This window comes from Lipophrys pholis, assembly GCF_963383615.2.
Source record: "Lipophrys pholis genome assembly, chromosome: 6".
NCBI lineage: Eukaryota > Metazoa > Chordata > Actinopteri > Blenniiformes > Blenniidae > Lipophrys > Lipophrys pholis.
In genome coordinates this window covers 27933976-28501691 of record NC_137629.1, presented here as the reverse complement: position 1 = coordinate 28501691, position 567716 = coordinate 27933976, and the positions used below count along the sequence as shown (strand labels likewise).

The 567716-nt window shown below is 42.6% G+C and overlaps 39 protein-coding genes across 63 annotated transcripts in view; 17 read left to right on the top strand and 22 right to left on the bottom strand.

Moving 5' to 3' along the window:
* Positions 1-23101, bottom strand: part of mbnl3 (muscleblind-like splicing regulator 3) — a 23229-nt gene extending 128 nt beyond the window's left edge. The window contains exons 1-8 of one of the 2 annotated variants that reach the window (XM_080465418.1): positions 22722-23101; positions 15287-16322; positions 8768-8932; positions 7831-8034; positions 7504-7737; positions 5962-6106; positions 2503-2597; positions 1-301 (exon numbers count right to left, since the gene is read on the bottom strand). The exon at positions 1-301 is cut by the window's left edge and continues 128 nt beyond it. In XM_080465418.1, the coding sequence (XP_080321544.1) occupies positions 299-301; positions 2503-2597; positions 5962-6106; positions 7504-7737; positions 7831-8034; positions 8768-8932; positions 15287-15460 (1020 nt within the window). In that variant the 5' untranslated portion in view covers positions 15461-16322; positions 22722-23101 and the 3' untranslated portion in view covers positions 1-298. The remainder of the gene's footprint in view (positions 302-2502; positions 2598-5961; positions 6107-7503; positions 7738-7830; positions 8035-8767; positions 8933-15286; positions 16323-22721) is intronic. The other variant, XM_080465417.1, reaches the window with a different exon arrangement.
* Positions 23102-24224: 1123 nt separating this feature from the next.
* Positions 24225-28013, bottom strand: LOC308110690 (heparan-sulfate 6-O-sulfotransferase 2-like). Its single transcript, XM_080465154.1, has 2 exons — positions 27266-28013; positions 24225-25513 (listed from the first exon to the last, which is right to left on the bottom strand). Exons 1-2 carry the CDS (start codon positions 28003-28005, stop codon positions 24706-24708), a joined length of 1548 nt encoding a protein of 515 aa, XP_080321280.1. The 5' UTR covers positions 28006-28013; the 3' UTR covers positions 24225-24705.
* Positions 28014-32096: 4083 nt separating this feature from the next.
* On the bottom strand, positions 32097-36018 carry LOC308111348 (heparan-sulfate 6-O-sulfotransferase 2-like; the record flags this gene model as incomplete). The annotated part of the gene is made up of 2 exons (XM_080466210.1): positions 32097-32757; positions 35438-36018. 2 exons carry the CDS (start codon positions 36016-36018, stop codon positions 32097-32099), a joined length of 1242 nt encoding a protein of 413 aa, XP_080322336.1.
* A 3895-nt stretch (positions 36019-39913) lies between these two features.
* On the top strand, positions 39914-44512 carry LOC308111199 (transmembrane protein 179). The gene is made up of 4 exons (XM_080466011.1): positions 39914-40456; positions 41072-41209; positions 41828-41906; positions 42348-44512. The coding sequence occupies exons 1-4, from the start codon at positions 40134-40136 to the stop codon at positions 42543-42545; spliced, it is 738 nt and encodes a 245-aa protein (XP_080322137.1). The 5' UTR covers positions 39914-40133; the 3' UTR covers positions 42546-44512.
* A 1142-nt stretch (positions 44513-45654) lies between these two features.
* On the top strand, positions 45655-50321 carry LOC308111459 (heterogeneous nuclear ribonucleoprotein U-like protein 2). The gene is made up of 11 exons (XM_080466361.1): positions 45655-46207; positions 46651-46727; positions 46805-47047; positions 47140-47252; positions 47326-47592; positions 47947-48069; positions 48376-48477; positions 48868-49036; positions 49251-49475; positions 49553-49590; positions 49805-50321. Exons 1-11 carry the CDS (start codon positions 45780-45782, stop codon positions 49871-49873), a joined length of 1854 nt encoding a protein of 617 aa, XP_080322487.1. The 5' UTR covers positions 45655-45779; the 3' UTR covers positions 49874-50321.
* nudt22 (nudix (nucleoside diphosphate linked moiety X)-type motif 22) lies at positions 50017-53669 on the bottom strand (the record flags this gene model as incomplete). Of its 3 annotated transcripts, none has more annotated exons than XM_080466362.1 (7): positions 53636-53669; positions 52714-52851; positions 51340-51919; positions 51142-51267; positions 50849-50946; positions 50385-50478; positions 50017-50297 (listed from the first exon to the last, which is right to left on the bottom strand). In XM_080466362.1, exons 2-7 carry the CDS (start codon positions 52797-52799, stop codon positions 50202-50204), a joined length of 1080 nt encoding a protein of 359 aa, XP_080322488.1. In that variant the 5' UTR covers positions 52800-52851; positions 53636-53669. The 3 variants fall into 3 exon arrangements, with proteins under 3 accessions (XP_080322488.1, XP_080322490.1, XP_080322489.1); XM_080466364.1 differs by having other exon boundaries at positions 51166-51267; XM_080466363.1 differs by having other exon boundaries at positions 50202-50294.
* Positions 53670-54496: 827 nt separating this feature from the next.
* dnajc4 (DnaJ (Hsp40) homolog, subfamily C, member 4) lies at positions 54497-60357 on the top strand. Its single transcript, XM_080466308.1, has 8 exons — positions 54497-54551; positions 55053-55117; positions 56260-56375; positions 56587-56677; positions 57062-57243; positions 58392-58559; positions 59045-59131; positions 59236-60357. The coding sequence occupies exons 3-8, from the start codon at positions 56284-56286 to the stop codon at positions 59330-59332; spliced, it is 717 nt and encodes a 238-aa protein (XP_080322434.1). The 5' UTR covers positions 54497-54551; positions 55053-55117; positions 56260-56283; the 3' UTR covers positions 59333-60357.
* A 3454-nt stretch (positions 60358-63811) lies between these two features.
* On the top strand, positions 63812-75154 carry vegfba (vascular endothelial growth factor Ba; the record flags this gene model as incomplete). The annotated part of the gene is made up of 8 exons (XM_080465246.1): positions 63812-63889; positions 68438-68489; positions 68581-68777; positions 68885-68958; positions 69052-69087; positions 71401-71484; positions 73515-73724; positions 74581-75154. The coding sequence occupies 8 exons, from the start codon at positions 63812-63814 to the stop codon at positions 74600-74602; spliced, it is 753 nt and encodes a 250-aa protein (XP_080321372.1). The 3' UTR covers positions 74603-75154.
* Positions 75155-83312: 8158 nt separating this feature from the next.
* On the top strand, positions 83313-91839 carry stx5a (syntaxin 5A). Of its 7 annotated transcripts, none has more exons than XM_080465031.1 (13): positions 83354-83462; positions 83907-83987; positions 85654-85763; positions 86545-86615; positions 86956-87011; positions 87105-87175; positions 87270-87386; positions 87617-87673; positions 87802-87883; positions 89077-89163; positions 89302-89405; positions 89536-89657; positions 90622-91839. In XM_080465031.1, the coding sequence occupies exons 3-13, from the start codon at positions 85701-85703 to the stop codon at positions 90779-90781; spliced, it is 990 nt and encodes a 329-aa protein (XP_080321157.1). In that variant the 5' UTR covers positions 83354-83462; positions 83907-83987; positions 85654-85700; the 3' UTR covers positions 90782-91839. The 7 variants fall into 7 exon arrangements, with proteins under 7 accessions (XP_080321158.1, XP_080321160.1, XP_080321157.1 ...); XM_080465030.1 differs by having other exon boundaries at positions 85627-85763; XM_080465029.1 differs by having other exon boundaries at positions 85618-85763.
* On the bottom strand, positions 91376-95055 carry LOC308110625 (protein RD3). Its single transcript, XM_080465039.1, has 3 exons — positions 94809-95055; positions 94251-94558; positions 91376-93489 (listed from the first exon to the last, which is right to left on the bottom strand). The coding sequence occupies exons 1-3, from the start codon at positions 94812-94814 to the stop codon at positions 93117-93119; spliced, it is 687 nt and encodes a 228-aa protein (XP_080321165.1). The 5' UTR covers positions 94815-95055; the 3' UTR covers positions 91376-93116.
* Positions 95056-98286: 3231 nt separating this feature from the next.
* On the top strand, positions 98287-120582 carry LOC308110863 (uncharacterized protein). Of its 2 annotated transcripts, none has more exons than XM_080465483.1 (18): positions 98287-98502; positions 101461-101638; positions 101792-101988; positions 102340-102443; positions 102755-102807; positions 103871-104126; positions 106307-106405; positions 107184-107309; positions 107405-107533; positions 109622-109744; positions 110978-111113; positions 111623-112998; positions 113723-114559; positions 115062-115387; positions 115507-115606; positions 116380-116947; positions 118039-118170; positions 118503-120582. In XM_080465483.1, exons 7-17 carry the CDS (start codon positions 106391-106393, stop codon positions 118155-118157), a joined length of 3855 nt encoding a protein of 1284 aa, XP_080321609.1. In that variant the 5' UTR covers positions 98287-98502; positions 101461-101638; positions 101792-101988; positions 102340-102443; positions 102755-102807; positions 103871-104126; positions 106307-106390; the 3' UTR covers positions 118158-118170; positions 118503-120582. The 2 variants fall into 2 exon arrangements, with proteins under 2 accessions (XP_080321609.1, XP_080321608.1); XM_080465482.1 differs by having other exon boundaries at positions 106307-106500.
* On the bottom strand, positions 117737-146763 carry tgfb5 (transforming growth factor, beta 5). The gene is made up of 8 exons (XM_080465484.1): positions 145326-146763; positions 144316-144479; positions 143176-143308; positions 142967-143077; positions 141789-141969; positions 141305-141458; positions 139758-139925; positions 117737-118131 (listed from the first exon to the last, which is right to left on the bottom strand). The coding sequence occupies exons 1-7, from the start codon at positions 145681-145683 to the stop codon at positions 139767-139769; spliced, it is 1260 nt and encodes a 419-aa protein (XP_080321610.1). The 5' UTR covers positions 145684-146763; the 3' UTR covers positions 117737-118131; positions 139758-139766.
* On the top strand, positions 121298-132574 carry kcnk4a (potassium channel, subfamily K, member 4a). Its single transcript, XM_080465838.1, has 8 exons — positions 121298-121377; positions 124233-124365; positions 125876-126258; positions 128065-128182; positions 128457-128617; positions 129360-129546; positions 130942-131078; positions 131181-132574. Exons 3-8 carry the CDS (start codon positions 126070-126072, stop codon positions 132195-132197), a joined length of 1809 nt encoding a protein of 602 aa, XP_080321964.1. The 5' UTR covers positions 121298-121377; positions 124233-124365; positions 125876-126069; the 3' UTR covers positions 132198-132574.
* Positions 146764-147213: 450 nt separating the features above from the next.
* On the bottom strand, positions 147214-151737 carry trmt112 (tRNA methyltransferase activator subunit 11-2). Its single transcript, XM_080466350.1, has 4 exons — positions 151554-151737; positions 150812-150913; positions 150603-150695; positions 147214-149419 (listed from the first exon to the last, which is right to left on the bottom strand). The coding sequence occupies exons 1-4, from the start codon at positions 151626-151628 to the stop codon at positions 149318-149320; spliced, it is 372 nt and encodes a 123-aa protein (XP_080322476.1). The 5' UTR covers positions 151629-151737; the 3' UTR covers positions 147214-149317.
* Positions 151738-153137: 1400 nt separating this feature from the next.
* atg2a (autophagy related 2A) lies at positions 153138-176213 on the bottom strand. The gene is made up of 42 exons (XM_080465502.1): positions 175660-176213; positions 174743-174905; positions 173958-174107; positions 173580-173682; positions 172116-172260; positions 171368-171604; positions 171174-171273; positions 170270-170434; positions 169858-170000; positions 169271-169349; positions 168836-169085; positions 168432-168573; positions 167895-167993; positions 167318-167473; positions 166020-166299; positions 165670-165742; positions 164983-165157; positions 164763-164905; positions 164046-164167; positions 163728-163885; positions 163212-163344; positions 162901-163085; positions 162628-162708; positions 161611-161717; positions 161412-161504; positions 161161-161231; positions 160707-160783; positions 160129-160299; positions 159794-159920; positions 159319-159542; positions 159006-159235; positions 158765-158900; positions 158063-158287; positions 157520-157621; positions 157236-157320; positions 156966-157116; positions 156686-156755; positions 156493-156575; positions 156255-156376; positions 156013-156167; positions 155764-155922; positions 153138-154880 (listed from the first exon to the last, which is right to left on the bottom strand). Exons 1-42 carry the CDS (start codon positions 175828-175830, stop codon positions 154644-154646), a joined length of 6078 nt encoding a protein of 2025 aa, XP_080321628.1. The 5' UTR covers positions 175831-176213; the 3' UTR covers positions 153138-154643.
* Positions 176214-178851: 2638 nt separating this feature from the next.
* On the bottom strand, positions 178852-190428 carry nxf1a (nuclear RNA export factor 1a). Of its 2 annotated transcripts, none has more exons than XM_080465744.1 (21): positions 190137-190428; positions 188960-189155; positions 187533-187707; positions 187362-187445; positions 187091-187195; positions 186804-186884; positions 186110-186179; positions 185821-185909; positions 185589-185696; positions 185395-185504; positions 182121-182157; positions 181851-181919; positions 181540-181595; positions 181276-181383; positions 181072-181130; positions 180861-180976; positions 180725-180767; positions 180554-180632; positions 179458-179640; positions 179317-179377; positions 178852-179220 (listed from the first exon to the last, which is right to left on the bottom strand). In XM_080465744.1, exons 1-21 carry the CDS (start codon positions 190162-190164, stop codon positions 179182-179184), a joined length of 1896 nt encoding a protein of 631 aa, XP_080321870.1. In that variant the 5' UTR covers positions 190165-190428; the 3' UTR covers positions 178852-179181. The 2 variants fall into 2 exon arrangements, with proteins under 2 accessions (XP_080321870.1, XP_080321871.1); XM_080465745.1 differs by having other exon boundaries at positions 190025-190418.
* A 3505-nt stretch (positions 190429-193933) lies between these two features.
* Positions 193934-196134, bottom strand: LOC308110658 (inositol-trisphosphate 3-kinase A-like). Its single transcript, XM_080465088.1, has 4 exons — positions 195817-196134; positions 195632-195733; positions 195201-195272; positions 193934-195083 (listed from the first exon to the last, which is right to left on the bottom strand). The coding sequence occupies exons 1-4, from the start codon at positions 195949-195951 to the stop codon at positions 194835-194837; spliced, it is 558 nt and encodes a 185-aa protein (XP_080321214.1). The 5' UTR covers positions 195952-196134; the 3' UTR covers positions 193934-194834.
* A 3663-nt stretch (positions 196135-199797) lies between these two features.
* LOC308110854 (seipin-like) lies at positions 199798-203756 on the bottom strand. Its single transcript, XM_080465466.1, has 9 exons — positions 203643-203756; positions 202879-203134; positions 202703-202781; positions 202459-202602; positions 202316-202351; positions 201340-201474; positions 201153-201250; positions 200830-200959; positions 199798-200727 (listed from the first exon to the last, which is right to left on the bottom strand). Exons 2-8 carry the CDS (start codon positions 203127-203129, stop codon positions 200851-200853), a joined length of 852 nt encoding a protein of 283 aa, XP_080321592.1. The 5' UTR covers positions 203130-203134; positions 203643-203756; the 3' UTR covers positions 199798-200727; positions 200830-200850.
* Positions 203757-204322: 566 nt separating this feature from the next.
* rnaseh2c (ribonuclease H2, subunit C) lies at positions 204323-206104 on the top strand. Its single transcript, XM_080464962.1, has 5 exons — positions 204323-204384; positions 204545-204699; positions 204947-205059; positions 205180-205299; positions 205655-206104. Exons 2-5 carry the CDS (start codon positions 204546-204548, stop codon positions 205676-205678), a joined length of 411 nt encoding a protein of 136 aa, XP_080321088.1. The 5' UTR covers positions 204323-204384; position 204545; the 3' UTR covers positions 205679-206104.
* A 210-nt stretch (positions 206105-206314) lies between these two features.
* Positions 206315-210667, bottom strand: zbtb3 (zinc finger and BTB domain containing 3). The gene is made up of 3 exons (XM_080464961.1): positions 210199-210667; positions 209209-210023; positions 206315-209019 (listed from the first exon to the last, which is right to left on the bottom strand). The coding sequence occupies exons 2-3, from the start codon at positions 210018-210020 to the stop codon at positions 207924-207926; spliced, it is 1908 nt and encodes a 635-aa protein (XP_080321087.1). The 5' UTR covers positions 210021-210023; positions 210199-210667; the 3' UTR covers positions 206315-207923.
* Positions 210668-210722: 55 nt separating this feature from the next.
* On the top strand, positions 210723-214848 carry trpt1 (tRNA phosphotransferase 1). Of its 3 annotated transcripts, none has more exons than XM_080465772.1 (7): positions 210723-210782; positions 211429-211510; positions 212676-212845; positions 213279-213456; positions 213544-213600; positions 213705-213815; positions 213924-214656. In XM_080465772.1, exons 2-7 carry the CDS (start codon positions 211456-211458, stop codon positions 213944-213946), a joined length of 594 nt encoding a protein of 197 aa, XP_080321898.1. In that variant the 5' UTR covers positions 210723-210782; positions 211429-211455; the 3' UTR covers positions 213947-214656. The 3 variants fall into 3 exon arrangements, with proteins under 3 accessions (XP_080321898.1, XP_080321896.1, XP_080321897.1); XM_080465770.1 differs by having other exon boundaries at positions 210735-210954; positions 213924-214848; XM_080465771.1 differs by having other exon boundaries at positions 210735-210954; positions 212733-212845.
* A 583-nt stretch (positions 214849-215431) lies between these two features.
* Positions 215432-227011, bottom strand: fermt3b (FERM domain containing kindlin 3b). The gene is given in 16 exon segments (XM_080465002.1): positions 215432-216284; positions 216497-216638; positions 217092-217216; positions 217425-217594; positions 217597-217642; positions 217807-217913; positions 218269-218393; positions 218561-218607; positions 218833-218967; positions 219151-219258; positions 219338-219440; positions 220646-220814; positions 221146-221262; positions 224659-224892; positions 225724-225898; positions 226826-227011. Coding segments are annotated over 15 exon segments (1932 nt in total). The 5' UTR covers positions 225848-225898; positions 226826-227011; the 3' UTR covers positions 215432-216104.
* Positions 227012-229539: 2528 nt separating this feature from the next.
* Positions 229540-356710, top strand: macrod1 (mono-ADP ribosylhydrolase 1). Of its 2 annotated transcripts, XM_080465000.1 has the most exons (10): positions 229540-230060; positions 231426-231518; positions 232460-232567; positions 299690-299719; positions 314432-314548; positions 338433-338557; positions 341251-341281; positions 345061-345134; positions 348290-348371; positions 356257-356710. In XM_080465000.1, exons 1-10 carry the CDS (start codon positions 229670-229672, stop codon positions 356289-356291), a joined length of 1086 nt encoding a protein of 361 aa, XP_080321126.1. In that variant the 5' UTR covers positions 229540-229669; the 3' UTR covers positions 356292-356710. The 2 variants fall into 2 exon arrangements, with proteins under 2 accessions (XP_080321126.1, XP_080321127.1); XM_080465001.1 differs by lacking the exon at positions 299690-299719 and having other exon boundaries at positions 229563-230060.
* On the bottom strand, positions 255189-262014 carry flrt1b (fibronectin leucine rich transmembrane protein 1b). The gene is made up of 2 exons (XM_080464999.1): positions 261911-262014; positions 255189-258980 (listed from the first exon to the last, which is right to left on the bottom strand). Exon 2 carries the CDS (start codon positions 258963-258965, stop codon positions 256764-256766), a length of 2202 nt encoding a protein of 733 aa, XP_080321125.1. The 5' UTR covers positions 258966-258980; positions 261911-262014; the 3' UTR covers positions 255189-256763.
* A 1414-nt stretch (positions 356711-358124) lies between the features above and the next one.
* On the bottom strand, positions 358125-423644 carry ccdc88b (coiled-coil domain containing 88B). 2 transcript variants are annotated; one of them, XM_080464998.1, is made up of 29 exons: positions 423385-423644; positions 422014-422162; positions 420073-420181; positions 412693-412762; positions 412421-412479; positions 410636-410719; positions 409670-409810; positions 407072-407217; positions 406489-406570; positions 405005-405163; positions 402552-402698; positions 401391-401559; positions 401027-401142; positions 400488-400556; positions 398518-399168; positions 397464-397643; positions 394683-395023; positions 394295-394454; positions 393213-393563; positions 391874-392035; positions 390983-391260; positions 390603-390746; positions 387430-387616; positions 381088-381233; positions 377030-377137; positions 374806-374957; positions 372260-372604; positions 371804-371867; positions 358125-358721 (listed from the first exon to the last, which is right to left on the bottom strand). In XM_080464998.1, exons 1-28 carry the CDS (start codon positions 423442-423444, stop codon positions 371809-371811), a joined length of 4824 nt encoding a protein of 1607 aa, XP_080321124.1. In that variant the 5' UTR covers positions 423445-423644; the 3' UTR covers positions 358125-358721; positions 371804-371808. The 2 variants fall into 2 exon arrangements, with proteins under 2 accessions (XP_080321124.1, XP_080321123.1); XM_080464997.1 differs by lacking the exon at positions 358125-358721 and having other exon boundaries at positions 371687-371867.
* Positions 423645-424537: 893 nt separating this feature from the next.
* On the bottom strand, positions 424538-431072 carry rom1b (retinal outer segment membrane protein 1b). Of its 4 annotated transcripts, none has more exons than XM_080466250.1 (6): positions 430460-431072; positions 430151-430306; positions 428734-428976; positions 427990-428177; positions 427292-427538; positions 424538-425832 (listed from the first exon to the last, which is right to left on the bottom strand). In XM_080466250.1, exons 2-6 carry the CDS (start codon positions 430298-430300, stop codon positions 425569-425571), a joined length of 1092 nt encoding a protein of 363 aa, XP_080322376.1. In that variant the 5' UTR covers positions 430301-430306; positions 430460-431072; the 3' UTR covers positions 424538-425568. The 4 variants fall into 4 exon arrangements, with proteins under 4 accessions (XP_080322376.1, XP_080322375.1, XP_080322378.1 ...); XM_080466252.1 differs by having other exon boundaries at positions 424545-425832; positions 427990-428090; positions 430460-430956; XM_080466249.1 differs by having other exon boundaries at positions 430151-431040.
* Positions 431073-453480: 22408 nt separating this feature from the next.
* scyl1 (SCY1-like, kinase-like 1) lies at positions 453481-460995 on the top strand. Its single transcript, XM_080465675.1, has 18 exons — positions 453481-453701; positions 454825-454965; positions 455562-455684; positions 455778-456004; positions 456082-456172; positions 456458-456613; positions 457277-457435; positions 457544-457651; positions 457781-457894; positions 458067-458222; positions 458338-458526; positions 458752-458827; positions 458957-459181; positions 459307-459455; positions 459533-459607; positions 459746-460057; positions 460169-460247; positions 460441-460995. Exons 1-18 carry the CDS (start codon positions 453594-453596, stop codon positions 460563-460565), a joined length of 2613 nt encoding a protein of 870 aa, XP_080321801.1. The 5' UTR covers positions 453481-453593; the 3' UTR covers positions 460566-460995.
* A 1664-nt stretch (positions 460996-462659) lies between these two features.
* On the bottom strand, positions 462660-465125 carry LOC308111003 (phospholipase A and acyltransferase 3-like). Its single transcript, XM_080465676.1, has 5 exons — positions 465033-465125; positions 464024-464092; positions 463735-463843; positions 463277-463545; positions 462660-463141 (listed from the first exon to the last, which is right to left on the bottom strand). The coding sequence occupies exons 2-5, from the start codon at positions 464036-464038 to the stop codon at positions 463019-463021; spliced, it is 516 nt and encodes a 171-aa protein (XP_080321802.1). The 5' UTR covers positions 464039-464092; positions 465033-465125; the 3' UTR covers positions 462660-463018.
* Positions 465126-466324: 1199 nt separating this feature from the next.
* Positions 466325-471769, top strand: ints5 (integrator complex subunit 5). Its single transcript, XM_080466070.1, has 4 exons — positions 466325-466548; positions 467737-467989; positions 468107-470074; positions 470643-471769. The coding sequence occupies exons 1-4, from the start codon at positions 466454-466456 to the stop codon at positions 471360-471362; spliced, it is 3036 nt and encodes a 1011-aa protein (XP_080322196.1). The 5' UTR covers positions 466325-466453; the 3' UTR covers positions 471363-471769.
* Positions 471770-473492: 1723 nt separating this feature from the next.
* ganabb (glucosidase II alpha subunit b) lies at positions 473493-485687 on the top strand. 5 transcript variants are annotated; one of them, XM_080465295.1, is made up of 25 exons: positions 473509-473531; positions 474501-474602; positions 474687-474795; positions 475114-475241; positions 476525-476704; positions 476869-476934; positions 478466-478523; positions 478611-478689; positions 478817-478913; positions 479016-479196; positions 479362-479515; positions 479642-479877; positions 480044-480170; positions 480279-480358; positions 480547-480687; positions 480975-481071; positions 481176-481277; positions 481962-482205; positions 482415-482479; positions 483217-483293; positions 483390-483464; positions 483571-483684; positions 483762-483871; positions 484095-484195; positions 484308-485676. In XM_080465295.1, the coding sequence occupies exons 1-25, from the start codon at positions 473512-473514 to the stop codon at positions 484415-484417; spliced, it is 2853 nt and encodes a 950-aa protein (XP_080321421.1). In that variant the 5' UTR covers positions 473509-473511; the 3' UTR covers positions 484418-485676. The 5 variants fall into 5 exon arrangements, with proteins under 5 accessions (XP_080321424.1, XP_080321421.1, XP_080321423.1 ...); XM_080465297.1 differs by having other exon boundaries at positions 473521-473531; positions 479019-479196; positions 484308-485674; XM_080465296.1 differs by lacking the exon at positions 473509-473531 and adding an exon at positions 473535-473645.
* An 864-nt stretch (positions 485688-486551) lies between these two features.
* LOC308111461 (pre-mRNA-processing factor 39) lies at positions 486552-493453 on the top strand. Its single transcript, XM_080466365.1, has 15 exons — positions 486552-486644; positions 487906-488150; positions 488260-488385; positions 488482-488600; positions 489483-489650; positions 489782-489962; positions 490071-490175; positions 490584-490701; positions 490804-490958; positions 491043-491169; positions 491604-491875; positions 492115-492299; positions 492417-492491; positions 492572-492746; positions 492832-493453. The coding sequence occupies exons 1-15, from the start codon at positions 486581-486583 to the stop codon at positions 492901-492903; spliced, it is 2187 nt and encodes a 728-aa protein (XP_080322491.1). The 5' UTR covers positions 486552-486580; the 3' UTR covers positions 492904-493453.
* A 402-nt stretch (positions 493454-493855) lies between these two features.
* ubxn1 (UBX domain protein 1) lies at positions 493856-497986 on the bottom strand. 3 transcript variants are annotated; one of them, XR_013935400.1, is made up of 11 exons: positions 497942-497980; positions 497389-497453; positions 497256-497309; positions 496601-496725; positions 495633-495714; positions 495324-495515; positions 495114-495165; positions 494888-495010; positions 494596-494779; positions 494291-494424; positions 493856-494230 (listed from the first exon to the last, which is right to left on the bottom strand). XR_013935400.1 is itself a non-coding variant. In XM_080465052.1 (10 exons), the coding sequence occupies exons 2-10, from the start codon at positions 497445-497447 to the stop codon at positions 494384-494386; spliced, it is 912 nt and encodes a 303-aa protein (XP_080321178.1). In that variant the 5' UTR covers positions 497448-497453; positions 497942-497986; the 3' UTR covers positions 493856-494383. The 3 variants fall into 3 exon arrangements, 2 of the variants coding, with proteins under 2 accessions (XP_080321178.1, XP_080321179.1); XM_080465052.1 differs by having other exon boundaries at positions 493856-494424; positions 497942-497986; XM_080465053.1 differs by having other exon boundaries at positions 493856-494424; positions 497389-497480; positions 497942-497972.
* A 5703-nt stretch (positions 497987-503689) lies between these two features.
* ehd1a (EH-domain containing 1a) lies at positions 503690-517627 on the top strand. The gene is made up of 6 exons (XM_080465734.1): positions 503690-504439; positions 509792-509889; positions 514210-514451; positions 515072-515242; positions 516041-516205; positions 516537-517627. The coding sequence occupies exons 1-6, from the start codon at positions 504051-504053 to the stop codon at positions 517068-517070; spliced, it is 1599 nt and encodes a 532-aa protein (XP_080321860.1). The 5' UTR covers positions 503690-504050; the 3' UTR covers positions 517071-517627.
* A 2036-nt stretch (positions 517628-519663) lies between these two features.
* Positions 519664-521186, bottom strand: map1lc3cl (microtubule-associated protein 1 light chain 3 gamma, like). Its single transcript, XM_080466111.1, has 4 exons — positions 521008-521186; positions 520882-520937; positions 520683-520789; positions 519664-520548 (listed from the first exon to the last, which is right to left on the bottom strand). Exons 1-4 carry the CDS (start codon positions 521063-521065, stop codon positions 520359-520361), a joined length of 411 nt encoding a protein of 136 aa, XP_080322237.1. The 5' UTR covers positions 521066-521186; the 3' UTR covers positions 519664-520358.
* Positions 521187-524927: 3741 nt separating this feature from the next.
* LOC308110576 (uncharacterized protein) lies at positions 524928-537220 on the top strand. The gene is made up of 4 exons (XM_080464959.1): positions 524928-525595; positions 532196-532415; positions 533455-533679; positions 533864-537220. Exons 1-4 carry the CDS (start codon positions 525311-525313, stop codon positions 536368-536370), a joined length of 3237 nt encoding a protein of 1078 aa, XP_080321085.1. The 5' UTR covers positions 524928-525310; the 3' UTR covers positions 536371-537220.
* Positions 537084-541135, bottom strand: ttc9c (tetratricopeptide repeat domain 9C). The gene is made up of 4 exons (XM_080464960.1): positions 541013-541135; positions 538828-539152; positions 538448-538630; positions 537084-537771 (listed from the first exon to the last, which is right to left on the bottom strand). Exons 2-4 carry the CDS (start codon positions 539129-539131, stop codon positions 537614-537616), a joined length of 645 nt encoding a protein of 214 aa, XP_080321086.1. The 5' UTR covers positions 539132-539152; positions 541013-541135; the 3' UTR covers positions 537084-537613.
* Positions 541136-542479: 1344 nt separating this feature from the next.
* On the bottom strand, positions 542480-546981 carry LOC308111290 (high-affinity choline transporter 1-like; the record flags this gene model as incomplete). Its single annotated transcript, XM_080466152.1, has 8 exons — positions 542480-543330; positions 543798-544015; positions 544085-544238; positions 544812-544955; positions 545147-545295; positions 545823-545978; positions 546349-546462; positions 546798-546981. The coding sequence occupies 8 exons, from the start codon at positions 546979-546981 to the stop codon at positions 542773-542775; spliced, it is 1677 nt and encodes a 558-aa protein (XP_080322278.1). The 3' UTR covers positions 542480-542772.
* A 1198-nt stretch (positions 546982-548179) lies between these two features.
* On the top strand, positions 548180-554369 carry LOC308110709 (zinc finger protein ubi-d4-like). Its single transcript, XM_080465194.1, has 11 exons — positions 548180-548237; positions 549755-549915; positions 550033-550140; positions 550338-550537; positions 550994-551086; positions 551408-551492; positions 552007-552141; positions 552720-552851; positions 553567-553679; positions 553789-553870; positions 554153-554369. Exons 1-11 carry the CDS (start codon positions 548206-548208, stop codon positions 554236-554238), a joined length of 1227 nt encoding a protein of 408 aa, XP_080321320.1. The 5' UTR covers positions 548180-548205; the 3' UTR covers positions 554239-554369.
* A 2509-nt stretch (positions 554370-556878) lies between these two features.
* On the bottom strand, positions 556879-566344 carry LOC308111347 (sodium/potassium/calcium exchanger 3-like; the record flags this gene model as incomplete). Its single annotated transcript, XM_080466209.1, is given in 18 exon segments — positions 556879-558480; positions 558564-558629; positions 559913-560025; positions 560193-560307; positions 560385-560551; positions 560886-561171; positions 561948-561995; positions 561997-562118; positions 562396-562532; positions 562739-562792; positions 562880-562905; positions 563049-563123; positions 563216-563319; positions 563825-563909; positions 564268-564342; positions 564428-564504; positions 565947-566039; positions 566236-566344. Coding segments are annotated over 18 exon segments (1863 nt in total). The 3' UTR covers positions 556879-558369.
* Positions 566345-567716: the final 1372 nt, after the last annotated feature.

The window sequence follows — 567716 nt, the reverse complement described above, 5'->3', positions numbered from 1 at the left end:
CTTTGAAGCAACAATAATACGTTCAGGTTTGTATTGCATGAACCGTCGCAACTTCCCAGCTGTCCTAAAAAACGCGTGGGAAGCTTCACATCGTCACTCAGTCGGCGTGCACTGTAGGTGAGGCACATGTTTGCTGGAGGGGGCGAGTTTCAGCGACTTTAACTGGGGTTTCGGGAAAGGCTTACTGAGTTTAGTGCCACTGGAGCCGCCATCAGCAGTTTGGGGATGGGACAGAAATGAGTTTCCATGGGAACGCACTGGAGCTCCACTGGATCAGAAGTCAGAAGCTCCGAGGGGTCTACTGAGAGAGGGAGAGAGAGGGAGGGAGGGATAGAGAGAGCATTGGAAGAGAGAGAAAGGAGAGAGGAGTCATGAATCATCTGCTCATAACGCATGAAGATTATTCTACAAGCTAAAAATACAGTTACATTTCCTACTGTTGTCAGACGGCATCATACGAGCATCACGGAGACACTATTTTACTAAACTTAGGACTGACGGACTGAAGATGCTTTAATGGGTATAGATACTGAATGTAAGTGATTGCCTGAAGCGCCCAGTCACCAAAACCTCCTGCTTTCTGCACCTTACCTCATAAAAAGGTTTCATGAACATTTCCTCTTAATTAGGTTTTTCATTCAGATGTAAGGCAAAAATGATTAACAACGTCTCTGTAAATACATTTAAAAAGTCGTCTAAATGAGAAACCAGAACTGAAAGGAAAAGGGAAGCACTTATTAACACACACTATTGTACTAGTGCAGGGTGTTGAACAAAAATGTAATTCCCTGGACCGACATCGGTCCAGTGGTTCTGAAAGCTTCTCCTATAGAGGACAGCAGCAGGAGAAATATGGGGGACAAACAAGACGCCATTTCCCCACAGGAGCTTTCCTTTTGCAAGGAAGTGGAGGGTAAAAGTAGCAACTTATGTATATATATATATATATATATATATATATATATATATATATATATATATATATTTTTTTTTTTTATTTTTTTATCGGCTACTGTTTCCTGTTTCCCTTTAATATTTCCTTTATATGTGTTGCATCTTATTGTTTGGGGCCTTGTCAAAGAAAAACTTCTGTCACTGCTTGGGGCAGACAATAAAGTTTATCCATCCATCTATCTATCTATCTATTTTATCAGAACACATGGTTTTATAACTGAAATCGTGAAAGCGCAATGGAGATTAATTATAAACTTGAGATAAGCTGGAGTAGAAAATCACAAGTATAATAATAAATGCAGACCGTATATAAAGTACTACAAGACAACTAATTAGCATGAGTTGAATTCCCTTTTATTGCATACGGATCTCAAAAACTGTTCAAAATTGGACTATAATAGGAAAAATATTAGGAAAACTGGCTTAAAATCATTATCACTTTGTGTGAAATTAAATGTACAGAATGAAAGTTGAATGAGGCACATTGTGGGGGTTTTTTTGAGGGGGGGGTAATCCTTCCATGGTTTGAGCGGGTGGACGAGTATTCATGACACATAAGCTCCTAATACATTCAGTACAAGTCAGTTATTATGATTGTTTATACTCAAACTATGCTCCATATTAAAACAACAAAAATATCTAAAAATATTTGATGTAAAATAAAGTGTTTTGGTTACTCATTTTTGTTCCCATCCTAAAATATAAAGCTTAGAGGAATAATGTCAGTAAAACAGCTTTTCTAAATTCTTGCAAATTTAAAAAAAAAACAACAAAAAAAACGCGGCAAAAAAAATAAATAAAAAAGCATCAAATGAAGCTCCAGAGGCTGTCGGGGGGCGTTACATAACACGGCAAACAGCCCTGCTGCCTTCACACACACAGCTGCAAACTGTTTCAACACTTTAAAAGTTGCACGTGATTTGGTTTAATTTATGTTAATTGTCACGCTAAGATGTTTGTAGTTGTGTTCTTGTCGTCCAGTCATGCTGAGATCTCAAAACAATACATATTGTTTACCTTAACGTGGATATTTGGGTGGTATTTAGGATTGTGTGCAGATTGATTATAAAATTATCCCGTTGACTTTTTGTTGTGTCAATCCATGCTCTAATCAAATATAAAAAAAAAAATTTTAATAAAAAAAAAAAAAGACTATTTAAATTATAGAGGTTTCCATCCCATATATATATATATTATTTATTTTAAATTGGAACAAAGTGCTCAAGAAATTAAAATGGACATAGTGTATATATATATATATATATATATATATATATATATATATACACACATGACAAAGCGACACAAACGAAACAGATGTGATAATTAAAAGCAGACCGTGACATGGGGAATTGAAAAAAGGTTTTCTCTTAAGATTCCTCTTAAGATAAACCGTTTTTATTTGCCGACCACACAGCCAACGGGTGAAACATCCACGAAACACACACTCATGACACAACAAGCAGGTGAAAAAGTGACGGCACACGACTCAAGACGCCACAGAACTGAAATTGAAAAAATAACCAGAGCCGAAATGAAGGAGCAAACCTGATTCGAGGCGGCAGATTCAGCGAAAGGAACATTGGTGACTGGGGTCGAGGCCGACGAAACAGTGGAGGTGGTGGCACCGTGCATCATGGGAACTTTTATTCAGGCGAGTCAGACGAGAGACAAGGGGACGAGGATGTCGGGGGAAGGGAGGGGAGGAGGGGGAGGGGGAACAGGTATGTTATGATTACCATGGCAAAATGTGGTCGGATCAAAAGTCATGGCACAACTCAAGTGACATTGGCAGGATGAACCTGAACAAGTATCAGGACACATGCAAAAGAAAGTAAGAGATAAAGAAAAATCACATATTTAATCAGCCAACCAGTAAAAACAAAACAAAACAAAGTCAAATGTAGTCCTCAACAACAAAATGTCAAACAAACAAGGCAGTCATACAATCTGATCAGACAGGAATATCTGATAATTGTATTCAATGAACGAGCATATGCATGAAGGGAGCAAATGACCCAGAACACACGGCATGTTACTCAGTGATGCAGCTGCTGGAAAACAACTGTGGTCTCTGTTCACAAACTGTCCCATTTAGGAGCAATTCTGTCTACTATGCATTGAAATACTGAAATGCCTCAAATCAGGAGGATTCTGTTTATTCTTTTACACTAATAATCTGAGGATGTAGTCATGTCACATACACACTGAGCTGAACACATGGCCAGCACACGGATTAAAATACAAAATATATCTCTTATTACACATGTATGTGATTGGAGCCCAAAGATGACAAGAGCTAAGCCATTTTATTGGTTTACAGCTGAGAGCAGCCGTTTGTGTGTGTGTGTGTGTGTGTGTGTGTGTGTGTGTGTGGGTGTGTGTGTGTGTGTGTCATGTTTTAAGATGACTAATTCACAGTCTGCGTCAGAGCTCAGTGCGCAAACAACAAACATTCCACAATGAAGCTCATATTATTTGTTGTGATGGAATAACTGGATAATTAGAAGGTATCACAGACGCCAAAAGTAACGTCATTAAACTAATTAAGGTTTAAATATCAAGCGTGAAGCACTTTACGGTGATAACTTTCCTAAAGGCTTGTATGTTAACTTGAACTGTGACTACTCCGCAGTAGTAACCTGTAATTCTTCTTCTTTGTCCTTTTCTTTTCTCTCTGTCACCTTCATTTCTTTTGACCTTCAGTCCTGCTGCACGAACTGATTGAAATCCACTCAGGTAGGGCAAACTTGAAAAAAGGAAAAGGCCCAAGAGTGTAGAGACAAACAAGAGCAGGTATATGCAGATATACTAACAATCTGGACCAGAGATGTTTTTTTGTTTTGTTTTTTAAAGTCCAGTTAGATTTTGAGAGAAGTGCCCACTGTGTGGTCAGCTCTCCCTTTGTCCATTTTAATTTCTTTCATACAAGTCTTGAGCACTTTGTTCCAATTTAAAATAAATAAGGCTTGGCTTAAACGTACAAAATGTTACATTTGGAATGTAAATCAATAAAAAATCAGCCGGATGAGACAAAACTACAGTATACTGCCTTCATACAAAGTCTTGCAATGCACATTCACACCACACGATGGTGTATTGAGTCATTCAGAGAGGCTCGCCACACAGTGGCGTTTTCAATGTAATGAGCATTATTGCCCTATTCAGCCCCTAAAATCAATGTGGATCACAGCGACGACCAACCAAGAAGAAGAGCCAAAACTCTGACATCCCAGCCAAAGACAGACTCTCATTAAAAGTACGAGGCTTGCTGTTTGTAACTATAAAGCTTTATAACTACAGATATTACAACTGTAAGAGATGTCAATTTGCACAAATCACATTGGTACGGTTCACAATCTTCACAGTGGATCCTAATTAGCATTAAAATGTCACTATAAACCTGGTTTCCAGACTGGTTTCGGTGTGAGGCAGCAGATTGTGGTGTCTGCTGACGGTTTACTGAGTCTACCTGCTGTCACTTGAACACACATTTTACTTTTTTAACAGCCTCCCTTAAACTCTATTTGCTCCACTTCCTATTTCCATTTTGAGTTCATTTCAGTTTTACCGAACTGGATCTTTTCAGGGTGGCGCGCACACAAGCGCTGTGATTAATTATTACATAACTCCCCCCTCGGACTGGTTGGGGTGGAATTGCAATCCGTTTAATGAGCACGTAGAATTTGCTTCACTTGTCAAACAAAGCTCCGCCCAACAGCATGTGGCATGACGCTCCTTGGAATTGTGGCAGCTGCTATTTTTAGACTCAGAAGGAAACAAGGTACAAAATAAAACGAGGCAATTGTTGTTGGGTTTGGCTCGTCTGAAACAAAGTCTGACTATGGCCGCTCAGTTCGTTGAGGTTATTTAAGGAAGTCCGCATAAGGTGATTTAAAACCTGTTTTGAAACAACTCAAATACTTATAAAGGATCATGTCTACTTTCAGAACCGTTCAGCATGTGTGTCTTCACATATCAGACGTTTCCAGGCTGTAACACAATAATAATGTGCATGGCCCAGAGATGTGGCAATTCAGCATTATATATAATTCCTTTTCTAGAATAGCCACATATCTCAATTTCCACATCTGAAAGAAAATAGATTTATGAAAATTGTAAATTATTGAACAACAAAAGAAAAAGGAAGGGAAAAGAGAGATGCGCTCTCTCTCTCTCTCTCGCTTGCTCTCATTCACACACACACACACACACACACACACACACACACACACACACACACACACACACACACACACACACACACACACACACACACACACACACACACACACACACACACACACACACACACACACACACACACACACACACACACACACACACAGCATATATCTGTAACTACATGCACAGACACAGGTACGTAAAAAGAGAACTGAAAGAGCAGACGGGAAGTTGGAGGCTGAGCTAAAGAACAAGTTGGTGTAGGAACATCAGGTTTGCAGGTTTACGTTAGTGAAAGCAACACTGTTTTTGATGTGGGGGTAACAGATGCCCTGGTGTTTCAAAGATGAAGTGAACAACAGCATCCTAACTGTGTGTGGACGACACACTGAACACATACAAAGAGTAAGCGAATGTTTTGGTCGCAGAGCTTTTTAAAAAGTTAACGTCTGAAATGCTTTAGGTCCTTTCAGTTACTGTTTCTTCACAGATTTGTTGACCAGAGAAAGGAACCGCGCATGCAGCCACGACTCCCAGCAGCAAACTGTGTCACACGTGTCTTCTAATGCTCTTTAAGGCGCCATCCACGTTCCACTCTCATTTCTCATTGAATCTGAGTGACTGCGAGCAGCACAGCAGATAGTGAGTAGAGGTCAAGGGGCAAAGTCAAGCAGCTTCAATGAGGTTATCTGTAACTCGCTGTGTCACACAGTCTTACCCGGGCGTCTGACGCCTGCATTTCTTGGCCAATATTGAAATTGGACCGTGAAATGCGGGGTCCCGTCTAAACGTGTGGCCGGTAAACATCGTCCAGTGACTCACCGGTGGGGATAAAGGCTGGTTGCTGGATCTGCATGTTAGCCAGGGCTTGCTGGTAGTGGAACATGTTGGGGTTGAAGACAGCAGCGCCGTTGCTCTTCTCCAAGACCTGCCTCTTTGGTAGCTGCACGGCACCTGGTGGCAAAGTCTGGCCAGGAAGCGGCCCAGAGGAAGGAAACCAGAGATTAACATACAATACAACGATTAGAAAGCAACACCAGCTGTACTACTAATGTGGACTCTTCAGACTGCGTTCCTACACAATGTGTCATCATTCAGCTTTTGAACGACAAACACGTATGTTACGTTTACCGCAGCCGAAATAGCTCAGTTGGGAGAGCGTTAGACTGAAGATCTAAAGGTCCCTGGTTCGATCCCGGGTTTCGGCAATGGTGGAACAGTGACTTTTGAAACTGGGTTGATAAATTACAGACGCAGGCTTCAGCGCAGGGCTATTTAACTCTAAAACATGCAGGATTGCGGCCCACAAAGCCTGGAGGTGAATACCCTGCTTTAGAGGTTCTCAGGCTCTAATCCCAGTGGTGACAGATTCATCCTGACAGTCCCTCAGCAAGACCGTTGACCCCTGCTTGCTCGCCGAATGCCACACCATGACAACAAGCTGCTCATAGAGTGCGTACCTATGGTTATCTATTAATAGCATGGTTGAAGTGTAGATAAATAATTAAACACTATAATAAACAATTCCCCTAAGGGGAACAATCAAAAAAAAAACATACTTTTGTTTCTCTTGTTCTCCAGAACCACATTGGTTATCAGTGGTGTAGTTGTTATTTCCCACCACAAGAGGGCACTGCATGTTAAAGTAGAGCTGAAGAGGTGTGGGACAACCTGGAGGTCAGGCCAAGAGCACTATGCTATTGCTTTGATTCTGCAATGGGGCTCATACAGGAATATTTACCTGCAGTGGAGGGTTCTGGAGACACATTTTTCATGTCATCAGTTTGCAGAGGTTTAAATAGTCAACTCAAAGTCACTGGTGACCAACAGTAGCAACAAAACCAATGAGGTGTTTGTGCAGAATGAAACATCAGAGATACAGCGACAACATACAATTGCCTGTATATATTATCACAGCAGACACACATCGTATTCTAAATTGTTTATAATTTGCATTCAATTAGCATTGGAAAGGGACCTGATTGTGTAACAGGCTTTTTTCCCCCATGTATTGTGCTTCACCGAGTGTTTTGGCTCGAACACGTCCATGTGGCAGGCATTCATGAAAAACATAATCCCCACATTATGATTTCACATTTGAAGCATGCTTGGGGTCACTGTGACACTCTGATCCTTTATTGTTTCAGCAGATCAGAAGAAAATCTTTTTATTTAGCAGCAGTGTTTTTGTCCAGTAGATGTATTGAAAGGCAATTTGGTTTACAGTTAAGGTGTTCGTGTGTTTGAGTGAAGTTTCGCAATCACGTCAACATGTTCAATGCCTTGAATATTATTTATTTGAGGGGGGAAAACACATAAAGTCCTCACACATATTGTTCCAATCACAATGTGAAGAAATACTCACCAAGGCTGCTGTGTTTTGACTGGCTTGGTGCTGGGCAGCCTTGATCCTGGCCTGCAGGTGAGCTGGCGGGTGGAAGTATTTGCACTTGTCTCTGCTGCAGCGACCTTTAATGTAGTCCATGCAGACGATGACCGAGTTCTCGCTGCAGTCCACCATGCCCGCCTCCAGAGGGTGAGCGTAGCGACAGTCGCTCTCACCCCGCGTACAGTTGCCGCGCTGAAATTCTCGACAGACCTGTCGGGGCCGTCGGGAGCAGCGATCAACATTTACCTTCCATCATACTTTGGCCAAACATAGAAACACACCAACCGCACGCAGGCCGCATACCTCCAGCTTGTCTGTGCGCAAATGTTTCTGCGTGGAGGTGCCATTACCCATGGCTGCAAGGCCGGTGGGACTCCCAGGAACCAGCAGGGGAGTGCTGGGCAGCAGCTCAGGCATCAAGCTCATTGCTGGGCCCATGTGGCTCAGATAGGGACTGAATGCCATCGTGGGACTCGTTGCCAGGGAGGGCGTCACTGGGAATGTTGTCTGGGAGAAGAAGAGCGCCACAGAAACAAGGGAGAGATAATTTATGGCTGGGCTTTCGTCAGCTTTAGGAGATTTGGCGGTAACATAACAAGAACTTTGGGATTTTTACAACAACAAGCACAATGCCAATCCACCAAGAGCCATGCGATGCTACTCTTTGAACTTGAGCCTGGATATTACAGCCCCTTTTTATAGGTTGGTGGTTTACAGTGGTGTTGAGCTTAACCGTATTATACTGAGCTGTGACTGCAACATTTTGGCCTTCGCAACTCTTAAATGAGAGCCTCTCAGTGAAAGACTGCTTCGCTGGACCACAGCATTTTGCACAAGTGTACCTAATAAAGTGGCTATTGTGTATATGAAATAATTTGGGCTTTTATATTAAAAAATGTTGCATTACAAAATGTGCTGAATATAGCGGCAGGCCATCTTCTTTAACTGCATTTCACATATTTAAAATCATCTGATGTGAAAGCAAAAGCAAGTAGCTTCATGTTCCAAATGCAAACTATAACATTTACCCAATTTCTTCCTGATAGAGAAATGGAGTTGTGGAAAAGATAACAACAGGCATATAGAGCAGCAATAAAATACTCAGATATTTATCATTATCAAAGGAAATGGCTTTTGGATGTTTAAATCTCTCATAACGGAGCATTAAAATGTAAATATCTACATGTCTTCACCCATACTGCAACACTGAAGAGTGGTAGCATTAGTGTGGACTGCTCACTATGGGCTGCAGTTGCGCTCCAGGCAGCATGAACTGCATTTGTTGAGCCAACATGGCTGCCGCGGCCTTCTGCTGGATCAGGTTGTTCCTCCCGTTAATCTCCAGCTGGGTTTTCAGGTGCGGAGGTGGGTGCAGGTATTTACAGTTCTCTCGTGTGCAGCGGCCCTGAGGAGGACGCGGCAGAGAGGAGAGATGGAGGTGAGAGGGAGGCAGACGGTGTGACGCTGAGACTTTAGTCTGCACGGCTGTCTAACACCAAACAGAAAATTATAAAATAATAAGCTCCCGTTCTTACTGCAGAAGCTGATCCGAGCTGCACGGAAAGTCACGTTCACACAACACTGCAATTTGTTAAACTAAACATAAAGAACCAAGAGCATATTCACAAACCCCTAACAACCATGTCTTGTAAATTGTGTTGAAATAAAGTACTAATGAAGCCCCCAAAGAGCTTGTGCTGAATAATTCATTGGGTTTGTGCTCTGATCTGATCTGAGCAGATATGAAGTAATTCCACTGGCTGTCTTTCAAAAGTTGCTTCTTGTTTTCACAGAACTACATGATTAAAACTAATTGTAACACCCCACCCCCCCACCCCCTTTTTTTAATTTACAGTTATTTGGTTTGACTTAATAGAGTCATTTGATGCTCCTTTAGACTTTCCACAGAGGAACGGACGGAAAATAAACCACAGTGACAGGAGATAAAGCTGCAGGTAAAACATATGTTCAGCTCCCACCGCCCTGTGGGACAGAATCCGTGTCTGTCTCAGCGAGACATCAGGCCAAGCAACAATTCATTTTCCATAAAGAAAAAAAAACAAAAACATTTTGCAGCATGGGACAAAAATACAACACATGTACTTGCAATGTGTCATTTAAGGAAGAAATAGAAAATAATTAGATGGAAAAGAGACTCACTTATTTTCTATTTCCTTGTTGTAATGATACCTATTATTGAAAAATAGTGATTGATGGTTGACGTTCTTTCTAGCACTTTAATAGCAGGGTTGAATAGCAACCCAGTAAACTGAGATCCAATATAAAACACCTTGCAGCTACCTAACATAACACGTGAATCTCCAGGTTCGTATTACATTTTATTCACACCACATCCTGAAGGTGAACTGAATTTTACGGACAGTGTTTTAAGGACACGGTCTCTGTACAGCCAGTCAACTGCTGATGGGATGTTGTGGGAAGTCGAGGCCTATCGCTTCGTATCTGAATGCTTAAATAAACACTCGCACACTTCACACAATGAGAGCAGACAGTTTGGATGGCCGTGACCTTGTGAATCCGTACACACAGATGGCCTTTATAGTGAAAACAAATAACACACTAAGGCATGGTTCTAAACATTATTTCCAGAGTCCACATCCCAGTAACAACTTGGGTGATGAATTGAGCACATTAACAATGTACATCACATGACCAGATCACTGAAGCTATAATCCAAATTTATATTTCTGTAGACACCAAATGGGAAAACCTCAGGCTAACAAAGTTAGATTAATTATTTAATAATTGAATAATTGACCGAGCACGTTTTCAAAACTAAAATAAAAGATCTAAGGCTCCAACAAACTGTGTGATTTTAGCAGTCCTGTGAGTTTAATAGGTGCTCCTCTGTGAAGTAGACGCACGTCATAAACTACAGTAAGTTTGATAGCACAATGATCTCCACTGAATCAAAGGTCACGACCATTGCAACATACTTCAGTATGCAAGAATAACTGCACGTCATCTGCGTAAGACACTAGTGTCTTTAGGTAATACATTTTAAAAAGCCATTCTTGCATAATTTACATGAAGGGTAAAAGTTCAGCGTTGAAGGAGAATGCAGCCATGATCCAGCATCACTACCACTATCAAATTATTGTTTTGGAGTTTTGATCATAGACTAATTTGGGCTGCCGTGGCCACACACTAAAGTAATTCTTCACACTCCACTTTACTTGTCATTTTTGGCTCCTTGACAAACTAAATCGCATTTTGAGGCCATTTGTCTTCAAAGCAATTCATTTTGCCACAGAGTGTCGTTGAAGCAGTGTCCTTCCTCGCAGCCAGACTGTGGGGAAGGTGAAGATGGTGCTGCAGGAACACTGCAGGTCAACACGCGCTCAGAGGAGAAACTGCGGTCTTCATTAAACCCCCGGGCCGACGGCAGCTGTCTGCTCCTGCAGATGAGACGTTCGCTCGCTAAACTACCTCCAGTGAGCGTCAGCCACACGCTCTGTCATCACACCACGCCCACACAGCAGCTCGCTTTGGGTGATCATGCAGAGCACTGGAGCAAAGCAAAATAAAAAATAAAAAAAGTGTGGAGACAAACTGACGTCATGGTGCGGAGACTCTGACGATGATGGATGATGGATGATGTCGCACCGAGATGAGGGCAAATAATAAAGGCTTTAGCAGCAGGTGAACCGTATCAGACAAGAGAAAACCGCCGCAGTGCCTCCTATAGTAATATCTATCCACACAAGCTCGCACAGCAGACACAAAGCATACACGCACGCATGCAGCCGCACAACAAACCATCAGGATGGTACACAGGCTTACACAAACACTCGCCTACACTGGAGATGCGAGCAAGCGCTGCGTCAGCGGGCTGTGTGTTTAGGGATGAATTGAAGAGCGAGTCCCATGAGTCCGGCACTCATGCTACAACATGGAGGGAAAGAAAAGTACGTACTAATGACTCTCATGGTGTATTTTATTCACAGTGTACTTCAGAAAACAAAAACTTGTGACTAAATTACTGTCTGATTTCGTGCTCCAGCAAAATGAACACGAGTGCAGATCCACAACCTTTACAAAAAGCCATCAAATGCAGGGTAGAGGGGGAGGCCGCTGAAAAGTGGTACTGAAGAGAGTATTTGGTTAGGGATCTCCTGGTCGCCATGGCAACACACTACGCAAAACAGAAAAAGTCCCTGCTTGTACAGTAGCACACTGTTGATGCTTTCATTGACAAGAGACTGCATCTGCACTGTGGCACACATCATTTTTTTTTAGATTAAGGGGACAAACAAATTGGTATCCTTAACCTAAATGGTCCAGGTATGTGACAATTATTACATAAAACAACCCTACCACCCTGAGGTTAATAAAGCAGTTAAGAAGATAGATGGATATCTCTATGGATGTCTGAGGTCTTGCTCATTAAGCTCAATGTAAATGATTTAAGGGACTCATTAAGAGTATACAATCAGATCCAGGCATTATGAAAAAAAGGCACATCACTGAAGGAAGAGTCTGCTGAATTCTCAATTCAGCAGCTATACTTGGCTGTTCATTGTCGAGCCATAACATATATTTCGATAATGTGGTCTAAGCTGCTGATCACGGGGACCCAGCTTCAAATCACCAGTGAAGCCACTCTGGATGAAATGGACATAAAAGATGGATGGATTTTGCTTTTCCAGAGGAAAATTAAAGGATAATTTAGCAGTAATTCAGTGCAGTTTCTGTGGACTGAATTGTAAGTGGATATCGAGCAGCAGATCCAACACGCTCAGGACAGCAGAGCAGCGTCATACTCACTTATACGCTCACATATCCACGGCAAAAGAAATCATTTGAATAATTAAATACATTTTAAAGTTTAACTTAAAGATTCCATCTTAATATTCTGTTCTGTTTTATCCAATTCAGGGTTGTGGGATTGCCAATCTCAGCTGACTATTAGAGAAGGCAAACTCTAAATAGGTCGCCTGTCCATCGCAGAGCAAACACCACAAGAGCGACAATCAGACAAGACCCAGACAGAAAGTCCCCCAAGCCTAACCTAAACTCAAACCAAGGACATTCTCACCATGAATCCAGACTGCTAAACTCTACACACACTATGTGCAAAACAAATGGCAATAACCTCAAGTGTCTAACGTGTTCAGTTCTTAATACAAATGCTAGAATACTAATGACTCCGGTGGGAGACGCTAATAGCTTTTGACGCTATAGACCCCAAAAAGATTTGAATAATCCAGAAAGCATTTAGAGGACTAACGTATAATTTAAATCTGGTTAGTGGCAGGCCTACACTGATGTCATTGAAAGGTGACATTGCTGATGAATCTCGCCGTTGCTGAAAAGTAGGATGGTGGGCAGATGTGACGTCCTCACCAATCATCTGAGATGGCAGCAGCAATCCAGTTAACAAGGTAAAAAGAACCAAGCGGCGAGCTCCCCTCCTCCCTCTCCTGCAGCAGGTTCAGACCGAACAGACAGCTAATGGAGGGACGACAGCGGTCGGCTTGGACCGGCCAGGAGATACCACATGTGGGAGGGATGGTGAGGAGGGAAGCCATTAGCAGATAAATCCATAAAATTAACAAAGGAGGGAGGGGTGAGCGGGGAGCAGGAGGAAGGAGTGATGCTGTGGAGCAGCTCCGCTGGGAACAGTGCATGTTGCTTCTTTGTTTTTTCAAGTAAGTCGTTCAAAAGCAGCGACTGAAACGCCGCCGTCAGGAGGTGTTTGGTGACATATTGACCAGACTGCAACCCTCTCGCAACCCCTGGAAACAAACTGTTGTGACTTTCAACTGTCACCAGCTTCAGCTCTGTGTCAAACTAACAACGTGACCCCCCCCCCCCCCCGGCTTCATACAGCCAAACGTGGCCTTTAATACTTCTGTGTTGCCTTTGGTACAAAGCAACTCACCTCGTTTTCCTGTCAATGCAGCCAGTAAAGAGCCAGGCTGTTTCTCTGTGCTAAAAACAGCCGTGCCACTCACCAAGATCAAACTATCCAATGGGTACGCACTCCTGTGCTGTTGCTAGCCCCCCCCCCCTCCCTCTCTTTCTGTCTCTCTCTCTCTTACTCTCTCTCTCTCTGTCTGTCTGTCTGAGAGCAGAGTCTCCATTTCCCCCCTGCTCTGGAGGACATAACACAGAAAAATGGCTGAATAATAAATTCTAACTCAATAAACGAGGAGACAGCAGCTGCACTCAGACAGAAAGCCCCTTGTCTGGATCTCACATTTTCTCTGCAGGAAAGCCGTGAAGTTAAAATCTCCCGCAATCAACACACGAAAACAAGACGTGCACACATCACAGCAACGGTCTATTCTTGATTTTGAGGATAATTGGTCATTGATAGTAGTGAAGCTTCTCTAAACGGGAGTGAGACCTCATGAGTTGGCAGACAGTGTGGGAGCGGCGGTGTTGTAGTGTTGTGGTTGCGTGGTGGAGGAGAGAGGATGAGGACAGCAGCTGCAGGGATGTTGACGCGGCACGACCGACAAGCCCACATCAACACTCGAGGAACCAACGGAGCAGCTTTACCTGGAACTACACCTGAGACCAGCGGTTAAACAGCAACTATCTTGTGATATCCGAAAGCCCCTCCAAGTGTGTATTTTGCAAAAGACACTCGTGTCTTTGTCCCACCAATCCTTGATTCTGACTGGCTGACAGGTTTGCTTTGACGTTTAAGAAATGTGCAGCCTTGGGAGTTTGGACATTAATTTGCTTTGACTGTGAAAGTTACGAGCCACACCTCTGTTTCCATTTAAAGATTGACCAAATGATGACAAAGAAATGGAGGAGGAATGACTCAAGATCCATCATCAACGTCAACCCGCTGCATCTCAAACCTCAACTGACAGAACTGTTTGGTGTTAAAGAAAGTATTTGTTTCAGTCATTTGATATTCAATTTTGTGACAAGTACATAACATGATGTAATATCTGAGGACATAATCATGGACTTGATTCATAAGCTCTCTGTACTGACATCACACATCAAACTAAAGAGTGAATGGTAAAAGGACCTTTCTTAGACAGCACATTTCACTGATCTGCAGACACAAAGCATTTTATATGTCCTCTCACCATTGTTCAGGGTTTTGCCCAAACACCTTTAAACACACGGACATGGCGAGATGGGGGTCAAAACATCAGCTGTTGAATTGGAGGACGACCTGCTTTACCGGCTGATCCACAGCCAGCCAGAACAAGTTTGATTTGTGTTTAATATCTCGACATATCGTACATATCGCTGTTCTGAAACAGGACAGGGGCTAATGTTCCGCACATAATTGTATTTATTTATTTATTGAGCAACCCTTCCTACACACAGTGTGGCCCAAAATGATTCACCTAAAATGAGAAAACAAATTGAGGCATTAAATCCAGAAGTAAATGATAAAAATAATATTTTCTAAATGAAAATTTTAAAAAGTATTTTAATTGAAAGTCATTACCTAAACTGTGCGGCAGCAGGTCAACAGATTCCTTCAACTGGTATAATCAACAAATCCAAACAGATTTTTAGATTTTGATGATAAGAATATGTTACTTTCTGAGTCCCACAATCACAAATCTCAGAGACGTAAAATAAATTAAAAAAAAATAAATAAATAAAAAAACAGCTTGTGTAAATACTGTATGAAACTGTCTGTAAGCAGGCACTTCGTAAAACCACACATGTCTCCTGAGCTGACACGGAGCACAACGAACAACTGGAGCTGCGATACGTCAGGGACGGATGTGTGTGTGATGTCTGTTGCAGTTACCTTGAGTGAGTCAAAGCAGGCGATGACTCGGCCATTCTCCACATGGCAGCTCCGCGAGGGATGTGCAAACTTGCACTCGGCGTCGGAGCGCGAGCAGGTGCCTCTCTGGAACTCTCGACACACTTCCAAGGTCAGCCATTTGGTGTCTCGTCCCATGCTCATGCTGACCGCCATCAGAGCCGCTCACAAACGCCGAGCAAATGGACGGAGAAGTTTGTCAAGAGGGCGAGCGTGACTCACGGTGATTCAAAGAAAAATTCCAGACAAAAATTTAGGGGAAGGAGAAGCCAAACTATTTTCGTTTTTTTTTTTTTTTTTTTTTTTCTTCCTCAGTGCAAATCAGCAGCAGGTCCTTTTGGTTTGTGTATTTTGGGGGGATGTTTATTAGCTCTTCCTGGGAAAAGTGGCAGCTGAAGTTTCACTGGGGTGAGATAGAGAGGACTGACTTTGGGCAGAGGCCAGCTCTGTCTCCAACGAAGAACGTTTAAAAAAAAGAAAAAAAAAAAGAAGAAAGAAAATGCTTTCAGGACATCACTCGGGCATGCTAGGATATGCTGCTGAGTGTCCTTGCATTCACCTGTATCAACCTGCGCCCACTATAAGTCACTGTTACATTCACGTCAACATGGCCGAGGCCGAGGCAGTCACTGTGGTTCCACTGCTGCTGATCTAAGGGGATTTCCGGTGAGCAAAAAAGAATAAATAAATAAAAAAAAGGCAGAACCACACGATGATATCCTTGGAAAGATGAGACAAGGTGGCGGCTCAGCCCAGGGTATGTTGGGACTGCAACTCGGCAACGTGGGATGGGCGATTGTGGCTGTCAGGATGAAATATAGCGTCCATTCAAGGCTGAACACTGAGCCCCGTCCTGCTGTAATCCAGCAAACTCGGCGGACGAACCCTGGCAGTAGGCACTTTGGAGATCCACTTGGTTCACTTACTCAGGTCCTTTCTTCATTCCTCCTTTACTGCTGTTTACTCCTCTGCTGTCATCCTCCTCACTGACCTCTCCACTGCACGTCCTTGCTTGTTGCTGTCGATTATAGAAACAGAGAATAAAACATTTAGAAAACAAATAAAATACAGCAGTCAGTGGAAGAGATAATGAAAACGTAAAACCCCAATCGGATTTAAACAGAGCGGTTTGAGGTCCAAGAGGCAGGGAGGTGGAAGGAGCTAAAGAGAAGAAAGCAAAGGCAAACAAACAGGGGAGCAGAGCATATAGGAGGGAGGGAGGCAACAATGAACAGGAAAGGGCAAGCTAAGTCTTGATTAAGTGATACGAGAGAGAGAGAGAGAGAGAGAGAGAGAGAGGGGAGATGGAGGGAGATTGCAGGAGAGGACAGACACACGTCACTTCAATTCCAGTGAGCTCCAAAGAGTAGAAAGTAATTGAATAAGTTGACATAAATAATGCTGCAGTTTACAGAGAGGAGTGGCGTACTTGAGGTGCCACAGGCAGGCACGTGTGTGAGCGACACTGATGATTCCCAGTTATTAATGTGAAGGGAAGAGGTGGGAAGAGGAGAGGCCGGGCAGAAAGAGAAAGAGTAGTTTTATACAACTGCAGCTGCTGTCCTCAGTGCAAAGCCGCAGCCAATCGGACTGACTTTTGCAGGCAGGCAGAGCACGTCGCTGACCAATGACGGGGCACTTTGAAACAGGGCTCCTCCCTTCACAGAGCCCATCCTTGCTCCTCTCGCTTTTTCACTGGTACAAGCAGAGTCATGACAGGCCACATGCTCATATTCGAGCTGCATAAAAGCTCCGAGCTGACGGCACACAGCGGCGTTCTGCTCGCAGACACAAAGGAGAAAAGCCTGGACTGCAGTGCAGCATGATGCAAGGATGATGCACACAGCCTGCTGTGCAGCTCACACTCAGGGAGCAGAGTGACGTGTCCACGCACTAAGTGAATACAGATAATGACCAGTGAGGTCACACACACACACACACACACACACACACACACACACACACACACACACACACACACACACACACACACACACACACACACACACACACACACACACACACACACACACACACACACACACACACACACACACACACACACACACACACACACACACACACACACACACACACACACACACACACACACACACGTCTTACCGGAAAAGAGCAAAGTCCAAACTGCAATTTTGGACTTTGAGAATTGAAGAGGAGACAAGGAAGGACTGTCCTGTGTACAACTTGACACTACAGTATCTCATTAATGCAGAAACTGAATAAACAATAGGCGAGATGAGGAGAGGAGGAGGAGTGCAAATAATAATAGAAGGAGGAGGAGGAGGAGAAGGAGGAGGAGAAGAGGGCGTTGGAGCAGTGATCATCAGTCGCAGCGTCTGATGGCGGCAGACAGACGGAGGAAGCGATGGTGCGTGTGTGTGTGTGTGTGTGTGTGTGTGTGTGTGTGTGGGCATGCCAATACACAGCCCAGAAGGAGAACACTGCAGAGGAGAGAGGAAAAGGAAGTAAAAGCGGGGAGGTGGGAGCCGAATTGATACACCCACCTTTAAACACAAGAACAAAGACACATCCCAGCTGAAAACAAAGAGGCAGGAATGAGAGATGAGCAGGTACAACAATTGCTTTGCCCGCCTAACCATTATCCGGGCCGCCTCCTCCTCCTCCTCTTTTCCCCTATCTACAGATCGATTGAAACTTTCCCCGGGGTGGGGGACGAGGCAAGCGCTGCTCCTGCAGCTCTGCCTGTCCTGCATTCAGGTACACGTCAGTGTCAAGCCCCTGTGCTTACGCACATCCCGACGACGCAGCTCAGCAATATGCGAGACTGCATCATCAGAATGCTCCCCAGCAACGCTCCACCACCACCTCTCCCCACTCTCGCCATGCCAGATGCCGAATGGTGCAGAGTTGCCATTGCAAAGAATTCTTGGAAAGCTGCAGTGTCCTTACTCCATACTGCACAGGCTACCTCCAAAAATGACTCTTGACATGCTGACGTATGCGACTGCAATTTATTAGCGATCCACCAACATTTTAACCCAGCCTTGTTTCCCTCTGTCAGAGCGTTTGCAGAAAGACAATGTGAAGCTAGAAATAAGGAAATGAAGCAGTAGAATAATGTGTAAATGTGTTAAATGTGACAGACATGTGCTGTCAGGACGTATTTGTTACAAAACGATATGGGATGTGTGAGCTGATAAACACGACGTTCCACAAAACTGTCGTGACTAAAAAGAAGGATAATCAACTCCCACTACGTAATGCTAATGTTCTTATGCTATAAAACAATCATCACATACAAACTGAGTCCAGGTAAAGCTTTGTGGCTCAAAGGCACAGCCGTGCTGTAAAATGAATGCAGTTTTAGCATAGAAAGTCTTATAACAACAACCTCATATTGAGGAAGTTTGTCATGTTTGCCATGTCCAATATTGTGGTTTAGTGTGTTTGCATTACATATGCAGAACTGATAACTTTTTTTTTAACAGGTTTATAATCTTTTGCTTTGTATTTCAGTTAAATATGGGTTTCAAATTTTTTTTATTTAAGATCTGATGGAATAGAATAGAAATGTTTCAGTAATCTCGGAGGAATTAATTCATCTTTATGTGAAAAAATGTGTATCACAGACTGTATTTCAAAAACAAAAAAAAAAAACTATGGATATTTTGTGTCAAGAAAGCTAAAATGATGATAATTTAACTGCTGCAATAATAATCGATTAAACCTCAGAAGCTAAATCAGTGATAAATTCACCAAAATTTAAATGGTGATTACTTCTACATTTGTTAATCAGATCAATTTTTCCCCTGAGGAAACATCAGGAAAAGACCAAAGTCAATTCAGACTGTTCTCTGTGTGGGTGTCAGTACAAGAGTAGAGATGAAAATGAAATAATGAACAACCCAAGACCTAAAACGAGACCATCATTTTCTGCCAGAAATTCACAAAATAGGCCACGTAAGCTGTCTGAAATAAGAAAAGCATGACTCTCATTTAATGGATGTTTAACGCTCGAATCTGCAGTGGTTCTGTTGGCGATGGCATTCTTCAAAAAATCAAGCTTGTAATGAAGCGTCTACTGCCAAAATCCAATATTGCACAACACAACCATGGCAGAGATACATGAGTGGAACAAACTGAAGCAAACAATTAGGAGGTAAATCATGTGGAAAGATTGAGACTAATTTTACATCTTAACGGGACACTTGTTGGAAGTACTCAGAGACTGACAAAATATACAGTGTGTTAGGAAAACAACACAGATGTAAGGATAGGTGAAACACATGTAAACACAACCGTTTGCTCCATATAAGAAAATCTTCTGAAAAGTGCAGAACTGACAAAAATCATACTTTTTTTTTTTCCCCATTTATAGATTTAAAATGTTTTTAAATTGGTAAGATCTCTAGCAGCCTTATTTAAAAAAGCCCTTTAGAGCGCTCAAGGTGACCTAAGTGCTTTCCGGTAAAAACAGACAGTAAAATGAGAAAGAAAAGAATTAAAAGAGAACAAGAGTAGAAACACTAGATACACTAGATCAACAAGATTGAAATCAAATCGAATCAAAATAAAATAAGATCAAAAGTCACCATATTACTGTGTGTTAAAAGCCAGGCTGAATAAATATGTTTTGAGACTGGATTTGAAGAGGCCAAAGTCGGTTAAGGTGCGAATGTCAGGGGGGCAGTTTGTTCCAGAGTCTTGGGGCAGAAACTGATCCGCCCGATCTCCCCAGTGTTTCTCCCTCGCTCTAGGAACTTCCAGGAGCTGCAGATTTGTGCACCTTAGCACCCTTTCAGTGAGACGGACAGTCACGAGTTCCGCTAAATAAGTACGGGCAAGGCTGTTGAGTGCTTTAAAAACAAAGAGTAAAATCTTAAACTCAATCCTATAAAAAAACTGAAGCGAGAAGAAGACTAAGGTGATGTGCTGGCATCTGGATGTGTTTGTTAAAAAATGGGCTGCAGCATTTTGCACCAATTGGAGGCGACTGAGGGCCGACTGGGAGACACCGACATAAAGTCAATTCATGAGCTGATAAAAGCAGAAATTGGCCTTTCAAGGTGTGTGCGATTTAAAAAAAAGCTTTACTTTAGTTAAAATAAAATGGTTAAAAACCTGCTCTGACCACGCTGCCGATCGGTTTGTCAAATTTAAAACTGCTATTTTTGAGGCCAAAGAATCAGAATACATAGGAACATCGTTCATGTCACGTCCTTCTCACTGCTGAGTTCTACACCACTAAACTACAATCTCACTTAACCAGCTGAATGCACAAGTGTGTACATTTTGTACAGTAATAATCAGGGACTACTGGACTTGAGCGACCTTTCCAATGCAGCATAAACAGTCGTATGCAGGGATGCGGCACAGCGGAATAAATATAGCGTGTCCTAGTTATAGCAGTCATTACACCGCCGCCTGTCCTCCAGGTGTCTGCAGGGAGGGGAAGGCTCCAGCAGGCACCGGGCGGTGGTCAACACGTAGGTGGGACGGCGCTGGGGGGGGGAGCGTCAGGAGGACAGATGAGGGCGGCTGCTGTTGACACCGGCGCACTGCGTCCCTCATCAAACACGGTGCACCAAAAGGCCACCAGCAGCGTAACCTTCAGCGGAGCTCTGGCGTCTGCATTATGGCTGGTTGTGTAGCCTGGGTGGCACCTCCACAAACCGCTGACTCGGCACCTCCGCTCTGCGCCACACGCTAATAGGTCATGAATCTACGTTTAAGGTTCAACATCCTGGAGATGTTTTACGTCTTCATGCATAAATTTATCTGCGCACTCATGGTGAGGCAATGTCTCAGAGTTATATGTAAATACCCTGAAGTAGAGAGGGACATTGCTCATCCTCACTACCAGAGAGACAAACCACAACGGTTTGAAAGAAATGTGGCAGCTGATTTGACCACGTCTAAAATATTACAAGCAAAGTTGCCAATGTGCCTCAAAGCTACTGAGTTCTCCTAACAGGCTGAAGTCGATGTGAGATTTTGCCTTTAATGCTTAATAAGAAATAAAAAAAAAACCCACTTGGGTCCAGATCTATGCATAGCTTCAGTTTGAAATGAAAATCTGTGATTTTTCTTGTGAGAGTTTTTGTGTTTCTCCACTCCCACATTGATCTCCATGTTAAAAGACACATGTAGTGAAAACACAATGGTGATGGCGACCTAAATAATCTCTGTGTTACAGCTCATTAGATAGACAACTTTTTGTAGAGGAGTGACGTGGTCTGGTGCAAACCAACCAAACATGAATGACCAGGTGACTGATTAAAAAGCACAAGGTGAACGAACCATGAATCACAGTGGGAGTGAAAGCCAGAAACCTGGACGGATGGAGCAAAGTAATTAGGTTAAGTATCAGTAATCCTTTCAGCCCATTAAAACACCACAGCTCCAGCTTAAATAACCAAACAACAGGACTATTTCATCAAAATACACAATGCAGCCTGAGCAGACGATCACACTGACGAGCCTGAAACTTATGAATCAGAGAAAGTGTGTGAAGCATCCACACCCTGGAGGTTTCATCATAATACAGCTTTGAAACAGAGAGAGGTGGAAGGACTCCAGATGTCACAGCAGAGCACACAACATAAAGTTACTGCTTGATTTCTGATTTCTTACTTCCACTAAAATGTTGGTAAATGTTTTATTGGTATAATAAAAAATAAAAAAAAGGTGCAAGGCAATTTATGTGTGCTTGTGTGGGAACTGTGTGTGTGTGTGTCAGTTTTTCTGTGTTTATATTAGGTAAAGAAAAACTAGCTCGACTGGTACAGAGTCCACACCTGGAGGGAGTGTAGACTTGTCCCAACAGGCTCTGCTTCAAATTAGCCAAGATGATGGCAATACATTCACCAGAATGGAACACAGTATAATTATGCACGCAGCTCCAGCACAATAGGCCATGGTGGCGTCTCTCTCTCTCTCTCTTTCTCTCTGTGTGTGTATGTGACCTCTTATAGGACAAACAAGGACAAGACCCAACCTTCACGCGCTGACAACCTGCAAAATCCCGCAGACGCACAGACACATAACCTGACACAACCTGCAGGTGTAATGGGTTAAAACGCAATAGTAGTTTATAAATTTGCACTTCACTTCCCGGAAAGACCGATTAAGACCAAACCTGTACTCGAGAAGCCAAATCATTGATGAAATTTGTCATGAGCTCACGGCATCATTTGTACCTTCATGTAGCAAGAGCCGTCGCATCATAAAGGTGAACGTGATTACTGCGTAAAAGCGCATTTGCGCGCATACTGAACGGCAGCAGCCCGCGTCCACGCAACAGGCAAGTGGGAAGGAGACAGAATATAATGCGAGGCGTGGGTTGAATATCGACTCACAGAAAAGCCCAGTCACTTAAATGACATCAGACTGCTTTTAATGCTGCTCCGAACCGGACTGGGCCACAGTCTCTTACCTGTCCCAACGGGCTCCGGTGTCTTCTCCTTAAATCACCGTGTTGTTGTTGTTGTTGTTGCTTTGACCGTTAATTTCCGTAAACAACGTCCTTTCAAGCCGCATTGCTTTTTAAAGTGCGTAAAAAGAAAAAGGCGTCAGCGATATATAACAGTGTCGTAGCGAGTCAAAAGATACATTTTTTTTTCTTTAAAAAAAAAAAAAACATTTAAAAGAAAAAACAAAGAAAAGAAGAGAGAAAATGAAGCGTGCTGCAGCCGCAGTGTGAAGAAAGAAGAAGCGAGGATCAGGCTGGACGGACGGCGACTGAAACGTCTGCAGGAACTACATTAGTGCGCACACACATACATACACACACATATTTAGAGGAAAAAAAAAATCAGAGGGCGGGCTGTGTGGAGAGGGAGGAGTTGGAGGTTGGAGGAGACGCTTGTCTTGTTGTTTGGAGATAACATCATTAAGAGGAGGCAGAGTCACGACCAAAGCGCAGTAGGTATAAAGGTACACCACCACTATAATAAAAACAACGCAGCAGATCTGCGCGTGGAAGCGAATAGACACGTTCAAGTTGGATGAAGACATGACAGGTGAAGACAGACACGCATGATTAGTGCCAGTGGTTTGCAAATTGTGGGGCAAAGCTCCTCTGGGGGGCGCCATAGACGGGGGGGGGGGGGGGGGGGGGGGCAGGAATTTTAAATATAGAGATTTTGGAATATTTTTGAAGCCTGATTTTATTTAATTTACCTGGATCGCCATGAGCTGAAGCCTAAACAACAACTACTCTTCCTTGAGTCCACCAAAGCACAGACAACACAATAATATTATCCACAAGACTAAAAGCTGAAGACCTTATGAAGATGCTGGCTGAGGCTGGTCAGTGTCATTATAGTGAAACGAGTCCCATGGGCTGAAAGGCTCCTCGGCAAGGAAGAAGCATTACTCCAAAAGGAAAAGGCGGAGACACGCGTGTCAGCCTGAGAATACCATCCCCACTATGAAGCATGGGGGTGGCAGCATCATGTTGTGGGTCTGTTTTACTGTAGGAAGACCAGGTGGAATTCATGAAATGAGGAAAGAACACTGTGATGGAATAGCCATACAGTTTAAAGGCAATGCTACCAAATACTAAGGAAATGTGAACCTTAGAGTTCAACGAAAGTAATGAAAAATTCTTCAGCAAATAAACAAAAATATTTTCCGAATAGTCTGACTCAAAACAAGAGTCTAGTCTTATTCAACTTCAGACAGCGAAAAAAATGTGTCTTTTTATACCGTACATGTAAACGTATGGTTTCAACTGTATGTCAAACTAGAAATGGTCTTAAAGCCATGAAGTCAACACTCACCTCAGTAGCTGCACGAGTTGTTTTAAAGCTTGCGCGCCCCCTGCTGGTGTGTAAGACGTTTGCAAGTGCAACGCAAAAGCATGCAATCTTTTGTGCTCTGGATAAGACAAAAATAGACTCGCCTCATATTGAACGAACTACAGAGTGACTCGAGTCATGTAAAAGCATCTTTTATATAAAAACAGACAGAATAAGTAGTTCCCACAATATTAGTAATTAACGCTATACATTTGAGGTATCTATGAAAGCTTCATTCCTTTGTTACTGAAAAACATCTTCACATTTTAAAATGTACACATTTCAGACAAGACAATTTGGCAAACATTAAAGGTTGATACTAAACAGCAGAGTTGTTTTCAATACAAAAATTATTACAACTGTTCTTTTGAGAGCTGGAAACAAAAAACCAGGACCGCTTTTGTTCCAGGCGACATCACAAGTGTTCAAATGTGTTTAGAGTGTAGAAGAGCAGTGCTGAGGGGCAGTGTCGTCACTGCAGAGGTGAATGTCAGTTGTTTCGATGAAATACAATCAATAAAAAATATCTGTGAAAGGCATATTCTAATAAAATGAGGATTTAAGATCGCAGAAAGGGTGAAAGTTCATATTAAGACACCCCAATCGCCATGTACGTCACTACCACTGCTCCACATTGTCCATGTAGTCCTCCCTGGGGTCGTCCTCACCCAGCCACCAGTCCGCCAGGTCTGTGTCCTCAGCACCGTTCTCCCCCTGCTGAACATCAGACGCAGCAGAGCGGCTGCTGGTTGTATGTGGCACCTCTACGGATTTCTGCTGCCCTCCCTGCTTCACGGCGAGTTTACCACGGAGCCGCCGCCTCTCCTGTTGTCGCCTCTCCCTGGCCTGCCTGTGCTTCAGCTGCCTCGCCACCTGGTAGCGCTGCAGGAAAAGGTCGCGGGCGTACTCGTAAAACTCCATGTCATACTGGTTCAGTTGGCGTATTTTGTGTTGTATGTCAAGGAGCACGTCGACGCTGGAGGCGTGGGTGCCATTGAGCTGCGTGAAAGGATCGATGAACTCCAGGTTGAAGGTTCGCTCAAACAGGTACTGAGTCTTACGCTGGTACTCCGTCAGTCCAAAGAACGCCATGCTCCTCAGGTTGCGCTTGGCGCTCTCCAGAATGACCGCCCAGCGGTCCTCCTCGCTCATGGTGGAGACGTTGTAGCATCCCACCAGGCTGAGGTCGGCCAGCATGCGAGTCTGCCGGTTGTTTGCCAAGTTGTACGGGCAGTCCATGAACTCCTTCAAGGAGCAGCCTGACCAGTCGTCGCCAGAATAACAGCTTGGCAATTCCGACAGTGTCGGTGAGCGTCCATCGCACACGTGTAACGAGGCCCTCCAGGTGGCGCCACGCTGCACATGTCTCCACTCACTTAAGTAGCGTAAAACTGGATCTCTTAAAATGGTGATGTAAAAATAGTTCCTATGGAGAGGGGAAGGGGGAGGGGAGTGAACGATTAGGTTTTACATCATAACTATAAAAGAAAATCAGCAACAATTTCAAAAACACAACCACATTAACTACCGGAAGAGGTAGGTACCGGTGGACAACATGAGGCGTCGCTGACTGGACGACGGCGCATTTTGGCGTTAGAATGGGAAGGTCAGGCTGCCCGTCGCTCGGTTTTCCAAGCATGAACTTTGAGTCAGAGACGAAATCTGCTTTCAGCAGGTCGACGTCTCATGCGGACTCACAGCGCCGCAAAAACACGTGGGAAGTCGCCTCAGTCATCCGTAGAGCGAAAACTGTACAGTTTGTACAAATGTATCTAAAAGTTTGTGTGCATGAAACATGACCAAGAAACATGACCAACATCACACAGAACATTCAGGTCACTCATGTTTGTTTATTGCACAATAACCATGTAATCCACTCACATACATACATATATATATATATATATATATATATATGTATGTATGTATGTGGATTCACCAAAATCCGTGACCACATTACAGTGTACTAATGCTCGTGCATGTCCTTATAAAGATCCATCCACAACACAGTACGACAGTTTTGTGTAGTTCAAATTAAATATTATTGCCATTATTTACTAACGTGTTTGTTTACAAGCTTTTGCTCCGTCTTGAAAAGTCTGGCTTTTTTTTTTTTTTTTTTTTCTTTTTGCCAATGAGGGTATTTTTACAGCAGCTTTCACCCAAAACAGCAGAGGCTGCAACAAAACGACACACCAGCAGTGGAAATCTCTCTGCTGGTCACAAACCAGAGAAAGTGGCGGCCCTGGGAGTGGCACACCTGGAATGGAAAAGGAGATTTGTATTGTCTTGATATTGTCACAAGTATGTGAAATATTCAATTAAATAGTTAACAGTGTGTTTTTAATCGTTTGATTTATCAACTTCATTCGGTGTAATTCATTAGACAAGAGGTCATACATGGAGAGTCGGAGGACAGGAAACAAACATTGTCACAATGGGGTTGGAAGACTGAACAACAACAACAACAACAAACTTACCCAGGGTGAAAGCAACACCTTCTCATTCACCTGCTGGTGACCATCGTCCCTCTTCCAGCCAAACACAAACTGATTGAGGCTTCCGGCCATCTGTGACTCTTCAGGTTTTATGCTGTGCAGGTACTTGTAGCGTAGAACAGGAAATTAACTATTTAAAAATTAACTCCCACTTCTTCCTTTCGTGTCGAAAGCATTGATGTAAACTGAGCCTTTGTTTGCTTGTTTGTTTGTTTGTTTACGCTCAAACCTGCCCGGTTCTGCTCAGTATAGCAACTTAAACTTAAAGACGCTGCCAGCAGTGTGACGTCACATGACGCCCTTTCCTCAGCTACAAACAAAAGCCACGTGACAGGTACGTAGGGTAACTGTTTGAAAACCTAAAGGGTGCTGATGTCCAATCAGCGATGCTTCGTGTTGCCCACTGGTACCTACCTCTTCCGGTAGTTAATATGGTTGCGTTTTTCATTATGTTCTCATGTTTTTTTCCAATTTGTAGTTCAGTGATTTGGTTTGCGCGTCATTGCCACCATATTTTTGTGATAAAACTTCCACAAAAGGTTCTGTGTTTCACCCGAACCCATCAATGCATATAATATATACAGGAGTAGACAATCCGCTGTGTATTAAACGTGTTTCATCCAACAACAACAACAACAACAAAAAGATAAATAATAAAAAGTATGAAGAGAAGAGTATACCTGGGGAGGTTACTTGGGGCTTCTTGGGAGTCCATGCGTGACGGGACACAGCTGATCAGCTCCGTCCAGTCTGCATGAAGCCCGCAGCTCCAGCCGGTGGAGAGTCGAGAGAACAGCCAGGTCTCAGTCTTACCTGGTCGGAAGCAGGTACACCTTTTCTGACCCGCGTGACACTCGCAGGGTCTCTCCAGGTGCATGTTTCGCACCAGGTGTCGACCGAACGTGGTGCCGCCGGTCTTCTGGATGTGCAGGAAAACGATCACGTCGTCCCCATTGATGTTGAAATCGACGACTCGACTCAGGTCTTCCTGGGAGAAGTTGTAGCGGGGGACAAAGCGGGCCAGAGCGCCGTCTTCTGCGACGTACGGGTCTTTGGGAGACCGGCCGCTGCCCTCGCCTCCTCCGGAACCAGACGCGAAGCCGCCCAGGGGAAACCACGAACCCACCTGGAGACGCGCGTGACACTTGGAGTCGGTCGGACACGCGTACTGAATCATAACAACACCGAAGAGCAGCACCAGCAGCAGGACGACCGGGAGTCGGTGGCGACTGCTTCTGCAGCGTTTCCCAACCATCTTCCCCCGGACGGACACAAACTCATCACTCAGGCCGGGCGGAGCGGACCTCCTCGAGCCGGAGAGGAACGTGGGAGAGGCCGGGAGGTGGTGATGGGTCGGACCGGGCCGCTGCTCCGGAGCTGTAGGTCGAGAAATCCCGGGGCCGTTTAGCGATGCGCACATCGACGCTTGTGTCTTTTAGTGGGAGGGGGGGAGTGGTGACGTCACCGATGACGTTCGAAGCCTCGCTGCTTCTGGAAGTGGTTCCAGTTTTACGTTTTGTTTTTTTAATCATTAACAAACGATAATGTACATATACATTTACCAAATCATACATATACCAAAAGTCAATTTTCAATAATTGAACAGGCGCCAGGGGGAATATCAAATCAAATCAAAATGTTGTATAAAGTACAGGCTGTTATAGTTTTAACAGTGTTGAATTGTTTGAATTACCTGCAAAAAAATATATAAATTACTAAAAAAAATTTTTTTAGGAATTTTACATTTATGAACATAGAATCTTGCCATTAGAAGATTTCTAATTTAAGAATAAGAGGGGTTTTTTTTCTCTGTATATTACTCACAAAGAACCCAAACAATACATTTTCCCACTGCAAAACAAAATCCTTTACATTTTTTTCAGAAATAAAATCACATAGTTGTTAGTGGTTTGGGTTTGTTTCTTTGCTGTGATTTAAGAACATACTGTAAATATGTTCAGTGGTTTTTGGTGATGGACTCGATTTACTGATTGACCTGCACAAACAATTGATCTTTAGTTCGTGCACATATTGGCCAGTCACACAAGGATTTGTTTATGGGTCAGCGCTGAGGGTTAAGGTTAATGGTTAAGAGTTTGGGCAGAGGTCTGCAACTTTGTCACTTTGCACCAAATCAAATTTAACTGGAGCTTCACAACACATTTAACTTTTCAGGTGTTTTTGTGCCTTATTTTAGAGGTTTTAAAATCCTTTTTCAGGTTTTGTTTAGACAATTTTGACATTTCAGCTGTTTTAACCATTAAGGCTCTTTTTAAATGCATGTTTGTGTGTTTTCCCCTTATTTGTGATCTAGTATTTTCTCCTATAGATATCCCAGTCATTTTATGCTTTTTTAAAAGCAGTTTTTATCATTTCTTGTGGTTTATTTGTATGCCTTAAGTCCCCTTATTAGCCAAGAGTTTAAAGTTCTTTTGAAAATGACTATGTGCATAAATAAAATGAAAACGAGATAAAATGTTTAGGTATAATTTTGTGAAAGGCTCACTGAGCCACTAGGGGCCAGAGACGATCTATCCATTCATTTGGAAGAACCACTTGCATCCAACACATGGTCGCCTGGATCCAAGCTGTTATGGGCTCACCTTTTCTGTTCATGACAGATTACACCAACACAGTCACAAACACACCCACAGGCTGGAGTCGAAAGTTGGGTGAGTAAAACGTGTGCAGTTTATACACATCACGTATATATTGAAGGACAAAAATATGTTGGGATTTCAGATGTCTGTTAAAAAAAACAATTTTTGCATTACTTTTGACCAAAACAATTATAGATTTTTCCATTACAATGACGATTCAACCATTTATGGACCACTCGGTGGAAACAATTTCAACTGACTGCACGATATAAATACCAAGCGATTTCAACATGTTGCATAGTGTAAAACTGACAGAAACATCGATTTTCCCATCCTTTACAACATGAAAATGTTTACTACTGAGTGCTCCTGCCCTACAAGCTTCTGTTATTGCTCACGCTACCTGTATATAACTAGCTATCATAAATAACCAGCTATTCAGCATCATGACTAACTGGTATCAACTCAATGACATATTGTCAATGCATCTGAAACTTGAAAATCGTCTTAATTCAGGCGCAAGCCATGAAGTCTGCTCTCACCTCGGCAGCTGCACGAGTTGTTTTAAAGCTTGAGCGCCCCCTGGTGGTTTGTAAGATTTGGTTTGGTTTAAAATGTTTATTTCGAATATCAAGGTACGAAACAAAAAAAAAAGAAGGAAAAAAAATAGAAAAACAACAACAAAGTTTTCCTCTCAAATAAGTAAACGAATAACAGTAATAATAACATAAAAATAAATCAAGAAAAACATTGTCAGATGAGTATTCGAAAAGGAGTGAGAAGAAGTAAAACTTATTTACTTTGTCCCTTGTCCTAAAGTAAACAGCATAATTAACTTCCTTCCATCACACACACACACACACACACACACACACACACACACACACACACACACACACACACACACACACACACACACACACACACACACACACACACACACACACACACACACACACGTGCTGTGCAGTACATAGAATATATATACATACACGTCCATTCATACATATCTACAGACAGACATAAATACCTATACCCACACACAAGCACACATTGTACACACATCCTACATAACGCATATGCTGTGAGTAAACACTCGTGCTTAATGCATTATTACATATAAACATACACACATCGCCTAATACCTTCATCCATTTGCACATGTACAGTCCCACATATAAATTTACATGTACCATACAAGCACAATACACACAAACACTACAAGCGAGACGAGCAAAACCAATCAATGCAAGGAAAGAAACGTACAATAGAAATACCCAAAATAAATGACTAGACATTTGCCCCTAAAATAGCCTAGTGATTGGCCACACCTTCTTCATCCTCATACCTCTTGAAAATCATATTTTTATACAGCATTTTAAACTGTCTCATATTTGGACATTGCTTCAGTTCCACACTAAACCCGTCTCACCCCGCATACTGATAGACAAAACCCTTTTCTGGTCGTACGAAATCTTGGTTCTTTGAAGTTACATTTCCTCCTTACATTGTAAGACTCTTCATAATTTTTGAGAAATTGTTGAATATTCCCTGGTAATAGATTATTTTTTGCTTTGAACATTGTTTGTGCTGTTTGGTATTGCACAATGTCAGTAAGCTTGAGTAATTGTACCCCGAGTGAAAAATATTAGTGTCATCAGCAAACAGTACAAAATGCAGTAGCTTAGAAACCTTATACATATCATTAATATATAAAATAAAAAGATGTTTGCAAGTGCAATACAAAAATATGCTTTCTTTTGTGCTCTTGATAAAAAATAGACACACCTCATATGGAACAAACAACAGAGATTTTAGTAATGTAAATATATATATATATATATATATAAATTGCCTGAATTTTAGTAGTTAATGCTATGCACTTATAATGTCTATGAAAACTTCATTCCTCCTAGTCCCAAACAATGGATGGATGTGGTTAAAGGACTACGCACAGTGGAAAAATTACTTTCTCTATAAGAAATAGAAGAGACTTTTTCGAAGAATGGGAAAAGTTGATTACGTTTTCTTCAAATGAAGAAGATCCTGCCTCCCTGAGACTGCACGATTGTGGACTCACTACTTAAATTTAATTTAATATGAATACACGTGTATCGCTACTATCATCTGTTTGTTCTGTTCTTTTTGTATTGTTTTGTTTGTTCCATGTTGTTGTTGTTTTTTTTATATATACTGTAATGTAAAAATGTCCAACATAAAATAAAGACTTAAAAAAAAAGAAACATAATTATTTCTTTGTAACTGAAAACTCTCTTGACTGGCAAGGATGACACGAGCTTTCTTTCTTTCTTTCTTTCTTAGCGATGGGCACTAACATAGAACGTCAGAACCAGCAGATGGCGGTATTGCCACATTTATGGATCCAAGCTTCCATTAAACCCAAAAGAAAAAGAAGAAACCCTGGACATTTTAAAAATGTACACATTTCAGACAAGACAACCAACAATAAAGGTTGATACTCACAAATAGCCGGGCTTTTTTCAATACAAAACCTATTATATTGTTCCTTTGAGAGCTAGAAAAATCCAAGACTGCTTTTGCTCCCTGCCACAACACAATTGTTCAAATGTGCTATAGAGTGTAGAAGAACAGTGCTGAGGGGCAGTGTCATCACTGCAGAGGTGAAGGACTTCAAGGTAGGAAAACACACCCATTTTGAATGTCAGTTGTTTTGACGAAACACATTCAGTAAAATATATATATGTGAAAGGCTTATTCAAATACAATTTCGATTTAAGATAGCAGATAAGGCCAACATTTGCACACTTTGCATTAAGACACCCCGATCTCCATGCATGTCACTACCTCTGCTCCTTGCTTTTCTCACCCAGAGACCCGTCTGCCTGGTGGGACTCCAGAGTGTCATCAGATGCAGCAGAGCGGCTGCTGGTTATGGTGGCACCTCTATGGATTTCTGCTGCCCTCCCTGCTTCATGCCGAGTTTACCACGGAGCCGCAGCCTCTCCCTGGGCTGCCTGTGCTTCCGCTGCCTCGCCACCTGGTAGCGCTGCAGGAAAAGGTCACGGGCGTACTCGTAAAACTCCATGTCATACTGGTTCAGTTGGCGTATTTTGTGTTGTATGTCAAGGGGCACGTCGACGCTGGAGGCAATGCTCTCATTGAGCTGGGTGAAAGGATTGATGGCTTCAAAGTTGTACGTTTTTTCAAACAGGTACTGAGTCGCACTCTGGTACTCCGTCACTCCAAAGAACGCCATGCTCCTCAGGTTGCGCTTGGCGCTCTCCAGAATGACCGCCCAGCGGTCCTCCTCGCTCATGGCGGAGACGTTGTAGCATCCCACCAGGCTGAGGTCGGCCAGCATGCGAGTCTGCCGGTTGTTTGCCAAGTTGTACGGGCAGTCCATGAACTCCTTCAAGGAGCAGCCTGACCAGTCGTCGCCAGAATAACAGCTTGGCAATTCCGACAGTGTCGGTGAGCGTCCATCGCACATGTTTAAGGAGTTCCTCCAGGTGGCGCCACGCTGCACATGTCTCCACTCACTTAAGTAGCGTAAAACTGGATCTCTTAAAATGGTGATGTAAAAATAGTTCCTATGGAGAGGGGAGTAAAAAAAAAAAAGACATTTAAAGCAAGAGCATCTCTCTGCTTTTCTTCATATTTGTTTGAACTATTGGGTTATACATCACTGCAGTAAATGTTTTGCAAAACATTTAATGAGCAACAGCAGGGCGGCTGTTCATTGCGGGCAGGCGGGGGTGAGCCCCACCTGGTGTCACCAGAAAGGACTGCATGCAAAGTATGTAAATGATTATTTTAGGAATAGCTATGATATTTTCTTGTCTGTGCAAAAAACTTACTCCGAAATTGCATATAATTAGTGTGTGGAGATTTCCTTGTTATTGGTCTCCTCTTGCTGCTTCCGGCTGTGTTTTCTCCTGATCCACACTGATGGTGCATGAGAGAGGCTGGCCCCCCCCATAGTCATTATAAGAGATAGACGCCTCACTCGTCACCATATTGGATGGGGCATCTCCATCTCGGATAGCAACCAAATAAACGGGACTGAACGCAGAACGAGCAACTTTGCTCGTGTTTTGTTTTCAAAAACTTGAAAGCTGAAGTCAGCCAACCATTGGACCCGTCTCAACATTTACCTGAAAGTGACCCCCAATCTGATCATGTGAGAGATTGATATGTGTCATAGAGCTGTGAACATCATGAATCGGCTCAGATTAAAATCTCTCCCTTGCTTTCGACAGCTCTTTTTAGACATACTCACACATACACTTTGTACATGTTATAGATGGATGGCTGGAAGCCCTGCTAACAATGTCACTAATTAGAAGCTCTGAGCTGATTGGCTGGAGCCACTTTCGGCACTGCTTTACTGAAATGGAGCGAGTCATTACAAATGCCGGCTTATGCACAGCGAGAGCTAACGGTTAAGAATAAAAATTGAATGAAGTCGGATATTCTTTTCTTTTCTTTTCTTTTTTGATCGTCAATCTCCAACGCTCAACCTTTTCACAGGATCGGCGCCTGTATGGTTGTTATATAATGTTGCGGCTAAAAAGTTGTGCAACCACTTTACTTTGGGATTCAGTGGTGTCTTTAATCTGAAATTAAATCTTGCGCCACCAAATATTTACATATAGAAACGCCTGGGCAACAGAAATAGCTGAAATACAAACTCTGAAATCTAATGGCTCTATCAAAGTTTTCATAGTTTATTTTAGTGGATTTGGTGACGTTGGAGGATTTAAGAAGAACCCAAAAGAACAGGTCTGTCCTGCTTGACTTCAGTGGCAAAACTTCCACACAATGTTCTGTGTTCCATCACTTCTGCATACAATCTGTCAAACTGCTCATCATACTGAACAAAAGAAAGGTTTTTGCGAAGATCACAAAACAAAAGGGGAAAGCCTTGTCAATTGCAACACCTTTTAATGCTTTCATACATATACATTCCATTCTGTACATTTTAAAGCTACTTGTTTGGTTCGATTATAATTGTGAACCTTGATATCATAGGCGGTGCCGGGTTTGGGGGTGGGAATGGGTGTGCTGCAGCTCCCCCCTAGGATAACCATAGCACCCCCAACAATTTTTTTTAAAAGTGGTTTATTTCGATATTTCTTTAATGTGTGGAGATTATAATTTGTTGCCTTTCTCATTCACCAACAAAACATGAATTCATGTTGTTGTTTTTTTTTTTAAACTAAAAGCAGTGAAAATCTGATTCCGCCAATTGCTGCAGCCCACACATTACCGTAACCTTTGAACTTACGACTTCCTCTTATTCCCAACACATTTTTCCTGGTGACTGCGTAACTGAATAATAGTAATGAAACATGGAGCGCCTTTCGCAAAAAAAAAAAAAAATGTGACAAAATCACTGATGCCTTTGCTCTAAACCACGACAACCGACGTATGATTATTGCTTACTTGGTGTTTGAATCCAAAATCTGACTACTGGTTATCTCTACGCAGTGTTTATGAATATGTCAGTAAATCCATGGAACTAAATATTTTTCTTTCAGTGGAGGTTTTGGTGACTGGCAGCATTAGTGGTCTTTGTGTGTGAGGTGGTGTTTTGCTTCCTGCTGCTGTTGTGGTTCAATCAGTGACATTCTGGTGTTAACGCTTGTGTTTAGGTGGCAGGCTTGTAAACCTTTCATCTTTATCACTTTGGCTAAATATCTTGTATATTATGGCACATAATATTGTTTTAAATATACTACTATAATATAGTATAATGATTTACTGTATGTGCACGACTGTTACGTGCACACTCCAAAAAATAAACTGTGCATTTTTTCAGTTTACATATCAGAAGTGTGTTTGAGTAACATGAGCATATTGACTTTCTTGTTATTAAATGGTTCATTGTAATACATGTTGTTCAGATAATATGAATAAATGGGATTCAATCGACTTAATATGAATAGATGGAAATGTGTGACATGATTAAATTACATTAACTCAACAAATTATTTTTGTGTTTGTGGAAATGACTGCAAATTATTTTTTTTCAGCGCACGGTGCGGTGCGCGCATATTGTCAGCGTGGAAAATAAACTAGATTCCTAAATTCTCTGTTGCTGAAAGATCAAGCTCCCCCATAGCACCAGCAAAAAAACATATATACAGTATCTGGCACCGCCACTGCTTGATGTCAATCCAAATGAGTAAAAAAATAAATAAAAGGGATGGGGAAAATAACAGAGAAGTGTTGTGTATCAAACAAAAAAGTATGAATAGACGACTATACCTGGGGAGGTTACTGGGGCCTTCTTCGGAGTCCATGCGTGACGGGACACAGCTGGTCAGCTCCGTCCAGTCTGCATGAAGTCCACAGAGCCAGCCAGTGGAGAGTCGAGAGAACAGCCAGGTCTCAGTCTTACCTGGTCGGAAGCAGGCACACCTTTTCTGACCCGCGTGACACTCGCAGGGTCTCTCCAGGTGCAAATTTCGCACCAGGTGTCGACCGAACGTGGTGCCGCCGGTCTTCTGGATGTGCAGGAAAACGATCACGTCGTCCCCATTGATGTTGAAATCAACGACTTGACTCAGGTCTTCCTGGGAGAAGTTGTAGCGGGGGACAAAGCGGGCCAGAGCGCCGTCTTCTGCGACGTACGGGTCTTTGGGAGACCGGCCGCTGCCCTCGCCTCCTCCGGAACCAGATGCGAAGCCGCCCAGGGGAAACCACGAACCCACCTGGAGACGCGCGTGACACTTGGAGTCGGTCGGACACGCGTACTGAATCATAACAACACCGAAGAGCAGCACCAGCAGCAGGACGACCAGGAGTCGGTGGCGACTGCTTCTGCAGCGTTTCCCAACCAGCTTCATCTTAGATCTATCTATCTATCTATCCATCCATCCATCCATCCATCCATCCATCCATCCATCCATCTATCTATCTATCTATCTGTACATTCTTCTGCCTTGTATGAGTGTAGCTATCTGTGCACACTGCTGCAACAACACAGAGTTTCTCCACTGCACTGCATGTCTTATGAGTCACATCGCCCTGTTAGGGGAACATGGATCCAGTTTTGCCACATATTTGCCTCTTAATCTTTATGCTGACAATTACTGACAGAAGAGGCTGTATGAGGCATGCAATCCCACACAGTTGCCTTGCGCAGCATTTGATCGGCTTTGAGCTATTGCCATCCGGGCCTGATGCTTTCCGGACTTTCAGCCTCGACAATTCTCTCTCTCTCCCCGTGCTGTAGGGAGACCCACACTGGATTCATCGAGATTGAGCGGGCTGAGGGGTCGTGGAGGAGTGACAGGGAGGGGGTTTGGGGTGTAAGTCCTTTGGGCAGCTGGAGTTCTGGGGAGAAATGACTGTTCAGACCCATTGAACACCCAACGTGGAAAAGAAAAAAAGAAAACCCAACGATGGGTGAAGTAGAAGAGTACTCTTGAATTGAATTGATTAGTGTCATATACTGAATTCAATTCAACTTTCAATTAAACATTATGTATATAGCGCCACCAAAAAGTCCTTTCAGCTCACTTTTCTGGAGAAAACCCAACAAATCCACACGAGCAAGCGTAAGTGTTAGAGAAATCTTGTTTTGTCTCATAAAGAATGATGTGTGATTTGCAGTCTGTGTTCAATGATGACCTGTGTCAGCACTCTCGGAACCCCTGTGCGACTTTTGGTGTCCTTCGGTGCAGTCTCAAAACAATGCAGTGCAGTCTCAAAACAATGCAGTGCAGTCTCAAAACAATGCAGTGCAGTCTCAAAACAATGCAGTGCAGTCTCAAAACAATGCAGTGCAGTCTCAAAACAATTTTGGCCTTTAAGAAGGCGCTGTCTGACTTCATAGTTAGACAACCTCCTGGACAATCATGCGGAGGTTGTACTGTGACTTTGTCTCTTCTTGCAAAAGGAATAAAATTGTTTTAAACTTTTTTAAATCGCTCTCAGTGTGATTCCTGTGTATTCTGTCTCTCATGGGTTTTTTTACGAGGAAATTCCAGCATAGCAATGTCACCGCAGGTATTTTGACACCAATCAAAATCAAACAAACATCAATGTATGTAACCTGTTTTAAAAGAACTGTCTGTCCTGGGTGCTGTGAAATTCCATTGGGTACATATGTAAAATAACAGCTAAATAGTCTGATGGAAACCAATATTTAAAATTTTGGTGACGCTGCAAATGCCTCATAATTAATTTTTTCATTTCTTTTTACTGTATGTGCATGTGAACACTGAATATGGATATATGGATTTGTTCTGATTTTATGCTGTATCAGCACCTGTCTCAGCTTTAGAAGGACACGGCCCCTTTTTGGATTTTTGTTCTTTCCGTTGTATATTAGTGTTGAGTCTTTGATTGTGATTTTGTAAACCATGTTAGTTGCATTTCACTGATATTATAAGCACAAAATATGTGAGTTGGTTCCTCTACAAGTCAATGTCTAAAAACAGAAACCCAAATGTTTCCGGCTGCAGCAGGAGCACCTAGTCAGAATACACAACCACACACACACACACATACACACACACACACACACACACACACACACACACACACACACACACACACACACACACACACACACACACACACACACACACACACACACACACAAGACAGACACATACATTAAGATGGGTTTGAGACAACGTGTACTCCGACATACTGGTTTGGAGCGGTTCTGACATATCTCACATACCGTCACATCGATTCACCCTAAGATTGACAGCTATGGTTCAAGACAAGCAAACAGGCAACTCCTGTCTTCAAAGAACTCCTGCCTCGAGAATTTTAACGGCCTCCGGTGACGGAGCCAAGAGCGTCCCCAGAACCACATCTGGACTAACAAACCCAGTCTCACTCTAAATTGTGTAACACCTACATTTGTTCACACCTCAATAACACAGTCACACTAAATTGCAACATGATGACTCTGGAATTGTAACAATGGTACGTTTCACACGCCTATTCCTCTTCTACTGATCTGCAGTATAGTTACAGTCTGACTGAAATTGTTCTTGACAACATCCACCTGCCACATGATGCTTTATTGTGTGAAAATCAGAAGATGAATGTTTGTAAAATGCCTCTACTATCATGACTTATTGTTTGGTAAAGATTTTAGAATTAACAGTGTGACCCATGATAACGTTGTTATTGGGGTGGAGGATGTAACTGTCCAGTATTGAAAACTGTAGGCCTATTGCCCCAGCAAATGTATAATCAAAATTGCTAGATATGATTCTACTAGACAGAATTCAGCAATATGTTGGCACCACTGATGAGCAGTTTGGCTTTACAAAATAATCATGGAACAGATATGTGTGTGTATATGCTCTGAAAGAGGCTGTAAACAAGTACAGAAGGCAGAACTCCACCATGGTTCTGTACTTTCTCGACGCATCCAAAGCATTTGACCGAATCAACCATGGGAAGCTATTTGAGAAATTACAGCAACATGGTGTTTCTCCCTATATAACACAGACATTGCATTTTTTGGCGTACAAACCAAACAGTTTGTGAGTTCGATGCAGGCAAACACCTTCTGGACCCTTTCAAGTGACAAATGGAGTTGGACAGGGTGGAATTCTGTCCCCATGCTGTTTAATCTCTGTATGGACAGTCTCCAAAGGAGTGTGGTTATGAGGTCTAAAGAGGACTGTAACACTGCATTTCCCACTTCCCACCTATCTGTATGTGTGCTCAATATTGTGGACAAAGTCAAATAGCGATAAGGAAAAAAATGCCTTATTTAAAGTGCACTGCCTGCCACTGTATACTGCGCACTTGTGGTGTAATGACAGCAGAGCCAAGTTTTACACGCTTCAGGTTGCATAGAATTATGCTCTGCCTTTGGTAATGAAGGTCCCATGGTGGCTCAGTGTCAGTCACTGAGCCACTCTTAATGCTGCTATCAGAAAATCTGTATTCAAATTTATGAGCAGACTGGAGTTGTCCAATAATAAAATTATAAAGGTTCTAATCACACCAAAGGAAAGTAGTGTCACATACACATCTGCACTTTGGCGGCACTGGAGATAGTGTTTATATGAATTTTAATGTTCTATTTTATTTTGTCGTATGTTTGCTGTTACCTAAAATTATGCAATAAGGATTGATTGATATACATAAGTAAATCTTAAAAAAACAAAACAATGAAACTGACAAAAGTGTTAATACAAGCGATAGAAAAATCTTTGTATTATCAGTATATACTATATCTATGATCTTGATGGCTGCAGCCAATGGCTCTTGAAGAACTCTGGCGGCTTTCCATCTACTTCTTCAGAGGTACTTTCTGGAACAACATTAACTCTGTAGCAAGTAATCTACTGAGGTTATAGTGCCACCTGAGGTAATACCATTGTTAGCACTTTTTATTGCACCTCCCTCCCAAACAGGTGAATATAGCATAAAACAAAACTCTTGGAGTATTGTCACTCAGTAAATCTTAACAGTCTTAACTAATACAATTGGTGCAACAAAATCTTTGCATCTTTTAACCTTTTTGCTTTTTCTCTGTAACCAAAGTGTCTAAGTGCAGTGTACATAAGTATATTATTTTACATGTTATGTCTGATGTTTGTTTGCACTGTTTGGATGTTCCTCCATTTGAGCAATAAAGTAAAAAAAAAAAAAAGAAAAATAATTGAGGCTGCTGTTACTTCTTCGTCCACTGGGGGTCGCACTATTTTAGTGGGAGCAGATGTTATAAGGCTGAGATTTAAAAACAAACCAGCAGGTGGCAGCAGAGACAAGGCGAGCTCAGTGCGGACTGACTCCTGCCCCTCCTCCCTGTCGTGCGTGCGGCTCGTGCGTGACCGACCGACCCTCCGTCGTCATCCTGCAGACCGTCCCCACCCTGCTCGTGCACCGGGGGCGTTGTTCGGGTTAAACCCACGGGGATGTGTTGAGGCGTTCTCCTTTGCTGCTGCTCGGTGTGGGACTCTCACAGTTCGGTTGCGTCATGGAGCTGGACCGGCGGCTGCTGCTGGCTCACTGTGCGGTCCACGCCCTCTCAATGGCGGCGGGCTTGCTGGTGGTCGTGCCCATGGCTCTGAACGGCTCCGCGTTCAAAGGCCGCTGCGCGCTGTTCTCCAGCGGCTACTGGAGCACCGAGGAGCGGGCCGAGCTGGGCGGGCCGACCGGGGAGGGCTCGCGGCTGGTGCTGCAGCATTGGGGCCCGCTGGCGGCGTGCCAGTTAATCACGTTTGTGGGCATTTTCACGGTGCTGTACGGAGCTGCTCAGGGCTGGAGGTGCCTCTTCTATCTGCACGGACGGCACGATGAGTGAGGAGCAATCAATATTATTATCATTATCGTTATTACCTTGTTATTATGGTGACTTATTATGGTGAAGATGAAGTCTGTCATCGCTGACCTACATTTCCTCCTGTCACTGCAGCAGGCTGAGCTTTCTCTCTCTCTCTCTCTCTCTCTCTCTCTCTCTCTCTCTCTCTCTCAAAATGACATAAAAAACATTGTGATGTCATAGAAACGTACTGACCTATTTTTTATGTCTTGTACAAAATAGATTTAGTTATCACTTTATTTGTAAAGTTACAGTCGTACCATCCTTAAACTCCTTTGATATTTAGTCAATTGTTTTTGTGGTTATTTCTTATTCGTTTTTATGATCTGAGGTACATCTTCACTGTTTCATGCACAACGTCAAGGACCTCATCTGTTGTCTGATCCTGCAGTTTCCTTTGACTTCAGGGATCCATTACCACTGAGTGTGTTTAAAGTGTGATAAAGTTATTGCTGCAATGTTTGGGAGCAGCTACTGAGGGACGTCTGGCAAGTTTCTGCTCTTTAGGGATGTTAGATGTGAACGTAACCACTTCCAGTGGTGTGAAGCTTTGCATGTTCCTGAGCGGGTGTCCTTATCATCTTTCTCCACAGCACCCTGTTTTCGTCCTTCCTCACCGTGCTGCTCAGTGTGTGTGTGCTCTTCCTGTCCGGAGGCGCCATTGTCATCTTGTCTCTGGGACTCGACTCGTGGTGCGACATGGTGACCGACAGCAACACACGGCCGTACAGGTACTGCATCTGAGGATGAACTGCGTGACGAGAAGAAAAATATTTGTACCATCACCCTAGTTACCGTCACTTACAGGAAAAAACAAACTTCAAAAACACTTGTATTGTCTAATTATCTCTTATTTGCTCTAAAATATATTTAATACAACTCATGAATGTTTGATGTTATAAACATTTATAGTAAAAAAAAAAGTAATAAAATGTAAGTTACACAATGAATTGTTAGTTTTAATACTTCGCAAAAGTCAAACACAAAATGCATCACAAACATTTTCAGTTTCAGAGTTTTATTTTGAAATGAGTGTGATTTGAGTCAATACCGCATTGTGAAACTATAATTAATGGCCTCAAATAACATTTTTATTTCCTTTAAAAAGCCTCAAAAGTGGAAAAAAAAACAAAAACAATTATCCTTCCAGAAAATCAGGAGTTCAAATTGTAGTTTGAGATGTTTGAATACTCTTTAAACAAATCATGATCTAAGTTGTTCATTTTTGTACCTGTAAAGAAATACCACAGCAGACTTGTGTGACAGTTTTGTTGTTTTATTATTGTTTTCACTGGTCGTGTCGGTGAGTCGTCATGTTTTCTAACCCTGTCATTTCTGTTTGTGTTCAGCTGCATAGAGTCTCAGTCGGTCCCGCTTAACCTGCACGTGGACACTTCATCTTTCTACACAGACCTCAGTCTGGCACAGGTAGGAGTGCTCCACACACACACACACACACACACACACACACACACACACACACACACACACACACACACACACACACACACACACACACACACACACACACACACACACACACACACACACACACACACACACACACACTTTGGAGGAATGTTATAAGTAGAAACTAATAAGTAAAATCATAGCAGTTATTCAGTTTTGACAAGCTATAGTATTACACACACAATGCAGAGCAAGTAACACACTTATTGTAGTTTAACACATTCGGTACATTAGAATATGTTTTTTAGACTTGTATCAACACTGATTAGTGATTTTTTTACCAGCTTATGAATGGGCCTCATCAGTACTGAATGAATGTTGAGGCTTTGACTGGGCTGCATCTTAAAACTTCTTCCTGCTTGTGACGTTGACCTTCCTCGCTTGGCCCTGCGCTCTCAGGCGTCTCTGTGGTGCGTGACGGCTCTGTGGCTGGTTCAGTCCGTCCTGGCCTTCCTGCGGCTCTACCACTCGCACAGCCAGCACATCAGCGGCCGCTGTCTGCTCCGCGAGAAGGAGATGCTGCTGGGATACAGTCCGTCCGACAGCGGCTCGCCCTCGCCGCCGCACCCACTGGCGACGCTCACCTTCCTGATCTGACCCGGCGCTCCTGTCTGCAAGTTGTCACGCCGTTCTGAAACCCACACCTCCGTTTGTTCAGTGGAGCAGCTGATACTGTCCAACCCCGCAGCTCTTGCTTATTACTTTGATATAACTCTCGTCTGACAAAGCGCGGAGAAGACCTCGCATTTGAACCAAGAAGTAACCACAGACTGTAGCACAGAAATCCCAAAGGGCGAGCGGAGTTCGGTCTTCGTGCAAGAAAATTGTGACTCGGCCTCATTCGACACGTTGAATTATTTATGCTTTTATTGACTAAGATTGTTAAGATCAATATAAGAATTTCAGATACGCGTGACTGCCCAGAAGAAGTTATGTAATGACGGAAGGTAGAAAATGAGCCACCATCAGCTTCTTGTGACGTTAGACTGTTTATGGGAGGATGAGCCGTGGGAAATCAGTTTATGACGGAGTGTCAATTACATAAATTCTTAGCTTTAAAAAAAAGAAAGAAAAGTATATATGGTGATACCGTTTATTTTCCTCAACTAAAACTAAAGTACAGTCTCTGATGAAAGGAGCCCTCATTTCTTTTTCTTTGATGCAACAACCATAAACATTTTTCTTCAATAAGATCAAGGATGCTGCATTTAATCTGCTTTAGTTTCAATATTGTTTCTCGTCTTCCCTTTCATGGCCAACAGATGCCGTGTTTGTTTCCCCCTCCGTTACATTTTGTTAGCCGTGCGCGCTACGCACGCTTCGATAAGTAAAGGGATTGTCTTTTCTACGCATCGATGCTGAAAACTTAAAATTTTCTCTAAAATCCAAACTTAAAACTAGAGTAACAAAATCTATTTTAAAGAGTAAGACGTGAAATGTGCAGATATTTTTTATTAAAGTGTTGGGAGTCCAAGTGAAAAAGAATAAACAGTGCAGTGCATATTGCAGTAATATTGCATTTTGTTACTTCCTACCGCTGGTTTGTAAAGCTGTGAAGAAAGTTTGCCCACTGAGACGCATTTAAAAAAACAAAACAAAGCTGAGATTGTTTTGCTACATTGAAGGAGGCAACAACCACCCAAAAACTGAGACAGCGGGATTAAACTCAGTATTGTCCCAAAGGGATTTTACAAAAGAAAAAGAAAAGAAGTGTTATAGGTACACTGTCATTTTAAGTTTGCTTATGTTTTCTCACCACAAAGCGACCAGATGGTGTTTCTCTTTCTCCCTCATCATCAGCCTGTTGTGAAGGTCTATTTAGGATGCATGGTTGTTTACATTCGTGCTGAGGTGTGACCTGATGTACAGTGGATTCCTCATCACGCAGAAGAGCACGTTTCAGGACGCCGGCGGCGCGCTGGGACTCTTCAACAGTGAAGCGATGTGTTGAGAGTGTGACTGAACCACCGTGTTTGTGAAACGGACTCACTGTGTGAGCATGACCTCAATGTTCTGTTGTGTAACGGGGGGAAGAAAAAAAAAAACCCCTGCTGCCGACCTCTCCTCTTGTGGCGGCGTTTTTTATTATTTATTGTTTTCATGATGCGGTTGGTGTGGATGCAGCTGCGCTCCGGCGTCTGTGAAGCAGTCAAATCTTCTCAAAATAATCAGGAGGTCAGCTGTCTGGTGATCTGTGGGAGTTTGTGTTGAGAGAGATTTCTGTGGATCTTTGTGGGGGTCAGTGACGAGGAAGAAGCGACCATCTTTGCTGACGTCGTAAGACAAATGATTCAGAGTGGTATAGAAGCTTTTTTTGTTTGTTTGTTTGTTTGTTTCCCTTCTCACTGCCCCAAGCAGCCGTAATGACGCACCAACCGCTGAGCGGGAAATCTGACATAAAGGGAGGAGAGACGGCATCGTCACTTGAATGTGATGACTGTGATGTAAGAGACGTTTTTGTACAGTAACTGTGCTTGTTTTTACCTGTTATATCTATTTGTGTTTATTCATATTTATGTTTTGGGATTTGTCTTGTTTTAAATAAATAACTTGCTTCCCATTACAAAAGGAAGACTGTCGTAATTCCCACATTTTTAAAAATCCGCTGATGTTTCAGTTTTCATCGATAGATTTGCCTCGACTTTAGAAATTCATTACAAACTAGCTTCTGAAACACTAACTTTTAATATGTATACTATTATAATTACTTATTATACAGGCTAAAAATACCCAATTTGTCCAAGTTATTTCTTGAAACAAGAAAAGATTAAATTCTGGTAGTTTTATTTTTAATACTTTGTTAAGGAGTAACTATAACTGACGTTTAGAAACAACTGCACACCTACATACACACATTGTTGCATAACAGATAAAACAGAAAACAGCCTTTGCACGACTCACAGTAAACCTTGCTTAGTTACATTTAAGTCTTTTGTGGTGACCAAGTCAGAAATACATTCCCCATTGAGCCATCAGCACATAACTCTTCTTATTTGCAGCCATTATGCAGAAATACCCTGTTTTATTGCATAATCGTGATAGAAATTCACATTACATTGAGATTTAGTTCAGATGAAACCAAGAGACAAATAACAGACCTATCCAAACCAAGATCAATTACTGTTTTCTTTACATAAAGGACTGTGGACAGACAACAATGTTATCCATTCACACATTTGACTCACATTAATTTCTGTGCGCAGCTGTCTTTAAACAGAAAATAGAATAAACTAAATCACCCATATAATGGAGTCTCTTTGTTGGGTTTGGTTCAATGTTTTAGTCCTATTTCAATTATTCTTATTATTATTTTGAAACTCGGATTCCTTTAAGTGGCAGTAATTGTAATTCTTAAATATTTTTGACTTTTTGACTTTTTCTCAGTTTAGACAATTTAGAAGTCTACAATTATTTACAGTGTAACTCAAAAGTTTTAAACATTTTGGGGATTTTATTTGTAGAGATCATATCAACCAATTAAAAATAGAAAGAAATAAATCTGAACTCTGAATGAAGATAATGTACAGATTTTTTTTGTGCGAGATTTTCGATGTTTGTAATAATAATGAGAGAAAATATATTTTCTGTTGCACTCTCACTTTTGTCTCCGTGTGCGTCCAGATGTAGCGACATATCTCACCGCTGGGTCGCAGTAGAACTCACGCATGCCTCCGACCTGCCTTAATTTATAGAGAAGAAGAAGTGAGGAGCCAATCAGGATCCAGGGCTCCATATTGAACTGTTGTTGTAATCCAGTTGGTCTTTTCCACTTTTTAAGTTGCAGTTTTTCTTTCGCGATAAGACAACTGAGTTCACACTCACGCGGCAACCATGAAGCTCGAGGACGTTAAAAAGATGAAAGTGGCCGAGTTACGGTGTAAACTGAAAGCGCTGGGGCTGGACAGCAGAGGACTGAAGGCTGACCTGGTGGAGCGGCTGTGGTCCTCGTCCGAGGCGGTCCTGAGCTCACAGACTCCCCCGGCGGAGCCGACAGACACCACCGGGCTCCTGTCACCGCCGCCGGCAGAGCCCGCAGCGGCCCCGCTGTCTGAAGCACGCCGCGTTAAGGAGCTCAGAGACTCGGCCACACAGACCGACGCTGGCCCCGGCTCTCCAGCAGCGCCGGGGCGGACTCCTGTGGCGGTGTTAGCCGCTGATGGTGGAGCAGAGCCGGGGAAGGAGCCCGGGAAGGAGCCGGGACCCGCAGAGACCAGGGGAAGAGCTTTCTACGAGTTTAAGGAGGAGATCCGATACAAGAGGTGAAGTATCGTCACTGTCAAGAAGCACACAAAAGAGATTTATAACGTCGTTTTTCATCAAACTAATTATTGGGTTTATATTACAGGTTTTCATTATATACAAATTCGATTGCTAAATATTCATTTGGAATCGAAATTTGAAACGGCAGAAATTACCATATAGATTCTTCACAACTCTGTTAAAATGAAAAAAATCACTCACTCCCTGAGCCTTATCTCCTCACAATGTTCCAACCTGGACTCAATAACAACCACCTGAGGATCAAAATCTGCGACGTGATTCACAAGGTCTGATTGTTATTTAGTGTTGTACATCCATAGTGGAGAAAAGCTTTACACAGTGATCTAATTATGCAATCGCTGGATTTCCTATCATATTTAAATGAGTCATTAAAGCATAAAGCAAAGGGTGTTTGACATTTCTTCTTTTCGTCCTCAACCAGAGCCAAATCACCACTACCACCGGTTGAGAGCGAGGAGGAAGAGGAGCACCGAGAAGATAAAGTCAGATTAGATCCATGTGAGTCCTTTTCAGCTCTTAAGACCTCTAAATTAACCAACGCAGCTGAAGTTTGTTCTCGTTTGTCATTGACTCAGATTGCTCTCACCTCCACTTTGAGGCGGACGCTGACGGGTGGTCTGGACAGCCGCGGTTCTGGGCTCGATTCCCCCTGCTGTGGTCGGGCTGCAGGCTCACTCACGGGGTGCAGCAGGGCAGCGTGAGCTTTGAGGTCAGGCTGGAGAAGAAGCTGTTGACCTCACGGCAGGAAGAGGAAGAAGTGAGGGAGCGCTGTGGTCTGAGGGTGGGCTGGTCAGCGGCCGACGCCCCTCTGCGGCTGGGTAACTTCTAACTCATCTAAAATACTCGTTCTCAGGAGGTTTTTGTTCTTTGTTTAGATATTTTAATCGGCATGCTTCTATTTCCATACCAGGTGAGGATGAACTTTCTTTTTCTTACGATGGACGCGGTAAAAAAGTATCGGCAGGAAAAGAAGAGCAGTTTGGAGAATCTTTCTCAGAGGGCGACATCATCGGTTGCTTTGCCGTAAGTTATGCTTTTGTGTTGAGATTGTGCGTCACTTTCCTTCTCCCTTCTCTCACACGCACGTGTACGACAGTCTTTTTCAATAGACGGCGCCGTGGAGCTCTCTTTCCATAAGAATGGTAATTTCATGGGAGTTGCCTTTTACCTGGACCCGGCGGTGCTTCAGGGTCGCCCCCTGTTCCCTCACATCCTCTGTATGAGCTACTCTGTCAGGTTCCACCTGGACCCCTCCGCTCCACCCTGGTACCCCGCCCCCCCGGGGTTCACGCCACTGGTCGCTCTCCCTGCTGGGCAGACGGTGAGGTCCAGGCCACCTCCGACTTCCAGATCAAACTGTGAGGTGAGAGACAGAAGCTGAAATTGGGAAAAATGTATTCTGATTTAGACATTGATTCTTATTTAGGCGTGAATCTGTGTTGTTTGAAATAGGCAACTATGTTTTCGCCGATGGCGTTTACAGAGTTGATGTCTGGGCAGCGTTGTTTTGGTTGGTAGCATGCCAAAGTTTCAATTATTGAACTTTTTGCATATTTCAGTGATTCTCAAATCTTAGTGTCACTTGAGGGAAATTAAGGTTTTATCAGCATCTGTACAAATACCGGAGATATTTCTGGTCCGAAGCGTGTGACTGGTGGACATTCTCACAGCCTGGTGGTTTAATTATAACAGTTAATCTCTCTCTCTGGATCATCAGGTAGTTCTGATGGTGGGTCTGCCTGGTTCTGGGAAGAGCTTCTGGGCCAAAACACACATGAGAAGACATCCAGAGAAACAGTTCCGGCTGCTGGGGACGGAGGAGCTGCTCGCATGTATGATGGTCAGTCAAAGCACCAGCTCGTCTCTCAGGTCTAATGCTCGAAGATGGCGTTTCTCTTCTGACCAGCGGATCCTCTCTGTGTGTGTGTGTGTGTGTGTGTGTGTGTGTGTGTGTGTGTGTGTGTGTGTGTGTGTGTGTGTGTGTGTGTGTGTGTGTGTGTGTGTGTGTGTGTGTGTGTGTGTGTGTGTGTGTGTGTGTGTGTGTGTGTGTGTGTGTGTGTGTGTGTGTGTGTGTGTGTGTGTGTGTGTGTGTGTGTGTGTGTGTGTGTGTGTGTGTGTGTGTGTGTGTGTGTGTGTGTGTGTTTAGAGAGGTGGACGGAGGGAGGACATGTTGCAGCAAGCCTCTCAGTGTTTGACCGATCTGATCAAAGTCGCTGCTGAGACGCCTGGTAACTACATCCTCGACCAGGTAACTCGTCACTTCTGAAAGCACTCGTCTAATGTGCAGGACTTAGAGTTCAATTTCATTCAAACACTTACTTTTACTCACAAGCCCATTAGAGAACATATGGTGGCCTTGAAACTGAGAAAACTGGTTGTCACACAAAACTTTGTAAAATAAAGGATTAGTCTGTTTGTAGTGATTACAGTTTACATTGTTCCCCACTGACAGCAAAGTCAATGAAATGCTTATTCAAATAACCATGAACTTTATGGAAGGATTTGGTTCCTAAAAAGATGCAGTATGAACCTAAATACATAGATTTAATACAAAAAAAAACATGCATATTGGTTATTTAGCCTCCTGAACATCAGAATGGAGTCAAACAAGACGGTAACTCTCCTGCTCTCTTTCTAGTGCAACATCCACTTTTCTGCACGTCGTCACAAGCTGCAGCAGTTTGCAGGATTCAGGCGGCGGGTGGTGGTGGTCTTCCCCTCCGCACCCGAGTGGAAAAGACGCCTGTCACAGCGTCAGCTGAGTGACGGAGAGCTCATCCCCGAGACGTCCCTCCTCAAACTCCAAGGTCTCACCTGTTTTTATTTTAATTTATTTTATTTTATAGAATTGGTTTGGTCATTACTGAAGAATGCCTTTGTGCAAATTCTAAGATATTTATGCTAAACCATCATTAATGATCTTTGCAAGGAGGGAACCCCCCCCGACTATGAATTATCTCTGTTACTGGCTAATCAAGTCTTGGTGTTGTATGGTATTTTGTTTGTTTTTCCCTCCTGCAGTGAGCTGCAGCCTCCCGGAGCATCAGGCCGACCTGCTGGAGGAGCTGCAGTACGCCGAGCAGCAGCAGGATCAAGCGCAGAAGCTCCTGCAGGAGTTGAAAGAGGAGGCGCGCAGACTGCTGCCGCACGTCAACAAAGAAGAGAAGAAGCCTCGACTTTATAAGAAAAGACCCCACCCTCACGGCCCCCGAGTCCTTCGGAGGAACCAGTGGGCGGCGCTCCCTGGTCAGCACGAGGGATGATGGGGGGTTAATGCAGAGGCTCGTCAAGACGCTTTCTGATTAAAATGTTTTGTTTTGTAGGGTGGAACTGCTCGGGGATGAACATACAGCCGAGACATGTGAGTGTGCTCGTATTAACTCACCTTAAAACCTTCACTTTTATGGAGGGTGATTTATTTTTTATCAACGGATTTAGAAGCAACTTGCAGGCACATTTCTTCTTCTGTTAGTAGCCTGGCTTTGCTTGTTTTGATCCACAGTGCAGCTGCTCAGATTCTTTACTCAAAACTATTAAAAACCTTTTAATTTGATTTTCTTCTCTCTAATGTTTAGGTTCAACGGGGTCGGAGCTGCTACAACAGCGAAGGCCTCAGTTACAGTGGAAATGAGAATCACTGGTGATGAAACCTCCAGCGAGAAGAGAAAAGTGAACTATTGAGTTTTGTTAGTTTTTTTCCCTACAAGGAGACGGCATGTTTTTGACTCTTTTCTAAACAATCAAAAAAAAAAAAAAAAAAAAGTAACTTGGACAAAAATGTTGTTTTAACAGATTTTATCCCAAAAATATTTTAATAAAATGTATCTTGAGTGTACAAATAGTGAGAAATGCACATTTTAACTTCCGATTTGGTATTTTAGGAATCTATGTTGATGACGGTTTGACTCTAATCCATCAGATTGTCATCTGGAGTGTGTGTGGATCTCCTCCAAGATGCTTCCAGCTTTTCCCTCAGGTTTCACACTTTTGGTAAAGCAGCATGGCTCCTTTCGCTGAAGGACACATCTCCGACCACAGCGGGCTGCGTCCGTCCAGCTGCAGCACCTCCTTCATTAAAACGTATTTCAAAGCACGGACATCGATTAATGGTGTTGCTGTACAAATGATAACGTACCTGAAGTACACGCGACTGACCTTTCTGCTGAAGAAAACGATGTCCGTGGACTCATGAGCCTCTGCACCTCCTTTCCAGTACAAATCTCTTACTTCATCAGAAGTCAGTGAGCAGCTGAGGGGACACAGATGAAAACATTATATCTCATAACATCGTCTGTGATGAGTCTCTGCATCTGATCAGATTATTTAGCTTTCTGTGAGAAGTTTCCATTTCTGTGGTTTCCTCTTACAGTCCTGAATATGTCTTCAGGTGAATTTTCTGTTTCTAACTTGACATAGATATAAATTAGTGGGCACTCCTGAACTGAAAAACGTCTTAGGCAGTGGTGATGTTGACAAATTTAATGAGACGGGACAGCTTGTAGTCTTATACATGATGAACATTAGTCAAGTTTATAACTATCATTTGTCGTTTTTCCATTTAATCTTTTGGGAGAACACATTGATGAATTTTGTTCACAGAAAGCAGCATGAGTGAGTACCTGACAAAGAACTCAGCACTTGGTCTTCCAGCGCTGGTGTGATTCAGCGCGATGCCGAGGAGGACGGGCGCTCTGAGGGAGGCAAGGGGAATATTCACCTGCAGACACAACAGTTTTTCAAAGAATTTACAGTAGTGACAGAAACGTCGCTTATTTTTCTCCTGTGTCGCCCATCATTCCAGAAGTTACTGACACAGAGTCCATCCTCAGTCTATATGACATCAATCATTTCAACATCCTCCTTTGAATCCTAATCCATCCTAATGAATTTTCGATGTTTACCGAGCTCGCACCTCATCTCTGATCTCTGCACACACCGAGGAGAAAAGCTCAGAGACGACGAGCTCTGGCCTCGGCTGCATCATCGTCACACCGATCTGATCCTCGCTCACCTCCAGCCCCAGGAGCTCACTCACCACCTGAGCAGATCCGTGTCAGAAACATCACAGTGATCACATTGTGACCCTTATTCAGGGATTCTTTCGTGTTACCTTGGGTTCTGGGTGTCCTCCGGGGATATCCAGAAGCCCTCCGGCCTCCGCCACCCGCTGACTCCTCCTGATAAACACCACCTGGCCGTCGTTGGTGCACAGCACGGCGCCCACCCCCAGAGGCTGAGCCAGCAGCGCCAGAGGATCGTCAAACTCTGCCTGTCCTCGCTGACAGAGCTCAGCCACTTGATTTGACCAGTTTGTTCCCAGGTAGTCTTTGTAGCATGTAAGGCCAAGTCTCAGAGTGAGGAGTGGTCCAGAGGGTGGGGCAAGTTCAGAGGTAATGTTCTTCAGCTCTGGCCGCAGGTTAGATACACCATCCATCTGCTCTTCGCCGTTCTGTGCACCCTCCGTTTCTTTCATACATCCGTTCCTTTTACACACATCCTCCAGTCTCTGAGTGTCCTGGTCCCCGGCACCCTGCAAGACGGGGGCACTGAGGAAAGGTTTCGGAGACGTCAAGCAGAAGGAATGCAGCCTGAATTTGGCCCCGTTGAAAAGCCATGACTCCTTGGAAACCCGCTTGGTCCAAAGCTCCGATATGTGACGCTCCAAAGCCGTATCAGTTTGTCTGTTAAATCTGAAGGAAGAAACAAAACATATCAGTTCCAATGTGGTTATTTTCAGTTTCAGAGTACTTGTTACAAACTTCTTGAATAAGTAAAGCATCACATTCACCAGCAATGGCAATAAATGCTCATGAAGACGATCAGAATGTTAACAATCATAGGAAACACGTCAACATCTTCATATGTTTGTTTCTGCATTCGAAAGTCATGAAACACAAATGTGAATGTTTTGTATTTTTCTCCATAGTTCTGAGTGAATGAGCACTTTACAGAATTATATTCAAAACAAGTTGTCTGTTACATTTTTGTCGAATGATCACATTGGTGGCCTTTTCAGGAAATCAGTAATTCTTTAAAGCATGCTCTGATCTCTGATGCTCTCAGGTACTTATGAGCAGCGTGTCAACTACCCCTGCCACACCCACCTGCTCCCTGATGCATGAATCACAATTGCAACCACACGTCATCAGTAGGGTAAAACTAACCCGTCTCACGACGGTCTAAACCCAGCTAACATTCCCTATTAGTGGGTGAACAATCCAACGCTTGGTGAATTCTGCTTCACAATGATAGGAAGAGCCGACATCGAAGGATCAAAAAGCGACGTCGCTATGAACGCTTGGCCGCCACAAGCCAGTTATCCCTGTGGTAACTTTTCTGACACCTGCTTATAATCCAAAATGTCATCAGGATTCACGGTCTGTATTTACAATGAAAATCAAGATCAAGCGAGCTTTTGTAAACCATCCCAAGTCAAACTGCCACTGTCCTCAGAGTGGGTAAAGACACTGCTTCATGTTTTTACCTCTCAGAAATCTCCACTTGAACTTGAGCCTCCAGCAGGCCCCTCCAGTGTGCACAGTGGAACAGCACCGAAACCTCAGGGTCCATCACTTCTCACTGTGGATAACCATTGGAGTATCTTCTGGTTTCCCTTGATGTCCTTCCAAGACGAAGATGTCAAGTCAAAGTACAATTATTGAATACTAAAGCTAAAAGTGCATTAAAAACTACAGCTGAGTGAAAACAGAATGACAGAGACAAAGTGTTTCCTAATCTGTTACTGCTCGTCATATGTTGGTATTCTGTCTATAATTGTATCAACATTCCCTTGTCATCTGAGCATACACACATTAATAGACAATACTTGTTTTTTCAAAATCGGAGGGTTTTGTTTTCTCATCCTGAGGCTTCTTCCATTGTAAACAAAGACTTTACGTTGTGTGAAGACTGGTATGCGGTGGAGCCTGTAAAACCACTCAAGGTCAATGGTTTGGAGTGTATGTAAATAGTTGCAGCTTTCAGTGTAATACTGATGTAATGCTGAATGAGACACACTTGTAACTTCACCACCTAAACCAGCAGCACCGCCAGGTTCACATTTTAATGACACGATGGGCGCTGCAAATAGCCTTAAAAGCCATTATAAAAGAAGTAGAAATCAAATGAGATGTCACCATTGAAGACGGTTTAGTTCCAGACTGAGAGATATATATCTGTTTGCCTGATTTGTTTTAATGCAAAACCTGTTTAACGGGAACGAGTCAAATATAGAAAAGTTTAGAGTCAATGAACCTGAACTGAGTCGTATCCAGTGCCGAATGTTGATTCGTTTTGAGTCTGTCAAGTGTAATTCTGATTCTCCCAAAGCTCTGACTTAATTTACGCTAATATAGGCAGAAAGAAACACCTTTATGTCATAAAACTCTCCTAGACATTCCTCTTACCTTTGAGAGGCAACGGAGCAGCTTCTTCCTCTGTTCTGACGGAAGGTAAAACCTGCTCATCATCACCGCAGAGCGGCGAAAGTGTGAACTGCAACCACTGTGATGGAAAAGACCGATATGTTTTTATGGTAAAACTGCAGCCATACTTCACTGGGAGGGAGTGTAGGAAAAGATGAAATGATACATAAAATAAGATAACACTTTCTTCATTCCCCTGGGAAGAATTCAGTTATAACAAAACCCAGAATAACTCTGTGATCACAGCGGGGCTCGAACCCGCGACATACCGGGAAGCATTGTTTGGCTCTGTTGCGCCACATTGGTCATAGTCAAGCTGCACATAGTTAAAAACAACATCCGCTCATCATCGAAATAAGCTTTAGGAACGGAGAGTGAACCACAAAAGGCACGAAACAAAAGACTCCTTCAGGTACAGTAATAGACAGTAATAGAATACTACCAGCAATAGAGATCAAATATGAATATCAATACGTATCCATATAAATTAAATGTAATAGCTTTGTTTGAACATACGTATGTTGGGCTGTTGGTGATACTGTAAAAGGCTGAAGAAATTTCGACATTAAACTATATTAATTTATGAGGGAAAAAACGGGAAATTAGTCATTTAAAAAAATAATTCTATTTAGTTTTTTGATCAAAGGAGAAGTTTAGAATATTGAGCTAGTACTATACTACTTAGTATAGGGTAGTATAGATAGCAGTATATGATCGAAACGGCCAGTTAAACCTTTAAAGGGTGACGGTGTTGATTATGAAGATATGATTTGAAAATGATCGTAATCACCCAGATGGAGGATGTAGTTTTATTACGAAGAGCCGTTGGTGCGTTTGCGGACTGTGGGGAAATTGACGCTCCTCTCCTGCAGCAGTGTTATAACACACAGTTCCTCTGGTATGTCACCTCTCTTGACTCTACCTATTGTTTTAAAAAACGCTCCCACGTTGCAGCACGCTCTCTAATGTATATCTTGTTGCTCTCTGGCCTCGGCGGGTGTTGTCAGGTGTTTTATTTGTGGAGCTATCGGCAGCAGAAGTGTTTGTTGTTGCACTCGGTTAGCATTAGCTGCTCAGGTAGCAGAACAATGTGTCCCTGCAGGACAGTTTGTCCGCTTTCCCCTCCCAGCTGGAGCCGTTTCATCTTTATAACAACTCAAATATAATACCCACAAGGATCTCTGCCGCTGTCTGTTTGCTCATGAAGGTAGTAATCGGTAAATCAGAGTATATTTAATACTACCTTTGATTAATTAAAGAGTGGCCCCGCCCCCTTTGTTGTGTTGTAGTGCGTTTTTACGCACAAGGTTGTCAGCATTTAAAAAAGTTCTCTAACGTTTGCTGTGGCCCTCATTCATGTGGAGTTTAAAAACATTTTTTTCTCTGTTGTGCTCCCCAGTCACATGTGGACAGAGGAGGGAAGGACTGCTGACTCCTGCGTTTTCAATGGAAACACACTGAAAGGTAAAAACAGTTTGCAAGTTCTCTCAATCCTGTAATCAGGTAGTATCTTTGGATACTTGCGTTTACATTAGTATTTGTAAAAGTATGTAGTTTTACTCACTTCTATATTCAATTAACACCGTTAAATCTACTGTGCAACTTCATGACTAATAATAAACACTATTTGTTAACAATAGTGTAATTATTGTACTTTGCATGAGGAATATTCTTCAAATGTTCATGTTGTATACAGGTAAACTTGAAAGCAGCAGTAGTTTTATTTGTAATTGAGTATAAGTCAATGGAGGATTACTTGAGTACAAATTTCTTTTTACACATGCACAATGAACAGCCTCTGTGCAATCTGACTTCCACTGTATCTGTCTGATGTATAGTACAACTGCAGGACACCCTTTTCAGATTCCATGTTCCTGTTGGGCTAACTCGAAGTGTTTGAAATATTTGACCATTTTTTGTCTGTTGATACCTCACAATAACTGTATTAGAATACATATAAACTGTTAATATGCAATAAGCATAGTCTGATATCTCTGTGACATCTTATGAGGTACATATTTTTTTAACATTTTATGTGTGATGGGATATTTTATTGACATTTTAGACAGATGAACTGGATAGCAAATCAGTTATTACTTTGCGCCGATTCAGAAACTTTAGATAACATGTACAACCTGTTATACAGTATCATGGAAGATTAAATTCAGGGTGCAGCAGACAATTAGAGATGACCCATTTTTCAATATTTATTACACGGACACAGCTGCAGTCCAGTTAGCAATTTCTAACTGCCGGTCGATATTTGTATTTTTACTATGCAGGGATAAGTCAAAGAAACATTTAAACTGAGTGGGGATTATATTTAAAGTTTTAATGTAAAATTTGAAAAGCAAATCTTTTGGATATTAGGCGCAGCACAGTTAAGCAGTGGTTAGTGCTCCTGCGTCACAGTGAGAATATCTCTGGTTTGAGTTCGAGCTTTTGAAGCTTTCTCTGCATCTGCAGACTTTCTCAGGATATTCAGATTTGGAAGATTTGTGGGGACATTTGTACATGTTTTAAGAAGTTTCTGTGTGTTTTTAGTGGCTTTCTTGTGCTGCGCTCTTTCTATCATGTACTAATATTAACGTGTCGCCCCTGCTCAGATCGCTCAAGTGAGGCTTGTCACCATGCAGTTGGAGGCTCAGCTGCGTCTGTGTCAGAGCTGTTTGTGGTGCTGTAAGAGTGGACTGCGGTTGTTCTCCCAGAGCTACACACACAGGTAACCAGTCTCGGACAAACAAAAATCAAAACTGTCTCCTCTGTCTGCCATAAAGTTTTATCACGGCATTTAGTTTGAAATGCATGACATTTACAAACACGCCAAAACACTTCGATTCAAGTGTCATCGCGTCATTGATCTGCATTGTGTGAGTTGTCTGTGTACTTCCTCTGCTCTGATTGGTCTTAAGCTTTTTCTTTCTCTACCACAGAAAAGCTGTGAACTACTACGACCTTCTGGGAGTCAAGTCTGACGCCTCATTGGATGAAATAAAAAATGCTTTTTTTGACAAATCGAAGAAGGTAAGGGCCTCATTTCTTTCTGTGTCTAAAGAGACTGTGCAGCCACTGGGGGGCAGCCTTTCACAGCCACGTCCAAACACTTGCTGACTTCTTCCCACAGTGGCTTCCTCACAGTTTGTTTTCAGTGCTGTGGCTCTCAGTGTAAATACGGATGGACATGTGTATTTAACTTGTGGTTCTGGCATAACTGAGAAGTGACCCCAGTCACCCCTCACAGAGGGGGGGGGTCCAAACCCTGGCTGCAAGTGCGAACCCTCCCACTGCTCGCATTTGTTTTACATTGACAAAGCGTCTTTGTGTATTAATTGATGTGACAGATCCACTGCTTCATTGCTTGCTTTGGTCTGTGGACCTCATCGCTGTCTGTTGACGCTCGTTTTACAGTTGCACCCGGACAGCGACCCTTCAAACCCGGCGCTGCACAGCCAGTTTGTGGAGCTGAACGAGGCCTACCGAGTCCTGAGCAAAGAGCCGAGCAGGAAGGAGTACGACTTTAAGATCCAGCAGCCATACAGGGGGAGCCAGGCCTTCCGATCTGCCTCCAGTTCCTCCAGCTACAGACCAAGGTGAGGAATCACTGTGAATTTGACCCAAATAGACAAAAGTCTGATCTGCAACGACAATGGCAGAACAGTTGGAGGGCTGCCAGTCATGTTGACTGATTCCATTACAGAGGGGAACATATTTCACTGTCACTGTTGTCAGTCAAAACAACTGCTGTGCCGAATATGTTTGTACTTAGAGGAGAATTGTTTTGACAAAAGACAAGCATGTTGGAGAAAATATCGCACTGTGCAAATCTGTTTTTCTATGAAGCTGTGTGGCAATGTGAGATCTCAGGCCTTGATTATCACTACAAAATGTTTATAATGAAAATCCTCATCAACTTATAATTAGATTGTCATGGTAATGCTCAATAAGGAATGGATCTGTTTTTTTTTTGTTTCGTAGTTTTACAATCTATTTATTCATCGATTTTACTTTCTATACCTGCTTCATTCAACTCACGGTCATGGGAGGCTAGAGCTCCCAACTGACACTGAGCATGGGTCACCGCTTCATCACACACACACACACACACACACACACACACACACACACACACACACACACACGCCCTGGCCTTTTGGATTAACACCAGGGTCATCGGAGATGACTCATCAGAAATGTAAATTTGCAATAGAAGGTGATTTCTGATGGAGATGCTGGACGTGTGTGACAGGTTATGATCAGTTTAAATCCAGATTTGGTGTCTCCGGGGTATTTTCAGACTGTCGTCACAGTCCAGAAAACACTGTAGGCGTTAACGATGACACAGTTTCATTAAATGTCCCAATTAGTCATAATGGTGAACCAGCATGCACAAAGGACCTCCACAAAGAGGAATGCGGCCCTTGTTACTACTGATGCATTTCATGCCGTGAACAAGGTCTTTTCAGCAAATTATGTCTTGGCTTTGTTTTTCTTCTTCTTCTAATTAACACGCATTCGCCAAAACACAAAAACAAAAATATATGTGCGCGTTTCCCCTCGGTTACCCGGCTTTCTTCCGCCATCCGAAGACCTGCATGTTGGATCGATCGGTCGGCTGCATTCCAGGAGCCGGAATCACAAACCAGTTTTCGACCTCATCACAGCTTGATGGAGGTTTTTCCTCCCGAACGAACCGTCTCTTCCTCACGCCTCCCTCAGTCTCTGTCGTTTCTTCCACCAGCGCCGACGCACAGGATAGCGTGCGCTACTGGGAGCAATTCCGTCACTCTCAGGCTCAGGAGACGACAGCAGAGGAGCAGCAGAAGAGGAGGAGGAGGAACTTCCGCCTGGTGGCGTACTGCATCATCACCATGGTGCTGAGCATCGGAGCGCACGGCGTCTTCTTCAGGTAGGAAAACACCACGACTGTGATATGTGAGGGTTTAGCCAGTTTGCATTCAGCGTAATTTCTGTTTTAGATGAAGTCATGGTGCTGATGTTTCAAAGATCAATTTGCTCAATAAAATCCCTTTGCATGTCCTCTGGAAGAATCAGGAAATAAGTGGAGCAATCCATTTATTCCACGGCGTTTAGGTTCTGTAATATTATGGATGGAGTTTATGATGGCGAGTTTTTCTTTCCTCGCCATCACTTCATCGCTGAAGTGTGTCTTGGCGAAACCTTCTGACCTGCGGCCGTGTGTTTGTTTTCGCTGGCTGACTTGGTGCCACTGGTGTTTGTTGGGATTGACTTGGTTGTGCTGCGGGGATCTGTTGTCATAGCTGTACAAACCCATAAATACGACCAAAAGCACACAGAGCCTCCAGAGTTTGGGTTAAGCAGAGCTATTCACCGAATGGCGTCTTGACACGAGTGTTTCTCCGACTCTTTCAGGAAACTGGAGGAAGTTCATAATAACTTCATGGATGAGAAGGACAGAGTCATCACAGAGATTTACAACGAAGCCAAAGAGAGGGCGAGGTGAGTTCAGGCGTCGCCTCGCATTCGTTTGTGATTTTCTTTTTTCTTTTTTTTTTAAGTTTTGTTGAATCGCCACGCCGAGTGTGACTGCGTCTTCTTAACAGGGTCAACGGTTTTAAGAAACAGACGGAAATCCTGCGGCAGAAACACGCCGAGTTTCAGGAAAAATACAAAATCCGCAACGGAGGAGAGGACAAGTAGGACAAGTCTGCAGCTGTGACGACGACGACGATGGTGCTTGAGCTGCCAGCGGGAGGAAGAGGAAGGCTGTGGGTTTAGCTTTAGGATCCGAAGGTTATTTCTCTGACCTTGTTAAACATGTTTCTGCAGTAGTGTGTGTCTGCAGATCCTGAGTGTAATTTGAGAGGGTTTCAAATGAATATTTTGCACAAGCACGCCGAGTCAAATATCACTGGACTCGCCCGTCGAAGCTTTTATCGGAAGTGGCGGTCAGACAGATTCGTCCTCTTATTCGTTTGGAGGAGCTGCAATCAGAAAGCACCAAACCGCCTCTAACGGGCTGACGACAAAACTGTGTTCTCGCATTAATGTTGACGCTCAAATCTGCAGGTATTTGAAGCAGACTGCGTCGTGATGGACAGACTGTGGTTAAGACCAATGTGTTCCTCGGCGCTAAAGGAAGTCCGTAAAAACTATGTTGACGGGACGCTCCCTTCTCTTCCGTGTTGAGCCTCAGGCTGATGAAGGGCGACTGAGGAGGCTGCAATGTCACATGTTTCAGGAGAAGTGGTTTCAAAGAACCACGATTTTGTAGTCATAGGAAAGTGCTCACAATATAGCTTCTCTTTAATCATTATTTACAGTTCAGACACGTGGACTTCCTCACTCCCTGCAGCTACCTCCAGCTTCCTCCAGCTCGTCCTGCGTTCCTCCAGCTACTCTAGAGTCCGGGAGATAAAATCTCTCAAGTCCAGGCTGGGTACGACCTCAGGATGTCGTATTTTAAACAGAAGCTATAAATGAAAATTAATGTTATATTTGAACTGGTTGCCACTGAATGATTTATTTATAACAGTGAGGCTTGAAAAATGTATACATTTAAAACAAAAATATGCATTATTGAACTTTGTTTAAACCTCCAGAGCCAACATTCACAGTTTTACCTCTCAGTTTTCAGATATTAGAAATGTTTTCTGGCTGCCTTATTTGTTCCCCGGAGGGACCTCAGAGAAAGAAACGATTAAAATATTGAATGTTTCTCATCACTTCCCAGTTTGTTCGTCTGTCATTTTTTTGATTGCCTTGAAATTTCTAACTTTAAAAATGGTTGCATCTCTCTCTTTAACATTTCAGTGACTGGTTGACGCGGTTGAAGCCATTTTGTTCCTCAGGCAACGTTAACATGAGATCGAGCTGTTATCTTTTGCCCAGAAATGCCAGTGAAGTAATTGTATAATCATTTATCTGTCCAAGTTCTGAATGCACAACCCCCCCCCCCCCATTTGGTCAGCAGTCAGATTTGAGGAATGTAACCTTCAATTCATAAATTGAGACGTTGGAAACCCCAAACACCGTATATCTTGATTAACTCCACATTGAATGATTTGGGTTTTGAAACCTGTTAACTTGTGATCTGATGTAACAACTTTGATAAAAGAATAATTCAAGCACTTCAGTTGTGACTTGATGTTTAAAGATTGACAAGGTCTTACTCCTCTCCCTCCCTGGCCAGCGGCCCCGGCTCCGGGTCGTCAGCAGCAGATAACATACCGAGTCCCCGCCTCACCCTCATGTGGCGTGTGAGTGCCCCGTCATAACCCAAACACGCCATGATGACTGAGACGCTGGTGTCAGCGGGCTTATACACACACACGCACACGCACGCACACACACACACACACACACACACACACACACACACACACACACACACACACACACACACACACACACACACACACACACACACACACACACACACACACGGAGAGAGGACAGAAGATAAAGACAATTATGGATATAGTTTCAATTCACCTTTATCTTTATTGATAATGTGATGATCTGCAGACAGTAAAGCAGTAAAGTCCTGCAGTCGAAAAAACACTGACATGCAGTTTCTCTCAATTATTATTTATAAAAAGAGAGTGATGTGAAATACCTGAATAAATCATTGACTTGTTAAGTAACAAACTGACCCTCAAACCTTTTAAAAAAAACAAAATTCCTTATTTGTCTTCATTCTGTTCCAAAACTCATTAGATATTCAAGCAGAAAAGTTGGTTTTAGGCGGTGAAACAATTCTTTCTATACAATCAGTTACATTGCCCCTTTTAGAATAAATGTAAACCTTTGACTTAATGTAAGGGCTCCGTACATGATCTGCAGAAAGTATCCTCAAGTCCAAAGAATAGTTAACAGCCCACCTTTTGACAACATACAGAAACAAATATGAGAGAATATTTTCATTTATTTTGGCTGCATCATCCCAGAACAGTATGTGATTAGTTTGAGTGTCACAATATTGTTGAGCTGTTGATTTTCACAGGAAACTTCAAACAATGTGCTTTACTTAAGGCTAGATATATATATTTTAGTATCAACTCATCATGGGAAAAGGTAAGTTAAATTGTGTGTCAACGGGAGTATATTTGTTTGCACTTGGAACTCAGTGAGAATTTGGATTGAGCTCTGGGGACTTTTGGCACTGAGTTTGAATGTTCCTCCTGTGAATGTGTGTGCGGTTAATTGGTGACTCTAGAGTCCCTGTTGGTGTGAATGTGTGTGGGATTATCTGTCTCACAGTAAGCTGCGTTTGGCTCCAGCACCCTGAATGCAGCAGTTTAGAAGATGGACGGATGTTTCGCAGAAAATAATCTGATATTTGTGTGTCACTATAGAATCATCATCTGGGTAGTCTCTTGCTGGTATTTAAAGTTCAAACTGTCCATTTGATGAGAAACAAAAAGTTAATTCAATTAGTCATTTAAGATATCTGGACTATGAATTTCAGGTTTTCCAGACAAAAATGACACTAAAATGTTCATTGAATGATATCTGATCAAACATTTTATCTTATTATTTCATTTACACACTCGAGTCATTTTCAAAAGGACTCTTATCTATTGGCTGAAAGGGGTTTTAAAAATGTAAAATGGGGATAAATAGCTAAAGCCACAAGAAATTGAAAAAAAAAACACTAAACTTACTGGAAAGAGAAGCTTAAAATGGCTTAAAAATACCTAAAAAAAATAAAAAATAAAAAAAACGCGTAAAACTGTTTTAAAAACAGCCCAAAGGGTTAAAACTGAAAAAGTGTCAACATTGTCTAAATACTGGGGAAAAAATGTGAAACCACTAAAATCAAGTACAAAAACATCTGACAATGCAATGAGACGTTCACCATCCTGAATTGTAATTGAAACTTCAGAAATGCAACATAAGGTCTGAAACTATACATGAAACTTTATGAGCTGCGTTCATCTCATTTTAAAAGGTTATGGACACGTTTTGCGGCTCAGTTGAATTAGATTTTGGTGGAAAGTCACACCCAAAAAAAACAACCAAGGTCTCTTTTGGTCATAAAGGTTGTAGAGAAAACCTGCTGATATGACCTCAGTGTCCTCGGTGGACCGAGCAGCTCTCACCCCCGCCCCCACTGCCACCCCCACCGAGGGACCCGCAGGCACGCCGCACCTGTAATCCAGTGCGCCTGTCCCGTTTGGAAAAAGTTGGCAGCGCAATGGTTCCGCTGCGCGCGTCTCAAGGGCAAAGGAGATGAGGAAGCCGACCACAACAACACATGAAGCCCGCCGCGTCTCCAGACGTCTCCCGGTGTCTGTGATCGGTCTGCCCAACGGTTCCCCCTCCCACCACCCCACCACCACCTCCCGCACCGCCGCGGACGCTATTCTCGGTTTATTTCAGCGAGGATCGAGGCGCGCGGAGAGACGCGTCTGGACGCGTAACGTCACATTTTCAGAGAGAGCGAGCGCGCGCGACAGCGTGAGAGACTGACCGAGAGACCGGGGAGAGAAATATGCCGCACCGTCGCTCCTCAGGGCCAAGAGCGACCGATCTCTACCGGATAATACAACCTTTTACTGGATCATATGATTAGGAATTTAATAATTTTTTCTTCCCACGCAGGATTATCTGCTCTTTCCTCGTTTCAACCGGAATCTGTCTGATCGTCCCCTCAAGCCACCGCGGCCCCCCTCCTCTTACCGGCTTCCCGGGACCGGGACCCGCAGACTGACGCTGCCTGAAATAGATCAATAGGCATTACTTTAAAGTTCAAACAACTTTCAGGGAGAAAAAGGGTCAGGATTTCCTAACGAACATCAATATAGATGCACATTCTGTCCCCTTTATGTGCGCGCGCGCGCGCGCGCGCGTGTGTGTGATCACTATGGAGAGGGCTCTGGCAGATTTCAGTGTCTAATTAGAGAATACAAGTTTATAGAGACACTGACTCCAGGGAGAGTTCAGACCTTCATCAAAGATCAAATGTGACTCAACAAAGTTGTCCTCCTGACACCGAGGATGCCACCGTGGGAGTCTTTTCACGGAAGGGAGGCTGGGGAATGAGAGCGGGATATCTGCGTCTCTAATCGGTCACGGAGGCAGAGGGAGGGAGGACGACCAGCCCCCTTCTTTATTTCTCTTCTTCAGTGGCCCAAAAAAAAATATTGTTTTGCGTGCCCCATGGACTCCTGCACAATGAGGATTATGCTTCAAGTTATTCTAGGAATGTTTCAATTCCTGCTGCTCACCAGAATCCCCACGTCCCACGCCAAGGTACGTATAGATCAGACCTCAACGGTCTGCCCCTCTTTAGTCACTCTTTACAATTTTATAGTGAAAGCCCCCCATTTTTTTTTTCCATTTCCACTAATCGGACTAACGTCGTGTGGGAGAAGTTGTCTCTTTGTCTCAGTTAACCTCCAGGTCAATGACACCTGTCACTTCAGGTCCTAGTAGGACTGGGAAACCGTCACAACACGCCTACAGGAGGTTAAACTGCAGATCAGCCTCAGAGCTGTAATGATTTTACGGGGCCATTATGGTTTATTGCATCATTGCTGTTATATTGTACAGAGATTATATAAGGACTGACTTTATCAAGAGTTTATAGGTTTTTCCGACATCCCAGTTTTCCTTGATTTCTGATAAGTCAGGAAATCTAAATCTGCTAAATCTCTATTGCATCTAACAAAACATCTCATCTATTTTAGTTTGTATTCATAGAAAAAGTTTTGGGCTGAATAAAACATTTCATTTTCGAATTTGAGTTTCCGCTGGTTGCCCAGCAACAATGACAATCTTGCTCATCAACTAAAGGATTTTAGTGATTGAATCAATTAACAAAGTGGATTTTGTAATTTGTAGAGATTCTGTTGAGGTCAGAGGTCAACTCATCAGTCTTTTTCAGTCTGTGTGTCGAAAACAGAATTCATAGTTAAACTATCGTTGGTCACCTTCTTTGACCAGCTCATTTCAGATATATTCCAAAGGTTCTCTTCTACTGGACTTTTTAAATGTCTTATTAATGATCTCTTAGGTATTAGATATGGATGAAGCTGTTTAGTAATGCAATGCTCCTTTAATATTTGTATTTATCAACTAGTCTATGTATTTTACCACAGACAGACTAGTTAGGCTGTGTTTACGAAAACAGTACAAAAAGAAACATACTAAGTCAACTTAGAAAACCAGACAAAAGCCGGCGTTTTGCGTTATGAATGACAAGCAACAAATATTTTAGCTGTGTCATTGCTAATTCTTTTGTCTCTGGTGACCATGAACTGAATACTGAATGGGTATAAGGCCAGAGGCCCATAGTCCCAGGGGCACAGGGGGGGCCCCAGTCTTATCACAGAAATAAAACCCAGGAAGAGATGCAAAACAACCAAATGCAACACCAAAGAGACACAAAAACACAAGGAGACACGAAAAGTGATATAAAATAACCAGACTGGGATACAAAATAACCCAAGTGAGACTTTAAACGGTCTAAAATTGGGACAGAAGGAGTGAAATGTGATGCAAAAACCTGCCAAAGTTACACTGAACATTCATGAATCCTATTTTCAGGGTACATGGTTGTTCGAGTACAGCTTTCTGTCCCGGAGGCGTAGTACAAGTGGAGGCGTTTCGCATGTGCGCCGGCTGAGAGACGTCTTGCTCCACAGACATTTGTTATGTGTCATTATCAAAAAAAAAAGTGGCAGCGGAGTAGGATGTTTGCTTTGTACAATTTAAACACGACGGTCCTATCGTTCATGAGAAAAGGCCACTGATTGCAGCGGCACGGTCCTGAGTGTGACACACGGGCTCCTTCCCCCTACATCGCATGGTGAAACCTACTAGTGCTGTTTTTTTATTTATGTCTGGAGACTTGTGTCAGGGACAGGCAGTGTTCCGGAGTGGTGTGGGACCCAGCCCTGACTCTCTACTGCTCCACGCTCTGTGTCTTGGTGATTCGTCATTCTAGACGCTACATGACACGCAGCGGCAGAAAACCTCATCACCTCCTGAAGACTCTGGGCTCCCATGCTGTCTGCTTGAAAGGGGGTCATCCTCCTCCTCCTCCTGTGGGGATGAAGCTCAGTGGAGCTAGAACACACACGTGTGTGTGTGTGTGTGTGTGTGTGTGTGTGTGTGTGTGTGTGTGTGTGTGTGTGTGTGTGTGTGTGTGTGTGTGTGTGTGTGTGTGTGGCTCATTTGTACGGCGTGTCCTGGGAGTTACATAGACGGGTTACAGGAAGACAGTACAGATGGCTTTGGGGCTGGCACTCAGGTGCTTGTGTACGCAAGTTTGTATCTCAGTGTGTGTGTGTGTGTGTGTGTGTGTGTGTGTGTGTGTGTGTGTGTGTGTGTGTGTGTGTGTGTGGGTGTGTGTGGGTGTGTGTGTGTGTGTGTAGATGGGGGTGGAGCTGTTAAAAGAAGGCCAATGAACAAAGTCTACATTCTCGTACAAAACGACCTTGGTCTTCATGCGCACATTGGCTCAAACAGAGAATTCAAATCCAGTCGCTCTTTCTGTGTGTGAAGCAACACATTTTGAAAAAAAACAACAACAACAAAACAAACCCCTCATTTTGCATTAGTTGCAATATTGATAAATGGCGCTTCATCTTGATCTGACTCTGTCTCATCCATTGTATAATTAGAATAGAATAAAATGTGTTTATTTAGTTAGTATAAGACTGAGTATGATAGAATGGAATAAGAGAGAATAGAACAGTACACTTGTCAAATATCACAATGACATTTTAACGTGTGTGTGTGTGTGTGTGTGTGAAACAGTGTGACTTGTTGGAAAAGTGGCTGCAGTGGTTAGCACCGTCACCTCTCTGTGAGAATGCCCCAGGTTTGAGTCTGGGCTTGATCTGATCATTATTTTATGGCATTTTCTGGGCGATTACATGTTCTCCATGGGTATACTCAGGTTTTCTATGGGTATTCTAGTTACCCCTCAATGTCCAAAAAACATGTCTTTGAAGTAACTGGCAAAATATCTGAAGTGTCTCCTTGGAGATCTCCCATGAATACGGTACATCTGAATGATAAATTCGGAGATTTAATGCAGGAAGAAGAAACTCACATTGCTGCGGTTAACATGAAGTCGCCTCAACTGATTATGTAATTATTTACGGGACGAATAAAATACCGACACAAGATCATCTAGTTTTTGGGTTGAATTTTTGAAGGTTGAATTCTTTTTTTCTTTCCAAATTTGGAAAATTGACGTTTTTAGAGCGTCCGCAGATTTCCAATCTCGCGGCTTGGCCTCTGGGATGGGGTCATAAGATGACTTTAAGGAGTAATGGCATGATCTATTTGCTGATTTATATATTTTTCCATCCGAGAACAATATTTATTTCAACTGTGTGGGGATTCTGAAGTCAGGACTGCCCTCAGGTGATGGAAAACTTGAAGTGCCACTCGTTCCTGTTTACTCGATTTAATAGTCACAAGCTCAACCAGTGGGGTTAACTCAGGTAAATGTCAAGTTAGACTTGGTTTCATAAAGTTATCACATGTTTCAGAGTGTTAAATCTAGTTGTTGTAAAGTCAAAACCACAAAATTTCCCTTTGGAATATTATATGATGGACAGTTGATAGATAGTTCTGTCGAGGCAAAACATTTTTTTTCAATCATTTTTTCTTAAAAATGGATATTTATTTGCTTGTTGCTGCAAAGTAAAGGGCCAGACAGACTCACTATCCAAACCAGCACACTACTGAAAGTGGGTTTTTTTTCAGTATCATAACCGCTCGATGGGCTTCAGGGCAAAGGTAGCAGGTGCAGCTCTCGCGATAACCCAGCAGCTCCTGCATGGAGGCAAATATGTGGCTGAAATTTGAACGTGCACTCAGACACTGAACCAACAGACCTCATCAGAGCTGGAAGTTATTTATGTGTCTTGAAATGAGGGCATTTTTATTTAGCTGTCTTAATGCCGAGCTGCTCTCTCTCCTTCGATTGTATCTGAACGCTAAAGTCCAGTGTTTTCTCTCTCCCCCCTTTATGGAGCTTCTCATGTCCCGGTGGCGGGTGTGAAATATCGCGGTATTCATTAACAGAAAACACTTTGATCCGCCGCTCGGCTCCAGCAACTTTTTGCTTTTTGTCGACCAGAAGTTTGCAGACAAAACTTCACTGCCAGACCGCACCCGAGTGTAACGCTTCAATTCATATATGGATGCAAATCGTCAGAATATGAACTTTCATGTCATTTTAAACTTGCTGGAGAGATAAATATTGCAAGTCTAAGTTACAGAATGATTTCAATCAGAATATTTGGTGCAGCTGAATGAGCTTCCACTCGAGTAAATTTCTTTCACACTAAAATCTTTATTCATATTGGATCTTTTCGCAGTTCCTCAGTTCATCCTGTGTATGAAACAACAAGACTGTCTTGTTCTCCTGACATGCCTTTCTTAATGCACGACTTTTATAGTTGAGCTTGTTTGCATTGCGCATGTAATTTGACACCAGCCTCATCCTCTTCTTGGCTTCTATGTTTGAAGCTGAATCTGAAAAAAAAATGTGTGATGTATTCTCTGAAACTCCAGTCTTTTCCTTTAGATTCATTTGAAGACTCATTTTAAACCTCATTATTTCACTGCTCGGACTTTGTTTAAACATTAAATATTGTAAGAGTATTCTTTTTATTCTGACACAAAGTATCAGCAATCCCAGTAAAATGAGGAGAATTTGGTTAAATTCAGAACATCTGTGATTTACTTTGGCTTTTACATTCATTCTTTTGAATAACAGATTTTTGTTTTGTTTTGTTTTACCTTTAAAACATGAATGTATTTCTTTCCTCCCTCCAGCTTGCTCACTGGCGACCGTCAGACTCCCCCAAATCCCGGGAAGGTCGTGAGGGTGAGCTGCATACCTCTTCAAAGATAAACTTTGAACAGCTAAAAAATTAAAAGTCTAATTGAAGATTTTTTTGTCTGCGCCTCTGGGACAGTGCGAAAGTGGCTGGAAGTGTACACCCGGAGCGGCTGCGAGCCTCGGGACACTCTGGTGGAGGTTTGGCGGGAGCTGCCGGGGGAGACTCATCATCTGTTCGTCCCATCCTGCGTGTCCGTGAGGCGGTGTGGCGGCTGCTGTGCCGACGAGGCCTTGGAGTGTGTCCCCTCGCTCACACACACACTCACCATGGAGGTACACACTCAGACAGACAGACACACACACACACACACACACACACACACACTCTGTCTGCTTGGATTGAGGATGATTGTAGAGTGATGTTTCCGATCTGTGTGCAGCTGATGAGAACGTCCTTCATGAAGCACGAGGTGATCGAGCTGCCCTTCGTCGAGCACAGCCAGTGTGAGTGCAGGTAATGAACACACACACTGTGAGAAACGCCTGGTGAACCTGTTCGTCATCGGTCTCACTGCCTTTTTTCTTTTTTCTTTCTTCCTGTGTGCAGATTAAAAGAGCAATCCCAACCAACACCTACGACAAGGTAAAATTGTGTGTCTGTTTAAAGTCTCTGTGCTTCGCAGGGAGAATAAATTCAAATTCGTGTTGCTTCATCTCAGTTTTATCTCGAGCGGCCTGGTATCACAGGCAGATGGAATCCACTCAGGAGACACTTGGACGAGGGGCCAGTCCTTTACAGCACAGAGACACAGACAATCACACTCTTATGGTCAATTCAGAATCACCAATTAATCCAGCAAGCATGCATATGGATTGTGGGAGTAAGAAAAGCTGGCGAAAACTCATGCTGGCTAATGGGAACGTGCAAACTCCAAACAGAAAGGCCTCTTTGGCCAGAGTGTCCGAACCAGGAAAGAATGATTAATGAATGGAATAAAACTCAAGCAGTCAGCAGTGGTTGAACATTGTTTAAAGATAATCGCTCTTCATTCCCACATTCATTATTTGGGACCTGCATAGTTCAACTGAGCATTACATTTGAAAGTTGCACTATCAGGGGTGATATTGCATTATACACAGAAGCCCACCAGGGATTTAAACACTGTTGCAAATTCAGGCAATGAAATACAACAAAAAGGTGCAATTAAATAGTAAAAATGACCATGTCAGCAAAAAAAAAGAAAAAAAAGCATATAGGAGCCTGGTTACAATGGTGATGGTCAAATAAAACTTATCAGAAAGAAAATGTTTTGTTTACATTCAGTGGCATTCATCAAATTGCACATTCTGTGCGTTCCCCTTCATGTTTTTCAGGTAGTTTCAATTTTGAGATTCATACCGTCACTGTGTTGAAGAGTGGCAGCATGATGTGTACTGTGGTAGGAACCTGTGGATACTTTAAATACTGAGACACCCTTCATGGGAATACCTAGTCTGATGATCACTGTGGAGATATTTATATATATATTACTATATAACTATGTATTATATAAAATAATTCTTATAGAAATACGTCAACATCCCCAAATAAAAAAAACATTGATTAAATGTTTAAGTAGTTCTTTCGTATATCTGTTTCATTGAAGTTCCTAGCTACAGATTTTTCTCACAAACGAAACATGTTAAATGTAAAGAAAGGTTTGGGTGCAGCCTGAAAAAGCGTTGTGCTGTGCAGGTTCTGCCGAGTGTCGGCTGGGACCGATGGCTGTGCACTGAGGGGAGCGTTTCTGCTGGATGCCTGTTGTTTGTTTGTGTGCCTCATGCTGGCAGGTCCAAGCAGACAATCATTTGATTGCATCTCTAAAGTTTATGTCCCCCGGCTTCCTGTTAGGATGTGGACATAAATAAAGGATTCCAATGTATGTGTGTGTGTGTGTGTGTGTGTGTGTGTGTGTGTGTGTGTGTGTGGGTGTGTGTGTGTGTGTGTGTGTGTGGGGGGGGGGGGGGGGGGGGGGGGGGGGGTGTGACCTGCAGATAATGATGTGTCTTCATATCACAGGCCCTAACATACATACGTATTTTGTGTGTGTGTGTGTGTGTGTGTGTGTGTGTGTGTGTGTGTGTGTGTCTTTCTCCCAGCATCCCCTGGGACGACCCGCATCCTGTTGTCACCATAGTGATGATTTTATCTCCCCTGCCATGTGCTGCTCTCTCTCACAGACTGACGGAGCAGAGTCACGAATCCCAATCCCCATCAGAGCTCCAAAAACAACAGTAGCGGCGGCACAACCTGTTCATATTGTCAGGGCTAAGCTGATAAACATCTTACCCGTAATCGGATACAGTTTAATGCAGCAAATGAGACGAGTTAGAGCCGGAGAAACTAAAAGCAGCACTTTGCCGAGGTCTCGCTAAAAAGTGAAACAGATTGCGATCAGAAAAAACACTCTAAAGTCTAAACACTCTCTCTGGTGTGTGGCGTCCCGATGCTTTCAATATTTTTCAGTTATTCATCAACACAGAACAGAATGCTACTTTAATACGATGGAGGTTACGCGCGCAGCCGTCACCGTCGGTGTGTGAGTCTGCTTATGAATGGATGAACGTGACTAACAGTGAAGAGCATTTTCAGACTGCAGAAGCAGTGGAAAGAGAACAAGGAGGTGAAATCCATGTACCATTTACAAAAAAGGAGCAGGCCACTGGGGAAGGTACAAGAGCTTCTGAAGGCCATTTTGCTCCTTTAAAATGCTAGAAAGTCAAAAGACACACACGGACTAACTTAAAAAAAATCACGTGTGTAAATCATGTAATAATTAAAAAAAGCATAATTAAAGTAAATGATTGTATGACAGTTGATCAGAACCATATTGAACTCAGAATGAAATGAGATTTTAGTTGTTTCAATTGTTTCCCTGACAAAGAGTGGGAAATTTTGTCTGCTTGACATTCACAGACCGGATCCGCTTCCTGCAAGGAAAGACAAGAAAAAGGGGCGGGGGAAGTCAAGACAGAAGACACCTGAAGACGTCAGAACTTCGTAAGCACAATCACCTGAGTTCCTGATTCAGCTAAGAGGCGGTTGGTGGTTGTTTCAGATACTTTCAGTTTCTGTGCGTAAGTTTAGATTGGAAAAGGAACTGGGTTATCTGGTCTGCGTTTTTTTAACTGAAGGACAATTTGTTTTACAGCCTCAACAATCAAGGGCACAAACACACACACACACACACACACACACACACACACACACACACACACACACACACACACACACACACACACACACACACACACACACACACACACTCACACACACACACACACACACACTAAACTCCAAAGTTATCAGTGTTTTGTCGGTAGATAATTAGTGTGGTAACGTACGATCCGTACGATACAACTTCAGCCTCTGCAATCAAAGCATGGAGCCACATGTTTCAGGCTCCCTTTGAGTTTGGAACAGTGATGGATAAACCAGTCTGCGCTCTTTTCCTCCCCATTTTTATTTGTCTGCTTCCCCTTCGCGTTGCTGTCAGTCATTTCCGGCCCCTGCGGGCCAGAGGTGACTCGGTTTGGGTGTGATGTCCCTCAGCACCCATCCATCACTCAGAACAGGCTTTATTCAGACTCTGGCAGGGGTGAAATCTGCGTAATTTGCTCCTAAATGCCCCGTCCTCTGTCCATGCCAGTGGCAGGCGTGGTCACCGGGATGTGAACAAAGATGGCCCTCTCTGCCTCATTAAGTAACTTCATTAAGGCCGCCAAACTCTCGGGGAGACTGAGGCAGAACCAGCTCTACTTAATGGACCAACTGATGCTGGCAACTTCTCTCAGAGCGGGACAGAGTGCAGGGTGTCTCGAGGAGAAACCCGAGGCGTCATATTCAGCAAAGCGAAAATAGTCACGGTAAGGGACGGAGAGACAGGCGACAGTAAAGAGGAGAACGTTTGTCAGCAGCGACGGAAACACTATTCCATTTTAGTCACACATCTCCCACACACACTGCATTGTGTGGGCTGGTTTTCTGGCCGACGCTCTGCGCGTTCAGACAAGCCTCGTTTTAGTTCAGTCAGTCGGCCCTCCGCATTTGGACTGAAACGTCACAAGATCTGGAAATCTTCAGACATTTGTGGTCTTCAGCAGATGAATCCTTCAAACTTTTTGTGATGTTCTGTGCCGTTTCATCATGGTTGTGATAAGTGTACAGGAGTGTACAGGAGTTAAAAACTATTATTTCGTTATGTGTTGTTATAGATACCTTATAGATACCTTTTAGATGATAGATATCTTATTTATATATATATATATATATATATATGTTACTTTATGTAAGGTGAACATTTGGAAATTGTATTTATTACAGCACTTTTTAAAAATAGAGCTCTTGAAGAAAAACACAAGCATCAGTGAGAGCCGCCCATTCGTCCTTCAAACATCCAAATTCAGCATCAAACACATTTTAGGGAAATCAAACAAAACAAAATAAGCTGCCAACGGAATTTATTTGTAACCCAAATTAATCCTTTATCAAGATAAAGTTAAAGTATTTTCCTCCTCCAACCACTAGGTGGTAGTGTTATAGTCAACCAATTTACAATTTCAGAAGAAATCAGTAGAGACAGGAAGTCAAACTAAGCTGCACCATCAGCACACAACAAGCAATCAGTTGCTGAATAAGGATAAATCCAGATTTGCAGATGAAATGTTATAAATATAAATATTCCTGGTATAAATGTTTCCTGGTATCGATAGATAATAATGCAATAATTAAGAGCATTCATATGAGGTGGAGCAAGACGTCAAATTCACTGGTTAACAAACGTCCATGAGAATTCTTTCCATCTATCTTGATTTGATTTATGATGGTTCGTCCTCAAAACTATTTTTAAATAATGGATTGTGAAAATTCTACTATAAACTGTATATATAATGTAAAGCATCAGTTGTACTGTAGCAAATGGAGATCCTAACAGTCGAATGCAGTATTAAAGCAACAAAACACTCTGCTAGGCTTGGTATACAGTGCTAATTTTTTTTTTTGTATTTATTTTTTACCTTTCTTTTATTCAGAGTCCAAGATTTGGCAACTCCTCCAGCCACATCCTCTCCTCGTCCTCCATCACCTCCTCCCACCAGTTCCTCCCCCTCTCCGACTCCTCGCTGTCGCCCCTGCAGAGGGAGGAAGTGGACGCTGGATGCGACATCATGCCAGTGCCGCTGCGCCGTCAGAGCGGAGAGCTGCAGGCGGAGAGGCCGGAGACTCAATCCGCGTCGCTGCAAGTCAGTCCACACTCAGCAAAGTCGCGTTTTGGTATTTGGGCGTGCAGATAAAGTATGATTCACAGTCACGGAGATGGAGGGACGAGTACTGAAGAGATAGAGTGTGTTTACCTCGATCGCACATGTGTGCTGACTTGACTGCTTCTGACTATCCCCATTGAATCGGCAGGTTGTTGTTTTAGATGAGGCTCCAATTTCCCATTAGCGGTACTCAACACGATACTAATAGTTGCACCTTCGGGATGTGTTGACAGAGCAGATTCACATCGTGGAAACACAACAGATCAGTCTGCTGCAACTCTGTGTGAAGCTTGCCTCTCAGTACGCAGCAAAACCTCTGAGAAATATCTTCAGACTCTTGTTTTGAATTTTTGTCCCCGAAAAAAGGAAGCGACCAAAAGGAGTGGTGCTATCTCGGTGTACCTGATATTTTAACGACATGATAAGAGACTGATTGATGAATGGAAAAACCCTATAAGCTTTCATTTTCCAGTTTTTCCTTCAGTAAGTTCCTCAACTGTAGCTGTAGCAGACGTGTCCCCAAACCAAATCCTTCATCACAGCGCTAAAACAGTCGCACAAATTGACGTCACACACACCTAAGGGCCCATCCAAATACAAGAGTGCCCGGAGAAAGCCAATGCATGCACAGGTTAATAAAGTTTCCTTTCCTGCCGTCCATCCATCCATCTATCTGACAAAAAGCTAAAAACTACACGTCAGTGCTCATTTATCTCCAGACTAGCAGTCTTTGAACATTAGAACCATGTCAACATTAATGTGAGGAGGACTCCCTCTTTATGCCAAAGAGATTTCCTGTTCAAATCTCCCTCTGTCTACTGTTCATTGTTTCCAGGTGCGATGCCATGAGGACCTGATGTGTTCACCCACTCGTTCTTCACCTCCTCCTCTCCACAAATGCTCTGTCAGTTCATCGCCCACTCTCAGCAGCAGAGCCATGGACCACACGGACACTTCCAAATCCATTACCTTGAACCGAAGGAAATATCACACACACGGGAGACGGCGGGGAGGCGTGGAAATGAGAGCAACAAGTGCATTGCTTCAGCTCAGATTGACTCCAGATCTAAACGAGTGCCGACGTCTTCTTGCCTCCTTGCTTCTGTCAGTCGACATGTTCAGACGTGCAGCAATCACTACAACACATCCAGCCGAGGGGAGACTGGAAGTGACAAATGAGAATCTGAGGCTGCGGGCTTTTGGATGACTCTTCTCTCCACTGCAGTCGGACTTTTATACAATGAAACACTATCATCATATAAAAACGACGCGGTTGAAGACGAGTGGTTTCAGACAGACGTCCACGTGTTGAAGCTTCAGTGGAAGTCGTGATTGTTTGCTCATGGGAAATTCGCGCACGCAGACGGATTCCAGGGTCAAGTCAAGGTCAATGTTTGTGCAGAGGATTTAAAAAAACAAAAACAAAAAAACCAGCTCCTACAAGATTACTGGTGAACTCCAAGAAAATGCACATGAGGACATGAGACGTGCGCATGAACTGGCACCCCAGTGTGCGTGGACCTATAGTTGAGCTGCCGGCTGGGGTGGGGCGTATCTGTGTGGTCTCCCCAGTGAAAGACGCAGATGGGTTATCCCTGCAGCCATTCCCTCTCATTCAAAGCGTCTGACCACGGGCTGGCCCTCCAAGCCGCTTTCCGGCATTTGTCTAATTTTGGCCTTTTGTCTCCATCTTTTCCCCGGCTCCTCGGTTGAAAGGAGCCGCTTTGCCTCTCTTTGCCTCGCTTTTAGGCAGTGAGGAGAATGACAATAATGAGGCCTGGCGGCTGTCCACCGCTTCACACACACAAACATTCACACTTTTAATACCAGGAACACAGACGTCATTACAAACTGCAGACGCACACACCGCTGCTGCGGCACCCATACAGCCACGCTCACTCACACGTCGCGAAATGAATGCAGGTAGTCATAAGCTTTTGTTTGTGCCACGCTGAGTGTGCAAATACAAGTCTGTTTTTTTTGTCTTTTTTTTAAATATGCAATTCACTTTGCATCGTCTTCACAAAGTATTTTATTTCTTACCTCCGCTTATATTATATTATAATTCTTTCGAGTTAATTGAAAAGATATTCTATATTGCAGAAAGTTTCTTTGTTTTGTTTCTTGTTCATCTTTAATCCGTCTGCATAAAGAGTCACGCTGGGTGGCCGGTTAAACCGATACCCAAATGTATTGAGTTTAAACAGAGGCAGCTCACAAATGGGAGACTCTATACGGTAGAAAGTGTAATTCAAACAATCAGTAGGGCAGTGTTTTTTCGGCCGAACACAGAAACCAAGCAAATAGCCGTCCCCAGCGCAGTGAAAGGAAAACACGTCTGCTGTTGTTGCATGCTGGAGCCGTGATGGAAAGAGTATTATTCATCGGGAGCATAACTTGTTTATATTCTGACTGAATCTCACGGTTTAAGTCCATGTTGGTTGACGAGTGCTTGGCTGCCGGGTGGGAACGGGGACGTGACCTGTGACTGTTTCAGAAAAGGACGAGGTCTGGGCCGGCTTGTCAGTCAGTGTGACGAGCTAAAGCTGCAGCTTGGAGGAGCCACGGTGGCAGGTCCAGGAGTTCAAGCCCATTTTTCTTGACACCCGTTCAAAGCCTTTGTGCTGAGCTAAATTTTACCGAGAACATTTTTGGCAGCGATGTGGCGGCTTCACTAGAAGCAGTAGCTTTGGAACTTCACGATTCACGTCCATACATTCCCCCCGGGGTTCAAATGATCCTGCAGACCGATGAAAACCCAGAGACAGCGAGCAGTCCAGAGTCTGAATTATTTATGTGTCAGCCTTGAAGCAACAGAACTTTATTCCTGCTATGATAAGCTCTGTATTTATACTCTTCTGAGATGAGATTTATTTTTTTCTGTGCTTCGGTTCACTGTTCAGTGTTTATCATTGTCAATCAATGCTTCAATCACTACCTCTATATCATAACATATTAATGACCAAGTATTAGAGCGTTGTTGTTACTTTCTGTGTGTTATTTCTTATGATTATGTGTTCAGCAATAAGCACAGTCTCGGGCTTCGAGGTTAGAAGCTGCAGCACATCTGTAGTGATTATCACTGGTTAGATGAACCTATAGGAGATTTTCAAAGAACTTTTTAGCAGTTTTAAAGGAAGAACTTTTCATGGGAGGAGAACTGAACTGGTCCTCCAAGTACAGACCAGACACTGTGTGATAATGTGGAACAGGACATGGTTTCCCAAAGCATTTGTAACCCCAGACCATTGGTGATGTTCTCTGGCTTTTGAGAAAGAATTTGACATTTTGTGGCAGGATGAGATCGAAAGCACTGATATCTGTACAGTAAATATGAAACAAAAGCAGCACTTTGCTTATTTCAGGATGACAACTGGAAACAGAGGGATTAGCCACCGTCGCTCTTTAAGCTGTGGTGTTTTAAAGACAGTTATCAAGTTAAGTTTACAGTCCACGTGATTAACACTTCCGAGCACAATACTGTTGTTTGAAAATAATGTAGATGAGGTTAGAAATCTTTAGATTTAGATTTAGAAATCTTAGAAAAGTTTATAGTCTACATTAAAGCCAAACCACCAAGCAGATGGTCTAACTGACTATTAATGAGACAGACATGAAATTTGGACTTCACTTTTCCTATTTTAAACAATATTCCAAAATTCTTTATTTTTTTTGTTTTGGCATCAATTTTAACAGAACCTTTCAAATTTTGTATTTAAAGATGCTGTACTCCAGTAAATCCCGTAAACCTGCTTGTTCCCCTGTGTAGCAGTGATGTGCCTCAGCCATTGTTGTGCAAACGTTTTCCTCCTGCTCCTTCTTTGAGGGACTCAATACATCACCTTGTGGCAAACATTGGTATTGCAAACCTCAACAAATTAGGAGTTGAAAAAAGTTGGATTCCTTACGGAATCTGGCTGGCATACCATCAAATTTACACAATTGCCTTAGAGATTACACCAGAACAAGTGTTTTGTTTTATTCTGCTGTTTCTTTAGTGTCATATTGATCTATGTTGGACAAAAAATATCTTTTTAATCAACATGTGTTTTAAAAAATGTAGTTATTACATTTTTCTTAATTTTCTGATGTTTTCTGACAGTCATAGCGATTATAAGTGCAACCCGAGAGAAGTCAATCAGTATAGATTTAACTATAAAAATATAGATACGAAGTGCATTTTGTGAATAGGCGAGCAAATGTTTTGGGAAACCTCTGAATCCTTGAACTACAGATTGCAAAGTACATACTGTAGATTTTTCCACTGGATTTAAAAAAAAAAAGAAGCATATGTTGATTGCAGAGCTGAAGGAGATGGACTCCACTCATGCCGACATGTGTAACAAATCAGTGACATTCCTCCTTAAAAGAGTTGTGGTGTTAAGATAATGTCTTGTTTGCCTCTCTGGCACAAGCTGTTTCTTCCTGTGACCAAATTTTTTTTATATTTATTTTGAAGTGCTAAATCTCAACAATATAAGCAACAATGAGTTATTTCAACATCACAGCTCTTTAAGCATTGGACATAATATCTTGCTCGATTGTCCTGAACCTATGTGCGCATCAAACATCTGTGTGCTTTGTATCTACACAGTCTACATTGTACTGTAAAGGTAGCCCCGTTCTAGCCTCCAGTGTCTTAGTAGACTGTAGATACCCCTTAATATAGTGTATAACGTTTTATAATCTCTCATAACCTGCCATGAATTTGTGTATGACGTAGCGCATACTTTAGAAATGTATTTGTAATGTCCTTTTAGCTGTACCTTTGCTATGAATCCCTTCTCTGCGAATACAATGTACAACTGTAGCCTATGTATAGAGAACAAAACTACACTCTTTTTTTGCTGCTACACCATTTGTGCCCTTTGATGATGTCTTTGTAGAAAAACCAATGCAGTTTAATGTTGTATTAGTATATAAATGCCAGATATTCGACTCAATGTCCACATTAAAGTGTATACTGCATCGTCAAATATATTCAAAATGATACCAGGATACAACCGTGATGTTACAGATGTTATTAAAGGAAATGTCTTATTTTTCGTATAAACGTCTGGTTTTCTTTCTGACGTGACTCAGCTCTGACCTCAGCTGTCCTCCCTCCCGCCCCCCTTCCTCAGTCCCCCGTGTCGCCTCTGTTTCCATTTCTCATTCGACGGTAATGAAAGGTAAACAGGGATTTCTGATTACAGTGCCATCCCGGGAGTTGGGCACAGCGGAGAAATGCGTACGTGATGTGACGCGCTGTTATGAGACATAATATTGTTCCCGCTCCTCCTCTCATCCGTGCTGCTGAGTCAGGAGCACAAAAGGTTTACAGCCCCATGCAATGCAGCGTGAGTGGAAAATTACAGTTAATTTACTCGACATGGAGACTGTTTCCCATTTTATAGCCAATTATTTTTGAGTGCTGTTAGCTGTGACGACTGATTTAAGGGGGAAAAAAAATTGTCCAAACATGGTTTCTGTTCAGTTTTATAAGGACGTGCCGTGCCTTGGATGATGCTCCATCCATAGTCTATGCCACTTTATTCAACATAACATCAATTCCTGATGAGTATGAGCAGACAGTTCATGATAGGGCAACCACACACACTCACATTCACACTTATATGAGCCGGTGAGAGTCACGAACCCCAAATTCAGGTTTTATGACCATAGAAGATGATGATCTGTATCTTTTTAAAGAATTTTATTTATATCGTGTCAGTATTTCACTTTAACGATGTGATGTGTCATTCTGTCAGGGTTCCCGTGTCAAATCATCATGTGCTAAATTCTTCCAGCTTTGAAAACAGCAACAACGTTATTTCAAAAATATGTGGAAAAAGTAGAAGAATGCACCATCTGTGTTTTTGTGGTATTTCATTGATTTATTTGAAATACCGTGTTTTTTACACCTCCCCTCTCAAGGCATTTTGTGCAAAGTATATCATTCATATTTGTTTTGGTGATATCATCTATGGTATCAGGTCTGATAGAAAAGTGTGCTGCTTACGTCAATCATGTGTCGACTTACAATCAACAAATTCAGGCGTTATGCCTGAAAATTTGGCCCAGGATTGTTTTAAAAAGTGGAATACTGAATATTTAAGAAATGTCTGTTTTGTATGTTTGATGGAACAAAGTCAATATAGCATCCTTAGTGATGATTTCCTGAAACGCAGCGACTGAGTTTGTTGAAAAGTGATGTATTAGTGTAACACCACCAGTCCAGGAAACTAATCGTGGTAACTGATTATGATCAAGGCAAATTACAGTGGGGTGATGTTGTAGAGCTTCTGTCTCTCGCTGTCCTGCAATAGTGCCAAACTTAGCCTGCTTCCAAAGTAGCTGAGACGTGTTTGCAGCTAAAAAAAACAAAAATACAATAGCTCTTCTTTACGGGAGCCGTTCACTGCTGTCTACATGTTTTCTACTGAAAACATCCGACCATGTCCATGTTCTCCATCACTCAATCACGAATCTCCTCCGGCCATACAGTATTGATAGAAGTTAATAGAGATATGACATTCAATCCTTCATTTCATTTCACTTCATCATTGGCATTTTGTATTCAAAAGCAGACTTGAGGAGAGGAGAGGAGAGGAGAGGAGAGGAGAGGAGAGGAGAGGAGAGGAGAGGAGAGGAGCTAAGTGCTGTTGCTGCCAACCTATCTGTCGAAGGGCATAATGCCCGTACTAAATATAGCAGCAAGATTAGGGAGACAGAGGAAGAGAGGGGAAGAGGAAAGGATGCAGTCAGTAACATCTCAAAGCCAAAATGCTGTCTATACTCTCAAAAGTGCTTTTGGAGGCTATAGCTCCTTGAAAACCCCAAAAATGTTCAGAAACTGTACAAGTGAAGGCAGAAAAATGCTCAGAGTTATGAGTCGCATGTTATTCCATGTCTCTGACTTGGCCATCCTCCTCTTGGCCCACTGCACAGCTCACTCAGCCTGTCTTTGTCTTTGCACTTGTATCAGGACTTCCTGTATTTTTCCACCTTGCTGTTGGCTGTGTTCAGAGTCATTGTTTTGCTAATACTCCAGCCACATTTCCTCCCTTCTTTTGTAGCAGCAGCTGTGTTGAAGTGGGCACTGAGCACTATCTGCCCTGCGAGTGTGTGTTGTTAGATGGTATCTGTGCTCGTGTGTTACGGAGTGCAACATAAATATTAAAAAAAAAGAAAAGACTGTGAGAGCTTCAGTTAAACTTGGCAGTATGGAGAAGCTATAAGATGTTTTCCGGTTTCTGTGAAAGTGACTTGAAAGTTAACTTCTTTTTTTTAAGTCTCTCATGAATACAAATGGCTTTTTTTTTCATGTCACCAAATAAAGTGTTATCTTCGACAGAAACATGGATCCACAGACCTTGTCCGTCTCACTCCACTGAAGGACATCAGCCCCGATAAAAGATTTACGGTCCCGCTGCTACATGGGAAACAGCGTGTGCAAAGTCAACAGGGTGAGAAATCAGAGGGCAGATGGCGGCAAGTACAAAGAAATGTATTTCTTCTCAATCAAAATAATCAAAGAATGACGGTGTTTTGCCACTGTGACAACCGTAACATTTTCACCCTTTCCAAAGTCGGCTCCTTGACTGTTACAGTCAGCTGCATAACTTCCCCTGCTATAACTCAGAATCATCATTATTAAGTTTGGAACTAGTTAAGAGCCAGTTTAAAACATGCTGAAAGTACAAACATTTGTGTACAAATGTCAAATGTACAGATTAAAAGCTGCCAAAATAAAAAAAAACGACATTTACGGGGATAAACGGACTGAAATTGAAGGGCATGACACACATTATTCAGTGTTACACTTTCATATGTGTATGAACACTTGTAGTCAGCGACGTGTGTTATTGTTCCCATATGTTGCTTTGCCATGTTACTACAATCTTGCAAATCAACTCGGTCTGCAAAGAAAACATGTGGACATTTCACTCTGGAAACCAAACATGCCTGTAGTGGGCACAGTAGGTATAACATGAGAAAATAAGAATTTCAATGATGGAGGACAAAGAGTGTTAAAATAGACAATGAGAGGCTGTTTAAGTTTAAATATGGGTTCTTAAGTCTGACTGAGTAATTCTAATGTCTGACTTAATCAAAGGATCAAAGATTTGTTTATTGTTGTTTCTATTTGACACAAAAGTGCAAAATGCCTCTGGCTGGAAACCACAAACTTCAATATAGAATAATCTTGTTATTTTCCCCCAGACTGTCAATATATATATATCATATTTGATATGGATGGAATTAATTGGATTTTTCTGCAGCTGATGTAATAAATCACTGGGTCAATACATGGTGGTTATAATTGTCGATGAGGTTTGTTCAGTCCATAGGAAGTGGTGAGGAAATTGATATTTAACTGGTTAAATCCTCATTCAAGTGAATTCAACAAACTGCTCCTTTCAGTAATTACTTTCAGTATTTTATATATACAGGTGAAAACATCAAGGGGTACTTAAAGGCAGGCATGAAGAAATAAGTTTCAGAGGAGGAGATACACCTGGTGGATTAAAGTGAGGTGCAGAAGATGATGGGGGAGTGTGGTTTGATGGTCGAGCAGGAAAATGGCTGAGGACATAGTTGTGGTCTGGACGTGCTTCATCCTGTCAGGATGGGGATGTGGGTACCAGCAGGAGAGAGAGGAGATCAGAGAACCTGCTGGATGTTATCAGGCTCTCCATACTGTACCTGCAGGTTGACTCACCTGAGGCAGCAGCAAATCACAGCCGCCCATCTCTTATTAACTCTCTTTTTACGGGTGAATTGTCAGAAATGGTGCTAAAGTTTTTGCTTTGAGCAGATAATGTTCAATCAATTCATGTTGTTCAGAATATAAAATCAAGATCATGATGTCACATTTATTACACAGCAAAATGCTAATTTAATTAAACACGTTTCACAATACCAACTGGGATATAATACACTGTAAAGAAAACCATGCAATTAAGATATCCTAAAAACATTCTTAATGTGTGTGTAGTGTTATGAAACTATAATTTACACAACGTTTAAATTTGTTTCTTTCAAGATCAGATTTCATGGCTTAGCACACAAAGCCAAAAATCTGTCCTTTTACTTACATAGTTTGTTCATTAAACTAATTTCTTTGGTGCAATATTTATGTGCTTTATTGTTTGCGTCTGAATGTGCTTTGTACACACAAAGATACCATGTCATCATTAGGAACTGTATAATCTTAATGTGAAATATTCACGACTAAGCTCAACTAATGGGAATGAAATGATGATTAGAATAGATAAACTCACAATTATCAAACAGAATTTGTGATTTCAATTCATAGATATGGTATGAAGTAAATGAATTAAAATAAATGTAGCGAGCATATAAAGTCATATTAGTGAAAATGCAGGGGAAAAAATATGTTGTAATATCTACTCATTACCTCATTGAATTGAATGATTACTGGGTAACATGAAATTAATAAGAAAAAGAAGATATTTGACAGATATAAAGGACAGGTAATGGTGATGAGACGCTTTTCTACAAGACGCCTCCCGGGGCGCCGTCAGCAGGAGAAATGACGCCCCCTGGTGGCTTTTGCTCCGCGCTGCAGGGATTTTCTGCTTTGGTAAAGTAGACGTGGCAGTGACGTCAGTGGCGGAAACGACCCGGATCGGAACTTTAACTCCTGCTCTTAGGAGTTTTTCCTCCAGAAACATCGACGGCCCGCAAAGATATGCTGTGATATCGACTCAAGTGAGTTGGAACCGATCGATTATTGCCTTTAAAACCACGACGGAGCTCTCGTGGTTATCTGATGTCGAGTCTGAGCGGGGTAATTCCAGGAGAAACGGCTCGGTAAACCCGGTTAGCTGTGTGGAGCTAGCGTTAGCAGCTGGTTAGCCGGTGAGGCCGGGATCAGCTGTGTCGTGATGGTTCGGCCTTCACTCACTCTGACCCGGTCCAGATCCGAGATAATCGCAGTTACCTTTTCACGATTATATCTACCCATTTTGCTTGTATGTGGGAGCGGTAAACGCCGTTAATAGTCCAGCGCTGATAGCTGAATCGGTGTGTTTGCAGTGTTGTTTGTGCTAACGCCTCCGAGCCTCCCACATCAGAATCATTTTTTTTTTTTTTTTTTATTATTTGGATTATAACATTTTGCTTAAAACATCGCCTCTTTCTCCTTTGCCACAGATATGTGTATGAAGGCGATCCCACCTTGGATGTGAGCTCGTCCGCCCACCGGGGATCTTCTGCTTCACTCATCATATACAGGTACTTCTCAAGAAATTTGCGTATTGTGATAAAGTTCATTATTTTCCATAATGTAATGATAAAAATTAGACTTTCATATATTTTAGATTCATTACACACAACTGAAGTAGTTCAAGCCTTTTATTGATTTAATATAGATGATTTTGGCAAAAAAGTAAAGAAAAACCAAAAATCCCCATCTCAAAATATTTGCATATCATGAAAAGGTACTCTAAATGAGATATTAACCTAATCATCTGGAGCACCACACCCACCCTTGAATCAACGAATTAACTCTAAACACCTGCAAAAGATTCCTGAGGCTTTTAAAACCTCCCAGCTGTTTCATTACTCAAAACCGCAATCATGGGTAAGACTGCCGACCTGACTGCTGTCCAGAAGGCCATCATTGACACCCTCAAGCAAGAGGGTAAGACACAAAAAGAAATTTCTGAGCGAATAGGCTGTTCCCAGAGTGCTGTATCAAGGCACCTCAGTGGGAAGTCTGTGGGAAGAGAAAAGTGTGGCAGAAAACGCTGCACAACCAGTAGAGGTGACCGGACCCTGAGGAAGATTGTGGAGAAGGACCGATACCAGACCTTGGGGGACCTGCGGAAGCGGTGGACTGAGTCTGGAGTGGAAACATCCAGAGCCACCGTGCACAGGCGTGTGCAGGAAATGGGCTACAGGTGCCGCATTCCCCAGGTCAAGCCACTTTTGAACAAGAAACAGCGGCAGAAGCGCCTGACCTGGGCTACAGAGAAGCAGCACTGGACTGTTGCTCAGTGGTCCAAAGTACTTTTTTCGGATGAAAGCAAATTTTGCATGTCATTCGGAAATAAAGGTTCCAGAGTCTGGAGGAAGACTGGGGAGAAGGACATGCCAAAATGCCTCAAGTCCAGTGTCAAGTACCCACAGTCAGTGATGGTCTGGGGTGCCATGTCAGCTGCTGGTGTTGGTCCACTTTGTTTTATCAAGGGCAGGGTCAATGCAGCTAGCTATCAGGAGATTTTGGAGCACTTCATGCTTCCATTTGCTGTAAAGCTTTATGGAGATGAAGATTTCCTTTTTCAGCATGACCTGGCACCTGCTCACAGTGCCAAAACCACTGGCAAATGGTTTACTGACCATGGTATTACTGTGCTCGATTGGCCCGCCAACTCTCCTGACCTGAACCCCATTGAGAATACAGGTATGTGGGATATTGTGAAGAGGAAGTTGAGAGACACCAGACCCAACACTGTGGATGAGCTTAAGGCCGCTATCAAAGCATCCTGGGCCTCCATAACACCTGAGCAGTGCCACCGGCTGATTGACTCCATGCCACGTCGCATTGAAGCAGTCATTTCTGCAAAAGGATTCCCGACCAAGTATTGAATGCATAACTGAACATAATTATTTGAAGGTTGACTTTTTTTTGTATTAAAAACACTTTTCTTTCATTGGTCAGATGAAATATGCTAATTTTTTGAGATGGGGATTTTTGGTTTTTCTTTACTTTTTTTGCCAAAATCATCTATATTAAATCAATAAAAGGCTTGAACTACTTCAGTTGTGTGTAATGAATCTAAAATATATGAAAGTAAAATTTTTATCATTACATTATGGAAAATAATTAACTTTATTCACAATATGCTAATTTTTTGAGAAGTACCTGTAGATATTAAGAGGAGCCGGTACTCCCCAGGCAGTTTCTGCGCTCCGGCGGCCAGGTGACACTTTCCCGGCGGCAGGATGACGTGCCGGGACCGGACTCTCGAGTTCCAATCGGCCTGTAAATCCCTCCAGGGCAGACAGGTATGATCGGGTGAAACACCACCCATACCGGACCACAACAACACGGTCACCCTGTTAACGTTTTAGATGATTTGAGACAGACACATTAACTACTTATTTACAGAAGTTACACAGTGAATTATGTTTCTGGTGTATATGTATGTAGATCCCATTCAGGCGTATAAACAATGATTCAGAAAACTAGGATTATTAGTGACAGCAGTTTTCTAGGAGAAATTAAATCCCCTACAACTGCTGCAACGTGAGCAATTTCCCTCCTTTGGGACTAATAAAGGATTATCTAATCCCACACTTCACCTTTAAGAAATTTACATTTTCCAAACAAGTTGCTTACATTTGCTTTAACGTTGTGGTTTATAATAACTTTTTGTCACATATTGTCCCCACATGGAGATCGAATAAATGTATAATATAAAAAAAATCAGAAGAATGTTTAAAATGTCTTATTGATAAATAGGACTCTGAAAAGTTTATCTACAAGAAAAAGACTCAACTATGTGGAAAACAAGAAGTGACCACATAACTGAAAGTAAACCAGATGACAAAGCAGATTAAGAGCGGTGACGCACTCTTATCAAATGTTTTACTTCTGCTTGTAAGAAGACGTTTAACTCTTGTTTTTTATTTATGCTTGAGATCTTAATTTGGATAATTTTACCATTTTAGCCACAGAAAAACATCTATAGTGTAATAGACAATGGCATTTGTATAGACCTAAAATTGTTATGTGAACTAATTCTTCAGGTTTTTAATTTTACACTCATTATTTTACTTACTGCAGAATGGAATCCAGCCCAGTAAACCATCTCTCAGCGCCCTCCGGCAGCGCAGTGATTTCACAGTCATGGCTAAGTAAGTACCACAAGGATGGTTTCTCTTTATTGTTTGAACAGCTCACAAATATTTCGAGCTGTTGTTGATAATGGGCGGCATTTGTATTGACAGAATAGATATTTTTTTTATGTACCTTTGCATATAACATACTACTACTTTTAAACAGCACTCGTGAGAATTCAGTGATGGAATTTTTGCGAGGAGATGTGGCTTGCTTTCAGTGGAGAGGTTGACGTTTTCATATTTTGTTTTTGTATGACAAAGCTTATGGAGTGTTGTTGTTAAACTTACAAGTGTAGTAAAATGCAAACGAGAACAAAAATATTCAATGAAATCGACGTTCATCTTGTCTTTGCAGGAGAATTGGAAAAGACTTGAGTAACACATTTGCCAAACTGGAAAAACTCACAATTTGTAAGTGCTATTAGACTTCAGCATATTTTGCTATGTTTTCTTATGATATTGGCAGCAGGTCTCATCCTATATTCTCTTGTTTTGACGTTTTAGTGGCAAAAAGAAAATCTCTATTCGACGATAAGGCAGTGGAGATTGAGGAGCTAACGTACATCATCAAACAAGTGAGTGGAAGAGAAAGAAAAATCCAGTAAACTGTGGTGATCATGTCAACGTGTATATGCTGAGTCATTTCCTGTATTTATTTTTTATTTTTAGGACATCAACAGTCTAAACAAACAGATAGCACAGCTGCAGGACTTGGTGCGGTCCCGTGGCGCTCCGGGCGGCCGACACATCCAAAGTCATTCCAACACCATCGTGGTGTCATTACAGGTATATTAACGCTTAATCAGACTGTGCATGTACATGGTGTTCTTATAGGTGAAGCTCTTTACGTCTACTGATGTTTTCAAAATGGAATTTTAGTTATCCTTCCCTAACATAGTTAAATACATTTAGATGTATAGAATTCTCATTATGAATCTAATGTATTTTGAAGGTTTAAAAAAAATAAAATAAATTGTGTGATATATTTGTAACTAATATGTTTCACTTTCCGTCAGTCTAAACTGGCTTCGATGTCAAATGACTTCAAATCAGTCCTGGAGGTCAGAACAGAGGTGAGAAGTTTTTTTTTATTATGCTTCATTATATGGAAACACATTCCACAGTTTTGATTGGAGTGCTGGTACTTTCGTTATGTGGACCCCCACACCCCCCTCTCAATCACTTGACTTTGGTCCTGCAGAACCTGAAGCAGCAGCGCAGCAGGAGAGAACAATTCTCACAACCTCCCGTCTCGTCTTCTCCTCTCATGGCAAACAACTTCAGTAAGTCTGTGCGCGTCTGAGCTTCATGCTTGTAGTTGCTCGCTGTGTTTCCCAGGGTCTCATCTTGAATTGAAAACCGGTGAACGCAGCATGCCGTCACAGCCGTACAGTGGCATGTTCACTCTATGGAAACACTCCACCACTAAAATACCTGAAAGCTTTATGTGGCTGTAACCCTAAGCGGGTTTGTTTATTCCTGGTCCTGTAGAGCGATTGTCTGAATGTTTCACGTGTCTCCTGACTCCAACTCACCTGACTCTATTGAATGGGTCGCCAATAAACTTTACAGAAAGTCTGATAAGGAGACACTCGCTACAATCTGGTGTGTCGGATTTGGGAGATCCTTAAAACGTGTAGTGCAGTGGTCCTCCATGACCAGGATTTGACAATTGTGCTTTTGAGAAAAGGAAGAAGAAAAAAAAGCATGCTTCATTCTAAAACACATGTAAAACATTATCTGCTCCTCATCTCAAACAGGCAACGTTAAAGCCTGTCATAGAGTGAACACACCTCTGGTAGTTTTGGCTTGGGTGCTATATAGTCCTCCTTCGGGCTCCTGCTCAGTCCATCATTATGGGCTTCTCATTTACGAGAGACCCCCTGATGAGTGCAGGAAGCTCAATTGCTTCCTCTGCGTGTATTTATACTGCCAGTAAGATGCTCACAATCAGGCCGAGTGTCACGCAAAGTGTCCACTGTCAATACCTTGAAACTTGTGTCACAGACTTCAGCTTTTTCTAACATTTGAATTAAATGAGAACAGTCTCTGCCTAAATGATTTATATTAGTCGATCATTACAAAATATCAGGATAGATATATCTCAGCCACGTGACTTTTGTTGTTCTATTATCGTCTTTAGTTGTTCTAATTGTCTCAGACAACAAGTGACTAAGTAAAACTTCACATTCACACGTTCAACATTTGCACACAAATACATTCAGACCTATAGTAATAATATGTTTATTATTAATGCACTTTTACTAACTCTAATTTCCAGGTATTCCATTGGGCGTTTAAGCTTGGTTTAGTTTAGTTTCTTTCCCCCTCTATAAATGGAGCGGGTTGTGTAGACATCTTGACTGGCAGTGTATTTTTCAATACCGCACATGTCGTAGGGAACTGCTCAAAGTCCTTGTGAATGAATATTACTGTATTTGGTCCTCTATAATGCAAAAATTAAAAAATATTTTAGGGAGCCGCAAAAAAGGGGCCCAGGAGCCGCATGCAGCTCGCGAGCCGCGCAATGACTACCAGGGCTATACAACCGCAAATTTAAAAGGTATTTCCCTGGACCGCTTGACTCTCCCAGCGGGTATAAAAAGATGCTGTATCTGCCCGCTGTTCTCCTTTTCCGCTCTGCCTCTGGGGATCTCCATTGCTGAACTGGTGCCATGTTGTGTTTGGTGTCTCCCCGCAGAAAGCTCGGTCCTGATGCAGGATGAGTCCCGGAGTCTCGGTGACGTGGCTATTGATATGGATTCTCAGAGCAACCCATTGCAACTCCAGCTTATTGATGAGCAGGTACACCAAGAGTGTCCAAATCAGATTTTAAACGTTGGCTCTGTGGACAAGGAATGAAAGATGTCCACTGGTAATTATATAAAATGAGTGCACTAAAATGCTTTTGTTGCATCCCTTGTTTTTCCCACAGGACTCGTACATTCAGAGCCGTGCAGACACCATGCAGAACATCGAGAGCACCATCGTAGAACTGGGATCTATATTCCAACAGCTGGCACACATGGTCAAAGAGCAGGAGGAGACCGTCCAGAGGTGAGACATGGATGGAAATGGGTCTAGGTCAGGAAGTCAATCTTTTAGAAGATGGAACTCCGTCAGCCTGATCGACCATCACTGGAGGGGCAGGAGCCACAGCTGAGCCCAGCAGAGTGTGGGTGAAGGCAGAGTACAGCCTGGACAGGTCACCAGTGTGCATTTTGACATCAAATTCTGATTAAGTCTTTTGAATAATATGCTATTTAGTTTTAGTTATTTGAAACCTTATTATCTAAAGCCCCGTTTCCACTGCACAGAATGTCATGCTGGTACAGTGTCCAGACCTAAATCATTTCCAACATTTAGATGAAACACTGTGATTCATGTGATTAAAATATCCTTGACATATTTGCTTACCTCCACATGTATTTCAGAATGAGTCGTCTGTCAATTCACAAGTGAATAAAATGTACACAAACTGTTGAGAAAACATCCTGCAAAGTTTAGAATGCCTCCGCTGCTTCCGTATGATTCAAACTATTATCCTTTAAGATTCACTCTGATTGGCTGTCTTCCCAACTTGTGCCACAACAAGAGCAGCTCTGATTGGATCTTATTTTCGTTCATTCGTTCGGCCCCAACATGTTAGTCTCGTTTTAATTAGTTGACTTAAGTGTCAGTTATAGTTCATCACAGTCTTTGTCTTCATGTCTGACTTTTTATTAATTTATTGCCCATTAAAAAGGTTTTGTTGACTGAAACTATGACAAAGTATTAGTCAACGAAATAAACGCTGCAGGTCACCAGTTCATCACCGGGCAAACGCCGAGAGAAACACACACATGCAGTCATACCTACCCCGAATTAAAATCTGTGTACACGGTGTTTTGTCTTCATCAATTAACATTTGAGCTGGTGTTTAAAGCCGTGTGTTGTTCTGACGAGAACTGTAGTGATCGTTTCTGTTTATAAAGTGACAGAAGTCCTCTGCTCAAAGTTGTTTTGCTGTTTTGTCTTTCAGGATCGACGCTAATGTGGAAGACACTCAGCTCAACGTGGAGGCCGCTCACACGGAGATCCTGAAATACTTCCAGTCCGTCTCCTCCAACCGCTGGCTCATGATCAAGATCTTTCTCGTCCTCATTGTCTTCTTCATCATCTTTGTCGTCTTCTTTGCTTGAAGAACTCAGAGGCGGCCGATTGGAAGGGATAAAGCACACGGATTTCTGGAAAAAGTCTGATGGAAGATGAATATGGACTTGTCTGTTATTCCCAAGCCATGGACTATAGATCTCAATTCAACAGTTGAATGAAGAATAAAGATATTGAACTGTGACCAGATAAAACAATAAATTGTGTAAAATCCCCACTTTGTATAGAGAAAGAGCAGAAAGTTGCTCTCTATTGTACTTTGACCAACTATTCCTAAACATTTAATCAAAATGGCTATAATTTAATGGTTTGATTCTGCAAACTGTCTTATGATTTAAATTATGTCCCCGTTTATCTCACGTCATCCCTTTTTATTTTAAAGCCAAACTATAAAATGGTATTATTTCACTTTAGTTCACCCACTTTTTATTGGAGGAGCATGATTGTCTCGTTCATCAGAAACTGTTAAACCACCTCCTTCCTGTCATGATGTGATTTTTTTATTTTATTTTTTTTCCGACTTCTGTTGCTTTTTGCTTTCAAAGGTTTTTTTTATTTTGCCAAAAAGGAGACTCTTATCGAACTGTGACACAGTAGATCGCTGCTGGCTGTGCAGCTGGCTGCAGGGATGTGAACGGTACATTTACCATGTCACGTGTCAGAGATAACAATGTTGGTGACAAGAGCTGCTTTAATTGAATATGTCTGGTTATCAGCAGCATTAATGTTCCAAAAGGTTAAAATGTCACTTCTTCACTGCTGCAGACAGTATCAGTGCTTATGAAGGGGTTACGCCGGCTGTCGGAGCTCACTGATGGAGTGACTCCGATCAGCCAGATTTCTCTGGAAGTGTCTGGTTGGATGTGTGGGACCCCCCCTCCCTCTGACCCCCCCCCCCCCCCCCCCCTTGATGTACAGGATGTTATTTAAAAGATAAGATTTTTAAGAAGAAACAAAGCATTTTTCCTATTTTTGTTTTGTTTTTTAGCCAAATGCCTTGACTTCCGTGTATAAATTGCAAATAGTTATAAAGATGTATTGATTAAAAAAAAAGTGCATATTAATAAAATAATGATGGGGTTCTTGCATTCACGTCTCAGATTTTCTTGGGATTAGGGGATTAGTCGGCAGTGATTATAATTAGCTGCACCGAGTTTATACTCAGCGTATTTACGCCACAGAACTATGGGCTGTCCTTTTTGTTGTGACACTGGAGGTGACAAACATCCAAGTAGAAATAACTTCCCTCGTTATATTTGAACTAAATTCAGTCAGATCAGATCTGTTAGTTTTTTTTATTAGTTCGTTATTTGATAAATGTGCAAGGAAAGCCCCTCTGACTGTGCCGAGTGTAAAGCAGAGTGACCTGAGCTGAACTCTCCTCCCTTCTCTCCTGTCCGTTGCATAACACGCCTTCACATCAATGTGTTTGTTTCACTCGGGAGATTTTCGGACTTCCTGCAGCCTGTGTTTTAAGACAAACGTGAATAATGCAACTCTGGAAAATCCCACATATTAGAGACTGACTTGAGGGTCACTGAGAGCACCAATAGCTAATTAAAATGTCTACTTTATTTGGCACAGATATTCATGTCACCGTTATATCAATCTTATTTAGCAGTTATTGTTTTTATCGACTATATGGAGGGTCAATCTGTTAAGATTAGAGGCAGTTTGTGGTGGCTAGAATTTACAACTCTACTTGAGTCCCGTTGAGCGTCTTTCTGTGTGGAGTTTGCATTTTCTCCCCGTGCCGGTTTTTATCCCACAGTGAGCTGGAGCTGGGCAACATCTTAGTGTATGTATTCCTGGAGTAGAACAAAATAATTGACGTGTTACGATCAAAATGTAAGCATAAATGTAAGTTTATTTACAAGAGTTCCAATGCAATTCTCAGATTTTTGTATAAAATATCAAGACTCTGCAGCAGCAACATGCAGACCTGCAACCGAACACAAAGAAGAAGCTCCTTCCACTTTGAAACGTGGCCCACTCGGGCACAAGATCCAAACATTTCGCTTCAGCAAAACTTATTGGTTTTGAGATTTTATACCGCTGTGGATGGATGCATCTTTGTCGTCGTATTATCAGATGTGCTTGTTGATGCCGTTAGAGTGCGATCACGTGTCATGCGTGGACTTTGATATACATCATGTCAGCAACTGACATTGTCATCAATATTATTTTTCATTAGTGATATATTTGTAACTATAATATTGAAAACAAACAGTAGCTACTGTTTTGTATTCAGCCGTCAGCACAACAAAGGCTTTCGATATCTTTTAAGAGGCAACAGAATGTGAAGTGAACATTAAAATATCCCCTCTTCATCCTCTTTTATTCCGCGGGACTCCCTCACTGCTCTCACCCCTGGGCACTCTGTTCGATTGGAGTAATCTCTGGCATGCTTCTGCTCCTTCCCTTCCTCGCCCTGGCCTTGATGGCTTCCTCCTCATCCTCTCCATCCTCCTCCTCATCTGACCAATCCACCTGCTGCTGCAGGTTTCCCCGGGAGCCCCTCATCCCGCTGCCTTTGCTGAAAAAGTGCCCCGTGCGAAACTTTGTGCGGAAAGTAACAAAGGAGAGGCTCTTGCTGCGCTGCTGCTTTTCACACACTGTTGGCAGCTGAATGTCTTCGTCTGTGTTCATCTCCTCCACGCAGTCGCGCAGCACCGAGCGAAAGAGGCGGGGAACCTCGTGAACCTCAGGCTCCATCTGTGACACCAACCTCCTGAACCTGCAGGCGTTTTCAGAGGCAGTCACAGTCAAGACAGAACAAGAGGGAGACAAGGACAGACAGGCGACAACAAATGAAATTGAAGAGGGCAGAGGGAGACACAAGCAGTACCGGCTCTTTATGGCCAGAAACTTTCACTGTGCCCCTGATAGTACTCTGCGTACTGGTACTTATTCAGAGTATAACTTTGGTGTAATACAAGGAAAATAAGGTACTTTAGAGTTTTTGGATTGACACCAGGATGTATGTGGAGTGTTTCTGGGTGCATGCAAGGTATTTTGATGCACTGCAGGTTAAATGTGGGGAGAAAGCAGTATGTGACACATGCATAGTACATACACTTCATTCTTTTTAAGACAGTTGCAATGGCATGGTGACAAAGTTTAAATTCATGACAGACTTTAAACACAAATGGCCCAATACACTTGATCTATGCTGGTCCTTGGTGTTTGGCTGGAAATCTATAGAGTTCGGCTATTTTTGGAAGTGACAGGACAGGAGATTTGTTTTGCTGACCGATACGTTTAGCTTCAGCTGAATAGATTGCATTTGCATTGCCTAAGTCAGTCGTTTAGGTTTGTTGACAGGGAATCTGAGAGTCTCAGCAAGTTGTTACTTAGAGTGTTACAGGGATTAAACCGAAACCTTGCAGCTCTCGCTTTAGCAGTCCAACATTGTCTCTGGGTCTTCAGTCATTCAGTCTCAGTTTTCGTTCCAGTTGAGGCTCTTTTCTCCAAGACCATATCTGCAGCGTGTCCTACCTGACGATGACGGGGCCACACTGTGCAGGAGGGATCTTGGCACAGAGGTCCTGCAGCTCCAGCAGGTCATTGGGGGTCAGCTGGTAGGGCTGTGGGGTCGGTGCGGTGGCCAGCCAGCTGTAATCGGCCGTGGATGAGGAGCTGCGACGCCGGCGCCGACCCTCCGTCGCCCTCTCCAACCTGATGCGCTCTGTGCGTTTCACCATGGCCCCCAGCTCCAGCATCAAAGTGTTGGTCACCAGCTCCTCAGTGGTGCGATGGCCGGGCACTTTGGGCTCGAGGGAGAAAACAGCAGACCAGGGAAACATCTGGATTGAAGGAGAAAGTTTGTGAAGAGTTGAGCAAATGTACATATATATATATATATACTCATGTAACAACAATAAAAAAAAATTGTGTATTTCAAATGACCTCTGCACATAAATAATCTCTCTCAGGTAACTGACTCTAAAATACAATAAAATCTTGACTGAATACTATATGAGAGTGGACCAGACAATGCTGACCATTACAACTTATCGCCCCGTTCCTGCCACAGATAGTAATCAGTAGCCTTACCGCCATTATCTGGGATTACAGAGATGTGGCGTATTCTTCTCTGATTGCAGTCCACCAGTAGTTGCGATAAAGCCCCCGAGGAACCAGCCCGATGAACCCGAGGCCTCCACGGGCTGGTGACATTCAAAGTGGATGAAAGTGCTGTGACACGGCTCCCAGACGGCTCCCTGTACGTGAGGACGGCGCGGGACGGGCGTGTGAGTTCGGGATTGAGCAGAACTGTAATCCTGTATTAATAAAGCTTACCTTCATGACACTTGGGCGAGCTGTGTATGTATTTGTCGTCTGTTTGCATAACAGCAGAGGACGGAGGGTAAATAAGATATCTTATTTTAACCTTCCTACTATAGTCCAGACAACCTCAGGGTCTAGGCCATAATTTACCTGGTTTTTCCACATCGTTGTGCAATTTGTTTATAAATCATATGATATATATTCTACAGAGATTTAAAACGGTCTTCAAACACAAAATCACAATTCTAGCTTTTGTTTTTTTTTACATAGCAAATTTACACTTTCTGTTTGGGAACAGTTATGAAGGTGAATCACAAAGAACCAACACACACACATTTACACACACAATTACATTTGAGGTTGTTTTGCAGCTTCACTATAAGTTTTAATGCAATCTCTGCCCATGTGCATCAAGCTTTTAGAGAACCACAAAGAAAGCAGTGAAAAAAGAATGACGATGGTTTCCTGTCCTGGAATGACCTGTCCCACTTCTGTCTATTTGATCATTTAATCGTTTTATTTTTCAGTTGTGTATCACTTAGCAGTTTTATAGTGCCCTGGTAATTGTTTGGGTTGGGGCTACTCTGACCAGGTCTCACTTGTAAATGATCACTTTAATATCAAGGCAATTGGAAGGTGCATTGGATTAGATTATAACAATAGTTGCTTAGGCCAACTTATTAAAAATTAAATTACCACAAAGTTAACATGTCAGACATTCATGAAAAAGAATAATCTCACCTTGTATTTAAACAAACATTTTGAATTATTTGTAGTATATCAGAAATCTGTGGAGCACACAGTGATGGATTATTATTAAATCTGTCCCAGACATGGGTGTTATAGTGGTTATTATTACTTTTGCCTCATAACAAGAAGATCCATGTTCAACTCTGAGTTTCTTTTCATATACATTTGTCGTAAGTGTAAATGTGAGTGGGTTGTTTATTTCTCTTGTTTCCTCTGTGACGGAGAGGCGAGCTGTCTAAGGCAGTAACCCTGCCCGTAGACTTTAATAACTGTGTATAAAAAATTCATGTTTGTCTCGTGTTTTAAATATTGGAAAGCATAAAACCACTGAATTAAAATCACAGAGGTGATAGTGAACTGATCAATAAATCTCCATGCAAAACACATTGCATGGAACAATCTGCCCCACAAACAGTCAGTTAAATCCATCCATAGCCAACGTTTTTGAATTTCATCTCTCAAGTTGCTGCTGGTGCACACCAGTAGACCTTCTCAATGATTCATCAAATCACGTTCTCAGTGTCTCGGTTATTTCTGTACTGTCAATAAAATTTTAACGAGCATACATTCTGGTTTCAAACCCTTAACACACACTGCACACTCCCTGTTATATACTCCGAGAAACAGTCTCCCACTGGGCAGACAGTATAATCTCACAAGCACACCTGTGATTACTGGGATCCCATTGGACGGTATTGCACCAAAATTACACAACAGCCTTGGTGAACCCTCGGGCTGTGTCCACAGCCGGCACATTGTGTGTGAGGGAACTCTGTAGACGAGTTACTGGTTTCCACACCGCTCAGCACTCAGCCACCAAATCCCAGATTACATTCAAATCCAGAGCCTACCTGGAAGAATGAGTGGTTGTAATGATTACTACAGTGTAATCTAATTATAATCATCTCCAGACCAAGTGGCTGCTGCTGTAACTAAAGGAGAGACATTTCTTACGGCTTGTAAATAATTTTAAACCCTATGTAGGGTACAAACATCACATGCAGTTAAATACTCACTCATAGACTCACGGTGTGGAGGGAAGTACATTTTTAAATTATTCTCATGAGTAAGAAATATAATCCAATGACAGTATCATGAGTTCATGAAGACCAGAGACTGGAGCACCTCTTGAAGGAACAGACTGCTACTCAGCCTGGGATTTGATGTATTTTATCCATCACTCATTTGTTTCATATGTTCACCACTTTGAGGAGTGCAGGTATTGTTTTTATTTTCCTTCATCCATCCATCCATCTTCTATACCTGTCATCCTGTGCAGGGCTGCAGAGCGCAGGAGCCAATCCAAGCTTACCATGGGCGGGGGTAGGATTCACGTTGGACAGGTAGCCATTCCTTCACAGGACAAATACAGAGACAGAAAATCACACACACTCACATTCACACCTAAGGGCCAAGGGGGAGAGAGAGAGTGAGAGAGAGAGAGCGAGAGAGAGAGAGAGAGAGAGAGAGAGAGAGAGAGAGAGAGAGAGAGAGAGAGAGAGCGAGAGGAGCAGGAGGAGCCCTGTTTCACTTTGACTGAGAACCTCTTTGCTAATATTTTCAGTCTGAACATGTTACCAAAAGTTAGCATATAAATCTATATCTTTACGAAATATAAGATCTAATTTCTTCAGCAAAAAGAAGTGATTGTTACAATAGTATACAATTAAATAACAGACAGATAGATCTAAACTACCTTGAAAAAAATAAGTTTTCTAATGCTCACGTTTTATGAACATGTATGTACACTAGAACATCTTGAAGTTAATCATTGTGATTTGCATATTCAATTATGTAACTTTATATCATAAAAAACAAAAATAACACATATAACTCAATAAAATTCAGTAGTTTAGTAGTTTTAAGAGTAGTTTTTGCAAAGATTTGGTAAAATACATACATACATACATACATACATACATACCACTAAATGAACAAATTAATCAATCAATCAATAAATAAATACAAACCCAACTATTATTATTATTACCTTCGCCAATTTTCATTGGCGAAGGTAATAATACTACTACTACTACTACTACTACTACTACTACTACTACTACTACTAATAATAATAATAATAATAATAATAATAATAATAATAATAATTTCACCCTAAATATACAAGTGCAGCTCAAAGTGCTTCACATACATTAAAACAAACTGTGATTGAATTTTGTTTCACTATGTGACGACACTCAAATGGATTTATTTACAGTATTTGACTAAATTCTCTTTGGTTTAGTTTCATTATTTAGCAACATCCATTTATGATTATTCAAACCCATTCAATATGATGTAACTAGATTATTTCCATATATTGAGTGTGATTCAGCTACGTTATTTAACTCCATCCATCTGATTGAACGTCGCTAGAGGTCATGAGAGGTTCACGCTGCCTCGAGGATTTTTCCCAAACATCCGTCCGTGACGTCACCAGCCCCAGTCCGCCCCGCCTCGTGTCACAGAGGGTTTTTTTTTTTTTTTTTTTGGTAGGCTTGTCAGCTGCACGAGACACGGCAACAGATATGAGCGGAGTCAGTTAATGTCCGTGGCGTTTGTTCGGCTGAGTGAACGGTGAGCGGGGCTGAGGCTGGTGGCAGACGGCGGGGTCAGAGCTCCGGTACAGCTGTGATAGAGAGAGAGAGAGAGAGTGGCTGTCCCGCGCCTGCCCGGCGGCTCGCGCCCTTTGTAACTCCTGAAGCGGATGGTAAGTAGCTTTAGTGGAGGGTTAGCTTGTAGCATCACTGCCCGGTCAGTGGTCAGTCACTGACCGCTGATGGACACAGACTCACGGCTGCTGTCGGTGCTGCTCTCGCTCTCATGCCGACCGCGTGGGTGTGTGAGACAAAAAGCGACATTCAGCCTTTTGTTGTTAAACGTGTTTCGTTTTGTTTGGACCTCGTGACGTCGGTTCACCGCAGGCCAGAGCAGCCACCTCTGGATCTGCATCACATTGAACCTGCTCCCGGTGAACATCCACTGAGAGGACGAGGCATTTTAAGCTGTTAAAAAGGCTTCTCACTGAGAGTTTGGCGACATTACCTGTTTGGATGTTGCGGCTTTGCTTCCTTATATAGCAGAGATGGAAAACTTTAGTAATTGTCAAGACCACATTGCTCTCTCTGTGATTCAACACCACCAGCAGCAGAATATATGGCAAATAAGGCATCTGATGATAAAAAAAAAAAAAAACTGTCTCTACATGACAGCCACAATTTAACTTTTCAGAAATATATCAAAAAATATGATGTTTATGAGGACCACCAGTTGAATACATAAATATTTATTTCTTCTTAAGGATATCAAATGAGCTTGGATTAAAAGCGTCATATTATGCAGCTTTTCAACACTTTCAAATGGGTCTAGTCGGTCCAATAACGTTGTATTCAAAGTTTATTGCCCCAATCCAGCTTTTCCATGATTTTTTTTCATCTATTTAAATGTTGGATCTTATGAGCTGCATTCAGAATCTGCTGTGTCTGTGAGCTGGACTGACTCCGCCCACAGGTGGCCCATTTTGTGGGGCGGGTTAAAGAAAGGACCTACCTTGATTGGGATTGGCTAAACCCTGATGACACTATATAGGGTTTGATTTCTGATTCGCTTAAAACATCTAAAAGAGATTTAACATACTTAACAGTATACAATAGTTAAAATGTAGATTACTATAGGCAAGTTTAAAAGATAAATTGCAGATTGGTCTAAAGTGCAGCAGCTAATACATGTTAAAGTGCATTGGTTCACTGTACAAAAAAAACTTTCAAAACACAATCCAACCTCACTCTTTAATGCGTAATAAAGAACCTAAATGATGTAAAGAAACTGATGTATAGAAATTTCAGGGTTTTTTGTAGCTGCTACTGTTGTTGACCCAGATATTAAGTGTGTTTGATTCAGATCATTGTTGCTATAATGAAGTTTCAGAGATAATCAAGGGACCCATTAATGAAGCTTTACATGACACTCCACTACCACCTCTGCCGTAGCTGATCTTACTTCACACACTAAGGCCTAACAGTAATGTCAATGTCGAAATAATAAAGTTTATTTAAAAAAAAGTAACTCATGCTGTATGACATACGTAAACAAAATATGCTAAAGGCAAATAATGAATTGGGTGAACTCAACTATCCAATATTCCCTGTGTTAAGAAAAGATCCTTTTTAAACTAAGAAGAAAACTAACAGAAACCACATGTGAGAATCCATCAGCCAGTAATAAATGAATAAGAAAGCAGGACACAAGAAATCAGACATGAATTATCCACAAGAGTGAATAAATGTATTCCTAATATACTTTGAATGTTACGTGTCAAAACCCAGATTACAAAAACTACTCAGCAGAGAGAATCTGTGGAGAGGGCGTTGATTGACTTGCAACAAAAGCAACGACAAGACTTTTGTGGCGTGTGTCACAGATCAACAGTCTGCAGTGTATAAGCAAAAAGACTTCGAAACAGCTGTTCCTGTGTGATCAGGGTCGAAGATTGTTGTCTTTTTATCTGTGTCATAAACTGCTATTACTAAACCAGTTTAAAGGCGGGTGACTAAATCTTTTTTCTCTGGTTTGTCATTGGGACTGAGTATTCTGTCTTAGTCAGCAAGTAGAAATAGAAAATTCAGCAGGAGCAAAGTTATTTGAAATGTATAAAAGGAGGTAAATTGGTGAGAGTAAAGTTGACATGTGAAACAAAAAAAGGGAAACTTTAATATAAAACGGACACAGTTGGGAGTATAACCACAACATTGTCAGAAATAGAAGTAAACATGTATTCAAACTTCCTTGACATCCGACTTGAATTTTCTTTAAAAGCTTCCTGTAGTTTGTTGACACAACCAATGTCATCTCGACCAAAGTGCAAATACTCTTAAGGTCTGAAACAAAAACGGCATTGTACATTGTTGCAAGCACCGTGGTCGTTATGCGACTGGCTATTTTCACTAATAGCTTTATTGCTTGTGCCAGGCCTTTGCGCTGCCTTCCAGGTAAACACAGTGACACAACTTATGCGGTATGACTTGAGTTACGTGGCCGACGGCCTTAGGCCAGCTTTGCATATCGAAACTGAGTTTAGAACAAAACTTCCACGGGCTTGGTCAGCTCACCATTTTCAGTCAGGCTTTTCTTCATTCCAACACCGTGTCTCATAATGCTGTCAAAATGTTCGTGCGTGTGCGTTTACTCGCGCAGTGTGCTCTACTTTTGACTTTGTTGTGCTTGTGCCGGTACATCAAGCACAATCTTTATATGGACTTATAAGTGCATATAACATTTGGGTTAGGCGGGGGATTTGTTTTCAGTTTGAAGCACTGCTGGAACATAGCAGGCAGTTTGTGTTGGAAAACACAGAATCACAGCTGCTCAGCAGGAACAACAAGCATACCCTGAGGAATCAACCCCTCGGCAACGTAATATATTGAAGACAGCCAGGGGCACAGGCAATTAGAGCATGTTTGAATATGTTTGGGATAGATTAGGTCCTTTTTGAAAGCTGCATTCAAGTGCCAAAAGCCTATTTAAGAGGATTCCTTTTTCTTTGTTTGAGATTGTGGTAGTTAACTATTTTCCAGTCCAGCTGTTGATTCGCTGAGTTCAGAATATGGTACAGTTCAAGCCGAACCAAGCAGCTGTTTTTGCTGATGTTGTTTCCCCTCCACACTGACAGGCCCAGGCAGTGTGAGATGAGCTGGGCCGAGGAGGACTGGACGGTGGGGCTCACAGGACGGGTCCTGCAAAAGGTGAAGGAGCTGCAGGTTCATCAAGAGCGGCTGTCCAGAGAGAACAAGCAGAAGCAGCTACAGCTGGACAATATCCACATCAGCCTCGAAAAGCAAACTGTGAAGGTAAAAACACAAATGTTTATAGCGGCCGTGTAGTTGCTGATGTTTATAAATCAGTGGGACACAAGCAGAGACTTGTTAGTAAATTGATAAATGGTCCTGGTGCCTTTGAGAGATGCTAAGACGTATACCTGTATCTTCCCCTGCCATGGTCAGTATGAGGAGGTTCGAGTGGAGCTGCAGTCTGTGCAGCGGGAGCTTCAGAGTGTTCAGGAGGAGGCCAAAGCAGCCGTGACCAGCAAGGGGCGCATCACTCAGGAGGTTCAGACCAAGCAGGCCCAAGTGTGCTCATTGGAGGGGCAACTAGATGCTGCTCGTACCCTCAACAACAAGCTCACCCAAGAGATCAAAAGGTCAGGGCGAAAACTGAAAATCACAAGCGACAATCCTCTGCTGATGCTAATCCTCAGGACCGGTGGATTTTAGATATAACTACTAAATAATGATGTAACATTAGATATTTACAACACAAATAACTGAAAACTGCTTCTATTGTATCATCTATTGTTGATTATGTGATACCTGAATTCACAAAAAGTTTAGTAGATCTTTGATAGGCCTGTTTTTTTATGTTTAGTTGCTTGAAACAGGGATCACTTGCATAGTTCACGAGGAAGATTAATCCTGCCATGTAACCGGTAAATCCACCCACTAGCTCTGTTTCCTACTCTGAACTCTTTCCCTCTTCCTCCGCTGTCTCGCAGACTTGAGGCTGAGCTGGAGAAGCTGCAGAACAGCAGCAAGTTGGCAGATACCACTTTGTTTTCTACACCCACCTGGATCAAAACCTCGCCCTGGGAACACAATGGTACAGACCTCTAAATCATGGTCTCTGTGTTTATTCTATCCAGCGGTTTCTTCCTGTCGTTTTCTTTGATGCGCTGTATTGTTGAGGGGATAAATGGTCGTTGACATTAAATGGAAAAAAATCACACGATTCCCAGATCAGGATAGAGCTTATAAATAAACCCCCCTCAGCCCCTCAGCTTGCTCTGGGGACTGCTGTGTTTATCTTTCCTCTCATATAACTAAACCACTTGGTGATTCACTGCTGCAGTTTTGTTCAGCTTTGGTGATTCTTTCAGGTTTTGGTCCTTATGTTGTGTTTTTGCCCTGTAGGGAGCAGACAGGAGGCACAAGGAGATGAAGCACCTGCCCGGGCACACAGCCGAGTAAGTACCTGACCGTTCTCATACTGAGCTACTTGTAGGCTATCTATAGAGGACTTCAGCAAACAGCTGTTATTCTCCTTGGTATGATTTGGGCTTCTGGTTTTCACTTTTGTTTAGTGTTTGTTTCATATCATTTTGATCTATTAAATCACCATAGTCTGGGTTGGTATTTGTTGTATAAGATTACCTAGTGTTCCCATTGTGCTTTTTTAAAAGCTGCCTGAAAGGCTTCATTGTAAAAAATCTCAAGGTGTTATAATATCCGTGGTATTGTGAAATCTGCCTTTTAGAATTGTTTTATTTATTAAAATAATCTTCAACAATCTAAAGTTGAAGCTCTCATCTCTCGATAACTTTCTTCTTTTTAAGCAACTTACGTTTGCTAAGTCATCGAGATGAGGTTATAAAGGTCATTTCAATGGCAGAAATGCTTACTCTAATTCAAACTTAATCTTCAGTTTATCCAATAAATGCATGCTTTTCCATTTACAATAAGACCAGTAATTTAGTGAAGCCGTCGTGCTCTGTAGTTTTCACTCTGTGTTCCTCAAGCAGGAGTTAATTGTGTATTTGTTCGAGACTATTTTCAGCTGCTGAATTGCTGAGTCAAGTGTTTAGGAAGGAGAACTACTGCACATGTGGGTGTGTCTCAAAGTTAGCCACATTACTCATTCATTTTAATGACGAAGCTGGGTACTGATGTGATGTTGGGTAAAAGAAGTTTGTAACAGAGGACTGTGATATGTTCGACTTTGGCTACACATACATACTTTGATGCTATCGCTAAAAACAATGAAAATTTACTTTTTTTTGTTGAATCTGTTTACTATTTTTGTGGAATTGGGAGGCTTTGTGTAGTTTTGTTATAAACAAGGTTTTCACCACTGAAGTCAATCATAACACACTGGTTTAACTGCCTTGATATGTAAAGTATTCACTGTTTTTGTTGTTTTATTCAAAGCTGAAAAAGCTTTAACCTTCAGAGATTTAACGTCTGAAAATTTCACTTTAATGTTCATGAATTTACATTTTTTTCATCTAAACTTTATGATCCCATCAATAGCGGCTTCAGTTCTCGGACGTCGCCTCACCTTCGACGCCACTCCAGCAACACCAGAGCCCCCCCTCACGGCACCCATCTGACCAATCGGAAATCTTTTCAACGCCTATGGCTGCGTTTCCATGGGAACGAGATGACTCCAAACCAGCAGCCAAGAGGCGAATAACACCCTCGCCCCAGTCGCCCCCCCATGTTGGCACAAGGCAGGAGCTGTCAGAACAAGAGGATCATGGGAAGGTCTCCAGGACGCCGATGGACAGTGAGTGGGCTTGTTTGGTGGTGTTTTGAAACAAGTCAGCGTTGCTTATTTGTAGATAGTAGATATAAACTTCAGTCCAGTAACATCTATTCTAAATCAAAATCGATGATCATAAGAATGAGAATGTTGTTGCCTTGCGTTGGAAGGCACTTATTGTTTCTTTTGACCAGAGGAGTCAAACTCATTTGTCCAGGGGCCACTTACAGACTGATTTGACTTGGAGTGGGCCAGACTGGTAAAATGATAGCATAATAACCTTTTTATTACAAATGTTTTGGATAAGTAAAAGTCTATTTTTTGTTTGTTTGAAAACAAAAAGATGCAAAAAAATTTATCTTTAAAGAACAAGTTGAATTTCAAAATGTCATTTTTGAAGATTTGCCCTTGTTCAAAATACAGTGAAATGTCTAAAAACCATCTTCTTTAGTTGGTAGCCTTTAGTATATATATATCACCTGCACGGTGTTGCTTTGATGCTCTGTTACTTTAACAAGTTTTCACTGCTTCACTGATGCGTCACCTCAGATTTCAGTTCTGTGTCGTAAAAATTAGTGTTACTAAAACACAGCAATCCAGGATCCTGGGTTGGATCCTCCGGTGGGTCGATTTCATATGTTGGACGTCCCAGCCGTAGACTTGTTTTGTTTCATCACTGGTCTGCTACCGGGATTCACACATCTGCATCATAAGTGTCAGTTCAGGTGCTGTTTACAATAGAGTCAGTGTTGTTAATGAGCCAAATGTCAAAAGAGGGGCTGTTCAATTCACTGCTGGACTATTGAAAGAAGAAGTATTAAGGCTGAACTAATTTTGTTTGTCATCAGTAAGGAAAAGCAATAATACTATTCTGATCTGTCCTTAAATTCTTAACCCTCCACTTAGAATCCAAACCCAACACGAATGTACTTTTAAAGGTCAGTTGGTAAACAGATGAAAATGTGTACACTCACACTTTTGACTTAACCTGAAACAGATGCAGAAAGGAACCCTGTCCAATGTTTAATGTTGGTAGGAACACAGGTAGTGTGTTTTATTTAGATTGAGTTCGAATGAAGGGGTAGCTGTGCTTTTTCTAGCGATCGATTGTTGCTATTTTGATCTTTTTCAGCTTAGGAGGAGTCGGTCTTCTTGGATCTCGTGTACTCTGTACAGCAGCTCACGTTACATAAGAGCTTGTGTAGAAATCACTGGCTCAGCCAGAGATTTCCCACCCACCTCCCAGGCAAGCCTCACGACGCATCATATTGGCCCTTAAAACACTTTATAATAGTGACGTAACAGTGCTCGCCCTCTGAGCCGCTTCGCTGTGCGAGTCTGTTTGTTCAGAGCAGGAAGGGGACAGGTCGGTGTGAAACAATAAATACTGCTTTTAACTGCTGGGACATGAGCAGGGGAGGGAAGACACGGTGTGTACTCAAGGCTTTGCTTGTTTTTGGTGCTACGTGTTTTTTTAAGCTCCATGTTACCTGTTTTATCAGACACACCTTTCAGGATTTCCAAGGATTAGTGGTGCAAATAAAGTAATAGATATGCGATCAGAGATTTTGCATTTGCAACAGAAGACATATTCTTTTTGGGTCAATTACAGATGGATTTTTATTCCTGACCTTTGAAATCTTCAGCCTCATAACCGAAGGCAATTTCAGTGTTTCATGCACAGTCACAGTTGCTGTGGCGTCATTGAGCCAGTCTGTATGGATTGACCTCCCCTCTGTGCTGTGGCTCGGTCATTATCTATGGGTGGTCAGTTTTTACAAAACAAAGTGTTCTTGTTGATAATGAAAATGGCCACTCCTATGTTTCATTTTTCCCCCTCCCATCTTCCTAACACACATTTCTCCTTGTATGGTGTATAAAGTACACTTTTGACACGAGTGCAATTCTTTATAGACTTAAAATGTGCGGCTTGTTTGTAATTAAGGTCTTTTGCAGGTTTACATTTGTATTTGTAAAGCAAATCATCTCTATGCAAATCTGTAATGCAGAACTCTCCGTAGGTACAATGTTATTTGGACACTATGTTCATATTCTTAAAGCACTCAATACCTCTTTTTGTTTGTTTAGTCAGTCTTATAAAGGTTAACTATTGCAGTGAAAACAATTCAATATCTTTTATTGTAAAGGTTAGAATTTTGTATTCCAGTCATTTATGTTTCTACTGTGTCTGTTTCTTCCACCAGCGTCTTCCTCGGACATGCAGAGTCGTCTCTCTGCTCTGGAGGAGGAGCTTTCTGGGAAGGCCCGGACACTGAAGTCCATTCAAAATGAACAGATGCAGAGTAAGAAGGAGCTCGCTGCCAAGGAGCTCAGCCTGCAGAGAGCTCGTGATGAGCTTAGTGTGGCACAGACACGCATAGCCCAGGACAGTGACCGGGTAAAAATACACACCATACTACCACTACTGATACTGCAGGTGGTGTTTCCACTAATATGTAGTAGTGAAAACGTGATTTTTGACACGGTGGGTGTTCACCTCAATTATCTCAAGTCTCTCTCCCTTAAAATACAGGAAATCGGATAAAGTTCAGCTTAAAAACATCTGGGATGCATAAGAAAGAAAATGCTAGTTACTCCCATTATTAATTCTTTTCTGATGTGAGAATGCCCACCATCATTAACAGTAGAATAAAACATGAACAGAACATCAGAATTGTGTGTTTTTGATAAATACACTTTTACATCTTTGTGAAAATACAGATTTTTAATTTTTTTTTATCAAATTCAGATGCAAAATAAAACTGACGCAAAAGGAGAAGTCCTGTTGTCACAAAATTGTGTTTTCAAAATTAAGATTCCAGTTCATATTATCTCATGTCTTATATTAAACAATGATGTATAAGTACTTCATGAAAAAGATGCCTGGACTTAATTTTGATGCAAAACAACAGAATCTGGTGCAAAGTATACTAAGCTAACCAATGATACATGGTTTCTCATAAATTCCGATGACTGTATCATATAGTTCTTTCTAGGAGTCCTGTTCTGTGATCTATAGCATTGAGGATTTGTTTAGAGAAACTCTTTTCAAGGGATTTGTTTCTTGTCTGTGCATGGCAGGCATCGGCAGCTGAGCACAGGCTGAAGCAGCTTCAAGAGGAACTCAAGTGTCAACGACAAAACGCAGAGAGCAGCCGACTGCAGCACCAGCAGCGCACCAAGGAGCTGGAGAAACAACATCAAAGAGTAAGACATGCACACAGAACAGAAAACCACAAGATTTATCTCAAATCTGTTGTTGTGCTCTCTTTTCTAACAGCATTTTTGTTTTGCATGTTCAGGATTTGACCGAGCTTCAGAGGGAGAGGCAGTCTCTTGAGCGGCAGCATCAGCAGGAGGTGAACAAGCTCAACCAGGAGCTTCAGCATGCTAGGACACAGCACAATGCCTTGCAGGCTCAGGCCGACAAGGTAAGTTCACATGCTTGTGCGCATTGTTATGCACAAAATGAGACCCATTAAGCCGGCAAGTCTTCCAGGACTCATGCAAGTGAAATAGTGACGTTCAGCTCTGCAACTACACCAGAAAAATAGAAAATTATCTTGGTAGTTTTTCATTCTACTCTTGTTTGTGTCTGTTTTTGCAGCAAGTTCCTGTTTCTCTTTCCTGCTTCCTTTGACTCTGTCTCCTTTTCCCCACTCCCTCTCTTCTCAGCACTGTTTTTAATCATTTGTACTAAAGTTCAATAATCGTATCTCACCTATTTTCCCACATTGGTTTCCTGCCCTAGTAGTTTACTCCCGTGCTCAGTTTCACTCTCTCGCTGTCTGTGTTTCTGTTCTCTTCCTCCCTCCACCTCCACCTGCTCCCCTCTCCGCTCCGTCCTCCTCTCCTCTCCGTTTCTCCCCAGTGGAAAGGTTGAGCAGCCAAGGTAATGAAGGCGTGACTTGTGCTTCACGATGCTGAGTGATTTGGTTGTAGAGGCCTGAAACAAACTTAACTGGTGTGAGATCTTGTCAGTAGTCGATAACGGAGGCATGAAGGAATGTCTGTGACGTGAGGGCAAGCAACAATGGGAGAGTTTTATGAAGGTTGTTTGAGGCACGTTTCATGAGTGACGGAAAGTCCAATTGTGTGTTGTTGTTTTAACATTTAATGATATAGTACTGTTTTTTTATTTTAAATCAATCTGTTAAATCCAAAAAATACCCTGTTTACCTTAATTTCTGTGTTTTCAGACATGGCGTTCGTAGTTCTGAACAATAGGCATTCATTTCACCCTCACTGTGCTTAAATACCTCTTGAAAACCAGAGATCTTATCTAGTTATATCTGATAAAACTACAGAGCATAAATAAACAATCGAGGCACAGCTTCACACACAAACTCAATCATATTCTCAATTTATTCAGTTCATGTTGGCTTTTGTGGGCATTTGCACTTTACCATTTGTTTGCATATGCAGGCAGTTTCAGTCAGCTGACATCGTCCCTGCTTTCTGAAAAGAGACTGATTTTCTTAGATTAAAATAATTCCCTTAAAATATTATGGCCAGTCATTTGCCATTCTTTATTTCATCATGTAAATAGAAATGGTAAAGTCACATGTTGCTACAAATGAAGTAAAAATTTAGAATAAAAAATTCTGTCTTTATGACAATTACCGCTGAAAAGTGAGGTCTTGTTTTGACAAAACAAAGGAGAAGCTCTCTTTCCCATGACAAATGCTCTCACAGCATTTGAATAGTTTGCTGATACGATTTTGCATAAAAGTTCAACCGTGTTTATGAAATAGGAAATCTTAGCTTTTAGTCCTGCTTCTCTTTGTTACAATAAGATACTTGAAAATTAAAAAAAATTAAAAAGTTCAATAAGTGTGTTTCTTTATTGTATTACCAGCTCATTGATATTTGCATCAAACATGGTCTTTTTCCAGCCAGTTAACATCCACAAACTCCTCAGTTTATTGAGGCTATTAAGCTCAGGTGACCTTTAAATGAGACGATGATAACATTGATTGTTTTCCAATAAATGATCTCCACAAAGTCTATCCAATAAGATCATCACCGAATGACCTCTTTTCGATATATTTACATTCTTAGTTGTTCATTTTTTATACTAAATATGACCATTTACTACCAACAGCCAACAAGTAACGCTTGTTTTTTGGCTGAATGAAAGTAATGTGAGCCCTGAAACTGGATCAGGGGCACCACACTCACAGATGTCTCTCGAAAGGTTGCGCACATTAGTGTGCACAGTAACAAAAGAAAAGGTGCTGAAGATTACATGAGAACTGGTGGAAAGCCGATCTGAAGCGCTCAGTTTTTGTCCAGCAAGGTCGACATTACACTAGACATAGCTTATGTTTCTTATTGGTCGCCAACTGCTTTCCTGCTTCCTCGTCCTGATTCCTGCACCTAAATCACCACCTATCCTTATCCTGAACGTTGTTTTGGTTTCTTCTCCTCGTCCCTTTCTTAAATGTTTTCACTTAAATCTCACTTTATTTAGTTGTCTCCGTTTTCCGGATGCTAAACTTGTCATTTCCCTCCATCAGCTCGCTCTGCAAAAGCAGGTATTGGAAAAAGACTTGAACTCTGCAAAGGAAAAGCTGAAGTGGACAGAGGGACAGCTAACCGAGAGCCAGAAAAAAGAGACTCAGACACAAGCTAAACTCACGGTAAGGCACGTTCACACGCACAGATGGCCATGAGTGCTCTGATTCGGGGTTTTACTAGTATCAATTATTCATTCACTGAGTCGTGTGGCTGTAATCAAGTTATTACATTTTTAAACAGAATCTTTATGTGCCATATGCCACCATGATAATAAAACGATGTGTGTATTATAAATAAATCATAAGTGTGTTTAAACTAAATCAACCAACCGGCTGCATTATTAAATTTAGAAAAAGACACAAAACTATGGAGTTTTGTCCAAAAACTGGAACGGTAAGTTTACAAAATTATAATTCCAACCGTTTTTCCATCCATCCATTCTTCCACTTCGTCCACTTGCTGCTTGCAGACCAAACGAAACATATAATCTCACCAGTGGGTCCTGGGCCGACCTGGACCTCCCATCTCATGGGAGACGACCAGGGAAATTACTAATCAGATGTTTGAACCACCTCAACTTGCTCCTCTCAATACGTAGCAGCTCAATTTTGAGTCTTTCTCAGATGGATGAACTCCTCACCCTTTCATGAAGCTCGCCGATCCGCAAAGAAAACACTTTTTACCTGCGAGTATTCACGCCATTATTCTTTTGGTCATGACCCAAAGTTCTTTGACCGTCGGTGGGGTAGAGACTAGTAAACTCACCAGTAAACGGAGAGCTTTGCATTACAGTTGAGCTCCTTCTTCACAGTCCACATGTCCAAAGCTGTGGTCGATCACATCCTGTCTCCCATGAATAATACATAAATCCCAAGATACTTGAGGTGCCATTCTGTAATAGTGTCTCCTCAAATAGTGACTCTGCTCTGCATCCACATTAAGTGCATTAGTGCCATTGCACGAAATACAGAGGAAATATGACACAGTTCTTTGTGCTGGTTTATTGCATGTTACAACAACTTAGTGCACAGCCTCTAATACTGTTTAACTGCAATTTGTTTGTCTTTGTTGTTGCACTGTGTTGATGTGTTGCTTTGCCAGATATTTATCCTCTTGCACAAATGCAAACAATCTTGGTGCAATTATCAAAACGTCAAACCTTCTATAGAGATACTAATTATAGCTCTCTTGTTTTTGAAGTTCACATGTCTCTTTAACAAGCACACATTTAAAAATATGCCTTTAAACAGGCTATCGTTTATGGTAAAGACTCAAGCAGATAATAATTTTTTTTTTTAAATATGCTGGCAAATTGTGTAACCCCTTCTAATGAGATTTTTGTACTCTGGCATTAGGAAGCTGTACGCGAGGCGGAGGGTGTGGCAGTGAGTCTGGAGCAGAGCAGGAAGCGCGAGCGAGCTCTGGAAGAGGACGGGAGGAGACTAGCAGAGGAGCGAGCCGACGCCCTGAGACTCGTCAAAGACCTGCAGGGTGAGGATTGAGCGGCTGCAGAGGATGAAAACCAGAAGTTGAATTAGTCATAGGGCAGGTGCTGATGATGCCTCGCTTAATTTTTGCATTATCGACCTTGACGTTCTAAATTTTCTCTCTAATGTAAACATAATATTCAGAGGTTATATGCTGGTAGAAATGCATTTTTTAAGCACACATTGATTCAGCATAAGCTGTACCTGGGGGAAAAAAAAAGCTTCTTGCTCCTTCCTGAGTAGGACTTCTCACATTAATCGCTCTGAGGACACAAACAATTTAGTTCTAATACAATTAGAAGGATATTTTGCAGGTGGTTAATTCCCTTGTCATGCTCAGCCTTTCCCTCTCTGCTGCCCTCTGCTGGACAATAAAATGTTAACTTGCCATCTCAAAACACCTTTCACTTTTCCAGTGATTATTAGAATGTATTATAATTTGTTTCTTCATTGCCTGTGTGGAGATAATGAATTGTTATTCATTATATTTTGCCTCTTTTCTCTTAACTCCAGAGCAAAAACTTGTGTCGACACCCCCTCTTCAACCGGCTCAGTTTTGCCCCGTCAGCCAGAGTTTTCCGCCTCAGTCTTCCTTTTCTCATCCTGCTCGAACCCAAACCAAGAGGCCCATTGTCACTCGGGCTGAGCACAAGAGGGTCGAAGAAGAAGCGTTCACTGATGGGAGAAGGACAGAGGTTGCTGCATCTTATCCCTCTGACAGAGAGCCCGGAGAAGGAATTGACTCTGAACACATCACAGCCCTCAGCCTCTTAAACCCGGAGTGTGTAGAACAAGCAGGACGACAAGGAAAAATTAATGAAGAAGAGAGCGAGAGTATAGGGGATATATTGGAGCCAAACACAAATTTCCCCTTATACTCTGCTGCTGGCACATTGAGCAGCAGCTCTGCAGACAGAGACAGACCGATGAAGACTCAACCTGTGCAGCAAAGTTTGATACCACCGGTGTCTGAGACCTCGATCCCCTCTAAAGATCTGATGAAGGAGAATGCCATGCTGCGTTCAGAGCTCCAGGATCTACGTGAAGAACTCCAGAAACGACTGGAGGACCTGGAAACGCAACGACGGGCCGAGACGGAAGCCAGGACTCGACTGAAGCAGCTGAGTCGCAAACAGGCCAGCCAGGTTGTGGAGAAGGAGGAAAAAAACAAAGAGTGGAAGGAACAACTGGAGAGTGAAAGAGCTGAGACGGAGAGGCTGAAGAAGACCATCGCTGCGTTGGAAGCAGAAATGAAGAGAGAAAGGGATGAAAGGGACAGAATTGCAAGCGAAGACCAGGAGGAGGAGAGGAGCAAAAAGCAAGAAGACAGAGAGTGTGAAATGATGGAGCTTAATATTCAGTTAAAGAAACAGCTGGCAGATGTGAAAACTCAGCTGGCCGTAGAACGAGAGGAAAAAAAACAAGAAGAGGAGACGGCGCAAATAAAAATTAAGGACATGAACTTGAAAGTGGCAGAGCTCACTGCCGAACTGGAGAAATTTAAGTGCCGATTAAAAGAAGTCTCCCGCGAAGATGAGAAACTTTGTGCTACCAACCAGCCCTTAACGTACCTGAGTCTTCATGATGACGAGCTCAACTCCAACATTCTCTGCCCTGACAACAAAATCCTCCCTTCACCTGAGCAGCACCTCCTCCTCTGCCAGACCACCAACCAGCGCAACATGCTTGTGTCTCAGTCGACAGCGGAAACCATCCAGAAAGAGCGAAACGTAATCGACTCGGAGAACTCGCCTCTGTCAGATGTCGTTCAGGGTGAGCGTGACACTTCTGATTTAGTAGACGAGGTGGAGCAACTCAAGAGGGAGCGTACAAAGGAGACGGAACGCGCAAACCACTGCCAGGTCAAACTGGAGGCTCTGCAGAGTCAGGTAAATATCAGGGCATACACAGATTAAAGCATTTTGTTTGCTTCAATTCAGAAAATAACATGACACGATAAACACATATCTAATTTATAACTATAATTTCAACTCTTGAACTTACTAAAAGTTAGTTGTGACTATATTTGAAAGGATTTTATGTTCATGTTTGAACTTTTGCTGTGTGAAAAGGACATTTTAATCACACGTCTGCTTGTAGAGATTGCCGTTTGTTGATTGTCATTTGCTCTGGTTGTTTTCTGGCTGCTGTGACAACAAAAAAATAAAAATCACTTCTTATAAACTTGATTTTAAGAGAAGCGTTTGAAGCACACTTGCATTTCAATTGACATGAAAAATATTGAAGGACAGTTTAAGGCCAGTATTGCTTAAAAAAAATTAATTGTCACCATCAGAGGGGCCACTTATAAAAATTGTTCACCTCGTAAAATAAAACAATCTTGGCCTCAGTCCTGATAAAAGCATTTACGTACATGTTTCATTTGGACATATATCAAGATTCATTCTTAATTCTCAATTACCCATATTTACAACTCGTAATGGTCATATAAATGTTCTCGCTTCAGTGCTTTTTTTTTTTCTTGGCAAAATAAGAACATTCATTAGACGACTTAAAGAGCATCTATAAAAAGAGCAGTCCGTGGTGTGCTGTGTGCTATCGACTTCTATCAAAGCACTGAAAACTGCAACTTTTTTCTATTTTCCCTCTCAGGTGACGCGGCAGACCCTGCAGCTAACCACGGCCTTTGAGAAGCAGAGTCAGCACATCGCAGGCCTTCTAGCTGAGCTCCAAGAGAAGGAGAGCTTCCAACTCAGCCAGGGAGAGGAGCTGCTGCAATGCAAGAAAGAGCTGGAGGCACTCAGGGCGGAAAAGAAAAAATCGGAGGAGGTTGTGGTTGAAGTTGTGGAAGACGAGGGAAACAAAGTGGGTTTTGATGAGAAGATGGATCAGATCTCAGACCTTAAGGCAAAACAAGAAATTGAAGGTCTTCTCAGCCCTCATGGTACAAAGTTGGTGCCAGATGTTACCTTGACCAGACAGAGAGATGAAAGTCAGCCAAAGAGTTCGACTTTTGACTCTAAAACACCAGCAGCTGGTGGCAGTAGTGAGGACGCTGCAGCTCAGCGGTCAGGAGAACGTCCAGACTCGATCAAGATTGTGGCGGCAGAGAATCAGAGCAGTAAATTCGGAGGGACAGCAGACACCATCACTGAGCTGCTTGCTCTCCAGCAGGAAAATCGGATGCTCAAACAAAGAATAGAAGATTTTCTCCTCTCAGACACCAGGAGCTCGTCATCACAGAGTGCAAACCAAGAAGATCGAGCAGAGCAAAGCCAAAGCGCAGGGAACGCTGCTGTGTCCTCCGTAGTGGAGGATACAACACACAATAGACTGAATGACGTCCAGGTTGATGGACAGAAGATGCAACTGCAGAATGTGAATAGAAGCGACAGAGGGCAAGAGTTAGAAATGAACGGAAAACCAAACGGAGCCGAAGAAGATCAGGAGGAAGCGTCTCAGGCTCAGGTCAACCACCTACAGGAACAGGTAACAAGAAAAATAACTCGCAGTCAAATCTAGTATTGACGGACAACACAAGCTTTTTTAGGTTAATGTCAATTTAATGATATTCACTTGTTTTTTTTTTTTTTTTTAAATAATACATTTTAAAACACTAAAGTTACTTCCTATTATTTTGTCATGTCACTTTTTGGCTTGAGCCAAATTTTTGCAGGTTTATTTTTTTTTTTTAATGTTTTGCTGAAAATCATTTATTTTTGCTGAGACCAGCTCTTGAGGATGCTGCCGGCTCTGTTGAAGTAGCTTACATCCTTAGCTGAACAGATCATGTTCCGTTTGCCCCAAAGTTTAAAAGGATATGTTCAGACAGTTTTTGTAGTGTAAATAACAAGACAATGTTCTGTCTGAATATCAGATATTCAGTACTGGTTTAGATTTTTTTTGGGGGGGACCATTAGTTTGAAAGGGTGACTGAGTTGGTTTACATTTTGTCTAATTATATCTGCTCCATCCTTTCCTCCCTGATCAGGTGGAGACGCTGCAGTTGAAGATAAGGGCTGTCTCAGAGGAGATGCAGCAGCAGGCCGAGGAGCTGGCTCTCTGGAGACTCGCCTCCCAACCAGCACCAGCGTTCGACGTAGACGAGCAGCATGAAAGCGAGGAGCAGGTCTGTGCTTTCAGACAGACAGATGAAATCACCCAGAGCAAAGCACAGACTCTAACGATCCCGGGCCAAGTTCAGACACCCACACTGGCCACTCAGAGGAGGCAGGAAAGCATCACGGTCATCAGGGAAGACGACTTACTCCTCAGCTGCACTTCAAACAAAATGCAGGGTCGCATGTTGTTCTCCAGGTAACGTCTATAAAACTAGGAAAAGCCTGTTTCTCTCTTAATTTACAAAATCAATTTTATGTTCAAATTGTTTCCTGCAGATCTCAATTACCTCTTTTTTTGTCATTTTACTCATGAAGTCTTCAGAATGGCAACTTTCCTGAACCAAAGACCTTCCAGCCCTCTAAGAAGCCTGCAGCTCTTCAGGAGTACAAGGAGGATTCTACCAACATGGACCAGGTTGTTTTACTCATCACATACCCTCACGCTCTTCCATACCAGACCACCAGGTGTTCCTTAACCTCTGTACAGCAACAGCACTATAGAAATCCTTCTCAGGGTAAATACCTGCGAAGTAATGAGAAACCAGTTTGTTTTTGTAGTGATTCCTACCAGCGTGCAATTTCCCAAGAATTCTCCTGAGAAGGAACTGTATCATTTTGTGGAAAATTATAGAGGAGCTTTAAATTGGTCACTTCAAATTAAATCATTATTACATGTGCGATCTTGAGTCTCTCGGTGCACAGCACAAAATCTCAACATGGTATAAAAAGCTACAGGCATTCAAATGACACTTAAGAATTTCAAACGCGTGCCAGCATATCCGGAAACGATGAAATGTAAGTGAGACCACCGGTCAGAACCTCTACATGAGATTATTCTCTGATACCTTTAATCTGCTTTTGACAGAACGCTTTCAGAAACTATCCTGCTCAGTATATTCCTGTCTCAGTTGAAAGACCGCAGCAGCATCTAAAAACCTTTTTTGTGTGTTCAGGCTGTATGAAAAGCTACTCCAGTTTCCACTATAATTAAAAATTAATTACACAGTTCAAATTATCTCAAGGATCTGCTCCACCAGAAAAAAACCCCCACATCTGTACTATGTCATCAAGATGCTTCTCTGTCTTCAGTGCTCGTCACTGTTTCACTTTTCTTTTAGTTTTGTGAACATATTTATCATATTAAATGTACCAAGTTGTAACGGTTGCATTTTGACTTTTATGACTCAGGAATCGGAGAAAGAAAACCAGGATTTTAACGTCTTGCAGCCATCGGGTGTCTCTCCAGCACAGCACAAAGTGAAGAGAGACACTGAAGTCGTCCAAATGTCTGAGAAAACGCTTCAACAACTTGTGACCAAAGATACCCCCAACGTCTCAGGAGCAAGTGTGACCAAACCGGATTCCCACGCTGGGAAACATGACGTCAAACCAAACCCTTCCGGGGAAACCGATGAAAAAAACAAAGGCAGTAAATCCTCAGCGACGGACTTGAGAAGTGTCGGCGTTCAGACAGACGGGGGTTTGTCCTCTCGCGGCGCTCAGACACTGTGTGTGACCACACAGACTGAAGAGGACGAGGAAGATGGAGAGGAGTTGGTGGATTCCCCCCCTGTGTCGCCCGTCATGTTTCCTGACAAGGAGTCGGGCAACAAAATGTTGTTTGCAGGCTCCTTCCCGATTCCCGCCGACCCGGCACGCCTGGCCGAAAGAATCCGCCGCAACAGGACGCAGCTCTCGGCTGCTTTCGACGACACAGAATACGAACCGTACGGACTCCCGGAAGTCGTCATGAAAGGTAACTTTGGTCATCCGCAGGTTTAATTAGAAAACTTTACATCCTTATCCAGGATGTCAGACGGCCAAAATCTGAAGAATTATGATTCTTGCCAAAAAGCTCATTACTTTGATTGCTTTGTTCTCCGACCCTGACAGAGATTTGACTCACAAAATATTTTTATTTGAACAGTTTTCAATCTTAAACTACTTGTATCCTTAATGAGTGATATCGTATTGGCTTTTCAGATTAACAGAAATGAAATGAAACAAAAACTTGAGGTAAATGTTTTATAAATGGTCAGTTTGTTCTATCAGACTGTATCTGTGGCCAAGTTTAACCCTTTACAGAGCACCACTAAAGTATGTGTAAATGGAATATTTTAGCCCCAATTTGCTCCTGAAGCATAGATCCATACTTCTAAACGTTGAAATCAGTGTGTTATACCATTACATTCCAATTATACACTAATGTGGTTTAAAACTGGTTTAAGTCACTCGTATTGCATAACTTCTACAAGTAGGAAATCTCTACTTTGACTTTAGTCTCCCTTGGAAATCACTGATTATTGTTGCTTTGCAATACAATGTGTTATTTATTTATTTTTAAAGTACACTAAATGTGACTTAGCAGATTTATTGGGTGTATATTTAAGACTATATATTGTCACTTTCAATAGTTCTGTTTACCATGCAGATGTTTTTCTTACTGTGGATAAGAGACGCTGCACTTTGTAAACTCTTTCTATATTGTTTTCCTTCAGTTTACCATTTCAAGTTTAGAAAAAAAGCAAAATAGATGCACAAGTTTCCATGTTTGCCCAATAAGGCGTTAATCCAGCAGTTCCTTTTATTGGTGTTTTCACAGGTGTAATGTCTGAATTTCTGAAAGTTTTCCAGTTTTTCGCTGCTGCTCTTTTCCACTAGTATTAGTTTATTTAAAAGGGGACAGTGCAATTTCATAAAACACATGATTACACATGGTTAAAAAAAAGCCAGAATTCATCTGTAGTCCCCTGGCCATGATGTAAACAAGGCAATGAAATTACTATTATTATTCATTAACGATCCTTCTCCCGTCTTATTTTCTTTTATTCTCCCTCCATCCCTCAGGTTTTGCCGACATACCCAGCGGTCCCTCGTGTCCCTACATCGTGAGGAGGGGCTTGTTGGGAACAACTGTGGTGCCCGCCTCCCAGAAAGACCCTGAAAAAGAAGAGGAGACGGATTAAAGCGCAGCTGCGGGTAAACTCCAGAGACGATCAGTGGAGACGCAGTAACCTAAAACTGTAAAAACAGGTTTCGAACACAAACCCTAATGCTTTGTCATTCCCTCAGACAGCTGTGTGCTGTGGCATTCAAACAATGTTATCCAAGCTGTTGGTTTTAGACTATCATTAGCTTCGGTTCTGTGACATTTAAGTATTTACCTTAGATGGTAAATATGAAAATGTAAATGAAACTATTTGAAGTTTGAACTTAAAAATCAGAAACCATTTATCTTTCATAAAGTAATATCTTTAAGGTTATTACGAGGTCCTTATTGGTCTGAGGCTAACAGAATCATTTACTTGCAGGTTTTTGCCTCCTGGCTGCGCGCATGTGGTGGAAAGAACTGATTTCTACGGCTTCAACAACAAACCAGAGTGATGGATGACAGCAGCTGCACAGACACTCTCCAGTCACCAGCAACTCTCGAGACAAACACTGGGCGGACTTTCATAAGGCAGGATGGACTCATCTTTGTGTGTGTGTGTGTGTGTTGTGCAGGTAATCCTTCCTGCACACACACGAGAAGCGGCTCCAGGGTGGAGCCAAATCCTTTCAATGGTCACCGCTTTATCCTCAAATTGCAGCACGGAGACTTTTCTGTCCATCACAGTGTGTTCACTTTGCCTCCACCTGTGTATTTAGTTCCAGAAGTGGTGATTTGGTGATGCCTGCTGATGTTTCTTGAACCAATTTTCCAAAGGGGCTGTTGTTGTTTTTTTGTTTTTTTTAACTTTGAATTAACATAGGAGGCCCGTCTGCTGACTTTGAGTGAAACTGTGCCTACGCTGTTTTTTTCTAAACAAGCGAGTGTCAAGATAACTTGGACTTGTTTTCCTAAAGACTGAAGCCGACAGAGGCCTGCTGCGAAAAGCCCTTGATACATTTTCACCTTCTATCTTCCTGACGTGGCTTATTATGGACGGGACAATGTGTTGGAGTAGACGGCAGGAGTTTACAAATACATGCGTGAACACAAACGGTGTGTTTTCCTATTGGCTGTGAACATGAACATGCGTGTCCTCATCTTAATATTACTGTTTGTATATATATATGTGTGTGTGTGTGTGTGAGAGAGAGAGAGAGCAGGGTGAGCACATGTCCATGACTCAGTCCAGCCTGCTGTGGTTTCCGCTCCATGTATGGTGACGGACACTGAGCTCCGTCTCTCCTCCCTCTCCTGCTTCTCCAAATCAACACTATCAACCTCTCAATACTTGGTTTAACAACAAATTCCTACACAACTACGCACACACACACACACACACACAGTTTTATTTTTCCAACACAGATAAACTGAGATGGTCTCTTACTTAGGATAAATTATTATTTATTTAATTGTTTTGAGGTGTTTTGTTTCCTATTGCTCAGTTGTTCTGCCGTTCCAGCGACGGCAGCAGTTGATTTGTATGCAGAGACGACTGAGTTTATGGCCACAGGTTGGAGTGGACGGTTAGATTCTTGTGTGCCTTGTAGCAGTGGACCTCACCACTTCAGCCAGTTGAAGGACAGATTCACGTTTTCTCTGCTTAATCAAAAACGTTTTGCTTGTGTCGCACAGATGAACTCATGCATGAGATTTGTAATAAAACTGTATTCACTTTTTTGTGTATTTCAATATGGGACCATCCGGGCACCATGTAGCGCCTCTTATCTGGTCGAAAAGCTTTGGCAGTGCAAAGAACTTGAAATAAGTATTTGCACCAATAATAGCTGGGAAGCTGTAATCCAAGGTTTTGCTGCTCAGACCAATGTCTTTCCTGGCCACCTTTACATTTCTGACCAATCACACAGTAGTTGTGGAAAAAGTTCTGCCCTTTTCTCTCGGCACCGGGAGCGAAAACACTGTTCTCTGTTCTGGTGACGTATGTGGAGACGAGTAACACGACAAAGAAAAATATCCACCGTCCTCGTCCACACCTACAAACACAGCGAGAAAACACCTCTGCCTTCATCGGGAAAAGTTCAATGGTTTTACTCCTCCGTCTCAGTGGCATCTTGAAAATGTGAATCTGTCCTTTAAAATGTTTATTTTGAGGGTTTTTCTATGCCACACTTGTGTGAAGAGTGAACTTAAGTTTTTATATTTAGGTTTTATTTAGCTGGCGAGTTGATGACACAGCTCACCGTCACCTTTTATCACACACACACACACACACACACACACACACACACACACACACACACACACACACACACACACACACACACACACACACACACACACACACACACCTCTGGGATCTGTAGTTTCCTGGCAGTGAGGGTGGGGACTCGCTGCGCACTAGTTGCCTTATTTTGGACACTTTAGTGAATGTATCTGTGTTTTGTTTGCAACTAGAATAAAAGGCTTGCTCTTGTTCTAACCTCAGCTTGTCTTTCATTGTGAAGTTCAGAAGTGTCATTTTTATACGTTGTGATGCCGAATGTTTTTTTTTTTTTTGTGTCTGCTGTGTTTTTACTGCCGGCACACCATTAAACCTAAACGAGCTCCTCGGTCCGATGATGGGAGCCTCAAAGTGTTTTTAAGTGGAGTATCTTGGTTAAATCACATAAGTATTTCCGCTATTACCCAAGTGCTCTCCTTTTGCCTCTTTGGTCACAAACACATTGTGGAGAAGGTGCTGAGAGCTTTGGAGGAGCAGATGCTCGGATCAAAGGATCTAAAGAGTGAATGCGGGAGTTGTCTGTTTTATTTCATGAGGCAATTCTTCCTCAAGTCTTGAGGAAAATAGTGGGAATCATAACTCTGCCTTTGGAGAAACAAGTGTCTCTTTTTACTTCCCAAAAAGACAGAAGTTGGAAAGGAGAAGGATTTAAAGACCCCCCCCCCCACCACCACCACCACACCACCTCCATGTCCCACTCAGGAAACTCCAGGCCTCCTGCTCTTCCTCTGCAGCAGCCGCACTCAATCACACTCGCAACCATGGAACGGACTGGACATTCACTAAGCCCCATGCCTCATCCCTATCTTCATCTCCTCCTCCTCCTCATATGATCTGCAGTCCTCTTGTTAGATTGATGTAGCTCCTCAAGGATGGGGGAACACCTCCCAAGAAAAAAAAAAAAAAGAAAAAACAACCCATGCATTTTCACACACACAGCTCCAGGCTGCAGGGTGAGAGAAAGGCACATGTTGCACGAATCCAACTTGGACTACAACATTTCTTCAAGCTGAAGGTAAGACATGCAGGGTATTTTCAGTTTTTTAAATGAAATCTGACCTTACGTTATCAGTTTATTTCTATCACGCATGCCGCTTGGTTTTTTTTAGAGCTTGTTTACATTGTGAGGCTCTGGTGAACTTTTCTCCCAAAATGTTTTTATTCTAATTGGATGTTACCAAATTTAGTAACAAACTTGCACATTGATTCAAAAACTTGATTAATCTGATCCAACATTCCTGCTCCAACATTCCTGTCCAGATGAGCCTTGATACTAAGACCATGCAGCCGTTTTAGAGTAAACCTCTTACTCTAAAGTTGTTGAGAAACTTTCTCTTGAGTGCAGCAGCATTTGATGAGCATTTCAATACAACTGGGCTTTTCTTCTTCTACTTGCCTTGCGGCAAACTGGCAGTGAGTTTATCTTCCGCTATGCTGCTTCTGAGGCTTCACAACAATCCTATCATTATTTTTTGAGGGTAACTCTTTCCCTAAGCAAGAAATCAGAGAGGTCAAGCCACAACCTGTGATCTCCTGACGTCAGCGTCGGCTCACCAAAAAAAAGAGAAGATGCAAATACTTTTGAGGGAAATTCCTACTAAAAGAAGCTTTATTTTGTCTACTCACTGTAAATTCTTTAGTGGCTACTGTCCTCAGCCACAGGCAGATGAAAAAGGGATGAACCAAATTCTTTGTTTCTCTTTGCTGTGTTAAAAATTGGTTCTGGGTTGTGGACACATCTCACCATGCAGAAACATGAAGCAGTGGCTCAGACAGCAGTCGTTCACTGTCTGACTGCACTTAAACAGCATAAAAGTAGAATTTTAATCTCACAGCTCAGTGCTTCTCTGTTTGATGAGGACGAGTCACCAGAAATGATGGTGGTTTATCTTTTCTCCTGATAATTCGTCCCAAGTCCACTGTGGACGGTCACGATACACAAGGATATTGATGCGTGAGCGTCTCGTTCCTGAAATCAATTTGTTTTTGTTGGCAACACACATTATACTTATGTTAATATAATGGATTGAAAGCAAGATAATTTCTCTGGAGTTTCAAATTCATTCCAACAAAGACATTTCAATTCTAATGAAAGCATTTTTAGATGAGCATTATCATGGCTCCATGAAGGACGTCGAGCTCACCATCATCCACTGCTGGGCATCATAAAAGACTTTGTTTATGTCTATAAGCAACTTTTTAACAACTTCATGAAAACTTTATTTTAAAGATATCTGGAAAATATCTAATTTCATCATCTTTCAAAAGTGTATATGAATTATTAATGATAATGGCTTTTTCTAAGGATTATTATGAGGTGTATTACATTAATCAAGTAATATTTCAAAATGTAGATTGGAGGATTATATGAGAACACGACACAAAGTTAGGTAGTATTACGACTGAATGATGTAATTAATTATTCAATGAAAAGTTGTAATGTTTTGTTTTTTTGTCTGCATAGTAACAATAACATTAACAGTAACATTGCGTCACAGTTGTTGCTCTTGTGAGTTTCATAGTACCGTTATGCATTTTCATTGTTTAACGTGCCTGTACTAAAATACTGCTTGTAAACACGCGTGAGCTCATGGAGAGGAAAAAAGAAATATGGTGTGAACCTCTGCACGCACGTCATCCTTCACCGAGGAGTCTAAACAGCCCAAGTGAGGTAATGACAACCCGGAGGAGGGCACCGGTGGGGAGTTTCAGCCGTTAAAAGGGACACAAACACTGACACGAGTTTCAGCTTTGAGTCATTTCAGTCCTGCCGTCTGTCTCAGGTTGGCTGGATATTTCTTGTACACCTGCCCTGAATGGAGACTTAAGAATAGCCTGTGTACATCATGTTCCTGCTTCTTTCCAAACAGCTCGCCTCATGATTTATCGCCCCACCTGCCCCACTGTTTACCTTAAGATTAGACCCTTTGCCCGTCAGGCCACTTCCCTCTCTCGCTTTAAGCCGCCCCTGGCTCAATATCTTAGCAAAGTACCAAAATATGCCAGCGTTAGGTTTAGACAGCGATAACTTATTGGATGTGTCAGTGTTGGGTCTGGTGGGCAGAGAGCGAGGCCGTCCGCAAAACCACGCGGTCTCTTGGAGCTGCACGCTCACTGAGGGTCAGACTCTGGGAAATCTCAGGACGCCGTCAAAGTCCAAGTGGAGGCGACCGGGCCGGCCGGCCGACCCGCAGCCACAGGCCCATAAATCCCCACTGCTGTTGGTGCGGCTGTCTGCCTCAAAACTAAACACAGTTCAAAGGGAATCACGAAACTGCAGAATGAAGATAAGCGATAAACGTGTTTTCGATTAATGTCAAGATGTATGTTTGGAGTGTGACGCTTTCTGAGGCTGATGGCAGGGTGGTCTGCCGTGTGTCAGCATCCTCCTGGATGATATAACCCCGTCCCTACAGTGCGAACTCTCACTTAATGCCACTTCGACTCTTCGAAAAGAGAGTAAAGAGTAAACGTGCAGCTCAGATGTGGTGAAGGGAGATTAGACGAGCTCATTCAACCCTCATTCAGCTCATGCTCTCCTCACTGAGCTCAGATTCTTCTGGTGAAAGATTCAGGTGCAAAAGTTCCTTTTAAAACACGTAAACAAAGCGTAAGCTATTTCTACAATTCTATGAATAAAATAATAGAAGTAGAATGACGACATCCGGCCTAAATGGTAAATTAAAAAGTCCATTGGGTTTCTGGTACATGTGGATGATTCAGATAAATGTGTTCAATACAACGGAGGAGTTGCAGCCTAAAGCTTCAGAATGATTAAAAAAATGTAAGAATTCACAGGCTTTTTTTTGTTTTGTTTTCCTCGTGATTATCTGTGATCTGAATCTGATCGGCGTGTTTTATCCCTGAAAGCGTCCGAACAGCCTGAACCTGGACCGGAATGGGAGCGAGCTGAGCAGCAGTCACAGTGAAGAGCAGTTTTCTCTCCATCACCTGCTTTGTAGCGCTTTAACATGGGATGAACTCCTGGCACCAGTGAGTGAAGGTACTGTCTTTATCATCCTCCCGGTAATAAAACAATCTAATCTGCAGTGAAAGCACCCATAAAAGCATTTGGGAGTGAAGAACGGCTCATTTTAACCGTACAGAATTGCCACATTTGGCAGTGATCACGTTGCACACGGCGCCTTTCTCTCACCCGTCCTCTCGCTCTCCCTGTTGGGTTTGATGGCGTTTATTCTCGGCGAGTTTCCTGGCACGCTCCAAGTTTAAACAGGTCCTAACGTCACGCACTGCGTCAGTGTTATACAGAGGAAATCGTCTTTATCTGGACAGACACGTTTGTTTACCTGCCAGCTCTAAAGGCCCCCGGACAGAAGATTTCACAGATTCAACGTGAACTTCCAATAATTGTTACTCTGCGTATTTCTATACAGAGAAATGTGTCTTCAACTCTGATTTAAGATACAAGTGCTGAGACAATGTGAATATTACAATGTTTTGATGTTACTATTGTTCCGTCTTGATTGAAATCACACAGAAAACTGTAAAGATCTACAATCAATTACCTTCAACATTAAGTAATGTTTCTCACTGGAGGTTTAGTCAGCCAGTTCACACATAATCTCATATTTGCACAACTTCACAATTCTATTTTTGAGTCGGCTTAGAAAAAAAACTGGCTTAGTTAAACATTTTGTTGTTTAAAACTAATTATGATGTTTGTCACAGTACAATTAAGAAAATGTGACCGTGTTCTGACATCTGTCTTTTAGGGAATGTATAAAAATTGGATCCACAAATCAGACGTTTACAGCATCTCAGCTTGATGATATGTAGAGAAAAAGAACCTACTATAGATTAGACAATAGGAAACGAGGGAGTGGTTCCAGCAGAACATGCAAACTCCACACAGTAAGTCTCAAGCTGTCAATAGAACCAGGGAATGTCCAGCCATGAGTTGAGAGTGATTACCAAGACAAATTGATCTTTCATTTTCTGACATTGAACACAATAACTTTTCCTAACATGGAGCATTGATCCTCACACAAGATATCTGGTTTATGGTCTCTAATAAATTCATATTTCACTTAAAAGATAACAGGAAAACTGCTGAAAACAAGCCTGGAGACCACTTTAACAGAGATCAGTGATTCATCTGCCAGCATGTTGACCTAAAGATGTGAATGTATATCTGCCGTCTGTCCCTCTGTGTTTGTCCTGTGATGTCTCGGCAAATTGTCCAGGATGAGCCCTGCCTTCCCTCATAGTTTACCTGAGCTGGATAAAAGTCTGGAATCGTCGTTTCAGCCACTTAGTTATGGTGATTCATGCACAACGTTATTTCCTTTTGCCTCTGTAAAGGCCTCACTATCAAGTATCTGTGTACTGATGAGAACAACACAATGCTTAATAAAACAGAAGAAAGAAAGTAAGAAAACCTCTGATACCATCTGAACCCTGCACTTTGTTCTGAACTGACGGTAGACCCAGTAAGTGTTGTTGTATCCCAGCTGTCCTCTGACTCTCAGTCTCTGGTTTTCTTTGACGCACAGATGTATAAATGTCTTCCAAGAACACTCGTGACTCTCAGTTGGACGTTTCCGTGCTCACACACACGTTGAAGGGACATCCTGTTTACGGCCAGCTGCCTCCCGGTGCATCCTGACTGAGAGGCCGACCGGACCCTGGACCCCCCGAGCTCAGACCCCTGACCCTGGAGGGGCCGGTGGGGGTCGCCTGGGAGAAGATGCGGTGCGCCACCCTCACCACTCTGCTACTGGGGGTAATGTTGTACCTGGTGATGGGAGCGCTTGTTTTCCGAACCTTGGAGACGCCCCAGGAGACGTTGGCACACGAATATCTGCTCAAAACGAAGGACACCTTCCTCATCAACAACACCTGCGTCACCGAGATGGATTTCCACAAGCTCGTCGAGGTAACAGAGCACACTCTCGTATTAAAATAGATTCTAATGCAGAGTTTGAAGTCTTACTTTTAATTTAAACATTTTTAAATAAACTCTTGACCTTTATTTCCCTCAAATACGTCTTGTCATCACTTTGTTATAGACTTGTTGCTTTGTACTTTTCTTTTTAATTTGTATTTAAAACATTTTCTTTAACCTAAATAAAAGGCACAAAATGGATCAAAAAGGCAAGACAGAAGACAAAGGGTTTTCAACCACCAAAGAAAATTAATCCACTTACACAGGATGCAAAAGCAACATGTTCAAAACCCAGATCCTGTTTAGTTAAAAAAAAAAAAAAAAGTAAATTTGTTCACTTTTTAAATATTAAGTAGGTTTCAAAGCCAGTAGTTTATATTTTTATTCAAGAAGCTGAGTCAAACCTCTATATGGTTTCTATTTTTCTCAGAGAGGAGGTTTGAATAAGTCTGACTGTTTGCGATGGCGACGCGTCCCTCCTCTCTGGCTTCGGCTCCGGGTAGTTTGTGAGTTTTAAACATCACCTCGGGCTGAACCAGTCGAGTCAATGTTTTCATCCCCACCAAATTTATCGCCTCTCCCCACAGTCTGCACTCTTTAACTGTGTCTGCCCTCGCCGCCGTCGACATGTGAAAGCTTAGAGGCACTTCAGTGTCTGTGCTGCTCTGTGTTTGCTATTCCTGCTGGGTTTTTTTCTCCTCTGGCCTCTGAAACAGCCGCTGTCACTGTTTCTCTCATTTAAAATTAAGTGTTTCCTCTCCTTTGGTGATAATGTGGGAAATGTTGATTTTTTTTCCTTTTTTTTCACTGTGCAAAGCGCTGTGAATTTAATAAGTCTCCAAAGAGGAAATAAATAATTGCACTGAATGATAAGTTTAGAGTTAGATTTTTATGAAGGCACATCATGAACAACATGAAATCAGACTATAGGAAACACTATGAAATACTCTTTTATTACTATGACATTGAGTGCTTGTTTGTTTGTTTTTTAAATGGAGTTGTACTTTGTACGATCATACAACAAAATAAGAGTACTGCATGTCCAAATCGGCTAAACACAGTATACAATATGCATCATTTAGGATGGGAAGATGAAGGCCAATTCTTCAGATTGAAAAGTTTAATTCCAATAGGCTATATCATATGAAATAGGAGTCAATGTCCTTTTGCTTGAACAAAAATTTGTTTTCTGTTTATGTTCACAGTCAAACTTTAAAAACAGAGAGAAATGATTTGATTACATTATATTAGCTTTAGATTCAAAGGAATTAAAAAAAGATTCCCTTATTTAAATAAAAAAGAAGACACTCAATAATAATAATAATAATAATAATAATAATAATAATAATAATAATAAACTAAAGGATTTCAACATGTTAAGTGTATGAAACAAATCAAATTTAAATAAATAAAATGCTGAACTTTTCCTTGTTAAGAGTTGTTTATGACATTGCCTTTTTATAGTAGCCAAAGTTGATTATGACATGTTTCATTCATTGATTTTAACTCCTAAAACGTTTGGGGGGGGGGGGGGGGGGGGGGGGGGGGGCAGTAGAAATACATGAATGCAGGATTTTCATAAAAAAAATTTAAATTGGAAATATACCATAATTCTTAATTGATGTCAACATTCGTAGTCCATATAAAGCCTCATTCTTATAATGCTATTAAAGGCCTTTGAATGTGAAATCTTGAAGGCTGTATGGAATCGGCATCGTATTTGGAGGCAAAAAGTCTGACTTGAAGGGGCTGAACCGACGTCGCGAGCTAATTCACAGTTAAATCTCTGGTCTGCAGCGAGTGGTTTCCGCTGTGGAGGCCGGCCTGGATGTGGGCAGCTTTTCTGCCAACCTGACCTCCCGCTGGGACATGGCCTCCGCCATCTTCTTCTGTGGCACCATCATCACCACCATCGGTAAGAGGCAGGGGCTGAGCACCCGAGGAGGGAAACTTCATAATCCCACAAAAATGTTGCCCCACAAAATCTCTTAGTGATGCTGGTTATTGTCACCTTCACAATGAAACCTGAAGTCTGTGTCTACATATGATCACTCTTCAATATCAGGTCTTCTTCTTAATCTAGAATGAAACCGTGACGTCAGTCTCTCTTCAGCAGTAAACGATTACCTCTGATATTAAAGATCTCTTTGTCTGGAGCCTCTATACACCTGATATTTGTGTCCCAACAGGTTTTGGGAACCTGTCTCCTCGGACGTTGGAAGGCCAGCTGTTTTGCGTGTGCTATGCGCTGGTGGGCATCCCCATGTTTGGCATCCTGCTTGCAGGAGTGGGTGACCACATGGGGACGGTGCTGCGGCGAGCCGTGGCCAAGATCGAGACCCTCTTTCTGGTGAGAATGGTCTGTGCTACTCTGGAACCCAAACCTCAGGGGAGGAGTGTCCCCTCTGAGGTTTGGCTTTGACGCTTAACGCCCAGTGGATTAATCCCTACGAAGTCATCTTAGTATTTGCATGAAAGTAATGATTCTTCTGTTTTGTCACAATACAACATCAAATGTATTTTATGTGATGGACCAACACAACGTGTTGATGATGTGGAAGGAAAAGGACAGATTAATGAATTAATTAAAGGACAGATTAATAAACAAAGAAAAAAGAAAAAGTGTGGTATGTATTCATACCACTTTATTCTGGTCTCCCTAAATAAAATCTATTGTAAGCAAATGCCATCAGGTGTCACCTGATTAGTCAATGAAGTCCACCAGTGTCCAATCTAATCTCAGCATTAATCCAGCTGAAGGCCTCAGACGTTTGTTAGAGAACATTTGTGAACAAACGCACAGCAAACATGTGGATGAAGGTGCTCTGGTCAGATGAGACCAAAATTTAACTGAATGCAAAACGCTATGTGTGACAGGAAACTAGCACTGCCCGTCATCCTGAACACGCCGCCCCCACTGTGAAGCATGGCGGTGGCAGCATCATGCTGTGGGGATGCTTTTCTTAAGGAGTGACAGGGAGGCTGGCCAGAGTTGATGGGAACATGGAAAAGTTCGAGTTGGTTTAATACTTTTGCAAAGCCACTATTTTGACATTTTCTTCAGCATCTTCTGCCCTCCATCCTTCACACAGAAACGCAAAGTCAGACCCACGACAGTGCGCGTGATCTCAGCCGTCCTCTCCATCCTGATCGGCTGTCTGATCTTCCTCGCCGTGCCAACGGTTGTGTTCCACGAGGTGGAGGACTGGACGTTTCTGGAATCGCTCTATTTCGTGGTCATCACTCTGACCACGGTCGGCTTCGGAGACTTTGTGCCAGGTACCAACACACAACCAGGCACAGACGTCCTACTCACATTTTACACAGACTGTGAATTACACTTTGATTTAGTCTCTTCTGGTTTTTTACATTTTCTGCACAAAACCATTAATTTATTAAACTGCTCTTGACCTCACAGCCTCTGATGAGAGGTTTTATAGATATTCCCTTTTCTAAGCTTTACCCACACCATCAGCTTCACTGGTCAGGTTCATTTTAGGAAGATTTCTTTCAGAGCTAAAAATAGAACAAATGGGCTTGTTGTTAATACTCAGCCTGCCGCCGGCTGATATGACTCAGTTTTGATATTAAAAGATAAAAAATAAATGAATGTAGTAGATCTTTGAGGTCAGACTTCTCACTTTGACCACACTGTACTGCACAGCAGGTTTATTGACATTTTACGGCTGAACAGTCAACTGATGACTGAATTTAATGTGATACCGTTCTAAAAGGAAAATATAGAGCTTTGTTTCTTTTTCAGACACAGAGTTGTACGAACGATCGACAAATCAGTGTCATGTTTTTAAAGTTTTTACAGTTAATGAATATGTCTTAAAGTTTTATTGCACTTTCATCTAATTTGTCTTGAAATCTGCATTTTATCTTTTAAATTCTGTCTATGGAAACCTTGACTATCTAATTTTAACTGTTATACTCTGTTGATTGTGTCAATCCTGTTCTATATGTTTTAAATCTAATGATGTGATGTGTGCTGCGGACCTTTTGGCCAGGTCATCCTTGTAAAAGAGACCTTGAGCTCAATGGGTTTTATTTTCCTGGTTAAATAAAGGTTAAATATAAAGAAATAAAAAAAAGAAGTCATTTCATATCCTAAATAAACAAACTAGACACTTTCAGCATGTTGGGGTCACTTCAGGTTTAGTGCAATGTGATGATCATTTACTGAAACTTCAGCTGGGTAATTTTCTCTATGAAGTTTACATGTTGCACATGTGTAAGTACGTGTTTCCCCCCAGTTAGTCAAGTTGGAAAAAACACCTTCTCCCATAGTGATCTTAGATCCGCTCTCGTCCAATAACCCTGAATTTTATGAGAAACTAAATGAATATTTTAGAGGTTTTGTTGCTGGCAGTACTATAACACAGAATGTTAATATAATCAAGAAGTCATGAGCGAATATCTTCAAATTCTGGTCGATTTTTCTGATTTTATTGCACGCTACAAAAGGTCAGCATCAAGTATTGTTGTTCTTTACTAGACCTGTTTTAACTTGTCATCTCATTCATTCATTCATCTCCCGGATGTGTGACGTTCTTGATCAGGACTGGTCATTACCAGGTCTGTTTATAATGATATGAGCCTTAAGTGGTTTAGAAATTAGTTTCACTGTGACTCTAAGCATTAAAATCATTTGAAATTCTCTGCATCCAGGTGGGGGTAATAAAGATGGCAAGATCTTCAAGCCTCTTGTGTTGTTGTGGATCGTGTTTGGCCTCGCCTACTTCGCCTCCATCCTCACCATGATAGGTAACTGGCTGAGGGTCCTGTCCAAGAAGACCCGCGCTGAGGTGAGAGATTAACCGAGCTGTGCAGCAGGAATGTAAACCAGGAGAAGAAGAACCGCTCTAAATCTTCCCCCCGGTTGTTGAGTTTATGTCTGTGTCTGTCAGATGGAGGAGTTGAGGGCTCACGCCACAGACTGGACGCAGAACATGGATTTCCGTATCCCAAATCCGCTGGAATTCAACGACCCTTTCCTTCTGCAGCGCCGGCGCTGGAAGCGCAGTGAGCGCCGACGGATTCGTCGGGGCGCCCAGTGCACCCTGGGATACCTGGTACGAGGCGGCTCTGAGAACGGACACCTGCCGAACCACTGGGCTGGTTTATCCAACTCCCTGAGCCAACTGGACGCTCAGTCGTCCTTGGAGAAGGCGGGGATGATGAAGCCGAAGCCACCGGCTCCAGCAGGGGGCGCCGCCACTAGAGCAGCGCTGGGACTGAGGGTCGACGTCCCCGAGGGTCTGCAGTGCCATGGCAGGGCTTTTCCTCACCTGCTGGCCCGCTCCTTCTCCCTGCCCGTGACCCGCTCCACCGCAGAACTGAACTCATTAGGAGCAGCCATGCAGGGAGGATTCCTCTCTGGATCCGAGTCGCCGTTTGACTCGAGGTCGGAGGGTTCGTCTGCGAGCTCCTCCTTCTTGGGGCTCCACCAGTTTCCCATCAGCAGCACAAAGGTTCATGCCACGTTCATGAACACGACACAGGAGGCAGACGAAAACGTCCCAGCACAAAGCTGTGACTCTGCAGAAAATCATAAACACTCATCTGCTCTGAGTTTCCTCCCCGACTGCTCACCCCGCCCCTTCCCCTCCATCCTCCCTGTCATCCCCCCCTCCCCGGAGGCCATTAGCGCTCCGTCCCCGGGCTGCAAGCTGTTGGATTTCTTCGGGGAGAACCTTGCCTATATCGACGAGTCCTCGGACACGCTGAGCGAGCGTGGCCAGGTGGGCGAGGAGAGGCGGCGGCGTCCCCGGAAGCCCAAGAGGAGGAGCATGAAGAGGCAGCTGTCGCGCTCATGGAGCCCCCTGCAGGTGAGGAGGCCCAGCATGCAGCCGCCATCCAACCCCCCGACACCTCCCCCAGACGCCTCTCAGTCAGACCTGCAACACACAGACTCTGCACTCTGACGGCCGCCACACACGGTCGTCAATGCTGTGTGTTTATAAGATTAAAGACTGAAGTGAGAAAATCCACTGGACACGTCTCACTGCCATGAATGTGACTCAAGTTTCTGGATGTTTAATTTTTTCTCACCCGTTTTACTTCATTATTCTATGGTCAGAATCACGACTGGCTGACTCAGTGTGAGTATGAAAATGTTCTGGTTCACACTCGTGTGGATTCCCTGTTGTGTTCTGAGGTTGGAAACAAACTAAATTAATTAATTTGACTTGACTTTCAGATGTTCCACAAAATACAGGTGATACAATAACATGTACATGTGATTATCATGATGGTAAAACACCAATTCACCACAAGAGTAAAGAATGTATACGAGACTCGCTCCTCTCTCTCTCTCTCCCCTCATTCGGTGCACACGAAGGGGTTTTTTTGTTTTGTTTTTTAAACCACATTAAACCTGCTGGGTGTGCACAAATCTTTAAACCTAATTAAATTCACGCACCTACATTATTTCAAACCAGGATCTTTAAATCCATCTACAGGGAGATAAATTCACTTAAAACTGGAGAACACCTGTGTAAACCATCACAGCTTCATACAGACATTATTACACATAATTATCTACATTGTTGGGGCAGTTTTCAGCTGCTTTGCTCCGTCAGCTCCAAGCTGACATACTCCAGACCAGAGCTGGCTTTGTGAGGCCGACTCCTGGAGATGGAGCTTTAAATTCAGCGGCGGGCCGCCTTGCTCTAAGCAGTGCTTTACACAGTTAGTGATGTGTATTTAAAGTTCACTGGGGTCGTCGCAGAGTAGCTAAATTGATCACGTTACACATCAGGATCCGGGTGGTAAACCACTTAGGGAAAACCCTGCAACCACAACAATCAGATTTTAAGATTTCATCGTCATCATTCACCGTCAGACCAGACCTGTCACGCACAGGCAAAAACAAAGGTATACACATCTCCATATAGCTCCCTATATTAATCTGCTGGATTAGGAAACCGCTCTTGAACCTTGTCAAAGGTTAAATCGGGTAAAAAGAAACCAGTCATATAAACAAAAAAGTGTTCTCTCTCTAAAAAGAGCAGTAAAAGCAAAGCTTAGGTTATTTGTGAGTTTGTGGCGTGTAGCAAGCACACCGTTGTTGGCAAGGTTCAGCTTGTGACCGCTTCTCATCTCAGCTGATCGTCGGCGCGTGTCGTTTTATTTTGCTAAATAAATAACCGTGCAGGTTTTTCATCATGTGCGAAGGTTGTTTATGTGCCGGCTGTCCTCAGATTAACCTTCCTGGATGCGTCACGATATCTGAACGCGACCCATTAAAGTGATGATCATCAAATCTCTCTTAACACACACCGAGTTATTTAACAGGAACCAAACTCCTGTGCAGACGATTTGAGGAATATTTTGATGTTCTAATGATTTTGATTGAGTTTTGTTTTTGTTTACACCCATCTTAACAATAAAGGGTTACATTTTGAAGGCAATTCATCAAAATACTTGGAAAAATCTGTCCCAGTGTGCAATTAAAGGATATTTCAATGAATGTTAAAGAATAAATAAACACTCTTATTTGCAATTCATATAAAATAAAACCTACATATAAAGCATTCCACCGAAAAGACACACACTAACCCGAACTCTAAATATGACTCCCAACAAGTATTCTGCATATGTTTGAAAAGGGACATCTGTAATGGTTTTATGTGATAATTTTTTTTCTAAATTATAAAGTTAAATGCATCACTGACTGTAGTGACAATGTACTTTACCAAAGGCAGAGGGCCCAAATTCAACAGCAACATCGATCTCAGTGTTTTAGCTGAACTTTCATGTTTGTTACGGTTGTCAAGCATTCATAATTTTTTAATTTGGAAGAAATGCAGAACAGTCACTTGTCCAATAAAGGGACAAATGAGGTCGAGGGTAAAAAGGTTCACTGAGAAGACAAAAAAAAAAGAAGCGTTTCTGCAGAGCAACTTTTAGACAATCAATGCAGGCTGATCCATATAGCTGTGACGAAGCACTGTTTTGTGTAAAACTCCTATTATTCCTAAAGTTGGGCAAAGCATGATTTATTTTTGATTTGTGCCAATGACCTTTTTAGCCTTTTATTTCCCCTGTTCCAACAGTGTTGAGATATGTTGCGGCAATCACATTCAAAATCAGCAAATATTGTTCATGAAATGCTAAAATGTCGCAGCTTTGACATCTGAAATGTTTAATTTTAAATAAAAGTTGTGTGGAAGAGGTAAGCAAATTATTGCACTTTGTTTTTTTAATTGACTTTTAATACGACTATTTTAGTATTAGATATGAATTTTATTATCGATTCAACTTTAATTGACATTTGAGATCCTCAAAATGTATGTTGGGGGAGGCAGGGAGGAGGGATACAGACATAAAAATCTTAGGAAAAAGTTGCTTTTGTAAAGATGAAATATACAGCAGTTGTACTGACATTCAACGTGTCAATTATCTTCTTCATCAGTGGATTAAGAAATGTTGTTCAGACCCAAAACATCATATTTTGTCCCCAACAACAGCCCACAACTAAAATAAATGAAGCGGTGAAGTGACCTGAACCCTCAGAGTCCTGAATGAACCCGACTCCCGGTGGCTGAAGGGTAAACATTCGGTTCCTGCTTACTCAGAAGCAGCAGCGAATACACGAGGCCGCCGTGACTCCCTGCCCCTCTGCCGGCGCCAAAATAAGTAACCCGCTGAATCTACGCTCACATTCAGTTTCCCACATACTCTGTCACTTGTTGACAGGCGGCTGGACGGAGACGCAGATCAGCAAAACTCCTCGTGAGGCCCGACCAGTGAGCGAGGTGTTTACTGTCAGAGAGAGAAGCTGGAGTGTCAGAAAATTAACAAGAAATTCTCCTTCAGCGTTTAGATTTATGCTGCAAACCACACGGTGTGCGGCTGCGCAGTGGTGTCCTTTTCAGTAGCCTCAGCGTGAGTTCGCATGTTCTCCCTGAGCGTGTACTTGAGTACTTCAGTTCCCTCCCACAGTCCAAAAGCACGTGTAGAAGATGACCCTAACAGTCTTGTAGTTTATGACCTGTGATCTATTGTTCTGTTTCTGTGACACATTTCAGGTAAACTCATCTTAGTCTCATACTTTCACCATATGGTGGATTTTGGGGTTGGCCGGGCCCCACAAGGTGTTGCGCAATTTGGGAATGAATTTAGTAAAACGTCATTTTCTGGCTCAGTGTCAAGCAGGGATGTTTCAGAGCTCAGCAGAGAAGGTGAAAAGTTCTTCTTACAAAGGGAAGATAGAGAGATTTAAGATGTAGATGATAATCATAAAACCCAAACAGATTTCCAACCAGGATATCAGTAGTTTCCAGGTTTGTATCCCACTGATGACTCTCTGAACAAACACCCCCAACCCAAACTGCTCCGCTGCTATGATATGTACGACTATGAATGAGATAGATTAAATGCAGAGAAAAAAATTTCCTTTTTCATTTCTGCTTTGAATCTCTACAACTCGAGTCAAAGAAAGGCTGCAGCTCAAGGTTCTCCAGCCGCCCCTCTCAAGTGATGACATCCAGCAGTTGGAAAATGATGCTTATATGGGAAAGGAAACAGAAATAGCGCCCTCCTCTGTTGGAGGAGAGAACAGCTGGGCCTCAAAAAAAACACAACTCTGCCCTCCAGGATTGACTGCAGAAGAGCATGGCTTCAATAATGCTGGCGTGTGTGTGTGTGTGTGTGTGTGTGTGTGTGTGTGTGTGTGTACTTGTATAACTTTATATTTTGTGTTTGCCTGGGAGCTGTGTTTTAATCTAACCACCAGAAGTAAAAAGCAAAGTTCAGTCTGAAGTCTGGAACAGAAAAAAAATAAAAAATTTGAGAGCTGGAACTGGGAAGGTGCACGAGAGGAAGAGCGGGCGTTATCAAAGGCCCCCTCACATGTGGGTCTGCACAGACAGGGTGGCTCAGACGGTCCACAACCATGAAGCCATGAATCATAGCTTGTACAGCGGCTAAACATGTATGTTTGGGTGTGTTGTCCATCCCTTGAGGGTCTGCACACTTCCTCTGAAGGTCAAACACATGGTCAGACACGCTTTATAATTGAAGCATGTGTGTGTGTGTGTGTGTGTGTGTGTGTGTGTGTGTGTGTGTGTGTGTGTGTGTGTGTGTGTGTGTGTGTGTGAGCGGGGGTCGACGTCCAGAGCAGACGTCCCTCCCAAGGACAGAGGGACCCAGTGTGAGCTGGAGCGAGGCGCTGCACCGTGGGATAAGTACAGGTTGGATATAGCAAGGGGTAGTTAAGTGGAAAAGACTAACAGATGCTGGGGCTAGTTTACTCAGGGGGGAGGGAGCCTCGCCACCGCTCCAGCACTGACACCCCAACACACACACACACCCAACACACACACACACCCAACACACACACACACACATCATTCTCACTGCGGCTTTCAAAAACAATTTTACTGCGCCGGCTATAGAACAGTTTGTATCTCTTTAAGTTATTTTAACTCAGACTCACCAGACACGCAGATCTGACGCTAAAGGTGTTTGTTGGGAGCTTTGAAAATCCCAGATAGTTGTGATTCAGCGCTTCGAGTCATGCCAGCAGCTTGGTGAGGCCGTGAACAATAAATGGCCCTTCAGGTCGGAACAGGAAGTAAAATTAATCATCATTATTCACAGAGGGGAAACTTAAATCCTTAAACAAAAAAAATCTTATAGTAGTCTCATGTAATATTTGCTAGTGAACAATGCTTACATTGAGTAATTGCTAAGATACACATACGCTAATATTTCCGAACTTATTAATTAGTAAATCTTACCAATATTTGATAGAAAAACTTGCAAATTGATAAAGCTGCTCTCAAATGTCATTGATAGACTCTAATGCGATTACTGTATTGAGAAGGGATGCTGTTCAAAATGTTGCTATCCTATAATAAATCGCATTAAATTTACATTATAAGTAATAAACAATTAGGTCCCAAATATACAGAAGTGTTGCTTCCCTTTTAAGTCACAGCCATGGTTTTATTTTGTTCATAATTCATTTATTTATTGTTACAAATGTTACTATAAAATTTTCCCAAGTAAATATTAATAAATCTCACCAACATTTCTGACTAATAAGTGCGGCCTACAACAAATATCAAACTAACAACATTTTACGTTCATAACTAAAGAAGATCGTATTCTCTTGCCAATAAAGTAAAAAAATACGCTATAAATTGTATTCATCATCAAAAAGTCATTCACAAACTAACAATGATGATTCAGACCTTTAAAACTCCTTTGTGTTGTTACATATAGGTAAGCTAGAATAGAATTTAAGAAATACTCCTTTCGCTTTATTCTTACTATTTCTAATATATTCAGAAATTTAATTAATAAGTCAATGCAATTTACACCACACATTAGGTTTAATTAACATGTTGAATATCTTTACCGCCACAACTCATGATGATGACATATTTGTAGTGCACTTTGCATTTAAAATCTCAAAATTTCAAATAAGACGTCAATGACTCGTAATTAAAAGATCTGGGATTCAAACCCAGGTCTCCCCACACAAAAGATCAAGACTTAACCCCATATTCCACTACTTTCTAAATGTCTTAAAATCACAGTTAAATTCAGTTTTTTCCTACTCAAAACCTTTTAACAACTAAGTGAGAAATAAAGACATTGTTCATGACGTTATTATCTTTATATGTCCAGTCTAGTAAACACAGCAACTGATGAGTAAACAGACAACAGAGGCTGGAGCTCCTCGGTGTCACTAACCAACAAATTCAATCTTAAAAGGACTGACAACAAACTGAATTCCACAGAGACTCACTACTGCCACCTACTGAACAAAATAAGCATTAAATAGTTTTTTTTACCTTTGAATACCTTTGACACACTGAGACATGAAGTATTCGACTGCTTCGGGGGGATTTGGGTCTCTAAATCATTTAAATACATCCACGTCTCTGCTTTCAAACCACAGTTGCATAAAGTTTTGACCAGAATAATGTTTGAAGAATCCAGTTACGTAATTTTACAGCTTTCCAATTCAAGACAATATTTCCTGTGGCCACAGAACAACTCCAGTCAACGCTCAAAACCACCGGCTGGCTTAATACATCTATAACTGGATGTTGTTGTGGCAATCTTTTATTTGCTGGACTGGACTGCTTCCTATTCAACGAAAACTTTATTGTTACGCAAACACACACACACACACACACTGAGCAGGGTCACAGAGGTGACATCTGCTGCAGATAGTTTTTTTTTTCTCCCTACAATCAACATGAAAATGCCAATAAAACTCAAAGAATAAATTCTGTGCTATCATGGATGACCTCACTCGCCTCTCTCACTATCACACACATATGCACACAAACACACACACCCAGTCGCTCTCTTTCTCGCTCTCACATACAAACCACTGGCATACCAGAGAACCTATATTTAAAATGAACCCAAGGGATGTTTTTTATTCTCAGCCTTTAGACATTCTATCAAAAGTGGTCAGTGTGGATATTCGGGTGAGTCACTGAAGCTGATGGTAAACGCAGGTATGACAGATTATAATCACAGCAGTGAGTCAACAGCGTTTTACAATATGGTAATGAATGCGCGCCGAGAAAACGAGGAGCAGAGTGTGATTATATAATGTTTGAGCCAGACCCAAATAGTTACAAATTTGCTAAGGCTGCAAAATACCACCTTCTAAACTTGTTCCAAATGCAGCCCTATCATCCCACGTCTCATTTTCAAAGCCTCTTTTTTCTCCCTCTCTCCTCCCACCACAAATCCCAGAACCTCGAGCAACAGAGAGAGGGAGAGAGAGAGAGAGAGAGAGAGAGAGAGAGAGAGAGAGAGAGAGAGAGAGAGAGGAGATGAGGGGAGCATTTAAATCTGGCGTTCCGTGAGTGGTCGGGTCGGTGTCTGGAAATCTTTCACATCCTGTTTACGCCGGGCAGATTTCAGGCCGGGAACCGCAGAGAGCTGGCAGGGCCTCTGCTGCCTGGACATAGCTCCTCTCTCTCTCTCTCTCTCTCTCTCTCTCTCTCTCTCTCTCTCTCTCTCTCTCTCTCTCTCTCTCTCTCTCTCTCTCTCTCTCGGTTCCCTTCCACCTTTGCATGAAGATCTCAGTCTCCAGACCTTTCCACACGGCCTCCTTCCTATCAACACCTTCAAGCCTAAAACAAACATGCGCACGTCTGGCTCGCCCTGCCGCCCGCCACCGCAGGAATACGAGGCACCAGTGAATCAAACTTTTTCTGCAGCTCGAAGAGCAAAACGAGACCAGGTCACACATCTTCTTTTAATCTTAATATCCAGGTACAGGTTTAATAGAGCTATGTAATAGAGCTATTTACAGAGTCCTAAATCAAACAGAAGGTTCCGGATGGCGAGCGATGGGAGAAGCTTTCGTGTCGGAAAAAGAAATGGAGCAAAATCCTGATGTCTGAGTGGAGGCAGGGTAAAAAAATAACATCTGAGAAGTTTTCTAAAGGCGATCAAACAGCGAGAGAAGCAGTCTGTAGCTGGGAAATCTCTGCCTCTCTCACCTCTGTGTGTCAGCGGCACTTGCAGGATTTCACCACCATGTTGGAGAGCTGCTCAACGCGCGGCGTGCGGCCGATGAAGTACATGATGGTGAGGGGTTCCAGGTCCTGGGGCACGCAGCAGGGCGAGGCGGAGGCTTCGGGGTTCAGTTTATTGTAGAGGGGCAGGATCTGATCGGGGGAAGGGAAAAGAAAAAAGACTTTACTCGTAGGTCCCACCTTACCGCTTAAGCAGTGTCTTGCCCAAGGACACCGAGGTAGAGTCAGTCGGCCCTGAAGCGAGCATCCACTTGATCTGTGCCACTCCCTGGCAGCTCCGTACATCGTACCCCATCACTCGCACTCTCAAGCACATGATCAAGCAGGATGCTGCTCCTCTTATCGGTTCAAACACCTTGAAGCACTAAATCAACCAACGCTGTGACCGTCTTACTGGAAATTACAACCAAAACCTGAGGGACTTTGCACGGCCTCCCTGTTGGCTCCAAGCGTCTGCTGGATTAATTTGTAGAGAAGTAGAAATCGTAGATGTTCTGGATGAACACAACTGATGTCACATTTGGAGCAAACTTTGGGTCTTTGGTGGTGGGATTGTTTTTCTCGTGTTGTCAGGCAACTGTTGAAACAGTGGTTTTCAAGGGTTTTTGTTTTTTTCACAAATGTACACTGAAATGTGTTTGTTTTCTTCTTTTTTTTCAGCCAAGTGTCGACTGACTAGAAAGGGTTGGAGCAGCTTCATATATCTGGACCAGCTTGAGGGATCATATACAATATATATGATATATTCAGTGTCGAATAAATGTGAAAATCTTGCTCCTCTGTGCCAGGACAAAGCATAGTTGAGGCCCACTCCATAAGCTGAAGGACACAAACGCATAAAAGCTGTAGAAACCTTAAAGTTCTGTGAGGTGACAGCCCATTAATGACCCTGGGGTTAACCGATCAGAGCAAACCATGTTGTTCAGTCGCCACAAACAATCCACTTTGAGCTCGTTTAGGAGAAAATGTCCCCAGTATTTCAAACCTTCTGCGTATTAAAGTGGAGCTGGGTGTTGATGGGAATTTGGTTCAATCCGGAGAGTTTTACCAGAACGACTGAGCACTAACGTGGACTTTTCTAACAATCACAGATGTTTTCTGTTTATATAATCTGGCTGTGTCTCTGCAAGAAGTCAGTCACTGTTTCCATTGAAAATATCACACGAGGTCACGAATCTCCAGATTTGAGCAAAAATATAATTTGGAAAAAAGAGCTCATCTTGGCGAAGCCTCACTGGGGAGCGTAGTCGAAGTTATTAGTCTGAGCTGCGGTTCGATGGACTTTGAAGAGATGTAGGAAGTCACAAAATGAGCTGCTGAAATTAAAAAATCCATGTCGGGGATTGCTCACACATAACATGTCGGCACAAATCGCCTTTCTTTGGTTCAAGCAGAATTTACTCTGATGGGCAAACACAAGCAATGTCAATTTTAAACAAACTGTTTTGACTCCTTGGTGAGAGGGCGGAGGATATGTCACCTCACAGAAATAAATGACCCCTCAAGCTCACCATGTTGTAGTGGTTGTTGGCGCTCCAGAGGTACGGGCAGTTGCCGGCACAGAAGTTGGCCTTGTAGCCTTTTGGCTCGTGGATCCACTTCCAGTTGAGGTCACGCCTGAAGTCGATGTAGAGCGAGCGCAGGCAGCAGCCCTGGTCCGAACCGCTGAGACACACAAACACACACAAATGCATTTCAGCTCCGGGGCAGAGGCCCAAGGTTGGGTCATGGGAAAATGGCCACAGGTCAACGTCGAAGAAGGAACCATAGCGAGGTAATGAGTATGTGAGGCTGCCTGAGTTTCCTCCTGCAGCGTGAGCTAGTCTAAATAAAACGCTGGTGACCTGCAGTCTAAACACTGGCTCGGTAGTTCTGCCACACAATCGCCTACAACGCGGAACACATCGAGATATCAGAACCAGAAAACTACAAGGTTGTGGACGGAGTCGGTGAGTCACACCAAACCGCAACGCGAGCAGCTGGTGGGCGGCGTACCGGGAGCAGGTGGTGGTGTCTGTGGCGGCGGCCCTCTTCTTGCGGTTCTTCTTGGCGGGGTTGTCGACTCTGTCGCTGGGCAGCAGGGTGAGGATGAGGTGTGGCGTCTTGGTGCTGAAGTCCGCCTGACCTTTGACCTGGCCGGGTTTTCTCAGCTGACGAAGCCGCTCGTCGTCCACACCTGAAGGACACGACCAAACGGTAATCAACTTCAATATCTGGAACTAAAACCCTGAGCGTCCACTGACTGGTTATAGGGTCACCCACCAAATAAATGTTGATATCTATTGAACAAAAACATTGGAAATCCTTCAATCTGCCATTAAATCTGTGGTACTTCATATAGAATCAAGCACAAATCGTCTTCTCTGACTTATATACTCCATAAAACCCCTTCATGGTTTACAGGTTTGAAAAACGCTGCTGAACAAATACACCAGTTCACGGAAAGACATCAGATGTGATGCAGATGTTTCCTGAACCAGGAATAACCGTGTCTTAGTTCACGTATTTTTCTTCTGCAGAAAACTTAAAACAAGCCCCCGCTTGTCTCACATCAATATCAAGTCAAGGTTTTTTTTTATTTTTTTCTCTGAGAACAAACTTGGCTCAGCTGAATGAACATTTTGAGTAAAGTGCCATAATTTGTGCCCTAAAACGAAGCAGCACAGACAGTCTGGTATTCGATCGTATCCCTACATGTGTGGAGCATTTTTATTTTTATTTTTTTTCATTCCTGCTGCTGCGTCATGGTGTGATCCATGAATCATTACGGAGGCGCCGTGCAGAAGACTCCGCGCTTTATGTTCACATTTTGTAACCTGCAGGATCGTTTGCTGCGCCTATAAATCTCGCAGTCTGTAGAATGAACCTTTGTTCTTCTCTCTGAAGCCTGTTTTGTACTGCGTCGTCCTGCCGGCACGCTGGCTGTCATGTTTGTTTATTTATGTGTAATTAGCTTAACAGCTAATTTTCCCATGTTGCGCCCCCTGTGCAATTAATGTCGCATGGCGAACAAGCAATGTTGCCTTCCGGAATCACAACGATGCTTGATATCAAATTCAAGCCTTTCTCTGCAGAATGTTAAATGTGGAGTTCTGTCCTCTGTGAGATTAATGTAGTTACCACCAGATTCAGTGTCAAAGGTCGTGGCCGTGTGTCGTCCGCTCTGCACCGACCTGCAAACAGAGCCTCCAGCTCCTCACTCTTGTTGGGAACAATGTTGTTGGTGGACGGGACGAAGGTGCAACAGGGACAGTGGACGCCCAGCTTCAAACCGAGGTTGTTCTCTGCAGCAGGAAGCAGAAAAATAGACAGACGTCAAGACGGGCAGGAGAAACCCCGGCGCATTCGCCTGTACTGGGCTCCCCGGTGTGCTGGAGCTGACCTCGATCTGACACCCAGTCCTTCACCGTCTCCGTGACATCCACAGAGATCCAGGCTCCCTTGGCCCGCGGCTGGAGAGTGCGGGAGTCGATGTAACGTTGAGTGGAGGTGCTTTCGTCATCCGGCTTCAGCAGCTGGCACAACAAACGTAGAGAGGAGTCAGACAGAGAGAGACAGTAGAGGTACGTACAGAGGTCAGGTCACCCTCTGAGTCCGTCAAGGTGCTTTACCACTGACGGCTTGAAAAAATGTAATGGATTTCTGACAATTAGGAGACCTTTTATTTTAGTGAAAAGACAATATACAGAAAATAATTATGAGTTGAAACAATACGAAAATCGTACTCATACACCAACCAACAATGGATAATATCTCTCAGACAACTTCAGACATGTTAAAAGAATAGAGGACCATTTTCAAATTGTAGGGATGCACAGTAACTATTGGTACCCTTGATTACCGGACCGATAAAAGGAAAAAAATGATGTCTGTTGACAATTTTCTTTTTTGCATTAACTACATCCAATTACAAACCAACATGGCCTCGATTTGGCTCATTTTCAGACTGTTTGTTTGTCGTGTGAAGCTGCTGCCTGCTGTTGTCACATGCATTGTTTATATTGATGCGCCACCTCTAACATAACATCAAGGGTGCGGCCATTTTTTTACTGTTTCTGAGAAAGACAACGCGATTGCAGTGCACAATGAATGTTGAGCTGAAGTACCAAAAAGGGATCAGAAGTGACCAATTCCAACACATCCAGCCTTCCTTTGCATTTCTTTACCTCAGGTGAGTATCTAAACTATTACAAATGTTATTGGTCATCGGTATCGGCGGCAAGCAAAAGTTTCCACAAAAGTTTTTAACTTGTAAGTGGACAATTGTTGACTTTCTATAAGATAAAGAGTAAATTCATCTCCTGCAAGCCGCAATATAAATTGTTTAATTGGTGAAGATTTGATTCCATAAGTCTCTCTGGCCTGGAAACTACAAAGTCTGTTTCCTTGTGGGGAAAAAGTTGAAGATATAGAATTATATCAGCAGAAAAGCCGTTAATTTGGACAGAAAAGCTTCATTAGACAGAAAGCATGCTCCACCTCTCATTGAGTCAGTTTGGTTAGGTTGTGTGAGCTCTGCTACCTGGTAGATCTCCACCCTCTGCTCCGAGGCCCGGGCCTGCGGGTTGGGAGCTCTGAAGATCCTGAACTCGGCCTTGACCAGCGTGCTGTTGGTCAGGTCGACCCCGCTGACGTCGAAGTGGACCAGTCTGTGATGGGGGTTTGGTGCTGCCGGCTGCACTGCATCTGGACAAAACAGAGTGTGAGGAATGACGGGAGCTCTGCCAGCTCTCTGGGCCTTCAGACTGCGCTGCATTGATGCAGCTGGTAAAAGCAGTACTGTGTGACTGATGCATTGTCTCGGACATAATTACTGCTGATGAGTGTCTTCAAACTAATTACATGTTTGGCCACAGTCACTTAAAGTGTCAGTTCTGTGTTTAATATGAGCATGATTGTTGGCTTGGTTGGTTTTACTGTATGAAACATCATCTACCACCTAGACACCTATGTAATTACACAACACTGAGCACCCAGCACCATTAATCTACTAAATAAGGTCCATCAACAGGACTGCCAGCTGCCAACCACAGCTGCTCTGAAATCAGTTCCTGGCTTGAGGGAAAATCTAGTAGTTGGCAGCAAAGTGTCTGGCTTGAACCACAACCTAAAGGCAGCCTTATTCAGAATCAGAATCACAATCAGGTTTATTGCCAGGTGAAGTTCACTACATTTTTGCTGAGGGACTTTTTTCTTTTACTTTGTGTGCTGTACCAGGCTGTTCTGCACATCAAGGAGTATATATGCATAATATATAACTGTCTGGCATAATTCCTTAATTTCGTGAACATTAAACCTAATTGCAGCTTTATATGAAACCTATATGAAGTCTTGATTAAGAGAAAGCTTTTGATGATGCAATCTGATAAACACTTAGGATGTCGTTGTTGCCTTAAGCAACAACATAATGTGTTGGAAACAAATTCAATGTTTAAGAATACCTTCGTACAACCTGTAATGCATTTCAATAAATCTGAAGCAACTAGAGAGAGAGAGAGAGAGCGAGAGAGAGAGAGAGAGCCCCGGACTCACTGGTGTCGGTGCGGGGGGGCAGCATGTCGATCCTCTGCACCTCTTTGGCGTAATAGTCCTCCTCGCTGCTCTCGCGCTCGCACGTCGACTCGGCCAGGCGCGCGCGCTCCTTGAGAAGCTCCCGCGTGCTGTTGTAGAGCAGCATGACCTCGGGGGGCACGTGGCTCTGCGGGGGGTCCTCGTCGTCGTCCGGCGGGCTGCGGATGCGCAGCTTGCTGAGGATCTGGCCGCGCACCGCCTCGATGCGCCGCGACTTCTGCGCGTCCAGGTTGATGGACTGGCACGTGTTGAGTCCCTGCACCAGACACACACCGGAGAACCGGAGCAGCAGCAGCAGCGCGACGCGGGGGAGCCACATTGTCCGGTGAGGAGACCTTTGGAGGGACGGAGAGACTCCCGAACGACCGACAAGGAGAACCTAGCCGTGGTGGACTGGACGCAGAGGCGCGTGATTAAAGAGCCCCGAAATTTAGTCCAATCAAGAAAAAAAAATTATTCAATATCCAGTTATTTTATGTTATACTGCTCAAAATCAACTCGCGTGGATAAAACAAAACACATCTGTTGATTTCACGCCTGCTTTGCCTATGAATTAGTGATGTTTCCATCCGTGCGTCCAGTGGACGCGCAATGACGCATTGACACTTATTATTAAAATTTGACTTACAAAAATTCTGAACGCTTTTTTTAAGGAGTAGGGAGATAGAAATACTAGAAAACGTCACTACATCTCACTTCCAAGGCCCCGCTTAAAGAATTAAAGTGGCCTCAGCCTGGTGCGCTCTGTGCGCTCTCAGCTCTGGAAAGGTGAAAAGAAGTTAGGTTTACGCGTGAAAAGTTAAAGCTTTCATCCGTCCCCGTTTCCCGTCGTCCATCCTCAGAGAACCGAGCAGCTTTCAGGAGAGCAGGAGTCGTTCCAGGAGCTCAGCCCATGTCGCAGATCCTCCGAAGAAAAACCTGAGCGGCGCACTTCATCTGGAGCTGCGCGGCTCCCGTGTTTTCACCTCTGGAACAGCAATCCGGGGAGCGAAAATCGAGCCCATATCCGTTTCCAGAAAATCTAGTTACCACTGGAAGCAAAAAAAAAGAAAAAAAAAAAAAAACACCCAATGAGCTGCGCCCACTCCCCGTTATAGGTAAACAGAAAGCAGCCAGCACTGAAAACGAAGGGAAAAAGGTGATTTATGTCGGAAAACCCATGGTGGGCCTGTTAATCCCGCTCATATAAATATCAAAACACGGAAAAAGTCAGACGGCTTAAAAAGACATGAGGCAGAAAAAAAAAACGTATGAAAGAAGTCCTTGTGCAGTGAAATGTTCAAGAAGAGGAAGCTTCACTGCCAACTGAAGACCCCTGCCTTAAATAGTGAGGTCCAGAGAGATGTGAGCTGAGCTGCAGAAATCAAACCTGCTGCATGATGAGAGTCCATTATTCTGCAGCTCCTCTCTGAGAAAAGCTCTCCAGACAGGAGGAGGAGGAGGAGGAGGTGGTGAGGAGGGATGCCACCAAAGTCAAGGCTGTGTGATTATGCAGGCAAAAGCCATCTACCCCTCTCTCTCTCTCCCGCGCGCACACACACACACACACACACACACACACACACACACACACACACACACACACACACACACACACACACACACACACACACACACACACACACAACTCCGTTTTGCAATTATTTTCCTCCACAAGAATGCCGGCTCCGCCCTCAGGCAGTCCGCAGGTAAACATCTCTGGAGGCCTTATCGTGTGGAAAGCAGCAGCAGTGGGTTTGCTCAGCTCCACATAAACACTGGGAACCGGCCCTGTGAAAGCCATTAACGCTTTATATTTGGTTTGTTCGACATGTACAAAAAAACGAGCGTAAACAACACTTTGCTTTTACTTTAAAGGGAAGGTTTAATGTCTGCACCATATAGTTGCTTGAATGTGACCACATGGATGCAACCAACTGTTGAGTCACTCTTTAAAACAGGGAAGGAAATTACTACTGTATTTCAATATTGCATTGGTTTTGAGGCTGTTTCGGGGTTTTCTTTGTATTCACAAATGTAAATCCAGCCTTGCGTGCCTGCGTGTGTGGTTTGCATGTTCTCTCTGTGTTGGCATGGCCTTACTTACTTCGGACACTCCAGTTTCCTCCCAGTGTCCAAAAACATGCGTTTGAAGTTAATAGGTGGGCCTGAATAAGCTGAAGGTGTGAATGTGACAACGAGTCGTTTCTTTCTGTGTTCACCCTCTGATTGACCGGAGACCTGTGGAAATGAAAGGAGTAAAGGGGCTCCGTGTTTTTAATGATCACCTCAACATTCATTGATCTAAATGAACATAAATACACATAAATGATATATATGGGTTTTTTGCAAAAAACAAAAACTCAAATAAAAATCTTATCATTCATATCTCAGTCTGTATGTTTGCTTGTGACAAAAGTTTCACAAAAATCCTCTTACAAATGGGTTGATCTGTGTGCATGATGACCACTTGATATGTTTTTCCCATACCTGCAGGGTTTTTAGGAGCTGACTGGTGGGCCACTCCTTGATGTCATGCAAATTCTTTGACCTTGGAAGTGGGAATTTCCCATTTGAAGCTCCACAACAAAATGTCATTCCTCCTCTTTGTTGATCAGGGATCAGGGAGCACAGGACGAGTAAGTTTCAGGTGCTGGCAGGTAGAGTTTTGATCAACAGTGTAATTTTTTGACTTCTTTGATAAAGGAACAGTTTGCTCCCCATCATTGTAGGCACATGCATATAAATTTGATTTATTCTCTTCATGATATATATTGATTGGGTTCTGTTGTTTGGATAAAACACTGGAAACCACTCAATTTATGAGATTATAATAACAAACATAAGATCTGAATTTAAATCAATGGATCAATGCAGCAGCTCTACCTTTAATTCAGTTATGATCACCAAACTGAATCTTTACAGGTCTAGTACCTGCTGGGATTTCAAACTGGTTTTAGCTCAGTTGTGAGTTTTCTTCTTTGATACGCCCACACTAACGATCACAGGCTTATCCTCATTTCATTAAATCACCAGGAAGACATCCCACCCCGTTCCCTCATCTTCACCTCAAGCACCTTACTTTATTTTTCACTTGGTTATTCTTCGCTCTGTTAATTACAGCTCAGGGCTTGGAGAGGGCTGTTAATCTGTCAGGGGAGGCTTTTATTGCTGCTCTGCTGCCATCCCATTATACCATTATTATAGTTGCGGGCGCAGGCCTGTAATTGCAGTAAGTAGAAGGGAAAGGTAGACTCGGGCTGCCTCAGGCTTCTGGTCAGGGTAATCCCTCTCAGAGTGATAAGAAAAAAACGGCTCCGTGTTCCAACCCGACTGCTGCTGCGGCTCAAAAACACCCAGGAGGTCAATAAGGACCAAACTCTTAAAAAGATAAAACGCCCAGGAGCCCCCCCAGGTGGAGAGCTGAGTGAGAGAGAAGCTGTTATGTGTAGCTTTTAGAAGAAAAAAAAAAAGTCTTCCTCAAAAACAACTTCCAGTCAGGCTTTTCTTCTGCCTCTTTTTCCTAAAAGCCAAATATAGACGAGCCACTGCCACGTCATCTGGTCCTCGGCACTTAAACCCTGAGAGAGGGCGCGATGGGGTTCAGAGCTCCTGCCTGTCAGGGGCTTGATTTCTACCCGGTCTTTAATATAAGTGCCTCCATATTTCCCACAAAAACCGAACAGGTCTGGCTGTTACCGAAACCCGGACAGTTTTATTGAAAAATAAAAAGAAAGAGCTGACACAGTTACAAAAATAAATACAGATAAAACCACTGGGGGTCACACGCGGGGAGACGTTTTTCATCAGTTACTCTTCAAATCTGCGCCGTCGGCCACTGGGATGTGAGAACTACAATCAAACCAAACAGCGTGGCCTGTTTCCTCGTGACATTCAGTCAAATCAAGAGTCCAGCCTCTCGCTCAGTTCAGCCTCATCGGGGGTGACGGTCCGGTGGGGGAATGTGACGCTCTCTACGCCTCGTCCTCGTTCAGCAGCATGTTGGGGATTCCTTTGGAGATGGGGAACTCGCGTCCTGACTCGGGACACTGCAGGCAGCCCTCGATCACCTCCACCTGCGACACACAAAGGCAGTGAGACGTCCACTACACGTCCCCGCTGCACCACATGGCGACAAGTGTACAGAAAGACGGGCCCTGTACTTTTGGTATGAGGATGGTTTGTATGTGTTGCCCTGAGCGACGCAACAGCATAAGATGACATTTCCCTACTGACTTGGTTACTATGGAAACATGTCACAAGATCAATACAACAATTCCTATAATAAAGCTCCTTGATTCTCAAGTTTCTTATGATCTTATTAGAGTAGAATAGTTGGACAAAACTAATAAAAACTAAATGTAGAGGACCAAGGAGTGTAATACTGAGTGAGAGCGAATCAGAGTGGGATGTGAACAGAAAACAAACTTGGAATGCGAGAATAATAACTGGGTCCTGAATTACAACACAGCACTTTGGCCTTTCAAATGAAAGCTGCCGAGGGAAGCACACGCCAAAAACAAACACGTTATTGGATGTTCCACATTCTTTTGGAGTTTTGGGCTCACGAAAGTTTAAAAAAAAAGAAAAAAAAAAAGAATATTGGTTATGTAACGAAAGTATGGGAGCGCTTCTCTACCTCATTGTAAATAAAGCGCTTCGTAAAGTTTTATAAAACACTTAAACATGTTAAAACACAAGATCAAAACAAAATACAATAAACTTGAGAAAAAGTTTAGAGTTCGCCGAGTTTCATTTCAGTTGGTGGTGCTATTTTACTTTCTCTGTCATTTTCCTTCTGGTATCCAGACGAGTCCACAAAGACCGTCAATAAAAAAAGTGTTTTGACTTCCTTTGGACAGACGAGTCTTTTGACTTTGTTTACAACAGTTTGGGGGGGGGAAATAATGGAGCCAGACTTCAAGACAAAAAATGAGTTTCGGTTGAGGAGTGCAAGGCATTAGAGAAACACGTTAACACCCACCAGTTTGAAATCAGGACTTCTAAGATCACACGCAGGTCACGCTTAGTGAGCAACAGAAACTGTAGTAACCTCTCCGCCTCCTATTTAAAAGATTTATTCTCAGGTTTTATGTGTTAAAGTATTTTGTGCTTTAATATTTTAGAGAATAAAAGGTTTATTAAAAGGTGTTTTCAATGTGACTAAGAAAACACACTGGAGAGTATTCACGTTCTTTCTTAAAATATGCTGAGACAAGCACTGGTGTCGTCTCCAACACGACTCCATGAAGGTTTTACCTCCAACAGAACTCGGTGCACTTTCTTCAGAAAGTCTTCGTTATTCTCGTACTCGGACACCGGCTCTCCCGGCAGGTCCTGCCTCTGCCCGAGCTGATGAAGGGGGGAAAAAAACAAACAGATTAGAACATAAACTCATATCTTTATTTGGTCTTTTTGGGTTTCAGCCATGTAAAGAGTAACGACTATGATTTCTTTTATACACACACCTCGTCTGCAGCTTGGATCAGAGCGTTCCACTCCAGTTTGGGGATCATGCGACTGACAAACTGCGGATTGAAGTCGACCTCGTTCACTTTGACCTCAGTTGCCTGCAGAGAGATAAAAACATAAGAACTTTCTGGTTGCTTCTTCTTTCCTTTACATCACATATCAAATACTATCCGTCCACAGTTGATTCTAAGAATATCATTGTTGGTTATATGGACAGTTGAATAAACGGTTGTCACTGGTGTTAAAGTCACTTTTGAATCCTGATCCGAAGGGAACTCGACTTTGAATGTTTTTTAATCGGATTTTAGACTGAATCTCGTGCTGGATTTTGATAAATCTTAGTATTTAGACTGGATTTGATTGGATGAAGTTGGTTTTAGAGTGGTTCCTTCCGTCTGACTGAATACTGCCTAATGTCTGGAGTGGATTTATGTTTGCACGCCTCACTTTCTTACATTAAACAGTATCACAGAGTAAGCCTGGGTATTTTAGGATCCAATAATGATTGAGATCGTTAAAGTTTTATCACGTTGATTGCAAATGGTTCAACTTAATGTAGTTCAAAATTGCCAGCAAACACATTAATTAGTTTGGTAAATCAGGGTTAAACGAAAAATTGCTCGCGCAGAACTTTAAAGTTTTAATGTTTTCCGTCAAACAACAAAAAACATTCGAGTCACGAGTCGCTCGAACCGTGTTAGCTTTAGCCACCATGCTAACCAAGAATTGGCCGCTTACCTTGATGAGCAGCGGGTATCCTTTAGTGACACCCTTCACGTGAGACGTCAACATATTGTGCGTGAGGAGCTTCATGTCTGAAAACGAACACCGAACGAGACAGTCGGAAAAAAAACAATTCTAGTCGTGAAACGGTAAACACTTGTCAGCTCACAGTGACACACGCTGCAGCGGCGACAGCAGGGGCGGAAGTGACGAGAGGAGAGGAAGAGCTCTACCGCCGCCAAACGGTGTGGAGGCTGAACTGCAACAGCTACAACTCAAATAAGTCGGTACCTCTTGCAGCAGGACCTCGGCCACTTTCTGCAGGAGCGCCTGAGCCTGGAGCAGCTGGGTCAGTCTGGAGGGGGAGGTGGTGGGGCAGCAATCGTGTGTGTTTTTTTTTTGAGCGACAGTTCTCCAGATGCACACATTTCGTGGATTGTGACTGTTTTGATTAATCTTGTTTTCAAAACAAACTCTAAATTCGTTTTGTTTAGATTTTTAAATGAGAATTATCAGTTTAAAAACAGTCTATTCTTCACACTTTTCTTTTTCGCATTTGACCCATCCCCAAGTGCAAGGTCAGTTGATTAACTGATCCCACCCTCACTGCCCTGCAGCAGGAGATGCTCACGGCCTTCTCACTGAAGTCGGGCATGAATCTGGAGTGGTCCCAGAAGTAGGTCTCGTTTTTTGCCCACTTGGCCTCGATGAGGCAAGATAAGTATAAATCCTAGCCTGGTCCTTCCGACTCATGGCTGATGATGTGTATCTTTTATCATTAAATTGTACTTTATTCATCCCACAAATGGGAAATTCATGTCTTACAGCAGCAGAGAATTAAAAAAAAGCTAAATATGCAATAAACATTAAACAGGAAAAACCACTATATGAAACAGCAATCTACGTCATGTAATGTTATTTTTCTGTGATTAACTAGCCCCATACTGTTGGTAGCACCATCTCTCACATCCCTTGTTCAATATATCTATCACATTACCTCTCTTCAGCACATGTCCAAGCTATCTCAACCTTTTGTTATCATACAGTAATATGACCTCTTCTCAAGGGTGATGCAACTTTTGTTTTATCCTTGAAGATAAAATTGTTCATTTAAAGAAAGATTACATTTAGAGTGAAACATTGACCCCTGGTGGCTTGAAGTTACAAAGTCTACGGCAGCAGAAACTCATAAAGGGAGTTGATCTCTGTATTATAAAGTAGCAGTCTTTGTCCTGGTTGTCCACTGTCCTGCATGTTTCACATGAAATGATGAACTTGAATGTTGTAATAGTTAGTCGTGTTTCCGGCTCTACAAACAAGCAAACACATAGAACATAAATCAGTACCAACTTTGTTAGTAAGCCATCATATATATTTTTGTGATATGACGTGCCAAATGGTGTTTTGTGTATTTTTTATTTTTTTTAAGCAGCCATCACAACTAGTTGTGTGTGCTCCAAATGTCTCTCCCACAAAATAAGTGTTGACGATGAGTTAAACACCTTGAGGTAAACAATTGCTATGGGGGCATTACGTTTAAGAATGACGAAAACAGATTTGTATCTGGACTGAAAGCAAAAGTCAGACAACTCAGTTTTTGTATTCAAACTTTTTTAATTTTTTGTATTAATTTTGTATACTCGTCTTTTTATTGTACAGGTCATTCATACAGTTTATGATATAGTAACTAGTAATTACACACAATTGGTGTAACAAGCATTAACCTGTTACCTTCACAGACATGCATCATGCGCGCACACAAACACACTTCATTCACGTGTACACACACACACACACACGCACACACACACACGCACACACACACACACACTAAACAAAAAGAAAAAAATGTAAAACTTTTTTTAACCCTTAATTTTTTTTTCATCCTCTGTTTTCACAAGAATCACATCCTCCCAACTCTTAATCTGAAAACAAGTATGACAATACTTATGCTTTAACAAATAGAAATTAACGAAACATTAAAAAAAAAAAAAAAAAAAAAGCAGGAAGGCAACTAAACATGTAGGGAAGCGACTGAGGACAGGGGACGTCGGCTCTGATCCCAGGATCCGACTTCTCGAAAAAAGACTAGCTGTGATGCAGGAAACACCAACGGAAAAACATATAAAGCGAAGTGAAGCTTTAACAGAATCCACGATGCTACAGTTTTTATTGAATCTTCACGTGATCCGATATTTCTCTTCAGTCTTGTACGAGTTTGCTGTCGGGAGGGGGGGAGGGTGCAGGTTTGAGGAAGGCAACACAAAACTAGTCCGAAAGGGCACTCTGCAAGGTTTATGGCACAAACACCAGCACTGAGGGGAGCAGGTGCATGGCGGGGCCGAAGCTGAACCAATACCACAGCGTCACATCGACAAATCAGGATGATGAACATCTGCCATTGTCCGGAGGGCATGAGCAAAGGACACTTCATGAGAAGAGAAAAAAAAAAAATCCTCTCTCGTTTACATTATGAGCACACAGCCGTCACACAGGGCACCCAGAAAACTCATATTTCCTTCCACCTGCGACAGACTCTTTGGTAAAGATGTTCCCAGTTTGAAATGAGTAATCAGAGTATAATCAGTAATTCCCAGCATGATATTACCCAATTCCAAAGGTCTGGACAGCCTTACAGAAACGACGCCGTGCTGATATCACAGTTAAGTTACTTGCTACTTTTCCCTCTGTGCATGTTGAACATATGAGTAATGTGATGCCGAGAATCGCTGCGTACGACTGGAGGACAACCGGCCCAGTTCACAGACCACGAAGAACGTGTTGAGCGAGTGATTACTGAACCTGTTCCCGTTTGGACTGGAAATCAAACGAGTGACAGAGATATGTGTGGACAGAGAGGAAGGAGACCCTGCCATACGAGGGGAGCAAATTCTAAAATGTAAAAACTGAAGCAAAAAAAAAAATAATAATAAAAAGTAATGCGTGCCAGTCACTGCAGTAGTAGTTAGTCATCGCTTTGTTTTTGCATCAGAGAAACACGCCGACTGTCATTAGTCTGCAAACTCACATTCAAACTCACAGCCGAGACGTTCCCACGTCGTGACGCACTCGTCACACTCATCCTCGCTCACATACACGTCGTCCTCATTCCTGGGTTTCCTCTGTGCGCCACTTGAGGAAATCCTCTTTCCGGGCGTCCGGCTTGATCTGGTTGCGCATGCCGCCCAGCAGGTTGGAGGTGGCTTCGGAGGCGACTATCAGGGGTCGGACTACGGTGGGCGGGATCTGCCGCAAGACGCCGCCCACAGCGCCCGGGAGCCCCTTCTGCTCGTGGCCACGTGACGCTACGTCGCACAACGTCTGAGCCGTGTCGATCACGCCCTGCAGAGCCAAAGATTAAAATTAGTCGACGGGATGTGACGCCGCTTTTGGTTCAAAATCGTTCGTACAAACTCGATTATCACCCGCCAACATTCATACATATCAAAAATGTTTCTCTTGTCGAAAATCCTCTTGATTATTTACAGATTGTTTTTGGCGATATAAAATATGTTTAAAGATATTTCTGTAGCACATAATGAAATATTTAGCCATTTGTTGTTGAAACACACGCTGTTGCTGTAATTAAGAACCTGAAAGCAGCACGAGCACAACAATAGTTTACAGTTTGTACAAACTGAACCCGACTGATCAGTGCAGCAAATAATCACCTTTCATCCTTTGTACATCTTTTCACAGGAGAAACAGGAAATTCTTTTCTTATCTAATTTTGATGTAAAGTTCAAATTTCAAAGAGCCTTTATTTGTCTCTTTGGGGAAAAATATGGACAAGAGGGTCTGTTGCACAGATAAAAATATTCATTTCAAAAAGACTCCAACAGATTGATTGAAGAGCAGTTCATTTAAAAAACGAAGAGAGGAATCGCCTCTCTGATCGTCATGAATGAGCGTCGTTGACGGGCGGGTTTTACTTGCCGTCTTTAGCAGAGTTAATATCCGAGCGTTTGATTTCAGTGTGAAAGAACCAAACCAGCTGGTGTCGTAATATAACACAGACTCTACTGTGGCTCAGTAGAAAATTAACCTAAGAAATTTTTTAGGACTAAAACCAAAAAGAAAATGAAGGACTGGTGGACTAAAGTCCTGATTATCACCGATTGTGTAAACTGGGTTTGATTATTAGAAAAGATAAACGACACAGTGGTGTGAGCTGATAATTCAGCATTTTCAGTTTATACTTGGTGTTCAGAGTTTGAAGACGCACCTCTCTGACGGTGTCATATGCTTTGGCCACGCCCTCTCTGAGGTCTGCAGGCTGAGCGGCCCTGCGGGGTCGGCTGACGGGGGCCCGGCCCTCAGTGATGGCGTAGCGATTCAGGGGAGGCGTCGGAGACAAGATGTCATAAACGGTCTCAGCCGTGGCCTGTTGGGACAGTGGAGTTATACTCATTCGTCATAGACAACCAAAAAAACCCTCAGTGAAAGCTACTGCTCATCCCACCACACGTCGTACCTGGATGGCCTGAACCAGCCTGTTGCTCAACTCCAGAGCTGCCGACGCTGTGGAGGTGCCGAAGGACGCCGCCCCTCGCTGGAGACCTCGAATAATGCGTCCATCCTTCCTGTACTGCTCAATGGGCAACCAGAACAGATCCCTCACCCCGTGGACTGGAGGAACACATAAAGAGGGAAGAGTAATTAAAGCACGCCAGGGACAACGAAGGTCAGGCGATGAGCTGGAAGCAGCCGTCTTACACAGCTGCACAACAGAGTGCATGGGGCCGACGCCCCCCAGGATGCCCGGCAGCTGGTTCTTCCTGATGTCTGTCAGCCACTCGGTGACGGCGTACTGAATCACTTTGTCCACACCGAGGAGGCTGCAAAGTGTGAAACGTGAGTTATGTCCTGTATGTATCACACTCCAGAACCCTTCACTAGAAAGTTTGGACTATGTACCAGATGGCATGCAGTATTTGGGGTGTGGTGTGTTTACCCGTGTCTGCAGCAGAGTCTCTTCAGCTTCAGCTCAGAGCAGTTTAACTGAGCCAAACCGATGAGAATCCCAGCAAAGGTTCCCTGGGAGAAACAGAGCACTGAGCCTCAAAACGCCAAATCATGCCTTTAATCGTCATTCCAGTCTTCTGATGACGCCAGCAGACAGGAGAGCGACTTGAGCAGCTTCTCACCTGCTCAATGACGACGTGTTTGCCATGATAGTCCAGCCAGATAGGCACTTCAGAGGTGAAACGAAACTCCCTGCACAGGACCAGAGGGGTTAGAAAATTTTTTTTTTTTCAATATAGTGTATATATCTTGTGGACAGAATTATAAAATGACGAGTTTTGATAAAGAGACATGATGTTGGTCGACAAATAAGTTGGAAGTTAATTTGTTCTTCAAACAATCTTACATCACCAAGACATCAGAACCACAGTGTGGCTTTTCACTGGATTTGTTTGGACGTACCGGAAGTAGATTGGCTGTTCAGAGGAGGAGGTGGAGCCGGCAGACGAGGAGCTCTGCTCGCTGTACGTCGTTTCCACAGAAGCCGTGAGGTCAGGACCCAGACCAGCTGCCTCCGTCTCCTCAGACGCCTTCTGAGAAGAATCTGCCTTCACTATAAAAACACCGGAAATATACTTTAAGCAAAGATTATGATCAGCTCAGGTCGGATATTAAACTTTTGTTTTGTGGACAGTGAAAATTGATGACGTGGCTTCATTGAACGTGGTTTACCTTCAGCTGCAGGGTCCACAGGCAGGTACGGGTTAACAGAGGAAGCTAGATTACTAAAAAAGTCCTTCAGGAAAAACAGTGCATCCTGGACGGGAGACAAACAGCAGTGGGTTCAGATGTTGAGTTAAAGGAGCAGGACAAACCTCATTTCGAATGAAAAGTAACTGATGATCAAGGAGCCTGTGAGTGAAGTGGCCGGTTTTGTTTGAAACAGTTTAAAAACATTTGTGTCGTTGCTCAACACTGCCCAAGGAGTTTTGATTGGAATCGTTCGACTGAGTCACCTGGTCGATGTTCAGTCGTAGCGGCAGCAGGCTGACCCGTAGACAGCACTCTGGACCACCGAGGCCAGACTCCGGACATATCTGGAGGGCTTTCACCGTCAACTGCAGCAAAGATACACACACACAATCAGTATCAGAGAACAAAACCACCAGTTTGTGTTGAGGAACTTACAAACCTCCTCTCACATCTCCACCTGATACCGCTGGTTAAAAGCTCAATTATACAAAATTAAATATAATGTGAAGAAGGTTCATTGAAATCTTCTCCTTCACCCTTCATTTCTGTGACTGTTGATTCATTCATTTCATGTCATATCTAAATGATAAAAGCTACAACACCCACACACGCATTATATGAACTTTGCTTGAAATATGGAAACACCATGAAATTAAGAACGTGTGTCTGAACTTTTTTTCTGTTTCACTATTAGTATTTTTTTGAAAGCTGTGCCAGTCCGTAGGATCACGATAACAACCATCCTGACATCGCCAGCTCAGAAGTGAAACCCTCCCTCTGTCCCCCCGTCCCTTCCACAGTCTCACCATGTTGGAGTGGGCTCGGCGGGGCATGCTCTCACTCGTGTAGAGGTAGAGGAATTTGTTGATTTGTGAGGACGCCAGCCGATCTCGAACCTCCAGCTCCTGGACTATAAAGACCTGTCTGGAGAGGGGCTGCTCGCCGCCGGGGCCGACCCCAGTTGCCACCGACGACCCCTCGCCGTCCTGCCCAGCGACGGCCACGGGGTAGGACTCGTGCTGGAAGGACACCTGAGGGCAGAACAGGAGGGACATAGTGAGGAAGAAGAAGGACGACGGTGGTAAAATCAGTTTCATGAAATCTCAACTGAATATTGACCTCAATGAAAGTATACATTTAACGTTTAACTAAAGAAGTCCTGCAGTCACTATTTTATAAGACAAAAACTTTGATATATTGTCCCTAAAAATACATAATAACCAAACAAACGGGGACATGTATGCTTGAGAAATATTCTATCTTACTTTATGAAGTTCATTTATTCTTCTTGTCGAAAGTGAAAATATTTTAATTACTTTTATAGATAAATTTACTTTAATATCATAGCTTATTATATTACCTCACCTGCACCTATGTGTCATGGTAAACAAGGTGAATGTGAAATCAGTGACTAACTTCTCTCTGTGAGATGTGAGATGGGACAGCAGCCGTTTTTACTTGATCATATAAACTTCAGTACTCGTGTACGTTAGAATGTATTATTGTACCTTGGTGAGCTGGATCTCCATCAGAAGTGTGTGCTGACGCCCGCTGCCTCCAGCGCACCGCCACGTGTTTTGGGGACGGGAAGAAGAGATGTTGCGGGACGGAGATCCGCGGATGCCGGCAGGGATTGAGCGCCCCCTGCAGGACAGAAAAAGGGTTAAAATGTGAGAAAAACTGCTCCAATGTGGAAAATCTCAAGTACCCTCTAAGATTATTCATAAAAAAAACAACTCTCTGCGTTACCTGTTTGCATTCTGTGCATGTACAGACATGGGTTTGCCACCAAAGTCCCTGCCCCCATAAAGATGCCACACCACTGAGATTTCCCGCAGCACCACCCGGCTCTGTGGCACCGGGAAACGGCTTGGGGCCCGGAGCAGGTCGGAGCTGCCTCTGGGCCGCGAGAAGTGACTCTCCTTAATCCTGATGGGCTCCTTGGACAGAACCGTCACCACAGGCTCCCCGTCCCTGGGCTGCAGCAGAGACCTTTGTGTGATTATTTTGTGCCTCAAATACACAAGCTTTAGTTTTAGTGAAAAAACTACGAGAGACCCACAGGAATGCCCATGCCGGGAGCCTCCAGGATGCAGAAGTCGTCATTGTCCGTGGAGCCTTCGGAGCCTTCCTCTGACATCAGGTCCACCTGGACCTCTGTTGCCGTGGCAACCAGTCCGTCCAGCTCGGTGTCGTCCCCCTGGAGGACAGGCTGACTGCGCTTCGAGGCTTCACCAGGAAACAGGTAGACGGAGACGGGTGAACCTCTTGGCATCGATGGTGAACCTGAACAAATCCAGAGGAAAACATGAAGTTTCATCAGGCTCCTACTTCGATTACTTTGATTGATTAATCTGATTACTCTGCCGACGTGGGTACTTAAACTAACAAATCTCTTTAGAACGAAAAAAAGAAAAAACACTCAACACAAACATACATACAAAGACAATGAAGTTACAAAACAATTGAGGGAATAACTGGAAGAGTGAGGAATGCTCTGTTCAGCACATTAAGACTAAAATAAACTAAACTAGTACCTGGATCTAAACCGTCATCTTTGAGGCTCCTCTCTGTATCAATTAAGGCATCAGCCAGGTCGTACTGGTTGATCTCAGCGGTTTCAGCTGGAGGGCAGGGCTGCACCGAGGCGGGACTCTCAGACAGCTGGCAACACAAAACACCACAGAAACTCAACTTTCCACAAATTTCCAACATGCATGCGCCCAGTGTTCACTCATTAAGTATTCAGTAACATTATTCTTATATATCACAAAGCTGTAGACAGCTGGAAAAAATAAAGTTCATATTTTGAATCCGTTTTTCAGATAACGACTCCAAAGGCTTTACTTGACTGTGAACAAACGGGACTCACTGGTAATTTCTGGCCGGCAATCTCAGTGGGGGAGGTGTGTCGCGGTGGGGGGTGCAGGTCACCCTGAGCCACCAGGTACTGCAGCAGGTTGACGAGGGCAGCGCAGGAATCCGCGCAGGTATGAAGGTGGACGACATTGTTGGAGCAGCGCAGCTCGAAGAGAGGCTGGGTCTGCAGAACAAATAGACAGCAAAGGAACAAATCAGTTAGTTCAAGCTCATAAATGAAGGAGAAGTTTAAAAAAAACTCAGTAAAATGCTGGGAATCCTGCATCGATGCCACAATATTTTGAAACTTTTTGATAAAATGTTAACTTAAATGTGAATTGATTTCTAAATGACGTTTTATTTATGGTCTCATTGCTGTTAAGATTTTATTCTTTAACTTCAAGAAGCAACATCCTCTCCACAAAGCTCGTCAGGCACTTTAACAATAAAAACCTTCGATTGCTGTTATTGGCTGACTTGTTGGAGGTTTTTGCAGGAAACAGAATTATTCTTCTGAAGGCGTTTTAGTTATTTAACAGGCGGCGCCGGTTCACAGCTGCTGAATGAACCCAGACCAGGTGTCGGACTCACAAGTTTTCCCGTATTACTGCCTTTCCATGTGGTGATGGCGAGCTCCAGCAGGTCGATGTCCAGGACACAAACATAATCTGTACAACACAAACACATGTGGAGGCGGTCAGAGTTGTCATGAGTTCTATAGTAACAGCATTTAGAATGGAAAAGAAAAAAGTCTTTCTAATTTTACTTTAGTTTAAAGAGAAAGAAAAGGTGGATGGAGCTGTTGACTGCACACTGCAGTCAGAGATGACACAGGCTTTAAAGGGAAACTTTTCTCATAATTGACTCATTTTCACAACATAACTAAACAGCTGACATCACAATGATTTGATGGTTGAAGAATCTAAACAAGAACTAAGAAGAGCAACAGACGGAGGCTACAAAAACATTTCCCAACGGTACATTTTGTTATTATTAATAATCTTTAATGAATCTTCATTCAGCAGAGACGTGCAGCGTGTTTTACCTCTTCTCAAGTCCACGGTGTCGGTCTCACATTTGTCGGAGAGGTAGAGTGCAGAGTCGTCGAGGATGAATCTGACCACCAGAGCAAAGGAAACTTACACCGTAAATAACTTCATGTGAGGCGATACAAACTGGCAGCAGCATCTCAGATACTCTCTGCTATAATTATCAATCCAAACACTTAAATTATTGGGTTTACTTATCATTTGTTTTAAGAATAAATCTCACGGATGTGTCAGTAGTGGACTGTACCTAAGGTGGAAGGTGGCAGTGTCGACTATGATGTTACTGGACAGAGAAAAGGACTCGGCCGTGAACAACATTCGCAGGGGCAGATACAGAGGCCTGGAAAACAGAAAAACACAGAATAAAGATAATAAGGGAGAGAAAGAGGACAAACGGGCCTCTTTGCTTTGTTTTCTTCAAATCCTCGATATCGGAGGCATTTTACCTGTAGTCGACGGCACAGCTGGCGAGGTGTGTGTGGAGGACGGTGATGACGGCCGGTGCTGTGTATCCCAGGATGGGATCGTCAATGACATCCAGGAAGTCGACCAGCTGTAACAAACACAATCAGCCTCAGCTTGCAGGCAGAGAATCCGATCACTTGATTTTTATTTTCCCGTGTGGTTTCCGCACGACCCAAACAATTCAACAGGAAAAGAAATAAATGAAAACTGCAGCTGCAGCAATATTTACACAGGCTGACCAAGTATCTGATTATATAATTTGTCACACTGAGTCACAGTTTACTAGTTCCAGTGTAATATCATACATTGATTATTTCTGTGAGCCACAGAGTTGGTTTTGGCAAGACGGATTATTAAGTCCAGAGTGACCTTGTGAGGGGAAAGAGACTGTTGGTTCTGGATCAACCGAGTTCGGAGCTGTCTGGATTTTCAATTCCATTTAAATCTTTTCTGTTCGAAAAAATTCTCAGACACAATTTGTCTGTAAAATCAATCGGCGATGTCTGAACTTTAAGGTTTTATTTTTTTTTAATGAACTCACTAGCCCTAAACTTCCCACATCAGTGACTATAACACATTATCATTCATCTTCAAATTCTTACTTATGCAATACACTAGTGATATGATATAGGTGCTGTAGTGTAGAAAACGTAACCCACCCCCCTTAAATCAACATTTCACAAATCTTTTTAAATATTCTTTTCTGAATGATTTGCATTATTTTACTTTAAAGGCTGATGCCACAAATTTAAATGTACTTTTTTTTCTAAGATAGCAAAACATTTCTTTCATGCAGCAAATGTAAAATTATTAAGAAAAAAATAAAAACCATCCTGAGGGTTGAAGGTGGGATTGGGGAGGAAATTAAATGAAACACTTCTATTGCCAGTGCCAAAGTTCATTTTGCTTTGGAAGTGATTTGTTTATGAATCAGAAGCACAAAGATGCTGAGAACTTTCCAGGATGATAAGAGTGACTCGTTTGCTTCAGTTTCTCACCTGCTCGTGCCAGCTCTGGTTGGACTGCATCATGTAATGTCGCATGGTGGCACCTTGAAGTTGAAGAGCGACTAAAAACTCCTGTAATGGAACACGGAATGAACTTTAGATATGCAACAATTAGTCTATTAGGCAGCTGAGGGAAAATCATTTTCCCTAATGTTTAAATTTTTTTTTTAGTTTTTTAATGTTGAAAACTTTATGTTTTAGTTATCATGTGCTTTAAAATCAAACTTGCAGCCGTTCCCAAATCAGGAAATGAGGCAGACGCACCTTTACATTCCTCTGGAGGTCCAGTGTGATTTTGATGGCTGTAGATAACATCTGCGGGACGCCCTCTCTTCCACTCACGCTGCTCACTCCCACCTCAGTGGGGTATATGGTTGGGTCCAAATGCTTTGGCGGGGTGAAACTGGGCAACTCAAGTCGCTGTGGGATGGGGGTGTCTTTCACCACAGCTGTGGGGGGAGGACCGTTAAAAACGTTACACAGCCAAAATGAGAAAGAAGAAATATTACAGGTAATTTGTTGACTTGATAGCAGAATTACGTTGTGAGCGAAAGTTTCAAAATAACAAAATGCACCTCGATGGTAGAGCTCCACTCGTTTGCTCTCCAGACAAAGGAAATTGAGGTTAGGGTCATTCTGATGCTGCGCCACACTGAAGATTTTCCCCCCTTCCAGGTCAAGCACAATCTCCCCGTGACTCTGGTCCTCCTGAATCCATGGTGTGTGAGGGAAGCAGGCAGGGCGAAAAAAAAAGAAAAAAAAAGGTGGACAGCAATTTAGCAAATGACATTCATTTCTTCCCATTTACTATTTAGAATAAATATATACATACAAAAATGAATGGCTCATAGCACACTATTAACAACCAGAAACAAGAGCACTTTTGGTATTTATAAAGTCTTTGGTAATGATTTTTTATTTTTGCTGAATACACAAACACTCATATCTACTTTCGATGCTCAATACAAATTGAATTTTGAAATATAAAGTAAATGAGGTTAGAACATGTTTGTCTATCTACTCTTGGACTCAGTTAAACTCATCAAACTTATAAACCTCCACACTTTGTGGTCGGTAGCCGTCTGGCTCACCTTCTGGTCTGTCCTGGCTTGGAGACGACCCTTCCCTATGATCACAGTGAGTGACAGCAGGCTGAGGTTGTGGTTAGGCCGAGGAGCAGACTGCTGAGACCTTCCATCTGAGTCACTGGCCAGATAGAAGTGTGGGTCGTCCTCCTCTGAATCCGAGTCTGTGGCATAAAGACGACAGGAAAACATTTCATCTGTTTAATTTCAGTCGTCAGTGGAGGCGCAAACGTCCTCATCCAAACACAATACAGCAAGTCACTATTACGTGTATTGAATCTCCATCATGTTTAAGATTTTCCATCAGGGAGGACTCAAACGTACCCAGTCTGAACGCCGACTTGCAGAGCTGGAACTCGTCGTGGTGATGGCGGCTTCGGTCGGGGCTGTGGGCTGAGGGGGGAGGAGGGGGAGGCGGCTCCCACATCAACAGATCATTATTGATCCTTTTGGACGATGTGGTGGGTGAGGGAAAATTACTGTTACTGCCGAGTCCAGATTTAAGACCAATACAGAGCCAAGACAAAGGAACTAAACGAGAAAAAGAAGCTATTACTAACAGTACTACAGTCAGTTCTGCTTGAGCAGATCCTGATAAGAACACGTTAAAAACAAAGTTAACAGATATAGACTGTTTAAAAGCACCTAAATTAAACTGTGAGAAACATAATTTGGGAATTAACCCATTAAAACCTGTAGCAGCATCTATGTGTTTCCCTTAAAGCAACAATGGTAATAAAGTCAAATTTCTGTCCTTCATTCTTTATTTAAACTGATCAACATGTTTTTATCAACTTCTGCAGAAAGTCTGATAACAATCTGCTTATTACAACCAGGTGGAGTGAATCTTCTACTAAAACATGCTGAGGAATAAAATGTGATTCCACTGCCATAGAGAGGTTGCTTCAAGCATGAAGGGTTTTATTCGATGATAACTGATTGGTCACATTTGTGTTGAATCAGCCGTGAAGCATAAACATGCCGATACCGGTCCGAATGGGTAAATAAACCTCCACATTTTTCCACCTGTGGTTGCCGTACCTGTTGTAGATACTCTGGAAGGCCTGTTTACTGGGCAGGAGGATGTAGGCCAGCGGCAGGCTGATGTCGACGGCGCACTGGCACTGAGTGACGCACTGCTCCTGAAACTGACGCATCTCCTCTGGGTCAGCAGGAATAACCATCTAAAAACAAAGAAGAAAGAATTCTGTTAATCTCGACACCTGATAAACCGACATGTGCTTCCCGTGCGTCACTGCACCTCCTCCGTCTCAAACATGGTGCGGTTGGAAGAAAATGGCGAGCTGCTTTTGTCGTTGAATTCACAGTGACTTTCGAAGAAGGCGGCGCCGAGGTCCCTGATGAGGCCCATGTTCATCCCACTCAGACCTGCTGCCGGGCCCTGAGCCTCACCTCCACGCACTCGCACCGATATCCTGCTCACACACACCAGAACAGACCAACATAGGCAAACTTGGCACGTACACATCATGCTCGAGTCTGTTAAAATAAATGCATCTGTGGTTTTTTCCTCCATGAGTCAATGATTCAATCATTTATCAGCCAATTTTTCACATTGAACTTCACTTTTTACTGACTCGTGTTTTTATTTCTAAATGAAAACGAGAAATGTATACAGAACTTCTTAACTCAAATAGATTGTTCCATGTTGATAACATTTAGAACTGAAAGAACCCAGTGAGTAACAGAGACTTTATCAGGGTGTTTTTTCAGCTGATTGCCAAACGATTTTTACATTTAGATATTCATTAAAACTGCAAAGTCTTTTGAATTGCATTTGTTAATAACTGTCATGCAGAGGATGTCAGAGATATTTTATTTAATAGGATGAGTGAAAAAGTGCTGGAAAACCGGTGTGATCTCACAGTTACCATCAGCCTACATCCAAAACAATTCAATAATTACTATCCAGATTACAAATACCAACCTGGGGAGACCGTCTCGGTTCTTCTTCACTTTGATACAAGGGAAAGATCCTCCCTCCCAGCCCTCATACGACCCTGAAGAGAAACAGCATTTAAATCAATCCATGATCTTGGTGGGAACACATGTAATACAACGTCTAATAAAGCCACACTTATTCTAAAAAAATCTAGAATTTCGATTTATTTTTTTTAATGGCAACAACTGCCTGGAAAGATGAAAGAGACGATGTGAACTATCCAGACAAAAACATGTCACACAAAAACATTTCATATTTTTACTTGAATGATTGCTGTCTGTTTATCTGCCTTGGGTTTTAGTACCCATGAACATTCAGTCAGTACTGAGTCGCACCGTGCAGGTCGGTGAAGGACGCCTCCAGCAGCTGGGTGAGGCAGGGAGAGAATGGCTGTCCTGAGACGGCGTGCTCGCTCTGACTCTGGAGGTCCGGGGCCTCCTGGTGCTTCAGCTCCAGCTCCGTTAGCTCCAGCACTAAGGTCTCCTGCCGCACTGCCCTCTGGGTGGGCGGCCGACGCATTGGGAGGGGCCGCAGGTCTGGTATGGGAAAACGAAGCCTGAGGACGGCGTGCGGGGAGAGGAGGGTGAAGGAGGAATAGAGCTCACTGCTCTGCGTCTGAGAAGAAACAAAGCCAGAGACTTTCAGTATATGTTCAAATGAAAACCAGCTGATTCAGACATATACAGCTTCAGAAAATTGCCCATGCTGACCACTGAGCAGCATCATCAGAGAGCCTGCTTCAAGCCGAAGTGACGACACCCAAAAAAAAAGTGCTTATTTACAGGTGTGGCAGGTAATTTTCTTCATGTTTGTGTCAGCAGAAATAGCATCAGGAAGACTAGGTAGGATTATCCTCTATTCCCATAAATCTTCGGCTGGTTAGGGATTCCCATTGTGGCATTGATGCAAGAATTCATGACTGAGCAAGATCTTGACACTGGCTGGTTCTTTATCCAGTCATGGAAGGTCTAGTTCATTAAATATATTGTTTGGCACAAAATTATAAATATTAGCACAGTACTATTAACTCAATCGGTCATGATTTTATCTCGGGTGTATCGTTCAGAAAAAGTTGTCAAAATAAAAGAGGATGAATATACAGACAATTTGGCGACTCACAAAAAGACCAGGATGCTGTGATGTGCCTCAAACTAAGAGATTATTCTGTAAATATATTTCCATCTGCTTTACATGCTGCCTTCATTTTGTCATAATTAGACTAAAATATCAAGAAAAAAAACTGATTTTTATTTCCTGCATGTCAACCTCTCCTCTGTTTATCATACATTTGTAATTGATGGCAGTTGATTTGATATGATCTCAGGTCTGCAGAGTTAGAATTTATCTTGAAATACTCTCTTCTGTCTTAAGTGGCTTAAGGTTATCAACTGAGGTTTGACTGCTCTATTTGGTATCCTGGTCTACTACCACAGAGCAATTAAAGCTTGAAGAGAGCACAATACATTTCAACCAATAGATTGTTGAATGGAAAATGATGAAGTTTAGCTAATAACCGATATTTCAGTGAAGCAGTAAAATGACAGGATTTGAAAGATTTCCAAGTGTTTTTCATTCAGATTGACTATTTTATTAGTGTAAACGGATGGGATTCAATAATTCCTGCTGGGTTCACCTGAATGAGTCCAGATCCACCCGTTTGTGAAGGACAGTGGCTGAATGCTCTGCTGAGGCTCCCCAGGCGACTGAGGATGTCCAGGTCCAGTTCAGTGCTCAATTCTGCAAGCTCCACCCGGACTACACTGTCCCGCCGCAACACCCGCTGTTTTCCCTGCAACACACACAAAACCATCAGCGCACTGAAATATTGCTGGTCGTCTATCCGGCTGCTCCGTTTTACAGGAGTTAGTACAGCAAGTCATTGCAACTTGCACTGCAGACTTGGCCAGTCTGTTGAGAGGATTCTCTTTCTGGACACAACCGAGAGTCTTTTGCTAAACTAATTAACAAACTGAATCACATATAAAAAAACGCCTGTCCTCACAGCAAGAGTCCTGAATTTGTAGCTCCAATCATGTAGGGTAACAGTCCTGCTAACAAATTTACTTTGACTTGATCAAAAACAGCAAAACGTATCAAATATCAGAAGTTTGTTTTGAACTGTGGAGTTTAAATGTCAACTCAACATGAGTCCAGACACCTTCTGTTTAAGGAAAGATTAGCTCAGTGTGTGTGTGTGTGTGTGTATTTACCTTCCGTAGGCGTCTTTCAGTCAGGCTGTAGTGAAGTTGAGCGCAGGGTCTGGCTGCCGCTCCGACTGTGAACAAACCTGCTTTCTGGAACTGAAGCAACTGGAGAGAGACCGAATCAAAACTCACCACTTTGGTAAGCAGTCAACAAAATAAACTACTTTCAGTCAACCACTAAAAGTTGTCTTTCAATTCAAACTTGAACATTTTACTAAGTTTAAACTACTGCTGTCAAAATGTACGCGTTAATTGTGGCGATTCATTTCAAAACGTTTAACTCATTAAAAAAAATTAATGCAGTTTTGTTTACTTCCAGGTTTTTTCTCTCTTAACTCTCTAACCTTTTGTCACGTGAGCAGCCGATGTTGCTCACATGACACTCACTTGTTTCGGACTAACAGTCCTGGTAGGAGTTGATCTTTTGTTTTCGTGTCTATATATAGATGGCACTATCCCAGTGGAGGGATGTCTCTCCATGGCAGCTCTGTGTCCACTAGTGTGCGACTGTGTACAATGCAGACAGAAAGAAAAATATTGTACCTCACAGTACTGCGGCTTCCCATCCTCCCAGAGGCACTCCAACAGTTCCAGTCTGCTGAACGAGAGGTCCGAGGTCACAGCTCGACTGTGTCGTCTGCCACTCCGCATTTCACAGGCAACCTGCACCGCTGCTCCTGTCAGTCTGTGAGAGAAGCCAGTTAGTGAATCAGGAAGTCAGCCACAGCAAATAGACACTCGAAGAAGGACTAAGCCACACACATTTGTGTTTATAATGCTAAGAATTATGAATGAAGAAAGAAGAAACATATTTTCTGTTTCGCAGGCATCATGCAAAGTGGTGCAGATAATGTTTTTAAACAGGCATCTTTGATATCAATTACATGAGATCACGAGATCCGTTCACATTGATACAACCTCCAAGTGTTTTTTTTTTTTTTGTTTACCTCAGATTGGAGTGAGGACAGGCTTTAGTGAAGCCAGCTCTCAGATGGTGGAAGTCTCTCTCGCTGAACATGCTGTCTTTAAAGAAGGCCAGCTCCCTGAAAAACACCTGAGACACCTGAGCCAATGAGGAGGCTCTGTCAGCACTGGTGGGCGGGTCCTCTTGCAGCAAGGTCAGAGTGAGGCCGCCGATGGTCAGTTTCAACAAGGCGTCGGGCTTCAGCTGCTCTTGGTGGCCACTGTGCGAACGTCCTGCACAGAAAGAGACGAGCGTTTGGAGATAATGAGGCCTTTGTTGATGTATGTCAGCGGCCGCAGGACAAGCATCGTGGGCTTTCTTTTTGTAGAAGGCTCGTAGCAAAGAATGACTCAGATGAACTCTGCACTTTATGCGTCAGACTTCAAGCATCTTTTACAGGACTAATCTGCAGTCTTACCTCTGGTCCTGCTGTTGACCTGGGGTAGACTTGACAGGCAGCCAGCGACAGGGTACCTCCTGGGACAGTTCATCATGCCCTGACAAGAAAATTATAAATTAAATAACTTCTGATTTACTAATAACACTTACAAGCACTGTATCCGTTGTTACATTCTCTTTAAGTGATGACAGAAAATGGAAGTGTGATAAGGACATGTTTGGGCTTGTACAAGACAAGCTGGGAGAAATAACCTGAGAACCAGCCGATCAGCAAAACTCTTCTTTTCATGAACACCGTCCACATTTAGTGCCAATGTGGACAGGAACTCGATTTGCTGTTTCTTTTGAGTTCTTCTATGAGATTTATATGTTGAGATTGACATGTTGAGTATTTAAAATGCGAATCTAAAGGGCATCTTCAATAGTCTTGTTTCCATTCTTATTGCTGATCATGAGGTTTAGGACACCACAATAATACACGTGATTGTTAGAGATGACCTTATACTCACAGTGACAATGTTGAGCATTATATTTTAAGCCATGCAGGAAATAGTCTGCAGATGTTCACACACCCACACCCACACCCACACCCACGTTGTACCATACCTGTGCAGACAGCGCTCCTGGCTGAGTGATGCTGGCGAGACTGTGCGTGGACGACTCCATGTCGCTGTCTGAGAGCTCGCTGCCAGAGCGAGTAGACGTCACACTGCTGTTCATCCCAGCAGGACCCATGGAGTAAAACATTTCTGAAAGAATATACACATACGAAGAGACGGACAACGTCCATAGTAAACTGCAAGGAAAGACTTTGGTGTGTTTGTTTGAAGAAAGCAAAACTTTTTGTTTTTTATTTCTCCGTCAACTAATTTTGGTCGAGGCTTCTTCAAGAGTGCGTAACGTTCTATAGTCTGCATATTTGACAGACAGCAGTTACGCAATGTACGTCCCCAGGAACAGGTCTGTCGAGGTCCTGATGCATCTCAAACAAAGGAACTCTAAGAGCTGATCTGCATACCTCCGTTCTCCAGGCTGGTGACGTAAGGCTCCAGGTCAGCATCAGTATCCCACTCATGCTCTCTGGGACTGGAACCCAGCTGCTTGCTGAGGTCCTTCTCAATCATACGCAGGTCGTCTGAGTCTAAGGGGCGACTGTAAACTCCACCACACTTGGTCTCTGGCTCTGAGGGACAGAGGACATTACATTTATGTTGTGCAGTCTCACGTTCGTTGGGTTTTAACGAAAGTCTGAGATCTTACAATGCAGATGAACAACACAGACTTAATGTCTGTCAGGTCAGAAGCAGGACGCCTCAGAGGGATTGTATCTGATTTATAAGCAGTCGACATGGTCGTTGTAATTTTGTGATAATATTTAAGGAATTAGGGCTTTTTATTTCACTCGCAAAAAGCATAATAACAAGAGAAATGAGGCCGAAAGATGAATTAGTCGTGGTTCTGGGAACAGCGGCGATGGGCCAAAGTACTTTTAAAAGTAAAATTCACGTTGACAAATTATGATTACATTAAAACTTATAAATTACAATAAGTCTAACAGCAGTCATAATCAACAGACCAAACTTGAACTGCTGTAATTAATTACCATGTTTTAAATTAAAGTGGTGACTGATTTATTTCACGTCGTGGCAAAACAATAGGTACTTGACTACTCCCTCGTGGGAAATTTTGTTGTTACAGCAGCAAGCACTGTTTTTCTAAAGTGCCGAAACAGGCTTGAAACATTTGTTTCAGAGATTTGACTGAGGGGTTGCATAACAGGAAGATCTAAGATTAAAAAAAGAAGTTGATGTCTGAATCACGAGAAACATTAATAGAGTTGGTCTTTTAAAACATCGGTAATGGGGAGAAACAATCCAATATTGCTTTAATACGGATTTAAATCCTGTCGTGTTTTTCTGTACCAGTGTCGATGCAGAGGGCTGCCAGCAGGTCTGTCAGATGGGTGATTTGATCTGGAGACAGCAGCATGTGGACGCAGCCCAGCTTCCCATCCAACTCCAACTGATGAGCAGAGAGAGAGAAAGAGAGACCAGTCAGAACCGGGGAACGACGACAAGACGTAATCAGCTGATTGAATTCAGAGAAAACGGAACACCTTTGGTCCAGGAAGCAAATCGTTCTGTTTGATCTTGACAGTGGTCTCAATGAAACCGGAGCAGCTTCCTATGAGCAGCGGCTGAGATGGAGAACATGGAGGGGAGGCCAGGGGCTTTGCCTCTTCATCCACCTCTTCCTCTTCCTGATCCTCTTCCTCCTCCTCCTCCTCCTCCAGATCTTCATCTTCTCCTTCACTGGCTGTCGCTGAATCTGCATGCTCCTCCTCGGGGGGACCCTGGAAAATGAAGACAAATAATCAAACAACAGTTTTCTTTTAACGTGTATGAATGATCACTGAAGAGAAAGCGGCTCGAGACCAAACTGTTTCTATAAACTCATTTTCACTTGTGCTTTGCAAAGAATCATTTTGATTTTTGCTTGTGCAACCCTGAAGGATTGAGTCATGTATCAGTCAGACTTAGAGAAAGAGCTACAGTAAATAAATGAGTAAAGAGACATTGTTTCCTCACAAGATGAAGGACGTCTGTGGCAACTATCACGGCCAGGAAAAAAACAACATACATGATAACTCTATATTTAGAGGTGAGACAAGAACCTGGTGAACATGGATCATTTTTTATGCGTTGATAAATAGCAGAATATAAACAAAATTATTTACGAGTAGAAACTGAGATCAAATATGAGTGCTGAATGTACACTTTCTATGAAAGACGGGAAATCCATTTTCAAATATTCAAAACGTCAAGCAAATCAATTAAATAAAGTCGGAGTGTGTCGCTCCCCACCTGTACGATGCCAGTGTTGTCATAGAAAAGCTGAACTGCACTCAGCTGGAGGATCTTGTGCAGGAATGCCGGCGGCTGGTGGATGTCCACATGTACGGCCGTCTGGCTGGCTGGATCTCGAACAGCCTCATCAAAGTACTCCAACCTGGACAAAGACACAGATTAGTGCCTTCACACAGTTAGAATATGCAGATTTGAAGACTATCTGTGTAGTAATCTCCTCAGGAGAAATGATAAGAGCAACTTTTCTCCTGTACTGTACTTTGCATTCAGTCTGAAAGAGTTGAGTTAGTGCGACGCAAAAGAACGATGGAAAAGCCTTCTGGTCACTGACCACAGATTAACCTGAGCAGCTCGGTCAATAAACCTGGACAACACAGAAGGTTCAACAGTGTCGCAGCAAACTGCCGACAGAGTCGTGGCATTCAAAAGGCACAGGTTGAGTTTAAAAGTGTGGGGCTGACAAACATTGTTTTTAAACACAAATTTCTTCCAAATAGTTTCTCATATTGGTCTTATTGAAATCAAAAGATAAGTTTGGTTCCTATTCCAAAAAGTATAAATGATAATTCTTTGGACTACACGGTATGCACAATTATGAGGCAAGTATGTAGATCATATAATCACTTTTATGCATATTTTCAAGTGTCAAGCTGTATAGACATGAGTGCTTATTGGATTTCAGCATATCGGATTATGTGTATTTGTGTATTGAGGGAAGGTGCGTCCTAAGTAGATCAACACCGTTTATCAGGATGTACATAATATGGCAGATTCTTTTCTTCAGGCACATTTTTTCAGAAGCATGCAGCACACTTGATATAAAGATATTAGGTCGTGATCACAGGACTAATTAACAGGGTCCAAAGAAACGCATTGAGAAAACAGACACAAATTAACTGCCAAAGATGACAACAAACTACTGACTGCTTTGAATGAATAGTTGATATTAGAGCAGAGGCCTCCTGTGCTTATCAGCTGACAAACAGAGTGAAAACAAAAATACTAACTTAAGCAGGTTTTCCGCCATTAATGACAAATAGTGAAATACAGTTCTTAACATCTCGTTTGCATTTAGTTTTTATCCTCTAACTCGGTCTGCAAGGTGCATTTGTCAAAACAGCTCATAGATGTGTATATAAGTGTGTGACAGGATGTGTGTGTGTGAGGGACGAGTGATGTGTCCAAGATGTACTCTGACTCCACCCATATTTGACTGCGATTGTTTTCCAGCACCCTGCAACCTGCAGGGAGTTCACAGGGAGCTCTATTAAAACTGCTGCGCAATAAACTTCATCAATATAGTTTAAAGAAAAGGTTTCAGCCGTGTCACACACACACCCTCTAATGCACATACCATATAACTTAAATAGCCCTCCACAGGATAAAAACAGTCTTGATTGTCCTCTGCTGCACATTTTTTTTTTTCATTGAGTGAATCTTGTAAAAGAAGTTCCAACATACCTTTTGATGTGCACTTCTAAGGCGACGCCTGTTTCTAGGTCCAGGGGCTGGTGCTCAATGCGAACAATAGTGTCTATAAAGGTGACTTTAATGCGACGAAGGACTGCAAACACAGATGAGAAGAGAGGCACAAAAAAGCTCTTTAACACTGGACAGTCACATAAATCCTTCATGTTTTGAACACAATATTAAATAAAGACAAATGACTTTTTAATAATCACAGACTCCAACCATGAAATGAAAGTTCAGTTTGTTTTCCGGCAAGTAGGATGAATCTTTTAGAAGTACGGATTAACACTGAGGGACAATGCATTGTTTGTATGTTAACGCTTGCTGAGAAGTGTAAACGAAGAATGAACCCACGCAGCTTCGACTCACCCGTCTCAATGGTCTGTGCAAACATCTCGAGCCCCTCCAGAGGAGCAGGCGGCTCCTCGGATGCTTCTGGGGGGTCCTTCAGGCACTCCTGAGCCAGCTGCATGCTGGAGGTCATGCTGGACGACCAGCCCTGTGAGTCCCAACCCCCACCTGAAGGTAAACACAAACACGTAGCATTCATGAATCTTTAGAGTTGTCAGCCTTGTTTGTTTCCCCGAACAGGAATACTATTGAAGTAACACAAGTGGAGTATTGTAAAACATCAACTATCAGGACTGGTGAAAACCTCATTTTGAAACACAGAAGATCAATTTACAAACTGAAATCTTGGTTGTAACATCTGAGACTTCAGCAGAGTCGAGTCGAGCTGGGAGGTTTACCAATCATAATTAATTGTTTCATCATTTTACAGCCACATCCTAATTTCTTGTAGCTTCATAAATGAGCAACACGAGGTTGTACTGCTGCTTAACTTCATTGACATTTAACTGGCTGTATCAAGGTTTAACTTGTTGCAGAGGAAAGGGTTAAAAAAAACAACCCGGAATACCATGGTAAGTGGTAAATTCACTGATAAGTTGCAAGCTGGTGATTTAAATGGAAAATAAAACAGTAAAATCCTCAGTCATGGAGCGAAATGACTCAAACTGAATGTGAGGAAACCTTCCTGACCTTTATTTACTCCTGCGTTACATTATGAAAATTTCGAAACAAAGTGGTCAAACTGTGTTTCTCGATGGAGCACATTAAAAGTTACACAACAATCTATTCGTTTAAGCACTCACTGGTCCGGTACTTGGGTCGACATGTTATCTGGAGACCAGAAACTTCTAAGGTGCAGTGGTCAGTCAGAAGGTTTTGCCAGGGGATGGTCACAGCTATGGTGCTCACAAAGCCATCCACGATCTCCAGAGGAGCCCCGAGAGACTCCAGAAGCTCGTTGACCGCCTGGAGAAAAGAGGAAGTCGTCAGTAAGAAGCAGCGAAGGAACACAAAAGAAAAGAAACATAAATAACTTGTTTCTCAGTTGTCACCACTTTGCCCTTTGTTTGTGGAGAAGGGGCAAATATATCGACCCTGAATGTTTGAGCTGTTATTAGGAGGAACTACAGCTTTTTTTTTTGTTATTTTCAAGGGTGTTGACCATTTAAGTAGTCGTATTGCTGACTAATTGTGTATTTATAAGCATGTGGAAAAAATGTCATTTTAAAATTCCACCATACATTTTTCAGATCACCTCCAGAGAGACTTGGGAGCTATTAGGTTGTAAAACCATCTCATTTAATGTATAAGAGCGACTTCCTTGCTTCACATGTGGCAGGATCTTGATAAGTGAAACCTGTTTTATGGCTCAAGTGCTAAAAGGAAAAGTGTGAATAATAGACTGTGTTTTTTACTGATAATTCACATATAAAAAGCCGTGAATCCACAACAACATGAGCGCAGTCTCTCCTCTCCAGTCCTCTAGCCTCGTAATGTCTCACACTCAGCAGTGATGAAGTGGGGGTGCTGGTGTGTTTTTCCCCGAAGGACATTTCCTCGAAGAAACGCGAGCCAGGCTCGAAGCACGACGCTGCTGGAGATTGTTGTTGAACTCGAGAGCAGTTGCGAAACAGTCGTCGGTGCACGAGTCCGACCAAAAAAAAAACACACACACACACACACACGATGGCTGCCCCACTATGTCCCCCTCCGAACTCACCCACACATCGAGGTTGATGTCCTTGATGACACCGCTGCCGTTGTACAGGTCCAAGCCCAGCTGCTCCAGGCTCAGGCGCTCCTGCAGAAAGTGACCGAGGTAGTGCTGCAAGAGGTACCGACAGGCCCGCTTCTTGATTGAGCCCGACCAGGGGAAAAGCCAGCGAGACATAGGGCCAGAGAGAGCGGGGAGAGGGAGTGAAGAGGTGGTGGAGGAGAACGAGTGGCAGTACAGTCCTCTGGAAACTGCATAACAGACCAACAAAAAAACAAAGTGTGTAAAAAAAGGACTGAGCCGCGGCAGCTAGCTACATGGGGGCTAAGGAAGGGGCAGACTGGAACTGTGCTTCTCTCCTCGGTTCGACACAGAAACTACAAAATCCTTTGTGTCAGGACCGACGAGACTTTAGCGCGTCTTGACGAGAAGTTACTCCAAATGTCTGTGACTTTCTCGGCTCATGTTTTCGGTCCGTTTCTGTCGATTTGGAGCGACAGATCCTGTTGGTGCGTATCTCTTGTTTCAGGGTTGTTTATTGTTATCATACGCCGACTGATGGTATGGTTAACGTCCGTGCGTGTTACGTCACGGTGACGCTGGCAAAACCCGGAAAAGGACGTCAGGACCATCCAGGCGCCATGTGTCTAAGGTCATATGTTTTCTGTAAAATATTCATGTTTTGCGTTACTTATTTACGTGTATGAATCTGTATTTTGCATTTGTGTCTCTTTGTTTCGATATCTGAAAAAAGTCATTATAAAAAGTACTCTGAGGCGGAATGCAATCACTTTTAATCAAAACGCAGTCATTGCAATGAATACAAAAAATATATGTCGAAATTCCAAAATGAAAAAAGGCCTTTTCTATTTTATTATACACCAAACAAATTAATATGATTTATTTCAAATATCATTACCAAAAAAATTCGTCCTTTTAAATGTTTTGTTTTCTTCTCCTTATACACTATGCTTTCATTTTGTTCTAATCGGCCACAATCAATGTCACAAGTTAGAGAAGGTCACGGAAGTTTTAGGTACCATATCCAAGCATCATTTTAATCAAAGCAAGAATGTAAATACAAAAGGTCAGAATTGGAAGATCAGAGAAATTTAAACGCTGCTCAGCCCAACTGCAAACCCAGAGCCCCCAATTCTGCAAATGGTATGTGCCTGAGTTCTACTGTTGATTTGAAAGACAATGGGACAAGATTGACTCCATCCCCCACCACACCTCTGACCAGCTACAACCCACCTCCTGCACTTCCCCCATCACAGCAGGAACCTCACCTCAGCTGCCCACCTCAGAAACTCCCCCCTCCCCCACCTTTCCCAATCCAGAAGATGGACGTCACATGACTCTTGAGGGGGAACCCCCGCAAGGCAAGTTGGCTGGTTTCTCCATCCACCTTGAAGTGATTGTTGGACAACTCAGCCTAACCTCAGAGATATCTCATAAAATACAAAGTCCTCACCTCATCTGCCCACCTCAGAAGCCCCCCCCCCCCTCCCTCACCTTTCCCAATCCAGAAGATGGATGTCAACGGGGTGTTGAGGGGGAACCCCCGCAAGGCAAGTTGGCTGGTTTCTCCATCCACCTTGAAGTGATTGTTGGACAACTCAGCCTAACCTCAGAGATATCTCATTAAATACAAAGTAAACAAACAAATGCACTAAGGCTTGTCCCAGCTTATTGAGCTGACCACCCTCACTGATTTAGTTGCATCTTCAATCTCATACTTCATGAAACAACACAAAGGCAATTTTGTCATCAGTGTTTCTAAGTTGTCTGGAATTAGTCAGGTGTTCATTCACTGAAGATATCGTCTAATTCTACTTTCTCGTCTGGCAGTTCAATGACTTAACCGTTTAGAAATGTTCATCTCAAGTTGATTAACTCATCGTTAAAACTTATTTGTGGGATAGACATTTGAAGCACACAGAACTAGTTTGGAATGATGTTTTTTTTTCCCTTTAAATTGAAATAAAATTGCATAAATGTGATGGCTGTTTAAAAAAGGAAAGAAATACACATGTCATATCACAAAAATAGATATGACAGCTTACTAACAAAGTTGGTACTGATTTATGTTCAATATGTTTGCTTGTTTCTTGAGCTGGAAACACGACTAACTATTACAACATTCAAGTGCATCATTAGAATTACAACTGAGGCAGAGCTTTGTTGGGATTCATAAGAAGTCTCCATAACTATTTTTTATTATTTTGGTACTAGTATACTAGTAAACATGTTTTGTTGTGTGTTTAGGGTTTCGCCACGATGTCTTATTTGGCTCGGTTTCCAGTGTGAAAGAAATCTCTAACTTGTTGACACTTTCTGGTAAAATGACGGACATGCAGAACGGTGGACAACCAGGACAAAGACTGCTACTATATAATACAGAGATCAACTCCCTTTATGAGTTTCTGCTGCCGTAGACTTTGTAACTTCAAGCCACCAGGGGTCAATGTTTCACTCTAAATGTAATCTTTCTTTAAATGAACAATTCTATCTTCAAGGATAAAACAAAAGTTGCATCACCCTTGAGAAGAGGTCATATTACTGTATGATAACAAAAGGTTGAGATAGCTTGGACATGTGCTGAAGAGAGGTAATGTGATAGAAATATTGGACAAGGGATGTGAGAGATGGTGCTACCAACAGTATGGGGCTAGTTAATCACAGAAAAATAACATTACATGAAGCATATTGTTTCATAGTAGTGGTTTTTCCTGTTTAATGTTTGTTGCATATTTTGCTTTTCTTTAATTCTCTGCTGCTGTAAGAAGTGAATTTCCCCTTTGTGGCATGAATAAAGTACAATTTAATGATAAAAGAAAGACATCATCAGCCATGAGTGGGAGGGACCAGGCTAGGATTTATAAGTTCTGGGTAAACTGGACTTCATCTGGACTTAACACGGTCATCATTTGTAGGTTGTGGTTTACTCATGTAATCTACAGACCCATAAAAATATCAGAGACTTTAAACTTAATGCTTCTTTAGAAACATTGACTCATGTATAGATACAAGTTCTGTTAATCATTCCAAATGTTCACACAGCTCTAGATGTGACTTTATGTTAGTGGAACAGCTTTTCAATTTGAAAATGAAATGAATTTGGTTTTCTCTACTGCTCTAGAACAGTTTCCATCAACATACGTCACTGACAAGTAACTGTACAGGCAGACAAGTGGTCACAGAGTCAGCTATCTGATAAAAAATATTTTTATTGTAATACAAAGCAACAAATCCAGGTGGACATAAGTAAATCACTATCTGCGTGCCATTATTCCTATGAAAGCTGTAGTGATTTCTTTACAGATGAACAAAAACTGAGGCTACAGTGGAAACTAAAGCGCGTATCATCACGTACTCAGGTCGAACGGCTCACATATAGCTTATAAAACAGTTAATGTAACTTGTTGAAAACTCTTGAATTACGCAAAAAAAGGCCAAGAATGAATGAAAAAACTAAATTATAAATACAACTGCCAGTTTTATTTCACAGATGCGTCACTGAAGTCTTCACTTTATGAACGCTTCATCCGGGATCTTGCCCTCGGTCTGTAAAGAAACGACAATGTGTTTCAGAGTTTTGGCACTACAACAATGTTTTTACACAAAAATTAAAGAGGAAAACAATAGAGATATTAATGTCACCTGTAAATGAGTGAAGATCTGTGCTGCCCTGTTGTAGTCCCATTCGTTGTCCTGCAGACACCTGCGAGAGGAAACGAGTAGTGAGATATTCAGAACTTATCTTGCCTCATCGAGGCCAAGTGGGCAAAAAACGAGACCTACTTCTGGGACCACTCCAGATTCATGCCCGACTTCACTGAGAAGGCCGTGAGCATCTCCTGCTGCGGGGCAGTGAGGGTGGGGACGGGACTGGAAGAGGGAGTCGGGGCAGGAGCCACAAACGCTCGACGGATCTCCTCAGTCGTGGCCATTCGGATGAAAATCTGGTCATTGACGATGCACAAACTGTCAGGAGGAACACAGAAGAATAACAATGAGGTGGATTTGAAGGTTTTTTTTATCCGCTTGTCTGGTAGAAGTTTTCAAATCCCACAAACTGCCTCATTGTTGTGACACAATGTCCTGCTTTGTCACGGTTACTTGGATTAGGGCAAAATTAATATTTAGTAAAACAGTCAAAAGCAAAGTTCACGATGTGAGATTCATTCTTTTTTCTTTCATTCATTCATTTTCTTCCGCTTATCCGTTTCCGGGTCGTGACAGTCTGAGCACCGTCACCCAGATCACAATGCACCTATTAAGAACCTTCCTGCAGGTGGTGAGCCAAAACCTTTTAGTGAGCAAAGAAGTATGAAGCACCATCACACCTCATTTATCTGCTGGAGTTACTGAGCAGTGACTTATGGTAAAGTCAAGCAGATAAAATGTCTTTTCACTGCAGTTCAAAACATGAACAACACACTATAGCAAATATACAACTATGAATTATATTTTGAGTCACACAAGCTAAAATAATAACAAATATGTTTCTTTTTGGAATCAAATTAAAGAAATTTTGGCCCGAGTCTTTGAGTGAATAGTTGATCGTTGCCATCAGTGTAAGCTGATGTTAAATGTGTATTATGTGCATTTTACAGAGATGTTTTGCTTAAATTTACTTGAGTCAAATTTATTTCTCCATCCAACTGCAGACATTCTATGAAGCCCCAAAGCTTCTTTCTCTGTATTTCAGAGACTGAACCCCTCCTGCATTGGTTTGATGAAGAAAAACAAATAAATTAGAAGTCGCATCACTGTATTTTCACAGCAAAGAGCTTCCTGTTCAAAGCTGATACAGACAAAATGAGTTTGTCCTTGACCACAGTTAAATTGATGGACGACAACAGGAGGAAAATGCAGCTGGGAGCTCTGTACTTACCCAGAATTCCCTGCTGGGACTGTGACGAACACCCGAGAGAAGGCCATTGTGGATTCCCGAGATTTACCATCAACGGCAACTGAAATACAGACATGAGCAATAATTATCAAGAAACAGCCCCAGAGGGAGAGAATGAAAATGACACCTGATAAATAGGTTAAAATGACACACCTTCTTTGAAGATTCCACTCACAGTGAAAGACAGTAACGTGTTCTGTCGGTAGAAAAGATGGAAGCAGAGTAAGAACAAAGACATAAAAGAGTGACAGGGACATGTGCCGCTCTGCAGAATGAACTGTGGACTCACCGTGTAGGTGTTCACGTCCACGGTGAAAGAAGCGATGTCGTGTTGCGTTTTTGGCAGCTCGTTGAGGAAGGCCACCACGTTCAGCCGTGTGTGCTTCAACAGCCGGTGGCGCAACGCTAAAGGCAGGCGCGGTTCAGAGAGGGAAACGTCAGATATCTTCTCACACAAAATGACTGAACATGAACAAAAGACATGATGAAGGCAAACTCACTGGAGTCTTTCATCCTCTTCAGGTTTCGACTGTCTTTGTGATATTCTCCCAGACTGCTCCTAAACACCAGAGGAATAGAGACGGATACACTCACTATGAGACAAAGGCTGCCAGCGATGGAGGACACATAACAATCTATACTATATTGGAAAATCTAAAAAAAAATCTTTTCCCCAATTCCTTTTAATTGGTTTTTGTTCTCACCTGGACGGATTCTGGGTGGAGTACGGCGTAGTGAGGGACAACGATGCTCCATCGTGGTAGGCATCCAGGAGAGGCTGTCGGTCACCCGAATCATAAATACTGTAGTACCTGTGACACACACATCACAAAGTTGTGAGTAACTGGTGTTCACTCCTATCATTCCTATTTAGTGTGTAATGGTTTCCTAGACTTTAAAGTGCATTGAAATTGATGCAAACACACACAAAAAAAACTATTTTCTACATAAAAGAAGCAGAAACTTACTGTTGCAGGAACCGCAGGATGTGAACTTTGATTTCATCGGTGCCGAAGTAGCTGTCCTGGAAGTTCACAGTGGAAAGATTTGTCAGGTGTTAGAAATAAATAAATAAAATTGTCTTCCTCTAACCAGGAAGAAGTCAACACAGCCTAAAGCGTTGCATAAAAAGCTCAGGAGGAGTGGAAAGAACACACCGAGTAAAAACGCTCAAGGAAACAGCGCATCAGTTCTAAAGTACAAACACTACGACAACTACATTAAAAATGGCAGATGGATTTCACTTAGAAAGAGCTTTTCCAAACATTAATCAACTGACCTTGCACTTGGGGATGGTGGTGGGCGTTTCTACGTCAAAGCCGATGGGTGGAGGGAGGTCATTACCATCCTGAAAAACAAACAGAGATTTGTGTTTCACTGTGTACACTTTGTTTAACAGACATTTCTTCATATCGAGTTTCTTAATCACAGGTACATTTAAAAAAAAACAAGATATAGAAAAGTTTTATTGTTATGTCAGGTGTTTTATGTAATGAAAGCAGATGACTGAAAGACCATGTGGTGTCCTAAGAAGAAATCCTTGACTTACCAGTTTGAGAAGCCGGGGAAATCTCTGGCGCACGGCACTGAGACAGGAACATGAACAACAACAAAAAAACAAAAGCACCAATGTGATCATCAGAGATAAAGAACGGTCACTGAAAATGAATACTCATTACTGCGGATACTAATCACAATCAATCACTTTCTCCTCCACTTCAAGCCATTTTGTGTTTTGCTGTTGTAACTTTAAGCCGCGACATTTTCCACATTTGAGAAATTACAATCAGAAACGAAAAAGAAATGTCTGCTCTTTTCACAAGTGAATCCACGAGTGCATTACCATACATGCTCGTATCTTGCCTCCACTTTCGTGTTGAGTCATTTCAATCCTCCCACCCCCAGAGTGTACTTACCAGCAGGTATACTCACCCTCTCCCCCAAATATGGTCACATACACAGATCTGACATGGAGAAGCAACACACGCACACCTTTCTATGTGCACACACACACAAACATGCAGCATCCTGCAGGTTGTGTTGGAAACCAGCAAAAACATCCCTTTTGAATTTGTTAAAAAAAAAAAAAAAAAAAAAAAAAAAGGAGCTTTGACGCATCACTGGGAGAGAGGTGGTTACCGCCAGTCTGGTATTAACTCACACCCCAAAATGTAGCCAAGATGTAGGGGAAAGATGAGTCAACTTCAACCAAAAACAACTTACGGTCTGGGTAAAAAAAACAACAACCATATTGAGTGAAATTCAGAGAAAGACATGGAGAAGAGAGGTCAGTCAGTATTCATCGTTCCAAGTCTGTTGCTGTCTGTGCCCCTGATTTTCAGCAAAGAAGGACAACCTGAGGACAGAGCAGAACAAAAAGGCAGGCTGGCCTCGTTGTGAGCTGGACCCAGCAGTCCCGCTGCTTGTCCCAGGTCCCTTTGTTTGAATTACACCAATTGTTATCAGCACAGCATCTCATTGTGATTCGCCGCCCCAGCTTTTACTAGACTGGGGTTGCAGAAGGTTTGTCATTGTCTGCTAAAATTTTTGACAGCTATCCTCTGCTTACAGAGGGATGAGGAGATCATTAGACTAATGTTCTTCTTTTGTTTTGTTTTTTCCTCTTCACAGGATTTGAGCGTCTTTGTACTGATCACGGCCATCAGAAAATAGAAGAAGTGTTTTCTTATGTTTTTCGTTGGACATTCCTCAAGCAAAACAGAACCTTCAGGTTCCAGTTCTGGACATTAATCCATCAAAGGTTAGTTAAGGTATTTGCCAAACTCTCCACTTTTTCACTGAAAAGCAGAGGCCCGTTTTAGGCCAAAGAGGTGAGACGTAAGTGGAAGAGACCGACTGCTCTCTCTTTAGCTTGTCACTGGTCATCAATAATGACGCGTATCCCCCTTCGCCTGAGCCCAGCGGCTTCACATGCTTAGTCCCGTCCTCTCAGTTTCTTCTCGTGGCGCTCTTGGTGAGTCTGAGCTTACAGGGACTGACGGCGAGTAATTGTGACTGTGCCTGCCTTAGGTTGTCCCGGGGATTTGAGGTGGGATCTTACCCGTCATGGGCTAACCAGCCTTCCATACTCGCCTGGTACAGGTGGCCGAGTGGGCGATGGTGCTATGAGGCTAAGGGGGTTCATTGGCTGTTGTTTTCGGTGTAGTCATCCAAAGGTTTGTCAAGAGGCACTTGGACTGTCCTCTTCGAACAGAGCCTACACTGTTTTACAGTACTGCTCAAAAGATTGTTTCTGGATTCCTCATTTTCAAAGCTTTTCAAGGATTTTCGTTTTTTTCTTTTCTTTTCTCTTTAATCAGGTGTGATCTGCTAACCATTAGAGTTTCAGAAGGTACTCGTTGTTATAGTGTCCGCAGTGTGCTGATTTACTCTTAAGTAGGTTAGGGGATAACTACTCAGGATGTCAGCAGGGGAGTGCTTGGTACAGCTTCACTGAGAACCACGAAAAACAAGACCAAAGCTTGAGAAGGAAACCCACAGAGATGCTGAATGCCTGGCAGAGAGAAGGTTTAGCCTGTGAAGGGTTAAACCAAAGCTGAAAGCAAAACATGGAACTGCATGGTTAAAAGTCCTCCCAGCAGACTGCGTTGGAAAAAAATGTTTAGTTCTGTGCAAGAGAAGGAAGAGTTAATCATCAATTGGCAAGCATGAAAAACCAAAAGGGAAAGTCTTTTCCCTTGTCATTTATTGTCCAGACGCTCATCGATGCATGTGCACCATATAGCCTGTATGCAGGTACTTGTAAAAGTTAAAAGGTGCACTGGTACATGCACAGATGTACTGATATTTAAGATTTGTAGTAAATATTTGTTCATTATTGTTGTAGTTTATCATCTAAAACTGGTAGGGGCAGGCAAAAGCAATATTGTGAGATGCAGTCAAATGATGTTATGCTGCGTTTTGATGTATGTTGTTCATACAAGTCAAGAGTACTGCGTCATCCTGCTGAGAAAATCCTCAACACATAAACAAAAAAACATGTTGGAAAAAAATCAACTCCAAAAGCACACAAATGAAAGCTGAGTAAAATTCATATCCGTTTGGTCCAAAAGCTCATCAGCAACTGCGGAAGAAATGTATTTTGACACTGTAAAGTCAGCTTACAGACATAGAGGCTGCTTTAATGCTCTTCTGCAGCAAACTGCTGCCAACGTGTTCAAAGAGGTCAAACAAAAATGGTTTGTTATTTGGTAGTCCGTACCAGTGCAATTCTTGAAAACAAAATTAGTCAAATATATTATACAAATATCACCGTTCCATTTAAAACAAAAGCCTGATGCTCACAGATGTTTGAATAATGACATTTTCAGACCAAGCACTAAACATGTTTCCTGTCCACCACATTAAAGTACGAGCTTGTGAAAGTTGTGTGTAGAGCAGTGCTAAGACAAACCGCTCTCAAAACGCATTAACAGCACTTTGATATCGCTCCATTAAAACAATGTCAAACAAACATCTCTTGTTCACCTTGATATTCCTGTACTGATTTATAAATGTTCCCCGTTACATTATGTTGTCTATAAATTCAGAGACAAACATAAAATGTTGGTTTTTGGTTATCAACAACATCTCTCTGGCTGTAACTCAAAATTTAAACACCAACTTAATGGGTTTTTTCTTTGCTGCAGAATTGCAGCCGCAGCCAAACTTCAGCACGCCTTTACTTTGCATTGCTGACGGCCCTGCTCTTGAAACAAAGGGAGGACTTTTGGACACCCCCTGCAGTCACTCCAACAGTCACTCAGCTAGATCCTTCCAATGACACAAAGGTCTCCTCTCACCCCCCAGAGTCGCGGACTGACCTGATGTATGAGGGCTGGTCCTTGAAAAAGTCACAGAGAGGGTTCCTGTTGAGCCACAGCTCCACCAGCTTCAGGCCTTTGATTTTGTCCAGCTCCCGTTCCGACTTCAGCTGCAAACCGGACACAAGTAATTGAGTTGGCGTGAACGTTACACATCCAGTATTGATCAAAATCCAGCGAGCGACCAGTCTCACCTCATTGTGGGAAAGGTTAAGGGTCTTCAGATTAGGCACTTTGGTTACTAAATCAGTGAGGTCATCCAGTTTGTGAATGCGGTTGTTGCTCAAATTCAAGGACGTCAGCTGCAAATATGAAAGTAAACTAATGAGAATTCTCAATTTAATCCTTTACTTTATGAGCACCGCAAGTCAAATAGTGTTATCAGTACTTCTTCCAAAAAACAGCCAGTAATCAATGTATTGTTACCTCAGGAATGTTCTCTTCGATGATCTTGATAACGGCCTCCATGCTCGTCTTTCTGTTCAAGATCACCTCAATATTCTGCGACACGAGGTCTGTCACAACACACACAAGTTAAATTGAATAAATAGTCATTTTCAGAAGAGAAATTAGTACATCACAGATGAACTCTTTTGAGTATTAAATGAATACTCATTTAAAAATATCATACAAGTTTCTAAGTCAAACATCAGATATTTGTTTGCACCCAATAGTCAGAGACATTTTACAGGTGAAAATTTAAATGTTTGATTACCCGGGTCTGTTCGCACGTTGTTCAAATCCAGAGCCTGCTGGGAGCCATCGAAACGTTTCGCCATGCATTGCTGTGAAAGATCAAACAAAATGAATCCAACAAGTCCAAACTGCACTAATAACCCCCCCCCCCCCGAACTTCATTTTAAAATTCCCTTTTCTATTTTCATTTAATTCAACTTTATTTATATGGCGCCAAATACAACACAGTCATTTCAAAGCTTAACAGAAAAAAGCCAACAATTCCACATGAGCAGTGACTGTGGAAATGAAAAACTCCTTAACCAAACATGTTTCTCTCAGGCTGCAGATATATTGTTGCCACAAGAGGGAACAGACTCAAATACCGGTTACTATTGACCAGGTAAACAATGCAATTTGAGATGTTTTGTTTTTTTCTGCAAGTATTACTTCTTGTTACAGATTTAGAAACAAGCTGCATCTCAGAAAGAAAAGACCTGGACTGCAGAGGATTGTATTGAATGACTGACTGAACTTCTTAACCTCATGTATGTGTATGTTACTGTATTTACTTTGTCATCATTTATCGTTTTTAAATTTACTTTTCGTTATCTTCATCAACAGACACACCAAATGAAATCTGTTAGCTGAAAGTCGAAACGTCTTTGTGGGATCTGATAGTTTTTCCTGGTCACAGTCGAATATTTCCATACTTACAAACTATACAAACTCACCTTCAGATGCTCCATGTCTTCAGGCTTCAGGTCCGACCGCAGAAATGAGGGTGGAGCACTGGGGTTTACGTGCACTTCCACCTTGAAGAACCAAACAAGGCCAGATCAGGCATTCATGATACAGCTCAGTCATTTTAATAAAAAGGGATTCATAGCAGTGACTTAAATATAGAGAAACTAATGGCCAAACTACGGCTTCAGGATTTTGTGATGCATTAATGTACCAAAAAACCCATCATATAATCATATTGAAAAGAGAAATTTGTTGCACTTATATTCAAACTAACCTTATAACCGTCAGAGTCTGTGATTTTGTGCGAACATTTGTGCAAAGCACTGGCAGTCGAGGAATCATCGACGTAAAAATGGACCCTGTTGTGATCAACGTGATACTGGAAGAAAGAGTTAGCATTGTGTTAAACTTCTCAGGTAACAAATGTTTGGATAAAGGATTAGAAATGTCTACTTCACCAGCAGACTAACAAAGTTGTAAAAAGCAAAAATTTGGATCGATCAAAAGATGAACAATGTATTGATAGGATGGAGCTCAAAACTTACTTGTACAGGTGTGTAGGAAACTGAACAGATGTTCTGCAGAGCTGTCAGTAGCCACCTCTTATCATACTTCTTGCCGTGTGGGATCTGAAAAGAGAGATGAGAGCCAGATGAGATTTTGTTCAACGAGTTATAAGCCAAATTGATAGAGGTCAATCAAGTGGTAATACACACCGTGACTTTGTACCAGCCCGATCTGGGTTTTCCTCCTCCACCTCGGTGGTTGCCGCCTCCTCCGCCGCCTCCTCCTCCTCCTCCGCCTCTGCCACCTCCACCTCCTCCCCCCTTGCCTCGTCTGCCTCGGTCAAAGCGGCCATCACCTTTGCGTGCTGGTCTTACATATGGGTTGCTACAGAAGAAAATGATAATTCACCTTAAAACCTATAAGCGAAGACAACAAATGAAGTGTAGAACCGGTTTTCACAGTTTCAGCTGCTTTAGAGCGCTTGACATGCAAGGTGAGCAACTTATGGTTTTCCTCAAATAGACTTCAAGCTTCGGTAGAAAGGTTCCCCCTTTTAAAATCTTGAATCAAAAAGTGAAGCAAAAAATGTTTGCCATAACCTGCGACGAAACTTGTAAGAGATGGTGAGGTGTAAAGGAATTCTAGTGAGTCTTGTTATCATGGGGCAGAGCGATGACACAAACACAAATGTTAAAACAAGATGAAATTGTTGTTAGTCAAATCACAAACGACAGCAACTGTTTACATACAAGAAGGATAATCAATGTTTTTGGAAGTATAAAAATTATTTATGGACAACTAAAACAATAGCAGTTGTGTAGATGTTTAAACTGCAATAAAGTGAGGCCTTAAGGCTGAAGATACCTCAGGGCTTTAATCATTAGGTGACCTATTTAGAGACAAAAGACAGTTTTCTTTGAACAGTAACCATGGTGACATGGCTGGTTGTCAGTTATGAAGTACATCCTGGACTCAAAGAAACCAGAGGCAAAATACTAAATATCAGGATCTTTTTTAAAGTGAGGCTGTATTCAAAGACTTTGTCACAAAGTGAAAAGTTTCTCTGAACATGTCGTCAGACATCAGATGTCTATCTCCAGTTTCCTCGTCCTTTTCTTGAAACTGGGAACAGTTCCAATAACACACATTGCCCACGTCATGTCATTACACAACATTTAGCTGAAGAGTATGAACGACACTCAAAAAACCCCAAAAACTCTTTGTACAAAGTATCAAATGACAAATTCAATGGAGATTGTTTTTGATGAATACAGTTATTTCTAAGAAATAGTCTTAATTCCTTTAAAATCTAATACAATTAGAGTAATTCAAATGCACCATTTCTATAAGAAACCTAAAGAACAATAACTGCATTTTGACAAATGAGAAACCTAACCCAGTTCGTTTCACACTTTCATTAGAGATGAGGGACTTTATTTTACAAGAAGAATGACTGAACAGTCAGTGACATTCTCCTTTCTTCTGTTAAAACCAACAGCTGCACCTCTTGCACCACCAGCTGCCAAGACGTTAAACCAGATTCTCATTTAATACTTTCATACATATTTTAAAGAAGGCTTTTCATCTCTTACCAGGAAGTAGAGTATTGAATTGAAATCACAAGGGAATCACTTACTATCTCTGCTGGGAGTTGTCTTGAGAGCTGTCACTCATTGTCACATCTCCATCTGTATCATCAAGCCTCGAGCGTGGTCCGGGACCACCGAATCCCCCCGAGTGGCCCCCCCGCGGACGGTCTCTGCGGGCCCTGTCATACCTGGGGCCTCTGCCTTTACGGTTGCGAAAATGCGGAGCAGTTCTGTCATCATGCTCTGTGAAAGGGAGTAGCGTGTGAATTTAAATATATCACCATGACGAATATGAAAAATAAAAAAATACATTGCATTTATCCTCAACACAAAAAACAGATTTCTAATTAATTCAAGTTAGCTGCTTTGATTTGCAAAGGATAAGCTGAGGGATAATGAAGCCGTACACTTTCATATACATACTATTGGTTTGACCAATTATTTGGATTAATGTACTACGGTTTTGCATTTCTGTATCTTAATTAAAAATTTCAACTGAATCATATTCTTCATTGACAATTACCTTTCCTGTTTGCAAGGTTTCAGCAGTTATTTGGCAGCAATTTATAAACTTCCATTATTATTTAAAAAAAGAATCGTATAAGTTGGACTCTGACTTCTTAAAAGAGGGAATCAATAGATTTAGTGAATGGAAATTGAGGCACATAAAACAAGGATTTCACAAAGGATAAGCCTTTCTGTGGTTTAGTTAAACTTTCTCCACGTTCCCTGACGTGGAAGTATGGTTCTGAATTTCTAAGCTTGTAGTCACAATCATAAATTACAACATTGGGCTGTCCTAACATGAATATTGAGCACTCGTGGGATTTTAAATAAAATCTTAGCACTAAGGTAATCTACAAGTGGAGGAAAAAATTAGAAGGGTTGTTAAATACATAATTTCCCCCAACATAACGGAAATGGTGATACTTCCAATAAAGCCCAAGATTAAACACTAAAACAGATTTTCTCTCATTGGCCTCAGCCTTTTGTTTCTACTCGTTACTAAACTGAGCATCTGATCACCAAACAGCCATTTTCTATTGTGACTGTCAAGCGTGGAGCACATTAGGTGACATAATGAGATCGCGGAGTTCTGGACACAATGTTACCTCTTTGAGTCATGAGACCAGTGCTGCTGACCTCTCTTCTCACAGTTAAGTCGCCTTGCTCTAAGGAAAGGAAATGTGAGGTTACAGAGCTGAACTGAACGTGGTCTCTTACCATTGTAGTAATGCCCGCCGTCCGCCATGTTTCTGCAAAACGGGTAGATTTGAACGGAGAAAAACACAGCTCATCGACACCGACTGTGCGGGTGAGGGCCAACTTCTTTTCACGGAACGAAGTCACAGCACAGAGGGGTGAGAATAAACATCCCAGGGCGGTGAATAGTTGAAAAGAAACTAACAAAGCCGAGCCCGACGCGACCACACGGCTCTTTAACTAGCCGTTAGCTTAGCGCTTAGCCGCTAACTTAGCCCCTCCTGGAGTGCGCACGGAAAAGATGAAGGCAATTACCGAGTTCAACTTCCGGATCGGAAACAACACGGGGGCCGTTTCAAATGAAACACATCCGTGATCGATCGGGATAAACGACACATACCAAAAAATAAAAAATAAAATATAAATAAATAAACAAATACATTAGAAATTAAATAAAAAATAAAATAAAACAAATACAGACATACAAGTGACATGCTCTGAGCACCAGGGTTGGGTAGGCAGGGCATTGCTTAACCAGACCACCAATGTCAACACCAATGACAATTATATATTGTGGCAGGCAGTGCAGAGGATTCACAAATGAGAAGAACTTTACCCTTGATACAAACTCCAATCAGCACAGGCTTTTCTTTTGACACAGTAAACAGGAAGACCACGGCAGGACACACAAAAACCTCTTCATTCCTGTTTGCCAATTTCCAAATTTTAAACTAATCTAAGCTAGATGAACGAACTACACGAACTAAGCAACAAAAACACAACACAATAATTACCAACACTAACAAACCTAATATAACCCCGAATAAAACATTTGAAACACTGCCAACCCAATTCCCAATAATGCATTGCAGCGATCAGCTCCGTGATCACTACAATATGTTTTGGCTGGCAAAACAAAAATCAAGATCGTAAAACACCATTAAAGAAACTTGAACAATTATTCAATAGTAGTCTCCATACTCTCCCAACAAGATAGATCTCATGACATGGTAGCATATCCGTTGTTTGTGTTGGAAGCACAGCACGGTTACGTCCAAAGGCAGGGTAGCGATCTGCCTTTTTACATAAATGATTTTCATATTGGGGAACTGACTGCTCATGTAAACACACCCATACACTGGATATGACGAACAAAGGCTGAGCAGTAGTGTTCCTTCAGAAGGGGTTGTGGTCTTCACAGTAAGACAGTGCAGGGGTAAATGACTTGTGCAAGCCTCTCTGCAATACCAGAAAATAGTGTTGAGGCAAAAAAGTCAGAATAATAGAAAAAATAAAGATTTGGATCACTAAATGTATGACTGCATTCACACAATGATACTTTCTGCTGGAAAATACAGTAAAATATCTGTATCGTGTTATGTCTGCTGTTCTCAAAGTGCCCATGACACCCTATTGCATGTTAATTTAATAATTTTTTCCTTAAAAAAATAACAGTCAAAGGTGTATAACAGTCAAAGATGTTTTTGCTTCATTGGATTCCCCCTGGAATTTACACTTTTTCGAATTTCTTTACTCACGGATGTTGGCAGTATGACAAAAACGTTTTATGATAAAAAATACTTTTATTTCGTATTGCTTTTTTTCAAAAACGTTTTGGTGTCATAGGCACTGTAAGAAAACTGTTAAAAAGTCAATGTTTTCGTTGGCATTTTAAAAATTAGCTTGGTCCTTTCCTGGACCAGATTGGAGCCTCTTGAGGGTTTCGACCCACAAACCTTATGTTTGACACCCCCAAAGTTACAATGCACTTAATAGTGAAGCAGATATCAATGGACTCAATACGTTTTATACCTATTGAGTCTATTGTAGTGATGACAGAGCTAACTCAGCCAACAGTGGTGGAACAGGAAATGTGAAATTTTTAAAAGTTCAAACTCACCATCGTGGGCCACACGTGCCTTCACCGACAGGTTGGCGTAACCTCTCTGGGAGAAAGGCCTGCGGTCCATCCTGGGACACTGTCAAAAAACCCCAACAACAACATACAAGCACATATTAATATGTGACATATACGGGAAGAAGTGAAGTTAAACATTAAAAAAAAGAAATGCGTTTGGTGAAAGTTTAAATTAGCTTTAGCCTGCTAGTTCAGCTAGCGTTAGCTCGGCGGTGCACGCAGCAGAACTAAATCCCGGAGACAAACAGCCTAACAAATAAACAAACGTATATATATATTTTTCCACATTCATTAAATATTTAGATAAAAGTATGAGAAAAGACTCACTAGACGAGAAGTAATCTGAGCAGCGGGAGATCTGGGTCGTGCGGTTAACCAAACTCAATGGTGCCCACAGCGACGCCTGCTGGAGGATTAATTAATGACGTCACTAAAACGCTTTCTTTCTTTCTTTCTTTCTTTCTTTCTTTCTTTCTTTCTTTCTTTCTTTCTTTCTTTCTTTAGTGGGTTGTTTCTCATTTGGAAGGATGCAGGTTCGATTTTCTCTTGAAGTGTCCTTGAGCAAGACACTGAACCCCAGATTGCTCCCAGTGGCTGGACTGAGCCGCTCGTATGGCAGCTCAAGCAGTGTAAAAGTGCTATGCATGTGGAGTCCATTTGATAAAAACAAGAAACTGTAAACTACTGTGTGCATTTAAAAATAAATTATTACAAAAATGTAACATAATACATGTCATCACACACACACTTGCAGCACAGTTCATTTAGCAGCTTGACATATTGTATAAAAGTGACATTCAGGGAACCAATGGCTCGGAAAAAAAACCCCAGTTCTTGACTAAATCTGCATATACAGTAAGTATATTTTTTATATTTCAAATAAATCACAGCAATTGTCACATTTGCTTTAATCTAAATGGTGATTACTGTGCCACAAATGTGGGCCATGTGCCATGTGATGGTTTGCACTCACACATCACTGCAAAAATGTTCCTGCTTTAAAGTAAACTAGATTAGTGGACCAAAATATGAAGTAACTGTGGTTTAGTGATTTGCTCACTCTCCACAGAAGAAACGGTTACCCAGATAGATCCAAAAATTGAATTGCTTGTTTATTGAATGATGACAAATCATCCCTGAAAAGGGCATGCGATTTGGGTGAATAGTTTTTGTGAAAAGTTGGTAAAATACATCCATACGAACCAATAAATAAATAAATACACATGGCTAAAAACATAACGTTTGGGGGGGGGGAGTCCTTTCTGTGTGGAGTTTGCAGTTTTTTTTTTTAATATTTCTGTGTGTTTTGCAGATTCTCTCTCCTCCCACAGTCTAAAGACATGCATAAAAGTATAAAAGTAAAGTGTTGTCCCATAATTGTCCTCAGGTGTCAATGTGTTTGTGGTTGTCTCTCTGTGTTTACTCCTGGATGGACCGGTCACCTTGTCCAATGTATTTCCTGTTGTTCAGTTTCCTCACCACTTTTCTTTCTGGACCCCAAATTATACTTTCTTTCATCTGTGCCTTGTGTTTTTAAATATTCCAGCTCCCACCAGAGATTAACAAACAATTACAAAATCAATTTCCGGCAGTTTTCATGTTCACTCCTCATTACAGCAACGTCAACATTCACTTCCAGGCTGAGCCTTTGTACCCGGAGTTTGCGTGTTCTCTGTGGTAGCCATTCTCAATCTAAGGACATGCTTGTTAGTTTAAACTCTCGGTGTGAATGTATTCGTGTTTCTCTGCGTGTACCTAATGATGTCAAAATTAGAACAATATTCTGAGAGTGATTTAAATTTGAATTATTTTTCTGGACAATGATATTGATTGTCTCTGATATTAAAGAGATCATACAGTAATAATTCTAGTAAAAAGAATTTAAAATAAGCACAGCACTCATATCACAAGAGGTTTATTCAGGACAGACTGTTTGGATGCTTTAACGAGAGGACTCCGAAGAAAAGTGTTTCAAGTCCAGTTTCCTATCGCGAAATACTTACACAAGTTCAATTCAGATCAGAAACAGTGATGACAGCTGAATTTGTGAGGAAACAGCTTCACTGCAATGAGTGGCTCTTGTCCAGTACAGACTGCATGTCATGAAGCTCATCATCTTTCACACAGAGGGGAACGGTGTCAATCTCCTCTCATAACAGATTTGATTTGCCGCGTCTAATCGATCATTATATGACCAACAGGAGAAAAGAAGATCAAAAAGAATTAACTTTCTACGGAAGATGGGGCTGATTTAACTTCAAAAGTTACTCTTAAGTCATTGTTGAACTTTTTAGTTAAGATGTCAAAAGACTGAAGCACAACAAAAATAACTATATAACATACAATCAAACAACAAAAAGTTTCTTTTTTTTTTATCAAAAGTGAGCTTTTCCCATCTGTCTCGTTTTTTATATCTCAAATTACAGTATGAGTGGATATAATACACTGTCAGCTGACTTTATGCCTTGGTGTAGTTTCAGTGATCCATGCAGGCGCAGGCCTAACATGCAAACTCCACCCTGGAAGGCCTCCACTCAGATTCAAAGGTCGTCTTTTGAGGCGACAATGAACACTGCTGCATCATCACTTCAATCACACTATATCTTTGCATGTAACTCGTCTTTGCTTTAAATATTTGTTTTCTAAGGAAAAGTGAGAATGTTCACCTCAGACTGAGTTTAAGCGGATTCGTAAAGAGACCCTGTTTATTCTTTTCTTCCGTTGACAGAATGAAGTGAAACAACAGCAGCTTTGTCCTCCTCGTTCTGCATTTCACAAACACAAAGAATACTCAGAATACTTTAGGTGACCGGCTTCTCTGCTCTGCAGCCGTCCCGCTGCCGGCAGGACGCCGTGCCGAGGGCCTGGGTCAGAGAGCTGATGAGGGAGGTCAGGCCGATGAGGTAGCCATCCTCTTTACTGCCCTCAACCCAGGAGACATTGTGCTGAAGCTCCCTGGAGTCAGGCAGCGGCGTCGTCTTTCCAAAATCGATCATCCATACGTTGGCTTTGTCGCAGTCGTGGACAAAGAGAAGTGAGCTGCCAATCACCTGCTCATAAAAAAACAACAGCAGAGGAACGTGTGTAGGCGTTGCTGCATCTGAGCCAAAAGCGATGGTTAATATTCACGGCAGAATTGCAGGGTTGTCTAATGCGCCTCCACTCACCTCATGGGTTCTAAAGAATGGTGAACTTTTTAAAGCCTTATTCAGGGTTAGGAGTCTGGAGCGGTATGCTTTCTGCAAACATACAGGAACATACATCGTAAACATTGTTCCGTGTGAAAGATTCAGGCAGTAAACTGTCAAGAGATTAAGTGTAGTTTGGAGTTTGGACGAGAAAAGGACCAAACATGGTTGAAAACAATTCACTCTCCCATTCAGTTTCCAGTCGTTGTGTTATAAACAAGAACTTGTGCATCCAGGGGCAGTTTATTGTTATTAACAAATTAAAAATCCAAGACAATCCGCTGGAGTTGTGTCATGGTAGTTTTGTGTTAATTGTTAATAGTTGTTTGATTTCATTTAATTTCAGAACGTGATCTCTACAGAACGTGTCTTTATGTTCCCCGTAAGCGTTTGCCCGAGACAGAACTGACCAGTGTTTCGGGTTGACTCCCGGTGAAGTTGAGCAACGTTTCCGTGACCTGAGACAAAGACTGAACTCTCCTGAAGTCGCGCCGGATGCTGCCGTCCTCCATCTGACTCGCAGAGACACACAGCACATTCAGGGAGGTCGTCTGTGAGGATGTTTATGACTGATAAGTTCACAGGCTGCTCCCACCATAATGCCCTCTATTCTCAGGCCTAGTGTTGTCGTCGAAGTGGTCGTGTCCCTCCACTGAAGGTAGCGCCACTTAGTCAGCGCTCTCTTCGCATGTTCCTCTGCTGATGGAGCTGAGGGGTCGAGTTTCACCATTTTCTGGTACAAGTCGCTCCTCAGGGTGGCTTTACTGTGTGCTTTGACCACTTCCTCTTCCTGGTATGTCCTAAGAAGGACATTTTTAACTAATTAATATATACAAATGAACAATCAATCATGAATGCATGAAAGAAACACACCACCGTTTGAATCTGTGAAGTAAAATGTGAGAATCAAACCACAAATGAAAGTAAAATATAAGCAAACTGAATTTAGAATATAATCTCCTCCTCCACTGTAAAGCCTTGCATCATACGTTGAGACAAGAAGCAAGTTGACATAACTAAATCTTTCCAAAACAATGGAGACACACATGATCATGGAATTCTCTTTCTGCATCAGCAACTGAAACAATTTAAATTTGAAACAATTTTTTTTTGTATTTCAATTCCACTTTGCTGAAATGACTAAGCAGATTTTTTTTTAAACGCCAACAATCAGTTTATATTTGACAAACTATTGCTGAGGATCTTTTTTGTTTCTTGTTTCTGTACATCTGCAAGTAAAACTGACTGTTGTTTAAACTTTCAAATATGAGAAGAAGAAATAAATAATCACAGACCTCTATGAAGGGTGCTCATCTTCCCACACTTCGAACACCCTTGGTTTGGAAGAACTATCTATTTTCATATATTGTTTAATGCCATCAAATCCAGACAATTTCTTTAGGACCGATGTTGAATAATCATGGATTAAACTGGTGGCCTGTTAGAAGAAACCCTACCTGACTCCCATCTTACAGTCCATGATGAGGGGCCTCCTCAGGTCACTCAGCAGGTCCTCCAGGCGGATATAGCAGTGCTCCCCCCTGGTGGCCGTGCCGCGGTATTGCGGGACAAAGGGGCTCAGTGGGTCTTTCATCAGGCTCTCCAGGCACTTTGCCTCCACTTCACTGTACGGCTTCAACACCTCTCCTCCTTTGCTGAGCTGGAAGGAACCTGCTCACACCGGTAAACCAGCAAGAAGGAAGAAGCCAGGTTGGTTTAAAAGTGATCAGACAGTCGTAGGCCCCCAAAAGGACACGCAGCTCACAGGAAACAGAAATCAGTCTGATATTGGTTTTTTAAACTCGGATCAGATTGTACTGGTCTGGCTGGATGGTTCTGTTGTGGATGAACAGCAACACACATGCCTTGATGTCCCGCCAGCTGAACCCAGGATCGCTGCCGCCTTACAGACCAGTGCATCAGGGTCTGAAAAGTTTTCCAAGAGCGGCACTGCAGTAAAACAGGGAGAGTCCAGGTCATGTTCATGTTTTTTTTTTTTTTTCAAAGGGAGATCAAGCAATGGATTACTGTCATCTATGTCTTCTGGCTTGCTGTGCTCACAATGTTTGTTTTTTTTGCATTTTTTAATAAGAGGTGAGCTCCTTTTTGACAAACCAGCAACTGTAGGCAATCCATACAAATTCACCCCCAAAAATGTAGGTCAGCATAAATGAAAGGCCTGAAAGCAAAGGAGCAAGTGTAAAGACCTCTCTATCGATCAAATACAAATTCATAGTCTCTTTATTTGGTGTATTCTTAAAGCTGAGAACAAGTTTAGGGATTCCAGTGTGAATTTTGTGTTCCTATTTTCACTGCTGACTTTCTTTTGTCTTTTTCTCACAGGTGATTATTGAAGTTAATCATTATTGTCGCTTATAAATATGACAATGGCTCATTTTCTTAAATTATATAAGTGTAACAGGGAGGCGGCTTGGACAAGCTTGAGACTGGAGCACATGAGAATCTGTCATCCAGATCTTTTTATCTTATGGTTCAGAATTTTGTTCTTCTTCATTAAAATTCGCGCAAAACCATAAAACAAACAAAAAAACAATTAAATGTGAATATATTTAAAAGTTTGGAATTTCATTCTTTGCAGAACCTCATAAACAACATAATTAACTTCCATCATCCCCTCAGTATTAAACACTGGAAAGCTCTGAAACAGTATTCTGTGTGCATTAACAGCTCAGTATTTGCATAGTTGTGTACTCCCACAACCTCCTCAACAGTTACATACTTTGTTTACCAAAGAGCTGCAGCACAACACAGCCGTGACCAGTGGAAAACTTTCAAATAAGCTATAGCCCCTTTGAAAACACGACACATTATCAGTTTGAAGAAGTTTTTTCAAGTTTAAAACTCCCAAATCACAGAAGCTTGTATGTTTGTATCTGTACATGTTTATTTTGTGTAAATCGTTTTTTTTCTTTTCTATTCAAACTAAGCATGCATTGACACAAACAAACTCACAATGATCATTTCCTGGTTCCATTTTCCTGTTTGTTCACCTTTGTTCAGACGCATTAAGCAGCCGCAGCAGCGAGGAGACATGCAAACGACATTCAAATCCGACCTCATCCGAGTCCTCATGCAAACCAGCAGGCGCAGTGAACAGTTAGGAAGTATGAATTAACATCTCTTCTATGGAAAACTGATGATGTATGAGTGCTGCTGTGAATAAAATATAATATATTGTATAATATATTATATATTGAGTTTGGAGTATATTGAGTTTCTCTTGTCAAATTGTCTCTTAGAAAATGTATTTTTTAAGGTGCTGTACCTTCCTGAATGTTTTCCTCTTTGAAGCAGCTTCCTCTCCTTCACTGAAGACGTCGTCGCTCTCTGCTGAGGAGAGGTTGATGGAGGAGCAGGAGGAGGAGGAGGAGGCCTGCAGAAGCTTGGAGAAGATCGGATGTGGGGAGGACCAGCGATGAGTTGCGTTGCCCTCCATCATTCCTGGAAGCTCCTCTGCCTCCTCATCCTTCTCCTCGGAGGTGTCCACGCCCACCTCCTCCCTCCTTCTTGACCTCCATTTCGGCTTCACTTCATTCCCTGTACATCTTGCAATCAAACGTATGTCTTCTTTCCTTTCAGTACCTTTAATATCCTCAGGGTTCTCTTCTTTTGTGTGCCTTGCATAGGGCTGGAAAGCATCGCTTGGCTCTGAATCAAGCTGACAGTCCTGCTCTCCATCCTCTCCAAGTCCACCAATGCACTGATTGTAAGGAGGGTAACTTTTTGTAGTCATCAGTTTGGGTCTGGATCTCGCGCTGCAGCTGCTTATTAGTTCTTCATTGACGACCACATGCTGGCGTGTTGGCTCTGACTCCCTGGTGGATGAATCCTCCTCCTCAGTCTGTTTATTCTCGATTTCCATCTTGATTCCGTTGAGGTCTCCTGTTGTGTCGTGCAGCGTAAAGCCTTGTTTTTAAAATTTGTTTGCACAAATGCATTTAATCTGAGCAGGACTCTAACATCTACATTTAGGAAACAAATGAGGAAAAATGTTCTTAAATCAATCAAACCTTACCTCATGAATGGCATCCACCTGTTAGATTGCAGTGAAAAGAAGCTGTTTGCCCGTCAGTGAGACACTTTCTCTGTGTTGGTGACACGTTTTGCATGCAGTGACGTTTCCAAAGCCTCGTGCAGGGTTGTCACTGCCGGTACCACCAGGACAACAGGACATCCAGGAATACCACTATCATTAAAGAGTGACACGTCCTCCAACCTCTCCCTGAGGTGTTTATATTTTCTATTGGAACAGTTAAAAAGTCTGTACAGCAGCATGAATTTATGAGGTACTCAACTACATTAAAAAAAAGTTTCAATGTAAAATCATAAAAATAACATTATTCACCTAACAAGGAAACCCTGCTGTTCTGTTCGTTTGTTTAATTTCTATTAACCGACTGAGGCAGACTCAGTCCATATTCCCTGCATGTGCTCCTTACAGTTTCCATTGATGTAGATCAATGATTGTGTTGATAAACAACAACTTGACACGGACTTCCTCACACACGCACACAAGCACTCTCGCACCTTTTATGAAGTAAAGACAATGCGCAGGATATTTTACGAGCTTTAATTGAGAAGTGAAATGAAAACAAAACATTTTCAGCGAACAGTTCAGCCTGTGCGTTAGTTAAAGCTTGCGGGAAACACACATTGTTACACAATGTACTCTTGCACATGTATGTCAGCTTGTGAAGATCCAACGTGTTGTGATACTGCATTTAAAAATAATACCACATTTAAAAGTAATACCACATTTAAAAGTACTTCCGAGAAAAAAAAGAGATTGTAGAGATTATTTAGTGATTTGTATAATATATCAAGCTGTGATATTACTTTTCATTTTGCTGAATATTTCCAAACCAGAATGATTGCACCGGTTATAACACTGTTATAACATTACATATAATATATATATGTATATATACAAGTTAATATTTTTATTACTTTTATTATAATCAATATGTTGCATTTATTTTTTACTTAGTATTTATTTATTTTTTTTATCAATTATTTGTTATTGAGGCATGTTAGAGCTCTGTGACAGTGAACACAATGTTAAGCAGTGTAAAGTATAAATCAGCCTCTGGAAATTAAAGATTTGCATCAGTAGAGACAGCATCCATCCTATATAATGTTCCCTCTCTGAGTCACTTTCAAAAACAGTTTTTGTTTTAACTCTTCATCCTCATATCTACATACATTCTCCTCTCATCCTCCATTAATGGTCTCAGGCAGTTTGGTGTTTATTTATTTCACGTGCGATTCTGTTCAGGAGCTCTGCAATACAGACGCAGCTCCTCCTGGCTCAGATCAGAGGGATTATATTCTCATCAGGAATTTGTTCCTGCAGTCGGCAGTCATGTCTGTCCACCATCAGCGACATCACGTTCATCCTCCTGCTGGTTGTTTGTGATCCCCGTCGTCTCTGATCGGTGTCCATCCTTTCTGGGCTGTAGACACAGATCAGTCCGACCGACATCACCTGGCGAGAAACGGCCTTCATCATTCACACTCACTTGGACACAAACTCATGAATCGTGCAGCCGTGTTGCTGGAGAAGGAGACGACAGCTTTCCCCTCTCACCTCCTCTGGCTTCCACTCCACTCACAGCAGCAACTGCGTGTAGCTGAAGATGAAGAGGAGGCTGAGGAAGATGAAGTTACTGGCCACGCCCACAAAGGCAGATAGCAAAGGGAAGTAGAAAAGCAAATATCTGTGGATAAAAAACAACAAAAACACAAAGATCATCACAGCACCTTTGATGCAGCTGAATGAGAGTCAGAAAGATTGTGTATTTTTATCCCCGCTGATATTGATTCAGATCAATGTTCCTCTTAAGCAGAGCGTCAGGCCATTAAAGAGCTGGTGTTTCGGTGCAGGTAGTGTGTCCTGTGAGTTATTCTGACCTCAGACCGGTAAAATGGGCGTGAATATTCAGCTGAGACCCGTAGATCTGGACCTTGTTGGAGAGGATTTCGATGACAGCCATAGACGAGGGGGAATACTAAACGTGGAGAGAAATTACCCTTTGTTAAATGTCTTGTTTCCCGATCACGATCGGTAAGTGATGAGACACATCCAAACACGACCTACTGGGTCATCTGTGTAGTGTGAGAACAGTTCCACCTCCAGAACTTGTTTCTGCTCCGATGTTCCACTCAGAAAGGCCGGGAGGAAGAGCAGCGTTCCCAGAGTCTTCAGCAGGTCTGACTGGTACCTCAGTATGCCCTGAGTGCAACAGAGAAACTCATCTCCGACATACTTTATTTTACAGTCTGTTATGACATAGTTCATTTTGTCTTTATTCGTAAATGCATAATACTGATTAGATTTATTTTTTTTAATCATTAATATTAATGAGAACAAGTAATTGTTGCAGTCACACCTGACTGACCTGTTTACTCACTTCTAAAGAACATTAAGAAGAATTGACCTTAGCAGAGTTCATTCACAATTAATTAATTTATTCGATCAACATTTAAAACCTGCAGGACATTTTAGAGCCATCAGCTGAACTCAAACATGTTTTTGGACATTGCAGACGGTAAAGGCCCCACTTTGAGGTGAGAGCATTAATAATGACACAACTGTGTGGCCACATTTATTCTAAACCCTTTTATATTGTTATAGAATATAATGAAGAAATTATTAAAATGTGGCTGCACCTTTTAGGAACATTCCCTTTTACTTTCATTTTTAAATTGTATGAATTCACAATGACAGAAAGTCACATGATCACAAAAGTTTGATTTTAACAAATCCGACGAACGCCTCGAAAACAACTTTTTAACTAAAAGAGGAACAATTGTCAATGATGTGAATCTTATTGGTCACCGCAGCAATTTCGTCTTTTGATGGATTAACTTCTGGATCATAATCAGCTTGATATATTACAAAATACTCATGATGTGAGCATTAGCCATCACTTCACACGTTCATCCTGCCATGTTGGTCTGCTGAGCTCAACCTCTGAGGCCCCGGATCCCTGCACAACCGGGAGCAGCTCCGATCTGGCTCTGGACCAGGTTGTGTGACTAAAAGGCTGTTTTGTGTGACTGGCTGTACTCACAAAGCGAGAGCTGGAGGCAGACAGCAGTTGGCCTGTCTGGGAAACACAAAGAAACAACAACAACAATAAATAAACCACCGGTGTGAGCGGTGAGCCGGCATTGAAACGCGGCTGTTTGGATGAGCCCACACGGTGCAGCTTACGGAACGGGCGGAGGAGGCAAGCTGGCCTCCGTCTTGAGAGAAACAGGTCGTCTTGATCATGAACATCCCCAGCGCGTGATTGGTTGGAGAGTCCGGCATCTCCAGCTGCAAAGAGATCTGGTAAACCTGGCCAAAGGTCAGCACCTGAAAAGATAAATCAAATATATGACAGGGTTATTTGCAATCAGGGCAGTTTAATACCCAAAACGACACGGAACTGTAAGATGTTTGCACACACACGTACATGTCTTTTGTTTTTCATGAGGGAGATGTTGGCCACAGGATAAGAGCACAGAAATGAAGCGGAAGGTTCACAATTTGTCCTGTGGACAAAACAATAAATAAAACATGAGTGAGACTATGAACAATAAAGAAGCAGTCACAGAACAACATTTACAGAGTGAACTCAAACATACACACCTGTAGTAATAGTGCACAGGGGTAGAAAAGGATGCCTTGGGCATGTAAGTGTAGTAGAAACTTCCATATAAAAAGGCGGCGAGGAAGAGGAGCAGAAAGATGACAGAGAACACGACGAAGCTCTGAACTGCTCTGCGACGGGCTCGTAACATCGCCAGGGCTACGACATCCTGGACCTTCAGCAGCATCTGGCCGATGGCTTGAGATGGGTCTCCATCATCTCCTGAGAGCAACACACTTTGCTGATCCATGAAATCTAAAAGCCAGAGAAACAGAAAAGTAATAAGAATTTTTTTTTGGGAGGAATTGTTAAAAGAAACTAACTCGATCCAGTCTCCACAGACTGAAATGCACCGACTGTTGTTTCAAAATCTGGTCCACGATTTCTCTGAAATAAAGACACACGGGACACCGTGTGACGTAATGCACACTCACAGACCGGGGCTGATCATGTTAAGGCACAAGCCTTCACATTCACAGTACTGAGATCTGCAAAACCACTGAGTCCAATCACAGTCACAAGCAAAGGCCTTTCTCACATCAGATGACTCCAGACTGTGTCATCAGTGTGTGGTGGCAGTTTGTACTGATGGCTGCTGGAGTTCTGGTGTTGGTAAATTGTCCTCATCTATTATTCAAGCTTCACATTTAGTGTCACTTCTATTTAAGCATGGGACTGACAAGGAATTTGTTGTTGCTGGAAATTCAATTACATTCCCAACAAAGTGCCTCGTGCATGCGTTTGTCTTGCAATGAAAACTCACCTCTGGTGTCTGTTGCCCAATGATAAGCTGTTAGGAAACCGCTTCAGTTTGTCCTCTCAAGTCTCTTAGTCCAGTTTTAATACAGGGACCACTCCTCCCTGAACTCAGATCACTGATTCATCGGGAGGAGGAGGAGGAGGAGGAGGAGGAGGAGGAGGAGGAGGAGGAGGAGCAGTAAGTAAAAGATGTGAGAGGTAAAGGAAAACTCACAAAATCAAAAGCAACTTAAACACATACAGACTGCACAAAAAGAGACACAGAAAACAAGTTTAAAAAAAAAAATTAATGAACTAGTCTCAGTGCTTTTGCAGATCTCAGTACAGTAAAATGTATGAGCCCAGCATCAATTTCTTATTTTTAGCTTTCAGAAGTCGTTCATGACTTACTTCTTAGAAATACTTCACAAAAAATGAAAAAAATGAATTAGGCTGTAAAAAGCATTATTGGCATGAACATAAATTGGGCAGTCCTGTAGCGATAAGAGCTATTCTATTCTATTCTATTCTATTCTATTCTATTCTATTGTAAGAATTAAACGAAAGTTACAAAAGCACAATGTTGAGTGAGGAGCATTGTGTACAAACGTCACTAGAGGGCGCCATTTGTGGTGGAAGCCGACAACACCCACCCGCCAAAAACGACATCCCTCGAGGGAGAAGAAGATTTTTTGGACCAATCAGAAGTCTCCCGGAAGTAAACCCAGTATCACGTTTCAGTTTACCGTTGAAAACTGCAGCAAAACGTAAGTTTAAACTTCTTTTAGCACCATATGTGGTTATAACAGCAGAAGCAAACGGTTTAATCATATGGCGTTCATGCAATAATCCTATTAGAACGACCTTTTACAACCATTCTGCATGAATCTGGTTCTAAACTCCAAACTTGTTTTCTTCTGGCTGCAGGATGTCCTGCTACGCCAGCGTCACTCGTCTGTGTGTGTCATCTGTAAGCGAAGCACAGAGATGTCCTGTCCACCTCACACCCTGCGAAATTGAACATAATGGAGCAGCTCAGGTCTCGCAGTACTTCACTGCCACCGCAAAGGACCGCAAACAAGGTACCCAGACTGCAGGGACACATCTGCAGTGTTTCTCCTCCAGCAAAGCAAACAGTTGTTACCTGGCCATGGAGACTAACTAGGGCAGAGCAACCCCCCCCCCCCCCCCCCCCCCCCCAAAAAAAAATAGATGCAAATATATTGTATAAAAAAGTTTACCTGGACAAGGATGAATGGTACATAAAACCAGAGAACATTAATGACACTGTGTGTTAGGAACCCTGCTGATGGTTCAATGTCCTTGCAGAGCAGACAGTATCCTTCAGAGGACGTTGCCTGAGAGGGCAGGAGCTCAGCTGTCCTCAGGGCTACACCGGCCTGGTGCTGAAAGAGATTAACAAACCCGGCTCTGATCAAGAGGTAAAAATTAAGAAACCCATCTGCATCACCACACTTAACCCGGAGCTGCATTTCACTGCCTTTCATATATGACATGTGAACATTTTCCCCCCACAATGTGTGGAATTTGTCTGTGTTCAGGACAGGACTGTGAAGGTTTCCTCCGTATTTGACAAGCTGACCTACTGGAATCTGGAGACGCCCCCAAACTCTGATGATACAGTTGTGATGGCGATGGACTGGCCTGAGCTCGCTGAGGCGGTAAGACCTTTTCAGAAAGTTATTATGAAGCTGCAATCTGTTTGTTTATGGCTGTGCAGTAAATCAGAGGTGACGACCACAAGATACTTCAGTTTGAAAGAGTAATACTGCCATCTATATGCGCCACCAGTGCCTTCAGGAAATACTTAAATGAACAGACTTGAGCAGTTGTTCTTGTCGCATTTATGCAGAGGGAATCTTTTCAATATGGAAATGGATAGAGAATGCAGCTTGGCTTCTATTTATTATTTCTTTCCAGGTCAACAATTACCTTGAAAACCCACAAAAATGGACACTTTAGGTTTCATAAGCAGACGGAGTTGCACATGTATGCTGATGTTGTGTCTCTTTACAGATCCACGGGCCTGTTGAGGACTGACGTGATCTCAGAGGGGAAACTTGTCAAGACGCTGCAAGATGCATCATGTCCTCGCAGTATTTTCTTTTTTTTTCCCAACTCAAATGTCCATTCGACTTATTGACCAATACTTGTAAAATCCTAATTATCAACTCATTAAGTAACGCAGAGTAAAAAGCGACTGAATTAAATGTTTTATTTTGTATAGGTACTTTTGTAGTGAATTTTTTTTATATAAAAATGATTGAGAAAAGTGTGTGGTTTCTTTGTTTTTACTACGCAGCTTGTTAAACTAAAGAGATCAGATACATAGATGCACATGACTCGGTATAATATATATTTTTTTATCAGTTATTTAATAGTGACATGGAGAAAGAGCCGGCACTGTTTTTTTCGCAAGGCGAACGCAGCGTCGCTGTATAGTATCGTACAGGCCACTGCAGGGAAGCACCTCGTCATTCTGAAATGGTGACAAGAGGCAAAGACAGGAGAAGTCGGCAAAGCAGAGTTCACAAAATACAGAATACAATAAGTGTGCTTGTAGAGGAAGTACCACCACTCTGTTGGTTTGACAGAACAAAGTTGACATCGGTCAGTTTTTGATGGGAATGAGTCTCACCGAGACGTGTCGATTGAATTAATCAAATTACACAGATTCCAACTTTAGCACGCAGGTTTTATAAATTAACAAAGCAAACGTGGTAGAAAGTATCAGAAGACTTAAATTACAAACACAGTAAATGCACCGTAACAATACAAAATGTAGCACAGAGATCAGATCAGCTTTACAGTGGCTTGCAAACGTATTCATACCCCTTCTGCTTTTCTACATTTTGTCACATTACAACACATAAATGTATTTTAATGAGGTTTTATGTGATTGACCAACAAAACCTGCCGTATAACTAAAGTGGAAGGACAGTGATGCATGTTTTTCAAGCAAGTTTTTTTTCAAAATAAAAGGGGAAAGTCACAATTCACATGTATGCAGCACCTTGTATTAGTCTATCACATAAAATCCCAATGAAATACAATTACATTTGTAATGGAATATTTATAATACGTGACAAACTGGAAATGTTCAAGGGATATGAATACTTTTGCAGGCTCCTAAGTTTCTGACACAAGTAGTACATCAACATGAAGTGTTTGAGGAAAAACATTACTGCTACACTTTTGTCATTTATTGGGATCAATTGTCCTCGACAGAAAATGAAAATATTACGACATCAAACAGGATGTTTTTAGATAATGGTGGCAAAGCTTCCTTCCAGTCAGTTCAACTGATGGATTAAGTCAACTTCAGAAATAAACTACAGCATTCATTTCTAAACAAGAGAAAGTTTTCAAATCAACGTCCAATTTGGTTGTAGTGAGACATATTTCAGGTACAAATAGTAAAAACAGTACATTATGTTATAGGACAGTGGGACAGTCGCCAATATTTTACAAAAATCCAGTGAGACATGTTTCCAATTTAGGGGCGTAAACTAGAAATGGTCAAATATGTGTGATTTCGGTCAGTATAATAGTTTTTTAAAAAGGTAAATGGCACATGAGGGGGTTTTTACACAGATTTGAACACAAGAAAACATTCTTGGATAACCGTCTGTGTTGTGGTATTTCAATAAAGGCCTAAGAAAGGTGATGGAAGTTGTCTCGTGTTCGACACTGCAGCACCTTCAGCACTGTGACTTCCCATGGCCTGGTTTATAATTCTAATGTTATATATGATGCAGCCAAATTTGGAATGATTGAAAAGAGAAGACAAAAGTTTTCTGACTAGTATTGAAATGAATTTAGATTTGATTGAATTTGTCTCCTATTCAAGGTGAGCAGTTTCCACCAGATTAAAGATTTAGGTTTAGAACAAGTATTAACATTTCATGGCAGATTATACCGTGCATAATTGTTTGTGACAAATAAAGGACTTGACTAAAAGGCTGACAGAAGTGTTTGTTTTGAACTGTGATATTTTTCCAAAACATTTCATTTTCAGATTTTTTTCCCAAAAATTCATTTTGTATAAATTGGCTATTTCATGGCGTTTTTGTTGTTTGGAACATGCTCTGCAAACTACAAGGTCCTTGTGGCCTCCCAGTTAGGGACAGAACATTGGACACCCCTGGCCCAGAAAGAAGAATTAAAAGATTTATTAGAGTAAAATAAATTCTGACCAACTTAATTTAAATTTAAAGGGAGAACAAGGGTTTCTGTTTATGGCTAAAACTATTTTCTATGTGTATATGAATGGTTCATTTCCCTTTTAGCTAAGAGGTGGAGGTGGCGGCTGTTGCGATGGTTTTGGCTGTGGTGACGGTTGTTGAGCTGGTGCTGGTTGTGACGGTTGTGCTGGTGGCGTTTGCTGCAAGAGGGACAACTCGATGTCCGACTTGCTGCGTTTGGCGGGCAGACTGTGGTCGTGCGACTTGCGGATGTGTCTGTAGAGGTCGCCCGACTGCGTGTAGCTGCGGTAGCAGTATCGACACTCGTAGGGACGCTCGCGGGTGTGAACGATAGCGTGACGCCTCAGCGTGTATGAGCACGAGAATGTCTTTCCGCAGACCCCGCATGTGGGGACGTCTTCTACAAAGTTCCCCACAGAGTCTTGGAAGGTCTGGAAGTAGTTGGAATGGTCCGATTGCTGTTGAGATGTGGATGGAGACATGAGTGAGAGAGAGAAGGAGGAAGCATCCTGGGACGTCGCTCCAGCGCCAGGCGAAGAAGAGGAGGGAGAGAGGGGGAAAGTGTAGTCATTTGAATGGGACGCCAATTGTAAGAGGCGCTGTTGGTTAGAACTGAGAAAATCAGAGTTGTTGAGCTCTTTGTCCTGAAGGTCCTCTTCAAACTCATCATTGATATCCATCATGGGTGCGGCCTCTTCACTCTCGTCTTTCTCCTCTTGCTCCTCATCAGATATTATAATAGCTTCTACTTTGATGTTGACATTCTCTTTATTGCTGCCGGTCTCCACTCCACCAACGAGAGGATGAGCGCTTTCATTTCTCCTGATGAGTGCAGCTCCAGAGTCCGTCTCCGGCCTTTCAAGTACTCGGGTCTGAGGACCCCGCGCTAAGTTGAAGCTCTGGCCTTGCAGTGATACAGCATTCTGAATACGAATTTGAGGAGGCGCACGGTGGGCTTCAGAGTACGTTGAGTTTGTTTGTATATGCGAGGTTGAAGCTGGTGTTTGAATTAACATGAACATCCTTTGTCCTTCCCTAATAGAGTCATCAAGGGACATTTGGGCTTCATTCTGTTGTGCACTGGAAGAAAGGTTGGATTCTGACCGACTGCCAGCCTTACTCATTGGGATCAAGGACGAAGATGATGACGATGACGGCTGCTGATTACTAATGTGGCTGGAGAAAAACAAAAAAACAAATCAGTTATTACAGAGCACTAAATGATAAATGCTATTGATTCGTGGACTAGAGGCTGACAAAAAAGACCACTTGGATTACGGTGTAAATTAAATGAGAGGAATATAAAATTTGCGATAATGATGACTTCACATTTAAATTGTCCTCAAATTAAAAGAAGATTCCTACCTGTATGACTCTGTAGTGCTGACGGGACTGCAGAGTGCTGACCCCTCTCTCTGACCGACCGTCTCCAACCTCCGGTGACCTCCGGAGACAGAAGCAGACAGCCCTGTGATGACACCCTGCATCAGTTCACTCCCTGGAGGAAGTGAAGGGACATCCATGCCCGGTTGGGTGGTATCGGCAAGGTCAGGACTCAGAGGAATCTGAACACACTTTAATGACCCTCCACTGCTTTGTTCAGACTTCACAGACTCGGCGTGACTCCTCTCTCCCACTGTAGACACTGATAGGACGGGTACTGCTGTGGTTGCAGGATTAGCGTGACCTGCCTTGCCCACCATGTGCTCTGCTCCATCACTCCTTCCCTCCCTCTGCGTGTCTGTTGCCTTCTTCAAACCAGTGCTCTCTTCAGAGCGTGTGCTGTCGGCCTCAGCCAGAGGGCCTCGCTTGTGCAGTCGCCTCTTACATACTCTCACCACCTCATTCATGTGAAGAAAGCTTGCCGCCGCCAATATGTCCTCCACTGGAGGAGAGTCCTCGATCTGGAGCACGCCTTCGTAAACAAAGTCCAACAGCAAGCCAAACGCAGCAGACGTGACAATGTCGCTGTCAAGTGTGACAGAGCTGCTGGCTCCATTTCCCATCGGAGAGTCTGAGTAGAACATGTGGAAGAAAGGCGAGCAGGAAGCCAGGACAGCCCGATGAGCCAGGAAGCGAGCTGAGCCCACCAGGACAGTGCAGTCACAGAGGAAGCCCCGCTGGCGCTGGGACCGCAGTGCTGAGAGGAGCTGCTGGGAATGCTGGGGAAACTCCATCAGCTGAGGCAAAGAGAGCAAAAGAGTTTATTACTCCATATGTATAGTGTTCTGCAAACATCAAACCAATATGTGAATTTTTTTTTGCCGAGTTTCAGTTAACGTCATAACCATGAACAATAAATTTGGTATACAACCACACCGTCAATAAAAACACAATTACAATCAAAATACTTACAGAAACTGTTGCTTGTTTGTCTCTTGAGCCTCAAAGGTCAGTTACGATTCCGAGGTTACGTTTCCATATGGTAACCCACTGAATGGTTCGAAGTGTTGTCATCGCCCAGTAGCTACTTTTTAACATAACGTTGATTACAAACAGGACAAGACTTGCAGGTAACGATGCCCATTGTAAAGAATCGCAGACGTGTTAATTTGGAACACTATGTCTCTTAATATAAGCAGGTAACCACAAGTCATGTATGCTAACACGAGTTAGCCAGGTTAGCTGAGCCGCTGAGCACATTTGAGCATCGGGATCTTCAGCAGGCGTTTGTTTAGGGACTAGAGTCTGAGTTACCGTGCGGCAGAAATCTACGGTTCAGTTTCTGCCTTAATGTGATGGATATACATTGTCACCGGCAGCCAGTCTGCCTTTCACCAGCTGTCCGAGGGACGTTTCTTCCAGGACAAAAAAACAAAAACACAGCTCTACCTCGATGGTGGCAGCCTCCTGCAGCCTGGTCCATCACAGCGACACCTGCTGGTGGAGAGGGGGGAACACACAGGAAGAAGCAATAAGCGAGTTTGTTGACATTATGCGTGAGTGGGCCGATGTGACATTTGGTTGTATTTAAAACTACACGCTGTATCCCAGTATATACTGTATCTGTAAACCACGAGAAGGGAGAACCGAGCTGCTTATATTGTGATGGACAGTGGAGGAAGAGGAAGCAGGAGAGGACGAGGAAGGAGAGCAAATCGAGGTGGAGAGGTGAGAGATTAAACTAAATGTGGCTGTTCCACAGCTCTTTAACGATTTATTAGATTTCTGGCTCAATATAATCGTGTGCTGTCGGGCAGGCCGCATGGATGAATTTGAAGAAGTTGGAGCTCCATATTTAAACTGGAGCTATAATTAGAGAGAGAGAGAGAGAGAGAGAGAGAGAGAGAGAGAGAGAGAGAGAGAGAGAGAGAGAGAGAGAGAGAGAGAGAGAGAGAGAGAGAGAGAGACCTCCTACCTGCACAAATGACTCTATACATAGACATTTTAAGACCTGTTTTGGTTAGGTTAAGGTAAGTGTTTAGAGTTTGACAAGAAGTTGTTACAACTCTATAACGTTCCCATAAAGCATAGAAACATATAATGTGTGTGTGTGTGTGTGTGTGTGTGTGTGTGTGTTTTCATGGTACAGTACATGCCTGTACGTTTGTGAACAGGTGATTTACGTCTTGTTTCTTCTGCCAGGACGGAGACATCAGCCTGTCTAAATCAATGTCTTATGCACTTCGCCATGGCGCCGACCAGATGGGTCTTCAAATGGGTACAGGTGAGCCGCTCTTTGTCCCGATGGTATCCATCTAGCTCTCTGAAATGAAAGCCCTTCAACCTCCAACCAAGGTCATGTTTTCAATTCCATAATACTCAACAACTGGACCACGATATGCTTATATTTCTTTTTACTGATTCATTAAAATGCCCCTCCTGAGCTGATTAGTCATTTTGATTAGAGTGTTTAACCAAATCCCACACATTTACATGTGATATCAGTTTGACAACATTAACGTTGCTCCGATTTACTTAACTTTCCCTGACACTGTTTTTACTTTAACTCCTATTGTCACAGTTTGCCAAACAACTCTGAGAGGCATGAGATTTATTTTTGCCTTTTAATATACTTCAGAAGAACAGAGACGTGGTAAAAATTACTCTAAGTGCAAAAATACTGATTGAAATTGTCTCGACAAGCCTTTTTGTCCTTTTTAATTCACAACTTGAAACATTCCTCTTAAACACAAAGGTCATGGTTTAAAGACTTATTGTTCAACAGTGTGGAAGATGTACACAACTTATTCTTTTAAGTGGGATTATCGATAAAATCTCAAATAATACACCATTGAATGACTCCAATTGCAATGAATAACTGGAGGAATTTGGGTTGTTCTAAAACTTTTGACTGATGTGAATACAATCAGACAATATGTATGAAAGGAAATGAAGTTGTCTTGTCCCTCGGCCTCTGCTGTACTTTGTCGTATGTGACATGAATGCAACATTTATTTTGATGCATCAGTGTGTGAAAGCAGCATGTTACAGCCGTGAAGCCGAGTGAAAATACTTTACATGTTGCGAGACAAACAGAGGCCATGACACACCTCATAAGTTCAGGTGGGATATTAAAATAATGAATTGTACCTAAACATATACTGCAGTATATATTATCTGAAATTGTCATCTAAATAACGAATGCTGTCAAATAACAGAAAACCTTTTGGAAAATTGTGTAATGGAAGTAAATGGAACTCTGAATGAATGTTGGTACTCTATTTAAGCTGCAGTACTTTTGGACATGTACTTAGTTTATTCCCATAGCTCAGCAGATGTGTGTCATGATAATGTTGTCTCAAGTCTTTTCCATTGAAGCCAAATCAAGCTTGGTGCAATCGGGAATATCCACTGAGGAAAATGCACCATAACAGTTTTCACTCCCACAGATGGCTTCCTGTTTGTGGAGGAACTCCTGGCTCACCCTCAGTTCCGCTCATATTCAGCAGGAGATGTAGAGAGAGTCGTGGCCACGAATGACAAGCAGCGGTTTAAACTCCGTTCCCACCCGGAGGACGGACGCCTGCAGATACGAGCCAATCAGGGTCATTCAGTGCAGGTAGGAGAAAAACTGTTAGTGATTTAGAGAAAGACTTCTAAGCTTCAAAGGAGCAATAAAAAATAAAGTTAGCAGTTTTTTTTTTTGAGGATCAGCTCAGACAGTAAATTCCCATTCTGATCTGTGTTCATCCTGAACTATTGCTGCCCTGCATGTAACCAACCAGGATGGAAAACCATTCATATGGACCAAAATAGTGACATTACCGACAGTCTCTTGGAACCTTTAACTAAATGTGTATGACAATGATAATAAATGAAAAAACAAACAAAAAACAATTGAAATATGTGCATTTATAAATGTCTTGTAACGGAAAATAACCACCACGAGTTCCCACAATTAGTTAAAACACATTATATGCTGTTCCACAAGCATTTTGGGATTAATTGCTCTCCAGGTGCTGCGTTAATTCTGGTGCTGTTGCTGGTTCCAGGTTATGGATTTGGAGCTGAAAGCAGTCCTGGCTGGCTCTCCGGACTGCCCTGCTGAGGCCGTCCATGGCTCTTACCTCCGCAACTGGAGCTCCATCCAGCTGCAGGGCCTGAGCCGCATGAGGCGGACACACATCCACTTGGCGTCTGGCCTGCCGGGGGAAGACGGCGTCATAAGTGGTGTGCTGTGTGGGCTTAACGCTGACAAACGTGTTGAGAACACTGCGAGAAAAATGAGTTAAACAGAGTGTTTGCGTTTCCCACCAGGCATGAGAAGAGACTGTGATCTAGCTGTGTTTATTGACGTCCCCAGAGCTCTCGCTGGTGAGATTAGCCACTTATGGCGACAATCCAATTCTCTGCGTTCACTCTCTATGCGTACAAATCAATCTCTCACACGTGTTTTATCCCCGTGTTGGACTTTGCAGATGGTATTGAGTTCTTCCGGTCGGAAAATGGTGTGTTGTTGACCCCGGGCGACAGTGAAGGCAAACTTCTCCCCAAATACTTCAGCCGAGCCCTGAGGCTGAGGCCAACCCGTAAGAAGAAGAAGAAAAAAAATGTCTTCCTGCTTTCGCAACAGCAGTTGTGCATTCAGGAAACGTGGAGTGAGGTTGAGTGTTGAGTGCTGTTGTGCTTTGTTTCAGGGAGCATCCTGCCGCTGCAGTAGCAGCTGGGGAAACTGTTCACAGACGGTCCGAGCTGCACTCACCGGACGCGTGCGAGCATCCCATCGTTGGCTGATTCTTATCTTGGTTCCCGTGGCAACACGTGATTTGCAGCAGCGACCGCGAGGGGCAGCGCACATCAGGAGTGGAATAATCCATCCAGTGACTTTAATGACAATCCGCTTATGTTTACAAAGGACACTTTATCTTTTCCTTGTCGGGCTCCTGTGTTCCCAGTTACATTGTCGCCGACATGGAACTGAGGCACACACTAGTGATACTTGAAGGACTTGAAGCCCCACAGTGGATTTGTGTTTGACATTTTCACTTTATAACGAGACGACCCCTACGCCTAGATTTGAGTCCTTTCTGTGCCGAGTTTGCATGTTGACCCTGTGCACACATCCTTTCTCTTGGGACAGTTTTCTCCCACTGTAGAGGTTGACTAGTGACTCTAAACTTGCTGTAGGTGTGAATGTGAGGATGTGTCTGTCTGTCTGTCTTTGTGTGTTTGTCCTGTGATGGAATGGTGACCTGCCCAGAGTGTAAACTGCCTTCACCCAGTCAGCTGGCATCGACTCCAGACCCCCCCGCCACCTTCATTTAGACAGAGAGAGAAAAGGCACGGGAAGAATGGATTTGATGTCCTTATTCAAAAGTTACTTTTGGATTATTGGAAAAATAAAAAAAGAACCATTTAGGAGACACATGGCATTTCTTCTTTTCTTTCTCACATTTTTTTTCTCTTATCTATTCTGAACGTTGACTGATATGCAATGGTAAGAATAGACTAGAGCAAATTCTTGTCTTTTATTACTGGAATTGTAATTTCCGGTTGTATGTCATGAATTTCCCAAAAAGGAAACATTTTACTCAACAAAAAGGGCCCGATAAGGGAAATTGTCCAGAGTGTGACTTTATCATTTTATTTCTCCGACCAAATGTTACAGCTACACACTGTAGCTGTAACATTTGGTCGCTCCTTCCGACTGATGTTTTTCACAACAACCACTAGGCTGTAAGCTTTGCAGCTGTTTCTGTCCAGTTTATATGTGTATATATATATATGGTATAAAAACAACCATTTGAGGAAACAGTGTGGTTTAACACTTGGCTAAATAAGGGAAATCAGAGGATGCAGAAACTGTGGTCTAACTGACTGCCTTAACAGTTTCTGATAAGACACACACAGACACACAGACACACAGACACACAGACACACACACACACACACACACACACACACACACACACACACACACACACACACACACACACACACACACACACACACACACACACACACACACACACACACACACACACACACACACACACACACACACACACACACACACACACACACACACACACACACACACCATGTGAGAAGAGATAATTGGTTTGAAGCTTCCTGTGAAAGAAGCAAGACAATTTACCACCATATGTCAAAACCAGAAGGAGTGAAGACGAGATGAAATGAAAGGTGGAGTTCTGTGTTTATTTTTATAGACGTTTATTCATAACTGTGGTAAATGTTTCAAGTGGACAGCTTGTCCCCGCCCTCCTCTGTCTTAGCTAGAATTCTGTGGCTGCTGCAAAGAGACATTCACTGCTGATAAAAGTCTGCGTGACAATGCTTCTGCAGCTTTGGACAAAACATCCCGACCACAGCTGATTACATTTCTGGGTCGAGTGAGTTGGAAATGATGAGTTGCCGCTGACAGATTCGGTGTTTGATTTTACATTTTTTGTGAGACTGGTGATTGTCAGGCTTGGTGATTGTGGAGCAGATGCCCAGTAGTTTGGCCCAGCAGTAGTCCAGCCTGGAGGGAGGGGGGGCAGTCAGCGTGTGGACCGCTGGAGTCTTGAACTGTCTGAACACGTTAAGTCTGCCGTCCACTGATACAGCTTTACAAATAACTAAGAGTGTGAGCGTGTGCATAGAACCGGCTGGATCCAAACTTGGATGACCAGATAACCTGACACATCTGCAATGAACAGAATATCTTGTTTTGACCTGCCCTGTTCTTATCTATTTGTTTCTGCCCGGGTGGAGCATAAAACCCTAATCCATGTGTGTTTTCCACCAGGGAGATTCTCAGCAGACCTGACAGGTCGTGAAAGATCCATTTGTTGTTTTGTGTGCACGTTTCAGTTTCAGAGGGCTTCGTGGCCACCCGTCAGCTTGTGGAAGAGCTCCTCGTTGAGAGTGTCGCTCTTCTCACGACTGCGCGTCGACATGAAAATGTAGCCGCCGATAAACTCGTGCACAATTTTGCAGTCGGCGGTCACGCAGCCAAAGGCAATGTTCACGTTCCCTTCAAACTCGATGGCCACCTGGAGGAGGCAGAGACACGCAGAGGAGAGGCAAGGGGTGAACAAATACAACAGTATTTCTTTTTTTTTTGATATTTCTCCCTTTACAAAACACGGCCTGAATCAAGTTATGACCTTTACATTCTGCTTTTGTTTGAAGGTTCGCCCACACGTACAGTATATCTGAAGATGGTGCCTCCAACTCATTTAACAAACCCCGATGTGTGTCACACCTGTCTGATGTCCCAGTTCACGTTCCACTGCTTCATGTTGTTGTAGCGCCAAGTTTTGACCACATCACCCACCGCAAGGTCAATGCGGATCAGACGGTTGGGAGCGATGCCCAGCACCTCGTCTTTTCGACTGCCTTTGAACCTGTAAAGCAAAAATTCCTTTCAGCTTTCGAAAAGTTCAGCAGTTCATACAGTCCATCTACAGAAGCAGACTGCCTTTTTTCACAACACATAGAAAGTATTTCTGTTTTATTTATAACTGCAGAGTAATATACAGTCACACGGAGGATCTTGTGACCCAGCTGTACATGCTCAGAAATCCTTCTTGCTTCAAAAATACTGGATTTCTTGCTTTTTAAGGCATCAGTCACAGATCAGCATATCTTGAAATGTATATTTCCTCTCAGGGATAAAATCCCTCCCTTTGTTCTGCTGCTGAAAGATTCATAGCTTTGATATCGCATTCATGTCAGCGAAGAGGAGGGTGTGAGAATAAATGTAAGTGCTTTATATGAACTCTGTCACACTGAATTCTATCCCTTAAAATGCTCACTGGCACACGATCAATTCTCAAAAGCTTTAAATCAAACTTCACCTGACAACAACATATGAGAGTCCAAAGTCGGGCAGGGCCTGCCAGATCTGCATGAAGCGCATCACGGCGTCTGTTAGTGAGAGCTGAGCCACGTTTTGGTAGGCGTCCAGGATACGAGGGGTCAACTGGAGGAGCAGGCACCGGGCAAAAGGACAGATTATATTTTGGCTGTCATGAGCAGAAACTGAGGAGATGTTGAAGGTACAAAGCTGTTAAATGACCTTATTATCATTATCATAATATTATCATTATTATTGCTTTGGTGCATCAGGATACTGTGGAGCAGCTCATCCATGTTATTCATTCATTCTGTAAAAACATCTCTTTCATTACCTGTTTGGGTTTGTACTTCTTATGGTAGCGCGGTGATACCAGACTGTGAGTGTTGATGCTTTCATCGCCGGCGTTGGCGTTGCCATGGGAACCGGAGTTGGTTTTCTGCATAGCCAGGAAGGAGCGGATGCTCTCGATCTCACTCTGGAAACTGCTGTCCGCGAGGCTTTTTTGGAGGCCAGCCGACACCCGGCCATCCACTGGGCGTACTGCTGCTCCTGGAGAGAGAGAGAGAGAGAGAGAGAGAGAGAGAGAGAGAGAGAGAGAGAGAGAGAGAGAGAGAGAGAGAGAGAGAGAGATTCAGTCATGAGATAAAAAATAAAGACACGTAGCTGTAGTGGAAAAGATGGAGGTCACACAACAATTATGTGTGTAAACTGACGTTCTCACAGCGAAGATAAACCTCGTTCATGCCCTCGGGGGCGGGTATAAGGAGTCGGATGAGGAACTTCTGTGCCGCCATGTTGACGTCCGGAGCCACTTCACATCCTGCAGACACAAAAAGTGATCCAGCACTGAAAGTACCGACTGACATGATGCCACAGACAAGACCTCAACTGTCCCAGAGTAATATTCATTCAATAATATGACTATATCATGGTTGTTATAGTAATCCAGGACCATCAAGGCACTTGAAACTGATGAATTATAAATTTCTGCAAGTTGCCTCTTTCTCAAAATGCCCTTTTCACTGTTAGGAACTTTGACTTTTCTTCCTCAACGTTCACAGTTATTCTCAAGACGACGATTCATGTGGCTCTAATACACAGTTGTTTTCAAACACAATGTTCTGGAAATGCATTTTCACTTCTATAGCACAGAAATAAGTTGTTATATTTGGTACCTTTAAGGTTAATATGTTGGATGGGCTCCCCAATGCTCTCCTCTTTGCTCTTGAAATAGGAGATGGACGTATCCTGGAACTTGAACCAGTACTGCTTATATCCTTTCAAAGTTAGCCTCTTGGGTCTGAAATGTATAAAAACTTTGCTCAGCTTTACAAAAACAGTTTCGTTTTTTATTTATGAAAATTCACCAGAGCTATAAAATCCATCCATACACTGTAATTGCATATTTGTATTTTTTTTAGAAAATCGATTTTTTTGTTGCTCTGCTTGTTGTGAATTAAATCTCACCTGAATAGCTTCAGGTAGTCGTTGAGCTCCGGGGCGGTCATATTGTCCTGAAATAAAAACATGAATCAAAAAGTTATGATACAATAATTTTCTTGTCATATTGTGGTTTCTGTATGATGTCACTGAATCCTTATGCAACAAGAGCCAGAGCAAGAGTCTGAGTCCCAACAAAAATGTAACATATCACAGTTATCCAAAGTTATGTCAAAATGATTTCCTGAAATATGCATAAGCAATAAAGTTGCTTTCTGCTGCGATGCAGTGAGTCTGACCAGTAAGTCGGACGCAGAGCTGCTCTCTCCCTCCATCTTGACCTCCAGCGACTGCAGGGCGGACTCCAGGTCGTCCATGGCCGCACTGGTGCTCAGCGTCTGGGGCTCGGACTGAGACACCTTACTGATGTGGTACTGCAACGCGGAAACCAGAATGGTTGTCAAATGGATGGAACACAACAACATCGCTGAAACAAAAAGGCTCACCCCTGCTTCCCTACTCTTAGAATTGATTGTCTTTGAATTATAGATTGTATTCACTGACTTTGAAGGGGTTTCAATATACAGCGTTTCCACTTCAGCTGCAATAGTTCCTACCTGCAGAGCTCCAAACAGCATCATCTCCTCCTCTGTGCAGTCGATGTCCTCCAGCAGCACGGCCCAGCGGGCCTGTTCGTACAGCTGGGTCAGACGCACAACATCGTACTGCAGAACAAGACACAGAGGGTGAAAAGGCACACACATACACAGCGTGTATGTAAAGGCAGCCGGCACAAGCACACACCTTAGGTTCTATGTCGTATAAGGAGTAGTATTTGAAGCGCAGCCAGAGTTTGTCATTGTCTTGGATGCCCTGCTGCAGAAGACATCGAGAGGAGTCCAACCACCTGACGGAGAAACAAATTTCATGTTTATCCTTAATGTGTGAAGTGAATGAATCGTACCATGTAACATGGTCATGTATGATAAATGTGTTTCTACACATTAAAAATATAAAAACAACAATTCAATGTTATTTTTATGACTTACATGGACAGTGCTCATCAGTCAAAAGAAAAAAAAGAGTGTAATTTATCCACATTTAGTCCAAAACAGACTCAATTGTATCTTTTGCCCCCATTTTTTTCTTAAATTGGCAACTTGAAACTAGAAATGAATACCTATATTAACTACACATGGTTAATCTGGTTACCTGATTAGTAACTCTGTGCAAGAAAGTTTTCAAGGGAACAATGTCATGTCATATCAAACGAGGCAAAGATGGGCATATTTAATTTTTAAGAGATCAATAAAAAAGCCACGTGTATGAAACTTATCTTGTGTTTTCATGAAACGTACCATTTAGTTAGTTATAATTGAGTAAATTATCTCATTTTGTTTGGCCTCAATGGCCAAAGCTGTTAAAGTTTGAAGCAGCTTTGAACCTCGAAAGAAGTGGCAGAGGCCAAAAAAGAAAATATATAAAACCTAATTTTTCTTCAGAAGATTTGAGAGCGTTCACGTTATCTGAAGTGGCAGCCACAGTTCATTTCACAGAGACTAAGAGCCCTTCAAAAAGTTGTGCTATAATCCAGTCACAGGCACTGGAGGTATGTCTTTATCAGCACATTAGATAAAGAGAGTTTGAACTTCAGACCCCTCACTTTGGCAGCAGCTCATTTTAATAAATGAGCTGCTGCTGGAAGTTGATGAGCTTCTGCGAAAAAAAAAGAAAAAATTGCCTTGAATTGACTTTTATTATTAAGATTGGGTTTTGATAGGCGGTGGCATGAGGAGCGTATTTGTCAAACGGTTTGATGAGGTGTCAGTCGGCTCCTCGCTGTGAGACTCGTCGTGCCACACACACACACACACACACACACACACACACACACACACACACACACACACACACACACACACACACACACACACACACACACACACACACACACACACACACACACACACACACAACCACACAACCACACACACACACACACACACACACACACACACACACACACACACACACACACACACACACACACACACACACACACACACACACACACACACACACACACACACACACACACACGTTCAGGCGTACCTGCCATTGATGTGCGCCTTGTCTACTACGCTCGCTGGCCGGTACTGCTTGGCTATGACCTCGGGGGCGGGCGGAGGCTGAGTGACGGACAGCAGCTTGTAGATAGCCTCCATCTCAGCTGAGTCGGCAAAGTGGGCAGGCATGCCTTGATACAGACAGGGCCGAGACACTGCAGAGGATGTGGGAACATGTTACAGGGCTTCTGTAGCTACTAAATAAAACAGTTTACGCTCATCTTTAATGTGGTACAGGCTTGTGTGTGCATTTAATTTTTTTTTTTAAGGTGATTACTTCTGACCAATACACACGATAGAAAAAAACTATGGAAGTAATCCCAGGTCCCCGATTTGAATGAATGAAATAGCTAGAATCTGAACTACAGTTTTTAAATTGTGAACAAAATCAAAAGTTATAAAATAGAATTCACTCAACTATCTTATTTCAAAGCAAAAATTGTTCCATCATGCCAGCAGTGTAAATAAGACATGATGAGGGCATACCTGAAGAAAGTGGCACCCCAGTCAGGTCATACACCTCCCTTGTCAAATCTTTATCTTTCTTCTTCTTTTTTTCTTCCACAGGCCGAAGGAGGGAGAGCTCTTCTGGGTGCCGGATGTCTGTGGAGTTAACAGAATAAAAAAGTATTGGTATTGGTATTGGTATTGGTATTGGTATTGGTATTGGTATCGGTATCGGTATCGGTATCGGTATTGGTATTGGTATCGGTATCGGTATCGGTATTGGTATTGGTATTGGTATTGAGCTGGAATAACCAGAACTGTTGCCATAAGGGTGACACTATACTAGTTAGGTCATGTTTCCAGGACACAGGATCACCATCTGCTTATGGTGAAGTTATTTGGTGAAAGTGTTGGTAAAAGTGTGAATGTGGTTGTTTTGACACTCCTTGTTCACCCAGTGGTGGACCGGCAGGCTGTCCAGGGTGTGCAGCCTTCTATAACCAGGAGATCCAGCCTTTAGGATTCTATAGTGCTTTGGACATCGGTTAATGAAAAAAAAAAAAAAAAAAGTTACTATTCAGTTTCCGAAAGTAGCAGCTCGATGTTTGTGATTAGATTATTTTTACCTCCATTTTTATTTATTTTTTTCTAAAATCTGTGGCGATCACAACTTGTTTGCGTTGAACAAATACAATCTGGTTATTTATTTTCACACAGCTGTGTGAACAGAAACACAGTGAATCAGGCGGCTCTGCCAGTTATGTAGACAATACCAGCTGGTGACATTATTACTGTGTAATTACTGTGCAAACAGCGCTACTGTGAATACCTACAGCAAATATACGACATCAGCACTGAAATCCCAATCGGTTCCTAAAGGATCACAATCAAGATATTGCTGAAATAAGTATCACAGTTACAGTTATATACCTTTCAAAATACTTAACTTTAGCTAAAGCGGCTGTCTTAACCACTGTTCTGCTGTATCTGTTTACTAAACTCCTGTTTGTTGGTTTGCACTACCAAAGTCTCTCTGGTGCATTGTTTGTACGTGTGACTCCAGATCATAAGACTGTGTGATCAAAGAGTTCATTTTCTATTGAGATTCAAATGATCTCTATATGTGTGTTTCATTAGTGAGCATGCAGTCTCTTAGATCTAATTTCCCTCACAAGTCTTGCCAGCACTATTGCATCCAACATGTTTAGAGTTCTCACAGAGCTAAGCAATGAAAGATCGGTGAAGTCACAGCGAATTCACAACATCACCGCGGACATTTGGACCAGCTCCACATAGTCACTGAGATTGGTGACTTTTAGTTGGATAAAGCGATATGGAAGATGGATGTATGGACAGCTGACCGTACTTGTCCCTGGTGACGTTGTTTAACGCGAATGATAACATTAAATAATTGACAGTTCTCCTGACGGGTCATTATGAGCTGTTTATCATCTCGAAGTGGTGAAAGCGTGTCGAACGAATGTCATTTTTTGGTTTCAGAAGGCGATGTGGTCGAATCACATCAAGAAAAATGTGGATATTTTCTTCTTGACAGAGCTCAGGCTGCTGAGTCAGGAGAGATCTTTAAAAATAATCTTATATTTGATGGGACTCATCTGGTCAATCAAAGCATTTAGGATTCCTACGTTTGTCATTTATAGACCCTTTTTTTTTTTTTTAATAACATGTACATTAAATGATTTACATTGCTCTTCAATATACTCTGTGGTGCAAATATTGTGCGTGTGACTCCAGATCAGAAACGTGCATGTCCAAATCATATCACATTGAATGACTTGGAAAATTCATCAGTCTCAAAGAAGACATTTTGAAATGCACATCCATGCACACAGAAATATAACAAAACATATGCGAACCTAATAACTGCAGTCACGCCCGTTGTGTCTCGTCGTGACCGTTTCCAGGATTTCCCTGCATTATGTGTAAATGTAGGTGTTTGACTCAGACGGTGATCTCCAGATGGCAGAAACACACCAAACACTGCAAACGCTTTCCTGGTTGCTGCCGGGATTGTTACTATAGGGGGTCATTTTAATAATTCACTTGATCAACGCTTATAATTATTGGATCTCAGTGGGTCTTTGCATGAATCAGACTGGCACGTAATTACTGAAGGAAGTAAAGCTTCCAGTTAAAGCATTGTTAAAGACTCTCTTTCATTCTGTTCTCCCGCAGAAGCGTTTCCTTTGTTTTTATCCACAAAGGGATTCAGCGGAGGTTTTATTCCTGTGTGTGTGTTCCTATTCTTTGTTTGAACTACATGGTGCAATGCAACTTTCATCCAAATGGGAGCTTTCTGTGTCTTTAAACCCTCTGAGCTGTTTTTTTTTTTTTGTCTTTCTTTTTTTTCTGACAGATTTCATTATTTCCTCCCTGCCTGCTGCTTTTCAAAACCTTTCCAGTTGGCTGTCACCTCCTGGGGATTTCTGGTGAGGAATTGAGACCGAGAAGTGCCAGAATTAGACTAAATGAAAGCATGAAGCAGATGGCGAAGGTCTTGCTTTCTGGTAATAGTGTTTGGGTGTCGTTACAGCCAGTAACAGCGAGGCATATTAATGAGATACTTTTACAAATTTCAATAACGAGGTTATGAACAGCTGTCTTACACTGTCAGTACTTACAATCAGTGTGACGTCTGAGACGTCGAACCAGAGAAGAAATAAGGATTATACTGGTGACAAATGATTTGGTTGTTGAGAAAAGGAAACACTCCTAGTTTTAAAGGGCTGTTATGTAGAATTTGAGTCATGCCTCTGTTGCACAGTGGATGGCGGTGTTGAGTGACCTTAATGCCAGTCTGTTCTAATGCCGTCACTCTTTTGGCTCTTCTGTTTGTCTGCGGTCCAGATTGAGCCCAGGACTTAAATAATACATGCCTGCATATACGAGAAGCCGTTGTTTCCAAAACTATGAGTCGGGATCCAATGTGGGTCCAAGGACCAATTTTCTTTAGGTTGCCAGATTTGGAAAAAGTACAGTTTTTGAATTAAAGAATGTACTTTTTTCACAAAACAGTGTGTGAGTCAGGGTCACATGATTGTGCAATGGCTGACACTCTCCAGAAACGAGATGTTTTTGTGTAGAGTTTGTATATTTCCCCTGTGCATGGATGGGCCTTCTGCAAGTAGCCTGGTTTATTCACACAGTCGAAAATTATGAATTTGAGGACCGTTGAAGACCCTAAATTTATTGTGAAAGACTGGTGACCTCTCCAGTGGTCAAGAGAGTCTTTGCCATAGCTGGCCAGCTATGTTAATCTCTCTCTCTCTCTCTCTCTCTCTCTCTCTCTCTCTCTCTCTCTCTCCTCTCTCTCTCTCTCTCTCTCTCTCTCTCTCTCTCTCTCTCTCTCTCTCTCTCTCTCTCTCTCTCTCTCTCTCTCTCTCTCTCTCTCTCTCTCTCTCTCTCTCTCTCTCTCTCTCTCTCTCTCTCTCTCTCTCTCTCTCTCTCTCTCTCTCTCTCTCTCGTTTGTCATGGTCTTTTTTTTTTTTTTATACATAAGAAGAATACATGAATGAATAAAGACAAACTCACTGAGCATTCTGCAGATGGCCATCACGGTCTGGAAGACGGGGGTGGCGAAGCTGGCCCGGAGCCTTACTGTAATGCCGCTGGGGAGCCCCACTTTCAAGGCCTTATGCTGAGGTATGAAGACCAGCCGAGCGTCGGCATGGATGCCATATTTCTCCAGAGTCCAGGGCGTTCGCAGTAGCCACTGCTGCTTCTGCTCCCACCATAGAGCGTGGTCCGACCAGTCACGCTGGATCTCTTCGGAGGAAAATCACACAAGAATGAAGAGTGACAGGGAAGTCATTCTTTTTTCGTCGCAATCGATAAAAAGGCCGATTAGATCATTTTATCAGACAGAATGTCTTGTCAATACACTGTTTGTTCCTTTTATCCTGTCACCGAAGCTATGCAATGTATTTTCTGTCAGAGGCCAGACAGTGCTCACAAGTGAAACCAAAAAGAGGTCGTTTAAATCATCGGGCCAGTATGCATATATTATTCAACTGGCTATAAAGCAGACAACTGGAAATAAAAAATGTTGTGAATTTGCCCCGGCACCGCCAGTGTTGGACTTGTCCGCAAAGCGGTGGACAAGTTTACGAACTCTGTGAATCATGGCTGATAGTGCTGTGCCCAACTGTATAGCAGTGGATTCTAACAATAATTTAAGCCACTTGGATACAGAGAGAAATGTCTTCCAAGACACATGACCAAGTCCAGTTGACCTGATTCAATTTGCTTTAATATGCCGTTGACCTGGACGAATGAGAATATGCATATATACACACTTAAGCAGTGATGTAGTCGACATCATATGCAGATTTACTCACTAAAAAGGCTCCAGGTTCACTTTAGCACCAATAAATATACTTTGTATTTCCATACGATATGGGCCTAAAGGAAATGAAGAGTCGAAACTGGAACTAAATGTTATTCTTTATGAATAACGTGTAATAGGAATTCATGGCAAATTGTGTTCTGCCTTGGTTACTTGTGTTTTATGAAGTATTATCGATGCATTCCTGTGTGCACATGCTAATCATGAAACTTTTTTAAGTCTGACAGATGAAAAGGGACAGAGTGACCCACGTGTCTTTTCCACCAACTTGAGAATAACCCCTCCGACGTGAAGGTCAGAGGTCACGCTGAGGGTGACAGGTGGGGCGTCGGGCCCCAGGTCCTCCACTGTGACTGACAGGTCCCACGCCGCCATACTGGGAGAGGGAGAGGAAAGGAGAGTGAGAGGGAAACGCAGGAGACAGGTCTGACGGAGCGAGTTGACAGGTACAGGGGAAGGGGGGAAGAGAGCAAAAGAGACAAACACAGAGAAAGTTACAGAGGCAAGGAAAGGAAAGCTTCCTGTCCAGCTAATAGTGACTAATAATCAAATACAGTGGCTGCTCAGCAGAGGATGCATTATGTGCTATGAATGTGTTTTTGTTTAGTGCCAGTTAAAATGTGTCAATCAAGACTCGTAATTGATCCATTCAATGAAAGTGAATCTTTCACTTGTTGATTCATCCGTAGCTCTCACACAAAACATTGTCATAAATAATTTGCTGCTTTGTAAAAGTTACGAACACACTCGGAAAAGTCATTAAGTATAGAAACCGACAGGAGAAATATAAAGCACACATGCTGAGATACAAACAATGGCTCAGTTTTTCGAGACATTTGCTGCCACGATCATAGTCCAGTGTCACAATGACACAAACATGTTTGATGACTACAGTTTGATGACAACTTCCTATTTTGGCTATCACCAGAGACGCACACTTCCGCTTTCCGATCCGCTCAGAGACGAGTTCATCCAGCGCTCATACAGTCCCATCCTGCATGAAAGCCTGAGCTGAGCCTATATTATAAATCTTACATTGAAGAGTTAAATCGTGTTATATTCCATGTATACTTTTTCAAAGGCTACAAATACGCACATTGCATACCTTCATTAAGCCCAGCGCAGCTCTGTCGAATGTAAAAGCTTTGTTTGCCTACAGTTATCATCAACTTAATCTTTTTACATGACACTGTATAGAGGGCTGTGACTTTAACACCAACCCCTCATCTGTGGATTCAATACGACACTCCCAAACATTGACTACGTACATGCCTTTCCCCAACCCTCTCACGGTCCTCGTGCTTTCTACCACACCATCAAACCCCGACAGACACACACCGTAAAGGACCATACCGTCAAATCTCCTCAGTCCAGGATTTTTCAACAAATGGAAGGTGCTTCACCCTTCTTCTTCTTCTGGTCAGACCGCTGAAGGAGTTTCTCAGGTTCTTCTGTGAGATCGTGCAGTATTTTCTCTTCTCTTGGGCTGGGCCGGCTGTGGTCTGTGGAGCTGTCAGAGCTGCTTGTGTCACCTCCGTCAAGAGGTTCCTTTTTTCTTGTCAGTTTCCGCCAAGCGGAAATGTAAAAAAAGAGTTTGAACTTTTTGACTGACAAGACAGTCTGAATAATGTGTGTGTGTGTGTGTGTGCAAATACCAGGGCATATGCGCATGTAGGTAGGAGCACTATCTACTGCTGAAACAGTTGGAAGACACATTGCGGTACAAACAGGAACATAATTAGATAAACAGAACAAAAAATAAATAAATGTCACCGACATTTCTGTCTGAGGATCAATGTGTGTTTGCTGCTTTTTAAAAAGCCTCATCTGAGTCAATAAAACAAAGAGTCAATGGGAGCTCACTGTTTTACTGCCTGATCTGTACGTGCGTTAAAGCAAACACAATAGACTGCCAGCAACTTGCCAGATGAGGAGCTCTGTAAAAAATCAATCATGAAAAGCATTTATGTGGCATCACATGTGATAAAATTCTGGAAACCTAAAGACAAAAAACAGAAGGTGTCAGGGGGAAAATGACAAATTGTCAAGTTATATTAAAAAAATGGCTGATGATAAAATTAAGAAATTAAAAAAAGGACACAGAAAACATTTAAATTGATTAAAAGACATTCACTATAAATATATTAAAGGAAGATCACACATTGCTATGAACATTAAAAAAAAGAAGCTCTGCAACAAACAGCATGAAAGAATGCATTAATCGTGAGAAAGATACAGTGATGTCACACATCAAATTAAAAAGCCGAAATGTGGCGACACACATCCATAAGCAATTTCAACATGCTCCAAACACAACATCAGCAACCACCAAATGAATAACAAAACTACACGTCACATCATCAACCCACGAGCATGATAATACTCTGCCCTTTTACTTGGACACCAACATTATTGAAATAAACTTTTTCATTGCAGAGATACTGTATACTCTTTTTAATTTAGAGTAAACAATTTAGAGCTGAAGGTTTAAAAAAAAGCTGATTTGAAAACCAACGCAATGGCATGTGTTTTCTGCAGGTTGAGAGCCCCATAATATAAACGTTCTCACTGCAAACACTCTGTTACCTTTATTCACCTGGTAAGAACTCAAGCTGACCGACTGAGATCAATCCATTAATGTCAGGAGGATGCCTACTGCATTGGGAATCGAGGGATTGTTACCATGCTCAAAGAAATTCAAAGGCATTTCACAGGGAGCCGGCACAGGGGGAGTTATCGTTCTGTCTTTTGGTTCCTAAGATAACAGTGGCAGCAGTCCTTTGCTCAAATATAACAAGGAGATGAAGTGGCGATTTGAAAGACAAGCTTCACACTGATCACAGGCAAAATTCATAAAGAAAAAGTGGAAACTTTTGGGAGGTCTGCGGATGACATAATCACCCATTTTTCAGCATGAGTCACCGGATTATCAAAACACAGGTCAGCAACAAAAGCAAATTTTTAAAGAAGCCTAGATACCATTGCTTCTAAGATGGACAAGATTTTAAAGCTCGTGAACATTTAAGACACTAGAACATTAGTTTCCTTCATATTGTATTTAAGATTTTTTTTTTAATGTCATTCAAAGTTGCACGAATCTGAAGACTTTGAATGCATGTAAGATTTTCTTTCATCGGCAGAAAATGGATAGTGGTAGGATGCTGAGTAGTGGGGTCAATCACAAACATGTAAAGTGAAAAACAAATGCGGGAAAGAACTGCCCTGTTGTTAATGACATGTAAGCCAAGCAAGAAATGGAGAATTACTTGTAAATTTTCAGTGCAAGTGATGCAAAAGATCAATTTATCTGATATTGTCACTGATCAATCTGAATAGACTAAAACTGAGCTTTACCTCAGTCTGCTTTGTCTCTTGTTCATTCTAAACGGATAGACTATTTTTAATATTTCAGAAAACCAATGCAGGCTTAGGAAGAACATGCAAACTCCACACCACAATTATTATTATTATAAAAAAAAAAATTTTGGGGGGGGGGGGCAGTAAACTATGAGGAAAAATCTTAAAAATCGATTACATCAATTAGGGTCGAGTTCGGATGTATCGACAGGATTACACTATTGTGTATACTTCAGGGTCAAGCTATTTGTAGGAACGGTCACTGTGTAATTTGTTTGACGCCAGGCGTTTAGCTGTTTGAGGATGAGTTACAGAGTTTCTATGCTAAAATGAGGAGATTATGTGTTTCAAGACTGAAGACCAAATGCACACCGTCTAGATAACTGGAATTTTACGACTGAAGTTATAATTCACTTTCCGTGTTTTGCCGGGTGATTGCTACATTTCCGACGATCGCGAAGTAAGCACAAACTTGAACCTCGGTTCCGGTTCTTTCATTTAACAACAGAGCAGTGGAGGACAATGGATTTGACAATTAATATAGGAGGACTGCTGATTTCTTAAAACGCCCAATTGCCTTCTGTATCAATAATTGTTATTATTATTTACATATCTATATGTTCATGTATTTTATCGGTTGCTTTTATACGTAATCTTTTAAAAACAGTAGTCGGACACCCCTCTAAATGGTACATTCCACACCTTACTTCCTAAACAAAAATGGCACATGAGAAGTGAGGGAGGCGTGTAATCATATCGAAAACGAAACCTTACGGGTGCTCCACTTCACTCACACACTTAATTTGACCCGTTAATCTCCCCGCTCGCTGTCAGTCTGGCATGGCGCTGCAAATATCAGCTCGACTTTCAGTCACCAGAGCCCTGCCGAGCGTCCCCGGCCCGTTGTCCCGGGCCGGTGTCAGGTTCAAGCCCGCAGTCGCCTCCGGGAAGCCCCCAGCAACAAGTGCTTCGCGGAGCCATATTTCCTCTGCCCGTCAAGCAAACACGTTCTCCACCAGTACAGCAGCCGCGCTTTGGAAATCCGGCCAGTGGAACCACCCTCCCTCTACCAGCGGGGGAAGGACAGGCTGGCTGGGCAGGTTCGCCCTCGGTGCTGCCCTCGGATTGAGCGCAGCCGTTCTGGTTCAGTCCGTCCACACAGGAGCCATCACCGCCATGGCCCGAAAAGTTGACCTGGACTCCGCAGAGGGGGACTGGAGGGAGATCAAGGGTGAGAGTGCTCAACCCAGGCCCCAGAGAGTGTAATCTTCTCGAGTAACACTCAAGTATCACCTGTCCAGCTGTAAACAGATTCAACATGCCTGTCTGCAGTCTGGTTTTATTTTGAAAGTCACACATCTTAATCCACGGGTCACACAAAACATCATACAAACAGATCCGTTTGTCCATAAAGAGCAAGATTTCTCAGACGTAGAAATGTCAATATACAGAATTGTTATAGATTTTTTAACTCTGTGCTGTGTTCTGGAGACCTTCTGTTTATAAACCATAATATTGTGTAGAACGCACGACAAAACTGAAATCAGTACAGGACAAATACATGTGGGCTACATCTTTTTCTTTTTTTTTTTTATCTGATGATGTAAGGTGTCCTTGAGTGTCATAAAAGCCGCTATACAAATAAAAGGTTTATTATCAGGGACGTGCATAGACCTTTGAAGGGGCAGGTGCTCCAATTTAACAAAAGGACACACCAGGCCTGAAATATATAAGAAAAGTGGTTGGTATGATAACAATGGTTTATTATTATAAATCAGAAAACGTCACATTTAGCTTTCATATAGTCATGCTGTCATTGACACTGGCATGACACTGAAAAGCAAAGCACAATCCCAATTTTAAAAAGGTTTTTATCATGATAGTGTGCATAGAAATCTACAGGAAGTATTGCAATTGACAAGACAACGGGGCACATCTAAGGTGCACTGATAATAAAACAACCAAGTGGAGGAGGTTATTTATAAAAAAAAAAATTAAAAACCATAAAATGATGAGCATATTAGAAAGGCATTGTTAAAGGAAAATGGCCAGATGTTGATAAATTTTCAATTTCCACTTTTAACTTCCAATATTTACTGTGTTTCATGTCATCAAAGATTCAGGGAATATGAAGGAACCTCTGTGTCAGATAAGGCATCCTGTAAACATTTGTGGTCTTCAATATCGAAAGGCATTTGTCAAAAATAGTAACATTCGAAGAGTTTTATCTTTTGTATATTGTTCCAGGTTTTTGGGAATTTGGGCTGAACATTATAGGAATCATATTATATAGCTTTCTAACACTTAGACATGGTCTCACTAACCATTACAAAGTGAATTTTGCATAATATGACCCCTTTAAGGGTTGCTCAATGTAGCTTTATTAGCTTTACTCACTTTTTTCTTTAAGTTTGTAAGTGTTTGTTGTCATTTTACAGTTGTTGTTGGTTCTTTGAGGTGTGTACCTTTCCAGATACTGTTTTTTATTTTTAAAGCAATTCTTTAATTTGGTGCTGTGAAATGATAAAAATAAAAAAAAATGTTCAAGCTGCCAGATTATTTACTGCCTGATGTCTTTCTCTAACTTCTCTCTCAGACTACTTGATGTCTCTGGCGGACAGGCGACCACTCTACAGGACGTCTGCCTTTGTGGCGCTGGATGACATCCCGGTGTGGACTCCCGCAGCAGGTCAGACACCCACCATCAGTCACCGCTACCACCGGCTTTGTTCAGAGTCAGATAGAAGCCGCGGTGAGGCAGTCGGAGACAAATGAAAACTTGTGCTGCCATCAGATATCACAACAAGGAATCTACAGCGACTTCACATTTCCAAATCATGAGAACTATCCGCATCTTAGGTTTATATCATTTCTTGAATCAATACATACCAATATCAGTATTCATCAATCATGGAAGTAGAAAAATCATCTTTTTTAAAATTACTTGCTTGAAATAATGCAAAGAGATTTGTCTTATATGTGTGTACAGTATGTATATATGTATTTCTAGTGTGTGCAAATAGGTCTATATCTATCTATCTGAATGACTGTCTGTCTTTCTATCTATAAACCACAAGCTACCCTTCAAAAACCTCAGTTTATACACTTTGACTAAGTAATGACAATACGCCATCGGTGTTTAAGACGAATGTGTTTCCCCCCCCCCCCAAAAAAAATCTATCAAACATATGCATGAAAATTAAACCACAATTTTCTCTTAAAATGAAGACATAGAATAACTTAAACTGAGTGTATGGCTTCTTTTTTCCCCCCAAATAATAAAGGTTGCTACTTAAGTAGGAATGCATGCGAGTATTGTGCATCAACCTCTTTATGTATGCAACTCGTTTTTTACTATCCATCAGGAATGTTTGTGTTCCACTGTAGTCTCAAATGCCATTCAAAGAACAGCTTTGGAAGAAGCTTTAAAAACCCATAAAAACTTAAATATCTGAATCAATAATAATAGTAATGATAAAGAATATTGTGCAAAGTCCTTCTCTCGTCATTTATATTGAAAGCGTTACATTTCTCTCATTCTCATTTTTAAGATTAGAAACACGTTTCTAACACTTATTAACCAGGTTGATAGAAAATTAAATGCACTGTTCATATGTATCTCGTTATCAGGTGGTGCCAAGTTGAATCTCTACCCGAGAAATGAACAACTGGACAATAAGATTTCCGTATACAGCGGCGACATCACCAAGCTGGAGGTTGGCGCGATTGTCAATGCAGGTATGTGTGCTGCAAGCTGGAAGTGTTTGGATCGTCTCATGCATGGAAAAGTAAAAAAACAAAATACGCTTCATAATATTTACCTTATCTCGCTCAATTGCAATACAATGAAAAAGTTTCACTACAAGACAAATGGAATACACAAGAACACAAGAACATGAAGATTGAGAGCCATTGCTGAATAGTACCCTGAATAGTACCCTGAATAGTACCCTGAATAGTACCCTGAATAGTACCCTGAATAGTACCCTGAGTAGTACCCTGAGTAGTACCCTGGAAACTTTTAACAGAGCTGAAGTTTATGTTGCATCTCAATGCCGATGCAATTATGTACCGACTTCTTTGAGAAAAACTTTAAAAATCCCACAGACTCCTTCGATTTAATCAGCCGATACCAGGTATGGTTTCTACCAATTAAATGATCTGGAAATATTGTGGTTATATTTAGGATTAGATTCTTTGCAGTACCTCAAACGTATTGTGACCCTTCAATGTTTCTGAAACTTTATCCCTATCATCATAATATCCCCACTTCTTGTCTGTCTCATTTAAGGTTATGTCAGTTTTTTTTTTTTTTAATCCAACAGATACAGTATTTGTGTTTTGTCTATTGGATTATTTGTTCTAGTTCATAGATCACCGCTTTGCCTACTTGTGCAGTAGTAGTGTTTTTAACGAGATCACACCTGTCCGACACTATTAATGCATTAGTCTTCCTAAAACTGGACTTTAAAGTACATGTAGTTTCTGTTTTGCACTAACACAACCTGATAATGTGGATCTACTCCTGCCTGCATATCAGGGAATCGGACTTGAACACGATGAGATGTTTGCGCCGACGTTTAAAAAGGTCTGTGCCAAATCCTGACCTGCTGGATCTCAAACAGCATGTAAACAGAAGAATCTGGCTTCCTGCTAACTGTGAATATCGTCTTTGGACAGATACGGAGAGACGCAAGCAAAAGCAAAAAAACAAAACAAGAGAAACTCAATGCAATTATTAGGGCTCCAACTTATCTTGGAAAACAGCAGTGGTGGTCATTGTTCGATGACCGTATGAGATTATTCTCTGTAAAATAACTAAGCAGCATTTTGAAAAGTGGGCACTTTATGAAAAATGAAAGAAATGTTTCCCTCAGGAAATCTGTGTAAAACAGCCCCAGGCAGGGAAAATTATCTCGCTGAAAGCTCCAAAACACTTGTATTGACATAAAATGTCAGGGGGCTTTCAATTGACGAGCCAGCGGAATAGTTGGAAAAACACATCAGATAAATCTGTTTCAACTATGAATGCCATAAATGATAGGAACAAATCGTCTACTACCGCACATAATAGTGATTTCTCTGCACGATAAAAATGGAAAGAGGTCATCTGCGTTAGTGTAATCGTAACATGGTTTGTTTTGCGTATTTCAAATTATGAAGCTGAAAAACGTCTCAGAGTATTTCCAGTGACCATTAGATGGAGCCAGAAGCCAGTTCATTCATCCAGACTTCTTTTCCCACGGGGCTGTTTGGGCATTTGGGGTGAATTTAATCGTTGCCTTGGCACGAGGATGCATCAGGGGAGAGTGCAGCAGGCCAGCACGCCTAAATGATGCTTGATGATGAGGCTTCGGCGGAAAATGATGGATTTCCATTGGCAGCTGACTGTCACACGCCGTACGCCGTGCCAACTTCCAATGAATATCCACTGACTCATTTACGGCTTGTACCTGTGTGTGTGTGTGTGTTTGTGTGTGAGAGTGAGTGTGTCTAAGTTGGGATGTGTTCGTGTGCGGTGGCTGGCTGTCAGTGTGTCTGAAGAGGCGACTGTGTGTTACAGTGTGTGTGTGTGTGTTTTACAAGAGCTTTTTACAGAGTCGCGGGATGCAAAGTAGCGTGGAATTAACAAGAGGAAAACAGCTAGTAAAGTGTCATTTAGCGGAGAGGACGAGACAAGGTGAAAGGAGGAGGCTGCGAAACTCGACAGCGCCGGAGGAAACATGACTGAGAGACGGGGAGTCGGCACACTGACTGACAAAAAGCAAGAGGGGAGTCTGAAGGAGTGAAAAGAAGATAAAAAGCGAGGCAGAGAGAGAGGACACGGGCTAGTATTTAAATCTCAGGCTGCATCGCCATGGCAACAAGCAGGTACCGGGTACCCTCAAAGGAGCTTTGGGCCGCAGAGTCCGGTCTTCTCTTCCCGCCTGACTGATTGGCTCGCCCGCCGACTGTCTCCGCAGTCATTTTGTTGACTAAGCGGCTGACCTTTTCACTCACTGACTAACTGATTGACTCAGAGTCTTTGAGTGATGTCGGTGGCACTTAAAGAGACGTGACATTAAAATCAGGAGAACTTCAGCAAACGCGGCTCGTTCGCGGTCGACCAAGCTGCAAACTTATCCTCTTGTTGCAGATCAAATGGCAAAAAAAATATTTTTTTTTTTTTTTTTTTGTTAGAACGCAGCCAGACTCGCGCCTGTGGTTCCTGACATGTGGCGGGGAGTGTTGTGAATATTCTCTGGCTGCTCTGAAAGGCCTCGGAGCATCATTTAGCCCCTGAGGCAGCAAACATTCAATTGAAGCCAACTGTGGCCAATTATACGCTATACTGGCAGAGTGGTTGGTAGGTTGGAGGGGGGCTTCCAAGCTTGGCCGCTGGTGAGCAATTGATTACATACAGTCAAAAACACACACATGTGGATATGAAGAGAAACACTCACTCGTGCCCATGGGTGCGTTCAGATGCAGACAAAAGAGCACTGAACACCCACGAATTAACAGGTGGAAGCTTTGGCTTTGTTCACAGTTGTGGTGCTGTTTTTCGATTTCAAAACCATCCAGCCGTCCATTTTCTCCACCTGCCTTATCTGAGTTAAGGTGGCGGGGAGCTGGAGCCCATCCTGGCTGACACCGGGAGAGAAGGCGAGGCATATCCTGGACAGATCATCGGTTTATCACTGGGCTGGGATCCAAACCAAAGCAGGAGAAAAAAATAAATAAATTGCTGAATGCATTTTTAATCATGTTTGTGTAGCATTGACGACGAACATTTTCATACGGATGCAGAAAAATGTTGGCAACAGCATTGATGTAGTCCCCAAATTTTTTTATTTTTTTGTGGATAAAACAGGTCGATAAATCGGTTCTTAAAATCTTTTTATTTCAGCCCACAGGAAGCGGTAAAGAAGACGAAGGTTTCATGTTGAATAAATAAAATAGGCCAGTTAACTAAACATGGCCTGTTTTGCAACTCCAGTGGGAATAGTTTTCTTATTTTTCACAGCAAATGATCTTTATCTTATCCCCCTCTGCTGAAATAAAAACAATATGCTATACTTAGTGTCAGATTTTCTAAGAGAGACTTTTGTCCTCTTCCATCAGGTGTAGGGTCTGTATTAGCCTATGTTGATGAATGATTTTTTTTGAGAGCTCACAATTACTAATAAATGTCTAAAGAGTGAAAACAGCTGTCGCAGTGGCGCTCATCGGTGTAAAGGATGCAAACGGACCACAGCTCGGCACCTGTTACAACTTGTCTTTGATCGTTTTTGATCGAACTCAAACGAAACGGCGTCAAAGTCCGTTTGATTGCTGCTTCTGCGCTTCTGCGCACCCCAGGGTTCACAGAGCAACCACACTCACAGACAACTGAGCGTGAGTTTGTATAACTTAAACCATAACCTGCCATATTGTGAACGTGCCCTCAGCTACCGGCCGTTTCACGCCGTCTCCTCCTTCCTGCTCCGCCTCTCCTCACTCAGCAGCCATTGATCAGGTAAGCAGGGGCGTTGGAGGGAGGCTTGGCGGACGCTGTTTGTCGTTCGTGTCTCTCTCAATAAAGATTGGATTTACAGTAACTCTCCACTCCACCTCCTACTCCTCCTTCATCTCTCTCTCCACCCCCCGCCCCCCACCCCCCGCCCCCCCCACCCCCCAGCACTTTTACAGCCCCTGGCTTCTGCCCACTCCTATAAAACACTACAAACATAAAAACCCACAAGCACTTAAGAGCCGTCCTGGTGTGGAGGGTGGGGGCATACGTTGGGGGGGAGGGGACGGTGGGCAGAAACATCCTCCTCTTTACACCCCTCAATCACTCCGTCCGGAGAAGGAATGCGAGATGGAGGGGAGGATATATTGTCTCTGATGGGCAAGCTGATTAAGATGGATTGCACAATGAAATGTCGTCGGAGTGATGAGTTCTTGGTGTGTGTGTGTGTGTGTGTGTGTGTGTGTGTGTGTGTGTGTGTGTCTGTGTGTGTGTGTGTGTGTGTATGTGTGTGTGAGACACAACATCTCAGCAACTAAGTTTGCATTAAAACATTTTTTTCAAATTGATTAAATGCAAATTTTGCTGAGCTCTACTGAGCTGCTTTTTCACTCACAAAAGTTTTATTCCTCATTCCCATTTCACCTCTCACTCTCAGCCGCCGTGGCGTTTATCGCATTTTGACATTAAACAGCAATCATTCTGGGGCCCAGTTTCCTCCACACAAAAGTGAAATTTGAGTCAAAAGAAGTAAAGACTGAGCTTCTCCTGCTATTTCTAGAGCAATTCCTTTTTTTTTTTTTTTACCCCATTAGAGCTAACTCGGTGTGTTAGAGTAAATGCAGCAGCACAGTCGGCTGATAAATCTTTCAGGCAAGACTATAAAAAACTGTCCCTAAAATTAAGCCGCGCACCGTCAAGTGATAAAGCATATTCCGGTCCTATCTCCGTCCTGAGTGCACGTGTCATCCTCACAATTTCTGCTTTGCTGAGAGTCGGTGGGAGTGTGTCTGGTGCCTGTTTACCTGGTGTGTTTGTCTCACCCTCGCATTAGTGCTCAAGTGTATCAGGAGGACAGCATGCATGTATGTTCTCCATGTTCACACCTGCACACAACTGCACCTGCTGCTGTACGTGTGTGTGTGTGTGTGTGTGTGTGTGTGTGTATGCACAGTATGATGTCTGTGTGAGTTGGGTGTGTTTGCAAGTGTTTTCTCAGCAGATGTCCTGGTGTGTGCGTGTGTGTGTATGTGTGTGTGTGTTTCTCTGTCTCAGGTTTTCTTTTGCCGGTCAGAGATAAAGCTGTTGGACGGTGCAGGTAACCTACGCGCTGCGGCAGCAGCTGAGAGATACAAGATTAGAGGCCATAGTTTTCTTCTCTGGCAGCTGACAGGCAGGATGAGAGAGCGTCTGTAGACTCCACTGTAACCTCTCCTGAATAGACTGCTAAAGAAAGCGTTGGATGGACGGATGAGGCGACAGATAGCAGATGAGATACGTCGAAACATGGCGAAGCCTCAAGAGAGCAGCGTTTCATGTGTCGCCTACAAGTCTCAGTGGATCGTCAGTCCAACATCTGGTTTTTTTTTTTTTTTTTTTTTAGAAGTTCGAGAAGGACAAACACTTCTCAAGAAAAGTTTGTAAATTGCAAGCACAAGAAGTAGCCGGTTGTGATTAATGGTGCACTTAGAAAGCTTGAAGGCATTCAAAGAATTAACTTGAGATGCAGATCAAACCCTGAAACTCGACTCATGGAGAATAATAATAAAAGTTCAGGTGCGCCGTCAATACAGAGGTCAGAAGAAGACTCAGCTCAAAGTCGAAGGATAATATCCAGTCAAATAAATCACTCACGGCAAGAATGAAATGTTCTACATTTTTGTATCAGGGTAATACTATTCAATCTCATATTCAGAAAATGATGCTGACCTGAATGTATACATCTGGGTAAGAGCATGGAAGCAGCAGGGATCATCAACTATCAAAATATCAGGCATAATATTGGTTGACCAAATTAAAAAAGAAAAAAAATGCATATTACTCAAAACAGTACATCAGAGTACAAACTTCTTAATGCTTATTTAATCATTTTCCCTTTTGTCCTATCAGACGGTCCTGAAATTATTAATCAGCTTTTTGTGTTAACCTCTGAATAATTTCAGAAGATGAGCAAGACGGCGTATTTACTTGCAATTTTCAGAATTCATGGTATCGTATGTCAAAATGATGGATTGTATATCACATTAATCAAAAAAAAAAAAACAGCAAAAAATTTAAAATCTAAATAGCTATTTGAAGATAATTAGTCAGGCGCGGCCCTATTGTTTGTGAAAACGGTCCCAGTTGGGTCAAGACTTTACCTCTTGTGCTGTGTTGAAACCCAATTTTGCATTAAGGAGCTTTCAGCATGTGACACGGTAACGATGTACTGATGTGAAATTTATGGTTAAAGCCATTGGACAGATCGAGTAGCTATATATAAACAGCATATATTAAAATTCAAAGAATTCATTTGATATGTGTGTAGTATAAGTGTATATGCATGGGAGAAGGGTTAATAATTGAACATTGGTGTTTTTTGAGCTTGGGTGCTTCCATGGGGCGAAATATAAATTCAAGCCCGCGGTGAAGCATCTTTTATTGATTCCACAGTGGTCCCTGTTTGAAAATGGCCGATGGCTGCACTGGCGCTGGTTGCGGGGCTTATGGGTTATGGAGGATGAAGGGATTGGGGTGATGGGAAGTCATGGATGAGGGGACTCAGACAGGCAGCAGGACATCGGGTAGAACAGCTGGAGGAGAAAGGTGAGAGAGATGTGCTCCGTGATCCTGTTTGGTGATTTTAAGAGGATGAAACAGGGAAAGACCCGCGGCTCTGCAGGTGGAGCCCCTTACAACAGCAATATCCCACCGTGGCACAGCGTCACACTCCTTCTGCGAGGCTTCACTGATTCTTAGCTGGCTTTGTCAATGAGGCTTAGCGTTGTGTTTAGCGCCAAAATCACCCTGGCAGACGTCCATGCTTTCACCACGCTTCTCCAGCGTGTATGGAAGATTGTCAGGCCTGAGCGGCTAAAATTATTTCTCGCATTTCACCTGAGCGGCATTTTCTTGATTTGACTAGAAGCAATAGAGGACATACAGTGGGAATCTTTGCATGTCTAAACACTTTTCAAGGGATTTTCCAGCATCAGGCCAAGGATTAAGTGATTTTTTATTTTTTTTTTCTCACTCGCAGATCTTCTTTGAATGCCACTGTATCTAGTCCAGCTCAAGCTGCTTAAGCTGTTGATAGTTTGTTTTAAGTATGTACATCATGTTGCAGTTATTAGAGGATAATCAAGTTGTAGCCAGCTGTAGTTTTTTTTTTGTCCCCCCCCCCCGCCACTGGACTTAGTGTTTTCAAGGCTGTATTTCATCCTGAGATGACTGCCAGTTTATCACCGAGTCACTTATCTACAACTTTAATCAGGGGAGGCAGCTTGTTATGATCCACTCAGGCTCTCTGGTATTAACAGCAGTCTGAGGAGGTGATGGAAATCCCAGAACAGAGAGCGCTCATGCTACCGAGGTCTCTCGGGCCCCACAGTCTATGTTCTCTCGCTCTCTGTTTGCTGCAGTTACCATACATCTACCCTCGAGCACTTGTCAGCTCCTCTTAGGACAGGCTCATATTACAAGATGCAAAATGTCACGCCAAGTTTGCTGTGGCAGACAAACATTTTGCATGTGTGTGTGAGTGCCCTAAGAAATCCCCAAAACTGATACTATGAATTATTAATGCACCGGCGTGTGTTTTTGATGCATTAGTGTTGCTCGGATTTAGATAACTCAACAATAACGATGTGCAACTAGCTTTCTGCGGATTATGTGCATTTGCAAACACGATTAAACCAGGACTAATGTTTCCTTGTTGAGTTAAAACGGACTGATATGCTCCTCCTGAGGAGCTGGTTCCAGATCCCACATGAGCAGCTCCGCTCCTCCCCGCCGTAGTAACTGTACTTTCTCAGCTCGAGTTCCTATAGCAAGTATCCCCACCGCGCTGACTTAGTGTTTCGTGAGGCATCACTAATGGACACGTTCTTACAATATGCCCGTCAACTGTCTGTACACACAAGCACTTCCAGAGGCAAATTGGCATTGCTGATGCAGCTCCGGATTCAGAGTAAATATGATGTGCTGTCAAACGTGGCCATGCCATGACCACCAGCTACTAAACCAGCTCAGTGTTAGAGTACTCAGCATTGTGCGTGTGCCAAATGTAGAAATAACCTTTTAGTTTTTTTTTTTTTAAGTGTAAAGAGGATTTGCCGCGCAAAAGCCAATAGAAGAGTGTGTGCTTGGAAAATCCATCAGAGTAGTACTGAGCTGGATGGATTTTAATCATCAGTGTCAATGATAGGCAGAGTCGGCGGCAGAGTGCATACTAAGACAAGGTTTACTCGTATTCTGACAGACGACTTTTTAATGAGTAATACTACAAATTAACTGTGGTGTTTTTTTTTGTTTCCGTTGAATGAAAACACTTGTCTTAGAGTTGATTTCAATTATGGATCAAATCAACATCTGCAGCGATGAAATGCAAATACAAAGGTCTAATGATGAGTTATAAGATGACCACTTGAAGTGAAAGTATCTCAACTTTGTAGTTGAATGAGAATACTTTTACCACTGGCGCTCAGTTCAAACAAGCAAACAAAAAGCAACAGGACACCAGAAAAACTGCCAGTTGGTCCCAGCATGCAGGCGGTTGGAAAACAGGATGGCTGGACAATAAAGCCCAATAAATTCCCTGAGTGTGCTCATTAGGGGAATAGATAAAGATCAGGTGACTGGTAATGATCGCCAAAAACAATTAGCGAGGAAACGGCAGTCGGGGAGCAGACAAACAGGCAAAATGGGCGAAATAATGAAACAATTATTTTGAAGTGGTTGGGGGTTGAATGGCTCAGTCTAAAACTCCAAGGTTTTGACTCTGTTATGGGAAATATCTTCATTTCATCAAGAGAGCCTTCCGAGTCCTGGAAAATTTTTGGACAATATTCAACAAAGGATACTGTAGATTTTTACACTCATTAAAATATTTTTGACTGGCGTGTTTTTCGCTCTTTGGTGTTGTTGCTGGCCAGAAAGGCCCGGACAGTAACTGGAGCCACAACCTTTTCAGTGTGAGGCGAAACGCTGCTCCACCATGCCGGGCCAATCCAGTGTTTGAAACTCAAATAAAAAGTGACAGCATGGAGCTACTATCGGGCAAAAAAATATATTATCATCTGAAAAGTAGTATGTTAACTTATAATAGTTAATTTGAATGAAACAAGAGAAATACAGACACGACAAAAGCATCTTTTTTTTTTTTTTTTTAATGAATTTTACATAATGCAAGATCATCTCAGGACAGGATTAAGCCCTCTGGTCGGCTGAATTTTGCCCCATGTCTGACACTCCTGCAGCACAGGCACCAGCCCGGAGTGGAAGCCATGCCGTCCTTTCAGACCATTCTGAGGCTTGTAAATGCTTAAGGATGGATTTAAGCATTAGTGCAGAGCCGCTGGGTGTCATCTTGGATTCACAGCAACAGAGTGCAGTAAAAAAAAAAACACATCTGCAAAGACCTTGAAATTAGTGGATTTAATGTGCAAACATAACTACTGACTTAATCACAAATGCCCTTTAAGATATATACTCAGTGGCTACCTCGTTAGGTGCAACTTTTCAACTGCTCATTAGAGTAAATATCTAATCAGCCAATAATTAAATGGATGAAGCATTTTGACATGGCTCAGGCATCAAACTGTGGTGGGGAGAAAAAAAAAGGTCATTCAATCCATTAAGACTTGAGGTAACATTTACGTCTCCCTCTGTATAATTGTGGTGTTTGTCTCCACGAAGAGCTGGATCTGCCACTAGTTCACCTTTTCCCGCATGTATTTCTGCTGGTCGATGATCGTTTCTAAGTCATCATCACATTCCCGGTCATGTCAAGCTCAAGACCTAATGGATTAATTGACATTGTGTCATGGATTTCGGTGTGAGATGAGCTGGTTTTGAGTGGTGCGTCAAAATTGCTTCCAACAACATGAAAGCACGGCTGCATCTCTACCCTGCCTTGCATGTGCAACTCAGCCTGCAGCCGTTGGTGTAATGCTGTGGGGGTTATTATCTTGGTGTAGTTGGGTCCGTCTGTAAATCATTGTAAACACCAAAGCCTATTTGAGTATTGTTGCTGACCGTGCCGATCCCCTTAATGCCAAAGCTTGTCCATACTTCAGGAGGATAAAGCTTCAGAGCCGTCGTCGTCTCAGGCTGGCTTCAGATCACTGTGCTCAACATGACCTCCACAGTCACCAGATGCCAATCTGACGGCGAACCTCCAGGGATGCCATTTGTACCATGAAGGTTCTGCTCATAAGTCCGTAGCATCCGCACCATGCTGCCATGTTCATATGGATCTGAGTAATTTCAGTATTGATTTCGGCAGTTTATTCGGCTCAGGAAGCTCTGAAGGCAGGAAAATCTTCAACCCGGTGATTTTTGCTCCCTGCAACGAGCCGTCGAATTATTATCAAGGCAAAAATGGGAATATCCGTTAATGAATGCAAAGGTGTCATTAGGAGGGTGTTAAATCGGTGTAACAGTGCCCGACATGAGAGTTGGGTGTACTTTCTAGTTTGATTTTGTAATGGCCGCTGCCTTGGTTAGAGCTCGCTAATGAAAGAAATCTGGATTGCAGTGGGACTTCCTGGGAGAAAAAGGTAAATTCACATCAGCTTAGCCTTACTTAAGTGGCCAGTGAGTGTATTTGTCTTCCAAGTTGAGGGATGGACTTTGTGGAAGCTCTTTATATTAAAAAGTTTCTTTATCGACCTCCGCACTGTAATTTGAATTTAAATCTTTAATGTTCTTGTCGTAGTCTGTAACTAAGCAGACGTGAGCGCTGTAATTACTTTGGTCCCTCTACAGTAATATAGCTTCAGGAGAGAGCTTGTATTTAAGCTCGCTGTATTTGTTTTGAGGATTTCCACTAAATCCTCCATATGATTCAGAGACGTATCAAATGAATAGAAAATTACTCGCACGCCTTCATGAAGTGGCTTTTTCTCTTTCTGCTGGTGAAATAAATGAGAGGCCGTGGGCGAGCTTCATATCTTGAAGGCTTTAGAACATCTGAACCTCAGCCCCACTGCTGTGTGTAATCAGAGTATATATACTTTATACACATTCATTTATGAGGTCGCACGGGGAAAAGTGATTGTGACTTTTTTCTTTGTGTTACTACTTTTTTTTTTAATTGTCTCTTGTGCATTTCTTTTTCCATGTTTTATTTTTTTAAGGTTTGTTAACAAGCGCAGACCCAATTCTTGTGTTCTCCTAATTTGCATCTGCGCCTCCACGTCTCATCACAGCGCTGAAGTTGTTATGTCCACTCTGTCCTCCCGTATCTGTGTCTTTGCCACGGGTGAAGTTTGGAGGCTCTGCGCATTAGCTGCAGACAGTGCTGCTGCTGCTGCTCCAGTTTTTCCAGTCCAGATCTGTCCAAGTTAATTACGGTACAACTGTCAGAAACACCACTTTACTGGTCATTTGGGTCCGCGACATTAATGGTCTCTGTGTAGTGGAGATTTTGAGCTTTCAGGGTTCAGTGCCTCCAGTTTCCGCAGAATGCTTCAACGTCCAGTTTGTGTCTCAATTTGAGTGGGGAGATGGAAGGGGAGCTTATCTTGCTGGTTTGTTAGACATCCGTCCTCGTCCAGCGCTTCTTCTCGCGCTCCTTTCGCTCTTTCAATTTGAGCGTCCTCGCGGGCGCTGTGACCTGAGAGGAGCGAGGCATCGGCATCCAGCGAGCGGGCCGGCGTTTTACGGCTTTAGATTGATTTACACCCTGACATTGAGAAGTTAACATACCCTTGGAGAGTTAATCCCTAATGATGTCCTGGTCAGTAAATAAACAGCAAAAAAGAGAAGCTAAATTGAAGGAGTTTGCAAAAAAAAAAAGCGCATTCGTGCTAATTATTTCTCTCCCACCCCTCCCTTGTTAAAAGCTTCCCCACCCCTCCAATCAATCGCCACTTTAGCGAGCAGGAAAGGGTGGAGGAAGTGCGAGCCTCATTAGCCTGATTGGGCCGATGTGGGAGATGGAGAGAGCTGGAATGACTGAGGGAGTAAAAGAGAAAAGGAGTCAGCTTGATCATCAGCACTTGGCCCATCAAGGCGTCTGTCATCAAGGCAAGTGCTGCGCTCAGATGTGTTGCTGTCTTCTGCGGAGTTGTGGTTGATCTGCTGAATTAGTGGAGTCTTGTTCTGATTGTAGTGCAGATCAAGACTTTGGTGTCGCTCAAGAAAAGTCCGATCGACAAGCGGTCAACCCCCAACGCAGTAGTTTGGTTGCGTTTAAGTCCACTTTTGAGAATTCTAAGGCAAACCAATTTCACTTCTGTAGCGATGGAATACATAAACAAGTTTAAAAAACAAAACAAGAACTAATTAGACACGAGTAGAAAATTACCTTTTGAAAGTAGAAATTTGGGTGCCAAGCGCCTGGTACATGGTTCAAAAGGGTTTCACTCATTTTCTTATTGGTTTGTACACACAAGGGTTTTGGGTTTAGCCTCGAATAAACCGGTCAAAGTGTAATTTCATATTTACTTGAAACATGTGGACATGCTTGCATCTTGCTGCGTATAATGAGGACGGATTTGCCAACCAGTAGGGAAAGCAACAGTTGGAACTCACAACAACAACAACAACCACTGTGTAATAAAGACACTGGGACTCACCTGTTGGTAGAAAAAAGACAAAAGCGCAATATAATCTTTTATAAAGGGCTTGTCTGAAGGTGTCTGATGAACTCAGGAATTCATACATCTACAAACAGCTAAAAGCAACACGTAGAACTTCATATCCTGATAGCGGTTCGACAAAAGCATACATGTTGCGAGCACAATCCATAACGTGGTTTCTGTATAGGTGATAAATACTGTGTTTCCTCAAGGAAACATTGTTCCAATGGAAGTTGAACCAGGGCCGTGACAAATCTGATTTTTGTTGGTTAAATAGTGCAAACACGATCTAAAGACTCAAAGGTAAGAAAAAGCTCTGTTTTTGCTCAAAACTAAAATTTTAAACCGCCTAAGCACAGAATTTAATTAGTCAATCAAGGACTTTGTGAATTGATTATCAAAAGTGGCACAATCACATCACAAAAAAACCTTTTCAGTTCTTAACATTCTGAAGATAAACGAATGTGCGCAAAAACTCCTTAACTCAGTTTTGTTGTTTCTGGGTCACATCAAGTGGTTGTGACTGATTAAGCCACAAAATAATTTAAAGTTGGTGGTAAAAAATTTTTTTATAAAAAATCTAAAGCGCTTCTCATTAGATTTATTATGATTTGATTGACAATAATATTAAAAAATTAGCACAGAGGCCACAATCAGCCGCTAAATCATTGATTGGGTGCGATATAACACTCAAAGTCACATTTCTTTCCAGGCAAGAAACATACAAAACAGCTTGGTGATCTCTCGCGGGAAATAAACTGAAGAAGCTTTTCGGAGCTTTTAATGCGAGTGGTGATATTAAAGTAGGTAGACAGAGCGTTTGTTATTGAACTTATAAGCTGTGATAACTCGCTCTTCATGTTATTATTGGCTCGCAACAACTTTTTTTTTTTTTTGAAACAATCTCGGTTCAGTTCCGTTTGGTGACAAATCCAATAATGTTTATTGGAATATTTATTGAAAAAGAAATAATATGGAGCTTCAGTTGGATGAATATAGTCTTTTTATTTATTTATTTATTTATTTTTGCACATAAGCTGCAAGCCGAAAAACTACCCAGAACACGTGAATCACCTCTCCAGCAATACGTCTCATCACCACTCATCACTTATCTTCTGATTCCAGCCGTGGAGGCAAATTGAACCACGGAGCGGTTCAGACTGCAACGACAGCGGACCAAATCTGAGCCAGGAATCTGAGCAATCGTCTGACAGCCGGATCACTCATCGCTCAAGCAATTAATCAGCCACCGTGATCTCTCCAAAACAGTGCGTCAAACAGCGGCTGATCAATCAGCCTCGATCCATACAGTGGCCGCCCGTCAAGAGATTGAGTTTTAAAAAGTGGCGAGAGATGATGGTGAAACACCTCCACGAGCTCGAGAACGGGAATGGAAAAGGCTTGATCGGGACCTTTTAGACCTTCTGGAATTGTGAAATGGTAGCGATTGATCCCAAGGTGTGGAATAGAGACGATCAATAGGGAAGATTAAGGCACGTGAAGCCGCTGTCGGTCCTCGCGGCGTCTTTCAGGACGGTGCAACGTGGAAGCGTCAGTATGCGCCGAGCATTTTAGCTTTCTGGACTGCCTCTGCATGCGATCCCTCATTTAGCTTTAATTGTTTACATTCGCAGCTCTTTATAATAATAGTGCTTCCCTTTTGTAAATATTGGTTTTAGTGCCAGACCGGCAATCAAGCTGGCACTAAGACTTTGGCTGAGCGTCTAAAGTCCTCGTCTCCTTGGACACTCGGGTCGAATACATAAGTAGCTCCCTGCCCAAATAGACCCCCCCCCCCCCCCCCCCCCCCAAAAAAAAAAGCATATTTAAATTTCGGTGGCAATCACCTGATGACAACCTCTCTTATGTTTGTTAGCTTTTGATGATTGATGTTTTTCATTAATCTCCTGACATTAAAATTCAACCTTGTTTCATTGAACCAGCTGTGCAAATAATTTCCACCAAAACCGAGACACGCGATGGAACGGGAGGAAAAAAATAAAAATTAGATATGGAAATTAAAAACACATTGGGGGAAGATTATCCTCATTGTAGGCAGGGTTATTTGAATAATAAAGTATAATGCCGCCTCGCAATAGGCTTCCATTTCCTCTCATCATTGTAATCATAGCTTAGTGAGTAAAGCACAAAGGATGTATCACTGTAACCTCTAAAATGGGCTCTGAAGTAACCCCAAAGTCCTTTCGCCCTCTCTCTACCAGCAAATACAAGGGACCTTTATTGTGTACTCATACGTCCCCCTCCCAGATGAGGCTTTTGTCACGTAATTACACACATGCACGTTCAAAGGATACAGGGAGTACACACAATTACCATCTTGTAATTGCGATCTGTCCGTCGTTGTGAAGTGGTGCCCGATGCGCGTGCTGTTGGCCCCGAGGCGTTATCAGAGCTTAGGAAATGACAAGACTATTTATAGGAGCTATTTATCCACTTATCCTGTCGTTGCCATTGTCAACGGGTGGAACGGGTCGTCCCCGTCAGAGTCGGACTGACAGGCAGGTTGATCAATCAGAGCAGTTGTCGGATTAGGAAATGCAAAAGTTGGGTCAATTTTTATTTTTATTTATTTTTAATCAAGTGGTTTATTTAAACAGGTCAGAGGTCAAAGATCAAAGATCTCTGTTTCAAGGGGGGGCCGAGGCAGCAGCAACGGCACAACCTGTTAAAGACATTACAGGTCATCTGAAACACTCCCCAAAATAATAGAAAGGCTTTAAAGGGATGAGATGTTCTGGCTGTAAATTGTTGTATGAATTCTGTCCTGCAAGCTTAACAGCCCTTCTTTACCTGTTCAGTTGTGAGTTCTTGAGCCTCAAAATGCAAATTTGTCCAAGGATCAGAGTTTGTCCTTCTGAAAACCTGAAAATAGGCCAACCTGATCTCCTTTCACGAACTGTAATCACTGCAATTAAAGCTAAACCAACAAAGGAAACAAAGAAGCAGCGTGAAAACGGATGAGATTTTATTTAAAAAAAAATTTATGTTTTCATGTTGGTGTATTTTTCCCACAAAAAACTGTTTTGTTGCTGATCAGTTTATAAGTTGAGCTTTTAAACTTTTGATTGGTTTATTTTTGTTACATTAAAAAAAATAAAAATAAAATAAAATCTAATTAAAGCATAGTACTTAAGTTTTTAAAGCCCACGGCAAAAGTCTGTTTTTAGTTCATGAACACACATTTTCATGGGTAATTTACTTTTTTTTTTTTTTTTTCTTTACTCACCAGTGATTAAAAATGAAGCTTATTAGTCACTCAAATAAAATGTGGGTCTTTGTTGCCGATGTGATGTGGACTTCAAGAAAAACAAAAAGGAAAATGTCAAGGACACTGTGGTGTGTTGGGATGGAAGCGACACTGAGCAGTGGATAGATTTGTGTGTGTGTGTGTTTCTGTTTCTTGTGTGTGTGTGAGCAGAGTTGCCTCTCATTAGGTCATGTCAACGTAAAGAGATTCGATATTTCTGCACGATCTCATTTAAAGACTTGTTTTTTGTTCTTTATTGCTTATGATTCTAGTGAAAATGGTAAAAACCAAAAAACTGTGAGTTTGTTCGTCTTGTCGTTTCCAACCAGTGAATGACACCCAGCGCATATAAAATATCTTCAATATTCAAAACAAAAGTCAAGCGAGTCAGTAGGTTCAGTTGTAAATTGAAGGCTGGCGATACAGAGCAGGAGACTCGGCGACAGAGGTTGCAATTAGGGTTGGGTTTTTTTTCATAAAAATTTCTCTGCAGATAGTTTTTTTTTTTTCAAATAAATATTTTAATTAAATAAATACCACCTGCCCAGTGACTTTACTTCCTGCCTTTCCAAGAGTTCTTGTCGGCTGAGTAATCAGGCGCATTAATTTGCTGGCGAATTCTGTCTTGAGGAGATCGGCTGTTTAAACGACCAGCTTTGCCAACATCTTTCGAGGAGCCTGAGACGTGTTCGTCACCGCCTCCAGCTGATTGTGGGCGGATCGCCTCAGTTTGTCCGGCGCCTGCGGCGGTACCTCCGCATGTCAGCAGTAATATGAGGACGGGATTCACCAGCGTGCAAAACCAATGGATTGTGTGCTGACACACAGAAACCGTTCGCCTGTTGCATAACTGCTCCTCGTTTTACACTCATCCCCGCTGTGCCTGTTGAACGTCTTCGTAATTGCAATCCCATAACGTGCACGTGGACCAAAGTTTTTAAAGCAAATATATGGTGCTTTACTGAAGCTTTGCAGGACTTTATACACCAACTACCTACCTACTATTAACATTTGTAACCATGGAAACCGATGGATTACAAGGTTATTTGATCCGCCGCAACACTCCTTCAATCATTTGGTCGTTTGAATTGCTTCATGTTATCATTGTTTGACACAGATGTACACACATTTTACAATTTCGTGTCCCCCCCCCCCCAACCCCTCCCGTCCTTCGACTTCCAACCACTTACCAGGGTAATGACGTCACCGCATCATGTGACATATCAGTAGATAGGGAATTGTAAACGGAATATTTTGGCATTGGTTTAACATCAGTCGGATGAAATGTGACTGCGTTATGACAAAAATAAATTTATATTTATCTTTTCATGACCTAGACCTTAACCCTTGACTCAATCGCTCTAAAAATGGATTGGAAGCATCCTTGGAAAATGGAATGCAATTCGGGTCAATAGTTTTGGCGAAAAGTTTGTAACATACATACATACAAACCAATAAATAAATGAATACACACATACAGAAACATAACCTTCGCCCCAAAGAGTGACCTGGAGCAGCCTCAGATACTTCAGTTTCCTAGTGTTTATATATTTTAGGAAGCATGGTGGTTTCTTCTTTTCCTCAGCTATTTTGTTATTAATTTGTACTCGCATATGAAACTTCAAGTAAGCCACAATAGAATTGAATACAAAAAAAGACCTTACAAGCTGTGTTATATTACCCCTTGACTGTATGAACAAATGTTTGATGGTGGGGGTATCTGAACCTCAAATATTAAATTAAATATGAAATAAATTTTAAAAATGTAAGAATTTCAGATGTTGAGCTGCAGCGCTCCACTGGGTTTAATAGCTCCAGCTCATAAATTGTGCAAAACATTTTTTCCTCCTCAGTTTCCAGTTGGTTCTTGCTCCTGATTAACACGCGCTCGGTTACTATTTTGTAAAAATATTTGTCCACGTTTTTCATTTTCCTGCTCCGTCTCGTGTTGCCTTGAAAACAAGCAGAAACCATCGACTGAATTAAAGAAGAAAAAAAAAAAAAGAAAAGTTCCTGCAACACGTTGGGCCTGTGGTATGATCGCGGTCCACTCAGTGACATTTTCAACTCCGCCATGAATAATTTACCGTGCTCCTGGAATCCATTTATTTATTTATCTCTGGCCGCGTCTGCCTGTGCCGAAGAAGAGGCTCAAAAGTCAGCACTCCAGAGAAATCACACAAGTTCCCATAACTGCCCGCGCTGTGGTCTCGGCGCGGTTGTGAGTGTAGCCCCGGAGAGGTGGGCAGCGGGCGGACGGTGAGTGACGGGCGAGAACTCTGGAAGATCACATCCAGCAGGAGCCGGCCGCCCGGAGCGCCGTTCAGGCCGGAGTTGTTTCTCTTCGCAGTTTGCTCATGTAGGCCGGAGATGAAACCGAATGGCTGATGGTTCATCACAGACGGAAAAGAAATCCATCAATTATTCACTTAATGTCAGTCTGCGACGGATAATGAGGCAAACGGCACAAAGACTACTTCAGGGTGCCGACGCCTTAATTCCCTTCATTTTCTGATGCTCTTTTCCCAACAGCAAGGTTAGAAAATATCCTGCAATGCTGGAGCTCATAATTAAACCAAACTGGAAGATAAAACACACTAGGAAGGCAAATTGAATAGAGGACAATTGCAATACAAGGGCAATTTGGTTATCTTTTTTGTACATGCTTTCAACACTGTTGGAGCAAAACTTTTCTTGGACATTTTCTTGTCTTTTTCTCACTGGAGGGGGTTTGCAGTGGCACCAAAGTGTCACACTCTGATAGACAGCCTAATTCATACAGTTGGTGTAGTCATAATACCCCAGAGGCTGTCTTAGTTTGCACTCCGCCTTGTTTATTCCACTGATGTCGTCTCCATCCACCGCTACAAAAGAGGCCAGACCACCACAGCTTAATGTTTTGTTGTTGTTGTGATATCACTTTATTCCTCTGAGGGTTTTCATTGGCTTCTCGCAGTCTCCGTATAAGCAGAGACATGTCAGTCTCTGTTATTTGCTTTGGTTTTATTCCTTCGGGACCACCAGCATGTTGTCATTCACAAAGTGTGTGCGTCTCTGCGTGTGTCCACCACCACCAACAACAATTAAAATGTATTTGAAATTCATACGCGTGTCTGGAGTTGGATTCACTGCTGAGGTATGGCTCTGGGTTTGTAAAGCCGTGACTTTGGAAAATGGTCTCAAATTCAGCTGAAGTCTGGAAGGAAAAATATAATCTTCCCTTGAAAAAAAAAAAAAGATAAATCCTACAAAACAAAAGAACACAAATCTTCAGGTTTAAAAATGAGAAGGAAATATACTTCAAGATTCTGATCACTGAGCCTAAAAGAAAAAGGTCATTTTCAAACAGTATAACAGACCCGTGTGTTTCACATTCATATTGTTGTATTAAAATGCTCAATTTACTGGAGCATTTGTATCCAAAACTGCGCAGTGAGATTGTGTGGAGGAATAGATTCGGTTGACTGTGCATGCTTACATGCAGCTTTGCAAATGCATGCATTAAGACGAATACATTGACCTTTAGCTAAATAAGCCCATAATGCATGCAAACACTGGAAGATGCTTCGACGGGCGGTGCGGCTTTAAATCATTCTTAACGGCACTGTGGTGAAGAAAACACTGAGTATGGAGTTTAAAATGCAACCGACCATTTTATTTCACATCAGTGGTTTGAGCTCATTTGTTAAAGAAATAGAGGCCGCGCTTTCAGAGATGAATCGAATTAAAATGAAAGTCACTGCTTCTCGGGGCACTGCTGCTGCTGCTGCTGTTGTGCTTATGGACTCAAACCGTAACATGAGTTTGACTGTCGTCTTAAACACGATAAGTAATTCAATCACAGCTCCCTCCATCAGAGTGAGCAGCGTGGACAGTCAGGTATAGCTTCATGGAAGCCTCCACTTGGATCCCATTTGTTGCAGAGGAAGAGTAAATTTCAGCCTCAACAGATAAGTACTTCCATCTCTGGGTGTACATCTTTTCGTTGGGTATAATGCGAGTTAGGATAATTAAGCCGGAGGGCTTGACGCTCGATAATGGACTGCGACAGTGAAAGGCCTCCATAATGACTGATGAGAACTCAGGGCATTGTTGTTCAGAGCACTGACGTGTAGATGCAACGCATTCATTGTCTGCTTTGACGCAACATGCACAAACCTTTTAGAACGTCATATAAAATCTGTGTCCCGGCCAACCCTTAACGTATTTGACCCTCGTCAAATTTGCCTGTTCATATTGAAAGTCTGATATTGTCTTAACATGTCAGAAAATGTGATGGTAAATTTAGTGTGGAGGAGATAAGAACTATTTCAAACCCACCCCCCCCACCCCCCTCAAAATAAATCCTTCACAAAATCTGTCAGGGTACATTCTTTAAAACAAAGCTTCGCAAATAAATTCCTCATAATCCAGTTATAAATGAGTGAAAATCTAATTAAAATTCAAAAAATCAAAAAGCAAAGATGCCTGCCCAAGTCCATCCACGAACAATCTGATTCAAACATATTTAAACACAAATCCTCAGAAACAGATTATTTTTGTTGTTTTGCGTCATTTGATGTGATTTTATTCACTTAAATTTATTTTAAATTAAAGTCAATAACATTGTATAATGTGCAGCTTTGTTGGGTTTCTCTCTGTAAAAGTGTCCTGAAATGACAGTGTCGTATTTGGTGTTATAGGAACATAATTGAATTGATATAAAAACAAAAACAACTTTGAAGTTGCACAAACAGTGCAACTTCCAAATTTGCAAATTCAGTTCGCACTGTGTTCAACAAGCGTGTTTATCTGCATATACTATACGTGCTTCGACCTCCTTCGCAAACACCCGACGCAAGCCGTTACTCTGAGATGGACACTTATACACTCCCCGGTTCGTTATATTGATCCATGCTTACACAAGCATTAGCACTCACTTAGCATGAGAGGCATGTCTTCATCTAAACGCATCCGTATGCACGCACGCACACACACACACACACACACACACACACACACACACACACACACACACACACACACACACACACACACACACGGTTTGAGATTCCGCTCTGAGATGCACAAACTTCCCGGGATCAAGACGCATGTGTCTGCTGTGGGGCCAGCTGATCCTCCCAAATTGAATCAGAGCACACAGCCGCTGATGGATTCATTCAGTGTGTGTGATTTAACGAGGTCCACTCCGTCTCACCATAAATCATATTAATAATCTCAGCTTTCCATTGATTTTAATGTTTTTAAGCCACCCAACTGCATTATTTGACATTTCCTGCTGTAGTGTTTTCAAATTCATTACACACACACACACACACACACACACACACACACACACACACACACACACACACACACACACACACACACACACACACACACACACACACACACACACGTGCACACATATGCAGGGAAACTATTTTTCCTTTTAGAAGTCTTTATTCATCTGCGTAGAAAAAAAGACGACAGACCAATAAATGGAATAGCATTTTGCACCCATTTTTATGTTTATACATAAGAGTGTTTTCATTATCACATCTGAGGGTGACATTTTTAAAAGGAAAAGGATTTCTACACAGAATGAAAGGAAGCTTCAGTGCTCTTAAACAGAACACACAGAGAACAAATGCGGACATAAAAAACTAAAAATCCACACCGGAGCTCTTCCAACATTACTGTTACGCAGTAACACAGGTAGGAAAGGAGAAAGAGAGCTTCTCAAAGTATAACGAATGGGTTTCAACACTTACAGGCTCTAACTAAATCACCCTTCTACTCCCTCGCTCTTCGCTTCCCTCTCTACATTCTCCTCTTCCTCCTCTTCCTCCTCTAATCTCTGGCTGTTTGTTAGCACTCTGCTTTGATGTTCCTCCTTCTTTTAAAGTGTGTTTGTCGGGGTCAGTGGGAGGCAGTCAGAAAGCAGGTGCCGCTTCCCTGTGCCCGTGTCCGTGTTGAAATGCACAGTGTAGCGGTCCGGCTGCGATCCCTGTCAACAGAGCTGCGTCTATGCTGTGCTAAGGGCCTGGAAAAAACAAAAAAACAAAAAACTGGACAGCTGAGTCAGCTGATGTACTTCACTGCTCCGGACGCGACTAATCCACTTTGATATTTTAGGAAATAGAAGGTAAATTTGAACTTCTATTTGAATTTCAGTTAAATTGCAGGATTTAGGATGGGGAAGTTTGATGACTACTCTCTGGGACAATATAAATTTGTGAGGCTGAAACTCAATTACCAATTTCAATTAACTGGTTAATTGTAAGCACAGATTCTTAAAGCCAAAAATAACACTTTGAAACTGATTCGTTCAAAACATAGTTGGAAAAAACAAAGGCATTCGATTTATTATGACATAAGGTGTAGAGATGCAGCAAACGTTCACAAATAGGAAGCTGAAACAAGAAAATATTTAGTATTTTACCTCTAAATTGATTTCAGAGACGGGTATTGTTTACACCACAGACGCTGTTTGGCTGTACAACTGACTGTACGACTAGAGATTGCAATACAATCATCTGCTATACTGTATATTCCATTACAATTTGTCCGATATTCAATTCACTGGCTGCTCCAAATCAGTACATTGCAATAAATATTGAAATATAAAATCACATTTAAGATGACCGATCAATATATGTTGATATCTTCTTCTTTTCTCAATAAGAAAAACAGTAATGGACAACTTTAATCCAAACACATACATTGTCGTGAGTGAATGTAGAAAAAGATGAATAAGACCAAACTCGTTCCAACTTCCACCAGAAAATGATCAGCTGCTTAAACTTTTTTTTTTTTTTTTTTTTTTTTCTAATTAAGGTTTGGCGAGCCTCTAGAAGATAATGGGTTACTATTACGAGATGTATGATTAGGTTTCTTTCACTTCATTTGCAAAGATAATTTAAAGATGAGACCAGACCACAATAAGAATACCGGGTACTTGCAGTGCTCGCTCTAAAATCTGTGATGAAGTGTTGTATTAGACGTTCTTCCTCCAGCTCGTTATTTCTCCCGTGGTCTCGACAATTATTTTACTTTCTCTCTGATTGTCTTGGCGTGCCTCTCCTCCTATTGCTTCCGTGCTCGTGTTTACAAAATCTTTTGTGCCGTCCAAATGTGTCTGCTCTGTGTGTGGAAGGTAAGACCAATGAATGAATGAATGTTTGTTGATCTGAGGCACCTGAAAGCTTCAGTCCATGACGGAAGCTTGCAGTCTGTTCAAGTATCTGCAGACTGCAGCCGACACGCCGAGGGCAAAACCTCATCCCCATTTTGGATGATGATGTCACATTATTTAAGTTGTCAACCCTCTTCTTCACCCCACCCACACCCTTCTTCATTCCCCATCTTCTTTTTTCTTTTGTGTTCTTTTTCTTTTTTTTTTTTTACCTCCCGCTGCTGCATTTGTCACACGCCTTTTTTCCACTTAGCTCCTGATTCCCCCCCCCCCCCCCCCCCCCCCCCCCTTTTTCGTCTTCTCCCTGCCTTAAGCCAACACACCTCGGCATCTGCATTTCTCCAAAACAGCACCCCTCTCTTGTCCTCTTTTATGTTCTCTCCCTCCATCCTTCCGTCTATCCGTCACCCCCCCTTCACACGCACTTTCTTTCTCTCCCTCTCCCTCTCATTAGTCTCTCCATGCTGTGGTTTGTGTCTCCTGTCTCTGTCAGAACTGTTATCACTGCTGTCAGCTCCCTTGGCGAGAACAAAGTCGTCCTCTGCTCACAGCACCACAAAAGGCATGAGAGAAATAAAAGGAAAGAGCCTCAGCCAAAAAAAAAAAAGAGGTGGAAAGGAGGAAAAATTAAAAAGGAAGGGAGTAAACCAGAGGAAAGGAGGGGGCTAGGAACACATCTTTTCATGTCAACCATGATGCATTGTCATCTATGGGTTATAACAGCCATTGATTTCTCCCTCTCTCATCCTTTTTATCTATACAGCACAGAGCTTACAGTTGGTAGGAAGATATGAGAGCTATCTCTATACACATCAAGTGCCTTTTGCCTCATATTATAAATATATCTCCCGCTAAATCAGCTAAGCCTAGTATATCAACCTCAAATAAATTACTGTGTATTATTATGAGCTGAGAGGAACAGTAGGATTGAAAGACACTGAGATATTCAAAAGAGAAAACGTAACCATTTAGAACTATAAGTAGCGCTGAAAGAAGGGCCTACTGTATGATGTAGCATCCAGTAGTATAGTAGGACGGTTACTTCTGTCACTCAAGAGCAATGTCCAATCAATATCGCTGAAATCAGTCTTCTCTACTTTGCAAACCAATCACAATTGAACCAGCAGAGGCACAGAGGGTACTTTGGAAACCAAGGACAAAACGACCACGAGCCAAGAAGGCCATTGTGGCTCAGGGAGTTGTCCCCCGTATCATCACGTGTAGGCATAATCTATGTCAGGGATGCCACCCTCTCTGTAGCCACGGTTGGTGCCATAAGTGACATGATGGTGACTGGTTTGGCTGAGGATGGTGCCGTTGAGGCTGCCAGCTCCATGGGTGCTCCGGTAGGTCCCGTTCGCTTGGGAGGAAGAGGAGGAGGACGAGGGGAAAATGGTGTGAATGTAGGTGACATCCTCCAATTTAGGCTGCAGGGGCTGGTGGGCCATAGCCGTCATCTGAAACCCTGCAGGAGGGGCCCTGATTTCTAAGATGGTAGTGTCCTTCTTAGTACCTGACTCTACATAGTCATCGTAATGTTTGCCACCCCGGCCCCTGCTGTATGAGCCTGAGTCCCCAGACATGTAACCTGCTCTCTGTCCATACCAGCAGAAGATACCAAAGATTAACAGCAGGCTGACCAAAGCTGTGGCACCCCCTATGATCCCTGCCAATGGCAGCGCTGTCAGCTCTGAGTCCTGCCCCTCCTTATCTGAGCCCTCCCCTCCTGAGCTGATCAGAGCATCTCCAGTCTCTATCTGAGCACAGGCGGGTGCCGAGTCTTTACTGTCCGTGTCCATGCTGCCACTTCGAGATGAACCCATGCTGGAGCCCCCAAATGAGGGCTCCTGTCGTAGTGGTAGCAGGCAAATGAGGTAATGGGAGCGAGGGGTGAGCTGCGTGAGGAGATACTGCCTCCTTTCTCCGGGAACCAACGTCTCTGTTATTGAACCAAGAGCTGCACTGCTGCCCAACCTCAGCCATGACAGGCGGAAGGAGGGTGCTGGCTCTGGGCAAAGCCAGCTAACCAGTACACTGTCTGAAGAGAGAGGTTTTACTGTCAGCTCCAGGGCCTCTCCAGATACCTGTCCCCCCTCACCTGGAGGGAGAGGCATTACAAGGCCTGGTCGCTTGGCTCGCAGGGTGAAGAGGGAGCCTTGAGTGGGGACCAGCAGGGAGGTAGTGGTAGTGCTGCCATGAGGCACTGAAGCCACTGCCTGACCCCCGCCGAGACCATCCTCACTTCCTCCATCTCGTTCTGCGGGGTTGATCCCTACTCCTGTGCTGGGACCAGCAGGAGGGCCCTCACACTGCTCTATCAGGGAAGTGAGTTCCCTTAGGGCCTGGCCCCTGACAGACTCAGGTGCCTGACAGATCAGACCTTTGACTGTCACTGCTGCGCCACGTCCATGCAGCCAGACATGAAGCCAGCGAAGGTTACAGTTGCAGTTCCAGGGGTTTCCTTTAAGCAGGAGCTGATCTAGGTTCTCTGTGTCCCTCAATATCCCTCGAGGGAGTGTAGTCAAGTTGTTCCCCGACAGGTCCAACCTCTGTAGCCGTCGCATTCCTTCAAGGGCCGTCCTCGGGATATGGGTCATTCCATTGTCTTGCAGATGGAGCCGCACAAGGTGAGCTGAAGGCAGGTTGACCGGTGGAGAGATGAGAGCATTCCTCACCAGCGAGAGCTCGGTCAGGTTGGAGAGACGGGAAAAGGTGTCATCAGCAATGCGCGCGTTAGCCAGCAAGTTTCCATCCAGGACCAACCGTCGCAGGGACGAGAGTCCTCGGAACGCATGGGTGGGGATCGTGTTGATTCTGTTGTCATCCAGTCGTAACTCCTCCAAGGATGACGGCAGGCCTGCAGGGATGCTAGAGAGGTGGTTTCGAGACAGGAACAGTAGTCGAAGCCGTGGAGTCCCGGAAAAGGCTCGCTCCTGGATGCTAACTGTTGATATAGAGTTATCATCCAGGTGCAAACGTTCTAGTAATGGTAACTTAGCCAAAGCAGAACGCGGTAACGTTCGTATATTATTATCCTGTAAATGGAGCTCCCGTAACGAAGGCGGGAGGTGTATAGGAAATTCATCCAACTGGTTCGCATACAAGTAAATCACTCGTATGGAATTGCTCCGTTCCAGTGATTGAGGCAACCCTGCGTTGCTCAGCCGGTTGCTCTGCAAGTACAGGATGGCAGCCGCTAGTGGCAGTGGAGGAATTATGCTGAGGCCGCGATCATTGCAGTAGACGAAACCCTCATCACAGCGGCACACTAAGGGACAAACTATGCCGTCATCTCCTTCACCCGTCTCCATGGCGATTGCCGCTGCCGCCAGTTCCAGCACCTCAGCCAATAAGGTGAGGCACAGGAGGAGCAGAAAAAGCCAATCGCGGAGCTCAGCAAGACTCTCGGCTGCCATGTTGATGCACAGCTCCTGTTTAAAAGACAGAAAATGGGAAACTGCTTTACAACAAGCACAAATGAAGAGCGAGCAACTACTTTTATTCAAATGTAAAAGTCAAAACTTAAAATACCAAGATAAAGTGGAACAGACCCCATGTTAACCTTAACCTGGAAAATTGCTTGACTGAAATGAAGTATTTTTTACCAGCTGGCGAAAGTAAAGACTTTTTAATCTCTAAAGTAGAGAAGATTTGGGGATTGAATCATCAGAAGCACTTAAAAGAAGCTGCCCAGTATTATATGGGTCAGAGCAACCAAGCAGAAGATGAATGGACATTTGGAGACAGAGAGCGTGATGAGGGCTGGAGTGACCGGGCAAAGGAAGATTACAAGAATCGGAGAAAGCAAAGAGACGACAGAGATGGAGAAAATTGGACAGTGACAGTTGAGGGGAGAGAAAATAAGTGAAGAAGAATTTTTTTTCCACGGAGATTAACTGAAATCTAGTGAGTGACATGAAACCAAAATGGAGGGGATATCGGTCGGAAGGAAATCAGATTAATTGCCTGCAGTGCAGTTGATGGCTCCGAAGACAACAGAAGCACTAAACTTGTTGTGCCTGCACTATATCTTGCCTCAAACAAGAGCGTCAGTAAGAAATCAGACTCTCTCAGGTTTGTTACTGTGCCCTCAGAAACAAGGCATATGTTAGACGCTGTGACCAAAACAAACACAGAAATGCTCCCCCCAACATGCCAGGCACCAGGAATTCACGTGCTGAGCAGTCTCACTGCAAGCTGACATGTATAATGCATGTTTCCTCCCAGTTGTTATTGTTTGTGAAATTTCTATAAATTATTCAAGAAAATGGTCCTGAAATCCCCAGAAATATTTTAGTGAGATGTTCTACAGTGAAGCATTTTTCTGCAACATTAATACGTTCCTTGGTCGATGTTTTATCACTTGTCTCCCAGCAAATCCCTGACACCAACATCAATAACATGAATTTACAATTCAGATAAAATTATCTCTGCGCTCACATTCACAGCTCTATTTATAGAATATGAATAATATACAGTGGGGAAAGTTGTGGAAATTACATTGTGCCTTTCTCTTGTTCAAATCCTTTCTTTTGGGTTGCCTGGGGCTGGAAAATTTGCCCTGACATGAAAAGCCTGACATGATTTGACAGCACATTTGATAAACAAATCCTCTGGAGGCAAGTATATTTTTCCTCCACTTCTGTGCACGCGTGTGTGTGTTTGTATGTGAACTCGGTGCAACATGCAAAATTGCCCTTGGCTGCAGTCAAAATCCATGCAAAGCAAACAAGAGATGGCAACAATAGACGAGATGAAGGGAAGGGAGGGGGTGAAAGGAGAGAGGGGTGTAGGAGAAGAGACAGATGGAGAGTTGGACAGTCAGAGAGGGGGAAATGAATTCCTGGCAGTGAAGACTGAAGTCGGCATCAGCTGAGTCTCAGGCTAAAAGAAGAACGGTTGCAAACACTAGTTTTTGGTGAATTTTTTCATCGGTAAAGCAGGTATAAAAATAGCCACATTCATGTACCTGTGTGTGTGTGTGTGTGTGTGTGTGTGTGTGTGTGTGTGTTTGTTTCTTTCATTCTGCCTCAACAATAACCAGCCGCTGTCTCCGACTGACATAGGCAGTATTTGATATGTCAGGGTGACAAAGACTTCGTGGTACACACTTCAGCATTGGGCCCAGACCTGATTTTTCTCTTTTCCTAATGATATTTTTAGCTTCAATCTTACTCTTTCCTTACCATGCCGCCATTTGAGAGATAGAAAAGATAAGGAAGAGAAAGACATGCACACAGGAGGGAGACTCCAGTTCAGACCATACTGAGATGCTCTATGAATATCAACGAGCATATGTTTCAGTGCCACACTATCCCAGCTTCCATTTCACAAATATCCTCTTGGCACAGGTGTGTATGTGTGTTTATGCCAACATGCCCAGGTTTTTTTTTTGTTCATACACGGTCAGCTTTTAATGATCCTTTCATTTTCTGTCTTCTCTCACACGTACTTTCCAACTGTCACCGTCTCTTATGGCACTGTCCTCTCTCTGCATCTTTATCTTTCACGCCATCTACCTCTCTCCCATCCTCCCACTTTCCTTTCATAATCTCTCATTATTTCCACTTTCAGGTTTGTTTACAGAAGTGTCCCTGCAGCCATCGTCCTTCTCCCCTGTCCTGTCTCTATCTCTTTCTAATCCTCTTTTATCGTTTCCTCCCCAGTCGTCCGTTGACTCTTACACAGTGAGATTGGATCCTCCTCCCTTCTTCTCTCCTCTCCTTTAAAACTTTCGTTCATTTGAGACGCCCTTTCTCGTCTCACTTCCCTTTCTGCTCCCTCCCGGCCTCAGTTTTCTCGTCTTTTCTATCACCGTGAGGAGTCGCCGCCTGCCCCCCTCCCTAACGTTTTAATCATGTTCAAAAATAAAAGTCTTTGCTGGAACACACAGTCAGTGTGTGTGTGCGCGCGTGTGTGTGTGTGTGTGTGTGTGTGTGTGTGTGTGTGTGTGTGTGTGTGTGTGTGTGTGTGTGTGTGTGTGTGTGTGTGTGTGTGTGTGTGTGTGTGTGTGTGTGTGTGTGTGTGTGTGTGTGTGTGTGTGTGTGTGTGTGTGTGTGTGTGTGTGTGTGTGTGTGTGTGTGTGTGTGTGTGTGTGTGTGTGTTTTCCCTCTATAATCTCGCTGAAAGCAATCTGCAAGTGTGGGGTCCTCTACTTCAGAGTGTGTGTGTGTGTGTGTGTGTGTGTGTGTGTGTGTGTGTGTGTGTGTGTGTGTGTGTGTGTGTGTGTGTGTGTGTGTGTGTGTGTGTGTGTGTGTGTGTGTGTGTGTGTGTGTGTGTGTGTGTGTGTGTGTGTGTGTGTGTGTGTGTGTGTGTAAAAAGGTCTGATCGAGTAGGGTGTGCTTGCCGAGGGCTTGCTAACCTGCTCACTCTCGGTGCTTTTCACGTCCGCCGCAGCTTTGATTTTCCTTTATCGAGGATTTGCGGAGAGAGGAGTATTATAGTGCGTGTGTACGTGTGATGGAGGATGTTGCCGTGGATCTCTGTGTGCAGCACAGTTTCACAGTCTTCTTTGAGTCGCTCAGAAGCGTAGCCTCTTTCCTTGGGGCTGTTGAATCTTCCTCTGCTTGGGTGAATGATGATAGGGATGATGATAGCCTGTACTCCAGGGCTCCACGAGCAGCAACACCAGCATGGCTCAAAGCCGCCTCAGAACCCACATTTGTGTGGCGTGTGTATGTGTGTGTGTGTGTGTGTGTGTGTGTCCTACTGCCAAACCCGCTCTTTCTCTCTCTTTTCTCTCTGGGTGAGGGGTTTTTAGGCCTGCCAACTCAAGTCATCTTCACCAAGTGTCCAAAGGCCTAATTCTAAAAGCACTCCTCCACACCCAAACGCTACAGTTGGGCAGACAGTCAGAAGATGGTGGACGGCTCAAGGGTCCTTCTTCGAAGTCGAAAGCAATCCTGGACACTCATGCAAGTAGTGGGTCATGCAAAAATAGTACTGTAGCGTGCTACTCTCGCTTTTAACGGGCAGAGGATTGTTTTAATTGATGAGCAGCGATGAGAGAAGTAAGGAGAGAGAGAGACTTAGGCTCAGGAAAATCCAAGAGTCCTTGTGAAAAAAATTGTGATCTAGTTTTGGAATTGTATTACAACGTAAACATCACAGTTTAGTGACACTAATGAGCAGGTTTTTCTGTCTGTGGCGGACAGGTTGGCTTGTGTGAGCGGGACTTTCTTCTTTGCTCTCAGTTCCAGCCTCCCTCGCTGCTGTTAAATGTTTGATCGCCTCTTGTTCATCTCGTACAGTTCTCGTTCAGAAACGGCAAAAGCCCGATGACGGTGTGAAATGTGTGTCGTCCGCTCCGAGCAGCACCGCGACAGTCAGTCACGTAGATCGATGTGCGATAAGTCCCCCCACAGGTCGGAAGAAGCGGAGACGGCCTTGTAATATCCTGATGGTAGACTTTAGAGTTGTCCTTGCATCAGTAGGGCCACCAGCTGAGAGTCAGTGAGCGCCAATCTGGAAAAGACAGAACAACAAAAGACTTTTCATTCGGAGAAGCTGTAAAGTACTGGCATAAAACATGTGGGAATTTCAGACCAAAGTGAAAAATATGGAAAATCAAAAGGCACTAACAAAAACTAACAACACTAACAAACTAACTAACAAAACCCTGTCTATAATCAGTTTAACAGACCACAAGCAAATACTCGGTAAAGACACAATAAGCAAAAACAATATTCTGCATATCAGTGAGGCTTGAACAGTGACAGTTTAACGGGTCATAAATGTCACGTTTCACTTTTATACGTGGGACAAAAAGATTAAACCAGACTGCGCCGTGCATATAAAGCTTTCACCGTTTTTCTTTTATTTGAAATAACAAAAGATTTGGTTTGAACATGTTTTATTCAAAGTGAGGCCTATTTAAGTGGAAATTGATACTGTGAACATCTTTGAACGTGTACAAGACTGCTCATCATGTTTTGTAGTATTTTTAAATCCTTATAGTCATTTCATTTTTTTTTTACTCATTTTTGTATTTGCTGCTTGCACCAAGACTGTACTAAAATTTAGGGAATAATAACTTAGTAACTGCAGTGGAAAAATGGTAATTTACTCTGTACTTAACCTCCTTTATTTGGCAAATGACTGTAATTCGAATTTCTCAATAGTAATAATGACAGTCGAACAATGCATGAATAGGTGGGGGGGGGGGGGGGGGGGGGGGGGGGGGGCTTTTAGTTAAAGTGGCTTGATCATTTTCCAAGAGTATAGTTGTACAGCAGAGTGCATAAGAAGGTTGTTGAAATTTAGTTTTTAATAAAAATCCAAAGAGTAATTGTTCTTGATTTGGGTGTTTGTTTTTAGTTAAACTCATGAATTATATCTAATATTGTTAATTTTCACTTTCCATTGGACTTTAATGTATATGAACGGCTCAAATTGGAGTTTACAAAGACTAACTTTAAAATGTCACACAAGTAAGAAAGTAAATCTTGAAATATTCGGCAACAATCTGTGAAATTTTATTATACACCAGTATAATATGTGCAAACTTTGCGATTATTCTTCATTTTGTTCCAAACCGTGACAACCAACAGTAAATTTTAAACCACTCCTGTGACGTGAGTATTGGTGGATTTTGTCTCAGTGGGAAAGCTTTTGTTAAAATCTCTCGCCAGGCACTCGTGGTTTATAGATTTTTATTTACATGTTAGAAAAAGCCTGTTTGAAACAAACTGAGGATTCATATCAGTCAAGATCAATGATCTTACAAAACCTGCCCAAGTGATGATCTATCCATCCATTTTATCCCGTTTATCCGTTTCCGGGTCGCGGGTGTGGCAGTCTGAGCACCGTCACCCAGACTGCATTGGACCAATTAAGAACCTTTCCTGCGGGTGGTGAGCCCACGGGAAGGTGGCGCCTGGTGTGGGACATGAACCCACTACCTTGAGATTGCTAGTCTCATGCTCTACCAACTGAGCCAGCCGGGGCCCAAGTGATTATCTCACAGCTTATATACTTTACATTAAAAATATTCAAATATTGGCACAGCTTTTATAGCTCAAAGTAATAAAATGGTGCTTTAAGGGACTGTGTACTCTGCGGTATTTTCTTCTTTTTCTTTTTTTTTTTCTTCCCATTTTTAAACCAGTCTTGCTTAACTGGTGCCAAGATGTAACGTTGGGTTTCAAAGTTGGCACAATATGGAATACTAAAAGGTTTGAGCTAAATAATTATCCCCATCAGAACGGTTATACCTTTTTGAAATTAAGTACCTCGTGAAAATACTTCCTGAAGGTCATCGCTGCGTATGCGAAACACTAAGCTCCCAGTGGGCACAATCCTCCCATTAAGGTAACTCCTTGTTTTAGATCAGTTTTTTTTTTTTCCCCCCCCTTCTTCACACAAAGCTTTGGAGCTTTCATTAACCACTGCACGCTAAGTGCCTGTATCTCATGTGCCGAATCAAACCCCCCAGTGAACACTGGCTTTAGAAATATAAGGTTTTCATCAGGCATACTGAGTGTACAGAGACAGATTCATCAAAGCCATTAACTGCGCCGCTGCTCACACTCGCCTGCTCACTTCATCCCGGAGTAAGTAGACTACACAGCCAACAGGGAAATTATCACGCAGTTTGCTTAAACACAAATAGAGACAAATAAAGGCGTCCTCATTTTCATTTTTAAAGGACATGCTGGAGCTGAGAAAAACTTGGTCAACAGGCTGATGTCTGCATGTGTGCGTCAGTGAAGGGCAATAAGTGAAAGCCTGAGCTCTGCACCGGTCAGCGGTGTGTGTATTTTTGTTTCATGCTCGGCACCGTGACTGGTCCCACAGATGGAAAGGAAAGTGTTTAACTGCGTGTGCAGTTTAGTGTGGCAGTTAGGTGGCCGGTGAGGGACAAAGTTGGCCAGTATGTGGTAAGATAAATCGACCTTTTTTATAGAAACGGTTCCAGACTGACACAGTTTGTGGCCAGTTAACTGATTTATATGTGCAGAGTGCAGCTAACATGTGATGGAAACGGCTCGACGTGGGACGGAATCTTAAACAGACTCTGTTTGCGTTGACTTTGTGATTGGCACTGAAGGAGAAATGAGATAATGGCACACACAAGGGCAGTGTGGACCTAAACCGGATGTACACTTTTGCTTCTCATCAGCATTTCATTCATTTGTTCTTCTTGTTTCCGACTCTTCCCAATAAGAAAATCCTCTTACGTTTGTATTTCAGTCTTACAAGTGGCTTTGAAATTAAAGTCAAATGAGGACTTTTAATTGGATGGCTTCGGTCATGTACTAATAAGAAATGCCACCTTTAATAACAGCAACTGTCGCTGTAGAATAAGTCCCTGTAATTGGTTGCAGTGTCTGGGCCAACTACCCTTACTTGCACTAATCTTCGCCTACCGCAGGCAAAACGTCTGCCTGCACCGGACAAGAAGTGACTATTGAATATCAGCAGCGTTTCCACAGCTCACTGCCGTTCCCACTAGACATCAATATATGAATCTCTGTCTGTGTAATGTCAAGGCTGCCCTTAAAACTATTTGTGATGGATTTTCAAGTAGGCGGGGGGGGGGGGGGGGGGGGGGGGGTTGTTAGGTGGAAATGAAGAGCATTAGAAAGCATGTATCAGAGTGGAGGGTTTGGAGCCAAGAGCTGGAGGGGAGTTTATGAAAATGACGTTCGTCAGAGTTTGAGGAAGGCGAGAGAGAAGTACAATAAGCCTTCTTCCACTCGTAATTGTATGTGCTTAAGCATCTGGAGTCGGTAGCATGCTTCCAACAACTGAATATGCCGGTTAACCTTCAAGAAATCAGTGACGCAACCGATGCTAAAGGCCAATGGCTCTGCCTTGACAGAGAGTCAGCTGTTTTTCACTGGATCACAAACAGCTTAAAGAGTCCAATTCTTCTTTTGTCAGATGGAGATGTGTGGTTTATTGAAATGTTCTAATTGGAAGTAAATTAATGTTGACATCGTTGAATGACTTACCAGCATGGATAATGACTTCAGGTTAAGGCACAATTTACAGAAAAAACTAAACAAAAACAAACCCATTGAACTCTAAGGTGCATCCGCCACAGCTTTGATATTGTGCTGTTCGACTGAAAAAAACAAACTATTTTGTGTTTCTGTGCAGTCAGTGTTGCTACTCAAGGCAGTGACCCTGTGTTCTGTCTCGAAAGAAGAAAGAAGACGACCAGAACTGAAATTAGTTTCATCTGCCAATTAGTCAAGCCTCTTAAAAAAAATGAAGCTAATTAACTGATTTCATCTATAGAAATATGAATACTTGATCATTTTTGACTGTTGGTTTGGCAAAAGAGCCACTCTGATGTTTTAAAATGACGTTCTTTTTTTTAAATGAATGAATAAATGAATTGATTTGAATGAAAAACACACACATAAAAATATTAAATGTAATTATTGAATTAATAAATTTGTCCAATGACCAAATTTAAGCACAACAATAAAACCTCCCTGCTATCTCGTATGACTTTCAAACCTCTACTGTTTCTATGGCAATATAATTTGTTGATTAAACAATCCATCCCAAATTAGTCTTTTTTTTTAAATTTAACTTAGATTTATATATTTTCACATTTGATTAAGCCAAAGATGTGCATCTGCAACAAAGCATTGAATAGATATTTTTGCAATGGTCCAGAAATAATGATACAGATATTTGGTTTATTGGCTATTTCTGAGTTTTTCTCCCCGTTTTGTGTATTAATATACCACATGCACAGGTTGTTACAGGCTACAGACTCTTTACACTGTCTCCATTAGTGAGTACGTAACCAAAACAATCTCATACGTTCGTGTTTTCATTATATCACATGACTCCCACCGCCGGCGAGGAGACGAGGCAGTCATAAAGTGAGCAGCTTCCATACTTTGGACTGGTGACCCGTATTATGTTGAGGTCAGAAACATTTCTGACTTTTCCTTGCGCATCTTTTCTGTTGTCCCTTTTTTTTTTTTTTTTTTTTAATCTCCATAACAGAGATGAGAGCGAGCGCCTCATTCCTCAGGGGGACAGAAATCACTCCGCTCTGAGCCCGTCAATGACAACTGAGTAGCTCTCAGGCATGCCACTGTATGTGACTTTCAGTGAGGCTTCTTTGCCTTTCAGCTGCTCTCGCTGCTTTTGTTTTTGTACAGTAGCCACCAGTTATTCTAATTCTATTCTGTCTTTGCTTAATGACGGGACGGATGAAGACAGTTTATAGTCATACGCTAAACTGAAGGTGTTATGATGTAATCAACATGCGTACTTAAACAAGCCCGCTACTGTATGTAAAATGTGCAGGTGTTTAAAGATGTTTTGTTTAGTGATTCACGTTTTTACAGATTTACAGATGGTAGTAACATATGTAGAGAAATATGACCGGAGTGCTCATGCGTGCACCGTTGGCGGTCACCTTGTAGCATCTACAGATGGAAGATATAAAGAGTGGAAATACAGCTGGTTTTTAACGGGCTTTGTTCCGACATGAGCGTCCATGAAATGAATCAGTGAGAACGAGACGGGCTTCGGTACAACCGCGTTGAACTCCGGTGTGATAGCTCTGTTTGTGGGGCGTATTTGCAAGCGATGGTGCCTTCCAAACCCATGTGAGCGCCAAACCAGTGGACCGAGACCATTTGAAAACTGTCACAGTTTCGAGGCACGCGACAAACCCGTCCGAAAGATCCAGACATGTGATGTGACAGGCGTTGGCGTTTTTATAAGCTTCTCCGGGAGTTAAAAAAAAAAGAAAAAAAATAGAGTAACACTGCAAGTGCATTTAGCCCGGCATTGTGGTGAAAGTTCTGAGTTCTCTCACATAACGTTGACGTGCGTCGTAAAGTATGCCAAATGTTTACATCTTTGCGTTCGATGTTGAAAAACTTGACATTAATATAAAACAATACTAAATTGCAGTTTTTTCTTAAAAACAACAGCCAAGTAGGCTCTCGTTTAGGAATAAACAAACTGGCGGCATTTTTTCTTTTTTCTCTTTCCATTTTCATCAAAAAAGTTACCACTAACAAAATGAAATCCTTTCTCTTCTCAAACCCCCCTCCGGATGACCTCCAAGCTGTATTATCGCAAATTTGACACACTCGGAGTGAGGCGGGCGGGAAATTGACAGTATCAAATCTCCATTTCTGTCCACCCTTTTTGCTTCATCAAGCTGATCAGAATAATTCAGATAATGGAAAGCAAAGAAAAGTGACAGCTGTGATACTTGGCAGCTCGCTCGCAGGGAGCTCGGACCAAAGAAGCGAGAGAGTAGGAGTTAGGGATTAATAGTTGCGGGGCTGGGGACCAAAGTCTGAGTACTTTGTAATCATGTGGCTGCCTAACCCCGGCGTTAGCGAGGTTGATGAGCATGCGTCCCTGCTGACACACACTCTCTCTACATCCACTCTGCTGAATATTAATATGGAGGAGAGAATTCCTCCGAGTCCCATTGTCAGACGGCCTATTGTTCTCCACTGGCCTCTGCTTCAGCGTGTGTGTGTGTGTGTGTTTAGTATTAATGCGTAACTTGGTGTCTACGCAGTGTGCTTATGCATATTATGTCTGTGTATTCATTGCATGTGTGTGCGTCGGCTGAAGCAAAGCGGCCGTTAAAGCGGCAGTGAGGGAGGTGAGGGGTGTGTTCGCGGCCCGCCAAGGCCCATAAAGACAACTGGCCTGAGAACACTTGGACCAGCCATCGGGGCCCAACATGGGCAATTATTTCACCTCCAGGCACTATTTGTAAAATGAACACTCTCATTAAAATGGCCAAGCTGTGCACATGTGTATGCATTTGAACGTGTGTGCACGTGCACACGTGCGCGAGTCAATTTAGTGGCACGCCAAATATATAGCAACACAAACGCTCGTCTTTCAATCAAAGCGTAATGTGCTGTTTATGATGTTTGACTCTGGATGTGTGTATTTACACATTCTGCTGCCTACGCGGGCACATCTGTGAGCGTCCGTGTTTGTGTGCACATGCATCTGTATGGATTTATGTATGTGTGTGTGTGTGTGTGTGTGTGTGTGTGTGTGTGTGTGTGTGTGTGTGTGTGTGTGTGTGTGTGTGTGTGTGTGTGTGTGTGTGTGTGTGTGTGTGTGTGTGTGTGTGTGTGTGTGTGTGTGTGTGTGTGTGTGTGTGTGTGTGTGTGTGTGTGTGTGTGTGTGTGACTGTTTAACTACCCCACACACGTAACCTCCCCATCGCTGCCTCCCTGTTTCTCATTTACTGAGCCAGCACCAGAGAGGAGTGTGGGGAACGGAGAAAACAAGTGATAGGATGGGGGGAAGGAGAGATGGTGAAATAGAGGCAGAGAGAAGAGGGGGTGAGCAGGAGAGAGGAAAATACATGGGAAAAATGAAGTGAAGCTGGAGAAAACAGGAAAGAGAAAAGGGGGAGATAGAGAGGTAGAGGCATGAAGATGGGGGGGGCAGAGGAGGAGGCAGTAGATTTATGAAGCCATTGGAATGTAATTTGGAGGCAGAAATTACTGTCAGACCGAGCAAGGTTTAAAGTCAGTGAAGCCTGAATCCAGGGCCTGCCTTTGTGTGTGTGTGTGTGTGTGTGTGTGTGTGTGTGTGTGTGTGTGTGTGTGTGTGTGTGTGTGTGGCAAGTATCACAGACAAATGGATAGCAAATGTGATGCAGAATAATACCACAGAAGCTCTGCAGCTTCTTGTCATACGCACCAAGTGTGTGTGTGTGTGTGTGTGTGTGTGTGTGTGTGTGTGTGTGTGTGTGTGTGTGTGTGTGTGTGTGTGTGTGTGTGTGTGTGTGTGTGTGTGTGTGTGTGTGTGTGTGTGTGTGTGTGTGTGTGTGTGTGTGTGTGTGCGTGCAGGTTTTTCACCACTCCAGCATGCATGAGTGACGTGGCTACATGGCATGAGAACGTAACCCGACATTCATATTTTACAGCTCATATTTCATGTATGCTTGAACACACACACACACACACACACACACACACTCACACACACTGAAGTGTTGTCAGGCTCCGAAGGCCATGACTCCGGCAGGATCAGTGGAGGGTGTCGGCGTGGACAGAACGAAGGCTGGAGGGAGCAGAGCGGGAAAGAAAAAAGCAGAGAGAAGCATGTCGAGGATAGACAGAGAGAAAGGTAGAGGTGGGAAATGGAAAAGAGGGGGAGAGCGAGAGACTCCAAGAGGGGCTAAAAAGAAGAGTGAGAGGGATGTGACTAGTTTTCTAACACAGGCAACACACAGCTTCCATTTAGCATGACAGGGAGGGGCAGAGACAGAGAGAGATGAGGGAAGCGACAAAGCACGGATAATCAGCAAAGATCTGGAGGGAGGGAAAGGCTCAATACGCTGCTTCTTTTCTGATCCGCCATCACTTTGTAAGATGTGATGCACAAACCAAGTTTTTTTTTTTTGCTGCTAATTCCTACACGGACTCTTCATCAATTAGTTGCAGTAAGCAAATAGGAGAAAACAGTCAAGACTGTTTTTTTTTTCTTTCTATTGTTCTGAATGTCATTACGATGAATGGAATTAATAACCAAAGAACAAAACCAAGATTGCGTTTGTTTACTTCTCCCTGACCTTCATACCTTCAGCCAGTCTATTGCTCACCGCCCCGAGCATGTTTCTCCTGAAGAGGCAAATCTTTCAATTCCATGACAAATAAATTGTGAATATTTTCCTCAAGCACGAGTGAATAGCATATTTGCTGAGTATTTACAGCAGCAGGATGGTGTTCACATCAATAAACTGCAGCATGTTTACTCTCCATATCGAGTCTGAATGCACTCTGTGCTAATGTAAAGACAAAAATAAGGTCTTCTTATTGGTATTGTTAACACCAGCGATGCAATAATCACGAGTTAATTCACAAACACTCTTAACCTGCAACTGTCAATCATGGCAGCCTTGGAAAAGCTGACTTTCTATAATATCCAGTTTCAACCAAGGTTTGCAAGCAAGTTCCAGATGGAGGCGCCCTTTACAACGACAGGTGGTTTTGGGGCTTTGAAAATGTGACAGAAGGCGAATTGTTTAAAATCTGCGCTGACGTCTGAGCTGTGATTCTAATTGATTAAAGCTTCTCGAGAGAAACTTCATTTCAAGTTTTTGCATGGCTGCAGATGAGATGGTTGTATGAGTGCATGGATGAGATAAATAGTCCATTGCTGTGTGTGCAATGGTCAAGGTTTCGGCCAATAGAAAATAAAGCTTGTGTCCCTTATGGCATGTTCTGGTATATTTTAATATGTAACTCACTGCTTAATATATATTCAGTCATATGACAAGTGAACAACTATAAAAAGTGTGACTTATTGTCTAAACAATATGAGATATTTAACATTTAGGGATATAAGTTTGTACCTTAGTGAAACATATCAGAGTGTCTCTCTGCTTTTTCAACATCTAAACCATATTGTAATAATCCTGTATAATCCCAATAAGCACAATTTTGGGCAAAACAATCCTCATGTATTATTTCCATATTTTCACATTTCTAAGAAAAACAATTTTCTATTATATGAGGAACATATGTTCAACATATGTTGAACATATGTTCATCATATAATTTTCTATTATATGATGAACATAGCAAAGCCACAAGAGCAATGGAATGATGTTCATCATATAATAGAAAATTATATTATATTATATGATGAACATCATTCCATTGCTCTCGTGGCTTTGGTATGTTTTTAATCCACCACCAGAGGATGAACTCAAACTTCCCCACTTGTCCACATTGGACCTGAAGTTTTGGGAGTCTAAAAAAAAAAAAAGCAAGCAGCTGTCTGTTTGGTAATCTGATTTGATGAAACATGGAGTCACTTCACCTAAACTGGGGTTGCTCAGTGCATCGGCCGGATTTAGAGCAGGAAATAATAAAATTATCCAAAACAAGTCCTACAATAGGCCTCTGGTGAGTCAAACATTACTCTCCATGTGACCCCCCCCCCCCCCCCCCCCCCCCCCCCCCCCCCCCACACACACACACACACATACACACCCACCCACCACCACCACCACCACCACCACCAGTCACTCAGAAATGGACCAAATGCACTTAGAGAGATTCAAGTTCAATGGATTACTGCTGTGGTGCATTACCTTCACGCTTTATAGGGCATTCATATAAAACACCACGCTCCAAAATGTTATCCAAGGATCTTTCAATACTTTGAAGTCAGTGTAAAACACTCTAATGTCCCATTTACACATATTAAAAATGCTGAAGTACATTATACTGGCCAAAAATCACATATGTCAGGCATATAAAGTGGTAGAGTCAGTCGTCCAATAACCGGAGGGTTGGCGGTTTGAATCCCACTCTATCAAAACAGTCATTGTCGTTGTGTCCTTGGGCAAGGCACTTTACCTGGAGCAAAATGGCAGCCACGCCTCTGTAGCTGTGGCTACAACGTAGCTTACCATCAGTGGTGGGATTGGCGTGAATGAATAATGGCCTCTGTACGCGCTTTGAGTCAGAGCAAAAAAGGCGCTATATAAATCCACGCTATTATTATTATTATTATTAAATCAAAAGTACTACAAATATGACTTACTAACAAGCACTGGGCATGTCAAATAGTTTACTTACGGTATTATAATTTCAGGTTAATGCTTCAATTTGATGAACAGACTGATGAAAAGATACTTTTGCAGCACAGTCAAAATATAGGTGATGCAGTGTTTAACAGTTTAATCATGTAATATAATTGTCATCAATGCATGGGGGGTGAAGAACTTGATTATTTGGCCAAAACAGGCTTAAACATCCCAGTGACGTACAGGTTCTTATGTTGAGCTTTCAGTCAATCTTTGTTTAACAACAAAATCTTGTGTTTTTCTTTGGCTTTATTCTTGATGCAAAATGTTCCAAAGAGTAATTTAACAATGTTTCCTGGTACTTGGGTGGTTGTGTTTTTTAGTTTTTTTTCTCTCTCTCTTTGTTCTTTTCTTTTTGCCAATTAAAGCAAAACACACTGAATATCTTCATTTCTGACAGCAGCTAAATGAAGCAGCCTTTAAAACTTCACAGCAATTTGTTGTTTTAGAGAATTAAATGTCAAGATAAATGTGTTTCACAAAACACTTTTTGTCATTAGCCGTCCTCGGTCAGCAGCTGACACACACACACACACACACACACACACACACACACACACACACACACACACACACACACACACACACACACACCGCTTTTTACCTGTAAACTTTCGTTCGCCGTTACCGACACAAACACGCCGGCCTTCGCTTTCTTTGTTCCATATTGATGGCAGCACCATTATGCACTGTGACAACACCACCACCCACGTGTTCTCCATGTCAGTTCACACCACTGTGCCATCCCTTGCCTCTCGCTCCTTCCTCGTCCTCACACTCTGAGCAGTGTTGAGGTCAATTATCTCTGAATTTGCTTATAGCCGAGGCTGACTGCTTCAGGATGCTGGAAGGTGTTAAGAACCATCTGTAGATTATTTAAAACGGTTTTCAAATGGGTTTTTTTTCCCCCCCTTTCTGACATCCCTTCTCTTTCTAGCCATTAGTTCTTTGGATTGTTTTTTTTCTTCTTCCTCTATTGGTGTCTTTAAATCGCCCATCTTTTGTTGTTTTTCCTTTGTACCTGTTTCTGTGGACAACACTTTAATATTTTTTCTTTCTTCTTTTCTCTTCTTTTGCAGTATTGCTTTACCTTACAACAGATGGATAAAATTACAAGAATAAAGGCACCGTTTATTTTGTTATTTATTGATATTTTCTGTGTGTTGTTATTCACTCACACCAAACTCCAATCTGTGTTCAAATATTCAAATTGTACAATGTGCAATACAGTTTATGCACAGATGTTTAAAGGAGGCCATTGTTTAGTTAAGTGAGTGTCTGTTTATATTTGTGATACTTTGGGGAGTCCTTTTCTCTTATCTCAATGTTTTGTAGCAGCAAATGGGCTGCTGTACGAGCTGAAATGTTCCCCATGTGGGATCACTAACGTTTATTTGAACTTATCTTTGTGATATTTGTACAAAGATCAGGCTGTTATTCATCAAAAAATAAATAGGCCAGCATAAGGAATGCTTTATCGGCGAGCTATAATAACAATTATTTCCATGTTAAAAAGTTCTCTATATTATTTTGCAGATTTGTTTTTAGATTAGATGTTTATTCCTCAAAATAACAGTAAATTATGAAAATGAATTCAGAACCAGTCCAAAAATGTATGTTTTTTTCCTCCTCAATCAACTCTCAACAGCCAAATTATATTAAGTTTACTTATATGGAAAATTAGGGAGAATCTGTTAATTTAAAAAGACTTGAAAACAAATTAAAAATCAGTTATCGGTTACATGACCATCACCTCACAGAGCGAATATCGTTGGGTTGAGTCCGGGCTTGGCTGCTTTTTGGTGGGAGGTTTGCATGTTCTCCCTGTGCATGTGTGCACATGTTGTTGTTTTTTGTTCCTTTTATTCCCCAGTGGCCAAAAACATAAATTTTTGGTTAAAGTGGTATAGAATTCCAATGGAGGCACTAATCAAAGAGTCGACTAGCATTTGCAGCCTTATTTTATTATTCAAGTGGGATTTTCTCTTCTATACCCAATAACTGTAAAGAGCCAAGAATGGTTTGACCTGACGCACATAAAAAGCACAAAACTGATGATCATACTAAACTATTCAGGTTAAATAATGTGTTTACAGGAAGGTGACGTGGACATGAGGTCAGCTTCAAAATATGCAGCTGCTTCAGGTGATTTTTGTGCTAATAAATATAATGTAACCTATTAAGAGTCTGCATCTGACTCTACGTAATGTTACTCTCATCTACTTTAAACAAATGAAGAATGATTCAGCATTGTCCCGCCCACAGTGCTTTATTCCCTCGTTTATCCACAACACCTCTTTACATTTAATGCGGTTGTGACTGTTGCTTTTGTTAGAAGAGGCATTTGTCTCCTTTGTTTCAAATAGTGATGCATCCCAACCCTTTCAGCTTAATGGCTAGTGGGTTTTCAAAACAAGCACAGACTGTGTATTAATGCATCTAATTTTCATATAGAGGAAATTTCTTGTGTCCCAACTGTTTTACATCCAGGCTCTGCTTCCATTTGTTTAATCGTGCAGTATTGCGGGATGGATATTGATAAAGCGTGAAAATAAACCTAAAGTTTGTATATTAAATCCTGTCCTCGGCCCTCTGTGCGGTGGGGGTGTTTGTTGCCGTGTTTTCTTTCTTTTCGGCTCTGTCTCCTCCTCTGCTTCTTCTGAACGGCAAAGAACGGACACAACTCCCAGTGGTGATAAGCCTCCGTGAGGAGAGCAATGCAAATGGGACATTTCAATAGATAGGTCCTGAAACCTATTGTCAGAGTGAGGGAGGAGATGAAAAAAAGGAGTGAAAGAGTGAGGATAAAGAGGAAAGATGGAAGGAGGGGAGCATAGATGGAGGCGGACAGGGAGACAAAGTGAGCTATAGAGTTTTTGCCCCGGAGGAAGCCAGTTTCCAAAGAGGGAAAGAACAGCAGAGGAGGGAGTAAATGAGACTTAGAGAGAGAGAGAGAGAGAGAGAGAGAGAGAGAGAGAGCAGGACAGGAGGAGGAGGAAGTGAGGTTGGGATGGGTTAAAGAGTGGAGGTGAGGAGGGAGGACAGCAGCAGAGAAAGAGAGGAGGTAGTCATGAGGAAAGAAGAGGCAGCAGTGGAGGAGGCTGTGTTGAAGGTGTTTTGCATAAATATGGTGCGAATAATGAAAATGCTGGCGGCTTCATTTTAAACACAGCAGCTAATAATTAAAACAGTCAGAGCTCACACAGTGGGCTACAGAGACAGCACACAGATTTTTATGCATAAGCGGTAAATAAACTGTATTATCTCTCCAGGGGCCCTCTGAGGGCCGCAGCCTTGGGTGCTGACGATGTATCCGCTGCTGCTGCAAGCTGGAGTCCAGCTCCCTCTCTGACTCACTTCACCTTCAATTGGGGTTAAACAAATATGCCGGTTTAATGACGAGGATTCAGTTTCTTTCTCGTGGGCCTGCTGCCCAATGAATCTCAATCTTCCAATTGAAATTTTTGACCATTTCAGTGGCAGGGACCAAAAACGATTCTCTGTTTTCTCCCAGCGTGTTATTCTTGGCAGGACAGAAAAGCTTTCCTCAACGGCAATTAGACCACGGGACACAGAAAAGCCTCGAAGATGAAAGCATTTGGGTAGGTTGGCAGCTCCTTAAGGCAGGGTGAGGCAGGTTTCATTACAGGTTTTACAGACTGACACCTCTGAAGCTGTGAGTAAAATCCTCCCACACCATGCTGGAATGCTTTCTCTGCTCAGCCATCTGCAATAAAGCAATAATATTGATAAAAAGAACATATTCAGGAGCTGCGGTAAAAGAGGGGGGCCTCATATACATCAGTGGTGGACGGTGCGACCAGGCCACTGTCTGCGTGAAACATAAACAGGTTTTAATATTGGCCCTGTTTTATCAGCCTGAGACCCTTCTCTCTGAGTACAGGAGGAATACATTACATTTATCTACTGTGGGGGGGGGGAAAAAACAACCTACCTACCTATCTGCCTGCAGTATTATGTGCCCCGAGATGCTATGATATACCCCATGTCTCAGAAAAACACACATTTCTGCACGCCGCCCAGCGTGCATACCCATCGTCTCATGACAGTATGTGGATAAATAATCCCATTAAATATGATTGAGGGTTTTTCTATTCTTTCATCCCTCTTGCTCAGTCTGCTGCTCAGTATGAAGCATGCACAGCGAGGACCCACAGACAGGGAATTTACAGGCCAGACCAACACATATATATATATACATATATATATATATATAACACCATACATGCAGCACTCTGATGTAGGTCACTGTAACTGTCACTGGGTTGAACTCATCTCTTGGGCTTTCAGAGTTTACTCCCCAGAGTCATTTGGTCATTTATGTGCAAAACAAGTTTTTTTAAATCCAGTAAAAAGCGTGCATGCTCTCAACATGGAAGATCAAACGCTGATAAAATGAGCAGAGAAAAGATTTGATATGATACTATACAATCTGCTTTTTATCACCATGGCAAACTTTTAAGTACATTTATATTTTATTGTAGGGCCTCGACCTGTTTGTGGTTACCAGGGTGAAGTGACTGTATTGTAACTGGCACTTCATAAAGAATACAAATTTAATTATTTTGTTGTCTACAATGGCGTTTAAAACAATGAATAATAAACAAGTCCAGAGAGTAGACAAGAAAGAAAAATATGACAGAGAGAAACAGACAAATTATTTTAGGAAACAATAGACAGCCATCAAACCTCAAAGTGCACCGGATCAAGAAAGAGATTTAGTATATAGTTATTCATCACTGGATAGGTTTCTGTTGGTGAATTAATATATTCTCAAAACACACAATGCATTAATGATGCAGTGAAAGAAAAATGCATCATCGCAATGATGGACATACTGACACTGTGCTCGCATCTTTCCATGGTACTTTAACTGGTGTGTTAACTTGTGAAAATACTTTACTTTTAAATTGTAAGAGTGAGGTGAGCTCCGGTTTTGTGGAGGATCGATGCAACAGTCGCCTTTTTAAACTATCAAGTTAGTTTACTGACTTTGATTCACCGCAGAGAAAATCCGGATGTAAAATGTCACACCGAAATGGCTTTTTTTTTATTTTTTTATCTCGATGAAGAATTTAAAGAGACATTTTCTCCACGAATTCACACCAAACTGCTCTTTTCGTGTCGAATAAGATGTGAGGTATGCGCTGCCTCTTCCTGGTGAGCTCAGGCTCTTCAGCTTAAAGTCTTCCTGCCTGCCGCACGCCACATTTTCTATCCCTTATTATTGACTGTGACTCTCTTTCCATTAGTATCTCTGGAGGAGTAGCGCCGATTCTATTCGCGCAAAACTTTTTTTTTTTTTTTTTTTCAGAAGAGAGATGAAGACTCACATGTGATACGAGCTGCTGCTGAGTGAAGAGGTTCAGCTAAATGTGCTGCCAGTCTGCCGGTCGTCTCGTACAGCTTCCTCTGTGTTTACCTTTGTTCCTCATTATAAGGAGACAATGAGCGCACTGAAAGCTACGGGGTAATTATCAAAGCTTACTCAAGCTTGCAGTCAAGCACAATTCTCGCGGTTCCTCTGTTGGAATTCAATACAACAGGTCAGACACATATTCCCGCCCGTCACCCTCACCATCGTGCACCATCTTGTCAGACTTTGCAGAGAGTGCCGCACTTTCTGAACATAGCAGGGTAATTGGCTCAGGCACATATTTATTTGCTCCTTTGATCATTTCGGATGGTGTGGCGGTGTTCGCTTGTCACTGTTTTGTTGCCATGGCAGTTTGGTGGTAATTTGGCTTTCGCTTCTGATTGTTTTGGTCTTGCAGTTCTTTAATAGATGGAAAAATAAAAGTTGTTTTTTTTGTCTCTTAATCTCTGTACATTTGGTGTCAGTGTATGAAATGTATGTTGTTCCATTTTTTTTTTTTAGTTCTCTTGCCATTTCTAGTTAACTATATGTGAAAATATTTGAAGATGGAATAGCTGGGGAAACTACAAAGAGAGAGCTGTTCTTAGAAAATTCCCAGGGTGTCTCAATGAGAACAAAGAGCTCCCAATATATACCAACAAACCATAAAGTGTAGATATTACACCCTATCTCACATATTTGCTTTTCATGCATTATTTCCGAATGGACGGATTGTTATCAAGAGGGGGACATTAGTAAACAGTCAGTAAAGCACTGCCACTATAGCAGCATTTCAAATGTAGTTATGTATTAATTTATTAATTTATTTATTTAAAACACAACTTCCAAATTAATTGCATGCATTAATTACATGCACCACATGGAATCCTTGCTGCAGGCAGCACACTCACACTGCTGCAACAGATGTGGACGATGGTGCAACTGATCCCAAATTGGAAAATGTTGACAATCTGGAGGTTTTGGGTGCACTGATGACACTGCACAGGTTCCACATTTCGAGGGAAAATGCAGGAGGTAAAAAAAAAATTTAGGCTACACAATATAATCAAACTCCAGCAATGAGATGACAAATGAGTCTTTATTCCCAAAATAATCAGTAAGCTCTGTTCATTGGTTCTTGATTTATTCATTCATTCTTCCATACCTGCTCCTCTCCATTTGCTCTCCGAGCTTTTGATCCAAGAAGGATCAAAAAGAAATCCCCCTTCGCCTCATTTGAACCCCTCCAGATGATCACGTCTTTGGTCATTGCTTTCGTTTCGCTGCTGGCTTCATTTTCTCAACAAACATTTCCCTTTTTTTAAAAATTTCTTTCTTTCTTTCTTTCTTTCTGACGTAGTCACAAACGCTTTGTGTCAGAAATTCCTGCCGTCACTGAGGCTGTCTTATAATTTGTAATTATGCCTCAATTCCCTCCTGTGACAAAAGCTTAATGAGAGCGGTTCATTTGGGTTCGCCCTGAGTGTGAGGTGCTGCCACTGGCTGGGCCTTTCATGAGGTGACATGCTTATTTGGCTGATACATAGACTATTCTGTCTGCAAATAAATTATTGCAATTTATTATGGTCTTCTAATAATAGTTTGAGTCATATTTCAAGCTGGATGTTGCCATATTTCCTGGTTCCTTCTGTTATAAAACCATTATTTGCTATAGTTGTGTGGATTTTGTTATCCTTTTAATGGTATGTTATAAATTATAAATAAGTATGTTATATAAATCAAATGCTTTCTCGAAAGGGAGATATCTTTCCTCTTGTATCAAATGTTATTTTATCAGTTTAATCTGCGTTTTATCTATCAATCTATTAATTAAATTTTTTTAGAACACATTCTCAGTATCTTCTATATTTTTCATGAACAAATCAAATGAGTTTGACATATTTTTCTTAACAACCAAGAGGCTTTTCTTAGAATCATCCTCTCATTTTGGAATGGAGCAGACCATAGCTAATTTCTTCAGGTTTTTTTTTTTTTCTTTTTCTCCCAGCTGTTGAGTTCATTCCGCTCTTTAATCAGAGGTGCCAGTGTTTGTGGAGGCGCCTGTGGCTGGCTAAAAGGTGAGTTAAGGAACAGTGCTGCCGCTCTGAAGTCATCCCTGCTGCTCAAACAAAAGCTCATCTCTGAACTTCCCTCTGTGTGACTCCTACAGACTCTGACCCGCCTCCGTCTCTCACACTGTTCCCCTCCCCTCCACTCCGACACACACACACACACACACACACACACACACACACACACACACACACACACACACACACACACACACACACACACACACACACACACACACACACACACACACACACACACACACACACACACACACACACACGCGCACACAAACACACACAAAGCCATAATGCAATATAACACAGCCTGATGCAAGGCCACTGTGTTTGTTTTGTGTCTTTGTCCAAAAGAATCCCAAATTGTTCAAACCCTCCCTAATGCATCTCTCTAATGTTCTTATCTGGCATCTACTGGGGGAGGGATATTTATTTTCAGGCTTTCTGGTGATTCTATTCATTGTCTCTTTTCCGGACGGTCTCGGGCAAAGCATGGAATAACCTCAATTATATAAAAGCTAGTTTGTCTTAGCGCCATAATGCCGCCTACAATCGCTTGCATAAGAGATGAATAAGACAATATACATCATGAAATGTGGTTTGGAAATATCTGCTCACTTGTTTTCTCATTGTGAGAAGAAAAGTGTTTGCTTTTCCTTCAAATCTGGTCATTATGAGGACCTCCTGAGGGTCTGAACTGACTGCATTACACCAGTTACAATGGGCACTGACAGGAAACAAGCTGCATGTTACTGTGGCACCAGGTAAGCTTGAAGCCTCTTTCATGACAGGATGAGAGTCGTTTAGTCACATTTTGATTGAGTGACTGAATAGCCCGCCAACGGCGCTAAATTCTGAGTTACATCAGTGGGATGTATTATAAAGTGCACTGATGAAGCGACAAACATCCGAAACATGTGATTCAACATTTAATAGAAATAATGACGCTAACATTTGGTTGGCGGATGAAAGAATACCAATTACATTCACAACGGTCTTTCACAAAAGCATTTTTTCCTTTACACAGGCTTTATTTAATTCCCAACAGTGACCTGCAATTAATAACTCCTCTGCAAACTGAGATCCCATCTCAGTCCAGGCTGCATCGAGATAACGGAAGCCCTTATCTGCAGCAGGTGCCATGGATGTAAATGCAGCAATAAATGGCTCATTAGCTGTAACCGTTAGTGTATGTCAAGGCATTCAAATGTTGGATTATTATCCGTGGAGGAAAATTAGAACAAATAATACAAATGTCAATCAATCTGGTTTGTAAAAGCCTTCTTCCATGCAAAATTATGTAAATAGGAGGCAAAAATGTGCATAAAGTAAAGTGGAATGTTCGAATAACTGTGACCATAAAAGCTTGCAAGGTATCTTTAAGCTTTAGAACTGCACCAAGTTGCACTTTTTTCTTTGTTTTGTTCACCTCCGAGGAGCCATTTCTGTCTGATGGAGCTTTATTGGGATTGTCACCAGCTGGGATTTGTACTTACATTTATCCGGAAAGTAACATGAGACAAGATTTATATGAAGTGCTCACGGTCGAAGGCTGGGCCCTCTGGTATACTGCAGCTGATGGATAACTACCAGTTCACTGGCAAACTTTCACTATAGCATCTCTTCTCTGTTGTATTTGGATGAATGGATCAATTTTTCCTGAATATTTTGGTCGAGACGGATCACATGTGAATAGCAGGTGTGAATGAAACTCTGCATTTCATTGGTCCAGTTTTTTTTGTTTTTTTTTCCCATTTTCACAACTTGTTATTATGTGAGATACACTATCAACTGTATTGAAACTGATCATCTAGAAGAGAAGATTGAGCTTCAAATCCATAACAAATTAACCATACTCCTTTTGTCCATTCAGCCTACTGACCAAGCATTTATAGTTTGCTTTTCAATCTGTGGTGTGAAAGTGATAAAGCTGCATTTTGTAATCGGTGCTTGGAGCTAGAGGTTTCTATTGTTTGGTGAAGAAAGAAAAAGATGAGATTAGTTAAACCTGACATGTAGGAAATAAACGTAGATTCTGACCGACTCAAAAGCCAGTCATCTTCATTGTTATTGTTTACCCCTAAATTAGCTTCTTCTGTTCTCATCCTTGAGTTAACAAGGATAGAATGTGCTGTAATACTCCATATATTATCAGCTGCTGTCTCAGAGTCTCTGCAAAGCTGTTCAGGGCACTGTTATGAAATCATTGTTTTTGGGGGCGGGTTAAACGCTAAATCCGGCTACAAGTGCAGTATTTCCCACACACAGGCTTAATAGGGTGGTGTGCCTGGAAACAGAAATGTGCAGGTACACCAAGAGATCCATATTTAGCCGGCAGTCTCAGCATACACCTTCTTCTTTGGGCTTGTTCTACTTGTAAACACAGAGAGTTTATGTTATAGAGCCACATGCCACCATCACTTGAGCTTTTGCATACAAATCCATTAAGTGGAGTCCGCTTATTAATTGTTTCTATTTGAATTCCATGACAAGACAAATGAGTCTCTTTCTAATCAATACAGCACTATCTGATAAAGTTCCTCTCTTGTACGTCTACATTAAAAGTGGAAAAAAAAGAAAAGGACACAAGTCAATCCAGACCAGCATGGACACCATTTATATCTTCCAATTGAGTATTGATTTGGAGGGAATACTGGTATTGAATCATTAATAAAAGGAAATGCTTGGGGAGTGCCAAAGTGGAGAAGTGTGGTGCTCTGCAACGGTCCGGTCCTGGTTTCACACCGCTCAATTATTTACATTTCGCAGTGAAACATTAATGCTGAATATCATGACTGCAGGCATAAAAACAAAGCCGAGGACGGTCTTTGAAACTGATGTAAATCAATCCCTGTGTTTAATAAGACATAAGCCGCAGAATGAGGATATAAAGATGATGAAGGACAGATTTAGTAAAATAATATATTAGGAGATGACAGAGTGTGAAATCTGTGAGGTAGGCCTGCTTGATAACAAGGTAAAATAGCCTTAGGACAGCAGACATATTACTTAGATACACGAAGCACAGCTTTTGCCACGGGGAACTGACCCAGTGCCTTCGACATGAACATGCAATCACTCACTGGTAAACTGAACAAACCGCCACCAGGGAAAATGCCCCCACTGCTGGTGGAAGCTGGAGGGTGAGTATAACCCCGAAGGTCAGGCTCGTGGGGTTCTACTTTTAAGAAACTAAGTGCCTGCATGGCGCTTCACAAAGGAAGAGCGATGTCTTCAGCCACACGATGCATGAATGATCACTTTATAGCCACGAAGAAAAAAAACATGAAGTACACGTCTCTGTAGCCCCCTTATGAAACACCACCACTGCATGCAATGTGCTCAACAGCAGAAAAATGTAGTGACTCACTTGTGAAAAAACACCCAAAGTACTCAGTCCACACTAACACCAATATCTAAATATTTTGCTTCTGAGTCAGGTATGTCAACAATACATATACTCTGTTTATTGTGTCTTTTACTTGTTGCACTGCCCTCATGTGACCCCGAAATCTGGTGAAGGAGGCTTAAATGTGCTTCTACAATACCAAAGACATTTATTTTCCAGCTAATCGGTGTATATCCATGCTACACAGCACAGACCACACGGAGGAACTAGATTCATCTTTCTTTGAAAAACAAGTATAATCTGGTCAACTATATGTAATGCCTTATTTGTTGTTTTAAAATCGGCTTTTGGATAACGTTTCAGAATTGTATTCTTCTTGGCCATGTGAGGAATCAGCAACCTGATGACACAGCTGAGACAACAATACTACTGCAAGACTAAAAGCAGCTTAAAAGAGAAGATTAATCTGTCAGCAGGAATTCTTCGAGTCCACAGAAATCTTAACAACGGACACATACTGTGCAGAACACGTTGACATTATCTTTTCACACATGTGCTGTTAGAAACTTAGCAGAGGCTTGGATGAGCTTGAGTTTTTTTTTTTTTTTTCACCTGACAAGTTAACTTCAGAGGTAAGCAGGGCCTGTTAGGATGAATGGCGCCTCGAACAGACTGCAGAAAATAAAATATTGTGCCATTCAGGCTCGGAGGCAATATGAATGTAACGCATCTGTTCCCGGTTTCCTTTTTTTAAATTTTGTTTCGCAATTTCACAGTCGGTGAGATGCCGATTGAGTTGTTTTTTTCCCCTCATATCCTTCTTGGTTTATTGTGTTTCAAATGAAGAGTTATATAAGCCGCTCTCCTCTCTTGGTGTCGGATGGGTGAATGAGAGGAGATCAAAAGGGAGGAGAGAGGGAGAGAGAAAGAGAGAGAGTGTCTGCTGCCTTCTCGTCTTTATTCTCGCCACATTCTGCCAATGCAGTTCCCTCTAACTGCATGGCTTGCCCTGGTTTTCTCTTTCTCTCTGCCTCTCTAGGACATTACACTTTAATCTCATGTTCTGTTCTGCTCTCTCGCTTTCTCTCTTGCCCCTCTTTTGGCCTCTTTGCCTCTCACTCTCTCCTGTTGTTCCCTATCCATCCCTCCATCCATCCACCCATCTCTGCTGTCTTCTTTAATCCCATGTTTTGTACTGCTTTGCCCCGGAGAATCTCATTCTAATCTGCTGCCTCAATATGGCCCAGTATGACAGATAATCCTGCACTTGTGTGCTTGCTGACATGCATGTTTGACTGAGATCAGTTGCATGACGCAACATTTTCTGTTGGTGTGTTTTTAGTCTTTTCAGTGTCCTGCAACAACATGCAGCATCAAGGCACATTGGCCCCTGTGTGTGAGATGGGGGGTGGGTGGGGGGGGGGGGGGGGGGGGGGCATGTAAGAAGGGGATGCCTGTTGGGAGACTTGGTTCCTCTGATGCATGCAAACACACATGTAACGCAAAAGAGACCACACACACGCACACGCACACAATTTCTGTTCAGGAGAGGTGCAGAGAGGAAAAGCGCACTAGGAGACATGAGAGAAAAACACGCAAGTGGGAATTCTTTCTCTTTACAAAGTGTAATCTCTCACTTTAATCTCCCCCTGCCTGTAACTCTCTGAAGCCCTGCCGCTTAAATCTCGGACTTTTCTGTGTGTTTCATCCCTGCACGTTAGGACGAGTCCAGCAGGTTGCTGCACAAATGAACACACACATGCTCATCAACATGATCACAAACGTATGTTGGTTTGTTTTTGTTGTTGTTGGTTTTTTTCCCCCCCAACAAAACCCTGTAAAGCATCAACATGCAAACCATCACGAGCAATGAAACTGAGTGGACGAAAGCCCAGCCTCAGTGGACGCTTCACCTTCTTTTTTTCTTTTTTCTTTTTTTTTCCGCACAATGCACAGTCATCAACGCGAACCACACCGTACCTTTGTTTTCCTTTTCTTTTCTCCTCTTCGCCTTCCTTCTCCTGCTCGCTTCCCCTCAGGACATCCTTATCATACCATCCTCTCAAGTTCGGTCATTCGCGCGGCTCCGGATAAGTCCCGGGCTGCAGCCGCTACTCCCGGGCGGATGCGCCGCGCACGGACCGGGGACCGGGGACCGGGTGGGGGCAGGGGGAGGGGTAAGTGGGTGAGGAGGGGGAGGGTGATGGAGGAGGATGCTCGGGTCGGTCCGCACCAAAGCTCCGTGATGTGCACTTGTTATCTCCCGCCCTGCTGTTTCCACTGTGTGCCGGTGCGCTTGGAGTCTGTGCGCGTGAATAAGAGAGAGAGAGAGAGAGAGAGAGAGAGAGAGAGAGAGCGAGAGAGAGAGAGAGAGAGAGAGAGAGAGAGAGAGAGAGAGAGAGAGAGAGAGAGAGAGAGAGAGAGCGCCTCGGATAAGGTCCCGTCTCCTCCGTCGCCCCCCCCCCCCCCCCCCCCCCCCCCCCCCTTTTCAACCGACATCCATAACCTACATCAACTTAGCTACTTCAACTCTAAAGAGGCTCGTCCCAGCGTAAAGCTACTCACTCCTTCTCCTCCTCTTCCTCCTCTTCCTCCTCCTTCTTCTCCTCAAAGGTCTCCGTGTCTGTCCCCGAGCGCCAGGCAGCGGCAGTAGGTGCGACTAATCTCTACTTCCAGCGGTTTATCCCCCCCACAGTCTTCAGGGCGCCTCCATCTTTTCAAATAAACCCACTGTGTTTAGTAACGGCTTGACAGGTGTCGCCTCCAGCGCGCGCACGGTCCATCCACCTCCACTTCTTCCTCCTCCTCCTCCTCCTCGCGCGTCAAGCTCCCATGCAATGTTGGTTTCCGAGTGTGCGCGCGCGCGTCTTTCTGTATCTCCGCGTGCGCGTGATGGGGGGTTTACTCCTTTACTCCTTACAGCGGCTTTCTGAGCTCTGTTACAGGGGGTCAGCAGGTCGCCACGGCCCAGCAATTACCGACAACTCACCACGTATTAGAGTGACAGGTACACACACACACACACACACACACACACACACACACACACACACGCAGCTCAGGGGCCACCTACTACCAGTCAGCCTTGGGGCCCTTTAGATGGAAAATGAGGGGAGTTCAGTTCTTGAAGGGGTGAATGGGGTTTTTTCACATTTAGGAGTCATAAAGAATGCCATGCAAGGACACACACGCACACACACACACACACACACACACACACACACACACACACACACACACACACACACACACACACACACAAACGCACAAACGCACGCACGCACGCACGCACACACACCTTTGTAAGTCCTATCATGGAAGCAACAGCAGAAACCTGGTCACAATAGTGGTGTTGCTCAGTTTTTATTGGTTTTAATCTTACAAAATTCTTTTTTCCAAGGTTTAGTTTGATGTGTTATTGACTGTATGATATTTAGAGCAGCTTCTAATATTATTTCCTTTAACATACACGAGAGAGGCAACATATTAAAAAGGTCTTGCGCTGCTTCAAATAACTCATCATTGATCACATAGTTTAAATAAAAATACTGATTACTGTGCTTGGTTACTGGCTATTCCAGAAACAATCCAATTTAGATACAAGGAGGCGTAAAATAAAATTACCCTAAGAGGGAAGCCCGAAAATAGATGTGAAACAACCAAATTATGATGCAAAATGACCCGAATAAAATGCAAACAACCACTGAGAGAAGCACAAATTAACCAGCCGCCATGAGCTTTACAAAGACGACCATAATAGGCAAAATAGTGGCACAATATTTGCAACGGTTCCAAATAACCAACAATTGAAATTGAAAATGACCACTAAGTGGTGTAAAAATTCCCTAAATGAGACTTTGAATGACCGCAGATAAAATAAACAACAAGAAAAACAAAAAAAAAATGCAAAAAAAACCTGAGTGATGCAAAACTATGCAAAACAAATGCAAGGTAGAGGCGCAAAGCAGCCACCAATCAGCTCTGCAGGCTCCTGTTTTTCACCTCTGTCTGGGTATCTTGACCGAGTCCGGGGACATCTCACTCTCCTTGAGGTGTAATGACTGGGAGTCAAGGCTGGTTAAATTGATATTGATGTTCTTTAATTCGAACTTTGCGACCAGCAATTTTTATTTGCCTTTGTGGCACCGCTCGTACAATTAATTTATATTTATTACCTTTGAGCTGTTGTCACACTAGAGTCACCCCAGCCTGGCCCTTCAGATGCTGCTCACGCAGCAACATTAAATGCCGCTTTCACTGGCAGAACCCGACCATGCCAGGCCAAAGTGCGAACGCTGGCACGCGTCTCCCTCCTCCAATCACGTCCACAGTGGCAGCTCATCAGCACCGCAGAGCATCTGTAGGCCCATGTGGAGGGCCCATGTGGGCCCCGTGGGGCTCCGGGTGCTGGTGCAGCTGCACCACCAGCACCCTCTGGCGCTCTTCCAGAGATCGCCTGCCAGGAGTTAGTCTAATTCATTTAAGAGACTACCATACTCAGACTCGGAGTCCTATTCAGGGTAAGATATTATTACCAATATTTGAAAGTTTAAAAATTGGATAATGACCAGTTTTCTTTTTTTAAGTGCTTTCCAAAAGATGAATGTGACTCTGGAGTGACTCAAAACCCACAGTTTGTTTGGCGTTTCTGCACATTCTTCATGCTAATCTGCTTGCATACATTGCAATAAAAGGATATATGTGCTTTAAGGTAATATTGGGTGACTGATCGTTTGCACTTCACTGCCAAGAGTATATTGAGCTATTTAACATAATGTTATATGACACCCTACGGGTGAACAAATTGACCCGAGCCCCTCAACTACATTACAGTCAAAGGCAAATTAAATTTTTGCTTTTAACAATATCAGAGCCAGTTTTTGTGTGGACGACACATTGCTTATTTCCTGTTGGGAATTATTGTTAAACAGGGGATCCTGTCACAGTCAGTTTCACATTTTTTCAGCTTGTTACGGTGTTCCTAATGAAAAATAGCAGCCATATTCCAGCAGGGAACTATTAGTACGTCTGTGGTAAATTATTGTAATTTATGGTGTAGTTATCCCTCATGGTATCACTTTAATCGCTCAGTGCAGGCAATTATTGTTTTAACTAAAAGTAGGTTAAAGCTACGGCTGTGTACTCGCTTCATATTTCCTGCAATAAAAAAAACAACTCAGAAACCGCACAGCCACAAAACAGAAATTGGCCCCAAAAAATGGGAAGAGCTCATTACTCAGTTTAATTTGGACTCATTAAAATATTGACTTGAAGTGATGTTACTGAGATTTCTCATTTTCAGATTCTGCATTCATGTGAAACTCAGTTTCAGTAAAAAAAAAAAAAAAAAAAAAAATGAAATATGTCATATTCTCTTTGGTCGGATTAAAGGCTTGGTCATATGTGCATGAAGAAGTCCAGTTCACCTGATTCAGTTTCTTTACCAAAGTAAAAGCTTTCACTGTTCTTCCATTCAACACTTGAACTTTCACACACTTGGGTTACTTCACCTGACCAAACATTTTCACACCTCAAAAGGCTAAAAGTGTTTCCCCAAACTGACCTCAGACTCTGGTACACACTTCAAACCGCTTCCTCCGTGATATATTTGCATGTCGGGAATGATGTTGTTTTTTTGGTCATATTCAGAAAAGGGTTTCCTGTTGGTTCCCCGTGAGAGAAAGCGTGAATACATGTTCTTAGGAAAATAAGCCGTTAATGTCAGCGAACTGTTTGTGTTTTTGAAGGTGCATGTTTATGACATCGCTGCAGTATGTTGGTATGTTTGATTGATGCCACTTTAAAGCAACTTTGCAAGCTTCTTTTGGGGCTTGTGAGGTTTTTATACATAAAACGAGGCAAATAAAATCGTTCGGGTTTGAATCTGTCAATGTGTTACATCATAATCCTTTCATTGTGCCGCAGAATGTGGAAACATTTCAATCAAATAGTTTTTTTTTAATATATTTTCTTTAAACAAAGTACTTTGCTTACAGGTGTGGGGGCTGAAGCTTTGTGTTTGATAATTCTGCTGAAAATCTAACTGTGAAGATGGAACAGCTTAGAGCTGAATTCTACAGAGTGACTGAGGGACCGCTTCACATCTCCAGAGGCTTCTATAGACTGGAAGGCTTTAGGAATCTTGTACGCTTTATTAGTTGCACAAACACATTAGTGTTCATTAGTATCACAAAGAAGAGTACAACGATAAGTTTGAGGGCACAATGTCAACCACCACTGAACCTTGGACAGCAACCACTGCCACACACTTCAGTCTGGAAGAATATTATCCTGTTAGGAGCACCAACAACACCTTCAAGGTACAACTAAACCAATATGAGACATTATTCTAATTCCATTTCTGCACAGTGAGAAAGCTCAGTATGGACGTTGAAGGAGAATGTGGACACAGTTTACCTCATGAATCTGCGCTTTATCGTTTTATCTGGCGTTGCATTGGTTGTTGCAAAAGAATAAATTCCACACAGCTATTGGTTGTCAGTATCTGTCACAGGGAGAAACCCGTCAACACTGTGCAGTGAGACAGGGGTCGTGGAATCTCTCACGCTGTCAGTAGATAATCTCAGACTATCTTTGGTCACAAAAGGAAGGGATCGGCACGCCTCTCTGATTTTAAGGCAACACAAGGTTGTTTTAGTCCCGATGCAATTCGAAGTGCCTACAATAACATGTACAGTCGAGTTGTGTTGAGTAGCATACCGTCTTTAGGCCAAGGTGAACGATACTGTCATGATTGCTCATATTTTCTCTTTTTTTTTTTTTTTTTCAAATCCGGATTGCTTGGGCACAGTTGGGTCAGCTCATTGCTTTCCAGACACAAGGCTGTTGGTTTGATCCCCGATGTCCCCCTGTTCTTGAGACAAGAGTAACCAAGTTGCTGCCAAATGGTGTATGAGTGCCTCCTATGGCATCCATAGTCACCAGTGTGACGCTCATTGAGCATCCTTCCATTGCATTGTTGGTGTGCCCTGTCAGAATACCATGGACCTCCAGCTTTAGGGGGGTGGTGGTGGCCTCCAGGTTTGAGACGTAGACTTGGGATTTGAAGCGTGCAGATGACGGGTCGCACTCTAGCTCTCGGCACGGCAGTCATTACCAGTCTTCATTTTCAAGTTGAGTGAAATCCCTCACTCTCTTGTCTCTTTTTCTTTTTGCACTAATTTGCAACGAGTTGCACCCAGCGGCGTCATGTCATATTGTCGCTCACAGGTGTGAACGTGTAGTAAGAACATATTGTAATTAGCAACTTTAGGATCCTCGCATGATGTCACGTATAAATGTATTTTAACACCGCGTTAGGTTATACTTATACGCGCATATGTCACGGCAGCGGGACGTATGTCACACACAGGTGTAAATAAGACCGCAGGAAGCCTGAAAACACATTCAAAGTAAGTCAGTAAGTCATGGAGGTCTATGTGCCCGCTGGCCAAGAAAAAGCAATAAAGAGCTGTGAACACAGGTGCAAGAAAACGCAGAAGGTAATAAAATACATTTCCGCTTGGTGTTCTTTCAAATTCTACTCTTTAGCCTCATGCTAATTACTCCTATTGTCAGGCTGGATGGTTTTCTTTGATGCTTCCACTCTGTTAAATGCCTAATAAACACACCAATAAAAGGTTTGTCTTTGAAGAAAAAACCTTTCATTTGACGAATTTCATCTTTTTACGGGGTCAGTTCTTTTAATCTCCATTCCTTTCTCTGCTGCTGTATTTAGCCGTTTTGTAATCCTGGCTAATCTCATATAGAGGTGTATCACCATGTCCTTTCTTGACTTAAGGACGCCAGCAAATTGACTGGCACCCTCAAGAGGAGCAAATACATGGTGGCTAGAAATTAAATGACTGAGAGGGGAATAATGATGGTTAGGACAAGTGCATAGGGGAGAGAGGGCGGGAGGAGGAAGCGGGAGAGTGAGGAATACACAAACAGGTTGCACTGGGGCCTGGGGAATTGGGGGGTGGGGGTGGGGTGGGGTGGGGGTGGGGGGTGGGGGGGGGGGTCACGTAGAGCAGGCAGAAAGACAAATAAGATGGAGGGCCACAAAAAGACAGGCACCTAGTTCAGCATGGAGTGTCACGTAAAGCAGGTTGTACCCTGTTTTCATCATCATCATCATCATCATCATCATCATCATCATCATCATCATTACCCCTGACTTCTAACTGGATCCTGCAGACACGCACACACACACACACACACACACACACACACACACACGCACGCACGCACGCACGCACGCACGCACACGCGTGTGATTAAACCAAGCCGAAGAACAAATGAGGGCTCATATCTTTTATTTATGATCTTTTTCCTCCGTCACATCCAACTCCTTCCACCTTTCCGCCAGGCATTTAGCTACTGTCCTCTTCTGACACATCAATCTATCCAGGCCTCCCTTTCTCTCACTCTTGCTCTCTCACTGCCTCTACGTGTCTCTCACCCCTTTCTCCCCCCCCCCCCCCCCCCCCAGCCTTAGTGTGATCACTTACCTCTCCAGAAAGAAGAACAAGTACACTCCATTTTGTTTTATGTTCCCAGCAAATTTAGTCCTGCGTCTCCCTTCTCCACCCTCGAGTCTCTTTCACTTCGTCTCTGTCTTTCCCTCTCTCTCTCACTCACTCACTCTCTCTTCCTCCCTCCACTCTCTCACTCTCTCTCTCCCTCCCTCCCATCATCCCTGAGCCCTTCCTCCGTCCCCCTGACACCTCGCGCACTCCCTCCCCTCCTCCACTCCCCCTCCCTGTCAACCCACCCTCCCTCTTCCCGTCTCTTTTCACCCTGTGTGTAGTTGTATAACTTATCACCCTCATCCTTCCCCGCTCGATAATTGGTGCGTCTCAGCGGCAGATGCTAGCACGCTTTATTTAGCGGCTCAGTATTAGCTATTCCAATTAGTCGCCTAATACCAATAAGAAGAAGAAACTGTTGGCCTCCATGTATTCAGCACCAGGGGAGAGGGGAGTTGTGTGTTTGTCCGTGCAACAACTGTGGCCACCGTGCATCTGTAAACACACACACACACACACACACACACACACACACACACACACACACACACACACACACACACACACACACACACACACACACACACACACACACACACACACACACACACAGAGAGTCACACACCATCTATACAGGTTGAGCGTACATGTTGTGGGTTTTAGCAGATGGTGAAACACTTTCCCTGGAGTATCGACATTACCCTCCCTCCCTTCTCTCTCTCTCTCTCTCTCTCTCTCTCTCTCTCTCTCTCTCTCTCTCTCTAATTAACTAGGTTTCAGTAACAAACCTTTGGGCTTTGCTGTCGCCATGGTTACCCAAACACGACCGTTCGTGTAACTGCTGACAAGTACGGTGTATGTGCGCGCACGTTCTGAGTTTCACACACCCCTCGTGTGTGTGTGTGTGTGTGTGTGTGTGTGTGTGTGTGTGTGTGTGTGTGTGTGTGTGTGTGTGTGTGTGTGTGTGTGTGTGTGTGTGTGTGTGTGTGTGTGTGTGTGTGTGTGTGTGTGTGTGTGTGTGTGTGTGTGTGTGTGTGTGTGTGTGTCCACGTCCTTGCGACTGCGTGATTGTGCATGCACATGGGCATTTTGGTTGCTTTGATTCCTTTGTTTCCCCACAGGGGTCAGAGGCTGGTGGCTGGTTCTGTCTGTGGTGCTTACGTATCAACGCAGCAGTCAGTACACAGGAGCATTGAAATTTGATCAGAGTTAGAGGAGACAGTATCAATTCCTACTGTTTTCTAAAGACTTGAGGTGGGATTTATTTAAAATGGGAGAGCTTGCAGTTGTGACGGATAGGAAGCAACAGTTTAATTTGAACTTTACCGAGAGGTCTCTCTAAAGTTTAGATGTGATAAGTATAATATTCAGCTTTTTAAGTGTCATGAGAAGGCAGCACTGCACATGATTCAGAACTCAGTCCTGGTATACCGAAGTGGTGGTGTAACACCAAAGTCAGGGTAAGCAGTCATTTGCACATTAGCGTTTGATTCCTTTCTTCATACAGTGCAGTAGTGTAAAGAGGAACTGAGCGGTTTTGCTGTGGATTCAGTGTGCTTCAAACGAAGTAGGTCATGCAACGGGTTGTCCGTCCATGTCTGAAGGCAACAGTGTTTATACGAGTCCCAGCCTCCTCCTGGCTGCATCACTCTGCCTCCCTGATCCGCCTCCAAGAACTCCTAGTCTTCTTTTGCACGTCTTTGTTGTCTTGATTCATTAGATTGTACAAGTGGGGATAATGGTCCACACTTTTCAGTCTCTCCTCAAAGACATTCGCGGTGTTTCGCTCTCGGTTGTGCACATGAACGGGGATGGAGGGAGAGGGAGCCGGAGAGAGAAATTCAAATCCGGCCTACATTCAAACCCATGCGGACACAGGCGGTTTGTGTGAGAAGTGTTCATGATTGCCATTTTATTAGCGTTTGGAGGTGTATTTGTTTGATTTCCGAATGTGTTTGCCCAAACACGGACAGCATCACCTCTCACTGAGGCATTTCCAGCCGCCACAGCAGAGTGTGACAGCAGACAAAAATTTGCCAATCTTAAAACCTCAGCTGTCAGATTTTGGTTTCAGTGCGTCTCAGTCAAAGCAGAAATACTCTTTAGAAGTGAATGGCAGCCTTGGTAATCCAGAAGGCAGCGCAATCAGAGAGAAAAGTTTTATTTTTTTCTTGACTGGAGGATTTCACTATTACTCTGTGAGGGTTTTCATTGTGATAACATTATTGGAAATTCTGGACTCCGACTCACGATGTAGTCGAGGCACGTAGCAGGAAAGAAGATGGATAAAATACATTTCCACAATGTCTGGTATCACTTGACACCTGTGAAAGTCTGCCGTTATGAAGTTAATCTGAGGGTAATTTGCTGTAAATAACAAAGTAGAAAAAAATTGGTGATGAAAAGACAGTATTATTTACCATCAGTGAAGAATTTAGATGTTTTGACCTCAATGTGTTTCGCAAAAGTGAAGCCAGCCGCTCATAATATACTCGGAGGACACAGAGCGACCTGTTCAATTGAGCATAACATTGTACATTGTGCGGCTTACAGTCAAAAACTGGTTTAAAAAAATGTTTTTTTTTAAATTCACATGCATCATAGTATCCCATTCCTAACCACAGTATGTTATGAGGTTTATGTCACATTGGTTAGGAAACATTAATAACTGAGTACCATTTTTTTAGACAAATTATATACAAATTGGGTAGCAAATTGTATTCTGTCAGTCATTTATAAATGTTTTTGTTTAGTTTTTTTTCTTGGAAAAAAAATAAAAATCAAAGTTTTATTATGGAAATCGTTGGACCTGTGTGACCTAATTCTCAAAAAAATATCTGTCAAATTTAAATTACATGGCATTTACAGCCTTCAAATTATGAAGTGCTGAACATTAAATGTCCAAACAGAAGGTGTAATGACATGTTTTTTTGGACTCATTCAACGTTTGAATGATTACATTTCACTTTTAAACGATGTTATGTAACCGAGTCATGTTTAGAATGCTCGATAATTGAGAGTAATTTGATTTGGTCTCAAATTATGTCTGAAATAATGCAGTTTCTCGGCAACTCATTTACACAATACTAACATTCTTATATCCTCAGACATTTACACAAACGTGTCTATAATCACAGTTTTTGTATAAGAATATATGAAATGACAACGTAAAGATTGATTTGTCAGGGAGGTTTTTGGGTGGATTTTTTTCCTTCTTTTAGAGGAATAGTACATCGGGGGGGAAAGAGCATGCAAGAAAGATATACCCAACATCAGAGATCAACCTGGACTCGACTGCTGAGGACATTTCCGTCCCTGTGCTGTGTATTTAAACCGAATGGCCATCACCCTGCAGTGTTAGTGTTTTGGTTCACACGCACACATTTTTTATTGCACTGCTGTTGGCTGCAGCCGCTTCTACAATCCGTGTGTGTGTGTGTGTGTTACCTGCTCAAGCAGCAGACAGACACAGTTAGAAATTCACTGGTGAACATATGGGACATTTAGCAGCTAAAGAGCCGGAGATTTCTACAAGGACTGGGTAAGGATCAAGAACAGAGGGAAAAAGCAGAGTAAATATTGGAGGAGCTACAGAAACTCATGGATGCATAATGACGATGGTTATTTTTGTTCTATAGCACATGGAGGTGTGGGTGAATAACAGTTTGCTAACTGACAGCTTAAAAATACATGTGAAAGCTTTTTTTTTCTTTTTCTGCTGAAGTCGGGAGACCTGGACATCTCCGAAGGGGTTTATGACCCACTCCAGTCTGCGAGGGTTCAGTCCAGTGCTTTTTGTTTGTGTTGCATCCCTTTACCTTCAGGCTGATTTGTCTTTTTTTTTTTTTTGCAGAATGAAAAACCCTTTCACTGTTGAAGAATTCAGACTTTAGTGGGCCTTGGGCGTGTCAGTCTTTAGCTAGACAGTGGTTCAGATTTACACAGGAGAGCAGTGTGTTTAAAGGGTGAAATTAAGTGGTGTTTACCATTAATGAGACGGGGAGCCGTGGAGAAAATGGTGAAGAATAGAGAGTTCTTGAGAAAGAAAGGCATCTGTGGGGTTTAGTTTCTCTGCCTCCTCCTAAACCAACTTACTTCTTGGTTTGAGTGCGTACCCAGCTGCCACAATGCCTCCTGGCAAACAGTAACTAAAATGAGAGTCCCCCCCCCACCCCCCATGTGTGCTCTGATGTAACTTCATAACTGTCCCTTCCAGAGTGATTATGTGCTTATCAGATTATCCTAACAGGGCCACAGCATCAAGAATATGATGCGCGAGTGGCGAAAGATTCAGAAAACACGATTTGTATGACTTTGTGTTGAGATTTGAGCTTTTCTGGAGGTGCTGCAGATGTCCCTGAGCGAACACTGCTGACTAGGCATGTTTGTGGATATGCGGGTGCGAAAAACACTCAGGCATAGCACATGTCAGATGGAGCCACAGCGAGTCGAATCACCATGGCAGCAATTTACACTCTTAAAGCGTGTGATTCGATTCAAGTAAGAAGGGTAAAAAGTTTAGGACACATTGGTCAGCCTCACCAATGGCATTGATTCTGTGTTCGCGTTTCTGTACAAACAATCTCATTATATTGTTGTTTTATTTGAGTTACAGTCATCTTTTTGTTATGCAGGTTGAAAGTCACTGCATGGTTAACTGTTTTTTGGTTGTTTTTTTTTAAAAACTGAAAGATAAATTGAGGTAGATTTCCATTCTCTTTCTTCTCACAGAGTTGTTTATTGTCCTCTGGGCTGAAGCCTCAGCATGAGTTTATTCATTAGCTTTGCAGGCAGTGTAGTTGCTCACTCTTGTTGTACCGTGCTTCTCACGACTTGTTGAGGAGACACAGCCGACTCGTTCCTTTTCCATGGACGTAGTTACACCTGCAATGCCAGGGGAACACAATTAACTCTCCGGCTGCCAAAACACGGCCAAACCGCCTCGAGTACGTGGATTAAGAACCGCTCTTGTTAAGAAATGCTGACATCAATAACAAATTATACTGTGAAGTACTTGTGTGAAAACGTGTGTCCATGGAAGTAAACAAAACTCAAAGCTTCAAGGTGCCGCTTTTTTTTTTTTATCCCTCCAGTTTACACAATTACATGTATAGATAAGGTTTTCTGAAGAGCACATTCATATAAATACAACAAATACAAACGTATTATGGACTCAGAGGCATGGTTGAGGGGATGTGATAGTTTATGAAGGCCAAGGCAACTTCTGCCTCTGAGAAATATTATGCCTTTGTATCTATTGTTTGGCTGAAGTTTATCAAGACTTCCAAGACGTATTGCCAAGTCCAGTTGACCTGATTCAATTGCTATGGGATGGCTCCCGCCTAAACAAAAGAGAACGTGCATCGGAATTACACAAGTCAGATTCAAATTAAAAACCAGGAAGCGACTGTAAGCCAAAATGAAAAGCCATTGTATATTCCTTCAGTAACGCCTGAATGACTGCACGAGTGTCTGCACAGCCTGCTCAGGGAGGCAGTCCATCCAGGGAATAGCACAAATAGACATTCGAACATGCACACATTTACCCTCTATGGGCAATACAGAGCCACCGAGTGACAAACTGCATGTCTTATCAATTGTTTGAGTAAGATGGAGAACCCTTAAAAACACCGCACATGGACAGCGAGAGCATACAGGACGTACACACAAAAGCCTCGCTGCAATAAGCAAACCAGGATCTTTTAACAATGAGACAGGCGTGCTAAGCACAACATCACCAACAACAGTCAACAACAGATCAATAAAGTAGTAATCCTCTGTGAAACACTGTTGTTTTGGCTCGTGCAACATGATATATATTTATATGTGGGCTGTGGGAAAGTGGCTGCTTTCAATTATTGATTTGTCGATTAATTATTCAGTCCTCATTAGATTTGTGAAGAAGGATTTGTGAAACGTTGTGTTTAGTTTGATTAGCAGTTTTTGACTATTCAAATTGTGATGCCCCAAATCACAGAAAAGAGGCTTAATCCCCTCAACAGAAAAGCTGAAAATTTCTTGAAAAATGGACATACGACTTACCCGTCTGTTACTTGTTGCTAGGCTGATAAGTTAATGGGCCATTAGTTTCAGCTCTGAAATGATGGCTTTGGATGCTGTGAGAAGGTGCTCAGAACTACTGCTGAATTCACCACTAGTGAATACTAAATGTTTTGTTATTAGGGCTCCAACTAACAGTTAACTTCATTATTCATTAGTCCAGAGGTCTTTAATCTGTAATACAGGCCCCGCAAGAGGGATATGGAGCTTCTTTAGGGGGGCAGCAGACCAAAGAAAAACAAAATAGCCTAATAAATATAAAGGAATATGCAAATGATAGATTAGCAGGTGCACTCATGCTTATGTGGAATCACAACTCCCCGCGCAAAATTCATAATGGGGATGTGACTATAAACCTTTCTAGATTGGTATGAGCATTGTTGAACTCTCCCAACTCTTTCTAAGTGTTTCAGTTGTTTGTTCATGAATGTGAAGACCACCCTGGATGACAGATACTCTGTTCGAATTGTTTCCCACTGTCGGATCAGTGTGCACATGTCTGTTATATTTGAGAAAACTGACAGTGGCAAAGAACGACAGGTCAAGACAGAAGACAAGACTATTCTTAAGTTCTTTTTATACACTTAGAAATAGTTGAAAGGCTCAAAGAACGTAACGTTTGCAACAGTGACCTGAATATTTAAGTCCCAGAGAAGCTGACAGAGTCATCTTTAATGCTGATGGACTTCCAGGTAAAGTTCCACTGTCACTCATGGCCAATGCCATGATGGGAAGGATCTTCTGACTGGAACTGATGATATTGGAGAAACTAACTAAGAATCATCTAAGGTCTAAATTTGAAAATATAGATAATTCCCATGAAGAGTAAAACAACATCCTGACAGAAATGGCTGTGTTTTCAGCTGCAATCTTAGAACCACTGGCGACTTATAAATAAAGCCAATTACAGTACAAATTAGTTTTCATTCTATCATTCATTGTTAGACCAATATAACTCCAACGTAAAGCATTACCTAACTTCACTTCGAGCAAAATATATTTTCCCTGACTTGGAAAAAAAAAAAAAAAACAGTTTTCTTTTCTATCCTTTTTCAGTTTATTGCTTTTGTCAGTTTCAGTTTAAAGTTGAAGGTTTGAGGCACAAGCATCACTTTAACCCACAGGTCAGCTATATTGACGATCATTTCTTCTTTCTCTTCTCTCTTTCAGCGAACAAGACTCTGCTTGGTGGTGGGGGAGGTAAGTCGCAACCTGTCTGGTACTTCGGGTTGTGTGAGTTCCCATGCTTGCCAAGCTACTTGGACGGCTCAGCTGTTATTAATGGCACAGCTTTGTGGTGCAAAATAGTCCTCTGCGGACACCAAATAATGATTAGATTCAGGTGATGCGGTGTAATGCAGTAGCCAAAAAGCGTGTGAATGTTTTATGTCCTTTGTGTGCCGTCTGTATTTTACTGTGTTTGGTAGCAGGTAGCTCTTTGTTGTAGCAGGTGTTCAAGGTGCTTTTGCATGCTGCACAGTGTGTCTGCCTGCCTGCCTGCCTGCCTGCCTGTGTGCTTGTGCGCGCAGGTGCAAAGTCAATAGTTCATAATTTATGGGTGTGGAGTGCTGTGGATATAAACAGTCATTTTTCAGTGTATTGTTGACTCAGTGCTTTGCTCCGTGTGTGTGTGATGTTGGACGTCCGCGGTTAATCGATACTCGTAATAAATCTGAACGACTAATGCAGCGGCCACATTTACTGAAACATGCACGCACTCACTGACACTCTTCACTGTGTGTGTGTGTGTGTGTGTGTGTGTGTGTGTGTGTGTGTGTGTGTGTGTGTGTGTGTGTGTGTGTGTGTGTGTGTGTGTGTGTGTGTGTGTGTGTGTGTGTGTGTGTGTGTGTGTGTGTGTGTGTGTGTGTGTGTGTGTGTGTGTGTGTGTGTGTGTGTGTGTGTGTGTGTGTGTGTGTGTGTGTTTTATTGCAAATATGGGTGCTGGTTCATTTGCCTGTGGTTATTTTCTTATTCTGCATTTGGATAAACAGCATTAGCATTTTAGACCAGTTCAGTCCGGCTGTCATTTTTAACCTTCTTATTTGCAGTTTTCTGTACGCATGAATGTATTTTGTTTTATTTTCCTACAACCCCAGTCTCCATGGTGAAATACACACTGACACACCTGCATGTGTTTATCTTGCATTCGTGTGCCAGTTTATACCTGTGGATTTGCTCGCCTGAAATGATATGTAGATCTAATCAATAGGCACAGACACACACATTATGTAGTCGAGGACCTCAGGACCTACAGCATCATTTGATGTTGTCCTTAGGTCTCTGATGGCTTTGTATAGGCGGCGCGTCTGTAGAGAGCTCTTGAAATTCTGTGTGTGTGTCTGAATTGTAAAGTGTGTTTCAGTGTAAAACACGTTCATATTGCTTTTTGCTGTTTCTTTAAAGATTTTTATATTCAGCTCAATTTATCGACTGGATCTGTATTCATTTTAAAAACATCCAATGACGGGCTGGATGAGTCTAGACGTCCAAAAGCCACCAGCTGAATTTGTTTTTTCATGCATTTCTTTGTCATTCTAGTTTCTTTCTGGCTCGGTTGATTCCTTTCATGTCTTATTGTATTTATTTCCCTCTGCACGTCTCTCTTTCCAGTTCTGTCCTTGGGGAATTGGTAAGGCAGATAGAGCCTACAGTAGGTGTTAATTAGAGAGAGGCAAAGGTAGAGACGATGGGAAGAGTGAAACAAACAAGAGAGAGGAGTGGGAAAAGATGCTTAGAGCCAGAAGACAAGAGAGACAAAGGCAGTTCGGGTCCAATAGTGTTTGTGATGCAGTCACTTGGGATAGGCAAATGCAAAAGAGGAGTCGAGTGAAATAAAAACACATCATTCAGTATGCACCCCCATTTGCCAGGATCACACTTTGCACTGCATAACTGAGTGTTCATTTATTCAGTTTTAGGGTTTTTTTCTTCCATCAGATGTGAGGCAACAAAAGGTCTTTACATTGCTTTACCACTCAGTCTCAAGAGTGCATGGGTAAATGTCATTCAGCGAGATCAAATGCACACCTGCCGACATTGTTTTCGCACTTCAATCTCGAGGAGTGCTGAGCTCAGGAAGCGCATCAACAACAAACTCAAGGGCAGGAAATTAACCTGGGTTTTTTTAAGTCCACTGGCTGCAGTTGCTCATTTATTCCAGAGCTTATCTATCATTTCAACATTTTACTGCTTTGATTGATTTTCTAAGCAGAAAAGAAAGCCCCGATAAGGATTGGAGGTGCAGTGGGACAAACATTCAACAGTGGTTTTATAGATCTCTCAATATATATATATATATATATATATATATATATATATATATATATATACATACATACAAAAACATAATGTTTAGAATTTTATTACGATTACATACCATTTAAATATCATATTGTAATGAAGATTCAAACCCTTTGATATGACACCTGCCCCTTTTTTCCCACCTAATCCTGTTTGAGATCACTTTGCATGTTCATTGGAGATCATCTGCTTTGAATAAAGCATCAGTTTAATCCCCTGGATGAGATTTGAAAAAGCACACACTCTCACAGTTGACCAGAACAAAACTCCAGAACATGAGGCTGCAGGTGCAGATTGAAGTGTTCAGAAACATTGTGAACGCACTCATCTGGGGAAGAGAAACTGCAGCACTGAAACGTCCCAAAAGCATATAGGCATCTGTAAATCTTAAATGGCAGAGCTTTGCAGCAAATCAGGATTAGCCCAAAACGGGTCAGCTGGGCTAAACTCAACAATCGGAGGCAAAAGGCTGCTGTAAGAGAGGTGGCCAAGATCTTAAAGGTCACTGTGTATAGGTGGAATAACTTTCTTGAAGTGTATTGCTTAGTGCAGCGACTCATCCAATCAGGGCTTCATTGCAAAGCGGCGCAATAGAAGTTTCCCCTCAGTAAATGACAGAGGAAGCCTAAAGCACTCCGAAACAAAATGATTATCTGATCTTACACATCAAGTCTAAACATTATGCCTGAGGAAAACTGCCCGAGCGCCATACCAACAGCAAAGCATGGTGTTGGCAGCATCATGATTTTAGGGCTGTGATTTAATCAGGCACAGGGAGCCTGGTCAGGGTTGTGAAACTAGGGATATCGCTGTGCATCAGAGCTCTCGGGACTTCTGACTGAGCTGAAGAATCACCTTTAAAGAACAATTGACATGAAACACATAGCGAGAACAATGCGCAGATTTTCCTGGACCAATCCAGTGGATGAATTTGAATGGACAAGTCAATGATGAGTCATAAACCCAATCAAATATCTCTGTCTATATCTCCTGTCCTCTTAGAGAAAGCCTGAAAATTAGTAGTAGTAGACTTGAAGATTTAAGAAAAAGAAGGATTATTTAATGGATGTTTCATCATAATTGGGTATTGAATGATGGGAGATGAAGAATTTCAGTAATTTATTAATTTCTTATATTACGCTCCAACTTAAAAATAAATATCTGGGAAGCTTGAAACTTGATACACTTATTAGATGTACTGTATATGAAGAGTATCTGTGGGTGTTATTTTTGAATGACTGCCTTTCAAATTGTTGGCGCCAGGACAGATTTGCCTTCTAGGTCACCATATGTCAGTGTGTACCTTTGGGATGTGTGGCGCTGCACGGAAGTGTTTGTCCGCAAGGTTTTCGGCCTCAACTGAAGTTTCTGACGCTGAAATGAGTGAATAGCTGATGAACTCCTGTGGCCTCAAAAACTAAAAGCTCTAAGCTCAACCGAACGGAATACATTTAAACTCTGAAATAGTGTGACTATTAGTGTGTAAAGTGGACAGGTCATGTCTGGCCAGTGCTCAACCTTCCTAATAAGAGCAGCATTCGGATATAGTGTTTGTACGGATAAATCCCTGCTATCTCCCAAAGTCCCTTTATTAAAAATCTGCTTTGTGGACTCTTTGCTTGAGCCCTGGCAGAAAACTACTTTCTGGTACTTCAGCCAGGGCAAAGAGACCCACCTGATGTGGCCAGCTCTGAGCTCTATCTAAACTTTAAAAGTACTTTGCCTCAAATACGGGTCTGCTTATTCTCCTGGCCTGTGCTTTTATAGTTCACCTCCTCAGGCAGATAGCCAGGGCTGGAAGTGTTGCTGGGCAGTCTCGTGTGGCCCGGCGATGAACAGTTTGTTGTATTTCTCAGGTATCTTCACCACACCTCTTTGTCGCTCTGATAGCAGACTGAGAGCTCTGTCGGTGCTGCCTTGGTCGTGGCCTGCAGTCCTCTGCTCGTTGGAGGATATTGTCCCTGGTGCTTGATGGTTTTCACACTGATCTTTTTACCGGGCTGCTGAGGGATCACTGCAGATATGTGCATTTATTTTCCCTCCAAACCAACTGGAGCATATCTCCGTGATATTTGATGGTTTGTTTGTTTTTTTGGCTATGAAGCAGTTTGATTTGTTTTATATTAGTGGCAGAATTCCAGGTGGATATGGTCTTGAAATAATGAAAACATTTTTCACCATCTTTTTTTCTGCGATTGTGTTTTTACATTAACAGTAAAATAGGGTTGAAACATCTGTTTATTTTTTATTTTTATATTCTTTGTTTTCTGATTATTTACTCAGAATTCTATGATACAGAATTCCAACACTGTTTATTATCAGAGTGTGAGTATAATATCCTGATGTATTAATCTGATTTAACAGGCCATAAGAAAAGTGATGTCTTTAATCAGGTAGATTTGTTTGGGATTGTGTGCTCTTTTCTGATTTAACCTCCTAATGTTGAATACTTCGAATCCTCATATTTTCAATAGTCCTACAATAAAACACACTTTTATGTAGTGAGTCTTTTTTTCTCTGTCATTAGACTACAATAATTGGGATGGGTTACTTTTTCTAACATGTAGATTACCAATAATCAGAACTATAAGTGCACTCGCTGCCGCCAAAGGAACTGCACATGCTTTACAATCACTGGCTTTAATGAGAAACAGGCAGATCTGATAACACTCAGCGAGCCACGCTTGAACAAAATAATGTCCTAATGTCAACAAATCTGGCATATTGTCATCATCATTATAGATTTTTTTAAAAGCTCTATATTAGATTTTGTATCATTAATGAAATACAGTGCAGCCCTGGTGTGAAAGCGCAGCTTGTAATTCCAATATTAAATGATGGTTTACAAACTGTGGTGCTGATCCTCAGCTGCTTCCACACTCCTCTGAAGCCAACATGCATTTCCTTTTGAGTGCTTGACTAGTGTGTTCATAACGGTTAGGAAATTGAGTGTTTAACATTACACACTCCATCTCGTAGTGTCCATTTTAAATGTGCAGCAGAAAAGGAGAGAAACCAAACACTTCAAATCCAAAGTGATATATTATTGGCTCTGATAGCAATGTATTTCAAACATCCCATTACATAAAATAATTTCAATTCTCTGTGTGAAACTTGAGCCAACAAAGTGGTGATGATGACATCTACTTAAATGTACAATAGCAGTATCCAGAACCAATAACTCATAATGTAATGTGATGCAGTTGTTGGTTCTTTAAGAGAACACATGATATAATTTAGGTAAAATTTCCAGATGAGTTACTAATTGCATTTATCTTGTAGATAAGTCAACACAAACCCATTGATTTGATTTGAATGCTTGACAGCAGTTTGCCTAAATGGTAATATAGCTTCAGAAATTAGCTGAATTTAAGAGTGAACGGCAATTAAAGCTAGACATGGAAGCTTTAAATCAAGATAAACTCGAAAAAAATAAATGTATCTGTATACACTGTCATAGCAAATCATCTGATTTATATATCTAGATTTCTATCTTTCACCTGTCAAGACATGCTGCACTTTCATAATAGAAATTTATAGTTTGAACGGAGACACACAGACACAGACAGTGGCGTATGAGATCATGCTCCGTCTGCTGGGACATGGAGGACAGGAACAGACGTGATGACACGGCCTGTGTACGATTGGTTTAGTTGTTTTTAGATATCCTGAGTCAGTGTCCGACATGAGTTTGGTTCCAATTCATTTTTTTTTTTCATTTTGTGAAACAGCAAAAAAATAAACAAACACAATTCTTGCAGAATTTTATTTAGAATTTTGTGTGAGCTGACATCTATAATCAATCCTGAAAAACAGGAATAGGACATGATACCCGGTGCTGGAAGTCTCTCGTCTGTGTCTGCAGCCCTCGCTCACTCCGCTTCCTCCTCATCTGGATGAAGAGAAAAATGCGGGCGGAGGATAGGCTTGTCTGCTTGGCTTCGAGAACAAATGAACAAGAGAGCATGTATTCTGAATGAAGGAAGAGAGCAGAAGATTGGTTTTGGGGTGTGGAGATGAGACGAGAGGCAAGAAGCACTTAGTGTTCCACATGCAGACGGTGCTGACAGCGCCGCAGCCGCATACATAAATTTTTCCCTTTCACTGTTGTTACCAACAACCGTCGTGTGTGTGTGTGCGTGCGTGCGAGTACCTTTTCATTTACTTTCACATATTTCACACAAGGGGGGGTTTGCACTTGTTTGTTTACATATACAGTTGCACATATAGACCTGCGTGAAAAGCGGTGTGTATGTTTGTGCGTCCATCCACCACTAGACCCGTCCTAAATGTTGCCTTGGCAACAAGCTGACTGAAGTAAATGAGTGTCCCAGCTCTACTGAGGGATTGTGGGAAAGCAATATGCCAGCGTTCCGCCCCATTAGTTTGACAGACAGCCTGTTTGGCCTATAAGAGGTCAGCTGACAAGGGCAGCAGTATTAGTATTCCATAGGAGAGATATTGGGATTGGTTTTACTCTAATGCCAATCTACCTGTGAGTGTGTGTGTATGAGTGTGTGTGTTTTTCTTAGGAATGGGTGGTTGTCAGAGTTAAAGCGTGTCCTGGCCTATAACGTTGCAGGCACTTGTGTGTGTGCTTATGTGGTTGTTTGTGTGCCCTGCTGGGGGTTGCAGGCTCCTTGCCAGGTAAGCATATCACCAATTATCACTTTGCAGCTCCTCGCGGCCATCCATCCCTGCCTCCCCCAGAGTGGGTCAATACAGAGACTGCGAGGGAGACGTGATAACACCCAAACTGGTCAGCCGCCTGCTTCGCTGGCAACTCACTTGTCTATATCAGCCAAAACAGTGATGCCATCGTGGCGTTTTTTTTTTTTTCCTGCGTCCGTCCATGCATCGCGTCCTTTCAATCCATCCTCCTTCCTGAATCCCTAGTTAACATTCATCACTTCCCCTTTTGTTTTTAGCCTCGCCCTCTTTCTTCACTTACTCTCCTTTTTACTCTTGATCCCCTTCCAATCCCATTTCTCTTTGTCCTACTGTGCTCCTCAATCTCCCGCGTTGTCTTTCTCTGTCTGTGTATGTCTCTCCATCCCACCATTTTTTTGTTAATCATCCAGCCGGATCTTTCATCCCCTGAAACGCCGAGCTCCTGTTTGCAGAATACGTTTCTATTTTGTATGGTAATGAAGGCTAAATAATGAATGTTGTTTTTAATATGGAAATGAGTTTGACACCTCTTAAAATATTTTTGTCCCAGTATCTGGTAATATAAATTAAATTCATGACTAATTCATTATAATGTGTTGATGTCTATCGGTGGCATTAGGTCCAACCAATTATATCTGATTGTTGAGTAGTTCAGGTGCTCCATTTGCATTTGACAAAGTCAGTGAAGTATGAACAACAAGTATCCTTTGACACCATACGGACGGTAATGCTGTGAGGGCTTTCTGTGTCTCACTAAATGAAGGGACACATTAGTTCTGATGCACGGTACACTGTCCTGAGCTCGTGTGACTCTTATTTATACAGTCGGGAAGTAATTAGTTGTGAAAATATTCTAAACACATGTAAATGGTGCAGTACAGATGCACTGCGCAAGTGGCAGACCTCCCTAATGGATATAAGCAACAGCAAACACAGCCAGATCACATCGGTAGAGAGTTATAGATTCATTTTAGAAATGTTGTATGGTTTTTATTCAAACTTGTAAAGAATATACTAAACATTAAAGCCACAGTTGATATAAAGCTAAGTATGAAAAATGTTAGATGTTGCAACTTAAATTAAAAAAAAAAGTAATAAATGAAGAAAAAAAAAAAATATATATATATATATATATATATGTGTGTATGTGTAAGAAGTGTAAGAAAATACACCAAATGCTTCAAATATTTAATCATAGTATAACAAGTTGTTGAAGAAAAATAATACAGATTTATATATACACTAGATTGGATTCCACAAAAGTAAAATATTGTGTCATAACAGATCGTTGATTTGATACGAAAACGGTTTGACAATAAAGAGACGAAAAAAACAAGATAATCTACCTTACCCGATCTTTTAGCATGCTAAATTGTTGTTTTTTTGGTGTGAAACTGTGTCGCAAAACTGCATTGAGTGTGTTTTAATAGGTAGCAGGCAATTTGCGAGTAATTTCAGACTGCTGTTTTTAGAGGCTCCATGAGGCTGAACTCTGGAGCAGTGGTAATTTGGGCTGCACAAATGTCAGCAGGCTAACATGCTCACAATGATAATGATACAGGTTCAACTTTTACCAGCATTGTTAAACATAGAATGTGTTGAAGTTTGCTGAGCAACAAAAAACATGTGTGGAGCAGGTGAGAACTATAGCCTTTTATACTGCACCCAATGCAATCCTTAGAAATATAAACCCCAGACTGGATTATGTGCCATTTATAGTCTTTCGGAAAACATTAAACTGACCAAATATCAATATTTGCACCTTAAAAATGAAGGAAATTGGAAATTAAATCTCCATGCAAAGATTGTCTACACACCTTTTGAAGATCACAAACCTACTATGCATTGTTTTATCTGCAAAGTGTTTTATACTGCGTCTGCAGCCAAACAGGAGCTCCCAGTGTGTATTTGAAAAAATGAAAATTCTGTTACTTGCACTGCTGTTCACGATGGATATGTTGAGCCCGTCCGCCTTTAGAATTTATTTAGATTTCAAGGTAGATGCATGAGTCAGGTGGTCTGAATGGGAGGAAGACTGTATTCTTTGCCAAAGCCTGGTGGAAATGTTACAGCAGTATTTATATAGCTTATTCTGGGATCATCATCAGTTCTTAATCATTACCCTTGAGGAAAAAGGAAAATACTCAATCTAATCATTAGCTCTATAAATAATGAAATCAAGGCAGTTGACAAATAAAAATGGTTTTCACTTCGTTACTGGTGATTTTAACCGATTCCCAAACTTATAGCAGTGACTTTATATTGAGCTATCGCTGAGAAATTACACATTGCATGAATATTATCAAAGATATAATAAAGTATCCTCTGTGATAAAAGTTTAACATGTCCGGGCAATCCATTGTAAGTGTTGGCGCAAGTAACAACCACAGGCAGTCCACAATAAATTGCCATAAGACGCTAGACTACACTGAAATTCAACAGCTGCAATTGAATATGCAGGAATAAATGCATAACAATTATTAGCTTTTTACATTTTTGAATAAAATATTTCACCTCGAAAAATGGATTTCAATGAACCAATTTGCTTTTTCGCGGCATGGCCAGATGGACTCCACTGATAAATGTCTCGAGAGGTGACGCATGGTATTGATGTCTTGGTCACAGGCCATCCTTGAGCACTAATCCACCTGCATATGTGCCTGCCCTGGAAAAGTACTGCCTGTGCAGCTTTACTTCAAATGCATCTTTCATTTGCACTCCCCTCTGCTCATGAATTCCCCCTTCATGTTTCTGGCTGCATTGAAGTGACAGAACAGTGTCTGAATCTACTCAGTTGCACGCAGTGTTCATGCTGGGCTATTACATCGGCTCCTACAGAGGCAGAAGACACCACACTCTGAAAGACAGAAAGAAAGAAAGAAAACCCACTGGCATGGTCTGTTTTCTGTGAACGCGATGAGAGGGAAAGTTTGTCTGCAGTGGAGAGGTGGCAGTCACGAAGGGGCGACAGCAGCGTGTTTGTTGTTGCTTCTGACTGTCCAGAGAGCCCAGTTCACTCTCTCTCATCAGCATTTGTCAAGGACCAATTGAACTTAAACATGAGAACATTATCAAGTTCAGTGATTCATGTGAAAGCAATTTCTGCTTGGTTTTAACTGAATTGAGTCTGTTTTCAGCTGAACAAAATGTATTGGCTGCAGTTTGTATTTGTTCGCGTTACCAGGGACCCTGCAGTCCCAAAATCAAATACAGTGTCTGAATGGATGTTAATTATTTGGATACAGTCAATGTGTGCAACTCAAAGGTGTATATTTATAATAAGAGACCACATCTGTGTGATGTTGAGCCTCTTTATTGTTGTCGTGCAACCTGCGGGCAACTGATTGACTACAGCAAAAAATGTGAATTGTAATTCATACAGAGGCTCTGGATTAGGACGTTACACACAGCGGCTCTTTTCAGTAACTCATTCATGACAATAATGAGTCAACCACATCAACACCAGGCCAGATTCCAGGCCGTCCCTCTGGTCCCACCTCAGATGTACGAGAACAAATGGATCAGCCTTCAGAAACAAGGCTTTAATCTGGCTTCACAGATTACACATAGGTAGAATATGAACAAAGAGCCTCTGGGAACAGCCATGTGAACTCCAGCCCTCCACCCCCGGTGGTGAGGCAGGCACATTTAGCTGCCTGAAGAGAAAGAAAAAAAGGTATTGTATGCACACAGGAGTAAGTCCAACAATATGACTTTTGGGCCTCTGCTGTTGCCAAAAAGACTAAATCCTTCAGCTTGGTGACAAGAAATGCAGAGCCAATAACAGCGACTTCATGCATAAGCTCTGGCTTTGGGGACCCCCGGGCCCCGGGGCCTGGTCCCAGTAGGTTCGGTTGGTAATTCATCCATATAATAACATACAGGCATCAGCCACACTGAGGTTATTACACTCAGCCATTAACTGTCTCCCAAACTGTTTCTTTTTTTCTGTTTTCAGGCACGTGTTACTTAATCATGACATTCAGCTGTATTTAAAGCTGCAAGTGCACTCATGCATATTTGCGCGCGCGCGCGTGCGTGCGTGCGTGCGTGCGTGCGTGCGTGCGTGCGTGCGTGCGTGCGTGCGTGCGTGCGTGCGTGCGTGCGTGCGTGCGTGCGTGCGTGCGTGCGTGCGTGTGTGTGTGTGCGTGCGTGTGTGTGACTGCGTGCAAGCTTCAGTGTTCATGCTTTTCAGCTGCGTTTGCAACCATGCACATCTGAGTGTGGGAGCCTGGGAGCAGAGCAATAGTCAGGTCACAATGCAATGCTGTGGCTTCAGGCTATACAGTCCACTCATAAGAACAAGAGAGAAAGGTCACTTTTCCTACATAGCTGTGCGCGCGCACACACACACACACACACACACACACACACACATATCAATGCGTCTTCCAAACATGAACTATTAAAACAAAAGCAGTTTGTTGGTTTAGATTTCACTTCAATTTTAATTTTTTTCCTCTCTTTTGATTCTGTTTGTCGCGCCTGTTTCCTTATCTCACTCCAGACTATTTTTACATCTGCTGCTCGCCCTTATTCCCTTCCTTTCCTCCCTACGTCTCTTGGTCTTATCGCACTCTCTGTCAGAGTACAGCTGCTTTTGAGTTTGTTTGTGCGCGTCTATTTATTATAGTTGTGTGCGTCAACATGTTTTACACACTCACAATATGAGGAGGCACAAATTGAGTTCGGATAAGTAAAGTCATTAAACCCTTTAAGTGGGTTTGGTTAATTTTCTGCAGGAAATAAAACGATTGTCAATACAACACCCTGGAAAAGCATGAATACGTAAGGCGAGTGTGTGTGTGTGTGTGTGTGTGTGTGTGTGTGTGTGTGTGTGTGCGCGCTCGCCCTGAGGAAGTAGCCATTGCTCACAGCTCGCCTGTCACACCCTCACACTCGTGCTTCAGTCACAGTGCAGCCCGGTTCAACATGGCACAGCATGATATGGCACACTACAGCTCAGCACCGCATGCAATATGCCAACTTTACACAGCAACGTTCAGATAACACCAGACCCCCGCCCTGGAGACACTCAGTTTGGCGAAACCCACTGCTGGAACAGCTGCTCCGCATACAATCAGACAGAGATAAGAACTACACTGAGCCGTGACATATGGACGTCTGCTACTGTACTATTTCCGCAAGTGCTGACAGGTCTCGTGGCGCAGTGATAAACCAACTCTTGACAGATGTGTTTTATTCTGGGATAATTATAAATGGTTTTACCCCCGCATCTTACATCAGTAATAACCTCCGTATTCCTTCAAAACATCAGCCACAGCTGGATTTCACAAGACAACTTTTGTAGCTGACGGCTAAATTACACATCGTTAACACTATTGTTATTGCTTTAATATGTAGTCGTTTCACTCTTTCCTTCAACAGGATTTAGAGAGCATACTTACGATTTTTGTTTTCTTTACTTTCCCCGGGGGAGATATAAATGCTTCAGGATAATGTTGCTTTGCCTTGCTTTTTCTTCAAATGTATAAAAAAAAACCACTATAATTGTGTCCGACAAGCAAGTGTTTGTGGAAGGCTGAGGACCAAAGGTGGCTGCTCAGAGCTGACTTTGACACCGCTGCTTGTTTAAACTCAGTTAAGTGAGGGAAGCATTCGATTAAAAATGAAGGCGAGAAGTTGCTGTTGACCTTTACTTCTTTAGCTGAGGCTACAAGGTTTCAAGTGCCACAATATTTTCATTTTTTCATTATTATTTTTGCTGCTAATTCTCAATACTATCTTGTTAAGAAATATTGTGTGAGGAATTCAAATAAAAACTCTACAGATGTGATTTGATTCAGTCAAATAACATGACCATCATGTTCAAATTAACATGTTATGATCAGTAACTATTGGCATAACACAAACATATAACTTGACTTTTTAACAAAGGCAGCAAGATATTGGGAATATGACTTTTTCTACATAACTTGATGACATGCATTTTTTTTTACGTTAATTATATTCTCTACTCTGTTATTTGATGATTTTTCAAACATGAGCTGGATTTTTATTACCATCTCTATAATGCGCTGGTAACCAGTCCTGTTTTGATAATTACTGCATCTCCACAGTCCTCGGTGCTAGTCTATTTTAATCTGGTCTCTGGTCAAAACAAATTACAATTGTTCTCCTGATTTAGATTTTTTGAAAGTACGGTGAAAATAAAATTCAATCAGAACGATAAGTCACATTTATGTTATAAAACACCTCCATATAATGCCATTATTGTACACGTAGGTTTGTTAAGTACTAGTATAAGTGACAGTTGTACCTATGGGTTAAGGTTGTCCGCCGTGTGACAAATGAATGACTTTTAGTTGATCGTACTGAAGTGAAGAAACTCTGTTATCATCTGCTGTTGAGCGCTGATCGATCCCGCTCCTTGAGGTTCAAAGACATGTTGCTGCAGGCGTTCGGTGAACTCAAAGCAGTGTTTTCTACGCGCACTTCCAAGCAAAAAACACAACTTCAACACCTGGTAGCATTTCAGTTAAACCCTGAACTGACAAATGTGTGGAAGTTTTGAGGTTTCTGTCGACGTGCCGTTTAAAAAAAAGAAAAGGAAAAAAAAGAAAAGTGTATCAGTCTTGAACTGGAAAAAAAAAAATCCTATGTGTTGTGCTACAAGCTCCATTGCTCACCGAGTAATGTGTGTCACAATGAATGTACCATGTAGTTTTTTTTTTTTCCCCCTATAGGAAAATACATATCCGTCAAAAATAGCATTTAGGTGCTATAGTGTTGTCCGAAGTGTTCTAGTGGGGACAAACTCAATGGCTGAGTGGTGTGAAAGCGTACAACCTCTGTTAAGAAATCTCCAATTTGAAGAGATCTCTCAGTGCGCGTCAGTTCCTCTGCTGTTTTTCTTTTGGCTCTGCCATTATACTTGATACCGAGGTCCTCTAATGTAGGACTAAAAAGCCTCTGATGAAAAAACCAAAACAATCCTTTAATGCACAATGCCCCCTTTTCTTTGAATAAGTCCCTTCTGATCCTATTTTGTTACTTAATTTTCTTTCCTCTTTCTTACAAAACAAATTAGCTTTCGTAAATGTGTTACTAATTGCATCATTATGTGCTGTTCCTCACAGGATTTTAAAGATGTACCACTGCTGACCAGCAGGAGAAGCTCACAATTCACTGCGTTGCCCTGAGAAGTTTATGTTTAGGTTATTTATACAGAATATGTATATATATATATGTGCGTGTGTGTGTGTGTGTGTGTGTGTGTGTGTGTGTGTGTGTAGAACATCAGGGCTTGTTGAATTAAATGAGTCATTTTCTGGTGATTTAGAAAATGCCAATTTCCACTTTCTTGAGTCCTTAATGTAGCAAATGCAAATAATAAAACTGTTCAAATCTTGAGAGTCTAAATATTAACTTTGAGGAAATTGGTCTGACTGTGAGGGGTGTAAAGATTCTGACTCGAAACTGTAATTGGCACAGCTGTAAAATTGCTTTTACTGCATCATTGCCCCCCCTGAAAATGAACACAGTCACGGCCTTTAGATGTGGTGGGGATCAAGGATAGATACAGATTTCTAAATATTATGGAGATTTATGAAAATTTAATTAATATAGACTAATTGACCAAGAAGTCAAAGTCAGCTGAGTCCTTAATAACACATTAAATCAAGTAATTAACTAAGGCAGTAGCCCTAAAATCCATTTAATAGATTGACATGGAGTGAGACAGATACTTTGAAATATGACAAGAGGAAAAGTTCCCCACCTGCGGAAAACTGGGAGCTTATCAAAGTCATCACTAGTGCCACCATCACCCAGATCCTTCAACACTAAGCTTTGATTCGGGTAAATACGTCTGCTGGACCGCAAGCATGTATTCGACTGCAGATTGTAGACAACTGGGGGAAAAGAAAAAAAAAAAACAAGTAGGCAAACTCTGACATTGTGCTGTTGTTTCTTTTCCAGTGGACGGAGCGATCCACCGCGCAGCAGGTCAATACCTGAAAAAGGAGTGTGCCTCCCTCCACGGCTGTGAAACCGGCGAGGCCAAGATCACCGGCGGCTACGGTCTCCCAGCTTCATGTACGTACCAAGATAATATAAGCTCAACCTTACATTAAAAAAAAAAAAACAAGGGTGTAAAAAATAAACCATGTTTGGTCGTCCAGATGCACCGCAGGACATTTTTACCCTCCTTCTCAGTAATTCTGGACACGAATTACAGTAAACGTTTTCCCCTGAGACGACTCAAAGTACACCTGTTCAAACACGAGTAGAAAGTCATACGTACCCATAATAATGTCGCTCACTGCTTTCCATTCATAGCAACGTAAATGACATTCAGTTATTAAGAGCCACTTCACTGGAGTGTGTTTAATGTGATGAAACTGAAGAGTCGGCACGACAGAAAACACTTCTCTGGTGCTTTGGTTAAGAAACACACATAAAAACCTTCTTTTTTCTGTGGATGTCTAAAGCGCAGCATGTGACTGCCGTTAGTGTCAGTGTTCAATTGTAACGGAAAACTTAATAGCAGCAACTACATCGAATCACGATTAAAGCACTGAAATCAAGTCTTAATCCTCAAAGTATAAACTAATCATGATTCCATCCATTATGAACAAGGAGGTTTCGGTGATGATGTGGTTTTTAGTTCTAATAAGTGTCAAGAACCAAATCATCCATGTTTTTTGCCCAAAAGATAAACATCTTCACTCTGTCCTGGCCTTCGATGGGAGCGTAGTCAGCGTTCGTTCAGATGCTGCAAAGATTCAGCGGGATTTAGGGGCCCCAGCAGGCAATGTTGTTCCGTTTCTGTCTTTATCAACTGGTTTGTGACAAATATTGTGGCACACACATTTTCTTTTGTTATTGTTTTCTGTTTTCTTACCTTTTTACTGTTTCAACTTTCTTTTGAAAGTCCTCTGTCCCCACATGCACTCGCATCATCCTCAGATCAGCTACCTGCTTTCTTCTACCAGCTGAGAAATCACTGTTATAGTCTCCATTCATCTGTAAGCGTCATAAAAACATCTAAAACCATCCCAAGAGAGCGGAAATTGGTTTAACTTTTAAGACCACCAGCCTGCAGCGGTGATCCCCAAGCAGACGCTAGCATTTACACAATTGTCCCTTTACGCTGTGGTTAATATTCTGGAGAGCTCAGGGTCCCAGTGGTGTGGAGGGAAAAGTCCATTGTTAAAAAAAAAAAAAAAAAAAAAAAGCGCTCTTTATCATTTTGAATATTCTATTCTGCTGTTCATATGACTACTGAGGTGTGAATACTACTGGCTATTCTTTGAGCAGGGTACCTGTTAGTGGGTGGGATGTACGTATCAGGCAGCGAGTGAATATTTTGTTCTCAAAGTTAACAATGGACGGCAGTGAGGACTTGAGCAAGTCTGACAAGGGAAAGATGGTGATGGTTAGAGGGTCAGTGCTTCTCCAAAACTGCACCTTTCAAAGGCCATTAATGGAGTGCAGTGGTCAGTATCCATCAAACGTGGTCCAAAGAAGGAAAAGTGGTAAAGTGGTGATAGGGTCATGGGCAGCCGAAGCTCACGAGTGCTGGTGAATTGTCTGTGGGGAGGACACTGACATTCATATTCAACAGACAAGTGAACATGGGTCAGAATGATGCAGAGGCTCAGGCTGCTTTTGATAGAAATGTGTCAGAATATGCAATGGATTGCAGTTTATTTCATATCTATCAGCACTTTGAATTTCCGGGACACTTTGCAGCCCACAGACGGACGGTCAAGGTCTTGAGGTACGTTAAGTATTACTATCTCCTTCAACTTCTGAAGGTGGTTTATTTTTGGTTTTGGTTTTTAATTGTGTACCTTGAGAATGCTGTGTTTCATTATGAATTTTTGTCAAATAAAGATTGATTTATACATTCATGTATGGAATATTTAAAGAGCAGTCAAATAGTGAGTAAAGTACTTTGAGAGGCTGCTGCATGTCTGCTGTACACCACAGCTTTCTTTGCAATAAATACCTAAAACAAAAACAAAACGTGACCAAAACTTATATCTTTACTTTTAACCACACTTTAAATACCAAAGAACTGAAAACTCCACTGACTTTCCTCGCGGAGATCAAAGTGTTTTCACAGGTTTGGGGCGATACAAACACACATTCAACGAAAGTTGAATAAATCCATTAATGCCTCCGGTTGGATATTCACACAATTGGATAAGTTACCCAAAGTGATGATGACATCGCCTAAGTCAGCATTGCTTGTGGTTACAAAGAGAACGCCGTAACGTGGGGCTGCATACTTAATAAGTAGTGTGATGCTAAGAGGTATAACTGATGCGGTGTTCGAGCTTTGTATATCATAATGGCCACCCAGGTTTGTGTGCCTGTGCCAGTGTGTTTGTGCGAGCGGGCGATTAAAGCAACACTGAGACTGTGTGATATCAGCTTCTGGTTCCACGGAGAGTTTTAAGTTCACAGTGGCAGAGAAGAGAATAAAGGGAAGAAAAAAGGTGGAGAGAGAGAGAGAGAGAGGCGCTGATAAAGGCGAGCTGTAGGCAGAATGGAGAGCAGCGGTAGAAGAGATAAATAAGGCGAGGGAGTGGAAGAGAGGGGGGAAAAAATAAACGGAGCGGCATGAGGGAGAGGAGATACGTGAGGGGAGCAGAAGACAGGAGGGAATTAGGGGGAGATGAGTTCTTACATTGTCTGTTCTTCTTTGTTGGTTCTCTTGTATAACTTTGAGGATGTTGGGGGTGATCTTTGTGCGTGTGAGTCGATGGTGACGCGTGTCGCCGTGAGTCCTTGCGTGATGGTGCGTCAGTTGTGTGCAGGTACTCAGTCACACACAGTCTGGAGCCCATACATGTGCGCTACTGTTTATCATTGTGCACGTTGTGCAGCGCGCGGTGTATCAAGTGTGTACAGCCAGAGCCGTCTGTCAGGTCCTATCACTCTTGTTACCTGTTACTCTGTCAGCATGAGATCTGTGTGACTGACATCTTTCTGACTCACTGAATGACTAACTGCCTGTGTGTGTGTGTGTGTGTGTGTGTGTGTGTGTGTGTGTGTGTGTGTGTGTGTGTGTGTGTGTGTGTGTGTGTGTGTGTGTGTGTGTGTGTGTGTGTGTGTGTGTGTGTGTGTGTGTGTGTGTGTGTGTGTGTGTGTGTGTGTGTGTGTGTGTGTGTGTGTGTGTGTGGCTATTACCCAGCGTGCACTATGGAGACTGACTCTTTCCTTCTAGACAAAATATTAAGTCCCAAGAATAATTCAGCGTGCGTCTGCTCCGATGCTTAAACACTCACAACAGGGCTTGATTACCTCGCAGCAGGTGGGGAAGGGAGGCAAGACAGCAACAACAGTGGCGAAGCAGAGGAGGAATAACAAAGCAAGCACAGGACTATGTGAAAGGCAGAGCGGCGCCACGGAAAAGGGGGAGACACGAAAATGAAACTCGACAGGAAAGCGGCGCAGAGGCTGAGAGACAGGTCCAATCTCAAAGCCAGCACTTTGATCTTGATTTGTATGGGCTCGCCACCAGATGTGGGATTTCAAGAGCATCTGACTCGCGAGTTGCCAAATGTCCAGAGGACCTGCTGTCAGCCCTCCATGCAGAGTGCCCGTCGATGATCCTGCAGCCACTTAGCCAGCAGCATCCCAGTACCGTAACCTAGCAACACCCGGAGTGCATGGCACACTCCGGTCGCTGTTTAGCAAGAGTCGGATGCAATTTGTGGACGCTGACGTATGACAGCTTGAAATTTTCAAGCAGGCTCTGCCTAAAATCACATATTAACCCGAAGGTAAAGGCAGGCAAATCAGCGGCTGTCAGCCGTGCTCCGTGTGTAATTACAAGCCGTTGATCAGGAGCGGAGCAGTTTGAGACCAGTCTGTTTTTGTGTTGCTCACTTGTGAGCCTGATGAATGCTGCAAGATGCTTTCGCACAGGTGTCGGTGTTCGCTAGTGTGTGTTTAGCCGGTCGCCTGGCAAGGGAGTGTCGGCTAATGTGTTGTCCGGGCGACCCGGTGGCCCCCGAGCTCACCTGTGTACCGATAAACACAGATGTAACCCTGCTAACCCGCTCCCCAGCCAGCGCCGCTCCCCAGCCAGCACCGCTCCCCTGCCACACGCCCACACGCAACACCGGGGGGGGGGGGGGGCAAGGGAGTACGAAGGTGGGTCACTACCAGAATGAAGAGAGAGGGAGGCCCGCACCCACAATCACTATACACATCCAGTAAAGACAGCACTCAGATATTTTGTCATGCTCACAGGCACATGAATCTGACACTGGTGATGCTATGAACAACAGAAAAACTCAACAGCAAGAGGGAAAGTAAGATGACAGACAAGAAATTCTACAACCTGATAGTTTCCTAGAGGTCATCCATCCGTCGCAGGAGCTCATCCCTGCTGACTGAGGGCAAAAGCAGGGTAAACCCTGAATCGACCAACCTGTCTTATCACAGAACAAACTGGGAGGCTGACACCCACTAACACATTCATATTTACAATTACAGGCATTTTTGAGCCACCAGTGATCTGAAATGCTTGTTTTTGGACTGTGGAAGGAAACTCGGAGTGCTCTGAAAAAGTGCGAACATGTGTTAACTCTACTAAAGGTCAATCACATTTATGTAGATCAAAATAGATATAAGAAGGTATTGAGGTTACTTATAATTATTTTTTTTAACCTTACTGGAACTATAAAATATTCCCTCCCAGCAACCTGTGCTTACTGAAGTTTTACACTCTTTAGATGAGCTCACTGTTTCTTCCTAATAAAGAGGCAGTTAATTCGGCTAAAACTGTTGACTTGTGTGCAGTCAGTAGTTTTACTGGCAGCTTCTGTTTGTTTCCTCCTTTTTTCAGCTATTTTCAGCAATTAGTGCAGTGAGCAGCCTTATACCGTAACTGATCGGTGAGATCTATTTAAGTATTTAAAATAAACACAAATATTTTATTAAACAGCCGCATTAAGGACAGAAACAAGCTTTAACCCTTTATTCGTCACTCAGGGAGCTGTGTTAATTAAAAGTTTTAACCATAGGGTTGAAGGATATTTCTATACTGATACACGTTCACATGGTAATTATACAGTCTCTTTCAAAGTGGCTTAACACTACAAAATCACACATATTTCACCATTTCCAGTTCCGCATGTTTTAAATGAGCTTTCGCACCCCGTAAAGATTGCCTGTACTTTAATGAGTACCACTATCCCACAATGCAATATGTCACTGACACAAATGTACTCTGAACACGACTAACTAGACTCATCGTTAGTTGTTTAAAAGGAGACGAGCACAACAATTTTATTTTTAATATAATCTTGTATTTCCTTCAATTTACCCATAATAGTGTAATGGAAAACATACATAAATGCAGTCGATATGCCTGATAATGAGGACACAGGTAGTAAGGTCAATTTTCACATCCCAGCCGATTGTTAGCATTATTTTGACTTTTTGTCCCGAAGAAAAGACTCAAATAAATAAAGATATTTATTTATTTTATTTATTTTTAACCTGCACCAGACTTTTTTTCTTTTTTAATAAATATTTCTTTTCACAAGATTCTTGCTACGAGAAAAATTGTCTCGGCAATGAGAATAACTATAAATGATGAAAATCAAACCAAAACACTGAGCTTTAAAAAAGCTCCACAGACTGCTGCTGTTGGGTTGTACTTCTCAGAGTACAACCTGACTTGTGATACCTTCAGCAAAAAAAAAAAAAGAAAATACAATGTTATGCAAAAATGTTTAGTATAACTTTTAATCTAAAGGTACAGTGATGAAGTTTCCCTCTGCAGGAGCCCTATTTCTAGCTTTGTAAACTATAATTGCACCTTTTGCTACGTGTTGGCTCATGTGCAAAATACCAGTTGTTATCTTTGCAGCGTCTTGCATTTAGAAGGAAATTGGCAGAGACGTGGAAGATTCTGTTTGGGGAAAATGGGACTCACGCAGTTGGAGGTGACAAAGATGGAGACAAAACAAGATGGAGGTGGAAAAGGACCAAACACAAAGTGTTGAAGGGATGAGTGAGACACAATAGGAGATAGATATCACTCTGTCAAAAACAGGCTCCGCTCTCTTCCCCCCCCTCCCTCCCTCTTTCCCCCCCTCCCATCTCCCAGTTTCTGTTCCCTCGGTGGCCAATTACCACTAATTAAAACCCTCGCTGCAGCTCCCCCGGTCTCCCCTTCTTCCTCTCCTCCAAGACCTTCCATCTCTTTGCTTTGCCCGCCACCCTGTCACTCTCTTGTCTGTGTGTCTCTCTTTGAAGGTATGGTGTCGTGATCAACAACCTAAACACCTCATATCTTCCTCATCACCTTTATACTTTTTCACCCGTTCTCTTTTTCTTTTTCATCTCCACTCCTAAATTTGGTTCTTCTCTCTCCCCCCTTGTATCTCACTCCTTCCATCCTCTCCCCCCCCCCCCCCACTGCTCCTATCATCATCAGCGGTAAGGTTTCTTTAGTAGTGCCAAGAGACTTGACAAGGCTCTGGGCTAAAGGCGGTTGCACTCAGACTGTGATACCTTGCTAGTTGGGAAGGTTATTTTTTTTTCTTTTTTTCTTCCTTTGACAAGGTTGTCACCGTCTTTGCTTCTTCCTGCTTCAGCGTCAGCAGTGCGATCCTCAAGGTGTTAAAAAGCTTCATCAAAACTGCTGCTGCTGATGATGAGGAGGAGCGTGATGATGATGATGATTACAGCAGCAGCAGCCTGGTGTTAATTCATTCAGTTAATTCATTCGCCTTGAAGGAGAAGAGAGATAAAAAAAATAAAAGAATCAGTGTTACTTGGCTCAGGGAAACAAGAGTTGGAAAGCAGGAGTGAGGGGAAGAAGAAAAACATCTTTGCTGCGGCTCTCTGATGAAAAAAAGTTATGTCCACTCTTTTAAGTAGCTGCATCCCCCCCCCCCCAGTTTTCCCCATTCAACCTTGTCCTCCTGGTTAGAATAACTGCCCGTCAGTCCATTTCATAAAAAGGTGGAAAGAGATATGGAGAACCATAGGGGCCTTTGCAAGACCTGAGCCTTCCTATTGTGCCAAAGCCGCGGCCTGGATTTAAGAGCTGTGTCCGCTTGGCTGAGCACAAACTGAGGCCAAGCGCACAAAGGACCAGCTCGCCTTTTTCCTGCCTCCTTCTTTAAAGGCGGATAAAGAAAATGGCAAAGGACAGATGGAGGTATGAGAAGAGAGGGTAGGGGAGGGGAGGAGAGAGGGGAGGATGGCCAAATGGAGGGCTGTTGACTATGAAAAGCATGAGCAGTGACTCGTGGCCTCCCAGGTACAAATGGTGAGAGGCCACTGGATGAGGGGGAGAAGCTGAGAGGGAAACGATTGGAGGTGAAAAAAGGAGAACGACAATGAGCAGATAAAAAAAAAAAAAAAAAGCTGGTATGACAGACAAAAAGAGAAAAGTTGGGGCGGGTGAAGCCGGATGGCACTCAGTCAACTTCTCTTAAGGGTAACTGACAGTGTAACGCCTTCACATGAAAGACAACTCCCCCCCCCCCCCCCCCCCTCTCTCTCTCTCTCTCTCTCTCTCTCTCTCTCTCTCTCTGAAGGCTGTTATTAATCCAACCATTTGCAAAATCTCATAATTATATTCCCAAATAAAACCTAAGCAACACATCAGATGTTAAAACTGAAACATTTTTATGGAAAACATGAGCTCATTTTGAATCTGATGGCAGCGGCACACACCGATGGCTCACCATTGTGTCGCGTCTCTTAACAACAGTCTGTAAATGTCTGGGAAGCGGGGAAAGTGGAGTTTTCAGAGAGGAACGCGGTCCAATTGTTGTCTGATGCTGGATTGTAGTTGCTCAACAGTCCTGTGCCTTTGTTGCCAGATAATTTTTTTTTGGTTTCTTTTCATGATGCACCAAATGCGACTCTTCTACTGGGAAGCCATATCGTTGTGATAGATTCAGCGTTTGGTTTGGCACTGTCTGGATGAGAGAATGTGTTGCTTTTCAAAGGCTTCTGCTTCCACAACAGAGTGTGAATGAAAATGGTAAACTTTTGCTGCCTGTTTGTTGTTTGCTCCTCGAGTGCAGCGTCTTCCGGAGTGCCCCGTTCTAAATCCCCACCTCGACCACACGGTGTCTGCTTTAAAGCTGAGTTGGGCTTTACATAGTACAAGGACACGTACGCGACAGTCGCAGTCAATATTTTTTTTGTGCACGTGCGCGAGCGGATCAAAACCAGTGGCAGATTCCAGAGACACTCTTTTTAGGTTAACAGCCTTTGTTCAACAAATTGTACATCAGTGTGCGTGGGCATGCGTTTTGAGCAGTACAAAAAAACACATTGCTGATGGGTGACCTGGAGGGGAAACCACACGGCTTACGTTTCCTGCACGACAATTGTTATCAATAAGTTCCTGTCTGAACTTACTTGCTCAAAACAAGTCTAGGAGACACGGCATTAATGGTTCCCCCGAAACGAATTGCACCTTTTTATTCATCTGAACACAAAACATTTTTCTATTTCAGACCATTTTCAATTGGCTTTGCACCAGAGGAGATGGCGGAAGTTCAGGATTGTATTCACATATGGTGTCTTTGCATATTACAACATAAACTTGTGTTAGTTGATTGCAAAGTGAACCATGTTCATGGACAGTGATTTCTCCATGCAGTGGTATCTCATAGGGCATCATGCTGATTTTCATGCCTCCTGACGCCTCAAAGATAACAGGAAGTTCAGTTTGAAGTTTTGAAACGTGTTGACCAATCAACTGAACAAAGTGTTAACACCTGCCCATTTGTAATGTTTAAATCTTATTTCAGTAAACGCCCCAAAGTGTCGAGCCTCATTTGAAAGTGGAAATATGATCAAATGCAGACAATTTCTCTTACTGATGATTTCCCCTGTCTGAGGCTTTTCCTTTCTTGATGCTGTTTGGCCCGTTTTATTACTGTTTCGGTGAGAGGATGCTGCATTGTGACAGGGCCTTAATAAAATAAGTCAGGCATTGTGTTTCATAAAAGTAGCTCAGATGCCTGCTGTGGGAAACGAGTCTTTGTAGTATAATTAGGTCAGACGGACTTTTGTCTTAACACGTTGACGAAAGAAGCCTTTAGCGTTGTTTTCTAATCGATCTGATAAGTGCTACTGTATTCCCAGGCGGAAAATGAGATAAAGCCACTGAGGACGCCAGCACTTTGTGACAAGAGGGACTTTCTACATGAGAACGGATGACTTGAAAGAAAAAGACGACAGTGATAGTTTCAGATGCCACATGAATTAAAAAGTCCTGACTAAGTACTATCTTTGTGTTTATGTCCTAAGCCTTTAATTTCAAGGGGAGCTATTGTATTTTTGTAAACCCTTGGTCCAACTGCTGTTCTCACTTGTTATTTTACAACAAAATGAAAACATAATAATATGATGTTCAGCTGCAACACAATGTTATGCTTCGACGATGATGCGTGATGGTGTGCCGACGAAGGCAGCATGGACAAACAATGAGGATAGTAAGGTGCAATCAGCGAAATGAGATGGCATGATGGTTAAAAAGTCACTTCAAACCAGAGGGTTCATTTACATGGAAAAAAATATGAAAATTGTAAGTTAATCATGATAACGGAAAGCAAGCCAGACAGAGATGATTCAGAAAGAGTAGGATACTGAAAGTGGTGCAGAATCTAGCAGTCATCGTAATTACTTAATGTCTCAATCTCTGTAAGAAAACACAGCAAATTCCCTCTAAACTAACAAGATAATTACCAGCCTGAAATACAGCAACTGCTTCCTCTCGGTTCTATCTTTCCAGCTTCCTCTGTTTGTGTCTGTCATTGAAAATCTGTTCTAATGTTGACACAGGTTTGACCTCTCCTTGCTACCCGTGGCCGTTTCTTCTCTCTGCAGCCGTTTGTGGTTAAAATGTGAACTTTAAATTATTTTAGGGGCAGCCTTTTTTAACAATGTGTCATTGGTTTCTGATGAACCTGCCGGCTTTATCAGTCATCCAGTTGGCAACAAAGTTCATACACGTTGGTTGGAATGCATATTTTTATGCCATCCACTCATTCAAGTTGCAAGGAATTCAATGGCTGACTTATAATAATATTTAGTATTTCCGATGCTTTAGCCATTTCGATGTCTTTCTACAACAACAAGCCGGACGTAAAATATGTGTCATCATGAAGTTCTGCAGCCTCTGATAGCCACTGATGGCCACCACTCTCAATCAAATGTGTCGGAGCAAGGACAAGATGAAACCAGGTAGGACTGTTGCCCTCCAGGACAAGCAGTGGCCACCTCTGACGCAGTGAGAAAAGGTTTCTCAGACAGATCACCTGCTCTGGCTTGAAGGAGTATTTTTGCATTGCACTGTTGCTGCTGGTGGCAGAGTGGAGCAGTGGTCAGCAATATCACCTTATAGAAGGACAATCTGAGTTGCATTCTTGGACAAAGACTTATTTGTGTGTTAGGGCGCACTGGCTCCAGCAGCCTCTTAGCCCAGGTCAGACAAATTGGATTCAGACTTGTTAATAGATTGTTGTTGTTTTTATTCCAGCTTGGGAAAAGACCATTTTTGAGTTTCATATAATCATGTTGCCCTTTGTGGTTATCAGGTGTGCTATATTTATGTTACAAACCAATGGAAATGTGTGATAGTGTTTGTGAAAATGACTTTTATTTATTATGTAAAACTCGGAAACAATAATGTAAATGAGGTGTTTAAAGCATCACTGACTATAAACACATCTAATAGAGTGACTCAATAAAAAATAAAGAAGAAACATAAAAAAAAAAAAAAAAAGCCATAATAAGCAGTGAGAAGCAGTGTGGTTCCTTTATTGCATGAAAACATTCAAACCTGATCAGAGGTTTAAAGAGCTGTTGCCTCCAACAATTCCCTGGACAAGAGGAGAATGAAAATGACAATGAATTGGACATCCAGTGAGGAAACTGCACTCTTGTATTACATGACAATTGGCTACAATCATTTCACAGAACACATTTCTACGATCCAATGAAGCTTGTTGATTCAAACCCTTTGGAAGTGATTCCTACTGAGCAAAAAAAAATAAATCACAAAGCTGCATTTGTGTTTCCCAGTAGCTGTTAGTGCTCTATTTTGTGTGGAAGATTGACCTTTGATGGTCCTCAGAAGCAAGCACACCTCTCTGAAATGTGAAGCTTCAGTGAAATGACAGCTTTTAATCCATGATTCTCCCTAATGTTCGTCTGCGGGCAGTGTTAATTTCTCTATTTTCATCATCATCATGAACTGACGCGTTAGACAGTGTGTGCATATGTTCATATAATGACACTTTAGCAACATTTAACCTCGAGCAGGATGATAAAACATGGCCCTTACATGCGTATTTCTGCACTTTATTCATCTGTCGGAGTGATGGCTGCTGGTAGGTGAGTACCAAAAGTGCATGTGCAAAATCAGCATGAAGGACCCGGTCTGTCGGGTTTCTCCCTCAATCAACAAAGAGGGTCTGAAAATGAAAAACACAGTAAAAAGGCCATAGCTCAGACCAAATGGGTGTAATTTAATTGAATAAAATCTACATATACCATCGTCATCTGTATGGGGAATATTTTCTTCCGCTCAGCAGCTCTCATATAAGCACCTGTCCTTGAAGCATCTACCTGTATGTATTACTCTCTGAGTATAACGTCTCTCTGAGGATATGACTCTTTCAGGGTTTCCACCAGCGTTTCAAAAAGCCAGGCAGCCTGCCGGGCCTGAGATGGCCCCCTGCTGAGCCTGAACATCAGGGATTTTTCTTCCAAAATGTATTTTTAAATGGAATCACAATGGGCTTAACCCCACCACCGACAGTTCAATGTCTGGGCTGCGGAAACATTTGCTTACGGCAACGCGACCAGCCTCGCTCTCACTGCTGTTGGCGAAAACAGCAAGACGCCAGCCTCTTTCTCCAGCGTTTTCAAATTCATCTCCATCTGCCTCGAGGCCGTCGATGGTAACCTTGGTATCTGGAGTATCTCCCCCGGTCACTTGCATGACAAAGTAACCAGAGTAGGTGATTCCCAGACAGCGTGTCCAAGTGTGGCAGAACACTGTGCATACAAAAAAAAAAAAAAAAAGTACAACTTTATTGACATCAGAATGATTGTTAACAGCTTCTGTTAACAATGTCACGGTTCGGTGAACGTTTCCCTTTGCACACCAGTGCAGGTGTATGCAAGTTCCTCTTCTTTCTTTTCTTTCTTCCGTTAAGTCAGTGTGAGTGCTGAAATCTCACCGAGGTTTGCGCGTCTCTTCTCAGTGGTCTGTGAAATCTCCTAAAGTGTGGAGCTGTCTCTGGCTTCCTTGTTAAGTTTCAGGTGAGACAAGGTTACATTCTCCTCTTCTCCTCACCATCGATTGGATCAGATCTCAAAACCACAGCACATAAACTTTGCCTTTTGCTCCGAGTCTTTTTAGCAGTTTCAAAAAAACAAAAAACAACACACACACATTTAAAAAGACTGGCAGGGCTTGTCACAATGGCTTGGTAAACAGTTGCCAATATCAACACCTCCAAAACTCAAGTGACATGTGTTTCTAACCACAACAATCCCTTTTGAATTTGTGGGAAGCTTAAACCTCCACAGGTAGCTTTATCAGTGAGGACAGCAGGGAAGTAACTAAATCCCAAAGCCTGTGCTGAGATTGACTTCTCCATGGAAGACCGAAACTAGCCAATAAAAGAAGGGATGATATGTTCGTGGAGATGGAATTATCTGGTGGAAAGGTTTCAGAACGATGGAGGAAGCTCAGTGTGACCTCTTTTTTTTTTTTTTTTAAAGGAATGAATAGGATTAAATTAACGGACAGACTCCGGATTTGTGTTTCATGAGTCAGAATGACGACGCTCCTGTGAGCTGATGTAGGTTCTAACTGAAAATGTTTTGTGGATAGAAAACATTTGGTTGTTGCGGGCGATGTGACCTGTGGAGGGCCCTGACCTCAACTCCATTTCACTTCATTTCAAGCGAGTTCAGAAGTGCTCGACATCGGTGATCCTCCTGAAGCTGAAGGAGAGAAACTCTGCAGCCGGACTGACCGGTCCTGCAGAGAGAAAAAACATGTAGCTGTTTAGATTAATGACTAAATGTATAAATGCTTTTATTATTTCTTTGTTTAGATATGAAATTGTATCAATTCAAATTCAAAATCCCATAAGTGTAAGAAATAAAGCGAGACTCCCATGTAGACACAGGGATTGAGTATGTTTTCAGCATATTAAATACACTCGTATCATCGACACTCCATGCCTCTGCCAGTCACACGCTCTTTTAGGAGACACATCCAATTTGTCTCTTTAACACCGCTCCTCATGCACATGCTCCATAACACACCATCCACCACACTGTCTCCTTCAAACATAAATCCCTCACACATCCTAACATGCTCTGCTGGCTTTCCATCTCCCCGTAGAGCTCCCTCCGTCTCTCTCCTCCTTCCCTTCCACTCTCACTCTGTGTTTCAGGGTAATGTGAGGCAGCAGCCGTAACAACGCGGTGGGGAGGAGGAGGAGGAGGAGGAGGGAGAAGAGAGGGTTGTTGATGTATGGAGGAACTAAAGCAACCCTGCCGATCGATAATGTAAACAGGAGCGAAGAGAGGCGGTAAATAAGGCCGACTCCTGACAGAACTGTCTACCTCAGGTGACAGAGAGAGAGCAAAAGAGGGAGACGGAAAGGGAGGAGTGGGGAGATGGGGTGAGGAGAATATTTAGTAGAGGGAGGGACAAGGATGTAGAGGTAAAGAGGATAATGGAGGGATGAGCGGGACAAGGGAGGAAAGGATGGAACAAATGGGGCATAAAAGAGGAAGGCAAGATGAGGGAGAGAGGATTGATAGGGGGTGATGGAGGCATGCGTGGGAGCGAGAGGAAAGGTGGGAGGACAGGATGAGGTAATGTTGTGGGAGAGGGTGACGACAAAGGACGTGGAGAGTGAAATGGAAAGATGGAGTGAGGACGGGTGGATGGAAGGTAACAGAGAAAACAGAATGAGAGAGACAGTGGAGAGGATGAATGGAACAGTTGAGTTGGGTTAGTGATGAGGAGAAATCGCCATGGCAATTAGAGATTACAATTCAATTTTAGTAGCAACAATGCTCGTATTGTGTGTGTGTGTGTGTGTGTGTGTGTGTGTGTGTGTGTGTGTGTGTGTGTGTGTGTGTGTGCGTGTGTGTGCGTGCGTGTGCGTGCGTGTGTGTATGTGGACTTTAACAGTGTGTAATCGTGACATTTCACAGATGACATGCGGGATGAATGACCACCGAGTGACCCGCTGTTGAACCAAACCACTGCTACACACACACACACACACACACACACACACACACACACACACACACACACACACACACACACACACACACACACACACACACACACACACACACACACAGGTGCACACGGTGTAGTTGTGAACCTCGTCACTGCTGAGTGCTGCATTGATGCATTGGCATGACTGAACGATTTCTTTGAGAGCAGACTTACTCTGGGCTACCTGACCGTTTCAGGCTGAGTGGAGAGGAAACCCATAAACAATCATGCAATGTGCTAACACCAACTGTTTGGTAGCATTCGCTTTGGTCGTGTGTGTGTGTGTGTGTGTGTGTGTGTGTGTGTGTGTGTGTGTGTGTGTGTGTGTGTGTGTGTGTGTGTGTGTGTGTGTGTGTGTGTGTGTGTGTGTGTGTGTGTGTGTGTGTGTGTGTGTGTGTGTGTGTGTGTGTGTGTTCTCTCCTTTCTTTCTGCCATCATGCATGCCAGCGTGTTTATCCACGGTAGTGGAAGTCGTACGATCGTCCGCGTCTTCGCTGTTGTTAACTGAATGTCCTGATCAGTTTTTCCGCTGCCTGTTCAAAGAATTAGCAGCTGCGTTCTCATGTGCTATAAATTGCCCAGAATGTGGTGAATCATAATAGTGATTCATCATAAACCTTTGGACGCTGTTAAATTTGCAGTTTTAAAGTGCTGTGCTTTTCTCTGAAGGAGCTGAAGCTCACGCAACGTTTTCACTGTAATGCACGGGATGCAACATTAGATGTAAGCGATTAAAAAAAAAAAAAAAAAAAAAAAAAGCACCAATTCCAGAGATTCCAGAGACTGGTTTAGATTGGAAGCACGCTGTCACTTTTAGTTTTCAGCTGAGCCTCTGAAACCGACGAGGCCTCCAGGAGCTTTAAAAGTAATCAATAGGCAATCTTCAAATCGATTCTGAAACATATTGGGAGCCAGTGAAATGGGGCTAAAACAGAGGAGATGTAGTTGTGAGCGCGTTGTTGAGAATTCATTTTTGTCCATATTTTTCACTATTTGGAAATCAGAAAAACAATGGTTTGAAATGAGCTGATGAATATCAAATAGAGCTGAAGCACAGTGAATATTTACACCATTATACTGTGATGTTTTGCTCTCATTTTGTTATTGTTCTACAAATACCGGGCTGTTTGAAGAGCTGAAACAATTACTCAGGTATTCTTTTTAAATCTGGCTTGTCGACAACTGTAAAAGTGGATTTATCCTCACATTTATTTATTATCATTATTAATTATTTTTTTCTTCTACTACTGCGCAAACTGCTGCATTTCTAGCAACACGTTTAACACGTTTCACCTACGTCCTAGAAATTTGGTAGCAGCACATCGAGCTGCTTTTTTTTTTTTTTCACACGGGTCTGAGATAGGGGAAATTCTAAAACCCCGGCTCGGCTTTGAGATGTGGAAGGCAAAGACGATCATATGTGGAAAAAACATGACATAATCGCCCCGCCCCTCTTCCCCACCGCGGTCCGCGGTGTCACCTAATACCAACAGCAATCGTGGACTAGGTGCTCCAGGTGTCAGAAGCTCCTGATACAAGCAGGACGAGCAGCAGCATAGACCTATATAACTCAGAGTTATATAGAAGTCTATGAGCAGGAGTCTCCTTTTTAAAATTCTGTGTGCTCCGTGTCTTCTTCTGCGTTTTTGGCGTACTTGACGAGTCACAGCGCTCCTAAAGGCCTGGCATATGTACTACATGCCCTTAGACCTTGTGTTGAGTTGTGTTCGTAGTGAAGTGTGGATGGAATTTTTGGGGGGAGAAGGCCGGGGAGAAATAAGGTCGTTTTGTCTCGTGGGGACAGGGCCTTATATGTAACAGTTGCAATGTGACTATATTTGGATTGTCTGTTAGATGAATCAAAAAATAAGAGCAAAGATGCTGCCGTGATACCAGAGGATGAATCAATAATGAAAGTGAGCTGTGGGTTTCATTTGCTTAAGAAAAAATGTCAGGGCTGTGCTGTTCATCTGTTGGATTTATTTTTTTTTTTCTTTTATTGAATTTCCTTGCACGAGCTGCTGTGAAAATATCTTATTAATAGCTGCATGAGTACTTAAAATGCTCCGTCTCATCTCGCAGCATGATTAAATGCTTCTCTTTTTTCTTTCAGGGGTTTGACTTAGTCAAAGAAACTAGAACAACTAAATTAAGTTGTTGACTGAAGCTTTTACTTGGTTGCTTCTCAGACCAGTGAAGTCGTAATGTAGAGGGACTTAGAGTAGAGTCAGAGTCCACAGAGCACATTGTCACTGCTGGTTGATATTGTGGCACTTAGCAGCTAATAGGCCTGCAGCCGGAGCTCATTGAGAAGACTGCAAACAGAATCTGGTGGAGGATTAACGCTGGGAAGAGCTTCGACACACTCGCAGAGCCGAGAATTGGACTGCAGAGCGATGTGGGTGGGAGTGTTGGAGTCGTCAGGGTTATCAAGTGTGATCCTCCCATTACAGATTATAGATATTAGTCTGAATTAGCCCCACGGCACCTCCAGAAGGATCATTACTGCCGAGAAGCTGCAGTAATGATTTGTCACTCACACAGACAAACAAAACATTAACGCTCACACCCTTGTTCATGAACAAGAGCCTCCTGTTGCATTAATAGAGGCAAAAATAAAATTAAAAAAAAGTGTTTTTTGCATCACGACACAGCTGAGGTTTGGATTGAGCTGCTGGAGTTTCAGGAAGTCTTTATTAAGCCTCGCGACCCTGAAACGGAAAATCACCTCAGATTTCATGCTGCTCGAAAGAAATGGCATAAATCTTTGATAATATATGCAATAAGAGAATATTAGTGTCTAATAGCAATGTCAATATATAAACAGGCTTTGATTGAAGCACTTAGTATTCTTTCTGTGTGGGTTTGTGCACTCAGGCTAAGTGATTTCTCAGGGACCGCACTCTCCTTCATCAGCGAGCAGTTTGACGGAGGACTGTCACGTTATTCAGACAAGTTCCTTTCAATCTAGTTCTGTGAACTCACACTTTCATCCACACGCTTGCAGTCTGTGGGGGGGACGACGACGTCGCAGAGGCGTCACAGCATATATTTTTTTATAAGTTGCAGCAGCAGTAAAGCTCCGTGTCTCCTCTTTAATGATCGCAGGAGGACTGAGGTTTGCTGAAACAGCTGCTTGATTCAGGGGAGACTGACAAAGACACGCAACCCACGTTTGAAATGCAAGAAGCCGGTCATGGAAAAAAAAAAAAAGAAAAATTGAAACCAACTTCACAAGCCGCACAGCATATCTTTTTGTTCTCCCTGCCAAACACAATGAATCAAAATCAAAAACTAATCTTTGAAGCTGCTGTGACCAGTGATATGTGTACAAAACACTGGATCAAATTAAGTCCATGTGATATAAAAGGGGAACTACAGTATTATAGTGACATTATAAGTCATCGCCTATGATTTCAGTCTAAACTGACCTGTTTCATTATGTCACGCGACATTTGAAGACCTGATTTCTCCCTCAGGAAAAGGTTGAGACCAAACAATGGCCACGATTGATGAACACAGCTACACATGCTGTTGTGTTGATTTTGCATCTCACAGTTTTAGCTATACAAGTTCACAAATCTTTAATAATCAAATAATTTAAGTGCAGCTTTCATTTTTGTTATCTTATTACATGATGCCAATTTTGCCCATTTTACTTAACTTTTCTTGATTTTAGTCGTTTGGTGGACTTCTTTCTATTGTTGAAAACATCTGGCATAAGTGAAATACGTTAAATGGCGTAAAGAGTTTTTTAAGATGTTGACTGTAATAACCCTGTCAAATTTGAGACACTGCTGTGTTTTTCTATGAATAAAAAAAGCATCAAATAATCCCCAGTTTTAGTAGCTGAAATTATGATTAAATGAAAAAGAAATCTGTTGAGTAGAGAAAGCCAATTGTTGCTTAGTTGTGCCAAATACCATTGATCTATCAATATCCATTCATATTATTGTTGACTTAATTTATTTTAAGTGTCTACCTCTATTGTTTTGAATCCACAGGAAAAAATTGTAAGTTTAAAATATTAAATAGTTTGCTTTGCCTTGTTGGATAAAAAAAAAAAAAACTTTTTAAAACTGTAAATACAAAAATTGTTAACATTGATAACAATGTGTGCCTAAACCAAGATGCATTGTGGCACAAACGTGTTCAGTTCAGTTAAACTGATGTAAGATTTGACTGAATACTTTTGGCTTTCCTAAACCAGGACCAAGATTGATCCCCATCACCTGTATTGATGAGGGCTGCTGCTTTGAATCAAACATTGAGTTTATTATAACCAGAGGTTGTAGGTCATATTTATTAAAGTAGCTTGTAAAACCTGCATCAAAAGGTTTGCTGACTGACTGAACTGATGTGTAGGTTCAGATGCGATGCTGAGATTTTGTTTGAAAGGATTTAGGTTTCTCTCACCTTGCGTGCCTCCCTTCAGATTTATATTTCAAATGCTTGATTAAAAAATAAACCTGAGCATGCTGCACTCCGTTCCACCTCCTGAGCCTAATGAGCAGATCCTGCTTCACTGACCAAATATCCTCCATCGATTGTGGTTATCTGGCAGAATTTGCCCGTCGATGAACAGGAGTGCAACAGTTTTTTAATGACAGAAAAATCCGGTAGAAGAAATCAGGAAAATGGATGGATAAGCCCATTTCTTGTTTCTGTTCTGAATTTCGGAAACTGAAAAAGGATTAGCAGATCATATTTCAAGAAGTCCCGAACACTGAGCTAAATCTTTCAGCCTAATGGCCTCCGATCCTTGGAGGGTTGGATTAAAGTACTTCTTCTGGGCTTCCTCTGGGCTCTGCAGTCTGAGGCTTGTTAGCTGTGTGTGTGTGTGTGTGTGTGTGTGTGTGTGGTTGTGTGTGTGTGTGTGTGTGTGTGTGTGTGTGTGTGTGTGTGTGTGTGTGTGTGTGTGTGTGTGTGTGTGTGTGTGTGTGTGTGTGTGTGTGTGTGTGTGTGTGTGTGTGTGTGTGTGTGTGTGAGACTGACTGACAAAGACACAGGGCTGCATTAGCGCCCGTGTTAATATGATCATTTATTGGAGTCATACTGTTTTGAATTGTGAGATAAGAGTTCAGATCTGTGAAGAAAGCTATTATCCAGTGAAGAAAAAAATCTTTATTATAAATCTTTGAGCAATTAGGTCGATGTGTTGAAATGAAGCAACTGTCCGATCGGAACACATGGGACGAGTCTGTCTGCAGACAGTGGAAGAAGTGGGTGACCTAAAGGGAAAACCGTTTTGTCATAGATGACTCAGGGTCCAGCTTTAATGGCTGCGGGTGGAGGGCAGAACTGCTTTTGCTTATTTTAAAGGATTACGTGCACAAAAAGTCTGGGGCATAGTTTAAATGGGCTGGACTTGTCCTCGTGATTACTCATGGATTTGTTTGGGACACGTCTTCAAAATCAGACAATCAAAGTTTCGTCTCCCGTTTCCTTTTCGGGTTTGGATGGACTTTCACTTTAGTGCACTTATGTTTTGTAAAGTAATTTAGTCAAAGAAGATAGAAATCTGAATTTCGGTAAATTAGGTATTTATCAATTTTTGTGAATTTGACATAATTCCACATTTGTGTGCAAAGCAGTAGTGAAAGTATTTGTACTTTGTTGCTGTCCTTAACTAACAATTCCATTTATCTGTTCCTTACCTGGGTTTTTAATTTCCTGATGAATTTTCATCACTAACATTCGAGCTCAAATATCTGTAACCGTTACTCTTCACATTCTTCAAACTGAGTCCTTTCTTCTCTAAACATTTACAAATAATCATTCGGCATTACAGGGAAAGAATTAAAACATCTGGAACAGCCAGGATATTAACTGTTTTAAACAGTTTCAGGTTGTTTTTTTCTGTTCAGAAACATTTTTTTTGTTTCTGATGGAAAAATATGAAAGTGCAATCATGATCTGTGTTAAAAAGCTTTATTATTGTAAGAAGAAAGAAAATATCAGATGTTGCGAAAGCTGAGATAATCTACAATTAGAGTATATAATATATTTTTTCTGCGTCAAAAAAACCCAGAGATTCTGTTAGTGCGTATTGCCATGAAAACTTGCAGGAACTCAGCTCTGGCACAGCAGGTTTTTTTTTTTTTTTGACAGATATGATGATGATATTTCATTCTGACTGACAGGGTAGTAGGATTATACCTGCTTTTGGCAACATGGTGATATATTGTAATAATAGTAATCACTTCATTGTGAAACTATCATGTTACTGACTTATTGTTCAGAAATATTTGCTGATATGCTGTATTGTATAATTATTTCACAGTTTATTGAAGTTTTGGCATTCCGAGGTTATAATGATGTGGTGTGCGTGCGTGCCATTAATATACTCACATTTGCATTTCTCTTATACTTTACTTGATAGATATAATTACCACATAGATGTATGTGACTTTGTATTCAACATGTAACTTAAGCTGTCAAAATGGTGGATAACATTAGAATATTCTTGTTATTCTTAAGACATATGGATCTATAGTGGAAAATATTTAATGAACTCTCCTTGGGGAACTAGAAACTAGTCATTTTTGAAAGTCAGTGTGTCAGACTGGACTGGTTTGTAAGCTCTGGCTGTAGTTTGGGTTTGGACTCGACTCTTTCAACAGTCCAGTAGTTGCACAGACCTCATGCTGAAAGGAGATGTGACAACACATTTGTACTGAAAACAAATTGAAATTATTTTACCCACGAGCGATTTATGATTTTTGAAAAATGTGACTGAGGCTCAGTACAAGATCACATGTGTTTTTATAGTGTGAAATGTATTTTATTTATTTATTTATTTATTTATTTAGATGTGTGTGTGTGTGTGGGTGTAGATGTTGGTCCAGCTCGGCCGGATCCATGCTGAGCCTCATCACAGTGTGTCGTTGGGAGGCTCGCAAAGGCCAGTTGAAGCACATCTCTTCTCTGTTCCTCGTTCAGCTTCTGCTTGTGATGTTTGTTTTCATCCACCCTTCCCTCTTCTGCCTCCAGTTCAATACACTCCAAATTAATTCGCTCTTTATTCAATCAATTATTCCAAACGAAACATTATCCGTGGACATAATGCGGGCGAGAAAGTGCGTCATCTTATTAGTCAGGCTCCATCAACATGACAGAAAAATACAAAAAGTATATTGTACAAAACAATTAAGAGTGAACGGCAGCGCAGCTCTTTCCCGGACATTTTATAGCGAGTGACAAATGGCCGATTGGTTTTATATTCAAAAATTATTTGTGTACAACACTGAAGCCAGTGGCTCCAGCAGCGTTACGGCTCTCCAGCTCTGCAGTTCAAAATCAAACCCTGAATTGTTATTGTGAAAGCAGTTTAACGAAAACTGAATATGTCGACTGCAGATTCTGAATGTCTGCACACAACTCGGGTGATTTTTAGTGACAGTGAACGATGGAAATATGACAGTGGTGCAGTGGTGGTTGTTTCAAATGTGAAAAGAAAAAAAAGATGGTCTGCTTACATCAGATATGCTGATGGCTTGAGATTCCTGCAGAGAGTGTGTTGTTTCCCTCCACTGGTGTTTTCTGTTTGAACTGAGCAGTCAATACAAACAGGAGTTTGGTTACTCGGCAGGAAGTGACAGGTCCTCCGCTCCAGTGAGGAGCTCTCAGTTTCACTTGCCGCAGTCAAACCGAGGCTGTTTGAAGTCAGGAAACAGCAGCTAATTGGTATCGGCTGATTGCATTAATCAGGCAAACAGAGTTAGAGATATTTGCAGTATGTGCATACAAACCAAACAAGTACTCAGTATTTGTAGATGCCCAGATTCACCTGTCAGGCTGCAGGAGGCTGAAACTAGTTATTTACCGGCAAATTCTTATATATTCCTTTCATCGGCTGATGTTAAGTGACTATCTCATAAACTGTGCAGGTCAGCTGTTCAGCCTAGAAACCAGTAAGTCACAGCATTTCACTATACATGAGCTTGTAAGTATGGTCCGTATGCATTCGCAACAGACTGGGGAAATAAACTGTCCATACAGTCGTCAGGTCTCACGCTGACAATTTACTCCTCCGCGACTCGAGAAGTCTGCAGAGTTCAACATTATCCGCCACTTCTTCTACTTACCTAATGTGACACTCTGTCCAGTAATACTCTCCTGGATTGCAGCATCATTTCGTCGCTTTGTCTCTCGTGAACAAACCCGTCACGTCTCATCATTGATAGAAAGATTTCGTCAGTTACAGCCTCCAGAGCCGCGTCACTCCAGAATTGGAGGGGACACAGTTCAAATTTGTGTAAATCAACAGTAGAACGCTACGATGTTGATGAAATGTGTGGTAACTTTGAAATATGGGAATTGGCTTTTAAGTTGCATGTCTTTGATTCCTTTTTTTGTTTGATTTAACAAATATGAAACTTTTCTCATTAGTTTTAACAATCATTGCTTTAGGCCATGGCTAAATAATGAGTAATTCGTTACAGAACATTAAACAATGGAGGATGAATCGTAAATTTTTCACATATGAGCACAAATCTCTCTCTTAATAAGGAGGATTCAGTCAATCTTTGATTATGCTCTTTAAAATTAAACAAAAGTTGGCTGTATTGCCGACAGCTAAACTAGTGAAGACCATCCTGAAGCGCAGAGAAAACGCCACAGCAGCGAGGAGGCTCAGTTTACTCTCGTTATTCTTGTTGGTTTTACTCAACAAAGTAGATGTCGACATCGCTCCACATCTCCAGCAACCGTAGACCACTCTGCCCTTTTCCTCCCGCATGAACTCTGCCAGAGTGAAGCGTTGAGGGGTAAAGTCATGGTTCATGTGAGTTCACATGAAGGGCAGGTCTGAGCTGTTTTAATAAACAGATGGTCAAAGGATGTACGTTATGCAACAAGTTTTCTGTTTGAATGACTAGAATGTGATGATTGAATTTGCTGCCTTAATGTGTCACTGATAATGTTATCACTGTGCCATGATACTTTAATATTAGTTACAGTCAGCCCTGCCTATGACTTGTATGAATTCAGCTCAGCAGGTTTTATTCAGCTTTGTTCCCCCAAAGTGTCGAGTGAAGCACTGATATATCTTTGGATCGTTGTGCACTTGGTGCCGGTTCTCCTTAATCTCTCATAGGTGTCCAATATATTTTGATGAGAAATGTTATTTTACACCAGTTTGAGTCTGGACCTGAAGGCCTTTCTGTGTGGAGTTTGCATGTTTGTACCATGTGTGTGTTAGGTTTTTCTCTTTGTACTCAGTTTCCTCTCACAGTCCAAAAACACACATTATGAGTTATTTTATTTTATTTTATTTTATTTTATTTTATTTTATTTTATTTTATTTTATTTTATTTTATTTTATTTTATCCATTGTCATACTGTGTGCCATGCGATTAAATCATCAATGATTTTTACTGCCAAGTTCTGCCATGAAGGAACTATATGACCTCCAGTTGACCTTCAGGATGACACCCACATTATTTCCTATATAGGAAAAGTAATACGAAAACTTCAGTTGAAAGATTTGATATATTTGATCATAATGCAATAGATCTTTTAGTATTGGACCTGGGGGATTTTTTTTTTCACATTCAAAACAGATTCTATTAACGTTTTACTACAGTGTTTACCCGTAGTTTCATGCTGTTAATGTTGCATGATGAGTTGTCATTTGTCGTTCCTTTCTCTCCGCAGATGTGATCCACACTGTGGGGCCGATAGTCGGAAAGCCGGAGGTCGGAAAGACAGAGGAGACGGCGCTCAGATCGTGCTACAAGAACAGCCTGGAGATAGCCACCAAACATTCTGCACGTTCAGTGGTGAGATCGCATGGAGGGATGAGATTGAAAATCCCGGGACAAATGTGGAGGGAGGAAGAGAGGAGGAACAGGTTAAAATTAGGAGGCCTACGACTAAGTCGCTCACGCTCAAAAGATAAACAGAAAAGATCTCGGATAGAGGGAAAGAAGGAGAGAGGCAGGGCATTCGTGACTGCAAGATGAGATTCTATAGTTACAAAAGAAACCTGAGCTAAAGAGAGAAGATTGATCACATGTGGATTTTTTCAAAGGGAACTACATTCAAGCTGAGAGAGATGGAGGAAGAGGGAAAAAAGAGGTAGGAGTGCAGAGTTGTAAAAAGGGTTTTATGAAACACACCAGGCAGGAGGTTTCACAGAGAACGACGTGTTAAAGTCAAAGCAAAGAACCGAAGCCTGTAAGAAAATAAAGTCAGGGGTGCAGCTGAAGCAAAAGCAGTTCATGTGAGGAAGTATTCATATTATGCCACTTCACCACACAGGAACTGGAGTTCAAAATGTAAAAATGCTTCAGCTGCATCAATTAGCATTTGTTTTGCAATTCTACCGGCAGTTGTGGTTTTTCATCATTCCTCCGCGCATTGCTTCCGTTTCAAACAGCTGCAGGTCCTGTGGTTGTGAAGGGCTGCGCGGTACAAGGTGAACATGCAGTATACCACAATGTGCTTGACCATTACGACAAATGATTCGCTGGAAATACAAAAACTTTAGTGGACAATGTTAATGTTTCTTCAAATAGAGTCGCTCCATTAAAATCTGTCCATTAGTTAGTTGCACAATTTTTTTTCAATTGATTGCTATGAATCACACTTTTCCTTCATTTTAAGTCACATCAGACGCTTGAACGCACAGTGCACGGAAGCATGATTTATCGCAGTTCGGTCGGTCATTTGTGAATTATTTATTGTGCATGTTGACGCATTTGTCATATTTAGCGGCCCTAGTTGACCTTCAAGATGCACACAGCAACCACTAACAAGTAATTCATAAGAAACTCTACATGCACTTCCTAATTGTCACTGTTTGTAAATTATTCTGCGACATAGAGTCTGCTACTTTACTGCTGGCTCTCCCGCATCCATATAAGAGGTGTCTCATTTTATTGCCAGTGCAGAAATAAAACGTCTCCCTGCTGCTGCTGCCACTGCTGCTGCTGCTGCTGCTGCCGCCTTCGACTGGAGCAGAGATTCATGCTTTGTGCAAGGTCTCCCACTTAAATCAAATGTGATGTGAATGATGAGGAACAAAAACCAAGTTCATACTATGTTTTAAAAAAAAAAAAAAAAAAAAAGATTTACAAAGCTCCTAATATGCTGAGTTTGCGGAATCAGAATTACTTCCTTTTTATTACCAGACGAGCCCTTTGTGTTTCTTCACTCTGCTCCCGTGATGAGATGCGTCTGAAGAACGGTAACAAAGTGAGACGATTGGACGTAAAGACGGCTTCAGTATTCCTGCTTGATTCTGCTGATTTTGGCAGCTAAAACTTCACATGAGCTGCAGGTGGATATCATAAAACTGTTTTAACAACTGATCTATGTGCGGCCATTATGAACAGAATGAATCATTTAGGTTGCCAACATATGGGCAGATGAAAACTATAAATACCTTCTTTGCAGGAGGAGTAGAGAGTTGACAAGAGGGAGAGAAGAAGTAAAAGGATGATTCAGATTGGGGACATTGTGGTTAATGGTGCACATCTTAACCCCTAAGAGAACAGTTTTAAGACATACTTGGAGATGGGGGGTGGGGGAGAAAAAAAACTGTCTTTTAAAAGCATCCAGCTGCCACAACACAAGTTACTTTTATTGTTGAATAGCCGCCGTGAGCAGTGAGATGAAGAGCCGCAGGCGACAGGCTCTCGCTGCTGTTTTAGAGAATCAGCACTCCTTCCAACATGTTGTCAGCTTGAACAACTTTGTTTATCCCTGTGCTTTTACCTGTCGTTTGCCTGTTTGTCCTGTTGTTGGCGGCGCACATCACTGTCGCTCGGAGCACGATGGGAAAGAAAAGAAGAAAAAGTCAAATTATTTGCTGTTGTCTTCATGAAATGAACATGACACCATTAATCATCTCAGCACAATTTGTCTGTAAACGCAGTTTGTTTTTCTGCTCATGCATAATCTCACACACTCCATTGTGTAAACCATTACTTAACTCTTTTTTTTCCAACGGCGATAGTCTCCATGCGCACCTTTGTAATCACTATAATGATGCTTTTCTCGAGCCACCAGCTCTGCCGAACCTGACAACGGAAGTGCTCCTGCACACGGCCCATTCAGCAAAGAATGATCAACAATTTGGTCTTTAAATAGATGTGAAAGCCAGAGAGCGAAGAAAGGCTGCCATAAAAAACAATCAGGAGAAAGACTCCAATCGAGATCCAGCAGAGAGCGTGATTTCTGTTCAGCGGTGTGTGTTTGAGAGCACTCTAACATCTATCTCCGTGAGCTCCGGGATTACTATGAGGCCTTATGAGAGAGGACGTCAATGAGTCCAGTGTCCTGCAAGCCTGGGTAAACATCAGCAAGTAGCGCTGATGTTAATTTCAGTTTTGAGTTATTCCGGTGTTTTGTTTTGTTGGTTGTTATTAAGGTGTGTTATTCGCCCTTAGAGGCAGTGACGTGTGACATGAAAGTAGAGCCTCCCCTGAACAACAGCGTAACTACTTTTTGTCCTGTTTTTACTCTGCAGGCCTTCCCGTGCATCTCCACTGGTGTTTACGGTCAGTACCTGTTTGTGTGCATGTTTATTCAGTGATGAGCGCGTGCGAGTTTGTATGTACTGCAAGGCGACATTCACACTGCAGGTCTAGCACATGTAAAGGTAAAGCCCACGGTAAAGACGCACTCCGGTCAGCACCAGGGTTGCCAGATGTGACGCACTGTTTCCAGCCCAAACAACGTAAAACCCACACACCTCAATAAAAACCAGCCTAAATCTCAGCCTGTGACAGAATCATGTTAAAACTGTAAAACTATTGTAATAAACAACACAAATGCACGAAATAAACAAAGTTAAAAAGGCCAGAGAGTTTGGCTCCCCGATTGGAGGACACAGGAAATATCTGGCAACACTTGTGAGCAAAAAATCTGAACTGAGTCGCATTTCCCTGCGGTGTGAACGTGCCCCAAGTGTATGAGTCGTTTGGAAGTTGATAAATCCATCATTAATTGTAATCATAGCTGCACTGATGTCACAAGGCCGGGTAATCACAATGTCTTAAAGCAGCAGTTCCTCAAAGTGTGGAGGGAGAAGCAGCCTGAACCACACTGCGTCCCCTCTGCCCCCAAACCCTCACACTCAGTATTCATTTTGGGGTTGAATGGCAGATTCTTTCTAATCTTTTATTCACATTGCGGCTGTTGAGAGCCATCGGCGTTAAAACGCTCAACTCTTCTGCTTGTTAGAGGATTTAAGTGTTAAATCTGGTCTTTTTATAGTCTGGCTTATTTCTTTGTTTTTAATTAATCTGCATTGCACTTAAAACAAGTTCAATTATGAAAATGTGTATTTTACCAAAATAATAAAATATCACCCTGACCCCAGGAGAGAATTTTTAGAACCACTGGCTCAAATTAAAACCTCACAAGCAGGCGCGATATTTGATTTTTTTTTTTTATTTAACACACTCAATAAACATTCACTGTGCTGCAAGGAAATAAGTAAGCCCTCGTATTAATGATCCAAATAACACCTAATTAAAAAGTGTGTTCCCGCTGTCCCTCATCCCAAGAGGAGTTTTTAAGGAGCGTAAAAAGCTGAGTGGTTGGAGAAATTTCCAAAATAAGTCAATATCTCTGCCCATGCTTCTGTAAAACATTGAAGAAGAAATGTTACCATGACAGGACATCACGGAGGAACGCGCTGATGTCCGACGCCAAACAATTTTACCGAAGTGGAGTGAAAAAAACTAAATTAGGATTGTTTGTTTGTGGTGTAAAAAGAGCAAATGGTACAACTCACAAAATTCTACTATAATTTTTAAAAAAAAGGTAATTTTCCCATAGTTTACTATAATTTAAATGGTAATATATATTTCACCATTATTACAAATAAACTGCATCGTGCATCATCCTCACAGTGAAGCATGGTGGTGGGAGCATCACCGATTAGCGGCTGCTGTGATGTCAGTGCCTGTGGACCACTTGGCACCATGGGGGAGACGTGTTCATGTTTGTTAGAGTATCCTACAGGATTATCTTGGAGGTTGAGGAGAAGCTGAAGTAATTCCACCACAGAATTGCTCCAGAAGAGGAAAATTTATCTCTCGGTGTCGCCGTCGAAAAATCCAGACCTAAATTTGGTGGAAATGATTTTATATGATCTCCAGAGAGCCGTTCACTGCAAACCTCCTGAAATTTAGCGGCGCTAAACGAGGCCCTGCGGAGAGGAACGGTCCAGATTCCCTCCTGAATGTGATGCAGGGTTCATCAGCTGCCGCTGGATGAGCTTTGCTTTGTTTGATGCTGCCAAACAGCATTTGGCAAGTCTTAAATCGAGGCTGCATTCATTTTTCAAGGGAATATTTAATGAAATCAATTTGAACTTGACATGTTGTTTGTGTTTTTGTCTATATTTATGACTGATGCACATCAGATCACATTAAATGACCGATTCATGCCGGAACTGGAGATTAAATTCTTCTTTTCCCGCTGTATGTAAATCATTTTATCCAACAACAACGTATACCCGTGCTTGTATTTATGTGCTTTTTGATCTGGCCGTGTTCTTCGTGACGTTCGTCTTTGATGAGAGTGTCGAGCACATCAGTGCCACTTGTGGCATTATCTCACAGCCCAGAGGTGGTTCTCAGATTAACGCCTTCGATTAAGACCGGCAGATTAAGATAGATTAGGCTGGAGATTGTGTCAGATTGACTGTAATCCCCTCCACAGTGACAGGAGAGAGAGTTAAGGATAGTGCTTAAATACACCCCGGGGTGACTCTGGTGTGAGGGCCGGTTGTCGACACTTCTCTCCTGCTGCTCCAAAGGAGAGAAAACGTCCCAACAGACTCAGAATTTTTATTATTTTTTTCCTCTCCTCAGCTGCACCTGTTTCTCAGCGTCGCTCCATTTCTGTCCTCCTGAGTGTTTTAAAGATCGAGGTGAATTAGAAGAGGTTATATAATTTGACCATAAGCGGTTTTTATCCTCCACAAATGAATGGAAAGTGTTTTCTTTTACAGATCAGTTTGAAGTAGACAATGTGAGAAAGCATTGCAAAAGCCTTTTTTTTTTATATATATATTTCATCTTTTCCCCCTTTTGTTTTGTTTTTTTATAGAAAGAAAAGAAAAGCACCCTTTGTCTTGTGGGTTTTTCATTTGAAGAAGTGATCCAATTGCAGTTAAATTCTGAAGTTGTGTAATCACTGTTTCAGAGGAGCAAAGCCATCCAAGTCAGTCACAGCAGTGGTTTTTGAATAATGTCAGGATGTATAGTTATTCACACTTGTATGATAATCCTGCTCAGGGCTGGATTTACTGAAAGCGACGTGAGGAAAGAAGGAGGGGATTTACACCAAGCAGTAGTTTTTGGTTAAAATCTTGGTTCAAGCTTTTCTTTTCTTTTTTTTTTAACATGAAAAGATATGGGTAGCAGCTTTTGGGATTCATTGGCTCACAATGGTTTTCATCCACATGCGCTGACATCGGTCTTTTTGTACACCTTTGTGGCAGCAGAGCGCAGTTATCAATTTAATTATAGGAATATTTATTGTGAGGCCATTTCTGAGTGTCTGTTAGCAAATTGTTTCTCCTAAAGAGGGCTTTCACCGTCAAACACGAACAAATAACGGATGACGGAGAAGACTTTGCAGTCATTTTTTTGCAGTATAATTTTATTTATGATTGTAATTTCTATTTGGCAGTGTTGGAAAAAATCACAAATAAAAAGCTGCAGCAGTTGTCAGTCAGCCTGCACACACTTCCAGTTCAGACTCGGCTCCCCTCTCGGGAGCTGCGATAGAAATTGACACCACTTGGGTTAACTTTCGCAAACAATTAATTTTTTCCGTGCTAATTTGCGCCCTCGTGTTTCCCTCTCATGTTAGCATGCGGAACCTTGTCCCGATGTATGGAATAATCAACGCATTATCACACCGTATGTGTTTGTTTGGCCGGGTGACGGATTTTGCTTGCCTTCGTGTTGCCTTTCCAGCAGTGGGGATAGTTTTCCAGCAGCGAAAGGTCTCGGCTGCTGAACGAATATAGAAGAAGCTCTGTCGTCTCTCTCTCTCTCTCCAGCTGTCTAATCGTAACCAACAAGTGTGTTGTGTCTGCAGCTCGGTGGAATAGGCGAGTCGGGATGAGACGGGAGTGTGAAGACGTGGAACATAGAGAGAAAAACAGATACCTGTCTTAAGAAAAGAAAAGAAAAAAGAAAAAACCCACTGCAAACAGCAACTGAACACAAATGCACAGATCTGCCACTGCGCCTGTTCTGGAGAAAATGTGTGTCTGAGTTTGATGTTTTGCATCTGTTCTTGTGTTCTTGTGCAGGATATCCACCTAAACAGGCCGTGCACCAGGCGTTAACTGCTGTTAGGGAGTATCTGGATGTACATCATGACAAGGTGAGCGTGCGTGCGTGCGTGCGTGCGTGCGTGCGTGCGTGCGTGCGTGCGTGCGTGCGTGCGTGCGTGCGTGCGTGCGTGCGTGCGTGCGTGATTGGCAATTTTTTATTTTATTTTTTTTACCCAACCATTTCCTCCAGGTATTATTTCTTTCACAGCTGTTGTTTTTGTTTTCTGGTGAAAGCGAGGAATAGGGCACAGTGAGAAAACACATACACACACACACACACACACACACACACACACACACACACACACACACACACACACACACACACACACACACACACACACACACACACGAATATACATTCAAACACACACTCCCAAGTTCTGGCTCTCATGCTCATGGCCAAGTCTGTGTTTTAATTGGCTCCTTGCGGGACTAAGCTCCACTATCACAAACACACGCACAGACGCACACACACACGCGCGCGCACACACACACACACACACACACAGACACACACACTTTTTTCTCTGGAGAAACCACAGGCAGAGAAAAAAGACAAAATGATGGAATAGATGACTGGAAGGGAGGGACGGAGGGAAAGAAGGGGGTGATCGGTGATGGGAACAAAGCGAAACTTTCCAATCAGTCGCTTACTGCCTGTAATCTCTCCTCCTCTCCTTCCTTCACTTCTCAGGTCTCCTCCCACGCCCCCTTTTTTTTTTTTTTGTTTTTTTTCTCAGTCAGTCGTTCTCCCTTGCTGTAACCGTCATGCCTCCCAGAGAGGCTGTTGACGAAGTTATTGTTAGCTCGACATCTCCAGAGCCTCTGCAGCAACACCAGTCGGCCGATTCCGTCAGCCACTCCGAGCACAGCAAGCCAACATGAAACATTACACGTCTCGCCACAGAGCGCAACAGTAAACAAGCCCTGAACGTCTGTCAATAGGAGCAGAAAGCCAAATCAACAAGGTGCCTGTTGACATTCTGCCCACAAGTAGCTCCGCTGTGTGTTTTTAAGAGGAAAATTTTTTTTCTTGTAAACAATTGAGACGGTGAGGCCGACTCCATTTGCATACATATAAAGCGAGACTGCTCGCTGGAGGAAATTGAGTTTATTCTTTAATTGGACGTCCTCCATTGTGCATTTTTACAGCATGTTTTTCTTTTTTTTGCGAGGCTCGATGTGACTTGGAGTGTTGTAACGTGGAAAATGAAATTGAAAATTGGAGACACAGTAAGACACAGAATGGACTCAGGACACGGGGCAAAATGCCAACACTGTGAATGAACTGTAATAAAAAAGAATGAATAATTTATTCGTGAAAATACAACAAAAACCTAAAGAAACTCTGGAGGCAGCTCATGAGCTTTATTGTTGCGGCTTCGTACAAATCACCGACATTTTCATCACAACTGTCTGTTATGGAGCTTCAGTGAGGCACACTTTCACAGTGAGACTCACTTACCAGTTCACACATGACTACTGGTTGTGTTTTATATCTCATTTCGTAATCCCCTTCACACACAGACGTCAGGTTAATATTTGGACGAAGCATAACATTAAACTCACGCCAGCTCAGGAGAGGCAGTCGTATGCGCTGCACCTTCATTTGTTCTTAATTTGCTGACGAAGAACACATCAGGCGTTATCCTGTTTGCTCAGTGCAGGAATATGCTTGGTGTCGTGACCTGTGTGTAAAAATGAGCAGCCGAACACTTTCACTCATCACATTGTTTTCATTCGGTTTGACACAATATTGCAGCTGTTTGAAATGTCGACTGCACGCAGAATTTAAAGTGTATGAAAGATGCTGGTCCTTTTTTTTTTCACCACAGTCCTACGTCTCTATTTAAGATGTGAGTATTTGCAGTTTGCGTTGACTTGATGTTGTCTTTGGCTGAAGCATCATGAGGCCTTCTGTCTCAGTCGTGTTAAAATAAGTTCCCCGCTGCTCTCTTTCTTTTTTGGTGCGAGCAGGCACACTGGTTACAGATTCCAGACTCTGGCCAAGGGGCTGTCGTTACTTACCACACATTTCCATATCTCTCCTTTTCGCTTTCAAATCCGTGGTGAGAGATGGTAATTGTACAGCGAGCAGGGAATGAGAAACACAGGCTGTGGGCTACTGAACCTCTGAAATGTGTATCTTTGAAAGCATTGAGACTTAAAATTCCCACGCCAAGCACAAAGTGATGGAAACACTTGCACCACCTCGCCCAGAACAGAGAAATCAAACTCTTTGTAGAGACATTAGGGTGGCCATAATGTTTATCAGTGTCAGAATACGGCCGAGCCTCCATCCCTGTAAGGGTCTTGTTACTGTCGCTACTGTAACTTTAATGGTTAGGCCAAGTCTGGAGTTGTATTGTATGTCCAGATATACAGAGCGTAATGTAAATATTATAGACTGCAGAGGCAGGATCTAAACAGCACAGTAGTGCAGAACATAAAGCTTCTTTGCGGTCGTAAAATAGCTGCACTCTCTCAGACAGTGTCCTAATATTATTTGAACGCTTTTATGTTTATAGCTTTGTGTGCTTGTATGTGAGGACGGTGGGAATTTCATAGCATGAGGCTGGATTGAATGGAAGAATGCTTCTCGGAAGAAATGGAACATTCAGGAGCATGCACATTAACACACAGAGCTCTTATCACACCCATTCCGTATACACTCACCTGCCACCCAAAGAGGAAGGAGTAGCAGTAAGCATGTTTTCCCGCTTTATTTTGTCCTCTACATCCTTGAGACACATGCCTGTCCTTAGTCTCTTCACAATGCAGAGAGGACTCTGTCCCCAGCAGGAGTAATAAGTGCTTTGTCGTGGCTTGATCATAATGGGGTGCTAATAGTGGAGTAATGGACTGATGCATTAGCTGCTTTCTCATGATATTGCCAGCTCACTGTGTCACATATTTTTACCCCCCCCCCCCCCCCCCCCCCCCAACCCCTGCAAGTGATGAATTCACTTATTGCATATGCTCGCAATAAAGGTCATTCTGTGTGTGTGTGTGTGTGTGTGTGTGTGTGTGTGTGTGTGTGTGTGTGTGTGTGTGTGTGTGTGTGTGTGTGTGTGTGTGTGTGTGTGTGTGTGTGTGTGTGTGTGTGTGTGTGTGTGTGTGTGTGTGTGTGTGTGTGTGTGTGTGTGTGTGTGTGTGTGTGTGTGTGTGTGTGTGTGTGTGTGTGTGTGTGTGTGTGTGACAGCTGGACAGAGTCATCTTCTGTGTGTTCTTGCCCACGGATGAAGAGCTGTATCTGAAGAACCTCCCGCTCTACTTCCCAGCTGGTGAGTAGTCTTCCTTTGTCACGCACACACACACACACACACACACACACACACACACACACACACACACACACACACACACACACACACACACACACGTGCATATATTCAGTGATAACAGATAAGCTCAATTTAGCTCCATACACGAACGGAGAAACGCACAGTGGTGTGATAGATACTCTGCATCATTCACGCTGTGATATTTCCATGTCCAGTACATTTTCACATGCAGAAGGTTATTAGACACATTGTTCTGTGTAAACAGAGCATGCTCAGATTTGGTTAATTACATCAATGAACATACATTTCATTCAGCATCCTCACACGCGCACACACAGATCTGCAGGTCATTTATTGAATATTCTTATGTCGCACAATAGCACATGTTTCAATACATGCATTGACAATGTGAGAATTCTTAATATGGCTATGACCAGGGCTGACAATGTGAGAACAGGCATGTATGTATTCTATCTGTGGGTTACTGCCACACATATACTTTATTTATACCACTTACGCATCATGCATCTTAACTATCTGATATGTATGAATGAAGTCAAGAGCAAACTACAAGAAATCGGGTTAACATATATAGATTTCAACACGATAATACAATACCCTAATGTCTTTGTACATGTATACCTGATGTGCTCATCACAATGTGAGTGGAAGACAAAAGGTCACTAAATATGACATACAGCAGCGGAAAGTCCACATAAAGTCGCTTCTGGACCTGAGAGAAAAGGAATTTCATGTTGAATGAAATGAAAACTCTCAATGCAGCTCACACTAGGCATCCACATGTTCAACAGTATCTACAAGGCGAGGCAAATGTGTTTGTATGGTACCGTTCAGACACAAGACAAATCACAGAGCTTTGTTAAGAAATAAAAGAATTACGTGTTTCGAAAAGAGGTCGGGATCACATCAGTACACACGTACACTGAAAAACAAATCTACTGAAACTTGTCAACCAGGATGTCGTGATTGCTGAAGGGCAGGTAAACACATCGGATTCAATAAATAGAACTCGGTGATCTATATGAAGAAGGGCACCAGCATGAGCACAGTGGCTGCAAAGTAGATCTTTCTTTTTTCACACTGAAACAATCTTAAAGTGATCCCTGAATTGTAATACGAGTCCACTTGAGTTTTATGTAGCCATCAAGGATCAGTCAGAAGCTGTGGCTGAGTATAAATCCCAAACTCCATTTTGAGTTCTGGTCATTGGATGATCCAGCTGACGTAAGAAAAGACTGAAGGAAGGTACAAACGTCGCACTCGGCTGTTGTGAGTGTGTTCCCGCCAAAACCTTTAACTTCTCTGAACAGAGTTTCAACCTTCATAGTGAAGAAAGTGGGCTTGTGTGTTTCTTTCTTTAAATATGATATTTCATTATGTGTACTTAGCCTTCCTTCCTCTCTCCACTCCCTCAGCCTGACCACTGAACGAGGCGTTTTGTCCAGGTCACCGGCACGGTGTGCGTTGTAGTGCGTTCTATATGCCTTAAATCTGCTTGATGGGATGGTGAGGAAATGCAGTTTGAGATTCATTTTATAGATTTTAAATAGTTTAAATCATTTCCTAACGGATACTCTCCTCCATTCAGTGCTCCCTGAACAAATTGTTAAAGCGAAAACATTAACAAAGAACTTTTAAATATATGGATCTCTTTCACAAGTCATCTAAAAGCCTTCAGAAAATAAATAATAAAATAATATTACAGCACTTCTGCTGTGATGAGAATGTCCACTTAATAAGGCCAATTCCCAGAGAGAAATGTGAATTAAGTCTCAAATATGAATTAAAGTGGAAACCTTAGTAACGATCTTGAAAATGTAAGAATTGAAAGGTACATTTATTGTGTTAAAATACAAAGTACATCTAATATATAGGTGACATACAGTTCCTTTATTAATTTGCACCGTTATAACTATGAGGGTTAACAGCTTAGGCACATTTCAATCTCAGGAGGGAGAAGTATTCTCTTGTTATCTTGTCCTCGTACGTGACGACCACCAGAGATTTCTCTTCTCATTTGCAGAAAGGTGAAATTTTTTAATGCACACTCACGACAGATTGTGGGCCGCAAGGAGATACTTGCAGAAATTGTTGAAAGGTGCACTGCAATGGCAAACTGCACATTTAACCCCGGTGTGAAAATGTAGATTATATGTCATGGAGGGAAAGGCTGACATTTTTCCACCCAGCACTAATATTTTCAGAACAAAATGCCTGTGTTTAGACCTTGTTAAGTGAAAATCTCATACTGTGCATTCCTGAATGCAGCGGCTGGCCTCAAGCTATAGAGTGCAGACTGATGCACGAGGAAAAAAAAATGTTGAAAGGCTTTTCCTCCGAAGGTGAAAAATGTCTGATTTGAGAGAAGAAGAAGAAGAAAAAAAAAACACCAAACACATTTTGAACATTGAAGGCTTTTCTTCTTCTGACTACGAGCTCTGTCTCGGCTGACTCTCCAAGCCCACTAAGGAGAACGCATTGCGCTATCACTGCAGATTGAACCGAACAGTTAAATGAGGTTTAGTAAATATGTAAATTTTATTTAATTCCGTGTTGGCCGGAGCTGTGACATGATGACTTCTCCCATTTGTTTTGATTATGCTGGTGATTTATGGTGTCATAATGCCAAGAAGTCTGGCTCCCAAGCATGATCAGTCATTCACTCAATTATTCAAATTAGCATTGGAATTACAACTTACAGCCTTAACCCCTCATGTCTTGCTTTACTGCCTGCAATAAATCCAGCGCACCTCCAAAATGTCTGAAAAGAAAGGCCTCAACAACTTCAGATGTTTTGCATTTGCGGCACCGTTTTTCTCATGTGACCACATGTTTGATTCGCTGAGAAGAAATCCTTCACACTTCCACCCACGCAGGGTTTAATACAGCTGCCCCGTTGTCCTCCGATTCCTAATAAATCACACGTTTATCTAAAACTGGAAGTTGAGCTTTGAAAGAATCAGGCCTTTGGACGTGTTTATAATGCTGCTTTCCACATTTGTGTGACAGAAACAGGGAGAATTTCTGAGGTGGGAAAAGGTGAATACCGGCTAATCTGCTCTGTAAAACTCCCAAAGCAGGACTGGTGCGTTTTCATTTTACAGAAAATTCACAGTCCCAGCGGCCGTAAAGTCAAAACAGAGAAAAGGCTTCCGATGCTTTGAATATATTGCTGTGCATCACATTAAAATGCATACTGCCTAACAGTTCAAGGACACACATATACTTCATTCATCATATTTAACGGATTTTTTCTATTTATTTTTTTTGCTTATACCTTTACGGTTTGCTGTGTTTTAAGAGTTGTTGGCAGCAGCAGGGTTTCGCACAGAAAAGCAGGATGAAAGCATCATAAAGTAAGAATTTGCATTACATTTCTAAAATGTACATATAAATTTGTAGTCTGCATATGCCTCCAAGTGACGAAGAGTTAAAAACGAGTGCGGGGGGGTGTGGGAGAAAAGCAGTTTGTTTAGCATGAGAGTCTAATCCAATCAACTTTACAGCTCAATCTCTCTTACAAACTCTGTGCACAGTCTTAATGGTGTTGTTTTTTATTCCTCTTTTGTGGACAGGTTCAACCAGTAGCAGCAGAAAAAAAAAAAAAAAAACCAGGAGGGATTTCTCTTTTATTTCAATTTTGGCCTCGGGGAAGATCAGAGGCTAAAAATAATGAGGCGTCAGACCGCGGTGCACTTGTTCTCTTTACTTTTAACAAACAGTGTTTTGTAGATAAAAATGTTAACAGTGACAAAGCAGAAGTAGCCACCTCTCACTAACTCGGGGTATAATGTGCAGTCGGTGGGGTTATTTTTGAATCAGCCCCCGCATACAGAACACTGTATTGCTGACTAATATTCACTGGAGCATTGAGTATGTGATAATCCCCCGCTGCAAGACGTTTCTATTAAATGCACCATTTGCTCTTCATTTGTTGCTAAAACTACATCTTTGTCGAGCCTTTCTGTAAATGAACTCGTGTGTTTGTTGTCTTTTCATCCACAGGCACAAGTTTCTCTGCGTCAAGGTCAAACTGAAAATGCCTAGAAATCTATAAAAGATCTGTCGTGTACAAGTTGTGGCACAGAGTTCAGTCGTCAATACCTGCAGGATTTCACAGGTCTTGACTCTTGTTTAATACCAACATTAAGATATAAAAAGCCTATTTACTTACTGCATGTTGCATAGCATTGTATACATTATGCATACCTATTAACCAAATTGAATTGCAAATAACAATTTTTATTCATCCATTCATTTCCTCTGGATAGAATCAGGTCGACAGTCACACACATTCATATTCATGTCTCGAGACAATCTAGAGTCACTAATTAACTTCAATTATATGTCTTCGACTGTGATGAGATGATATAAAATGTACTTCTCAATGAAAAATGAAATAAGCCCTGCACTCAGACGGTATAAAAATTACATTTTGCAATGATGTCAAATTCAAACGGATATACCTTGACTTGTATGAACTACAGACGCCTGTCGCTCAGGTGCTTTGCAAGGTTCGACGTGTTTCTTCCTCTTATGTGGAAACTTTTCAAAGTGCTGTTCGCAAACTGGCTTTTTGCAGGATCTATAATTAGTCCGTTAACGTCCAGCTCAGAAGGGAAGTGCTTCCACACGCGGCTTTTCCTTGAGCTGAGGAGCACACTTCTTCTCTTTAATGCCATCCAGTACAACAACTCTGCCATAATTATTGTCTTTAATAGAAGTCATAATGTTCAATTGTGCTTGACATCACCTGAGTGGTTTTAATTTACCTTTACGTTCAGTGTAGAGGTGCAAGTGTGCGGTGGCGTCGAGGGGAAGGCGCCTTATGTGTTGAAAGTCTTTCTAATATTTGGCTACAATTGAAAAAATATTTATTATTATTAATCAGTCAAGCTCAAAAAGTGACAAACCTGTGTCACAGGCCGCAACAACCACAAATATAAAAGCAAAACGATGATTACAAACAGAAAAAGAAACCGGTTCAGATGACACTGTTCTGTCCATTAGCAGCAGGTATCGAACGTCTTCCAGCCTGTTAGTGCTGCATTTTGACAAAACACATCTGTGGCCTGCGGGAAACAAACGACACTATTTAAAAAGTGGATGGCAGCCAAGACAGCACGGATTTTCTTTAACCATTTACGGGGGCGTTTAACATCGGTGGCATTATTTTCTTTATCTGTTTTGTTTGTGACGGAAAGGGGGAAACATGGGAGCTACCAAATGTGAACAATCGGCCGATAAAGAGTGAAGGACTTCACATCATAAAGTCATTTTGGCTGTTTGGGTTCAGAGTTTGAGGATTATAGATTTGAGTTGCATAAACTGGGATAATTGTTGTATTTTTACTGGAAATGTATGTTAGTTCCTGAGCAAATAACCGAAGCCAATAGAAGAAATGTGAACAGGGCTACTGGGGGTTTTAAATCTTTGTTTATGTCTGTTTGAATTGAGTTTTAAAGTCATTCCTTCATTCACACGAAGAATTGGAGACCTTTCAATACTTTGGAGCAACCAACAATGTCATATTTTAGACTTTTTCAATAGCCCATAACCTAATAATAACATGTGAGTAGTGTAATAAGAGCTTTGATCCATTATCAAAATAACATTTAGCCAATATTGTAATAAATTATTACGTTGTTAAAGTAGCATTGAAAAAACTTCTAAATAGTGCTGCTTTGCTTAGATATAAAAGCCTTTCTTTCAGCTTTTGCGCAGTTTTTCTTGTGTAAATTAGCTATAGTGGATGAGATAGTCATCATATTCATTCATCTAGGACATTCTGCAACACTCTCAATCATGGTTGTACCATTTTTTTTATATATTATTGACAAGTTATTACATTATTAGCTTCATTATATCATGAATGGCCAATATTATTCCTCTGTTGGCAGTTATGTTATTGGTTGATAAGCACCTGAAATCCAGAAATGAAGATTTATTGAAACAAATTCGATGTGATTTTCAGATTAACAACACGTATTTAAAGTTCACCAGTAATTGCAGTACTGTGACAAAACTGGTACTCCTGTATTCTGCCATTTACCAACATACCGGTTTCCCCGGTAACCCTCATCTTGTAGAACGTAAAGCTTTAGATAATGTGGTATTTTTAAATAAATGTTGGTGCTGTGTGAGTACAGTGACAGTATCAAAGAGCTCGGTTAGCAGAAACGCTGTCAGTTATGTGTCTTTAAATGAGCCGTTCTGCCTTTAGTGCCTCCCTAAGATATGGTCATGTTTGGTCCAGCTCTTCTGGTAAAATCAGTTTGGCAATACCAGAGAATAAAGAAAGATTTCTCTATTTTTCTCTAGTTTTGACGATTAATAATCATCTCAGTACCGCCTGAGCTCCGTTAGTAGAAACAATACATTAACTTTTTTTTTTTTCCTCAAATCAAAAGTGGATAAAAAGTTTTTGTTTATACGGCGGCCTGTCATCACTCACAGCCACTGATGCGGAATCCCTGACCAGCCTTCACAGTGATGAATAAAAGAAATGGCTCGATGAGCCTCAGTTGTCCTTGAATATTTGAGTTTAATACAAAGATGTGATCAGAGGAGCCGCTGCAGCTTGCACGAATACAGTCAGGACGCCAGATATATGTTGGCACACAAATCACAGAAAAGCCTCCCTGGTCTCAAGGACCGTCTCATTTCTTTGCCTCGGAACACCCAGAATATCTAAACAAACAAGCTTTAGATGATGTGCAATGCCTCCAGACCCCCTCATTACCAGTCACAAACATTCCTCTTTTCATGAATATTACCACAACCACCAAGCATGCGCTCCTCTCGTGGCCACACGGAGCTCAACTTTCTTATTTTTTTATTTTTCCACATTTAAAAGTGAATCCATTTTCAGGTTGGGGGGGGGGCAGATGAAGCCGCTGTGCGTCGAGCACTTGGCTCAAGACAGGCACCGTTAACAAATGGCTGGTGAGCGTTTGGCAGCTGGAGTACCAGATATTTCCCTCAGGAGTTGACGGAGAGCTAAAAAGAGAGCGGCTTGTCTTCGCCAGGTGTTGCTTACATGTGAACTGGCAACTGTTCGTCCTGTCTGCTCCGACGACCCTGTGAGGTCTTAATCTATCAATGTTCTGTTCACAGGCTTGTTCCCACGCCGGTCGAAGAATCATTCAAGACTCCTTATTGTTACGTGTAATATCGCTTTTAATTTCACAGTCCGGCTGTAAAGGCATTTTACAGGATGAATGATGGAGCGTGTTGTTTCCGCGCTCAGTGATTCAGATTGTGGCACAGTCGCGGCGCTGAGCTCAAATGATGGAAGTCAGCACTTTTTGCATCTTCGCACTGAGTCGGTCGACCGGAGAGGTTTCTCTCCCAAAACAGAAGCCAGGTGTGTCTCTTTAAAGAGTCCGTGCAGGCTGCCGGCGTCGCTGCGCTCTGGCGGACGTGCAGCAGATTTTTGTAGCGGCGGTAAGCGAGCAGTGGCTGGTGTTTGGCTGCTGGATGGACCGGAACTGTCTGTCTGTGTGACAGCGCAGCTGCAGGCAGGCCTCCAAGTCTCCTCTATAAACCTTATGTGTCTCCAACACCTGGCACCACCTACAGTCTGTCTGTTTGATGTGTGTGTGTGTGAGTGTGTGTGTGTGTGTGTGTGTGTGTGTGTGTGTGAGTGTGAGTGTGTGTTTGCGCGTTTGCATGGTTTGAGTGCGTCCTCGGCCACGTTGGACTGGAAGAGACTAATCCTGGCGAGCCGATCTCTCTGCAGCGACCAGACGCTTCAGAAGCCCAAATGCGTTTACCTGCTGCCTGACCAAGGTAGAAATGTTTAGCCACTTGTTTTATGAGCTCCATTTCTCTCTCGCTCCCTCTCTCCCTCTCTCTCTCTCAGCTCCCACAGAGGCCGGCATCAAGAGCAAACTCTGAAGGTGGATTTGTCAGATTTTGGTTGCTGTGGATACATGCGGCTCCACTCAACATCCAGATTCGTCCTCCGCCTCCTCGTCCTCGCTGTTGATGCAGATCAAGACTTCTTCAGCAGGAAGATAAGTCCTAAATGATAACTTTTTTTTTTTTTTTAAGTGCACATTGCAGATCTTGAGGAGCTTTTCTATTTTTCCCCCACTCGTGGTCGAGGTTAAGAGAATTGTTTTGCTGAAGGTGTGAAATGATTTCAATAATCTGCATTGAAGAATGAACCTGGAGCTGCGATCAGCGGTTATGAGTTATGTGTGCTTTTTTTTTCAGTTTTTTTTTTGCTGCAGCGTTGGAATATTAGGATTCCAGTGTGTACGCTCGTGTATGAGACACACGCCAAAAGCTTATTAAAACAAATCTCACAGGCTTCTTGTGTTGTGTGTGTATGAAGTGATTACTTCTCTGGATGCGATGAGTCAGCGAGTTGGGCCACCGATGGGGAACACTTCACATTCATATTTCCTTCTTCATTTTCCTACATCTGAATGTGAAGGAGCCCAAACGAGGAGGTAAGTAAACAAGTACATGCAGTCAAGTATCTAGTGATGGCCGAGGCAATTTTATTTCACTAGATTACTTTGCAAATTTATTTTTATCGCAACTTCACAACTACTTCGGAAAAACTTTTAAAATTTGGATTCCTTATGAAAAGATCAATAGAATATTATTTTATGTCACTGTAAGAAGACGCCAGTAAACAGCTATAGAAAACTAAGAAATATACAATACAAAGATAATTAAGAAATTCTGTAAATCTGAACAAAAAGTGTCTTATTCCAGTTCACATCCAGGGTGATTCATTTTCTTGTAGATTGTCAGATCAGTAAAAATCCTTTTTGTATATTAATTTCACTTATATAACAGTTTTTACTCAGCTTCAGCAGTTCCCAAAGCAATTTATAGTATTTTGGGTTCAACGTCTTGCTCAACGACACTTCGGTTTGTGGTCATGTGGAGACGGGGAATCGAACCCGCGACCTTAAGAGACGACCCACTGATGATGTATTGTGACGCCCTTCACCACCTGCTGCAGGTCCTCCCATGCTCTCTGTGACTGACTTATAAAAAGCTTATTGTGTTTTGTCCTTAATGTGAACCGCGGACAAACTGACTCCGTCCATCTTCTACTCTTCTTCATCCAATTCTTCGTCGCAGACGGGCGGGGAGGCAGGGTACAACCTCGACAAGCCAATTTCAGAGCCACCAGTTGAACCAGAATCCACCGAGCTGTGAGGGAAAACGTGCTTCTCATCCACACACAAAGCCTCATCGCGCGTATCAATGACTTTATCAGTATAAACTCAAATCAACGACAGATGGAGGCTCGTTGAGATTCTTGTCTGTTTCCACTCGGTTTTCCAAAGCCCGACATTTACTTTTCCTTTAGCGGCGTTTTAGAAGACATACATCTGGATCATTACCAGTTGTGCACTTCAGCGGCTCGTCTTTAACCGTGATGCCAAGCGGCTTGTGTACACTTGGTTTTTAGAGCCGTTTCCCTGCAGACAGATTACTGCGAAACCCCAGAGCAATGCCGTAAAGAAGAGTGAACGGAAACAGTAAATTTACAGACTGAATGCTTTAACAAAGAGCCAAAAGGGGGCTGTAGATTAACGGATCTCTTTAGGTTCATCAAGCGGAACCCGTTTTCCACCAAGTCTCCTCGTTTGCCTATCATCCCCCAATACTTCACTATCATGACTTTTTAATTGTCACTGCCTGGATTTTATTTTGCTGAAACTGAAAAACATGTTGCCATTTTTTTTTTTTTTTTTTTTTTTTCCGTCTTCTCCCTTTCACTGTCCCTTTTCTGTGGGTTGACTGCTGCACCTGCTCTTCACAACAATCATCCCTCTTTTTCATGAATTCGCTTCCAGTCTGGAAACCATCCAGTTCCCAGCCGCCCTGCCTGCCTTGTCAGAACATGCCATATGTGTACTTATTCACGCTTCCCCCCACAGCGCATCTGTATGGCTTTTTAATTGTGGCCGTCACGTGCGCGCCTGACGCGGGAGGTGATTTGTTGCGACGCGAAATGAGCGTTTAGCGAGCCGCCGCCCCGCCCCGCGACTTTCATCTGCCGGCAACGATCTTTATTGATTCCAAAACAATCTGCGTCGGCGGTGCAGACGCACTGGGGGGAGGCGGCGCGAGAGCCGGGGCCCCCGAGGAGGAGCCGGGGCGCAGGGGGTAGAAATAAACTACAAAGAATATCAACAGGAAATTAGGAGAAACCTCCTCCTTTCAATAAAAGCTTCATCTGCCACAAAGGGGATCGTCTTTTCCTCTCCTGAGCGTTTGGATTCTCCGGCTGTCTGGGCCCCGGTGTCTTCTTCCTCCTGCCGCCTCTTCCTCCTCATCGCTCGTTCCCGTTTCACTCTACAGGATGGTGGAAAAAATAAACAGATGGATGAGGGAGGGATAAAGAGGCGCGGAGAGGAAGGATGCAGGAGTTCAAACTGAGTGAGGGGGAGGAAGGATAGTGAGGATGAGGGGGATGAGAGGATGCAGAGCCAGCGGGAGGATGAAGGGATGAGGGGAAAAGAGAGATGGAGAGCCTGATGAACTCATCTAAAGGCGCTCTGGGTTTTTTAATAAGCAGCAGACTGTGAAGCTTCTCTCCGACCAGTCACTCTGAATAATGAGAGCGAGGGAGAGCGAAAGAGAGACGCAGGACGAGAGAAGACGAAGACAACGAGACTCATTATCTTGCGACCAATTCTCATCACTGTCCCGTCAGTTATCCCTCCTTTCTTTCTTTCTTTGGTTCCTTCTTTCTTTTCTCTCACGGACTCAGACGGTCTTCATCTCTGTTTGAGATGACAGATGAAGACCAATTACACTAACTGTTTCGTTAACTTGAAGGCTGATTCGCCGCCATCGCCCAGAACATGCACTGATAATCCTGCTGGCCCTGAAGATTGCTCGCCTCCCACCAACACACCTGTGTGTGTGTGTGTGTGTGTGTGTGTGTGTGTGTGTGTGTGTGTGTGTGTGTGTGTGTGTGTGTGTGTGTGTGTGTGTGTGTGTGTGTGTGTGTGTGTGTGTGTGTGTGTGTGTGTGTGTGTGTGTGTGTGTGTGTGTGTGTGTGTGTGTGTGTGTGTGTGTGTGAGAGCTTAAAGCCTTCAATAGTGGACAGTCTGTGTGTTAAGGGCTGCGGACGCGTTGGCGTTCTGAAAAATGTCCACTGCCTGTTCAGTTGACAGAACCTGCCAGCACTGAACTCAGACGTTTTATAAAGAATGATTTCAGGCTCCTGCTGACTTGGTTTGCTGCCGACCAATAGGTGACCGCCTTTCAACATATGATCCTTGCTTTTCTGCTCGAGTTTCCTCCTGCAGGGAAACGCAAAATAAATAGTTTCTGATTGTTGCATCGTTTCATTCCGAGCAGCTCGCCACAATTTGTGTTTCTAGTTTTTGCTAAAAGTTTTTTTTTTTTTCTTTTTTTTTCTTTTCGTTGTTTGTACAATGAGACAAATGTGCACTTTTGCAATTTTGCTGAATGTTTTTTTTATTGCAGCAGGCTCCCTTGATGTGGTTTCATCATGCTGCGTCTCAGCTGTTCACCGTGTTGTTGCTCGCCCGGGAAGTCCAGTTAATCACACTGTGAGCAGATTATTCATCTTATAATGCAGATTTTGTTGGATAATGGCGCAAGAATGTCAGTTGTCACATAAAGGTGAGGCATGGCCCTCTCTGAGTGGATGAGGCGGACCGCTGAGTAAGTCTGGACTTATTTGGGATGCACTTTTGAAAGCAAAAGTTGGAAAACATTTGTCAGCAGCATTGTTTTAATCAGTCACAATAGGAGGGGTGTTACTTTTTAATAATAGCTGCTCGTAAAATAAATTTACAAGTCCTTTGGTAAGCTGGAGTCACAATGTTGTTTTCTTCTGCCCAACCAACACAGAGTCTGGTGCAGTGTCAAGTGGTCATTCCGTTTTAAGGTTTTTTTCTCCTTTTAGTAGAATCTGGACTGAACTGTGAGAGTTTTCAAATTGTATGAATGGTGGTTAAAACCTATTGTGATTACTAGCTGTATAAACATTTGATCCCCTTGGAGAAGTTAATTTTCTGGATTTAACACGTCCTACTATAGTCAACCAGGAACCCACAGCGATAACCTGGGATTTGAACCTGCAAACCTCCAAACACAAGCTTGCTTCTCTAGACTCTGGGCCACTGCTGCCAAAACCACCACAAACCTTCACTAGGATTCTGGATCCGTCCAAACAAAAGTGATAGTCGGATCTTTGTCACATTTTCCGTTCTCAGAGTACCAACACTTCAAATCAAACAGAAGACTGAGGCCCGCAGGTTCGACTGATCTCTCATGTTCTCCCTTCAGTGTCAGACTTTCATCTGAGACTTTGAGCCTCAAGTTTACTCGTGTAATCTAAATACTTGATTAAAATGGCATGAAAGTCTGTTCAGGATTTCTCTTATTTGGTGAAGTATTTTTTGTTTTTTCTGTGAAACACAATAAAGTGTGAGGTTGAGACGGTGGCACAACGTGCCACCAATAAATTCTCTTGAAGCGCCAGGCCCACTGTGGCCTGTCTGTATGACATTGGCATGTCGTTTCTACGGGTTTCATCCCTTCAAAATCCAGATAAACGTATGTTTGTACTGCGTTTCCCTGCTTTTTGCCCCATGCCAGCGGGGATTAACACACCAACCCTCTGCTGCCCTAGTCTGGATGAAGCTGGAGTACAAGCTGAATCGACTGACTGACAGATTGGTGGATAGACGAGTGTTTGCAGGCGACTTAACTGACATCTCTCCGACATTAGCTTTGCTGCACCCCTAATGGTGGGATTTAGTCAAACAGTTATCTGTGTCAGAGCGGCGTCCGGTGTGCAGGTGTTAGTCAGAACTCTAATGAGACAGTGATTGAACGCGTGTGAGTGTGCAGCATTTTTAAAGGCACGCACACCCAAGAATTTAAAACAAGGGAAAAGTCCCATTGAAGCGATTTGGAGAAGGATTGAGCCAATCAGAAAAACAGCTCGACGGTATGTGTGTACAATACATACTGCTATTAAAGCAGGTCTGAGGATTCGTAGACAGCCACGCAAACACAAGCCACTTGTGAAACTCTTTCTAATAAGCTGTGAAGAGTTTCTGTGTTCTCCCTCATGAACTGTACGTAGATGAGCAAACAAGGGGGAAACAAAGCCAGTAATCACATGCAGCAAAGAGCAGAGATCACCTTCAAAACTGTATAATCACTGTGATCTACACAATAGGTTTTTAAAAAAAATGTCTGCAAAGGTACTCTGGGGAGAAACTACAGCCATATAAAATCTAAAGTTAAATCGAAGAACACCTGCGACATACAAGGATATCTGTGAGTCACTCTTCAACTACCAATAAGTCTGAAAGTTTCACCATAACTGCATAAATATTAGGTACGCATGTAGGCAGGGAGACGAGTGTCGTCCTTCAGAGCTTATTCTTGAGGGAGGCTTATTTCTTGTTGCAGGCACCTCTCGTCTTGACATCTCTGGCCTACAAGCCTCTGAATCTGCTGCTGGAGGATGAAATGTCCCCGAAGTGCCTCGCGAACCTGCCTGCCGCTGGCAGGCGGAGGGGTTACGGCTCCTGGTGTTGAGATTCAGGGCATCACGCACTAAAAGAGCGGCGCTCTGGATCGGCTTTACCAACGTGACAACATGAGGTATTATTCCAGCTGGGTCTTGTTAGATAAAAAGGGCTCCAAACAACAAAGTTAATAGTGGTTTAGGGCACCTTCAAGCACAGTTATTTAATCACACTTAATCACAGACATAAGCGCCGCTACAGGTGGCTCATATTAGACAAAATACCAATTAGAAGCAGCCAAGCCACTTTGGTATGCGAGTGTTTTATTTATTTTTCTAAATCTGTAGGATAAACTCAATAAGGCTCCAGAAAATAAAAAGTGTCCGCGAGTAGCGAACTTATTGTAAAAAGCCACTTCATTCAAACTAATAACCAGGTTTACCAGGGACTATTTTTGTTCTTTGGTCAGTCCGCTCTGCGGCTCCTCATCAGTTTTGAAAATAAAAGGCACAATTATGTGCAAGGTGATGGATATACATTAATGTGGATTATGTTTTTTAGATCCTTAATAGATTATTGTCCGATGGGTTACTTATTATTAGTGTTATTATTGAGATTATCTGTTTTTTATGGTGCAAAGCTTCTCAGCGTTTGGCGAAGCGACTGCTGTTACTGTGATGAGAGGCGTTTCCTCGACTGGCCACCCGGGTTAGGGTCATGAGGAGATATCTTCTCTGCTGTTCCTCAAATTCTTCCTTGTTTTCAGTAAAAGCAGGGTTTAAAAAAGCAGATATACTTACAAAAAAAATGGTGACCTTATGACGAGAACAATGCAGATTGGAAGGCATTGGCCTGGTCAGAGACTAAAACTAAAACCAAGATGTTCACTCAGGGTTCAGGTAAATAAAATTGTGAAGTTTATTTATTATCCAACCGAGTTTTTCTGTGCAAAGTGAATGTTCATTATCACCATAACAATGAGCAAATAGACTTCATATACTTGCTTCAGTCGTCTCAAACCTGCTGATCACACTTAATACATTCACTCACACCAGACGCCACTCTAACCATGTAAGCTGATCAATATCCAGTGGACTTGGTTCAGTGTCTTTCCCGAGGAGACGTCAACGCGTGGATAAGGTGAGATGAGGCGTTGAACCGCCTGCTTTGCAATTGGAAATTGCCCCACTTCACAAACCGAACCGTAGTTGACCACAAGTCTGTAAAAGTCAATTATGTTGTCAGAAAGAGCCAACTCAGCTGACCGGGAGGATGAAGTGGGCTCCTCTCCCCCATATCTATCAGACTGATAAAAAGCGGTAGGAGAGCAATAAAAAAATAAAAGTTTTCCCGCCTGATTCATTTACAGGAAGATATGTGGCTTTCGACTACATCACTTCAGCCGTCTCAGCAGGTGGTATTTGCCCAATTTTTCATCCAATTGTCGACATTTGTTGAGAAAACTGCAACGCAAAGGAACGGCAGAGTTTCTGAGGAAAGTTCAACTCCTGCATCCCGGAATATTTCGACTTCACATTTGTCCACAAAAGCTAATCTTCAATATAAACAGACTGATCTGTTCTTACACAGCCGACTGTACACACGCAAACAATGTCTAATCTGCTGTGGCGCTGTGCTGTTACCCCCAGTGCACTGGATTGGAAATGAAACGGTGGCTATGGGGTCGTTCCGTTTAGTTTTGGAAAGTTTGCTTCCGTATTCGTTGAAATGTCATTTCTAATGTATAAATCAAACATCAACGCAGCGTCAACTCATCCATTCTGGTATGTGTGTGTAAGTTCTATGACGACGAATATTCGTGGTACTTCATTAAGTTCTGGTTCGCTGCTTGGAGACCTACAACAGGAAGAGAAGTAAAAAAAAAAAAAAAAAACGCATATTCAATCTTAATGAGTAATTAAAAAGGTAAAAATAGGAGAACAGCCTCTTGTCACATTACAACTTACATACCTCATTATTTCAACATAATTAAAAGAATTAATACTTATGAGGCTTATCATTAAAAATTAAACATCAGCCAAGTTTTATCCACCTACATTGGTTTGAAAACAGCAGTGCAACATAAAGGGGGTATTTTTGTTTTTTCCTCTTTGAGCAAACCTGTGATAAGCCGCCGCAGCGGCGGACAAACCCGCCTGCTAACAGCACATTTTTTTAAAGTATAGTCATATATCTTGGCTCTCTTTGTTCTCAGTGTGCGTATTACAGTGTAGGTGTAACTGTCTGCTGAAAATAAACTCAGTGCACCTTCTTTATTCTGTATATACTTTTTTTGCCTTCTTCATTCTTCAATTAAACAATAATAACATTGTATTTAACACAAACCAGTTTTATCTCTGCTCTGCCTGCGAGATGGAAATACATTCATTTCTGTTTTCCTCTAAAATGGCTGTTTGTTTGTTTGTTTGTTTGTTTGTTGTTCCCTTCTGCTACACAGACGCGTCACATTTAAGTACCGTTGCGAATCAGCAAGTATTGATTGGTACCTGATTCATGACAAAATGACACTACAAATCTCTGCCAGTGTTACCCGAAGTTGTAATTCTGCAGTGTTTTACAATCCAAAAAGTGGGTGGAATTTTACCAAACGCACACAAAAAATAAATAAATAAAAATCATACACTGATAAACTAATATGTGAACAGTCCCGTTACTTGCTAACTACAAAATGTCTGTCCAAACACTTACAGGCTGCACTGTTTACATACAAACAGAAGGAAACAAACACATTCCTGCATACAAACAGAAGGCAACAACACATTCCTGCATACAAACAGAAGGCAACAACACATTCCTGCATACAAACAGAAGGCAATCCGCCATAAAGTAGTTATGGAAACTCTCTGCCTCCTCCAAGTTACATTTAAATGCAAACATACGGTCCCTCCAGAGTCTGGAGATAAATGTCAGCTCTCTGATGTTTGTATGATATGTATCTGTCTTGGAGCTCTACGGCAGCTCTGGGTTGCTGTTTTCCCTTCTCACACTCCTTCTCGTCATGAATTAAAAAAAAAAAAAAAAAAAGGAGCTCGTAGAACAGCAGCGCGGCTGTGTTTGAGGAAAGGAGGAAAAAAAAAAAACCTGTTAACGAAGCAGTGCTGCACGGCTCCTCGCTGTGCTGATGTCAAACAAATTATAAGGAGGTTAAATTAATCCTGATGTTGGAGTCAGACCTCTTGGAACATATGCAGGAAGCTCTGCTTCGCCGCTGGTTTGTACAGGACTGATGATTCACTGTACTAATGACAGTCTGCTGGGTGAATGTGTGCGCTCGCTATGTATTAGTGAAGCGCTTCAAGCCTTTAGAGGTATTTGTCTACGAAGAAAATTGTGAATCGGCAGCCGAAAGTGGGAGGAAAACAACGGACGGCACTCAGAGACGATGAGGATCCGGTAGTTAGGCGAGATGGGTGATGTGTATGGATGAGGCCGTGATGGAGAGAGCGAGAGAAGAGGGAGGAGAGCAATGTTTACGGGTGGGGGGTAGCGAGGCCAGTAAACTGCTTGTGAAATGAAAATGGCTCTTTAGCAGAATCCAGGACACTTGGGCGCTGTGCTGGATCAATGTCTCTGATTTACTGTCTGAAAGCCTGTCAGAGGGAAAGAGAGGCGGGGGGGGGGGCGCAAAAGGCCGGTGGAGGAGGGAGGTGGGGAGCCTGGACGGAGAGAAGTTAGAGCTTAGAGGTAGAAGAGTCCTTTAATGGAAGGAGAAAGAGGAGAGACGGGGAAAGGTAAGGATGGAGAGGGAAATTGTCCATCAGAGTGACAGTGCGAGGAGGACCTGAATCAGAGGGATTGCTCCTCAAGCCCTCGTGGATACAAAATCAATGTGTCAAGACAATGGGGAAGGGCAATCTTGTTTTGTGCAGGGAATTGGTGAGGCTGTTTGGGGTAAAATCAATAGGGGACACATGCTGCTTTTTAAAGCCTGACTATTCCATCGAGGCCACGTTATTGACAAACAAGGGAGTGAATGTAGACAGTACACAAATTCTTGGGTTGACCTATCTATCTATCTATCTATCTATCTATCTATCTATCTATCTATCTATCTATCTATCTATCTATCTATCTATCTATCTATCTATCTATCTATCTATCTATCTATCTATCTATCTATCTATCTATCTATCCACCATCCATGCAGGTTTTGTGAAGTTTGTCTGGACGTCATCATCATTTCAAGCTGCTGACAAAAATAACGTCTATTTAAATTCAAATTTTGTTTTTCTACCAATGTATGTCCACATAGCCTGTATGAGGTCACACAAGTGAAGAAAGTCTCTCATCTCCCTCACTTCCTTGTTCCACTTTTCTTGCAAACGTGTGCTCATACAGGCTAATCACAGATTTTCCCTTCATGACATCATGCAGGGAAATAACCACTACCACAGGTAGATGAGTTCCGCCCTCTAAAATTATGAGTGGGCCACCTTTTTTTCCTCCTCTCAAATGTCCCAGGTAAGCAGACGCAGCTCATTAGCATTTAAAGGTACAGACGCAGAAACAGCCTGTTCTCAGTGGAGTTCACTTGAGGGACTTTTAGACTGAAATTCAGGACCAAGGCTGGATTTAGGGCAATACACAGAGAATAAATGAAATGTTTGCAGCTATTTTTGAAATGTGCAGTCTCATTATGTCCACTCAAGTGGTGACATTTATCATTTTTAAGAGCTAGTAATTATTTTATTGATTGCGATTTTTGTTATTTACTCAAATTCAGTGGAAACGAATCCCATAAAAATGTGACAAATCATGTCACAGCTTCGAAAAAACTGCCCACATAATCTAAGTGTTACATCAGAGTGATCACAAAGAAATGCTGCAGGATCATGGAGACATCGATTAGCTCGGTTATGTAATTGTTTTTGTGAAGCACGGCACCATTCTTCTTCTCCAACTATAAACAAAAGTGAAAGGTGTTGTAATTCAGTAATCTGAGCATCAGTTGCTTCTTCCGAAAACCCCAACTTGAAACTTGGACGCTGTTGTTTTGAATAATTTATGTGTTGTTGTTTTTAAATTGGCTCTCAATGCAAAAATACATTATATCTTCAATGCCTGCAGTTTGCTTGTTTTTTTTTTTTTTTTCTAACACTCTCCTCATAGGTTCTGATTTTAAGTTTTTAGCATGAAATTGTGTCCTTAATGGCTTTCAGTACAGTTTGTAATGTGCTGATGATCGTGCATGCGTTCCAGTTCAGCATTAAGCATTGCTTCATATCTGAAAGGTCAAAGCAGGACCTGACGAACAGACTACATTGGCCATAAAAACGTTCTCAAGGCTTCAATTTGGCTCGGAGGCAAAACTGCGGGTGATATCATCGCTCGCTGTGTCCGTCTTTATATGCAGTGGATGGTATTTTCTGACGATTGGGAGCGAAGTGAATGAAGTGAGTGATCTTGAGGGAAGCATAAATGTCTGCATGAAATGACACGCCAATCTGCCCCAAAACCTTTCTGAATTATTTGATTTGGAACTGAAAAGCCTGCCGGCGACACTCGAGTTACAGGCGATCAAAGAAGGAGACACCAGTGATTGAACGGTGGCCTTTGAGCAAATGAGGACTCGGGAAGGTTGATACTGATCCTCTCACGTGTCTGATTTTGTCTCACCAAGTGTTTTCACCTGCATCAAACAATTAAACAATGAATCAATTCTCTGAGTAATTGCTGATTAATGTTCTGAATGGGTTAGCTGTTGCGGCTCCATCTATCACATCTACCGTTCACTGCTTTGACCCCTGCTGTCAGTGATTTGTTGTGTTGTTCTAACAAGGCGTTTGCTTTTTGTGTACAAAGCCTCACGGGTGTTCATGCTGAGGGAGTGTCGCTGTGCGTAACTGTCTGAGTGTTCAGGACACACACACACACACACACACACATAACACACACACAGGTGGGACCCAGGACGACAGAGCGGACGTCTCCACGAGAGTGTTTTCCCGCACCCTCGGGACACTGAGAGTCTGGTGGGGGTGGGCGGTCTTTTATTTTTATTTTGAGTGTTTAATGTATTAAAAGGGGCCGGGGTAATGAATTATAATCTTTAATGCAGAAACCGATCGATACCACCCAGAGAATAAATCAGCTTTTACTGAGAGCGTCAAAGCCCCTTAATACACTAGGGGAGAGAGAGGGAGTGCAGTGGGGAGGGAGGGGGAGCGAGGGGGGGGGGGGGGGGGGGGGCAAACAGTTAGCAGAGGAGGAAGGATCCCGAATGAACTAAAGAGGAGGATGATGAAATAACAGAGGTGGGGGGGGGTAGGAGAAAGGGGTGGAGAAATGGACGGATGCAGACAGAAGGAAGTTATAGATGAACGTGCTCACCTTTAGACTAACCTCATTGAGTAAAAGCCTGCTGAAAGCATACAGATCCTGACAGGTTTGTGAGGAGGCGAGGTTGCGGGGTCCGTCGGTGAGTGTGCACGCACACTCCACTCACTTGTTATTTTTGCCACCAAGTTGCATTGTGTTCCCTCTCAATGATCCTCCCCTTTACCTGACTGCTGCTGCCTGGAGCAAATTATAATTAATTGAATTACACCAGCACTTCTCGATCAGAGATCACCTCGCTGCTCTCTTGTCTCGGGGTGGGGGTGGGGGTGGTGGTGGTGGTGGTGGGGGGGCTCTGCTGGGAGGAAATAGCCCAACAACAATCCATGAATTATAACTTTTTACTAACTAAAGTTTCAAAGCTGTGTGCTGTTTCTAAAACAGAAACAAATTTGGGAGGATAAAAAAAAAAAACCCCAGCTTGATTTGGATTCAGCTGATAGTTGCAAGGAGACATCTCACAGCCAAACGTTAAGACCAAACAAAAACCTAATGCACCTCAAAGTATTTAGGATGCCTGGCCTGTTGAGTCAGTGGACTAAGTGGTTTAAGTGAGGTTTCTGGTCGCTGGAGACTCTTTAGTAAGACACAGTCATTAAAGTTTGATAGCTCAGGCCAGGCTGGAGGTAAACGGCCAGGGAGGGGTGATGAGGAGAGACATATGCGTACCACAGAGGTGGAAAGTCCACTTAGCTCAAGAAAAAAAAAATTAAATAAATAAGGGAGGGTTTCAGTGAGAAAGAGGAAATACAGAGAGAGAGGTCTTAAGAGACAACGAGAGGTCTTTACAAATGGAGGGAGGCCAAAAACCTTGAAAAACAAGGTTAGAAAGTGATTTTCAGGGGTGGTGTTACACCCTCCAGGTGCTCAATAATTAAGCAGCTGAGCAGACTCTTGAGATCCAGCTGTGATGTCAGCCGAGGCAGCCATCCATCATTTACCGCTTTAGGAATCAGAGGCTGAGATGGCACTTAATCACTCATTTTGTGGTCTTTTCTCCAACTGTTTTTGCCTTTAGGGCTTTTTTTTTTTACCCGCTTGTTATTCTCTCGGCACCGATACTTTCCATCAAAGGACTAGTTTATTTCAGTGACCTGTTGCCTAATAAACACGATTCATATTTCAACCCTTTTCTTAGTCTTTCCCCTCTTTAAGTACGCCTCTTTAGGCATTTCTAGACAACATATGGAGGTTGAAAAAAAAATAACCTGTGAACACACAGGGCTCTGTCGAGAATGTAAAGCCTTACCCTTCACTTTTGTCTGTGGGCGCTGTCTGTCTGTGTGCCTGAGGGCGTGTGATTGTTGCATTGCACTCATAATAAGCCTCTGAGTGACTGGCAGAACCAATATCTTGCTATCGCTTTGCCCCGCGCTCATTCAGGCGACTCGGTGGGCAGCCCCCGTCATGCATCTCAATTCCACAAACACAATGTTTGGAGCTGAGAGAAGGGCCCTGCTTTTTGATTAATGTCACCATGACAACTACATAATTCATGAATTGTATTAGCGATCCATTTGTCATTTGCAAATCATAATTCAGGATGTGCCATTGGGGAGGGCCGGCTGGAGAGACACGGCTCCGGCCTGCTACTATCCTCTGTTTTTCTGCATGTGGGTGCATCACCCCACCCTGGAAACACAGTCCCGACCAGGAATGCTGACGTATCCTCGTCTTAATCTGGGAGGCAGAGGCTCATTTTGGAAGCTGCTTGTCTTATAAGAGGGCCCTTTTAGCTCCATGATGAACTCTCAGGCCTGCTCATTTGGAAATGCTGCATGCTAATTCCTCCCCCTGCTTCATCCATCCGTCTGTCTGTCTGTTGACAGAAGCCTGGCGGCTCTACACTGACACCATTTGGTGCAACAGTGAAAGGGGATGAAGAGGACTCTCATTAAAGAGCCAGTGCAGATCATTTACCATCATATCAATGACGGGATTTATGCAGAGTCCCTGAAATAAAATGGGATTTCCAGCCATATGTGAGCCAGATGGTGGAGTTTATTCATGTTTATCATGCTGAACTCAGATCAGATCCGCCGGTTAGAAGGAGGTTTATTAGATTTATCGATTTATTTTTGCTTCCTGCATCAACCTGACCCGCGGCGTGTACCTGGACTGCAGGAAAGCGCAATCAGATTTTCCTCCTTCTTAACTTAAATCTCACATTTTCTTGGACACCTTTATGAGGTCATTTCCAGAAATCTCTGTTTTTCATTCACCTTGTTTCACTGCTAATATTTAGAAATTTACGGGCGCACTGTAGCCAACTGCTTTTCCATTTTACCTTGAAGCACACCTCACAAAAAATATGTGATCAGCTTTCTCAAGTCTTTACTTTTATTTTTATTTCATTTTATTTTTTTGACTTTGAAAGAGCCAACTCAAAGAAGAGGCGATCAGAAGGAACAGCAGGTACACCCAACATTTTTAGTTAATCCCGTAAAGGTTTTTGGAAGGCGAGATGAAGCGCTTCGAGCACTAAACATTAATGCTCAGGAGAAATTTGCATATGACGGCTTTTACTTTCGTCAGCTCTGCTCCACTTCCCCTCACTGCTGAGGCACGCGCTGTACAGTATGTGTCGTGGATGAAACCTGCTTTAGTGTCCTGGATGTTCTCTGCAGAGGATCTGCTGAATTTTTTATTGAAATCAACCTAGGATTAGTCCGCCCTTGATGAAGACACTTGTGTCAGTGGTTTATACGATGATGGCCGCCAACTTAAATCAGTCCAGTGTATCGTTTCGAATTTCTTTAATAAATATACGAGGATGAGGATTTCAGTTTTCTGGGCCAAAAAATCCCCAAAAAACTGCAGCTCCCATGACAGAAACTGAGGTGAAGCAGCACGATTACTTCCAATGCCGTAATCCTTTAAGTCCGACTTCTCAGCTCCTCCTCTGTTGAGCCGCGGCATTTAGCCTGCACATGTTTAGAGCTTAAGCCCGTATTGTGCTCTCCAGTTTTTGCAAAGACACAGGGGTTGTGCAGAAGTCTGCTCAGATCATTATGTCACAGACTGTCTTGGTGTGGACAATCATGGACCTGTGGACAATTCTCCATAAAGCTGGTTTCCTGCAACTGTGTCCATGGTGGGAAGACAAGAACGCCAGAGGGTTTGAAGAAGGACTGCCTGAGGGGGCGTGTTGCTGCTTGAAATTTCCTCTATTTGATGTAAAAAAAGAAAAATATATATATTTTATGACTTTTTGTGTTGTTATTTCCAGATTAGCATATGAATACATATTCAAAAGAAACTTTATGAGGACAATAAAACATGAGTGACGTTTTTCTGTCTGAGGACCGTCTTGAACGAGGAAAAATGGGGAATAGATAAATGATTTTATTTGTCTCAGATCAAATATCAGTGTTTTGGCGGAGTAATTCTTCCATTTAGAGAGTTGGGTAAATCATTTATGGTAGAAGTCAGCAACCACATATCACCAATTCAGGAATTTATTCATGTATTCAGAAATACTGACATACACAAAGATGCATTTTCAAACAGTTTGCTGGAAGCAGCCGATAGAAACAAAAAACAAAACAACACTATTACTTGATTCAGCTGGAGTGAGTCTGTAGATCTTTGTCGGACGTCTCGTCGCTGGAGTGCTGAGTGTCTGGAGGCAGAGGAGATCACAGTGTAAGAGACCAGTGCATGTTTTATTAAAACAAACAAAAACAAACCGATTAGTTGTGTTTCTGAGTGATTGTAGTTGTTAGAATCACTTTAGGTTCCGTTTCACTTTACTCAGCTTGACAAGCAACTTATTAAGTCATTGATCTTGTTATACATGGATGTAACTCGTCCAAACACACACACACACACACACACACACACACACACACACACACACACACACACACACTTTACATGATCTCACTATGTGGTTTCCAGTTCTCCCTCTTGTGAGACCAAAGTAGTTGTCGTGATTGAATCACGGGTGGACATTTCTAAAAGTGTCCAGACGTAAACACAGTCCTCCCCACTCCACTTTGTCCTCCTTCTCACCTTTTCCTTCCTCGTCCTCAACACTCTGCCGACTGGCTGACGGGGCGTCGGCCTCCTGAGGTGCCTTCACGTCACTCTTCTGTCCCTCCCAGAGGACCTCGGACGAGTTCTGGCTGGAGCTCTGGCGCAGGCGGGGGGGCGTCTTGTGGTCGCCCGGGCTGAAGGACTGGGACACTCCCGAGCCTTGTCGAGCGAGACCCAGCCCCCACCCGTGGCGGGAGCCCAGTTTCCGGCGGCCCCCCGAGCCTGAGCGGGAAGTCGGTGTGCCGGGGACGGAAATGTCCGGGTCTGTCTGGGATCGGGATTTTCTCAAAGGAGAAGGAGAAACTGGAGCGCTGCGAGGGTCTGGAACAGAGGGGAATGAATTCATGGTTGACAAATGGTTATTATTATTCAAATCCCTTGTTTATTCAGAGCAAGTATACAGTTACAGGTGATAGCATTTCATCGTCTGTAAATCACCGGCTCCTTCATTCTGAGTTATGAGTGTAATCAATGTACATCGCCCTGTGCATTATAGTTTTCAGTATTTGTCTTTCTGAAAGCCACATTTTTCACCTTGCGCCACCAGATGGGACAAATCAGCCGGATTGATTTACGGCACAAACAACGAGGGTACAACACTTCCTCCGGTGTTTCAGGGACTGCGACAAAGGCAGAAATAAATTAAGGAAATGCGATAACCGCGGCACAGCTGGTTGAGCCGGGCGGCCATTAATCGCCGGGTTATTGGTTTGATTCCTGTCCTTCTTGTCACGAGTTGTCCTTGAGCAAAATATTAAAACCCCAGAGTGACTCCCGACGGCTGCGTGACTCGGCCAGACATCGATCCCAGAGAACATAAAGGAGATGCTCTTTGTTTGGCACAAGAAAGAAAGAAGAAGAAAAAAAAGCACAGAAAATAAATCCGATACTTTATACCCCCTTTTAGTGATTACTTAGCGAGTACTTAAAGTGCATAAACAAATAAATGTAAATGCTTTGTAATAGACATTAATGGGATTTTGTTAGGAACATAATTTTGAGTTCTTATGCTGGTCTTTTAAGGCTGTAATTCCTCCTGGGATGCATCAATAACTGTGTACAAACTGTAGGACCAGTGCAATTATGCAAAGTGGAAACGATGCAACCTCCTTTCATGATTTAATTTCATTAATTTCTTTAAACATGGTGGCATTATAAAAAGGAAGAAATCTTGTGTAATATAAACTTCCTCGCAGGAGAGACTGGAGAACATAAGGGAATAAGTATTTACTTTATTTCTCCATATACAATATTTACAATCTGCATAATAAAACATGTAATTAATGTTTTATTGTAAACTGTAATGTGTTAGCTATCCATACATAAAAAGTATGTGTCCATTGCTGATTATTTAATTACTCTTTATTGAAAGACCAGTCATAATAAAACGGCTATGAACTAATAAACATTTACTAATCTTCTTATATGTACTCACATTTATATTTATTCCAAATTATTCGTTATGAGGCTTTAAAGACTTCTGGGTTGTGGCAGTAAACTCATGCAGTGACATTATTAAACAGCAACAGTCTAAAAGCTATGTTATTTAGTCTTTTTTGGTGCTTCTAACTCTATTTGAAAGAGTGAATGACTCATTTGGTGCAAAGAATTTGTGAGATTTGGAATGCAAATGAGTTAACCAAAAAGTTTAACAAGGATATAGTTTGACCCTTACATTTAAAAAGGTGTTGTGAACACATTTAACATGTGACCCTGAAACAGTTTAGTACATGTTTATGGGAAAAGTCACAGCAAACAGGTAAAAAAGGGGTTTTGTCAGAGGAGTCTCAGCCGGCTCTTCATAGTGGAGAGATTTTCTGCTTCTTCCACTTGCTGCATAGATGAGAGATCAAATCTCAGTCTGGGATACAGGCTCAACAAAGACCAGCAGTGTTTCTGTCAAAAAAAAAAAGATCCATCCTTCAAGTTTGAGAAATCTGGGTTTAAGGTGGATAGTAGAAAACACAATGCGAGGGGAAAATAAACAGGAGGCAATACTCGAGTGCCAGAAAAGGGAGTGAACATACCAAGAATGCAGGTTGGGGCTTAAATCCCAGCTTAGAAAACATCTGCTCCAATTTCTTTCTTTTTTCTTTTTTTATTTCTGACTCTCAGACAGTGAAAGGCATGAAAAAGAAAATGAAGCCTCACGAGTCTCTAGCTTTCAACATGTGGTGAGCAGAGGCAGCCAGCCTCGGTGAGTCTTGGCACTCTAGAGGGAGGGATCTGAGAGGAGGAGAGCGGTATCAACGCCGACCACACTTGGTAGTCATGAGACGATTTGTATGCGCGCCCGTAGCCTCGCTTGATGGGGTGAGCGTGTGAGCATATCTTCGTGAAAAACCAGTCGGCCGGTGTTGGCGTGTTTGTCGACGTGAGGAAGAGAGCGGCCGTGTGTGTGTGTGTGTGTGTGTGTGTGTGTGTGTGTGTGTGTGTGTGTGTGTGTGTGTGTGTGTGTGTGTGTGTGTGTGTGTGTGTGTGTGCGTGTGTGTGTGTGTGCGTGCACATTTGCGTGGTCTCACCAGCCTGAGACGTGTGTGTGTCTGCTGTAAATTCCGAGCTGTCGGCCAGGTTTTCCACGCTGCCCGCGGCAGTGAAGAGGGTGCGTCCCTCTCTTCCTCCTCCCCGGGGTTTGATTAGCTTCTTCATCCTGTCTGCAATCCAGTTAGATTTCCTGCGAGGACACAGAGGACAGGAACCATTTACAAAGAGCGATGAGCCCTGGGAGTGTCTGTCTGCATACGCGCAAACACACCTTTATTTTCCAGGAAACAGCGACGGGATGCCAAGTGTCACAGACTGCATCTTCTTCACAAAATGCATTCTTTGTTTCAAATACTGTTGTGCTTTTTTTTTTGTTTGTTTTTCTTCTAGTATGAAAACTCAAAATAAGAACAAGATGTTCTTCCAGGTGCCAAATGTCACTTAGTATGCCAAGAGTGTACTTGCTGGAAATACATTTGGAAAAGCTATAATTAAAATGTCATGACCATAATAAGCCATAGCACCAGGGGCAAAACGCACTTTTTAAATGTTACATTTATTATATAAAAAGCTTGTCAGCTGTCCAGTGCGAGACAAGTGCACTATGTGTGAGTGGACAACTCGTGAACGGAGAGATCTGCACTCCAAAAACGCAAAAAAAAACTTTAGATCTGTTGGGAGTTCATGTTTGAATTAGAGAATAGATCTGATGTGTGTGTATAAAATCCTCTGATCACTGTAAAGAATACAGACTGTATGAAATATAAGATGTCAAACAAAATGAAATAAGTGATGCAGAAACTTATATTGTCTTTTGTGCAACAACTGTGTGAGGATTATAGAACAAATTCCATGAACAAAGGAGAATTACAGTCGGCCAATTAAACATGACCTGCAAATGTGGGAGTGCAGAGTTAGAGAACACAATGAAACAAAACCGAAAGAGGGAATAATAAGAACGTAATTCAACTCTTTCAAGCAGTTTGGGAGAAAAGCCAAGAACAAACATAATAAAACTGGGTTGAATGAAATATCCTAATTCAATTAAAACGCTGTTTAAGTATTCAGCTGGCCACTTCAAACGTCAGAGATGAGAATTAATGCTGCTGAAAAAAGAAGATAATTAAAGAGGAAATATTTAAGCAGGAAGTCCCAAACATTTCCGCCTTTCAAGTCCCACCGACATTCACAGCCGTTTAAAAGTCAGCGCAGCTGTAACTTCTTGTTTGTCGCATTCAAGCTTTTGATGTGTTGGGCCGTTGATCCAGGTTTGATCAGTTTCTCCTTTTCCAAATGCTACGAATTATTATTTTAATGTCGCCTGACCAGTGTTTGGAATAAAGACACCTACTGCAGGCATGCTTCTCTAACCGCTGAAACTTTGTCTTGGGGAATATTTCAACTTGCAGGAAAGAAAAGTAAGTCATATGGCGGGGAGGGGGGGGGGGTTGCCAGAGGGCCCCTCTGGCACCTCCTGGAGGACCCCAGGGGGGCGCAGGGAAGCCTCTCTGGAAAACAAACATTTCTATTGGATTACCTTGTGTCTCTGTGGAGTACAGCTATGTAACAGCAGACACTAACAAATACATGAGACCCCAACAGAATTTGTGTTTTCCTGATTAAAAACCAAAACGTTTTTCTTTGGTTCAAAATGAATAATATGTTTGTGGCTTTGTTGAGTGAATAAACTCGACTGCACAGTGTCGATACACACTCAAGACAAAAACTCAACTTCAACTTTTGGGTTAAACCATCATAAAACAATACAAATGTATTGGTGATGGTTTCACAATGAACGTATTAGATTCAGTCCCATCCTCTGCCCCTTTAGAGTAATATTTGTCTAATTTACCCCAACAAGTCATTGCATCATACACTTTGCTTGTTTTTATGTGATTCATGTGATGAACTCAATCACAAATATGACGTTCATGTACAATTTACCCATTTTGACGACCCACTGAGCAATATGAACTCTGAAGGTGACGTGGAGTAAAATCACTGGTAAAGGTAAAATATGGCACAATTAAATTTATTGAAATCTGTAAATCTATAGCTGATATTCCTAATAGTTTCAAGGATATAAACAGTTTCAATGTACCTCTTCTTTTTTTTTATTTCATGTGGTGTTTTTTCCAGATTGTACAGAACATAATCAAACACAATTTCTTGATTGTAGCACTTATCATTTGTGAAGATTGTTCTGCCACATGCTGGATAATGAATATATCGCAGGCCTGTGTGCGGTGGAGGTAAACATACTTGGCCTTGTTGTTTGGAAGTGGCATGCTGGGCTCCAGGACTCTATACTGATCCATAATCTTCTCCACCAACTTCTGCTTCTCCCGCCGGAGTTCGCTGAGTTTCTCCCTGCGGGAAAAACACACGGAGCATGAGGGAACGGCAGCGGTGGAGGGAGATAAGGGAAAAAGGGGTAGGAAGGTATTTTCATTCATTTCATGAGTGCATTATCAGGATTATTCCTGCAAACGTGTCTGTAATGTGGCCAACGCCGTCTGACTTCACCGGTTCCCACAGCATCCTTGTTGATAAACAGAAGCTGCTCTGATGCTCCAACCGGATTATTTTTATAACAACTGAATGGTAATGCACTGACTATTAAGTTCAATCTGCAATTCCCTACAGCGTCACGCCAGCAGGTTCGTACTCCCGTTGCAGCGTCTCAAAGTCTATTACACAGTTTATCATTGAATAGTGTTGTGAGCAGAAGCAAAGCAGTGACTCTGGTTTATGTCAAGGATCTTTATATTGAAAGAGTCAATATCATTTTGATGCAGTGTTGATGTCCCTTCTGAATCCACATCAGGACTGTAGCGTGTGATAGAGCTCTCTCCGGGGCGAGTCAGATTCGTCTTTTGAAAGCTTATGAGGCAACGCTCCATGTTTACCCGACTGGATTCACAAAACTTCCCGGTGCATTGCATCATTTCTCAGCGTCACTCACAATTCAAGTGATTTTTGTAAATCAAACAATCTAAGCTGTCCTCTGCAACCTGGAACAGGTTCTGAATGTATTTCCCAGACTCTACAAAAAGAAAACAAACCGACAGCAAAATCATGTGTGAATCAGCGAAGGGCACAAAACGGATCCTTTCATTTAGCGTTCGCTAAATAATCATTTTAATATGTAATTTATCCGAAATGAGCGTCGCTGCTTTTTAAATCTGAACCACACCGAGCGAGTGATGTTTTGATTTTTAGCATGAACTAAATACACGACAGAGTCAGTGGATGTCATCTTTCCCTCCTGGTCAAGTCTTAGTTTTTCGTTGCTGCAAAACAAAAACAAAGAAAAACTGGACAAGAGCCGTCATCCCACTGTGATTTCTGCTCCATTTTTAATGCTTGTTTATCCAAGTAAGAGAAACTGCTGGCTGTGAGATAAAAACATCCGCCTCCTCCCGCCCCGGACACTCTATTTGGACTGGGGTCCCGGTGTTAGTTTGGATTAGATTCCCTCTCCTAATGAACCGTACTGCAGTTTATTTGAGTCTGGCCAGAGTCCTGCACAAATAACCTCAACTCCAGCAGTAAGCAAAAGTCTCGAAAAGCATTTATTTCTTCTTTTAAGCTTCAGGATTCAGAGTGAAACAAAAATCAAAAATGTAGATGCTTTCGAAAATAATATTGGTATCGAGTTGTTGTTTTTTTTTTTTGCTTTTCGTCTGTCAAGTTCCATTTCAAATCTTTGCATTCAGCAGCAGGCGGTGATTCTGGTTCATGTCAGCTTTGATCAAACTGTCAGCACACAAACTTGGCCGGGTCTGAAGGTCACTTCCTCTTTTCAATCAGCGACGCCCAGCATCTTTAAAGAGTCACGTCGACACGCCAGAGCTTGATATGATGATCTGTCATCAGCAGGCACGTTCCCACTACCTGAGGGGGGGTTGATGTTCTCATTAATGCAATGAACCACAGTAGAGAACAAATAAAGCTGCTTCTATTTGGAAAATCAAACACCACCAACTCTCATTTTAAATTGTATTTTTGTCCAACTGGTCTATAAAAATCTTTTATTTATTATTGTTTTTTGGGGTTTTTTTTAACACAAGTTGAAGCTGGGTTGTATTTTGAGGGGAAGTATCCTTCAATCCTGAATTTCTTAAAACCTTTCCAGATCTGCCATCCTACAGGTCTCCCTCATTTTAACTCACCCATCTGTTTATCAACCCGCTCTTCATTCACCCACCAACAATGTCTAATGTTTACCAGCCAGTTTCTCTGCTCGCTGCCAGACCACCAGCGCTGCTGTGTGATTTTTCTTTTCCAACCTCCACCTGATGCCACCCTGGAGTCTGACCTGCTGCCAGGCGCTGACCTGCTGTTTCACGTTCCTGTCTGGCCTTGTTTACTTTGTCTGGCAGGCCGACCTGCAGGTAAATTTGTAAGACACATCCAGTTTGAGTTAAAAATCCCAGCAAGAAAGTTATCGCAAAGGGAACCGTGTCAAAACAGACTATGCTTGTTGGTAGTCTTCACTCGATCGCCATCCAGGCCAGACCAACCGACGCTGAACTCCAAATAATGACCAAGCTCTATAAATGCAAGTCACCGCTGCTGTCCTCGAGACTCGCGAAGCAGACGCGTCGAGGTGAAACATTAAAAACACATAAAGAAAACGAGGCCAAAGTTAAGTTTGAACACAGTGAAAGAAGTGATTCGGGGAAAAAAACAGGAGAATTGATCAGGAGGTAGAGTCACAACACTGCGCTCCAGTGAACTTCCTCTTCAATGCTGCAATATTCTGAAAAGATCTGACACACACATATCCAGACAATACAAGACATAACAACTCAGATTGGACTCAGTTTTCTTTTTTTGAGTAAAATGTCTCTTGGCTGCATTCAAAACGAAACAACCCAAAGCAGGCGACTGAAAGATGTTAAAACTCTGTACATCACTCTGAAGAGCTTTAGCTTCAGGTGATGACTCCGTTCACATTATATCCACCGTTTGTCTCCCGACACAAACCGGCTTGTATCCCGCCGGACTGACAAGCGCATTGTGTCTGATGTATTTTTAGATAAAAAATAAGACGGGGATGCAGTCAGACTGGTTTCTTTTGCCGTTTCACATCTTTTCCTGCAGCAACCGTAAAGATTTAATTTTTTTTTTTTGTTGTTGTTGATGCATTATCTCCACCAACCTAGGTCAGAGGAGTCGTGTGAAACTGCAGGAATACACATCATGTCCTTATGTGCTGTTTTTCAGGGTGAATGAAAAACAAACAAGCACTGACCCGCAGCTCAAACTCTCTGCTGGGTGCCTTCAACCTTCAGCAGAGTCCGTGTTCCCCTGAAAACTTTCCCCAGCAACTTCAAAAACTGTTTCCAGTTCTTCGGCTCCGCATTAATCAGATTGGAACACAACAAACGCATGATCTGCCCGCTGGTTGCAAACACAGATATAATTCTACAGGATACATGTATGAATTTAAGGGGGGAAAATAAATAAATAAATAAAAATCCCAAGATGGTCCTCTCATCTCGCATCCTTCAATATCCTGCTGGCATCAATTTTCTTCTGTGACTCTCAGTGTGAAAACTATGAACATCTGAACAATGCCTGATCATTTTGACATGTGTTTTGTTGCAGACACCCAGCGGCGCCGCGCGGACCCGAGGTGACAGAACCTCGCATGGCGGTGGCGCCGAACTGAAACCCACCGGTAAAACGACGTGAAACATTCACACTGACATTTTCTTTTATCCGCAGTTTTCATCCACAAAAAGGAGCCCGCCAGACAAAAGTAATCTTTTTGAGAACCAAGGCTGAAAATGAAGCTACAAAGAGAGATAATTTGTGCAAAATTTGGTTCATTACACTTGAAGAGTGAAGTCAGCGCCGCATGCTCACTATTAGTTCTGGATTAATCTGCTACCAGCCTATTAGTCATTCAAAAGGACGACTGCTGAGTGCCGTTGGACTGTGAAATTACTGTCTCACAGTCTCAAACCTTTATACGAGTGCTTTTATGTACTAGATATGAACACAGGCTGTTTTTTTTACTGCAGACAATCTTATAAATGTTAACACAACGCATCTCCGGGAACACATGGAGTCTGCTGCCGCTGCTGCAGCATCCAAATGTTTTTGTTCCATCGTGAATGAACCTCATTTCTTCTTCAATTCACGTCTGCTTTCTTGGCAGTAATCCCCAGCGAAACAAATTACCTGCTATGTTTGTTTGTTACTGTGTGTGTGTGTGTGTGTGTGTGTGTGTGTGTGTGTGTGTGTGTGTGTGTGTGTGTGTGTGTGTGTGTGTGTGTGTGTGTGTGTGTGTGTGCGTGTGCACTGACTGGTACTCCCTCTGCTGTGAGTAGTGCTGGTCCCGGCGCTCCAGGCTCTGCTCCAGTAAGGCTCGGTTCTCCTTCAGCAGACTCTGGTTCTGCTCAGCGAGATGTCGGTTCTCCTCCTCCATGTTGCCCTTCAGCTGCGTGAGCAGCTACACGCCAGAACCATGAAAGAACCAAGAGACGATCATTTAGACGGGCAGGTAAACACGTTTCCATTTGGTGTCCAGCGGTCATTTTCTGGGTTTTATCCATACGTCCGCCTCCTATGTCATTTTTAAACCGGTTCCACATGCGTGGTTTTTGGAACTGTGGGAGGAAACCCTGAGAACAACTCAGAACCCAGAACATCCTCGCTGTGAGGAAAAGCGGCGTGATCAGCGACACCCAAGGTGTCGTCCCTCATTTGTCTTTATACAAGAAAGAAATGAATTGCTAATGTAATGTCATTGTGATATATGTGAGTGAATATAATAAAGTATAATATTCATTCTTAAGCAAGGGCATTAATAAAGATATGTTAAAAAAGTTTTGATAAGTGATTTTAATTTAAAAAAAAAAAAAAAAAAACTTCTGCCACTTTAAACGCCCAAATGTTCAAAAAGAAGGAACCAAGAATTGATGAGCCACTTCACGAGACAAGACCACAAAAAAAAAAAAAAACGAGACGACAACCTTATTTCTGATAAAGTGGTGTTTGAAGATCTGCATTAGAATCTGATTCATTGTAGTGCTAAGAAATAAACATGAGACGCAGGTGATTATTATAATAAGTCAAACAGTTCGCTGAAGACGACACAGAAATGTGCAAATTATCCCCAACTGAACCCTCGTTCAACCTCTGTGCTGCACTTTTCCTCGCTGCAAGTAATGTAATACTTAACCCCTTTTTACAGCGTGTGCATGCTGGCAATTACAGATTGCATCCACAAAAAGTTGCTCATTAAACAAAACAAAGCTCTGCATTAAAAAAAAAAAAAATGCAACTCTAAGATTATTACGCTACAGATGTGTGAAATTAGAGGCTTATAAGTGCTACTGTTGCAATTTTAATTCAACTGAGTCCACCATGGGTCCTATTTAAGTGTTCAGAAGAAGCATTTTATTATACCGAAAAAAAAAAAAATGTGTCGTCACACTTTCGAACCAAACACATAAGAAGAGTCGCAGGTGCTGCTGAAGCAGCCAAAGCTAAAAACATTCGGCAGAATATTCACAAAACACCCCCCTCAGTCCCATCAGTGCCAGCATAAGCACACACCACAGGCCTGATTTTATCAATTAACAAGATTGTTTCTTTTTTTTTTTTTCACTTTGCAGGAGCGAAAAATACACACTCTCACACACACACACACTCACACACACACGCCTTCAACACTGTCAGTGTTACTGTCAACAATCTGACTAATGAACATCAGCGTACCTGCTGCCAGCCTTTTCCTTATTAAGATTAGGGGAACAGTTTCCAGCCACAAACTCACTTTGCTGAACTATTCTTCATTACTGTCACTCCTGCAAACACACACACATGCACGCACACACACACACACACACACGCACATACACGTTCTTTTTTCAAATTACCAATTAGAGGAAAAAAAATATAGATCAACACAACTCACAAGCATGTTTATTTCTCCTGATAAAACTGTGCAGAAGAGTTTCCACTCTGCAGCAGTGGAGGTTTTTTTTATTTATTTTTTTTACAGACTGCAGCAAATGTTCTCGGAAACAACAAATCAACTGAGGGAAAACATCTCAGCACGAGACACCGATGCATTCTGGGGTTTACGCAAATCAGCCTGCTAATTCATATTAAACGGCACCCGTGATGAAATATGTCTAAAACATGTTTAAAACTCCAATCAGCGAGTAAGTAAGTTAAATATATGGACAGCTACGTGTCGTCTTTATCACTGTCGCCACATTTCACAGCAAAATACAACCTGACTAGATTTCAAGGTTTTTTTTTACACACATATATATATATATATATTTGGCAGCTGATTAAGCATTTCAACATTTGATATGACATGGGCTTGCCAGAGTAAAAGCTTTGTTACATCATTGAATACTTCAACAGAAGGTCATGCTTTTCTGCCTGCTGCCCACACGTTGAGCGGAAACCAAATATTCAGGTTCCTATAATGTTTTACCTTCGCTTCCAGTTTTAGTCTGTGGAGACTGACCTTGGACCAGGCCAGGGTTTGTTACTATATTTGCAGGCCGTCTGTCCATTCATATTCAATCATTACAACTGATCGGCTTTGACTTTCAGCCTTGCTTTTTTTAGGGATTACATTGTTAAAAGGTGAGGGTAAGGAAAGTTGGCCGAGCACATAATTCAGGCTGATATGCGGTTGCCATGACGACATATTGAATAAAGCCGCTTTACATCACGAGTGACATTCGCCCGTCTGTCTTATTGCCTGTTTCAAACAGACAAGGGTCGTGGCAAACTGCAGTCTATCCAAGCAGACACTGAGTGAAAGGCAGAGTACACCGGGGACGGCTCAGCAGTCCATCACCAGAGACACACAGAGAGACAATCACTTAGAACACACACACACACACACACACACACACACACACACACACACACACACACACACACACACACACACACACACACACACACACACACACACACACACACCTCCAAACCTGCAACGGATTCAGAGTCAGGCACCGACTTACAAACAATCCCTTTAAACTGTGAGATGATTCTGATTCCGACACGTTCCTGCTGTGAAGCGACAGAACGAGCCACTACGCCACCGTGCTGCCAACCATAACGGACCGGAAGATACTCAACGCTTTATCAGGCAGTCGTGTATATGCTAAATTTTACATATATTTAATGAGAAAGAAAGAAAAACTGTATGATTTTAGTCAACTCACTCACAACAATAATTCTAATGGCAACCGTAGCGTTAATAACAGCAATGTTGGGGTTTTTTTTTATAGTTTTTTGTCGACAGCTTAAAGTCAAATGTACTTAAAAAATAATATTATAATTATTATTAGTAGCAGTATTAAAATGAGATAAGAAGAAGAAGAAGAAGAAGAAGAAGAAGAAGAAGAAGAAGAAGAAGAAGAAGAAGAAGAAGAAGAAGAAGAAGAATACATTTTCAAAACAAAATCTAAAATATCTTTTTAATGTAATAATTTGTTTAACATTTTTTAATGCTTTCATGCTGTTGTTTAGTTTGAGTACAGACTTTCAGCTCTCTGTGTTTGTTTTGAAGTGCTTCATAACTCAAGATGAGTTAGATTAGATTCTTATAATCACCAAGCAAATTATTGTAACGCCACAGACTTGAATAGAACTCAGGTTCCTCAGACTCATGGTCAAGATTATTAGTGTTTTGTGCCTTGCGGATGCCATCAACGGTTTCTAGTTAGTAAACATGAACCCGGGTGCCGCTGCTACCTGCACAAAGCAGACAAACACAATCAGATGTGAAGAGGCTTCGGAAACTCAATGTGGATGTGGAGTGACGTCTCAACTGGTCGATTCCTAGTTAGCTGAAAAGAAATGCAAGCTGGAAGACGCGCAGAGTTGAGTGAGTTTCAAGGCCAAAAAACAGAAAAACCTATTTAATGAATCGTCACAAAGCGGGAAAACGAGAGGTCAGAGCTCTCGAACACTTCAGAATGATAGACTAAAACTCTCACAAATGACAGAAAATTTCGTTCAGCTGCTCTTTCTGAACTCGGTATTATAGCAGAGTTTACATCCGAGACTTAAGCCCAATATCTGATGGACATAATAAAAAAGACAGAAAAGCTGCTATACAACTCGTTTCTATGTCAGATTTAGTATTTAATTCCTCTAATTGAGAAGTATTATCGAATACTGATTGAATTATTAATAAAATCATATCGTTCTCCAGTGGTATTTATTTTGGTAGTTTCATTCATTGTCTACTTCCTGAGCTTCTTTTCTGTGATACTTGATTGCTGGCTCTCTTTACCGTCACTGCTGGTATTGATGTTTCGGGTTGAGCAACGTGGCTTCATGTTTTAAAGACGATATTCCATTCTCTGAGCAGTTTCTGGAGCTATAACATCAATCTTTTATCAGTTATATTAGAAAATAGTAACATATATAAATCTGTTATTCATTTTGCACCGGTGCTGCATCCCCCTCACATATTTCTAAACTTTTGTATTGTGGAATTTGGAATTTTTATTTCTTTTTTTTTTTTTATGGACTTTTGTAGAAACTTGTTATAAATGATTAAGTTATTTTTCCACAACCACCTTGACTTCTCTTCGATTTTTATTATTCCCAGATTATTTAGGAAAACAAATTTAACATGATCTTTCTGTTCCAAAATTAGATATTCAGCACACAATAGAATCTCACTTGCGCTCAGACTTGTCTGTTCACGCCCCACCGGGCTGACGGAACGACCACCCAGACTTCAAGCTGAGCTCTATTTTTCTGCAGAATTACAATATAATGAGAAGCCTAAGTGTCTGAATCCTGAGATCTAAATCTACCTACCTGCTGTATCCCACTCTGGGGGACGGGGAACAGCACCTCAGTCAACAATATCATGATTTGAGTTGGAAATTAGACTGAAAATGAGCACGGAATCACAAAGTGTGTGACAAAGACGAGGTCTGTCGGAGTGTTCAGCATTGTTACACATCATTCTTCTATTTAAAAGAGATTTTTAAAAAAAAAGTTTTTTTACATTTAAATGGATATTTCATACTGAACTGATTTCTTTCTACATTATGTTTTTAGATAAAAGGGTTGAACCTGCCTGAAGCAGCTTGTCAGCTCATCGGCTGAAAACACAGAAACATCCGGCCTGCTTCTCTTCACAGATAATGAAAGTCTGAAAATGTTAAAGCTGATAATTGAGATATCACCTTTCGAGCTGTCAGGTTTAAGAAGAGTTACAGTATGTTATATATATATATATATTTTTTAAATCCACCTCTAAGAAATGAACAGGCACATAACTATTATATTTTGAAAAAAAACACAGAAATAAATCCACCTTTTTGCACTTCTGCTTCCCTCAGGCCAACGTTAATGCACTTATTAGAAAGAGGTTTAAAGCTATATTGCACTTTATTTCACACTTTATCTTTCAATATAATTTTCCGACGTAAACACAATAATCAAGATTTTTAAGGTTTTCGGAATGTTGTCAAAAAGTCATCATGTCCATACCACAAGCTTTTCAAACATTTTTATATTTCTCCTTAGAGCTCTATGGATTCTTTAGAGGAAAAACAATTAAGCTTTAAATTAAATCTTTTGTTCACCAATAGTGACCTTGAAGTTTGATGCGTACTTTGTTGTTAACGTAAGGTTGACTCAACCATTCAGCTTCTGTGTAACAGTAAGTACGATCTCACTGAATAACTTATTTGACACTCATTCATCACAGGTCTTATCAGTAACTAACGGAAATCTGCGTACTTGTCACATAAAACTTGCGTGGAGATTGATTGTCCTTACTGTGCACAGATTCAAATTTACATTTTACCTGGTATTTAACGTTTATCTTTAGTTATTATCAACAATTGTAAACATTTTTTAGGGTTTTGTTTTACGCCGATTTCTCATCTTTTTCCTTCCTTCCTGTGAAATTGTCAAATGTGTGATCATTATCCTGCACTTCAGGGTCTTTGCACATTAAGTTAAGTTAACTACAGAATAATATCAATAATGCATAAATATGCAAGATCCAATTGTCGCCAGGCCTGAACATTAAAAAAAGAAACAAAAGAGTCTGCGTTACTCTTTTCTTGTGCAAACTTCTTTCAGATGTTTCAGCAGACCTTTAAAGCTTTTCCTCCTCCGTCAGCAGCTTCATGAGCTGCAGACCCACTTGTTCCATCTTTTGTTAGGAGATCAATTTCCACCTGTTTCATTCCCTCAAGCAACAACTTTAAAGATTTTGGGGCAAGTTTAGAGGGAAGACTCAGACTTCTCCAAAGGCAAAAGATATGAGCCCTCCGTATTAGCGGCTTGGTATTCATACTCTATTTGGAACCAATAAATCATTTTCTTCTGATGTGTCAAGTTGAAATTGGCTTTATATCAGTTATTATGAATCAGTCAAGCAGCAATCGTCACCGATGATGTGGGGATTGGAGCTCCGCGTGACCTCGTCTATGTCAATCACTCTGCTATGAATTCCTAATAAATTTAGTTTAATTGGCAAGTAATGCTCAAATAAATGTTTGTTTTTTTTTATTTTGCGAGGGGTTAAGTGTCTCCGTGTCGCTGCTGTGAAGAGACAGATCCTGTTTTGCATGCAAATGGTCACCTGGTCTTAATTTTTTTTTTTTTAAAACAGCTGCACTTTGCAGGCGTACCTGGTACTGGCTGGTGAGCCTGGCGCTGCTGAGGTCCAGGCTCTGGTTGGTTTCCCTCAGGGTGCTGAGCTCCCCCTCCAGCCGGGTCCTCTCCAGCTGGGAGGTGCTCAGCTCCGCCCTCAGCACGGAGCCCTGAGCCAGCAGCTCCGCCTGCGACGCCAACCACTCCCTCTGCTGGGCCTGCAGCCTGCAACACACGCACACACACACACACACACACACACGCGGACACACACACACACACACACACACACGCGGACACACACACACACACACACCCACACACACACACACACACACACACACACACACACACACACACACACACGCCGCTGTTTGAGTCCTCAGTCTTTATGAAACAGGAGAAATTACTGTATGTTTGTTTCTCTCTGTAATGAGAACAAAATGAGATGCAACTCTTAACGATCACTGGGGGGGGGAAATTGAGTAATATTCACTAATAAACTGAATATTTTATTTCCCAATGTGGATTTAAAAACATTTTTTTCTTTTTAAATGTAACTTTTTTATGTAAGTTAAAAGTGAAGCAGACACAGCGTGGTTCCCCGCTGCAGCAATCAGCCACTGCAACTAATGATTACATATTTTTCCTTCAATGCATGGTTCAAAAAAAAAAAAAAGACACGTTTCCAGGAGCCCAGAGGGAAGTCTTCCAATATGCAGTTATTTCCAAGCAATAGAGAAGAAACACGGAGATAATTGTTCACAAATCATTCAATCATTATCAAAGGCAATATGAAATTTGTCTTTTTGAAACATTAAAGAGTTTTTTGGGAGCGATACTGGATGGAACTTACTCTTCAATTAGAGCCTTGTTTCTGTTCACCGGTTTAATCTGTATCGTCTTTGAGAAGTGTTTCAGAAGCACCCGAGGTGGAAAATACATACAAATATTCTGCTACTGTACATTAGTAAAGGTTTAAAGTACATGGACTTTATTTGAGTATCTGTATTTTCATTTGTCCACTATGTCTTAATGTGATAACTGCGTCTTAACTTTTATTACAATCGCTTCTTGCATCACTGCACGGCGAATCATCTTGATTCATTTAGAGCTAAAAGGCAAGCGTACAAAACAGCATCCAGAGAGAAATGATCACTTTGTGTGTTTGTCAATGTAATTTCAGCACAATGGAGATGAGACGATGAAAACAGGCATGGAAGTAAACATAACAGAATATAAAGAATTGGTTTTGACAAGGGAAGAAAGATGTCCATTAATTGCGATGTTAGGAGAACTACTATCCACATGGCAGGGAGTGAATCAGATAATGCTGATGATGGAGGAGATTCAGAGCGGCAAAACATTTCCAATTCATGGCCTTCATCTCTTCGTTCATTCGTCTTTCAGACCAGGGATGTCAGAATCATTTTAGTTCAGGGGCTCCATTTGATAGAAGGGGAGTGCAGACTTGTAAATAACAGTACGCTGATAAATAATGCAAAAACACACGTGCATCCTGAAAATGGTCAGATCTGATGTATGTTCAACAAAACCTATGAGTACATAAACTTTTTTTTTTTTTTTTTAAGGAGCTTTCAAAAATGCCACCGTGATTCTATTAATACTAACGTTGCCAAAAACTTTCCACGTCTCAGACTTGCTGCAGCTTTTAACAGACATGTTTTCATGAACTGCTTTCACTGCAGCATTGTACTGCGATCAGCTGCTCAGTTCTCACTCTCAGTGTTTTGTTTTATCTGCTGATCGTGCAAGAATCGCACAACCTCATGTCGACTAAATTATGAACAGCAGTTCCTTTCGTTTAGAGACTGCAGGCAGTGTCTCCTTTGTCATTGTTGGACGGACTCTCGCTCTGCTGGCCGGATTCAGGCCTCTGGCAGGTTGAGTTTGTCCCTCTGGGCTTCACTAAAGTACTACTTTAAAATTGTATATGCACGCATACAGCGCTGACCAGAAAGGCACAGAGCCTGAGAGTCCTTATCGAGGGAAAAACAAAACCCAAATTCCAGGCAAGCCCTTGTGAAAACAGAGACATTTATATGTACACGCACACGCACACGCACACACACACACACACACACACACACACACACACACACACACACACACACACACACACACACACACACACACACACACACACACACACACACACCCTTTCCACATCCACTGGCTTAAAATCCTTTGCCTCTTAAAGCAGGAGTGTTTTCAAAAGGTTTTGTACTTTTAGACTTTAAGTACATTTCAAAGCCCGTACATCTTTATTTTCTCATGAGCTAAGTTGAATCAATACAAGTGCTTTAACCAGGTCTTTACACAAGTGTCTGTACTCCCGCCACCTGTTCACCAGTCAATGACATATGTGTTTCGATTTTGAGCATCTTGAGCTTGTAATGCACCCAAAGAGCTGATTTGACCTTAAACTCAATATAAAGCGCCCCACAAAACTGAACGTCACAGATTCTAACACTAATTCTCTGTGAGTTTGATAAATGGCACGATACCAATTTACCAAATGAATTTTTTTAAATGTAGTCTTCATTTCAGACTAACATTAAAATGACTGAAACTATCAAACCTTTTCTAAATATCTGCACGTGTATATCTAAATAGCTATTTTTGGTCACTAATGCTCTGTCTTCAGCTTGGCGGAGCATCATGTGCAGCAGTCAGTCAGAAATCAATTGCATTGTGAAGATGACGGCTGATTAACTAATTATGGCACATCTTATGATAATCCTCATCATCATCATCATCGTCATATAGACGAGTCATCAAGAGGAAACATAATCAAAGGCTCTCATCACCTCAGATCTTAAGTCTGAGGATTAAAAGCTCACCGACGTGACGGATAAAATGACAGAACACAATGGACAGTCAGTGGAATGTCTGTTTAGGTGCTTTTAGAGAGGAATGCTGACAGAGATTCCAAATCTTCAGTCTGGTTTGTTGACGCTTGCCTTGTCGCCTTGTTTTTCTCTGCTCAGCCCAAAGCATCTTAAATCAGGAACAAAAATGCATTCTGTGCATTACTGAGCACATTTGCATTCAAAACCTGCATATCTTACTGTGCCTCACGGAGCCGCATCGCGGCTGCAGCGCCCCGCTTTGAAATGAACATGAGCGTCGTGACAGGATGATCACGTCTCATGAATGCGGCGCTGATGAAGCCGACTGGATGCGTTACCTCTCATTGTTTTCTCTCAGCCTCTCCAGCTCTCGTTCTCTCTCCAGCCTCCTCTGGGCCTCTGCCTCCATCTTCTCTCTCTCCATCCTCATCTCTCGCTCCCTCTCCTCCAGCTGGGCTTTGCCATCCAGCAGCTCCTTGTACCTTGAGATTACAGACACAATATTCAGCCCGACAAGAAAAGAAAGGATTCGGATGTGAGACAAGAGCACGGGTTAAAGGATTGGGGTCAGGTGGTGCCGGTTGGTGTGTACTGCTCGCTCTGGGAGAACAGAAAGTCGTCTCAGCAACAGAAAATGTGTCACAAATCTCAAATCTTTTCTCAATCTTTTTTTTTTTTTTTTTAGTCGACTCAGATTGCAGCTGCTGAGTGTTTGTACCTGCCCTCCAGCTCCCTGTGCTGCGCCTCCAAGCCACGGCTGTTGCTCCTCAACTGGGAGTGCTTGTCCAGCAGCTCCTCCAGCTCCACCTCCTGTCGCTGCTGCAGCAACGTCATCCGCTCGTGGTCCCGCCGCAGAGCCTCCGTCCTGGCCACCGACTCCCCGCGGTCCCGAGCCCACACCTTGGACTCGGCCTCCAGGGCGGCGCACCGGGCCTCGCTGTCACTGCAGCGCGACAGCACTCCGGCATGCTGCGAGCTCAGAGAGGCCTGCTCTACCTGTGTGTGATCCAAACATCCAGAGGCCCCAGTGTCCTATGAGTTCTCATATCAAGGACCATCAAGGAAGTAAAAGAACCTCTGCTTAATTCTGAAGCAGCTCCATCCCACAGACCGGTCGTATTTTCTATATAGATTCTGAATTCTGGACGACTGTAGCCCACTTTGTGAATTTAATAAGTGATGTATGAGCGATGTTGCCTCTGGTAATTTAATACCTGAGCGTGAAAGAAATGCTTTTGACATTTTGGAAGATTTCATTATCTTGTTGAGAAAAAGATTACAGAGTACGTAATTGCAAGGCAACAAACAGAATGAATAAACACCACGCTCTGATACATCTTTGTTGTCTTAAACAAGTTAATCAGATATGAATCGATCACAGTGTGATTCCATAAGGAAAGAAATAGCCCTGCAAAACAATGAATGAATCAATAAATCAAATGTTTGTGCAGAACTAAGCCAACTAGAGGCATGAGATGATTGCTGAAATTCTCTTCTGCACATTTGTGTGCAGAACTACAGGATGAACGGTTTATTTTTTGGATATTTTCTCTAATATTGGTGTGCATTCAAAGTTTTTAACGTTTTAGTTTTTTTTCAGTTGGGTCACCTGTAGCTGCGTGTTGAGTGTCTGCAGTTGGGTGCAGGAGTCCTGCAGGCTGATGGAATGTCGCCGCAGAGCCTCCAGCTGCTCCTTCAGGTGCTCACACGCCTCCTGGGACTGAGACAACCGCATCAGCAAAGCCTCTTGTCCCGCAACCGCCACCGCTTTCTGCGGGCGGAGAAGAGCCCTTTAATTTTTCATACTGCGAGAACATCCACAGTTGCTGCGCTCACCTCCGTGGCACACATCTCAGAATCTACTGTTATTAGTGAACTTATTTCAAATCTGCGGCCGACCTTTCAGAGAGATCTCAGTCAGACGGTGGCCGAGAGCCGAGAGGAGATTCATCCCTTCACTAACCTACATGTTCCGAATATATTCAAGCAGTTTACATCTACTATTTACAGAGTGAGAAATGAAGAAGGGATCATCCTGATTGGGGTTGGCAGTTAAAAAATACTACAGGATCTTTGTGAGCACCGGCAGCACGGCGTCACAATTCCTGTCTGCATCGTCTAGAGAGTCTGCTGCTCAGTTCCAGTGTGCTACTTCTCCTCCTTGGTTTCTTTCATGTTTCATACCAGTATATTGCTGACTGGATCATACTGCTCCACTCAAGGGATTTCTTTTTTCTTGTTTTGTTTTTTTCCACTGGTATTTTAGATTCCCTGCCTTTTCACGCCAGCAGTCTCCTATCTGATCTCAGTCCTGCAGAGTAACTATGTACATCCACTTCACTACTATATTTATTCTTAAATCTCCATGAGAAGATTTTTTTTTTCTTTTCCCCCTTTTCAATCCAACAACACTCCTGTAACTAAGTCGGTATGAGTGGAAGGAATAATCGAAGCCTGAAGCTGTTTGTGTCTGACTTCATGTATCCTAATCTGAAACTTTAAATCCAGGCAGTGTCAACACGCCGCCACCCTGACACAGGATACAATTTCCCACCCCAGTGTCAGTGGAGACGCCCCTCCCAGCTCGATGTAGGGAGAGTTTCTAAGTGTGTTCGTGAGAGAGAAACAGTGAGGAGGCGAATCAAGAGAGCAGCAGAGGAGATAAGGAAGATTAACAGTAGCCGAGGTGACATTTTAAAACTGATGAGCAGAGATAAAGCAGTAGTTCTGGAAATAAAGTGCTGCACTCTGGGAAGTGGCCTACTGTGAGCTGATAGTCGTCAAGCATCCCTCGAGCAAGATTCTCAACATAACATAGATCATCTCCTTCACACATAAGTTTGCACTGAATCACACAGACACCCTGCATAATGAGTTTCAAAGCCCCCCGCGCCCACGCACAAACCCACAAATCATTCTCAGAATTACGACCAAATCCAGGCACAGACCTCTTTTTCCAGCTCCGTCACCCTCCCGCTCAGCCGCCGCTCTGTGTCTCCCGCCGTGTGCTCGGGAGTCACGGAAAGGTCACAACCTCCGCCGACTTCAGGGCTTTGATCCGGAGGTGGCGTCTCCTCCTCGTGTGACAATTCTGAGTCGGCGCTTCGTCGTCTTTTTTCCAACAGGAGGAGAGAGTCGCTTTTCTGGAGGCGCTGGGAGAGCAACTCTATTTTCTCCTGGGACTGACTGAGAGAGACGGTTGCCACCTTCAGTTCAGCTTGAGCTCTTTGTAGCTGCTGGCTCAGATGTTCAACCTCAGCAGCCAGTTTTTGAGAATGTGCCTGCTCACTGGACAGATTCTGATAAGAGAGAGAAATGCGGGGCAATAGTTCAACCAGCTCCTGCAAGTTTTGACAGCATAGCAGAGAAATCCCTGAATATTAAGCACGAAGCAGTGAGGAGGAAGGATTTCATCCACTGTTATTTTGTAGCAACAGAAATCACTGGTAACCCAAAGATATGAGCACCAATAAAATGTATTTCTAAAATGTCCTGTATTTGTCTATACTGCAATGATTTACCATATTTCAACTCTTGGAACAAAAGCATGTGTTCGTTGACATTTCACTTGTGTTATTTCTATTGCAGAACGTTCTGCTGACAAACTGACGGACCCTGTCGCCAAATCCCCTCGGAAATGTTGCATTTTGCACATTTACAATAAAACATGCTTTATCTGATCCAATTTGCAATATCGTGCTAGTATTTGGTCTCTGTGCAGGGATAAAATGTTGAAAACCTAAAATGTGTCTCAATGTTTTTCACAAACCCTGCAGTTGTGTTCCTGGAGCTTTTTTTTTTTAAATTTCCACAACTGTGCAGCAGCAACTCCCATTTTCCAGGTGGACAAAAACATAATCAAAATTTGTTATCACGGATTTACACATTCAGAACAGGCGTGGGTATAAAACGATGATTCCTGCTCTCAACATAATGTTAGAAGGCAGAATTTTGGGTGAATTTGACCTGCCCTCTGTCCCTGCGGCGAGGCTTACTGTTAGTGATAAACTCCCACATCGTGCACACTCACCTGGGACAGTGAGCTAATCTTGGCCTGAACTTCTGCGTGTTGCTCCTGCAGCTGCTGTTTACCCTCCTCCACGCTGCTTAATCGAGTGCTGAGCTGTTTCTCCAGGTCCTGCAGCTGAGTGCAGCGCTCCTTGGACTCCGACAGCTGCTGACACACACGTCTACACAGACACACACACACACACACACACACACACACACACACACACACACACACACACACACACACACACACACACACACACACACACACACACACAAGCCAGCAGCAGGAGAAAGTCAGGTCAGATGCAGGTTGAATGAAGAGACATTGCAGATAAATGTATGGTGCAGTCCAGTTAGGTTAATTGAGTGATTAAGGTTAAGTGTGTGTACGGGGGTGAAGGTACCTGTGTTCAGTGTCCAGAGCCCACGCTCTCTGATTGCTGTGCTCCAGGGCCGAGGTGGTGCTCTCCAGCTGCTGCCTTAACCTCACCGCCTCCCTCTCTCTCTGCCTGCCCTCCTTACGTTTGCTGTCGAGCTCCGACTGACACACTTCCTTCTCCTGCTCTAACCGCGTGGCCTCCAGCAGCGCCTGGTCACGCGCCCTGGCCAGGGATTCCACCTCCAGGGTGGCCTCACGTAGTTCTGCCTCCAGTTCCTCCTCCCGACGACGTGAGGTGTCCAGAGTGCGGCCGTGTCGTTCCAGCTCTGCCCTGAGGGTCTGCGTGGTCAGCTCGAACTGGTCGCACTGGTAAGACAGAAAAGATGAGTGGTTATTTGTTATTGCTCGTATTGCATGTTTTCCCCTCGTTTATCTGGATGCTGTGTGGAGCTTTCATGTATGAGGTTTACTGGTGTATCTACATAGTATGGAAATGTGAAAGTGTGTGTGTGGTTGTCTGTCTCTCTGTGTTTGGCCTGTGATGGACTGGCGACTTGTCCAGGGTTTCCCTGGACACCATCCATATAGTCAGCTCGAGCTGGCTCCAGAGTCCAGCAGTACTGAATTGGATGGTAATGGGACAATATAGCATCCAAAACCATGAAAATAGTGAATTAATATAAAACCAAAATCGAAAAAATTAAATATTCAATCTAATATATATCAGGAATTTGCTTTAGGGAACTGCCCTGTGAGTACATGTTTTTTTTAAACTCAAGAACAACCAACACGCTTTGCCCTTCAAACTGAAGTGCTGCTGGGACTCTGCCAGGTTTACTTAAGAGCACCCTGTGGATGTTTTGACCTCTAGTAGCACAATGGAGCAGGTGTTTTATTGTGTTCCGCCCAGTGATGATGATAAGTAAAATAAGCTGCTATTCAAACTATTCAGTTAAAAGTCTCCTATTAGAAATACCCTGACCAGTCATAACAATATAACCACCTGCCAGAATCTGTGTACATCTTCCTTTTTATGCCCAATTCACCCCAAAAAAATAAGGAAAATGGGAGAAAAACTGACAGTTTTCCATCAGAACAGACCTAAAGCTCTGTGGCAGTTTGCAGGAGGAATTGGATTAGATTGACCCACACAGGACAGCCTTCACTCTCCACACGCATTAGACACCCTCCGTTGCTATGACCCTGTCACTGGTTCACCCATCACTGTTAACTGGCAGACAAACTGGGAGCTGCAATGTTCCTCCAACCATCAACATGTAGCCTTTATCAAATTCACCTGTCAATTCTTCTATTTTAACACAAAAACGTGCTGCCTGATCCCACTCATTAACGTGATGAAGACAGGTTCCTGTGCGATCAAGACTGTTCTGAGTGATTGTATGAATCCCCACAAGGTTTTACTTCATACAGTCGCCACTGATTTGTAGTGAAATATAAGTGCAAAGAAGCAAATCTAAAGGTGGTGGAGAACTTAGAACATTATGTGTATACCACAATGCATGAGAGCTACATGGAAGCAAAAGGGATAAAAAAAAAAAAGGGATGTATTGTATATCCTTATTTAGGTTTCATTTATAAAGCACGGTTTTGAAAAATAATATCAATAATAGAATTTATCAGTGTGATCTGATGGTGGTCGACCGCGCACTTGAGTGGAAGCCTTTTAAGTTTTATAAAAGAAATCGACAAACAGTGAAATTCATTCTTTTTAATTTGGTGCTGAGGTATAAGTTATTCTATTCGCAATTTGAAGTAACAGCAAGGTACTTCTCAAGATCAAACATAGCGGGTACTCGGTTGTTCAAGCATGTACCTTTTTTCAATAAAAAAAAAAAATACAAATTTCTGGGAATCTTTTGATGAGAAAATATAAAAGACAACCTGAATCTCTTTCTCTGATGTGCTACGAGTCTCAGCCTCGGTTATTGCACTTTCCATTATATAGAGCTAAAATACATGTTGAATGTATATAAAATATGTAATTGTTTTGCTTGGTATCGGTCATGGAAATACGTCCACACATAAAATCCAGCATTTTTTTCTTTTTAAAAAAGACGGAGGACAACACAACAATCTACTTTTGCAAAATCCAAAGACGGATTATATACAGCTCTTGTAGAGTGGGAGGCATTCATGAATCCCTTTTATGGTATTTCTTTAATGCTGACTTAGCAGTGCTCTTTTCCTTAGCTTGCACTTTCTCCTATGTCCCGAACATTTATTTTTTTTTTACTGTGAAATAGCACATTAAACACAGCATTCAACAAGCGGGAGTGAGGTGACTGAGGAAGGTGGCTTTTAGTGGGGTTTTTTCCTTTAGCTTGAATCATGAGGAATGCACTAAATAAGCCGTACCAAAGCCTTAACCTGTTTCTTTCTGATTGGACCGTTCTTGTCAGAGTGTGAATGAAGCAGTTCACATCAGACCGATTGGCTCGGCGCAGGGTGTATAAAAATGTTTTGTTCTCAGACAGCTCCAAACATCCATTTCAGTTCATGCTGTCAAGGCCACTTCCTGCTGAACACTTTCTCCTTGCCATATTATAATTAGTTTTCAGAGTTGTTGAAAGAAATTCATCCGGCAAGTGGGAGCCATGTCTAATGCAATTATTTAGACACATCGCACAATAATCTGATTGCCTGCTTCTCTTTATTTGGTTTGTACATTTATTTTTTCATCCTCCCCTCCTCGTCAGACTTCCCTGAAGTGACATCTATAATGTTGGGTGTCATCCCATTGTGTGTCTGTGTCTGTGTCTGTGTCTGTGTCTGTGTACTCGCCAACCTTGCGCTGGGCGGTGCGCAGGGCGTCCACCGTGCTGCGTAGCGTGTCCCTGTCTCTCTCCAGTGCAGCTCGCTCTCCCTCCAGGGTGGCGATGACCGTCGTCTGCATCCTGTGAAGCTCCGCTTGGCTCCGCAGGCGGCACAGCTCCTCCTCCACCACCAGACCTTCCGACTGCAGAACCTGGAGGGGTGGGGGGGGGGGGGGGGGGGTAACGCACACAAACAAAATGTTTTATATGAAGTCTGACTGCATCCATTACTCAAATGACTGCTTTAATAATAATTCACCTTCCAGGTTTCACAGCTTTCTCTCAAAATCTGACTGATATGTGACAGTAAAATCCATAAGAAATAACTTCTAGGGCTTCTATAGATGGAGTGTTAATTTGGTACACTTCCAATTTATTCCACTTAATTCCCAGTGCAATACAAAGAGTCTGCAGGCAGTGCACACCGGGTCAGATGAATCCTTGCAGCTCTGGAAAGCCCAGGTACCGTGTGGATTTTTTTTTTTTTAGCTGAACGTTAACTTAGTGCTCACGTGCTCAACATGACGACACTTATTCTGCTGACAGTTTTTAACATAAACTGAAATTGAAGTAGAAGTTTGGCTACTTCTTTCACTTGAAATCACAAATTAAACATCAAAGCGTCAGACAAATCAATCAGAAGGTTTAAAAGTAAACTCATATACCTAGTATCGATCTGACTCACCAAATAATGCCGCTACAGTATTTGTGTGTTTTATTACCGCCACAGTTTTGTCAGTTGTAATGAATTTCTTATCTTTGGTTTAATCGCTCATTTTGAAATCAATCTTTACTGTGATTTATTGTCACACTAAAAATATTCTGATGGGTTTGGGTATTACATTTGAAATATCACATTTTATCGATCCGTCACATCATTTTATCTCGCTCTTTAGTCACTCTGAACATTAAAACTGTAAAACACAGAAGTCAGACAAAAACATTATCAACCATGTTTCCAACCATGTGTCAGTCATCTATTCATGTGTTGATCAAATGTTCATCCACCCATACATGTCTCCATACCTCGATCTGCCGGCGAGCTACCACCAGAGTCTCAGCTGATTTCCTCAGACGCTGAAGCTCCGCCTCCACGAGCACCAGCCTCTGTTCGGCCTCCCAGGTTTTCCTGCTCTGCTCCCCCAGCTGGGCGCGCAGGTCCTGGGCCACCACGGCCTGCCTGTCAGCCTCCTCCTGGGACTCCAGGAGGCGCTGTGCCAGATGCTCCTCATCAGGGCCGCATGAAGAACATGCGGCCTGGCGATCAGCCGTCGTCTCTGGTTGGTCTCCTGATGCCTGATTCTGAATCACGGAACTTTGCGCTTCCTCCTTTGGCTCCGTTTCTTTGTCTTGTTTCTCCATTTCTTTCCACCCTCCCTCCGCCTTTCCCCTCCGTTTGGCCTGGATGTCCTCACTGCACGGTTGGCCATGTTGAAGGACCTCCTCACCGACACCGGCTTCCCGCTGAGCTCCGATGATTTCCCCTCGTTTCTCTCTCTCCTCCATCATCCTCACCCTTCCCTCCCCTTCTCCCCGACAGGACTCCGAGCCCTGGACTCCTCTCACCACCTTCTCCCCCCCTCCCTCCTTCCTCGTGTCTTCCAGGTGTTGAAGTTTGGTCACTAGCTGCTCCAGGCGCTGCTTTAAAGTGGCATTTTCATTCTTCACGTTTTGAAACTGAAAATGACATAAAAACTCAGTGTTTTTTTTGTTTCTTTTAAAAGCTGTGTTTTTTTCATATATACAAATAAAGATTTATCACAAAATCTTTATTTGCTGCTGCATTAACGCGACATAGTTCCATCTTGTAGAAACAAAAACTACTGAAATACTGAGGAATTCAAAGGGTGGACTTGATATTACATGTTTTACTCGCAACGTTTCGACTACGGACTATTCCGGTTCATAAAACTTTGATTATTTATGTCATGTACAATAATTACATTCGGTAGTGCCTGGGGCTACAAATGCCAGAATAAAGGTTTAATTGCGATTTTGTCAGACAAACAGGAGATTAATCCTGCAGCGATACAAATTAAAAAAGATATTCTGGAATGAAAAAAAAACAAGCAGTTTATGAGGCTGACAAAAAAGTGTAGTGACTCTCGTGATTATTTCAAATATCTAAAAGTGTAAATCCCGTAAAAGCTTCAAACATCAAACTATATTTTACAAAGCTTTAGACGAGTTTTTCTACTATCACAAAGGCAAAACAAACACGTCACTCACTGTTTACTTGACCAAAACAATAAATTAGTGTGCGAGTCGAACTAAAACTGAACTTTAAAGGAAAATATAGTTTTATAGTTCAACTAACATCCAGGTATTACAAATGAACGTCGATCTACTTCATGTATATAGAGCAGTATGACTGGAACAGGACTAATCTGAATAATTAAGAGACTTTTAACGAATATAATGGAACGCATTAGGTGGAGGCTTTGAAAAAAAAATTATCCGCTTCAAGAGAACATTTGTGGGAAAAGTGATGAATTTCCCCTCAAGGCGTGACTGAGACACAACCTTAATGAAAGTGTGATGAACATAAGGACAACCTAAAGCCTCCAGCATGGAAAAGAAAAGAAGCTTTTTTTTTTTTTTTAAAGGGCGTGTAGTGTACAGAGTAGTTTCTATGTCTTTCATGCTGCAGTTGATGAAAGCAGCGCGAGTGAAGAAAAACAGAAAACGATGAGTCGATGCAATATGAAAGGGATTTGTAGAGTTTGGTAATTCTCTCTTGCTTTGACTTCGGCAATCCGTTTCACACACACGAGCCGTTGCTTTTCTGAAATTGGCAAACCGGAGCAGCTAATTCTCGGCGGATGATGTTCAACAGACTCATTCGGAAATTCCACCAAACTGTGAAATTCAGCGGCGCAGTGTTTAACTCAGACGCTCCATGTTTTCTCGGCTCACGCCTGTGTCGTGTCGTGATGTCACAGATTTAAACCCACTAAAATCCAGGTGTACTGAGACTTTCCGCTTTCTTTGCTCACCTCTCGAAGTGTGCTTCCGTGCTCTGTCTCGAGGCCGGCCAGCTCATCCTTCACATGCGGAGGATCAGCCTGCAGCGGGGGTGGGGGGATTTTTAACACCTTCATTTATTTTTTCCTTTGTGTTTGATTCTATAACAGCTCGAATAGATGCAGATGTGCCAGGGCGACTAGGTTTTTTTCAGTTTATCAATCTTGATTTACCGGAATTGTTCTTCTCACAATCGAAACTCTATGATATATGGCCTACTTTGCATATGATGGAGTCGGATTTGTAGATCTCTTCTCGCCGCTGTCTCCTCCCTGCGTCAGTGTGATCAACGACCCTTCAACTCTGCTTCAATATTTATATTCCAAAGTCTTTTCATGAGCCACTTTGACCTTAAACCCTCCACTGAGCAGAGACAAGCTGCTATAGATTGTGTGTGTGTGTGTGTGTGTGTGTGTGTGTGTGTGTGTGTGTGTGTGTGTGTGTGTGTGTGTGTGTGTGTGTGTGTGTGTGTGTGAGAGTGTATCAGAGCCTTTGACCTCTGCACCCTGACCTCCTGCTGGGCCTGCAGCTCCTCCAGCCGTCTCCTCAGCTCTAAGTTCTCCTGCTCGGCTCCCAGCAGCCTCAACGCTGAAGCTTCGCCCACTTCCACGCTCAGCGGCTTTTGATCTGTGACGGTTAAAAAAAATGGAGAAATAAAGTGTAACGCCAAAATAAAAAAAAGATTAAAATGAGAGGGAGAGGCAGATATGATGAGAAAGAGAAATGGAGAGAAAAACAGAATTGGCTATTTGGAGAGATGCTATTGGTTATTGTTGATTGATATCCTCTGGGCCAGTATTACCTCAACATATTTTCTCTTATCAGTTAATTAAAATGTCCTAAATGACAGGGCGAGGAGAGGCAGGTGCTCTGACCAATCAGTTCGCTCAGCTCCTCGTCGGAGTCCAGCTCTGATTGGAGGAAACGGTGGCGAAGGGAAACCACTGGAGCGGGAGCCGCGCTGCTCTGGTGCCTCAGGTCCGCCTCGAGGCTCATGTTCATCTCCAGCAGCTCATCGACTCGCTGCCTCTCGGTGTCCCGCTCCTGCACACACACACACACACACACACACACACACACACACACACACACACACACAGAGAAATACAAACAGGTCGCATGAAGCTAAAACACAAGATGCACATCTATCAAGAATCCTTCAAGTCTTTGTGTTGCAATTCATCTTCAAACTACTTAAAGCATATATGAATAAGTGGAATTTGTGTTGTCTGTAGATCTGCTGAGTGAATCCTTTCCACACTGTCAAGACGAACTTCATTCTCTGTTTTGATTTTTGTTGCTTTTCTTGAATTAGCTGTCAGCTTGTTCACCCAGAGACCATCGGCCTCCACTGTCTTCATACATCAACAGAAATCAGCCATTGTGCCTTTTTAGCCAGCACTCAGCCCTCTTCCTCCAGACCACCACCTCAACCTTCAACACTCCCATAATAACTCCAACACGCTGCTGCAGCACATGCATTTAGACGGTGGGTAAAATATAGCCGCATACCTTTATGCTTTACCATGACTGGAGAGAAAAAGTGACTGCTTAAACAATGTGTGTTGTTGTCGGCGCCATGTAAATAAAAAAATGAGTTTTATGTTGTTTTGTTTTCCTTAAATGGTCTCGCCCCACATTATGCCTCTGAGCTGCTTCATCCTTTCTCTCCTGCTCTGTGTCTCCCGCAGTTAATGTCTGAGTGGAAAGCTCAAACCGAGGAGAACTAAACTATGGATCAACTGACATCTACACATCAGACTGTCTGTTATCAAAACTACTGTTAAAACCGTTTGTCCTTCCCTGGCTTTCGCCTTAGAATCTGACTTGTTTTTGTTCTTGTATTGTTTTTTATATTGTTTTTTTTCTACCACTATTTTCTCTTCCCAGGCATGTCAACAGTGCAAGTCTTGCGCTCTAGGGCAGCTCTTTAAAATGCTCTTTAAATAAATTTGATCTCCTTTAACTCACACGTTCTCATCAAGACATTTTTTTGCAAGACAAACAGGCTGAAAATGATTCGTAGCTCCACCCACTGCTTCCACCTCCATGGTCCTCTGACGCAGCAGAAGATTGTCCCTCTCCAGCTCCCGTAGCGAGGAGCAGCGCCCCCTTGCGTCCGCCAGCTGTTCCTCGAGCAGAGTTTTAGTCTCGTGTAGCGCCGCGCACAGCTGCTGCTGCTCCTGCAGGGGGCGACAAACATAAGAAACGTGGACGTCACATGATCGTGTGGCATCATTTCACATATCTTAACAAAATAAGGACTTTCAGTCAAAGCTTGTCTCTCAGCCAATCTCTTTAAGGGTCATTTATTAGCAGCAAATTATCGAACATATATATATTTTCAAAATAAGCAAAATTCAAGACAAGAAGAAGTGTGGAAGAACCTGCCCTTCATAGGCCGTTCCTATTCAAGTCATCACGTTTGATGTGTGATTTCTTTTTATTCTATGAGAAGTGTTGACATCCAGAAATAATAATATATGTTCTATATATTCCTAATCCTTCCAGATCTTTGAAATTCTTATCTACACCTCTTGTGCAATAGCACACTGTTCACACCTGGGTTCATAAATTAAAATGTCTGCGATGAGAACAAATGAGCAGTGAGTCATACTTCATGTGCATGATCGCAGCGAAGGTCAGGTTATAATTATGGAATTAACCAAAAAGGAAGCTGTTACCTTAATCCAAATCTTAATGCAACTAAAATAGCAGTGTCAAACATGCTTTATTGTTTAGAGTGTGATTGGCAAATGAAATGACGACGATCAGTAAAGAAACTTTTGCTGAATTTAACCTATAAAGACACTGATATGTTTCCGACAAAGAATATCTGGATTTTATCCAGTGAGATTCAGTTTTTTTCTTTGCAGACTTCCTCTAATCTGCCACACAACTACTGATAATTTCCTATTTTTCAAAAGATGACATAATTAGTGTAAGTAAATCCCTCTGATTATTATAAGGTGTTGCTGCTCACCACACTTATGAAAATGCTTTTCAATTGGACCCTGGACCATAACATATCGTATATTTGGTTTGGTAACTTCTTAGACACGTGTCTGTTATTTATAGAATTGTTGCTGTTTCAAAGGATCGTTTATATATATGTTTTTCCACGTTTAATGATTTTAACTAGGCTCACAAAAGCAAATTTAGAAAAGAAAAGAAAAGACACAAAAACTCAATTCAGCTTAACAGAAGCAAAATCTGGAGGAATATTAAAGTTAATACAAATATGTTAAGTTTGCTATTGGTTTTTTTTAAGACGGATGTTTGTAGTAGTCTTGAGAACGGTCCATGAATTGGACATGCTAATTTGTTGCCATAATTTAAAATGGACAACTCACTCGATATCACCACAACAAATTGAAGCGGAAAAGTTAATAAATCACAGCAGTTGTAAACAAACCAACAGTTCAGTCAGACCGTCTAAATCTCAATTTACACATTAAAAATTAAAGTAATTACGTCTAAAATGTCAGCAATAACTTCTCTTATTGAGTTTTTGATCCCATGAGTTTGTGTGCCCCATTCTTACATCTCCAAAATAACTGTGCCAGTACATCATGATTATTACTGATCACAATAATCACTAAAACTATGAAAATAGTACCCAAGACGGGGTGAAAAAATCAGCCTTACAAAGTGTCTTATTACAGCACATTTAACAATAGTTTTCCTTCTACCAACACCCACACAAAGATTTTCTGTGAACTTGATTACAAACACAAACATTGAAAAAATAAAAATAAAATCTCCCTGATGGCTAATTTGATGTCACGGGGGGAATCACATGGAGGTAAAATTAATCAACTCAGATGATGCTGAGGATACTGTGAGGCAGTTCACAGTAATATGAGCACAATTTCTACTTCAGAGGAGTTTTACCACCTGAGGATGAATCTCATTTGGGTATAAAAGTCCCAATAACTGAAGCTGTACTCCTGTTCCTTGTCAACGAAGCAGCTCCGGGCTGTAAATCCTGGTGACATCACACAGTATAATCTCATTCGGCGTCTCTGAGCTGCGAGTTGTTCGTTCTCACTCTTGATTTAAACGCTCAGGGCAGTGAGAGAGAATATATGGCTTTTGAGATTAAGTAGTACTTCTTTTTAAAAAACTAATAGCTGCTCAGAAAAAGGTTTACGGAGGGATCTACTTAACGTGACCTTCGTCGGTAACGCTTGAGAGACCAACCCGCCTTGGAAAGTTTGTGTGCCTTTCTACACCTTTATACTAATGTGCAGTGTTATAACACTTTCTGCATGAAATGGCCTGCAACAAGCAAACTGCTGCGCTATTTGTGGAGTGGGAGTATCTCTGCTCCTTGTTTTCTTCCTGGTGTAAATGACTTATTCAGAAGGGGAACTTATGTGTTTGTGTATATGCGTGCGTGCGTGTGTGTGTGTGTGTGTGTGTGTGTGTGTGTGTGTGTGTGTGTGTGTGTGTGTGTGTGTGTGTGTGTGTGTGTGTGTGTGTGTACCTTCAGCTGAGTGCGCGTGAGCTCCAGGCTGCGCAATCTGTGTTTACAACTTTGAAGCTCAGCTTGCAGCTGCTCTGACCGGGCGGCTCGCTCACGGGCGCAGTCCAGCTCGTCCCGCAGAGCACGCATGCCCCTCACCTCACCCTGCAGAGATCGGTTCTATACACACGCACATACACACAGACACACACACGCACATATACACACACACACACACACACAGGCGCACGCGCGCACGATGCAAAGTGAAGTAAAGCAAATATTGACAAAGTCTGATGAACCAAGAAGAAAAGATGTGTGTGCATGTGGGTACCTATGTATTGTATAGAAATGTTCTCACAAAAATAGAAAGAAAATGACCTTGTTTTATATAGGAATTACAAGACCAAACCTTAAACAAGTCATTAAAATTCAAAATTCAAAGAGACACAATACATGCATCAATAATGTGTTGAGACTTCTATAATTTGCAATTTGGCAGCATAACTATCCACAAGATTACACTCTTATTCTCTCCATATTGGCTTGTCTTGTTCGACGACTGAACTCCTCACCTTGGCTAAGCATGCGTGTATTTGACAAAAATACAGATTCAGTGTGCAAGAAAATGAGGCAGGAACCATACTTCACAAGCTGTATATGTCGAGATATGTACTACTCTATATGTACTATATGTACCATTTGGATGTGTTAATGTCACTAAGCTGAGCTCCTCCCAAAGCCACAGAAAACACAGCCTGGTTGTTTCATCGTTGAAAGAGCAGAAATATAAATCGCTTTAAAAATAACAAGTCTGGCTTCTTACGGCGGTCAAAAGAGATTATACAGAGAACAAACCACCACCTTGCAATTGTGAACCTGTGTGACACCAACATTATAGCAAGTCGCCTGGATGCAAAGAGATAATGGCCATGCTTTAAAGTGATAAAACTGAAGATATTCACTGGCGATCCAGTTACAAAACAAACCACCTGATGCAATTCTCCAAAATTAAAAATAAAAAACACGACCAAACTCATTAATGTAAGTCCATTTAGTGACAGCTGAAAAAAAGATTGAATGAGCACCTGCGTCTGAATTTCATCATTAAAAGTTTTTAAAGAGAAAAATTTGGCAGGCAAGATATTCTGAAAAGATTATTTATTTTTTTTGCTTTTTAACCCCTACACTCAATATGAAAGGTTTAGGAACAATTTTTTGCAACTAAAATTGTAAATACAAAAAAAAAAACTGTGTGAGGACGTCGTGACTTTACAGCTTTGTTAGTTTTGCAACAGCCACAAAGATGTTTGTAGTGAGTAGAAGGACCCTGACTGCTGCTGAATACATTACCTAAGAAGAATCAACTAATTTTCTATTAAAAGTGTTGGAGTGTGCTGCAGAAGACACCACGACAGTTGCAGAATGAATCACATCTAATGCCTGAAGAGAACAACTGAAAGCATCGTGTTTCTGTGTGTCGGCCTCTTATCTTGTGTCTGTACCTCTTTCTGAAGCTTCTTGAGCTGCTCCTCCATCATCTGTATCTCCTGCTTGTAATCCAGTATCTGATCTCCTTTGTCCTCTCTAAACACACACAAAGTAAATTGCACTTTTTCAAAACACTGTTTACATGACATTTCCTTCGCTTGATTCATCCCATGTGATAAATTGGCCGATGAAATGAGATTAAAGTGGATTATGTTTGCCAGAAATAGCAGAAGACATTTATAGAAATCGTAATTCAGCAACTGTGACCTTTATATTATAGTCTACATGTAATATACTGTGTAAATTGGATTGTGGGAGGGGAGCACCTGGCTGGTTCTCCACTCGATGCTGAAGAACAACTCAGTTTGTGACAAAGTCATTTGCACATTTTTTTTTTTCAAGATGACCTTTGTTACAACTTTTTCTAAAGGTTGCCTTGAGCCTTTCCATCACACACACACACACACACACACACACACACACACACACACACACACACACACACACACACACATATACGTGACGTGTACAGAAATGCATCACACACACACGAAAATGCATACACACGTCCACAATCACACACACACAAACACTCACAGTTGTTGTTTAAGACGGCGGAGCTTGGCCTTGCTGTCTGCCAGCTGGAGAGCCAGACCTTGGGGCGGCTCCTCGCTGTGGCCACCCAGGGGCGCCATGGTTGAATCAGCTTGAGCCTCCCGCTCCGTACAGAGCTCCGCCATCCTCTGGGATTTACAGGGAAAGAGAGAGAGAGAGAGAGAGAGAGAGAGAGAGAGAGAGGGAGATGAGTGACCGATGTCTGAAGTAGAGGGAATAAGCATTGAATACCCCAGACTGTGAACATTTGTCTCCAGAACACTGTTAAATAACGAGCCGTAGAAGGTTGGAATATTTTGGAGTTGGATTTCTTTTTGGCGGCCACATGTTGAGTCAACTAGTGTGTCGCTCTCTTGGTGATAAAGGTTAAAAAAAAGAAAATAGTGTTTTGCTGGATGTACGCTCATATTACAAAATGAAAAAGCATTCTCTGCTGCTGTTGTCATTCTTCTAGTACCAATAACATCAAATGATTTCAATCACGAGACTCTACGATTGAATCCACGGTTAAGAACGGGTGAAAGTAACTGAATGATCAAGTCTGTTTCACACTGACGGGTCTCGTGTAGTTTTGAGACAGAATGACCATTTTGTTTTGTGAAATCCTCTCTCTAGTTTGTGTGATATCTTCTATAAGGACAAAGCAACATAATCATATATTATCTGGTTACACACTTGAAATGGAGCAGAGACAGAGCTTAGTCTGTTTCATTAGGCCTCATTTGAGCTGGTGAAATGTGATATCCCCCGCTGCTCTGATCTCACATTAATGTTGCATTTAAGGCTTCTTTTGATTTCAAACCATTTCTTTCATAATCCCTTATAATCCCATGGAGAATAAAACAAATCTTTATGTGGGTATTGGTTAGGCATATTGATTTAAAAATGCAGGCAGTGTTTGAATTCACAAAACAGTGAACATGAGGAGGAATCCAAATTTCATTTTTAGAAGATTTCAGGGGGCCATTGACACCTCCAGAAAAGTGGTTGTTTGAAAATGTTGCCGGTGTCGTCTTCTCTCAGATAGTAGAAACACAAACTACTGAACTAAAAACATTTTCTAATTCTATCCGTTTTTTTGAGAAAAAGTTTCAATGCAACTTCTGACTCTGACCCTCAATTGCTGATCAACCTTGAGACTTAACAGTACATTGATGTTTTCTGAATTTTAATCGGGGATTGTTTGGCGCATGAAAATCCCCGGTTAAACTCTGAGAAGCATTTCTGTGAAGAGTTTAAGTGATTTCAATGCATGTGGGATGGATGGATGGATGGATGGATGGATGGATGGATGGATGGATGGATGGATGGATGGATGGATGGATGGATGGATGGATGGATGGATGGATGGACTCCTTTTGTTCTCTTTAAAATGTCACTTATCAAGTCGGTGTCATAGTAAAGATCCAACGGCATAATTTTTTTCTAAATCAAAGTTTCACAGCATTAAACTTTGGACACTGACATCAAAATCATCATGAGGTCTGACAAGCATTGACATGATATTAGACTCCTGCTGCGCTGGAACATCCACCCACACACGTCTGACCCCATCAGTCTGAGCACATGTCGGCAGTCGACATAGATGAGAGGCGACGTGACGATTTTCTCTTCTCGTCAGTTGAAATATTCACAAACGTCTCTTTTAGGCGTCTTCCAAAGGTTTCAATGACGATGATCCACACCACTTTAATATCTATGTTGAGTAGCTTGACTGAGGTTTACGACTTACCCTTGACATGAAAACGTTGGCAATCTTACCCATAATTTTAATTCTTTAATACCTTGCTAGACCACTTTCGATAGGTCCCACACACTTTCGGTGACTATTATCATTTAGTCCCGTCTCTCCTCTGTCCCCTTTTCTAATATTAGTCGGTGGATTTTGATGGATGATGTCTTTAGGTCTTCATTCAAACTATTGTATTTGTCTGTGTCTGTTTGCACTATTCTTTCACCCCGAACCGGTCTGGTCTTGCACCATTGTCACTTTTGTCACACTAACATTAGAAAATGACAGCTGATGATAACTCATTACTTTGGAATCAAGTTTCGAAAAGACGTGAAACCAAGGTGTGAATGAGAAGAAGATTTAATAATTTTCAGAAAGTTAATAACTGTTGGTAGATGTGTGTTATCACCGGGAGCCAATTATCCTTGTTTAGCAGTGATATTAAAGAGAGGCATAACCACTCCACAAAAAAGTCCCCTTTAGGATTAACTGCTTATACTAATTGACTACTAAAAATGTAAAAACAACCAGTTGTTATCTTTCAGAGGGTAATGTGCTAAGCTTCTGTTTTGGTAGTACTGCTGAGTAACCTCATGTTGACTCCAGGAAGAGGCTGTGCCTGGCTGAGAAATTGTTTTGGAGGTGCTGGGCGGCAGATTTTGTTATTTAGACCCCAGGCGCAGTGTTTCCCTCTGACTCCAGTCTCACTACTAAGCCAACCAGGTGCCGGCTGCCTCATATTTACTGCTCAGACATGAGAGTGGTACTAAGGTTCTCACCGAGCGCTCGGCAAGGGAGCATATTTCTCGAAAATGTCAAATTCTTCCCTGAAGTGTGTTCATTCATACCTCCAGATGTGTGTCTCTCTGTGCCAGCAGGCTTTGGATTTGTTTGGCCATGGAGCTAAACACCAGCTGTAAGTCTGCACCCTCTTCCTGCACCAGCTCCTCCCACTGAAGCGGCAGCACCACCCGAGGATCCTGAGTCACCTGCAGCAAGGACACGCTCTCAGGTCTCCATAAGACTTATGTGTGTCTGGGAAACACGATGCAAGGTCAGGGGGTAAACAATCCAGGCAGTGAGAGTGCAGTGTGAATACTAAGCGTCCGTGTAAAACAGGGAAAAAAAATAAGTTTTTGTCTGCGAAATATATCCAAAATGAGCGATGCATGCAAAACTGATGATCATGCTGACGGGTCTGAAATGTCCTCAGGTGGAAGGCATATGAGCAGCGATGGGGGGGGGTATATCCATCCACACACGGAGCGCACCTCTCACCTCAATGATTTATTAGGCTGAGAAAGCTGGTCCAAAAAAAAAAAAAACAAAGGTAGCAACATGCTGCTACTGTAATCCAGACACTCCGCTATGCAACATGCTGTTTTTGTAATGCTGGCAATTATTCATGGGGAGTATTTTTAAAGAAATGCAGTTTGGCATTTACGCATTATTGGAGGGGACAGCAGAGAATAATGGAAGAGAGGCGAGGATATGACAGAGGTGGAGGTGGAGAGGTGGTCACAAGGGGTGGAGGATCTATCCCACAGTGGCAGCACGGGGCAGCCGGAGGTCCTGGAGAGGCTGCCAGCAGAATGACAAGTAGCTCATTTTCACACTTACTTGGATCACACATAGGAAGTACCACACTCTCTGCCTGCAGGCCAGACAGTGGAGAATTTCTTGACAAAATAACATTTAGGAACAAAATCTTCTGAGGGATGTCTCCTCCAGACCAGATCTTCACCGCCGCGGGCCGGACGGGGAACATCTTTTATAGTTTGAGAGACTCTTGAATCGATTTAATATGGACATACCTGCTGAATGCAGTTGGCGATGGCCGCCTGGGTCTCGAAGTCCAGAGACTGGATCTGCTGAATAAATGTTTCCTTCTTCTCACACTGAAAAAATCAGACACGGTTAGGTGTGTGTGTGTGTGTGTGTGTGTGTGTGTGTGTGTGTGTGTGTGTGTGTGTGTGTGTGTGTGTGTGTGTGTGTGTGTGTGTGTGTTTGTTACAGATGAGACCAAAGATCATGAGGTTAGTAATCAATCGAATGACGCTAATCTGAAATAGCCTTACTATTGACGTTCAGTGACATTTTGACGCTATAATTGGTAATTTGTGTGCGATCTTCTTCTTTTTTTTCCCCAAACAATTCAATGAGAATCTCATAAGAGCGTTAAAAATAGAAATCCTTATTTTGTTACTACATATGGAGAAAAAAATTTTTGCTGCCCTAATTTTATTTTACTCCACGACATATCCCGAAGTGTTTGGTTGCATTATGAGACAACAATATAACGTGTAATCTTTCCATGCCCACATATCAGCAGAAATCCCTCTTCTAATAAGTAGCATACACACACAAGAGCTTTCTTTTATGCTTTTCAATAAAGTAATGCTGCAAAGCCGAAAGCTTAGCCGCTGAACACCAACCCAACAGGAGCCAGCAGAAGGCTGTTGTGGGAAAAGGCTCAGCTTCCTGCACAATTTGACATTTACTAATACATTCTTGTCTTTTCTCACTATCTCCCCAATGTGACAGTGGTGGACTGTTCTGCTGTGTGTCTCCTATGTCCCACATAAATTCATGCCAGAGGTGTATGCAGAGCTCAAATGATTACTGCTCCATGGAGTGCGATGAAACCAATGTAATGCACATTTATTCTACTAATTATACAGATAATCTATCATCCTATGTAACTATTCACAGCATAAACTGTTTGAGTGTGATGGGACTGTTGAACAAATATGTAGTAATTCAGAAAATACTCCATATTTAACTGTGCCATGAATGCAAAGGGTTTCAGATGAGAGGCTAAAAGATCAACCTGTAATTGTGCTTAACATGACCTAGACGCTGTAAAGTCCCGATACACATGTCGATTAGTAGATAACAGGTAATGTGATGAGAAGAATGCACTGATTGGTAATTGAATACACAGACACTGAATGTCACACTGAACAAGCAAACGTACTTAAAAAAAAAAAAAGGCTTTTTGAACTAACACAATAAGAAAATGCAATGAGTCAGTGAACTTTGTGACAGGAAGGTGGACTCGGAGGAAAACTTGAAGCGTTAGTTATTAGGTTAAAGTTATTAGGTTTCGATCTTTAGAGCGAAAAGCTCCCTCTCACCTTCATGTTCATTCAACCATTAAATAATTGACTCAAGACCAAAAAGTGGATATAGTGTCCCCACCAGAGCTGGAAGGAGTACTGCAAATGTGTATCCCAATAAAACTACTATGATATTACCTGAAGCCAAGTCAGTTAATAGTGAAAGTATGCATAAAGTTACTCAAGTGGAAGTACAAATTACATAATCCGCTCATGGTATGAGTTGATTTTAATTGCAACGCTATTAGTAATTATTCAATGCAATATGTATAAAATTTCAACTTAAAAAAAACACTAATTGAATTCAATAAGTATTTGTCATTCACTTCTTTTACTGCTCGTTCCCCCCTACAACACTTTTTTTTTTTTTTATACATTTTATGAGGATGATATTTAGTATTAGTGAAATAACAACGGTGGTTGTATGCAGATGGTATTATCCTCCAGAAGACCTGCTGGTGCGAGTGAGTGTGAAATCACCTGCACTGCACTCCCTAACAGGAGCAGGAGCAGTCGCCTGAGCTCCTCCACAGCCGCCTCTAAGGACACAGAAATAACTGTCATCATCATCATTATCATCATCATCAGCACCGCCCCCCCACCCCACACACATACACACCACTATCCTCCCCGTCATTATCACCTTAATGTGCTTCACGGATAGCCCAGATATGGACTTGTGTATAAAGTATAATTACTTTCTTGCAGCTGAGCGATGTGGCACTGATAGGATCAGCGTTGTTATCTTATACCTGTTAGGGGGTCCTGCCCCAGAATGGCAACATTTGGGAGAGGCATCAGTATCAGCTGTTGCAGGTCTTCCTGAACAAAAAGATAAATGGAAAAAGTTAAGTGTAGAAAAATAAATAAATAAACGTGGAGTGATCCGCTGGCAAAGCGAGTCCGTACAACCCGCAGTGTGGATGGAAAAACATCAACGAAAAAGTCAGCTGCGATTTGTGGTGTAAATACAGGAGTCAGGATAGACGCACAACCTTCATTCATGAATGTCAAGACGGCTCAGTGCATTTCATATAAAATATGTGTGTATATAATAAGACACATCTCACTGTATTTAACTGTCTTTACCAGAGATGTTAAACAAACAGCATGCGGGCCAAAACTAACATCTCGCATCGTGAAAAAAAGAATTTACAAACACAACATTAACTTTAATGTTTCAATAAAATTCACTGTGGCTCTTTCTAATTTACTCACTGGGTTTTGCACTGTAAGAGCGGCCGAGACCTGAGTTGAGATTATCGCGGTGATGAGGGAAAGAGCAACCTTATCACTCGCAAAGTGCCATAAGCATCAACGCCAAACTGTAAGGGTGAAATTGTGGAAACATGCAAACTCAACGCTGAAGAAATCATGGAGAGAAGCACTGTGGCAAGACGAGTAGGGTAAAAATAATATTTTGAATGATACAATATTTGAGAATATGTGTTGTTATTTTAACATTTTCCTCTACTTGCAGTATTCCTATTCTAATATTTCACACTTCTCAGGTTTTAAATGAAGATAAATTAAATGTAAACATTGTACATTATATTCATACCTCCTTTAACAGAGAGAAATAGCTGGAGTTTGCATTATTCATTGGCCATTGTGCTATCATTGTTATTGTTGCGGCCCATCAGAGATCACATTGGGCTTTATGGGAGCTGAATTAAAATGAGATTAACACCCGTAGTCTTGACCAACAGTAACAAATCGAAAAAAGAAAACATTAATAAACCTGTAGTAAAAATAAAGTATGTGTTAAGTACTTCTGTTGTTGACTTTGTGGTCAAAACATACGGATCATGCGGGCGGAGGGCAGACGGGTTGAAAATGTCACCGCTGACAGCTTAAGAGACCGTAAAAAAATCACTAACAGCAAACTAAAGGTCACTACAGTTGAGCGAATTATCAGAAACTTTTTTTTTTTCCACTTTAATTTTATTAGGTTTTTCTCATTTTTTTCAACACAAACAGAACATGAAGTTAACGTAACAAGACAGAAATAGGAGATATAGGAAAAAGAAAGAACGAAAGATAAAGAAAGAAAAGTAAAAGCAAAAGGGAAAAGAGAAAGAGGGAAACGAGAAAGAAAAAGGGTAATATCCTGTTGGGAGCTTCATTCTATAATATTCGTTCTTTTGCACAGTTTTCATCTTCTTTGTTGATTTGTCTTGTAATTGTTTGTCACTATGCGGATTCCTGAAAAAAGTCAATTTCTTCCACTTATCTTCTTGTTGTGCTTCTTGTAGTCTTCGTCGATACGTCAGTTTTTCCATTGTGTAGATTGTGTGTATTATGTCTATCCACTGTTCCCGTGTCGGTGGATCCACTTTACCCCAGTTCCTAGTTATAGCTTTTTTTTTTCCAGTTATTAGTGATATTTTAACCAGATATCCATCCCCTGCATGCATGTTGTTTTCCGTTACCCAAATAAAGTACCATCCAGCTCTGAGGAGTGTCGTATCGTAGTATATGTTGCAGTGTTATATGTATAGTTGTCCAAAACATCTGTCTCTTCTGGTAATTCCAAAACATGTGTATATGGTTTGTATTGACTATTCCACATTCTCTCCAACATGGCTGATTGACTTTTGGTCTTGAGTGTAGTAAGAAATCCGATCAGATTTTTCCAGAAGTCCCTCCATGCCCGCGAACTGGTGGACGTTTGGTGCATTTTCCATATATCTAATTATCACAACCTTGAAAATAAATTATTACTGGCAAAGATTATTTCACCACAAATACAATAGATTTGGTTGTCTGATATATAAAAAAAAAATTTATATTCAAAATTTGATTCTCTTCTTTTCTCTCTCTACATACAAATACTCTTCTCTATCCCTCTCTCTGGAAAACTCGTAGAATCTTTGACTCTGGAGGTTTGTGATCTGTGTCTCCTGCCTCCATCAAGTCTGTCTAACTCGGCGTTTGTCTCATGTCGGCTTGTTTGTTTGTTGCTCTCTATCTCTGTCCTCTCCTCTTCTCTCTGACTTCCACCAACACCCAACTGGTGTCAGCAGAACGGTGCCAAGCTCTGAATCCGGTTCTGCGGGAGATTTCCTCCCTGGTGAGGAATTTGTTCTTTCCACCGTTGCCAATGGGTATAGAAGAAAGACGCAGGGCCTTTACACAATTTACTCCTTATTTTGAACAAGTTTTCCATGAATTTCTAATATAAGAGGTTGGTTGTTTCTTTTTGTTTCCCGAAATAGCAGAATTCCCACAGTGTGATCAGCGAGCTTCAGCAAACTGTATTTTGAGTTTGAAGCGCTTGAACAAACCTGCTGGCAGATTCAATCGACTCTGCCTCGAGCTGGACTGCTGACGCCTCCAACAGTCTCCATCCAGAAACCTGGCGTCTCTGGCAGTCACATCAAGTGTCCATCATGTGGCTCAGCAGCGCCGCACTCCGCCTTCTAGTGACAGCACAAGTGCAGCGAGCGATCGTCCAGTTACTTTTCTATTTATTCAGTATTCTATTCTGAAACGGTCGGAACAATCTACTTGTCAATTAAAAAAAAAAAAAAACGTGTCAAAGAGCCGCTCGCTGCTGTTGGCCAGCTCCTCGCCCAACTGCTCTGAAAGCCCGTTTGCACCCTCCTGCAATCCATCAACGCAAAACCACCAGAGTACAGAGGCAAGTCACAATTACAGCTCTCTCTGCTGCAGACTGTAATTTATAAACTGTACGGTGACAACAGCAATGCACCAAGAGACAGGGACTCCCTTCAGCAACTGGCGTGCGCAGCCAACCCTTCCGTTTCTGCTCCTTCAGGGTATGCAGGGTATTCACCGCAGCCCTGAGCTGGTCATCATGCAGCCAGTGGAGGTTGTTTTTTTTTGTCTTACGCCAAACAGCCTCCTGCAGGAGATCAGCCAGAGGAAAAATGATGTAGAAGCTGCTTGTTGTTGTTGGCATGCTAATATCCTTGCTTGGACAATTCGCTGTCTGGCAGCCCAGCCAAGATACATAGCGGGTCTTATTTCCTCAAATCCCCCTTGCACTATATTTTTTACTTCATCATTTGATACAATAATACCACCCTGGCAAAGTGAGAGATTAACAGTACGAGTAGGGGCAATTATGTGTTCTCTGCTGTGATTTCCATGACAGTTCCACTTGAGGTTAATTTTCCAAGGGAGGCGCAGATTTTATCTTTACGACATCATTGCAGAAATGTAAGCCTTTACCCTTCTGTGAGTCCAAAACTCATTATGATATCATGCTATATACAGTCGTCTGAAATCCTGAAGAGACGTCTTCATCAAGCTGCTGGCTTCAGTTGAGGAGAGAATTAATATCCATCTGTAACATTGTCTTTTCCAAATTCTGTCTCCCTACATTATGCTGTTTGGACTGGTGCTGGTTTCATTTTTATCCAGAGACCTGCTTTTTCACTTCTTTTTTTTTTATTAATTTAGTTGAATTATTTATTAGATTATTGGCTCCATGCAAAGCAGATTAGTGGAAACAACATGTATTGGATGTTCATTGGCCTTCCAAATGTCACCGTTTGAGAATGGGTATCTTTTAATGCAGAGGGTCACTAAATTAGTCGTCAAGTGAAATGAACATTTAAAATCCCATTAATAGAAGGTTGGAAAGTGAGAGCTTCATGTTGTGGTATTAAAAGATTTTACATGCAGTGAAAAAGGAAGAATCAATTTTCAACAACAACAAAAGAAAAAAAACACACACACAAAGATAAAGTAGAGCCAAACAGTCAAGAAATAACATAAAATAGTAGAATTAGAACTCGACTAATTCACAATAAAGTAGAACAGATCAGACTGGAAGAGAGCAAAATTCAATTTTTACTAAGGTGTAATTACTGAGTTTTGCTCATGGAAGCCAATATCTTCAGAGGAAGAGGCAAAAAGATCTGAATATAAAAATGTCCAGCTCAGCACAGCAGCAACCTGAAAATGATCCAATAAGAGAATTAAAACATCTCTGATGATCTAAAGCAAAACTGAACTTTTTTATTTCACATGAAAGCAGAATTTATGAGTGTTTGGTCTGGGTTGCATTAGGATAAATGGCTGCACTTCACAGTTTTTCAGCTGAAAAGTAAATAAAATTTGCACTTTACAAACAAAAAAACAAAACCTGTTACAAGGTATCCAGGGCTTCTTTATATGCTGATTAGCTGCAGAATAGCCATACTATAGTGGTGTACGTTCAACATTTAGCTCTACAATATAGCGATGGATTTATAGAGAGCAGAGCTGGCCTGCCTTTACGTAGCTCAGTTGCTTTATTAGAAAAGCAGAGGTCACAGTGGAGAAAATCAAGTCTCTCCAGGCTACAAGCTCCTTCCGTGGTTGAAACCAGACACACCCTTTCCATTGTACTGCACACATTTCCTCACATTGACGCAGTTGCAGCGTGAAAAAAAAACGACAGTGAGAAGTAAAACTGTGACGGCTGTGGAACTAAACGTCCTCAGCAACAGCGGAGGGCAACCTGGAGGTTCTCCAGTACGGACTGATATGAGCTTCCCAATTATCGCCAGCCTCTCGTGCGGCTCTGAGCTTTCAAGGGACATCAGTGACTCACTGAAAATTAGGAAGTGAAACCTCGAAGGCTCGTGTTCCGATGTTGTGCGACGAGCGGGCGCGGCGCATGTTCAGTCCACCTGACTGCTGCTCGCGGGGGCTCTCTCTGCTGAGAACAGAAGCTTTTGAATCATCCCTCCGGGGAAAGAATTGTGTCATTTCCTCAAATGCCACAGGCGGCTGCGACGCGCATTATGAAATGCGTGATCCCGAGGGCTATGTGATAGACTCTTATTCTCATTCCTTCCTCAGCCTCGAACCACGGCTGCACTTCAAAACATTCAGTTTGCCAATCCAACGCACTTCTTCACCCCGTCCTGCCCGACGATGAGGAGGGACACGTTGACGGAGAATGGAAAATTCTGTTTCATTCACCCCTTCACGCAAAACGCTCTGTCACCTCGTGCACACGCTTCAAACTGGTCGCTATACCCCACGGCAAAAAAATATTCATGCGTTAACGCTGATAGTTGAATTTCATCATATCCTGTTTTCTCGACCTCACAGCAACGCGGCCCTCCAGTCCTCCGTCGTCACACCATCCCACGCACCCTCTTTGCCATTTAGTGTGGCCCTAAGTTACATTGCGGAGGAATATTTCAGTGTTTTTGCAGGACTTGCCTTCGCATGATGAGCTGGAAGTCATTTCAGTTCATCCATAAAAATTTTTTTTTTAAAAACCTATTACATGGTTGTTTGTGAAAACTTTGTTGCTCGAGATGATTGAGAGAGTGAATGGAGGCTATTCACAACAGCAGATGGAGCTCGAACCAGAGTCAGGCTGCTTCCAAAAGATTTTATAATTTGTATGATTGTGCCAGAGGTTCGTATCAGTATTTTGTAATGACTCGCTTCCCTGCTGAAATGGTAATTCCAGAGTAAGACACGCTATCAAAATCCCCAATTCAACTCTGGTGATGCTTATATATTAGCTCAACTTCTATAAAAACACATCAAAATTAGTATTTTCACATTTTGCAAACTGCATCGATTTGTGTTTTGTGGAGAATCGGATGAAATTATCAGTATTGCTTCATTAGTCCCATCAATCCTTTGATTTGAAGCAAACATTTTTGCAAATGTCCTTCCATCCATCTTCTATACTGCTTAATCCTGTGTAGATTTTTATGCTACTTTAAGAGATCTCTTCTGCTGACAGTTATAAATGTGATCATATTGGCTGAGTTTCTAAAAACAGATTGGTTATGAAGACAAATGGCGCCTTCACCCCCTGATTAAAAACGTTCCATTCAGCTTGCGGATGGTTAAAAACTCGCCGCTGGTGTCAAAGCCGCTTGGTTGCCCACCTCTGGTCCTAACCAGCTCCCAAAATAACCTACACGACTCGTGACTTTATTTGTGCACGACCAAAGGTAAAGATTTGAGCTTCCGTGTCCTGCACCTTCCAAAAACTACGCTTCAACATGTTTCAGAAACCACCATCGTAACGGCTTTGAAATGTCAGAGACATTTTCTGCCTGCTTGTTACTTTCGAGATAAGAAAGGATTAAGACTCTCCTGCCTGATATATTAGGCAGAGAAACACATCTTCATCCCCTGATAACTTCTGCACGCACAGTCCATTTCTGAGATATGTCACCTGTGTGGGGCAGCTACATCGTCCACATTTACATAGAGACTGCGGTTTAGATGCAGTAAATACTGTACACACACAAAAATGAAGAAACAGCGTTTGTGTAGCAGCGTCAGCAATTCGAAGTCGGGTTTGGCCCGATGAGTTTAGCTATGATTCTTTTTTTCTTTTTCTTTTTTTAAATATCTCACCCTGTTTGGTTTTCCACCACCTCCTCAGGGATAATATCTGGCCCTTTAAATGTTAAATAATCCACCGTGTTCACCACATCCTCTAACTTTACGTGCGTGCCGTTAGAAGCTGGACAGGAAGCACACGGGCAGTTTATCAAAAGCTCCTCAGAAGAAATCGGCTGTCTGCTGGATGTAGAAGCGGGTTGATGAGAGGAGTGAATGTGAAGAAAAGCAGCAGAGCTGCAGGCTACGAAGTCTAACAATGAGCTGTGAGATGAGCTGAGAGATGCTGCAGAGAACAAAGTTAGATGAGCATCCTCTCAGGTTCAACGCCACCGGTTTTATTTTTCACATTGCATGAAGCCATCTGAATGCACTCTGTAGCACACTGACAATTTCACACGTGGATATTTGGTAAAGCTGTCAGGAAAATATTATTTTGCAAGTACTTGAGAGCTATATTTTCCAAATATAATTTCCACATCTTCATCGAGAAGACCGACAGATGGAAATGTGGAGGATTTCTTATTAAGAGTAGCCTCATTATACACATTAAACAAGTCGTTTCCACTAAATTTGATTCGAAGAAAAAAAAAAACGTGATTTAAAATTGAAAATGAAATATAAAAGTGAAATGATACTTGTTTTTTTTTTTTTTTAAATTGTATTCACAATGTTTTGCATGTTCTCGTATCCAAAACTCTACCAGGAATAAAAGTGTCCCACACTCTAATTTAATTGCTTAAGATCTCGTCAAAAACTCCCATCTCACCCTCCTTCACCCCACGACCCTCCCGTACCTGGTAAAAGGCTCTGAGGTGTCGATTCAGGATGGAAAAGTTTTGGACCCTCAGCATGTGGTCGTGTCTGTCGCCGCCGTACAGCTGCTCCACTTTCGGGTTCGGGTCTCTAGACAAACACAGACACAACACAGTTGTCTATTTGCTGCACTGTTCCAACAGTCCAGTGCCATTCCTCGCCAGATGAGAAATTCTTATGCAACAGTGCATTTAGGCAGGGAGTGAATAAAATTTTAATGAGCCCGAGAAGCAGGCGGCGAGAATCCACATGCAATGATTTGTTGAAATAAAACGACTCAGGTCAGTCCAAATTAATCTGCTGTTCAACAAATACAACCAACGTCTCGTCTTTCAGTGAGAGAATAAAAGATAGAGATATAGAATATATATATGTATTCTTTATCTCATATAATATAAGATAAAGAATTCAGAGGCGATGACCAAAACACCAGTACATGTGCAGCATCCTAGTTTACGATTTACAGGAATTTTGAGGGGGGGGGGGGGGGTACATTTATTCCGATCTTTCACACAGACTCCAGAACTATGTGAGGCTTTGGAATGGGTTACACTTAATGCAAGGAGAGAAACACACTCAAAGCCTCACAGCTCTGCAGAGCTGTAGTACGGCGCTGAAACTGCAAATCTGACTTTTACTAGGTTGAACCTTTATTTGTTACCTGGTTTGGCTGATTAGTGAAATTGATTCTTTATTTTCGAAACAAGTAAAACTAGTATTTGTCAAGGAGTGCAGCACTGTGGGCTGCACCGTGGTAGTCGGCAGTCACACTTCACAGAGAATAAAAATCCCCAGTATGAGTTGAGTTTGCATGCTCTCCCTGTGTATGTATTGGTTTTTCTCCCACAGTCTAAAACACGCATTTGATATTAAATGGTGATTCATTCTACTATCGGGGGGTAAATGTGAGAGAGTGTGTGACTGCGTCTGTTGGGTTGACGTTCCATCCAGTCAGCTGGGAATGGACTCCAGTGTCCTGCGAATGTAATTTGTATAAAGTGGTACCGAAGATGGATGGATCAATTGATCGATCGGTACCGATGCTGGCAAAATGATGGAGCTAGACTGTTTCTTTTAGAATGGCTAGGCTAAGTGACATTGTAGTGCTTTTGTCTATTTTTTAAATGGATGTATTAAAGCTGGATACAGCACTGCTAACCTGTGTTTATTCACATTATTAAATTAAAAGGCATATACGGTACATATAATATCGTCACCTCCAACCAGAGATTTTCAGCCTTCATAGAGCTTGAACAACATTTCTCTGTTAAGACTTATTAATGTTTTTTTTATATCATAAAATATTGATATCAACAACTATTGCAATTCACAAACACAATTCTTGTCATACTAGTTAATTGTTTCTCCTGTGAATCTTTTTGAACAAATGCTTATTTGATCGTTTCAGTTTGTTTCTTTATCCTCTTCAGGATCGCTAAAGGTGAAGATACATTAAAGTGTAACTGGCACGCAAAATAAAATCTCTTTTGTTGTTATTTGTGGAAACTAATGCACCAGGCGAGTATTATTTGTGTTTTTTTGTATACTATCCTCTTTGAATATGGTTTCTCGTCGCTAATTGATTCATGAGTACGACACCAGACAACAATCCAGTCAGTTACAATACCTGTCTAAACAACCAGGTTGCACAAATGGAAAAGTTTTAATTGTTGTTGGTTTTTTTTTAATAAAAATGTTAATGTTTCCTTCTCAGTGCTTAATGTCTTCATTGAATTCACAAGTAGCTGAAACATATAATTTTAGATGATTCCACATTTTTAAGTCCTCTTACAAAATCAGCTCTACTCAATTGCACATTGACGGGAAACAGTCAACAAGACGGCACCCCGTGAGCTTTCTCTTTTACAGCATTAATGCAATTCCGCACGGCAATGAAGCAAGAAAATCTTGATCAATCTTACATGACCCTCATGACCTCATTGAGAAAAATCCCATTGGTCAGCCTGAGGTAGCGGTCTCGGGCACTCTTGAGACTTGAGTTGACTTCCATGTACTGACTGTCGAGCGTGACGTCGTCTTCACTCGCCACCATATTCTCAAACAGCTGAACCTGTAAGGGACACACAGAGGGACGGTGTTGCGTGTGTGTGGCTGTAAGTGTCAGCCAACCGACGGACGGAGACGAGGAAGATGGAGGCAAAAAAAAATAGGAGCACGGAGGGAGTGAGAGACGAGGAGGGCGATGCAGAGGGGCGAACATTTTCACACAGGAAGCCACTTGAGTCGGTGCACCTGTCTGAACAGGTGGGATCTGTGCTCGCACACTGGGAAGCACTTCACAGTGACAGGCAGCCAAGCAGGACTGCAGCCAAGGGCTCTCTCTCTCTCTCGCTCTCCCTCTCTCTCGTCTAAGACGAGTCTTGCCAGCACAAACTGCAATATAATGAGGTTTATTCCCACCTGCACCTTCTAAAAGCTCCGCTGTTGGTAAACAGAGTAACAAGCTGGAGTTATCTCGGCCCATAAGGTGAGAGGGGAGCAGCCGGAGACCCTGTGCGACAGGATAAATTGGGTGGCACAGCGGTGATAGTGGTGAAAACGCTCGTGTCAGTGAATAACTGGCCTACTGAAGTGGTATTGAGCAAAAGCAAGAAAAAAAAAAAAAAAACCCAGGCTGTGGCTGTGTCAGCTTCAGGCATCCTGTTGAACCATAACCTCTGACCTCCTTTTTTGGCCCACTAGGTTCTGCAAGCATCCTTCAAGCACATCATTAACACTGCTCGTTGACCAGAAGGGATGGAAATCCCCCAGGGGCTGACGGGTGGTGTGGAAGTCAGCCAGAAATACAGAAACTTACAAATGCAACAGATCCTCGGAGAGACTGTTGCTGTTTTGAAAAGGGTGGAGGTAACCTTGTGTTGTGTTCAGATCAGAAACAAGCACCAAGGACGCGGAAGCTGGTCATTAGGGAGCTGCCAAAAGGAGAAGTGAAGTGTTTGCTTTCCTCTTCACAAAAGGCAGAATCAAGGCTTTTTTTTTTTTTTTTTTAAATCATAATTGTTTATTCAAAGTCTATCTTAAAATGCATATTTATGTGATGAGACGAGGGGAAAGCGGACGGTTCCAGAAGTTATTATAAGTAAAATATTTCTGACTGGAAATAATATGGAGCTTAAAAACAGAGCAGGGCCATTTTTTTCTTCTTCTTCTTCTTTTTTTAACGCAATTTCTACACCATCCTCCAGTTTTACCTTCCTTTCTCTCCGTGTATCTGTGAATGACCTTTTTTTTCTCTCTCTCTAACTCGAAGTGATAAATGGCAAATGACGTACCCATTGCGCCAACGCACTTTCCATGAATTCCTCTATTATCTCCTTAATGTTGGACTCCATTGTTGTGTTTCGAGGGCTGCGAGACGCGACAGCATCGAGCTAATTAAAAGAATATTATCGAATGTGTGTATGACAGACGATCCATCTTGAAGTGAAGTAGTCTGACATTAGTGCGGCCCTTCCACCCCCTCCCTCTCTCTCCCCCCTCCTCTTCCTCCTCCCTCCCTCTTCCTCTCACTATGACAGTTTCATTGCAAACCACACTTCTTTTTTTTTTCTTTTTTTTTAAACACACGTGCTGCATCGTTGCTTTTAAACACACCCTCCACACGTCACATACACGGACATCCTCTCTAAACCTTTTAGATCTAAAAAATATTAAAGAAGCAGTGACCCTTGAATGTATTTTTGCAGAATTGTATCATCTGGATTCAAACAGTGGAAACACGTGTCCTCCCCCCCTCCCTGGAAACAACAAATACATTATTGTGTTTTGTTCTCGGAATCTTCTCCTTGTTTTGCCTGAAACTTTGCTTGATGAATTAATTAAAGTCGTCAGAAATGTGGTGTTTGTTTATGAAGGCTTTAAGGTTCCAGGGGCTTTGCAAAGAGTGACCTCTGGTGGTTTAGAAGAGAAATTCCTACTTTCCGTCCATCTGTAATGCTGGAATCGATCCCTGACGCGGGGTGCACCCTGGACAGGTGGCAAGGCCATCACAGGGCAAACACAGAGAGACAGACAATCATGCATCCTCGTATTCACACCTACAGGCGCTTTAAAGTGGCCACTCAGGCTCAAACACATGTTTCAGACTGTGCCACTGAACCAGGGGGTATATGGGGGGAATATTATGTATGAAAACCACGCAATGCAATCCCAATCTAATTGCAATGTTAAAAAAACACACACACACATATGCATGTGAAATCAATCTGAATGAAAGTGTGATTTCAAAAAAAAGTGAAATTTCCTTTTTGTTTGTTTTCATGTTTTCAAGCCTGCTGTGTTATAATTTGAGTTATTGGTAGTAGTTTTAAAGGCCTCACAATTAAATCAAGCTTTCAAGCTCTCTCCTTTGCTACTTGTGTTTTACCAGTTAAAAAAAAGACTTTCTGCTTCTGTTTGTTTTGGGAATCAAATGAGACATCCATTGAGTTATTCTGTGATAGAGTTTTATTCAAGAAGAAAAATGCACACATTTGGATATAATCTGTAGCTAGGACACATCACCACGTATAGATTGTGCATAAATAGAAAAAAAAAAAAACATTTAATAACTGCTGTGCTTCATAAAATACTTTCTTGTGTGTGTATCAGTGTGCTGTTTCTGCTCCCGTGTGTCAGAGTGCATTCCTGTGGGCTGATACTGCTTGTGCAGCAGTGCTGGGATTAACCACTCCAGGATTATCAGATTGTTTCAGAGCTGCCAGAATAGACACGATGACAGCTTCATATAGGGCAACCCACACACACACACACACACACACACATATGCACGTATACACACGAACACACATTCTTAATCCAACTCCTTGCTGAACCCAGATAACCCGTTTAACGCGTTTCTTTCATATTGCACGTACAAAAGGAAACCGACACTACAAAGCAGTTAAAAACTTCTACTTTTAATATATAATTCATGTGCATTGCCAGTTTAACAGGTTTCTGAAGCATTTCATTGCAGTTTGGGACAAACTTCTACAGCTCTGAGACGAGCGATACAGTGTATTCGGGATGGACTTCAGCATCATGTAATTGACACATTGCCAAAAATAATAAAAATGTCAACAACAAAAAAAACTGATAAATAAAATTTTATGAGTTGAAGCTACACCTGTTTGAACTGCACGTACTTTCTTCTAAATACAACAAACAGTACTACACATCTCCAGAACAGATTTTCTGATGGTTACATGTTGGTGAGGTCCTGCACAGAGGAGATGTTCATTCTTGGGTCTGTGCGGAGCTCAGTAAGATTCCTTATGTGTTGCCCTGTTTTGGTGGTGTACAAGGGATCTGCGGCTGCTGCATTGGTGGAGCATAAATCAAGCCTAATGTGTCAAAACCCAACAGGTTCTCCTAGCTGCCACCCCTCGACTCGCACCTCCGAGAACAACACCCCAGACACCCCCATCCCCCCTGCATCCCTTCCTCCTCAGCTGATATTTGATTATCATTTCACTTTAGCTGGCAGGAGTAGGAGTAGCAGCCTTCTCCGTGGCGTTATCGCCCTTCTCTCCATCTGCAGCCTCAGTGGACTCTTCAGCGGCCGCGGGGTCAACCTGGGCAAATTTCGCCATGGCGAGGACCGTGGCTTTGACGTCCTCAAAGGTTGCCTTCAAACCTTTCTCCAGGATGTAACCCTCGCTTTCATCCTCCGGGTTCTCCAGTGCCATGGCTCCTTCCACAGCCGTCTGCAGGTACCGCAGGCTCAGAAGCACCGACATCTGGGTAGAAAACAAGAAGCAAGGATGGTGTTATAACTGGGCCTGAAATCTGTGTTCACAGATTGTTTATCACCCAATCAGATGGGCGAATGGGGCTTCATATGCTCACAAAAACTGACGCCTCAAGAGAAACATCAATTTTGTTATATCACCAATTTATAAACTGTGATAAACAAGCCATGAAGTACTGACACAGCCGCAGAATTACTTGTTGGCATCTCCTTCACAGCCTCACCCGCCATAACTAATGTGGAATTTTTTTTTTTTTTACCATCTTGTAGATGTTTTCAGTTTGTGCATACTGTGTGAGTCACATTTAAACCAAATGTTAATTTCATTGAGATGAATAATTGAGCTTTTCTTATGATTATTTACTTCAGCTATGAAGAACTAAACAAGGTCACAACAGATGATTTTTAACTTTTCACTCTAAGATTGCAATAAAAAAAGCTGACCTGAAGACTCATACTGAGTCACCAATTATTATTAAAGTATTCACACTGAAATCTGTGAGTTTATGTCTTATCCATCCATCATCTTCTACGTACGCTTGATCCATTTTAGGGTTGTGAGGGTGAGTATTTCCCCTTTTTTTCACTATTTTCAGTATATTTTCAGGTCCCATTTCAAATATCTAGGCTGAATCCATGAATCCCAAGTTCTTACCCAAAACACTACAAACTTTTAACACTATGACGTTTACTTTTATAAAGTTCTTGGTAAACAAAAGGCACTATTCCACTCATCGGCTCAATAATGGCATACTTTCATCAGATCCCTCACTCAAAATGGATTAACAATGTGTTTCTCCCAACTTTAATATCCACATGATGAAGACTAGATAATGCTGGACTCTTAATGAAATAGCGACTCGAGAACAATAACACATTGCTGTCAGTGCCAAAAAACTATTATATCTCCTGCTTTGTTATCACTCTCTGTCTTGGATGTTGAGCAGCATTATATGAGGCGTATTTTGGCAAAGAACTCAGACTTGCAGTTAAAAACACACAGAAGATTGAGATGACACAGCTCAGCTTGACGTCTACTGGCACAACACCCAGCTGCTGCATTCAGAATGTATGGATTGTGTGATTTGCTGCGGGGCTGCATGTAACGATGTTCTGTGAAACATGTATGCGATCGTCCTGTTCATGCTCGGGGGTTGTCTTTGTCAGTCGAAGGGAAAGCAGCACTGTCAATACTGTTATTGTTGCAAAAAGACAAAAGTGCATGTTTAATTAAAGAGGGAAAAGAAAAATCAATGGAAGTCTGGGAAATGTTCTTTCTTTCTGTTGTCATGGCACACTGTGCGTCAGTAGACAAGCTTCATTTAAATTCTGCACTCTTGCTGTACGTGGAGGGGGCGGGGTGACTTCAGGACGACTGTGGAAAACGTGCGCCCACACCGTCCATGGTGAAGGAGACGGAATAGTTAGAGTGTATTCAAGTACCCCACCTGTATCAAGATGACTGACAGCACACCAGGACCAGTTGAGTTCATCAGCTCCATGTAGTAGTCAGTCAGAGCCTCCCTGCAGCCGCGGTTGTACAGGTTGAGCTCGTCTGCCTGGTAGTCGTAGTTGAAGTGGGCACTGTTATCTGTCAGGTGGTACTGGAGGCAGGGCCGAGGTGAGGCGGGGTTACAGCAGCTGTAGGGAACACCATCCAGCAGGTAGCGGCCATCCACGTTGCTCCGGATGCGGCTGGAGGTGGAAAAGGGGACAATCGGGACAGGCGTGAAAGCCAGCAATACAAAGCGATGAGAGTCAGAAAGCAGGTGAAGCTTTGACTTTCACCTGGCTGCAGATTTACTTCAAAACACGTGTCCTCATGTCACAACCTTTCTGTTTACTCATTCCTTTTCACTTTATTCATCTGTGACCAACCTTTCTATCCATGCCTGTTGTTCTCTTTCACAGTAAAGGCCAAATCTATTTTTAATACAGTCTTCCTCTTCCCTTCGCATCATTATTTTCAGTCCCTCTTCCTTTAAATTTTTTCCTATAACACATTATTTGACCTTTCTAGATGCAATGTCTGCTCATTTATCACCAACATTCTTTCTCCTTCTCCATCAGTACACTTTCAGTTTGTTTTCCACCTCACATTCCTACATCCTATTAACCTCTCCACCTTTTGTCATCATTCACTCACTCCTTGACGTCCTTGGAGGTGAAGTCCAGGAATCTGTTGCTGACCCACTGCACCTCGAACCAGTCCTTGAAGTTGTTGTTCCCGCAGCAGCGAAACGCCATCTGCAGACGATCAATGGTCTCTTTTTGAAAGCAGCGGCCAGGTACATCTGTGTCCTTGTAGAAGCGGATACCATTCCTCAAGCCCACCTTGCGTTGAAAAGACAAAAATTGAGAAAGGGGAGCAGTTTTATCTGATGTTTTTGAGACTGATACTGATACTGATACTAGTGCCGCCTGTGTTGAAACAGCAAATGTTCTCTGATGAAACCTGTTCACAGATTGATTTAGACAGTTTTCAGTGTAAACTGACAGAGGTTTTTAATGGTGCTTAAATTCCTGTTAAATCCTTGTTCACTCAAAGATGTAAATAAAGTTAATTATCTTGGGGAAATGATGAAAGCTTGATTCGCTACCTGTGATGAGTATTTCTAATGTTTTGAAATATGAATTAATAGTAAAGTAAATTGGATTTGGTCTACATGGCGATTGTAGCTTCCTCTGAATGTGGCCACGTTTCGGCCTACATCTTACACAGCCGCCTGACTCATTCAGCCGCAGCACCTGAGACTGAACATCTTTTGTCTTGTGTTTTCTTCGGGAAAGATGTTCTTGACACGGATGTCTTCTTATAGACCCAAACTCACACCAACTGTATCACTTGACCTGTCCTCGTTGAAATTATAAAATGGCCCTGTGAGCCAACCTTCAAAGACTCCTCCAGGCGTCCCTGCAAGGCGTAGCTGAGCACCACCACGGAGAACAGCAGGCAGCAGAGCAGGGCAGCGCCGGCAAACCAGGCCAGCAGGAGCACTTTCCAACGGGGGAAGCGGCTCGCATCCAAGGAATCCTGACATACTCGACTGGCAATCCAGTTGGTGCCAATGGAAGCCAAGCCCACCATCATCAGGATGTTGGGCACTGTGTGGATCTCTGTGTTATCCATCACCTTGAGAAAAAGAAGAGACTGTCAAAGATCACAGTTGCCACAAAAGCTGAGGCCAACTGCGGTTCACTTTGTAATTTCCTCTACACACTTCAGCAGGTAATAATCACACATTCAATTAGCCTTATCTGTTCAAAAAATGACCTTGGCAGGCAAGAGATTCAATTTGCTGCTGATATGCTGGACGCAACAACTATATCGCAATATGATGATAAATTTAATTCATTGCTCCTGTTACACCAAAAGTCAATTATGGACTGAGTTTGTTATTGGCTGAGCCTTTTGCCTCCTGCCAGCCACAGAAGAACCTTCGGCCAATTGTTGTTTTAATATTATGTTTAGAAAATCTACAATTAAGGCTGTCAGCCTGGAGCATTTATACAGATACTCTTAGACTTTGGATGCCATTGAGAAGAAGTCATCTCTTTGCCATGAAAGGAAATCTGAATTTTCAACTATAAAAGTGCAATAAAGTGGAACAAAGCTGTGTAAATAATGAAACTGGTCTGCTGAGTGGAGGAGGATTAAGCCTTTGTGAATCATTCTTTAAGGTCCTTTAGCTTCTTCTTCACTGATCACAGAGCAAGTGTTGCTTTTATTTGAATATTTGTACAATTCTTTATCATCTTTTCAGTTGTTGCAGTACTACCATAAAAAAACAAACCCTGTCACTCCAATTGTCAATCAATAAGTATTGAAAGGCTTGTGTGCAATGCCTGCAGCTGTCCTGTGTCAACAACATAGATCAATCCTACCAACTTATCCAAATCTATCACTGATCGATCAAACACCAAACAGCCTCATACAAGCGCTCCAACCACCTCAACCCACATTCAGTCTACCACTCAGGATTTTGAAGTGTAGATGCAGATCTTGGTAGGATTTATTTTTAAGCAGAGTGCACCCACCCGGCTTGACATGCGAGATGTGTACGTTTGCATTTGTATTTTGTGTGTGTTTGTATTTGTGGATGGAACTCCCCAGCTAAGTCTGGATAAAAAGCACAGATAAGCCACAGCACGGCAGATTAAGTAAACATCTGAAAGCAAAGGCAAAAGTCTGAGCGCATAATCATATGTTTGTTCAATGCTGAATAAATTCATGCACTGTCTTTAGCTTGGAGTGACTCTGGTTGACATTGTATTTCTAGCGAATGTTTGCATCCAGGTCTCTGTACCTCGGCCCTCCGAAGCAGCTCTGTCTTGAGGTAGACGCCCAGAAAAAAGATGAAGGCCCCGCACATGACTGCCACCCAGGACAGCAGCCACAGGCCTTGTGCCAGATGCACCCGCCTCTGCTGGGTGAACTTCATCTTCAGCAGCGCCATGGCTCACTATCATGCACCAGTCGGCACAAAGACAGAAAGAAAAATGTCAGAAGAGTATGAGATCTGGACCGAGGAGGATGGCGTGAACTTTAGTGGAAAACTGAGTCTATCCAGATGTGGCCAGCAGCATGTAAAGAGAGAAAACCCAACAGAGCTCACAAGAATCGGGTCTCAGTGTTGCAAGGCTTGTCCTGCTGGCGTGGTCAGTGGTCGGTTCAGGCCTTATTGTTTGGTGAGTTATTAGCAGGTTGAGCTCATCTAAGTTGTTCCAGGTGGAGAGGATAAGCAGGTAAGATCCCTGGGATGGTAAAGGACACAGTCGACCTCAGCAGATTAATCCAAAAGCTTTTACTTGGATGGTGAAATTGTCCCAAAAGGATTCTTTGTATTCCAAACCAGTGTAGTGAAACCACAGGAAAAAGGAAAAAAAAAGAAAGAAGTGGTAACACCGAGGATGATGATATTCCTTTTTCCAGAAATGGCAGGTTTTTTCCTCAAGCGGATGGTCGTCACGGCAGTCGTCTCCCCTTCAAATTAAAAACCAACAATTTCCTCCTCTTGATCTGATGTTGTCTTTTGATGGCGCCCCTCTGGGTCTCTGTGCCCCCCTAAACCGCTGTACCCATGGTTGGAGGACACAGGGACTGGCCAAAGTCGAGAGTTTGGAACCCTAATCCCCCAACAGAGTACTTGGGATCCTATTAAAGCTCCAGGGCCAATGGAAAAGCAGGCCAGTGTCTGATCAGCAAACTTGTTCTGATGGACATAAAGAGTGGGAGGACCTATGGGACTGTTATGACAGTTATGGGACTTACCTGAAACCTGTCAACACACAAATGGATGAGAAACAGAGGAAGCGCATTGCTTATTGCTTAGTGACATTAAAATCCATATCACGAGAACCTTATTGTTTTGTCCATATAGTTCAATGCTTTATTGACTATTTGAGGAAAAATATGGAATGCAGGCAGAGAAGTTCAGGCGATTCGAAACAGTGAACCACAGATTTATTAGTTGAGCCTTGTTTTCTAACACTTGACTGACTGCGAGTTCTGAGGAAAAACGAATCGGTTTGCATACCTCAACTCAACTCCGAATTTAAGCTAAAAAAACAAAGAAAAGAAAACCTGCAATCAAATATTTCCAAAGCTTGACAATCACCTCCCAAACCTGTTATGAATAGCATTGGAGTTGTGTCTGGATGTTGGATTATCTTGACGGGCGCCCACTCATACATTTCCACTGGTTTAAACTGGAAATTAGTTTGCATCCAATTAGTTTGTTAAGTAACTATTTTGGGTGAGGCTCGTTCATGCAAATTGAAAGTAAGGCAAGAGTGATGCGTGTAGGGGATTATGAATACAGCGCAGTAGGCAGCGAGGCTGGTGGAGTTTGATCAATTGGATTAAACTGTTGTCATAAGTATTTATGACAGCTTGGATCAGGGCTGCGGATGAAGCACGCCTCATGATACCACCTCGTTTTAACGGATAAGTCGTCATACCTGAAAACTGTCCGATAATGTTGCTTCAACCACAGCGACAGAGAGGTTTCCAGTTTGGGTTTTAATATAGTGACACTTTTCAATCGAGAAATCAAACCTGTGTAGACCTGGAGTGGTGGAGGTTGGCAGGCTGGTTGTAGCTTTCTTCTTCTTCTCTTCTCTTTCTGTTGCCGCTGTGTCACTGGAGAAGAATTTAATTTGCATCCCATTGCTTTTGTCAGTGTTCAGAATGATGAGAATACTGCAAATGACATTCTGACAACTGAGTACTATTTAGGAAAATGAATATCAAATCAAATCTTGACTCGTTATTTGTTATGTTTGTTGTAAATGTGAAGAGCTGCACAGCTGCTGTCTCACTGTCCTGCTTCCTCAACGCCTGCCCAGTGCTATTTAGATTAACTACTGTTTACTGGTGAAAATGTCTCAGTAGTCCTGGAGAATCTCTTTTCTCCGGACAAAACATGAAATATCTCCTACTTGCAAACAAGAGGCATTCGCGAGTCCCGACCCTAAAATAAACATTAATTCTTTTCTTTCGAGTTGTTTACTATCTTCTTATCATTTGTTATTAGTCCTAAAATTTGTGAGATCGATGATCGGATCACAGTCAGTTGAAAATGCCCTGACTGATTAACTCAAAAACACCAAATGACACGTGTGTACCACAATTTAACTCACTGAACGTGTAAAAAAGTCATAATATTGCTAAGCTGTCAACAATGTGTGCTGACCGAACAATTTCCATTAACTCATTGCTTGTTAAATAGTGTTGAAACCTTAACCACGATTAGGCACTACAGTAAGAGAGACAAAAACAACAAGTAATGTAATGTATTTAAGCTCCAATTTTCACTAACTTGCACAACCTGGCTCTTGGTATTGTAACACCAGAACTTGTTTGATTTAAAAGTTAAAGCTCTGATCTGTTCTAGTTGTCTGAGTTTGTATGTTGAGCAGCTTTTCATCAATGCTTGGTAGCTGAGACTCTTTTTTGTGAAACGGACTCTTTTGAAATCTTTGTTTTAGTTACCATTTGTGGACTTTTATATTGTAAATCCTGTCTGATAAGCCCATATGGGCTGAACACAATGAGTGTGCCCAGCACTTAGCTCAGCAAAGATCTCAGTTATTCATTTTGATAATGCAAATGCTGTGTTTATGTTGTTGGACAAGAGGGCCGTCGTTATATTGTTTGAGGTTGACAAGAGTGCAGCGAATCAAAAGTAATGAGCAGATGTCTGTAATCTGAAATGGTGCATTAACATAATTATCTTTATTAGTAGAACAGCTGAATATACACAAAAATGTACTCATATTGGAAAATATAAGCGCGGGGGACTGAGGCCATAAACATTGAAATCACAATATATTGCTGTTGCACTTGCACTCATCTAAATCATCACAGTACTTGTACATAATTTACCCTCTACATTTTCATCATCTACGTTTATTTAAAACTCTAGATTTTACACAGACAAGATGTGCACATGCATGTACCCACACAAACACACATACAATGATTAAATCCTTACAGAAAACAAAAGCAGATTCTCGAGTCAGTAAATACTTAAATGTATAATACTTCTCCTACATGTTACTGTACTACATTATCAAGCTGTTTAATAAACGTCATCTTTCTAAAGTATATTGTTGAGGTATCAAAAGTGATTTCTGAGAAGAAGGGAAAAAAAATGGTATGAATCATAGTGATTGAAGCAGAAGGTTAACTTTGAAGGTAAAGAGGCGGCTGCCTATAGAGGAGAGCAAGAGATGTTGAGTTTCAAATGTCAAGGCAATTTCACTTGAATTTATATTTCCATATAGCATGAGACCTTGATGTCTTGTACATTTAATGGTGTTGAAAGATGTTTTTTATCCAACGTTATGATGTTAAAACTATTTTCATATTTCATTTAGCCATGCATTGATTTGCAATATCAGACAAGCAGGTATTTTCTTTTTCTTTTGTTTCACCCTGAAAGGTGTTAACCAAAGTGGCCAGACTAAAACCCAATATATTAAGTCACAGATAAGAGCTTGTCCTCAGATAATATGGAAAAAAGTAAAGGTAATCAATAACCCACAAAAAATATATAGGCAAACACAACATTTTCCATATCTATAAGGAATAATTCCAAGTACATTTAGCAAAATTACCATTATGTATTTTACATGCATTTATAATTCGAACAAAAATATTGCTTTATTTTCCAGTGAAAGATACAATTTTAATTTGTCTGTAAGAAAATCTTGTCACTTTGCTAAATCTAATTTCAGCAATGTCCAGGTTTCAACATCCTTCAGAAATTCTATGACTAATCTAAAATTGAATTATTTAGAATTTACATATTAATAGATAAATAATATTTTCCAAGTGTTTGCATCAAACAGATAGTTAGGATACATCAATATATATATATTTTTACACTTTAAAATAAGAGGATACAGTACAATCATCCCACTGTGTTGTTTTCAGTCTGCTAGTTTGCCGGTGTGTTCCACCCCACTGGCCCACTCCTGCCCACTCGGCTGCTCCTTCCCAGCTCCGGCCTCCTTATGGACCTGCAGCTGCTGCAGAAAATCATCCAGGATCTGCTGAGCCAACACAGAGTTCACGTCTCCGACGCCCTGTTCCAAAATCATCACCTTCAACTCTTCTTTCCCACCCCAGCTATCACCCCCCACAAGGGCCAGCGAGGAGGGGTCAGCGTGGTGGGCGCTCACAGAGGACTGCTGCTGGCTTTGAGGGTACATAGGCGGGGGTCTGGCTGCATAGCTGGCAGCTATCTTTTTATAGATAGCAGCGCTGATGTCAGCCACAGTGAAAGGTGGGCTGTGGCTCCGCCCATGCTGCTCTGGGAGGCTCTCTCCATTTCCTGTTGGAGGCTGTTTAAATGGCGTGAAGGCGGTGACCCTCTGAGGAGCTGCTTCTGTGTCTGTCAGCCAGTCGTGTGGGGCTTCCTTTTCTTTCAGAGGGATGGAGTGGCCATCTGTTGGTCGGGAGGTTGTGACAAACGTCTGTGCAGCCTGAACTGAGTCAAAGTGCTTTTCCAGCAGCTCCTTTATCAAACACGGTACCTGCGACAGACACACATAAAACAATTCTGTAAATTGAATTCAAATTACAGTTTAAGAACTGTTACTGGAAACACACCTTGCTTTGTTGATGGAAACTATTATTCACAATTTATGACATTAACTTGCATGTTTTAAGTACAATTCCACATGCTTGTTATTTATACAGAATTTATTTTTCACAACTTCAAAAGACAAAAGAGTCTCAGTCCTCTTCCACTATTTTTAAACAGTGTAGTGATTGTTTATTAGTGCTTAAATATCTGCTCATGCTGTCAATGAATTGTGCAGAAAAGAAACTAAAACCATATTTTTTCTTCCATCTTCTATGTTAGCTTTATTTAAGTTATATTTGTGGTGGCTGAAGCCAGTTCCTGTTGAAAATGGGGGGGATAGACAAGACAAACATAGTGAGAGACAGACAATAACCTCTCACACACACACACACACACACACACACACACACACACACACACACACACACACACACACACACACACACACACACACACACACACACACACACACACACACACAGCTACATAAACAGTCACCTTCGAGTCACCAATCAACTTTAACAAACATGTATGCCATAGACTGTTGGAGGCTGGTGTATCCAGAGAGAGTTCACTGGGAGAACCTGCAAACTAAACCCAGAAATCCCTTTAGTTTAAAATTCAAACTCAGACCCCTGCATTAAACAACAAAAAAAAAGAATAAAAAAAACAGGCAACTTTGTGACCAAAACCCACAGAAAACCACAAAATGCTATGGCTCATTTGTTTTGAAGTTTCACCTAAACTGATGAGCTGCATTGGCTTGACTGCCAATGACATGAACTATTGTAGATAGTTGTATGTCGTTGATGCTGATTTATATGCTGATGAAGATTTGCATGTGTTGACTTTGGTGAACTTCACTCAAAATTGACAGGCATCCTAATGAAATACTGTTTTCTGTGCTTGCAGTTACCAATCAATATACATAAAAAATACCTTCATTGCGGAGTTTGCATTGGCTGCCTGAGGGTGCATGGGTTTTCTGCTGGTACTTCGATTTCCTCCCACTGTCCAAAAACGGGCATTTGAAGTTAATTTGTGTCTTTAAACTTGGTCATAATTGGGACTGTGAGTGTGTGTGTGGTTATCTGTCTGTCTGTACTTTGCCTTGGCCCACTGTAAGCTGGTACTGTGCCCCAAAGGCCCTGGGTAAGCTGTGTAGGCGGTGAATATGGATGGCTGTCACCTCTTGATCGTCTTGACTTGGATGTAACAAGAATCTAATACATATAAAAAGCTCATGTGTGGGTGTATTTGTGAAAACAGACAAAAATACTCTCAGAAAAAAGGAGAAAAAAATAGTGTGATTACTGTATGTTTTGAAGTTTACTGTATGTTGAAGTGAGCCTGAATGTCCAGTAGATGGCAGTGTGCTCACGTTGATGTTTTCCAGGGCTGCGATGGTCCTGTTGGCATCCTCCAGCTCTGTGCTCAGCTGAGACACACGGTTCAGCAGGTACTTCCTCTCACTGCTCAGGCTTTCCGACTGCACACAGAAGTATAAAGTCAAAATGCATGCAAGGAATGACATACAAGCTAACATAGCTCTTAGAGCATGTTTTTCTTAATGTCTTCTTTGCTGAACTCCAGTTTTCTCACCGCTATGTGCAAATGCTCCCCCAGTAGGTTGTTGGCCTGTTTCGTCCCAGTGTGTGTCTGCAGAAGGCTGCAAATCAAAGAAAATATAGAGTCATTCAAAGAACTAAATTCACTCCAATGACACCCTTGGTTCGACATATTCTTCAACTGCACATTGTGCACCCTGTTGTTGGGGTGTTACGCCAGCTGTTACGGCAAGTGCCTTGAACAAACTCTCCAAATTTACAAGCAGCAACTGACACCTGACTGCAGCCCACTGTGAGGCCAGCCTTCCTACCAGCTGCTCCACTCCGTTGGTGAGTGTTTGGTATGAGCCTGGTGGGTAGCAACAGTTGTTTGGAGATAAAAACAGCCCTGACAGCCCTGAGAGAGTGTCAGGGGGACACCACAGAAGCATTGAAGCCTCTTGTCTCTGCAGGACAGTATAAATAAAACAACTGTTCCATGGATCAATTCATCTTTAAAAACAGTTATGGGAAGCCATAGGTTTAGTTTAATGGATTTTATCTGATTTCCAGCAGCTTTAGAGTCGATACGTGAACACACGCTGCACTGTCCCACATCACATGGCAGATACCCTGTGTTCATTGTAATCGTCAGTATTTCTTTCGGCATGCATGTCACACTGCCCAGGCAATGTTAATCAATTTCGCACCAAACCTTTTATATTTGTCCTTGACAAGGCTGAGCTCATCCCTGGTTCTCTGCAGCTCTGCTTCCAGGCTCTCGATGCAAACCACCGTCTGCAGCAAGTTCTGGTGGAGATCTGCATTCTCCTCACGCAGAGCCCTGAACACAGGGAAATGACAGGAGATAAATCTAACTGCAAAAGCAATTACAAGAGAGAATTATAAGAGTTTTGATTTGTTGCATCGTGGAAACATGCCAGTGTTAACAAACCGTTTGCTGTGTGCTGATATACAGCGGTAATGGGCCTAAGTGCAAAGATCTTTGTTAAACAACTCAGGTAAATTGCACCTTTTATTATCACAATATGCATTTTTACAGGGATATCAGCTAAACAAGGCTTTACAACTGGACAAGTGGAATATGTTTCCTCTCTCACATTAGTGACCCTGTATAACCGGCAGCATGGTTATATAAGTAAGTTCCATAACGGCGTCTCTTCCCGTATAAACAGGAGAGGAGAGAAGAGAGGAAACTCATTAGTGTGATCAATAACCGCTGACCCATCCGGGAAACAGGGAAGAGCGAACAGTACAAGCCATATAGACAAACGTATCAACACATGTACACTAATGTGAGGAGGACAGACAGGATGGTAGAGACTTACTGAAAGTGGTCAGCATCACACGGTAAGTCCTGGAATAAAGATGGGACAATGTTGAGAGCGGAATGCACAAGGTCATTTAGAAAATATGAGAAAATGTGAATTATAAAGCAGATAAGTAGAGATTCTTTTGTAGTAGAGTAAATCAAATTAGAAGTGAAAATCTGCTCATTTAAACGCTCCCTGAGTATGTTTATTAAACCCCAGAATCACAGTCTTTGTTTTATTTGAACTTAAGTGAGTTTGGACATATTAAGACTAGTATATAAAGAGAAAAGTTTAAAATAAATTTACGACAGGAGCCCCCAAACATAGAGACAAATGAATAGATTTAAATCCTAGCATTAAGAAAGTAGAAAACTAATATAACTTAAATATGTAAAGCTGTAGATATTTGGATGTGGCCATGATCTTTCTTCTGTATTCCTATTTTTCCATATTTATATAATACTATTTAATCAAATTCAATGCAACCCGACGGGCAATTTGTTAGTTGAGTTCATGCTTTTAAAGATCCATACTTTTGTACGGAAGTGAGAAACAGTAAAGCACCGTGACACATATTGCTCGCTTCACACATAACATCAAGGTCAAAAAGAAAAGAAAAATATTTGCGCTACTACACCTTATAGGTCAAAAACCATGTGTAAACACAGAACATTGTTCAAGTACACGTATTCGGTAACATGGGCTCTGGCACCCGGCCAAGCAGACACCGTGTACCCTGCCTGGGTCACCAGTTCATTACCGTGTACAGGACAGATCAGACTATTGAGCTATGGCGGGATAGGCTGCGCCGGAAACCGAGCCCACCAGAATCGATTCAGACTGTGTTTTAAAACACAGCCAACCCTTTCCCACGTGTGCACGTGACTTTGTGTTTGTGGTGTGTGTCTCCATTGGTGAAATTCACCGAAATCATTGTCAAGCAACTGGGCTCATATTTTACGCAGCTGCCACGTATTTTAAAGCAATGTTATGTAAGAATGTGTGTATTTATTGATGCATAAAAGTGCAAGCTTACATAAGTGGTACCAGCTCACGTCAAAGCCGATCACTTCTAGATTGTCACAGTCGTGTCGGCCGAACGGAGAAAGCAAAAAATTTTTACTACTGACGTGCAAGTTTCTGAAAATAAATACTTGATCACATTAAAAGCTGTTGAGGTGCTTTACTAGTTACCAAAAACGTAGTACTTGATCACAACACTAGTTATGAGTTCCTACTGACGTTTACATGTGGGATTATTTTTACGAGTAACTGAAAATTAGTTCTTGATCACATTCATGGGAAGAAGTTACTGCTTTCAATACTGCAGTCGTCGTTATTTTACTAGTAATAGAAGTTAGCGCTTGAGTCCAGTCATGGTTACAAATTACTACAATACATGCTGTAGTAGTGAGAATTACTTTACTTGTAACGCAAATTGTGTTCTTGATCACAGTCATAGCTCCAACTTAGAGCGTTAGTAGTCGAGTTCATTAAATAATCGCTTTAAATTGGTACTTGATAACAGTCAAAACTACTGCAGCAGTGGTCACTTTACTAGGAACTGATGATGATACATAGTGGGTTATTATGGTCTGTTCATCAGAAAATGATTAATTTCTTAACAATCTCTGAATATTAATGGGTCAGACGCTGAATGTTATTAGTCATCATTGCAGCAGGGCTTGCAGTAAATAACGTTCTCATCCCACACTCGCCTTGGCCCATGATATGTACGTAGCTTGAGGCTGCTTGATATGCTCATGCATGAGCTTTTGAAGTGCATGTAATTACCCCACATTTCTTCTTTGGGATGTGGCCTCTGGTGTGACGTACACACAGTGCATATTCTGCGTATGGGGAGAGGGAATCCTGACAGGCTGGTACTGTTGTCACAGTATATTCATACAAGGCAGAGCCATGAAAGACACAATGTTCAATCTAAACGGATTCATCAGGTACTTTCAAAAATGAGTTTCACTTTAAGGCACAGGCCTACTAGTTCTTGTGGGAAATGACTCAGCAGGCAATGCGTAGTGTTTGACACTGCCCACACAAGCTGTGAGTCAGTTTCACGGCTTCTGAAAAAGAGGAGCAGTACTGCATTTCTGACGCTCGTTGTCTCCTTCCTATACAGTTATCATCTGTGCAGTGCTGCACCTTGCAGGAGCGTCGTCATGGATTTCTCATGCACGCATGTTTCAATCGTTGTCACAGTTTCTGTGATTCAGTCTTTCTTTTCAACAGTTCATTGTGATGATATTGTTGTGATTTTATGTCAAATATCTTTATCAAAACGGTACAAAATTTTCCATAAAGAGACCTATCTATCCAAGGAAGGAATGATGGATGGATTGATTTTGATTCTCTTGAGTGCAGATGCAACTTTTAAAGACCATTTTTGCTGAAAAAAAATTATCACTTTCTTTGAAGTATTTCTGGCAGCCCTTTAAAGGTGATTAATATTGTGTAACAATACCTTATGTCCTCAAAGTTCCGTAAGCTACATGTATGTTTCAATGAAAACGCTTACTTTCTAATGTAGCTATACTTGATTTTTGCAAAGTCAGATTAGGATATAAATTCTTAGTTATTTTCATGAATTCCTGATTCATAATATCACATGAAAAAGAACTCACTCTGTATTGTTGAGGGGGGCCCACATGCTGGGATGAGTGTCGCCCACTTTGCTCTGAGCTGTAACTGGTGGCTATGGAGGCGGTGTCTCTGGCCCTGGAGGAGTCAGACTTGGTGGATGAGGACTCGGATCCGACACCTTGTCCTGCACTCTGGGCTGAGGATGGAGGGGAGTTACTTGGCCTCCTGTGCCCAGAGCTGGGGGGCATCTGCTGAGAGGTGTGTGGATGACTATGGAAGATGCCGGCCTGCTGTTTGCGGTGGTGGCGTTGTTTGGGCTGAATGAGTTCTGGGCTGGTGTTAGTTTCATCTGTGAGCTGAGGGCCACATCGACCGCGCCGGTCTCCTGACCGAGAGCCTCCGATGGGGGACGGCTTCCTGTCTGTGTGGCTTCCTCCATGGGGGGTGCTATGGCCAGCAGAGTGTACGTGGTGACGGGGTGGAGGGCTACCGTGGTGGTTCCTAGCTGCATATGACACCAGTTTCTCGGAGTCTGAGCAGTCTGAGTGTTTACGAGAGCTCGTTTTCCCCAGCCTGTTTGGCAGCTTTGGAGGGTGCTCAGTCATATCCACTGTCCCCTCTCTGTGCTTCTTGGGTGGCAGGTGAGGTTTGACTGGGTCAGCTTTGGGGGAAAGGGCAGGGGTTTTATCAGTAGCTTTATTGTTACTCACACCTAAGATGGTCAGAGCAGATGGGCTTATAACTTGTTTTGTGATTTCATCTAAAAAGGCTGAGAATTGCAACTTTCCTTGCACAACATTTGCCCTTGCCCTCTCCAGCTCAACCTGTGTGTTCCCCTGATTCTGCCCACTCTGATTTTGTCCTTTGGTCACTCTTGGGGACAGCACCTCCATTGACCGAGCCTTGCGAATGTCAATTTGATTTTCCTTGTTCTTGAGGATCCCTTTGCTGGGTAGCTGGGTGGAAGACACCGCCCTCTTGGGGCCCCTGGAGACCCCTAGAAACATGTCTTCCTCGCTGAAAGCGAGGCTCCGATTCAAGCTTGATGTCTTGTACAAAGGCCCGTTGCTTAAGTGCGATGCCCTTGAATGCACTTTTCCACTTTCATTAGACTGCAGAAATCCCTCATCACTCCGGCTGTGACTTCGGTCAAGTGCAGAAAACACTTGTTTCCCCCGAGGTTGTGAGCTTTCATGCGTCTCGCTACAAACACTGCCTTTCTTGCCGTGTTTAACTGTCGCAAATATGATGGGCTCGGCGCTGTCGTCCTCCTGGAGACCCCTGCGCGTGTCTGCAATATTGGAGCAGGACAGGGAGTGCTGTGGACGCTCAGCATGCCGAAGAGAGAAATTATCGTTTGTGCTTGTCTCTGTGTACCAGGAGGAAGAGGAGGAGGAAGAGGAGAGGGAGGAAGAAGATGCCCTGGAGAGAGTTACGGACGTTTCGTGGTCATAAAGTATCTCATCCTCCTCACTGTGGGGGAACTGGTGAGGATAGTGAGCATCATGGTGCAGGCTGTCGTGGAGATAGTGACCGTGTTGATGGTGACGATTGTTTCCTCGACTTTCTTCAGCATTTCTGTCACTGTCATCAAACCTTGTGTAACTAGTAAAGAGAAGATATTCAAATGGACATATAACATTTGACAATAAGTACAAGGGATAGAGCACAGTTATTCAAATTATTGTCCTCCAAAACAAACTGTAATGTTGTCTTTAGTTTAAAAAAAAGCCAAAATATGAGTGACTTTACAAAGAAAATAAAAAGTATATCAAGCCATCATACCTGTGTGACTGCGGGTCTCGGTGATGGTGGTGATGGTGGTTCTTCAGGGGCTTCATCTCATCTGGTGGAGAAGGGCTATGAACAGGTCTAAAAAACTTCTCCATCACTTGTTTTTTCCCTGACGGTATCCTGTCAATGCCGCCCTGGTTGATCTGACTATACAAGTGGTACTGATGTTGATCCGTGATGGTGTTCTGCTGCTGTATTTCTTTTTCTAAAAAAATCTTATTTTTACTTATAAACCAAATACTTGTTGATCAATGTCAATTTCTAAGAGCAATAAAATGTTATTCAAAGCCATTCTGATCATAAAAACAGAAAAAATATTGAAAAATTCAACAAAGGATAAACTCATCTAAAAATTTGGTTCATAGTTTTTGTTAAAGAAATACAGTGCATTTCCAAGTCTCGCTGCAAAGTATTCAGCTGTGGAATTGTTCGTGTCTCCCTGGATGAATAGTTGTGTCTCCCTCAGCATCTGGCTCCAGATTAACGGCACCACAGCTCGTGAGCAGCAATGTATGAAATCCTGGACGTTGGTTTGATTATGCATCATGTGTGATGTAAGAGATGGGTGCTCACCGACCCTGAAATGGAATGACCTTTATCCTCACAGAGGGTATGATTGATCAGAACAGGATGTATAACACGGGTAGCTTAACTCGTTAATTTATTATGTAGAACAAAGTTTACACAAATATTTTTACATGTCTGTGCCTCCATTTCACACTTCCATCATACAATCCTGTGCTTCATGTTCCGTTTACTTTATTTTCAGCCCGACATTTTGAAGCAGCCTGAGCCTGTGTGTAAGTGCTAATCAAAGCTATTGACTTCTTTCTTTTGCACCATTGACTTTGAAAAGCTTCCTGCTATCATTTAGCTGGGGTGCACTGCAGCATGACTTCATTCTGAAGTCACTTTTCACCAGAAGAAAACAAAGAAGCATTATAAAGCTAAAAATCCTGCAAAAAAAAAAAAAGAAGGAAAAAAAAAAAAAAAGACAAAAGACACAGAAGAGGCACGTAGACAAGAATGGGCAGTAGTGGCCAAGTTATGTGGGAGACAGAATTAAAACCAGATGTTTGCATGTTGGAATCCAACACAGGATCTCTGTGGGTCCCCTTCACTACTCAGGTTGTGTCAGGAAGAGCATTTGGTGTAAAATGTGCAAAATAAAAGCGTAGATGATATGATCACATGTCACGACCCCAAAAGAGAGTATATATGAGATGTGTTGTTGATTTAAAAAAAACGATGGTGTACATACCCATTTCTTTCTAGTAATGAAGTAAGCTCTGTTTTTACACAGATTACCACAGCGTAATTCTTGCATACAGTAAATTTTGCTTCATATGTTGCAATTTATAGTTTAATTACTTGTTTTGTCATCTTCATCCTGGTTTCTTGAGTAGTTTGTAGTTTACCGCATTTTAAGATAACAGATGTCCTCTGTCTGGTCATGAAGCGATTACGGTATTCTCCTCAAAACCTAATCAAGTCTAGGAGTCATTCAGTGAAAACAGTGAGAATCTTGTTTATGAATTACCTCGATTTGCAAGTGAATTAGATAGAGGCCTTGATCAGCCTTTGCTTGGCCGAGTTATCACATGGTGGTCTGGAATACACAGCTAAAACACAAAGAAAGATCTGTTCATGTGGGGCTGGGAGGGGCTGAAACTCAGCAAGAGGACAACTCTTGTCTGTTGTTGATCATCTGTAATCTTTCTTACAAAGGGTTGCGTAAGGGACTCTGCCTCTACATGTCCATGTTACTGTGATCAATGCTGGAAACCAGTCCTGCTGCTGACCAGAGATGAAACGTGACCAATCACACGTACTTCACATGCGCCCCCTGCTTGTGAACACCAGTAAAATCCTGTTTGGGCCTCTACTCCCAAGGAATTTTCCACTCCTTATGTATTCATGCACCCTCTGGCCCTGGATGTTTCTGGATATTTCTAGATATTGCTTCTCAGTAACTTTAAACACCGTACTAATGAGAGTCAGCGTTTAATAGGACAGTGATATAATGTTTAAATTCTACAGACTGCAAAGAAAACTGAAATACACCATATGCAACAATAGATGGATTCAAAACTGTAAGATCTAGTAAAGTTTACAAGTCTAACTAAGCATTATCACCGCTCCCTACATTGGTTGAATGTATTAAATGGATGAGTTTGCGTTTTCTTTTCTATTGTTCTTTCAAAAAACAGCATGTCATTGCACCACACAGGGAAGTAGATCCGGCTCGCAGGGGGCTGCATTCTAGTTTGATCCGGTTTGTTGGACACTCCTGCACCGAAGCAAAAGATCACTCCGCGTGGCCTTTGGTGTGACGTCAGCTGTTTAGACCGTTCGTCCAACTAACTGTTTCTAATGATCTTTTTACTATTATTTATCGCATTGTTTTATGATTTGATGATTTCCCCCGCCGGTGTACTTAACAGAACACATCCAAGTAGTCGCGATTGCCGATTTGTTTCCCACGCTGTTTTTTTACATAACGTTTTTACTTTGAGTATTAAGCCTAAAATGTCTAGTGTATTATCACAAATTGATGTGTTTATGGTATTCTGACTACATTACACGGAATTCCAAATGAGATCGACATTTACGCAAATTAGTTTTGAACTAAAGGGGGGTTACTTTCTCAGCGGAAGGACAAACAAGGCTCCCTCGTCGCCGAATCACTCTCGCTGTATAAATACTCCCGCGACGCCATTTCAACTCACACTGCAACGCGACTTCGTCTTTCTTCGGGCCGTCCAGGTTAACCCGTTCTTGTTTTTCTTTGTTTTTATAATCCTGAGTTTCGATGACTAGGGTTGAAGATATTACGCTTTGTTTTAGTTCTTCATTATTTTTGAAATTATTCTGAAAGTGATATTTTTATGAGGCTTGATTACGATTAGGAGGCCCTGTCTTAAATACAGACGACGTCTAGATACGCAGTGTTGCTTTTGTCGCTTCTTTTGACACTTTTTTGTTATATCGCCTTATGAGTACGTTGTTCCAGTTGCCAGATACCGATATTCGAGCCTTTTAATTTTTTTTCAAGCGCTCTTGTACCAATGCCAGGTCAAGCGAGCCAAGCCACATACAGCTTGTGCGACTATGCCAGCACTGAAAGAGTTTAATCTTTTGACGGTTATTATATATTATTGATACCGTTCATTCTATTCTTCAGTGATAACTTATACCAGGCGTTTTTCGTTATGTTATTGTCTAATACTTTACTCAAACGTAGAGTTTCCGCTATTCGACATTTGCCCGATATGGCTGCCGTGACGTAGTCTCTGTTCAAGGTTTCTATTGGCTTATCCGAATAATGCCGTGACGTAGTGAAAATATGTCAAGGGAGTGGTCTCTTTTTTTCTTTCTTTTTTTAGACCAACGATAGAAACTAAGTAACTCTGAAAGAATTACGAGATATTTAAAAACTCCGATTATAAGATCGATAATGTTTTTAAATAAATTTGACGCATTTAAAAGTCAAATTAGTTGCTTCAGAAGCCATTGAAGAATAGCAAAGTCACCGCTATTTTAGAGTGAAGTCACACCGGATATTCACCTTTTCTAAACTTGATAACGCAACAGAAAGAACATGTTAAATTATTTTATTGCTGTTATAATGTAATGCCACGTGTATAGCTAGTCTGAAAATTTAACAGCAGACAAAAATGTCCCTATAAGGAACTTGAGAGCATCAATGACAGACTAGTTTGCCTATTATCGTACTTGAAAGTCAAAGAAGAAAAGATACAATCTTCCATTTCACTAATAGCAAATTAAGATTTTCACATTTGTTTTTCATTTCCAAGCATTTACCTTTTAATGCTGGTAGAATTTTTAAAAAAAAAAAAAAAAAAAAATCACTTAAGGAATTTAGTCTTTAAATTCCCCTTAATATTGGACCAGCTCAACTTAAAGAAGCTCCTTTTTTATTTTTTCTTAACTTTTATCATTTTGGTAGCAGTTTGATATCATAGCATGTACAACCAGAGCTCTAGCATTAGCTCAAACGCTTAGCTGTTTCTTTTAGGCGTTTTCAACTGCTTAGGGAAGACAGAAGATTTTTTTTTTTTTTTTTCCCTTTTATTTTTTGGGGGTTGGGGAAATGGACTGTGTTTATTGGGGGAGATGGACTGTGTTATTGTGAGCAAGAATGGACTTAGTTATTAGATGAAGATCAAAGGACCAGCATCGAGCGAGGCCGCGGGACGAGGGAGGACCAGGACGGAGCCAGGCAGGACAGGACCGGTGGGCGTGTGAGGACCAGGACGGAGCCAGGCAGGACAGGACCAGTGGGAGTGGTGGAGAGAGCAGAGGGCGCCTGTGAGAGCAGCAGACAGCGGCGCCATCATCGGTTGTACACCAGAGGGAGCCACACGCGCAGAGCAGTGTAGCAGCGCAGAGGGCCATGGCTGAAGCAAGTGCAGCAGTTCCAGGTCGATTGAGCAAGCAGCAGTTCCAGAGCGAGCCAGTGCTGAGAGGGTGGGACGGGGCGTGCATTCTTCTAGCTTCACCAGTTTAAAGCAGACAGTGGTTTGTATGTTGGGTAGAGGTATCTCTGTAACATTATCAGGCATTTAGTTCAAATTTTCCAGAATCAAATGTTGTACAACACAATGTCTCGCACAGTTTTCTCTTCCTCTTTTCAGGCAAGCCGGGTAAAGCGTTTTATACCTTGGTCGCCCCTCCTGTTGCGCTATGATGAGTGTGGTGGTGGCTGCTGTGATGAATGCCTTGGTAGTTGGCTGGCAAGCGGAACCTCTTTGCGGACTTCTGCCCCTGCGATCAGAAGTAGTTTCCCCAGCGTGGCCCAGGAGCGTGGCTGTCCTTTGTTGTCCGATAGGTCCTCCTCAGAAGGTTTCAGCATTGGCGTTTGAAAGTGGATGGTCTTCCGTGCACCCTATTGATGAGTGTATACAGCAACCCTGCAGTACTCCAGCTGCGCCCCAGTGGTACAGATCACCTACATCTACCTCTTAACCTATGCAGTGAGTCAATGCATGAAATGTACATGCGGGTGTAACTATCCTGTACCTTAATTGATCCTTACTTTTGCTGTACATTTTACAGTAATTTCTGTTGTAATGGTAGTGATCCAGCAAGGGAGATGGGGTTTGGGGAGGTGGGTGGGGGGCATTTAAAACTTGTGTGAAGTTTTTCTTTTCACAGGCCTGGCCCCCTAAAGCTGATCATCGTCAGAATCCCCATGCTAGCCGTTTGGTACAAGTTGAGCGTCTCTTATTTTACTATAGCGGTATGGAGTCGGATCATGTGCATCCACTGCGGTTTAACAAGATGTAGGAAGGTATTTGGTATTCAATTAATCCCTTAGATTAATGAATTCTCTGTCTTTAGTAGAACATGTGTTAAATGGGCATTTGTGGGTAATGGGAGGGGGGGTTGTGGGGCGTTAATCAGTCTCTTCCTAGACTTCACAGCTTCACATTGCCCAATGCCCAATCGCGTGAATATGAAAGCTCCAGACGCATCCTCCAAGATTCAAGTGGACACTTTGCCACCCAGGATAGCAACCTCAAAACTAGTCTTCAGCTGTAGCAAGAAGCTCCTTTTTCTCATTGTGGTAACGAGTCTCTTTACTTGAAGTCATTATACATTTTTGTCCAGGTTTCAAGTTGGCTTGTGTGCTTTGGAGGAGGTTGTATGTTTTTGATTCTTGCAGATTAAGTTAAAAAGCTCACCCTTCCAATCTGCATTGGAGTTCACTTCAACAGTTCAGGAAGGAATCCCCCGTGCTCAGGCCTGCGGTATTTAAAAGATTCTTCTGGAAATTGGCTTCAATCTTTTTTGAATTGTATTCTTAGTCTTACAGTTACTTGATGCTAGTGTCTCGTATTGCTTCATTGTATTAGGGGAGGGGCATTGTGGGGAAAGAGGCTTTTTTTTCCTTTGCATTTTTCAGTGTGCTGTGTGTCCTGTGCGCTTTCCAAGACCATCTGGAACTCTCCTTAATCATTGTATGTACAAGTTCCCTTGAGCATTGAGCATCACGTAAGGTCACTAAATGTGTTCACATTTACCTTTAACATTCATCGTTTGGCAAGATGCCTTCATTGCACTTCCTTTGCAATTAGTTACTGTGCCTTGTATTTACAATACAATGAGTGAACTATCTGTAAAGGATTTTCTTCTTGCATAATAAATGCATAGCTTGTTGTGATTGAATACAGTTTTGGTATGCATTTGTTCTTTTTTGGGGGCTTGTTGGGGAGCTTTTTCTTGTGCTTTTTCAGGTATGACTAAAGCTTGGAGCTTTGTAGAGCACGGATGTGACCTGGGCTCGATTGACATCCTTTTCAAAGTGGAAATTGAAGGCAGATAAGTTGAATCCATCAAATATGAGGATGTTGGAAAGCTGAATATTCTCAGCCCTACAAGGGTCACGTTTCTTGAATGGACTGTACTGTCCACATATTTCTTGGAATGAAAGCAACTTGCTATACTTCACTTGAACGACAACATAAAAATGGCACTGATGTGCTTTCTTAACAAGTCTCTTGTGATAACGGGAAGATTTGATGGACCTTCATTGATTCTGATGTTATCTGCTGTAAAGCATTTGGGTAAGGATAACAATGGTCAGTTCTACGATACTGTGGGGAGGGGCATAGGGATGTTTGTTCTCTGCCTCTAATCTTACAGAGCAGTCCCAAGGATGAGCGAAGTCTACTAGGACAACACAGGGATCATCCTGCCATTTCAACTCAACCAGCACGCAGTTTGAACAAAAGGAGTCAGGTTCTTTTGGTGCATCTTTTTATATAGTTTGGTACAATTAGGCCTCAGCTACTTCCCCTTGTGCAACTGTGCAAGAGGCAGGCTGGTATTTTAACTTCCAATCACGCAACTGTGTGAAGTTTCTAAATTCAAGTAGCTGAGGGATGCTGTGCATGGCGCAGCCGTGATTTGACGTGGAGCGCAGCGCAAATGTGTTGCTTTAGTTTTGTTATGCATTGGTATCGGGCGTATCCCTACACTTCTCTTCACAGAAATCAGAGTGCAAGACTGGTTCAAGCACGAGTGAAGTCCGCTAACCTGGAGCATGTAGTAAGCTTTTGCCTTACCTTGTCAAAACTTCTGCAAATGTTGTAGTTGACAAAATGACATCTTGGAACTGGCTTTATGTTAACCTCAAATCATCAATAACAATGCTTTACTAGCGTATTCCTCTTTGGCCTTGGGGCCCTGTTGCTTTGCATCTTAAGTCCATAAGATGAGTAGAACTCGAATCTTTTGCGTATTGTGTGGTGGGTGTGTTGTGTAGATCACTCTTTGTTTCAGATCATTTTCGTCTGTCCACTCGATCTCGCCTGCCTCTGAATGCAAAGCCATCTGTGGAAGCTGTCCGCGAATATGAGTGTGGCCCCTGAATGAAGTTCCAACCCTCTGTGCGCTTGAGCTTAATTCTGAAACCCCCCCGACGTCCTTCGCAGAAGCCCCGCTCTCTGTGTGTTGTGTGTGCCTATTTTTTCTTTCCCCTTTTGGTTTCTCAGGTCAGATTCCCTAAAATTCTCTTTATTTGTCATCTGGGATGGCCTTACCTGTGATGAAACTCTTGAGAATCCAGACACATTACAATCGAGAGCTGCAAGCTTGTTTCGCTAATACTGCATCACTTCAGTCTCGTGGGTGCTGAGTTAAGTAATTTTGGTTCCCTTGATTTTTGTTTTTCCTTTTTAACATATCATGGCTTTAATGTGTAACTCGACATGTTGCATGCACATCACCTCTGCATAACATTTTACTCTTTAATACACGACGTAATGTTCATGAAGTCATTGTCAAACATTGCAGTAGTGTATGGTCAGGGGTCTTTGGGGTGGGGCAACACTCTTTTTCTCTCCCTTTCAGATTTCTTGTTCAGGTTATTGTCCACTGAAAGAGGCAACTTAAAAGGTCTGCAAGGAATCGTGGGATCACTTGGTACATCCAGCGTCTAGGGTTCAGTCTTGTAAGCGTTGAGCGTCATGGAGGAAGAGTAGCTGTGATAAATGCTGCTGCTTCAGGTCGCGGTAAACTGTCAACATACTGACATAATTCCTAATATTGGCTCTTCTTTTTTTTTCTTTTTCGGGGGCTCAAAATGTGGGGTTTGTGGGGGTGGGGGTGGGGAGGCTTAAATTGTCTGTCTGTTTCTTCCATTACAGCCGTAGACTTAAAGCCCCCACTGTTCATTTGACCCGCGAGCCGTGCCGCTTTGCAAATGGGTTTCACCGGGGATGCTGGTATCGTGGCTTCACTAAACGCAGAATTCGTGGAATCGGTCGCAACACCAATGTCGTTGTGGGAAATGCTGGGGATTGGGGGAAACCAGTTGTCTCTCTCTTCTAGTTTCAGCCTCGTGACCAAGAACAAATCCCCGTGTGGTGACGAGATAAAATAGCAGCCAGGCGTTGCAGGGTTTTCTTTTCCTGGAGGAACAAGCTTCTTGTTCCTCCAGGTTTTGCTTTTCCCCTTAATAGCTACAACAAAAAAGCAAAAGACTCCGGTGGTGGCACTCCTGATTTTGTCGGGACGGGGTTCAATTCCCTGCGGTGTCTTTGCTTTTTGTAATGTGCTGCGTGGGGAACACTCGTGAAACCAGTATTTCACCTGCCTGAAGTTTAGAAACGACTCGTCGTGTACACAGGGGAACTTGGTGGACAAATGGGTTCAAGATATCACTGGAGTTTGGGGAAAATCAATGAGGAAATTAAAATGTCTTTATAAATTGCAGGTTTCCTTTCTGTGGTGAAACAAGTTGGTGGTTTTGTTTTGGAATGTTTGCTAAGCTGGTAACTGCCCGTTTGTTTTTGGTGCAAAATAAACAGTTTCACTGACGACAAAACACTGGAGTGTGTTTACTACTGCAGAAAATCATTATCGAGAGATCTTGAATTAAAAAAAAAATAGAAAAATGCTTATTCACACACAAATCTAACAGACCGGAGAAGAACGCGGCATCTTCTTTTGCCATTCCTTCCATTCTCCTCTAAAACTTATCCTGTGGTTTAACTTTACCAATTAATTTCAAAAAGACCAGGATTCTCTAAAAGTCGCATGCTCTTTGTAGTTTTCATACATTTCTCCCACTACAATACAAATACAATTTTGTGAGCCTGTGCTGAGTGAATCACCTGTGGAGCACTTTCAGAGGTTTGCAGATCTGGATCAAGTCTCCTCCCAATCACATCCTATTGACTCAGGAGAGATTATATTCTATTACAAACCTTATTAAATGTTTATAATTTTCTTGAACATAAGTAGTTCTATATCTGTTTCCTCCTACTAGTCTATTGTACCCAGAATGCTGGAACTACATGTCTGTCATATGTAGTATGTTGTAATAGAAATATATATTTGACATGTTATTTTCAAAGTATCTGTGATGAAATTGAAGTTTATCGATTCTTTGGAGTGACTATTTTCACACATCGAGCCATACACTGTGTAAAATATTTTATTGAATGTAATTTGCATTTGAAAATAAATCTTGAAGGAAATCTCTACAAAACTGCAGTCAGTCTTTGAATGATTCTTTTGAGTGGATACACAAGACATATTTTACTAGTAGAAATAAACAGTCCCATGAGCATTTGCTTCAGTTCTTTTTTTTAACATCTGACGACCCCTTGAACCAAAAGGCATCATGTCCGTGTGTCTGGTTACATTTATGTCTGTGGTACACATCATTTTAAGTGGAGCTTTCTGTTTTGTTGTTTTTTTCTTACTGTAACAGTAATTAGCAGTTGTATTACATGAAGTAAAAGCTCCATCTCTTCATTTCAGGTCTTGTTTTCTCATGGTGGGGAAATGGAGCAGGTCACCGAAAAGCAACCAGACGTTAACATTTCAGACTGCACAGAAGTGTTTCTCAAATACTTACTAGTTGGAAAAAGCACTGGGGGGAATTTTGTTTTGCAAGTTTGAGGTAGTTTACTGAGTAATTCGTCATGACAGTTGTACAGAATAAAGCCTTTTAGTTTCAGCTGAAGGTCAATAAAATTGTATTTACATAGAGCCAGTAACACAACACAGTCCTCCCAAACAGCATAGTTACTCAAACATTTGTGTCACTTTTGAATTTTCAATATAAAATCATATTTGTGAGGCATGGCTTTACTCCAGATACCCTGTAACTGAAAACATGGTAAACTACAGCTACAGCCTAACTCAAAACTCGCCCCACTCAAATGTTCTGTATATGAATCGTATATGTTTTAATAATAAAGAATGAGAAATGGAGTCCAGTTTAATTAGAAACCAATGTAATTCAGACTCTTGTTATTTTCATAAGGAAGCAATAAGGCCAATTTATGTTGCTATTTTTGGTTTTATTGTGTAAAGCACATGCTGTTTTGTGTGTTTTTTGGGATGAAAAGTGCTCTAGAAATAAAGATTGTTTGATTGATATTGATGGATGCATAAGGAAAAGGATAATTGGCTCATGGAGTCATTGGTCTGATTACAAATGTTTAATGCAAAGATAATATTTGCATGATTCACACAAATTAGTAATTAACAAAGCGTCAACATAAATTCACACAACAATCAAAATGAGAAGGCAGACAAACCATTTGTAAAATAAATAAATGAATACTGTATTTCGTTTCATCCTTTTTCTGCATTCTAGTGGCACCATAACTATGTTTTTTTATTCTCATCAGAATGAAGTTAATATGTTAATGTTACTTTACACAAAACTCATATATAACAGATCAATTGTAGCACATTTAGCTGCTTATTGACATAAAGAAATGAGCGAAAAACAACAAAATGTATGTATGATTCATCAATCCATTCCTCCTCCACACCAGATGTGGAAATACATTTGTAGTCCAGCAGATTTACTTTACATTTCTTTAATTTAATTCAGAAACCATTAGTGCTTGTAGAGGATTAGTTACTATTTAATTAGTAGGTATAATATTACTAATAGGAGGCTATTTGTTGAGATCCAGTGATATGAAATATACGAAGCATATGTTCATTGTACATTTCGGAGGAAGACAGTCAATTGATAATAAAACAAATACAAACTTTGTTAAATTATGCTAATGTAACACAAGTAGTGTGTATGTTAAAAGAAAAATCTAAAACCTGACGGTTGACAATCATTTCAGTTACTACTTGTAGATTTTTCTTTTCCCAGATGAGATTAAGCTAGAGGAGAGTTTTATTTTGAAACCCCATAATTAAATTTGTTATTATTTCTGCATGCCTTCCACGGCGGAACCAATGTGCTCCGAGAAACATTCCCACGGACACATTTTCCAAGGGAGCCGTTCGTCTCACTGGCCTCCTCCTGTGTTTAGTTCTGCTGCTGCCGCTCTCGTGTGACTGTGTGTGTTTGATGAGGCGTGGATGTGAGGGGAGATGTGGTCCTTTTTCGCCAGGGATCCTGTCAAAGATTTCGCTTATGAAATCCTCCCAGAGAGCCAGGAGAAGTCGGGGATATGGAGTCTCCACCGGGGCAAGCGGAAGGTAAAAAGCCCCGCTAACGTTTAGCTCGCTGGGATTTGGAGGCCCGTGTCGCTTCGGCCGCCAATTAATGTCTCTTTTCCTCTTTGCTCCGGGCTTTAAACTTCGTGTCAGCGCCGCGTGTGGCTCCAGCTAAAGCTTTTCTGCCATGTCACTGCCAGTGCTGGTGTTATTTCCTGCAGTTTTTCTCTCCGCCCGGCTGAGCTCCGCTCCGTGTTTACTCCCTCCATCAGACACGTACTTCTCGCCACGTCACCTGGTTTAAAGCCTCGTTAACACCTGCAATTTGCGTCTTATTTCGAGATCACATCCAATGACGATACATCGATCCATCCTTCATTGTTGACGGGACCAAACATCCAAACCTGTCATGTCCGAGAAGCTGAAGCTGTTGACACAGTCCTGAGCCACAGGCTGATTGTTCACTTTGAATTCTTCAGTCTTCAGTAAGGTGCTAATGTTCGGTGTTAGAAATCCTTATTCCTCCTTGTTTAAGATGAACCCACAGTTTGCTTTAAAGTGATGGCAGCCCTCCACACACACTGCCTCCAATAAATAAACCTGAGTAAAATAAAAATCTGCTATGTTTAAACCGTCAACCAATAGAATAACTAGAGTCAAAGCAACTACTGGGTTGTCTTCATCTGAAAATTGATGTGACATCTATACTTTGTTTTGAATAAAAGTCACAGGAACATGATGACAATGTCAAACTTTATCGGTACAAACAACAAGTCATTCTGTCCTTGGAATTGGGCATCGGTGTAATATGAAGTTTAAATATTTTCTGTACCCCACAGATACTGTGCGTCTGTTCAGAGTCTAATCTTTTGCACTGAAACAGTTTGGACTGATAACGACGACAATTCTTCTTGTGGATGCCAGTGTTCATAAATAAAACTGAAAAAGGACACACAGTCCTGAAATCAGACTGACTTTGTGATGTTTCTCACAGTATGATCAGCAGAACATTTCTGCAGTGTATTGAAAAATATGGCCCTGGAATAAAGAACAATTTACATATTATGATTGAGCTTAAATAGAAAAAAAAACAAAAAACATTACCATTGTTTCATTATCTCATCTGAGACCTGTGTGTGATTCATCCCTCAACCTGTCTCCTCAGACCAACGGCGAACCGGTGTCCGTGTTTGTGTACGACGTGGCCCAGGGAACGGAGCTGCAGACTCAGCTAGCCAAGGCTGCGTTCAAGCGCATGAAAACCCTGCGTCATCCCAACATCCTGGCTTATGTGGACGGGTTAGAGGTATGTGAGCGATGGCCATCGGTGTAAAAGTGTCATTTGAGTTTTATGCGGCGGCTTGTTCCTTTGTGACTGTCGTGTTATTCACGATCTGTGTCTCATCTCATTTATCCTCTCTCTCCATGTTCATGGTCAGATGGAGGTGAGTTTGCATAGTTTCCATGGAGGCTTATATTTTTCGTACAGCAGTGGTAGAGATCAGTAGTAGTAGCAGAAACCGATTTCTTTTCTTAAAGTTGTAATTTTTCATTGTTTTATGTTCTAAATTATAAAACCCTGAATGTTATTCTAGTAAATGATCTAATTTTATGTTACAAATGTATTATTGAACTTGTGTGACTTGAATATCTGAGTTTGAATTAAAATCTGAAGAAAACATGGCGGTTTGTTACTATAAAAGTCATCAGTCGATTCACTAACAACTATATGTTGTATGAAAGGTAAATGGGCCTAAAATAATTGTCATAATTGGGTACCAATAGATGATCATCTGTCTGTCGAGCTACTGTGTTGATTGACGTTATGATTTCGTGTTTTACAATATGAACGATTGTGAATTGAAGTGTAACAACAGAGGAACTTGCTTGTGTTTGTTTCAGACAGAAAAGAGCCTGTACCTGGTTACAGAGCAGGTGATGCCCCTGGCAGTCCACCTGAAGGCTCAGGCAGAGAAGGGTGGCTCCGGGGAACTGGAGGTTTCCTGGGGACTGCATCAGATAGTGGTAATGGTGTATTTTTGTATTCTCTCGTACATTCAGGATATCTGCAGTATCTGTCAGCTGCCCTTGACCGCTCTGCTCTTCCTCCTTCTCCAGAAAGCGCTCAGTTTTCTTGTGAACGACTGTCACCTGCTTCACAACAACTTGGGCATTTGGGCTGTTTTTGTTGACCGAGCTGGGGAGTGGAAGCTCGGGGCCCTGGACCATGTGTGTCCAGAGCAGGGGGACCCTAGTGGGGTCGCACTCCCTACACCAAAAGCTGTTCACCCAGAAATGGAGAAATACGACCCGCCGGAGACGCCCGGTAGTGGTGGAGATAAATGGTACGTGAGGGTGGTTTGGGAAAACAAACCTTTCCTTGGTGAACTTTGCTCACGAAGTGTTTGTGGTTGTCCTGCAGGGCAGGGGAGGTGTGGCGACTCGGCTGCCTCATCTGGGAGGTGTTCAATGGGCCAGTACCTCGCACGTCCTCCCTCCGTTCACTAGGAAAGGTGCGTTTCCTCTCTAGTCCCTGTGTAGTAAAGAATGTCGACTATTAATATGCCTTGTATTTTCACTTTACTACTTAAAGTTACTTTTCAACCTTTAGTGGAAGTATAGAATATTGACAATGATAAATATTGTTTATTTCATTCAACAAAAGAGACAAAGATATCATTGCTGAGTTGACTGTGCGCAGGCAATTAAATGTGCAGTGGCTTTCAGCAACACTGAATGATTCTTTGTGATTCATCAATCCCTTTTTCACACTTCCTCTCTTGTCATCTTGCCCTCAGATCCCGAAGACGCTGGTCCCTCATTACTGCGAGCTGGTCGGGGCCAACCCTCGAGCCCGGCCGAACCCAGCTCGCTTTCTCCAGAACTGTCGAGCCCCCGGCGGATTCCTCAGCAACAGCTTTGTGGAGAGCAATCTTTTTCTGGAAGAGATCCAGGTAAAGGGGAAAGAAAGAAAGAAAGTGAAGTCACAACTTCAAGCTCTTAGCGCCAGAATAGAAACGGGTCAAGTTCTTGTCCTCTCATCCTCTCATTTATGGTTTAGTTAAGCGGTGGTGCTGCACAAAAAGGTTTTGAATCTGCCGGCTCACACGACGCTCGGTAGAGTCGAATAATTGACGAATGAATCTCTGCACAGCTTTGCGCTGTAACGATAACAAGATCATGCTTGAAAGAACAGGCTGCTGTCATCACCTGGAAAATAAAAAGAAAGCTGTTGTATTCGTCATGTGCACTATTAATGATTAATTTGATTTATAAATTGTGCAACTGTGACCCCATGTGGGCCTGTCAGAGATAACAGAGTGGTAGAAGGCCCACTGACTGTTTAACGGTCAGCTAGAAAGCATTCATTAGTGTCAGACTACAATAAAGAAGGAAAAGTATAAAATCCCCAAAAGTGTTTAATCTTTAAATGTGTCTTTTAGCAAATTACTCAAATTTAGACTTCCTATATAGTATCTTTCCAATAGCAAATGTAATAGTTTTTTGTTTTTTTTACTTTCCATCACCAAATCTTCAGTTCAAATGTTTCTACTTTAAATTATTCTGCATGTTTCTCATCCGTCACAAGCTTTCTAATTATCTCTGTCCCCCTTTAGATCAAGGAACCAGCCGAGAAGCAGCAGTTTTTCCAGGATCTGAGTGAAAACCTGGACTCGTTCCCCGAAGACTTCTGTAAACACAAGGTCCTCCCTCAGCTTCTCACCGCATTCGAGTTTGGAAACGCAGGCGCGGTGGTTCTTACGCCTCTATTTAAGGTAAACCTTTGAATAAATCACCAGAGAAATGAGGCGACAGTCTGTTTCTAAAATAAAAAATAATATGAAAACCGTCCTGATTTTCCTCTGCTGCTGTCTGTTTGGCAGGTCGGAAAGTTTCTGTCAGCAGAAGAATACCAACTGAAGATCATCCCTGTTATTGTAAAAATGTTTTCCTCGACAGACCGAGCTATGAGGATACGACTTCTGCAGCAGGTTTGTCTTCAGATTGATTTCTCTCAGCTAATTCATCTAAATGAATGGATTTATTTTTTAATTTAAAACAAAAAACATACCTTAACCAAGTTATATGATCTTTTTCTTTCTCTCTCTCTTATTGCTCAGATGGAACAGTTCATCCAGTACCTGAATGAAGCAGCAGTCAATTCTCAGATTTTCCCTCACGTTGTTCACGGCTTCACTGACACCAACCCCGCCATCAGAGAGCAGACAGTAAAGGTAGTTACCGCTTCGTACTCTTGTTAGTAGACCGGGTGCAGAAGTACTGTGTTGCTGCAGCAGATGAGTTCCTCGCTGGTAGAATCCCCACCACAGTAATTCAACATGAAGCAAACTTTGTCTGGATTATGTTATAGCTGCAACGTTTCCCCCTTCTTCTTTCTCTCTTCAGTCGATGTTGCTTCTGGCGCCCAAGCTGAACGAGCCCAACCTGAACCAGGACCTGATGCGTCACTTTGCCAGGCTGCAGGCCAGAGACGAGCAGGGCCCGATCCGGTGCAACACCACCGTCTGCCTGGGAAAGATCGCCTCCTACCTCAACGCCGGGGTAAAGCGCGCCGACTTCCCCAAGCAGAACTTCACTTCAGGACTCGATATTTCATATAGCGTCCATCTCTTAAGACGAAAGAGTCGATTAAAGAATTTGTCCCTCTCTCCCACAGACTCGACAGCGTGTTCTGATTTCTGCCTTCTCACGAGCCACTAAAGATCCTTTCCCCGCGTCCCGCTCTGCCGGTGTTCTCGGCTTCGCCGCCACACACAATTACTACAGCGTACCGGAGATTGCAGGCCGGATCCTGCCCACTCTCTGTGCCATTACTGTTGATCCAGATAAGAGCGTCAGGGACCAGGTACGTGACGGCGTTTCTCGTCGCTTTTATAGCCTTTCTTTATGTAGTTACTATATGTCTTTGCCACTGGGGCACTAAGATTATACTCAGTTTTAATAATGGGTGGTGACAATGGACATTTATAGGATCGTACGCTACCGCTGCAAGAAATACAGCCAAAAGTTTAATTATAATATATTTTTCACTGGAAATTTTGATTTGATACTATTTTTTTCTCTTTGTCAGGCATTTAAAGCCATCAAAAGTTTTCTCACCAAGCTGGAGACGGTGTCAGAAGACCCGACCAAGCTGGCTGAGATAGGTACTTAACAAAGTCTCTCTTCGACTTGTTGTTGCTTTCTTTCTGTCTCGTGCAGAGTTTCCAAGTTTTATTTAGGAGTTTTCTTGCTGATCTTCAAAAAACGTAACACTCTCTCATCTGGGCCTTCAGAAAAGGACGTGGGGTCGTGTGCTCAGCCTGCTGGAGCCTCCTCCAGCTGGACCGGCTGGGCCGTAACGGGGATGTCGTCACTGACGTCGAAGCTGATCCGTAACGCACCGGGAACAGAGGGGGGCGTAGCGGCTGAGGGGGGCGTAGCGGCTGAGGGGGGCGTAGCGGCCGAGAGCGGCGGGTCGACCAGCCCTACAAGTGCCACCGACGAAGCTCCAGCACCTGGTGGGGTTTATTATTTGAGGATTGAACAAGTAGTTTGTAAATCCTCATGCCTTTACTTTGGTCTCAAAGTATAGGAAGGAAGCATATATCGCATATAAAGCTTGACCAATTTGTTCCATCTTCAGGTCCTGAAGATAAAACTCCTCAAGCCTCTCTGACTCACCACGCAGCCTCGAGCGGAGCCAGCCAATCACAGACTCTTGAAGGGACAGACAATGACGATGAGCCTATAGGGGAGCGCTGGGAGGACGAGGAGGACTGGGGAAGCTTGGAGGTCGATTTATTCACAGATCCAGAGATCCAGAGTTGTAACATCCCATCTAATGACGCGTTGATTCATCTTGTTCTCAGGATCCCGAGAAAACCCAGACTGAGACAGACGACTGGAACACCGACTGGTCGGGAATGACTTCCACTAAAAAGAAGGCCAGTAACTAAAACGTTTCCCATGACGCAACACTGCATTTGAGATGACGCTGCTACTATTTGAGAACTGTGCAAAATAATAAAGCGAGTGTTGATTTTTTTTTTATTGTTTTTTTTCTAATTGTTTCTATCGTGCAGGCGGGCCGCTCGTCTGCTTCCATGGCAGTAAAGAAGCAGAGCTCCGATTGGAGCAGCTCGGGCTGGGACGCCGATGACAGCTGGTCTAACGACAAGGAGGGCCAGGGCCAGAGCTCTGCGGGCGAGGAGGGCTGGGGCAACGACTGGGCGGAGGAAGACCCGGACACGACGGTGACCAACAGCACGCTCCCGCTGCCCGAAGGGGTGCGGCTGGCCAGCGAGTACAACTGGGACAGCAGCAGCAGCTCGGCGAAGGCGGCCGGCCATAACGAGCTCTTCGCCAGCGTGTCGCAGAGAAACGCGGCCAACGCGGTGAGGACAGAAATCCAGACGGATTGAAGTGATAATGATTCGATGTGAATTGAGCAGATGAGCCACGTCAAAGAGGAATCGCTGCTTGATGGCGTTTTGTCCCCGTTTCAGGCGGGGGACGGCTGGAGTGCAGAGGCGACAGCCGACTGGGGAGCCGAGGAGAGCTGGGAGTCAGTTGAAGGAAGTCAGAGTAAGTCTGTCGGCAGGTGATCAGAAACTCGAGCATTTTTATCTTTTCAGCTTGTTTTCTGTCAGGGATCATTAAGGTTGTATGACACAGGATACTACTCAGGTTTTGACTAAATATAATATAAACCCACAAAGGTCAATTCACAATTTTTTTTTTTATCATTTTAAGTCCAATCCTGTATGTCGTTTCTCAGGCCTCAGCAAGGCAGAGCTCTCCAAAAAGAAACGGGAGGAGAGGAGGAAAGAGCTAGAAGCAAAGCGAGCCGAGCGTAAGGCTGCCAAAGGCCCTCTCAAACTGGGCGCACGCAAGCTGGACTGAGGCTGGAGGTGGAGCGCGCGAGACGAGACGAGACGAGACGAGACTGGACGGAGCAGCTCCAGGAGGTTGAAGATACGAGTAAAGGGACCAAACAGACAAAAGGAGACGCTTGTCTTAATCAGAGCAAACGGAGAGGTCGGATCGACTACCGAGCAGCACACCTTTCAACAGCTCCTGAGCCGGAATGAGGGAAAATCATTCGTTTTTTTTTTGTTGTTTTTTTTAAATATCATGTTGTTGTAAAGTAAATGTACATAACTCACGCATCCTCATCTTAAAAGACGTAACACTTTTTTAAGGAGAATATATATATAAATTATAGGATATCTGATGTATTAAGATGCTGGATGTTTTCAGTACAGTATGCAGACACGCGCAAGGTGGATACGGACGTTTTTAGTGTAGCTCTCACAAACAAATCCAAGGCTTCAAAAAGAGAAAAAAAAAAAAAAAAAAAAGAATCAGTCCATGCATGCACTTGTGTCGTCGCGTGGCTTCACGGAAAGAAAAGACAAATGTGTTGACTTTGCTTTGCACACGTGCACATACGTCACCGTATTTTACCGAGCTGGCCTGAAAGCGGACACATTTGACTGAAGGTGGGGAGGCTCCCAGTTCCAGACAGGAAGTTACCAAAAACTGGTTTCAAGAAAAATTCTGTTTACACGCCCTTCTCTGCCCCCACCCCCCCTACCAAGGTTGTAGAGGTGGAAGAAATCAAAGAAGTTTCACACGTTTAACCAGGCATAGCTCTCTTAGAATCCGGGGTGTGGTATGAGAAAGGTAAGTTTACCTTCAATGGTTTTTTTTTTTTTTTTTTTTAGACCATATTTAGTGATCGGTCGGGACAGGAAATATCCCCTTCGTTTTTATTTGTGCCTTTTCCAAAATGCAGATCAGCTCCATGGGATCACATTAAAAAAAACGACTCAAAACCTGAACAGAAATGTTCAAAAGTGGACCTGAATGGATGAAACGGTGTGAGGCGGTCGGGTCAAGCTTGTGCAAGAAGCTTTGCTGCATCAGTCCTGAAGGCAGCTTGGCGCGTTGTTTTACACAGAATCCAACTTATGTAGTAGCATGTGAACTATTCGGAAATAATAAAAAAAAATAAAAAATTTGAACAGAGGTTTCTTTCTCTTCCTTTTTTTTTAGTCTGATGTAAGAAAAGAGTGCATACACAGAAATAAGAGTAGAAAATAAATATTAAATTAATTTCACGTAAAAATATTAAGACATATTTGAGAAGTTTTTCTATAGAAAATATACATTTTGTATTTCTTTAAACTCTAAGTTGTTTTCCAATAATTTTTTTTTAATTGAACATAATTGTCATAAATATGTTGTTGCGAAACAGGAAAAGTAGAATATTCATTGAAGCAAGGTTTCATCATATATCTTAACTATATTTTCAGTTTCTTTTCATAAGTTGTCCAAGTAAAATAAGTGTTGAATAAAACACCTAAACGTACATGTCACAAGTTCATCACAGGACAAACACACATTAGTTATCAATTACCTCAAATATCACAATAGAGTATGTAGAGAAAAATCTTGATGTGGGAAATGTTCACAACTGATTCAACCAAGAGAAATCAAGTCCGACCACATTTCTAAATAGTGATGAAAGCGGATCAGCCGGTGTTGCTGTGACAACAGTAGAAATATTAATATAGCAGCTGGTGTGACGTCTGCGTGTTGTTATTTCTTCAAACTGGAGTCACTTCATAACAACTCATGAGCAAACAGTGATTCCATGGTGAATGAAAAGATGGAAAATGATCTAAATGGACTCCAAACATTTCCAGAAACTGTCGCTGCCCACTTGTCATCACAATACGGCTTTTAGGGAGTGTACCTCGCAGATTCTTTTGTCTATTCTTGTTGTTGTGGAGCGGCTCACAGAACACACACTTTCTTTCTTGCTATTAGTTCTGCAGCCAGTGTGATGAAAGCCAAACACAGAGCGCCCACACACGACACAACTAATGGATTAAACCTCAAAACCGATCTTGTCCTTCGTGCACCTGGGCATCACGTCTCCTTAACTATTTGACAGCTGACCCAAAGTGCTGTACATAAATAGGCATAACATTTCATACTGATATTCTTTATTTCAAACATGCTTTCACTTCACATTCCAGTGAGCAGTACAAACAAACAACACACACAAATTATGTATATTGGCTTGTTAAGAACTGTTAATTCGCATCTCACGTATTGATCCTTTGAGCTATTTGATTAAAAATGTATATAAAAATTTGATAGGTATCAGTATTTGTTGAAAAGCAACTTTTTGTGCTCTGAAATTAGAAAAACACTTCGTCCCAAATCAGACTGCTTAAAGACACAGGTGAAGGTTTGTGCAGATGTTAGTGAATTATGTAGGCAGTGTGATCGGAGACACTTTGCTGATGATCCGGTAATCAGAGGAGGTGACCCTGGGCTCGGTATCACTGTGTGCTTTTGTCTTCTCTCTTTTTGCCTCCGAACAGGATGCCGGCCAGAGCCACGACGCCTAATCCGACCACCGTCGCCATGCCTGCGGCCATGGCCACTTCTCCTGCTTTATTCACCTGTGCGGAGGGACGGGGTGTGTTTCAGTCATTCTGCATTATACAGACAAGCTGTGTCCAACATAAGAGACCACTTCAAGAATTTTAGTGTCAAAGTCCCCCACCCACCCCCACCACCACCAAGTTGAAACTTACCTGCCGGGACTCTGCCTTGCCGTAGCGCAGCTCGTTGACGAAATGCTCACAATTGCCCCTGAAGACGCAGTAGGGCAGCTCCTCGCCCACCAGAGCGCAGGCCTCCTTCACGATGACCTCCGCCGGCCGGGGTTTGTAGTCGCCGTCCAGGATGTTGTTGATTTTCCACTGGTTGGTTCCCACCACGTCCCACAGCTGCTCTTTCTTCACAAAGGCCCTCTCAGTCAGAACAGACATCAAACTGCTGGAACTGGCATCCGCCACCTCAGCTGGGGACAAATATGAAAAACAAAATGCTTTTTATATATATATATATATATATTCAGGAAATATTGAGGGATATTTTTTTCTTTTTTGAGCTGTTTTTAGATGACAAATGATTGTTTGTGTGTCTGTCAATATGGGCTGTGAGACAGAATAAAAGGCCTTTTGTTCCACACTTTGGATTTGGGACTCACATGGTGGCGCCAAGTGAACAACGTAGCCATCGCCGACGTACACAGCCCAGTGCTGATAGGTGCCGCGAAAGATCTCAATCAGGTCCCCGAGCTTTGGTTTCTCATCGTACTTGGATTGAAAGACAAGACAGGCCGTTTGACTATTCTTACAGCTTCTTCAGCCGACTCAGACCATCTGACATCGACAAGGACAAGACTGTTGATTGTGACCAATTACAGCTCCGATGAGGCACAAGCAGATCAATAAAACAACAAGATTATAAGACGACTGAGATCGAGATCTGCTCACCAGTGTCGGGGCCATGTTTGTCTATGTCCGGTAAACTTTGTATTGGATGGACCCGGTGGCTTTCAGCCCCTGCAAAAAAATAAAACATTAACACACAACATGAGTTTATCTTTCAACATAATATGTTTGTCAGTTCAAAAAACTAACCAACCTAACAAAGTCTGAACTTTTTAACAGTGACTAGGACCAGTCAGAGAAGTTCTGCTTCGGCTTTTCAAGCCCTCACAGTGAAAACATCTCAGTTCGAATCGTGATCCAGAGCTGGAGTTTGAATGTTCTACCTGAGCATGGTAGCCTCAGCTTCTTCTGAAAATGTCAGTAAGTGTAACTGTTTGCATGTGCGATCGATGACGAGCTTGTGACCAAAATACAGGGGTTATTTTGACATCGCTCCACAAAGGATGAAAAGGATAGTAAAATTAAGTAACATTAAGTTAAACGTACAGGGTTACAGTCTTATTGCCACTGATCCCATCATTATTGCCACACCTGTTATATAACACCTACACTGACAATGTTGGTCCAGTTGAATAAATAACAAACTGCATGCGTGTGTGTTTCTGTGTTAAAAGTGCTCAAACACAACGATCAGAGTTGCTTTAATGCAGAAATGTAGATAAGATCAGACCAATGGTACATAGAATATCTGTCGGTACAGTTTCACATTGACGCACTTTAGAAAAACGTTTCCAGCTGATCAAATGTTTGCGAACAATTTAATGTAAAAAATAAAAAATAAATAAAAAATAAAAAAACATCAAATCAAACGTGGGTCGTATATATCATGAGCTGTTCATATTTCGAGTCGGTAAATGTTCTCGTTGAAGGACACGAGTTATATAAAGCCAGGGAAAGTAAAAGCAGAAGCATCTGTGAGCGGAGCGGTTAGCTGTTAGCTCTTTAAACGTTTAAAACTCCGCGGCAGCGACACACGAGCCTCGTCTTGTCTTTCCCACCGCGGCTCGTACAGGTTCACCGTCTTGGTTTTTTTTTTTTTTCTCCGTCTTACCTTGAACGTCGTTATTTCTTCCACTGACAGGATCAGACGTCAGTAACTGAACGTGGCTGGAGATCAGCTGGGAGAGATCAGCGGTGACGTCACAGCACCCGCACCATGACGCGCCAACAATAACAGCAACCACAGTCGTTCGTGGCGAGGCGCCAAGGAGACTATCCTATCAATTGAATTTAATATTTTTAAATTTTTAAATTTAATATTTTTTACTTTATTTATAATTCTGCCGTTTTTTCTGCAGGTAACTAGTCCCGCAACGGAAAGTAGTAATAAGTGAAAAAGTAATCATCATATTATGCTTACAAAAATAAGGACATTCACAAATGTAGGTTGGCAAATGTAAACCCAAATTTTTGTTAATTTCCCGATTGAAATCGTAGAACATTGGAACATTAAATAACACAAACACACGCAAAAAAGATTAAAATTGTTAAAATATAGAAAAAAAACTTTTCCAAAAAGACCAATGAACTCTTTACTCCTGTTGGGTCTTTTGTATTTCACTTATCTTGTTTACTTTCAAAGTATTTATGTCTTATGTCTCTTTATGTCATTTGTTTCTTTGTTTATATTTAAAAGCTTCACAACCCTCACACGACATAGATGTTAAGGTTGAATTGTTATCATCATTGTTATCACTTGTCTGTCGAACTCATTTGATTATGTTGTGTTCTGCTTGATTGAAAAAATAAAATCTACTTAAATGGATTTCACTTTAATCATATACACACACATACAATCTAAAAAAAAAAAAAATTAATATTTATATATAGAATTAGACCTTGATGTTTTGCACTTTAAATGATGTTAATAGAATTTATATTTTTATGCTGTGTTAAAATGTAACAAGGCAAGGGAAAGATATGAAGGGGAAGAAAAGGGGACGGCCTTCATCTGACGTTATTTTCACAGTTAAAAATTTGTTTATACATTAATGTTACTGTTGTTACTGGGTTTAATGCTTCTCATTCTTACTCATATTCCTTTGCTACTCTTTCCTGTCTACTTGATGAAAAAAAAATCTCGATTTTCGACTTTTTCTGAAATGCATAAAGGTTGGTGGGGTTTTTTTTAGCCTCCGACTTTTTTTTTTCTTCAGTGGTTCTAATACTCTTCCGTATTTCCGCATAGTGGGACACACCAAGGATTATCTTACATTTTCAAATAGGTGTAAAAAATGTTTGAAAGAAAGAAAGGCATAATATAATCTTGGCCGCTTGGTGTCGCCAGTGAAGTTAATCAGTCCGTGTCGGTCCGTCTTTCACTGTCGGAGAAGAAGCCTGGTTTCCGGTGTCGGGGCGCAATTCGTTGTGTTCCGGCTGAAATTTGACAGAGGAAGATAAGGAACAAAAAGCTGTCCTGCTCGTTAAGGCCGAAGCCCCGCGGCCGAGAGGAGGATTGGATGTGACGCTTTGATGCTCAGCGACCAAACAATGTCTGTGGTTTTTGACGGGACGCCGCTGAAGGCGATGCAGAGCTCGCACAGTGTGACCCAGCAGACTGCCCTGAGGTGAGGAGGAAGAGGAGGAGGAAGATGATGATGATGAGGAGGAGGAGGAGGAGGAGGACACTCACAGAGCGGCTACTTTCTCAACACTTCAACTTTACCATTTCACCAAAATGAGGAATAACAGCGTGCATGTCCATAGCTGTTACTACGCTGTTATTATTAAAAGTTTCTGCCATAAACTGTGAGGTCAGACGGTAAAATGACCTCTGACCTAAAGCTCATCCCTTAAATGTTTCCCTATTTTCTTTTTTGTCTTCCCGCATAATACCTAAATATATATATATATAAAAAAAAAAGAACAAAACACTTGATGAATTTTGTTGCTTTACATAATATTTTTAACTGCAGTTTGTCAATTTGTGGATACTTTCTATCTGAAGTCAAACTCAACATTTTATTTTATTGGAGCAAGAATTAGTCGGCAGCTTTAAGAACATTTTTGAAAAGAAAAACGACAGAAATCACTTACATTATCGACTTTCATCTCCTCTAGATATCTTTTAAAAGTGATAATACATTTTATATATTGCTGCTTTTCAGGACACCCAAGGTCACTGTACATGATGGACATGCTAAAATACACAAGTAGAAACATTGGAGTTGCAGTAGACCAACATTGCTTAATATGAATCAGATTGTTTAAAAAGAAAAGTTTGAAGGTGGGATTTGAAACTTGGATTATGTGCTTGAGCACACATTTCACTTTGGTCTTTCTGAAGTCTGGGAAATACTGAAATCATTTTAAAAACGTCTTTTGATTTCTTTTTCCATATTGAATAGTTGTGACAGTGAATACATTGATAATTACATCATATTGTGATACAGAACTGCATGTCTGTTTGCATTTTAGATGTTTTATGATATTGTGAAAGTGTTGTGGTTTGTGGCGCATATCTGCATTGCTAATGATTTTTCAACAACTGTGTAAACGTGGAATGGTTTCTAGTGCACTGTCAAAATGTTGGATTACCTTTATCCATGTCACCCCACTCTGAAGCAGGAATAGGAATTATACAAGCTCATTTGCATACTGCGAAAAGAATAGCCAATTGGTATATTATCCATTAGTTGTTTTTTTAAACTCATTAGAACATTTTAACTAAAACAATTTATAAAACTGCAAACTAGAGAAAACTGAATGTATTCTGACATCTGTCCTTCCTCTCTCTCCTCATCTTCCTCCTTCAGCACCCAGGAATTGTCCCAAGAGATCAAGTCCTTCATCAGTGGTGTTGATGCTGTTCAGGGCCGGAAGCTCAGCGTCCGGGAGCATGCCCGCTGTGCTGTGCGGCTGCTGCGCTCGGTCCCAGCATGCCGAGGGGCGGTGCTGGAGCATCTGAGGGGCGTCTATGATGAGCACGTCTCCGCCTTTCTGCATAACCTGGAAACAGAGGGCAGTGCCAGCTCGGGGGTGAACTCCAGCCTGGAGGACATCATACAGGTATGCCTTTTTTATGATAAATCCTTGATGCTCTTATTAATCACCAAATGAAATGAACGACCAGTTTTACTTCGTTTTCTTTTGTAAATTGGTCCGATCATTCCTCTTTGTGTGCAGGAAGTTCATGGCGTGCTGTCAGAGTTCATCCGCCTCAACCCTCGAGCCTGGGCCCCTCTTGTGTCAGCCTGGGCTGTGGACTTACTGGGCCAGCTGAGCACCAAACACGCCGGGCGCCGGGTGGCACCCCACTCCTCTAGTTTGAATGAGCTGCTGCAGCTCTGGATGTCCTGTGCTGCCACCCGGTCACTCATGGAAGCCTATTCCCAGTGTTTGGCTGCCATGTTGGCCTGGTGCCCTGATGCATGCGTGGACGCTCTGTTGGACACCTCAGTTCAGCATTCCCCTCATTTTGACTGGGTCGTGGCTCACATTGGGTCAGCCTTCCCGGGTACCATCATAAGCAGAGTGCTGGCCTGTGGACTAAAGGATTTCTGCTCCCATGGGGCTAAGGAGCTGGCTATAGGTGTGGATAAAGGCAGCAGAGTGCCAAAAATTGGCTCAGTGGTGGGAATCCTTGGCCATCTGGCATTACACCACTCAGACAGCATCAGGAAGGAGCTGCTCAGGATGTTTCAGGAGAGTCTGAGTCCTTCAAGCCTTCTGTCTCCCACTTCTTCCTCAACGTCTTGGGAAAGTTCTCCTCAACTTCGCCGTGCTGTTGTACCTTTTCTGCTGCAACTAGCCGCAATGTCCCCAAATCTCTTTGGTGCCGTCATAGCAGAGCTTGTGGAGCTGTTACGTCCACCTGTCCTACTCCAGCTGCAAGCTCTGCTGCAGGCCCTCCCCAGAGAGGATTTGGAGAACATGCTGGGTCTGGCTGTCCACCTTATCAGCCAGAGCCCATCAGGAGGGGCCAGAGTCCTCCGATTTCTGGCCGACACTGCAACTCCAGCTTCAGTCATCATCTCTGGCCCAACACCATCACTACACGAACGAATCAGAGAATGTTGCGACCGCCTCCTCCAGCTGCTGCTTTTACATCTACACAAACTAGTTTTCAATCGCTCTGATGCAACTGAAGTCAGTTCCCACCACTCGAACCCATCTCAGGCCCAGAGGGTCATTCCCTTCCTGGACGAGTTGCAGTCTCACGTGGGTCAGCTGTGTGCAGAGACGCTGCGACTAGAGAGGAAGCGTCACCTCTGGCTACACCAGCTCCTGTGCCTGCTGTCAGTGTACGGGGGTCCAAGCGTGGCTACAGAGGCCCTCTGTCAGCTCCTCACTCAAGCCCGCAACCCAGAAGAGTTGGCTCTGGCCTGGCAGCTGCACACCACTCTCTCCTCTTGCATGGCGGGACTGATTCCTTCTGCTGTGTCTCGCTGCGTGGCCCAAATTCACACGCACACTCTGGGCCCCCGGCAGCTGAGGCAGCTGCTGCTCAACCTGGCCGCAGCCATCCAGAGCCAGGACGAGGAGAGGAGGGGAGCAGCAGCCACTCAGTCTTCCATGGCCATCCAGATGGGCTCAGCCGTTTCAGGACACCTCCATGACTTTGGCCCACTCCTGCTCCATGGCGACCCCACTGTTTCTCATGCAGCAGTGTACCTCCTGTCCTGTAGCCCACTCCCCCGCGCCTCCCCCCCGGCACACCTGCTCCTGCTCTCTCGTGCTGCTGTCACTCATTTCTTTCTGGCGCTGCGGAGAAGGGGAGAGGCAGGGAAGGTGGGCAGAGATGTGGGGCAGGCTGGTGAGGCTGTGAACTGCTCAGTGCTGCTCCTGTCCCGTTTTGCAGCATATTCTCCTTTAACTCTCAAGGCGGTGCTTCAGCAAATGGTAGAGGGCGCTCTGCATAAAGGCAATGCCGACCTGTTTGGGGGACAGATCGCAGACATGTCTGGCGCCCCTTTGGCTTCCCCGTCTGTGTCTCCTGACCTGGGCGCCTCCCTATTGGATATCAACTGCCGGTTTGGTACGACTGTTAACTTCTCTGGCAGCGTCTGGTCTGTGTTCCACGCAGGGGTGATAGGAAAGGGACTGAAGGTTCGCACTGCCGCACATCTTCTGGACCCATCTGGGGTCATCCAGGTCAGTTACAGAAACTTTCACTTTAGTATCATATTTACCCAAGTAGATTTGCTTTATATATAATGTGGAATGTAACAATTATCCCTTCGTATGACTATCGCCACTATAGATAATCTTATATTTTGTAAGAAATATAGTTATGGTTAAACATCAGGTAGTGGTTTGAGGTTTTGTTTGTTTCTGTTACTAAAATTAGAAGGGTTTTTTTTGTGGGTTTTTTTTAAACAGAAGGTAAGGGATCAACATTTCATGTCTTCCATACAAAAAACGACCCCTCCCCCCCATTCAAATAATGTCAGTTTCATTCATTTCATCAAGTTCTGAGAGACAAGAAAGAGCTTAAAAAAAAACTGCAGGCCTTTACATAGTGTTTTATTTCACAATCACAATGTGTTTGCATGACTTTTGTTTTCGAGTTAAGGTTTAATGGTGCAACTTGTAGCTGCACCCTGCCTGTTAAAGGAACTAACATTTAAATTGAATTGTCTTTTTTTTTTAATTCAAAATTGTCCATTAGGTTGTGTTTGTTTTGCAGAAGAAAATGCAATAATTGTTCTTCTGTCCACAGAACATCCAGACCCTCATGACCGTCGTCGTCCAGTGTTGCAGCTCCTCCGGTCTTAACGGGTCAATCAATGGCTCGCTGTCGTCTTCTGGTCCAGATGAGCCGCCCCCCATTAACGCAGAGGCGGCAAAAGTCATCGCCGTCACCCTTGTGGAAAACGTCTGCCCAGATGTGGCCAATGGAGAGCTGTCCTGGCCTCCTGAGGAACACGCCCGCACCACCGTGGAGCGAGACATCCACATTCGCCGATGCTTCGAGGCCCACCCCGTGCTCTTCTCTCTCCTGCAGGTTGTGGCTGCAGGACGCCCGGCACTCTGCTACTGCTCGGCTGTGCTCAGAGGCCTCCTCGCCACTCTGCTCGCCCACTGGGAGGCGTCCCGCGGCGTGTCATCCACAGACTCCCTGTGGCACCTTCAGGCTTCCTGCCTTCTTGTGTCCTGCATGGGAGAGGGCCAGCTCCTGCCACCGGTTCTGGCTAATGTTCATGAAGCTTTTCCTCACCTCACTCCCTTTGAGGTGAGGCTCCTGCTTCTGGCCGTTTGGGAGTATGTGAGGGGCAACGGACCCATGCCTCAGAAGTTTGTCTTCAGCTCGGAGAAAGGCCAGTTCTGCAGGGATTTTTCGCGTGACGGTGACGTGGCGAGATACGTTGCACCGATTCACAGTGTCCTCCACAAAAACATTGATAGACTGGGACACCTCTGCTGGCGGTTCCAACTCTGAAAGGTTGTGGGACATAAACTCAAAAGGACAGCAGGAAATAAGACTTTGTAAAATAGGGAATACATTTCTGTGAGTAGTTGTTGTGACTACTACAGTTTCATACAAGTAGAGCTACGCGAATGTGTAGGTGTGTTCTTATGTACTGCATTTTTAGATTGGACATGTACCACATGTCTATACTGTGCTAATATATCAATTCCTCGACACAAAAATGATGCTGAATGCGTCCATTTGGGTCAAGAACACAACCTAGCCTTGCTAAAGTATTCCTATGTTTTTTAGTATAATTTTCATGTCATTCGTGTTCTTAAATTGTGGCTTTTTGCTGCGCATTCTGTTTGTATGTTAACAAATTGCTTTGTTTAAACCACTTCACAAAAATAAATTTGGTTCTAAATCGTGACTTGTATCTTTTTGTTTCCATTTCTTTGTGTTACTGTATTAATTGCAAATTAAGACAGAATGCAACCTAAATAGAATACACATCTTTCCTAGAATATAACCATATCCATAATTAGAGATTGTGACATTTGATGAAAAGTACTGGCTTGTTTTAAATGTGATTGCAGCAAGTTGGATGGGGTCTTGTTTATCATCCACTCTTCTTTTAAAGGTAAACATCTTGGCAGTGAGACCAGTTGCCGGGGTTTTGGCAAATGTCCAATTATTGTGTGATCATCAACTGGCTTTTCAGTTTAATTATGAGTCAGATGTTTGTTTTCTGTTTGTGAAATCTGCACTGCAGGCAGTTCAGCATCCACACTCGTCATGCTGTTTTGATATCTGCATTCTGCGGTTCAGCATTGTCTTACTGAAATAGACAAGGCCTTCCTTGCAAAATTCCTCCAGATGGAGGCTTATGTTGCTCTAAAAGTTTAATGTTCTTTTCAGTATTGATGGTGCCTTTCAAGATATGTAAGCTGCTCACTCCATAGGCCCAAATGCAACCCCGTCAAAGCTACAGGCTTTTAAAGTGTGCATCTCCTCTTTGGTTTGGACAACACAGTGCTCATGATTTCTATGAATCACAAAGAAGTTTTGCATTTTGCCTCAAAATATTTTAACAACCACTGGCTCAGAGAGGCTGGTGGTATTTTTGGAAAGTGTCCACATATACTTATTTGATGATACAGCTTCCGCTTGCATTTGTGGAGGGTAAGGTGAACTGTGCCCACAGAAAGTGTTCCTGAACCCATGCAGAGCTATCCAGGAGAAAATCAGGCCTGTTTTTAATGTGATGCCACCTGAAGGCTGGTCGATCATGACCATCCAGGTTTTAAAGTTTCACATTGCATTTTTTTATTATGGTTCTAAAATGTTTAAACGTTCTGTTTACTGTAAACTGATACCTCTTTGTTTTCTGGATGTATTAGCACTATTATACACTGTAGATGGTGGGATCACCAAAGTCCTCAAAGTTTTTGGATATAGTTTGTCAAAGATGATGAACCTCTGTCGTTCTATCAACCTGAGATGTTTCACTTCTCTGAAGTATTCCTTCTGCAACTTGTCCATTTACTGACCTTGTGCAAGTTCAATTCATTTTTAGTCAAATCCTCCTCCAGTTGTTTTTGATTAGTCATTTACTTTTTCACCAACTGCTTTTCCAAACTTTCTGAGATATGTTTTGCCATTGTATTCAAAATGAACAACTATTTTTTTATGGAATTAGAAAAAGTTTCAACTTCAACACCTGATATGTTTGTCTTATTTTGAGCATCAAATATGGATGCAGATAAGTCCGTTCTGTTATTTAATTAACATTTAACATGGTATCAAACCTTTTTGGGACTTAGGTAGTATTTTGTGTCTCATAATTGTTAATTTTCAAGAGATTGTACATTAATGGGGGGAAAAAATTGTTTCAATCGGTTTTAATGGCTCCCTGAGCAAAGCGTGCGTCACTGACTGGAGCGTGATGATGACGTGTCGGCGCATGAGAGGATACATATTCGTAAGAAGTTCACATACATTCTTTTTTTTGTTTGTCATTAATTCATATTCTGAAAATGTAGGGGTTGAACTATGTATTTTTTTTTTAAATAATCAAATTGAATGTAAATAATCGGGTGCGTTGTTGAGATCTGACTTTGTAACGATCTTTGTCGCGGAGTGAAAAGGGGCGGAGTCTGACGGCTGCATAATCAAGATGGCCACCTTCACTGAGAGGTAAGACAAAGCAGTTCCGCTGCTTCATCGTCGATTTATCGCCGCTTTGGTTTACCAAACAGGCTCGACGCGGCGTCGGTAACCGCTGCGGGTAAACACTTGGCAAGAACGAGAGTGAGCTGCGTGTTTCGGGGTTTCAGGGCCGTCCGGGGAATCGATAGCGGATTGAATTAACGGCTTTGACTGCTCTTGCGCCGCTGCTAGCAAAGGCTGCGCAGTAATCTTCATCCAAATGGGCCGGTAACAGTCACATTGCAGCAAATAGACCGGACACTAGTCCGTCTGTGGAAAACAGACGCGTTGTAATCTTCAAGTCTCTGGTTGAAACCCGCTTCTCGTATTTTATCCTAATCTAAACGTCGTGAGTTCCCGTTAGCGGATGTGAAAGCTAATACTACATTTGGGTTTCAGTTCAAATCCATCATTCTCTATTCAGATTTGACAGGTGGACACGTAAAATAACCGACTTCTGGGTCCTCTTTGTAATTATGAGATGCTCACATTGTGCAGCGGGGAGGAGTACAAAACGGGAATTGATTAAAATTCATGTGACGCTTTTTTTGTAGCTGTTCTTCAAATGGGGTGGGATTACCTCGAAACCCGGATCAAAGTCCGGTGTGTCCGTTTTACTGCTCTCTGGTTTGAGGCCTCCTCAGCAATTATTGCTAAATCAACCAGGGAGTTCACGAGCTTCAGTGGTGCCTGGTTGGCGAGTGGATCATCAGATTATTGTGCACTTACTGACCCTCATGATCAGATTATGCGGAAATCTCGAGGAGCAAATATCAAGTCTGTAGGCCTTTGCTTGACTAAGTAGTTTTGTGGGTGTTTATTTGTACATGTCATCCAGGAATCCGTTATATTCGATAGTTATGCATGGTTCTCCCTTTTCTGTTTTCGTACCTCCTTAATGAAACTCAACCAGGAAGTAGACGTCATCTTTGTTCTTATAATTGCTATTACTTACAGGATGGCGCCCATCTTGGTCCTCTGGTTGGTCGTGTGCCTCACCGGGACTTGGGCTGTGGACAAGGGCAATTTCAAGACCTGCGATCAGAGTGCCTTCTGCAAGTGAGTTAAGGGGGAGAAATACTCCATGTGGGCATGTGAGGTTGTTGCATTGATTTCTTACTGGTGTGTGCTCCTGTGGAACAGGCGGCAGCGAGCGTTGAAGCCTGGCGAGTCTCCCTATCGAGCCCTGCTGGAGACTATGGAGCTGACGAACACCAAACTCACCCTGCAGCTCATCAATGACAACAACAAGGTACCCACAACAAATATAAAAGATCTCTGTATGCCACAATGTACTAAAAGTACTATTAAGTCATGGTTGTCTCTGAGTGAGAGCCCGATAAGCTTATATGCCACAATTGCCTCTGTGCTCACTGAAATGTTGCATATTGTCATCTGAGCACCATTTAACAAAGCCACAGCAGGATGTAACCTGAATAATTCTGCCCTTGGCTAAACCTTTTTACTGACTCTACTGTCATGTCTGAAAAGATAAAATGGACTCATTTCTTTTCTTTTATTCCTCTTCCTTTCTCACCCTTCAACCATTCTCGCTTCGTTTGGCTCTCAGGTGCATCTGCTGCTGGAGCTCTACCGTCTCCAAGGAAACATAACCAGGGTGAAGATTAACGAGCTGAAGCCACTCAAACCTCGCTATGAGGTCCCAGACGTGCTCATCAGGGAGCCACCCACAGAGCCGTGAGTGTCCCGCGAGGGTTTGGCCGGGTAGTGTGTGGCTGTGGGATTTGCCGTTAGAGTCGAGGTGGAAAAAAACATGCAAGGATCTGCAGAACAAATGCTACTTATTCAGAGCAGATTACATCTATTGGCTCCCACAATTTAAGGATAAAATTTACATTACCTTTTGGAAAATTAAATACACTTTTACTTACAATGTGTGTTTAAAAAATGGCGACAGCTTTGTTATGCTAAATAGTAGTTTAGCATAACTACTATGCTCCAGCCTTCACTCATATTTGGCTACAATCACTCCCTTTTTAACGTCTCCTGTATCAACATCCATCTTCATGCATTTGTCTGCTACTAGTTCTTTTGCAGTATTCCATCATTTTCTTAAAACAGTTTCTTATAGGGCTGGCCAAAATATCGATTTATTCTGTTTTATCAATCCTTCTGGGTTTCCATTGTTGCACTTTTGCTTAAACCTGGGATAAAGCTTGAAGATTTAAAAAAAAAAATTTTTTAATTAATTGACGTAAATACACCGTAAGTCTCCACCTTCGCAACAGTCGTAGACTGGGTCTGGTACTCGCAACCTCGTCCTCCGGTGGGAGGGGTGCTCGGTGGAGCAGACTGAACACAGGCAGTATTTTTGTTGCTAAAGCCAGTTTAAGTCGCAGCCGCTCCATTTCACTGCATAGTTTAAGGCAACGAGCCTTCAGACGTCTCTTTGAAAAAGACGGCCAAAAAAATAACACACAGCTTGCTCAAAGCCGTCTAACTTATGTGTAATGTAGAACCTTGTATTTAGTCGTCCACAATGCATTAGAAGGCACCTTTAAGGTTCGATTCCTCCATTTAAAGATGCAGCAAGGCAGCACACATCATGGCGGCACCTTCAGTGTCATTTTGTACCGTTTGATAGGCGAGTTATCAAAAGCAACTCCAGACAGCTCATATTTACTGAACCAAACAGAATATACAGAAAACCTATTACTCATTATGGCGTGAAGTCAATACGACTGCTGGGGAACAGCAGGCCTAAAAGGGAAAGTTACCAATTAAAATTAAACTTTTTTATCCATCTTCCAAGTATTTTATCAAGATTCTTGGCTCTTTTGTTAATGTAGCAGAAAGTTAAGTTTAACTATGTATACATGTCTTTACTGATCGGCCGCCAAAAATAATTGTCTGATTTCAGGTTTTCAACCATAAATTTTAGTACTGTAATAAACCTGAAGGTTGTCATAAGTGTGTTTCTATAAACTGTGCTCACTTTTATTTTTGTCTCTCCGTCCCAGCCTGTCCATCTTGTCTCAGGATGAGAATGGGGTGGTGCTATCCCTGGGGGTGGAGTCTCAGAGGGTCATCATTAGCGCACGGCCCTTCCGTCTGGACATCATGGAGGGAAGTGAAGTGCTGATGTCGCTGAACTCGCGCGGCCTCCTGGCCTTTGAGCACCTGAGGATGCGCAAGGACACGTGAGAAACTACGCATGCACCCACGTTGACAAATGCCAGCAGGCTCTTTTAGATCCACGTCCTCACTCCGTGGATAATTTTCAGTTTTTGTTCCCATGATATGGTTTGTTTTTTGAGTATTGTCTCTGACTCGTTGTTCTGTCCTCTTCTCCCTATCATCCCAGTTTCTCCTATAAAGTAACTAGCACAGTGGCTAGCGTGTGGGATAATATCAAGAGGGTATTCTCTAGGTAAAGATCCTTAAGATTTGTAAGTGTGTATTCTGTCCCTTGTGCTGCCAATAGTGACCAAATGTAGGGTCCCCCCATCATGCCAAGGACTCGATTTGCTATTGAGTAAATGTGAGTGAGTGTGTGGTTGAGTGTGTGCACGGCAGTGTTTGATTCAATCTTTCTTTAAAGCATCCTATTGGTTGGTATCTAAACAGTAATTTTAAAGAAATCAATTCAATCACAAAAGAAACTGACAGATTACACTCTGGAATTCACTTTTGATTTTCATGTCGCTGTTTTACTGACTAGCAAGAGGAAAGAGAGCAACTAGGTCAAAATGTGAAGGAGCCATTTAGGAAATGCTTTGAATTAAAATAAAATTTCCCTCACAATTTGAATCAAAGGTTGTCCTTTTTATAACCGAAATAGAAAGTTGTGGCATCTGATGTCATCAGTGTGGACTTAAGCAGCCATCGCTGTTTGCACCAGCTCTGTTCTGACATTAGCTTTAGTCAGGCCTGTACTTAAACCCTGTGTCCAAATTAGCAGTGAAGTAACTTCATAGGAGCATTGAAGGGTTAATGAACTCATTATGTGCATGCTCCACCGTGTAGAAACACTGTATAGATGTTGGGGACAAATATAATCCGTTGCACAAAGAAGCCGTTTTCAGTATCTCATTAACCAAATCATGCACCTCTAATGTCTTTCCAGCAGCTCTGCACATAAACTGATTTAACGTTGCATGGCTGACTGGGTTTTTTTAATCGGTTGTCACAAAACTTCACTTGTGTACTAAATTATTACCGTTTCTTTTAGTTGAGGGGTAGATAGTGATGATGTTCTGTCTTAACACATGTAGTTTTGGTTTTAGGCCACCGCTTGCTACTTGGCTCCTAAACCAAACAGCAACACCTCTTTTTGTGGTTATACTTCAGTTTTAATGAATCAATGATCAGGATGGGCCACGTCGTTCATCTTCATGTACATAAAATGAATTTGCATTTTCTCAATGCAAGAATTCCTTTTATCTGGAGACATTATTTCCCACATAAAATGTTTTTCAGTCACGCTTTTGACAAGCTCTGGTCACCGCTGTTTCCTGCGTGTGCACCTCTTCAGGTTATGCACCCCTGGAGTTTCTGACCTCTAAAAGCGTCTTATTTTAGAGCTCGTATGTAAGATGTTTTTGGTGCAACAGCAAGGTCGTCATTACAATGTGGCATGTGTTGGACCTCTGGGTAAAAGTTATCTGTGAAGACCTTTTGTGGGTGTTGCAGCCCTCTCGAGCTTGAAATAGCCACAAGGCAGGAGTTGCTCATTCCTACTTTCCGTTAGAGTGAAGTAATCTAAGACCTTGTAGAGTACTGGTTAATTGCCAGAGTTTGGAGTCAGGAGGCAATCGCCAACCTCCCTTGTCTGTCTTTCCTTTTTATGTTAAACATAGTTTAATTATCCTCCCATTTTATTATAACTTGAGATGGAAGCGCACGCAAGTGACATGTCTATCTTTCTCCTGCTCTTTTCCTCCTCTCCTCCCGCTGAGCAGTCAGGTCGACCCAGAGGGTGAAAAGAAAGAGGAGACTGATCCTGCAAGCCAGGCTGAGGTATCCCACAATAAAATATACCAGCTTGCATCTGGAGAGCAGATATTGTTAAACATGAAATGACTGTTTCCCCTGTTTATCTGTCAGACAACAAAAGAAGAGGAGAAAGTAGAAGATGGGATGTGGGAAGAAACGTTTAAATCACACTCCGATGGCAAACCCAATGGTAAGCCCCTCTCATATTTCAGGTTGTATGTAATTTTATCCAGGCTTGTATCTGCCTCTGAGCACGTTAAATCAGTTGAGTGAAACCTGGTGTCCTTGTCAACTTATTGGACGTTTTTGCCCCTCAGGTCCATCTGCTATTAGTTTAGACTTTTCTTTGCCGGGAGTGGAGCACGTGTATGGAATCCCAGAACATGCAGATCCTCTCCGGCTCAAAACAACAGAGTGAGTATCTTTCAGCACATCATGTGCATTTGAGTTCCCCAGGAGGCAGATATTTCTGAACGGTATTTGTTGGTAATGTACATGTTTGCTTGTGTCTTTCAGTAGTGGAGATCCGTATCGTCTTTATAACTTGGATGTATTCCAGTATGAGCTGTATAACCCTATGGCCTTGTATGGTGCTGTCCCGGTGATGTTGGCTCACAATGCTCAGCGCACCACGGGCATCTTCTGGCTCAACGCTGCAGAAACCTGGGTGGATATAAGCTCCAACACAGCAGGAAAGGTATTATAAACAGCCTGGTACAATCAATAAATGCATTGATTTTAAAATCTCATGAACCCAATTTTCATATACGTTGATAGTAAAATCTTTTTTTACAGTTATGACGTTAGTTTTGCACAAATTTATAACTCAATCGTCTCCCTCTCTCTCTCTCTCTCCTCTCAGACTGTGTTTGGCAAAATGCTGGATTATGTTCAGGGCTCCAGTGAAACACCACAGACTGATGTGCGTTGGATCTCTGAAAGCGGCATCATTGATGTCTTTCTTATGCTGGGACCAACTGCCAAAGACGTCTTCTCTCAGTACGCCTCCCTTACAGGTATGAACATTGATACCAAGTTGTCCGCATTAGTCTCCTTTTCAGAATCCTGCAGGTAATGCTGTCTTTTCTAGGATAGAAGAATTGCTCTGGTCTAATACATCTACTGATAACCTTGTCTGCCAGGCACCCAGTCCTTCCCTCCTTTGGCTGCCATTGGCTATCACCAGTGTCGCTGGAACTACAATGACCAGGAAGACGTGAAGTCGGTGGACGCAGGCTTCGACGAACACGACATCCCCTACGACTTCATCTGGCTGGACATTGAGCACACCGATGGGAAGCGCTACTTCACCTGGGATCCACACAAGTTTGCAAATCCAAAGGAGATGTTGCAGGGCCTGATGGACAAGAAACGCAAGGTACAGCTAGAAAAGCTCTTCTCTATTGCTGCACCTGTGTAATGTTGGCTTCAATTGTTATCTACTCTGCATCTCACTTCACCATGAATCTCACGATGTCACTGGTTTCTGACATATTTTCCCATATCAAAACTTGATGTTCAGTTTTTGTTTTTTTCCGGTCTAGATGGTGACCATTGTAGATCCGCACATCAAAATAGATAGCAACTATAAGATCCACAATGAAATCCGCTCTCGTGGGTTCTACATCAAGAATAAAGATGGAGGAGACTACGAGGGCTGGTGCTGGCCTGGTAAGAGACCGATGGCTCTACACGAATCACAAAATGTTGTTGACTTGCTGCACGTAGATTTACAGCAGCAATTTGTCATGGTTGCTCCGTTTATTTTCTGATGTTTAGGCAGTGCTGGTTATCCAGATTTCACGCGTGCAGACATGAGGGCCTGGTGGGCCAGCATGTTCGCTTACGATCAGTATGAGGTGAGTTTCTAGAAAGTCAATAATTTCAAACTGTATGTGCAGGTTGGGTATTGAAGGTCTTTAACGCTGCTTTGAGTAAAGAATAACGCCCACAGAGAAAAGCTCATTTTAAACCTTGTGTCGGGTGATATTTCTGTTGTTCAAGTGTCATCTGAGCACTACATGCAGTCTGTCTGTTCGTTCCTCAGGGCGCCATGGAGAACATGTACACATGGAACGACATGAATGAGCCGTCGGTCTTCAACGGGCCAGAGGTCACCATGCACAAGGACGCAACGCATGGAGCCTGGGAGCACCGTGACATACACAACATCTACGGCTTTTATGTGGTGAGTGCTGGATGATTGTAAATATAAGAAGTATCTTCACTTCCAGTCGTTATTTGGGGGCGGGGGGTAATTTAACTGTTGATCTAAAGCCATTGGTAAATAGCCTGTACTAATGTCAGACCGAAGTAGGTGCTAGAACAAAGAACTGGTCGTTGGTAATCCCTTGATGGTTGAATAACGTAGCAGCACGACTTGATGTCAAACTTCTTTTCAAAAAGTTATTCCAAGTTGTCTCACTTTCAAATGTTTGCCCGTTTCTTTTTCTAATAACTGATCCTGTTCCACAGCAAATGGCAACAGCGGAAGGTTTGATTCAGAGATCAGGAGGAGTTGAGCGGCCGTTCGTCCTCACCAGAGCCTTCTTCGCCGGGTCACAGCGTTATGGTTTGTTCTTCAGTGCTTTCACGTTCCAGATAATGTGCTCACGAAGCATTATTCTAAAGAACCAGGCACTGATGTTAATAGTTTGTGTGTTTATATGTCATCAGGAGCGGTGTGGACCGGTGATAATGCTGCTGAGTGGGATCATCTGAAGATCTCCATCCCCATGTGTCTGAGTCTGGGCCTAGTTGGCATTTCTTTCTGTGGTGGTAAGTTTGACTAAACTGGTTGGGTTTTCAGTTTTGGAAGTGACTTTGCATGCATCAGTTGTCAGTGTATGTGTTTCATTATATTATCTACCGTCAAGATTTGGTAGTCTCCTAAACCCACAAATTGCATAAGTTTCCTTTTTACCTTCAGTGTTGGACCATTTCCTCTAAGATTGTCTGTGATTGTTTTGATTTTTTAATAAACAAATTGTGATGAATAGAAAATAAACTGGGATTAATAAGTACAAGTGTAAAAAAACACTGAAGCAGGTTTAAAGGGGTTATAAATGTCATCTTTACATGTACAGTCTATGATCACAAAGCTTAGAGTGAAGCAGAACTGAGAATGAACAAGTTGGTTTCATTAAAATCGATCTCTTGGAAGTCGGTTGACAAAGATGCAGATTTCTCAGGTGTGTTTGGTCATGTTGTCATGGAGATGAGTACGAGTGGTTGCCATGGTAAGAGCGAGATTACGCCATTTTGGGTGCGAGTGTTTAATGTGGTGCTCAGGTTGTCAGATCTGCTGTTTTCTATTTTATAACATAAGGTCTCACTATCAGGGTCTGAAAATTGTCACCTCTGGTTGTTTTTCACAACGTTTCAAAGACGATAGTTAGTGCAGTAAAACCAACCGATCAAACCCGTGAGACTTCACTGAACTTCTCTCGCTCTCACTTCTAGCTGATGTTGGTGGCTTCTTCAAGTCTCCGAGCACTGAGCTGCTGGTGCGTTGGTACCAGACGGGGGCCTACCAGCCGTTCTTCAGAGCGCACGCCCACCTGGACACGCCTCGCCGGGAGCCCTGGCTGTTCGGGCCAGAAAACACAGCACTGATCCGTGAAGTTATTCGCCAGCGTTACACACTCCTGCCCTACTGGTACCAGCAGTTCTACAATGCCCATCGTACTGGAGAACCCATCATGAGGTGAGGACAGAATGTGGTTTTAATCAAACTACTGCTTAAAAATGGGATTACATGTCACTGCAGCTTCTTATGTTAACATAGTCAAATGTGAAGTGGGAGATGAACATTGTTTCCATTCCGCTGCATTATAAAAAGCTCTGAAACCCACTGTGTGGTTCAGGATTGTTTGAATGTTGCTTAATGTTATAATATCTCCACCTCTGTTGCAGACCTCTGTGGGTGGAGTATCCTCAGGATCCTGCTACTTTTGCTCTGGATGACGAATTCTTGATCGGTGAGACAAGAAACACCACAACTTGTGCTTCCATGTGTGAATAAGAACCCTCTGATTGTAGTGACCTTAAAGCCTATTTACACTGCAGTTTTCAGTCTGTTTTGTCTTAAGATGAGTCGCAGTGTATTCTAGCTTGGTTGTGTATAGCCTGTATAGGGATCGGACAAGTGGAGTTACAGTTTCAGATTGACTGGTCTCAGTGGGACTCGATAATTCTGACTGTTTTCTGTGTATGTTTTTATGTTCTTGTGAAGTACCAGACACAGTGATAACAGATTAATGCAGAATAGACATTTTCTGTCCACACAAGGCTAAGTAAATGGCATATATGGCTACTTGACTCATAAATGATGTTTAAGCTCTGGTAGCTTTGTTACAGTAATTCTCACACCTTTTTTTGTTATTGATGGTTGACAAACTGCACGGGGAGAAATACTGCCACCTTGTGGGGGGCGAAGGGGGACGCATGTATGAGGAAATGTTTCTGGGACAGATGAAGTCTTAGTACACCAATGTCACGCTTTACATTAACATGGCAGGAAATTTCCTTCAGTCATGTGGTATGGTTGAGAGTTCTAAAACTGCATTTTTATCTGGAATAACATGACTGTAGATAAAGTCTTGTATTGTGGCAAAACTACACAGTATAATGAAACTGATAATCTGGATACTTGAGTACAGCCTTCATGTTTGGACATATACTTCCATCCCACTGACATTACTGAACTCTGCTACAGGAAGAGATTTACTGGTTCACCCTGTGACTGAGGAAGGAGCTCGAGGTGTCACCGCCTACCTGCCTGGTAAAAACGAGGTAGGAGGAATGAACAGACTTCAACATTCAACATGTCGCGGTTGCATCGAATATCTTCAGACACTCTCGTCTTAACCCGTGTGTGTTTTCGCTCAGGTCTGGTTTGATGTCCACACTTTCCAAAAGCACAATGGAGCCCAGAATCTTTACATTCCCGTCACCATGAGCTCCGTAAGACTAACGTTTTTACTCGCTCTTTTCTCACTTCATCACTTTGTTTGCCTGTCATGATTTCCTGTCACTGCTTCTTGGTTCCTTATTTATCTTTGGTTGTCAGATCCCCGTTTTCCAGCGTGGTGGTTCCATCATTCCCAGGAAGCTTCGAGTTCGCAGGTCCTCCACCTGTATGGAGCACGACCCCTACACACTGTTTGTGGCTCTCAATCTCCAGGTAACTGGTAACTAGAATTCCCCTCCAACAGCTGTGGTCGACTGCCATCGCTAAAGGGTTAACTTTCTGTTCATCAGAGATCTGCAGAGGGGGAACTCTACATGGATGATGGCCACACCTTCAACTATGAGAAGAAAGAGTTCATCCACAGGAGGCTGTCATTCTCCAAGAACGTCCTCTCTTCTGTGTGAGTGACGAATAACCATCAGCATTACCGTGGACGCAGGCGTATTGGAGGATATACTTTCATTCCAGTTCAAATCTTTGTGATTCATGAAAAGACACACATGGAACTGAAACTAAGACATGCTAAGCTCTGCAGTAACTCATTACCTGACATTACAGGTGTTAATCTCACTTCAGTCTGTAAAGATCTTGAATATTAAATACTTGTTCTTTCTGGTCCACAGTGACCTTGCTCCAGATGCCCAGTTTACCACCAACTCCTGGATTGAACGTATTGTCATACTGGGAGCAAGTAAACCCAGCAAAGTGACCCTGAAGACTGCTGGTGAGTGCCTGATGTGCCTGCTCTTAATAAATATTGTTTATGAGATTATTTGACCTCTGAAGCTGTAAAACTTCTTTTTTAATCTCCACGGTTTGTTCGTTATAATTTCCAGGTGGGCAGGAGAGTCAGCTCGAGTTCGACTTTGACGCCTCCATGTCCATTTTGACGCTGCGCAAGCCCGGCATGAATGCCGGGGCAGACTGGACCGTGACGCTTCAGTGACGGGAGAACCAGAGCAGCAGCAAAATGACTGAATGAAAGCAGGGAAATAGGATACGTGACATTAACTGCACACCCACACACTTGAACACTCACCCAAACATGTACAACTGTTAGTCGACCTGAGCCACTCAACTTCTCTGCCATTTCCCGCCAGTAACACTTATTGCCTAACAAAACTGTTTTAGGGTTACTATGAGAATTATGGTTGGATGGATCACCATTTGATGTGGATCAAATAGTTTTTATTGTTTTGAGTCGGTGCACCCAGAAAGACATCCCTCCCCCTTATTTTTGCGCATACATTACTTTGTGGGATTGTTTGCCATAGGAGATGAAGGTAAACGTTCAGAGGAGTACATGTTCCACCTGCTGCTGATCCCCTCTGTATATTACTGACTTGATGTTTTTCCAAATCATTCCAGGTTTTTAAATTTAGGTTTCTTTATTTGTGCCTCTTTTTTTTCCCTCTTTCTGTCGCAGGTGGGCTCGTGCGACTAAACTAGTTGGGGTTTTTTTTTTTCTGCCCCAAAAAATGTCGCTCCTTTGCATTTTTTTGGGGGAACCTCTTTTGGCCAGTTCATTACTCTGCACCTCCCGGAATCCACAAAGCTAAATATGAATCATTAAAATGACTTCTACTTGTATCATGTGATCAGAAAGTGACCAGATCGGTCGGTGGGTGCACACAGAGGGGATTTTCAGCTGATGTTGTGAACAAACTCGACAAAGGGAATCGCTGCCGGGTGCTGAACCACTCGCAGTTTGTGGGTCATCCCGTTGACGTGCTTTCTTTGTTTTATCAAGTTTTTCTTCCCCCCCATCTTTGTTTACTAGAATATTTTTAATGCACTTCAGAAGACTAAGTCCTTAAAAGTTGTTTAGATTACCATGTGTTCCTAGTTATCGGGACAGACCAGGTTTTCCACTGCATTGTTTGGCTCATTGTCCAGATGTAGTCTTTTTAGAAATCTTAATCCAATCCACGCATTTGGGCGACTACAGAAACGAGTTGAGCAGCTATAAAGATTAAAATGATTCTCTAGAGAATTGGTTTATGTCCTGTCTAATTGAATCAATTTTGTTGTGAATTTCTCTGCCTAATGGTTTTTAGTTTGAATTGAAATGTTGCTGCATTTTTGTTGGTGATGGCTTGAACTGAAAGAAATGGAATTGAAGGATCAGACTTCGGCTGTCAATCAAATTTGTCTGACATGTTCTAAAAGATGTGACCAAGTAAAAATAAAGTTGACCAACTGTACAAGGAAGTGTTTTTGATATTAAGATGCATTTTAATGTAACTTTTGAAAGAGGTTACACATGCTCACATTAAAACCAAGGGTCAACGACAGGTGGGCTGAGATATCAAGTAGTAAATTTTGTCACGACTGTCTGAAGAATGCAGACAGCCTTAAAAATGGTAAATACAGATTTACAAAAAGGGGTATCCACACATTAACACTTGTGTTCACGATGTTTACCACAGCATAATCATGCAGTTAGTTTAGTTCTCAAGGTATATTCGTGTAGTCGATAAAAATATTTTAATTTCATAATCCTTTAAGTTCTGTTACTACAACATAATATTTTCTGATCTTAAACAGGGGAAGAAAAAAAAACATGCCCATCCTGTTGGTTATCCACTGTTAGACCATTGTAACATGATGGAATGGTAAAATTAGTCTTAAAAACATAACGATAATCAGGGAAAATGGAATATTTTAAAGGTGTTATTATCAAGTTTTTAGATTTTGTCATTTTGAGTGTTCTTTGTGATAAATTCAAGTCTAAAGTACAGTTAAACCACTGAAATAGAACAAACTCTACAATTTAATTCTTCATGCCTGCTATTACAAGTAGACGTCCTCTAGAAAGTATTTTGACTTAATTTCCCCTGAATATTGAAGCTGTTTTTATGAATTTTGTTGAGATTTTAAAATAAATACCCTCATTAAAGAAAGTTAAAGCTAAAACTGAACGTAAATGAATATACGTACTTAATAAAGCGAGTCTGAAAAATCCTAATTGGGCATTTCCAGGCAAAAATCTGTTAAAATATTTCTTTCCAATTTAATTTATACAAGAAGGAAAAAAAGGATTTTTCTATGACGTCGTTTGACGTAATGACGTCCTTGACGTATCGACGTCGGCGCGACGCTTCCCATCATGGCGGCGGCGGAGGGCCGTGAGGAGGAGATGAGCGGCAATGGGGAGCCGGAGGAGTCCCCAGGTATTTTCAATACTTACTATATGTCGCCCACTGAGGTGCCGGTACGTAGATTTTCACCCGGCTTTGTGCCGCTCTCCACGCGACTCGACAGGCTCCCCGCGCGCAGCCCTTTTGAGCTTAAGCGTGCTAAGCTAAGCTAACTTGAGTAGAACTACACACACGGGAGCGCGATGCAGCGTAACCTGCTCCAAAGTAACCGACTTCACTTTCCGGGCTGAAGCCACATGTCGCTGCTATTCGAGGGTCTTCACCGTTTAGCGGAGCGGCGTCCACAGCAACTGCTCAGCGGTGCAGAAACCCAATACGCTGTAATGAATGAAAGTGGCATCTGTAGACAGAAGAGGCATGTTGGGTGTTCGACCTGCAGCCATCTGCTGGTTTATTTTAATCTTTAGCTTGTGCTTCAGTCCTCAATGATGAATTTTAACTTTTTTTTTTTTTTTTTAAACCACCCACACCATGTATACATTTAGATAGAAAGAATGAGGAGCAAAATTAACACGATTATACACGCTTTTTTTTGCCTTCAGCGTGTATTAGTCGTGTTAATTTTGCTCACGTGTCAGAAGAAGAATCGTTATTTACCGTGAGCACCCTTTGCACTCAAAATCCGTTTTTGAAGGGATTGTGCAAGAAAGTTGTCAAACACCTTTCGGAGCTCAACCAAGACCTCCTGTGGTTGTCAAATTCTTCCGAACTGATCCCATGATGTTGACATGTGGTTTCTGTTAGAATATAAAGACAAATTCACAAAGAAGCAGTGAGACTCTAAGTACACAATGACATTGACTGAGTCACTCTGATGCAGCCGATGTCCAGCAATTCTGTCATTAATGCCTTCAAACCTTTGCACAGTACCATTTGTGAGAAATGGTGAATGGATTTCACTTAATTCGTGCTTTTTCCACTGCTTGAGCAAAGCATCTTGCATTGCCTTTACCCATTCATACACACATATTCACACACCAATGGAGGCGGCTGCCACGCAAGGCGCTCAGTACATCTATTTGTTTCCTTGATCAAGGGAATCGAACCTGCAAGCTTCTGATTGAGAGACGACAGAGCCACAGCCTCACGTTGACCTCAGCCTCTGAGACTCTTGTTCCAAAAGATTGAACATGAGTCTGTATTAGGAGCCACAGTGAGATTTGAACTAGAACCTCCAAACACTGACATGTGACTCATATTCATTACAAATGGTACGCAAAGTCCTATAACGATGACGATGACTTACTGTATGTGATGATATTCTCTGGTTCAGCCATGGAGACCTCTGAAGATTCAGCGCCGCCTCCAGCTGAGATGACGGAAGAGAACGGCGGCGGCGGCGGCGTGGTGCTTGAGCCTCCCAAAGGCCCCGACCCCGCCTCTTTCACCATGCCTGCTGCCACGGAGGACGGCGACGGGGAAATACCCGCCGACTTTGAGCGTCTGTGGAAAGCTGCCCACGAGAGTCCCCACGACTTCTCGAGCTGGACTGATCTGCTGCAGTACTGCGAGCAGGAGGTGCGTGTCGGCAAAACTCAAACTTTACGATGTTGAGATCTGTCGTTCCCGCGGGGGCGACGGAGCACTCGGTTTGCTTTGTGTCACACGTGTTCTGTCCTCCGTTCAGACTCACGTCACGTCATCACGCAGGGCGCTCAAAGCTTTTCTTCTGCGCTATCCGCTGTGTTACGGTTACTGGAAGAAGTTTGTCGACCTGGAACGCCGCGCTGGGAACAACGACAGAGCAGAGGAGGTAACCCCGTTGCCCCGGACGCACCACGCAGGTCCGACGTCCGACTTAAGCGCATCCTTTCAAACGTCAGACGATTGTTGTGGTTTGTTGTGTTAGGTGTGTATTGAGGGTCTCCAGGCCATCCCTCTCAGTGTGGATCTGTGGATCCACTACATCAATCTGCTGCTGGGGACACTCAACATGAACCTGCCCGAGTCGCCCTCGCGGATTCGAGGGTAAATAAACGCAAAGACTTTATCGTCATGGTGTCTCGCCATTGACATAGCATTTTGGCTATTTGCTGACCTGAAGCTTCAGCTGAATGCTTCTCCACGATCTAGAGGCAAATTCTAACCATAGCCATAAATTCTGTATTCCTCAAATGCACATGACGTGTAAAAATGCAGGAATCCCAACACTGATTCTGGTGGCTGGTCAAGTTTTTGGTCTGTCAAGAAGAACACACACTTCATTATTTCATTTTTGTAAAGCAGCAGATCTTATGAACCTCTACTGACACACAGTTTGAGGCGTAAATGAGTTTCGGTGACGACTCTTTTAACGGCTCTTGTAAAGCGGGACGGCAATAAAGCTCCAGATTTCAAAGTTAAACTTTGTTTCGTGCAAAGCACTACATTTTTGTTAAGTGTTGGACTTTGTCATGTTTTTCACTCAATAGTATAAAACCTGTTGGCGTCCATAGAAAATAAATGTAATTCTTCTGTTCATTATTGCCTCATATTTTATAATATTTGGTAAGATTTCTAGTCTTGAGCTGTTGCAACGGTGCTACTGAAAGTTTTGCACTTAAGGTCATTTGATGGTAATGATTCTTTATTACTATTTAATGAAGGGAATGTATCAATGAACTGATTATTAGTTTTTTCTTCATTTCTTATATTTTTGTTGAATGATTTTTGCTTCAAAATTATAACATAAAATTGTTTGTTACTTTATTTCATATCCTTCTATCTTTTATCATCGTCATTTTTGTACGTTTAAAAAAAAAAAAAAATTCTATATATATAATATTGCCGGGAAATGACCTGCTTTTGACCCACAGATTGAATCGCCATTCACTGGGTGGTTTGGTGTTTTATCTTGAATTCCTTGCGCAGTGTGTTTGAGGATGCAGTTGTGGCAGCGGGTTTGGACTTCCACTCGGACCGGCTTTGGGATCTGTACGTGGAGTGGGAGAAGGAGCAAGGCAACATGAAGAATGCCACAGCCGTCCTGGACCGAGTCCTCAAAGTCCCCACCCAGCTCTACAACACCCACTATGACAAGTAAGACCACCGTGGAGTGTAAATATTTGTGTTGTTATTGATCTCAGTTTTGTCTCGATTCGCTCGCATTCCGTACTAACATCTTCCTCCAGCCGAGTTTTAACGCGCGTGTCTCTTATTCCGGCGTCCAGATTCAAAGAGCACCTGAACGGCCACGAGCCCAAAGAGGTGCTTTGTCCGGAGGAGTACGAGGAGCTGCGAGCGCTTTGCCGCCAGAGCCAGAAGGCAGAGCGAGCGGAGCAGGCGCAGGAGGCGGAGGAGGAGAGGCCGCCGGGGGAGGAGGAGCCCGCCACGCCCGAGGGTACAGACACAGTGAGTGACCTCGGCCTGCTTCACTCCGACTCGTGGGTGTAATTACAAAGCTCAATCAATGGCTGATTTTCCTTTTTTCTTTTTTCTGTTTTTGCTGCCGGTGTTTAGGAGGAGCTGATGCAGAAGATCCGGGAGCAGGTTCTGGTTCACAGGGACAAAGTTTACCAGGACAATGAGGGAGAAGTCCGTAAGAGGTGGCACTTTGAAGAGGCTGTGAGTTTCTCCTGCTTTATGTTTCTGCTTTTTCTCCCCTTCTCCTCCGTCGTCTCCTTTCTCCAGGAGCACTTTCTTCTCATTTTGGGGGTTTGACTGTTATTTAAGCTTCCTATTACGACATTGTAGAAAAAATGTTCATCAAAAATGACTCCAACTTTTGAACCAAAACTTATATTGTCTGTATGAATGAATGCCCAAAATGAAATCACCCAAATTTAAAAAAAGAAAAACATCCAGTTAATGAGTTGTTGTGGCATTGTTGATTTATATTATAGTTTTTGATGAATGTTAAAAGATGCTACAAAACTAGGCTGTACGAAAAAAAAAGTTTCGTACTCACTACGCGGTGTTATAAAGTTAGATTCAACTGAAACGCAGACACATAATTTCCCCCGCTTGCTTCAGATCAAGCGGCCGTACTTCCACGTCAAGCCTCTGGACCGGGTCCAGCTCCGCGCCTGGCACACCTACCTGGACTGGGAGTTGGCGCAGCTCCACGCAGACACCAGAGACCCCACGCAAGGTGAGGCTGTTTGTTTGATCAACTGTCCCTCTGGAGTTTAACAGATACGGAAACATAAGAAAAGAAAACCCCTCAGTTTTGACGCCCATTGTCCCTTATCAGAGCCGACCCAGGCGACCACAGAGGAGTCCGAAGCTGCAGCTCAGCCTCGGGAGGCGTCACAGGAGGCTGCAGTTCCCCGCGATGACCACAGAGTCCGCATCCTGTTTGAGCGCTGCCTGATCGCCTGTGCACTGTATGAAGAGTTCTGGACCAGAGTAAGAAGACCACTGTAGTTCCAGTCCCTGTGTGAACTGATGTGTGTGTGTGTGTTTAACGTGTACTCGCTCTGTGCTCTTTAGTACATCCAGTACCTGGAGGTGCAGAGTGTGGACGAGGTCCGGCCCGCTTACAGACGAGCCTGCGGGATCCACTTGACTTCCAAACCCAACATCCACATGCAGTGGGCCACCTATGAGGAGAGGAACGGTACCACCAAAGAGTCACACACCGCTGATCTGCATGTTAAAACTATAAATACTTTGCCCTTGAGGGATACTTTACTAAAAAACTTGGTTGTTGAAAATTTCAACCCAGCGGAGTTTTTGAAGTTAGTTTCATTTATACCAAAGTCCTTATTTTCTTTAAAGTCCCTATATGGCTTTTGAGCTATTTATTTATGGTAAAACTGTCGCCTTTCGTGGGTTTTGTCCACGACACGGCCTGTGAGAACCCATCATTAATACCACGTCATCCGACTGAAGCTGATTCCAGCTGACGATGGGTGAAGGCGGGGAACCCTTTAGACAGGCTATGACGCTGCATTGCCCTCAAATGCAGCAGGAGTCGTCCAACATTTGACATTGTCTTCGAAGGAAGAGAAAAGAAAGTCCTAATCGTCAGTTGTCACCCGCTCCCATCAGGTGACTTGACCGAGGCTCGGCGGGTGCTGGAAGTCCTGGAGAAGAACGTCCCCGGTCTGGCAATCGTGCGTCTCCGCCGGGCGGCGTTGGAGAGGCGAGCGGGGCAGCTCGACCAGTCGGAGGCGCTGCTGACGGAGGCGGTAGCTGAATCCAAAGAGAGACCCACGCTGCACGCTTTTTACTCCATCAAGCTGGCGCGCCTGCTGCTGAAACTTGGGCGGGACCGCAGCAGAGCACGCAGAGTTTTACAGGAAGCTCTGGAGATTAGTCCGGTGAGACGACGACATTCACCGTCCAGTCGTATCTCAGTCACGCTTTGTTGCGTCTGCTGATGGCGGAACGCTGTGCGAATACTTCAGTAGCATTGACTTGGTCTTTGTCCCTGGTTCTCCCTCTCTCTCGCTCTCTCTCTCTCTCTCTCTCTCTCTCTCTCTCTCTCTCTCTCTCTCTCTCTCTCTCTCTCTCTCTCTCTCTCTCTCTCTCTCTCTCTCTCTCTCTCTCTCTCTCTCAGGAGAATGACAAACTGTACATGAACCTGTTGGAGTTGGAGGTCTCGGGCGACCCCCGGGCTTCAGCTGAGGCAGTGCAGGAGTGTGTTACGAGAGCCCTCGCCGCTCCTCTCACCTCGCACGCCAAGATCCTCTTCTCAGAGAGGGGCCTGCAGTTTGCAGAGGACTACAACAACTCCATCCAGAGGTCAGAGTTCATCATCAGTAAACGTCCCTTCACTGCGTGGCGGCGTAGAAGCCAGTCGTCTGTTACAGTCGGTGATCAGCCAGCGCTGGCTCAGATATTCTTGGTTTCCCTCTGCAGTGTGCTGTCGGCTTACGAGGAGCATCAGAAGCTCCTGAAGGAGGTGGGAGGTACAAAGAGGGAAGCGGAGAACGGGTGAGATCGGACGCGTAAACTGAATTTATGTATTTAATCTAAATACAGCAGTTACATAGTTAACGGATTGTGCTTTGAAGGGACGAGGATCCAGAGAAGCTGAGCAAAAGCGAAGAAAGCTCCGCCGTTGCAGAGTCTGTCGCAGAAGCCACGCCCACCACGCCGCACGTCCCCATCACCACGCCGCCGCCTCCTGTGATGGGCGCCGACGCGAGTGCACAGGCCGGATACGCAGGATACAGCAGCTGGTACCAGGTGGGGGATTCACCTCATACTTGCATCAACTATCAAACGTTTTGGAAAGTTTTGTAGAACTCTAAGGAGAGCTTCTCATTTCCAGCAACCGCAATACGGCAGCTATGGCTATCAGAGCTCTTGGAACTACAACCAAGGCTACTATCCACCCAGCTGAGGAAGAGCAGCAACGGCATCTGTAGGGCTGAACAACGAAACCGAACCACCTGGAGGTTATCCCAGCATCTCCCCTCTCGTCCCTGCTCGGAGTCAGCTCACCGTCCCGGGTCGGTGTCAAACGAGGAGCTGAACTGACTCGAACGCCGGTCATCTTGGCGCCGACTCTCAAAGCAACGGGCAGAAAGACGCTGACGGCAGTGAATCGGCTCTTTTAATCGGAACTATTTTTGTATTCGTCGACAAGCAGAACCCACTTGGCTCGCATTTTTAAAGTCATCCAGTTTTACAGATGTGCTTTTGTTTGTTTGTATCATTCCACATCATAGATTCGTGTTTTTCTAATGTATATAAAGGTGTTTTATAGCGTGTCACAGCGCTGTTTTGTCTGCTTGTACTTCCATGATGTGATGATGTGGCGTCACACTCAACCATTAGCGAGGAAGCTGATCACATCCTTCTCTTGTCTGGATTTTATTCTACATGTCTGGGGGGGGAAAAGTCACAAGCATCTCATTTGTACAAAATAAATGGCTTTATCTTCACATTGCACATGTTTGTGTTTCTTGAAGGTTGTGAGTTTGGTGGGAGAAGGTTAGAAGATGAAGATTGTTGTCCTGTGTTGTGTTTTTAACCCGAGGGTGGCCACTCCTGCTCCGGGATGCATCCAAGTCTTGTCTAGCTGGGATCTGCTGCTGCTGCTTCTCTTTCCATCGACACTCATAACATCACCTGGTTGAAATAAATGGCCACAACTTCTGGTTTCACAAGACTGAAGTTCTTCTCCATTGTCTTTCCACTTACTCATGTAGAGTTATGAGATTGTGTTTTGTGACACAAAATGGATTTCAGATGTCTCCGCTCCAAGACGCCTGAACCAAAGTGATCAATCGCGATCGCTCACTATTCTCAGGAGTGTCGACGGAACAACAAAAACACAAGAAAACACGATCTCAGTTCTCCAAGTCAGCTTTATTGTAAGCACAGTTTTGACTATGCAGGAATAACTGTCGATATTTTAACTTATAAAAAAAATTGGCAGAGTACAATTTCACAAAATCAGGAAGATTGAAGGGATTTAATTTAAGGCCCTTTATGATCCGCTTGTGAAGGTTCCTCTGCTATGTAAGGATCAGGATAAAACGCAACAATTTTTGCTCTTGGAAGTTTTTTTTTTCTTTTTTCCTTTGATTAAATGTGCTGTTGAAACCATGAGTGGGGCTGCTTGACGCAGTATCAGTTAGAAGCCAGCTATCTTCGATCTAATTTGGTGGGTGGGTGGGGGGGGGGGTGAAAACTCACTGCTGTCTGAAAAATCTGTGCAGAGGCTTTGTTCAGTCAGTCTGATGAGGCGGGACTGAACACAGCCTCTCGCTCCACAGCTTGGCTTCTTGAGTGATACTAGAATTTGGCAGCTCTGTTCCTGGTGTCGATGTGGTGGAAATGAGTGAGGTAGGCTCACAGAGCAGATCCTCTTCTTCTTACTTTTTGGTGACGACCAGCACAGCTGAAGGCACCAAACCTGAGGAGGAGGGAGGGAGAAGGGGCAAAAATTTTTTAATAAATCTGATCAGTGACTTCACTGGTACTTGAGATGAACACATGAAGACGTGAGGAAACGTTTTGGAATTCTCCTTTTCTATTCGAATCCATACATTATGTGGACTATTTTCACGTCACACCCACTGCTCACCCAGCTCTTTGAGGGGCTTCTCCATGTCCAGTTCAGTGTAGACGTGACGGGGGTAAGGGGAGATCAGCATGAAGTCCTGACCCTCGGGTGTGTTTCCGTTCATCTGCACGTAGACACGCACTGCTGCCAAAGGCTCCTGAGCCTTGAAGACTGTGTTAATGGTGGAGCCGTCGAGCAGACGCACCTGTGAAACAGAAAGTGAGGGGGGAGAGCGAGACAAATTTTTTAAATTGTTTTTAAAAATTTTTTCTCTGTTATAGACACAGACGTAATATTTGTTATTTCACTGCACCTGTATCCTAGACTCATCATACTCCTTCTTGGTGGGGGGAGGGCCCTGGCTGGTGGGTGACGATGGGCTGGGTGGAGTGGGCTGAGACGATGCAGCCGAGCTCGGGGGTCCACCACCTCCAAACTACAAGAAACAGTCATCCAAGCTGTTACAGTTTCCAATAGAAGCAATACTGATACTTATAGTAAATGAGAAATAAAAATACAATGATCTGAGCGAAGGTCACCTTTTGTGCTCGCTCCTCTCGGTCTCGTGCAATCCTCTCTTTAACCCTTTGCCTGATGGGAAGACGTGTAATCAACAGACATTACCAACAAGCTCTGTATCATCCTCATATTAATAGTCAGTTTATCAGATCTCACACATTTATTAGTTCATGTTCCAGTGAGGTAATAATCTGAAGGATGAAACTCGCAGCACATCACACAGAGTGTACCTTGCTAATTTGTCCTCCATCTTCTCTTTCCGGCGCTGGTCAGCGATTTTCTTCATTTCATCATCTTGCATCTTTTGGCGGATCTGCTGCAGCTCTTGGCCCGTCCTCCTCCGCTGCTTCTCCCGCTCCACCTCCTCCGCCCGCTCCCGCTCTCTTCTCTCCGCCTGCTTCACCCTCATCAGCTCCTCTAGCCTGAAAACCAAATACAGAGTCACCGATCTGCCAGCCTCCCAACGAAGAGCATCCACACTCCTTCAGGCTCATGAAGTCCTGAACGATTGCAACGGACTCTTGTTTGCCCGGTCTGACCTTTTGACTTGTTCACGTTTCTCTTCCTCTGTCATCGGTCGCCTCCCACCATCCTCGGTTTTAATGAAGCCGCTCTCTTCGCCTGAAGCCAAAGCAAATGCAAATGAGGGAGTGGACGACATAAAATAAATATATCTACAACACTTCAGCGTGGACAAAGGGCGTCACAACAACCAGCAAGAAAATGTAATGACAATCAAAAAAAAGAAGAGAAAAACAAAAATACAGAAGGAGGCAAACAAGCTTCAGCCACATTACTACACATGTTCTGGCTATGCCCAAAGATGTACAGTTTTTGGCGGTCTATTTTTGAGACACTCTCTATAATATGTGGAACAACAGTAGATCCTTCTCCAATGATCTCACTGTTTGGTGTGGCCCCAGGGGCCACTCCTCTCCCTGGGCACTTTAGAAATATGATGGCCTTTTGCACCCTGCTCGCCAGGAGACTTATTCTATTTAAATGGAAGGATGCCCAGCCTCCAACATATGGCCAATGGATAAGGGAAGTCATGCGCCATATTCATTTAGAAAAAATTAGATATACCATTAGGGGGTCCACCAGAAAATTCTATATTACCTGGCAGCCATTTATCTCTTTTGTGGAAAACATGGCAGCTGCCAATATTGAAACATAACCCAAGTGACTATGTACCTGTTATTTTTAATTTTCCTTTTTGTTGTCAATATGTTTACAAATGTGCTTAGTAAGCTTGCAGATGGTCCAGTAACTGTGGGTGGGTGGGTGGGTGGGTGGGTGGGGTGGGGTTATTGAGAAATTGATGTAAAAGTTCTGTGATTATATTGTTTATTGGTTGTATTTGAAAATAAAAAGACATTGTTCAAAAAAAAAAATACAGAAGGAGACACATTAAGATTTACTGAAGAGAAAATCTCAGCTATGAGGTGACATGTTTCAGTCATACATAACTCTGCCTGTCGTCCCACAAAGCTCAACCCGTTCTGACCTTCAGCTTCTGCTAGTGCCTGCAGCTCTGCGCTGGATGGACTCTCTTCTCCTTCCACAAGGACATTCCCCACAGGTGGCACATAGGGCTCATCTATGTCCGGGTCATTCTCGTGTTCCATTAACCTGAAGAAAGCACATCATCAAGCTAAGACAATGACTGAAAGACGAGATTATGATTTCAATTATTGGGAGACTCTTGGAAAATGAAAAGCTGTGGTTGCTGTTAAAAGAGAAGATATGAGAGTGTAGAGCTGGATGTGGGTCTAATTAAATGATCGCCAGAGGACTTATGAAATGTAAGTCCACCCACAAGTCTGAGTAAAACTCCAACCGCTGATCAGTTACTAAAAAGGATCATGAGAGACGAAAGAGGGGGAGTAGAGGAGGTGAATATTTGAGATACGAGACCAGGAATGACTTTTTCTGAACGTACTCTGGTTTTCTACCACAGTCCAAAAACATGTGCTTGAGGTTGATAGGTTACTTTAAAATTGCCTGTAAGTGTGATTGTGGGAAGTGAATAAACAAGAAAAGCAGTTGGATCCACATTTGTACCACATCAAGATGATAAATAGTTGTTTCATTAATTCTTCTCTATTCAGTCTACACAGGTAGGGATGACTTTACAAGTCGAGAACTATGGTCTTGCTCACCAGTCCATGGCTTGCTCTATCCCCTGGTTGCCTGTGTTTGCCACGGCCTTCTCCCTGTATGCAGAAGACAAATTTTACTTTCATTTCAGTGAAACCAGTCTGCAGCACCAGGTTGGGCTTTAGTGCCACTCACGCTCTGTTTCTTTCAAAGCCCATCTCCAGCAGGCTGTCTAGTGTTGTCATCTCTGCCATTTTAACCTGAAACAACATGAAAACACAACGAGGCTTTGGATTCAGTTATGTTGGCACACTGCAGCTATTCACTAGCAAAGTAGCAGGCTCGCTTCTAACCCTAATGTAGTCGATACGACCGCGTTTAAATGGGCTACATAATGATAGCTGGTTGGCTATAACGTGTTTACAAATGTTGATGTTGCCCCGACAATCCGCCGGACAAAACACGTGATTTTTTTCCAGCACAGTAAATATTCAACATCACAAATATCGTTACACCAAATGCTAAAATTAGCATCATGTGGCTACCGTTCAGATTGATAGTTAGCAGGAGGCGTCGCCAGTGAAGCACGTTTACACGCCACTGGGACGTCGGTTGAACTCCCATAACCTAAGCCGGCAATGTTCGTTTGTAATCTACACGTGAAAACACCTAAAAGTGCCATTGTCCTTGTTTATGCGGTTGAATTGAGCTAATATAACCGTGATGATAGCGACAGCTAGCTACTCACTCATCAGTCAACACCGCTTCACCAGTACGGCAACGCAAGAGGGACAAACGGAGCCGCGCGAAGAAAGGCGATTGTGTTTTTACTTCTCACGCTTGGGGGTGCTTGAAAAATCTGAATTTTAACATCCTAGAAACCCCCATCAACAATCACATATACTCATATTTCTGTCCTTGCTGATAGATAGATAGATAGATAGATAGATAGATAGATAGATAGATAGATAGATAGATAGATAGATAGATAGATAGATAGATAGATAGATAGATAGATAGATAGATAGAACATTTAAAAGTCTATCTATAAACACAGTATCTGTCAGTAAAATATCACTATACCTCAGCTATATTACTCCTACATAAATACAACTTTATTTCTGGGTATACAAAAAGGAAAGATCTATCACTGTGTGAAAGCCCTGTTTTATAATATTACTGATTTAGGAGTGGTGGTTATCACTTTCAACTCACGGCAACAATAGCTCATAATATCCTTGGCTTGGAGTCTGTTTTGCGGACGGTCTGTGCTGAGTTTGCATATTATCCCTGTGGTGGGCATGAGTTTTGTCTGGGTACTACCGCGGTACAAAAACATGTGTTGAAGGTTAATCTGTGACCCTTGCACAGAATGCCAGTGTTTATGACTCTCTGTTTCTTTGTTTGCCCCCGTGTTGGACTGGTGACCCGTCCAGGCTGTACTCTGCATTCACCCATTGTCAGTTAGGATCTTCTGGAAATGACTGGATTCATTGCAGGAAGAATGAGGCATTTCAGTATGTGAATGAATAAAAAACACCACAGTTTTTGAACAAATGTACCCTGATGCTTTCTGTCGTTCATGAGCATTGATCGGTAATTATCAACGTTTTAGAATCTATCTTTTTGTGAGACTTACGCCAGCCAGTAAGTAATCACAACAAACTAACAGTTTCTTTCACAACAACATTTTGATCTGCTATTACAGAGGTGTCTGATTCAACTTACAGGTTGGTAGTTTGGTAGTTTGACAATTTTTAAAACAGTTTTTAAAAAAATTTCACGATTCAACAGATATGAAGCTGAAGCTCCATGTGCTATGATACTAAGTGGTGAAGTCAGAGGTGAAGTATAAAGAGGAATGATAAAGTACGGCAGCTGCTCAAGCACATACAGATGTGGACCTTGAGGCTAAACGACACGCAAACAAACAAAGGTCAACAGGTAGTTCATTTACATTTAAGAAAACACAAAAATTACAATTCAAGTTATCCTTTGTTGGTGCTTCAAGCTGTGCTTATTCGTCTTTCAATGGATCTTTTTGGAATCTTTATTACTATCTAGCATGAAGACTTTGATATTTTTGGTACTGAACAGAAACATGGTTTAATAATAGTAATAAAAAAGGCCTTTTTGAATGCACCTTCGTGGAAAATCTATTGGTTTGATTATGAGTTATGATCGATAAGTCCATTTTTAGATGTTATCATGTTGTATTTATGTGCGAACATTCTTTTTATAAGACTGTAACAGCAGAGGAGTGATACGAAGGATCAAGTGTGGCCGGTGATACGACCAGATTATGTCTCTAATTGGCTGTGTCGAGCTTGTATGACTTTATCCAATCCTCATATGTCTGTGGGTGTTCAAACAGAATTCAAGTTTGCTGACTTTTATGTGCAGGTTGGGTCCGTTACATATTTACAGTTAGTGTAATGATTAATTTTTGCTCTCTCCCACACAGTCTTAAGCAGCTCTGATTCAAGACGCCTTCATTATCGAGACACCGACTTCATGGCCCTGTCACCTCTGTTCAGACCTCTTTACATGTGTGTTTAGCTTTGTTTTCCTCCACACTTTGGTTCGACTCCGTCTGTTTTCCATTTTTCTTACTTTCTGTCAGAGAAGCTGATTGAAATGTGCCATATGTATTTGGTGAGTACTAACCTTCAGTAAATATTTCAGTCAGACTGATGAGATGATTCAAAGGATTTTATTGCTTCATGTTTCTGCCTTCTCAGATATCATATAGGGAAGATGAATAACTGCTTTAGTTTGCACATATGTTTAGATTATTCTTGCATGTGTTTTTCTGTTCTTTTTTGGTTAGTGAATGTTTTTTTTTCCTGATTGGTGCAAAGACAATTTCCATATTGAATTCAATGTCTATAAAGAAAACAATCTAAAAGGAATTGACAAACTTTTAATCGTGAATGAAAATTGCATTGCAGTTGTTGCAATGCCACAAACCTGGCTTAGATTTGTAACTTTGATTTAGCAATTTAACTCTGATGGTTTCATGCTGTTCTGGATTATTATATTTGTCATATCTGGCACAATTTCAGCCATGTCTCACTTCAAACGTAACTTAATTAGTATTAATACAACGATCACTGCATATGATCCATTTCAAAATTACAAATATAACAATGTGTTAATCTGTCTGAAATAATGGGATACAACAGTTTATGAAATGACACTTCACTGAAATTATGAGAAATGCATTTTTTCCACTCTCCTATTAATGGGTTTTTCTTTCATCCAACTTCAGATTGGGGATTTGAGCTGCTGCAGATTATCTAAAAACATTATATCAACCCTTCCCTACATTTTAATCATTGCAAGGTGAGCAAAGTTGAAGGAAACTTCAGGGGTGAAGGTCTCCTAAGTCTACACTCAGATTGGTTTATGACTCTGTTTTTTTATTTTCCTGCAAAAGAACATGGTTTTCAGGGTCAAAGCTCAGTCAGGATAAGTGGAGACCATTTCTGAGAAGCACAAGGAAATGATGCACGCCCATGTTTACCACTTGAGTCCAATGCCATATCTCAGCCTCAGTGTAAAAGATTAATTTTAATGGACCACACTTTGAGATTTATTTGCAGGGATGACACTTGTTGACTCCTTGTCCACATTTGCAGAGTTTGACCTTGCTTTTTATTAGAGTCAGATAATGTAATCTCAGACACAATAAAAGACAAGGTTGGGAAACTTGATGACAGCTAACAATTTACTTTCAAACGTTTTATTGTGCCCAGTAGTTTAATGATATAAAGCCTGGACTATATAATAAAGGTGTTAAAGTCCAACTGAGCTTGTGCAGTGAGCACCTGCTGACCAAAGAGGGCAGCATGACTGTACCATTCTCCACTGTTGACATGTGATATTAAGAAAGGCTTGGCTGTTCAAGATTAAGTGCAACAGAGAAGACTGTAATACAGTATGAATAGTGCATCCTTCCATGACAAAGAAGACTCAAGGAGCATAATTAAGGTACGTTTTAGGTGCCGACTGAAGTCACAGTGAGGAACATGCTCTAATTTGTGTCTTTTGGACAGTAAAGGACAACTAGTCGTATAGTGCACATCTTGTGGGTGTGCTGTCAGATGTGTTGTTTCTGTGGGTCTCACCAGCTGTAACAGCATCTCCATATGGAAAAACTCTGGCTTCCAGTGGAGCTGCTGTTATCTGTGGAGGGACACCTCTTGTCACCCAAACACTGCTGACACTCTGCTGCTTATTTACAGTAACACTTTGCATTTATTGTTTTTTTGTTAGGTTTCTGTTTGATGCCTGTCTTTGTCCAGATTGTTCATAACAATAAAGTGAAACATGCCTCATGAATCAGAGTATATGTATTTGTGTTTCTTTGTATCTCTGTTTGAGCACTCAAATCACAAAGATTAAGTTGGAGGACACCACATTCATGACACTATTTATAGGCGATAAATGAGTGCAGTATGATTTTTAAATTGCTTTTTGAAGTTAGAATAAACAAAACCATTACACTGACTGCTTTTATTCAATTGCCATGTTGTTGATATAAAAATACTGTTGACAATATGTTTTTGAAGAACAAATGTCCAAATTGAAGCACAGCTTGAGCTGCTCAGATAGAATAAAAAAAACAACCATGTTCAAGAAGTACATAAATTAAATTGTGTGATGTTAAACCTGAAATAAATATCTTCAAAACTGCAATTGTGTCTGTGTTGAATATATAAGGTGCATTTGAAATCGAAAGCAAAAACAGTCACTCATGAGGGCACACACACACACACACACACACACACACACACACACACACACACACACACACACACACACACACACACACACACACACACACAGTTTTACTGAAAGAAAGTTATTACAAATGAAAAGTGAGAGCATAAGTATTGTAGGTTTGCTTTTTGTGCAATACAAACGGAACAGAAGCCAACAGCCACACAGGAAAAGGTGATAAACAAATCCAAATTCTTGAATGAAATGCACCAAACAACAGAAAATAAATTGAGCAGCCAGGCAGAAGAAGAAGTTCTCAGAATGGATTTATGGATATAATGAAAGAGTATAAGAAGATTGGTGTGACATGGATGAGGCACACATTCACTGTAGCAACCCCTGAAGGGAAAGACAAATAATAAATGTAGTAAATAATAACAACAAAAAAGTGCAATTATTTTAGAATGTTTTTGAACTGTTGAATATGACTGTGTATTGAATACCAAAGGAAAAATATTTTGTCATGGATGAGAAACACATCCCTCACTTATTTTTGTTTTCATGTTTTCCTTCTTCCTTATTCACTTTATGTCAACTTTTTCTTCTATATCTTTTTATGAAAACTTTTTTTAAACTTTTTTGAATTATTCTCTTCCGTTCCCCCTTTTCTTAATTAAAAAAGTTCTTATTGCAACTTTTTCATTACATTTCTTTTCTTTCAACTTCTGTTAGTTTAATTCCTTCATTCATTCCTTAGCTCAAGGTTGTCAAACATAAGGCCCGTAGGCCAAAACCAGCCTGCAAGAGGCTCCAATCCAGTCTGCCAAACCACCAAGCAAACTGCAAAACTTTCTAAGAATCCAATCTGAAATATTGGGGATGATGACGTGAAAGTTACACCTCAAAGCATTAGGCTCAAAGCAATGCTGACAGGGTGAGTTTGTAAATTCATGCATAATGCAATAGCTATAGATGTCTTTTGTGGGGGAACATTTTTTGGGATTTCACACCAGAAGGTCTAATTAAAATTGGCTATATGTCGAGACTATAGTAATTTTCAGGCATAATTGTTTGGTTTTGTGAAAATATAGACATTTTCATCATGTATACTCTATGGCACAATGAAGAAAAACTTTAAAGTTTACATTCAATTGTTATAAAAGCATCCCGGGAACAGATTGATTCAAGGTGAGCCTGGTTTTGTAATTGTTTCTTAATATTAATAAGGGGAGTTTTTCCTTTCCACAGTTGCTTATGCGTGCTAATGTGGAATTGTTGCGTTTTCTCCGTTAAAGTATTTTGAAATGACTGTGTTGTTTTTGGCGCTATATAAATAAAGTTGAATTGAATTCAAATTGGGCTGTACGTGGCCCCTGAACTAAAATGTGTTTGACACCCCTGCTTTAATGGAGCTCCTTTTTTGTTTTTCTTAATCTTTTTTTTTTTACCTTCTGTCTTCATCCTGTTCGAACTGTTTTCTTAAGTTATATTAGTTCGTTTTTAATTAATTCATCATTATGTATACATTTGGACGCAGAGGGTCTCTTATTTTGGAGTGGGTGTGTCGCTTCCGGTGAGGCTCTAACTGAAAGCCTTGTGCTAACTTAGCGTGGGTTTCTTCTATGGCAGTTTTACCTCAGTTTTCTTACTTAATCTTATTTTCACCACGACGTTTTAAATTTGAACGTTTGGTGGTGTTACATGTGCTCTCTGGGCTTTTATTTTGCAGCGCACGCCTTGCTTCCTGTGTCGGTGCCTTCTTCTTTGGGGCTCTCCCGACAGTCGTTGCTCACTAAATGGGCTGCGGTCTTCGTTCGGCTACTTTCCCTTGTCTTTTTGTCCCGTTAAAAAGGCGTTGAGGGGGAATAAGGTGGCCCACATCCTGGTGCCGCTGACCCTGTAAGGCTCGCCGGAGAGGGAGTCCTCCCCTGAATGACCGACCGTCCCCGCGCGGCTACTGGCTAGCTCTCGAGGAGGAGGGTGGAGACTAAACCTTCCAGACCTCGCCCAGCCGTCGCTTCATTCCAGCAGGCAGCTACACTCCGCCGGCGGTGCCAGACGTCCAACGCCACCGAACCAAGTAATTACCGAAGGGGACGAGCGGCACAGCCGAGGGCAGAAAACCAGCCACCATGTTCAGGAAGAACTTGAAGAAGGACCCCGAGCTGTTCCAGAACGTTGCGGAGGGGCTGCGGCGGCTCTACCGGACCAAGCTGTTCCCGCTGGAGGACACGTATCGGTTCCACGACTTCCACTCCCCCGCTCTCGAAGATGCCGACTTCGACAACAAGCCCATGGTGCTCCTGGTGGGCCAGTACTCCACCGGGAAGACCACCTTCATCCGGCACCTCATGGAGCAGGACTTCCCCGGAATGCGGATTGGCCCCGAGCCCACCACGGACTGCTTCATCGCGGTGATGCACGGCGAGCAGGAGGGGGTGATCCCGGGTAACGCTCTGGTGGTCGACCCCAAGAAGCCCTTCCGCAAACTCAACGCCTTCGGCAACGCGTTCCTCAACAGGTAAAGCCGGGGCCAAGTCCTCACTAAAGAGCTTACAATAGAAGTATGTGAACACTGCGGGATTGTGGGACACGAGCACCAGAGTTACTCATTGATTCGGTGAATGACTGTGCGCCATGTCGGTGCCACGCTCGTGTTGAACTGTCATTAGTTAATACAGCTGTGAGTGAGGAAGTCATGACGTCACCCCACCCTCAATTTAAAAGCTCTTCCTGCAAGTCCTCACCTGTATCACGCGTTTCAAGCTCCGCTGCATAATATTTGCGAGCAAAGCCAAGTGTGTGTGTGTGTGTGTGTGAGAGAGAGAGACTTGACTTTTCTTTCATAGTCGTGCGGGAATGTGGTGTTTAGTGTCAACAGACAGGTGGCAGATCCAGCCTGTGCATTGCATGAGTCAAAGAAGGTGCTTTCCATCTGCTCGCCTCATTAATAACAACTCCTTTTTCCTTTCACTTTGAAGAAATCTTTCCAGTCCAAGACAGCCCGCACTTCTTCCGGTTGACACCTGACAAAGTCAATCCTCGGACCATTTTGTCCCAGGGTCACAGCCTGACTCACTTCAATGTAGAAATTGTTGTAAGCAACGTTGCCTGGCAACACACTGACCTTGTTGTGTCCTTTGAGGCATAACTTCCATGCCCTCTGGGCATATAAAAGTGTTACCACATCAGTATCCACCGACAAAACGCCGCCCTTGTTCGTCACCTGTGAGCTTGTGTATGATGTCTTATCTGAAAAAGATTAAACGTTTTGGTATTTATCATCCTATAACATATTTGAGGTGATTAAGTTAGCTGCCATTCCACTCACAATTCTATTTTCAACTATGGGTCCAGAGTAAAAGACAACATCGCACAAACTGTTTTAAAAAATAAATAAATACAATGGTGACATTTAAAGACAGCCACACCAATGTTGTGACTGTAGAGTTGGGCTGAAAATCAGGAAGGGTGTTTGGACTTGCATACGGTAGCTCGCGTGACATTGATTATTCTGACAATACACAGATGCTGAGCAAACTTCCAGGAAGATTCTCAGTGTTCAGTGAATCACACTTAAAGCTTTTGTTAAAGCAGGATGTCCAAGTCCGATGTAGAAACTGTCCTGATGACACAACTTTTGATGACTCATAAGTCTTCCTCAGGTGGGGCTTTTGTTCTTCACGCAACATAACAATAAGAGAAAGTGTACAAAATTACACAATTTAGGTCAATAGAAGCAACATTAAAACTGTAAAAAAAAAAAAAAAAAGTTTCAAGTGTTTTTGCTAATGGAAGAAGTATGAAACGACAGTGAAAAGTCTTGTCATGTTTTAACAAGTGTGTGTCACAAACTCCACCCATTCCTGTTGGGTAACATGTGACTGCAAGGCCAAGGTGCTGTGGGTCAGAGCCGGTATGACGGTGAAAACTACAACATCTGAATCCAGTTTGTTGTGTGTGGATTTGTAATGACCTCAGATGTTTAACATGATTGTTGATGGTGTGTCTCCGCTCAGGTGGACAAGTGTGGAGTCACCCGGTGCGGGAACAGCTCGCCAGACAGATGGCTAAATAATGAACAAACAAATGACCAACTCAAGGGTGTTTCTGATCTTAATCTATTAGCCTCAGATTATCAAGTGGTGTGTGTGTGTGTGTGTGATGCCATCTGCTGTGGAGTGATACAAACACTCAAGTTGACACTTCCCCAGTTTGGCCGTTTCCCATTATCCACTGACATCCCTTCCTTCAATTATGTCGAGTGTTTGACTTATCTTTCATGAGTGCAGACATCTGCCAACAAACATCACTGAAGTCACTTTTTTTTTTTCAGATAACACTTCAAAAGAGCACACCGGGGGATGTTAGAATTCACATGACCAGCACTCACTTCTGTGAGTTTATTAGAGACTTGAGGGGAAACCAGATAAGATGCTGCATAAACAAAGGCCATTGTCCATTGTAGCATCATTTGTCAAACTGTTCGACACTGCTTTGTTTTATCATGGGATTTGTGGTTGAGTTCTGCATGCATGTCTGTCTGAAAAGCACATGCAGACTTGAATGACCATACGTTGGTTTCGAGGTCATGCGCTCATGCATTCCAGGATATGATTTTAATAGGAGCAGGTGCACAACCTGTTTGAACAGCTCACATGGCACAGAGCAGACTCTCCACTGATGAAATATTCCCTCAAGAAAAACTAATTTCATACAAACATTTACTTCTATCCTGACATCATGTCAAGACGGTCACTCTTTCATTTTCCTCTCAGAAGTCTGAAACCACCGAGTTTGGTTCAGAGTGCTTTTACACATAACTGTTGGTAGAAGTGTCAGGGGTCACGGTGTTAATCGGCTGATTTAAGAAGACTTCAGTTGGTGGCTCCTGTGGCTAGACCTTAACTATAGTCACTCCACCCTCAGATTAGACTTTAACTACCATGCTGTGATGAGAATTACTCTTAGCAAAAACAGTTATTTATGAACAGTAAATACAAATCATTTAAGCAAGCCTTGCACCTCCAGATTCAACCTGCTTAACAGATGGTTGTTAACTATTATTTTGTCAATGTTTGGATTGTTTTTGCCATCTTGTCATGCAGCATCTGCTTTTTTGATTTTAGCATCAAATGTTTCTGCAGAAATTACTTCAATTATTTTCCCGCTTCCAGATGAGCGTGCATATTCTTTAACTCTTGTTCCTTTTTTAAAAATATATATTCAGTGTGACTGCAGCCAGAGGCCCCAGTGTGTGTCTGAGCTCTCTGTGAGCCATTACTCTGTAAAACCACAGTCAGCAAAGTTGAAGTTCCGCACTGGCCCACCCTGGCTTGCACTGTCCTGCTTCGTCCTGTCCGGCTCAAGGCCTGTTATTCCTGGATGCTGACACTGCAACTTTCCAGAGATACACATGTGCAAACTGAAAGAGCACGTAATGAAAGCACGTGAAGGCGCATGCAGATATGAGGAGCGAACGTCTTAACCCACACAAGGCAAGAGTTTACAGGAAGCAAACGTGGAACGGTGACACAGTATTAACCTCCTGGAGTAGAGCCCAACTGCTCCATTTCCTCTCTCCTACAGGAAGTTGAGGTTACGACGTGAGGGAAGGCCATCGGTTGGAAAGTGTTGTGGAAGAGGAAGACCTTCTGTCATCAGTTTGAGTCCGACTTTAATTAAAGGGCAGGACTGCTGTAGGGCAATAACGCATGTCTTCATTTCAATTCCTCTGACTTTTAATGCTGTAATCAAACGGTAAGGGATCATCAAACATTGTCTCTCGGGCTCCGTGCCTGGTGGGGACCCTCTGCTTCTAAGAAACTTCAGCTGAACTCGTAACACAATTTTTTTCCCCTTAGGCTCGGTGTGGAAATTTGTTGGGATAGATACTTAAATGGAAAGTTTGAGCCAAAATTCCAGCTGGATATCATTCGCCATCCGTCATGAGCAGGAGGGGAAAAACCTGCATGATTGTTATCTTTGGCAGATGCTGGTATTGTAATGTAATGCTATGCATAGGATGGACAGGACAAGAAGCCCCTCTCTCATATTTCTGTGACATGGTCTTTGTGGACCCCCCCCCCCACCCGGGTGTGGAGCAGGACCTCTGTTGGGGTTCATGCTTTGCTTGTGTGTGTGTGTGTGTGTGAGCGTGTGTGTGCGAGTATCTGCATTCAGTGCGGTTGCAGCAGGAATGTAAAAGCACAGTTTTTCTGTGTCTTGTGACCCAGGCGCCTCTGAGCTCATGTTGAGAGTATCGGTTCAATTTGACTGAAAGGGCAGTGGAGTGAGAAGTGGTACCCCCCCGAGCTGTGGGGGTGTCTTAACAATCCCCTTCTTTGTCCAGAGTAGGACACTGTGGGTTTATGCAAAACCAGCCATCTTCTCTCACGCCACATTGTGTATATATACGTCTGTCTGTGTTTGTGTGTGTCCTGGCTGGATTTCTTTCGGCGGGCAGCATTCTTTAAAGTTTAAATCCCAGTCTTTCAGCCTAAACCAGATTATTGTGCAGTGAATTATATTTCACTGGGAAAAGACTCAGACCTACAATTTGTAGCTTATTGTGTATTGTCCCAGTGTTTTCCTTCTTAACTGGAATTACGTCAGTGGTGACCTCCTACCAGCAAAACCATCACGTTTGGAAAATGTTACTGCATCACAATTCAATTTCCCCGTTGGAGTGGAAAATGAACTGTTTTGACTGTTGACTGTCGTCAAATTTAGATTAGTTTTGAAAGAAAAGTCATCACATGTTCAAAGATTCCCCTTTTTAAATTGTGGCAAACTGCTTCACCTTTTGGGTGTTTTAGATTTTCAACATGCTTAATGAGCTAATTCATCAGTGTATAATATATAATATATCCATCTTCAACACTGCTTTATCTATTGTAGGTTTGCTGGGCGCCATATCAGATCCCAGCTGACATACGTCCTCGACCAGTCTATCACAGAGCAAACGCGAAGAGAGATTCACACATTCATATTCACATCCTGGAGCAATTTACAGTCCTCAATGAACCTTCAACACAAGTGTTTGAGCTGTGGGAAGGAACCAGAGTATCTTGAGAAAAGGTCCCAGGTCAACAGGGACATTAACTATGGGCCATCCTGCCTTGAAGCAGGAGTTTTAACCACTGCGCCGCCGTGTGGCTCTTGGAATAGTAATAATTCGAAATTGTACGTATCAACGTTCACATCAAACACCAGATATGTCGGCTCTGGAAAGGCTCTAATTCAGCTTCACTATCCTAAATTTTACACACACTATCAACTAGTTGTATTTGAATACTTTTTATGTGTGAATGGGATTTTATTTTCCAAGTTAACATAACTATTCCAACTGTTGTTTTAATATGACCATATGAGTGAATGAATAGATGCATTGACAACCAGTGGCTGTAAGGTGAACTTTGAGACTTTCAGTTAAAATGTTTAGAATTGGTCATTTGTCTTTTAAACCGCTCACCATTTTCGTCACGAACAATTTTGAGTTCATTCTCAAAACTTCTACTTTGTACTATATATTTAGCTTTTTGAAAACAATCCCCTTATCTTCGCATGTCCTGCTTTCTAAAACGTCATCTTTGTTTGAGGTGGGGGTTTCGTCCAGGGTGAATTCCTCTGCTGTCGGGGCCTGAGAATGTGGAGGCCGTCACTGAAAAGCTGCGGACTAGTACCTGTTTAATGCCAAGCTTATATATAAACACCTCCACCAGACTGGATCTCCGTGCCGACTTTCCCTCATTCAGTCTGCCCCCATGTGTCACGGTCTCTGTGCCCTCCAGCTTTGTCGTTGTACTGACTTTTACTTTCATTTTCTCCACTTTTTGTTTTTTTATCTCATCTCATGTTCTTTCCCCTTCAGGTTTATGTGTGCCCAGCTGCCAAACCCGGTACTGGAGAGCATCAGCATCATCGACACTCCTGGAATTCTGTCGGGGGAGAAACAGAGGATAAGCAGAGGTCTGCTTCACACACGTACACCCACACTGTAACCGCCTTTTTTTTCTTCTTTATCTACCCTCAAGTATTAACATTGTTTAAACTTCAGGTATAATATGTGTACTGACCTTTCTTTTTTTTTTTACAAACCCTGACACACTGGACGACAGGACAGGTTTCCACAAAATGCAAAACAAACCCGCAGGAAGTGACATGTTCACATGTGGAACAAAATGAAGTAACCTAAATAACTTGCATACCTGCCATCACTTAGCTGAGATTCACTTTGATCGTTTTTATTTGTTTGGAAAGGGAAGCATGGCAGTGTCGGTCGCAGTGCTGTCAAACCTGTATTTAACTCCTCAAACAGCCTCAGGCTGAAGTAAACAGGTTGTGTAAATCTTAAGGAGTAGTGTAGAGAGGGCACACAAAACTTTACGGTTGATTTCCTGTCACTGTTTCCTGTGGTTTTCTCTGCGATCATCCCTTTCTTCATTTTAGCTTGGTTTTGTTTTTTAAATTTTTGTAAAGAATACTTCAAAAAGTTCCCTCCATCGCAATCTTAGGCCATTTTTATTTGCTACATCAGTTTTTCAAATTCTGCACATCCTCTCCATGTGTCTTAGTCTGCATTTTTTTTTTCATCAACTTATTTGTTAGTCACTTCCCTGTTCTCTGTGGAAACCAATCAATTCATATTTTTATACATGTGCTACAACAAGACTGTGACCTGCAGGGTCATTTCAGAGTTGCCACGTACACAGTTTTCTCGTGACTTTTGATGATCCCACAGAACAGAGGCAGAAGATAACAGCAGCTGAAGGCAGCTTCTGCTTTTTCTACCTGCTTTGAGCTCGTTCAAGAGGAAGCACACATTCAAGCAGTCCCGCTTATGTGTACTTCAGGGAAAGGAAGTGGAGTAAAATGGCAAACATAGCAGAGAGTTTCCCAAGACTGCCCCTCCTCTCCAGCACCTCGGCAAGCTGACACACACTCAGGCAGTCTGCTGTTTATTATTCAGACCCATGAGAAGCAGGAAGACAGAGGACTCTGTTCACTCTAGCGGAAGTGACAAATGATTTAACTGTTCAGTGGCTTTTATTTGTGGGGATTATCAATTTTTGTCTTGTCAACTGATGACAGTTTGACTGGTTTGGTTCTTGACACACGATACATTTGTTTTGAAGACATTCCGGCCTTGTTAAATGATCAATTTATCTCTAACTCAGGGGGAAAAAAAGAGACAGTGACTGTATTCTTTGACATTGTTGGATGAGACTGAAAATTCCAAGCGGGCGACTGTAAACATACCAGCGTATTTTAGAAGTGTCTGCATGAATGAAGAGACCGTCACATGTTGAGGTTACCCCCCCCCCCCCCCTCCCCCACTAGAGGGAGGGGGTACCTGACGCCTCGTGCCACAGACGCTTTTGTTTCTGTGCATACAGATTTAAACATCCTAAGTCCCAAAGACATTTTCTCCCTTTCTTAAAGATTGTATTCTGTTTCTGGATAAACACTGATACAGTACTATACTCCACAGACTTACTGTACTGAGTGTGTCATATACAAACACAAGTTGTGTGTGCGGGTGCACGCGACAGTTCATATTAGTCTTATTAGCAGGCCTCAGGAAGCTTTAGTATTATTTCCGACTTCCTCTCTGCGCTAATCGTCAAACACCGGCCTTGTGTGACTCATCACATTCAGACTAATCTTTTTTTAAATCTTTAATGTAGAGCAGTTTTGTAAAATTCACAAGGTACGATCCTGTGACATAACTTCAATACAACCAAATTGCAGAAAGAGTGAAAATGAGAAGTGTGCTTGTGGATCTTTTTATTGCATAATTCTTGGCCCGTGTACCAATTTTGATTAAGTCAGCATGTGTGGCTCAGTGCTCATGAGCTACAAAGTGATGAAATCCGTAATAAAAGTGAGATTTTGCAGAACTGGGTGGCTTCTTTCCCACAGTCACTACCGGTGACTTTGACAGTGAATCCTGACATATTAATGCCACTAAGCACGTTTTCTGAATGTAGTTAATCATGTGACCAGAGCTCCCAGCGTGTTGGGAAATCTAGTGGCTTGGAATTTGTTTAAACCAGCGGCGAGTTGAACACCTTTTGGTGGGTTTATTGTTCCAGTCGGAGCGTAGGCCGAGCCAGAGTTGTAATTAATGGCTGTGGCTCCCCACCGAGAGTCCCGAACCCCCTCGGGGGAAACACCTGAGATCACAGGGAGGCTTTGCCTGCTCAGAGGCCGTCAGAATTAGATTATGAATATGTCAAAGAAATGTATAATAAAAAAGCTTTCTATAATGTAGAACAGACCTGAGAAACTGCTCTTTGCTTTCATTTTGAAGGGTTTTTCCTTTGGATGTTAGTGAAAGTGGGTCAGCGTCGATCTTTGGCTTCACTGTAGTATTTTGCCGACAGAGCTTGAGAAACGTGGTCTTTACCACGTTTCTAACTGGTTTTTGATCTGCACCTATGACAAAGTATAAACATTCATGCCACATTTTAGCATAAACATCATAAAGAGCCCAAGCGGTCGTTTCTGTGTCTATACAGAAAGTATAGATGTTCTTTGTTGATCAAATACCTGCCAAATCAAACAGCAGCAAGATCTGAAATTGTGCCTTGTATGCACATTTATTCACAGAGGCCATGTGTGTTATTACTGCTGGTTTCCTCGTTTTACGAAAGTACTGTAACTATCCATCTATCTTTCATACCACTTGGTGTTTCGGCCGATCCGAGCCGAGGCGGGTCACACCCTGGCCAGGTCACCCGTCGTTCACAGCCCAAACACAGACTGTCACCTACAGACGATTTGGAGTCCTTGATTAACTTGAAGTGCTTGTTTTTGGCCTGTAGAAGGAAACTGAGGTTCCTGTCAGCTTAGGCAATCCTCCTAGCATAAACCAGACACTTTTTTCACTATGAGACGAGAGTGCTAACCACAAGAAGACTCGTCACGACACCACTATATACCAACGTGTTTCGCAGACAATAAAACCCTACTGTTCCGTAGTTAATGTGCACTGACAAGAGTGTTCTTCACTGAAGAAGAAAATAATCCTGTGATTGACATGTAGCTATAAAGCCTGTCTAAATTAGTCCTGAGTGCATGGATCAATCCCTGCATTTCTGTCCCTATGGTTCAGACACAGCAGTTGTCGATGCTCGCTGCTTTAAGTGAGCTCGGGCAGCTGCCTCACTGTCCGAGTGGTAAAAACAGACTTGATAAAGAATGAACAAATGTCCTCTGCTGGCTCCCTCTGGGATCTTCATCTCAGAATGTTTCCCCTTCCAGCCCTCATCCTCTTTCACCCGATATGCAAACTCCCTTTTGGTTGGCGGTGTTTTCCTCCGTCCGTCTCTTATTACATCGGTGCGGTTACCCTCACTTTCACTTTGTTTTCTAAGAAGGAGGGATCCATCCCGATTTCCCCCTTGATCTCCCTCTCCATCTGTGATGCTCGCTTTTGGCGCAGCCTTTTACGCGCGTGCGTTCGAACGCAGACAAGAGCCGGCCATGTTGGAATGCATGTGCAGCAGTTCTGCTGTGGATTGTGCTGCAGCAGCTGAGACGAGCTTTTGGAGCAGCTACATTCTTTTCTGATCAGATGACGCAACAACACTAATCAAAACCTCATCTAACTCTTCCCTGCGTGGCGACCGAGACCCCGAGGCAAATGAAAATCATTTCAAAGCGTCTGTTCTGTCACTTCTGCTCGCCTTTCCCTTCCCTCGCTCAAACCAATCACTAACTGAAGTCAGTCTCTCAGAGTTTCTGAATCTCAGGATTCAATTTCTGACATTCACATCACTGATCGTATTTGTTTGAGCACTTTTTACACCACTCCTTTACTTGTGGTCATTACATTCCAGTGAGAGGAAAAAGAGAGGTCAGATTGTAAAGCGGGACTTGGCTTGATACGACGTTTACCTTTATACGCCTCTCTCTGCTGTCAGAGTGAAGATAGTTAATAGCTAACCATGGAAAAAGCACACGCTCTTGAAATGCCCTTATCTAAACATTACTGGATCAACAGTATTTGGAGAATGAAGCAGCCACAATTAAACCTTCTCCAACATTCGTTATTGACTAATCTGAGCCATTGAGCTCTTTGTCTGGTTAAGCTTCAGACTTCTGCTCAACAAACTGCTTCATGTGGAGTTTGTCAGCGCTAACACAGAGTGGTGATATCTGATTTTGTGTGTGCTTGAATGGGCGAATAACTGATCATTTATAGCTGTTTATATCTAAACACCTAAAACTTCCCGTTATCCCGATTTCCTATCAGTGTGTCAACTTTGCCCCCCCTCTCTCCAGGATACGATTTTGCCGCTGTGCTCGAGTGGTTCGCCGAGCGCGTGGACCGCATCATCCTCCTGTTCGACGCCCACAAGCTGGACATCTCCGATGAGTTCTCCGAGGTGATCCGCGCGCTCAAGAACCACGAGGACAAAATGCGCGTGGTGCTCAACAAGGCGGACCAGATCAGCACTCAGCAGCTGATGAGGGTCTACGGAGCGCTGATGTGGTCTCTGGGCAAAATCATCAACACGCCCGAGGTAAGAAGCATTGGTTTGTTTTCTTCATGTGAAAGGACAATGGAAAATCAGCAAAGGGCACAACTTCACCCACATTGTAGAACCCAAGTAGAATTTGTTCTTGACTTGTTTCTGTAACTGTAAAGAACTAGTCAAAGTGAAAAACTGATATGAAAGCATGTAACTCATTTCCCCTGTCCTGACTGAGTGCACGTGATGCAGCTCGTCTTATGATTTCTCCCTGACTGGTTAATGTTTGATCCAGAGCCATATTCATAAACGGATCTGGAGGAACCTTTGGAGCGTCTAGATAATTATTCATAGACTTGGACTCTCGGTTGCATTGTAAAGTCTTAGAAACCGGCATAAAGAAACGTTTATACTCCACAAACAGACTCACACTTCTTTAACATCTTCATACATCTTGGTTGGATCTGTATCTTTTGTATGTGTGTGTGTGTGTGTGTGTGTGTCTGTTTATATGACTGCTTGGTGTGTGTCTCTATCTGTGTGTGTGCGTGTGTGTGTGTGCGTGTGTGCGTGGCTTGTGAAAGTATTTCCTCTGATGTGGGTGCGGTCATTAAAATGTCACTTGAGTGGAATCGGAGATTAGAGGTTAACTTGTTCAAACACGACTCCAGGTGGTACGCGTGTACATCGGGTCGTTCTGGGCCCAGCCCCTGTTGGTCCCGGACAACAGGAAGTTGTTTGAGGCGGAGGAGATGGACTTGTTTTTGGACATCCAGTCGTTGCCACGTAACGCATCCCTACGCAAACTCAACGATCTCATCAAACGAGCTCGCCTCGCCAAGGTCAGTATGGAGGGGAGCAAAAGGCCACGGCGCCGTTTGGCTGCTCAATGAATGCATCACAGCGCAAAGTACAAAGGAATCTGATAACGGTGTCGCTGTTGGCCTGGTGGGAGATGTACATTAGGACCAAAGCTACTTCTATTGGACATTTGAGGATTTTGAATCAAACCGCGCAAACGGTGATCCTTCTTACTGGACGTCGTTATGAGGGGAATTGGAAACAAATGTCGCACTCATCAGGACGGACTTTGACACAAGTGCATCTTGTTCAGCTTCACATTCAACTTACAGAGGGACTTTGAACATTCAGGCAAAATCGATCAAACGTCCAAAATCTTTATTTATTCTAAAAAGAGAGGACCAATCCTTCACCAGAGCCATGCTGTATAATTGACTTTCTAGATGTAGAGATTCATCACTTATTCTATCAGCTCTGCGTTCTGTCCTCCCCCACAACACAAGGTTTGCTCAAAAACGTTGTGTTTCCTTCAACCTGGCCAGTGTTTAGTTTCTGAATTAACTACAAGACGAAGCTCCGAAGTATCTCTGAAAGTGAAGGTCACATTAAAAGCACCAACCTGATTGCATGTTGTGAATTCCAGCAGTTTTTAAGTAATTTTTCAGTTTTATTGACTTTACAAAATGTCCAAATGTTGGTTTTTGATGCACATTTACCCCATCCTCCACATACATGAAACCTGAATTCATGAACACACCATGATGTTTTGGTTGAAACAAGAAGAAACTTGTTTTTCCTCCAGCACAGGTTCACTGAAGTTTTTGGTTTGTGACTTCCAGGTGCAAGCCTACATTATCAGCTCTCTGAAGAAGGAGATGCCGAGCGTGTTTGGAAAGGAATCGAAGAAGAAGGAGCTGATCGCCAACCTGGGCGAGATCTACATCAAGATAGAGAAGGAGCACCAGATCTCGCCTGGAGACTTCCCCAATCTCGCTAAGATGCAGGTAAGATTCAAAGAAAAGAACGAGGGGCCCACAGAGAAAGTCACCTGCAGTCGTGGCGGACAGCAAGGTCACAGATTTGATGAAGTTGCTCTATTTCTGTCGAGTTGCTCAAAGCATTAAAAACAAACTGGTCAGAGTGGAATGACCCTTCAACCTTGACTCTTCACATCTTTGCCCTTCTTTCCTGGTCCTGCCCTCCAGGATGGGCCAGGACGGGGATGAGATTTATTTTTCCTGGTTTGCCAGGAAATCCTGCTTCTTGTACGTGACTCCCATCAGCGGCCATTGAAGACTGATCTATTTCTATCACCAATTCCTGTTTTCCCCTCAGGAGCTGCTCAATGGTCAGGACTTCACCAAGTTTGCGGTGCTGAAGCCCAAACTGCTGGAGGCGGTGGAGGACATGCTCGCCAACGACATCGCCCGTCTCATGGCCATGGTACGACAGGAGGAGGCCAGCGTGCCCAACCAGTCCGTGAAGGGCGGAGCCTTCGAGGGAACCATGAGCGGGCCGTTCGGCCACGGCTACGGCGAGGGAGCCAGCGAAGGCATCGACGAGCTGGAGTGGGTGGTGGGTCGTGACAAGCCCACCTACGACGAGATCTTCTACACCCTCTCGCCCATCAACGGCAAGGTGTCGGGAGCCGCCGCCAAGAAGGAGATGCTGAAGTCCAAGCTGCCCAACACGGTGCTGGGGAAGATCTGGAAGCTGGCGGACGTGGATAAAGACGGCCTGCTGGACGACGACGAGTTCGCCTTGGCCAACCACCTGATCAAGGTGAAGCTGGAGGGCCACGAGCTGCCGCCGTCGCTGCCCGAGCACCTGGTACCCCCCTCCAAGCGCGGGACGGTTCAGCTGGAGTAGAAGTCCAGGGAGCTCGGCAATTCTTAATGCTCTGGACCCTCCAGACCAAAACACAAGCATGAACAGCAACATCCTCCATCGAGCTGCGACTGCTTCCCGACGCCCTGGAGAAGTTATCGCTGCGACCGGTTTCACCAGAGAGAGACTGGAGGGGTTCTGAGGGGAGGTGAGGAGGAGGAAGGAGGGGGACATATTTGGTTATCTTTGTGAAATAAATGAGGGCTTTGGGGTGGGGGGGGGGGGTGGGGGGGTGATTAGTGAGCTGATGAATGGACTTTATTGGAACTGATGGGTTGTTGCATGGTGGGGCTGAAAATGGATTTGTGCATCCTGTGTAAAAGATGTCTTATAAGTATACAGTCCTTATTATAATATGTTGATCCAAAGATATATGGTTTTTTCCATTTGGAGAGAGAACAAGGAAATGAATCAAAACAGCTGTTAGAATTACTTTATCTATATTTTTGTATTTCCTGACTGTTAACTTTGCCTCTTTCCAAATGCTTCCCTTTTTATTATTTTGCCAAATAAATAAAAAGGAATACTGTATCATCCACAATGTGCTCACGCAGATTTGTCTTTAATCTCTCGAAGACGCACAACAGTAATTTCAGCTTGTTGGACGTCAGTAGGAGGCTTTACTGACAACGCAGCTCAACAACACACAATTAGGGGAAACTTCTGCGACTTAACCTTTTCTCAGCTGAATCGTTCTTTTACTTCTTCTGGCTTCAGTTTGTAGTTTGTTGTCTTGCAGGGTCATGTGAAGGACTGTCACTCAGAGGTCCTCTGGAGTTTTCTCTGAAACTCACTCATTCTTTCTCATGCCGGTGCCCTCTGCTGCCCCCTGTAGGCCACGATGAGCCTCAGTGGGAACCTCGGTTTGACATATAAGGAAATTTATCCCATGAACAAGTGACTTCTGGCTGCATACTTTGGAGGGCAGATTGAAAATGTTGGCAAAGACGGACACTTGTGATGTCCTCACTCGGAGCACACTAAAAATCTTTAAATACACGTCTGGTCATGTAGTATCGCATATTTCCACGCTGTCTCACTCTTCTGCTCTCACATCATCTGACTGTGTGGCTTTTTCTTTTTTTTCTTTTGGCCTTTTGAATGGGAGTGAGAGCTGCAGTTCACAGCTTCAGTTCCCACAAAGCACAATTTTATTTTCATTTTCACTTCCAGGCCTGCGCTTGCTGCAGGACCACTTAGTCAGTATCTGATCTCTGACTCACTCATCAGTCACCATCAGGTGCACATTGTTTATCTACGATCAAATCCTGAGCTGCCCTCTTGTGTCCTGATATGTTACTACAGACATGATGGACACAGGGACTATTGGTAACATTCATCCATCTTCTGTACTGCTTTATTCAGCGTGGTGTTTTTGCACAGAGTACCTGGAGAAAAAACACAAACAGAAGATGCATAGAAAGACCCATTTATAACTATGGATATAGCCTGCATATAATATATTTGTATTTCCAGACATTTACACCGACAGACAACTTAAACCCACTGATTAACATATTAAATATTTTTCTTACACACGTTGAAAATAATGAAAACTCCACAAAGGAAGAACTTGTTTATGAATCAAACCGGTGTATTTTTGCAGTAAGGCCTCAGCGCTTACAGCTGATTCCTCCTCACAGAGACAAAGGCACAGTGAGATCTCTAATGCATGTCTTTGAGAATAAACCCAAGTATGCACAGGGAGAACATGCAGATTCTGCACAGAGTGTGACGGGGGGGTGGGGGGGGGTGGTGTAATCCTCTTGCCCACAGTGCAGCTGGACTGAGTGAACTGGATGATCACCATTGTCTGATAGTTTATCATAAACTGAAACGGCAAAATGCAGAATGTGTTGTCAGACTCCTCCAGCCACCCTGAACTCTGCGGTCTGAACAGATCCTTCCTCCTGCTCGGCCATGATGATGTTCTGACGCCAAGCTGCAGGAATGGTCACACTGGTGAGAGTGAGGGGCTTCGACAGCCGCCTCCACTGTATATCTCTCCTTTACAATGTTTCCTCTTTCCTGTCCTCTCGTCATCTTCTCTCCCTCCTCCTCTTCCTTTTACTATTTCTCTCCCTGTGGTTCCTTTTATTTAGAATTTTTCTCAATGTTGGTGGGTTTTTTTGGTCCAATTTCGAGCTAAGAATAGCCCCCGTGGTCCCCTGACACACTGACCCCTGCAGGGAGTTGACTGGGTCGGGTTTATATAACACCGTCATGTGGTGGGAGGGAGTGTCACTTCTCAGAGTCAGGTGAGGAATGAAGCGCCTGCGTGTGCATAAAACCTCAGTAATCATTAGATTTGACATGCAACTCACTCATAACAACACCAAAGCTCAATATATGAGACGTCTTAGTACAACAAGAAGCCCAATAACAGTTATAAGATGGAGTTTGTGATGGAGTGGAATCAACTCCAGACCAAATGAGCTTAAGTTGAATGATGTGATGTTAAACATTATGGGTCTATATGAAGCAGCAGATCATGTGACCTACAGCTGATGGTGCTGCCTGTGTAATCTGATATTCCAAGGTAAAATGTCTGATGCAAACGTGAGACAAAGCCAATAAATTACAAGGAGTATTTATTTTTTTGGTGTACTGGATACAGATCGAACCAGAATAAGAACAACAAAAAAAATACATCCAATGAATCTGTTCTTTTTTTTTTTACTTTCATGAGGGAAAATGTGGATGGAGTGACATTCCCACCCTCAAAAAGGAGAGCAACGAGAAATGGAAAATAAGTGCTAAACAAAAAAAAATCCAATTTTTAAGATGTTTATCCCATTTTTGTCGGGCGGAGACAGCAGGATTGATCAAAATGACAAATTTCTACTGTAAAACCTGTTGAATTTGGAAAAATCTTCAGAAAAGGTACATCTTGAGTATGCTTTAAAAAAAAACCAAACCACTCAAGATTACTATTTTGAGTATTTTCTATCTGTTATTAAATTTGATCAAAAAGCCAATAATCAGTTGATCTGAACTTGAAGACGTGACGAGGCTGATTCTGTCCACACTCATCAAGAAAAAACTAAAAAAAGAGGGGGGGCGGCACAGATTATTACTCTGTGTAGTAAAGTCCAGAGACATTTCATGAGGTAGGCAGATGTTCGGGACATCAAAACTGGGAAAGAAAAAAAAAAATTAAAAATAGTCTTTGTTTGGCTCAGTTTGTCTTCTTTTTTTTTTTTCCTTTTTTTTTTTAAATCTTCCAGTTTTCTTGTTTGGTGTCTCAAATAGTTCAGTTCATTCTCGGACTCAGGACGACGGCCTGTCCGTCAGCCGACACGCCCCGAACATCTCCTGTGAGGCGTAGGTGATGTAGAGGAAGCCGTCCGCGTCACTGTAGCGCGTGTAAACCTCCCCCATGCTGGAGGACATGCAGGACATGCTCCTCTCTGCTACCAGCAGGAACAGGGCCTGGGTGGACTCCAGGTCGATCTTATTCCTGAAAGAGAGGTGGACGAAGAGGCGGGTTTATTTTGGAAGGCGTTTGGTCTCAGCGTGAACGATGAGAGAATCTGAAGAGGGGGGGGAAAGAGTGACGGTGAATCAAAGGTATGAGATGTGGGGGGGATTTACCTGAGCAAGCAGAGGAACTGACCCAACGTGAGCTCGAAGGGAACCAAGAACTTTGTCTTGTCCAACAGGGGAAGAGATTTCTCGCGGAGGTAACGTTCAACGATCACCTGGACACACATGAGAGCAGAACATCTGTGATCAGCAAATCAACACACAAAAATGGGAGGAGACGGCGTCTTGTTAGAGGGGTTCAACTCACGGGCAACTTGTTGGGGAATTTCGAGCGGATATTACACACTTCATCTTTTCTCGTGGCTTGAAAAGAAAGAGGAGTTCAGTATGCAGCTTTCAAAGCCACGGCGAGGCCGGCGTGTGGAGGTCTTACCGAGGCATTTCCTTTGCTTGAAGGGCATCATCTCCATAGATTTCTCAAAAGGAGCCATGTTTCTTTTGTTGCTCCGGGGCGGTTTGCAGAGGCCAGCAGTGATGGAGGCGGCGTGGCGGCGTCTTGCCCGGGCTGACTGTGAAGTCCCCTCGGGTGGAAGTCAAGCAAACCCCACCGTGCTGATGTGACCGCCGGCGTTTTATAGGAGGTGCAGATGGGAGGAGTCGCAATGTGACACCGGCAAACAAAGGCACACTCCTCGTCCTGGTGGCCGTGTGTGTGTGTGTGTGTGTGTGTGTGTGTGTGTGTGTGTGTGTGTGTGTGTGTGTGTGTGTGTGTGTGTGTGTGTGTGTGTGTGTGTGTGTGTGTGTGTGTGTGTGCCCACTTTGCTGGTTTGGAACAGATTCACACTTACTGGTTATCTCGCTCAGCATTCTCACATCCACTTGTGGTATCAGCGCCACTGTCCCGTACACCGAAGGGGAACAAACGCAGTACAAAGTGATGCCAGGGGCAGATTATGAAATCATGAGGAGCCTCAACCCGAAGAAGAGGACCGGATGACCTACATTCTCACACTCAGGCCCCTTTACTGGGACATTTTATAACCAAACTTCTGACCTTTTGACCTCCCTGTCTAATAACACAGCCAGTCATGGTTGCAATGAGTTGCTGAGTTAACCCCTGTACAAAAACAAAACAAGATGACAACCCACATACTCACATCTGCATGTAATTGATTGACGATGCAACTTGACACAGAGATGGCAGCATTGCAAATGAAAGAGACTACTTCCATGGCGCGTTACCTTCCTCCATCTCCCTCAGTGGAGGCCTGTCCTGTTGACGGGTTGCAGTATAATGCCTGGAAGAAGCCGGAAGAAAAGCGGAAGTTTCCAAATAAGGTCAACTTGTCTGATAAGCTGCCGTTCTCATACGGTTAAAGTTTTATTATTCACCTTGGAAACAGCGACCAGACAAAACAGTCTCATAAGTAGATCACGCGCAGCTGCTGCAGTAGAAATGTGAGTTTTTATGAACTCTTTCCCTCAACATAAAGTCTGATAGACACCGGTTAAGGTCCATTTTCAAATAAGGCTTTTTAAGATAGATAGGAAAGAATTTTAGTCGTTAGGAATTATGGGGATCAAAACTCTGCAAATGTTCAAAGTTTTTACTTTACGACATAGTCCATGTGCATTTTGATTTACACAATTTCGTCTCCATTGTTGTGCACGCCTCACAATAAACCTAAATGTATTTCCAGCTGTCTCAGATGAGGAGGGTGTCTTCTCTCTTCAGGTCCTGCAGACTCCGGCTGTGGAAACATTAACAGGACCATCGGCCCTACGGTGGGTGAAGGTCGCCCCCTGCTGGTTAAAAGATGGAAAAGTGAGTTTAGTCTACAGTAACAGTAGATAAAATATACTTAACACTTTTTGCAATTAATATATTTGGGATTTTATTTGTAAACAGTGCATTATGAATCACTTTTAAGCATCCCTTTCTGATCCGCATCCTCTTTTTATGCATAAAAGATAATCTACCAACAAACGATGTGAGAAACACAGACGAGAGTTTGACTTTGCTGTTTTTGCAAGTGCAAGTTCCTTATATCAACAGATATAATAGAGTAATGCATGACTAACTGTGAGAACTGTTAATGGGTGTTTAACAGAAATGATACCTGTGACCTTTCACTTCATTATTAGTTTCTGTTCCTACTTTATTTAAAAAAAAAAATATTTAGAAGGTTTTGCTCTGATGTGTCAAGTATATTGTTAATAAAAACATTGTGCGTCCACTGGGACTAAAGAGACTGCAGGTAAACCTGCAAAAAAAACAACCTGCAAAAAACCCACCAGGCGATTCAACAAAAAGTATATTTCTTAGCTTTTATAAAGAAGTCATCTGTTTGAGGACTTGAGGCAGTTTTTACCAGCTGGCCCTGGATTGGCTGCCTGCCCTCCTTGCTGTCATCCTCTCTGCCTTGTGTTTGTGTCACCTAGCAGCTTTTTATTTTTAGTCTGTACAGTGGATTGAACAGACAGCCACGCTGCCGTTCAGAAATAATGCATGCTCCAGGTTTACTGTGAGCCCGCTCAAAATAAATCAAGGTTATAAACAATGGGTTTTGGACACAGACACAATAGAAGGGAGTCATTATTTCCACTGCACACACTTTCTATTTTCTACGTCACAGCTGGTGAACTGCAAGAGTTATGAATGACTGCTGGTTTCTACATGAATGGAGAATCTGTGGACAGACAGAGAGACAGAAAAAAACAAAACAAAGTAAGATAAAACTACCTTGAATTAAAAAAAGAAAATAAAGTGAAATGTGTGTTAAAAATGTTGATTCATGTTTGTTTATTAGAAGTCCAAAACAGCTGCCTGTTTGTCTTTATTGGAAATTAGATCTCCAACAAACCAAACAGATTTACAGCATCAATATAATAATTTACAGAAACTATTGAAAAACAACCTACTTTTTAAAAAAACAAAACAAACGCACATCCATATCTTGAAATGTTATCCAGCAATTTTATCACTACACAAAATCTACCTTTAATTAAAGTAAGCTATTACTGGCTAAACGTTCTTGAAGTTCACAGTATTAATATTTACCAAAATCACAATTAGACCATCTGAATTTATCTTATTTGTTTTATTTTGTTAGTGTGGATTTTAAGGTGGTTTTTTTTATTATCTACTTTTAATCTAACCTGAATGTGATAATCGCAGTTAATATACTTTTCAGTGCAATACATCCAGTGCAACAATCAGCACTTCATTACTGTTTAATGTGTGTTTTATATTCTCTTTACTGTGTTTTTATATTTTTTACTGTTTTGTATTTAGACACTTAAGTGTGAGCCTTTCGCAAAGAAATGTCATTCATGTGCACCTATGAATGACAATGATAAAGATCATCATCATCATCATTAATAATGCTGTTTTATCTGACCTCAGCTTTAATCTCATTATTATTTTGTAAATCATTTATAAAGTGATATTCAAATGTGGTATTAACTTGAAATTAAACAGTACAGTTACTGTATTAATACACAGTTTGATCCTTTTGATATAAATAGGTATTAATGTCAACATTGGTGCACTGGTAGTTAAATATAAACTGTAAATATGAGTGGATGCATGACATCTATATAAACACAGGTGGGGTTTCCCTTTTTTTAAAAATTCAATTAAGTTTTTTCTTCAGCCTCAATTTTTAACTTAAAACAACATAACTGATGTTTCATGAGAACAATCTAGAACATCAGACATATTATTTTTGCCGTTATTTTAATGAAGTTTTATTTTTTCATTCATTCATTTAGTTAGCTGTTACAGTTGTTTTTGCTGTTTTGATCGTTTATTTTTTCAATTGAGGCTACGTTTGTTTTTTTCATCGAGTTGAGATATTTTTCACCTTTTTAGTTGTTTTACTCATTTTTTACTGTTGTTTTAGCTATTTTGACTCTGACATTAATAACTTAAAATTATGTTTTTTTTCGTAATTTTGTACTGATTTGAGTCTCTTTTTTTTTGTATTGCCATTTTAGCTTTTTCAACTTCCTTTTTGTTGTTGGTTAAATTTGATCCAGTTTAGCGGTTCTATCTTTTTTACAATACTAATACTATTACTACAACTAATAATAATAATAACAATAATAATAATATTACAAGTCTGGTTCTGTACGAGTTTCTCGGTCATGTGAGAAATGTTGGTTTCCGCTCTGCTGTTTCTTCTTGTTTTGTTTTGTACTCTTGCTGAAGTTGGACAGTCCGGGGAATTTCTTTTCTCTTTTTTTTCTCCCCTGCGTCCTTTTGAAAAACTTGTCCGTCCAATCTGCGCGCAGCTTCGCGGCGCAGACGCTCCTCCTCTCCGCCTCCTGCGCTCACTTGTGTCTCATTGTCTCGCCGGGGACGCTGCGTCCCGACGCTCCGCCGGACGCACGGCTTCAAGTGAGAAGAGATCGGAGGGATGTCATCGGAGGATTGTTTCCTGGGCTGATAGGAGACGTGGCCGGCCGGTTGCTCCCTCTGGTAGATTCATTAATTCTAGTCTCGTGCCAGTGCGCGGCGGGGCTGCGTGAAGCTGCGGGGCTGCATGGCACGTTACAGATGGACATCAGGATTACGGTCTGATTAAAACGCTGCCTCCGCGCAAAGTGCTGCAATGGTAGTTCCCCTCGCCCGGACCCGCGCTGCTCCCCAGTAACGCCCGTTCAGTCTTCTCGTCGCTAAAGAAGAGCGGTGGTCAGCGGTGCGCCTCGGTTCCGGTGCACCGGGGACCAGGATGGCCGCCCGCCGCGGCTGCGTGAACTCGCTCTGGTCGGGCACCGAGCGCGTCCGCATCGGGGAGCGCCTCAAGGCGACGCTGGCCGGGGTGCTGGAGCTGGAGGTGCTCCGGTGCAAACAGCTGGAGATGGTGGACGGAGCTCTGGAGGACCGAGACCCCGCGGCCAACAGCACCGAGGAGGAAGAGGAGGAGGAGGAGGAGGAGGAAGAGGAAGGCAGCGGGACCCCGGAAAGCGCCACTTCGGACCCGGAGCATGGCTCTGCGACATCCCGCAGGCAACAGGTCAGTCAGTGCGCCCGGGATCTCGACATGACGAGGTTATTAAATATGGATGCGGGGTTTGATGGTGATCCGCCAACAAGCCTGGTCCCTCTGCGGCGCGCTGACAGATTTTATCGCTGCCTGGCGGCGCGCGGCTGTGCCGAGAGCTGAATGCCCAATTGTGACTGAGATGGTGCCAAGGACCATCCGAGCATGCAGCCCGGGCATTATGTGTGACCGCCACATGGAGCAGATGTCACAGAGGTCAGGGAAGCAGCTCCTGTCTGGCAGTGCGCCCTGCCTCAAGGTTACTCAGGATACAACCAGGTGCAGGTCGTAATAATACACACTGCTGCCTTTTTGAGGCCAATGGCCAGTATTCTGAATTCTTCAGTGCTGAGTGACCCATACCCCTAAAGAAACCCAGGGTCTGTCCTCAAACCCAGCCTGGGATAGGGAGCAACCCATTTCTCTAACTTGTCCTGAAATGGATACTGCAGGTCTTTTTGTGCCGAGAATGTGAGGAATGTGGGCTGACATGTAATCCACCGGGATATTGTGTGAACAGGTCACATCCTGGAGCCTGGACACCGAGTCTGAAGCTCATCCAGGCCCTCATTTGTTGACAACTTGAACCCACAACGTAATCAAGACCTGCTAGAAGTGAGAGCACAAAGACGACTAAAGGTCACGTCATTAGAAATGTGATTTCCATCTTAGACATTTTAATTCAGCCATTGCAAGAGGACACAATACTTCGTTGGTTGGGTGAAATAATGAAAAACAATTAGCTTCAGTTTACAGAAACATCCCAGCCTTCTTAAGCAGAACTAACTGCTTCCTTTTTTATGGAGCGTCCCTCTTTACTGCAGTTGAATTGCACCTTTTAGGCCAAAACATCATGAAAAAATAATCAGAAGGGGACTTGTTCTGTGTTTTAACGGCATCGCACAGAATTATATAGTGCGTTTTGCATTATTCAGCAGGAAAGTCTGTGTGAAGTCGTAGTAAATGCACCGATTTGGTCACATGACCGAAAATTGCCAAATTTGAATGAGTTATAAAATAAAACTCTTATTTCAAAAGATAACTCCCAGTTGTTGCTGTGCCACAGGTTTGTCACGCCTGTAGTCAGACTAAAGCAACAGAATCTCTGATCAAAGTTGCTAAAGCTTCCCGGTGTGAAGTGATTACTGCAGTGACCGCCGTACCGGCTCGTCCTCCGCCCTCCCAGTAAGTTGGCTTTATCTTCTCATCATTTCAAATTAAGGAAACTTCAGGGAATCCGACCGTCTTTAAACTGCCCGGCGAGGCTCAGGAGCCGCCGCTTTGTCCTCCTGCTCAGCAAAACCGGCTCACAGCTTCACTTTAGGCTGGATTTTATTTCACAAGTCTCTCAGTTCTGTCGTGGGTTTTTTTTTGGAGCAGGGAAGTCAAATGTCTTCTGATCAACTTCTGATGAATAGAAAATCCTAGTTGCCGCACTATAGATATATCACATTTATCATCAAATTTTCACGATATGCACATTTCAAAAATGTTTATCCTGCATGTCGACATACTTCACCAAACACATGAAGCTCTATTCCACCAGTTTGTGTTGACAATGGATCGTATTTCACTTCATTCTCTCTACAGGAAATCGTCCCTGGCGGCAAGACGTCAGAAGTTAGAAGCACAAAAAAAAAAATAATAAATAAAAAAAAAAAAAATCAAGAGAAAATGACTAAAGCCAACAAAGTTCACAACCATATAAATAGACATTCCTAAAGGGGCCGTTGCTCCCGGTTAAAACTGGTTTCAAGAGGAGGAGCAGTCATTTGGAAGTACAAATTCCAAAGCCCAAACACATGAAATCCATATATTTCTCTTTATATATCACATTTTTGTGTGATTACTTAAAAAATGTGCAGCCCTATGGCTTTGGCTGCTCCCACCAGGATCGCCGCAACGAATCACAAGCACAAATCTATCACTGGTTTAAAGACGGATGTCCTTCCGTTGAAAGTGACATTTAAATAAACAAACTTCTGGTTATGAACTTGCTTCTCTAATCTATAGAATTACAAATTACCATAATAAACAAAAATGACACATTTAGTATGTACATTATAATTGCTTAATAAATGAGTAGTGGTAGTTAAAGCTTAGTACCAGTGCAGTTAATCTGTTGTCACACTTCTCATTTTAACTAATAATAACTTTTCAAAAGGGTCTTTGTTGCAGAAAACTGCACCAACTTAAAAAGCCCGTACAGTAAGAACACCTTTTTTTTAAGGAACTGCACTGTTATTTTGCACGGGTGCAGATTAGCTCTGGCTCACATCCAGATTGTAATATTTTACAAAATTCATGTTACGTTCGAGGGCCTGCAGCTGTTTTAGGGTTTCCCCATACAAAACATGCAACGGTTCACCGTTATTCTGAAAAACTTCCCTGCGCTCACACGTTTATCCTGCGAATGTGTTTCTGATGCCAGTGAGTGGTATTAGTCACCGAGCCTGCGGCACATTAATACAGCTTGTGTCTGAAACAGGCTCCAGCCGAGGTCACCTTCGTATTCCTCTTGACAAAATCATATCAAAATCGGAACATGTTGCAGCCGAGAGCAGACCCCCCCCCCCCCCCAAAATAACACTTGAAATAATAATGAGACTGCTTCAGCAAGCGCATGGACAGAAAGTTACGCTCCCGTTGGAGAGAGGGCATCCATCTGCATGGAAGTGTGTCTCATAATGTGCTGCCTTCCTCACCGCCCACCCGCCAGCATCACCACTGTCGTCCCCCCCCCCCCCCCCCCCGTGGAGAGCATTGCTCATTCTCACCTCTGAAGGGAGCTGCCGGTGGAGCCGTGCAGGCTGGCGCTCGGCCCTCTGCCCCTGCCAGGCCACACTAACCCACACTAAAAACACGTTAACAGGAATGGAAACTAATTGTTTGCAGCCGGCGAACCAATAATCTGGAGGTCTTACCTGTAAATCTATTTACTTATATAGTAAATTTTCAGCACGCAAGATGCTTCACATGTGTTAGTCACATTCATGCACACCTGACAGCTGCCCAGCAAGATGCTCAACACTGTAGGTGCATGGATGGAGGTGGAACGGGGGACTGAAACACCGCTCTCAGGATTGATAGTCCACCTGCCATCCCAGTTAGAAACAAAAAAAACAGACACAGGTTGTTCTGTGTTTTAAAAATCAAACAAGTCTCTAACCAGAGGATTTGGTAGTTGTTCTGCAGGATCTTTTTTTTTTTTTTTCCGTTTTGGGATTAAACTCATGAAATGTGATTCACCCTTTTTTTTTTTTTTTTTTCGGTCTAATAACAGAGAGTTATCTCAGGGTAAATCCAGTCGGTCAGATTGGGATTACAGCCACGCTCTGTCATCTGTGCTGTTTGAAATATCTGCAGTCATGTGATGAACCCCTGAATTTGTGAAGCACAAAGGATTTCTCTCAAAATATTAACAAGAAAAAAGAAGCTTGAGTTTTTTTCGTGGCTATTAGAATCACCTCAGCTCCGTGGGATCCGCCTTTCTAAACGGAAGTTTTGATTATTTGAATCATTTCCCAGTTTGTGAAACTGGGAAAATGTCTCGTTCGTCTGTGTCGTCCCTCGCTCGTGTTTCCAGTCGGTGTTCAAAAATAAATATCCTCTCTGAAGAAGACGGAAAACAAGAGTGGGAGAAGCAGCGAGAGTGTTGGAAAGCTTCCCTTGATTCACATATGCAGTCAGTTTGTTGTTTCACGAACAGACAGTGGCTTTTTCGATGATCGCAAGCGGCAGCATCGGAGGAAACACGGTTGTCATTTACACCATTAACGCTAAAATCAATATCTCTGATCAAAAACAGGAACTGATTCGGACTTCAAACGACTCTTCAGTCACCAAGAACCCGAATCCGTAATAAAGTTAATTGCGAGGTTCAGCGTCAATAAGCAGCGTCAACGGCCCTGTGTGTGTGTGCTCCTTTTGAGGTCAGCCCATCTTCAAAATAGGTTTCCTATTGGAGAGCATCGTCTTACATGGAGCGCTATTACCACGACTTGTAGAGTGAAACAGCTTTTGTCTGATTTTTTTTTTTTTTTTTTTTGCCTGGGGATGTTTCTGAGCTCACAGAGAAAGAAAAAACAAGAAACCTCTTGTAACGTTGATACTTTCATTGTGAGTGAGATCCACCTGAAATGTTGCAGGAAAGCACATCAGTCTTTCTCTCAGTGGCGGAGATGCAAGACAGCGTGGGCCGTCTTTTAAAATTTCCACACCACATTAATAATGCATGGCACAATAAACACTGTCCTGCTTCAGGAGTGAAAAAAGGTTCTTCTTCTCCCCCAACATGGCGACTGCAGATGACATAATGCACCTATTACGAGGGGTGGGGTGGGGGGGGGGTGTGTGTTGCTTGTGCAGCTGTGATCACTGTAGTATTATTATCCGATCGACCTGTGCATTTTCTACACGTTGCTCCAGGGGGGCTCCACTCCTCCCTTAATGGGAGGGGATATCAGGTTACAGAGCTCCGAGCAGACTTCCACCCTCATGTCTGTTTAGCCTCCTATGATTTGATCATGCCCCTGGTCACTGCGTAACATAATACCCTGCAATGTGCAATGCATCTTCCTCTTTGGGGGGAGAGTTTAAGCCGACATTTGCACATTTTAAGAGACTTTTTAAAGAGTGTTTCATGTCCTTAACTTGACAGAATAAGAGGACTTACATTGAGGCCTTTGAAAAGATGCACAAGTTTGTGCCTTTTTTTTTTTTGTTGTGTGGCAAAAGTAGGAATCTGCAGCGACTCAAACATGAGTGGAAGTCACGCCGCGCGTGTGTTGAGGCTGTGAGATGAGTTAAAACATTTCGCCGAGCCTGTTGTGGGTCTGTGTGGGAGGAGAAGCGAGCGAGCGAGAGCGAGAGAGCGAGCAGCTGTAGCTATGGTGAGTAGGGGGAGGCTGGCTCGCAGGATATTATGGAAGCGGTCAGGGTGGGATTATTTGTTGAGGGGAGTGTGGGGGAGGTGGGGGTCCGTCAAGATGCCCTTCTCTCGCACCCGGCAACCACTGCTGCCCCCCCATCCCCCTCAGCTTACCTCGCCCTCACCCGCTATGTGACTCACTCTTTTATTTTGGTCTTTTTTTTGTCCCTCTTGCTTGATTCCGGTCACCCACTCAGCCACGACTCACTAAAGACTCATAAGGATGAAACGCAGGGGGTAGGAACCCGGGGGGGGGGGGGAGTAACCTAAAAAAGAGATTGGTCAAAGTCTGAAACTGTTTACCCACTGCAAACTTCGCACATTTGTCTGAACACAATTACCAGGTCCAGTTCTGGAAGTTCTTTTCAGACTTCTGGAGTTTTAGGAGTTTACACTTTTCTCCAGGAAGATGCAGTGTCTAAAACCAAGTTACGCCATCGTACTGAAACCCCCCCCCCGCCCTCCACCCCCGCTTCTTTCCTTTCTGCTGCTCTGGCTTCTCTTTTGTTACGTCATCTGTCGTCTCCCATTATCCTCTCAATCCCCCTCCTCTGCTGCTGTCACCCAGCAGTGAGTCACTACCTGTATTGTCTCCTCAGAAACAAGAGGATTGATCAGCCGCGCTCAGTGTTCCTGTTGCTCGGGCTCGATCCCACTAATGCAGAGGGTCTTGGCTGCTCTCCTGGAGAGACGGGTTGGAGGCGGCGGGTGGGGGAGATTTGGAGGATAATTGGAGGAGGGGGGTTTCTCTTTTGAGCCTTTACTAATCTGGGAAATGGAGGCACTCTGCTAACTTGATGGAGTGATTGTTATTCTTGTGTGTGTGTGTGTGTGTGTGTGTGTGTGTGTGTGTGTGTGTGTGTGTGTGTGTGTGTGTGGGGTGGGGGTCCTCATGTCTGACTGTTCCAGTAAGTGTGACGTGATGTGGTCCAAGCATGTGCCTGGTAAATGATATCACGGCCAGTACAGGTGGGTGGGGGTGTGTGGGGGGGGGGGGGGGGGGGGGGGGGGGGGGGGGGGGTCAGGAGTCACGTTTGTCAAACAGGGTCTGTATTGTCAAGCAACCGAGGACATTTAATCAAGTGCAATGCTTCCAGGCAACTTATCTCTATTCGTGACTCTCTTTTATACTTTATGAGATTACACTTAAACATTATAGCTTTGCTCATCAGAAATTCCCTGTGTGGCATTTGCATGTTCTCCCTGTGCATTGCCAGCTTTTTCCCAAGTTTCCTCCCACAGTCCAAAGACATGTGTGCTGCATTATTAGCCTGGATTAGGATCGTTGCCAGACGTATTTTTATTGACAGTGGAGTATTTGTGCATAGTTGAACTGAGGCAACGAAACGGTTGCATCACTTGTCCCAGAAGCTTTTATTAGTGACTTCTGACCCAGTAAATCATTAATTAGCTTCAGGTCCAACAAATGTCCAAAGTTCCAAATCAATCCTTGTTATTATTATTATTGTATTTCTTTTCAGCAATTTTAAGAAGGGCAATCAAATGCTCCGGTCATGTGACATGAAAACAACCACAGAGCTGTTGTATTTCAGTCCGTTTTATTCTCATTAGTTTTATGTGTTACTTCGCATTGTGAGCATGACTTGTTCACAATTTTTAAAGATCACATATTTTCTTTTCAGGCTCCCTCTCCCTCAGATACAACAGTATTGGCCTGTCAGAGCAGCCCGGAGGACTGTGGCGGTAACTCAGGTGACGGGACGGCTCACTTCTCCTCTGGCAGGGGGAGCAACTCGCGCTGGTCCACTTTATCCTGGGACGCTCCATCGGAGCTGCTCTCTCCCCCGACCCCCGACCCCAGTGGTTTAGTCCACCTCGACAGCGACTCCAGGCCCAGTTCAGGTAAAATGCTTGCGTGATAACGACGCTGGCCTGTGCAATCACCAACCGTTTGTCAACTTCATTCTCAACCGCAGCTCACCTTGAGAGAATTCCCATCAAACATTAACCGCGCTCCTTTTGTTTGCATGCAGGCCCTCGCTCGGTTTCTTTCTGGTCGTCACTTTTTTTGGTCTTTCATTTCAAACTTTCAAAAATTACTCTGAAAAATGTACTCCCTGCGACTCCCAGAACATTCTTCTCTCTTTGCTATCAAACCTCCTACATACTCCCCCCCCCAAAGAACAGCTCTTCACTTTCTTTGGCATGTAAATCATTAAGCAGAAGCCTGATAACCCCAAAGGCATTGCTATCGCAAAATAAATTCAAAGTTATTCTGATAACATTAGTTTTTCCATTTAAATTCTTGAGGTTGGAGATGCTGTAGCAGCAAAGTGCTGACCGCTGCACTTAAACAGTGGAACCTGCTCCGTGACGCCCTTCTTCAGGAATTTTAATGAAGTTTGAGTTTCTGTAGGCGATGTCTCCTCATTGTTCAGCAACGACGTAGTGAAATCACTGCCCGGCTGTAAAAGTGACAGAACAAGTGTAATTGAAGCTATATTGGTATGTTTATAGACGATGCAGTAATTATTGATTGATTATTGAAGTCCTTGTTTTCAAACTGATTTATTGAAATTGATCAGTTTCGTGTTGATTTGACAAGCATAGTTACATTGAACAAGTAAAAGACTGATATATTGCATTTAAACAGTTGTATAATTATATTTAAGAAGATACTGAAACACTTCCTAGTGTTTTTCTAATGTGCTTCCATTGTAACAAATGATCACATGACTACATTTGGAGAGACGTAGTTTATAAGATATCACAATTGTTGTGTTTTTTGAAAAACAAGTCACATAAAAATAAAATAAATGATATGACTTTTTGAGAATTTGGGGATTGTAAAATCACAAGAAGGCTGTGAGGTCTTGGATTCTAGACAATTTGCTGGATACTTGTTTTTCACGTGCAGACTGTTTCCTCTGCTTTTGTCAAGGTTTCTATTCGGTGAGTGGAAGCTCGCTGTCCGACTCGTGCTACTCGGTGTCGAGCGAAGCTGCGCACGGAGGGCCGATGCCACCGGCCAGACCGCTGAAGCTGTGGGAGCAGGCTCCACTGCCCACTGACATCTTGTGGTCAGAAGGCGTCGCGCCGTTACCGCAGCCTGCGCCTCAAAGCAGCCAGGACGACTCTGAAGCAACCGAAAAGACCCCCGTTTCAGGTGAGTCGCACCAGACTACAGACTCGTGCAAAGAACGTCAGTATCAGGAAAGAAAACAACATTCAAATCATTGTTTGGACTGCGAACCCGAGTCAAGGTCTTGAATCTAAATGTTAATATTCAGTGAATGATAGTCTCCGATAACATGTTTTGTCTAAGCTTGTTCTTTTCTTGTCTTTTGCAGTCCAAAGTGACCTTGAAGCAACTGGTCTGAGCTTTCTGTCCGACCTTTGCTCGGGACTTGGCGACTCTCTGATTTCTTCCCTGGTGCCCCTTCTCAATCCTGCGTCTCCTTCCTCCTCTTTGCATTCAAAACCTCAGCTAGACCCTCGCTACTGCACAGACCTGGTGTCCCGCCGGACCAAAGAAGTGTACTCCTACCCCAGCCCACTGCACGCTGTCGCCCTCCAGAGCCCGCTCTTCACCTCCCAAAGTCAGGAACAATCTGCCTCTGCAAGTCCTGAGGGACTGCATCAAGATGAGGACGAGTCAAACGTGGACCCGACTCTTCTTGTCCCACCTCAGCAGCGTCCCTCTCCGCCCTCCTTCAGCAAGTTGGAGCAGTACATTTTTCGGCTTGCCCGCCAGTACCACGGTCGGGTGACCTCCTCCAACTGTGACATACCTTCAGCTGCCACCTCTGGCCCGGTGACACACAGAGGTTTTTGTACTCCAGGGAAAAGTCACGGTTCCACCCAGTCCCTTTCGGCCTTTGAGAGCCGCAGTACACCCTCCACCCTTCCAGGGGGCAGCATCACACCCTGTAAGTCACTGCTGGGAAACTCAGCCAGGGTCAGCCTTAGCGCCACAGGGAAAAAAGCCACCAGGAACTCAATCAACCTGGGTAACCTTCCATCAGCCACCGGAGAAGACTTGAACATAAATCTGCATCTCAACCTCAACCTCAACCTGACTCCTGGTTTAAACTCCACCTGCGGGCTGGTGGACAATCCAAAAAATGGAGGCTGTGGAGCTTCTGCCTCATCCCTCACTTCAGCAACGCCCACTCCAGCACTGCGATCACGACCTCGCATTTCAACTTGTCCAAGCAGCCTGAACCACCGCAGCTCCCTGGAGGTGCCTTCAGGGTCTGGAGCCAGTGCAGCGTTCGCCTCATCAGCCTTCTGCCGCTCCCTAGACTGGGGCACTGTTGCACCGCCTGAGACTGGACTTTCGGTGTTTGGTACGAATGCCGGGTCCGCTCCCGGCTCTCAGCGCAGCAGCTTGATACAAGATCCCAGCTCCAGTCCCAAGCTCAGTGAGGACTCCCCCATGGTGGGAGAGATCTCCCGCCTCTCTGGCTTGTCTCGGGCTGTTGTAGTTGGACTCATGGAGCAAGGTGTGGAGTTAGATATAGACTGCTTCCAAACAGATCCTGCCAGTGAGGTTAGGGGCCACAGTAAAACTCACCTAATACCCCAGACGGACCATGAGTACAGTGGAATAACAGAACTAACCCCCCAGAGACCGATACAGCTCTCTCTCAGCGTCACCCACTCCCCACAGTCTCAGTCCAGCCTCACCCCTCCTGTCTCACATGCCAGCAGTCCTATACACCCTTACCAGTCCATCCATATCCCCTCCCCTCACTACTCCTCACACTGTCACTACCAGCAAATTCCCTACTCATCTGACCTCCCCTCCTCCACAGCATCCTCTCCTGCCTCCCGCCCGACCCCGCGGGGTCGCTCTCCCCCACGGCCTCTCCAGCCTTCCCCCCTGGGTGCCACCCCTCTCTCGGTTTTCCGAAGGGATGCGCCCTTCCAGTGTTCCCTTCCCCGTACCGTGACCAGGACCTCTCCTGTGGAGCATGGCGGCTTCCAAAACAGAGGAGGATCACTGCGACAGGGTGGCGGAGGCGGTGGTGGAGGTGGAGGCAGCAAGTGGAAGGGGGCGGAAGGAGAGGGACTGTACAGAGGGAAGCACGCCTCCCATAAGTTGGTCAGAGCGGCGACAGTTAGCAGCTACGCCAGGGCAGACGACTACAGCTCAGTTTGGGGTGACGAAGAGAAGTCGCTAAAATCATCCCAGACACCCAGGAAATCTTCCAACAAACGCTGGAGAGGCTTTGAGGGACGCCTCTGGGGCAAAGAGTGCGAAAACAACAAGGAGGAGATGGACAGAGCCGAGTACGGCTACGGCTGGAGGAGGAACAGTATTGGAAGCTGGAGGAGGGAGCAAAGGAAGATGAAGATGTCATCCGGCGGCAGTGACAAGAAGCTCAAAGTAGACAGCTCCCCGATCTTCTCCAAGAAGAAGGGGAAGGAAGACGGAGAGCGACGCAGCTCCAGCCTCAGGCTTTCCAGGAGGGCTCTGTTCAGGAGCGAGTCCCAGGGCCTGCTGGTGCCTCACCACTACAACGAGGAGCCCTCCAGGCGGGCTCACTGGGTCTCCTCCTTGGATGTCGGTCACAGCGGAATGGGGACCGGCAAAAACGAAGGGGTCAGACGGCTCAGAGCAAGAGAGGAAGACAAACGTCTGTCCTCTACCGCCAGCCTCTTTAACCTCTCTCGTTCTCAGAGCCTGGAAGGGAGCTGCCATTCCCTCTCCCCGCTCTCCTCCCCGTCGTTCTCACCCTCCCCTCCTCCGCGGATGCCTCTCCAGCGCTCCAAATCACTGAGGGATTTAGGGAGGAGAGTGTTTGGCTCCATGAGGTCGCTGAGTCTCAGGCGGAAGCCATCCAAGAAGTGACACTTGTACAAATAAATGAACATCGCAGTAGACGCATCTTCCACGTGTGAGACTAAAAACAACCAGTGATTCCTAGTATTATATTTGATGTAACTGAGAGTGCCATTGTTTTTTGGTTGTGACAGACTGATCACAGATGTGCACTGGTTCTGTAACACCATGACCATTTTATTATTCATCACCGTGATGGAAGTTTCTCTCAGGCACATAAAGTCTGTAAAACCTGCTATTGATTTGTTTATTTGCATCATCCATTCGCGTGAGGACATTTTTTTTTAAATGATGTCCAAAACTGCAAGAAAATGTGGTTTGAATTGGAAGAATAAGAAACACAGCCATTTCTATATAGTCAACAGTGCACCCTGCAGGTGGAGACCAGAATTATTCTTTTTTTTTTTTTTTAGCCACAGTTAACTGTTTTACATATTTTTGAAGATTCTTGCAAAAGGAAGATTATTTAGAAATCCATCTGTGGCTGTAAAATAGAGTATTGAAGATACAGATTATAAAACATTATTACTAACTATATGAAGCTCACTTGCATAACGGTCCAACAATCTGTGAAGATGTGTATGAATGTGTATCTCTGCATGCTGCTCTGTGACTTGTTCAGTGATAATAGCTATTGTGAGAATGTGATATTCCTTTTGATTATGGGCAATAGCATCTCCGAAGTACAATCACATTGGCCAGACAATGACCAAACCCAAGCAAATACTCTTTAACTTGATATTTTGCTCAGGATTTTGAAATAAATATTGAATGAATAAGTTATTGATGAGTGATCTGAATTACATTTGTGGCTTCTCGTGGCTTCTGACAAATGAAATAAAGCAGTAACTAAACTCGTACAGTGCCTCTAATACCTAAATTGAATGTTTTTGTTCAATCAATTAGAAAAAAGAAAGACGGCGTGACAAATATTTAACAAAATCATGTAACTGAAATGACGAAATTTGCTCTCTTCAGCTTTCAGAGCCTTTATTTATTTATTTATTTTAGCTGTACAGGACTTTCTCTTATTTTCCAGGTTGCTAGGAAACTAACTTTTCCATCCTCCTCTCTTTATTTTCAGCAACATCTCCACTTCCCTACCCGGGTATGTTGTACGATACAATCCTTGCGGTCTTCACCTCAAACACAAAACAGGAGACGCAGCAACGTGATCGACACTACTTAGTGTTCTTCAGTTCGTGGTGAAGGGAGGTTGAGGCTTCATCTGGCAGGCGGCGGAGCTGGCAGGCTACGCTTCCTCACCAGCTCTGTTGGTTTGGTTAATCCCGTCTTCGGAGCCGTCCCTCAGGCTGGAGGAAAACATGCCTCGGTACATGGCTTTCTCCTTCTGTTGCTCCCGATTTAGTTTTTCCTCAGCCCTCTGCAGCTGTTTCTTCACATTTGCATCTGTGCGAGAAGTTGAAATTTAGCTTCGGAAAGTCATACTATATTGCACGGGTGTTCAAATATGTTTGGTGGGGCTTGGAGGAGAGCAGCTGATGAATTAATATACAAATATTGTATGAAGTTCTGTGAAAACCAAACGTTCCTCGCTGAAAGTCGGCCAGGTGACAAAGTAACAAGTCACACACTCGGTGTTGCAAAAAATTAACTGAACGTTACCAGATTAACTAATGAATTACAGCATCAAACAGGAACAAGGGTCAAAATGTGTGTTTTGTTGTCCCTGCAAGATGCGGTTGAGTCATTTCAAAAGGAACAGGGGAATATTCCCCCCCCCCTCGGATTTAAAATTAGAAAATATTTTTCCGACCCAACATGTTTTGGGCTCAAAGTGTATTTTCACACCTCTGGTCACCCGTTTTGCTTGCAGCGACAAGAGCAATTACAGTTAACAGGTATTTTGGCTTTGAATGCTGCCAAAGTGTTTCTTGTACGAGACGCTGGTGCAGCTGAATGTGTCCTGCATTAACACTGACAGAGAGAAAGCTCCCGGAGAGCTGCTTTCACTCTCTACCAAGTGCGAGACACCATTTACAAATTTAGGTCTATCAATGAATAAATTATCATTCTAATAGGCCATGTCCTAAATCAATGGATGATGTGCAGGCTCTGCTCTTACCATTGGGCTGGCCTTTGCAGGCCTGAGTGAGGTACTGTTTGGCTGTCTGTGCATCTCCCAACTCCAAAGTCGCTACTCCGGCTCTGTACAGTGCTTTAACGTTGCCGGGTCGCCACTGCAGGACGCGCAGACTGTACTCTAACACGCGAGTGTAATCAACACCCTGTTTCTGCAGCAAACACGCTAAAAGAGAAAAACAAGTTGGCGCATCAGTGAATTACAGAATCTGCTGGTGACAACACCCAAAAATATCCATTAAAAAAAAAAAGTATGGAGTGGCTGTTGCTACTTGAAAACAGTATATTAAATGCACTTAAGAGTACAGAACTTGCTTTTGCATTTCTACACCTGGACCTTTTGTGGTTGTAATTATTATTTACCAGCTAAGTTGTTGTAGCAGTCCACTTGTGTGTTTCTCAGTAAATCCTCCTGCTCTGGCGTGAGCGCCGGAGTCTCGGGTCCAAATCTCTTCACCGACTTCATCACATCGGAGTCGAGGCCTCGCAGGATGAGCAAAGCGCGGTGATAACGGCCAATGGCTGAGCGAATGTTCTTCTCCCTGAAGAAAGCGTTGCCTTCACTCTTCATCTGGGACGCTTCCTCCAGTAAAGCCCAAACCGGCTCGTGTTCAGGAGGCCTCGGTCCAGGCTCAGACGGACCACCCTCTGCTCCTGCATGCTCCATTTCACCAGTGGTGCTAGTTGTCTAGTAAAACAAAAAAAAAGAACTAGTCATATAATATGCCACTAAACTTGTGTATTGTACCGTTATCTTACAGAACCTGAAAAACATGAAAGAATGGTCCAAGTACAAATCATCACTTGCTGCTGTTCTGACGTTCAGTTTTAGCAGACCTGTACCCGAAGACGCAGTTTTCTCTCGGCTTCTTACATCTTAACTCTAAAGACCTCTCCTTTCAGTTTAAATTAGTTTTACATTAGATAAGAATTAAAAGGCTTTTGCATAACCTTGTACACTGTTTTCCAATCAAGTGGGTGTTAAAAGACGATCCCTTTGTGCATCTATTAGTACATTTAATGGCTTCCAAAAAAATAATGACTGCAGAAAAGAAAACTTGAGCGCATACAAAAGGCTCCGAAAATGAACAAGCTGAAATCCAAAAGTGACCAAATGACAATAAGTCTACAGATTCAAAGCAGTGTTGGCTTTAATTGAGAGAAAATAATGACACAAATGAAAACAGAATCACAAGTTGTGATGAACAACATCTTGTTCCTTCATCATTTAAATACATTTACCAGTCTGTTCAGGTAAGAGCCATACGTCAGCTCTTCCAAGCTTTTACATTCATTTTTGTACCAAGATGAAGTACATATGCATCCTGCCGTCACCTCAAAAAAAAGAAGAAAAAAAGAGGGGAATCTTATTAACCAGTGGAACTTTGAGTAGTCTAAATGAATATATCAGAATTTGTTTGACAGTAAAACTGTGCTTGAAAACTCCACTTAGCAACAATGAGGAACATTTTAATGTAGTATAAGGTGCAGAGTAACTAATTTAAAGATTTACTAGTGCAAACAATTTAACGGGTCATTTAAAAACTGATTTCTTTTGATGTTTTTATTAATGAAGCACCTGAGAAGATGACACCTTCTCATATTATGCACAACTTTTTAATCAGTCAAATTAAAGTGACAAACAATCAAGTGAATAATTAAAATTCTTATGATATTCTTCACGAATGTCTGAACAGCTCAACAAACCATTAGCAGCAGAAGACTGGCTGCTTTTGATTATTTTGTTCTGTTCAAACACTTCTGTGTGTATTAATACGGAGGTCAGACTGACGTTCAGCCAATACCCAGGATGTTGTTCTAAAACCACAATGTACTTTTTTTTAGCATTGATGGTTCTTTTTTAAAATGTGTACGGTGTACCAGGCCTTTGGCTGTAATGCGACTCCATACCAATAGAGATTCAGTTTTTTGAATTGTCTGCAAAGCTCCTTTCATACATAGTCACCCCCTGTTCTTTGACGATCAATTAGTGATCATGTCTGTGGTTTCCTGCATTCTGTTTCCATTGAGTTTAACAAAGCACCCAAACTCTTGGGGGTTGAGGTTGTAGTAGAGGAAGAGAAGCAGGTAAGATCGGTAGTATTAATATAAATCGTGGTCATACTAACATACTACTTACAAAGTAAATTAAACAGCAGTTTAAAGAGTGAGGAGGAAGCAGAGACGTGAACTATTTCCTTGTTGCTAGGTAACGACTGTCCACCAACATGACACAGAAACCTGTTTAAAGCAATATTTGAATATTTTTTTCTTTAACCAATCCCCCACCAACTAACTTAAAAACAATAAAAAATTGTTTGTACTTCACTCTTTTAACGACCCCGAAATAAAGCCGTGCGTTTACCTCAAACCGACGCCACTCTGTAGCACATTTCCCAGCAGCTAACCTGCTAGCAGCGGCTAACCTCGCCTCCCCCACAAACCGGATAAACTACTGCTGCAATCCTCACTCCAGTCCGCCTGCACGTTCCTTTTACGGGACAGTGTGTTGTAATGTGACTCTCAGCTCGCCACAGCATCAACTCACCTGGCCCCGGAGAACAGTTATCCAGCAGGTAAGCTACTTCTTGTTGGTAATCATGCTGGAGCAGCTTCCTTGTTCCCTCATCAGGAGGTAAACACTTCAACGGCTTCAAATGGTACTGCCCCCTCAAGGCTGCTCCACGAATTACAACTACTTAAATGCACATAAATACACAGAGATCTGCACGTTTAGTCATATTAATGCATCACAACATCAACACAAAAAATTTCTATTTATGTCTATTAACCCTATATAATCCCTGCATTTAAATACCAAGTATAAAATCTGACAAACCTCTCACATTTATTAAATTGGTGCAGCAAATTATTTAGATTACTATGTAAAATTTCACATTATGCTGTTGCCACTTGTTGTACATGCTAGTGGAAAAATGAATGATTAAAAAAAACCCTGTCATAAATATGTGTTAATACTTCCTGCGTCAGTCTCCAGACCGTGGTTGGGAGACGCGGGAGATCAACTTCTATACTCTGGGGCCAGAGCTGTTCTCAGCTTTGGGGTTAATATAAGTCCATTTCAATAATATGTCACATATGAATGGACAGTGTGTGCTGCCATGGGACTGACTGACTGACTGGGGAGGGTGTTGTTGTCGTCGTCTGCTCTGTCAACTGTCAGTGGAAATAGTCTCTCACTGATTTGACACTTAGCATTACTTTAGCATGACTTAGCATTTTTAACAATCTTCATTTTGAACATTTATCTTACTTTTATTCCTTTAACTTGTACAATGTGTAAATTACTGCAAACACCCATTAAAAGCAACGATTTTGTATTTGGGTACATGCTTTAAAGGGAGACTGGACATTGCAATGTTTAGGATAAAATATGAATTTTAATGTTCTATATTACTGCACATCACTACAGTTGTGTAATAGGAATATATGCGTACGATAATTTTTTCTTAAAAACCTTTTTGATACCCTTGATACCCTTGCTACAGGTATTTGAGATGGGACTTTTCCCTGAACCCTGCACTGCACTGTTCGAGTCCCCTCCAATTACAACAGCTAATCTACCTATTCCTTCTCAACGCCTCTGGCCCGACGCCTTATCTTGCTCAAAGGGAAACATGCTCTCCCTCCTACTCACAACTGGCTAAAGGAGGTCCTAACCCACATTAAACTAGAAAAGATTTGATTTTCACTCACAAACTCAAGTTCTGTTTTCAATGAAACCTGGCAACCCTTTATTAAACACCTGTCTAACATCCTTCCGTTGTTTTATTAAAAAATTTTCTCTTACTTAACTATTTCTGTTTTAATTTCCCCGTCCATTTCATGTTTTTTTTATTATTATTATTATTTAGTTCCTTATTCAGTTGTGTCCTGAATTAAGTTTTCACTAAAGGGTGGGAAGGCACAACGGACAATCATGGACTTTTCTACGAATGTAGAAGAAGATTAGGCTCAATTGATACTGTCTTTATGTCTTTATTTTTTTGCTGTTCCCAACATGTATTACATTGAATGACCCTCTTAATTTTCAACCCATCCGCTTATACACATTAGTGAAAACACTAATAAAAAGATTTAAAAAAACAAAATAAAAAAAGATTTAAAAAAATCTAAAGAGCTTTGACTATGCAGGAGCACTTCTACAATATTTTGGAGCTCCAGGCATGGAGCCAGATTGGACTTTACAATTTCCTGACGAGGAAGCCCCTGGACCATCCCATTCAATAAGAGAGTCATTGTTACTTAAAGCACCACCAACAACAGTTTTGTTACCGATATAAATATTCAGTCCAGGACGCTGTTGGCCAACATCAATTCTGTTTCGTTTTGGTCATTGAGATTCTCCTCTTTCTCCGTTTTTGTTGTGGCGTTGTTCATCATCGCCTGCTCCTGTGGGGGATTGTTGCTTTTCACTTTTAATACATCCCACCTCTCAGGAAAAATTCCTTTGTTAAAGAGTAGAGAGGCCAAGTAGGAGAATAACAGAGTGGCAACGAATGTGGACAACATGCAGATAGTCCGAACTGGAGCATGCTGGACATACAGGCCGTCTTCCAGCGTGCCGCCGGGTAAGTGGAGGACAGCGGGCAGCCCCACAGAAGGTTCACCGCTCAGCAGTTTTAACAGTGATCCAACTAGCAAACCCACCGCGGAGCCGTAGCCATTGGAGATGTTAAAAAAGAGAACGCAAACCAGCTGAGGGACCATGAAGGTGTAAATAATGTCTGAGCCCAAGATCCAGAAAAACATGATGCTGCTGTGAAGGAAGGTGAGAGACGTGCCGGCCAGGCCCACCAGCAGCACCGTCACACGGATCACCCACTGCAGCTCCACATCTGACGCCTGCAAGAAGAAACAAAACAAAAACACAAACATATGGAAACTTAACATATCCTTGAAATATATAACAATAGATAACTTCTCCTGCCCGTTATTCACCAGGGAACACTGAGCCCAGACATTTCTGCTATTATTATAATACTGACATAGATTTGTAAATTTGTCTGTTTTGAGTTACAGACATGATAAACTTCTAATTAGACAAGCAAGTTCATTTTGAAGAGGCTGTTTTAAACCAAATTTTATGGCCTTGCTTTCTATAGATTTGAACTCTTCTTTAGGATTGGCTTTTTATCTTTCACAATTTCTCATATTGTTATATAGATGTGTGTATATTTACGTCACAAGGCAATTTGAGCCGCATATGAGATTGCATTCTATAAATCCCTTTTGTCATTAATCATGTTGGCTTTCCAATCAGTTAAACATTGCAGGAGGTATTTCGGGTGAAGTAAAACGTCTCCGCTCACCTTCGTTCTCAGGATGGTCTTGTAAATGTTTGACGTGAAGATAGAGGCAGCGGATAAAAGAGCGGAGTCGATTGAGGACATCACAGCCGCAGCAATAGCTCCAACACCGATGATGGAGATGTAGTTTGGAGTGAGATGCTGGAGAGCTATTGGCAGGACCAGGCCAGCTTCCTCACGCTCGAACGGAGACGGGGAGCCATACAAGGTGGCGTTCCAGTCTGATGCCAAACCATGAAAATGTCACACAAGCAAGTCGATAGTTTCACATTTGTCATCCGTTGCTGCACCTGTTGACGCTGCAACTGCTCCAATCAGGATGGAGGGAATTCCAAGGATGAGTGAGAAGGGAGCCGCGATGAAGCACGCGATCCTGGCTGTCTCTGATGACGAGGCTGACAGGGTCCGCTGGTGGAAGCTCTGATACCCAAGGTTACCAATACTCTTCAACAAACATAGAAAAGAGACAATTGACTTCAAAATGAAGTGCATTTGAATCGGTGACATACCAGTGTTGAGAAAAACTGTAAAGTAAGGCCTTACTGTACCGGCAATCCCTTTTACATGCTAATTACAGTTTGGAAATTAGACGTATTTAAAATTAGAAATGTTTTTTGTGGGCTATTGTGTACATGGGACCAGTTGTGGAGTTCCAGAGTTGCTGCGTTTGAGCTGAAAATCACACGAAACTATATGTTGGATGTGATTTGTGACAGTGATGTAGAGCTTTGACAGGTTGTCTGAGAGAAGAAATGCGTTCATCGAGTAAATGTGAAAAGAATCCCCCTGAGAAAGTTAGCCCCTGTGTTTACCTGGGGCCACATTTTAGGAAATCAATGTTGGCAGGACGGACGAATTCCTGTGCAAGCTCTTCTCTTTATGAAGTACAATTATGCTTGGCACTTGAGTACAGTCCAGCAAACCATCACTGTTGTTGTTATTTAGTGCTTTACTCTCCAGTGCACATCACTCAGGTTGTTATCAACAACACTATTATTGATTAAATGTTGCTCTTACCAATATGAGGAAGTTATCAATCCACCTCCCCAGCCTTTCCTCTCCCACAGAACCGACCCACGGGGCCTGGTAGGTGAAGTTGAAGGCTGTTTTGGTGATGTCAGCTGAATGGGGGTTCATCAAGACGAAGGGGACACAGAACCACTGCAGGAACATACAAGGAACGTGACGCTTTTTAAAAAAAAAAAAACATTAGCCAGATGGCTGATTTCACTTGATGAACAACACTAACAAAACAAGATTATTGCTGGAAATATCCTTGATCACTCGATTACTTCTCTCTCAAACCCTGAGGGATTTATTATAATGCAGCTTTATCAAGATGAGAAGCTCACCAAACTGAAGAACATGAGAGTTAGCTGGATGATGTCGGTGTAGGCAACAGAGTAGAGGCCTCCCATTAGTGTGTAGATGATGGCGACTGCAGCAGAAATCCAAATGCAGAGAGTATAGGACATATCCAGGATCACACTGATTGTAGCGCCTACAAAAGCAACACGATCATAAACATCGTGTCTCACAGTCAGTACATTCCAGGTCACTACGTGTACTCAGGTTGGATTGTCACTAGTGGTTGTCACTAGATACTCAGAATGCTGACTACCGAGTGCTCATCAGCTACTTTATTAGGTGAACATGTATAATCTAATGTGATCGAGGACGAGGACAAGCTTTCTAAAAACTCTGACTTAAAGGGAAAGATCATTTTCACCTGCGTTTATAAAAGATGTTTTATTTTTCGTACGTGTTCCATTCCTGAGGCTGAGCAGGGCTGTTCCACGAACAGCTCCATCAAAAACTGTGTTTTAATCTCGTACATGAACAAAAAATTATCAACTCTGTTGTGGCAGAGTTTACAACATGGCTGTTTCATCGAAACACATTTAATTGTACAATTGTATTTTTTTTTTTTTTTTTTTTCAGAAATGGAATTCGTTGGCAAATTTCCCAAAGAAAAGCAAAAAAAAAAAAAAAAAACCTTTAGAGAAAAGGTGCGTAGGTGTCACTCACCTAAGCTAATGAGACTTCCTGTGACCCAGATGATGTCAGATATAAGCAGAGCGACAGACAGAACGGCACTGATCAGGGTTCCATACTTGATCTGGAACGGGTCCATCACTGTCACATATTGTTTGTCTCGCATTGGCTTGGCAAAGAAAAGTCCACCTTAAGATATGTTTGACACAATTAGACAGAATGGGAGTACATGTACATGGGAGTATTACTGCATGCACATGTACCTTACATTTAATTAACAGTTAAAAAACTTAAAACACAGAAAAAACGGAGTGATTGTTATGCAAATTAGCTACGATATTTTCTGTTAGTTATACAACCAAAGACTATAACACTTGTTTGAACTGGCTGCAATTCATCCTGATTCCATAACTTAAGATGAACATTTAAATCCTTGTCTTGAAATTTCAGTTTTCTCCTGTTTGACCTTGTTTGTAGTTCCCTTGTGACATACGTTTCACATCATTCTGTGCAAAACCTGCTCTGTCCGTGTATGTGTTGACTTGTCAATCTGGCCTACCAATAATGAGGGATACAAATACTGTAACCGGCATGACTGCCCACGTCAGTCCCATGGTCGGAGTGTATACGGCTTCGGCCAGGCCCACAATGAAGCCCCCTCCAACAAATGTAGCTGCAGCAGGAAGCACCACACACACACACACACACACACACACACACACACAATGTAGGTAAAACACACGTCTAAATCTTCACTTGCGCGTTTGGAATGCCCGATTTTCTGCTATTTTGCACATTCTAAGATATTTGTGGAAGCTGTGAGCTGTAGACAAAAAACATATAGAGTCCCCCAACTGGTGTGACACTTATGGTTTTGCACCCACGGTTATTTTATCATGTTATCTTGCCTAGAATATGTCAAAGTAACGAAGTGTAAAAAGAGTGAGAGGAGTACATGCATGCAATGTAGCTGCCGTTCTCAGGTTGGAGCAGGGCTGCTGCGCTCACCTGTCATCGTGAAGACGCCCACCGCCAGGCTGATCCCCCGGTTCCCCAACAGGGTGACCTCTGTCCGGTCCATCTGCCCATCTTCCTGCACCCGCTTAGACTTCCTCGACGCCCACAACCCGGTGCCCAGCACCATCAGGTAGAAGACTATCATCATCACCAGTCCCGGGACGTTCAGGCTCATCGTGTCGGTTCCAGAGTGACTGACTGTTAAATTGACCTTTGTCTCCGCTCCTTTCCACCTTGATTACTGTTGTTAATGTTGACAAGCCGTTGCTGCTGACTGTACTCCAAATTAATGATTTTCTCAAATGTACCACCAGCTTTGACTATAGAGGAAAGATGTTGCCAATAGATATGATGCACCCCATGAATTAGTTAGTAAGAACTGAATTGTGTCTCTTGTAGTAACTTGTTCAATGTAAAGGTTGAAAGCTTTTTTTCTGCAGAATTTCCTCATAAATAAAACCCTCAAGGAGACAGAAGACACAGTAATCAGACTGAGAGCGATTTGAAAAAGTTTTAGGCCATTTTATTACATTATTCTTGCAAGAAGAGAGGCTGTCACAGTACAACCTTTACATGATTCTCCAGGAGTTTGTTTAATCTATGAAGTCAGGCAGCGCCTTCTTAAAGGCTGAATTGTTTTGAGAAAGAGCCACGTGCTTCCTGCACTTTAGATTCAAGGTTACTAAAAGTAGCATACAGATTCCAAAAGTCCTGCGACAGCTCATCCTTGAAACTCAGACTGCAAAATTACACATCATTCTTTATGAGACCAAACAAGATTTCTCTAACGCTTTTAAACTCAGCCAATTTGGCATCTCAGAGCTTTGTCTGAGTAGGAAAATAGCCTATAAAATAAAAATACATTATTGAAAAATTGCCTTTCTCTTAAAGTATTATGTGTGAATTTTGCAGTCTGTGTTCCAAGGCATCCTGTGGTAACACTTTTAAGCTTCATCGCCTGGACTGCAAAATTCACACATAATACTTTAAGAGAAAGCCAATTTCTTCATCATCTTAAAAACAATTCTTGTTTATTTCAGCTTATAAACGGCTGGTCTGTTGAAGATTGTTTTAGGCAAACTCCCCGAACGATCCTGCTAAGGCTGTACTGTGACAATGGTCTCTTCTTGCAAGAATAAACCATTGAGATTGTCTTAGACTTTTCAAGTGAGCCACACTTTGGATTGGAAACAAATCTAAGCTTTTCACATTTTGTTAAGTACACCGAAACGTTATTAAAGTTTTGCTGCTTGACCCAAATTAATGTCATTTTGCCTCGTGCCATTGGCCAGTTACACTGCACGTGCATTTTGATCCCTCTCACCGCACGGGGGCGCGCACGGTCACTGACGTGTGTGCGCGTGCGCACTGGCTCTTCGCACAACCGCAATAAGCAAACATGGCGGCGGCCGTCGACAGTGTTGTGAAAGTGTAAGTTTACCTTTATTTATCGTCAGAGTTAAGGGACCGACTACACGGGGTCGTGCGCTCAATCGACGTGTTTTCGCGTCGGCACGAAGCGCGAGCGACTGCGCGCGCCGCGTCCCGGGTTTCCGAATTGCCTACAATAATTGTCCCAAGAGAATAACGTTATCCAATGAGCTACGGCTAGCTCGTTAGCTGTGGGCAAATATTAAGAGAACTAAAAAGCCGTCGTGGAGATGAATTTAGCCTCGGTTTCTGCCCGAGTCCGCGCCCCGGGCTCTGCCTGTGCAGTGGCTTCACGCTCGGCATCGTTATTCCGCATGCAGTCGGAGGAAAGAGTTAATAGTCCAGCGAGCTGACAGGTTGGCGGGCGCTTTGTTGTGACGGAAGACTCGCTAACAATCAACCTTTTGTTCCGACTGTCCTCCGTCGTCTCTGTTAATACCGACTGCTTCTGAAGCCGCGACGCCTTTATCCTGCGAACACATCGCATGTGGCGAAGTTAAAACAAGCCCAGAGCGACAGTCGCGTCTGACGATGCGACAAATGGTTTTGAGTGAAGCTCAGGATGAATACTGTAACCGTGAGGAAGGAAGGCACATCCATTACTCGTGTTAGATACGTCGAAGATGGCCGTCTTGGTAGTTGTCATAACGTCCTTCTCTCACACCATTCAGGGCTCGCGCGTTACATTCACGGTGCAGCGTATAAGTAAATAATAGGTAATTCATGAGAGCTATTCACTCATATTCACCTACGCTTTTGTGGCTAACTTATCTTAAAAGGGCTCACAGCGTTGAGGGTCCACCAACATCTATTGATTCCGGGCTTTTGCAGTTTATTTTACCCACCCCTTTATCTTATTTTGCGTCAGTATTTTTGATTGTAGTTTTTTTCTCCCATTCGGTTCGTTGGATTTTTTTTATTTAGTCTGATTGGATGCTCGTTTTGCACTCCACTGATCACAGTCGATAGTTGACTTACCTCGGGCATCTTTTAAGATCAGTTTACAATCTTGAGTCACGACTGAAACAAATGCATCGCTTCACTCCAATAATTTCCCCTGATTTCATTCATTCATTTATTTATTTGTGCTCAATTTTCGGACTCTGTTCCTTTTGTTAATGTTGCTGTGCAAATATAAATAATTTGGGAAAAGTGGTTATGGCAAATATAGACGGTCACCGGTTTGTTACGCGTCAGGATATTATTAATGGAAATAATAAATTATTTAGGCAGTTGAAATTGGCTTGACATTTTGTATTTTCTCTTCTTATCAAAATATATATAGTTTGTTAGAAAAACAACCAAATGGGCATCACAGCTTATTTTATAAATCACCAACTATTGTCGAACCAGATGAATGCTTTCTGTATGAATCACATATAGTTCTTTAGTGTTGATCATTTTATTTAATTAACTTTTATTACTCATTGTAATTATTCCACATAAATAATCACCCTGTCTGTCTTGATCTGTGCCGTTTGACCTGTTAGTGTATAACTATAACGTCCACATTTCAGGCTGGGAGAGCAGTATTACAGAGATGCCATTGAGCAGTGTCACAGTTACAACGCTCGTCTGTGCGCGGAGCGCAGCATCCTCATGCCTTTCCTGGACTCCCAGACCGGTGTGGCCCAGTCCAACTGCTACATCTGGATGGAGAAGAGGCACCGCAGTGCGGGTATACAATTCACTGTGAAATCTTCATTTGTAGCTTGATGACATCAAAGATTAAGTTTTATAATCCTATTGACAAATGCTGATGTTTGTGGGTTTTATTTCTTTTGTATCACATTAGGTGTAGCTCCTGGACAGCTCTACACCTACCCTGCTCGCCGCTGGAGAAAGAAACGGCGTTCCCATCCCCCTGAGGATCCCCGCTTGGCTTTCCCTACTCTGAAAGCAGGTGAGAAGTTTGTTGAACAAACAGTTCTACACAAACAGATCTAGTCAAACCATACTCTTGCATTTTATCAGATTTGTGTAATAATTGTTAAAATTGAAGTATGAGGAAGTGGTTGTGTGTGTCAATGAATTCTTTGTTATTTTTGAGTCTGTTTTCTTGCCATGCTGACGCTCACGTTGCTGTTTTTCCCGGTTCAGCGGCTGATTTGGAGCTGGGTTTGAAGCGAGATGCTCTGGGGGCGGTGGATGGCAGCAGTTTGGAGGCCCTGCTGAAAGGAGAGCCCCTTGACAGGAGGAGCGGCGTGTCGGACCTCCGCGGCTCTGAGGACGACGCGGCCACTGTGGAGCCTCCTGCTACATCGGCCGCCACTCACACGTCCTCTGGGCGTATCCGTAAGGTCAGACTTAGGAGCTGGCCGAACGGTAATGCTGTCTGTCAGAAGCAGCACCCATGAAGTGTAATAATGCTGAAAGGGCAAATCCCACATGGCTCTGGCAACAGACGGTTTAGATCAGATCTCTCATGAGTGTTGACAGTAGAGCCGAGAATAATCTGACATCTTTTTTCTAACTATCTTGAGTCACCACTGAAACATATGCAAGTAAATCATTTGCATTTGTTGACTATATATACTAATTCTTCCAAGTATCAATACAGCTACTAAATAAACAGTCACAGGGAAATTTATATGGCAAATCTTTGCAATCTAAAAGAATCCAGTTCTACAAGTTTACTCTAATTTCTAGATTTTCAGAGTAGATATTAATTCCTTCTAGCTCAACACAACTTTATAGTCTAAATAAAGGGTTGATGCATTTCGTACAGTTTACTGATCCAGACCTTTTCTCTTCAGAGAGTCCTAGACCACGACGACTACTTGGACGACCTGGACGATGAAGACTTTGAGGATGAGACACCCAAGAGGCGAGGGAAAAGCAAGTCCAAGGTAAGTGTCTTTGTTTTACAGTCTTACAGGATGCCAATCGATGAAATGGGGGATGGAGTTTGACTTCAGCCCTGGTGGCTGCTTGTGTGAATTCATTTACAAGAAGTTGTCAACCTCAAGAACCAGGAGGTTGGGTAATACTGTGATGCTGCTACAGTCCCTGGTAGAATCTTCCCAAATACTAACAGACAAATGTGTGCACTGCAGGACGACTCACCTGAAGGCATTGAGTTGTAAAATATTCCCAGTGTAATATCTTCATGGCCGACAGACATTTAAACTTGAGTTTCATTTGTACTGACTAGTTCGATGTTTTTTAAGGGCCGAAGCGACAAAAACGGTAAAAAGAAAACGGAGGCTGCCGCTGCAGCGCTGGAGGAGCGGGATAAACCGTACGCCTGCGACAGTGAGTAGAAGCTTCGCTTGTAGCGTCTCTGTGTGTCTGATGCATGTGAGCAAGACGGGCTTTGGCTTTTTCTCCCTGAAAGACAAAAGGACGAGGCCATACTGCCGTGCATGGCGTTGATCTGAGAGACCCCACCTGGAACTAATATTTGATGATTTCAATTGAAATATTTTTCCTTCTGGATTCGTTGTTTTTTTTTTTTTTTTTTTTTTTTTTTTTTTTTTCCTCCTCCTGTTCGTTGGTTTTGGGTTTTTTCCGCTGAGATGCTGCTCCGTGTGCGCTATGTAACTTCCTGTTGGCCCCATTGTGCAAACGCTGGCCTCTGCTGAATGACTCTGCTACCAGCGTGTCCGTCGATTTATTAATCAAGCGAAAACAAAATGATTTTTTTGGCGGGGGCGATAAACGGTGCAATTCCACCTGCGGTTCCGCTTTGGGCCTTTTTTGTGGACGTTTGTCTCAAGCAGCCGCCATCACTATAACACTTTTGTATGACCGTATTTGTGTGTATCAGTCTGTGGGAAGCGCTACAAGAACCGTCCCGGCCTGAGCTACCACTATACACACTCTCACCTGGCCGAGGAGGAGGGCGAGGACCGCGAGGAGATCGAGGCACCACCCACTCCTCGCCAGCCTGAGGAGCAGAAGAGTGAGTCACTCTCTAGTGCTGGGAAAGAGACGGGGAGAGAGAGGGGAGGAAAGAGTGTTTGCATGCTGTGTAGCATGTGTGTGATTGTTCGAGTAAAGTTTTTCTCTCTCATTCTCCCCCTCCCCCCACTCTTATCTTTTTTCTTCTTTTTTTCTTCTTTTTTTTGGATTTTCATGATTTTGAATCTCAACTTTGGGATTAGTGTCCATAAGTATGACTGAAACATGCTACACAGTCGGGACACCTGACTTTTTTTTTTTTTTAAATTCTTTTCAAGCATATCATCCGTCTTTTTTTCTCTTTTTTTTTTTCCCTGCAACATATTCATCGCATCGATGTTGATTTTCTGTTTGCACGCGTCACCGTGTTAGCAAATACATACAAAGTGTGTTTTGCCAGTTCTCACTCATTCATCAGCACATCAGACAGTTTAAAAAACAAACAAACAGATGTGTCACAGAGGTTTGGGCACAGCGTGTGAATCTGGTGGAGGAAATATGAACAAGTTCTTCTTTCACATTTGAATTGAGTCTTACAAACACACACTGAATACTTTCTTCCCTCATTTATCCACTCAGCAACTAAGAAGGGTCCCAACGGTCTGGCTCTGCCAAACGATTACTGCGACTTCTGTCTGGGAGACTCCACCTTGAACCAGAAGACCGGCCAGTCAGAGGAGCTGGTTTCCTGCTCAGACTGTGGACGCTCAGGTACAAACCGCTTCCTCTGCAGCACACGTAGTTATGGGTTAAGGGTATTTCTTTATTCAAGAGCTGAATGTGATATGATGCGATTTTATTTATTTTTTTCCAATACCAATGAAATGAATTTGAATGGGATCAAAATGCAAAATATATATATATATATATATATATATATATATATATATATATATACAGGAAATTACAAAACTCAAGATGTAAAGTCCAACGAAACTGTCATAAGCGCTACATGGAAATAGTCCCGTCAGATCAGAAGCAATTTATGTGAAAGTTTTTTTATTTATATATATATATATATAATCAGAAAGAAAATCTCAACAGGAGCTGATTGAAGCATGAATGAACAAATTTAAATACAAGTATGTCTGAAAGATGTCCACAGTTTAATAAATACGGAAACGTCTCAAGTCCACAGCTCAATGGTCCGTCTGGCAGATTTATAGTCTGACTTTAGCTGCTTTGCTTTTATACAAATTGATGTTGAATATTACTTTTGGCAGGAAGATTAACCCTTTATCATCATGTGACGTTTCCGCCGTAATAGTAACTGCGTCCTTTCATGTAGTAATCATCTCTGATTTACAATGTGTGATTTAATTTGAAGAAACGTTCCCTGCGTCTGTCTTCACTGCAGCACCTTGTTGTCGTCCAGCGGCGGTTTGCATCATCCAGATGTTTCTCTTTCTCTCTCTCTGTCCTGCAGGCCACCCGACGTGCCTGCAGTTCACCCCGGTGATGATGGCTGCGGTGAAGACGTACCGCTGGCAGTGCATCGAGTGCAAGTGCTGCAACGTCTGCGGCACCTCCGAGAATGACGTGAGCCTCCTTGTGAAAGTCCAGTCTCATATATCAAGCTGAAGGAGCTGCTACGAAAACAGAAAGTCAAATCAAAACATTAATTAGAGCGCATGACGTGTGTTCGCAGGACCAGCTGCTGTTCTGTGATGACTGTGACCGAGGCTACCACATGTATTGTCTAACCCCCCCCATGACTGAACCGCCTGAAGGTAAGATAACGCGACAGAGGAGGATCATCACATGCCGGCGCTCCGCCGATATCACTGGTTCAAAGCGGCTTTCAGCCGGGTGATAGGATCTGTTACACAGTGCTCTTATCAGTGTTCCACAGCAGTGTGTCCAGATTTAGATTTGCAGAGCCACCGCTGTGGATGTTTCAATGTTTAAACGCCAAAAAGATGATTATAACAGTGTGAAACTCTGCAGAGTTTAACAACAAGGGAGGTGTGATGTTGATTGACGGCAGTTTTAATGGGTTTTCTGCCTTCCAGGGAGCTGGAGCTGCCACCTGTGCCTGGCTCTGCTCAAGGACAAAGCCTCCATATACCAGCAGAACCAGAGCTCCACCCCTGAGTGACATCACATTCGACACCCCCCCCCCCCCCCCCCCACCCCCCACCCCCCCCACCCCCTCACAACACGATGACACCCAGCACCCCCACCCCCAATCGAAGCGTCCTCTCAGCGCAGAGATGTAGCTGAGCCAGATGACCGATCAGCTTCAGAAGAGTTTCCTATCAACAGCATCAACTGGGGGGGTTCAGAACCCCGGACCACACAGCGTGGGGGTCGACCCGACACAACCAACCTGCCTGAAAGGACCCCAACACACACACACACACACACACACACACACACACACACACACACACACACACACACACACACACACACACACACACACACACACACACACACACACACACACACACAGCACACTGTGTGTAAATACGGTATGCACACACACACACACACACACACACACCCAGCTACATCCAGTGGCAGAGCTCATGCGGTAACCATAGTAACGTCTATCTCCACGCGAGCTCCCTGGAAGAAAAGAAAGAAAAAAAAAACAACGGATTAGCATTGAAGCTAACTAGCTGCACCCTTTCACACTCACAGCGCGGACTGTCGAGACAAACAGTTTTTCTTCTGCCAAATTCTCTATTTTTACTCCCCGAGAGTGATGACAGGAAGACGTCACCACATATACGGTCAAGAAATATTATTATTACAATTATTGATATTATTATTGTTATTGTTCTGGTTACTAGTGGGCTTTCGTAGTGGCATTTTGTCTGTGTATGTATGTCTGATCCATTGGAGTGTTTATCCTTTGAAGAGGACGGGTCAGTGCCAAGATCCACCATCATGTGAAATACACACGACACCAACAGGACCGTCTTCAGTCCGACACACGTGACATAATACCTGTATTTTTATTTTTATTTCTAAACCATTTTTTCCTCATTGATTATGTTGCTCCACAGTCAGTTCATCCAAACACTACAAAACTGAGCAGATCATACTAAACACTTTAGTGTGATGTCATCTTTTTGTTTCACCATCAACGTGTTGTGAAGACAAGCTTGGTTTTTATTGTCATTGCTCTCTTTTTTTATTTTATTTTATTTTTTTCCAGAAAATGACCATATCACATATTAGGTCACTATAAGTCCGAGGCGCGAAACGCGACCACCGGGACACGGCGTTTTAGATGAGTTTGGCAGTGGCATCACCCTTTCACGCGTCATGTGAAACCACTGCAATTTAACCGATGACACACCGTCATTAACAAACTGTAGCTGCTTTCATCATTCGTCACACTGAGGTGGATTTGCATGCGGATTGCACCTGTATGAATGCACACACTCGCATCACAAGTGTTATTTCTGTTATTGTATTTTTTTTTATTATTTTTTTTTTTTACACATTTTGTATTACCTGATATTCCATTGGTATTGGGAGTATTTTCTAGTAGAATTTTGTAAAGTCTATGGTATAGCAGACACTTCAATATATAGCTCCTGATGCATTCTATGTACTGTATTGACCTTTTCTATTTTTGTTATGACTGTGACATGTTTGAATTTATTTGATTTTTTTTCTCTGATATGTCAGACCTCCATTATGAGTATTTGTAAGATGATGTACTTTGTTGTACTATTTTTATTTTTACATTCTTTTGGTATTGATGCTGATTTAGCCCAACAATAAAAAAAATAAAATTAAAAAAAAAAATCACTTTGAATTAACTGTCAACTGTTGTTTTTGCAGATATTCAATTGCAGAATGGAGTATATATATATCCATATATATATATATATATATGGATAAGCTGTGTTCTGTGATTTCCCAGAAGTCTAAAGGTTATGATTTCAACATTTTATTTGCTGTATTAGTATTTTCAGCACCTGGATAGCTCCTTTAACCCTCCAGCGCCGTCCCTGCTGCTGCAATGCTTCAGAGGAAAACCTCTCGGCTTCAACACTTAAAATAGGACAATACTATGTCGGATCTGTTACACAACGTTCACATGTTAACTACTTCCTGCTGCAGAGTCGCTCATAGATATCCATCTTCTATACTTCCTCACCTGGTAACTAACAGTTCCCAGCTTGGTCAACGCAGCGACGGCTCTTTGGATCCTGGAAACACATGCTCACGTTCAAACCCGCAGGCAATTTGAGGTTTCTGGACCGTGGGAAGAAACTGAAGTGGTTGGGAAAACCCCACATATTGTATGGCTTCACATCAAAACTCAGAACCATGGACATTTTCGCTTTCCGGCAAGCGTAAACAAAACTCTACTGCGAAACCACTGTAGTGCTGAATCATTTGGATTTGTTCATCAGCAAATTGAATTTCACTTTCTCATTTAGCCTGATTTTTTTTTCTTTCCCATGACAGGAAAAAACATGCAAACTCATCACATTCTCATTGTGAACCACTACAGCACATATTCGAGTCGTAATGGAGAGTGGTTTCCTAAATGAACATTAGGACTGCGTTTACAGACTGGTAAGAAACAAACGTCTTCGATTTTTTCCAAGTTGGTAGATTCTTGACACAAGTTATTGTAATAACACATCATTTTACGGAAGCGGGAAAGGCCCTTCGATATAGGACGACGTCTTCCATGAACTGGGCCACAGTGCAAATTAATTAAATTGAAATTGAGTAAGTCATGCACAGGGAAAAAAAAACAACTCCTCACAGAACAAAGCATTTTATTTCACTCACGGACTCTCTCTCCACAACACACATTCAACAACAACTTGTAGCATATAATCACCTTTGCTTCAGCACAAAAACATGAGACCCCTGCACTGAGAAGCCTTTAAGGAAGGAGGAAAGGGGGCGGGGCCTATCTTCTATACAAGGCCAAGACAACGGTGGCTTAGTGCAATTATCTGGAGCGCGATGGTGAGCCATGCTTGTTTACTGCTGAAGACACAGAGGTGGGATGAAAACCCGGACATGAAAGACGTGCACAAAAACCGAGAAACGACTATATAAACTCGCACATAGAATCATCCGGTGTTTGAGGTTACTTGTGGCAGTTGTAAAGTGATAAGTAAACGGACACACTTCAGGGTTTCACATACAATAATCATCTCTTTAGAATACAAATTCAATACTGTAGAAATCTGTTGGCAAAGACAGTGCATCATTTCTGGTCTGCTCTGGAGGTGCGTAGGTACAAAACTATGTAAAATACTCATTTATCGAAGGTAAACAATGTCGCTTTCAGGCAGCTGGTGTCATGGTAACACTGCTCCAGCACGTGAAATGAAAAGAGAACGCACCTCTCCGTACATTTGATTAATGGCAACAGTGAAGGTGGAACACAAGTTTGGCCTTGTGTGTGTGTGTGTGTGTGTGCGTGTGTGTGTGTGTGTGTGGGTGTGTCTGTCTGTCCTCTTGTGGTGGTGGTCAATTCGTACCCCATTAATTTCATACCTTTATACATAAATAGTAATTTCATACCTGAATTCCCCGGAGTTACTTAGGTTCAGGTAAACGTGTTGGGAGGGAGCGAAGCATGTGGGAAAAGTGAAGCTGCAAGGAGTGGAGGAAGTAAAATTGGAGAGTTAAGGTATTTTAAAAATGCAAAGGACAAGAAGGGGCGTGCAGGCAGGACGAAGGGGGATGGAGGTGAGTGACAGGCCTGAAGGACAGCAGCAGGAATGAGGGGAAAGCTTTACTAGACGGTACTGAGACTTGTTATGATGTGTGGTATAGAGACGGTGACACTGCGCTGATGTGGAGGTGGAGGTGGAGTGGAGCTACGTTTGGGCACGTGGATACACTGGAGAGAGGATGTTGGAAATGGAGCTGCCAGACAAGAAAAGAGGAAGACTTCAGAGAAGATCCATGGATGTAGTGGAGGAGGAGGATAGAGTGAGATGGATTGAGAGGATTTGCTGAGCAGCCCAAGACAAAGCAGGGTTAAGGGTTGAATACCAAAAAGACTCCACCTTTATTGAAACATGTTGCTAAAATACTCATATTAGAATCAGTCAAAAGTAATAAATAACAGTTATTACTGATTACAAAAAGAGGCAAATACATCAAGAACAGTAAATGAATTTTAAAAAAAGGAAAAAGGAAAAGGAGGGTGATGGTTCAGGTAGGAAAGTACCAACATCAAAAGTTTGGAATGACTCCACCGAGCAGGTACGAATTGACCTTTATTCACCCTTTAGAGCCTCTCGAAGCCGACGGAGCAGAGGAGAAAGACAGCGTACAGCAGCAGGAGACAAAGTCCAAGCCTGCGGTCCAACCTCCAGTGGTTCAGGTGGACACACAGGACCTGAGGGGGAAACACAGTCCGTCCTTACCGCAGCCCAATGTGGAAGAAAAGACGAGAGGCAGAGTTTGTGCAGATTTACTCACAGTGAGAGTGACTGAGGCCAACAGCAGAATCACTGAGTACACCAGACCTTTACTGTTGATCGTCACCTGCAAAATAAACATCAACGTGCTGCGTTCAACCCTTAAAAACTGGACTGCAGCTGGTATTTTGTGTATTTGTGACAGTTTTTTCATATCAGTGGGTCATTCCTGGTGTCTGCCTGTCATGGATCTGGAGCCACAAGTGGTTCTTTAGTCCCTCTGTAGTGGACGGCAAACAATCTTTCAAAGAGGGACACTAAAAAAACAAACTATTATACAGGTGCGGCACGACTAAAATGAGTAAAATATCATAAAAAGCTAAAACTGTAAAGATGGCTTAAAATACTTTAAAAAAAACCATTTGGTGTAAAATAGCTAAAATGGATATACTGTTAAAAAGTGTAAATAAATATACATATATTTTTAATCTATCTAAAATCTAATCTAATCTACGGTTTTAGTACAATGTGGAAAATTACATTATTTACAAGTTAATAAGATGAGTTACTTTTTTGGGGGGAATGTTGAATTTTTCAGCTTGAAAAAAAATGGTGAAAAGTGGGCAAAACTGCTCTTAAACTCATAAAACAAGTCCAGCTAAAGTCAAGGTAACATTGCAGAAATAAAGTTTGCTGCAAAAAGCATTTAAACATTACTGATCAAACTCCAACTAAAAACTACTGTTTGTTTTTCTCTTTCAGTTTTACTACCTCACTCTCTTCTGGAATATAGTGCTTTGTTGTTGTTTTTTTATTTTTATTCACAGTCATTATATACTGGAAGCAGCTCAATAGGACCTTATTTTTCTTTCTCATTTTAAACACAAAACATTAGAAAAGCACCAATTACAGATCAGTGATTCGAAGCGTGGGCTGCGGCCACCTAGTGGCCGGGCGCGGGTATCGCAGGCAAGTGGTAAAGGTCATTTACAATAAGTATATAAATAGTTTTCATTATTCACCTTTGTAATTTAGTTAGGTATTTTTACAAAAAAATATTACATCAAAGAATATCATATTCTGATGATTCTGGGTCTCTAATCCCATTCACTAAATGGGGTTTTCACAGGGAAATACAGAGTTTTTGTATTATTTTGAAAGAAACCTTTTATGCTTGGGGTAAATAATGTGAAATTGCAGTATAAAGTGTTTTCTACTCGGCGGTGAACCGTTTTAAACACTGCATGTGTTTCTGAACTGTATGTGGACGAGACATGGAGGACATTTAAAAAGAAGAGATGGCGTGTAACTAAGACCGTCATGAGACCAAAAGTAGGAGCACGACAGGAGTTGAAATAACCACGCACACAGCACGTGTAAAGCGTGAGGTTAGAGAGGAGCGGGCGTTACCACTGATCCATAGCTGACGATGAGAGTCCTCAGCGCCCAGGGGAAGCCCAGGCCCAGCAGCACATCGAAGATGTTACTGCCGATAGAGTTTGACACGGCCATGTCGCCCATCCCTGTGCAGATTTATACACATAAGACCACAAATTATCAACAAAGGAGAGCATGAGGATGAAGAATGCTGTATGACATGGCATCTGTTTGCATGAGGATCACATTATCCACGCACACGTCATTCTAATCTGATCATAAAGCAAAGCGCGCCAATCGAGATTAAACCCACCTTGCCGTGCGACTATGAGGCTGGCCATGCAATCGGGAACGCTCGTGCCGGCCGCCAGGAAAGTAATGCCCATGATCACCTCGGGGATTCCAAGTGTGTAGCTGATGATGGTCACCTTAACACAGACGAAGAGGTCACTAACGTGTCTGGATTCCCCACGTCCATCGCTGCTGCGTCCCTCCCGTCACGCACCATCCAGACCATGAGGTAGGAGAAGAGGGCAATCCACAGCGTGGAGGACAGGAAGGTGAGCAGGTACCAGCGCTCCCAGCGTGGCAGGCTGCAGTCGGGAATGGTGCAGTAAAGCAGGACGCTCACAGGCCAGGAGAGCAGCCACTTGAGGCGCATGCACCAGCCGTCTGACAGAAACACACGCGCATGGACACAAACGCATCATTACAGATTCATCTAAACTTCCAAATTATTGGTGTGATTAAAATGAACTTTTGCTATTGAAAAAGTTGGTAAAGAGGGGAAGTGGAAACCAAAGTGCTTTTTAAGGTTTTTCTTGGATCACAGCTTATCGTTTTGTTGTATGGTTGTGTGTTTTCAATTGCAATGTAACTTTATGGAATTGTTCTTGATGTATGTAAAAATATTTAGTATTTAACTTTATTCATAAGAATTATACTCCACGTCTTTATCATCAGCCCCATCATGAAATAATCAAATTCTGCTCTTCACATTTTTTACCTGGTATGTAAAAAGGTTTGAAAGGAGAGTTCTCCTCTTCTTCTTCCTCCTGCTCCTCCTCTTCCTCTTCGTCTTTAGGCTGACCTCCTCCTCCTCCTCCTCCTCCTTCTCCACCTGCATCTCCCCCCACTTCTTTTCCCGTCTCCCTCTCTCCCGCTGGCGGCTGCCTGTCTCCGTCAGCCGCTGTGCCGTTCTCCCTCCCCCAGGTCGCCGTGGCACCCAAACCTTCCTCCCCTGTGGCTTCCCCCTCCTCTGGGCTGACCCGAGACCGAATCAGTCTCTGCCTCTGTGGACAAAGTTGGAGAGGAGACTTTAAAAAAAAAAAAAAAAAAAAAAAAAACACACAAGGAAACAAGAGGATATGAGAAATACAGCAGCAGGCGTTATGGAAATGAATTCATCCAAGCGAATGTTAGAAGATGAGAAGAGGAAGAAGAGGTGATCGGGCAGCCGGGCAGGTCCTTCACATTCAGCACAGGGAGTTTGAGAAATGTTGATCGGAGGAATGAGTGAGAAGAGAGACAGCGATGGCAGGTGTGCTTTAATTCAGCACTGGAAATGGCAAGCACACATGCCGGGGAGCCGGGGGGGGGGGGGGGGGGGGGGGGGGAGCAGATCTGGAGATTGAATTTGTGACTCCTTTTGCTTCTGGGATATTATTATGAATTAGACAACTCTCTCTCTCTCTCTCTCTCTCTCTCTGTGTGTGTGTATCATTCACCAAGCTGCATTATAAAGGAGGGGGGTGACTCTGTATAGACTAGAAGAAACTAAGTCAGGCTTTTGACAACTTCATTGCTTTAGTTTGAGCCCAAATTGTCTTATAAATATCAATAATGGCCTCGTCGTCCTGATATTGCTAAAGTGGCAACTTGTTGAACTCCTTTAATATTCGACTGACCGGCAGATTTTCCGGCTCTAATGTTGTCACATCAGCAAGAACCATTTCTCCATTATTTCTGTATGTCTGTGTGAGTGGTGACGGCTTGGAAAAAAGTTCCCCCCCTCCACCCGGGGGGAACTGGAGGTTCGGCGTGAAGGCTGCGGGCAGGTGCAGTGTACCTCGTTGATGATCATGGGTCCTGCCATGCGCAGGCGGGTGTAGGGGGGGGAAATGCGGGGAGATGAGAAGGCGGAGGCTTGCCTCTGAGAAGGTGAGCTGGTGGGGGTGCAGGTTCAGTAGCTCATCCACCATCACCACCCCTGAGTCCTGACCGGCCAACACGCTCGAGTCTGTGATTGGAGCGAAGACATGGAGGACAATTGAAGTTTGAAGGGGAAAGAGTAAAACATGGAGAAACCAAAAAAGGAGAAATGAGGAAAGAAGAACTGGTCCATCAATGTGGTCTAGTTCTATTTCAGCCTGTGAGACTCCACTGGGGACAGAAATGGAACCGACCGGAAGCCTAAACTGTGTCAGGAGGCCTGTTGAACACGACTGAGAGTCTGTGGGAATCTTGGGAGGTTTTCCGATGTGCACATGCACACCTACAAACACGATTTGTTGCACCTGGCTTCAACGGCACCATGTCGTTGTCACAGTCTGCGGCGTTTCCCACGGCGGTCGTCCGTCGCAGAGTGCTGAGACACGGCTGACCTGCCCGGCTGCAGTGTCTCTCCACCAGGCAGCACAGAGACCTGTTGAACCTACACACACACACACACACACACACACACACACACACACACACACACACACACACACACACACACACACACACACACGCACACACACGCACACACAAACACACACGAGTGTCTCTAATGATAAAAGATTGTGCAGCGGTTTAATCAAAGCGAAATCTCCATATATGAGACAAGGAAATAAAAAAAAAGAAAAAGGGAAAACTCACTTCATGATGAGTATATAGATTCCATACATAGAGATCAGGATGATCGTTTCCCACCTGAAACAAACACACATCATTTATCCCAGCGTCAGCTCGCAGAGCCTCACAAACTGTCGACAAAATAAGTTTTTTCATCCGTCTTACCACATGACTCTTTCATCATAGATCACCTGAAAATAGAAAAAACAAGCATGAGATACTTCATGATGATTCTGTTGAAGTCCTACTGGTTGATCATACAGGATGGGATGTTCTTAGTAATCCAAAAAGGGAAACAGTTTAAAACAGTATTTTAACTAGAGAGATTCCGTACCAGAATAAGCACTATTATTGACAGTATGTAGAAGACAGCATCACGAAACAGAGGCCACCAGCTCAGAGAGACGGGCTGCAGGGAGAGGACGCAATTCAGTGCAATTCAGTAAAATCCGTATTTCAGGATTTGGAAGAGGCCTCGTCTGCTTACAAGGGTACACATACCTGCCCGGCAAAGATCCCACAGATACCAATGATGACCAGGATGTTAAAGACAGCCGAGCCCACGATGGTTCCCACGCCAACGTCTCCCTTTGTGATAAACACACCTGAAAGCAGAAGAGGAAAAGCAAGAGTCAATGAACACGAGAAAAGAGTTTCAAAAGTTATGGATGTTTCCGTGTATTTGTAAGTGGCACAAAGTCATTTTTATTTTCTACTGTTGGTTCATACTCTCAAGATCTGGGCTGCTGTGCTTTATAGTATGTGACTGGTTAGATGGCCCAGAATCGATCTAATACTTTTTGACCCTTTTTATCTTCTTCTTGAGAATAAAACACAGAAGTCCCGGACCAGGAAGTATTGGAAGCAAAGTTTTCACAGTCGAGACACACAGTTGAGAGAAAGTGGTCCACAGTAATGAGTGGAAGCAGTTCAGTCGTCAGCAAACAAAATAAAACATGCTCTGCTCGACTTGTTTTTTTTTTTTTTTCTTTTCTCGCCTACTCGATACTTGACGGTTGAAACTGCCTGCGTACTCTTAACTTCTCAACATCATGTGCATGTGATTGCGGGTAATTGTAGCAGGAATCAGAGGGCTGAGCCATTACCGACCAATCAAAGAGGTGAAGAGCTCGGGGGCGGAGCTCCCAGCAGCCATGAAGGTTGCCCCGGCAACGTCCTGACTGAGCTGCAGATTCTGGAGGAGAGGAGAGGAAACTTTTTCTATTGGAAATGAACCGATCCTATAATAATAGTCTGTCTATCAAGAGCTTGTTACAGCAAAAGACACCCATCGTATCAAAATATATATATATTAAAAATACATGACTTAGCCATAATAATAATAATAATCGAGTGGGTAATTGTTATACCAATACGAGTAAAGTGCTGTGGGTGAATATCCTTTATTATTGTAAATCATAAAAAAGGTTGGTGTGCACAGAAAATATACATCAACTAAACAAAGGGAGAAGAAACACATAATTCCTCTAATTAGTTAACATGGTAAACCTGAAGTCTTAACATTATACATTATGTTTGCATCCAGCTCATACCTCTGACACTTTCTCCAGTGACGGCACAAAGTAAACATCACACACGATGGCCAGGGCATGAAACATGTAGATGGCCTGCGGAGTGCAGGAGAGGCGCCTGTGAGTCTAACAGAATGTTTTCAGTGTGGTTTTCTGGCTTTAAGACGGCGCCGGTACTCACACAGAGGACATGCAGGAGCACCGCTCCGTGTCTCCTCTGATCGATAGTGAAGATGTCTTCAGGAAACTCACTGACGGCTGTGGAGGAGAGGCACAAAGCTCAACCCAGCGACGTTGAGAATTACATTCAGGCACGTAAAAGTAATGAATGGACATGGCGATGCTCAGGCTGGGCTCAGGTTGAAACCGAACATAGGGATTAACCTTTGACCTCACAGAAAAAAACATCCTGATAATAGATTTTGAGCTGAAAACTAAAAATTATTTCATATTTGATTTTTCTCTGAGAGTCAACACAATATCTTTGTATTTAAGTCAGGCTGAAACTATCTACAGCAATATTATGACGACTGTCTTTCCCCCTGAACGTGCAGTCAATGGCATGTGTGAAATCTGCAAGCGAGCGAATCTGACTTTGTATTCCCCATCAAAGCAGCGCCACAGTCTTGTGACTGAGGCACCAGTTTTCAATTCGTTTAATGAGATACTTTATCCCAACCTAATATTCAATTAATTATTTTTCATTTCTCTCAAAATCTAAAAGGAATAAAGTCGAGAGGCATCACAATCAGTCGCATGCCATTCGTGAAGGATTGTTGTCCAGCACTGCCTCGCACAAAGGGAAATAAGGACCACAATTCACTGCACAGATTTAAAAAAACATTTTTTTAAAGGCTGTCTTGTGTAAAGCAGCCTCGCCGAATCACTTTCACAAATGTCCAGCAATGATGAACGTTGCAAAGATCAAACTGTGACCAAACTGGTCAAGACGCTGCATAGAAGCCACATTGTGCCGCTCCAGACAAACACAAATCACGTGTCGTGATGAAGATACGGATGTGGGATGACAGTCTGACAACCTTCCAGATGGCTCAGTTAAGACACCAAGATCAAAAATCATATTGTTGTAATTGATGCTCTTGAAAACCACAACACGGTCATTTTCTCAGGCTTTTAAATTTGATAAAAATTGTGTTTCTCGGTATTGTAGAGGGATTTTCTGTTTGCAAGTGTAATCTCTTTAATTTGCCTCCCAAAAAATCTATTCATCTCAGCATCAAACCATAAGTTACCGTCACTCTTTCTTTGCCCGTGTTTCTACCAACAGAATTGATCCCAGCACAGGCAGAAGTAACGCGAGCTGCCGATGAGAGGCGACTCATCAGCAGGTCATTACGGCAGGCCAGGCACTTTGAACAGCTCCAGAGGCACACCACATCCAACAACAAATTCAGCGTTCAGTTTCCTAGCAACTGGGTCCCTCAAAGGCCCGACTGTGTGCAAACATCATCAAGATGTGCAGGCTGAAGGAAGGAGCATGAGGTGGACCAGAGAGGAGAGCAACAGAGGAGGGATGGCAACACTTTCACACCGTTTCTATGCACAAAAACAAAAATAAAACACACACTCACACACACATGCAGATAGTTGTGACCCAAAGTACAGTTACATTAAATGTTTACACAGGTCTGTAGTCTGACTTGTGCATGTGCGTGTGTCACATGTTTGGAAAATCTCACCAGATGTGGAAATACTGTCACTCTCATTGTCTTCTTTCAGATGGATGTGCTCTCTCTTTGATAAGGAGATGTCCACAGATGAGACATGGGAGCCTAGAAAAGACCAGACATTAGAGGAACATGCTGACACTTACTATTTACCTATACTACAGCATGGCCACTAACTTTACTATACTGTATTTGGTAAATATACAAATTAATGTTGATCAAAAACAATGGGCTATACACGCCACAAATAACACAGCTAAGAAGTGATGAGGGTGCAGTCGTTCTTTCAGACTGGAGGTACCTGCAGCATCATTGAAGTGAAAGATCCAGGCGGCTGCGAGCAGACCGACTCCACAGACACAGAACCGCGGGAGGAGCTGCGTCTTCCCCGGTCTCCTCGGAGGCTTCATCCCGCCGGCCGCCGCCTCTCCCCGGCTGCACTGCTCAGAACATGCGGCCTCCTCCTCCGTCTCTCCTCCTCCTCCTCCTCCTGCCTAACGATCCCCTTGTCTTCGGGCCGGATCGAGCCGTCCAGCTGCGGTTCTCCTCCGAGTTATCGCTCAGCTGCTCCCGGAGGAGGAGGCTCCATCCGCGGGGGGAGAGAGGAGCGAGGCTCGGCCTGCCACCAGCATCTCAGCTCAGCCTCCAACAACTTGTCCGCGAAACACTAACAAGCGGATCAAAATTAAAAAATAAATATATATATATATATATATATTCCTGTATTCAGAGCAAAGCTCGTGTCTGGAATAGACGCGGGGGTTTAGTGACGGTCTCCTCCGGGAGGAGGCGTCGTTCCCAGCCGGAGCGGCGGAGGGTGGGGCGGCGGCGCGGAGAGGCGTGGAGGAGGCGGCATGCCTTCAAGAGGAATCTCAGTCACATGTGTGGAGAGACGACTGGAGAGTTTCTCTGGGAAAACAGTATCTGCACATTTTCGATTCAACCTGGAGGGTTTTTATTGTTAGAATTTACTCTGTGAGATTTGCTTGTAAACATTCGATGTTAATTTCCTGTGTTACCCTACTGAGTTGTTGTGTTGATTTGTTTGTGGTTTTCTTTATTCATGTCTTCACTTTCAGACATTGTGCACAAAAGCTAGAGTAAACTCTGATGTTGAATCCTGGTTAAAAATACAATGCACATCTGGAAAACCCCTAACACTAAACAGGATTAAAAAAAAACCCCATATTTTCTTTTTCACAATCAACACAATGACGGTCAATAAAACAAAATGTTTTTTATTTGTGGTTTTCAGCTTCGAACAGAACATTAAACGTGATCACGTCTGAACAAATGAAAGATCAGATGGGAGGTAAGGTGCCATACTGAATGTTCCAGTAGGGCTGTACAATCAGGTACCATCTGCTCCACAGGGTGTTGAGGAGAGACACGTTTTCCGAGACAATAAAAGTGAGGGTGACGAGGACACACAGGAGCAGGAGCAGCTTTGCACTCAGGATGGTTGGCTCAGAGGAGTCCGCGCCTCTTCGACTACACGGGAACCAGTTAGAGAGACGAAAACAGGAAATGGTAAAGCCACATGCTGCTGGATACAAACATGACTGCTGAATAAAACTGAAGAGGATTTCTCAGACATGAAAATAAAGTACCTTTCAGTGTGAAGGTCTGTAGTGGGAACATGAGCCATCGGCTGCTTCTCGGGCTCAGTTTCCTCCTGCAGGCAAAACAACCAGAAGGTTTTCAGATCTCCAGTCGCACGTGTTTTACATGTGAAGACAGCTGTGGAGTCAGAATCTACACTTGTTTACCTGCTTATCAGGT

Coding starts and splice junctions, on each gene's coding strand:
- LOC308110690 (XM_080465154.1), bottom strand. CDS start 28,005: ATGTGCGCATCGCTAAACGGCCCCGGGATTTCTCGACCTACAGCTCCG. Junction 25,514..27,265: donor GCCCCAAGTAACCTCCCCAG/GTATACTCTTCT, acceptor CCCTCTCCATAG/GAACTATTTTTACATCACCA.
- LOC308111199 (XM_080466011.1), top strand. CDS start 40,134: ATGGAGCTGGACCGGCGGCTGCTGCTGGCTCACTGTGCGGTCCACGCC. Junction 41,210..41,827: donor AGCAACACACGGCCGTACAG/GTACTGCATCTG, acceptor GTTTGTGTTCAG/CTGCATAGAGTCTCAGTCGG. Junction 41,907..42,347: donor CAGACCTCAGTCTGGCACAG/GTAGGAGTGCTC, acceptor CTGCGCTCTCAG/GCGTCTCTGTGGTGCGTGAC.
- LOC308111459 (XM_080466361.1), top strand. CDS start 45,780: ATGAAGCTCGAGGACGTTAAAAAGATGAAAGTGGCCGAGTTACGGTGT. Junction 49,037..49,250: donor GTCCCTCCTCAAACTCCAAG/GTCTCACCTGTT, acceptor TCCCTCCTGCAG/TGAGCTGCAGCCTCCCGGAG. Junction 49,591..49,804: donor TGAACATACAGCCGAGACAT/GTGAGTGTGCTC, acceptor TCTAATGTTTAG/GTTCAACGGGGTCGGAGCTG.
- dnajc4 (XM_080466308.1), top strand. CDS start 56,284: ATGCAGTTGGAGGCTCAGCTGCGTCTGTGTCAGAGCTGTTTGTGGTGC. Junction 56,376..56,586: donor TCCCAGAGCTACACACACAG/GTAACCAGTCTC, acceptor TCTCTACCACAG/AAAAGCTGTGAACTACTACG. Junction 58,560..59,044: donor GCGCACGGCGTCTTCTTCAG/GTAGGAAAACAC, acceptor CGACTCTTTCAG/GAAACTGGAGGAAGTTCATA.
- stx5a (XM_080465031.1), top strand. CDS start 85,701: ATGACGTGCCGGGACCGGACTCTCGAGTTCCAATCGGCCTGTAAATCC. Junction 87,012..87,104: donor ACTGGAAAAACTCACAATTT/GTAAGTGCTATT, acceptor TTGACGTTTTAG/TGGCAAAAAGAAAATCTCTA. Junction 87,387..87,616: donor CCATCGTGGTGTCATTACAG/GTATATTAACGC, acceptor ACTTTCCGTCAG/TCTAAACTGGCTTCGATGTC.
- LOC308110625 (XM_080465039.1), bottom strand. Junction 93,490..94,250: donor TGTGGCCCCGTCATCGTCAG/GTAGGACACGCT, acceptor AAACGCCTGCAG/GTTCAGGAGGTTGGTGTCAC.
- LOC308110863 (XM_080465482.1), top strand. CDS start 101,477: ATGAGCTGGGCCGAGGAGGACTGGACGGTGGGGCTCACAGGACGGGTC. Junction 104,127..106,306: donor CTCCAGGACGCCGATGGACA/GTGAGTGGGCTT, acceptor TTCTTCCACCAG/CGTCTTCCTCGGACATGCAG. Junction 115,388..115,506: donor GGTCGCATGTTGTTCTCCAG/GTAACGTCTATA, acceptor TTACTCATGAAG/TCTTCAGAATGGCAACTTTC.
- kcnk4a (XM_080465838.1), top strand. CDS start 126,070: ATGCGGTGCGCCACCCTCACCACTCTGCTACTGGGGGTAATGTTGTAC. Junction 126,259..128,064: donor ATTTCCACAAGCTCGTCGAG/GTAACAGAGCAC, acceptor TCTGGTCTGCAG/CGAGTGGTTTCCGCTGTGGA. Junction 129,547..130,941: donor CTTCGGAGACTTTGTGCCAG/GTACCAACACAC, acceptor CTCTGCATCCAG/GTGGGGGTAATAAAGATGGC.
- tgfb5 (XM_080465484.1), bottom strand. CDS start 145,683: ATGTGGCTCCCCCGCGTCGCGCTGCTGCTGCTGCTCCGGTTCTCCGGT. Junction 144,480..145,325: donor GCCCCCCCGCACCGACACCA/GTGAGTCCGGGG, acceptor TGTTTTGTCCAG/ATGCAGTGCAGCCGGCAGCA. Junction 139,926..141,304: donor CCAACAACCACTACAACATG/GTGAGCTTGAGG, acceptor TCCCCCGATCAG/ATCCTGCCCCTCTACAATAA.
- trmt112 (XM_080466350.1), bottom strand. CDS start 151,628: ATGAAGCTCCTCACGCACAATATGTTGACGTCTCACGTGAAGGGTGTC. Junction 150,914..151,553: donor GATACCCGCTGCTCATCAAG/GTAAGCGGCCAA, acceptor ATCTCTCTGCAG/GCAACTGAGGTCAAAGTGAA. Junction 149,420..150,602: donor TGCACCGAGTTCTGTTGGAG/GTAAAACCTTCA, acceptor TGTGTGTCGCAG/GTGGAGGTGATCGAGGGCTG.
- atg2a (XM_080465502.1), bottom strand. CDS start 175,830: ATGTCTCGCTGGCTTTTCCCCTGGTCGGGCTCAATCAAGAAGCGGGCC. Junction 169,350..169,857: donor CAGGAGCGCTGTCTGCACAG/GTATGGTACAAC, acceptor TTTTCTTGTCAG/GGCATGATGAACTGTCCCAG. Junction 164,168..164,762: donor TTCCAGAGTATCTACAACAG/GTACGGCAACCA, acceptor ATCGTCCAAAAG/GATCAATAATGATCTGTTGA.
- nxf1a (XM_080465745.1), bottom strand. CDS start 190,139: ATGGTAAGAGACCACGTTCAGTTCAGCTCTGTAACCTCACATTTCCTT. Junction 181,384..181,539: donor ATCCTGCGGTTCCTGCAACA/GTAAGTTTCTGC, acceptor TGTGTGTCACAG/GTACTACAGTATTTATGATT. Junction 179,221..179,316: donor AGATCTTCACTCATTTACAG/GTGACATTAATA, acceptor GTTTCTTTACAG/ACCGAGGGCAAGATCCCGGA.
- LOC308110658 (XM_080465088.1), bottom strand. CDS start 195,951: ATGGTGAAACTCGACCCCTCAGCTCCATCAGCAGAGGAACATGCGAAG. Junction 195,734..195,816: donor TGAGAATAGAGGGCATTATG/GTGGGAGCAGCC, acceptor TCTGCGAGTCAG/ATGGAGGACGGCAGCATCCG. Junction 195,273..195,631: donor GGAGTCAACCCGAAACACTG/GTCAGTTCTGTC, acceptor GTATGTTTGCAG/AAAGCATACCGCTCCAGACT.
- LOC308110854 (XM_080465466.1), bottom strand. CDS start 203,129: ATGGATCAGCAAAGTGTGTTGCTCTCAGGAGATGATGGAGACCCATCT. Junction 202,782..202,878: donor CCTGTGCACTATTACTACAG/GTGTGTATGTTT, acceptor TTTTGTCCACAG/GACAAATTGTGAACCTTCCG. Junction 201,475..202,315: donor CTGCCTCCAGCTCTCGCTTT/GTGAGTACAGCC, acceptor TGTTGCACTCAG/GGCATACTGAGGTACCAGTC.
- rnaseh2c (XM_080464962.1), top strand. CDS start 204,546: ATGTCCTGCTACGCCAGCGTCACTCGTCTGTGTGTGTCATCTGTAAGC. Junction 205,060..205,179: donor AACCCGGCTCTGATCAAGAG/GTAAAAATTAAG, acceptor GTCTGTGTTCAG/GACAGGACTGTGAAGGTTTC. Junction 205,300..205,654: donor GGCCTGAGCTCGCTGAGGCG/GTAAGACCTTTT, acceptor GTCTCTTTACAG/ATCCACGGGCCTGTTGAGGA.
- zbtb3 (XM_080464961.1), bottom strand. CDS start 210,020: ATGGAGTTTCCCCAGCATTCCCAGCAGCTCCTCTCAGCACTGCGGTCC. Junction 209,020..209,208: donor AGCACTACAGAGTCATACAG/GTAGGAATCTTC, acceptor GTTTTTCTCCAG/CCACATTAGTAATCAGCAGC.
- trpt1 (XM_080465770.1), top strand. CDS start 210,892: ATGGACAGTGGAGGAAGAGGAAGCAGGAGAGGACGAGGAAGGAGAGCA. Junction 210,955..211,428: donor GAGCAAATCGAGGTGGAGAG/GTGAGAGATTAA, acceptor TTCTTCTGCCAG/GACGGAGACATCAGCCTGTC. Junction 211,511..212,675: donor GGGTCTTCAAATGGGTACAG/GTGAGCCGCTCT, acceptor TCACTCCCACAG/ATGGCTTCCTGTTTGTGGAG.
- macrod1 (XM_080465000.1), top strand. CDS start 229,670: ATGGCGCTGCAAATATCAGCTCGACTTTCAGTCACCAGAGCCCTGCCG. Junction 230,061..231,425: donor GGACTGGAGGGAGATCAAGG/GTGAGAGTGCTC, acceptor CTTCTCTCTCAG/ACTACTTGATGTCTCTGGCG. Junction 232,568..299,689: donor TGGCGCGATTGTCAATGCAG/GTATGTGTGCTG, acceptor TCTCTCTTTCAG/CGAACAAGACTCTGCTTGGT.
- flrt1b (XM_080464999.1), bottom strand. CDS start 258,965: ATGGCAGCCGAGAGTCTTGCTGAGCTCCGCGATTGGCTTTTTCTGCTC.
- ccdc88b (XM_080464998.1), bottom strand. CDS start 423,444: ATGGAGTCCAACATTAAGGAGATAATAGAGGAATTCATGGAAAGTGCG. Junction 390,747..390,982: donor CACAGGGAGCTGGAGGGCAG/GTACAAACACTC, acceptor TGTAATCTCAAG/GTACAAGGAGCTGCTGGATG. Junction 377,138..381,087: donor TCACAGCAGAGGGAGTACCA/GTCAGTGCACAC, acceptor TTTTTCCCGCAG/GGAGAAACTCAGCGAACTCC.
- rom1b (XM_080466250.1), bottom strand. CDS start 430,300: ATGGCGCTGCTGAAGATGAAGTTCACCCAGCAGAGGCGGGTGCATCTG. Junction 428,977..430,150: donor AGCTGCTTCGGAGGGCCGAG/GTACAGAGACCT, acceptor CTTTTTCTCAAG/GTGATGGATAACACAGAGAT. Junction 427,539..427,989: donor ACCTCCAAGGACGTCAAGGA/GTGAGTGAATGA, acceptor TTCCACCTCCAG/CCGCATCCGGAGCAACGTGG.
- scyl1 (XM_080465675.1), top strand. CDS start 453,594: ATGTGGTCCTTTTTCGCCAGGGATCCTGTCAAAGATTTCGCTTATGAA. Junction 455,685..455,777: donor GGGGACTGCATCAGATAGTG/GTAATGGTGTAT, acceptor CTCCTTCTCCAG/AAAGCGCTCAGTTTTCTTGT. Junction 457,652..457,780: donor GGATACGACTTCTGCAGCAG/GTTTGTCTTCAG, acceptor CTTATTGCTCAG/ATGGAACAGTTCATCCAGTA.
- LOC308111003 (XM_080465676.1), bottom strand. Junction 463,546..463,734: donor TGTTCACTTGGCGCCACCAT/GTGAGTCCCAAA, acceptor ATTTGTCCCCAG/CTGAGGTGGCGGATGCCAGT. Junction 463,142..463,276: donor GCAAGGCAGAGTCCCGGCAG/GTAAGTTTCAAC, acceptor CCCTCCGCACAG/GTGAATAAAGCAGGAGAAGT.
- ints5 (XM_080466070.1), top strand. CDS start 466,454: ATGCTCAGCGACCAAACAATGTCTGTGGTTTTTGACGGGACGCCGCTG. Junction 466,549..467,736: donor ACCCAGCAGACTGCCCTGAG/GTGAGGAGGAAG, acceptor TTCCTCCTTCAG/CACCCAGGAATTGTCCCAAG. Junction 470,075..470,642: donor ACCCATCTGGGGTCATCCAG/GTCAGTTACAGA, acceptor TTCTGTCCACAG/AACATCCAGACCCTCATGAC.
- ganabb (XM_080465295.1), top strand. CDS start 473,512: ATGGCCACCTTCACTGAGAG. Junction 480,171..480,278: donor CGAGGGCTGGTGCTGGCCTG/GTAAGAGACCGA, acceptor TCTGATGTTTAG/GCAGTGCTGGTTATCCAGAT. Junction 481,072..481,175: donor CGCCGGGTCACAGCGTTATG/GTTTGTTCTTCA, acceptor ATATGTCATCAG/GAGCGGTGTGGACCGGTGAT.
- LOC308111461 (XM_080466365.1), top strand. CDS start 486,581: ATGGCGGCGGCGGAGGGCCGTGAGGAGGAGATGAGCGGCAATGGGGAG. Junction 491,170..491,603: donor CACCTATGAGGAGAGGAACG/GTACCACCAAAG, acceptor CGCTCCCATCAG/GTGACTTGACCGAGGCTCGG. Junction 492,300..492,416: donor TACAACAACTCCATCCAGAG/GTCAGAGTTCAT, acceptor TTCCCTCTGCAG/TGTGCTGTCGGCTTACGAGG.
- ubxn1 (XM_080465053.1), bottom strand. CDS start 497,465: ATGTTGTTTCAGGTTAAAATGGCAGAGATGACAACACTAGACAGCCTG. Junction 497,310..497,388: donor GGCTTTGAAAGAAACAGAGC/GTGAGTGGCACT, acceptor TTCTGCATACAG/GGAGAAGGCCGTGGCAAACA. Junction 495,516..495,632: donor AAACGTGAACAAGTCAAAAG/GTCAGACCGGGC, acceptor TTTGGTTTTCAG/GCTAGAGGAGCTGATGAGGG.
- ehd1a (XM_080465734.1), top strand. CDS start 504,051: ATGTTCAGGAAGAACTTGAAGAAGGACCCCGAGCTGTTCCAGAACGTT. Junction 504,440..509,791: donor GGCAACGCGTTCCTCAACAG/GTAAAGCCGGGG, acceptor TTTCCCCTTCAG/GTTTATGTGTGCCCAGCTGC. Junction 516,206..516,536: donor CCAATCTCGCTAAGATGCAG/GTAAGATTCAAA, acceptor TTTTCCCCTCAG/GAGCTGCTCAATGGTCAGGA.
- map1lc3cl (XM_080466111.1), bottom strand. CDS start 521,065: ATGGCTCCTTTTGAGAAATCTATGGAGATGATGCCCTTCAAGCAAAGG. Junction 520,938..521,007: donor CAAGCAAAGGAAATGCCTCG/GTAAGACCTCCA, acceptor TTTCTTTTCAAG/CCACGAGAAAAGATGAAGTG. Junction 520,790..520,881: donor AATTCCCCAACAAGTTGCCC/GTGAGTTGAACC, acceptor ATGTGTGTCCAG/GTGATCGTTGAACGTTACCT.
- LOC308110576 (XM_080464959.1), top strand. CDS start 525,311: ATGGCCGCCCGCCGCGGCTGCGTGAACTCGCTCTGGTCGGGCACCGAG. Junction 525,596..532,195: donor CGACATCCCGCAGGCAACAG/GTCAGTCAGTGC, acceptor TTTTCTTTTCAG/GCTCCCTCTCCCTCAGATAC. Junction 533,680..533,863: donor CGAAAAGACCCCCGTTTCAG/GTGAGTCGCACC, acceptor TGTCTTTTGCAG/TCCAAAGTGACCTTGAAGCA.
- ttc9c (XM_080464960.1), bottom strand. CDS start 539,131: ATGGAGCATGCAGGAGCAGAGGGTGGTCCGTCTGAGCCTGGACCGAGG. Junction 538,631..538,827: donor CTGCTACAACAACTTAGCTG/GTAAATAATAAT, acceptor TTTCTCTTTTAG/CGTGTTTGCTGCAGAAACAG. Junction 537,772..538,447: donor CTGCAAAGGCCAGCCCAATG/GTAAGAGCAGAG, acceptor CTTCTCGCACAG/ATGCAAATGTGAAGAAACAG.
- LOC308110709 (XM_080465194.1), top strand. CDS start 548,206: ATGGCGGCGGCCGTCGACAGTGTTGTGAAAGT. Junction 548,238..549,754: donor GTCGACAGTGTTGTGAAAGT/GTAAGTTTACCT, acceptor TCCACATTTCAG/GCTGGGAGAGCAGTATTACA. Junction 550,141..550,337: donor TTTCCCTACTCTGAAAGCAG/GTGAGAAGTTTG, acceptor TTCCCGGTTCAG/CGGCTGATTTGGAGCTGGGT.